Here is a 576,716-nt window from a genome sequence, read left to right as displayed (position 1 = left end):
CCTTACATTCATGATGGCATAGCTTGGGCCAGCACAAAAGTGTGTTCTTATATTAGCCTGCTAGTGTGCTTGGAGCACAGCTTGCAAGAAAACATGTTTGTATATTGGCATGCTGTCATACATCGGCAAAGGCAGTGCTTCCAAGCATATATTGGGCACTGACAGCAACAAAGTGTGTTTTAGAGTGGCAATGCCGTCATATATTGGGCACAGCAAGCAAAAGCATGGTGTTTACAGTGGCTATACTGGCATTCATTGAGCACAGCTATCATGAAAATGTGTTGCAAAATGCATTTATTTTAGTTGTTCATATTCCCCTACAGAATTGATTGTAAATGTCATGGCCTTATTAGTCAATTTGTTACTTTAAATGCTTGATGTCAAACAATTAGTTTAAAATAAAACAGTGGGCCTCATTACAAATCAGGCGGTTCGGAAATAATGGTGGCGGTAAACCCACTGCCACCGTTGTTTCCGGACCGCCTGATCCCGACTCCTGCAGGCGGGAGGTGATGTTCCCGCCAGGTCTGACCTGGCAGGTTTACCACCGCCCGCCTGCAGGCGGACGAGGAAACACCGGCAGCATTACGAGATGCTGCCGGTGTTTCCATGATCCCCATTGAGTCCCATAGGACTCAATGGGAATGGGGATTAACACCATTCCTCCTCCGTGATTCCCGGGAAACCGGGGTTGTAATGCCCCGGTAATTCCGGGAATCACGGAGGCGGAATGGTAATACGAGTCCGGCGGTAACCAGGCGGTTTAACCGCCTCGGTTACCGCCGGACTCGTAATGAGGCCCAGTGTCTCATGCCAAATTGTTGTAAAAACCTTACACACTTCCACTAGAAAAATCTACCATCTGCCCATGCATACTACGGATGGGGAGGAGTCTTGTTTTTAAAATCGAAATAAAAAACAAAAGAGGGGGGATATATATATATATATATATATATATATATATATATATATATATATATATATATATATATATATATATATATATATATATGTATATATCTGTATATATACATTACATGGCCACGGTAGTGGCCATGTAGTTATGGTTAAGTTTCTGTTTCCATAGGAAGAGCACGTTTTGGGCAGCTTATAACTTCGCCCCCTCTGGACGAATCCTCACCAAACTTTGCAAAAAAAAAGTTTATGGCCCACTCTGCATTTTTAGCAAAGTTTGGTGAGGATTCGTCCAGGGGGGGAAAAGTTATATGGGGGTCCCAAAATTTCAGTTTTTTCCCATAGACTGAATGGGAAATTTGTTTTGCTCGCGCCTACAGCCCAAACCGCTGGACGGATTTTCACCAAATTTGGACCAGGAGCAGCGGCTTGGTCCCGAAAGTGTGCTTTTGCAAATTTGGTGAAAATCCGTCCATTAGTTTTTTTTCTAAATGACCAAAAAGTAGGTAAAAAAAAATTAGTGATATCTGTGTTCGCTTCGCGGACACACTTCCCTGTTCGCTCCGCGGACAGGACGGTGATTGGGCAAGCAGCTTGCGTGATGTCCGCGGACATCTGACGTGCTCTCTCATTGGACTGCCGTGAAAGCGTGCAGTGCGTCTGGCTTCAGAGAGGCCCGCCATCTTTCTTTCCCGCATGAGAGGCTTTGTCAGGTCAGCAGGAGCGTGTCTGTCTCCTGTTCCTCCCACCCCCACTCATGCCCCGTGTGTCCTTTCTGTCCCCTCCACCCCCGCTCATGCCCCGTGTGTCCTTCCTGTCCCCCCCACCCCCGCTCATGCTCTGTGTCTCCCCTGTTCCTCCAGCCCCCCACTCACGCCATCGCACACAGTGGCTAGCGGAGGGCCGAGGAGCGGGATCTGCCGCACGAACTCATGTTCGTGTTTTTGTTTGTCTCCTGACATACAAACACCCCCACCCCCCGCTCATGCCCCGTGTGTCTCTCTCCCTTCCCCCCACCCCCGCTCATGCCCCTTGTGTCTCTCCCCTCCCCCCACCCCCCACTCATGCCCCGTGTGTCTCTCTCCCTCCCCCCACCCCCCGCTCATGCCCCGTCTGTCTCTCTCCCTCCCCCTACCCCCGCTCATGCCCCGTGTGTTTCTCTCCCTCCCCACCACCCCCCGCTCATGCCCCGTGTGTCTCTCTCCCTCCCCCCACCCCCCGCTCATGCCCTGTGTGTCTCTCTCCCTCCCCCCCACCCCCCGCTCATGCCCCGTGTGTCTCTCTCCCTCCCCACCACCCCCGCTCATGCCCCGTGTGTCTCTCTCCCTCCCCCCCACCCCCCGCTCATGCCCCGTGTGTCTCTCTAACTCCCACCCACCCCCCGCTCATGCCCCGTGTGTCTCGCTCCCTTGCTCCACCCCCCGCTCATGCCCCGTGTGTCTCTTCCCTCCCCCCACCCCATGATCATGCCCCATTTGTGATGTCATCTTTGATGTCGTGGGTGTTAGTCTTAGCAGTGCACGGTGGTGGCGCGAGTTATGGTTGCTTAGCTTACCATAACTGGCGAATTTCAAGGGTTTTTCGTTTTTACTTGGAACCATAACGTCCCTTTAACAAAGTTTTTTCACTGAATTTCATAGGTTTTTAGTAGCGCAACTTAACCATAATGTCCCTTTAACAACATTTTTTTACTGAATTTCATAGGTTTTTAGTAGTGCAATTTAACCATAACATCCCTTTAACAAAGTTTTTTTACTGAATATATATATATATATATTTTTTTTTTTTTATTGACAATCAGGACACAAACAGCCTTAGGAAAGTATCAAATGGAAAAAGGAGGTGTACGGAGGTTATGATGACCATGTCTTTCTCATAGCAGTGGCATGACAGAGAGGTGGGGCCACAGCTAGTCAGCAGGACAGTGATATGGCAGAGAGTTGGGGCAACAGCTTGGCGGCAGGGCAGTGGAATGGCGGGGGGGTGGGCGCATCAGCTAATCGGCCTGGACAGTTGCATGGCAGCGAGTGGGGCCAGCAGCTAATCAGCAGGATCTTGGCATGCAGGAGGGTTTGGGCAGAGGATAGTAGGCCAGTAAAGAGACTCCTTTGATTCTGGTAAAACGCACAACCCAACACGGCTATAACTAGGGACGTGTAGCCTGGGCCTGCTCTATTTTGCATTCATAGAGCAGCAGATTAAGCTTTATGAGAGGAGAATGAAGCGAGCTAGGGTTGGTATTTTTGTGCTGGTTGCACAGTGTGTGCCTCTGGTATGTACTTCCCCTGCGGGAGTTGGTGAACAGGTACATTGTGTTAAATTGGTGTTTTCTTTTTATGTAATAATATGCTGGCGCGGAACAGGAGATGCATTTGGGCCTAACAAGCAGTTAATTGAGTGGAAAAAGCTCTCCACTATGATTGCATTACACAGGGAGAATGGCAGGTGCGCTTGCCTTTTAACAAAGGTTAAGTGATATTAATTACATGGTATGGGCCACTCACTGCTTTATAGAGTTTTCTTAAATGGGAAAACCAGCAACTAAAAAAGAAAACACAAAAACTGACAGAAAAAAGTACCCTCTCTCTATTGAGCTATATCTTTTTTTTTTTTTAATAAACTGTGAATGCGTGGCAAGTCAAGCTTTCCAGCAGAGAAACTATTTTATTTCAAGACAGAATCATGAAACCGAGCCTTTGTAGCAAGCCACGTGTCCTCCTTCACAACATAAAACGTATGTTTTAAACACAATGAAACTGCCTTGGGCAGGGTGGTGAATCCCAGAGGGAACTATCCCTGTTTATGCAAAGGGCATTCACATAATGACCACTCGGCTAGGGGGGAGGGAGGGTGCATGGCGGGGGTGGAGGGGTGCTCAATAAAAACAAGCATTGTCAATGCCAAACGTTTGGGCTTTTGTCCAGACATAGGAAAGGCACTTGTCAGGCAGTGCTGTAGTGGGATTAACTGGCCATTGATGGTTACATGTGCAAAATGGTGCGAGTACCTGGGCATCTAATAGCATTGCATGGCAAATTCCTAATACTTATACACAAGCCAAAACTGTCGGATTTACCAATGCGTCTTTTTAACAGGCCTTCAATGAAGGACACGCAGAGTGCCTATAAATCGAGTGGCACATGACAAACCTGGTTTAGAAATGATTATTACACCAGTAGAGTGTTAACAGCTCCAATTAAGTCATTAACTCTCAGAAAAATGCTTTGAAAAAACTGGCAGTCACTTTGAGTGCTAACTTTGATGGTAAGGCTTGAGTAAAGTGAGCTCAAAGAATTCCCATGATGAGGTGTTTTTGGCGGGCAGGAACTACATGGGAATGGGCATATGGATACGTATGACCTTGGACAGTCAATAGGTGGGAAAATAACCTAACAACACCTTCAAGCTTTGTGTCCCTCCTCATATGCCATTTCTCCATATCTGCACTCTAATGCAATAGTTTCGGCATATAGGTGGCTTGCCACCTACTAGCCAAAACTAATAAAAGGGGCAGGGTGCTTCTTCCTTCTAATTTGAATAAATGTATATTGAATCCTTCGTGGTGAGGGAACACCTCTTGAGATTCTATCCACATACTTCAGGAGTTTTGGTTAAAAGTCCAAATAAAAGTGAGAACATTGCAATCTGCTCTTTTCTGGATGATACAAACTCAGTGGGATATTGCACCTGCTGCAGAGATTATCACAACATTGTGACCCAATTCTCACTCGTATTCTTGACAATTAAACACATGGTGTCTTCCTAATTTTATAAGATGGCATTGTTCTTTTTATTATTATGATTCTCATTAGATCTAGTAGAACTATACCATTAATTTGAAGTGCAGACAAGAGGTTGGAAGGTGATGTACACTGCTCATATCCATCAGAAAAGAGCATCAAGGAGGTGTTCTTTTCATTAACCTGTTGAAAAATGGTGGGGAGAACTTTAGTACCCTCTGTGCTCTAGCACCTTGAAGTGTCTCTTGTGCTGGATGGAATTACAAATAAAGATCTCAGACCAAGTAACCAGACAGACTCAAGGAATATGGCAAAGTACTACTTTATTCTCATTTAATAAAGCAGGGAGAACTGACAAGCATCGGACTGATGCATGCAAACTCACACACAGAGTAACTTGATTACATAGAGATCTTATACCCCAATATGCGTCATCTATGACATCATCCTACGTGGCAAATCATGAAACTTATTAAAGGAAGGGATTAGTTGGGGGAACATATCTACTTATAGAACATATACGAATGAACACATCGCTGGGTGCCCCTTATCTCTAAATCACACTTTGAACTACCTCTAAATACGTATATTACTGATTATAGCTGACAAAATAGCAGAGGCTTGGTCTACGCAACATTGTATTTTCGGTTGCCCTTTAGACACACTGATTGGTTGGCATTCTCTCACAGCCTTGGTCTTTCGTCTCTTTAGCAGTACGCATGTGAAACGTAACTGTTTTAGGTGCTATGGTTTTCATGATTGCTCTGCTCTCTCAGGTGTTCTTCATGAGAGATCAACAGTCCTATGTACAAAACCTCTTCCTGACAGTATTGAGACTTCTCTTTGTCTATCATGTATCCTTTCGCTGAGAGTATAGTCATGAGTTTAACTGAGACTTCTCTGGATTTCTTTTCTGTCTCACAGCACACCAAAATGTCATCCACATACTGGATTATTGCACTTTTGAGTTACACATTAACCAGGGCCATCAGGGTGACTCTGTTAAAGATTGAAGGGGACTCACACTACTCCTGTGGCAAATGAGTATGTTTGAGGCAGGTATTTCTATATGAAAAGGAAGTCAAATGTTTTGAGTCTTCATGAAGGGGAATCAAAAAGAATGCATTTTTTAAATCTATAACGGTGAAATATTTGGTCTTAGATGGGATGTTACACAGTATTGTCTCAGGATTTGGAACTAAAGGAAACTCAGCTTCAACTGTATTGTCTAGGGGCGAAAGTCCTGTATAAATCTTCACGACCCGCCTTTGATGTCTTTATGTGCTATACAGCCGTGTTACATGACAAATCTGATGGCACCAATATGCCTTGCTTCATTAAAGCAGAAATGGTCTCAAATATACCTCCACCCGCGTCTCTGGACAGGGTATATTGCTTTGCTCATGGCAAAGGTGCTCTTAGTTTAAGTTTGATTTTATGTGCTTCTATTCCTATTAATAGACCCACATCATATGGGCTCATGTTATATAAAATCTTTAAACATTTCTCTAAGTCTAACTGGAAGAATGAAAGATCTTCATTTTACCAACGCCATTCTCTGTAGTATTTCTATACTCTCTACTTTAATCCAATGAGTGAGACTTATAAAAAACACTAGTTCATCGTTTGAGTAGTCATCCCTAAACAATTCTTTGCCTGTCAAATCTGTCAACTTGTATCTTTAACTGGGGGTTATCACTGTTCTCCATCCGCTTCCTTCATCATCTTTCCCATGAATCATCTCCTTCTCTTCTCTGACCACTGCTGCTGCTAACTCTAAGGGGATAATCTGCTCTTCTTTATCATCCATGGGAATCTCTGGTCTAGACAACAATTCATCAGGTATTCTCAATATATTATATCTACCAATCTGGGTAACCATGATAATAAAACAGTCACTCTGTACAAAAATACCTCTGGATCTAAAGCAACTCCTTGTAATGCCTTGTGTCCTGTAAAGGCTGATATAAACTCTCCCACATTCATATAGTGTATCCCTGGAGTAGAACACACTATCCCTTCATCAGTAAAGGATATCATCAGTCTAAGCTTTGTCATCAAGTCATGTCTTAATATGTTAACTGGCATCTGCGTAGGATAAAGTAATGGCATTAACATATTGTGTTCTCCTATAGAGATTGGTAATTCATCTGTAAAAGGAACTAAACTCATCATCCCAGAGAATCCCTGAGCATTCATGGCAGAAAACCTCACATTGGGTATTTCCCCTCATGGCCACAGGAACGAGTGGCTCCAGTGTCTACAAGAAATGAAAATGGCTTGCCTCCTAGCGATACCCTGACCCTTGGTTCCTCTTGGGGGTTTGATGACACAGGTTGATAGTACTGAACACATCAGGTCGCTCTGTGGGCTGTCCTATTGGGGGCATAAATTCATCCCCGGTCCTGCAAAATAATTTCCTCCTATCACAGTCACACTACCATGTTCCTTTGCGGTAATATAGCCTGGTGTGTCTGCGCCTGCTAGGATTGTACCTGCTGTGTTGGCAAGGGTGCTTGCTGTGTTTGCCCTTGTGGCAATTGCATTTGTAATGATGCTTGCTGCATTTGTTGGTATTGCAGTGCACATGTCTGAGCCTGCATGTGATCTTGGGCATAATATTCCTGTGGTTTTGTATTGTATTGTGGAGCATAACCCATCCCCCTCTTGGAGCTTTCCAATTCTGTTGCATGCCTCCACTGCTTCTGCATGTTCTGGCTATGTGCCCTATTCTCCTGCAAGTCCAACATTGTTGTGGATGTCCACCATTAAATCCTTGTTTTCCCTGAGGGTTCTGAAATGCACATTGTCCTCCTCCTCTAGGCCCATTCCCTCTTCTTCTTGGCCATAAATTGTACCCACCCTGATCTATGGGGTATGCTACGTTGTTTTTCTGCGCTGGTTGCATTTCCTGTGTCACCACACTTGTCAATACTGCTCCCTCTATAGCGGGTTTAGATAACTTTTTCTGAAGTACCTTTGCCTCTTTCTGCTTTCTGCCCTCAGCTTTCTTTTTATTCTTCTCCTGTAACAATCGTCAGTGATGCATGATCATCAATTGTATTTCTAGCCATGGTTTTGCTTCCATTCCCACCTGTTTCTTTAATTGCAGCTCACAAATGTGCATGTGGTCGCTCAGTGTATGGTATCGTTTTTTTTCTTCAGGTTCCTCTAGCTCTGACCATTTTATCCCTTTTTCTACACTTTATTCTTTTGAAAATCTGCATGCTGTGCCCAGTCTCTTCAAACCCTCTCGTTCTCCTTCCTTTCTTCGTATGATGCCATTATAATCCAGCTCGCATGGCTGTTGTCCTTCTGCGTCATCAAGATCTAATCTGTTTAAAGACAGTGTTCTATATTCATCTGTTAGGACGTTATCTGACCTTCCTTCAGTTCCCTTTGACAGAGTTTCTTCTACAATCTCTTGGGTACTATACTCATTTTTATCCCTTATTTGCCTGTGTAAGTTCCCAAGTCATGCTCTATATCTTATGTATCCTGCTCATCAGCCCATCCTGATCTCAACATTTCTTGCAACTCCCTGTGGGGCCATTTTGATCCTCTCTCTTCCTCCAATCGTTCTTGCGCATCAATCGGCTCTATGCTCTTATGACATAGATAATCTTTCTTGTCATCTTGAAAAACCCTACCCCTACTCATTTCTTCTTCTCTTCGCCTCATCTCCCTCAATTCATCTTCCTTCTTTTCAACCTATGTACTTTCTTTCTTTGGGTTTCTATCTCTTCTCGTGTCTTCTCTTCTAATCTCTCCTTTTCTTTCCTTGCCTTGTATCTTCATTTTTATTCCCTTTGCGTACATTCTTTATCTGCCAATTCTCTGTATGTTCTTTCCTCTTCCTTCTCTTTCTTTTCCTGCTCCTCTCTTTCCTCTCATTTTCAAACCCCATCAATGCCCTTATCATATAGCTTAAACAATATCTGTCCTCCCATCCATTCATTCTGTGCTATTGTTATTCCATTAGCTTTGTCCTGTATTTCTTTCTGCTTCCTTGCTTCTTCCTCTATCTCCATCTGTCTGTCCCGTCTGTCCTTTCTCTCATCCCTGTGTTTGCTTTCATAGTGTGTTGCTAAATCTTTGCATTCTCTACTTTTGCCTCTTCCGCTTTATCCTTGCTGCTATAAGCGCAGGGCGCATATGTTGGATTTACCTACCTCACTACTGCTTTTAATTCCTTTAAAGGATACAATCCCTTCTCTTCTATGTCTATGCTCTTATCATAAGGAGGGGAAACGCAAGCCAAGGGCGTTTTCCCCTCTCCTTTTTGTTGATTGAGCATACAATCCCTCTCAGCTAGGTCTTCTTTCTCACTCTGGTACATCTTCCATAATTCTAAAATTAGCCTTTTCTGTAACTTGTTTCCTTTATATGTGGCTTGCAAATATTTTGTCTTATGCCGCAATAAGGTTTTTGACAGCGTACTGTCCTGAGGCAATGGCATGAGTGTCTTATTAGTCGTTCCTCGAACCCATTCTGAATTCTATTTCCTTATCTTCATTGTATATCTCGGCAATGCCTTGCATAGATGTAAAAGGGGAGTGTCTCTCATGATGATGAGTGAGGTTTGACTGTCAATACTTACCCGTCCTTTTAATAGATTCTTTATTTCATCAAATATACCACATTGATCAATTGGTGCAGGCACCATCAATAACTGTTTATAATTCCCCAAATATTTTAACTACTTACTTTAAACTCAGCTTGAGTCCCTCTGCATCGACACTCCCCCAACCAACCAGTTTGCCCTGGATCCACGGTGTGCCTGAGGAGACTGGGCAGGAATTCCATCAAAGGGCGACCTGCCAACCATATCTTATTGCACGTGACTCTCCATGCCGATCTCCACAGGAAGCTCTGCCGTCTTCTGGCTAATGGCGAGAGTAGCCAAGCGTCCAAGGGTCTGGATCTGGCCTATGTGAATTAGACCACAACCATCCACATTGCTACCAAAATGTGCTCTAGCACATTGAAGGGTCTTGTGTGCTAGATGGAATTACAAATAAAGATCTCAGACCAAACAACCGGACAGACTCAAGGAGTATGGAAAAGTAACGCAGGGAGAATGGCAGACATCGGACTGATTCATGCACACTCACACAGTAACTTGATTACATAGAGAACTTATACGCCAATATGCCTCATCTATAACATCATCCTACATAGCAAATCATACAACCTATCAAAGGAAGGGATTGGTTAGGGGAACATATCTACTTATAGAACATATAAGAATTAATACATCACTGGCTGCCCCTTATCTCTAGGACATGCTTTGAACTTCCTCCAAATACGTATAGTACTGATTATAGCGGACAAAATAGCAGCAGATTGGTCTATGCAACATTGTATATTAGGTTGCCCCTTAGACCAACTGATTGGTTGGCATTCTCCCCCAAACCTGGACTTTCGGCTCTTTCGCAGCAAAAGAAACAAAACCTAGGTGCTTTGAATTGCATCAAATTACTCCCTGTTCTCCCAATTAATACACCATCCCTCATCGGTCGGCCATAAGCCAAAAACCTCCATCTGTAGTTGACCCTGTAGCCTGCTGACTGTCCTTGAACATTTGAGGGAGTGTGAGCAAACCACTATCTTTGTCTGAGCCTCTAATGAATAGCCCTTGTCTTCGACTTCTGAGCCACTTGTGAAGAGACCACACATTTGTCAATTTCAGCCTCTTATTTACTGCTATTTGATTCAATTATGCAGGTTGGTGTCGCTACCTTTGGCATTTAGAGACTTACTCATTCTAGCTTGCATGGACTTCATTCACTTTTAATTGACCAATACTTTGGCTGTTGCAGATGTTTTCTCCTTCGTTAATCTAAGAGGAATGTTTTACATTCAGGGCTTATTCAAATAACTCCCCTTTTGACTTACAATTATTCCTTAAAATAGTTATCCTTGATCCTAGGCTAATCTCGACTCACTGGTTTGCACACAACCTGTATATCAAGCGTCTTCTGATTCTGTAGCTTCGGTCTGTCTCTGAGGTAGCTTGGTTGAATTCGACATGATCCAGCGTCCCTTTTCCTATCATGGCTGTCCTTGCCACATTATATATTCCTCTATAGCAAGATTCTATATATCTCATCTCTCTTGCATTACTGCATATTTACACTTATTAAACAGCAAGTTACTTCATTCTTCTCTATATACATGATTACTTTAGCTTTAGGTACATATTTCTCTTGGTGCTTCAGTTAAATTGTCACTCTTAAGTATTTTCATATTGTTTCTTTATAACCATATATTTTCTTTATAACATCACTCTGCCCTCGTCAGATTTCACTTAATGCTCCATGATGTCCATAGGTGCATGCTGACATGCTTCTATGCGGCATCCTTACACACTTTCAGTGTGAGGGCACATTCAATATGGTTGTCTGAGTGCATATTGTCTCTCATACTCTCAACAAGTTATGGGCATAACACATGGAGTCCCATATATAGCCCTTCTCCTGCTTTTCCAATATGATGATGGTGAGGGCGCGGGAGCGAGGGAAAATGCATCCACCTACTCCTCTAGACCTCAATTTTCTGTTGTTACTTATTGAAATGTTTATGCCTAATTATATATATCCTGATCTAATAACGTGGATGACTCGAATGACGGGTGGACAAAGGTTAATCTTAAATTGTCATCAAATGAATGTCTCCTGTTATCAATATTTGTGGAAAACATACTGAATCTCAGCTTAAAGCCAATTCACTATTTTTCTCCACCACCTCTCTGCCTTTTGTCTGATTTCACCCTGTAAAGCATCCATTTAACAGCAATCTATTGAAAACAGGATTTCTGTATTGGTCTCTAAACAATGTTTCCAAAGTATCATCATCATCAGCATCAAAATAAGTGAAAATTAATCAAACTGTACATCTACATAATCAGGGTAATGTAACACAGTAAAGGTTAAAAGTAAAAGAGAAAAATACACTTTATCATCAGGATCTAAATCTAAACACATCTAAAATGTGTTCAGACAAAACATTATCAGTGGTTCTGCAGTTTCCATAAAAACAATGTACACAGTTCTATAATCATGCACATTTAGATTTTTTAAAACTGGGTCTATACATCTTTACCTTCGCTCATGTATATAAAGTACAGGAAAATAGAATGTGAAGACTTATTTTCATTGTTACTCCATCAGGTTCACAGAAAGGATTATATTTATTCATGAGTTTAGCAGCATTGTTATGTAATGTGTGTAATCTCAGTCCTGTAATTTAGGTAGGATTCTTGGGCAGATTGAAATACCACATTTACATAGAAGAGTCTAAGTGTGCTTTTCTGTTGTATTGCTCCTGTTAGATATTCATCATATTTTATGAATACATGGTTATTAAGGACAATTCTATCTGATTTAGTGGCATCATGCTTATTCCAATAAAGCCTCTCTAAACCCAAGGATGTCAGGATTATCCTCACCTAATATAGCTTTTTTTCTTCTTTAATAAATAAGTTGAGTTAGTTTGGTCTGTGGGTTTCACCACACTGATGACCACAGAAAGCCTGATGCTGTCTCTAATATGGCCTTGAGTTGTTGAATTTGCAACTCTAAGTAAAGGAGTTTTTTATCAGTTATTTTGTCCACTCATACAATTGATTTCAGGAATTCATGTTCTGTTTTATCCACACAATCGTGTAATTTGATTGACCAAACACCAGCGCTGCAATGTGCTTGCCCACAGGAATTTGCATTATATACTGCAAGGGTCAGGAGTAAAGCATTACCTCCATAATTGGCCATGAAATGTTTGATTTCTGCCATAGACTGCCTCAGACAAGTTGACCGATTCTCAGCACATGTTGACCATGTTCATTTATTATTAAAACAAATAGCAACATATTCAAAAGTATTAAGTTCCTCCAGTGGGGTGTGTTGAATGTACAATGTTGGTGATGATTTACAATTCTTTTTCCCCATGATCATAATTTTAGATTTTGCTCTGCTTACATTCATTCTGTGGTCATCAATAAATCGAAAATACCAATTGAATAGAATCTGCAGAGCTTTTGGTGTTCTTCCTATTAAAACAAAATCGTCTGCGTAAACTAAGCTAGGAATCAAATGTCTCGACACATGTGGGACATCCGGTGTCAATGATGCTAAGAAATATGATAAGTTATTGAGCTATTAGTTAAATTATTACAGAGCCCAGCTGAACACCCGAGCGTTTACCAAACTATTCAGTTCTTGTCCCTGAGAAATTGAACAAAGGCAGTGGTGTTAGAGTACAGCTGTGCAATTAAACTCAACAGGTCCACAGTATCAAATGTTGTCTACCAGTCCATAAAAGCCAAATAAACAGTTGTTCCTTTGGCCTGCATGCATTTCCCAAGTATCATGAACAAATTCAAACATTGCTCACTAGTTCCCACTGTGGCTCAAAACCCCAATTGAGTGTCTGATAGTAAACCACTTTCATCCACCCATAAGCACTGTTTCTCCAGGACAAATTTCCCAAAATATCAAGAGAAATGTCGCTGAGGGAGATTGGCTTTCAGCACACAAAACCTGATTGATTACCCTTTCTAAAGGTTGCTACTACAGTGCTTAAAAGTCAAGTGTGCGGGAGTACACACAGCCTTAAAATTGATTTGAGGAGATCGGTTAAGATCTGGGCCCATGATGAAAAATTTCATTTGTATACAGCTCCAGCAACCCAATCCAGACCAGGACCTCTGTTCTAAGCAAGTTCATTAATACAACCTTATATTATAGTTGGATTTAGTCCACCAGTAAAGGATTGCACACAAGGTGCAAATACTATTTATTTATTTAATATATTTTACCTTGACTAACTGGTTAATGCTCAGATATTACAGTAGAAGCCTAATAAATGCTGCTATAATAGGCATACCAATTGAAGCCTGTGATATTAGATTCTAGCGGGTTATTGTTTGACCAATCTGAAATGCCCTTTGTTACCAGTTTCCAGAAGTTCCTCAAATCTTTATTCCACATGTTTCTTTTAATTCCTCCTAGGTCTTAAGTTGATATTTTCTATTTGCTTTTTCTAGATTTTGTCTGTATAGTCCCTGGGCATCTATTATGCCTCGATGGGTGGTAACAATGGATTTTAAAATCGATAGTTCTGTTTAGTGTCCCTACAACCTTATCAAACCAGTTAATTGTTTTTTGCAAATAGGTATTCAAACATTTGGCTGTCAAACAATTATTAATGACTGTGTTTAGGTTATCAAAGGGCTGTATCACTAATGCTGTCTGAGATGTGCCCATGTAGGCAAATCTCCGAGTACAAATATTCACTAGTTGTTAACTATGACAGAAGCTTGGCGGTGATATCTGAGGACGATTTTTGCTGCCTTCTGTTTTTGGTCGTATGAAAGTTATTTAAGTTATTTGTTCCAACAGTACGATTTTCTACATGCATAGAGAAACTACCCATGAGCGAGTAGTGATTACTTTGTGATCTAATAATTAATGTGAAATTCTTTATCTTACACCAGTCCAACATTCTAATTATAATGCAATTAATCAGTCCCAATGGAGTGTGTGCAAATGTACCTTTAGCTGGTCGATCCCCTACAAACCTACCATTCAATATTGCCGTGGTGTGTTTGTCACATAATTCAATCAGTTTTAAACCTTGCTTATTTACAAAGTTAGTCCGTGTGACCATTCTGGGAATTTCGTGTAATGACTACTCCATGTCTGTGTTGGCTAAAAGGTCCTGATTGCCTGTACTTGCGCTGAGGTCCCCCATCATTATGACAAAGGACCTACTAGGCAAGCTGTTACTGTTCAAATCGTAAAAATCTCTCCAGCATTAAATAAAGAGTCATCATTGGAGTTATGTTTAAATTGGATTGGGATTGAGTGTTATAACAGTTCATAAAGACATTTTAGATTTCTAACTTCATCCGATTGGATGTATTCTGGGTGAAACTAGTCATAAACTCTAGGTTCTGATAGTGAACAGAACGTGGCTTTCATTGAATGCCATGACCCATGTAAAGAGACATTTCATTGTTTTAATGTAAAAAATCTGTTTTTGTAAAGGGAAAATTCAGAAAAGTGTCAAATTAAATCAAATGCCTACAAATGAGATATGTATATTCTCCTGCATATACACTAGTGCAACTTTGTATATTTTTGTGTGGGCTGGTTAAGCTGGGTTTCATTTACACTGAAAGGAAAGGAATCATTTTAAACAAACCACACCCCGTTGTGCACTGCTACTACTATCCTTGTGTGTGCACAGGAAAATTGACCCATTTGGCGGTGTTGCCTGAAAGGGGGGATTCTCTGAGTCCCTAAATCAAACAAAACATTATATAATGCATTGTTGACAGCTGTCACCCACCCCGTCCTTCAAAAAACGGTCTGACCCTTCGTAAAGAGAAAATCCCACGTTTTTCTCTCTGAGGAGAAGAGAGAGAGAGCTGACAGGAGAAGCAGCCTGCCCCCTGTCAGAGCTTTACACAGGCCTTCCTTAGGCCATGGTCTAGATACCTGGGTCGGAGATAAGAAGAGAGAGTAAACTTTGTAGTCAATGGTTCACATTAGCAGTCAGGTCCCTGAGCTGTGCTCTCTCTTTGAGAGAGCGTCGTGATTACAGGGAATCTGCGTTCCTTACATGCAGCCCAAGGGACTGTCTGGGTCTGATCCTGAAGCAACAGATGAAGGAGCATGTGTCTCTTTCAGTTAAGTGCCATAGCACGTTTGAAGTAAGCAGGCATAAATAATCTTACAAAAGAGAAAAAAAAACAGTCATACTTTCACAGGGTAGCCTTTGTGGAGGTAACAAAGGGCATAGAGAATTCGATCTGTTCAATGAGTTGATGCCTTTCAATGACTTAGTAGATATCGTTTGTCACAGGCAATTTTAAATGAAGTAATGTATTATCCCAGGCCATGTCTTCATGTGTTCTGGTCGCACAGCGAGCTACATATAACTAAACTTTGCCTCAAGGATTTAGTTCTGATCACAGGCAGCCCAGCCTGGGGTGCTTATTTCAGTGGAAGGTGATCTGTGACCTTCCCATAGTAAAAGAGCAGGAAAGAAAAACAAAAGGAAAACTGTTATTCAGCCATCAAGTCTGAGAGAGATTAGTCAAATGCTGTGTGGAGAGCTGGCTGGGCAAGTGAAGGACAGAAAAAAATCAGCAGGGGAAATAGCCGCAACAGCCCAGACCGGGCCCCCTCATCCTTGTTTGAATACCACTTCCCTTCCGTCCTTGTCGGTCCACCCTATTGGTTCTGTCCTCCCCACCTGCCCCATTGCCCCTGCAATAATGTCAACAGGACTCGTATTGTGGGTGGAAAAGGCTGCAGCTGATTTATTAGGCAGGAGGTCACTTACAGGTGTTCCGTTTCGGCAGTACAGCATCAGGATTCTGACCTGCAGGGGAGTTGCTAGGTCTGGAAAAGGCCCGGGGCTAAGCTGCTGTCGGAACTGTTGGGACTGGGGGCTAGCTAGTCTTTTGGCTGTAGCTCCTGAGATTCTATCCGGGGCTACACCCAAAAGATCAGGGGCTATAGCCCCCTTGGCCCCCCCTAGCAACGCCCCTGCTGACCTGAGCTTTGTACTTTCCCCAGGTGGTCTCCTCCTGCGCCTAGCAGGTTGTTCACACTTCTTCCCATTTATACATTGCCCCGTTGCTTTGTCCCCTTTCTTGGTTCTTCCTTTCTCCTGCCTCCTGTCTACCAACCCCATTTCTCCATTGCATGGTGTCTTGCACCTCTTAGTCCTCTCCCGGGGCACCTTACCTCTTCCTCGTCAACCCTGGCGGCTGATATCACACACAATCCCTGCTCCCAGGTGCCTTGTTCCTTCCTCTTCTTCCCATTGGCCAGGGGATTCAACCTGTTATTCATTGCCCGATTATCTAGACCTCTTCCGCCCTTCCCCGTGCCCAGCTGACTAGCTATCCTACCCTGTGCCCATTCCCACTGAATTCTTGTCATCTTCCCCCAGTTGCTCCTGCCCTGGCATAACCCCTGTATCCTGCTTTTGCCCCTTGCCCCTTGTCGCTCCGCTGGTTGCTTGTAATCATCCCACTTGCTTGGTTCCCCTCCTCATGGTGTTGTCTTCGTCCCCCTCATTTTCCAAAAACGTTGCCCTCCTCTATGTTTTCCTTGTGTTCCTGGGTATCTGCACCTCTCCCCTGATCCTTGGGTTCTATGCTTTCCTCCCTCTTCCTGCCACCTCTCTATGTTTCCCCTGATCTCCTCCATCTCTTCCCCCTTCCTCATTTCTGTTTCCTTTGTTTCCAACCTCTATGTCCTCTACAACCCCCCCTCCAAGCTGTCATACCCTTTTGCAGTGCCTGTCGGACCCTGCCCAACAACATAGAGGTTGTAAACAAAGAAAATGGGAAAAGGGGGAAGAAAAGGGGGTACGAGGTGGGCCCTCTCCACTTGCCCTGTGGCGCATCAGAGGTTATGCCCCTGCCGCTGTCATATTTCAGTGACTGCACAGTCCCATTGGTTTCTGACAGCCCTTCCAGCCTGGGTGCACCATTTACCTCCAATGCGACAGATCCCTTGTAAATTAAAACAGTCAACTTAACAATGGTCATTCAAATCATTTTCTGGTGTAGGTAGGCGGGCATACAATAACCTCTGCTGTAGTGGTCCTGGCAAAGAGGGTGCCTCCCAAAGAGTTCTGCCTTCTTATAGCCCCTTTGTGGGGGAGCCTTACTTACTAAGCCTTTCCTGTCCTGTGCCCCAAGGGGTCCCTTCGCTCCTCCTCCTTCCTGCTGCCTGGTGCCCCTCAGTCTGCCTTTGCCTCCGTTAGCCTCTTCAGGGGGCTGGGATCCTGCTGGGACCGATGTCTCCACCGCTAAGACCTCCCCTTGCTCGGCACGTTCCCTGGCAGAATCATTCGCTTGGACATCCAGCTGACTTGTTATTGCAGTCCACCTTCCTGGGTTTTATTCACACTTGATACTACCACTCACCAGCTCTCTTACATCAGTATGGCCTCAACGCGCTTGTGGTGGGATCGCCATCAGGGGACCAAAGTCCAAGGTAAGGGAAGATTGTCCGAATTATTAGAATGGTTGTATGTGATATGACCGCTGGAAATAACATTGAGGCTGACACTAAACACCCTCCCCAACATATTTTAGGACTGGTGCAATTATATAAACAAACTCCAGTCCTAGAATATTAAGGAAATGTATTGGATAGTGCCTTTAAAAAAAATATATCAAATCACCCTCAATGTTATTTCCAGCAATTATATCACTGCATACCGATTATAATGCGTGTGTGCATTTGACCAAGATATGGAGTTGGGTGGGCAGGTCAAGCCCCAATAAGCGATCCGTGAAGGTCAGGCATGTGGATGTGTGCTGAGGTGGTCAGGAGAGTTAGCAAGTAAAAAAGACTCATTAGACAGACTTTATCGAAGGTGGTCGCAGCATTCTGATGGCAGAGGTATTGTGTTTTATGTTTTAAGTCTCATGTTTGAAACCAGTGTCCAGCTTGACCTGAATGTATGTCATTGTTCAACACTACATACAAATGCATGCAGTGACAGTTGTTCATAAGGTAAGCCACACATAGAGAAGTGCCACTTTGTTTGGACTGGTGTCCATATAGAGAAACAGTTTGCCCTTGAAGGTTTCGATGCAGTAAACAGTACAAATAAGAACACATCACACATAACTCTGGGAGGAGAGACATTAATGGAATAGGCAGACCTGGGGTTTCTCATTTAGGACGTTTGCTTTATATATACAGCTATATGAATTGCAATGCCACCCTGTGTGGTGCTATAAGGCCCTAGGAACCATGAACAGAAAGGTGGTCAAATCAGTACTATTTATTTGTCAGCACACATTCTGCTGCACAGTTAATGAAGATGACTCCACACATGTTATGTTAAAAAGGATATTTATACCACACACTATCACCATCTGAATGGTCTCCTAGCGCTCTGACAGATCTGGCAATCAAGAAGGTCAGGTGTGGGGTGGTATGGTAGCAGGACTGAGTGGGAAGAAAGTGCAAGAGAGCTGTGATGTGCTGTTGGCAGTATCAGTTTGGTTCATACTGTTCGCTGAGCATAGGTCTGAAATTCTGGTCGGTAGTTGTCATGTGCTCTTGTTTGGTTTGTTTTGCTGTTGTAGTGTAGTAAAGTGCATGTGGTTTGTTGTGCTGTAGAGGTATGATTGTATTTACTTTAGTGTTTGAGAGGTACAAGCAGAGGGATGAGTTTTTTATTGTGATTTGTTAGTGGTGATATTTTATCGTACCCCTCAGTTTTGGCCACCTGTGGCACATATCCCTGGCAGCACTGTGCATTGTGGTGTGCTAGGGGTCTTCCTCCAATTTTTAGGAAGTCTACCACCCAGATTACCCTGTTAATTCACAGCAGCATTACGAACACTGGAGCAACTTTATCCATGACTTTTAGGCACATCACTGCTGTCACATTATTTGGGGGCCGCATAGGGGTGTGTCATTGCTAGACTTGTGGGGCCTGTGACTGTGTTTCTTTACTCCCTCATTCTCTGTCTGTTTCTCAGATTTTCGTTGTTTATGTTATGTTGTGTGTTGTAGATTGCAGCTACCACTGTTGACAACAGTAATACAAAAGGCCTTACAGGAAGGGATTTTCAGAGCCTATGCAGTAAAGTCAAATGTATGGAAATTAAAAGTGCTGAGAAGGCATTTGATCAAAGTCTCAGAGTATGTATAAAACAAAGTGAGAGGGAAAACATGAAACAAACCCCTGGTGGCAGGGTGGACAAAATATTTGCATGATATGCTTGTATGCAAATCTTTGCACATATATTTATTGTTCGTATTCAACTGACATGGCAGTAATGAACTGATGCTATGTCATTAATGTGAATAATTGTGAGTCCTATTTATTACCCCCACTGTTTGGGGTGACTATTAAACATTAAGTAAACATGTTTTTATATTTATTCAATATTTAAGATAGAAATATATGTATTACCCTTTTTGGGTTTTTTACAAATCAATTGCTCATTTCACCATTATTTCTATCAATTGTGTGCTATTGCAATACTCTATCCATAAATAGGAAGATTGTAGGCAATTTATTTACAGGTGGGGATTCTTGCAGGCGGCCCCATTATTCACTCCGAGTGGATGCACTAGCTTCAGAACAAGTTGGCACCAGTGTTATTATTCTCCCCAGACAGCACATGATGCTCTGACAAGCGCTTGTGCGTGTAAAGGTGTGTGCCCATCTCCAGATCGCCTACAGGTTACTCTCTATCCATCATATCTTGGGGAGGTTGGTTTTTGAGACCTCCATAATGTACAACCAAGGGACTGAAACGCCTTACATGTAGATTCATCAGAAAGATTACATTTGGCATCCAGTTTGGTTGAAATTAAGAATAGTAAGCCACCTTGTACAGAGAGATGTGTTACTCTCTATGAAGATAGGGTCCAGAGCCCACTTTTTTTGTATGGCAATTATGTCATAGTGAAAAATAAAGTACACCAAATCTCGATTCTGCATTTTCCTTGCTATTCCTGCTATGTTCCATGTATTTATGTATGTATTTATTTATTTATTGGGTATTTATAATGCACAATGTTGTTTCACGGAGCCACAAGACAAAAGGGGTGGGGGGGGCGGGGATGAAGAATAACAAAAAACGGTTCTGATAGGCCTTTTGTAATTCAGATTGTGCAAGTGCAGTAACAAGAAGGGCATGGTCGTGGGGTGGGTGAGTGGGGAGTGCCGGTCAGAGCGGAATGCGTTAATGCTAAGATGAGAAGGGAAGAGTGGGGAGCATTCAAGTGCTGGGGGAGGAGGGGAGGGCCTCTAGGCTATGTTAGGGAGAACTCTCATAAATGGCTAATGTCTCTTACCTACTGAGTCCCTCAGCAGCTTTGCTGGGTTTCTAGGATTTATTTTTTTCACTTGTTAAGAGTGTGAGCCTTATATCCCACTCTTACATGTCTTTTGCTGTGTGTGTTTTACCTTTCTGTGTGATCTTGGGCTATGGAGCCTCACCTACTCCATAGAAATCATCTTTTTAACATGTGTTACACAGCGCCTTCAGTGCAGTGACACAGGGCTGTCTTTTAGACTTCCCACTGACTCCATTTTTCTGGGACTGACTACTGTCTCCCAGAAACATGTAAAGTTACCATTGACTTTATGTAGTCTCTTTAAACCACAGACACAGTACACCCCATCTTCCATGTATTGGAAATGGTTAATTCTTATCCCTTTTTGTCTGTGCCTCTTGGAGCACTGTTTTGCTCCCTTTCCATTAAGAATTTGCTGGTTGCAGTGGTAACTACCCTATTTTTTCTACCGCGGTTATCTTGTTTTAGGCTATTTTAGTAGACTCAAACTTCAACCGGCTTGACCATATGGATTTTAATATTGTTCTGGCTGGGTTTAGTCACCAATTCTTTTTGGAAAAGTCTTTCTCGTGTTCGTCTCTACGCCCCAAACCAGGTTTGGTTCCTTTGTTCACCGTCTTTTCGTGGGCTTCTGCACCAAAGCCCTCCTTTAGGCGCCTGAAAGTCTGCGTAGGCAGGATGTGAGGGAGGGGTCTTAGGACCCCTGCCATGGTTCTCTTGGTAACCCAAGTCGCACTCCTATATGATTGGCTAGGTGACTGTCCGACTGGGACAGCCACCCTGCTGTGTGATTGACAGCCAGGCTGTGTGAATGGGGGGAAACTGCATTAAAAGCAGGTCTCTGGGTCTAGAAGAGCAGAGTCGCCACTGGAATGAAAGAACTGACGGGGAGCTGATAGAAGAGGACCCCTACAACGACTGAACTCCCCGTTGAAGCCCTGCAGCAGGTCTGAATCTTCAAGACTCCAGCGACAGAGAGGATCTTCCAGGAATCTTCTTCCCTTGAGCTGGTGGGACCAACCAGTTCACCCAAACTCTGAGCCAGGACTCCCTCCTCTGGTCAAATTCGCTGTACATAGCTACAGTGGGATGGATAGCCAGGAAGGTCGGACCCTGCTTGGGTTTTAAGGAGCACACCTTTTATTTGTTGCTTTGCTCTGCTGCTGGTTTCTTCCCTGGGTGGTGCAGGACCCTCCAGTCTTCCTACTTCGTGTCAGTCCGACAGTCACTTCAGGAACCGTGAGCCTGCTGGAACTACCAGGAACGTCCGCCGCAGCTTCAGCTTCTTCTCCATTTAAGGTACTGTTCAGCCTCCGGTTGTCAGTTTCGTTCAGCCGCAGGGGAAAGTGTGTGAAACCTTTCTCCAATCCGAGGGCTTGTCCTTCTCTACTCTTTGAACTAACTTTTCTGCCGACCAACTTAGTCCTGAACTCTTGGCAAAGACTTAACCGCAAACTACCCTGAACCCTGTGATCTTGAGCAAAAGATTTTTGTCCTGTTGACTTTGGCCCTAAGTCTTTGTGATTTGATCCTATCACTGGAGTTCCTCTTTCTAGATTGCCCTGCTCACTTACCTGTTGGTACGGCTCCATTTCTGCCTAACTTTGTCTTTCCCTCCCTTATTAAATAACAGAGTGCCATTTTGCTCCCTCTTCATTTTGTGAACTTAACTTGTCTGTCAACTATTGGGAGTGGTGTGGTGTATTAAGGGTGTGATTTTTGAACTGCTTTACTTTAGTGAAATGTTATATAACTAAAAAGTAAATAAATGTATATTCTTTTACTTGTAAACCTTGAGTCAGTGTTTGCTTGAATCATAATAACTGCTGTCCTTTGTGTAACTATCTGATACTGCTCACTTGCTCTTGAAATAAGTCTGGCTGCTCAGCACTTGCTATCACTTTACTAGATACACACCTCGCTGCTACTGAGCCAGGTGTTGGCCTTATCATGTAATGTGCTGTTCTCAAGCTTGAGTTCACTTGCACGTGCTTTACAAGCATGGTGTTGGTAGTGAAGTGATTTTGGACTGTGAATGAGAAGCAGTTGTGAGAGATGAGTTAGAATCCCACCTGCTTTTTGAATTGGCTTTTGTCATAACTTTACATTGTGCATTTTGTCTGCCTATTGACAAGCAAAGTAATACAAAAACATAGGCACTATACAGTTGAAGCGTATGTGCACTTGGTACAGCAATTTGCCTTCTGGGTTGGTAGCTGGGGGGATATGCCCCGCTCTTGTGTTTTGGGTCACAGCAACTCCGCTTAGCGCTTATCACATTATGATGTGATTGTCTCTAACGCTAATATATTCTAAATAATAACAATCATGTAGAGCTGTGTTTATTGTGTATTTGTGCACCTCCACATCTCACCAGTTGCCACTTTTTTCACTACCTAATTGTCAACATTAGAGCTGGTCAATCTTTGGAACATAACAACATGGAAGTTCATTTTGGTGATTCTGTGATAAGCGACTACACAATAAGAGTTTATTATTTTTTTGTCACTGTCAAGCAGAATGTTCGGAAGTTCTTCCTGTTTCTTTGGTACCTTTTTGTGTGCTAATTCATTTAAAATGATGGGGAAAAGAAACATATTCTCTAAATGATTGCAAATAAATCTTCACTGTCTATGGCACCTATACAAAAGGCAAATTCAATAATTTTAAAGAATTTATTGTGTTTCAGTATAAAAATGTACACACAACATTAAGAAAAAACACTCAAAGTATTCGAAATATAATAGTTCCAAGTAATATCAAATGTACTTCATATCATATAAAATCTTACATGCAATCGTATAATCTCATATGTACCAGAAACATAAAATCATTAATTTTAGAATTCAAAACGTTGCTGAAAGACCGAAGTAAGGACAATCACCCAGATGCCAAAGCACAAATAGATGATTAGATTCCTGACAACCCTCACAATAACACAAACACGTCTACCACTATTGCCAATGACTGTGGGAAAGGGGGGGCAAGGGTAGCAACTGTAAACAATCCAGACTCACTTTACTTCCATTACAATCATCAGTTCCTCCTCTTGTGCACTCAAAGGGGATAGACCAGGATATTGTGCCATACAACAGTTCTCATGGCGATCTAATGAATCTTCCAGTGAGATAGGTGGTGCAAGACCATTGGAGTGTATCAGCTCACACGTGCGTGATTTCCTCAAGTAGGAGGCAAAGTCTTCACAGTACCCACCAAGGTGAATAATATGTCCCTTTCAGCTAGGACTCAAATCCAGAATCAGGTACATTGAGTGCCAATATAACAGGACAAGGTTGTCACAGGGTATTCTGAAGACTAGGTCATAATAGCTAACTGTGTTGTGCTCAAAAATAGACTTTCATTTCGTGACCTATTTGTGAATAATGTTGCAGTCAAAAGGGGGTTTTGAGGCTGCACACTATCTGATGCTGCAAAGTTTGAAGGTAGACAAAGATCACCACAATTTGTGGGGGACTGAATTGGTGAAAACATTCATTTGGAAACTAAGATAGATGGGATTCCTTTAAACCCACCTTGCATGAACTGTTGTCAATTGAAATTGGACATTATGTTACTTGAAACCATTGCTGGACAGTATTATGGATGAGCTGAGGGGGATACAAAATAGATTTACATCAGTAGTAACATTAATTGAAATCCGTATTCATTCGATCACAGCCAGCACTTACAAATGGTAATGCGTGTTGCAGAGCCATATTCCCTATTGAGGGGAAACAATTAAGTGCAATCACTAAAGTTTGATTGGTTATTTCTGCCTCTACCTCTATGTCTACTTTTATTGAAGGTTATAATCCAACTCCAGAGTCATTTCCTAATCCAGTTTCTACCAATTATACAAATATTGCTCAATCTTCAATATCATACCAACATCTGTTAATTGTAAAGCACTGAATAATGCTGGCAGTTCTTTTAAACAATTGGTTTTTAATGGTAAATTTTTCTTATTATGTTAATCTTGCTCAAATGTCTGTTACATTTTTTATATGTGAGACTCCGAGGACAGCCAAGAATTACTCATGCACGTCTTCGTATTAGTCTGTTAACAATTGAGTCTTTATGACTGGTGTATGATAATTGAATATGAAACTAAGAAAGAGCAACAAATAATTAATTATTAAATGCTGTCACTGAATTAGGCATGTGAAGGGCTGGAGATCGGTGAGTGGTGGAGATAGTGTTGATGCTACAAGACATCATGCACCTTCTGACTTTATTGTTCAATTGAGCTTAAATTGGCTAATTGGCACTTAGATGAGGGTTTACTTGGAAATGATTTCGGAACATCCCCCCTTTGGGATCTATTATTCAACTGAGACGTTATTGATCCTTTGCCAGAACTAAATCACATGTGACATCTAATGAGAACTCAAATGTTGAACAGCAGTCATATAACTAGGTCCACAAAACAAGCAGAACACAGTCTTCAGCTGATTCCGGCGCTACTTTTGAGTTAGATTTAATGTACGTGTAGAGGCAGCAAGGCATAGGTCTAAATCTCTCAGACTGCAGAGAGAGCAAAATTCATACTACTTCAAATTAGACCTTATTCTAGCCTGCGCTCAAAACAGGAATTACAAATTTTCAAAGTTTACTCGTTGTGTATGTCCGGATAGACACAAAGAACTCTTGAATACGACAACTGTTTTGATTTTCTTAGCCTTCCCGGCCTTGATTTATTATAAGTTGAAAGAAAGTCACTTCAATTTGAATTCAAAGGCTCATTCAAACTTGAGAAAAATAATATTAAAGTTACTGTTAACCAGCCTTGTCCCTTGTCCCGACACGTGTTTCCCCGCCTATTATATGGCGGTTCCTCAGGGGTTTTAATGGCTGAAGGTTCTCACTAAATCATATTCATTATTCTCATGCATAACGGTTGATAATTGGCCATTACAATCCTAATGGAGCAAAAAAGAAATGGAAAACAAATAAATAAGAGGCTGTCAATGTTTTCAAATATAGTCATGATGTAAACTTCACGGCTATTTTTTGAAATAATAAAACAAAACAATTGAGCGAAAAAAAGGAAAATGGACTTACATGTACAGTCTGTAAGTCAAAGTGTGATGCTTCTTAAATCTCATATTAGTTTCTAACACGGTGTCTACATAACCAAGTCTAAATTGTGTAGGTAAATAGAAACAGAGCGTTTTCAGAATCTCCATTTACGGAAGATTAATAGTTAGTTGTCGTGCTTATCCAAGTAACTGTTGAAAAAGAAAAAAAGATTTGATGCATCTTACCTATGTATTCTCCGAGCAAACTGTGGAGCGCGAACCACAGTTTGCTCGGCAATCGTACCGCTGGAGTTTACTCTGCACACACTGCAGGTTTTTGGGAATACATAGGTAAGATGCATCAAATCTTTTTTTCTTTTTCAACAGTTACTTGGATAAGCACGACAACTAACTATTAATCTTCCGTAAATGGAGATTCTGAAAACGCTCTGTTTCTATTTACCTACACAATTTAGACTTGGTTATGGAGACACCGTGTTAGAAACTAATATGAGATTTAAGAAGCATCACACTTTGACTTACAGACTGTACATGTAAGTCCATTTTCCTTTTTTTCGCTCAATTGTTTTGTTTTATTATTTCAAAAAATAGCCGTGAAGTTTACATCATGACTATATTTGAAAACATTGACAGCCTCTTATTTATTTGTTTTCCATTTCTTTTTTGCTCCATTAGGATTGTAATGGCCAATTATCAACCGTTATGCATGAGAATAATGAATATGATTTAGTGAGAACCTTCAGCCATTAAAACCCCTGAGGAACCGCCATATAATAGGCGGGGAAACACGTGTCGGGACAAGGGACAAGGCTGGTTAACAGTAACTTTAATATTATTTTTCTCAAGTTTGAATGAGCCTTTGAATTCAAATTGAAGTGACTTTCTTTCAACTTATAATAAATCAAGGCCGGGAAGGCTAAGAAAATCAAAACAGTTGTCGTATTCAAGAGTTCTTTGTGTCTATCCGGACATACACAACGAGTAAACTTTGAAAATTTGTAATTCCTGTTTTGAGCGCAGGCTAGAATAAGGTCTAATTTGAAGTAATATAACTAGGTCCCTCTGATAAATTTGATTGGGTGAAAATGAAATCTGCTTCCACTACTTGCAATTCAACTGCCACAACTTGACCAGTAGTCCTGCCTCTGCTGAGTTATATTGACCCAGACCTTAATCAAGTTAATGGTGAATCAAGAATTGAGAATAATTTCCTGTCTTGGAATATCATGGGATAAACCAAGAAGATAGTGGATCCTGAGTGGCAGGATTTAATTTCTCGGTTCAATTTTGTGTGTTTTCAGGAAAGATGGGATATACCTGATATCCACAAGTTGTTTGAGTTTTTGTGTCAGCAGAGAAGGGAAGTACAGGAAGTCCTAGTGGTGTCCTGAAGATTTGGTTGGCTCATGACGTTAACAGTTAATTTATTATAATGGATACAGGTAGCCCTGATTCACAACTGCTAAAATGGGTTCACAATTATGATGCACTATTTCATATAATTGTTAGGCAGAAACATATGCAGTACCCTTTGGGAACACCACACACAATTAAGACTACAAGTGACAGTACAAATCAGCCTGTACTACACAGTAAAGTGGTAGCGATAGATGAGCAACCAGACCTATCTCAAGAGTAAAGTGAGCAGTATCAGAAGTTACACAAAGGACAGCAATTTACTATGGTTCAAGCACACACTGACTCAAGGTTTCTGAGTAAAAGAATATACATTTATTTACACATCATTTATAAAACAATTCACTAAAGTAAAGCAGTATAAAAATCACACTCTTAATACACTCCACCACATCCAATAAATTCTGGACAAGTTAAGCTCAAAATGAAGTGAGAGCAAAATGGCACTCCAGCAATTTAAAGGGGAGAGAAAGATAAGGTTATTTACAATTAAGCAGCAGCAAAAAGTAAGTAAGATGGGCAATCTAGAAAAGGCAACTACGGTGAAGAAATCAAATCAAGGTGCCTGAGCCAAAGTCATTGGACCAGAGTCTTTACAGAAGATCACACAGTTCAGTAGTTTGCGGTTAGGTTTTTGCCAAGAGATCGAAACGAAGTTGGTCAGAAGAAAAGTTACATAAAAGAGTAGAGAAGGACAAGCCCTCAGATTAAGTGAAATATTTCAAACACTTTCACCGTGGTTGGACGGAACGAACAACCAGGTTAGCACAGTACCTTTAGAGCTGAAGAATGCTGTAGCTGAGGCAGACGTTCATGGCAGATCCTTCAGGCTCACGGTTCCTGAAGCGACTGTCGGACTGACAAGAAGGAGAAAGACTGGAGGGTCCTGCACTACTCAGGGAAGAAACCGACAGCAGAGCAAAGCGAGAAATAAAAGGTGCACTCCTTAAAACCCAAGCAGGGTCCGCTCCTCTTGGCTATCTGGTTCACTGTAGCTGTGCACAGCAAATTCGACCATAGGAGGGAGGCCTGGCTTGCAGTTTGGCAAACTGGTTGGTCCCACCAGCTCAAGGGGAGAAGATTCCTTGCAGATCTTCCCTGTCGTCGAAGTTGGAGATTCGGATCCTCAGTAGGGCTTCACTGGGAGGTTCAGTCATGGTAGAGGTCCTCTTCTTCCAGCTTCTCTTCGGTTCTCTCAATCCAGTGGCGACTCTGCCCTCCAAGTCCCAGGGAACTGCTTTTTATGCAGTGTTCCCCCATTCACACAGCCTGGCTGTCCATCACACAGCACGGTGGCTGTCCTGGTGGGACAGTCACCACAGCCAATCATACAGAGTGCGACATGGGTCTCCAAGGAGACCCTGAAACCCTGTGCAAGGAGTCTCAAACCCCTCCCTCACATCCTGTCCCCTCAGACATTCAAGCGCCTAAGGAGGGCATCTGTGCAGAAGCCCGCCAAAGGACGGTGAACAATGGAACCAAACCTGGTTTGGCGCGCAGAGTAAAACACGAGAAAGACCTTTACAAAAAGAAATAGCGAATAAACCCAGCCGGAACTGAAATAAAATAAAAGGGGTTCAGTGGGTTTAAAGTTCGAGGCTACTAACTTAGCCTATAATAATACCAGGGCTATTTTCATAGTCCGTGGTAGGGAGCAAATTATAGATACCACTGCCACCAGCCAAATCTTAACGAAAGGGGAATGAAATAATGTTCCATGAGAGACAGACAAAAAGGGATAACTATTAACCCTTTCCAGTACTCTATGGAAGATATTTTGTACTGGGTCTGTGATTTTTAAAAAGACTAATAAAGTCAATGGCAACTTTAGATTATTCTAGGAGATAGTAGTCAGTCCCAGAAAATGGAGTTCAGAGTGGGAAGTCTGAAAAAGACAACCTTGTATCACTGCACTAAAGATGCTGTGTTACAGACAGTAAAAAGATGATGCCTATGGAGTAGGTGAGGCTCCACAGTCCATGAACACATAAAAATGTATAACACATAGCCAAAAACACATGTAAGAGTGGGAAAAAAGGCTCACACTCTTACCAGATGAAAAAATAAATCCCAGAAATCCAGCAAAGCTCCTGAGGGACTCAGTAGGTAAGGAAAATTAGCCTTTCTGGAGAATTCTTCCTAACAATAATTAATAAATATTTAAGAACAACAGAGAAGGCAATTCATTTCTTCATGGAATTTTTGGCTATGATTGAGGAGATAAAGCTTAATTAAAGTTATATAATTGTCAGTTAGAGTTTATGATTATTTGTACAACACATTGGATTAAATCTGCAATGTTCCATTTGTGTACTGTGATCTAGTAGTTCCTTGTGCCAAATATATTGATCAACTAGTCCAGCCGGTTTTTGTTGAAGCTTTTAGGGCCTGTAAAGGATGCTTTCCCGTTGTCAGACCAGCAAAAATGACATATAGACTTACCAAATATGGATATATTTTGATTGATGCTGAAGGTTTTTCTTTATTAAGTCACTTTAAAATGGTTTTATGGCTGGAGAGTGACCATGACCCACTTAGTGCATCTCTATTATTATATCAAGATGAGATCCAATCCATCAAGAAAACGATCAATAATGCTTCATTGGTGAATAGCAAAAGAAACGTTTAATGGGCCAACACAGAGTTGCAAAATAAAATTCTTCTGCCATATAGTATAATTCTCCTCCTACTGGAGCAGCATCAAGGTAAGGAGGCAACTGTTTCTTCGAAAAAGAGATGGGGGTCTGTAACTTCTTTGCTTAACCCCTTTTTTACAAAAAGTTATAAAACCGAAAGTAAAGTAATTTCTTATTCTGGTATTTGGTTCTACTACGAATGTAGGTATTGTAAGTTTATAGTCCTAAGTATCTTAAAATCTGATAAAGGGAGTGATACGGCTAAGCTCTGAGGCTCAATGAAAGAGTATAAGTTGTTGGTTTTGAGGGAAAAAGGAGCAGGTAGAGAAATGATGGGATGCTTTAAAAACTATGAGTAATAGTAAAGATACACATTATTTTTGGAAAGAAAGGTCGACATGAGGCATTGTAAATTTGGATATTCGTATTACCTTTCCTGAGTGGCTCCCTGCTTCTGTCATTCCTACGGAGGTCTACTACTCCTTCGAATGCCTGGTCTGCAGGCTCTCTTTCTCTCCTGGCGTCTCTCTTACTGTGGCCGCCATTTACAGGACACCTGGCCAGGTCACTCTCTTCCTCTCTTAGTGGGCCGAACTCTCCTCTTCTCTGCTTGCCTCCACCTCTCATCTTCAACTCCTTGGAGTCCTTAACATCCATCTGGATGCTTCTAACCCCTCTGTGCAACTCCTTTGCAATCTTGGCAGCTCTCTCTCTCTTTCTATTTAACCCTCTGGCCCGACACACTCTGACAGGCACCCCTTGGATGTTGTCATCTCCACAGACATCTACCTTAATAACCCTCACACCACTCTTATCTCTTGGACTGACACTTTCTACCTTCCTCCCACCTGACACTCTCTGTCTCCCAGGTGAAGCTGACCCCAGCACTGCCATCCACCTTCTCGGTCATTCAGCCCATGAAGTGTGTGTCAGTGGGGGCTCTCGTTGCTACTTTCTCTTCTCCTCCTATGCCTGTGGCTGACTCACACTGTGACGCAGCCCTCTCTAACCTGCATCTCCCTAACTTAACACTCTTGATGTCCTTGCCTCTGAGGATCCGCTTGAATCCTACCTCCAAGTGCAACTCTGGCATGATTCTGACCTCACCAGCCTAAAATGGAAGTGTAGGTTGGCTGAGAGGAATTGGAGGACATCATGCTCATCCTCTGGCAAAATGGCCTGCTGCCTGATCCACGGGCAATACAAACTCTCTGTCATGCCCAAGAAGAGAGCTTACATCCAAGACTGCAGCCTCTAACAACACGGCCAAACTCTTAAAAATCTGTAAGCAGCTGACCAATACTTTTGCAGTCTCCACCTTTCATGTTCCCTCCCAGTCCCTCTACATGGCACTGGCTTCTCACTTCACTACTGAGACTCAGGACATCCTGTTCTCTCTCTCCCCATCCTCTCCATGAACCTCTCTTGGACCCTCTCCGGCCACCTCTCATCCTCATGATGTCCTTGCCTCTGAGGATCCGCTTGAATCCTACCTCCAAGTGCAACTCTGGCATGATTCTGACCTCACCAGGCTAAAATGCAAGTGTAGGTTGGCTGAGAGGAATTGGAGGACATCATGCTCATCCTCTGGCAAAATGGCCTGCTGCCTGATCCACGGGCAATACAAACTCTCTGTCATGCCCAAGAAGAGAGCTTACATCCAAGACTGCAGCCTCTAACAACACGGCCAAACTCTTAAAAATCTGTAAGCAGCTGACCAATACTTTTGCAGTCTCCACCTCTCATGTTCCCTCCCAGTCCCTCTGCATGGCACTGGCTTCTCACTTCACTACTGAGACTCAGGACATCCTGTTCTCTCTCTCCCCATCCTCTCCATGTACCTCTCTTGGACCCTCTCCGGCCACCTCTCATCCTCATTTCTCCACTTTCCCTGTGTTCACTTCTGACAATGTTTCTAGACAATGCTGATCTATGAAAGTGTCTTCCAAGCAGGTGCTCCCCTGCTCCTCCAAAATCATAAAGGACCACATTGAAACCCTTGAACCAGCCTTTCCAGATTTCTGCAATCACTCTTGTGCCACTGGAACTTCCCCTCCCCCTAAAGCACTCACTTGTGCACCCCCTCCTTAAATAGCCATCTTGCGATCCTTCCTCTCCAGTAAAGTACCACCCGATCTCAATCACTCCTTTCCTAGTAAAACTCCTTAGAAGGCTGGCCAATTCCCATCTTATTCTCAATACTGAATTTGTTGGTTGTCTCCATGATCATCAGTTTGGCTTCAGAGCAGCCAGAAGCACAGAAACTGCTCTCCTGAACACTGGTGAAGATCCCACCTCCAATCTCGACTCTAACCTTCCTTCTGTCCTCATCCTCCTTGATCTTTCTTCAATTGTCTCCGGGACAACCTGTGCATCACAGATCAGGCCCTAACCTTGTTAACCTCCTTCCTCATGGATCCACCCTCCCAGGTCCAAATTGGGTCCTTTCTCTCCACCACCTCTCTCTCCACATGTGGTGTTCCCCAGGTCTCTAACTTCTCACCCTGGCGTTTCAATGTTTACAATGCACCTCTGGCCCACCTCATCTCTACCTCTTTTCTAACTTTCATTGTCATGCAGATGGCACTCATTTCTCCTTCAAGTTCTCCTCAGCTTCCTATCTTCTCTCACTCATTCCTGACAAACTATCCGTGATTCAGGAATGGTGCGTCTCCAATGATCTCTGCCTTAATGCCACTAAGACTGAGATCCTTCTCCTTGGGACCGCTGCTCCTGCTTTCCCTCTTTCACTCTTGATGCCTTCCTTGGGCCATCTCCTTTCACCTTCTTGTGATGCAAAAAAACCTTCGTGTCATTTTCAACAACACTCTCTCCTTCTCTCCTCACATCACAGACCTGTATAAGAAGTCCCATTACCAGCTACACCTCCTCAGAGGTAAACTTCCTTTTCTCACTTCCCCCCAGAAGCTCACTGTCTCCAGAGCCCTGGTTCTTTCTAGGCTGCATTACTGCCACAGCCTCTTTCTAAATCTACCTGCCTCTACTCTTTGCCCTCTGCAACTAATCCAGAAAAGGACTGCAAGACTTGTCCCGGGCCTCAAGCCCAGGGTTCTTATCTCACCATCCCTGAAATCTCTCCACTGGCTTGTGGTGGCTGTAAGGATCAAGTTCCAGACCCTCTGCATTGCCCACAAGGCTTTCTGGGACCTGGGCCCACACTACATCCAACTCCCTATTCCTAAGCACGCTCCTTCTCGAGCCTTTCGCTCATCTACCTCCAATTCTCTGAGGGTCAGACGCTTCTCTAGGCAGAGAGTGGAGGCTAAATCTCTCTCCTCAGCTGGTGCCTTCCTTTGGAACAGCCTCCCCATATCTCTCAAACTTGAGCAGGACCACCTAAGGTTTTGAAATGAACTCAACACCTTCCTTTTGGCAACACAATCTATGTTTGTTTTATTTTTGTTTGCTATGCGTAGGAAAATCGTGTAAATCTTCCCATTCATATTCTGCACAACTTAATGTTACAAACCAAGTGGGTGGGCCAAGGTTTCTTATCATACAGCGTACACCTCTGTGGCGTCGGAACCAGTATTCTTTTGTACCACGCATGTTTGCTAAAAGATTTGTAATACTTAACTGTTAAACCTCATCTTTTTATTTCACTTTTTGTAATAATTACGTAGCTGACATATTTTAAAAATGGGTACCTGATTTTAATGTGTGTGCAACTCTGCAGAATAGAGTTGCTAGTTCACTTTCAAAGAGAAGGTGGAATATGTACTCCACATTTTGTCTGAATCTGGAGTACTCAGAATACATTCGTAAAGAGCGATATTCTGATGCTGTTATCTGTGGGAAAGAGTAGCGGACAGGGCCATGCTTCTATACTTTTTTCCCATATGCTGATTGGAGATCCTTTGGCTTGTCGCATTTGGTACATTTCAAATGCATCATTTATAGCGTCTTTAGAGTGTAAAGGATGACTTGTATAATGGTCTAAAATATTGGATTCTGTAGTAGAATTTAGAAGTTCAAATTGACCAGTTTCTGGTGACCCTTGAATTATTTCAGTGGTTTCTCTCAGGTTTTCTTCAATATTAATTTCTTTGTAGTATTCATTGTTGTTTTTTAGATATTGCAGGGCTTGTCTAACTTTAAGTAAATCCATGGGTTGTTGCCAAATGTTTTTGTCTATCTATTTTTTGTAGGTACGCCATTTACTAAAACAATTAAAGATTGATCTATTGGCCATTGCACTCCTAGAGTGTGTACATTTTCTGTGAAATCTAATGGTAAATAAACTACTTTGCCACAAATGCCTTTGACTAATTCAGAGGGAGGTAATTTTGCTGTTTTTGGTTGGAGGCATATTATTGCTTGAAATGGGTGCACTGTTTGAATTTTGATGCTCTCATATACATTTAGTTGTTGCAGGGTTTTGGTAGTGGGAATAATTGCAAGTTATTTGTGATAGCACATGAAGGCGTTTGGTTGTTGTCAAGTTTTGCAGTGCAATAATTGCAAAGTATTAAGGGGTGAGTAATGTCGTATTTGTTTTCTGCTATAAGGTAGAGAGCTAATTGGAACCATTTTGAATCTTCATTGTCTTCTATTTTGTATGTTATGTCTATAGTTTTTGTGGTACTTTTACAAGAAGTCCTGCGGCAACACACTTACACATAGTTTGGTAATTCAACGGATGTACTTTTAAACTTTCGTATTTCTTTTTTGTGTGTGTTTAATAGAAGGTTGCTATTTATGCAGTAGTTGCCAGTTTGTTGTACAACTATTTCATTTTGTAAGTGGCTTTCAATTCCAAAATATTTTCTCTGGATATGGTCTGTTTCTTCGAGTAGGTGTTTGGCTGTTCCATGTAGACGATTGTTACTTAAGTTGGCTAGTGCTAAAGCAGGACTTTTAGCATAGTAGAGTTTTTGGACTAGATTTCTTATAGTTGAATGATGTGTTGATATCATTTTGATATGATGGAAGGTGCTTTTGCAAATAGGTCCTGAAATACAGGCAATGAATGTCCTTGTAGTCCTGTGTATTTGCACACTGGACAGGCATCCATATTTTGTAGTAGTTTCATTTTGAATTTGTCTTTGCTCTTTACATACTGATTGAGGAACTGGTGTAAAGATTTGAATTTTTTTTTGCCAATGTTACACATTGATGTGCACAGCCATTTGTAGACTGGACATTTTGGTTGAGTAGAATGGGGAGGTGATTCTGAGTTTTCTGGGGATATTTTTATATTTTTGTGAGCAGAGTTTCTTGTTCCATAATGGTGTTATTACGTTTTTCATACCCTCGTCCACTGTTATGTATGGTGATTGGGTTTGTTTGCTTTTGTTTATATGCTTCTTGATTAAAATATGGTTCTGTGGTTGTGGTGTCACTCCATTCACCTCCACAGATGTTAAAGAAACTATTTTTGGTGACATTCCGTTTTTGGTAGTTTAATAGTTAGCTTTGTTAGTCGTTTCACCCTGTTTAAAACAAAAATAAATAACTTCCTTTTGAGAAGGATTGCACTGTCTATGAGAGCTTCTAGGATTAATTTTCTATGGTAGGTTTTAAGGGTTGTCCATGATTTGTCTCCTGTTTTTAAAAGGTTCTGAAGGACTCTGTGGCGGAACATTTTTTGTAAAACATTTTCTTTGGTACTTGCCACTTCATCAAGATTTATAGGTCCAGTGTTAGCAGTAGTGGTAGTTGAAGTCTTGTTAATCACTTTATATTTGGTTTTACATTTTGATAGAGGAGGGAAAGTTTCGGTAATGGAAGCTTGTTTTGTTTCGCTTAATGACTGTATTAGCTGTTTTGTTTGAACTTTTTGTGCAGAATCTGCTAGAGATGGAGGCTTATTTTGGACACTTATTTTGATTTGCTCTACTTCTGCGTTGCTTTCTATGGAGTTGCTTTTTGGTAGGCATTCTTTGGGGTCTGTTGGAGAAAAAAGAAAGTGTGGGTTGGGTGGCTGGTGTGCAGCGTATGCGTGCTTTGTGCATGAGGGTCTGCGTCTGATGGTAAGTATGATTTTGGAGGTGTGTAATTGTGCAATGGGCAGGTACATCAAGTTGTGAAGTCTATTCTTGTATGTGTGTGTTACTATACTGGGCTTCAGATGACAATATAAAGTATGTAGCTGGCAAGGGGAAGCATTAATACTACATCTAATGGTAAAGGGTTAATATATTTGTTTCTTCCACAACACTAAAATGCTAGTGTGTTTGAGTAACAGTTAGAACATTATGTTAGTTTTGTACTTTTTTGTATGGAAAGAGTAGATTTCTTCTAAGTCCTTGTTCGTACTTCAGACGCTGCTGCTTTTCAGGAGACTGGTGTACACTGAAAGTGTAAAAGAAAGAAGTTAGTGCATATGTGTGGTAATAGCACTTTTGTTAATGTAGACTTGTTTTGCACTTTTCTTTGCCTATGTGCATCCTGTATATTATATTTCGAATCTGTTAGTTGAATATGTTTTTCGAATGAGTATAATAGTAGACACACTTGTTTTTTTAATGTTATGTTAATGGATGTTAAGAGATAGAAGAAATAATCATATGCATTTTGTGCTATTTATACAGGGTAAATGGCAGAGATTGTACATACAAGCCTTCTATGTATGCCTTTGTGGAGGTGTGGGTAATAAAGAAGAATTTGATATAGAGGCAGTGGTGTTTTTTGATCTGGGAGATTTTCTAATGATATTGGGCCTCATTACGACTTTTGTGTAATGGGTTAACGGGCTCCGCCAATGGAGGCAGACCCGTTAAACCCATTACACAAAATTACGAGGTCCCCTCGCTGGACCATGGAAAGCACGCCTGGTAAAACCAGGCGTCGTTACAGGGTCCCGCGAGGGGACCAGGGAGCCAACAACGGGCCGGTCGTAATCGGCCCGTTGTTAGCTCCCTCTCCCATTCCCATTGAGCCCTATGGGGGCTCAGATGGGAATGGGGAAGGTCCGGGCCCGGGTTCCCAGAGAGAGGTATTACCGGGCCCTCCAAATTCGGAATGACCCGGTAATTCCTCATTCTGGGAACCCGGACCCGGTTTTGGTGGCAGCCATGCCGCCAATAGCGGCATGGCTACCGCCAAAGCCGTAATGAGGCCCATTGTCTGTGTGTGTGCTTGAATGAAGATGAATGTACTCATCTTGGCTGCGTGTCATTTTATAACACACTGGGGAGTCCTTTTCATAATTATACTGTTATTGGAAACCTGGAATGACCTACCTAAGAATATACGGAACACACAAACCACCTAGCATTCAGGAAACTCCTCAAATCATGGCTCTTCACAGTGTAACCACAACAGCGACGCACTAGAATGGCCACCCCATCGGCCACTCTCAAATGGACAAACATTGAACCCAAAGAACCGACCACTCGACAGACCATAAGATATCATGGGAAATAGCCACAAAGGAGGCCTCCAGAAACTGATCACATACTCAGAACCAGACGAAAGCCCTAAATGACTCACCCACTCCCCCCGGACGTACCATATCCAAACCGGCAGATGCATTTAGATAGAAAGTTTGAGAGGAGTCCGCCACACAAGCCCAGCACCAAGGAGGAGAATAGACACCCAATCCACATTAATCAATCCATCGGCATTAGAACACCTACAGAGCGGGCTAGAATAGAACGGCGAGGAACAATCATAACACTTACAAAGCACGTTAGAACATCACAGGGAGCGCCCCACACAAACCAAAACCCTGCCAGGCATAGCCTTTTGCCCACCCCGATGAAATTGGGAGGATTGGCGAGTGCCACACTCAGACAGATTTCTGAACTTATGTTAACCTTCATACAACCGACTAACAAAAACTCAGCATTTCTGCAGACTTATCTCACTCAAAATCTCACACAACCATCTCTCGCACAACAACCCGCACACACTTCACAACACTACAACAACACATGAGCAACACCAACAGCACACGAGGACTGACATCGATCCAATACTCACACCGAAGCTCAGCACCCGGTGTATACCGAGTTGAAGCTGCGAACAGAACACCACTCCTCTCACTATCCTACTCCCGCTTCACCTACTAACCCATCCCACCTTCTCATTTGCAGATCCGCCAGAGCGCCTGGGGACCAACTCCGTTGGTGATGGTGCACGGTACAAATACCTTTAACATTTAACATTTAACATTCATCACATGTTATAATATGAAACAATATTTTTATAGATAGGTGTGTGTGTAAACAAAAATTTGGAGAGCTGAAAGCTTTGCAAGTGACATTTCATCATAGCAGATTGGAGAAATGACAGTAAGTTCATTTTACAGTTTATACAGGGCCAGTGGCATTTACTTTGTTAATATTTTTATTTATTTTGTTTTACAATAAAGCGCTTACACAGCCCACGGGCATCAAGGCACTGATACAGGAATTGCTTGTTTTTTAGTTGCGTCATTATTTTGTCTTAGTTGCGTATTTATGATGTGTTTAAACACGCAGATGTTTCTAAGCGCGGACCCCGGGATCGAAATGGGTTGCTTCGTGTCGTCTTGCTTTCAAGGTGCGCACGTTTCCGCTGAGCTATGCTCCCGGGATTTATTGTATTTCTAGAAGAGGTGCACATGTACTGTGTAGAAAATATTCATACCTGTAGTCTGTGTTCTTGCATGTGGATGTGCTTGAATCTGAATGTGTAAATCTTTGGAAGTTTTATAGTACTTGCTGCTGTAGGTCCTTTGCAGTGACAACCAAATTGTACTGAGAGTGATCAATAGTACATCTAAAGTGCTGATCTGTGATGATAGAGTTAGATGTAGAGTTCTTGCATGTGATTGGGGGATGGTTGTGTGACTGCTTAACAGTAGCCAATGAGGAAATGGTGGTGAGATTGCAGTGGAAAGGGCAGAAGGGCTCCCCTCAGTGTTACTTTCGCACTCTGCAGGCAGCGCGGCTGTTCACAGACAGGACATGCTGCATCCGGGGTTTCCGAGCATGAAGTGGGAGTGTATTTTGAGGATTAGCCAATCAGGTGTTGAGGTTCTGCTTCATATTGAGAGAGGTTGTGTGTAGTGAAGATGGCAGAGGTACAGAAAGTCAGGGTGTTGGTGGTTGGAGAAATGTTTGTGAATGGTTTAGAGCAGTATGCAAAATCTAGGAATGTGGCTAACTATTTTGACACAAAAGGAGTGGATGTGGTGTGGAGCACTGTGCCTGATTTGAATTTGCAGGCAATTCTAGTAGTTTGTCAGGATATGGCTAGGTTTCATAGTCCACATGTAGTTGTCCTACACTGTGGTGCTGTGCATTTGGGCTATGTTAGTGGCCCTACTTTGTTGCAAGATCTGCAAAATTAGGTTCAGGCAATCATGAAAGTCTTTCCAAACCCCAAGGTTATTTTTTCTGGGTTGACACCTAGGGCAATATGGGACAATAGTTCTGCTTTTTATCCTCAGCAAAATGTTGCTAGGTGCTTAGTCAACAGAGGCATGTTTCGTTTTATGACTAGAACGGGCATGTTGTTTTACAACAATGACAACATTGAGTCTAGTAATGTTGATGACTTTAAGGAAGATGGCATTTCTTTATCTTTTACGGGAAATGTCATGCTGTTTTGGAACGTAAGGGTTGCTTTGGAGAAGCTAATGTGAAGATTTTTGGAAGAAAATAAGAACAAAAAACAAATAGAAAATAAAAGATGTTTCTGAATCATCTGCCAAAAAAAAACAAATAAAGGCTCTTTTCAGAGCCAACCTCAAAGGGGAAATGGGGCACACTATTTAAATTTTCATCCCTAACGCTCAAATGTTTCTATTTGTCTGCAGACAGCGCGGTTGTTCACGGGCAGCGCCTATTTCATATGGGGATTTTGGGTTTGCGAGGCATGCAAATGAGCCTGAGCAGAGGAGGGATTGGTCAATAAGGTTTACTGGGTGTGTTGTGTAAGGAGACCTTGAAGTTCTTTTTCCTGATAGAAGAGCAGATAGCTATGGCTGTGTGTTTCAGAAAGCAGATTGTTTACATTTTGGGAGATTCGTGGATAAATTGTTTGGAGGTGAATGCAGATCGATGTGGAGTGGCTGCACATCTTGCATTCTCTCATGTGGAAGTGCACTGGCCTGGAGTGTGTGGAATGAAGTAGGTGGATTTGGTACCTCTCTGTGCTTCTTTGGTGACACAGCGTCATCCAGACATTATTGTTATTCATTGTGGAGAGAACATGTGTCTGGAATCTCTTTGCAATTTGCAATGAAAGAAGGACTTGGGAAAGTCATGGACATGTATCCAAACGCCACAGTATTCTTTTCCTGTATTGCGCAGAGACAAATGTGACAAATGTGGCTGAGTTCTTTTCATTTGGTCCACAAATGGAGAAAGCAAGGCGCGATGTTAACAAGGCTGTTTGTGCCTTTTTGAGATGTTGGTATGTCCTCTTTTCAGAATGAAAACATTATGTTTTATAGCACACACATTTTTCGCAGAGATGGAGTACATTTTACTTATGCCGGCAATCAGTTTTTCTACAAAATATACAAAATTTATTGCGACCTTTTTTGGAATTAGAGCAATCCATTTTGCAATAGGTGTTGACCATTTGAAGTTTTCGAAACACAAAAAAACACCACAAAAAGGCTCTTTTCAGAGCCACCACTTCCTCCCAGAGAAAAGTGCAATGATTGTGACAGGGCAGCACTGCACAATTTTTAGATGTCTGTGCACTTCTAAGAAATGCACAGGGCCCTGCACTATTTATTTGTCACTTCTGTTTTTAAACTGTGAAAGGCAGCTCTGAAAAAAGCCTTTGTTTTTTGTTTGTTTTTGTTGTTTTATATTTTTTGGGGTTTTTTAAACATGACATACAAGGAAAGGAGTGGAAAGGAGGGTAAGGAAGGGACACAAACCACGGGGATAAGAAAGGGCAGGTAGAGAGAGGAAGATGGGCCTTATTCAGGTAGGTCGCAGACCTTCTGATGCTCCTTGATCGTAGTCTTGAAAGCAGTCCGAAGGTTCTCCCCCTGCAGAGTACTGCATAGCAGTACATGCACAATATTGTGACCCTCGAAAGGTAAGGGTCAACAGCATCATTTATGGCCTGTGAGGCAGCTGGAGGGATGCACTGTCCCACAGGAGTGTCTTTTGTGGTGACAAGAGTGGAAACGGAGGATGCTGCAGAGGAACTCAACTTAATACATTTATCGCAAGGTACAACCTTATGAATAGCCCCATCGTGGAATAACTTTAGGTGTCACTTCATTGATGTAGTACCAAAGCTATACAAACCAGCCTTGCCACGACTCAGCACCATATGGCACTGAGTGCAGATCACCTTGTTCTCTTGAGCTTTTGACTTTCCATCAACGGTGGTAGATAACTGCCACACCCAAGACTCATGATGAGTGTGGTAGTAGGGACTTCCACTACCTTATCCTCTTCATCCTCTTCATCTGTCTCCTCTGCATTGTCACGCCTGTTCCCCTCTGGAGGCCGTTGGGGATGTGGTGCTGGTGGAGGGGGTGGGGGTGCTGATGCTGAGGCAGTAGGAGCAGAAGCAATTTGGGATGCCATCTGGAAGGTCAATAACCAGGCACTCGGAACGAGGAACCAAGAACAGCAACCTGCACAATTGTCCTGTTGTAAATCTTGGAAATCCAAAAGCAGAATGAGGATCAGCTCTGGGGTGTGGCCTTTTATTGGGGTGCTGGAGTGCGCTTCCCGGACACCCGTGCCGTACCCGAACACTTTGAACACCAAGAACGAGCTCAAAAAGTTCCTAAAAGTATTTAGATCGGCAGGGACCTTGTCTGGGACATGTGCAATGGTGAACCTTTACTGTTAAATACCCTGGATTGCTCAAAAAGCAGTTTTTAAATGTTCAGGGGACCTGACAGTGTCCGCAAATAAGGACACACACTCAGCGTGGGTGCGGTCACATGATGACGTCGTGGACACGTTCGCAAATGGGACGGCTGTCTGTAGGACACCAAATGCACAGTGACAGTTATGCGCATGCGCGCGGGTGTTCTACGGACAGTGTTTGGGTCCCGAACTAATTAATAGTGCGACACGTGTGCAGCGGACAGTTGCGGAGAGGCGCAATGTTCGTAGGACAAAAGAGTGTGATGTGCATGTGCGTGGGTGTTCTACAAACAATGTTGAACTCCTCGAATAAAATAAATGTGTGTCAAAACTTTGCGGACAGGAGGACGGAATATGTGTTCTATGGATATATTCATTCTGATTGCGGTCATTACATTACATTAATGTGTGTTCTAAGGACATCTCCATTTTAATTGAGAACAGTACAAACAGGTATGTTGTCCTTTGGACACCCTCATTTGGGTTAATTGCGGACAAGCGGACATCTTGTGTTTTCTGAAAACATCGGCATTTCAATTACGAACATTATGAACAGGTATATTGTCTTTAGGACACCCCCATTTTGGTTAATTGCAGACAGACGGACATCTTGTGTGTTCTAAGGACACCTCCATTTTAATTACGGACAGTACAAACAGGCACTGTGTCCTTAGGACACAACCATGTTGGTTAATTGAGAACACTCTGGACAGCCGTGCTGTCTTCGGACACCCTGACTATCTTAAAAAAAAAATAAGACATAGGCATATCCTAAGAAGACAGTTTAAATGTTATTCTTGTTTAACAGTAGAAAAATTAGGAAAGAGAGGAGGAAGCAGAAACTGAAACAAATACAGGAGAATTAGGCATTTGACATGATGTATGAGGGGGGAGGAAGGGATGGAAGTTTCATCGTACCGTTTTTCTTGGTGCGGAGGGTTTGGGGATAGTTGGCTGGGATATGGTATTTAATGTTTTCTTTAATGTGGTCCACAATACACTCTTTTAGTTGATTTAAGTGTTTTAGTAATACATCCAATTTCAGTTCCATTCATTTGAGAGGATCTTCTATTATCTCTTTTGGTATATTAGTTTTATTGGTTGTCTGGGCTGTTAAAAAAGAATGTGATAAGTACATATAAAGTAATGGTTATTAATTGGCTTATATAGAGAAATGTTGTATCTACCGTTATTATCACTCTCCTCACTCATTTCATCTTGTGGGAAATTCTATTCCAGCCATTACAAAATTACGGGACATTTCTGTGTTTAAAAAAAGCAAATATTAGTTTTAGTGTACATAATACAAAAAATATATATGTGTATGAAATAAATGTAGTGTACTTACTATTTTTTATAAACTTTTGCTGTTACTGGTGTGTAAGTATGCTCTTGCTTTTGTGAGGCAATTCAGTTGGAGGCATATTTATTTTGTTTTGGTATATTCCATTATATCGGAAATGCGACTTCAGTGGATGATTGGTGTCTTACATATACAGTTTTCACTTCTTATTTATTATTATTAAATGTAATGTATTTATGTGGTTCTTTTTGCATATGTTTGTGTGTTTTTATTGTATGATACAATAATGGAAGATACCCTCTAAGTTTTTGGAAAGTGCTGATGGTGACCGCGTGCGCCTGTGTAAATGCGCACGGTCCGCGGACATCAAAATCACTAGCGGGACCGGGGGTTTAGTATTTTCTATGTTATATAAATGTAAGGTAAGGGAGTCTTAGTAAACATTTGTCACATTTCCATTATCTATATTTATGTTCTGTGAAAAAAACTTTGTTAAAGGGATGTTATGGTTAAATTGTGCTATTAAAAACCTATGAAATTCAGTGAAAAAACTTTGTTAAGGGGACTTTATGGTTGAGTGGTGCTACTAAAAACCTACGAAATTCAGTAAAAATAACTTTATTAAAGGGACGTTATGGTTCCACGTACAACAGAAAACCCCCTGAAATTCACCAGTTATTGTAAGCTAAGCAACCATAACTCGCGCCACCACCGTGCACTGCTAAGACTAACACCCAGGACATCAAAGATGACATCACAATTATGACATCACCTGAGTCGGCAATGCCCCCGCCGCGAGGTTTATATTGCTATTAGTAACCCGGTACGCATTATGTGCAGCGTTTCGGGACAGAAAAAAAAAAAACAACCAAGAAAATGGCCGCCGGGAAAGGGAAAACGGGAGGGGAAAACGGGAGTCTGTTTTCTCTTTCCATGGCGGCCTCGGGAGCGGACGCACTGGGAACACAAGTGTTCCAGCGCGTCCGTTCCTGAAAAAAAAAGAAGCAGACAGCAAGTGGGGTTGGGAGGGAGGGGAAGAAAAAAAAAACATACCTTCCTCCCTGCCAGGGAATGATGGAAGCCTCCAGCTGTGTGGAGGCGCGGAGTCTCCACACTGCTGGAGGCTGCCATCGTCCCCCACCAGGGACGCAGGAGCAAGAAGGTAAGTGGGGTGGGGTGGGGTAGGGAGGAGGGGGGAGGGAATGGGGAGAAAAAAAAGCTTACCCGAGTCCCCAGAGGGGGGCGGAGGCAGCCTCTTAGCCGTTGGGAGGCTCGGAGCGGGGATGGCCCCGCTTTGAGCCTCCTCATTGGCTGAGGGGCTGCCACGCCCCCCCCGCTGAGGACAAGGCAGCTGGAGTCCCGGCCGAGAATCGAAGGATTCTCGGCCGGGTAAGGACCCGGCGAGAGCCAATCGGAATGCGTGTTGCATTCTGCTTGACTCTCGCCGGGTGCTAATTTGTTTTGTATAATTTTATATACATTATATACTAGTGGGTTCCAGAATAAAGCCAGAGACCCAGTTGTCCAAAACGGAACTATTGTTTTCAATAAGTCTTGATTTTTGAGTACCTTGGTCAGGTCCTTGTGTTGAATTGTGGGGTGGGATTGTGGGGGTATTATATCGGTTTGTCATGTCTGACTAAACCACTAGCCAAAAATATAAGAAAATACTCTGCAATTCAGCCAAAGTGCTTTTTAATGTAATAAATGACCAAAAGTCCAAATTCAGACCCATTTGCCATTCAATGGTTTCATGAACGCTAAGGCAAGAATTAACAAAAGTGATGAGGTCTTCATTCTCTATTTTATTTCCTGCTTTATGCACCTCCTAAAGAGGCTTAAAAGAGAGTTGTTACAACAGATGATAATGTTCAGAAATAGCAAACTTTGCTTAATTTTATACAAAGCAAACCACGACACAATGCCTAATTCTGCCCTAATTGCCTCCACTAGGAAACCTCTGTGAAGACCCAATGCAAATTCAAATGTTACCTTCCTTCCAAGACTTTAAGCCAGGCCACTGGCTTCTTGTACATTTGAAAAAATTCCCCCAATAGACTTTTAATTAGCAGGAATTTTTTTAAGGCCTTTGTAGATATCTGGTTCTGCAAGGAGGAACCTCTACCAATGGGGCACAATAATGCCCTCAAATACACAAAAAGATCATCCCACTGTATACAAGTTTCATCCATAATCTATTTGGCGTTAGAGCTTTTCCTAAGCCTTCCACATACGAAACGTGGTGTCGTACTATAATGTATTTTAAGTTGATTATCCTCAGAGTAGCAGGCAAGGGATGTAGCAAGCATTGTAGGCCTATACAGGTATGATCAAGGATGACAATATCATTGTACACCAGCCAGTTAATAAGATGGCTATTTTTTCTTGGCGGATAACAATTGACAGATTTTAAAGTGTCGTTCAATAGGAGATGTTTAAATTAAAAAGCTGGGGCGCCAATAGGCACCTCTGTTTTGTGTATTTGTATTTGTATCTGTATTTGTATTTTGTATTTGTAATGTGCCGACAGCCCGCGGGCATCAGGGCGCAGAGAGACAAAGCCAAAAAGGAACAGGTAGATACTCAGAAGGAAGGTGGAAGACAGTTACATCGAGGAATTACTTGAACAAATGTTTCTTCAAGTTTTTCCTACATATTTTATGCTTGAGTTCTACTTGCATTGTCCTTGGGGTTGTTCCATTGCCGGGCTGCCTGGACCAGGAAAGATTTCCCAGCTCCCTGGGCTCGGATTGCTGATGGTACCAGTAACTTGCCTGATGCTTGGGATCTCAGGACCCTGTTGGGGATGTAGCGAATTAACTTGGATCTGAGGTACGATGGTGCTGCTCCGTAGAGACATCTATGCACCAGCGTCATAGATTTAAAGAGGATTCTCTCCTCGACCCTGAGCCAGTGAAGAGCTCTTCTGCTTTCCATGACATGGTCTAATCTGTTAATCCTTTATACGGCCCGGACCACATTATTTTCCATTATATGGCATTTCTTGATGCATTTTTTAGATGCACCCAGCAATAATGAGTTGCCATAATCAAGGCGCACCAGTATGATGGCCCTGGCTATCATGGCCAAAAATCGTTAGCTCCATTTTTTTGCTATTTAAGCACATCCAGTTTTCTTACATCCATTTATCGATCAGGTCATACAGAGTCGAGATCTTAATCTTGTCGGTTAGGTATTCACCCTCCAGTTCTAACACTAACTGTGTGTCATCAGCGTAATTGATAAAATAAACGCTGATGAATTCTAAAAGGACACACAGATATTTCATAAAGAGGTTGAACAGGAGGGGGGATATACTAGGTCTTTGAGGGACCCCTACACTAATGGGGTAGGAGTTGAGAACTTCTCTTCCCAGTGTACTCTGGCTACTCGATCTGTGAGGAACAATGCCAGCCAGGTCAGGGCCACTTTAGAGCATCCAGCTGTTTTCTCCAATACCTGTTGTAGTAATAGGTGATCCACAAGATCAAAAGCAGCACTTAGATCTAGAAGTATTAGTATCCCTGTCTTACACTTGTCCATCATAGAGAGCATTTGTGATTGCAGGTCTAGCATTGTGGTTTCCGTGCTGTGAGGAGCACGGATACCCGACTGATGCTCATGCAGGATGTTGTTGGCTTCAACGGTGTCCAGTCAATTTGTCGAAAAAAAACTGGTCGACTGCAATTTGGTCGACGCAATTTGGTCGAAAACCAAATGGTCGAATTTTTTTTTTATTTATATATTTATTTTTCGGGTTTTCGTTTAGTTAAAAAGGGGTTTTTAGAGAAAAAAAGGGGGTTGGGGGGGGACCCCCCCAAAAAAATAAAAAGGGGTTGGGGGGGGGACCCCCCCAAAAAAATAAAAAAAAGGGTTAAAATAAAAAAAATAAAAAATTTCGACCATTTGGTTTTCGACCAAATTGGTTCGACCATTTGTCTAGTCGACCAATTTTTTTCGACCAAATGTCTGGCAACCGGCTTCAACATGTGCCTGCTGTTGTTCTGTGGCAATTTTGTCCATAGTTTTCAGCACATATTGCCAGGGTCCTTAGGATCCAGCCCAGGTGTTTTTTAGCAGTGGTGTGATGGTCACCTTCTTTATGACTTGGGGAATCATGCCATCGTGGAAGGAGGCATTGATTATTTTAGGCAGCACTGGAGCAAACAATTTGACCAAACAATTCCTTATTTTCTAGAATTAATTTAGGAGGGATTTTTTTTTAAAACTTTTATTTTCGAGATTTTCATAACAACAAAAAACACAAGCACACCATCAGGGTGTGCTGACGTATCAGGGTAAAAACAAAGCGGAGGAAAAAGGAACAGGTTGAAGAAGGGGTGGAAAGGAAAGAAATAGAATAAGGTAAAAGGAAAACATAACATTTCCCACTCACGGGTTCGCCCTCAAAGCTGCCACTCCCCACCCGAATCCACAGCAACAAACAGCAGGATTTCCCTGATTGGTTGCCAAACAACATTAAGGCATAAATATGCAGTGTCTCTTGATCTCACAGTTCTCTTTCGAGTTCAGGAGCTCTCCGTATCAGAGGAAGCTGAACTATTTAACAGATATGTAATATACGGCCCCCAGATGTCGGGGGGACGAGCATGTAGTGGTAGAGTTCCTATAAATTCACCCTCTACGTCCTGACAATAGGTTATATCTTTCCTCCAATCCTCAACTTTGGGTAAAGGTCCACTGCTCCAGGCCATGGCTATACGCCTACGAGCCAGCACCAGGAGGAGAGCCGCCAATCTGCGGGATGTGGGGTGTAAGTATTTTGTGAGGCCGAGAAGGGCCGCCAACGGTAACGGAGCCACCTGTTCACCGATAATATCGGCGACGATCTGCAGAACCGAGCCCCAGAAACGCTGGATTCCGTGGCAGTCCCATGCCAAGTGGAGAAAGTCGGCGTGGGCCGCTGTGCATCATTCACATTGGGCTGATACCTCAGGGTGATGTCGGGTTTTCCTGGCAGGTGTGTAATACGTTTGATGCACATAGTTAAAGTGTATTAGTTTATATCGTGTGTTCACTGTGACTTTTTGTGTTTGATATAGAATGTAGGACCATTCCCCGGCATCTATCGACATCCGAAGGACAGATTCCCAACTCTGCTGAGTTCTGGGATTGGATGACCCGGTATCTGCCACTAGGGATTTGTATAGTGAGGAGACCAACCTCCCCTCTCCCTCCGCTTGGATGGTATTGTGCAGTAGATCCCATGTGGGGGGCTGTTCAGGAAAGGAGGGCAATATCTCTTGCAGAGTATAACGCAATCTGAAATAAAGGAAGATATCTAGGGAGGAGCTTCCACCCCTTTCTTTGGCCATTAGTGGCGTTAGGAAGGTGCCACCTGGGAAGACATCACCGAAGGAATGAATATTGAGCTTGCCAGCCCAAATTAGAAATACTTTTTCATTCGTGAGTGGAATGCCCGGAATGAACCTGACCGGTAGCAAGGGGGAATATCTCACGGTCACCCCATACTTAGGGGCTATCTTTTTCCAGATTGCGTACGTAGATAAGACCGTGTTTAGAATTTTATGCGGAACTGGAAGTTGGCTAATAATAATGGCACTAAGCAAGTCGGGAGAAGCCAAAGCACGTTCCACCTGCACATGTGGGCGCACGAAGTGAGACATGTACCAGTAGCTTAAAAACTGTGCCTGAGATGCCCAATAGTACTTCTCAATGTCTGGGAGTGCAAGGCCTCCCTTGGATGTTGGCTGTACTAGGGTGTTGTAAGCCACGCGCGCTGGCTTACCGGCCCATAACAGTTCCAGGACTGCGGACTTGACTTTCAGGAGGAAGGATTTAGGAAGGAGTAACAGGATATTGGTAAACAAATACAGAAGCTTGGGGAGGATTACCATCTTCGTGAGAGAGGCCCGACCCCACAGCGTTAGCTGGAGTGTTTTCCACCAGTGCACTCGTTCCTGAATAGAGCTGAGTGTGGGAACGTAATTGTCTTTGTATATCTCGTGGTGGTTACGCGACATATATATACCTAAGTAGTGTAACCTTGACCTTTCCCATTTAAAGCCGTAGTCATTGGCAAATTGCACCGTGTGAGTGGTCAGGGGGAATATCACAGATTTAGAGTGATTGATTTTTAATCCCGACATTTGCCCAAACCTCAATACCTCCCGCATTACCGGATTACGGTTATCCTGGGGATTGCCGACAAATAGTATGACATCGTCAGCATAGAGGGAGACAATCAATTTGTGTGGGCCTATTTTGAGGCCTCTGTGTATTTGGAATTCGCGTAGTCTGGAAACCAAGGGTTCCATAATAAGGGCAAAAATCAAAGCTGAAAGTGGGCATCCCTGTCTTGTTCCGCGTTCAAGTGAGATGCTCGTGGATCTAGTGTTCTCTAGTGTAATGTAGGATCGGGGGCTATTATATAATAATGACACTAATTTGATAAAGAAGTTGCCAAAACCCATTTTTCTAAGTGTTGCTATCATGAATGGCCATTCCACAGAGTCAAATGTCTTCTCGGCGTCCAGAAGCACAGCTATCGCCTGTTGCATTGGATCCAGGGCCTCCATGATGCCAAACAGATGTCTGATACCATAGGTGGTGCTTCGCCCTGGAATAAATCCGGCTTCATCACCAATCACCAGTGCTGGCATAAGAGGAAGGAGTCTGGATGCAAGAATTTTAGCTAGGATTTTATTGTCCAGGTTGATCAATGAAATTGGTCTGTAGGATGCACATTCATCAGCGGGTCTGCCGGCTTTGTGTAGTACAATTATATTGGCTTCTCGTAGTGTTTGGGGAAGGCATCCGCTTTTGATGGATTCTTCATATACGCGCAGTAAGAGAGGAGCAAGGGAGGGAGCATAGGCCTTGTAAAACTCTCCAGTAAGTCCATCTGGACCTGGTGCCTTGGACCTCAGGAGGGATTTTATAGCTTCCAGTATTTCTTCTGTCGTTATCGGGTTATTCAGTGGTTCTCGTAAGTCTGCTTCCACCCAGTACAGCTCAGTGTTGTCTAGGTATTCCTGCAGGGCTTCAGCGTCTGGATTGCCTCTAGAGCTGTACAGGTCCTGATAGAAATCACAGAATGCTTCAGCAATGTCCCCTTCCGAGTAGACACGCTGCCCACGTGTGTCTTTAACACATTCCACCCGGGACGGGGTTCTGTCCATTGAAAGTAGTCGGGCGAGTAGGGCCCCTGGCTTCTGCCCCTCTCTGTATTGTCGGATCTGGTGTTTCCGCCTGAGGAATTTTAGCTCTCTTTTGGCTATTTCCCTGAACTTCTGAATCTCTTTTTTCAGTTCTGCTTGGATTTGCGGGCCTGGAGTCGAGACAGTCCTCAGTTCCAGTGCCTTCAGACGGGTTTCGCTGTCGGAGAGTTCACTTCGGATCAACTTCAGTATGCCATTTTCCTTACCCAAACAGATTCCGCGCACAAAGCACTTTAGTGTTTCCCAGATGGTGCTGGCCGCTTTGACTGAGTCTTGATTTCTTTCAATGAAGGATGTCAGTTCCTCACGTAGTTCTTCTGCGAAAACAGCATCTGAAAGCGCGCCCTGCTTGAATCTCCAGTTTAATCTGGGGATTGTTGCGCCCACCATGGAGGCGTCGAGTGTGACCATTGAGTGGTCAGAGAGCATGCGTGGCAGGATTTGCTCACTCCCCAGGAGAAAGGACAATGGGTGGAGGCCATGATGTAATCTATCCTGGAGCTGGTGTTGTGAACAGGTGAGTAAGACATGAAGTCTTTTGCATCTCGATTGTGATGCGGCCATGTGTCGGATAGGTCAAACGCTTGACATATATCACGAACTTGATTACTAGCTTTGGACCGGTTCCCAGCAGTATTGTGGGATTTGTCCAGGGAAGGGTCCATTGGTGTGTTGAGGTCCGCCACCCATATGATTGTTTCTGCGTTGGTCCTCCCTAATTGGGACATCACCCAGTTAAAGTTGTCAGGTCCATCAGTGTTAGGAGCATAGGAACTCACAATCACCACTTCTTTTCCTGCAATTATTCCTCACACCAGCAGGGTCCTACCCTCAGTGTCCTTCAACGACTCAATGAGGCTGAAGTTTGTCCTTTTATCAATCAGAATGGCGACCCCTCTGGGATAGGCCGAATACGATGAGAAATAGCTATGACGTCCCCAGGACTTGGCCCATTGTGATTCTGAGGCCGGCAGAAGATGAGTTTCTTGGAGAATGGCGATGTGGACTTTATGTCTACGGAGGTATTGGAGGATTTTCCTGTTCTTTGCCCGCTGATTTCTGCCTCTGATGGTCCAAGTGGCTATTCTAAACGATGTGGCTGACATTCCGGAGGTCGGGTGGATTCCTGCCTATCAGGACGTGAAACTAATAAAGGTGCCCCAGAATGTTGGAATGGCGATGGGCCTGGCTTCCAGGGCAGCAAAGTTATGTATCATCATTGTTGTGGAATGAGAGCGGGGTAAGTAGAGCAGCCGCGACAGGCCTGAGTCCCTCCCTTGTGTGGCCAACCCCCAACTGGCCCATATTAAACCCCCCGAAGAGAACAGAGTTGCAAACATAGCTGCGCTGGGGGCGCTAGTAGCCTGCTAAGAGGGTACCGGGCTTCCCATAGCGACAGAATTTTGTTCCTGTGATGAACTTTAAAAGTGAAAAAAGGGAGGTGTGCTGATCGCATCCACTGAGTATTAGATGTGTAGATTACGGAGGTTCTCTTCTCGCTCGCTCTTCTCGACGGGGTCTTGGATTGTTCCCGCCAGGTCTGCAGCCCATCTGGTCCAGATAATCGCTGACTTCTTCGGGAGAATTGAAAAATTGGGCCTTCCCCTCATTCTGAATGCGCAATTTCGCCGGATATAGCATGGAGTAAAGGATCCGATTGTCTTGCAGGCGCCGCTTGACTGCTGTGAAGGATCTTCTCTGCGTTTGGACCGCCTGTGAGAAATCTGGGAACAGTTGAATAGAGTCGCCATCGTATTGGAGTTTCCCCATGTCCCTGGCTGCCCTAAGCATGGTGTCCCGATCTCTGTAATTTAATAGCCTTGCTATGATTGGTCGCGGGTTTGCGCCAGGCGCTGGTCTAGCGTTCGGGATCCTGTGCGCTCTTTCTACCACAAATAGCTGAGACAGTATTTCTCTTCCGAAGAGAGTTATGCAGACCTGTTCCACAAAGTCCTCCATTTTGCCTGGGATCTGTCGCTCCCTCACCCCTATGATCCTGATGTTGTTCCTGCGGGAGCGGCCCTCCAAACCCTCATTCTTGGCGCTTACTACTTTCATCTGGGTTTCAAGCGCAGAGACACGGGTTGTCAGTGCCGCTGAGCCGTCGTCCAGATCGGACACGCGTTGTTCAACATTGTCGAGTCTGTCGGCTTGTTTATCGAGCCTGTGCTGAAGTTGGTCCACTTTCGTCGATAGGGTGTCCAATTTACAACCCAGGCCGCTAATGCCAGCTTTCAGATCCATCAAAATCTCCCTTATGTCTAAATGAGGGGTCTGGTCCATAGTCGGCATCGCGTCAGGTGCAGGGGAGTTGGGTCTGCTGCTGGCCGCGGACTTGGCCTGAGAGTTTGCTTCGAAGTTCAGTTTCTTCTGGGTCTTGTCAACCTTCCCCATGATGGCTTGGGAGAAGTGGCCGTGGAACCCAGCTGAGTTAGGGCTATCTTGATTTATTGTAGCGCCTGGAGGACCCAGACGTCAGTCAGACAGTGCACTTTTGTGAGTAGTAGTACAATGTCTTCAGATATTGATGCAAAGAGTACTCAGCATGGGGGACGTGTTCTCAAGGTTCATGCAGCGAGCCTGGGGTGTGCCCAACGCGTTGATGCTTGCACACCAGTATTTCTATGGTTATGATTGCTTTAGAAGAACCTGTATGCCAGTACCTGCAACAGGTCTCATATTGGGTTGCTGCTCTCGCTGTGGATAGCCTGCGGTCAGGACGGCTGCTACCTTCTGTATCAGCAGCGCTGGTGGACGTCTGGGTGCGGTGCAGTCAGTGGGGGGACGTGTGCACCTGGGTTGGACGGTGTGTAGCAGAGCGCCAGGCCTCCAAGGCTAGGGCCCTACCACTCTGGGTCAGCTGTAGCTTCTTCAGTCCTGGATCAATGCCGCAGGAATTACCCGGATATTTGGATATCCTGTTGGCCGGGACAGGTCTCTTCGCGTCCGCAGCGGGACGGGTGGGTGCTGAGGGAGGCCTCCCCGGGTCGCGCGTTGAACATCAAGATTCCGTGAGGCGGCCTTGAGCGTGGATTGCTCCCCCGCGCAGCGCACCAGGCCTGTGCGACAGCACTATCAGCAGTCGGCGGGAGCTGCGCGGATTATGCTGTGTTCGGAGGGGCCCGGGACTCTACACCTCGGATGAGTCTCGTCTTTCCTTGTGCAGCGGAGGGGGCACCAGGCAGGGAGCGCCACCCCCACCAGGAGACCTCGCGGGGGACCACTCCCTCGCCCTGGCGTCTCTGTAATGGGGGGTGTCCCCGCTCCCTGACCGAGCACTCAGGAGTCCCGCTTGGGGCGGGCGGGACAGGACAGGCCCACCCCGCTTGTGCCGTAGCCCGCTCCTATCTGGGCCGCCTCGAGACTCTGGTGCCCCGGCTCACCGCTCCGCCTCTCTCGCATCGGGTTACTGCGGGGACGGAGACCACCCCGTCTCTTAAGTGCAAGGGCGCACACGTCCACCCGCCTTCCGGAGCAGTGCTGCTCTGGGTCCTGCCAGCGAGACTCCCGCCGAGCATCCACTTCTGCAGCTCCGCTCTCATACAGGGGCCTCCTCCACGTAGTCCGTCGGCCAGCAGGTCTCAGATCCGAGATCGATTATCTTGGGCTGTGATCAGGCGTCCAGGTCGAGATCGAGCTCAAAATGTTCAGCAAAGCTTCGTGGATGTACACAGCTGTAGGATGGGATGATATAACCCTCACAGGAGCATCGATGTAGCAGGATTCATTAGAGCCCCACGGAGCTCACATCTTGGATGGCTCTCTAGCATCCTCTTATTTGGGAGGGATTAGATTTTCTGCACAGGAGGATGGTTTCATCTTGGCTAACACCTTCACCAGCTCAGCTTCGGAGATGGGTTGGCAGTTAAAGTTGTCTGATTTATATGGCTGTAGTTTGGCTGTGTTTGGGGAGATAGGTCTCTTTAGTGGTTTCTCTAGCCTTGATGATGGCTTCTCTAGCTTTTTGTGTTTTGTCTGCAAAAGCCTTTTCACATTTTCACAGTCCTCCTCTGTGGGTGTGTGGGGGGGGGGTCAGGGATTTGGGTTTCTCGAGCAACTTGAGGATGTCGAAAGAGCTTGCTGGCTGAGTTTGGAGCAGCTTCGATCAGCATGTTGCAGTGTTCTGCTTTAGCCTTTCTAATGCCCTTTCTATATTTGGAGTTAGCCAGGATCCATTGTTCTTTATTCTCTGGTGAGGGGTCTTTTTGCCAGATTCGTCTTTTCTCAATCTTGAGATCACGAAGTGTGTTATTGAACCAGCTCTGATGGTTGTTGCTTTTTCTGACTGTTTTAGATTTAAGAGGGGCATACTGTTCCACCATCTCCGTAATGTGGTTCGAGTAGTGCCTCAGCAATTGTTCACAGGAGTCTCCTGTTTGGAAGCTCTCTAAAATTTGACAAAGGCAGGGTTCCAGGTGTTCTGGGCCTATGCCTTTGAAATTTCTACTCTGAGTCCTGATGTGGGGACTGTGTTTAGGTTTGGGTGCGTCTTGCAGACATATTTCAAACATAACTTTGAAGTGGTCAGACCAAATACAGGGTTGGGTTGAGTTACAACCCAGTCTCACTGGTTGCCTTTCATAGTAGTGGGTTCATTGTTCTGGATAGTGTAATCAATATTTTTAAACTCCTTTTCAAGGCTGATTGCTTCTTTATCCAGGGGGTTTCTACACCACCTGTTAAGGTCGCCCACCAGGATTGAGGAGGAATTAGTAGATTTCAATAAGTTCAGCTGCTGTGTGATCTCGCTGTTAATGTCTGAAACAAGGGATGGGGGCCTGTATATCACAATAAAATTGAAACATTCGGTAGGGGATGGGGAGTATTTGAGGTGGAGGGTTTCGCAGCCTGTGCAAGACAGTGGTGCTTGGAATAGGCGAAATGTCTCTCTTGCTATAATAGCTACCCCAACTCCCGCCCCTTTATCCCTATTCTGGTGGTAAATCGTATATCCGTCTGGGACCGCTTTGCTGCAGACAGGACCAACAGGTTCCTTGAGCCAGGTTTCTGTCAGAAAGAGCATATCCAGCTATTCCTCCCTAATGTAGTCATGAATGTTCTCAGTGTGTTTGCTGAGAGACTGTGCGTTTAGTAAACAGACTTTTAGGATCCTTGAGACCTGCTGTTGCTGCTTGGTCTTTTCTGTGGTACCATTCTTGCCCGGGGTACCCGGTGTGCATGGGACCGTAAAATCTGTACATGGCATGATGGGTGGCATGATGGGTGTTGCCAGCTGGGTCTCAGTCTATACCATTATGTCGAGTAAAGATGCTATGGCCGACTTTAGGCTTGTCTTACCTCAAGGGAGCCTAAGTCTAACCCCCTGAATGGCACTCATGCCTGTATGGGGCTAAACCAGTGCTGGGGTGCTTCCCGGGGTAGGGATCTTACCTGAGGATGGTCAGTGATTGAGGTTGTGTCTCGGGGTAAGGGCAAAGCGGCGCAGGAAGACCGAGCCAGACCCACGTTCAGCCGCGGACTGCCACAGACTGGCCCCAAATCGTCCGTGCCGGCGCGTTCATGCCAGGTTTCAAAAGAAAAAACCCTTCCGGACTACAATCCCCTTGGGAGTTGTAGTTCAGAGCGTGTGTGCAGACGTCCAGTCAAGGAGTCTGCTTCAAATCACACGGCTTCTGATCACCTTGCCAATGCCATACAGCACAGGGTTACCATGAGCCCTGTGCTTCCAATCAAGCTACAACACACCAAGGAACCTGAGCACAACTATGAGACAGGCAGGAGAGTGAGGTTTAAAACAGATATACACAGCCGTTTAAAAGCACAGCATGCAATATAAAATATAGCGTGTTTAGGTTGAGTGAAAATTAACTATACCCTTACAAGGTCTATCTCTATGTAATTGTATTCTAATGGACGTTTCACTGTATAATTGATAAATAAGATTCAGGAGTGGCATTGGCAGACTACATTTTATTAATTTCTTTCATTGCAATTGATAGTTCATACTGTCAAATGCAGCAGAGTAATAAATAAATGCCATATATAACTAAGAATCAGGTTTTATTGATGTACTTCTGAAGATTGAAGTATCCAAATATTATGCACAGTAATAAGATCTGGCCTCACACCAGTTTGATGTAGATGTAATAGTTTATTTTCCTCTGCACAGCCTCTTAATTCATGAAGCAAGACATTAAAAGAATATATTAGTTCATGCTTGGAACATAACAAGAAATGAGAATAAGTAACATCAGTGCATGTGGTTTTCTTATAAACCGGAATATGAAGTGATTTCCTCAAGGAATCCAGAATAATGTCATCACACACTATCTTTTTGAATAATCGAATAACCAAGGTGGACCAAAATGCAAGATTTGTCTTAATTACAATGTTAGCAAGCCCGACCGGACTAGGTGCTTTGGAAGGACTGAGTGCTACAATCATCCCACATACTTCCTGTTCTGTTAAAGAGCAATTGTAAACCACATATCAGGACTGAATTGGAAACCTTAGTATTAATGTTTCTAGAATGAGATCATTTATTGCAATAACTTTTTGACAGTCCAGAAGCCCCAATATTTGTAAAACCATCTGTTTTCCCACTCATTGTCTTATCTTCAATCCATCTCAAATATCCCAACAGAAAAATTTATTTTCAAGTCCTTAGTAGAATCGAGAGTGATAACAGTCCTTTCCTAGCTATGTAAAAGACTGGCAAATGATAGTCAAAAATCTATTTCAAGGTCAATTACTTCCCTTTAGAGCCCTTTGGGGGTCTCTAGTAATAGGCGAAACCTCAATTAGGAATTGAATATGTAAGCCACATATTAGCTGAGATCGTTTCAAAAGGATTCTAGACATCAAAACCATGTCCAATAATGATTCCTCCAGTAAGGATTTCATTGCTGTATATGAGGTGCTTACTCTAGAGAGGATCTATGTGATCACTACAACTCCAGAATTCAGACGGCCGAAAATGCAGACTTTTTTTTAAACTCCCTTTGCACCACATACATGTGCAGGGGGAGACCCCTGCAGCCCCCATACTAGTCCTATATACCCTACGCGCGTTCCCACATATATATGTGGTGTAAGAGGGGTAAAAAAAAAATCGGAATTCTGAGGGCGACATTTTGGGCCATTCCCCTCTAGAGATAGTGGTAAACTATTCAAAAGGGTTTAATAGCAGGAATGGTCTCCCCAGATCTAAAAAGAGTGGTTGGGTCGACTTTCATTGCAGGAACTCAAAGGCCAATGTATCAAATCATCGAGGAGTGTTGACATCTGGAAGACTCAAGAAGCATATAAGGAAGAAAAGAAAGTTCTCCACGAAACGAGTTTGGCAACGCTGTTAGATGCAGCACATGATGGAATCAATGAGTCTTTTTTCCTCTTAACGCTATACGTGCAACTGAGGTTCATCAATCTATCACAGTGATAAGTGTGTCAACATGACACAACTACTTTTCCCCTATGTATCATGATTTGGTTATGGAGCCGGTAGGTAACACAACTCAACCTCCACAGAACGACTTACTGAATAAGCTCTGCCCAAACATAGCAGCTGTTAAAGAAAACATAATGTGATCCCCCAAAATAAAGGCAGATCCCCCAGTCCCAATATCATTACCCAAGATGTATGCACAATTGAGGCAACTGTACAGTGACCAATGTTGGTGGTCATACGTAATTGCCTAGAAGAGGATTTGGTTGTTCACACCTTCTGCACAACATCTGTAATTGAATCATTAATTTGGAAAGGGTCCAAGAAAAAGCGAAAATGTTTTGTCGAACTTTGTTGCTGTATTCACATATCAATATGTTTGGTAGCATGATATTCTAGAGACTATGGCATTGAGGAGCAGATGGGGCACATACATCATCATGCCAGCTAAGCTTTCAGACAAACATCAGATCAGTTAAAGACCCTGCAACATTTGACAACAAAACGCTGATTGTTAAACAAAATAATAAGAAAAACGGTTTTCCTGGCCTTTATGAACCGAAAATCACATGCATTCAACATTATAAATATGAACATGTTCTGGAAGATACCAGACAATATGAGTGACGTGCATAGTTTCGTCTCATTTCACTGCATTGTGCATGTGTGCTTAGATGTGATAGGTCTTTGATACATTTAGCAAGGTGTCAGAGACGAAGTCAAGGATTGCACCGGAATGGTGTTTTTGTTATTTCCTATGTAAAGTTTCATGCAACCGCTCATAACACGTATTCACCATATGCATTCAGAACATGCATTGAAAAAGATATGGAAAGCACATTCCTGACTATGCTCGGAGAATAGGGATTCAGAATAGGCATTTTGAATACCGTTCCACTCTCCAGGTAAATAGCTTGAGTTTGGCACATTCGAATGCCAAGTGCGGTGTGCACCAGTTCCAGATAAGAGCTAGGAGTGGGCAAAAAACATCTAAAAAAATGAAGTGAAAAATGACGAGCCACGCTCTCTTAAGTGATGTTTTGAGGTTTATGGAAAGTTCAATATTAAAAGTGTCTATTTTTTTGACATGCCTTTCTAAGTGAAAATGTTCATGGAACTTCATGAAACCTGGCCGGTAGGTTGGGATGTGTTGTAACCTGAGCTAAGGGTTGATTTGCAGTGTGAGGGAATATGATCCTGTTTGAAAAACTTTTTTTCCAGAAAGTATTTGTAGCAAGAATGGTGTAGGCATTCCCAGCGTTTGAAGATTTTACTTTTTTGTTATTTCGGATAGTTCTCAGTAACCTTAAGGCTGGCTTTGGCAATTTTTGTGTATGTCACAATTTTACATGTTGTAAGATTTACTCTTTTTAAATAATATGTTTTCACTGATTTCCTCCATTTTGTTTGTGTGCTAGTGTGTCTTGACTGTTTAAGTGCATGTTATGCATATGTTGCATATTATTGTGCTTACGTGTGGATTGAGTATATTTTATGTGCCTACATCTACTCTGAGAGATACCTGCATGTGGGGAATCAGGGATGTGTGAGCATAGAGGCTGTCTATGGTTGTCTGAGATTGTGTATGTTTATGTTTGTACATGCATATCCATTCAGAGTGTATTGTTTGCCCACGTAGATGTTCAGAGCGTTTTTGGCCGTGCTTACTTATGCGCATATTGCATGTGTGTATTATGTATTATTTGTGTATAAGCAGATGCTGAGCATATTTTCTCATCAGTTATAATCGGTATGTTTTATCTATCTGTAGATCTGTGCGTAATCGGTGTGTATTATCTATTGTGAGGAACCTGAGGGCATCCCCACTTCTACTCCCCTTGGATCCTCTTCTCAGCTGGCCAGGGAAAGGCCATCGCTCTTGGATCCCAACCCTGGGGGTGGAGATGCGAGGGAGGATCACCTGGATGGAGGGACATTGGGAAGTGGGTAGAGGGTGTCTTTGGGTGAGACATGGTATTATTAGCAATAAACTCTACCCTCACCTTAACTTCATAGGTTATTGCCAGTCATTTCTTCTTACTTCCACTCATTTACACCACTCTATTACTGGGACATGGAAGAGGTGATAAGGAGTTGTACAAACCAGCATGCATTTTCACCACTCTGGTACTGAGACAAGGAAGAGACTTGAAGACTTTTATGAGGATAAGGCATGCCCAGAAAACAGAAGTAATTGTGGCAGACAACTGACATCAAGGACTTGCACCTGCAACCAGTTAACGGGTCACAGGTGCGTAAAAGGTTTGACCGCCAGTGAAGGAGGAGAAACTGGCCTGGAAGAGAGCAGGGAAGCAAGCCCGAGCAGGGAAGAAACCTGCCCTGGAAGGAGCTGCCGGGGAGGGTGCTGCATGGAGGACAGGACGCCAGCTGCTGCAAAGCAGAGACTGTGACGCAGTAGCCCGAGCGGCCCGTGAGACAGTCAAGACAACTACGGTCTGCTTTGTCTTGTGCCCACAGCTGGAGCAGAGGGGCATAGAAGACTCCCGAGTACTGCAGGCCACCGGTACGATCCACGAGTAAAGAGTGGAGCTACCAGCAATGCGCAGCAAGGTTTGAAGAGGGCAAGCTCCTGAGAAGTGTCAGCGGAGCCAAAGAACGCAGGAAGAAAGAAGAGGGAGGTTGCCCAGAGGAGTGGCTGAGTATCGGTGAGTGAAACCAAGGGAACACTCATGCCGTGGCAATCCGGGGGCAACTTGAGGGCATATAGTGCTGCCGAATTGACTAAAACATTTGACAATTGATGATGAACCCAAAGTGAAACGTTTTGTATGTCGAGCAAGCTGCAAATAATAATTAAATGAACTTGAATGTGAAGCAAGTATTATTGAATACCAAATTAAAGGAAAATTGTGATGAGCCTACACATGAAGTGAAACCAAGTTTGAAAAATGGGTAATTAACTTTTACGAAGTAAATGGTTTTGAACCACATGAAAAAACAAATGATGAACATTTAAAGACAAATGATGAATCTGTATGACTAAAGTGAAAGCAAGTGATGAGCACTTATGAATACTGCAAAAGCAAGGTGGTGGAAGAAAGTGAGCACCACAAAGTGAGTTGTGTTGAAGAACAGATTGTGGTGAAGCCATAAGACTGCCAAATTGAATGTAAACCAAAGCAGATGTGCTGTGAGATAGAAACCTGTGTTAGCAAGAACATCTAAAGAATGCTGGCAGCTTACAGAGTGTCAAGTGTTATCAGGTGTGTGACTTGTAATGGGTGGACCACGTGGTCTGACGAATGCACCTGGACTGAGGATACCCTGCTTGGAAGAAGCCATGGAAAGAAAGGTAAAGAATGTACACTTAGTAATAAGATTGCTGAAGTGAATGAGAAAGATAGCAATCGGTATGAACTATTGAAAAGCCTGAAGGATTATAAAGTTGACCTAGAACTGGGTTTTGAAAAGTAAGAGACTACAGGATCGGCGCTCTGAGTCCACGAACGTGGAGACTATAATTTTCAGTCCAGCTATCCTTTTTGGGCCATCCATCCAACAAGAAGTATTCTGCCCTTTTCATCACAATTTAAATCAAGGGCCACCTGTCCAACACGGAGGATCGCCCCTTTTATTTCTCTTCTCTTCATCACTCATATCAGTGCAACCAAGGATACACCAATGTTTTGATCCATCATGAAAATGTCTGCTAAAGTTAAAACACCAGAAACACATTGATGTACAGTATACACCTTCAATCCCTCCTGATGAGCCACTTCATGACAGTGGCGAAACACATGTTGGGGCATTGTGGAAAATCATTATTTTTTGAGGAATCAAAACCTATCCTGTTATTAGAAATTGAGGAAAACTATCCTTTGAGGAATTGATGAGAATCATCTTTTGAGGAATCGATGAAAACATCTTTTCTGTTGCGGAATTCTGATTATATTATAATTTCCCTTTTCTGTTTGAAATTGGTTCCATAGCGGGACCCCCTAACATTTACTTTTTCATTGAGTTTACAATAAACCAGCAAGTCACCAAACTATTGACCGAGTTGTTAGTCTATGAAATTTGCCAAACACCCAATAAGGAATTTCTAGCTGGTGCAGCAACCTTGCTCCACAACCGTTTAATTCACATTGATTATTGGGCAGACACAATACTTGGGGATGAATGTTTGCAACAGCGAAACCCAAACAAGAATTGATTCTTTCGCAATGGTTTACAATATGCCTGCATTTGTTTAACTACTAGACCAAAGATACTCTGGTTGGAAGAAGCCAAGGAAAGTAAAGATAAAGAATTTACACTTTGGAATAAGATTGCTGAAGTGAATGAGAAAGAAAGCAATCAGTATGAGCCATTGAAAAGCCTGAAGGATCATACAGTTGACCTGGAAATGGGTTTTGAAAACTAAGAGACTTCAACTCATTGTAAGTTTACAAGCTGGAAGAGCTAACGTCTTGGGGAAGGGAACCATGCAGCCTTTTTGGAACTGTGTTGTCTTCTCGGGGAAGGGAATCACAAGGCCTTTTGGAACTGTACTAATGCACGTACAACTAAAGCAAGTACACTTTTGGACACAGACAGACTTTTAAGTTGTACGTACCAACTCGGACTATCCTTAGTTTCTTTAGGTAGTGAAATCCCACCTTAGCATAGGGCAAGTTAGGCCTTACTCCATCTTGACATTTAAGTTAATACAAGTGTTTTATGTGGACATTGAATCTGTTGTCTGTGTCTTGCTTCATGATGCCTTCACACTATCTGTAGATCCGTCCGTCCATCAGTCCATCTTTCTAGTGGGGTGAGAAAGATGACACGGAATTGTGTGTTTTCACTGATTTTCATATGCTCAGAACAATTTGTTTACATTCCTGACCTACTGTGGAGGTGTCTGTTATCATAGAATTCGTTGACACTGTTGAGATGGATGATGGAATTGTGCACTTTTCCTCTGGCTTTCCTATCTTATTTCTTATTAGAATTGTATTTAAAGCTACTGCAAATAACCCAAATAATATCTCAAGACTGACTGTTCAACGTTTTTAAATTTCTGCAAAGTGCATACTTTCCAGGTAAACGACAGGTTGGTGCTGACTAGCTCTTAAATAAATGCTGCCATTTTTGGAGATATGCATCTCAAATTGTGGAGTTCATGACCAATGGAAAATAAAATGCAAATAAACACCCCTTTTGCAACACTTTTTCTGCATGAAAAAGATGTATGGAATTCTCCTCTTATTTGTCACGAGTGTTTAGATGTGGCCAGATCATTTGCATGAAGGCGATCCAAAGCTGCAGGAGAACAAGTGCTGTTATTGTCCTATGCAAACTGACATGCGACCTGAACTGTACTACAGCAATGGCAGAAGTATGAAATATAAATACTGCACATATATAGACCAATTTAGCTAACAAGCCACACCTGCTAGTGGGCCACAGGAGACATCAGTGGAAGTTCGCCCCCAATTCAGAGCCACATAACAATGCATTGTCGATATGCCTATTAGCAGAATGACATGCATTTTTGCTCCAGACAATTGCCTTTGTCTTGTAAGGCAGCACTCCTTTATGCATAGGTGTATGTAGCCGGTGGCACAGAGCGCTTGCTTTGACATCTGTGCAGAGCCTACTAATGCAGGTTCGAATCCTGGCAGGGCCAAACTCAGCCTTTCATCCTTCCAAGGTCGATAAATGAGCACCACACACAGTGGGTAATAATAAGCAGCGCTCAAATACCTGAGGGTTCGTATCACTATATAAATGCCAAATTATTATTATTATTATGAACCCAAGCCAGGTAGCTCAGAAGGATGCAGAAAACTACATATGCATGTTACCCTTATTAACCCTTGAATCATCAGCGTGGTACACTCTGACATCCTTGTGATTGGATCATTGGCATGGACGTCATTTCACCAAAATACCAGCGGTAGCGGAAGTGACTCAACACGACCCTTGACCTCTGATGACATCACAGGAAGTGACGTTATTTTACCCCACCCCAAAGTGATATCGCGGGAAGCGATGGAACACAACCTTTCATTCCTTGACAAAACAGGAAGTGGCATCATATAGCATTGTTCCTAAGTACACTATGAAAAATATGGTTACGATATCACTATAATGTGATATACATTTCATACAAGAATGGATCGCCATATGTATCGTTAAGATCAGTGTTTATAGGCTCATATTACCAAATTACTGTGAATGCAAGCAGACGCCCATGGCCAAATGATAATGATGTGTTATTATATAGCACTTACACTTAAGCACTTTATATAGAAAAACTATACATACAATATCACCCAACCTGTGTTGGTACTCATTTATCGACATCAGAAGGATGAAAGACTGAGTTGAGGTGTTTAATGCCAAAACCACTGGCTTTGCCTATGCTTATACAATTTGTCTTGAACAATTTACTTTCACTCGCAGCAGGCAGAGCAGATGATTTTGTCAACAGATCTATTTAAAAGACGAATAATACATTTGAAATGTAATCATAGCGTGGCATTATGCCTGCAGCAGAGTCTAGCATGTGCTGCACATTAGGAAAAAAGACCGTAAAGAGTATTTTCCCACAGGTTTTTCACTTCACTCATTTCAAAGTCAGCGTTCTAAATGAATAGCAGTAGATTGTAAATATGCAATTTAGGTTGGTTTCTTTATTAAGCGTGTATGTTCTTAGATTGCCTTGTTGAAGGTGTTTGAAAAATACATGTAAGCCATGGAGGCAGTGGTGTGAAACCTGAATGTGTGTTTAGCGAGGCCTAAAGAGGTCTCTGTCAGCAATAGGTGTTCTGCTGCAAAGAGATTTCTCAAGCGTCTTCAGCTAATCACCACAACGAGGAGTATGCAGTTTTTCGAGGAATCATGCCTTAACGTGCCCAATGAAAAAAAGCAATCTCATTAAACTTTGATGTTTATTCTGATTTTTGATGGTCCCAGAAAAAGGCATATGCGGAATGATTATGGGTTAGCGTGGGCGTTCCATGTTGGAATGTTGGGCAAAAGGGAGAGCGTGCAGGTTTATATATTACAGGGCCTGTGGTAGCGGCTCTATAGTTATGGTTAAGTTGTGCAAACCATAGGAAGAGCTCTTTTTGGGTGGTTATTACTTTGCCCCCTCTGGGCGAATCCTCACCATACTTGCTAAATAAGTATATGTCCCTCTTGGATTGGTTCTGCAAAGTTTCGTGAGATTGCGGGAAGGCAGGGCAAGGTCTGGGGAGAGCCCAAAATGTATGGATTTTCTCATAGACGCAACGGAAAAATAATTTTGCACACGCCTACAGCCCAAACCACTGGATGGATTTTCACCAGATTTGCAGCAGAAGTGGCGGCTTGGTCACAAAAGTGTGCTTTTATAGATTTGGTGTAAATCCATCCAATAGGTTTTTTGTACAATAGTCACAAAGTAGGCACAAAATATATTAGTGATATCTGGGTTTGGTCCACAGACCCACTTCCCTATTCTCTCTCTGAACAGGCCTCAGATTGGCCCAGGGGCTGTTGTGAGGTCTGCAGAGATCAGACGCGACCACTGATTGGATGGTGAAAAGCGTGAGGTATGTCATATTTTTGGAAACGCCTGCCATTTTGGATACGCGGACAGTAGAGCACAGTGGGAAAAAAGTCTGGAAACCACATTTTACTTTATTTGGGTGCCAAAGGAGGGCTTGAAAAGGGTGGTGGAGTGGAATAGAGATGATATGGGACTGTTTTTGTAGGTGAAAAAAGTAGCCGTGAGTGCCACCTGCTCCGCAGACACCACGGTATTCCACGGATTGCGCTGTGAATGGACAGGACAGCTTGGGAAACAAATTTGGGGATATTTTGCGGCTGAAAGAGGGCTTGGAAAGGGCAGGGGAGTGGAATAAAGATGATATGGAGCTGTTTTGTGTTTTTACAGTTGAAAAAAGGGTTTGCTGATGCTTCCAAGGGTTCCATGTAATAATGGCCCTGCAAAAATGGTGCCTGGCAAAAAAATTACCCGAAAATTGCCATTTTTTGAAGGGACATTATTACATTGAACATGCAGGGGACACCCCGCAACCCTCAAAGCCTTTTTTTCATGCAGAGCAGGGGACACCCCGCCAACCCCTGCTTCCCTTGACCCAATATATATGATCACTATATATGTCACCACAGCCATGTACCGGTGACATTATGTATGGCAGCCATAAATATGGTGAAAATATTACTTGATACCCTGCCAAGTCCCCTGTCAATTTTGATGTCTGCGGACATCACTTGAATTGGGAGGGGGTTCTGGGTGAGTTTTGTTATTTGAAGATATATTGTATGTACTTGTTATATGGTTTCATTATGTTGTGGTGGTTGTGGTCAGTGGCCAGAATCTTGGGGGCATGGCTGTAGGCACACAAATAGTTCATTACGGATGTTCTCTTGTGAAACATGATTACAGAGACTGCATGTATGTTTTCATGTGTATGAAATCTGAAAGATTTCTTTTATAGGTATGTTTTTGGTTCGAGTACTTGTAGTAAGTACATGAGAAATTATTGTGGATCTTCCTGTGTGTTTATGGTGAATTTTACCATTCCTATATAATAGTCCAAGGGCCTCATTACACGCTGTGCAGTAAAATACGCAAATTACCGGCATGGCGCCCTTAACGTGTCCGCCCTCGTAGGAGGGTGCTAATAGTGTACCATTATGAGTACGCGGACACGAGCTTTGCGCCATGCCGGTAATGCCCCTCCAGCCTTGCCGCTACTCTCCCCCAAAAGTCACTTACCGCCTTCCACAACAGTGCAGATAGCAACTCCGCCTTGACGCATCGTGCAAATAGCGGCCACCGCTAATAGCGGTGACCGTTAAATACCGGAACCGGAAATAGCATCATCGCACAGGAACGGGAAAGAGCACGGCGGCCATCTTTAAAAACACAATCCATTGCCATCCTCTACCCCCTGGACCTGTTTCTGTTACCTTGCTGCCTGAGATCAATTGCTACACTGTTACCATGCCCAAGGCACTAAAAAAAACCACAGACCGCCAGCGAAAGGAGAAGTTCTCCACTGAGGAGTTAGTGATGCTGACTCAGACCTTAGCGGACAATGCAGAAGTGGTCTTCGCAAATGACATGCGGCGGGAGACCCTCCTAAAGAAGAAAGCAATCTGGGCCGAAGTGGCAACAAAAGTGAGTGCTGTAGGCACCAGCACGCGCACTGTACGCGAGTGCAGAAAACGATGGGACGACCTGAGACTCCGGGTCAGGATGATGCTGGCCGAGAACCACAAGACTGCCACCGCTGGAGGATCAGGGTCACCGATCAAGTTGAAGGAGTGGGAGGAAACATGCGCAAACCTCATCGGGGTAGAATGTATTGAGGGAGTCGGGAGGATGGAGCACGGCGTGCCAGACACTTCTGATGGAGGTAAGTGCACTGATGCAAGCATGCAATGTGAATGTACAGGTCCCCATAAGTGGCAGCACTGGATCACTGCATGGATGGCCCGGCATCCACACATGCATCCCACCCTGCGCATGTCAGCGCCAGACCCCAACACACACACATGCATACATCAACAGAGCCAAGTGCCACACACACCACTGCATGGATGAGGCACTGAAATGACACCTCACCTGCTTCCTACACAATGAAGTTCAAACGGCCCCAAATGAATTCATGATGTAGCCTGCATTGAGTACATGCGACCATAATCAATGACATCCCCCTTCTTGTCCCCGACAGGGTCGCACACAGACAGCGAGGGAGCATCCCAGGCACCCCCTGTGCAAAAGAAGAAAAGGCCACAGCCCAGCGAGGACGCACCAACAACATCAAGGGGAAAAAGGCCAAGGCCCCTATTGCAGCGTCCAAAACAACTCCTGCGCGCCACTGCCAGCGTCTCTGGAGGTCCACTCCCCCCCCAAATCACTGCCACCGAGGGTCCACCCTCAGCTGCTGCCAGTTCGGCAGGGGAGGCAGCAGCCATTGCCCCATTGTCCGACGTGGATGAGCCCACAGATCTCGATCTGCCTATGCACACCCCAAGCCCTGCTGTAACCCCTGAGCAATCACCCCTACACACACCTGGCTCGCACGTCACTGTTGATGAGTCCATGGAGGCCTTCAGTAGCCCCCCAGAGGCGGCATCTGCACACCAGCCAGCATCAGGATGCGCAGCAGACACACCACCACAGGCCGCCACTGCACTTGACCTGGCCAGCGTCATCCAGCGCCAGCAGGCTCTCACAGACCTCGTAGGTCAACATGTGGAGGAGGTTGCCCGTCTCAGGGCTGACCTCGGGGAGACATCCAGGCACTCCAGGGAGGGAATGGAGTCGTGCACAGACAGGCTGTGTGGGGAGCTGATACACATCCGGGAGGTGCTAACACGCATCGCAGATGCAATGGAGCGCCAATTTCCACCAGGACAGTCTGCCACCTCTTCGACAACCAGTTCGCGGCAGACAAGCCCACTCAGACGCTCTTCACGCACCACCAGGCGCACCTCCAGCCAGCCCCCACATGCTGGCCCTGGCAATGAACAATAGGGCGTGAATGTCCATTGACCTCTGTGCATGCCTGGACACATACATTGTTGGAGACTCATGAGGGACAGTTGTGGGGGGTGGTGGGAAGGGTGTGATGGGACAGTTGTGGGGGTGGGGGGAAGGGTGTGATGGGACAGTTGTGGGGGGTGGCGGGAAGGGTGTGATGGGACAGTTGTGGGGGTGGGGGGAAGGGTGTGATGGAACAGTTGTGGGGGGTGGGGGGAAGGGTGTGATGGGACAGTTGTGGGGGTGGGGGGAAGGGTGGCGGGATGGTTGGGGACTTGCACATTTTTCTGTTTCTGTTCATTAATACACTGTTGTTTGAGCAAAACACAGGCCTTGACTCCTTCATTGTGTATGATCAATTTATTGACGCCAAGGTCCATCGTGAGCTAACAAACAGACACCAGTGCATCACCAGCCATATACAGGTGACAGTATGACTACATGTTACTCAGAATATTTGGTTGATCAAATGCTGTCTCACAGCACGTCCCTCCTGGCCATCCCCTCTTGCATGACCTGCATCCCCTTCACCTCCATCCTCATCCCCGTCATCATCCTCATCAGGTGCCTCCATTTCAACGTCAGAGGGCAGTGGCACATTCCGTCTCATACACATGTTGTGCAGTGTGACACATGCCGTGGTGATCTTTGCCACCTTCTCATGTCCATACAGGAGGGCGCCACCAGACCTGCTAATGCACCTAAACCGTGAAGTCCAAAAGTCTGCTCGATGACGAGGCGGGTACGGGTATGTGCACGATTGTATTCTTCTTCGTGCCTGTTCTGTGGGTTCCATACAGGTGTGAGGAGCCACCTCTTCAGGGGATAGCCGGCATCACCTACATGGGGGGAGGAATGGGTTCCTGTTACTTTTTGACACATGTGTGGCCTGTTCATGTCACATACTTTGGCCTATCATTGTGATTCATGTACACATTCAACTGCATCAATGAATATGGTCTGTGTGACTGCTTTGTGCAAAGGTAAGCACAAGCATGCAAGTAGACATGCCCCATTGATGCCTCCAACAGTGACTGCCATGTCCTGGGTGAGGCCAGGTCACTGGTGTCCCTGTGGGAAGGCACATTTGGTACCACACTGGTGATGTACTGTCCTTCTGACATTGCTGTTGCCATGCTGAGAGGTAACACTTCAGTGGTGCCATGGGTTTGTGGTGCATTGCCATAGCTAGGGGGTATCCCTTTGCATGCATCCAAGGGCACAATGCATTGTTGATGTTGTGCTGTAGGAATGCTGCATGACTATGTTGACGGCATGGATGACATTTGTGTATTTCGTGGCGTGGAGTGTCGTGCAATGTGGATGAGGATTGATGTTTGATGTCACTAGATTTGGATTGTCAGCTGTGTCGTGTGGCATATACTTGCATGTCCGTTCATCCCAAGTACGTTGCTGCCCTCACAGATGCCCATTAGCGTACATCTGTATGTGCATTTGGGCGACGGACTACAGGCTACACCCAGTTGGAGTATCTATCTACCCCCCCAATGCACACCCAGTTGGAGTATCTATCTACCCCCCCAATGCACACCCAGTTGGAGTATCTATCTACCCCCCCATGCACACCCAGTTGGAGTATCTATCTACCCCCCAATGCACACCCAGTTGGAGTATCTATCTACCCCCCCAATGCACACCCAGTTGGAGTATCTATCTACCCCCAATGCACACCCAGTTGGAGTATCTATCTACCCCCAATGCACACCCAGTGGAGTATCTATCTACCCCCCCAATGCACTCCCAGTTGGAGTATCTATCTATCCCCCCCAATCACACTGCCATGTGCTTGGCCTGGAACTCACCAAGTAGCCACGAACGTTGTCCCATTTGTCGCTCCATGTAGCGGGGGATAGTTGAGTTCCGCAGGACCATGGAATCATGGGTAGATCCTGGAAATCGGGCACAGCAATGTGTGATTATCTTGTTTGCGTCACATACCATTTGGACATTGATGGAGTGGAATTGCTTCCTGTTTCGGTAGACTACTTCATTGTGATGTGGGACGACCAATTCCACATGTGTACAGTCGATGGCCCCAATGCAACTTGGGATGCCTGCCAGTGAATAGAAGCCAACTTTGGTGTTTGCAATCTCCTGGGCAGTCCGTGGCATGGATATTTGTTCGGGTGCATGCTTCAGGAGGGCATCGAGTACCTGGTTCAGTATGCGTGAGAATACTGGTTGGGAGATGCCATGCATCTGCCCCATTGTATGCTGGTAGGTTCCTGTGGCCAGGAAGTGGAGCACTGTCACCACCTTGAGTAGAGGGGGGATGGCAGTTCGGATATCTATGAGGCTCACAATGTCGTTGTGTATCATGTCCACGATGCTGGTGATGGTGTCCCGGTCCAGACGGTACAGGGTGTGTATCTGCTCAGGTGTTAGGTTAAATGGACTGGCTCTGATCCGGGGAATTGATGGGTGCCTCTGTGGTATGATTAGGTGGCGTGGTGGTGCTTGCAGTGCCTGTCTGGCCCTCCTCCTCCTCCTGCCTCTCCTCTGTGCAGCCTGTTGTTGTAGCAGCAGTGCTGCAATCAGGTCCTCCAGTCCATGTAATGCTGCCAGTATTGGAACCATCTTGGTGTGGGAAGGGGTGTGGGAAGGGGTGTGGTGTGCTTCTTTTGAGCAGCCACAGTCTCCATTGCCTCCACCTGTGCTGATTTTGGCCACCTGTGGCAGGTGTTGACACTGCTTAGTTCTTTTAACGGGTGGTTTGCGATGGCGGTATTGCCGCCATGCCGGTAAGGGGTTTTGGGGTATTTACCATGGCGCTATTGCCGCGTGCACTTGCCTTGTGATGGTGTACCATTAGCGGCATGTCGTTATTTACGGGTTGGCGGGTCAGACCAGAGAGTTGTGTCTCTGTATCATTTTTTTATATGATATGATATGATATGGCATTTATAACGAGCCTATAAACACGTTTTTCAAGGCACTTTGCGAAGAAATAGTTGTCTTTCTGTCTTCTGATGTCTTCTGATGTATCTGCAGTTGTGTTTGCATTAGACAGTTTTGTGGTTGTATTGCTTGATGGAGTAACATTTTTATTTCTTTGGTGGTATTGTTGGGAGATCTCTTATAGGTTTAAAAGTTCAGCTTTCTGAGGTACAGGATACATATCTAGATTGAGGGTGTACAGTGCGTATAGCCTGTTGTATTCTAGGATGCAAGGAATGTCAGCGTTGACTTTGTTTGTATCAAAGTGGACTAGGAATAGACCTTTTGAATGTACGTAGAAGTGAAAGTGCTAGGTAACTCATAGCTTCTTTAAACACTGTGCTGCCAATGTCAATCGATGCGTGATCTTGGGTTAGACCTTGCGATTTGTAAAAAGGGTAAAAGGGCTGCCCTGTGCTAATTTAGCGTAAAACTCCCCAACCCCTTCAATTGGATGTTCTGTCCTTGGACAGCACGTGCCACATCCAGTACAGGAAGAGAGGTTAGCAGGAGTTTTGTTTGCAGGGTTTTGAGAACAGTGAAAATGGCTATGGCTATGTCTTTGATGAGGCAGAGTGTATGGATTTTGAGGGACTCTTGAATCCATTGGCTGAAGTTGTAAATTGAGCACTGTGGTTTGGGTGAAAATCTTGGATTCCATGAATTAGAAACATCATGGTATGGAGTGCAAGAGATGAAGTGGGTGGGCATTCTCCTGTTTTGTGAGAATATAGTTCACTTAAAACTTCTGGACATCATTGTTGTTCATTTCAGAGGGAACCGTTTGGGGTACGTTACGTGAATTGCTTTGCAGTTTGTAACGAAGGAGACATTTGGAAAGTTGATGCCAAAAGCAATGCACAGCGTAAATAAAGCTTTGTATAATTTTTTGCGAGATGTTGGCATGGCATCTTTTAATAATGAGAACATTAAATCTGATAATGTCAAAAAAAATTTGGAGAGTGCACCAGATTTTTCTGAAAAATGATAAAAATGCATTGAAGCAGTTTTTGTGAACATATAATAATTATCTTGTGTAGAATCGTTGTTAGTTTAGTATATAAAACAAAATAATCAAAAAAATATTTAAAAGTAAAAAAGACAAAACAAGAGGTTCTTTTAAGAACCACCATTTTTACATGAACAATTAAAATGATTTTCATACCCCCACCCCATGCCTGGAATTTTTTAGATGTCCGCAAACTACTGCGCTGTCTGCGGAATATGCAAACTGCAAAGGGGCCTTTGACTTTATTCTCACTTCTATTTTTTAACTGTGAACGGCGGCTCCTCAATGAACAGTTTTCTTATGTTTTTTTGGTTTTGTATTTTTTGTTGTTGCTTTTCTGAGTTTATTTTTCAGGAAAGGTAAGGTAAGGTAGGGGAGAGGTGGGAGGGAAAGCGCACCAACCACAGAGACAAAGGGACAAGTGGAAATCGGAAGATGTTGGGCGGGCCTTAATCAAGGTAGGTGGCAGTTTTTCTCGTGCTCCTTGACTCCAAAACTGCTCCCCCTATAGATCGGTGCTTAACAGTACTAACATAGGACTGTGATCCTCAAAAAGTAAGGGTCAACAGCATTTTGCATGGACTGTGAAGTCGCTGCTGGGATCCTCTGCCCTAAAGGAGCATCCTTTATGTTAATAGGAGCAGTTGAAGATGATGGAGTGGAGGATGTCAACCTACTCTTAAGTGAGAAAGGTATCACCTTCCACAGAGCATTTAGGTGGTTAGATTTGGTGTGGCACCTCATGGAATTTGTCCCATAGGAACCCAAGCCTGGTTTCCCGCAGCTGAGTACAACTTTGCACTCAGTGCATTTTGCCTTGCTTGCAAGAGCCTTCGGGACATTTCCAATGGTCGTAAAAAATTGCTACACCCAGGACTGATTCTGAGTACTGAAGATAGGGACTTCCTCCACCTCATCCTTTTCTTCCTCTTGATCCTCATCTTCTGTATCTCCTTGCCTGTTCCTCTGTCCAGGCCCTCCTGGTTGTTGAGTAGGTGGTGTGGTTGGGAAGCAGAGATGGCCATATCAGATGCCATTGCAGCAGGCTTTCAGAAATCTGTAGAACAGGTTGAAGATAGGGTCCCAAGAATGCCCCTCCACACCCCCATAAGCCTGACAGGCCGAAGAATCAAGAATGCTCAAAGTCACTAATTTTACAGATGATCCGCCAGTGCACCACTGCCTGACTCATATGCAGAGAGGTATCCCCTCAGACAGCCATTCCAACCATTCCCATTGCATATCCTCCCAGATACAGAGAACCAGATGGAGATCGTGGATCCCAATACTATAATGGACTGCATTGATTAAGTACCAAGACACCACTGGGCTTACATCATTAGTGACAACATGATGTAGTAGAGTTAGTCATGAAGAACACTTGCAGCCATGCACAGCTTATATGAACACACACTTGCATACACGAAGAACATGCTTGCACAGTTCTCTATATAGAGAATGGACACATTTACATATTATCAAAGCTTTTATTATTTCTCTCATTAGCTGAATGCAGTAAAACAGAAATGCAAGGCAAAAGGAGATCCTGAGCAAGCTTGCAGATGCTTATGGCAATTAACCCAATGGGACTACAGGAGTACATATGGAGCCTGGTAGGACCATATATGACTAAACTATAGGAAACATAGCACAGCACAAGCATGTAGAAAACATATTATAAGTCTAAAGGAAAATTACAGAATGCCTCAAGCCACAGGACACCAGACCAACCTCAGGTTGCACAAAGCACAGACCGAGCTCACAGCCAAGGTCACAGATAAACAGTCACATTCCAAGCTCCAGACGACAAACGGACCAGCTGTAGGAAAATGGAATAAATCCTCAGAAATGCAAATCGAAGAGCTCAATTTTGTGGTCCACAACCATGTGGTGCAGCCGAACTAGACAATGTGCAATCACCCATGGTAAGAAGGTGAGCCGTTCTCAGCAACCCAGATGAGAAGTGAAACAAGTGTTGCAATGTGGAAACGCACTCACAGGCAAAAGATGGTCTTCTACCAGATTCAATTCAGACACATAGTCCTTTCACATCACCTTTAAGAGGTGCACAGAGGGCTGAGAACTGAACTGGAGACCAGATCCAGCCAATCATGTGAAAGAAATACAGGGGTGGATGGCAAGGGGCAAAGGGCAATGGTAAGTCCACTACTATGGGACATTTCCTGGCCACGGTCTGTGAGGAGTCCAGCAGGCCAGAAGGGTGGCATGGTAGCATTGGGAGATGCAGCAGCAGAGCAGCGTCAGCAGATCACAGAGTGCAAGTATTGACCCAGCTATACAGCAATTATGGGAAGAGGGAAAGTAACAGTATTGTCTAGTATTGTCAAATTTAGTAGGGACAGGAGCAGAGTTAGATGTCATTTTTCTGTGGATAGGGCACATTCGATTTTGGGGTAAAAGGTTCTGGGGAACAACCTAGACTATTGACTCGAAGGACAATGATGACAGAAGTTATGTAAATATTGGATTTCCTGTGGTTTGGGCATCTTAGCACTGGTCATAGATGACGTATCCCCATAAGGTTTAGCAAAGGGATTGCGGAAGGTGATTTGTCTGTTTAAGTGTCATTGAGGCAGTTATCTATAAGGGCTGCTGTAGGTACAGATTGAAAACACAAGCAATATTCATATTCACTCCTAGGAGGCAGGAAGACATCTGTGGGTTCATGTTGGGGTTGTGTGTATTTTTGAGCAATGGGATTTTAGCATTGTGTGTGCTGTAAGTGATTTTTTTAGCACTACCTTGCTTAGTGAATTGGTGACGTCACCCTTAGGTTTGCCCATGGGACTTGGAGGGTAGAAGGTGGTGTGTAACTGGTGTTGAGAAACTTGAAATTGATAGACGGGGTTGTCCAGTTGTGGTGTACAGAGGCGCATGCACAAGATAGGTGGGTGTGCCTGAGTAGGCAGAGATTTGTGGAAGGGCGGTGCATGGAGCACGACTGACAGGTTTTTGTGGAGTCAGAGATGCTCGAAGAAAATGGAAAGAATTACCATTGCACTGTGTTTTCACCTAACGGCGGATTGTTGAAAACCTCAACTTGAGGTCAAGAAAGAATAAACTGAATGTATCATGGGGAGTGTGGGGGTGACACGCCCCTATGGCACCTAAATAAGACTCTTCCACCCTATAAGGACAATATTTGTAAATATAGCATGGAATGAACAAAGAGCACAGAGGATAATTTGACTAAACAATGGCCACTATACAGACGTTTCTCCAAGGATTGCAGGAATCACTACGGATACACTTGCAGGGCACTTTTAAGGGGAAGAAGTTAGCAAAGCGCATAGAAATATACGAGCTTTGGCTGATGTTTCTGGATGGCAAAGGGGTAGCAGTGAGGCATCAATGGATGCTGAACCAGCAGGAGGCATCCGGGTCAGAGCCCCTGTCCTTGTCTGCCCCACTCTTTCCTGCAAGCAAAAATTGAGGACACAGACAAGGAGCAGGGTATATACGCACTACGGGAGTTAAAAGCAGCCGAGGGGTATTCAAACCCAATATTTAAACCACCACCATATCCCAAGGAGGAGGGGCCAAAAGGTCTCAGACAGGTGGCCAGTAGGAAGAGCACATGTTTCCCTATCTGCCCTCACACCCAGAACTAGCGTTTGCATCCTTCGTTCAAGCATCATTCGGAAGAAAGCTCACCTGAGCAAATCTCGCTGCCGAGTTATTCCGCGCCGGCCTTCATCAACCTGCAAGAGAAAGGCAAGGCGTGTGTCTCTCATACTTACTCCACAGTGGTCCAGACAACATCCACTCTTTGCTCAGCATCCATCTGGCCGCTCAACATCCAGAACACCTCAGCGGCCTGCAAGAGAAGAATAAACAGGTTGACAAAGCAACAAAAGCCACATAGCGCTGCACTCGGTGCATTCACTCCATATCGAGCACCGCCCTACCAACCGGCTCGACGTCTTCATAATCCTTTCTGCACCTAAGAGAGAAGGAGGACATTAAAAAGGTCAATTACCTTTATGGACAGTAATTAAGAAAAATAGACTTACTTACCTTTTTGGGCCGCAACAGTGAAGAAACTTGGCAGTGAAGCGCCCCCATTCACGACACACCGCTGCACAGAATTGCAGGATGGAGAGCGCATCTTACCGAAATCCAAGGTGAGGAAAACTCTAAAGGGGTCGTCGGAGTTCACAAGGGAGGTGGGCCCAAAGAGATAGAGATTGTGGGCTAAACCATAACTCCTATATTCCAGACTAGATCCTCAGCAGAATGAGAACCCGGGGGAGGCGAGTCCAGGTTGGGAGGGGTTCAACCAAGTCGCAAGGTGTCCCTGTGGATACCAGGTGAGCGTTACAGAACGCAAAGCCTCACAACTATAATCCACCCGGGCGCCCAGCATGGAAACCTCAGAAACCGACCAGTTAGCTCAGATGCTGGGGCAGTTACGAGCTGAGGTACATTCAGCCAGACAGGAAACCAACGCTTTGCGGAGAGAACTAATAGAGGCCAAAGAACGTACAGATGACTTAAGTAGACAACTCCTTCAGTCACAGGCCGGACAAGCCCCATTGCCTGGGACCATCCCATCGATGCCAACCTCCTCAAGTAACCCCGTGCAGTTCACCCTTCCTGGAGCAATTCCTTTAGCTCCACCAGAGCGTTTCTCGGGGGACCCTAGGAAGTACGCAACCTTTATGAATCAGTGTCGCCTCCATTTTCTTTGCAGACCTGGGGCGTTCCCTAATGACCAGTCGCGAGTGGCCTTTGTGTTGTCTTATCTGAGTGGTAGCGCTGCAGATTGGTCCGTACCTTTTATTAGCTGGGATGACCCATTGCTATGCGATTTTGGGGCCTTTCAGCAGGAGTTGGAAAAGCTCTTTGCCCGTCCTTCTCATGGACAAGCTTTAGACAATGAACTCTTGTCCCTCCACTAAGGAAATCAAGACCTATTGACGTACATCGTGACCTTCAACAGGCTTGTGGTCGAAGCAGAGTGGCCGGAGGACAAAAGGACCACGTTATTCCAATGGGATTTAAGAGGGGAGCTAAAAGACGTACTTGCCCAAGTAGTAGATCCACCCAAGGACTGTGCTGAGTTTATTAACCTGGTGGTTCAACTCGACCATAGGTTACAACATCGAAGAATGGATAGAAGTAGACCAGATGCACGCCCCATGTTCGTGTGCTCCAAGGACCATGTTCAGCGAGGGTCAGGCAGTTCCGTGGAACCAATGCAACTAGGAGGGGTAAGACCCCCTTTAACCAAAGCAGAAAGGGACAAGAGGAGGGAACGGCAGTTATGCTTATACTGCGGAAATTTGGGTTAAGCCACCAAGATGGACCGTAGTAGCTATAGATAAGGAGAAATAAAGTGAGGAGTCGGAAAACTACCAAGCCCGGCAAGTGTAGGGGTCCATTTGTCGAGCGAAGAAACCCAACTACAGACCTCCCATTTTGCATTGCCTGTGATCCTAATCAACCACCAACAGCTGTCAAGGATGCATTCAGTGGATGCGTATATCGACAGCGGAGGGGAATTACATGGACCAGGATCTTGCAGCAAAGATGGGGCTACCTCTCTGCCTTAAGTCCACCACTGAGTCTGTAACCACCGTATACGGCACTGAAATTGCCCCTGGCCCTCTGTCTGAATGTACCACTGTTCTAACCCTCTTATGCCAGGACGGCCATCAGGAATCAATCGCTTTTGATCTTATCAAGGCACCTCAGTTTCGATTGATCCTTGGGATGCTGTGGCTGGTCGCACACAATCCACGAATTGACTGGCATACTCGAGAACTGTTTTTTTCCCAAGATTGTACACGCACTTGCTATTATAAGGGGAAGAAGACAACAAACACTGCTCGTCTGCTCAGGAAGGTGCGGCAAGTTCCTTTGGTGCGGTTGGTATCCTGCCAAGCCAATATCAGGACTTTCAAGTCGTATTTCAAAAGGACCAAGCTAATACCTTGCCACCCCAGAGACCCTACGATTGCCAGATCGACCTGGTACCTGGTGCACAAATCTCTTGTAGTCGAATCTACGCCCTTACCGAACCAGAGAACCAACATTTGAAGTCATACTTGGAACAGTATCTGGCCAATGGTTTCATCCGCCCCTCAAAGTCACCTGCAGCGTCTCCTTTATTCTTCGTGCAGAAGAAGGAAGGAGATTTGAGGACTTGCATCGACTATCGTGCGCTGTACCAAGTCACTGTTAAGAATCGTTACCCCTTGCCCCTGATCCCGGAATTGTTAGACCAAGTCAAAGATGCCTAAATGTACACAAAATTGGACCTTAGAAGGGCCTACCATCTTGTTTGTATTAAAAAGGGGGACAAATGGAAAACAGCGTTTCGTACCAAATACGGCTTATATGAATACCAGGTGATGCGTTTGGCCTTTGCAACGCCCCTGCCGCATTTCAGTATTTCATGAACAATGTCTTGGGAGAACTGATCGACATCTGTGCCCTAGTCTACATAGACGACATCCTAGTATATTCGGCCTCAAAACAGGATCATGTCAAGTGCCGTCGTTACCAAGCTTCGCCAACATCATCATTATGCCAAACTAAAATGCTCGTTTCACGTTACTGAGGTAGAGATCCTGGGGTTTATCCTCACTCCTAAGGGAATCCGAATGGATGTGCACAAGGTCGACGCCACTCTAAATTGGCCAGCCCCAAGTTCCTTCAAAGGGGTCCAGAGCATGTTGGGCTTTGCAAACGTTTACCGCCGAGTCACCCTGGGATTCTCTCAAATATTAATTACTTAGGAAGTGCAAAAAGACATTCCAGTGGACAGAGGAGGCTGAAAAGGCCTTTTGGGAACTCAAGGGGAGATTCACTTCTGCTCCAATCCTACGACACCCTCGCCCAGATCTTCCGTATGTGGTAGAAACAGATGCCTCCAGTATGGCTATGGGTGCTGTTCTATCACAAAGGGACCCGCACACTGGCCAGTTACATCCAGTAGCCTTCTGTTTGCGTAGAGTTCTCTTTGCCTGAGCTCAATTGTGCCATCACAGATAAGGAGCTTCTGGCTATGAAATCAGCAACATTATCTGCTAGGGGCCAGGCACACTATCACCGTGATAACCGACCATCGAAATCTGCAATACTTGAAGAGTGCGAAGGCTCAATCCTCCCGGCAACTACGCTTGGCCCTTTTTTTTGCAGAGTACAACTATGTAATCACGTTCCAACCAGGAGTCAAAAATGGCAAAGCTGATGCTCTCTCGCACATGGGTACAGATGAACTGGTGTACACAAACCCTGATCCAGTGGCCATCATCCCGAGCGACAAACTCCTAGGCATTACAACGGCCATGACTCAAGACGAATTGCTGCAGGTAATCCGACAGGTAATGACTCCTGAAATATTACAAGAGTGTTTTTTTGCGAGGAGAGCACTATACAATTAAGGACCAACTACCATACTACAGGAATTGTTTATTCTTGCCAAGAAAGAGCTTCAAGAACAGGTCATCTCGGTATATCATGACTCCCTCATGGAAGGCCACCCCGGAATTGCCAAGACTCTGGCCAAGGTGAAGCGGAGCTACTGGTGGCCAACGTGGTGCAAGGACGTCATTTAGTTCATCATCTCTTGTGGTATTTGTGCACAAAATAAGTCATCGAAACAGAGACCAGGTGGGCTCCTAAGACCATTGGACATTCCACCGGCTCCATGGCATACCTTATCACTCGACTTTATCACAACCTCCCCTCTTGTCAAGGATATAACACCATGCTAGTGGTCGTAGATCTGTTTTCTAAAATGGCCCACTTCTTGCTATTTAAAGGACTCCCAAATGCATCCAGCCTGGCTAAGACATTCCTAGAACACATTGTACGGCTCTATGGGTTCCCGTCAATGCTGATCTCAGATCAGTACCCAATTTGTGTCCAACTTCTGGAGGAAATGTTGTTCAATGGACCAAATCGACATTAGGCTATCCACTAGCCACCACCCCAAAACGGATGGCCAAACGGAAAGGACGAACCAGACGATCGAACAATACTTGCGCTGTAGGGTCCACCAAGTAGAAGGGAATTGGAAAGACCTGTTGTGAATCGCTGAGTATGCCTATAACAACTCTCTACACAGCAGCACGGGTCAGACTCCATTTTATATTGTGTATGGTAGACATCCACGCACGTCCAAACTGGACGTTCCTACGACTCTGGAAATGCCAGCCATGAAAACCCTTCACGCCACCATTTCTCAGGCCTTCACAAAAGCCATTGAGCACTTACGTCAAGGTAAGGTTCGCCAAAAAAAATACGCAGATCTGCATTGTGAAAAAGCCCCAAACTACCAAATAGGGGACAGAGTGTGGCTAGCATCCAAGCATGTAACTCTAAAAGGGACCCGGACATTCCGCTCACGATACCTAGGACCTTTTACCATAGAATCCATCATAAACCCGGCTGCAGTTAAACTGACTCTGCTGACCAACATGCATATCCACCCTGTGTTCCATGTGTCCCTCTTGAAACCAGTTCAGCCAGGTAACTACACCACCCGAACATGTAATCATCTATGGCGAGCTGGAATTTGAGGTCAAGGACATCTTAGACTCAAAGTACGTCAGAGCAAAACTGTACTACCTAATAGACTGGAAGGGATGTGGCTCACAGGATAGAACATGGGAGCCTAGCAATTATATCCATGCTCCACATTTAATATGACGTTTCCATCGTGAGTACCCCACCAAGCCAGGACCAGACAGAAGAACCACCTTGAGACGGGCCTTGGGGGGAGTGCTGTCATGGCCATAGACCCAGGCCTGGTACTCGGGGCATCTGGGCCGCATCACAGGTCCCTGCATGGCCTCTAAGGCCCAATCATGCCCCCCAAGACTCTCCTGGAGTCAGTCCTGGCACCTTTGGGGCAAGGCTCATAAGGCAGAAGAAGGAGCTGGAGCTCCCAATGGGAATATAACAACATGGCTGCCCCCACATGGTTCAGTTCAGAACTGAACCATGCGGTCTAGCATCCAGGGTGTGGTGAGGCGTGAAGGCACGTGGGATTCCTGGGGACTATTTAAGCCATGCCCAAGCTGCAGCACACGCTTTGCGTTGCTCTGCACTCGGAGTGTGACGTTCATCGCGATCTGTCCTCAGCCTTCCTGGCCTGCACCTGCAAGGAAGAGAAGAAGAACACCATTTTCCATCCTTACCTGCCTGTCAATCCAGCTCCTGTTATCCGCTCCAGTGTCACCTCGGAAGCTCGTCCACGTTTGAAAGCAGCAACCTGGAAGAGGAAAAAGAAAGACAATATTAGTAAGTGTTTGCATCCTTCATTCAAGCATCATTCGGAAGCACGCTTACCTGAGCGAATCTCGCTGCCTAGTTATTCCGCGCCAGCCTTCATCAACCTGCAAGAGAAAGGCAAGGCGGGTGGCTCTCATACTTACTTGACGGCGGTCCAGACAACATCCACTCTTCACTCAGCATCCATCCAGCCGCTCACCATTCAGAACACCTCGGCGGCCTGCAAGAGAAGAATAAACAGGTTGACAAAGCAACAAAAGCCACATAGCGCTGCACTCGGTGCATTCACTCTCCATATCGAGCACCGCCCTACCAACCGGCTCAACGTCTTCATCATCCTTTCTGCACCTAAGAGAGAAGGAGGGCATTAACGAGGGCAATTACCTTTACAGAGAGTAATTAAGAACAATAGACTCACTTACCTGAGAAACTGAGTCGCAGCAGGTCTGGACTCTCGGGCCGTGCCAGTGAAGCAACTTGGCAGTGAAGCGCCCCCATTCCCGATGTACCCAAGCACAGAATTGCAGGACGGAGAGCACATTTTACCGAAATCCAAGGTGAGGAAAACTCTAAAGGGGTCGTTGGAGTTCACAAGGGAGGTGGGCCCAAAGAGATAGAGATTGTGGGCTAAACCAGAACTCCTATATTCCAGACTAGATCCTCGGCAGAACGAGAACCCGGGGGAGGTGAGACCAGGTTGGGAGCGGTTCAACCAAGTGGAGAGGTGTCCCTGTGGATACCAGGTGAGCGTTACAGGTGGAATGGAAAAACACTGAAGGAGTCAAGAGCTCATCCTTTAATAATATTATATGCAACGAAGAGCTCGAAAACATGGTCTTCAGTCACATGATCAGATCAAAATAGACTTTGGGTCGAGCTACACCGAAAGCAGAAGATAGGACCATGCCACACTCCCTTTTATTCTCAGGCACAGTGAGCTTCTACAAGGCCAAGTTCAAAGCCTAATTCAATGACAGACCGCAGGAGTGATGAGAGATGTTGGGCTAATTGGGTGGGGAGGCATGATCAGGCTGACCCTCCTAGCACCTGGGGTCACCAGCTTGCGTGCTGCTAGCAAGTGCAATATTCCAGAAGGGTACAAGTGTGCAAACCAATTATAGAGGACCACGTATCAAAGAGCCCTATAGTTTGTGTAACCAATAGATCATCGTGTATTTTGTGATGATGAAGATGACTTGCACTAGAGGAGTGCTTAGTTGTCCACCTGATAGTAGAGACCCAATCACAACCCCCGTCAGTATGGAACGTATACCTAGATGTGCCCATTAAGCTATCACATCCCCAAGTAGGTTTTCTAAGTTTGCCACGTAGTATTACGTCAGTACTGACGACCTTTTAGTATAAAAATGTTGTTTTTTATGAAATGTATTGAGACAATACTGCCAGACGTCCTTGATGTCCGTTGAAACTCCCTGTTTTAGATAATTGCTAATAAAACAGTACTACGTTTTGCCAACTTCCTGAGTCATTTGATTATTCATGTACAAGTATGTTCTGCATCCCCATCCATCTCAAAGTATTGCTACCTCGTCTTAAAGGGCCCCAGGTCCCGGGGTTCAATTGGATGAAGCAGAAGGGACAATAGTGCCACTAGAGTTAGAGGCAGTATTTGTATGAAACGAGTGGATAGAGGTGCATGGAACAGATGACACAGGGTGACTATTCAGGGACAACAGATCAGACCATGAGATAGTGTTTGAAATGAGTGTCACGTATTGGATAAAGATACATTACAGAGAGGTAGCACAGAGAATGGAGATGGCACTGAAGGCACCACCGACCTTCTGCGAGGAATATCTGGCCAAGGTGCCCAGCATCTTATGAACCACTAGTCCCTATGATGTGGGGCTGGTGAAAGGGATGGGAAGAGTGAAGACAAAGTTGAAGCCATGAGCAATTTTACCCAGAGTCAAACAATACCCATTCTCAATGGAGGCAGACAAGGGCATTTATGAGGCTATTGCAGCATTAGTAAAGCAAGGCATCCTAGTGCAATCAGAATCACTATGGAACACCGCTGTGTACCCTGTTAAGGCAACAGAGGGGTCATGGCATTTTATATAGGACTTGTGCTCTTTTAATCATATTATAGAAACAGAATATTCTTTAGTTCCGAATCCAATGATCATTTTGTGCAGCATTCCAGCGGAAGCTGCCTGTTCCATGGTCATAGATTTGAAGAATGCTTTGTACTCTATACCACTACACCCAGACTCACAAGGCTTGACTTCCTTTCTGCATCGAAATGAAAATGGAAACATAGAAGAATTCCAAAAGCGTACTGTGAGTAACCATCCATATTCAATAGGGTCCTCCAAATGGACCTAGGCAACGTACAGGTGAAGCGCATGGTCATCCAGTACGTAGATGACATATTGATCTGTAGCACTTCTGAAGACCAGTGCAGAAATATCACAGTACATACGCTGACAGTGTTAGCTGAGAAAGGATACAAGGCGGACAAGGCCAAACTACTGACTGTCAGAAAGAAGTGCTATACATTGGACAGATGATCTCCCAAAATGGCCGACAGGTGTCGCCAGGGAGGGCGGAGGCAATACACAGGAGAGCAAAACCCACGACAGTAAGAGTGATGCAGCATTTCTTGGGGTTATGCAATTACTTCAGGGCATGGGTCTTTGACTACAGCACTTACACCAGGCTTCTAATGAGTGCACTGAAGGAAGCACAAAAAGGTGCCATGGTGAACTGAATAACCTCAGCCCTTTAAGATGAGTAGCAATTACCCTGGAGATGTATGGGGATGCAGAAGTTACTCAACCATCAATAATCAAAATGACTCAGTTAGTTGGTAAAAAGGATAACTGTTTTATTTTCAATTGTCTAAACCAGGGAGCACAACGAACATCAACAAATTTGTTCGATCCTATTACTCAAAGAGTTTCATAAAAAACTGAACTTATATATCAAATATTTGTCATCATTGACGTTGACCTATGTCACTACCAATGTCATCACCGTGGCAAACTACAAAAACCTAACAGCAACTGTGATAGGCATCTAAGTATATGATCTTTTATTTTTATTTTTTTATTTATTGAATAGTTTGAAACCAAACTTTTCACTCCTTTTATCATTTTGCTTCCATTTACCAACACATTGAATCTCACATTTAACAGTTAAGAATGTATCATACAATTCTTAATAGATTATCCATTCCGAGTGGCTTCAATTCACAGCCTTTTCTAAAGTTCTATGTTATTGAATGTAGTTATTGCTTCCCAAAATTGGATAATCGTGATGATAAGTTTCTTACATATTCCAGCTAATATTCAGGCCCATCGCTGGGCTGGTTCATAGCGGAACTATTTGGTACAGCCACATGTCTCTGAACAATTGTCTTTGGTTACTTAGTGCTGTACAAACCATAATGATATGGTATATGGTCTCTACTTATCCTTTGCCTTGACAAAATTGACAGAATGAGAGTTCTTCAGGTATTTGTTTTGTCATTGCTAATCGTTCTCTTGTTGGTAAGATATTCAAACGTAGTCTGAGAAATGGATCCCTAATCCTCCTATTTGGTCATTTTTGCAAGTAGTCTGATAGATTGTGGAGTGGTCTCACATTGATGTCATGTGTTAGAGACAGTTTGCATGTTAAGTTTAGGTTCATCGTTCTCATCCAGTTGTTTCTTTGTATCAATGATTTGGCTTTTTGGGGCCAATTTATCAGCATTTCAAGCTGGATTTCCTCACGCTCTAGGAGTTTGTTGCAAGCTTCTTTCCATAATTTTAGTACTGTTGCGTTCGTGGTAGGACGTTTTTCACGCAGGATATCAATTGGTGGTAACATGTCCATTAGTTGTGTCTTTCTGAATAGCATCAGAGTCTTCCAATTTTTTATGGCTCCCAGTGATTGTAGACCTAATTCATGCCATATACGTGGCGCTGGAAAGGTGGATGGAAGAGCTAGTATTTTCCTCCATATTATTCTTTCAAGCTAGAGCCACAGATCTTGTGGCACATTCAGCATAGTTTCTGCTCCGTATGTTAGAATGGCCATTATTTTCTGTGTGTAAAAAGCTATTACTGGTTGCAGAGAGTAAGCTCCATACTTGCTGTGTAGCATCTTTTTTCAATTTCCAACTGGTTTATCATGAGTCCTAGATATTTAATGGTAGTCACTGTTTTGAGTTTAAGCCTGTCGAGGAATAATGACACAGGTTTTTGTTTTCCTTTCTGTGTAAGCGTCATTACTTACGTTTTTTTAACATTTATTTTTAGATCATTTTCTCTAATGTATACCATTAGGTGATTTATGCTCCTTTGTAATCCTACTTTGACTTTATCAAAGCACACTATATCATCTGCATATTGTTTATTAAAATTTTTGTTTGATTCAATTTGGGAGGGTTTTCTAAAATGGTTGCTTGATGTTCTGGTAAATCCGAGATGTATAAACTGAGTAAGGTCGCAGCTAACGGACAACCTAGCTTCAAACCGTTCAATGTCAATATTGTGGAGGACAAATGACCACTTCTTGAGAGTCTCACTTTGATGGATGCATTAGTTTATAGTGCTGTTATTGGTTGTAGAATGTCATTCCGGCAGCCCTAGGCTCTAAGTTTTTCATAGAGCTTTCCTCTGTTTATTGCATCAAAAGCCAATTCCAAGTTGAAGCATACACCGATGGTCGATGTTTTCTCCTTGATGGCTTCCAATTTTAAGAGTTTTAGTATTATCAAGTTGATGCTTGTCTCAGCGTTTTTGAAAAATCCTGTCTGCCTATGATCTAATCTTCCCACCTTGTTTGTTAATTTGACCATTTTCAGTAGAACAAGTGAGGCAAAGACCTTGTTCATCGGGTCAAGCAACGCAATGGGCCGATATTTTATTGCCAGCTTTCTGTCTCAGTGCTTATAAATTGGAATTAGTACAGCTGTCTTCCCAGTTTGAGGGATTCTGTTATTTCTGTCAATTGATTTGAAAATTTCTTGGCAGATATCTGCCCAAATTTGCGGGTGTTGTTTGAGTTGGGCATCTGACCCAAAGACTTTCGGTGGATTGAATTTTTGGATCTGATCTAGTATCTCGGTGTACTCCCAATTTACATTCCATTTCTTTATGGCCTTGTGTTCTTTTTGCAGCCTTGTGTTTTTTTGTAAAGGATGGAAAAATGTATAATCCACATCTTTTCAGATACATTTAGATCATTGTCTTAGACTGATTGGGTTGTTGATTTAATAATGCCCATTGGTTCATGGGATTATGATTCCTTAGTGGTTTTAGCATATTTTCGGCGTCTTTTTGGGCAAAGATGAATTTCATACTTTTGATCCAGTTATAGTATTGTTGTTTCAATTTGTGTGCTGAATCAACTGCAGTTATGTCAGTTTTTTGTTTGATTTGACACAATTTCTTCTTTAGCTGTTTCTTCTTTGATGCTACAAGTGTATTATATGCATGGGTGTGCATTTGTTTTTTGTTCTGTTGGGTCCTGATTGGATATATAAAAGGTTTTAAGGTCTCCGTATAATCCAGTTTTTCACCTTGATGTCAAAGAGTGTGTTTAAACTTTCCCGATAGGGTAGGCAAATGTGTCTCTATAATTCTTGGACGGGTCATTCCACTATGAAGTTCCAGTTTTGGTATGTGGATTTTATATTTTACCTTCAATTTCTCTGCCCATTGAATTGATATTCTACTGTGGTCACTGTTTGCTGTTGGGATGTTTGTAAATTTCAGGGTATTCCTGACTATCCCGTCAGATGCGTAGATGTAGTCTAAAATTGCAGCCAACGCGTGACCTTTCCATGTATATTTAGGCTGTGAGTTCTCCATTGTATTCTCATTGATCAAAGATAATTGTCTTTTATTAATTTCCTTCCTCCAGAGTCAGGCTTTGGAAGTCTTTTCTTTTATCTCCAGGGACCTACCATTGGGGGCAAATAAATGGATGTTGAGATCTCCACAGACAATGATCTCTGATTTCGGATGTTTCAGCCGGATATCATCAATAGCCGTTAAGACAGTATCAATAAAGGTTGTGATGCATATGGTTATTGGATTCCAGTATATGTTGAGGATTCCTACAATTCTTTTTGCTGTTCTTGCTGTTCTTTCCTGAGTGATCTTGTGTATTGTATTGTATCATCCTCACCTGTATCCAAGCATTAGGAGTTGATGTGTTAAGTATTTCCATTGAGCCATTTTATTTGACTACGGTTATCAATCCTGCAGATCGACGGCCTTTGTTTTTTTTATTGCAGGATTGATACATACCTCATATCCTTCACAGATTGGAGGGGCCGTGAGCCACTTCTCTTGAAGGCAAATAATCTGATGGATCTGAATATTAATATGTTTATTTTGTAGCATATGGCTCAATCCCCTAGTATTCCAAGTAGAGAGTGAAAGTATCTTGTTTACATTCTTGTTTAATTGTTAATGAGTACTGTTTTGCATTCCTGTATGGGTGATTTCAAGGTAATCATACTGTTGTCTAATTGGATGGATTGAGAGGCTTGTTTCTTCATCTTCTCGTTGTGTTCTTCTTTCATTTATGTGTTCCATACTGTCCGTGGGAGTTTGCCTTCCTGCTTTTTTAGATCTTCGTTTGACATCTAAAGCCTAACTTCTGTATGGTTTGTGAGTTCATCATCACCCTTCCGTGTGCATTCTCAGTTGCAAGGTATATGTAGACTTGATAATTTTTTTCGTGGTCACCAAATTCCACCAATTTTATGTCTGTGGAAAGAATTGCTTTTAGTTGGGAGATGGCCTTCAAGAGTCTATTTGTTCTGTTTGGAATCAGTCCGTCAGTTTTCAGTGATATCCACTCTATTGATATCACTTTTTCTTGAGTACTTTTCTTGGATCCACGAAGGTTGGGCATGTGATTCGTGAGCATGAGGCATTGTTAGATGCGTTGCATGAGGGTTCATGCCTAGCAATTTTTCCCATTATTCTCGATTCATCGACAAGGGAATCGTCTGAAATGTTGCTATAGTTGTTGTCAGTAATGCGCATCTCTTTGTCTGAGATGGTTTCTCCTAATACAGACGGATTTAATGTGCCTTCGTTGACAGTTTCTTCATATTCATCCAAGATGATTAGGGATGATACTTCCTGAATACAAGCCTCGTGTTTTTTATTATTCACTGTCTCTATCTCTATGTGTGTAAACTGCACATCTTGGACCATCTCTTGCTGTCTGGGTGGTACTTCAGTCTCCTGTGGGTGTTGCAAGAATATAGACATCTCCATCATCCTATTGTGGTCTGCATGCTCTTCATCTGAATATGGTTTTATTTGTGATGGAGTGTTTATCTCTAGCTGTTTAGCTTGTTATTTTATTATTGATTGTTGTCACGACTCGCTCCCTTCGCTCCCGTTCCCACCACTTGGGGGCATGATTTGGGGTTTATTCCCTACTGGACTTTTCCTCCGAACCTTATGCTACAGTGCTGTGATGAATTGGGAGCGCTAAATCCCTATTTTCCAGGCTACTTCCCTTCCGGATCCATTCCAGGTTTTTGGCAGCCAGCATGCTTCTTTAACCAAATGACTATGCTTCCCAGAATGCCTGGCCCACTGCTTCACCTCCACCCTTGCAGGACAAGGTTGGGTGGAGGATAGGCAACACCTGTGGCTGCAGGTGCAGCAGTCAGCACACCTGAGGCGTGTGCTCGTTAAGCAGCTTTAAAAGCCTCAGTCTTACTTCAGTCCAGCGCTGGTCATCGTTTGCAGTGTTCCTGTTGTGACTAGTCCCTTGTTCCTTGTTCCTTGCCTTTGTACCTAGTTCCTAGTTCCTGTTTTCTTGTTCCTCCGCCCTGAATCTCGGATTCATGCGCTAATTGATTTCTGCTCCCTTGATTCCCTTTTTGTCTTCCTCTGTTTGCAGGCAGCATTTCTCAGTGCTTTCCCCTTTTAGATGCAGCCCAGTTTTTCTGTGTTCTATATTTCTTTGACTCTGTCCTTTGCTGCTGTAAACCCGTATGCCTTAGCCTTCCTCTTAGATTAGCTTCCTGTCTTTTCCTTGGAGGGGTAGAGAGAAGTTTGCATTGGTTATTTCGTTTCTCCCTGCTCCTGATCCTTACTTTCTATTGGGATCCATTCCATGTTTTCCATTGCACTTCTGCATTTATTTCCCATTTGATTATTAGGTGTGGTGTGCGGTTGTAGCTAGCTCCTGTGTGAATGCTTATGTTTTCCTCACTAATTTGTAATCACTATTCCAACTTAGGTATTTAGTTTTCCTCCCATTGCTGTTCTAGCCTTTCTGGGTCCCAGTTTCATCAACAGGATTCGTGGGCTAGCTGACATTCAAGAGGTTTATTTCGTCCTCGTGAGTACAGTTCTTTAGTTCCCTTATTTAATACCATCAAGAGTATTAGTTCACAGATCCTGTCATTGCTTGCCCTCCACGTGGGTTTAGCGCTGTCAGTACCTGTAACAGCAATTGGGGGTAAGGCGCTTGCCGACTTTCCTCGCGGTCAGGTGCTTACCCCACATCCCTTTTCATATATCGGTTTTGTTGTCACACTCTATTTGCACTCCTGGGTTTTAGCATACATGAGTCTTGGTTCCTGTGTGCACGTAGTTTAATTCAAGGCTATTCACTGTGTGATTTAGTGTACATTTCCCTTGCCATATTCGCTGCCTTTGTACTCGCCTGACTAATCCTGACAGAATGACCAGCCCAAAATTCCGATTGAATATGGCAAGTTTAAGAAAGAAAGGCAGCAAGGCTTCTAACAAGTTTGTACAGAAAGCTTCCCCTACATTTACCTGTGACAATCAAATCACTAGTCCTCCTTGTCACGAATGGGCATTTACGTGCAAAGTATTTTTCCCATAGGATGGCACATCCTACATTGCCTGATCCTAGTTCTATCTTTTGTTTTGATCCCGATTCTGTCAGCGCAAGCCTTAGCCGCAGAAAACAACACACTGTTAGACTTATTATACAAGAGTACCTCTGTTGTTGAACCCCTTGATTCCAGTTGTGCTTCACCTCAGATAGAACAGTTTCATGGTACAAACATAAAGAATGGAGGGGTTCCTTGCATAACTTCTGTTTTCTACCCTCAGTCTAAAGCATACTCCTTTGCACAGGTACATACTGTAGTCCCTAATGCCAAGAGGTCTAATGGCAATAGTTTGCTTAAGGGAAACACAGACCAAGTTGGTAAGAGAAACTATAAATCACAGAACCTGCAAGCAGTAGAGGACAATGTACAATCGGTGCACATCCAGATTGCTAGTGCAGGATCCAGCCCTGATGCCACTATGCCTCCCCCTGTGCCTACTGATAGTGATGTACAGTTAATGCAGGGCATGCTAAGAGCTAAGCTTGAGGAGTTAAGACAAGAATTTATTTCTTTACAAGAGGAGAATAAAACCTTGCACTCTTTACTGAATACACCTCAGACTTTATCTGTTGATGTTGAGGAAGTGAACACTGTTCAGCCCCTGAGTGCAGAGACTTTGGTAAACCATGATATTTGTCAATATGTTAGATCTATGGGGAGTGAAGGTCTTTCGTCTAGCACAGCGCTTAATCTGGGCACAGTTTCTAACAATTGTTCTGCTGTTTGTCAGGGATTGCAGTTAGCTGAAGATTTACAAGCCACTCCTTTACCTAAAATGTCCTGTGTAGCAGTTTGTCATAATTCTGAGCTAGCACACATACAAGCTTCTGATTTCCAAACACAATCCACAATGGTGGCATACACAGATTCAGTTACTACAGTAGGCTTAGGCCCTGCTCTTGATACAGCTGCTGAGACTGAAGTAGATGTTAAAGCTGATGTGGAAAACGATGTTACCTCTGGGTTCACTCTTCCTTCTGCCAATTCTGATCAATACGAACAGTCAGAGACAGTACAGATTTCATGTTCTGATGGACTCATTCCACAGTATACAGAACCAAAAAACCGGCAGGCGATTCCTGAACTGTTGATTGTTAATCTGCTTCTTTCAGAAGCTAAAACAGAGGAATGGACAATTGACGAAATCCTGATTAACAGAGACTTTACTATGATGATTCCACTGGTTGATTTTGACTTCTACAAAGAAAGAGACTCTGTGTCACCCACTAAAGAAAGGGACTGCAAGGGTACAGCTCAGTCTTTGGTTACTGGTGCCAAGGAGTCTACTGCCCTAAAGGTGCCCTCCATTCCTGAGCCACCAATGGGTCTGTCAACTTCTGAGACTTCTGTCTGTCCTCCTACAACCATTGACTCTTCTATGATCCAATCCACAGCCCTGCAGTCATCTTTGGCACACGTGTCTTCAACCAATGAACCGCTGCCATGTCTGCCATTTACTCAAGAGCCAGTCCCAAAGACCTGGACATGTTTGTATCCAGCAACCGAGATTGCTTCAGCTTACATGCCTTCAGCCTCAAGGTTTCCCCTGGCCTGCCTGTCTTCAGCTACAGTGACTCATCCTGCAGATCATCCTTCAGCTTTAGAGCCTCCGGTAGTCCATCAAAAGTGCATGTCTTCATTCCCGCAGTATACTGAGTATTTGCCTTCAGTTCATGAGACGCCTGTATCCTGCTTAGCCTCGCTGCCAATATCAGAGGTATACCTGTCTACACCATCAGATCCTGCTGTATTTTCTTCTGCTCCAGCGATTCCTCCTGAATCCCAACCATTTACTGTCGATGAACGTCTAGCTTGCCTTTCTTTTGCTTCAGGAGGAGCACCAGAATGCCTGCCTTTTCCACAAAACGATTCTCCCAACTGCTTCACTTTAGCATCAGAGCCTCCTAAAAATGCAGCATCAGAGTTTGAGACTTTTGCCAGCTCCCGCTTCAGAGTCATCAAGCTGGACCAAGTGGTGAGTCAGAACCACTCACCTGGGTGTGCACAGGGGGTGGTGCAGACCGGCGTATTACCTACAGGACTTGTGCAACAGAATTCTGCCAAGAAGCACCAGTTGGGTGCTAGTAGCCAAAGGAAGGGAATGACTGCTGCAGTTCAAAATGTGTCTGTTATTGCTCCTTCTGCGAGTGTGCCTGAAATACCAAGTACTGCGTCTATCACTCCTATCAGTATGCCAAACGTCCCTGCTGTTGTATCCCACGTGCAACAAGGTGGTTACACGACTGTCACCAGGAGTACCAACCTTGTACAACCCATTGGACTTTCAGGTCTCCAAGGCGTAGAACATGTGCAGTCAAACCTTAGTCACTTTCAACCACAAGCCTTTTCCCAGATGGATGACAGAAGAAAATCTGAACCTCTACCTCAGCCGCCACCTTCTCTAATGGCTGAACATAAACCTTTCCTGAAGCCAGCAATTTCCTCACCTCCCGCATGTCCATTCTCGGCAGAAAGGCTAACAGGGCTTCTACCATTGTCTAAGGCATGTTGCACCAACCTGCCTCCCTCCTCAAAGACTTATAAGGGTCCACTCCCAGTGACTGAGCTTCCTGGACCTTCCAACTCTGCTTCAGGTCCTGCAAGTCCTTCATGCCTTTCTTCGAACCATGAGTCTCTTCCTCACCAGAAGCCACCGTTTCCATCAGTACCACCTCCAAAGACAAAGCACTCCTATCATGGAAGTCCACCTGCCTTTGCCCACAGGCCACCATTTCCATCAGTGCCACCTCCAAAGAAAAAACACTCCCATCATGGAAAGAAGATGTCTCGTGCGGGTGGCGGGCACCCGAAGACGGCCGTAGGAGGGGGTATACTGTCACGACTCGCTCGTTTCGCTCCCGTTCCCACCACTTGGGGGCATGATTTGGGGTTTATTCCCTACTGGACTTTTCCTCCGAACCTTATGCTACAGTGCTTTGATTAATTGGGAGCGCTAAATCCCTATTTTCCAGGCTACTTCCCTTCCGGATCCATTCCAGGTTTTTGGCAGCCGGCATGCTTCTTTAACCAAATGACTATGCTTCCCAGAATGCCTGGCCCACTGCTTCACCTCCACCCTTGCAGGACAAGGTTGGGTGGAGGATAGGCAACACCTGTGGCTGCAGGTGCAGCAGTCAGCACACCTGAGGCGTGTGCTCGTTAAGCAGCTTTAAAAGCCTCAGTCTTACTTCAGTCCAGCGCTGGTCATCGTTTGCAGTGTTCCTGTTGTGACTAGTCCCTTGTTCCTTGTTCCTTGCCTTTGTACCTAGTTCCTAGTTCCTGTTTTCTTGTTCCTCCGCCCTGAATCTCGGATTCATGCGCTAATTGATTTCTGCTCCCTTGATTCCCTTTTTGTCTACCTCTGTTTGCAGGCAGCATTTCTCAGTGCTTTCCCCTTTTAGATGCAGCCCAGTTTTTCTGTGTTCTATATTTCTTTGACTCTGTCCTTTGCTGCTGTAAACCCGTATGCCTTAGCCTTCCTCTTAGATTAGCTTCCTGTCTTTTCCTTGGAGGGGTAGAGAGAAGTTTGCATTGGTTATTTCGTTTCTCCCTGCTCCTGATCCTTACTTTCTATTGGGATCCATTCCATGTTTTCCATTGCACTTCTGCATTTATTTCCCATTTGATTATTAGGTGTGGTGTGCGGTTGTAGCTAGCTCCTGTGTGAATGCTTATGTTTTCCTCACTAATTTGTAATCACTATTCCAACTTAGGTATTTAGTTTTCCTCCCATTGCTGTTCTAGCCTTTTTGGGTCCCAGTTTCATCAACAGGATTCGTGGGCTAGCTGACATTCAAGAGGTTTATCTCGTCCTCGTGAGTACAGTTCTTTAGTTCCCTTATTTAATACCATCAAGAGTGTTAGTTCACAGATCCTGTCATTGCTTGCCCTCCACGTGGGTTTAGCGCTGTCAGTACCTGTAACAGCAATTGGGGGTAAGGCGCTTGCCGACTTTCCTCGCGGTCAGGTGCTTACCCCACATCACTTTTCATATATCGGTTTTGTTGTCACACTCTATTTGCACTCCTGGGTTTTAGCATACATGAGTCTTGGTTCCTGTGTGCACGTAGTTTAATTCAAGGCTATTCACTGTGTGATTTAGTGTACATTTCCCTTGCCATATTCGCTGCCTTTGTACTCGCCTGACTAATCCTGACAATTGTGCTGTCACTCTGCTTTGTTGGTTTGTTTGTGTTGTCTCCGGTAACGTTAGATTTCTTAAAAACACTTGTGAGCTTCTTTGTGTGTTTTTATTTTTCTTTGTTTGTGACTGTAACTTATTTTGTTTCCCTTTTTTCTGCTGTGGTATAAATGTGGGATCGTTCGTTTGACATTTGAATATCGCGAAGCCTTGTTGCGGGTTTGCTCTCTCTCTGCATTCGAGCTGGATACTTGTGGACTTCCTTCTTTATTTATTTCATGAACATTTAGGTTTGGTTGTTGCTTTTGTACAGAAGTCTCAATTGACATCACTATTTTCTCTTTGTTAGTTTCTTTTAAGAGGCTCTGTGATGTTTCTGTTATCTCAGTTCTCACCATTGGTCCTGTGTTGCCACCTGGTTTCTGTGTTTTGGTTTCTTCAACTATTTTTTGTGGAATATTAGATCTGCCATCTTAATATCCGCATTTAATGTCCTTTTCTGTTGTTTATCTGCTAATATTTCCAACATAGTGCCCGTTATTTGGGCTTTTTCTGCTCTATCGTTATTGGCAATATCGAATAATCTCGACTTCCATTGGTGTGAAGTCTCTGCTTCACGTTCCAATCTTGCTTATATTTTGGTTATTAGTCCCTTCATTGAATTAAATTTCGTTTGAATCATCGCTAGAAGGGTCACTTGATCTTTTCTGCTATGGTTTCATAAAGTTTTAGGAAAGGTATTAGTGCATTGGTCGATGCTGTTGTCATAATATTTGGTAGTTCTAGCATAAGGTCCAATAACAAACTTTCCTCTCGTTTACTTCTCAGTTTTGCCATTGAAATAGATTGGCCCTCATTACGACCCTGGCGGAAAGTGACTGACCGGACCGCCACAGCGTAAATAGCGTTTCCGCCATTGCACGAAGGAGCAAAGTGCGGCCCATTCCGACCCATCGGGCACGAGCACCACGCCATGGCGGAAGTGCAAAGTCCGCGATGGCGGAAATGACCCCAAAACGGCCCACACCGCCGCCGTACGGCGCCCTAGGTGCAATACCGCCACCCATCTTAGCGGACACCGCAGTGAGCGCCAACCGGAAAGTACGGTGACCGTAAATATACGGAAACGGAAGTAAAAACATGGGCCCGGAACGGGAAACATCCCGCCGTACACCTATAAAACCACAAAATCCACACAACCACTAAAAACACTACCCTGAAACACACCCCAACCCGTCATCCACCCTAGCGAAACCAAGAAAAATGGGAAAAGTAGCGAAGAAAGCGTGCGACCGCAAGCGGCAGGTCCACTTCTCCCGTGAGGAACTCACCGTGCTAACAGAGACCCTCCAGGAGAATGCTGCCGTCGTCTTCTCCACGCAAATGACCAGGACGGCACTTGCGAACAACAAGGCCATATGGGCCCTGGTGGCACAGCGGGTAAGTGCGGTGGGGACCGCACCCCGCAACCCACAGCAATGCAGAAAGCGATGGGACGACCTGCGGATACGCGTCCGTAGCATACTTTCTGCCAACCGCAACATTGCCACAGCCACCGGGGGAGGTCCTGAATCACCCATCAAGTTGACCCCCTGGGAAGAAATCTGTGCCTCCACCATTGGAATGGAGAGCATAGAGGGAGTCGGAGGGATGGAGAAAGGAGTGCAGACATCCGAAGATTCAGGTAGGTGGGCCAAATAAAACAATGCTAAATCCACAATGTCCAATCATGTGAAGTACCATGTGTCCACATAGTGCAACAGAAACACATGTCCAGGAGAACGTCCACACACATCGGCCTGATAGCGCACTTTAAAACTCACAATAAATACATAAATAATTAAAAACCCCTAAAACACCCACTACACGTGCAGCAGGCACACCCTAACTGCAGGCTGCCAAACAACTGCACCCTCACTCCACACACAAATGAAAGCACCTCCAAGGCCCCGACCCAAATCACCCTCAGGTACCACCCCAATGCATGTGATACAATGCCATTCCAATTCCCACAGACCCATTAATAACCCTCGCCCTCCTTTACTCCACCACAGGATCCGATCCAAACGACGAGCATCAGGACACCCCTACCAGCACACCTGCAAAGAGGGCCAAGACCAACGGCCAAAGACCCTCCACCTCAGCTGCACGCATCAAGACACGGCAGCAGCACAAATCAGGTGGCAGCACAGAGGAGGGAACATCAACAGGCACCCCAGCAGCCAGCATGCCCACAACACCACCACCACAGGTCCCCCCAACGGATGCCACAGAAGGCACTGCCTCTGGTGGCAGCAGCACCATAGGTGACACCCCATTGATGGCAGCATGCTCCGACACAGAAGACGGGGATGTCAAAGTCAGATCCATCCATGACCTGTCCCAATCCCCCTGTCTGTCCCATCCCGTACAACATGAGGATACCACGCAGGGGCACCCACAAGACGACGACTGGCCATCCCCCACAAGCCCTGTGGCAAGGCAACATGAGGTCACCAGCCCCTCTGTGACACCCCCGCAAATGGCCATGGCCCAGCAGAGGCAACAGTCCCTCGACCAGTTAATCGTGCAACAGCAGCAACTGGCCACGCTCCTCAAGGACCATGCCGATGAATGTGGGGGCACAAAGGCAGACATAGAAACATCAACTGAGACACTTAGGGCAGAAATGGAGAGGAGTACAGAGACACTAAGGGCACAAATGGAGAGTAGCACCGAGAGCCTGAGAGTCCAAATGGAGAGTAGCACCGAGAGCCTGAGAGTCCAAATGGAGAGTAGCACCGAGAGCCTGAGAGTTCAAATGGAGAGAAGCACCGAGAGCCCGAGGGAGGAACTGCATGCGACGTCCAAAGACGTATATGCCGAACTTGCCGCAGTGCGCCGTGTGCTCACTGAGCTCTCACAAACCCTTAGGGACATGCATGGACGTGAGCAGGCAGAGACATCATCCGTTGCAAGTTCCGTCCAGGGCAGCCCCCAACGTAGATCTGGGAGGAACCTGCGCTCCACAGGCAGGGGTGCCCCTGATACCCGCAGAGGGGGCTTGCAATAGCGACTGCCCACTGACAATGAGCATCTTTGGACACTGGTGTTCGGGGGGGAGGTAGGAGGGTGGAGGGGGTGTTTTGGGCTCACTTGGGTGGCGGGTCGATAGGGTGTTCAACATGATATCACATATGCCATAAACAGTGCACGATCAACCAATGAGATGTGTGGACAATGATCTTTGTGTACTAGGCCATCATAGGCGTACAGTCCATATTGTGCATGTACCAGACACACACAGTGCCACGAGTACCGTGTCCATGTATCAGCCACCAGGCGTGAGTGCTAGAAGCATGCATCAATGAGATGCTGATGAATGTCACGGCCCTCCGGTGCCTCGCAGACTCCTTGAGGTGCTGCCACATCCCCACCCTCATCATGACCATCTTCAGGTGCTTGCAGTTCTGCGTCAGGGGGCATGGGCACATTTCTACGTACGCACATGTTGTGGAGCATGACACATGCCATGACCATCTTTGCAACCTTCTCATGGCAGTACAGGAGTGCCCCGCCAGACCTGCTGAGGCAGCGAAAACGAGTCTTCAGTAGGCCGAATGCCTGTTCAATGACTACACGGGTACGTGAGTGGGCATGGTTGTAGTCCTCCTCATGCTGGTCCCGTGGGTTCCGGACTGGTGTGAGGAGCCATCTCTTCAGTGGATATCCAGCATCACCTGTATGTGGACGATAAACGTATGATGTGGAATGCCATTGCTACGTACGCACACCCCCCCCCTTCCTGCCAGGTCATTGCCGAATCACATACCCCACATTATCATGCATGTAATGAGACTCACCGAGTAGCCAGGATCTGTTCCCTGCGTGTCGCTCCATGTAGCGTGGTATTGTAGAGTTCCTCAAGACCATAGAATCATGGGTTGATCCAGGGAATCGGGCACAACAATGTGTAATGATCCTGTTGGAGTCACACACCATTTGTACATTCAGGGAATGAAATTGTTTTCGGTTGCGGTACTGGGCCTCCATGGCATGTGGGACGACCAATTCCACATGGGTGCAGTCGATGGCACCAATGCAACCCGGTATGCCGGCAAGTGCATGGAATCCCACTTTTGTGTTGGTAATTTCCTGCTCCGAGCGTGGTAGAGAGATGTAGTCGTCTGCGTGCTGCAGGAGGGCATCGAGCACTTGCAATAGTGTCCGTGAGAACAGTGGCTGAGAAATGCCATGCAACTGTCCGACTGTGTGCTGGTAGGTGCCTGTGGCCAGGAAGTGTAGTACAGACACCACCTTCAGTAGGGGTGGGATGGCGGTTGGGCTATCTATCATGCTGACAAGGTCAGCCTGTGTCATGTCCACAATGGCGGTTATGGTGTCCCGGTCCAAACGGTAGAGGGTGTGGATCTGCTCATCAGTGAGGTTGAACGGATGTGCTCGGAGGCGTGGGATTGCGGGCTGCCTGCGTGGTGGTAGTGGCTGTGCTGGCGGCCCTTGCTGGCCCTGCCTTGGCCTCCTCCTCCTCCTGCGTCCCCTCCGTGCGGCCGGTTGTAGTTGGTGTTCGTCTTCTTCTTGGAGTTGGAGTACTTGCAGTGCTATCAGGTCCCCCAGGGCCAACATCGCGAGTCCTGCCGGTAGCATTTCGGAGTGGGTGTGGTTGTGGGAGGAGACTGGGTGTGCAATTTATGTGTTTTCAGGCTGTATGGCCTCCACCTGTGGTGATTCATTCCACCTGTGCAAACTGCTCTCCCCTTTGGCCGAGCACGTCCCGCACACAACGCTGCAATTCGAGTAATGGCATCTTGCTATAGCAATCATGTATTTGTACCCGATAGCCGTGTAACATTTGTTGATATGTACATTCGGCTATGGTCCCATTGTTTCACATACAATCTTTGCAGTCGCGAACAGACTTGTGAAGGGTCAGTGGAACGTAGTACTCGAGTAACGGTGGGCCCTCATGCATCACTGTACCGAGTTGCACCGACGGGCGGGGCGTCCCATTTGTGGGTGAAGGCAGTTGCCATTTTCACACACAGCCGCACTAGATGGATTAATTTGTGATTTCAAACGGCCACAGATGCCTTTTCGACGTGATGTTGCAAATGAGGAATTCGAAGGGCGGCGCTTTCGGTTTTCAGCTAGCGGCGAGGAGATGCCCACAGGTCTGACTGCAAATATAACGTTCTATTGTTCAATGTCCTTGAGACAGGGGCCATGGCGAGGATGCAATGATTGATATGAATAGTTTGGGATGCGCAATAGCGACGTGGGCGATGAGGCCGGACGTTCCCAAATACATGTTACTTCACAACACTGGAATTACGGGCTGGGGCACTGTGGATTTTGCAGGCTGCATAACGCACAGACTCGATGGATATTTCTAATGTTATGTGAGTACATATTCAGGCGTTTTTATATCGGGATGAGGGAATGATGAATGGATGCATGGGCAGATGATTTGATACAGAGTTTGCCATGTACAGGGCTTCTTGGAATCTATCCGCCTCCCCTGCGCTATGTGATGCAGGGCTGCCATAGTGGGACCATCGTCTATCTGGCCTTGTTGAGCCCTCCCTGTCTCGACGCGCCTTCAGACACTTGTGTCCATGCACGTTAACATTCCCATCTGATGGATTCTGTTTTGACAGACGCATGCACAGGTCCACTCGTTTGTGATGGTGTTTACACCTCGATATAGATGGTTATGAGTCGCAAGTGGTTTTGGGGTGGTGATGATCCTTTGGAGTGGGCTAGCATGCATATGGCTGTGGATTTAGTGTGATCATTGAAGTGAGTTGTTCGAATGTAGTTCTGATGGCCATTCTGTTCTTTTTCTTTTCTTTTGGTTGACAGGTATCTCCTCCCCTTTTGCCACTGCCATCTGTATGCCACTCCTGCAGATGGCTTTTACTCCCGACACCTGCTGCTTCGTGTTAATCAGTGGAGCAGCATTACGATCTTATGGGACGATCGCCAATGGGCCACATGCCCTTACGCAGTACTAGTGGCTCGGAGCAACATTTCGGCCTTTCAGCTGGACTAGTGCCTCCCCATTGGGACGGCCCTGCGGTTCTGTGCGCTTCCATGTTGCCTTTTCGTACGTGAATGTGGCTCTGTGTACCATGATGGAACAGGGCGTCACACAAGTAGTAGCTGGTCATTTGTTGCGGATGCAGCCCACAATGGTGAAATGTGTTTTGGAGTTCATGGCCTAATGGCTGTATGGGCTTGGTGATTTTGTTGTGCATTAAATTTCTATTCTGATATGGGCCGTGTAGCGTTCTTCTTTGCGAGTGATGTGGCATATTCCTATTTGGGGAGCGATGTATTGTGAGGAGACCTGCATTGGGTTCCAGCTTCGGAGTTTAGTTGCGTGGTACTGTGCTGGGCGCTTTTGCCTACGAAGCCCAGTGAGGTCAGGGATGGGGGCTGCCAATATGACTGTTTGAATGTTGTCATGCTCAGGGGCGGGGGATTGGGTTTTGTGTGACAGATGCCGGTCAGCCAGGTGGACTGGTGGAATGATGTGATTTTCGGAATATTGCTGGTCACAGGTGCCTGTGTTTGCGTGCGTTTCTTGGGGGGGGACTGTGGTCATGTCCATTGGAATGGCTTCTGTATTCGTGCCATCTGTGCCCTGCAGCTCCCATTGGCCCCTCTTGTGAATCTTTTGTTCGTTGGCATGCATGGGTGACTTGTACATTTCACTGGTTGCATTGTGACTTCATTGCACCTACGGGGAGTTGTACTTTGTGGGCAGGGAGCGGTGTACAGGCACTCAGTGGGGCCGTTTACGGTTGATTCGCGATGCCGTACTTCTCACCATGGCGGAATGGTACTTTCCGCCGTGCTTGATGGCGTTAGGTACATGTCCGCTAGGGTCGGAATTCGCGTACCCTTGCGCCATGGTGGTATTTACGGTTTGGCATGGCGCGCGCGCGCGTACTTGGTGCAGTTAGCGTTGGCGTTCACTACGGTGTCGCTAATGGCTTCGTACTTTGTGGTGACGGGTCATAGTCGCACCGAGCGCTATTCGATGGCGGTATTGCATTTCCGCCATCGTTTTTCGATTTCCGCCAGGGTCGTAATGAGGCCCATTGTCTTTTAGTTTCATTGTAATGCGACTGCCATTTTAGTTTTGCTTGTATTGTCTTGGTCTTCAGGGCTGTTGTTCTAATTCTGTTTTCAATATCAATTGAATCTGCTTGTGCATTGTCCTGCAGAGATATTGTCGCTGAGGTCACTTCCGTTGCTAGCTGTGTTTTTGTCTTCAATAGTTTTTAAGGTCTTTGATCAATTGCCTTGATTTCCTTTGCTGTGGGCCTTGCATCAATATCTTCAGGTTGTAATGCTTGATTAATAGTTCTGTCTAGGTATATTCATTCTCTTGTGGCATCCACTCCTTATTTGTATGTGGGGCAGGGGACAGGGGGGTCAGAGTCTCCTGTCGCTTGTAAATTGATTCTAGCGCCACATTGATCGGCGAGTTGGTCTCAGGTGACACTTGCCCACACGCGCTCATCTTGGTAGTTTAGTTCTGTTAGCTATGGTGTTCAGGTGCTGTAATATCCACTTGTATCAATGATGTTTGTGTATTCAACAATGTCCGAGTGGACCGGGATTGCAAGGCAAGTGCGGTTTTGCTCACTTGTCTTGTTGCTGGTCTCATCAGTTCTTGGATCAAATTGTCTGTCATATTATCAGTGATTTCTTCCTTTCGGCGGCCTCATAACTACCACCGTTGAGCTAGTTTCTTTAGTTTAAGTAGTGATCCTTTTATATTAATCTTAGATGACTCGCCTCCAATCAAGTGGAACTTCACACATGGATAATGTGCAAAGACGTCTGCAGTCCTGAACTCTCCCTCAAGGCTTTCAGTATCTTCATGAATTCCTCACCCCCACCAGGTGCTTACAATTCCTGGAAGATAGCAATGAGCAGGGGAGGCGGTCTCTGGTTGTAGCAGATTATGAGCCCTCCCCAGGGGGTCGTTCTAGTTCAAATTCACAATGCTTTGTCTTTCTTTATCCCCATTTGGAGGGATAGGAGCTTTCCTGTCGGGACCGCAATATACAGCTCGGTTCAAAGAGGCCCTTCGCAGTCACCTGCCGTATCGCGGTCTCTGTGTGTAATCAAAGCCAGTAATTAATTCTTGCTTGCATCGTTATTCTAAGGGGTAGTAAAAGCAGTAGTAGAGGAAATGGGGGAGGTTGCAGGCTTACCGTACTCTGTGCTATTTCTTTATTCCTTTGTTATTTGTCATCGATACGAGTCTTCAAATACGGTGAAACTCCTCGTCTCATCCCACCAAACACCAACAAACACTTTACGCTACACTTTTGCTTCGCTTTTGCGAAGGGCGGATGTTTTAAACAGCTGTCACAACAGGCACCGAAATCCTTAATGTGCAGTGTTCTGCAGAGTTCAGCCACAGTTCCAGCAAAGCAAAGTCAGTCTCTCCCAAACACTGAACACCAAAGAACACTTTCCGCTACACTTTCGCTTCGCTTTCACGGGACTCTGATATGATTGGTCATGCCACTGCTTGGGCCGTTTTAGTTGATGTGTGTGCATGACATGTGCATGGGCTTGTTGCTAAGGCATGCTCACATGTACATGGGCAATTGATGCATGTGTGTATGGAGGAGTATGCACCTGCACTGCTCATGGGTGCCTGCTGTCCCTCCATTGCCTGTGCCCCTATTGGTGCCTGGGGAGGCACAGTCGCCACCTCAGCTGCTGTGCCTTGGACCCCAACGTGGGCAGGGATGTGATCTCCACCAGGCAGGGCATTGTGGGTGGGACAGGTGCACAGGGCACCCTGATGGTACCTGGGCCGGAATACACCCTGGAGGATCTCTGGCACCCAGAGGAAAACAAGGAGGTGGTCACAGCAGGGAACCTCCCATGGAGTACAATACGTAACAGGCATGTGGCAAAGCCAAGACTCGCGGCGGTATAGCTCACTCCAATGATGTGCAGACTATGAGTAGCCTGCAGATCATCACGAATGACACCTGTCCACCTCATCAACCCGGCCAGCACGGCCAGCACATCATCCCAGATGTACACATCACATGTTAAGGGGTTGTCGGTCTGGGTGGACACACCAGCCAACAATGGGGGATGGTTCTGGGTGGAGGCATCCGGCAGGTGCATAATGCTGCATTCAATGGCCCAGCGACAGGAGTTTGTACATGTACCTCCACAGTGGCCTGCACAGCCTCATGCCCCTGGGGCAGGACTGTAGTATGCATGCCCACGTCAACACCCCACCTAACCCCATGGGCTGGGCTTTAACAGCCACCTCCTCCACTTCCCCCTCCATCAACCTGGATGCCTCTGCGGCATCCTCTGCATGGATGGCCCCTGTGTGGCATCACCTGGACCGACCACTGCTGAGGAGTCCACTCCCACCTTCACCTTCTTGGACTTTCCCCCAGCAGCCATGCCCGATGTCACTGGCGCTGCCACAGCCACATCGCTCCCCGAAGATGAGCTGTCATGGGTGCGTGGCTGTGGCCTGCGCCTCTGCCTGGTGGAGACATCCCTCCATCCCTGCTCCACAGCATTGCTTCTGCCCTCTTCATCAGATGCAACTGTGGAAAAGGAGACACAGAACAGCAACATCGGTGTATTGCACCAAATCCAGCGTAGCATCATCCACGTTCACAGGAATATGACTTGTCAAGGGAGCAACCATAAACCTTCACACCCACACACATGGGCAGGCAATCCACATCCATGCAGACATCTGAATGGTCATCACTCGACACGATCACATCATGTAGGTTTCCTTTTTTGTTTATTATTTTACCCAGACTTGGCAGATTTCCTTCCCAGTTTTTCATGTATATAGATAGTTAGGTGTAGGGTTTTTACTTCTTTTCTTTTTTTCCCCTGGACTGCTTTCACCTTCATTCCCTGTTTTAATAGTAAATATTTATATGCAATGCATATTTTATTTTGTTACATTCCACGCTTCATGCAGTGTATTTGTGTGTCTGATTTTAGCTTGCGGTGCCCTGGGTAGTGTCTGCCTTTTCTCTCTAATGTTGGTCCTCCACATTTCTCTCCATTCATATCTTGCCTCCTTGAATATGGCCACTCCTATGCCCACGCCTATTGGGCCGCTTGACGCATGGTGGGTGCACTACTTCACATCAATACACTTTCTGCTAATGCCTGCATGCATTAGTTGATTGTTTTTTATCCCCCAGACCTGAGACTCTTTCTCTCTTGTGTTTACCCCTGCAGTTGCTGGACCCCCGCACAGTCAGCGGCAACACCAATCCCGGTCCCAACCCTCCGGCTGCACTTCCTAGTAGTGCAAGCTTCCGAATACACCGGGACAGTAGCTCCACGGTTCTCCCCTGTCCCCTATGCATATACAGGGTGAGTGATCCGTGATCGGTTGACAGCAGTAATTTTAACTTTGATATTCCAATGAATGTACCCTATAGAGTACTGGTTACATCAACCATGTCCTTTTCTTCTCTGCCCCCTGTAGGGATATCTACCACACTACATTACTCCTGCCCTGAGGAAGGCCCTAACTACTGATGCCAGCTTTGGCACGCCGAAACGTGTTTTCCATGTGTTTTGTTCCCCTCCCACTTGGAAGTACTTCGGGAACAGTTTCTTGATCTCTACTACACGTTGGCAGTTAACCATATGGCAGATAACCATATTATTTAAAATTGTTTGTAAAATTTTGCCATTACCAGGATAATTTTTTATACACCCAGGTACTACCCAGTCCACAGGAATAATCTCCTTCCTGTTTGGACCGTTTTTCACCAATTGAGTTGTTGAAAAATATTCAATTTACTTCTTTAATGTATACACCGCTCTTGATGAACTTATGTATATATGATGAATGTTATGTTTTATGTTTCTTCTCTTCTTCTGATATTCCTTTTTAATTCATGTGAAAAGTAATCTGAACTACAAAAATTGTGTTTTATGTAATACATTTCTTGTGTGTACTCTTAGGATATCTTCTTGGTTTTTGTTCTCGTGACTTTCTTTGAAAGCACATACCTTATACTAACATGGAGACTCAACTTAAATAACTGACAGAAATTAGGACTGTCACCAGCGTGGGTACCTCTTTTGGTTCCTTGTTTCAAATGTGTTAATTGCCCCTTGCCCATGCACGCACATTGGGGCACACCTATTGTGTTTATACTTATGTGAATTTGTGTGTCAGCAACTTTGAAAGTTCACTTTTCAGGCAGTGCATCTCTCCATTGTAAATCATGTGTCTTGTGGCATACATGTGTGTTGTTGCTGTAATGGTTGCGGCTGGAAGGATGCACATGTGTCTGACATGTAGGGGTGGGTCCATCAGACAGCTGGGTCTGCACTGTATGTTTTCATTTGCTTTTAGCTGTGCAGCATTACTGTCTGTTTGCCATCAGTGTGGTTGGGGTGGAGGTAGGTGAAGTCACTGTGCAGGGGAGGTGTTCCATGGTACCATTAATGTCACGTTTGTCATTGCTGTGTTAATCCCATGTCATGCAGGCATGCCCACCAGCATGTGCAGTCACACACTGTCTTCTCTCATGAGTTGCTCCACCTCGGACACTGGAATGCAATAGTGAGCCATGTTTGCTCTTTCTGAGTGGCAGCACAATTATCCAGTCTCTGTGACTCATGCACTCTCTGACTGCCCTCCCATCACCCATGCATGGCCCTGTCACAATATCGTTCCCTGTGGGGTAATTTGACACCCATTCTACCCAGGTCACTGATGCTCAGGCAGTGACGCGCATGGCTGTTGTTTGTGTATATTTCATATGTATTAGTATATTTACTTATGTTGTGGGCACACATTCAGTTATGTTACGCTCACCTGGTCTCTGCAGAGGCATTGGGGCATGGTTGCAGCCCTCCCTGAACTTGAATCACCCCATTCAGGCCTCTTCCTCAGTAGAAAAGCTGTGAGCGGTGGCACATGGTGATACTGCTCCTCCGTGGAGATAAGACTGTGTGAGTGCACCAATCTGTTATTGTTGTACCTCTCGAATCCTTCACCCCAAAGTACGGTTTCTGTGAGCATACGCCGGCCAATAAAACTCACCTGTGAATTATTGAAGATAAGCTCTCCGTTCTGCTACTTCTGGCAGGGGCGCGTCAAATGGGATCTAGTTCCTTCACTAATCCCTGCTTCTCCTTATGCTTCTCCTTATGATTGATATGTATTTCTTGAGCTCTTGTGATACTGTTCGTTCTGTTTAATGTCTTTATATGTTGCTCCTATGTATGCCTGCAATAATGTATCTCTTCTCTTTTCTTCCCTTAGATGGAAACGCGGCCTCAGTGCATCTGTGAGACGTGAGACACAGCCGGATGGAAGATGGATGCTAACGCAATGTTCGACAGCAGGTAATTGTTGGTTTAAGGAAAGAGTGAAGTATGGTGAAGCGCAACCTTAAACTGACATTTTTTTCGATGTCTAACCTTGTCTTCTGTTTTTCCTTGCAGGCGGTGCTGTCGACGATGTAGCCTGTTATGCTGCAGTGCCAAGATGATGATTTCGGCATTCCGGAAAGTGTAAAGACGAGTACTTGGTTCGCCGAAGAGATGTACAGGTAGGAATAGCTTCCCCCATTTGGTAAGTATGCTGGCAGGAAGCATGATGTCCAGGAAGCAGGATCTTCAAAGGTAAATCTGATCTCAGGCAACGGTGAGCGTTACGCTGCTTACAATTGCAGAACAATGCAAAGCGTCTGTCTTGAGGATCGGGGCAACTTATATAGCTGCGATTGTGGTCGTGCCTATTAGGGCCGGTATACCAGCCTAACCCTGCCACTCCTAGAGAGTGAGCACGTGCAAAGGCAATCCATTAGCAGCCACACCCAAGAATACACTTGGGGCTGCTTAATGGATGGAATTTTCAAGGTTAATGTATCCTGCTTAATGGATAGAATGTTCAAGTTTAATACATCTGAAGTGCTATGTCCATAATAAAAGCTTTTTGGTGTTAAATGGATGGTCTTGTTTACTTTCACCCGGACAGTGTCCACCCAGGTCTCCTGTGCATGCAACCCCTGCATGCCTGTGCCCCTGACGGCATGACCATGACAAGTTAGTGTACTAAAATCCTACCAAGAGGTAGAAAACATAACCACAAATTATCCAAACAGCCAGGACATTTAAAAAAAACAATTTAATTGACACATACTATCCAAACAGAAGTACTGCTTTGGAAAACATGTGTCTGTATGAAATTGCCCAAAACTACACCTACAAAAACAATGTCACACCAAATGATACAACTGCCAAATATTCCGTCTCAACTAGTGAAGGAAGCCTAGTGAAACTCACGAAACCCAGTCTAATTAGATATCTAAAGTTATCATTTTAATCTCCACAACATAAAGAACTGTATTACATGGCCATACTCCAACTTATTAAACCTTGGAGAAAAGAGAAGAATTATTAGGTGACTATGACTCATTTGAAGCTGCATTAAAAACCTGATTCCATGAATCAGGCTCTAAGTGTGCAATGCTTTAAAATGTTGGCACCACAGGCATGCATCCCAACATCACTCATTCCAATCTGTAGGTGCTTATGAAGTCTTCAGTTTTTCTTTTGCATTCTGTGACCTCCGATTCCACTTCTCTGATTATAAAACTCAAGTCCCAGAAGGAAAAGAAAAAAACAGGACTGGATTTCAAGTTTCAAAACTGTGACATTTATATTAAATGAAACATAAAAAATGCTGTTTGTTTCAAAATGCTACTTTTTAAAGCATTTTCATAAAACCTAAAAAAAATCCATATGTGCATTTATAGCGGCACTATTTCAATTTTTCATAAAAGAAAGGAAAAGCTAATAGAATAGATTTGTAGACAATGTTTAAGTGGCAGTTAGTGTGTGGAAGTTTAATATGTTGGCAGTACATGCATAAAACCTAACATCACCCATTTCAATCTGTAGGTGCTTAACCATTCCTGATTTTTTCTCTACAATCTGGGACTTGTACTCCAGCTTTTATAATATGAAAAAGTGGAACTACAGATCCCAGAAAGCAAACAAAAAATCTAGGACTACATCAAAACCTACAGATTAGACTGCATCGTGTTGGCAAGTATGCATATACTCTTAACATATTAAACTTCCACAAACCAACTGCCATTTAAAAGTGTAATACAAATCTTTTCCATCAACTGTTCTTCTCTTCTACAAAGCGCACACACAGAGCTTCTATAAATGCACATAAGGATTTCTTAACTTTCATGGAAATGCTCCCAAAAACATTTTCTTTAAATGTACATCAATTTCATTAATAGTTTTTCCCCCAACAACTCCTCCTACCTTCAAAAATAACATCCTTGCTTAGAAAAAGTACTTCACCTTTACCACATGTCCCCTCTAACGTTCTATTGCAATTACAGGAAAGAAGAACATTGCCGAAGACAAAAACCAAAAAAGGGAATGTGGCTGAGTGTTTTGGTCAAACTCTGAGCTCACTGAAGAGACCGGAGTCTGTTGTTTCTGGCTGCTGACTGTTGGAGGCAGTGCCTTTCATAAACCCATTGATCGATGGTGTGTGGCTGAGTGTTTTGGTGTTCTGGTGCGAAAGGTGAGAAATGGCCACTCACTGACTAATGAGTTAATCGCCTGGGACCTGAGGAACCCTACTTCCTGCCATTGAATTACATCAAACCCCCCCAGTGAGTGCAGAGTGACCGGAGCCAGGAGTGTGGATTACGGAAATGGGCCACAACAGTTTCCACATCAACAGACTGTGCGCACTAATCAGAAAATCCAAGTAAGTCTGTGCATCTACACCATAGGACATAGGCTGCAGTCTGACCACTGGCCTAGCATAGACGGAGAGGGCAAATGGAAAATATCCATTTGCGACCAAAAAAACCTGGCCCCTATACTTTACTAACAACTACGGAGGCGGGTACACTGATAAAATTGGAATCATTGGAACCTGCCCTTCCCTCGAACCATTATCTCGGGGGATGCCCACAGTGGATAATGAGGTTGAATGACTTAAAGCCCTCCAAGGGCTGCACACAGGTCACTAAACAACTCCCCTCTTCAAATCAAATAACAAACCACTACCCACTACAATCCCCAGCTCTTAAAGAGGCAACGATCGACCTATGTGCAGATTTAATGGAGGACCAAATGGTTGCAGCACACTCTCTGGGCTCTAAACCTATTGAACTGATTGTAAAAGCTATGATCACCCCGGGGGGTGATTTTCTAATGGAAATGGCCTCTACTTCAAATATACCTGGTAAATAGGCCAGTGGTTTAAAGAGGGGAAGAAGCATGAGCTCTAGCCCTATTCCAGCAGTGCAGGAAGACAAAGCAAAGGGTAATGATCTTGTTTAGGGCATTGAAAATAGATAGTTCTCTATTGAGGGTGGCCTATGTTTTCCTAATGAAACTGCCCTGAAACACAATGGCTCGTTCTCTGACATATAGTTGTCCTGCCTCACTGTGGAATGCATTCAGGGGGATAACGGGGATGATCTAACCAGGTCCTCTTTCAGCTTGGATGCTGAAGCAAGGTCATCATCTGAAAACACGTTTTCGATTCTTAAAGCCCTGCTGACGGACCTGACCCGTACATATGAAGCTACGTCTGTGAAACTGGATGCAGTCTGCAATACATTTGACGAATCCCCTCAATGAACTCCTTAAAGCCTCATACCCAGTAACCAGGGGGGTGGCTTTGATTAGTAAGGAGGTGAGGGATATATGGGAGTTGTTCATTAAGACATCGGCAGGAGTGCAAACTGAAAGCAGGAACAGTGGAGAGGTGGAGGCAAACTCTGGTGCCATAGTCAGCAGTGCACTGACCCTGTAACATGGTACTCTATACTGAAAACAAGAGCCTCTAAGAAACCAGTTAGACAGGCTTTAATGTATTACCAGTTAACAGACAAAAAAAGGAAGACTACTAAGATAGTAAACTTGATGTGCAAGGAGCAATCGTACTCTGTTAAGGAGCACAAATGCTGCTTTTCTTGCATTTCATGTGTCACAAAAGAGGTGAGGACGGAAGTGGGGAAGCAATAACTTTCGCTGCACTCATCTGTGCTAGTAATGCTCCCATCTACAATCTGAAGGCTGCTACATCACTGTCTATCCCAGGTCACCAGAATGATTGCCTCAAATATCTCTTGGTACCTCCCATTCCCAAATGCCCCTGGTGAGCCACCTTCACTAATTGTGAAGCTCAGTTCCTCTCTCACTTCAATATATCTTTCATAACCTCTGTCAATTTCATTTTTCTGAGGCCACCCCTCTCTTGTCCAAATTTTAACTTGATTCAATACCAAATCCTCCTTATCCGCACTTAACCATTCACTCTTATCTATAGCATTACACTCAATTTCAGATATACCGAAGTCCTGCTCCTTGGTCATCTCAGCATCTTCATTACTTCCCACAGGCAACCTGGATAAACAATCTGCCACAACATTTTCTTTACCAGGTATGTAACATACTTTAAAATTATATCCCAACAATTCCACCATACACCTAGATATTCTTGGAGAGCCCTTGGCCCAGTCAACACTGCTCATTAACTGCACTAATGGCTTGTGGTCCATTCTTACTTGAAATGCCTGACCCATAAGAAAAACTTGAAATGTGATATGGCCCATGTCATTGCCAATGCCTCCCTCTCTATGACGGAGTAGTTTCTTTCCGCACATCTCAGTGGTCTTGAAGCTAAGGCTATTACATGTTCCCACTTTCCAGAATCATATTGAGCTAACGTGGCACCCAATCCTAAAATGCTGGCATCAACTGATAATGTGGTTTTCCTGCCTGAAATGAATCCTCCAAGAGATGGTGCTTGTGTAATTCCCTTCTTAATTGACATAAAGGTCTCTTGGCAATCTTCAGGCTGCTCATAACTCACACCCTTCTTAAGTAGATCTCTCAATGGAGATGATATTACCACAAACCCATTTACAAATGTATGATAATATTCTTCCAAACCCATGAATGAGCGCAATTGGTCTTTGTCTTTAGGCGGAGGGGCTTTACTGATACTCTCCATAAGCGATCTTTTGTGTGAAATGCCATCTTTGGAAATTCTGTGACCTAGATACTCCACTTCATTAACAGCTATTCTGCATTTACTTCTTTGAACTGTCAAACCTGCTTCCTTAAGCATGTTTAGCACAGTTCTCAATACTCTCTCATGCTCACACTCATCTTCCGCATACACCAATATATCATCCTGAAACACTGTTACTTTATTTAATCCCTTCAAAATTTCCTCCATAACTTTCTGGAATACAGATGCAGCCGATGCCAGGCCAAATGGCATCCGACGAAATTTGAATGTCCCTTCAGGAGTAATGAAAGCCGTGAGATGTTGAGATTGTTCGGATAGTGGAACCTGGTGGTACGCTGCTGACAGATCAATTACAGAAAACCTCTTGAGTTCACCTAAAGTGGCTAGGGTTTCAGCTATAATAGGTAGAGGATGACTCTCAACTAATATGTTCTGGTTCAGGCTCCTCAGGTCCACACATAGCCTTAATATTCCATTGCTTTTGGTGACTAGAACCACCGGTGATAACCATTCTGTAGCTGTCACAGGCTCAATCACTTCCTTGTTCATGAGGTCACTCAGCTATTCGTGTGGTTGTCCTCTCATTTTCAAAGGTACATGTCTCACTTTGTGAGCAATTGGCTGGGCACTTCCCTTGAGCTTGATGTGATGTTCAAAATGCTTAAGTTTGCCCAACTCTTCAGTGAACATTTCTGGGAATTCTCTGGACCATTTCTCCTCTTTTTCTGTGATGGTGACTGGTTCTAATGCACTCGCCTGAACTCTCACTCCTAATTTCCTCTGTTCCTCCCATCCAAGTAATGAGGCACCCCTTTTTGCCACTAATATGTCTGCAGAGCACTTCCTTTCTTTGTAAATCACTTGCACATGGAACTGTCCTAGAATGTCTATAGATGATTCGTCATAGCCACAGGGTTGAACATCTGTCGGCTTAAGTGAGTCCTGCTCTTTCCCTAGTACATTTTTCAGGGTTTCTCTCGATATGATGGTCCACGTCGAGCATGTATCAACTTTCGACATCATCTTGTATACTTCGATTTCAAATTCATCTACAGGTCCTTTCTGCTCACCCGAGATGGCTGAAATCTCGAAGACATGCCTCTGAGCCGTTTCTTGCGCAGCCATCATCTCTGGTACATTATATGTCAACTGGTTCATCTCTAGATTGCTTCCTCTCGGTTCTACAAGACTGATTGATGAATTCTTGCATGCATTGGCAAAATGTCCCTTGCCTTTACATCTGAAGCACTCAGCAAACCTGGCTAGGCAAGTGGGGTAATTCAGACTATGTTTGGGGCTGCCACATCTAGTACATTTTGAGTTCCATGCTTTCCTCCTGTTTGCACTGAAACTGGGTTTCCTCCTTTGACCTACTGCACAGACAGCATGAGGGGTCTGCTTATCGACCTTCAACTCCTTAATGTATTGAGTGGTCTGCTCTATGCTTCTTGGCAGTTCAACTGCATCTTCCAACTTAATGTCCTTGGCAAGCAGCTTTTCTCGAATTCTCATATTGTTTGTGCATCTCACTAGTTGGTCCCTTATCAATGAGTCAGTCAATGACTCGAAGTCACTTGTTCTTAATGAGGCAATGTAGGATTCAACAGATTCAGATGGTTCTTGTGTTACGTTTTTCTTCGGCTCAAAATGATCTTCCAATTGTTTTAGAGCTGTGGCATACTCATCCATATCTCCTGCTTCTGCTCCTTGGGTCCTAGATAATCCATCAACAAAGTTATGTAGCAGAAACGTTTTTTTTCTTGCTGAGCTGAACCTACCACTTCCCATGGCCGCAAGATAATTATCAAAAATATCCTTCCACCTATCTCACCCAATAGGCGGACGGCCAGGCTCAGCCAGAAAAGCTGTGGGTGGAGGTATTGTAGCTACCATGCTTAATAAAATGTGAAGTGTCAATACTGACTAATATCAGTGTAACTTCCTTCGACGCAGGATAGGGAGGTCGACACGTCCCACTGGGCTTGGCTGAAGTCCTTAGTAAAATCAATGGGGGGTTGCATCACTCGTAGCCAGGGTAACATGTCTGAACATTTAAGGCTGAGTTGGAACACCAGGGTGCACAAGCACTTGATCGAGGAGGTTGGTCTATTTAAATATATTGATGGGCTTAAAGTGTTGCTATGGATCAATGTTTATGTGCCACTCTATAACAGGGAAGTCAGGAACACACTGAAGGAAGTGCAATCGCTCTTCAGGGGCCTAACTCAGGGGAGTCCGGTGATATTAAGTGGGCACTTTAATGCCATGATCCCTCTGCTATTAGATCTGGGTCTTGAGGAGGGGGTCATGGGGTCATCACTGGCTGCCTGAGTAGTAATAGGCAAACAATAAAATGGGGGATGGACTGGACTTGCTTGGTTTCTGCCCATTGGTTCAGTACAATCAATAGGGTATATCCATCAAATGATCCACTGAATTTCACCAGAGTGGGCAAGGGAAATATCAGCATTCAGTGTTACATGCTAGTGGCCAACCTGCCAAATATCGTAGTGGACATGTGTGGCTACCAGTGCCCAGAGAGGGACCACTACCCTTTACTGGCCGATCTAAGGTTGGAGTCGACCTCCACTGAGGTTAAGTGCAGCAGGCCGATTGAATGTGGACTCAGGTTTAAGTTGCATCGGTGGAGCGACTCTAACCAGGATTGTGCAGTAAGGCCCACAAGTGCACTCCTGGATCCCTCATGTGTCGAGGTATTGGAACCTTTGGGGGGCTGACACCTGAGGGAGTACTGTGATGATTTGAGGCGAATATTTTGGAAATTCAAAACTGGGACATCATACCAGGTAAAGATGTTCAGAGGACAGCCTTGGGTGATAGGGTCCCGCTCCTCCACCATTATGACCATTTAATTAGAGATGTTAAGAGGAAATTGAGGGGTACCCTCAGTAAGATAGTAGCATCCAAGCAACTACCATTGGCACATGGGGTAAAAGTCAGATTGGCCAAGACAACATACCATAAATGGTTAAAAAAACATAAATACTTCACATAATGTTGGAGGTGGCAACAGTGGGTCCTAACTACTCAGAGGAATGACCATGTCACTTTCTGGAAAATTGTTAAGGGCAAGGAATATAGCACTAGAGACCTAAATGGTGTAACCGAAGCAGAGTAGGTCACTCATGTTGGGTTAACATTTGGAGGAGACCTGCAGAATAGCAGTATGGAGTTGCAATGGGGAATGAAATGGATGTATGATCGCTCCCAGGATGAGATTGAGCGTGTTATTAGAACTAGTAAGGTGCCCACGGCCCCTGGCCCAGATGGAATATGCAGCAATTTTATTAAGGCGGACACGCAGCATTTGACACCATTGATCACAGTAGGCTGTGGAGGAAGGGCATTTACAGAGTATCCCCTTTGGCTTTAATAAGATGCTGGTGTTCCTGTACTCTCAGACAAGGGTGAAGGTCAGAGTAGACCAACTAGGAGTGTGCACAACATGGATCCCAAAAAATAGGGGCTTGAAGCAGGGCTGTACGTTGGCAATCTGCTGACATGGGCAAAGCACTGGGCCAATCTTCCGCTATGCCACCGATACTAGGTATGATGCAACTCCATTGGCTAGGTTATGCAGATGACCTGGCATATTGGATTTAACACCAGGTGGCTTACAAAGCTCCCTGTGTGCCTTTAAGAGTTATGAGGATAAAAATGGCCTGATCATAAATATTTCCAAGACCAAGATCATGCACTTTACTCTGCAAAGAAAAAGACAGAAGCTCAGACCAACCTGGGAACTGGCGGGTGTAAAATTGGAAGTAATTAAATCCTATAATTATCTGGGCATTCAACTGGACTTGGGCCTGAATGGTATGGCACACATGGATTGTGTAACACTGAAGAGTAATGCCACCTTGGAAAGGATAAGGGCGTTCTCGTGCAAGGGGGTGGATACTTTGTGGGGTCTATGTTACACCTTTATCAAGCTAAGGTAGTTCCCATATGTCATATGGTATGGAATCTTGGGCACTTTTCAAAGCCATGGAGCTTGCATACCTTGAACATACAATGGTTAAGAGCCTCTTAAGATTATCTACTGTACTGTGTTTGGAATGATTATGTTGGAGTTTATTCTCTTGACTATTGACCTAAAAAAGGCTTGGTTTGTTTGTCATTATACTGGAAAGTGGTCAACACGCCAGCTAGCACGCTGTTGAGTTTAATACTTGAAGCATGCAACTTGTGTGCTAGGCATATGGCTGGCAGCATAATGGCAAGTTTATGTGAAGTGGGAAGGTTATAGCTGGGAAGAGCTCCAAGCGGCATCTTGGATGAACAATTGAGCCATTTTAAACTAGTGAAGAATACCATCATAACCAAATGGAGGGATGAGCAGCAGGTAAATATTGCCTTTAGCATTAGTGGCAGAGAATTTGTATATTACGTCCAAATAAGGCTTAATCCACCAACATATACATGCGATTTCCTGGGGAACTATTTAATTTGGGACTATGTAAAACTCAAATTCAATGTGGTCAGGACTGGAGAAATAGAGAGAGCTTGGTGTAAGATCCCTAGATCAGACCTGGAATGTCGGCTGTGTGGCAATGGCCTATTTGAATCTTATAAATACCTGTTGTGTGCCTGTGAAGTGCTGGAGTCCATGCAAGTGCAGACATGGAGAGCCATTGGATGGGGGTTGATACTGTCTGAGGGGGATCAGTGGGACCGCCATATGGCGGGTAATGATCATGTGTGTATTCAGTATTATTATGCCATTTCCGAGGAAAGTGGAAAATATTCTTGCAATTTTAACCTCACGATGTTGATGGGAGTTTTATTTGTAATACATTTTAAGGCATGATGTTTTAGGATGTGAATTGAGAAAAGAAACTGTAGCATAATAAAACGTAATTTGTAAATGAAAAAGGAATACCCTTCACATCCTACAAAGTAAGTGCATTAATGTACCATGTATATGTCTTTATTTACAAAAGCACAGTTCCTCTATATATTAACCCAGACTTGACCCAACATTTCTTTCACTCTAACTCATTATACTTAACCATTCTCACTCTTCCTATTCCCATCGAAACCCACTGTTGCAACACCCACTGTTTTCCTAAAAACAGCACAATTCCCCTACTGATTCAATCACACCACCACTCCCTTACTCACCAACCCAACACCATCACACATCTAAAGACTCCAACTCTTACAACCTTCCCAACTACACCTCATATTCCACCTCACAACCAAGTAGCACTGTATTAAGATCTCCAATCACACCCACACACCCATTCACAAAACATGTGAACCAGTGGACCCTTTAAGAGATGTGGTGCTCTATGGGATGGATGGGGATGCAGATTTGACTCTGACACCAATAATCAGAGTGACTCAGGAAGGTGGCAAATCTTTAGCTGTTTTATTAACAATTATCTAAAACAGGGAGTACAAAGGGCATCAACAGATGGTGCAAAAGCATTCTCAATGTTTCACATGAAAAAACGCATATTTATAACAATAATTCATCATACGTGACATCATACTATGTGGCAAAATAAGAAAATCTACTTGGGGTTGTGGTAGGCTTAAGGGGAACATCCAAGTAAACTTTCTATATAGGGACGGGTTGTGATTGGGTCTCTAAGGTCAGGTGGACAGCTCTGCCCACCCCTAATGCAAGTCATCTTCATTGTCATACAAATACACAATGTTTCATTGACTTTCAAACTATAGGTTTCTTTGCTAAGTGGACCTCTATAATTGGTTGGCATGCATGTACCCTTCTGGAATATTCCACTCGCTAGCAGCACGCAAGCTGGTAACCCAGGTGCTGGAGGGTTGGGCTTGACCATACCTCCCCACCCAATTAGCCCAACATCCATCATCACTCCTGCAGTCTGCCATTGAATTAGTCCTTTGAACTCGGCCTTGCAAGTATCACAGCATCTGAGAATAGAAAGGAGTTTGAGCATGGTCTTATCTTCTGGTCTCCGTGCAGCTCACCCAAAGTCTACTTTCAATTTGACCATGTGACAGGAGACATGTTATGAGCTCCTTCATTGCCTTTAATACTATTAAATGTATAAAACCTGGCACTTCTAGTGTTTTCCCATTACAACACAAAAGAAGCTCCTCTCACTTCTCACATTCATTGTTTCTTCTTGAATAGATGACCAGTTTCTTGGCTGCCCCAACTCTTGACACTGAGCCAGGCACGTTTCTCGAATCTTCCTTCACCGTTAGCTGTTTTATTCTACTGCGCCACACTTTCAGATCTTGTGTTCATGGGGTCCAGTTTTGCTAAAATGCATTGTGGAACATCCAGATTATATACACACTTAAACATATTGGTGGCACAGCCTGCAGTCTATTCACTTTGTATAGCCAACCTACATGATTACTTAATCTACTTGCATTTTAACATCTATACAATTATAAAAACAGATTACATTTTCTTCAGTGCTCTGTGCACGTGCAATCTTCATTTTGCTCATGAAATGTTGCTCAATTCTTTACTTCTCCATCAGATTCTATAGGGTCTATATATTCTTTTCATTGGCATCCCTTGTGGGTGCGTCATTTCTGCTTCATGTGTCTTCTCTTTCACTCATCTTCACACTTACTCCGGAATCTCCTTTAAAAGACTGTCATTTCTCCATGGGTACATATAGGGTTTTCTCAATGGATACCTGGTTTTGAGGACTCTTTGCGGTATAGGGACCATTATTGGCATTGTGCATGTCGCAATTTCTGGTTTCCAACATAAAGGCAAAATTGGGGAGGGACTTTCAGTAGAGGCACTTGGCTCCTCCTCTACACATGCATTTACATTGCACAGCTTTCAAACATAAACTTTCTCTTTTCCCAACAGCCACAACAAAATGTCTACTAAAAAGCAACTCTGTAGAAAAAAAAGGAAAAATAGAGACGATAAGAATAAAACCAAACCATATAGTCATCCAAGTCTTAAACAAATTATGGAAAACATTGAGCTAGTAACCTCCAAAAATGTGTGTTACAAAACATGTTCCACCGTAGGTCTTAACAATCTTATAAAAACAGCTGAAAAGTCACAATCTACCCTTAAAAACTACCGGAAGAGACTAATCCTCAAAGGTCTAATTGACAGTGCTTTTCTACTAAAGAGAAGATTTTTTATATTATTTTAAACAGAATAAAACCACTAACTAAATGAATCAATGCATGACAAAAAGTACTTCTAAACATGCACGTTGTCACTATAGAGACCCTTTAAAACTTCTGTGATGGTGAATGGATTCACACAAGCAGCACAGAACCATATTTCAATGAAGAAGCTTATAAACAAGAACAACAAAAACCAATAGCCATAGAAAATAATGGTCGAGGGTATGAAATGGTAGAAGACACCATTATGTCAAAAATAAATCTTATAGAAAAAATTTCCCCAAAAAACTTTCAACCAAATTCTCCTTTCACCCAAACAAACCATCCAGTGTACAAATGTACATGCAGATCAATGTGTAACATACACCAACAATCCTTTAAATATTTACAACAATTCCTCAATCACTATATGAAACTAAAGATAAAAGTAGAATGAAAACTTTACAAACCATGGACACCTGTCCAGTGCGCAGCCAGACTGGTCTGCCAGGGTATTCATTAGCTTGCATTTCTGGAACTGCTTGCAAAAGCACCTTCCACTGCATCAAAATGATAGCATCACACCATTCTGCTATACAGAATCCTGTGCATGGACTATACTATTGAAAAAGTCTGGCTCTAGAACAGCAACATTTAAATAACATTCTTCTACATAGAACATCCAAAGAACTGCTTTCTGAAATAGAACACATCCAAAGTAAATAGTTTGGAACTGAAGTTTACTTAGCAAATTCTGTAACTTCAGAAAACATTACTGAAAACCTCATAAAAACCAACGTCCTAACTAAGACATACAAAAAAGAAATAGCCACGTTTCAAAACACATCTGCTGAAATACCAGACCAAGTATGTGTCTGTTGTCACAGAAACTTTTTAAAAAGCAGCACAAAAATAGTTGTTATAGCCTACAAAAGCGAGGACAATGAGGAATCCCAAAGGTTCCAATTAGCTTTATATATAACAGCAGAAACTAAATACAAAATAACTGACCCCTCAATAGTTTGCACATACACAAAGCTTGACAACAACCAAATGCCATCATATGCTTTCACTAATAACTTAGAAATGTTTCCACTTCCAAAAGCTCTTCAACAACTTAACTTGTATGAGAGCATTATAATCCAAACAGTACACCCATTTCAAGCTATACTACGCCTTCAACCAAAATCAGCCAAATCACCTCCATCTGAGTTACTAAAGGTCATCCGTGGAAAAGTAGTATATTTTCAATTAGATCTTAAAGAAAATGTAGAAACTCTAGGAGTACAGCGACCAATGGATCAATCCTTGATTGTACTAGTTAATGGTGTACCAACAAAAGACAAAACAATTGGGCAACAACTTGTCGACTTAAAAAAAGTTAGACAAGCCCTACAATACTAAAAAGTTATAAACATAGTGGAAAACTTAAGGGAAACCAGCCAAATAATTCAAGACTCACCAGAAACTGTTCAATTTGCACGTGTAGATACTGTTACTACAGCCAACATTTTAGACCAGTAAACAATTCATCCACTACAAACCAAAGACCCCATTGATGCTGCATTACAAATATATCAAATGCATCAAGCCAAAGGCTCCCCAATGAGCATATGGGAAAAAGTGTAGAAGCACGTTCTTTTCCTCCACTCTTTCCTACAGGAAAGGCAGTAAGATATGATGAAAGATCCACACAAATTAGTGCATCACAATATCGCTCTTTAAGAATGTATTCTGAAGACCACAGATTCAGACTAAATGTCAAAATACATTTTCCACCTCCCTTTCGAAAGAGAACTAACAACTCAATGTTATGGAGTAGCACAGGCTCTGATCTTTTAAAAATGTCCACTACCCAACTACTTCAAAAAATAAGAGACAAAGATGATGTTTTGCAGTCAAGTATCACAAAACCCTTGGTAAACATGCGTGATACAAATTAATACTGGTTGCAATGTCAAACTGATGTACATTGTATGCTAAGGAGACTAGGCCCACAAACATGGTTTGCTACTTTAAGTTGTGCAGAGTATGCATGGAATGACCTGCACAACTTCTAACACACTGCAAACCAAAATAAAGATGGAATAGATATAAAAACACCAGGAGAACTCTGTTCTCTTGACCCTGCCAATGTATCAAGATACTTTCACCATTGCTTCATTACCATGCTGCACTTCATCTGTAATAAAACTACCCCTATGCTCAGAGAAGTACAACACTTTTTTGGGAGAAAATAATATCAATCTGGAGGAGCACCACCCATCCACTGGCTTTTGTGGATAAGACATGCTCCTAAATGTGGCCATGATAGTGACACTACTGTTTTACAGTTTATTGAAACATAGATTACCTGCAACATCCCTTCAGACCCCACAGATAGTGACCTACATACACAAATCTTATGCTTCAAAAACAACTGTGGCAAATACTGCCGACGTAGATATAAAAACAAGGCCAAATACTATACCAAATGTCACTTTTGCTGCCCTAGACCAGTTTGCACAAAAGGCCAAGTAAATAGCTTGATGTCTTCTGTTAGACTAAGTATTACAGGGAAAATCCCCTAAACACACATATAACATTAAAATGAACAAAGCATCCAAATACATCAAGGATTACAATGCAATAATTGCCCTCTCATGGAATGCAAACATAGCCATACAATAAGTTGCAGACAATTCTACTGCAGTTGCAAGATATGTCACAGCCTATCTCACCAAAGCTGAGAAAACAGAGCTAAAAAACCTATTTCATGACATATCATCTGACAAAACACTATCACAAAAATTGCACAGCTTTGGTATAAAAATGCTCTCCCATAGGGAATACAGTTCTACGAAGCTGCAGACTGTTTAACAGGTACATCCTTATATAGCAAATCTGACCACATTGTCTGGCTGAATTTTGGTCCAGCTTCATCCCAGAAAGAGTAGTCAAATCCTACCAAGAGATAGAATACATAGGCACAAATGATCCCAACAGCCAGGATATTTTAAAAATCAATGTAATTGACAAATACTACCCAAACAGAATTACTGCTTTGGAAAACATGTGTTTGTACGACATTGCCCAAAACTAGACCTGCAAAAACAATGTCACACCAAATGATACAACTGCCAAATATTCCGTCCCAACTAGTGAAGGAAGCTTAGTGAAACTCATGAAACCCAGTCTAATTAATCATATAAAGTTATCATTTAAATCGCCACAACATAGAGAACGGTATTATATGGCCATACTCCAACTTATTAAACCTCGGAGAAAAAAAGAAGAATTATTAGGAGATTATGACTCATTTGAAGCTGCATTCAAAGCAAATGAAAGCAGTATAACAAATGACAATTTCAAAAAATACAAAGAAAGGTTGGCCAATGAACATCAACAAGAGGAAGATGTTGAAGCCAAGAAACACTTGTAGAACCACTCATTCTAAATGAATCAGAAATAGCCTTGACAGAGGTAGAAAATACCATTTATAAATATAAACAATCTGTGGAAGACTTGTCAGTGCTGGAATCAAAGCTAAACTCACCATTTATCTAGAGGTTACTCATGAAATTGAACATGATTTTAAACATGAAACTAAAACCTGTAGCTGTACAAAGTATAAACCTCTACTCCTGTATGTAAGTGGTGAAGCTGTTTCTGATAAAGCATTCTTAATACAAATAATCAGCTAATGTCTACAAAACTTAACAAGCAACTACCCACAGGTTTAGCTGCCTACAACATAGGAGGTGTAACTTTACACCGGTGAGGGCTCCTCCCTGTAGATACCAAAACAAATTAGAATACTACAAATTACAAGCAGAAGCTGCTACTGAAGTACAGAGAATTCTGAAACAAATGAAAGTGCTCATGATAAATGAAGTAAGCATGGTTTCCAACTTCATGTTGGCTTTAACTCATCTCAAAATGCAATAACTCCTAAAAACCAACTACAGCAAACTGTTTGGAGGAAAACATGTTATTGTTTTCAGAGACCTCACACAGTTAACATCAGTAAAAGGTCAATATATTTTAAAACCATTAAGACACAAACAATGTCGCAATATGCTCTCCAGCATTGTAAATGTACATTTCTGGCAACATTTTCACAACACAGAACTGACTCAAACATGTGTCAGCCTGCAGACCTCGCCTATACTAACATTTTAAAAGCATTAGAACTAGTCTGCTCACTAAAGGTGCAAAATCCATCTTAAATAGTAGACTAATCCATGAGCGTTGTGGACACAACTCATCTGCTCCTGATGTCATGCAACAATTAACTCAAAAATGTCCTTAATGTCAACCCTTTCAAGCTATAGTTAATTCAATGAGACATTGTTGAAAAAGGAAATGCAACCAATACTGCATATCGGCTCCACAGACAAACTAGAAGTGCATGGCATGACACTTCCTGTGTGTCAACAAGCAACAACATTAAATAGCTTATTAAAATGTATCTCCAACACAGCTGGATTGGAGAAAATATTGACTTTGTTTCTAAACTGCAGAGTAATTCTAAAATGCAACCTTGACATAGAACAAGGTTTAGTCAATGGAACAATTGGTACAGTTGCTGGCTTCAACAACATACCCACATGACAACAACATTCAGTTTGTGAACATCCATTTCAACAAACTTGCAGAAGTTAAAACAATTGGCTGCACAATAACACGTTTTGTTCTTTTCAAAGACATGAATGTACACAGAGAAAAATGTTCTCTATCTCTTGCATAGGCTGTCACGATTAAAAAATCACCAGGTCTAATCTTAGATCTGGCATTGATTTACATTGGCAGCACAATCTTTAAAGAATGTATGAGTTATGTAGCACTTTTACATCTGCATACACTGAATGGACTATTCCTAATTAACTTTGATGCAAACAAAATCAACACTGACATTCCTTGCATTCTGGAATACAACAGGCTATGTGCACTATAACCCCCCCATCTAGATATGTACCCTGCAGCTCAAAAACAGAAACCTTTGAAAAGAGAACTAATACAAACACAGTCTATAACAGATCTCCCAACAATACCACTAAAGAAACAACAATAAACTCCTTCTGTCTCAAAAAATAAAACCAAAAACTGTCTAGTATTAAATCAACTGCACGTCCATCAGAAAACAAAGACACAATTGTCTCTTCTCCAGAAAAATGTGCAGGCCCATCAAACAATCCACAAACAGAACTCTCTGGTCCATTTAATTTCAGCAACACATGTGGAGTAAATGGTTATGCTAATGTAACAATCAATCTTCTTTTTCAATTGCCACCAATTGTTCACAACATTTACTTAAACGGCTCGGGTCGGTTGTGTTTGCAAATGCTCGTCCTTCAAAGAAATGCCACAAATAATCCTAACAACACTTACAGTGTCTTGTGTATAACGCAAGCATTGGATTACTATGCAGGAATGGTCAAATGTAGCATAAACACACAGAATGATCCACAAGAATTCCTAATGTACTTACTAAAAGTCCTGGAAATCAAAAACATCCCTATAAATACACGTGGAAACCTAGATGCACTCTCTGCAATCATCTTTCACAAGAGCACATCCCTAATGAACGATGTGTGAATGTATCCATAACAAATTCGGAATCCATTGCATTTCACCAACTTCTGCAGAATGCAAACATGGCATATTATGCCTTTTTGCAATTCAGAATATTGGTCCGCCATACAAATGAACTCACATGGCCAATATGTCATACTAACAATTCTAAGATACAATGCAGATGGCACCAAAAATAACTGTAAACTTACAGGCTTCACACATGGTCAAGTACCTCTTGGAAAGAAAACCTTCACAACAGTAGGCGCAATATACCACACCCGTTCAGGACACTGTACTGCACATGTAAAAAAAAAGGTGGTTAGTTTGAATGTAACAACCAGGGATGTCATTTAGGGCTCACCAAGAGTCACACCGCTGAGCCGTGAGGTCTCCCTTGCTACCCCTACCAAAAAAAAGAAAATAAATATTCTTTTTGTAATTGTTTTTTTTCTTTAAATGGGAGCTCCTGGTCTGTGGCCAGCACCATGTGGCTCTTTGTTTCTGGAGTGGCAGGCTTTCTTGTTCAGGCCTCTTAGAAAAAACAAGGGTTTCCACAAGTGTACCACTTTGAGCCATGACCCTAAATAAGAAAGAATAGGAATAACAAATAGTTTGTTTTTCTTGAATTCTATACTATAATTGCTAAACTCATTAAAGGTTTATATCAGGCACACTTCAGGGGGTGAGTCACTGATTTGTGTAGAAATGTTTGATCATAGCACATAACATAGCCTTTGATTATATTGTGCAACAATGAATGCTTTGTCTATCTTTCCTATCTCCATGGCATGTTGTTCAGGATGTTTGTTTGCATGTATGAGGTAACTAGCGCCCAGAGAATGGGATGCAATGTGAGGCCAACCTCTGAAGCCTGAAAAGTAGACCCACGCAGGCTTGACATGTGGCCACTTGATATGATATGGTATGATATGATGGGTTATTTATAACGCGCTTAATACCCAGAGGTTTCTAAGCGCGGACCCAGGAATCGAACCTGTGAGGCTCCGTATTGTCTTGCTTCCAAGGCGAGCATGTTGCCTACTGAGCTATCCGCCCGAGACAATGCAACAGAACTGCAGATGAACTGGCCTGCTGTTAAATCTGGTACCAGTTTAATGGTATCCACTACAGAGTGTATTTTGCTTTCTGACTTTGAGAACATTCAGACATGTAATTGCTCATTTTACTATAGCCAGTAAATTAACTATAGCCGCTAAGATAGCTCAGTGGGTTGATATCTTGTTGCAGTGATATGTTTGCGTGTGTGATCAGCAGGTTGCAGGTTCGAATCCTGCCATGGTCAACTCAGCCTTTCATCCTTCTGAGGTTGGTAAATAATTACCAACACAGGTTGGATGATATTGTATGTATGTTTGTTCTATATAAAGTGCGTAAGGGTACGTGATATATAATAACACATCATTATCATTTGGCTTTGGATGTCTGCTTGCATTCACAGTAATTTGGTGATATGGGCCTATACACACTGATATTAACAATACAAGTGGTGATCCATTCTTGTATGAAATGTATATCAAATTACAGTGATATCGTAACCATATTTTTTCGTAGTGTAGTTATGAACAATGCTGTGTGATGCCACATCCTGTTATGTCAAGGAGTGAAAAGTTGTGTTCCATCACTTCCTGTGATGTCACTTCAGGGTGGGGTCAAATTACATCACTTCCTGTGATATGATCAGAGGTCAAGGGTCATGTGATATCACATCCGCTACCCCTGGCCTTTTGATGAAATGACGTCCCTGGTAACAACACCTCTGTTATTCCAAAACATTGTTTACCAGCAGATCTAAAAAATGCCCACTTAATATTCCTTAATCACAAATGTAGTCAATAAACTGTACCACAATTAACAGTTATCAAACTACATCCAGAATACTACAATAGTACTTTTAAAAGTCAATGTAGTTAGAATAAGCTAACAGGCATCTAACTACTTTAAAAATACCTTCCATTGGAAAACACTTCAAATACGCCATCACAATTCTTATACGACAAAAGATCTTCTAAACTCTAATGTAGTTAGAATACGCCAACGGGTATCTAACTATTTTAAGAATTCCCTTAATGACAACATACGTCACACAAACATACTATCATACTTAAACTCACATAATTGTAATCAGGTTTTTAAAATCAATTTTGGATTTTTTCCCAATGACCCAATGATTATTTAATGTCAATACAACAGCAGAGTGTCATACACTAATGTTGTACCTAACATTGCACTTACAAGGTTCTGTTTATGAGGGTCTAAAAAAGTCAATGCATATGTAAAATTGTATACAATTAAAGCTTTAAAACAATCCTGTTTAACAAATTATACTTTTTCTTTTCAACAGAAAATGAGCCACAGATTCCACCTTCATAACGCAATGGAACTAAGTAACCACACCAAGTATAATCAAATACATAATCTATAAGCACTACCCTCAATTGTACTACAATAATAAGTGCCATATACAGTTCAATTATATCATTCCACTATTTTAAAAACACTTCATACTCCCACTACCGTAACTATAATTACTATACACATATTACTACTTCAGTGATTCTGGCCATACTCCTACTACATTACGTATAATTACTATACACATATTACTACTGTGGTGGCCTGGCCAGTGGTTAGTGGTCATGGCCAGTGCCCAGATTCTTGGGGGCATGGCCTCAAACACCACAATACAATTAACCATATAACAACGATTTACCATATACTGTCAACTAATAAAACTCACCCTGAACCCTGTGAAATCGAAATGATGTTGGCAGACACTGAAATTGACCACGGACTCAGCGGCATCTGCAAACCCTTCTTCCACGTACAGAAATAGCTACATATCATTGTTATTCCACTCCCTACTCTTAACAAACCCTCTTTCACCCACCAAATAACCAAGCTGTCCATTTACGGTGCTGTCCGCAATCTACAGTGGTGTTGGCGGCCCGCTAAAACACTTGCCTGACCTTTTTCCACCTACAAAAATAGCCTCATATCATGTTCTTTCTACTCCCCCACCCTTGCCAGCCCTTCTTTCCACCACCAAATAACCCAAATGTGCCTTCCAGACTTATTACCCACCGCAATGCCCACTGTGAGCCACGACTGTCAACGGATACAGCATTGTGGGTGTTTCAGAAAGTATGAAACACCTCACGCTTTTAACCATCCAATCAGCAGCCGCATCCGATGTCCACAGACTTCGCGCCCTTTCTGGACCAATCAGAGGCCTGTCCGCAGACCGAACAGGGAATTGTGTCCGAAGACCAAACCCAGATATCACTATTTTCTTTACCTAATTTTTGGCCATTTAAAAAAAAAATAAACTACTGGACGGATTTACACCAAATCTGCAAAAGCACTCTTTCGGGACCAAGCAGCCACTCCTGCCACAAATTTGATGATAATCTGTATAGCGATTTGGGCTTTAGGCTTCAGCAAATTATTTTTCCATTGCACACATTTTGGGACGCCCCCTACAACATTGCCCCCCCCCTCCCCCCCCAGACAAAACCTCACCAAACTTTGCAGAATCAATCTGACGGGGACATATACTTTTTATTACACGTTTTTGTGAGGATTCGTCCAGGGGGGTCGAAGTTATAAGCCGGCCAAAAGTGCTCTTCCTATGGGTGAGCAACTTAACCATAACTGCATGGCCACTACCGCAGGACCTGTAATATGTATATGAATATATTACACAGCCACAGTAGTGGCTGTGTAGTTATGGTTAAGTTTCTGTTTCCATAGGAAGAGCACTTTTTGGGCGGCCTATAACTTCGCTCCCCCTGGACGAATCCTCACCAAACTTTGCAAAAAAAGTATATGGCCTACTGAATTTTTTTGCAAGGTTTGGTGAGGGTTGGTCCGGGGGGGCAAAGTTAGAGGGGGTCCCAAAATGTCTTTTTTTCCCATAGATTTAATAGGGAAAAAAGTTTGCTCACGACTACAGTCTAAACCGCTGGACGGATTTTCACCAAATGTGCGGCAGGAGCAGCAGCTTGGTCCCGAAATCGTGCTTTTGTAAATTTGGTGAAAATCTATCCAGTAGTTTTTTTAAAAGTGACCAAAAACTAGGTAGAACAAAATTAGTGATATCTATGTTTGGTCCGCGGACACACTTCCCTGTTCGCTCCGCGGACAGTGTCCTGATTGGCCAATCAACTTACATCATGTCCGCGGACATGCATCGTGTTCGCTGATTGGATGGTGGAGAGCGTGGCGTGCGTCAGATTTTTGGAAACGCCTGCCATCTTGTATCGGACAGCGCAGTGACAAATGGTGGGGAAATACAATTTTGGCAAGTGTGTTGGTCTGTAAGACTGTTTGGGGATGTTGGGGGGGGTAAGAGATGGTTCAAATATTGTATCTATTTAGGTGGTAGGCACCGCTGTTGTGTTTGTTGTGTCCGCGGACAGTCAGGCTGTCCTTGATGTCCACAATCAACCCATATGGGGATGTCCAAAGGACACTACAACTGTCCGTACTGTTCGCAGGCAAGTTGAACTGTTCTAAGAATACACACGGTGTTCGGGATGTCTGCAATGAAACAAAAATGGGGGTGTCCTAAGGACAGTATACCTGTCCGTATTGTTCGCAGGCAAGTTGTAACTGTTCTAAGAACGCATGCGGTGTCCGGGATGTCTGCAAATAAATGAAAATGGATGTGTCCCGACGACACTATACCTGTCCGTATTGTTCGCAGGCAAGTAGAAACTGTTCTAAGAACACACGCGGTGTCCGGGACATCCGCAAATAAATGAAAATGGAGGTGTCGTGAGGACACTATATCTGTTCGTATTGTTCACAGGCAAGTCGAAACTGTTCTAAGAACACCCAAGGTGTCTGCGAGCATAAAAAATGCCATGAGGCCTAGATAAAAATAATTGATTTTATGGGTGTGATCATAGTTAAAAAATGTTTGATTCTATGGGTGTGATCTATGGGTGTGATATGCTGCGGTGGTTGCGGCCAGGATCTAGAGTCTTGAGTGCATGGGTGAAGGCTGTAGGCTATACACCAAGACTTTAGGCCCTGACCACAAGCACTGCAACAAATCACAGCCATAGATCACACCTATAGATTTGAATATCTATCACATGGTTGCAATTATACTTACTGTTTGATTTGTTGAGATTCAATATATTTTTTACATGAGTTTGGTACTTGGAAGAAATATTCTTTTTCAATTTCTGTGATAAAAGAAAAGAGCATGTTAGTGTATGTATTCTATAAAGACTTATTATATTGCATAATAGATATTTCAGCTTTTTTTACCCTCATATTTGGTTTACAAACCAGTGTACTGTGCATTTTGTTCAGTTTCTGTGTTTGTTTTTCAAATCATTGGGTCTGTGGGAAAAAAAAATCCTTGTCGGATTAAAAAAAAAACGTGTTTTGTTATGCTACAGTCTATTTGTTTGTTTCCTTTCAGTGTTCACTTGTTGTTTCTGGTTAATGTTCCATCTTTTGGATTGTTGCAGATTTCTGAAGCAGTTAGATACCTCTCGGCGTATTCTAACTGTCTATTTTTTGTTACAATTTAGTGGTATTCATTTATTTGTTTGGTTGTTATAGAATCTTGGAAGTTAGATACCTGTTGGCGTATTCTAACTGTTTATAGTTTTTTGTTTGAATTTTTGTTAATGTTGAAGTACAGATTAGTTATTAAATGTAGGTTTTAAGAAGATTAAATGAGCGTTTGTAAGATTTGCTGGTAATCTCTGCTTTAGAGTAATGTTACTATCATTACATTCGAACCATCCACATTTTTGTTGCAGATTTCTGAAGCAGTTAGATACCTGTTGGCGTATTCTAACTGGATATATATTTTTTTTTAATTTAGTGATATTCATTTATCTGTTTGGTTGTTATAGTATCTTGGGCCAGTTAGAGACCTGTTGGCGTATTCTTACTGTCTATTTTTTGTTACAATTGAGTGGTATTCATTTATTGGTTTGGTTGTTATAGGATCTTGGACAGTTAGATACCTGCTGGCGTATTCTAACTGTTTATGGTTTTTTATTTGAGTTTTTGTTAATGTTGAAGTACAGATTAGTTATAAAAATTTTGGTTTTAAGAAGATTAAATAAGCGTTTGTAAGATTTGCTGGTAATCTCTGCTTTACAGTAATGGTACTATCATTACATTTGAACCATCCACATTTCTTTTTAATATATGCAGTGAAGTGACCTGCATTCGTTGTGGCTCCTGCGTGGTAAATTATACCTATTGTTGTGAAGGTTTTCTTACCAAGTGATACTTGACCGTGTGTGAATCCAGTCAGCTTGCAGTTGTTTTTGGTACCATCTGCATTGTAACTTAGAAGCATTAATATTACGTATTTACTATGTGTTTGTATTAGTAAGGTGGAGCGATTATCTGAATTGCAGGTAGTACATAATCTGCCATGGTTTGCATGTTGTACAAGTTGCTGAAATGGAATGGATTCACAATTTGGTTTGGATACATACACAAAGCGCTTGTTAGGGATTTCTTCTTGTGTAACATTGTTGCAGAGAGTGCAGGTATGTTTCCACATGTATGAAATCCGCAAGATTTCATTTATAGGTATGTTTTTGTTTTCCAATACTTCTAGTAAGTACATTAGAAATTATTGTGGATCTTCTTGTGAGTTTATAGTGAATTTCACCATTCCAGCACAGTAGTCCAATTCTTGTCTTATTCCGTGAACACTATACGTGTTGTCAGGATTGTTTGTTGCGTTTCTATGAAGGACTAACATTTGTAAACACAATTGGTCTTTACTGTGTAAGTAAATATTGTCAACAATTGGTGGCGATTGAAATAGAATATTCATTGCTACATTTGCGTAACAACTTACACGAGTTACATTTGAAAATTTGAATGGACCAAATAGTGCTGTGTCCAAGTCATTTTTTCGGAGTGTGTGTTGCTTCTCTGAAGAAGTAGCTGAGTTACTTTGACTAATAGGTTCTTCTTTACTTATGGTAAATGATGAAGTATTAGCTTCTTTTACTCTCTTTGGAGGATTTGCAGTCAGATTCTGTTGCATGTCCGTTTGAATTAGTTTTCTTTTACAATGTTTTCCTTTTTGTGGAACAGGATATGCTTTTAGATGGGGATGTATAGTGTACGTAGTCTATTGTATTCTAGAATGCAAGGAATATCAGCGTTGACTTTACTTGCATCAAAGTTCATTAGAAATAGACCGTCAAGTGTACGTAAGCGAGATGGTGCTACATAGCTCATGCCTTCTTTAAAGACTGTGTTACCAATATCTATCAATGCTTTGTCTAGGGTAAGACCTTGGGATTTATGAATGGTGACTGCATATGCAAGAGTTAGAGAAAATTGTTCTCTGCGTACATACATGTCTTTGAAGAGAAGGAATCAAGCTGTTGAGTGCGCTATCCTTTTTACTTCTGAAAGTTTGTCGAAGAGAATATTGACAAACTGAATGTTGTTGTCGCGTGGGTATGTTTGCAGGCCAACAACTGTACCCAGTGCTCCATTAACTAGCCCTTGCTCCACGTCAAGGTTACGTTTAAGCATTACTCTACAGGATATTTTTAATATTTTCTCCAAGCCAGCCGTGTTTCTAAGGTATTTAGTCTTGTTGTGGCTTGGTGACATATTGGTAGTGTAATATCATGTATGTCCAGTTTGTCTGTGGAGCAAATTTCAATTATTAGTTGCATTTCTTTTTTTTAACATTGTTTCATTGCATTTGGAACAGCTTGAAAGAGTTGCCATTAAGGCCATACAATTGACATTTTTCTGAGCTAATTGTTCCATAACATCAGTAGCACATGAGTTATCGCCATAAAGTGCATGGATGTGCCGGGTTTTTAATATTGTTTGTGCTTCTTGAGATAGTACACCAACTCTAATACTTTTTAAAATGTTGGCGTAGGTGAGGTCTGCAGATTGGCGCATGTTTTCTGTTAATTCTTTGTATTGAAATGTTGCCAAAGGTTGACATTTCCTATGCTGCAAATAGTTTAACGGCAGAGTTTGTGTCCTAAGGTTTTAAAAATAGGTTCACCTTTCACTGGTGTCAATTGAAGAAGATCTCGGAAAACAATAATGTGTTTGCCCTTCAAAGAGTTCTTCGTAGTTTGTTTTAAGTACTTTTTGCAATCTGAGATGAATCAAAGCCAACTTTAGGTTGGAGACCATGCTCACTTCATCTATTAGTAGCATTTCCATTTGTTTCAAAACTCTGCGTAGTTCCATTGCAGATTCTGTAGAACGTTTGTAATAATCTAATTTGTTTTGGTGTTCGTCTGGAAGGAGTAGTAATCGGTGTAAAGTGACACTGCCTATGTTGTAGGGGCTAAACCTCTGGGGGCAGTTACAACAGCTGACAGTTTGTTGTTTGTCAATTGTTGAAGGAACTTGCTGATGATTTTGATTAAGAATGTTTTGCCTGAACCAGCTTTACCACTGACGTGTAGTAGTATAGGTTTGTAATTTTGGCAGGTACATTCTTTATTTTCATGTTGTATACCATGTGCAATTTCTTTTGTTACTTCTTTAAAAATGGTGCGCTGCTCTTTGTTTAGTTTTGATTGTAGTGCAGTTAAGTCTTCTGTATTCTTTTCATAGTGACACATGGGGCCTCATTACGACCCTGGCGGAAAGGGGTTTACGCCGGCGTAATGCATGGCGTACCTTTCCGCCCGACTACGAGTTCCCGTAGCGCCATGGTGATTTTTACGCCTGCTTTTTGCAAGCGGAAAAATCCATGGCGCTACGGGACTCGTTGTTAATTACGCCACCGTAATTTACGGTGGCGTAATTAACGCCTTCCCCACTCCCATTATACCCTATGGGGCAAAAATGGGAATGGGGAAGGGTAAATGGGGATTGGGGACTTACCGCCCCGCCAAGGTCGGAATGGGGCGGTAAGTCCGCCAACCCCCATGGCGGAGTTGGCAGCTTTGCACCATGGACCATGGTGCAATTTGCACCATGGTCCTCCGCCAGGGTCGTAATGGGGGCCATGGTGTTTTCTACTTCTGTCATAGCTATTTCTGCCTCATTTGCTATTAGTGGCTGTCCCAGTGGTTCTTGGATTCCTGTTACAGAAGGTTGACTACTGTCGGGAGTGTGCTTATCTAGTTGGGCCTGGAGTTCTTCTTCATGTTGCTGTTCATTTTGCAACATTGTTTTGTACTGCATAAAGTTCACATCTGTGATAGTGCTTTCATTTGCTTTGAAAGCGTCTTCATAGCAGTCATAGTTATCTAGTATCCCTTCTTCTTTTCTCCATGGTTTAAAACATTGTAGCAGGGACATGTAATATAGTTCTTTCTGTTGAGGAGTTTTTAATGACAATTTTATATGATTAATTAAGCTTTGTTTGGTAAATTTTACTAAGCGGCTTTCATAATCTGTCACTCTATATCTACCTTTGTTTTCATCGGGTTTTACATTATTTTTGTATGTGAAGTTTTGGGCTATGTGGTACATGTTTTCCAAATTGGTACTCCTGTTCGGGTAGTATGTGTCTAGTAAATTGTTTTTCAAAGTGACTTGGCTGTTGGGATCATTTTTGGCTATTGTTTCTATGTCATCACATGATTTGAGAACTCTTTTTCTAGATTTCGCAGGACCAAGACTTAGCCATACTATATTTTCAGATTTTCCATACAAAGCAGTACCAGTTAAATGATCTGCAGCTTCGTAGGCACCACATTCTCTATGAGAGAGCATTTTTATGCCTAAACTGTACAATTTCTGATATAGTATTTTGTCTGATGATAGTTCCTTCCAGAGGTCTTGAAGCTCTGTTTTTTCTGCTTTTGTTAGGTAGGCTGTAACATATTGTGCAACTGCAGTGGAATTGTCTGCAATGTACTGCACATCTATGTTTGCATTCCATAAGTGGGCAATGATTTCATTGTAATCATTGATATATTTTGATTCTTCTGTTCTTTTTATGTAATATGTGTTCTTAGGTGACTTACCTTTAACACTATGTCTAACTGAAGACATGAAATTGTTTACTTCACCTGTTTCTGTAACTGGTCTAGGGAAACCAAAGCGGCAGTTGGTGCATATTTCCCTTTCTTTTTGTAATTGCGACGACAATATTGGCCACATTGTGTCTTTGAAATTGTACAATTTGTGCATGAAGGTCACTATGTGTTGTTTGTGAAGGGATTTCACCAGTGACATATTTTTGGATGAACTGCAAAACAGTGGCATCACTGTCCTGACCAAATTTAGGAGCATCTTTAATCCATAAAAGCATGTGGATATGTGGTGCTCCTCTGGATTGGTATTCTTTTCTCCAAAAGAAGTGTTGCACTTCTATGAGTGGAAGAACAGTTTTATTACAAATAAAGTGTAGCATAGCAATGAAACGATGGTGGAAATATCTTGAAACATTAACAGGATCTACAGAGAAAAGTTCTTTAGGTGTTAGTATATCTATGTTTGTTTTGTTTTTGTTTGATATGCGTAGGAAATCATGTAAATCTTCCCATGCATATTCTGCACAACTTAATGTAACAAACCAAGTGGGTGGTCCAAAGTTTCTGATCATACAACGTACATCTCTGTGACGTCAGAACCAGTATTCTTTTGTACCACGCATGTTTGCAAACAGATTTGTAATACTTGATTGTAAAACCTCATCTTTCTCTTGCACTTTTTGTATTAATTGCGTAGCTGACATATTTTGAAAGTGGGTTCCCGATTTCAATATGTGTGCAACTCCGTAAAGTGTTGCTAGTTCACTTTCAAAGAGTAGCTGGTATATGTATTCCACATTTTGTCTAAATCTGGGATCTTCAGAATACATTCATAATGAGCAGTATTCTAATGCTGTTATCTGAGTGGGTCTATCATCGTATCTTCCACCTTTGCCAGTAGGAAATAGTAGAGGAAAAGCACGTGCTTCTATACTTTTTTCCCATATGCTCATTGGTGATCCTTTGGTTTGTCGCATTTGGTACGTTTCTAGTGCATCATCTATGCTGTCTTTAGAGTGCAATGGATGAATTGTATAATGGTCTAAAATATTGGATACTGCAGCTGGAACCAGAAGTTCAAATTGACCAGTTTCTGGTGACTCTTGAATTATTTCAGTTGTGCCCCTTAAGTTTTCTTCAATATTTATTTCTTTGTAGTACTCATTATTGTCTTTTAGATATTGCAAGGCTTTTCTAACTTTATGAAAGTCGACGAGTTGTTGCCAAATTGTTTTGTCTTTTGTTGGTACACCATTTACTAAGATAATTAAAGATTGTTCTATTGGACGTTGCACTCCTAGAGTGTGCACATTTTCTGTCAGATCTAATGGTAAATAAACTACTTTGCCATGTATGCCTTTCACCAATTCATAGGGAGGTAATTTTGCTGTTTTTGGTTGAAGGCGTATTATTGCTTGAAATGGGTGCACTGTTTGAATTATGATGCTCTCATTTAAATTGAGTTGTTGTAGGGGTTTTGGTAGTGGGAATAATTCCAAGTTATTTGTGATAGCGCATGAAGGAGTTTGGTTGTTGTCAAGTTTTGTAGTGCAGTAACTGCAAAGTATTAAGGGGTCAGTTATTTCGTATTTGTTTTCTGATATAAGGTAGAGAGCTAATTCGAACCATTTAGAATCTTCATAGTCCTCTATTCTGTATATTATGTCTATAGTTTTTGTGTTAGTTTTATAAAAAGTTCTGCAGCAACACACACACACATGGTTTGGTATTTCAGTGGATGTACTTTTAAATTTTAGTATTTTATTTTTGTATGTGTGTAGTAGAAGGTTGCCATGTGTACAATTGTTGCTGGTCTGCTGTAAAGGTATTGCATTTTGTAAGTGGCTATCACTTCCAAAATATTTGTTCTGGATATGGTCAATTTCTTCAAGTAGTTCTTTGGCTGTACCATATAGAATATTGTTATTTAAATGGGCTAGTGCTATAGCAGGACTTGTAGCATAGTACAGTTTATAGACTCGATTTCTTATAGTTGGATGATGTGTTGATATCATTTTGGCATGATGGAAGGTGCTTTTGCAAATAGGTCCTGAAATGCGGGCTAATGAATGTCCTTGTAGTCCAGTGTATTTACGCACTGGACAGGTATCCATATTTTGCAGCAGTTTCATTTTGATTTTGTCTTTGCCTTTCACATACTGATTGAGGAATTGGCGTAAAGATTTGAAAGATTTTTTGGGAATGTTACACATTGACGTGCATGGTCATTTGTATACTGGATTTTTTGGTCCAGTCGAATGGAGAGGTCATTCTGAGTTTTCTGGGGATATTTTTGTAAGCAGTATTTCTTGTTCCATTATGGTATTATTAAGTTTTTCATAACCTCGTTCACTGCTATGTATAGCAATTGTATTTGTTTGCTTTTGTTTTTATGCTTCTTCATTAAAATATGATTCTGTGTTTGTGGTGTGACTCCATTCACCTCCACAGATATTTAATAAGTTATTTTTGTTGATATTTCGTTTATTGAGAAGTCTTTTTTGTAATTTAGTAATTAGTTTTGTTAGTGGTTTCATTCTGTTGAACACTAAAATCAATACCTTTCTTTTGAGAAGGATTGCACTGTCTATCAAAGCTTCTCAAATTAATTTTCTACGGTAGGTTTTAAGGGTTATGTATGATTTTCTCCTGTTTTTATAACATTCTGAAGGACTCTGTGGCAGAACATTTTTGCTAAAATACTTTTTTTGGTATGCTTACTTGCCGTTATATCAAGATTTATAGGAGTAGTTTTAGCAGTAGTGGTAGCTGAATTCTTGATAATCGTTTTCTGTTTCGTTTTACATTTTGATGAGGAGGCCAAGTTTCTGTACTTGAACCATGTTTTGTTTTGCTAAATGACTGTATTAGCTGTTTTGTTTGAACTTTTTGTACAAATTCTGCTAGAGACGGATGCTTATTTTGGACACTTTTTTCATTTGCTCTACTTCTACATTGTTTTCTATGGACTTGCTTTTTGGTAGGCATTCTTTGGGGTCTGTTGAAAAAAAAAAGAAGGTATGGGTTGGGCTGTTCTGCGATGCATGTGTGCTGTGTGCATGAGTGTTTGAGTATGATGGTAGAGATGTATGTGATGGTGTGTGATTGTGCATTGGGCAGCTACAACTAGTTGGCAAGGCTATTCTTGTATTTGTGTGTTACTATACTAGGGTTCAGATGACAGTAGAAAGTAAGCTAGTGGTGAGGAGAAGCACACATACTAAATCTAATGGTATAGAATTAAAACAGTTCTTTTTTCTGCAATACTAACATTCTAGAGGCTGAGTTATGTAATTTGTGTGCCGAGAAACAGGGATTTGTGCGGAATTCTGCATGCAAATCCCTGTTTAACAAATGGGGATGTGTGAGCAGAATGGTGCACTAATCTTTTTTTTTGTGCACAAATACCATGAATCAACCACACAGTGTGTTTGAGTAATAGTAAGAATATTATGGTAGTATTGTACTTACTTTTTTGTGTGGAATGATTAGGTTTCTTCTGAGTTGTTGTTTGTACTTCGGATTCTCCTGTTTTTCAGGAGAGTGGTCTTCACTGTAATTGTAAAGGAAAGAAGTTAGTAATTTTGTGTGTATATAGCATGCAGTTTCCTTTGACTATGTGCAGTCTTTATATTTTATTTTAAATATGTTAGTTCAACATGATGTGCAAATGAGTAGAATAGGAAGTGTATGAAACTCGCTTGGTTTTTTAAGGCCGTGTTATTGAATGTTAGGAGACAGAAGAAATAATGATATACTTATTTTGAAATTTTTATAAGGTAAATGGCAGATACTGTATAGAAAAGCATGGAATGTATGCGTTTGTGAAGCTGTGGGTAATGAATCAGAAGGATGTGATTTACAGGCAGTGGTGTTATTGCAGTTGGGAGTTTTTCAATGATAGTGTCTATCTGTGTGTGTGTATGAAGGTGCATGACCTTATCCTGGCTGTGTGTAATTTTATAATACACTACTTAGTGTTTTTCTACAATTATACTGTTGTGTGTAAAACAAATGTTTAGATAGTAGATAGGTTTGGAAGTGACAGTTGATTATGGTAGATGGAAAAAATGACAATAAGTTCATTTTAAAGGCTATACAGGTTAAGTGGCAGTTACTCTGTTTATATTCTTTTACAAGAGTTGTACATGTACTGTGCAGAAAATATGCATACCTTTAGTTTGTATTCATGCATGTGGATGTGCATGCAGCTGCAAGTAGAAATCTTTGAGACTTGTACAGTAGTATTTGTAGTAGGTGCTTTCCAATGATATCAGACTTGTACTCAGAGTAATCTACAGTACATTTGAAGTGCTGAACTCTGATGATGCAGTTAGATGTAAACGTCTTGGATGTGATTGGTGGATGGTTGTGTGACTGTTTAGCTGTATCCAATGAGGGAATGGCACAGAGAGTGAAGTGGAAATGGTAGAAGGGCTGTCCAGGTTACGATATGTCAGCGGACATGGCGGTAGTCCACAGACACCGCGTATTACATACGGGGATTTTGGAGTGGAGAGGTATGCAAATGAGAATGAGCAGAGCAATTGATTGGTCAGTAAAGTTTGGTGGGTGTGTTGTGTAAAGAGAGAGTTTGTCAGAAGGTATTTTTCCTGAGAGAGGAACAGTTAGCTATGGCTGTGTGTTTCAGAAAACAGATTGTGTGGATTTTGGGAGACTCATGGATACATTGGTTGGAGGTGCATGCACAACGCTGTGGAGTAGCTGCAGATCTTGGATTCCCTCATGTGGAAGTGCACAGGCATGAAGTGTGTGGAATGAAGTGGCTAGACTTCGTACCTCTCTGTGCTAGTTTGGAGACAGAATTTCATGCAGACATAATTACAATTAATTGTGGAGGGAACAGTTTAGGACATGTGTCAGGAATTTCTTTGCAATTTGCGATGAAAGAAGGACTTGGGAAGGTCATGGAAATGTTTCCACATTCTCAAGTTTTACTTTCTCGTATTGCGCAGAGACAAATGTGGCTGCGTTCTTCTTCATTTGGTCCACAAATGGAGACAGCAGGGCGGAATGTTAATAAGGCTGTTTTGTGCCTTTCTAGGAGATTTTGGCATGTCCTCTTTTCACAATGAAAATATTATGTTTTGTAGCACAAACATTTTTCGCAGAGATGGAGTCCATCTTACTTATGCTGGTAATCAATTTTTTTTGAGAAATGTACAAAATGTATTGCGTCCTTTTGTGGAATTGCAGCTATCCATTTTTCAGTAGGTGTTCACTATTTCAAGTTTTTCTAATACAAAAAAACATCACCAAAAGGCTCTTTTCAGAGCCACCTTTTCCTCCCAGATAAAAGTACAATTATTTTAATAGGGCAGCACCCCAAAATTGTAGATGTTCACAAACTGTCCGCGGACTTCTAAAAAAAATTCACAGGGCCCTGCACCATTTATTTGTCACTTCTATTTTTAGACTGTGAAAGGCGGCTCTGAAAAGAGCCTTTTTTTGGGGGATGTTTATTGTTTTATATTTATTTTGGTTTATTACACATGACAAACTAGGAGAGGAGGGAAAAGTAGGGTAAGGGGGGACACCAACCTCGGGGATAAGAAAGGGCGGATGGAGAGAGGAAGATGTAGGGTGGGCCTTACTTAGGTAGTGGGCAGGTCTTCTCGTGCTCTGAGACCAGAGTCTCAAAAGCACTTCGAAGTCTCTCCCCCCTGCAGAGTACTGTGTCGCAGTACATACACAAAACTGTGACCCTCGAAAGGTAAGGGTCATCAGCATTGTGAATGGCCTGTGAGGCAGTTGGAGGGATGCGCTCTCCCACAGGAGTGTCTCTTGTGGTGAGAGGAGTGGAAACAGAGGATGAAGTAGAGGAACTCAACCTACTATGCTCCTTGCAAGGTACAACCTTGTGAACGGCCCCGCCGTGGAACAACCTTAGGTGTTGCTTCATAGTAGTCGTACCAAAGCTGTACGAACCAAGCTTCCCATGACTCAGCTCCATTTTGCTCTCGTTGTAGGTAACTTTGTTCGCAGGCGCCTTGCATACGTTACCATGAATGGTAAATATCCGCCACACCCAAGACTCACGGCGAGTGCTGGTAGTAGGGACTTCCACTACCTCATCCTCGTCATCCTCTTCATCCTCCTCTACATTCTCACACCTGTTCCCCTCTTCAGGCACTTGGAGAGGTGGTGGTCGTGGTGGAGGGGGTGGGGGTGGTTCTGAGGCAGATGTAGCACCAGGTGGAAGTAGAGGAGCCATGGATGCCATCAGGTTTCAGAAAAAAAACTGGAAAATTGGCAGCAAAATACACTGTGTTCTGTAAGGTAGCCAGAAACACAATGAGGATGAGCTCTGGGGTGTGGCCTTTTATAGGGGTGCTGGAGCGCGGTTCGCGAACACCCGCGCTGTCCACGGACAGAACGAACACCCCAAAAGGGCTCAAAAAGTTCTAAAAAATTTGTACAAAGTCAGGGTTATTGTCTAGGACATTTGCTATGGTGCATTTTTAGTATAAAATACTGTGGATTGACCGAAAAGCTACTTTTAAAATGTTCGGGACCCGGACAGTGTCCGCAATTCAGGACACACGCTCAGCGTGGGTGCGGTCACATGATGGCATCGCAAACATGTCCGCGAAGGGAACGGATGTCCGCAGGGCATCAAATGCACGGGAACGGTTGTGCGCATGCGCGCGGGTGTTCTACTGACAGTGTATGGGTCCTGAAATTTATTAAAAGTACGACACAAGTGACGCGAACAGTAACGGACAGACACAATGTTCGGAGAACTTACGGGTGTGGTGCGCATGTGCATAGATGTTCTTTAGGCACGATGGACAGGTATAGTGTCCCTAGAACACCTACATTTTGGTTAATTGGACATCCCAGACACCAAGTGTGTTCTTAGAACAGTTTCAACTTGCCTGCGAAAAATACAGACAGGTGTGGTGTCCTTAGGAGACATCCATTTTGGTTAATTGCGGAAATCCCGGACACCTCGTGTATTCTTAGAACAGTTTCAACTTGCCTGCAAACATTACGGACAGGTATAGTGTCCTTAGGACACCTCCATTTTGGTTAATTGCAGACATCCCGGACACTGAGTGTGTTCTTAGAACGGTTTCAACTTGCCTGTGAACAATATGTACAGGTATAGTGTCTTTAGGACACCTCCATTTTGGAAATATGCGGACATCCGGACACCAATTGTATTCTTAAAACAGTTTCAACTTGCCTGCGAACAATACGGACAGGTATAGTGTCCTTAGGACACCTCCATTTTGGTTAATTGCGGACATCCCGGACACCGAGTGTGTTCTTAGAACAGTTTCAACTTGCCTGCGAACAGTACGGACAGGTATAGTGTCCTTAGGACGGCCCCATTTTTGTTTCATTACGCACATCCCAGACACCCGTGCTGTCCGCGGACACCTCAACTGCTTTTTTTTTTTTTTAAACACAAAAACGAACTGAATTAGGACACATATAATATTTTTGCTTTATAATATATAGATGTAAAATTTAGGAAAGAGAAGGGGAAGTAGAAACTGAGACAAACATAGGAGAATTGGGGATTTCAAGAGGATTGATAGGAGGAGATGAAAGGATGGAACTCTCATCAAAACGTTTTTCTTCGTGGAGAGGGTTTGGGGATAATTGACTGGGATATGGAGAGGGGGACAGGTATATGTGGGACAATGGTATCTAATGTTTTCTTTTATGTGGTCCTCAACAAATGTTTTCAAATTGTTGAAATTTGCCATGAGCTTGTCCATTTTATCTTCCATGCACTGGAGAGTCTTATCCAATATATCTTTTGGTGTACTGTTTTCAATGTTTGTATGGTCGGTAAAAAAAATAGATAGATATGTTAAGTGTACATAAAGTAATGCTTATTAATTGGCTTATATAGAGAAGTGTCTACCATTAGGCTCACTATCTTCAGACATTTCCTCACATGGGAAATTCTCCTCAAGCCACTCCAAAGTACTGGACATTTCTGTGAGAAAAGAAAAATATATCACTTTTATGGTATCTAATACAGACATTTTAGAAATATATAATAAAAATGAAGTACACTTACTAGCTTCTAGTAAGTTGTGTTCTTACTGGTTTGTAGCTCTGCTGTTGCTCCTAGTTGTGCAGTTTCTGTGAGGTAATTATGTTGGAAGCCTATCTTTCTTATTTTGGTATATTCCATTTTAGTACATATGGTATTTAAATGGATGGTTGACGTGTTACATATAAAGGTTAGACTTCTTATTTATTACTACATGTAATGTGTTTGTGTACTGGTTTTTAAACTTCTGCAGTGTACATATGGTATGATATAACAATTTAAGATGCCCCCTGAGTTTTTGTGTAGTATTGCTGTTGTCCGCGACTGTCTGCGGACATAAGCAGAGTCCGCGGACATCAAAATCACTAGCTGGGGGTTCAGTCTGTTCGATGTTACATGTATATAAAGTCAGGGATATTATGGTTAAGTTGTGCTACTAAAAACCTATAAAATTCAGTAAAAAAACTTTGTTAATGGGACGTTATGGTTAAGTTGTGCTAATAAAAACCTATGAAATTCAGTTAAAAAACGTTTTTAAAGGGACGTTATGGTTCCAAGTAAAACCGAAAAACCCCTGAAATTCACCAGTTATGGTAAGCTAAGCAACCATAACTCACGCCACCACCGTGCACTGCTAAGACTAACACCCAGGACATCAAAGATGACATCACAAATGTCATTGATGACATCACATGTGCATTTACTTTTCATGAAAAGTCTGTACAAGGGATTCTTATTGCAATGTTGATAAAGTGTCAATGATCATTGGAATAAATATCATGAGTTAAGTAGTGCATTAAGCAATGCATTTATATAAATAGCATTCTATTATGAAGTTCTATTCAGTATACTAAGGTACTCATGCAGAAACATAGGCATTCTGTGCAGCATACATGATGAATGTGCAATATTCATAATCTTGACCTGTTGAATAGTGAAATCATAACTGTTTTCTTATTAGAGTTTTGTGAACTGTGAAACATGTAATAAGTAGTTAATAAATCCCACTTATTACATAATTGCATTATTACAGATAAAACACAAAGATAGAACAACACATACAAAATTGAGTATCTATATACGGAAAGTGAAGTAAGCAAAAAAGCAGAATTAGTAGGAGAAAGCGTTCATAACCTTGCTGATTATCTATATGCAGAGAAATGATTGCTCTGTTTCAAAGCTGCTACTTTCCCTATGTATGTGTATCACATGATGTGACTGGACCCTAAGGAAACTAGTATGAATACAATGTATACAAATATGACCATGTACAGGGAAAGTACAGTAATAAAAATAAATATCAGAAACTGCTGATAACCCTACTGATTATCTTCATGCACAGAAACCACTGCTGTCTTTCAAGCCTGCGTCTTCCCCTATATAAATGTTATATATGATGTGACTGGACCTTAAGGGAATTACTGTAAGAAAACACTTGAGGGATAAGTCTACAAATATAGTACCTTTTCAATTTTTATTTCCTGACTGTTACTGAAGAAAACCATGTGGCCTAGATATGTCAGTAAAGGAAAAAAAGGGGGAGCCAGACATATGATGTCATCAGTGATGTCATCAATGACATTTGTGATGTCATCTTTTATGTCCTGGGTGTTAGTCTTTGCAGTGCATGGTGGTGGCGCGAGTTATGGTTGATTAGCTTACCAAAACTGGCGAATTTCAGGGGTTTTCGGTTTTACTTGGAAACATAACGTCCCTTTAACAAAGTTTTTTCACTGAATTTCATAGGTTTTTTAGTAGCGCAACTTACCATAACGTCCCTTTAACAAAGTTTTTTCATATAAAAAATATATATATATATATATGTATATATATATATATATGAGAACAAACCAGTTAAGCTAAAAAATGGCACTCTCCCTCATAATGTGGCTGGTGCTGGAAAAACAAATTTAGCCAAATTCGTAAAACATGAAGAAAAACACAAACTCCTACGTAGTTGTAGCACTTCAAAAAACCACCCAGTGGGTATGTACAAGAGTACTCCAGCACACAAGACCTAGCTATTTTAAAATGTCATATTTATTATTGCATAATACAGCACATTAAAAAAACAGGGGTGAAGTCATTCATCCCTGTGATAGACGTAAGGTTGCACAAAGCACTCACCCCACGGGTGGAAGAAAGTCACGCGTTCCGCTCGAATGCTCAGGCTTCCTTAGACCTTTAAAATCCAAATGCGGCATTCACATCAAAGAGGTTAAAAAAGAAAAGCAATTACAGAGCGTCTATTAGTGTTAGAGTATTAGTGCTAGTATTCATTAGGGAGACACGGTGCAACAGTAATTGGAAATGCAACCAATATCCTTAGGATGACATACGCATTTGAAAATATCTGCAGCTTTGTATGATGATTATAAAGGGTCACTTATACATGGAGTGACACCAATATATTAAACCATGAGTGAGGCTTTTTTGGAATAGAATACACTGCAAACTGAATAGCATCTAGAGGCACCTAATTTTGACTGGTAAGGCATAGTAAGATAAAACTATTTGCCCAGGATCACACACTTTGTTTATGTGGTGAAGATGGAATATGAGACTAGTCAGAGATTTAGGTACTTGATCCAATATCTTCCCAGCTCACGTTTGTACAAATAGTGTTAATACAACTAAAATAATACTCCATTTTGGAGAGATGGCTTTAAAAGTGCACAAGTCACATGATAAAGCAACTTGACAGTGTATACATTATTGCAGAAACATGTTAATCAAAAAGTGCTTATGGGTAATATTACTTTGTATCCTAAATGGCATGGAGGGGACCACATCTGTTTACACTTTTTGGGCAAAAAGTCCCTAAATTGCAATTTTTATTGTTTTTACTGCGTGTCTTGAAAAGTGTACATGCCTCTCACAATTAACGATCAGGGGGGCCATCTACAATGGATTCCTTTGGAAAACCAGGTGTAGAAGTCAGCAGATTCCATATTAATATATTGCTTTTCTGCTAGCATAAAATACATGCTGATGGAAACTAAGCAGATTTGGCAGGGGACCCGGAAGATAGGCAAACGTGTTAAGTCGGTTCTGCTCTCCAACTTCACTTGGCAAATTGTACAAACTTCTGCCGGTGTAAAATGTGGCATTAAAAATGTTTACCACTAGTTTTTCCACTCTGAGTGACTTGGAAACTAGCACTCTATTATTGTAGCTCCCAAATCGTGAATGTAAACCTACAAGGTTCAGTGAAAATTAATAAGAATCTACAAAAAAAGTCCACAGACAAAAAATGTAATGTAAGCTTGCAGCCTGTTTCGAGCCTCCATCATTTGTAATTATTCAGCTACCACACTTAAATTGCTTTTTAACACTAGAGCTGGGCGAGCCCAGCTGACCATAAGACCCACCAGCTGCCCTCTCGCCACCTGGGGGATAACAAAATGTATGAAAAATAAAAATGTGCTCCAAACAGGAGCATGTCCACCTGACTTCTGGTCTGGCCACCTGCCTTCCTGTCCTGTCTCCAAAACTCTTTGGTTGGCTGAAAAAGGAAGGACAGCTGCACTTCTGGCTGGACGACAGCAGAGGCTGGCAAACCCACCAAATTTGAAGGTAAGTGAGCACAAAAGAGGTGGAAAGCTCTGCTTAGCACCTCTTTTGGGATCCCTTGCCATCCCCATAAAAAAAACAGGTGCTGTTTCCGAACCCCCTCTTGCCCAAACACCATAATCGTTTTTTCCCTCCCCTAGCCTCACCTCCTGCATGCCATCCCCAAAACCCCAGCATATTGCCTTCCCCACCTCCCCTACAAACTCACTGGTGATATCCTTATCCTTACACCCAGTGATGCAATCCCCTTTTGGCTAAGTCCTGTTTAGTTGCCCCTCACACATTTATCTTCTTTTTTAATCCACAGAGTCCTGTTTAGCCCATTTTCCGCCCAACACCTTGTTTGTGCCCTCCCTGTCTCACACGTGCAAGAAAATAAAACAGACACTCCCCGGACAGGGAATAAGGCAAAAGAGAGTGGGCTGCGAGAGGTCAAGGAAAAGTTTATCTGGATCTCTGAGAGCGCTCTGGCAAAATTAATGTTACAGTACATTTTATAGGTACAATGATACGTCTAACATATGATACTACATTGGACCCGGATTGGTCAGCCAGGGTGGTGCCTTAGGTGTGGGCATCATCTCGTTCTCGTGGTTGGTTGCTCGGTTGGCGGGAGGATGGACGTCAGACATCTGTGCTCCGGACGGGTGAAGGTCAGGTCACTGTGAAGCAGGGTGGCCACTATCTAAGCTAACATGATATATTCTCTATAATGCATGCACTATATAATAGTGATTCAAAGACTCTCAATAGTTTGTCATGTCTCTATAAAAGTCACACAGGTATGTATCTCATCTATAACCTTTGGATTATACAAGTCATAGGTTAGGCATCTTCATCACTATAATACAATGACCAGAGTGTAGGTTTATGCTTACAAGAATCTCAGGTATGTGGCGTTTGTTAGTACTGGGCACAATATACTACAGCAGGGGTCTAATGTTAGATGGGGGTCTGCAGGGTGGGCATCATGGCGTAGTCAGTGGTCTGGTACATGAAAGGAATACCTTGCAGGGACACAGGGTCAGAATGGCAGTAAGTTTCCACTGGCGAGGGTGTGGGGGCAATGACACATTTTGTGGAGATGAACGAGCTATGGGCTTAGTTCATGCCGGTTCACATGCAGGACAGTGATCTCAGAGGAAGAGTGATGTGTTACATTTATTAGTTGTTGCAAATACCTCCGGCTTCAGCGTGAGAATGGAGCCGCAGTGTTTTCCAGTCAGAGTGGGAGTGAGGTTGGGGGCCATGTGCCCTGCGCATGGGCGCTGTGAGGAAAGGGAGAGAAGCGTTTCGTACTATCGCAGTGAGGCCTGGTCACCAAGATGGAGTCGAAAGGGGGTACAAAAATGGATGCCCTGTGTCCTGCTCAGTGGTCCCATCTACGCGAATGTAACCCAAAGTTAACATTGCATAAGGGCAAGGGGCGAACCCACTACTGGAGGCACTTGGTCTGAGTCTTGTACTGAGAAGTGAAGGGCGAGAGGGGCCTGCTGGCCCCCCGCTCCCACACAACCTCTATAGCCTATTTGGTTTCCCCAAGTCCTTTTAGCCCTTTTTGTTTCCTCTCACTCCTATAGCCACTTTTGCTGTCCCCTCAACCCATTTAGTCCCTTTTCCTGCCCCAGTCTTGATCTTCTTTCTCACACTCTCCCCAACCTCACGTCTTGGTGTTGGGACTGGTCTGTTATTTCATCCTTATTGGGTTATTGCTCCCACTTTCTTCTACTCTCTTTTTTTCTTTTCATTTGATAACTGTGTTTTTTCTTTCTCACTCCCTCTTACTTGTTTGGCATTTATCATCCTCCAAGTCCTGTTGGGGATTTCTATGATGATTTGACCCCTTGCTATCTATAGTCTCTGCTATTGCTAAGCCATTCATTATCCCTGGTGACTTTAATTTTCATGTCCCCAAGTCTGATCTTACTCACGTCCTCTGATGATTACTTCTCTCTCGTACACTCTCAAATTGCTTTCTTCCTCTGCCACTCACATCAAAGGTGGGGTCTTAGATTTGATCTTTATTTCTGTTCATTGCTCTGTTAGTTATACGATTTATATTCATGAATCTCCTATTCCGTCCGTTTTCTGCACTCCTTATCCTTTATGTTTCCTTCTGCTTTTGCACCATCCACATCTATTTTTTTCCACCATTGTACTTGAAATCATGATCATTCTGCTCTTTTTGATTCTAGTTCTTCATATTCACCCAGCTTCTCTGATCATTTTCTTGTAGGCATTGCCTCTGCACTGAAAAAGTTTAATTCAGCTAGCTAGTTCCACCTCACTGGACAAGCTCTGTCCCTAGTCCTACCCTCTATCTTACACTGTTCCCCAGGGTTCTGTCTTATGTCCCCTTCTTATTTCTCTCTGTACATCACCTCTGTCTTCTCTGGTTCCTGAATTAGTTTTTTCCAGGTACAAGTATACGCCGATGATACTCAGATTTCTCTTTCTTTTCCTTCATTCAAAGCTTTATTCATCGACGTCTTTCTTCCTGCAATTCTGCCATTGAATTTTGGATGTCTTCTCGGTTCCTCTGTCTCAACACTAAAAAAATTGAAATATTGTTCTACCCAAAATTTTCCTCCATTCCTCACCTTCTGACTTATCCCTCCCTTGATCTTTCTGTTGGCCTTCAAGCTTGTAATCTTGTAATTCTTTTTGACTCTTTGTTTTTACAGCATCCTCAAATCGTTCTGTCGCACAATCGTGTCGTTTCATCTTTTTTACATCAAAAAGATCTGGCATCTATTACCTTTTGCCTACTAACATTCTCATCCAAACTATTGTCTTATCTCGCCTTAGATGCTGCTGTTATCTCTATGTTGGCCTTCCTAACTATGCAATTCCACCTTTGCATTAAATTCTATATTCTGCAGTTCGTATTTTGTTTGTTTTGGTCAGTTAGTATTTCTCCTTATTTGTCTCTCCTTCATTTGCTTCCAATTAAACACTGATTTGAGTTCTTTAAGAGCATTCAGACCCGGGCCCCTCCTTATTTATACTCCTTGATTTCTTTGTGCACACTAGAGAATTACGCTCTGCATCTCTGTGTCATCTTTCGGTCCTGCGTCTGCCGTCTGCTTCTTATCGGTGACACTTCTTTCAACTTCTTGCCCCTCTTCTTTTGAAGGCTCTCCCTCTACAGATGCGATCCTGTCCTACTCTTAAGTTGTTTTAAAAAAGTCCTAAACGTCATCTTCTAGAGTCTGTCTTCTCTTAATGACCCTTTTATTGTCCTATGGGATTGACATTTTTGACTCTTGCTTTTATCGCCACATTTATTGTACTGTTTCCTATTGTGCAGTGCTTTGGATAAAAGCTCTATATAAGATTTGTAAAATCAAGATAAATAAAATAAAAATATACTCTGCAAGCAGTATGTATAATACAACAGGTTCAGTATGGCTGAAACCGTATACATGGCAGTACAGTTTGTGTGGATAGTTGCCGTTACTTTGCCCCGTGTCCTACAGGTGATGTGGAGAAAAGAAATACGTGTGTTGGAGGATGCCCGCTGAGCCACAGGAACTCTAATCTCGGCAAAGTGTACCCCATATTGTCCGATATTAGAAATGTTGATGGCATGTGCAGAATCTCAATTGTGTCCAACCCTGGGGGTGAAATGCACTGTCTCCTGATGCTCCTGTGGGTGAAGAGCCATATCCCTACTCTGTGAAGATCAACTCTGTATTCCTGAGTCATCCTGTCTGAGGATGACATGCTTTGTATGCATGAGCCATCCATTTAAGGGGGTGGAAGGTTCTGGTTTCACGGAGTGATCCAGTCCCCTGTGTATGGGAGACTGTATCTCCGGGCCACCTGGTCCTGGGTGAGATTCTGCATCCCTAAACGATTACCCCGCCTCCCCACCAGGTCATTTTAACTGACTCTATCCCCATGCCAACCTCCTAAGGCAGGCAGTCCTACCGAGATCCGGTTCCGGAGGTGCTGATTGAATGAACGTGGTCTACGTGTCCTTTATATACTGACAGATGAATCATAACACAATGCCTTATCCATATTTTATGACACATATTTCACAGCATCTAGCACATTACACAACATTTAACAAGATGAATGAACTCTCAATTTAATAGACTTTGGAAGGTGCGGAAGCCAAATTCTCGTCCCCGGTCCTGGGGGCTTCGGAGTGAGATTGGAAACTGCATTTCGAGCCGGGGCTTGTCATCGGAAATGTTGCAGACCGATCATTTTAAATTTCCCTTATACTGGCTGGAAGGCGAAAGAGCTTTCTGCTGCCAATCAACATATTATTTCCTTCGAACAGGACATCATTATTCTGTTGCTGTTCATAGCAGCTTCCAAGTGGGCGGAAAGATTTTTAAGAGAACAACAGGGCCTGAGACAGACATAAGCATAGGCGCGTTTTATATTTTGCCCCAAGAAAGTGTAGCTTACTGTGAGCTTGAGGGCATAAGGCGTATAGAAAGATTTTCGGCACCCTATACAAAGTAATTGTATGAAAGTCTCCTGTGATGAATCAACTTCCACGGCACCAGTGGTCCAGGGATGCATATCGGTTTCTAAACCATCAATCAACCCCGCACCTCTAGTACACCAGAAGGGATCCGAACAGATTGGAATAGAAGTGAATTAAAGACCTCCTGGTCCTCTTTTGGTAACATGGACAGAACGGCAGGCTTATCTCTGCAAGGTTGTGGATCGTTGGTTAGTTGCAACAAGAAGAAAATACAATTATTACCCAATGATGAAAGGGACCGCCCAGAAAAGGTTGGATACAAATATTTACCTTATTGTTACTACAACAGACAGTTCTAGCACACTACAAATACGACACACCCTATAAAGGAACACACAGGACAGACAGTTTCATGAAGGAAAGGGATGCACTCTGCATACTGACAGGAGGGTAGTTGGTAAAGTAATTAGTCTTACTGTTCAAGTTTATTCGGTTCCAGCACCAAGGGGGCAAAAGGTTATAATTGTCTCTAGGGGCCTTCGGAGAAGGACCAGAGGGGCAGAACCACAATGTACCTGGTGCTGAAGAAGTTCTTGGTGCTCGACAGCATCGAGGCAGTTCAAGGGCTCCTCGCAGCTCTTGAGACTGAGTTAGTTGCAGGAGACAGCTGCGGGTGTCAGGTGGCAGGCAGTTCGGCAAGCGAGGCTGCACGGACGTCTGCAGGCTGGCCGTTGCAGCGGCTTGATGCCACGAATCATTGTAACTGTATTGGTTTGCGGATCTGGAATGCTGGTCGAGGCGTCTCAGATGGCTCTGGTGACTGCAGCGTGAAAACAGTCGCAGTGCAGACAGATGTGGTTCAAGGGTTCGACTCTCTTGAAAATGTCCTTAAAAATGGATGCTGATTGATACTAGTGCGGCACTCCTCCTAGCTTCTTTGCAGGGCTCGTGTCGTCCTTTCAAGGCGGGCGGCCTACAGCTCAGGAGCATGATTGCAGGCAACAGCCTTGTCCTTAGTCCAGAGACTATCCGGCACTTCCCACCTAGGAAGCTTGCAGGCAGAACCTAGCAGGTTACACTGTGTGCTGGCTGGGTACCGGTTCTGGAGCTGCTGTACAGGTGCTCTGAGTCCGGTATCTCCCTCTTTTCCCTGGGAGATGTTTAGGGAAGAGATCTTGCTTCCCACTTGGAACTCCTGGCCTTCCTTCACTGGCAGAAGATGTAAGGTAAACTGTACGTTCAACTCGGATCCAAATGAGTCCTTCTTCTTACTCCTTTCAAAGTCATCCAATGATCTCAAGTGAGGGGTTCAGCCCTCTCTTAAAGCCAAATGGGCCCCAGTGATTGGTGCATGCTAAAACCACATTAATGAACTAATCCTGGGTACCCACCAGGAATCTTCTGTTATGCATGGGATCAGGACCAGAGTGCTCTGCAACAGGACAGACACATGTGACAACACATACCTAAGTCCCACCCATCTTCTTGTCTGTTTTAGATCCAAGTGTCTCTCTGGTTAACTGAGCCCTCTGTGACTCTTGATTAAAGCCCAGTATCTCCCTCTTTTCCCTGGGAGATGTTTAGGGAAGAGATCTTGCTTCCCACTTGGAACTCCTGGCCTTCCTTCACTGGCAGAAGATGTAAGGTAAACTGTACCTTCAACTCGGATCCAAATGAGTCCTTCTTCTTACTCCTTTCAAAGTCATCCAATGATCTCAAGTGAGGGGTTCAGCCCTCTCTTAAAGCCAAATGGGCCCCAGTGATTAGTGCATGCTAAAACCACATTAATGAACCAATCCTGGGTACCCACCAGAAATCTTCTGTTATGCATGAGACCAGGACCAGAGTGCTCTGCAACAGGACAGACACATGTGACAACACATACCTAAGTCCCACCCATCTTCTTGTCTGTTTTAGATCCAAGTGTCTCTCTGGTTAACTGAGCCCTCTGTGACTCTTGATTAAAGCCTAGGTTTCCCTTGAAGTTTGTGATTGGAGCAGATTTCCTGTCTCACCAAATCACATCCTTTGTCCCTCTGAAAGAGGTCTGCTCGGCAGGCACACCTGCGGTAACTGCTGGACCTAGACAGGCCATTCGCTGCCTTTAATACATAGAGGTAGGAACTAGCTTCAAGCTGGCACATTGCATACCAAAGGGGTGTTAACCCTGCCTTCCTGTTGTCTCTTCCAACAATAAGCCCCTTCTCCAGGCTTGCCTTAATTATTCCTCATTAGTATGCACCTCTACCAGCTAGATTAGACAAAGGGAAAGTAGATCCATGGAGCCTTTGATATTTAAATTAGGCTGTACATGACTGGAGGAAGGTTTTTCTTCCCCCTTCTTGAGATGATTTGATGTACCCGTGGCTGTCACATTGCTGATGACTGTGACAGGGGAAGACGGCACCCATAGGCTGTGTCTTTCTGGAGTACACATGACTATGCGTTTCGTGCGGGAAGCAGATGAAATGGGTGCTGAATGGCCTCACACATTTCTCCGAGGTTGATCTCCCATCATTCATTTTCATTATTAAAAAATCAAAAAGCCCAGGCGAGCGCACTCCCCCCGTATACCATGGACTGCCACATACATCTCTTCTAGTAACTTTTGTGCGGAGGAGTAACTACCATTGAACTAATGGGGAAATGAGCAAGGCAGGATGTATGTAAGATTTACAATAGCATGGGGGAGAGACTTCTTTTGTGTCATTGCTGATTTGCACAACTACAAATTTGCCCATCAGAGGAGCAGCGGTCTGATACCCCAAAACATCTTATAGTATGATGTGAGTATATGTTTGCGTCAGGGATGATCAGGCTTTGAGGCCTTCTGCAACTCCTGGGTGTCCGTATGCATGTACATGTGTTGAAACATCGCACAGAAGAAACAAGAAAAAATACCCTGCGACTCAAGGCTGGAATGATGGGTAGAACAAAATCACTCTTAAAGGGTGTGGGCTTTGAACAGTGCCTCCTCTGATAGCAACCCCCGATCCTGGTTGTTTGGAAGTTCTTGAGGCTAGAAGCTTTAGGGGATCACTTTAGTTATCTGAGAGGCTGTATCCCTCTGAGGCAGAGGCTGGGATCTTCTGGGGGCTGATCTGCATAACTCATCCTTCTCCCCCTTCTCTAACTGGCCTGGAGGCACCTTGCCTTTTAAACGAGTACCAGGAGGAGCTTGGGTTCTCCCTGTGTGTAGAGACAACCTGTTGGTCTACATTTGCAGTTCTGCTTTGAGCATTAGGCTCTTTGTGATGGACCCAGGGTCACTTTACGCCTGTTATTTTACAGCTGCTTTAAAGTGCTTGTAGCTTTCCCGATGTCGTCATGCACAGCTCTCAACCTTTTGCATCTTCTTGGAAAATGTGAGCCAGGCCTGAACATCAGTAGCAACTTCACGTGTCCTTTGACTTAGCCATCCACGCATGGCATCACAGGGAGTCTGTGTGGAGTGCATTTCAAATGGGCGCCCATGCATAGTACGCCATTACCGACCCATGACCTTCCCTGAATCCCTTGAGTCTCCAGTCCACCATTCAAAGACAGCAGGCCCCGTGGCTCCCACCAAATAGTAACCTGTGCTGCACCCATTAATAGACAGTGGCTCCCTGTCCCACCCACATCCTCACATATGTCAATAAACGTTCTTGGAGGGCATGGAAGAGGGACAAAGAAACACTAGGAGCCACTAACCAATTATGTTTGATGGCGAAGATGACCAAATATGCGTTTATTTGTTATTATAGAGGGCAGAGTATTCATGCTGTGTTACCATGAGCAAGCTAATAGAAAACTTTGTGGCGAGCAATTTATAAATGGTCATCAATTGCATTACAGTATATGAAGCTTCACTAGATTACATCAACATATAAATGAGTCTTTAAAAAATAGTACACAGTGTTTTAATTGAATCCCTTCTAGGGGCAACCATTTTTTGCAGCTAAGGCACAGCGAGATTACATAATTTGGCCAGCATCCCACACTTTGATTAAGTAGTGAAGCCATGAATGGAGCCCACAGTAAAATTGAGCTAAGTTACCACAAACCTTCCAAGACCAAGTTGGCATAATTATTTAAGTCCTGGTTTTCAAGACCTACAACCATTACTTGCAAAGTGAACAAATCCCTCAATGAAGCAACCTGAAAATATACAGACCATTATAGAAACATGCTAAGCAAAAAGAGTATGATAACACGCTAATTTTCCACATCTGAATGGAAGCTTAGAATTACCACAATAATGTGAGCTTGAATAATATCCTCTTTGTTTTGCCACTGTACTGTCGGCCTTAAAGGCACACAGCAAAATAAACTTTGCCATCCCTGCCTCTGGTCACTGTTTAGCATAGACAGACCTGTGGCTTATTTTAAGCGTGATATTAAGAAAAGGCCTATTTTCACACACAGACTTTAATTGCACATCAAATTAACAGACAATATGGATTTTAACTAGACCATTTACAAATGAGTTTTAATTTCTGATTGCTTAATTGCATTGAAAGAAGGCAAGGCTGTATAGTGAGTTACTGGAGGTATGGACTTTCAAATGCAAATGTACCCCTGTGTTAAAATCACTTGAACATTCTCATACAACCAAATGCACTAAGGTAAGTGTTAAAAAAAAGGTTTGCCAGCCTGTTCTTAATATGCTGGGTGAAGCTGTGTCCTGCAGTCTTTTTTAGCATGGCATCTTTGTCACAGCTCTGGAGTTGGAAAGTGCCTAGAGTTCCATTACAGTATTGCAGCAAAGGGGAGAAACGTGGGAGAGAGCAGTGCAGCTACATTATCCAAGTGTTGCATGAATGATGCAGTCAGGGCGAGTGAAAGCTTGTAGCTGGTGGGCGGGCAGGAGAGGGTAGGATCATGACACCTGACAAATGCAGGTGAGCAGAGAGTTATGTGTCAAGGCGGAATGTTTGGGTCTAACCTTGAAAAATCACCCTCATTATATCAACTGATGACTACCAAGTGGGGCCCAGTCGCTCAGCCGAAGGGGTGATGTAGTGGTCCCTGCTCTTTGTAGTATTTCACTTGCACTTTATGCTCTCGCCATTACAGAAGCAAAATGATGAGTACCAGGATGCAAAGAAAAAATACATTCTCAGCTAGGTGGGTGCTCACGTGTAGCACTGGACAACTTGAGCTGTTCATTGAGCAAAGCACTAATCAATGATAGTGCGTGCAGAGAAATGTGACCTAGCAATGGCCCCTGTGAAGGACGAGTGGCTCATCCTGTTTTGTTTCTCCCGTTGCATTATATTTTTTGTAGATTGGCTTTTTCCATTATATATGTGAGTCTGCAAGTGGTAGACGGCAAAAAAGAAGGTTCTGCTGCTGTGCTAGTCACAAGAACAATGGGACAATTTGAAATGTCTGCAAACTCTTCCCAGGGTTCTATGAATGAGGGAACACTTATTCAAAACTGTGGGTTTTGTCAACTCATTGGGTTTACATGATGACATTGATTGAGGTGTAATTTAATTTGGGTTTCACATTTTTTTTATAATGAATCTTCTGTGAAAACATCAATATAACCTTTTTTAAGAACTCTCTTTTTGTATTGGGATTTTAATATGCATTATTTTATCCTTTGCACATGATTATTGTTTAGGTTAAACTTCTTTTTTAGCCAATAAACAATAATAATAATAATAGAAAAATGGGACAGTTTTAAATGTCTGTATACTCTCCCATGGGTTGTATTAATGAGGAAAAATCACTTGATTCTATAATTATTAAGAACGCCATGCAGCTTGTTGTTAGGTATTGTGTGTATAAATAATTCAGTGTTGCAAATACAATATTTGTTTTGCTCTTGATTCTCGGAAACAGAAAACATTGTTTAGTTTATCTTTTCATTGAAAAATTAACCAGTCAACTCCTGGCCTTGGTGGTTTTGAGTTTTCGAAGGTAGGTGGCTTGTCACTCAGTGGCGTAACTCAACATCCGGGGCCCTGCCTGCGAGCCATGCCGAGGGGGCCCCCCCAGTTTGGTAACAAATTATGGGTGGCGTTATACTCTGGGCCGGCCTAGATTATCACGCTTGCACAATACACACAAGCGTGCTGCTTCAAGGGTACGCTGCACACTGTACTAGGAGCTGCATATATATGTGTGTGTGTTTTAATGCATTCATTATACAGCACAGTTTCTGAGAAAAATTGGCTAAAAAGCCAGAGCGTTTGCAATTGTTTTGTAGGGTAACACCAGTCCAAAAATCCAATACATGCAAGTCAACAACAGTGCACATGAACATTAATGCTTTCATTAATTGAATGCTTTGCTTTTAAAAATGCCATGACACAATGAAAACATGTCCAACTGGCTGTACAAGGTAGACCAGTCTAGACACGTAATAACATATAACAGTAAAGTTTGCCTGGCCACATTTAGACATACCTAGACTGGTTGCACCAAAATGGCAGTCGAAGCAATAATACTTATCATAGTTGTTTTTAATCACAGATGCCCAGAAAAATGTGCAATGCCACAGTAAGAAACGGCTAGACGGGCAACAACCAAATGCCAGCCTAGCCAGGTAATTACACTTAGCAGAACTGCTTTATCAGAGATGCACAGTTAAAGTAAGTCAAGACAAACTAAGAAATAACTAGACTGGCTGCACAAAAATGCCTTTCTAGCCACTAATACAAGATATCATGCCTGCTTGGCCAGGAGACGGGTTGCCATTGCGATTTATCCCGCAACCCCTGCCCCCCACACATCTCCTCTCCCACCAACCCCCTGCTCCAACCCACAAAATCTGCACATCGATGAGAATCACCTCCAAGTCCCTCTTCCTTGTCCCAGTGCTGACATATGAGGCACCTTCCCTCATTGGAAAGTACAAGGACGAGGATGAGTGGGGCTAGAAGTAATGAAGAATACAGGTAACTACCTGGCAGGCATTACCTCCATGTCCTGCTACCTCATCCCAGTACGTGTGTATGAGGCAAAGTGCAAAGTGCCTCATACACAAGTAATGGGATGAGGAAGAATGGGGATACGAGTAATGACAATTACCAATAAGCAATCATGGCATTTATTACAAGCAGTGGCACAACACCATTGATCTGACTGGGCTTCAGCCCTCTCCCCCACTCCCCTGTAATATTGGGCTATGTTAATTCGACCTGGTTGACCTACAAAGCCGTTGCCAGACAAAACAGGACACAGATGTTAAACGCCACCTGTGTTTCGTCGTTAAGACCCAGCAAATACTAACGTAAAGAATTTCACTGTTTGTTTTTAGGCAGTTGAAATCGTGATGTGGGTTTCGTGCTTGCATGCATGTGGAGTGATTGGAAGGGTAGAGAGGGGACAGGAGACCCTTCATTCTCCTAGCAGTTTATAAGTGCCTGATTTCAGACTTAAAGGAGAGAGTTAACAGCGTGTAACATTGAAGCAGCACTAGAATGGCCTCATTAGAATGCGTAAAGAAGTTGGATGCCCCATGCAAATAAGTTTTCCCCTTCCCCACTGCTCGTGAAGTTAGCACCTCACCCAACATTTGAAGGGTTAGCGGTCTCCCGAAATGTAGGTTTTGTTGAGCCCCTGAACACAAGCACACACACCGTTCACCATACACATACACGCACACCCAGGCACCCATACATTTAAGTTTGTACCCTTTCACCATACAGACACACCCAGGCAGCCACCTGTACATTTAAGTGTGCACCCTTTCACCATACAGGCACACCCAAGCAGCCTCCCATACATTTGAGTGTGCACACTTTCACCATACACTCACACACGCATAGCCAGGCCACATCAGGCACTCACTCATTAATGCACATTACATTATATACATACATATACACACACTTACATGCATGCACACTCATTTAAAGAAAATACATTTTCTCATCTTTAATCAGTTGGTCCAGGGAACAATACCTTCAGCTTCCTGCAGGTGCCAGGAATGCTTGTTCCCATCATCTGCAGAATTTCAGGAGGCCCCCGTGTCATGCGGTGGAGGGGAGTCCAATTACTTAAAAAAAAATGTTTTCTTTTTTAAGTCAATGACTTCATAAAGAAATTATTTCTGTTAAAGAACCAAACAGGAAACGGAATGTTTTTTTTTATGAAGTCAGAGTGACTTCAAACAGAAACTATGGGCCTCATTATGAGTGTGGTGGTCCGGAAACAAGGGTGCCTGTAAATTACTGGCCCCCTTGTTTCCCGACCATCACACTCAGAGTCTGCCTGCTGGGGTAACTGCGCCCGATAGCTGCGCCCGATAGGTCTAACCCTGGCACTGTTAGTGACGGTGCTGGTGCTTCCATGAACCCATGGGGACTGACATTTTCCGGCACCCAGCTTCCTGGTCCACCGGGACTTGAAATGTTCCGGTAGCACCGGGAAGCTAGGTGTCAGAAATGGTGTTACGAGGTCGGCGGCAACCCGCCAGTCGCACCAGCGGGTTACCGACGACCTCGTAATGAGGCCCTATTTCTTTTTTAAGTCATAGGGCTCCCTGCCCCATGCCTTGGAGGCCACTAGCCTTTAGGCTTCCACGTCATAAAGGAATACAATATTTCTTTTAGTCACTTTGCCTTCATAAAGACATTATTTCTGTAAAAAAAATTCTTTATGAAGGCAGAGTGACTTAAAAAAGAAACTTGATTTTTTCTGTTTTAAAAATAAATGTAAAACAATATTTTTTTTAAGTCTGAGGGGTTTTACATTTATTTTTGTGTAGATGACTTTGCATTATGGCCCATTTATCATTAATACCCGGTGAGGGAGGGTAACAGCTTCCTGACCAATGAGGAGACTCAGAACAGGGGAATGATCACATAGTAATCCCACTGCTCCGAGCCTCTTCACGGCTGGAGGCCGCCATCTTCCCCCACTGGGGATTCAGGTAAGTGCTCCGCTCCATTTCCCTCTGCCACCGCCACACATTTCTCTTCCCTCTCCCCACCCTCCACTTACTTTCTTTTTTTCTCCTCTTCGGGAGTGGACGCGCTGGAAACACTTCTCTCTCCAACGCGTCCGCACCCGAACTGTGACAGGCCGCCATGGAAACGAGGAAGGGAAGTAGTCCCTTCCTCCTTTCCATGGTGGCCATTATTTCTGTTTACTTTTTTCCTATTTCTTTTTAATGACCGCCATGGAAAGGGAGAAGGGACTACATGTAACCCCTTCTCATTTTCCACAGTAGCCATTTTGTTTGTTTACTTTTTAAAATTGTTTTCAATGCTGCCATTGAAAGGGAAAACAGACTTTGCATTACCTTCCCTGGAGCACATTTTTTATCTTCTTCTTTCTTTCCGAAATGTCAGAGCTTTTCGCAAAGGAAGAAACAATCTATTAGTACCCCGGGCCAATGGCCAATGGCCGGGGTACTAATAGCAATAATCCCTGTGCTGGGAGGGCATTACCAAGTCAGGTAATGCACCAGGGGGTTCGTTAAGGCTCTAGCAATGCTCAGACCTGTGATGATGGGCCCCAGGGCATTAACTGACTAGACTCAGGGATTATTGCTTAAGTAATTGCTGCCTGCTCGGCAGCCCCTGACTACCACATGGCTATAGACTTCAGCACTGACAGAATGAAAGTAGGAGCAGCGCAGGAAGCTTGCTGGGACAGCAACAGTTATGCCTGCTCTGATCCTCAGACACACCTACGGCCCAACATGACTCTCTACAATGGAGCTCATTGGTGTGGGGGCAAGGAATATACTTGGAAATGAAGGAAGTTCAATATGAGCTCCATGTTATGGAATGTCAATAATAAAACCCTGGAACTGGCCATCAGGGGGCACACGGATGAGCTCTCTCTCCGTGTAAGCTCTGACGCCGAGGTCCGTGTAGTGGTCTTGAGCCCCCATTTCACGACCCCCCATGGCTGAAAAAAGAACATGAGCAGCGTGAAGGTGCCCCCCCCCCCAGCTAGAAAACATCCGGAGAGAATTGGACTCGTTTTTGTGAAGAAAACAGTGTGTGATCCCAGCTGCATCCAAAGCGTCGGAGTAACGAAAGTAAAACTGCCAGCTGAACACGGCCGAACTCAAAGAGTGCCGGTTTGACTCAGCAGCCTCCACGCAGAACGGTCCTGCATTGGCCGGAGACAACCGATTCTGCCCCCCGACCATCGCCAGCAGTGAGAAGTGTCCGGTGACCTTGGCCAACCTGACACCCCTGGCACCCACAGCCGTTATTCCCTGACACCAGTCAGTGGTCGCGGAGGACCGCATAATATTTTCCATCTTGGCGCCATCCCGCCCGCAATATGCAGATCACCCTGAGGTCCTTGTGGCTGTGGCAGCAGGGGGCTGAGGCGAGTCCAGGGCATGGAGACTGCCTACCATGGGACCGTGACCCACAAGAACCCTGGAGATCTTGGACGCTCATGCTAATACCCTGAGCGGTGCTGGTGGCCACAAACTGTTGGCCTTCCGTGGGAGTGGAGGTGCCCCCTGAAGTACACGACCCACAGGGGAGCTAGCGGAAATTCACCCAATTTCCCTCTGCACGACTGCCGCTGACACCTACCACCAGGCCCCTTAATCTCTCCAGTCATTGGCATCCATCTGGATTGGGAGATCCTGTATGGACCAGCATACCGCTTAGCACAGCAGAGGAGCACAAAGGTAAGGGGATATTGCGGAACAAAGCACGCGCCTCTGGGTATCCTGAATTTACCTAGCTGTGAATCATCCCCTATAGTACGAACTTAATGCAACACGTATACACGGGGGGCCGGAAAAATGGAATTGTTGGTGCGGGGTCCAGGCAGTTAGAACCAAAAGTGAACTACACACGGCTGGTAAATTGCCCGCCCTGTCTACCCAGCGCACGTGCGGACACCCACTTTCCCACACCGAAAGAGATAGAGACAGTGAGTAATAGTTACTACTAGAGTAACACACCTGCGGCTGCCCCTGCCTACGGGCTCACAGCGCCGCTCCGTTGCTCGCAATCCTACGCCGAGTGTAACATCACAATTGTGGCGCACCATAGAATTATCCTCTGTCCCTGTCAGAGGTAGGCGACATACCAAATCGGACGTGCACACGCACATGACCCTTGACAATCCTGGAATCAGCCAGAGGTCATCAGAACCATTAAACCAAAGTTGAGGAAGCGTACAGTGACAACACCACAAAGCATGAAGCACCGATACCCCCACTGAACGTGGTATCACAAGAACCAATAGGACCTAACTGGAGCATACAAGAGGCTTACGAATTAGCCCCACAACACCCCCACAACGCTGCACTTACCGCCCAGCTTTTTGCTGTGACACCAGGTGACACCATAAAAACTGGTAAAATGAAGTGGTACACCCCCCTTTTTTCCTGATTGAATCACAACCAAAGATCCCCCAGTCCGGCCAACCAGGAAGGACCGAACCACGGACCCGTTATAGAGCCCTTCCTACACGGAAACATTCAGGGCACGGTCCAGGAGTCCCATGGCACCCCACGACCCCTGATCCTGGTATTGAACCCTGCCTGTTCTCCCCAATAGGAGTTGCCCCCAGTGGCGCACTCAAAGCCCACCTGGAACCACCGCTTCCTGGAGAAGACTGCACTCCAGACCCACGACTGTGCTCCATCCGCCCTAAGCTGCTGAGGTGGCGGTGCGTGTGCCCCGAGGCCACCATGGACCCTCTACCCCAATGATAAGAATTACCCAAGCTCCACAATGGAACCGTATGTACCATGGGGTTGGGACCTCTCAGAAAACAGAGAGGCATGTGCCTCCCTTGGGCTAACATACCAACCAACTAAGAACATAATAAGAGAACCCCGAGGCATGAAAAGAGACTAATAGCGCACCAAAGACCAATCCGCACTGCTGGTGACCCGCCCAGGCAACCCTACACCAATGAAACCCGGTGAGAAGAACCATCTCAGCCTCATAGCTGTAGTGCACGGAGCACAAAGCGCATGGGCACACGACAGAAACTCTCTAAATACCAATACTCCCCACTTCATTCTGAAATGGATCCCAAATTGGCATCTAGCATGGCAACATCGGGTGCAAAAGCTGCTGCAACAAAGAGCGACGTAGCAGCCTTTCCCTCTGAAATGAAGAGCATGAGAGCAGACATCGGAGGCAAAATTGACAGGATCCCAAACAGGATAGACACGCTTGAAGAGAGGCTTGAGGGAGTGGAGACTAACCAAACCTCACTAGACACATTTGAATCTCAAATAGATCAGAAGATCATGGACATCGAGACAAGAGAAGAAGAATACTGTTTGAAAATCGATGATTTGGAAAATTGTGAAAGGCGTAACAATCTAAGTATCTTTGGAATACCAGCAAGAGAAGGGGAAACAGAGCAAGACTTGAAAAAATCCCTCCATGCGATCCTCAAAGTGTTATTTGAGGACGACACGGTAGATGAACCCAAAATAGACCGCATACACAGAGCCGGGGGATCTCCAAGTGGTCTGAAGACAGTACTCGTAAGATTCCACAATTACTCAGACAGAGCGAGAATACTAGATAAAGCCAAAAACACCACCCAAATACTTCATGACGCGGCCAATGTGATGATCTTTCAAGACCTGTCCTTGCTCACCCTAGCAATGTGAAGGAAATGCATACCCCTGACCAAATGGCTTAAAGAAAAAGGAATCCGATATCGGTGGGGATACCCCTTCTCCCTCACATTTGAACATGAAGGAAGTACCGTTAGACTGCAAACAGAAAAGGACATACAGAACTGCATAGCAGACCTAGTAGGCAACCTCCCTAATGATCAGAACCCGGATGAAAGACCCGTGATGACTGGCAATGGAAATTGCAGGGTCCCAGACATAGGAAAATCCTGGGATCAAGGAAATACAGGTGGATGAACGCCTCACCGGGAATGGAATAATAAGAGTGGTAACTGTCGAACAGAAGGGGTCTAGGGAAGTACTACCGCAGAGAATGTTGAAGTTCAGGCAAGGAAGAATTCCCGAAGACGCTTGGGGCCCGAATAGATCCCCAACTGCAGAACACCACAGATATATAATCTTGCAGATGCCAATATTGATTCTCAGATAATCATTGGGTTTAAGGATCGACATGGTGAGTTAAAACATTTGAACCTAGTCACTACACTAACAGTTGGGTGTTTGCCAGAAAGGTGGGCTCCACACGAATGAATAGCGGAATACAGAATGACTTCCGGAAGGGGGGGTGAAGGGGGCTCACAGTTATTAGCAATGCTTAAAATTTGGACCGTGGGTTGCACGATCCACACTGGTGGTCCGAGGCTGGCTGGGTAAGATGTTCCAGCTAGATCGGATGCCAAAGGGGAGGGAGGGAGGCAGGGTGGGGTGGAGGAAGCGACCAGAATCAGGCAGCTCCACAGACGGGAGCAATGGTACAGAGCAATTAAAGGTTAGTAGGTACATGAGATTTCCGCACAGCGGTAAAAACAAATGGGAGTACAAAGATGGCACCACCCCCAGTTAATGCACATGGGCTGCTCAGGATCGGAACACTGAACGTGAAGGGCTTGAACTCTCCAAACAAAAGATCCCTGGTGTGCAGGGAATTCAGGAGAGTGCGTTTAGATGTGCTCTTTTTACAAGAAACAAAATATAAGAAGGGAGAAGAGCGGAAGGTTTTACACACTAGAATGGGCCCTGAATACTTGAGCTCCGGCCCCTTGAGAAAGGCACGCGTAAGCATACTGGTCAGGAAAGGGCTAAACCTTGAGGTCTCCAAGATATGGACCGATCAGGAAGGGAGGGTCATTTTATTGGTGGCCAGAATTCACAATATTACTCTTACCTTAGCAACGCTATACTCTCCTAACTCGGGTCAGACCCGTTTTTTGACGTGCACTGTCCCGAAGATAATGCTAGTGGCAACTGGACATACTATTCTACGAGGCGACTTCAATCTATGGGCCGAGCCCACCATGGAAAGACAGGCAGGCAACCCAGATGCCGGCCCTCTATCAGACAGAGGCCGTGCAGAAGTGGTCGAGATGTTGCGAGTCTATGGTTTGCATGATACCTGACAGCTTTTACACCCTGATGAAAAAGGATTTACTTTCTATTCAGCCCCAAACCTAACATACACTAGGATAGATTACATATACTTAACGAAGGACATCTTCGATGACACCAACACGGCTGACATAATCCCAATCTCGTGGTCAGACCATGACTTGGTAATGGTCCGCATTAGTCTGGACACCCTACCATCCAAAAATCCGAAATGGCGATGTAATGAATCACTATGGAAAGACCCAATTTTCCATATTGAAATGACCCACGAAATTGAAGAATATTTTAAAATAAACGACACAGGCGATATCTCAAAAAGAATGGTATGGGAGGCGGGCAAGGCAACATGGAGGGGCATCTTAATTAGGAGGGGCGGTGAAAAAGAGGGAAAGGGCCCTAATAGAGAAAAAGTTGAGGAACTAAATCACACAGCTAGACACAACAGCGTGGAATAATGACACAGATAGGGCTGCAAGAGTCGTAGGGACAATGCAGAAAAGGGAAGAATTAAAATGCTTAGAGAAATGCCTTGTGGTCCGCAAACTCCAAATCCTCAAACAGAAACATTATGAAAAGGGAGACAAGGCCGACGCCCTATTGGCACCCAGACTACGGGGACAACGGATAGAAAGGTGGGTCAAGGCTCTTGAGGTAGAGGATGGAATAAAGATATCAGACCCAGGAGAGATATCGGAGGCATTTGTGAAATTCTATGAATGCCTCTATACATCAGAAATAGGACAAGTCCAGGAGGAGATTGACCAATACCTAGAGCGAATAGACATGCCCAGACTCCGCCAAGACACAGCAGAGGGAATAGACGCACCAATCACAGCCGAGGAAGTTGAAAGAGCAATTAAACGGCTCCCACTGGGGAAGGTACCTAGAAAAGATGGCTACACTGCAGGGTTTTTATAAAACCTTCATAACCCTCCTCCTTCCCTTCATGGCAGAGCAATTTAATGACATTTTACGAACAGGATTAGCTCCTGAATCCTTCTGCCAGGCCTTGATTTCTGTAATTCCAAAAGAAGGAAAGGACCCCAAGCATTGTGGCTCATATCGTCCTATCTCGCTTCTTAATATAGATGCGAAAATATACACTAGAGTCCTAGCAGCCAGGTTGGAAACAAATATGCCCTCCATAATCCACTCAGATGAAGTAGGATTCATACTGGGGCGACAGGGAGCCGACACAATGCAGAAAACAATACACCTCATTCATGAGTCACAGAAAATGGCGGACAGCCCGGTGCTCTTGTCCGTAGATGCTGAAAAAGCATTCGACAGAGTAGAGTGGAGCATTTTGAAAGCAGTCCTGACCAATATCGGAATAGGTTGCACCCTTCATAGAGGAATCAAGGCAGTAGACACATCCCCAAAGTCCTCGGTAATGGTAAATTCTGAATATTCAAGGTGGTTTGACTTAAGCAGAGGAACGAGGCAGGGCTGCCCACTATCTGCAATCCTGTTCGCCCTATCAGTAGAACCCCTTGCCCAAGTCCTCATGGTGGATCCCCAAGTTTAAGGCCTCTGGACAGCCGGAAGAGAATACAAAATAGCCCTCTACGCAGACAACATTCTACTCCACGTTCAAAATCCCCTTACGACCAAACCAAGGGCCATACTACTGATCGAGGAATATGGTGCCCTCTCGGGCTTCAAAATTAACAAGTCAAAATCAATAGTATTCCCACTGAAGGAACTCAACCCTGCAGACACATCCACTATCTCTGCACTCGGATTGGTAATGGAAAGTAACGTCCTCTGATACTTAAGTATAAACCTTACTCAAAAGTTAAAGCATTTATATGAGGCCAATTTTCCTCAACTCTTGACAGGCTTCCATAGCGACCGAGCTAAATGGCAAAAACTCACAATCTCCTGGATGGGGAGAATTAATGCGATTAAGATGGTCTGCCTTCCGAGGTTCTTATACCCATTCCAAATGCTCCCCATAAAATTCCCAGACACATTCTTCAAGGAGGTAAAAAGAGCTATCATTAAATTTCTGTGGCTAGGGAAAAAACCAAAGATATTTTATGACACCCTCACCCTGCCCAAAGAAAAAGGAGGCATAGTTCTCCCTGACCTGGGCTGTATTACAACGCAGTGTAACTGAGGATACTAATCCCCCACCTGAGAGAAAAGAAAGAACTACAATGGGTACACTTAGATAACCATAATTTGACCCCGGTGACACTGGCAGAATGGCTATGGGTTCCCAGACGCAAACTCACATGCAGACTATGGACCCACCCGATACTCGGCACAATATGGGACATTTGGAGAGAGGGTGCAGGCATGAAAGGAGTCACTACGTGGCCCTCCCTACTGAGTCACATTTGGTCACCGGGTATAAGGGAGGAAATCCACGATCATCCTAGATTCCAACCATGGTACGATGCGGGCTTCGAAAGGGTCAGGCAATTATGGAGAAACGGGGCATACATTACGATCTCTGAACTCGGGGAAGCACTGGGGATCCACCCTCCACCGGTCTTCCCCTTCCTACAACTAAAGGGAACCCTCATGAGGAAGAATGGGAAGAAAAGATCCAAAGAGAGCTTGCCCTCTTCGAGACACTTTTAGATACAATGTCTGAGACAAAGGGCATGATATCATGCATGTATAAAACACTATTGAGGTGGGCAGGGGCTCAATTTATAATCTCAAACACAAATGGGAAAGGTACCTGGGCATAGAACTAGACCGAAATGATTGGAACACCATCTGTAGAGGAGCGGCCCAGGTATCAATTGCAGTGCAATACAAACTGCACGCCATTAAGCTCCTCCATAGGTGGCAATACGACCCTCATAGATTATCAAAAATGTACCAGACAGGAATCCCACTCTGGCATATGTGGTGGGGGTGCCCCAGCGCCCAGACATACTGGAATGAGGTCCTTAGCTGGATCAAAAGGGTTGACGGGATCTCCAGAGAAACTACCCCACTCCTGGTCCTTTTCGGCCTAACGCAGTCTGAGGGGGAGATGAATAAACTAAGAGGCATAGCGGCCACAATCCTGCTACCCACAAGAGCATGTTTGGCCACCAAATGGAAAGCGGCCACACTCCCTAGCCTGAGAGAGTGGATTACAGTGACGACAAACATATACACAATGGAGCGAATTACTGCAGCTCTCCACAGAAAAGCATCCCAGAATGAAATGACATGGTGTAATTGTGTAAGGGAATATTTGACCGAACCCTCACCAGTGACTTATTCACAGGAACAATGGTAAACCCTTCAAAGCATGCTTCTAACTCTTTTTGATCGGAGATACGCCCCTGGGTGGCCCATGCCCCTGAAACTACTGTTGAGACTTATTGTTAATCAAACTGTGTGGACATTAATAGGTTGTATACGAATTGTTCGTTTTGCAACTGTTCGAATTACAATTGATCTTTTCACAATTGACCGAAATGTGAAGGTCAATTGTAACATATATGCGGGGCGAAACCTCCCACAACCCCACCACCCAACCCAAACCCACCCAACACCTATATATATATATGCGGTCAAATGTGAAAAGGTCAATTGTGACCCTTTACTTTTAAAATCGGTCAATTGTTCATTCGAACAATTGCAAACGAACAATTTGGTGTATACCCATTTATAAGAATGTGGATTCACTACTTTCATTAACACCCAAACGCACCTGTGTAATGCAAAATGTACAATTCCCTATTTAGAATCTGCTCTGGGAGAGGGTGGGGGGAGGGGGTGGGAAAGGGAAAAAATGAACCAGTTGGAGAGTTATGTTAAATGGTTGAAGGTTATTGTAGTAGGGAAACATGATAATACAATTTTGAATTGTAAACACGATTGCAAATGTCCTGTGTGTAAGTGCAATCCAACTACTCTGTTTTGTTGAAAACTTAAAATACTAAAAGCCTGGAAATCCCCCATTGGAGTTTGCATTGAAAACATTTCCATTATAATCTAGCACCACAAAGCTGCATCAGATGGTCTTTCCCATCTACTGAATTCAAGGGGGACCACAAAAATCATTTTGAAATGGGCTACCATGAGCCCAACGTATCTTGAGCCGACCCCGATGGTTCGGGTTGGGTGAGGGCGGTTTAAGGTGAAGCTACATTATAGGCAATAAAATACTTCTATCTTAGGTAGGAAGAACTCTGCCAGTCAGTGTTGGCTCCTTCTGCCTCATTCCCTAAACCTTCTATGTAGACAGAGGCTTCCTTGGTGACCAAACACGGTGACTTGGCTTTTCAACTTTTTCATTTGAAATGGGCCTCTAAACTGAGGGATGCCACTGAACAACTGCCCCCATGGTGACTGTCTTATCACAAAGCAAAAGTCTTCTTTAATACAGTTATATCTGTTCTTTTCAGCATGCACATTACAGGCTGCCTTTGCTGGCGCCCCCCGGTCGCCACCCCATTCAGACCTTTTGCAATTTGCAGCAGCATTAATATCACTTTTCAGTCTGGTTGTGAGTACTTTTTCATCTTGCAAACAAAGAGAGCTTAATAACTATCTAGTGGACATTTAGTGCTTCAGCTTCCCACTGGCTGCCTTTCTCATGACAACCTGCAGCTATTAATCCTCTTCCTGCATTCCTTTATCTGATCATTATAATTTCAGACTAGTTTTCACAGCTGTAGGAAAAGAGCCCCCCTAAATTAATTTTCAAATAGGCTCCCACGAGTACTGACACATCTTTTGCTGGCCATGTTGGGGACTTATGTGGTCTGGATATTTGGATTCATAGGGAAAATAACTGCATACAATCACATTCTCGATTCTTAATAGAGCTTTCGGTGTGCACGTTCCAAGCTCTCCTTCAACAAGTCTACAGCCTTTCCTGTCACGGCCGTCCCCACTCCAGCCTGAACCTCATTTGCCCAGTTCCCATTAGGCCTCTCCTTCTCAATGACTGGTTCTCAATAGGTTTAGCATTCTTTTAAGACCGTGTTTTCGCAGACACCCCCAACCCCGATGCTTTGCTGTCTCGCATAGTGCATGAGGTTTTCTGCAGCAATGCTTCTGGTGAAAAATACAAAAAGACATCATCACTATGAGCCAAGACACCGAACAACACAGGCATTAGCTCTGCATTTTCTGGAAAGATCCATGGGGTGCCCCGGGCTCAGAACCCCGAGAGCTGATTCAAAAGAAATTTCAAGGCGTTTCAGGCAATAACATCGTCCAGGGAGGTCAGTGGTTTACGAGTCACAGGTGCTCTCGTGCAATCTTCGGGCTCTCTTTTAATTTACGGTTTTCTATTTGCAGTTTTCACAGTCAAGGCTGCTTTTCTGGTTTCTGACTTCAGCAAGTTCCCCCTGAGGGTGTATCTCCAGAGAAGCTCGCTGAGTGTCAAAAAATAAAATCATTTGTTCACCTTTCTTTTCGCGGGCATCTCGCGTCAGAGAGGGAGCTTGGGGTTTAACTAAATGGAAGGAGGGGGTGAGGCAAGGCCTAACTATGGCCGGACCAGCTAGGGATCAGCCAGTGCTTTTAGTGGGCTAAGAAATGGAGGGGTGCTGGTGTGGGGGTGTGGCCTGAAAAGTGCACAAACTATAGTAAGGTACGCAAACAAACATATAAACAGTGCCGGTCTTAGTGGCAGCAGCGCCCTGGGCAGAAAAATAACAATTTGGCACCCCCCCACCTGACACGCCATGGTCAATTGGGGGGTGGGAGCGGATATTTCTCTTTGTGGTGGGAGAAATGTCATTTTTAAAATTAAATGCACTTGCGCAAGCGCATTTTATTTGAAAATGACACTTCAACAACGCCAGCTTGGGGTAGCCCATGAAAGGCTCCCTAAGCTGGCGCCATAGTGGGCTAATGGCGTCCTGGGGGACTATGACACCCCGCGCGGTCGCTCCAGCCTCCCTGCCCTAAGGCCGGCTCTGTATGTAAATGTATGTAAGCATTTATATTTTTGTATGCATACCTTACTATGGTGTGTGTACTTTTTTTTCTAGACATAGAAATCCATAACATATTATGTTTCCAAAAGATGGCTTGAAACGTAAACAATTCAAGCCATCTTTTATAAAGCTTTGAGGATGGACAAAACCCGAGGCATCTTTGTCCCTAGGCAAAGCTTTATAAAAGATGGGTGGAATTGTGTGGTTTTCAAGCCATCTTTTATAAACATAGAAATATATTACATATTTCTATGTTTATACAAGATGGCTTGAAAAGTACAAAAATCAAGTAATCCTTTATAAAGCTTTGCCAACGGACAAAGATGCCTCGGGCTCTGTGATCTGTGCTCTGGATAGCGTATTAGATCACTGAGCCAGAAACATATTTGACCCTCGGCAAACCCGGGGGCTCAGTGATCTAATCTGCAGATCAGATTGCAGAACCCCCAGGTTCGCCGAGGGTCAGTGACCTGGGCTGGGGGGCGGAGAACAAAGGGACCATAACTTCCTTTCATGACTATTCGCACGAGAGTCGTAAAAGGAATTTGCAGTGACTGACAGAAGTGCCAGCCAACCAGCCACAGAGTTGCTGAAGCTGCAACTTCTAGTTTCAGCAATACTGTAGCTGGCTGGCACTTCTGCCAGTCACAGCTTGCCTGACTTTAAAATGGCAGACGCATCTCCTGTTGCGGTTACGGCCGTGGTGGGATGATGTGTCCCGCCATGGCATGGGGGATGGGGGGCCCCATTAGGACCCCAGCTCAGCCCCACTTTTTGGAGACTGCCGGGCCTGGCCTCGGATGGGTCCGGCCCACTTAAAGCACTGGGCTCAGCCTAACCAAGTAGGGTCCAAACCTTGCTCTCAAGCTCCATTTAACCTGCTAACCTGCGTTCCCCATGTGGTCAAAGAAAATCTTGTCTTATTCTAAGAACACATCTCAGTAAACACCCCTTGGGCTCATGTTCTATGGGGGTGTAGCCCCAGATATTTTCCAGACCTGGCAACACCCCTGTGAGCCGGCATGGATTTTCATTCTGGCGCATATGCTGGGGATACCTTTGGGACCGCCTGCTTTGCATACATGTACATGCATGCAATGGCAGGCAACGTGTACTTAAACCCTGTCCAACATGCAATAGGAAACACTGCTTATCATGCTTCCCAATTGAAATTAAACCCTGACCGACATGTGAGCATGTCAGGCAGGGTTTAATTCTAATTGTGAGTGAGAGGCAGCGTTTACTCACGTATCACGGCAGAGTACAAAAGTGCAGACACATGCACGCCACCATTTGCCCTGCACTTTTGCACACCTCTGTGCAAATGATGAAAAGTTGGTGCTGGGTTGCCGTTTACTTTGCAGTGCAAACGTAATGGCACTCAGCTACACAGAGGCTCAGGTTGTACAAATATAATCTTTGGGTGTCATTTTGCACAGAGCGGAGTGCAACATGAAAGCATAAAAGCAAGACCTGTTGCTTTTAGTCTTGTATTTTGCACTCATTTTATTGTCGTTCTAAGGCACAGGAGGGGCACAAAGCAGACGAGCACCAGGTTTGACGCCTCCATGAGATATTCATGAAGGCGTAAAGCCGATGGATTCCTATGGAATCTGTTATGCATTTCCATTTGCTAATGAAAAGGCAGATTTCGTATGAATTCATGAATATATTCTGTCTGCAAAATGTTAATTGCAGGCAGCGCTTTTTTAAAAAAAACATGGTGCACAAGTCAATAATAAAGGTGGTATCGCCTCTTTTTACACTTCACAATTACACCCCACCTTTCACATGTAAAGGCTAATGTTGGCAATCCTCTGCACATAATTTACACTTTCTTTAAAATAACACCCTTTTTATCCCACCTACATACTGCAATTTGTAAGACAAGACCTCCAGACAACCAGACAAGAAAAAACACTCCTCTAGGGAAAAAGGCTTGGTACATCGCTTGGCAGGGAAAACAGGATTTATTTTGTATGCAAAAGGAAAAAGGTATCATAAGGCCCCGTAGAAACAATCTGACAAGGAGCTCTCTGTTAGTTCAAAGCAAGCAGGAGGTGTTTAAGGAAAGAAATCATCACTCATGACATGAACAATATACAGTGTTATCCCTTCACTCTCATTTGTTAGCGCCTGTATGCATACTACCAGTGCCCTATAGTCCCTTGACCGATTGGCCACATCCTAATCTACACCTACTCTCTAACATGTAGTCCCCCTATTCCGTCACTTTGGTTCCGCAGCCATGCCTACCCAGCTCTGGACTAGATTTTGTTGGGAAGCAAATTAACCTTTCCCACCCCCACTAGGCGCTTTAGAATGAGCCGAGTCCCATAGATAGATGTGCGATGTACCAGGGGGGAGAGGTCTGTGCTAAGAAACCCTGCACAAACACAATGTTGCATGAATTGCAGATGTATAAACTTAGTATGCGCATATAAAGAGATGCCAATTTGTAGTTATGGTAGATACATTCAATCCTGCATGGCTGCGCATTAAACATAGGCCTGATGGAGAAACCTGAACAGGCCCAAGCGCTGATGGTAGGAGGACCTGTGCTGCTAATTCCCTCTGTTCCTTAACTGTTGCAATTACTTGTTATCCCAAAAAGGAATGTGTCCTGCAAGGCCAGGAGACAGCACTAGGCTCCTCGTTGCACACATTAATCACAGCCAGGCCACCAGCAGACCTCCAACCCTCGCCCAGCCCACTAGGAGTAATGACATCCAAAATGGACTCAGTCCAAGACCCCTAAATTCAGTGATAATAGGAGACCTCAGACTACCAACCATAAAACCAGTGGTCATAAAAGATCTGAACAAACACAACCATTTCACTGTACCCCATAATGACACACTTTGTAATATGAAGTACATGGAGGAATACATTATAGGCCAAAGTGAGGGTGTGAGCCTTGGGTGCAGAAAGTGTGATATGAACTGAGCAACAAATGTGTGGGTCAGCATGATCATGATCCTCCCCCTGTGGCAGTCTCTGAGTTTCCCAGGTGCATGCCATAATGATAGAGTAGCATTATCTTGCAATGGTAACTCTGTAAAAGCAACTCACGAGGAGCATGACCTTCAGTCCTAGGAGAGATGAGCCCAGCTGACCCCACGTGATGGAAGATGGACAGACGAGGTTGGGACCAATCACAGCCATCCCCTATGGAGAAGGCCCATGTATAGGTTCTCACCAACCAGCCACGCAGGTTTTTACTCTAAAGTGAGGACGATGTGCTACCTTTTAAGCTTCTGCTTGTATTAATTTCAGGCCAAACGTTCTCGACCAGCAGAGTTATTTGCTTGCATCCTTATTTTTGTGCGATTAAAACGTGTTATCCTTGCAAGAATTCTCTTGACCTTTTGTCACTAGCGTTTTGTATTTGTTCTGGTATGAGCATACAGGGGCGTGCCTTCAATTTGTTGGCATCACCTCTTGCTCTTCGTATCACAAATCAAGGGATGTTCTGCCCCTCTCTCACCCTTTATCAGTTTCCCACCCGCTACACACCTCCTTGCTTTCTCAAGGACCAAATTAATTGGCCCAATTCTGATGGATTTATGTACTCTATTTTTCAGCCGTCTGGCAGTTCAAATAGGACGGCCATTGTCCCCGGAGGTGCTAGTGCCCTAAATCTAAACTGAGCATGTTGGCAGCTTGATACCTCTAACCTGGCACCCCATGGATTTGTCTTTCAGGGAAAGGAGCATTCATACCCTCGCTCTGCCGTTCACATTCTATTCTGGTTTCACGGGCCTACCGTTGGATACAATTAAACAATGCTACTATTCTCAGCATCACTACCGGGGCTTTGGAAAGGGAAAATCATTCAAACTCTTAATTATGCCATGCTGCTACACCTCCAACAGAGAATACAAAATGTTAGGCCTCGCTTTCAATATTGAGACACTTCAGTATTCCCACGGAATAGGACGAAATGTCCAAATAAAAATGACTGACCGCACCAAAAGACCTAAAACACATACCACTAAAAGTTTGAACTTTTTGTGGTGTATGTTTAGATGTTTTGGTGAGGTTGGTTAACGCATTTTTTTAAAAGGCTGCAGGGTTTCCCCCGCAACACCCCGCTCACTACACGGTACAGTATAGTGAGTAGGGGGTTGCGGGGGATACACCCGCAGCACACCCGACAGAAGGAAAAGAAAAACGGGGGCAGCAGGGGTGACCCCTGCAACACCTGCTCACTATACTACACAGTATTGTGAGCGGGGGTCGCAGGGGAAACCCCTGCAGCTGCCCAAAAAAAATACGAAAAAAAAGGAAAAGGACCCTGCAGTGCCGGTTCCTGATCACAGAAGTGATCAGGAACCAACCCAACAGGGACACAGCACGAAGGAAGGAAAGGTAAGTAGGGTGGTGGTGGTTATGTTGGGTGTGTGGGTGGGGGTGTGTTGTGGGTGTGTTGTGGGTGTGAGTGTGGATGGGGGTGTATGTATGTATGGTTTTGTACTGGATGTTTGCATGGGAAATGTACGAACATTTGTAGTGCGTACATTTCCCATGCAAACATTTCCGTTGCGGATGTTTCCGCCGTGTAAATTTCACGCAGATCCTTTCCCGCACCCTGGCCCTGTGTCGGCATCATCATCGTACACATTATATCTAGGGTTTCCTGTTTTCGGGGTTGATCTTTTTTTACCTCAGTGGTTGTTTTATTGGTGTTTTCAGAAAATGTCGGGGTCTGTGTTCATCAGTGTTTTCCTGTTTGACCCTTCAAAAAATAATAGATAACTGTTTTTTTTTCCACTGTAAACACTCCAATATTCATTTATTGTTTCATTATGTACCATTTGCTGAAAAAACTTTTCTGCATTGGCACTGGACAGGGTTTCGGCCCCCCTTACTATAGCTAGGAAAACCTACCTTCAATTTTAACAAAAAGGCATCGCTTTGGTGAAATTTAAGATGTTCAAATGCAAACAGCAGCAGACAAATATATTTTTTAGGGGATGGTCAGTTTCAGTTGGTGCAGTTTTCTATTCCCGGAGCACATGTCCTTGACCGAGAGTGGTGTTGACCCTAGTAGCTCATTTAGACATCAGCGGAACAAGGATATTGCGTGTCCACAGAGAGAGCTGCGGGCTAGAGAAGAGGTGGATATGGGAAAAGAGTCAGCACTACTCCTTTCGGTGGCCCTCGTCACTCTGCCTCACTTTCCAGAGTGGTAGCCATCAGCAACCGCAGCCCCCCGCCTTATCCAGACAGCACCCCTCTCTCCCCACTGAGGACTTATATGGGCAATGCTGCCATTTGCATGGTCTCCAGGTAGTCTAATGTCAGCAGTTATATTGGATTGTAAAAGGAGAGGCTAAACATGGAAGCATGATTACCCCGTTTACATGTAGCCATTTGGTAACCGTACAGTGATGGTGAATCCAAAATGGAGTTGCTGCATACATCACACTAGTAATTCTTCATTGGTAGTAGAATTAAGAGCGCTTAGTAGTGAAACGAAAAAGGTGTAGACAGTGGACAAAGTGGGGAATATGAACGGTAAAGACTAGAGGAAAATACAAAGAAATACAATGAGAAGACGCAGATAAGAAAAGAACAAGAGAACACGGGAGGGAGAGGGGAGGAGAAATTAAATCAATGAATGAAGGAGAACGACATGAGAAGAGCAGGAATGAGGTTGTAAGAAAAATAAGGCAGGAGCTGGTGAAAGCTCAGAAGGTTGAGTGTGTGCATACAAATCTGTGTGATCTGCAGGTTTCACCGTGGTCAAAACCGAACCAATATACGTTTCAGAAGTTAATGAAAGCTGGTGTATAGGCGCAGGGGACAATAAAGGCTCCCACTATGGTGACACCAAGATATACTAAAAAAATAAACACTTTAATAGTGTTTCAGCTGAGTGCAATAAGGAACAGAGAAACCAAAGAGCCAGCCCATTGGGGGAGAGAGTGTCCCAGCAGTATTGCAGAGCCCAGAGCCAAACAGCCGGCGTGGAGGGAACAAAACGTTATACGCAAGGTATTCTATACAGTTTGTGGATGACACCTTAAAAAACACATGTGTTTTAGGGGATCATTTTCAAATGTGTTGTAAACGGTGAACTATTTATGAGAAGCTGAGAATATGTGTGAACTGTCTCAGTGGATGGGCCCTTCTCCTTGGAATTATGGATTACGTTATGTGGCCATTACAGTTTAATGCTCGTGCAGTGAAGAGCGGGGCTGTGCTCACTAGGGTAATAGGAGCATTTCATTATTCATACGTTCAAGGCGTTACGGCGAGAATAAATCATCTGTAAACACAGGCTGATCAATAACTATGCAGCAGATATGCTGATGTCTCCCATGAGAAGGATCACACACAATAGAGGCAAAGTGACGACCCAGGGACAGTGTGAACGCCTTTCTATTCAGCTTGTCATGAGTTTAGGACAGTCCTAAGTGCAGCGTTTGGGATGAGCACAGGGCGGGGAAGGTGTGACTCAAGGGGCCTCATTACGCGGTAGGCGGTAGCCATGGCACTATTAGCGTCATGGCTACCCACTTATTGCATTCCGGGTCCGGGTTCCCGTAATAAGGATTTACCGGGTAATTCCAAACTTGGAGGACCCGGTAAGTCCCCATTCCGGGAACCATTCCCCATTCCCATTCGAGCCCACATAGGGCTCAATGGGAATGGGGATGGAGCTAATAATGGTACCACAATTTGCGGTACCGGTATTAGCACTGAAGTCCCTTAACGGGTCCCTTCCATAACGCCTGGTAAAACTAGGCGTTAAGGAAGGGACCCACTAAGGGACCTGGAATAAGGTGGTAAGGTGATTACCGGCAACAGTGCCCTTACCGGTGCCGGTAATCCCTTACCGCCTACCGCGTAATGAGGCCCAAGGGGTTTTTACTTGGACCTAAAACATAAGTTGACACAAAAGCACACAATAGTTTCCTCACTGCCCGTTCATTACATTTCATTTTCTTTTACATTTATATTTTTTAACTTGTGCGCATAAAAATACCCATTTGCAAGGTTTGGTGGACGTAGACGTGTTGTTGCCCTCTAGTGTTGCGGCACATGTCCCCACAGTCGAGTGCACCACTTCTCTTGTCTATCCTCCATACTTAGCTGCCTTTCACTAAGCGCTGCACACGCCGGCCCCAATAAACCATTACCCTTTAGTCTCCCGAAAGAGCAATGCACGCCTTCACAACAAAAGATGCTTTCATTTATATTCACATAAAAACGGCATTTAAGGCAGAGAAACGAAACATGCGGCCCGTTTCCTGTGGCTAGCTGGTGAAGTAATATTACATCGCCAAGAAGGAAGACAAGCAAACGGCAGGAAAGGCCGACCTTATGGCTTCAGTGAAGGTGTATTTATTTTTTTATTAGAGTGCTGCGTGTCCTTTTACCCACTTCAAAGCGCAAGGCTTTTAAAGTGATAGAAAATGCAATTGCCATATAAAATGCAATGACTACCAAACATCAAAGACATTATTTTCAAGTGTTTCCATTATCGAGTTTGGTATTCATAATTTATGATCTGTGGTGTCTAAACCACAGTGAAAAAAGCAGCCCCTGCCCTCTGCTCAGGGGCTCACAGTCTAAGATGAGGCGGTACAGTCTGCCCACCATATGTGTATCGCACGCAGACGGCAGACTGTGATGCGGGTCACTAATCGCAGGGTCCACGGTGAGGCAGTGCAGTCTCCCATTTACATTGTGGTGAGTCAGACAATCATCACCCGGAGCAGCTCTGCCTCAGAGAAGGTGGCATGACAGGAGCACTACAATAGGAACTAATGTCTTCACTGCTACTGCTAGCCATGTTGGGGCCCAGGATAACATTGTATCAAGCCAGTCATCTGCTTGCACTCCTGCTTCTGTCCTGTCTTCCATTTCTGTAGGGCCACTATTATATGGGACAATGACGAATTGTCTGCATCGTTTGGGGGGTTTACATGCAACATGACAACCATATTTTTAACAGACTCCCACTTTCATGGCCGTCACACAAGTAAAAGTAAATCAATTCATACAAAATATTCTGACAGTGCAGGGCCATCAGCCATAATGCTCACAGCTCCCTTTTGTTTAGAATTCAGATCCTGCTCTGAATCCTTCGCCAATTGGATCATTTCCCACCACACAATATGCAACCATTTGGCGTTCACTGCAGCTTGGATACCTAGCATCAAAAGGGATGTAAAGAACGTTTCTGTCTTTGTATAAAAGGCAATATTTGCCTGCCATTGCTTTCAAAAGTTTGGAATATTCTTCAGACATGTAATAAGATCGTTTCTGGTGCCTTCTTCTGAATGAGCGTTTCTTTTGCCTTACTTGCTGGGGTTGGGATGGCTCTGGTCTTTAATCTTTACTAGCTTTAGACTGAAAAAATCGAATACAACGTTTTGAAATACAATTGTTTCGAATCAAAAGGACTGAACAATCGAATGCACTTTTTGGGGGGGGGGTCCCCCCTGCAAACCCCTGTTTTATGGGCAAAAACCACAAACTTAACCTATACCAAGGCCAAAATACATTTAAAAAAAGGCATTTGATCATTTTTTTTGGTCCTTTGGTCCTTTTGAGTCGAATGTATTGTATTCAACCCTTTTGAATTCGACCCTTTGACTGGACACCATTTACTAGAGACAAGTGTGTATCAGGAACCACTAAGACAGCTGAATCCAGGGAAGTTCGTGAACAAGTGCCTCTCCATTATGGTGGGAGATGATATGATATGATATGGCATTAATAATGCGCCTATACACAAGTATGACAAGTTGCGGCGAGGCAAAGGAGGGGGAACAGAGGGAAGACATACAACGATCTTTCTAGGCCAGGTGTCATTCAGATTGTGCAAGTGCAAAGGAAGGGGGATAAAGGAAAAGTGTGGGGTAACGGGGTGGGAAAGTGCAGTACAATCAATAAACAAGATAATTAAAAGAATGGCCAGCAGGTGGCAAGTGCAGGGTGAGTGCAGACAAAGTTCTGGTGAGGGAATTCTGGGGATACAGACAACAGTCCCCAGGTGCAGGGGTTGCCAGGGAGGCAGTGCAGGTGTGCAGCTGCCAGAGTAACCAGTGCAGTCTCAGTATAAGCCAAGAATTCAGCAGGGGAGGGGGGAAGAGAAAGCAGAAGCAAAGAGGAGGGTGTTAAGGTGCTTACGGAACCGAAGGTGGTTCTCCTCAAGTTTCAGGGAGGCAGGGAGGCTGTTCCAGAGGGAGGCCCGAGCCGAAGAGAGAGATCTACCACCAACTTGTTACTTGGTGGTAGCGAAGAGCTCGAGAAGGAAGATATTTAGGAAGAGAGAGTTGAAGGTATTGAGGCCCCAGGCCCCAGAAGGCCTTGTGGACGATGCAGAGAGTTTTGAACCTAATCCGCGCATCCACTGGGAGCCAGTGCAGAGATTTCAGTCCTGGAGTGATACGATCCCAAGGCTTGAGGCCAAGGACAAGTCTTGCAGTCCTGATCTGCATAAGTTGCAGAAGCAGGCAGATTTAGAAAGAGGCTGTTGCAATAATCCAGCCTAGAGAGAACCAGAGCTCTGGAGACAGTGAGCTTCTGGGGAAAGGAGATAAAAGGAAGAATACCTCTGAGGAGGTGCAGCTGGTAGTGTGACTTCTTAGAGACATCAGAGATGTGGAGAGAGAAAGAGAGCGTGGAGTCGAAGATGATCCCCAGGTTTTTAGCCTTGCAGGTGGGAGCAGGAAGAGGGCCAAGAGAGGCCGGCCAGAGGTTTACAGGAAACGAGGGAGTGGGCATGCCGATGACGAGAATCTCAGTCTTACTGGCATTGAGGCAGAGGTCATTGGCAGCACACCACTTCTGGATAGCAGACAGACAGTCAGAGATGAGGGATGGAGAAGAGGTGGCCGAAGGAAGCCTGAAAATGAGCTGAGTGTCGTCCGCATAGCACTGGAAGTTGGGGCAGAGAGCAGCAATGTGGTGGGCAAGGAGTGCCAGGTATTGGTTGAACAGCCATGGAGAGAGGTTAGACCCCTGGGGGACACCACAGGTAGAGAACAAGATAGCAGAGAGGAAGGACCCAAGTTGGACCTGGGAGGGTCGGTCAGAGAGGAAGGAAGTCAGCCAAGCCAGGGCCTGACCGGTGATACCCAGGTTATCACGTAGACATTTTAGCAGGATGGAATGCTTGACAATGTCAAAGGCAGAAGAGAGTTCAAGCAAGATGAGGACACAGAGGTGTTGGAGTTGAGGTTGAGAGCAGGTCTTCACGGATGTTTAGGAGAGCAGTTTACGTGCTTCTGGCAGCTCTGAAGCCAGACTGATGGTCATGAAGACAACCAACAGATTTAGTGTGGAGATTAAGCTGGGACATGGCAAGTTTCTCCAGGAGCTTGCCCAGGAAGGGAGAGATGGAGATTGGGCGATAGTTAGCCGGGCAGGAGGGATCGGCAGAGGGTTTCTTAAGAAGAGGTTGCACAAGGGTGTGCTTCAGGGGGGATGGGAAGATGCATGTAGGCTTGCTGGCTGCAAACCCAGAATATGTCCATAACTGCAACTGTTCCTTTGCTAAAATAGGGGCTGAGTAACGTCTTCTTGAATTTGCTATTTGTTTCTAAAGGAACACGACCATTTCCTCAAAAGCAAAAAACATATTCCGCTACTGTGTGTTCTTTCACTAGAGTCCCTTTTGCTTCAAACCATGTTTGATTTGACACAAATGTACCCCATATGGCAACACAGATATTTTTCACATAGCATATTAATCCTTCATCGAACCCCACCAAACCCCCCGCAGCTTATTACTGCCGCTTCCCATTTGTTGGCAATGAATAGTAGTCCTTCCATCTTTAGGAATGGACGTGTCCTGCACTGTGAGTCCTTCTCTTCCTCCAGCATCTCTGTCCATCAGTACAACTTGCACTTTGCGCCCTTGGAACATGCTTCTTACCTGACACAGAGCCAAATGGACTAAACACTGGGCTAGCCGAGGTAGCATCTCTTGGGATATTAACAGCTTGGGCACTCCTGATGCATGAGCTGTAAGTGATTTCAATCTGGCACACACCCAAGTCTCGCCCAGCATGTAGTGCGCAAATGAAACCCTTATTTAATTGTATCTATAAATTCAATATTCTGAATGATATACCACTCATATCACACCCTTCTCCTGAGACCTCCCTGGGCCCCCCGGTCACACTGAACCAGGAATCAGGCTAGTTTGCAAACGTAAATATTTATTTAATTATTTAGAATTTAAATCACAATATATTTTAATAGGTAACAACAATCACCAATGGGGTGACAAAACACTGAATAATATCTTAAATGCACTAGAAATAAAGTAATGAGCACACAAACATATGCAGCAAGAAAAGGATACTTTGGATTGGTTTAGAACAGATAGCACTATGGTTAAGGGTTCCCCCTGCAACACCCCTCAACCCACCAATAGGCAATTTAAATAAATGTGAGGAGAGAGCAGGTACTCAGGAATAACACAGATCAAACAGAATATCACTCCCACCTTCCCCCTTTAAACACAAGAGAAAACGGAATTGACTTTTCGACTGTCAGAATGGCTTGGAAATTGGCTGAGCAAAAACACTAAATGTGGTAAAAAATACTTAATTTATTATACATTTCTATGGGAGCCGCTTTGAACAGATGCAAGCAAACACAAGCAATGATTTAATCAAAAGAAAAGATTTGAAATTTCAAAGTCAAAGTGGAAAATAATTTAGGATGTTAGGTACAAGTGGGAGTTGAAATTTCGCTTCTATCTTAAAAATTGAGGGAGTTATGGAGGTTTTAGTAAGAGGTGTTTTAAAAAATAAAGACACGAAATTTGGACAAGACTTCAGTTTAGAATCGGAAAATATGGCTTATGCTTTTACTCAAGGCTAGAGCGTTTGACTAGGCAACCAAGTCGGGACACAGTAAGTTCTGAGACTGATTCATGACTTCAGTAACAGATCCCCATCACTTTCCCGGCGGCACCAGTCCAAAGACTGAAAGTGGGACTTATGGATTTATACAATAAAGATGACTATGAAAATGGCATTTTAGCAACTAGACAGAAGAAAATAGCACTAAAGATTTTGACACTGTTACAGTTTATAAAAGTAGGGGTAGTTCAGAGATTAGAGTAGAACAACATAAGCAAGGTATACAATAGTTCTCTAGCGTCCTATAAATACTGAGAATCCACTGGGATTTAAGATTTTTAGACAGTCACGGTTATGGTCAATTAATTGGGTCTATCAAGGAAAGACAGCACATCAGGCGTGGGACTGGATCAGCTAGGCCGGTCACCAGATTTGCACAGGATCTGCCCTTCTTGTTTCTGGGTGTTTCAATCCGAGGGATAGCGAGTTCATCAGGCAAGCCTTATGGTAGCAAGCCGGATAGTTTCAGGATTCTAGTTCAGGATGCTTTCCCACACCACGGCACTCCACCGGGTTGTGAGAAAAAATTTGAGGATTGAGTCCTTGATGAAAATGGTTCATCTACTGCTTGGCAAGACTCTTGGCATCTGGATCTGGAAGGATGTTGAAGGCTGGATGTTGAATGCTGGAACAAAGTGCTTCGCTGGAATTAGGAAAGTGAGTCTGTGAGCGAGTCCCTATATGTTGTCAGCTGTCTCTATTTATCCTTTCAAATGACATCACAAAAATGGGTGTATGGGCCGGCTTAACTAAGCTTACCCCTGTGAACTGGGATTGGATCAGAACCTCATCTCCGCCTTGCATCTGAGTGATTGGATCAAGGACGGATGATGTCACACTTCTGGTTTGGCTTTTACAGTTCTTAGAAACCTCTCCTAGCCACTAGTATCAAAATTGAATGTTGTCCTAAATACCTATTTATAAATTGGTAACCACTACAAAAATCACACACAAGATTTCATATTTTAAGTAGTATCTGTTCATCAAAATCCCACAGCTGAGAGACCTTGTTTCACCTTTCTGCAGAATTTTGTCATTTTCGCCATGAATACATTTTCCAAACTGTCTGCAAATTTCCACAAATGTGTGTGTTTACCATAGTGATGTGTGTGTAAAGTTTCACAATTCTAGCATTGATACAGTTCACATAAAACCATATATATTGCCATTCCTGTCCAGAATATGTTAGACAGTTCCACCACCTCTTGAAATGTAAAGGCAACAATTGGACTAACAAATCTGTCCTTTTTATATTTTTCACCACTTTGGATAACAGTTTATGAGTCACTAAAAATTGTTCATTATTTATTCTTAGCAGCAAATGGTCCGCCCTTTTGTCTCTCCCTGGAGCTCAAGGAGCAGCCCTCTCCTTTAGGGAATTCCTTCAAGGAGCAGTTTATGACCCCTTCACACATCCGTTTCCTGGCCTGGGGATCTGCCATTGTTCATTCCCTGGCTGTAGACAAAAGTCTTGCCTAACCCACAATTATGATCTATCAGTGAGTTTCTGCTGAGAGGATTTCCCTCCCCTTGGGAGAACCCTGTTTTTCCACTCCTAGCAGGCCCAGCCAGGCTGATTTATTCTTAATTTCTTAAAATCCAGCAGAAACCAGACTAGTTGCATTAAATGACATGGATAAGTTACTTTCTCAGCTTTAAACCTGTGGGATCAAAAACAACTGAGATCTGTGTTCTTTTCAGCAACAAATCCTTTTATGTTTGCTAATCCGGCAGACTTTTAGTTTATATCACTTTGAAGTTTCATCAGGAGAGCCCATCTGACAGGGCTGTCATTCACAAGTAGCCCAGTGTGCTACACACAGATTTTGACAGGAGCTGTCATCCGCAGGCAATCTGTTTTTCTGTGAAAATGTTTTGCTTGTCACATTTTAGGACCTTGTACATTCACAATGCTTCATTAGATTAACTGAATTTTAGCGCCAAGCAAGATTTTGAATGTTGGGAAGTGTCGTGTACAGGCATTTTGGAGTTTTTAGCAACAAAGTAAATTTCATTTACAGGCAAATGTTGGAGTTTCACTTGCAAAGTGCTGCTTTTCCCTTTGCACTCTGTTTGCTTGTCACTGAGCCCACTGGCAAATTTTCTGCATTGTATGCTATGTTCCACCACACATGCACTATGGGTGGCAGGTTGTGCATCCATCTTTTTGTGTGTTGAAGAACGCGGTTCTGGAGGTTTTGGGTGCGCACAAGAGTTTTGCCACCATTGTTGTTGTTTCTTGCACCATAACTAGCAGAGTGATGCCGCATAGTATAGCAGAGTGTGCCAATACATCCCACAGAGGGATGAAGCAGCAAACATAACAATTCCCATTTGACCTGACCTTCCCCATTGAGCGCATGTGACTGTACCATAGATTATTGAATTCTGGATGGTTTATGTCAGCCACTGTATCAAACACCACCCCTTTGTATTGGTCATATTCCATCTCTTCTTCACCCCTTGCTTAATGTGTTGTTTGTTGAACCACATATTCTTTTCTATTATTGTAGTGCTTTTCATATGGACAATATTATTTTGAAAAATATCACTTTATGCACACCCTCTACACCCCCCTTTTATGTCACCATATAACCTGACCCAAAGAATATGCACAATACCCCACAACAAAACCTAAACATATGTACAATATGAACAATATTGCACAATGCTTGTGGTATGAAACCTGCAGGGGATGAGAAGAATGGGACAACCATGCAGTGATCACAGTATGATATGATATGATATGATATGATAGTTTATTTATATAGCGCCTATACACAATGTGTTTCAAAGCGCTTCAAGGCAAGGGAGGGAAAAAGGGAAAATACAATGACATGAACAGTAAGGATGTGAAATTAACTAACATACTCGGCATTTATATAGCGTCTATACACAATGTGTTTCAAAGCGCTTCAAGGCAAGGGAGGGAAAAAGGGAAAATACAATGACATGAACAGTAAGGATGTGAAATTAACTATCATACTCGGCATGATGACATTTCTGATAGTGCAAGAGCTAAGACATAGATAAGGAAGGGAGGGGGAGAGTGGGAAGGAAATGGAAAGAGACAGGCGACTACCGTACTAGGCCTGACGACATTTCTGGTAGAGCCGGAGAAAAACAAGAGGTGAGGGAGAGGGGTGCAGAAAGGCAGGGGAGGAACAAAACAAGCGGCTATCATACTAGGCCTGACGACATTTCAGATAGTTCTGGAGGTGGCTGGGGAGGAAAAAAACCATTAAGGGGAGGAGGGAGGAGACAGACGAGGTTGCTATCATACTAGGTCCAGGGACAATTCTGATAGATTAAGTGCATAGGAGAAAGTAAGGGGAGGAGATAGGAAAAGGGAGAAGGGAAAGGAGGAGAGACAGAGAGTTAGCAGTCAAAATCGTGGAGAAGATAGAGGGGAGAGTGAATACAATTGCAGAAGTCAGTAGTAACTCCTAATGTTACAAGCCAGGATACAAGATGAAGATGGTATTACCCACATTGGTAGTTTCTAATTGATTGAATGGTACAACTGGGCAAATTTGGCCAGTACCATTTGGTTGTTTGGAAACAACCAATTTGGGTAATCACTACCAAACATGGGGAGAAGGGTTTGCAGGGGTGTCCCCTGGTCCCTATCTTTGGTAGTGATTACCTTTGGGGATAGTGGGGGTGTCCCCCACTTCCAGAGGTCTGAAGGTGGGGAAAAAAAATAATAAAGAAAAGCGGACGCTGCAGCATCTGATCTGCCCGCGTAGGAGGGATGGATCTGCCGCTGCATGGCCAGATCATGCCTCAATGGCTAATATGTAAGTAGGTGGTGGGTGTTTTATTTTAAATTGGGGCAGTTTTGGCCACGGTAAAATTGGCTTTGCGGCTGAATTTACCACTGTCAATTCGGCCGCGTACAATTGTGCCACAGCCAAAAAGTATACGTTTTATTCTTCATGCTCTTACCATTAAAAGTAATGTGTTATACAATTGGGAGAGCACACTCCTGAAAGAAGAACACATTCTCTACTTAAAAATGCTTGTTTCTAAAACATCAATTGCTGGCAGTCGTACCTAAACATTTATATCATTATGCTGGATATTTCTGTGGATCTGAGAAAGGGGGCGCTGTATGAGGTGCCTTCCAGACATCAGAAAGGTGAACCCAATACTGCAACTCCTTTACGTTGACGGCAAATGGTGTTGCATACATGACAGCATAGGCCCTGTTAAATCTGGGTTGACTCCAATGCGGGATGACACTCCTGACATACAAGGTGTCTGCAGGCAGGAGCTGCAGGGCGGTAAGCTTACATTCTTGGGTGCTGTGCTATTCTCCAGCTCTTCTAATTTTGGTGCTATCTGTCGAGAGAGAACTTTTATGCATCCGGTTATTTGATACAAATACCCTGTCAACTCCTCCCAAAAAATACTTGCAGACCTCTGAACATCCATGCACTACGTGTAGGTGAATGTGGCATGTGTATTTTCCTCCCGTCACAATTTCGGGAAGCGAGAGGCGATGATCATTGCAGGGTTACATTCTGAAACTCAACAAAGCCAGGGGCAAACTGTGGACCCAATTCTTTTTAAGAGTCACACACAACTGAAACAATTTCCCCTTAAGAAGTGCATTAATCTGTTCAACAATCCCATTGGCTTGTGGATGTAAGATGAAGCACATTTTTGCTGAATGCTTAACAATGCAGCTATCTCCTTAAATAGCTTGTTGAAGAAGGGAGTCCATTATCAGTTTTAAGTACTTTGCATACTCGCCAGCGGGGGATCACTTCTCAAATTAGAAATGTTGCCACTGATTTAGTTTCTGGATGTGTACATGGCCCCGCCCCAACCCACCGGGAGAATGGGCACACAGTGACCATGAGGTCTGTAAGTGTTACATCTTTCCCCCATATCGGCAAAATCTATATGAGGCTCGCAAAACGGTCCACTAGGGTGGGGGTAATGTGCCACGCAGTGTCCTCAACATTTGCCCTGTGTTATACAACTGACATGCAGTACAATTAGCTACAAAACATTCAACAATTCCAGTAGCTTTTGGACAAACCAATCCTCCTGAATGTCTGCAGGAATATACGGTTTAGACATGTGCACTGGGTGATGCAGCTGCTCAAAAGCAACCATAACCAACTCTCAGGGAATCACTACTTTACCTGTGCTGGCCTGTCTCCAAATAAGATCAGTAGGTGATTGCATACATCCCCTTTTTTTGCCAAAACTCTTTCCCTTCCTGGGGGCCCGCCCCTCTAGTTCAGTAATTTGAGTGACTAGTACAGCAGTATATGGAACTTCTAATTGCACTTGCAAACTTGCTACTTCTGGATAGGCCGCAATGTCTGACACTGGGAGATACTCTGCTGCTTTGGTTGCCTGATCTGCCATCCCTTTACCTAGTGAAATTGGGTCTGTCTGGGTGGTGCACTTGACCACTGTGACAAGTGTGGGCCGTGAGAGGGAATCAATCAATCTGTCTAATAGTGTCCCATGTTGTACTGCGGACCTGTCATCCCTGTGAAACCGTCTCCTCTTTCATTCCTGAATGCACAGTGGTGGTGACATACACTGAATCGGAGTATATTGTCACTCTGCACCCTTGGCAGGCTTCCAGTGCTTCAATTAGGGCAATGAGCTCTGCTGCTTGGGCAGATCATGGGTGATCTTTTCTGAACCAATACTCATACCCTTGATCTAGTAGACAGTCCACGGCCAAGTGGGTTTTGCCCGTCTCCTCGTCTTTGGTCGCTGAACCATTCATGAAGAACACATCCCCCTCCTCAAGAGCACAGTCCCTCACCTTAGGTATGTCATCCTTTGGGCCCTCATAAGTAACACAGTCATGTACTTCATCTCCCTCCTTAATTGGTTCAGTGAGAAAAGAAGATGGATTGACAGTTCTGCACCTACCAATGTAAAGGAGGGGCGTGATGAAATCACTTCATATGCTGAAGCTCTTTGTCTAGTCAGTGTGGATATGTACCTCTCAAGATTTGCAAAAACTGTGTGTTCCACATATAAAGTTACTGAGCACCCATTTGTAATCGTGACAGACCTTTCAATGGGAAAAGCCTCCCGCATCAAAGCCTGCCCACATGGGAACTGACTTGCATCACTGAGTCCAACATTCCACTATAATAGGCCAAGGGCATGCGACCAATAGTTCTTTTCTGTGTCAACACTGCTGTAATTATCTGTCCATTTGAATGCGAAAACAAATAAAACTCCTGTGTGTAGTCAGGGCTTGATAAACCAGGGGCATTACTGTTAACATCTTTGAGCTCTTGGAAGCATGCAACCCTGTCTTCTGTCCATGTGACTAGGCTTTTTGTCTTTTGGGCCTCCTTTAGTCATTGTAATAATGGCCTTGTGTATGTGGTGTAGTCAAAGATTCATTCCCTGCAGTAATTGCTCAACCCTCGGAACTTCTGCATGTATTTAACTGTGACCGGCTTTGGAGTGCTGTGCACTGCAACTGTGTGCTCACGTTTGACTCTCTTACCGTCAATGGAAATACGTTGTCCTAAAAATAACACTTCCTGTTGACAGTATTACATTGTGGCCCTGTCCACCTTGTACCCTTTGTCTGCTAACAATTTCAAATGTGTGATGGAGTCCTTTCTGCACTGCTATTTGCTTGTACTGTATACCAACAAATAGTCAACATATTGGATTATGATGCTAAGCACGTTTATGTTCCCTATGTCAACATAGAGTACCCTTTTAAACATACTGGGTGGCTTCCAGTAACCCTGTGGGAGCTGAGCATGCCATAATCTCATCCCACGATAGCTAAACGCAGTGCAGTATTGGGAATCGGGTTTCAATGGGATGGAGACAAATGCATTCTTTCAGCCAATGACAGTGAATTGAGTCGCTGTGGTAGGTATGTTACAAAGGATAGTTGCTGGGTTTGGTACAATCAAGAATTCATCTTGAACCACACTATTCAAGGGGTGTAGGTCCCTGGAGAATCCTCCTCCAACTAGACTCCTTAGGACTTCTTAATAGGGTATATAGCCATGTTACAGGGGGACTCTGCAGGAACTATAATACCCTGGTGCGGTAGTGCTGTAATAGTGTCATATATTTCCTCATCTGCCTCCTTGGACAACGGGTACTGCTACACTCTGGGTAATATTGCTGATGGTTTTGAGGGTAATGTGCACTGCCACCACACTCTGTAACAGTCCTACATTATGCGGATTACTCGTGCCTAGACTGTCTGGTACTTAAGCTAAATTGTCCTGGTCAAATTATGGCATATTTTCATCTACCATGATGGGAAATGGGATATTTTGATATTGGATCATTATTTCACATGGGACACATATTTCCAATATTACTTCCCCATCATTGTCAATATCCTCAAAAAGTTGCCCTTCTTACTCCCCCTCAATGGTTGGGTCAATGCATAGGACCGTACGCCCCTCTCCTCCCGCTGCATCAGTCCCTATCAACACAATTCTGTCTTCTGTGACCACCACGCCTTCCATATCTAATGTATGGATCATCCCTGCTTCATGTTCATGGGGCATAGCTGGTTGAAATAAGAATTCAGATGGTACCCTCATTGGTCTACTGGTCCTACCTGGCACTGCATTAAGCAACACTGTAACCCCATATGTAAACACATCTGAGTGTACATGTACTTCTCGGGTGGCTCCCTCACTTCCCAATGCATGACCAATGACCATAGCCATCACACGACATATTCCTGGGGACAAACACATTACACCTTCCTCCATGAATGATATTGTCATGTTGAGTTTTCTTAATACATCCCTCCCTAACAAATTCACAGGGACACAGTTGAAAATAACAACAGGGCCCATACTTCTCTGTTACCTACCTTTATGCGTAATTAATCTCTGAATGGAACCAATTTTATTTCCTCAGAAAACCCTTCAATGTACATTACATCACCCAATAAGGGGAAATGCCCTTTCCTGATACATGACTAGGTTGCTCCGGTGTCTACCATAAAAACAAATAATTTGTTTCTATCTCCACGCCCACCAGTGGTTCATCTTCTGGGTTGGCAGTGATTGACAGGGCTGGGCATGCTAACGCTCTCTGTGGGTTTTTATAATCTGGGTAAGTATTTGTTCCTGAAAATGAAAACAGGTTCCCAGCCACCACGCTGGCCCCTTTGTAGGGAGTGCCTGTGCCATTGGGTACCACATTGTTATTTAGAACCTGAGGGACCTTCAGTGGTGGCTGATGTATGGCATAAACTGGCATGCTCTTGGGCGCTGGTATGGGCATCTGCGGATATTGGGGTGCATTAGGCGTGGGTGGTAGACCATATGGAACATTTGGGGGTGCCGTAGCATAATGCTGTGGATAAGGTGTTTGTGCATATTGGAGCATAGTTGAGTCATGTGCAGCTGCTTGTCTGCTCCTCCATGGGCCCATTTCTCCAAATCCTTTTCTGCCACCTCTGAATCCCAAAAAGAACACCCTTCCACTAGAGTAACCCCTTGGGGCCCTCCTTGTAATGGTCCCTGATACCCAAATTACAGTCATAACCTCCTCCATAAGTGGGGGCTGCTTGTACTTCTCCTGGTATCACCATCTGCTCTGGCTGCCCTCCTTGTGGCATGGTTACTACTGCTACCTCCACGTCAACTTCGCTAACTACATCTGTACATGTTTTACTTCTGCTTTCTGTGCCATCTCTGCTACTTCCTTTTACTTCTCACTCATCATTTTACAGTGGTGTACAATTATTGACTGTATCTCTGCCCACCCTTTTGCTTTAGTTCCTACCACCTTGTCTAAAGCTGTCTGTACCTCGATGGGAAGACTTTGCTTCACCATCTAGTAAAAGAATGCTATGGACCGGTCCCATGGCTCCCCCTTTCCTGCCCTTCACAACTCCTTTGTTTACAATATATACTGCACTGAGTCCTCATCGTCCTGCTTAGTTTGTGACATTTTGAATGGTGTCAGGGTACATGTACTAAAGCGCTGCCCACACATAGCCTTGTCATGACTGTCATCCCGTATCTGTACTACGGAATACCCAGCCTTGAAATAATGTCATCTGCCTGGTCTCTTAATACTGTGGCGAACACACTTTACATATCGGCCACAACTAGTGTAAGGCCAGCAGTGTGTTTTTCAAAGGCATATATCCATTTACTTGCACCTGCAGTGAGGGACAGTAACATCTTAATCAAATTATTCCTGTCTATGGGTGGTGAGGGTACATATTGTGCCCTATCAGGACTTTTGTGTAATAATGGGTACTGTGCCTCTATCAGCCTTCCCGTTGCCTTCTCCCCCCTCATTTCTCTTTTACTATTGCCATGTGCCCATGCCTCGATCTCAATTGAAGAAGAAGGCCCACTATCAGCTGCACCTCCTCAAAGGTATTCTCCCTTTCCTCACGTTCCCCCAGAAACACAATATCTCAGGTGCTCTGGTCCTCTGTAGGCTGGACTACTGCAGTAGCCTCTTCCTCAATCTTCCTTTATCCTCCCTTCGCCCCCTTCAACTAATCCAGAATAGGACTGCAAGACTTATCCTTGGCATCAAGCCCAGGGACCGCACCTGTCCAGCCCTACAAACTGTCCACTGGCTTGTAGTTGCTGCTAGGATCAATTTCAAGGCCCTTCGTATCATCCACAAGGCTTTCTGGGCCTTGAACCCCGCTGCATCCAACTTTCTCTCCCTAAATATCTCCCTGCTAGAGACATTCGGTCTTCTAGCTCCAACTCTCTGCAGATCAGACGCTTTACTAAGCAGAGAGGGGGGGGTAGATCTCGCTCCTCTGCAGGAGCCTCCCTCTGAAATGTTCTCCCTGCCCCTCTCAGGCTTGAACCAGATCTCCTTACATTCCAGAAGCTCCTCTAGACCCTCCCTTTCTCTTCTTCCTTCCCTCTCCCCCTCCATTGCTAACACCCCCATCTGCCACAGTGACTGTTTGCCTGTTTTCCTCTGAGTTCTACAGGGCACCAGCCCCCCCTTCCTGCCACCCCGTCCTCACACTTAGCATTTGGACCTTTACCACCTGCACTCCATGCAATTCCCTGGCACTTGCCCTCCTGGCCTCTCTTTAGCACTTGTCTAGCCCCTGTTGCCCTACCCCCCTCTCCTCTACCTTCACTTGCACTCTCTCTTCTTCACCCTGCACTTCCCTTCCCTCCCCAGCACTTCACATTCGTGCAGACTGGCCCTTAGTCCACCCCCCTCTCCCTCATACTTCTTGTTACTGGACTTGCACAATCCGAATGTCACAAGGCCTAGTAGGAACATTATTATCTTTCTCCCTTGTCCCTGCCCCCTTTTATTTTTCTTGTGGTGCCTTGAAACACCATTTTATGTACAAGCACCTTACAAATATCCAATAAATCAATAAATAGATAAAATCTGAACCCCACAAACTTTTTACCCACAGTGGTTGGGGCCTTGTCCTCCCCTGCGCCTCCTCCATGTCCCACACTTCCTGTTCCGTAACTGTTACAATATCTTCATCGGACCAAAATTATCTGTAATCCAGGCACCTAGCTCGTGGCCTTCCCCTATTCTGCCTTTCTGAATACTGTTTTAGCTTCTGTCTCCACAGGCACATCCATAAATGCAGTACTGTCAGTTCTAAACAGGATGTTTCCTGCTCACAATTCATGCGTCCAAACAGGGGCTCTCTGCCTGTTTCCTCTGTGCAACTTCAACCTCATGAACTCTTATTCTGTCTTCCTTAGAGAAGCAGCTACATTTCTCTGTGGCCTCTGCTCTGTTTCCCTGTGTGCTTAAGCTTCAGCAGCTGCAGATGCAATAGGGTTTGGGATATTCTCATACTGTGCGGTACAAAAGGAGGAGATGCAGTAGCAGGCTCTGGTATGTGGAAAGGATTTGTGAACCCTGCCCTTGTGCCCATGGTATAACACCCTAGTGGGGGAGGATGCACTGTGGGTACTGTGTAGAGGGCCGGGGCACCCCAGGATACTCGGGGCAATAGAAGTGGACGGAGACATCTCTACTTTCATGAGGAATGGGGGTGTATCCTCCAAATCTTCCACCATCCTCCACAGTTCTACAACCCCCTTCCTGTTCTTCAATTTCTTATCCTTATACTTGGCCACCACAAATGTGTACATGTGGCCACAAATGTCCCTATTATGTGTTCCTTGGTCTGGCCATGGCTTATACATTCCTTCTCTCATATTTTGCTCACAAAAAAAATTGTAAATTCTGCCTGGCATGCCAACACGCCACCGTGGGGACAACAGGGTAGGTCCAAGGACACTGCGGGAGGACAACTGCCTTCCCTAACCGTTAACAGAGAACAGTTTGTTATCACAAAAACAACGGCTCTTTAGAAGAAAATTTGTTATAGAGAACAGTGTACTTATCAATCATAGATGGACACACAGCACAAAGAGGAAGGGTATTGTGCTAGCCAACCCTAGGGAAGAACACCCTGTCCCTAACCGGGGTGCCTGGCCCTAGGTGGCTTGTGGTGCAACGCCTATCTAATAGGGTTAGACAAGAGATTATGTCCCTAATATTTTACATTTCGGGCATCCATATATATGGATTGATTATCATACACAGCGTACAAATCCAACCGTCTGTTGATGGACCGGCGGGACTGGTTGTTAGATTCTGCCGTAACAACTCAGGTTGATAATACAACAACCTGTCACCTGGAGGACTCTCTTAGATGTAGTTTTAATAAACCCTTAGGTGTTAGAGTCACCAGGCGCAGTAGGATTATACCACAAGTAAGACTGGTTAAAAGTAATGCTCATTAAGGCTGAGCATGTTAAAAAGCTCACTCTACGTGAGTATTAAGTATAAGTTGTTAATACTAGTATCTCTGTTTTACTGTGGGAGCCCTCATGCCCAAAAAGGTCGACTGGTTTCGATGGCAGGACAAAGTTGGGCCATCTTCTTCAGCACCTTACTTATGTTTGGAAATGGATCCAATATCCAGCGTACCTACACTGGAGGCGCCAAAGGCAAATGCATATGTCTCCTCCAGGGAGACAAAAAAAAGGGGGGGGGCCCAGGAAACAGCAGGGCATTAGTGGACCCATACCTGAAATTATCTAACAATGTCATAGCTAGTCAAGTTACATCTTTCCTCCAGATAAAAACAATGTGGCTCTACTATGTTAGACAAGGGGAAATGGGAGTGCGTGTCCACCTGAGTGGGTGGCTTAAGTTCTCCTTAGTTTCACCTGGTGCCAGAGGGGTGGAGGGTGAAGGACCATGCTGTCTTGATATGGGCAAAATCTTCCTCGGGGCCAGCCCTTTGAGAGCAAAAATACCCAATTCAGCCCAAAATACAGGTTCTATTGTGCTGAGCAGTGATCTCATGCTAGTGACAAATGACACCCTCAAAGTTTTAGCATATTTATTCTAAGCAGTGAATTTCATATACATTTGGGATTCAAGTTAAAGAATATTACAAAGCATAAACTTAGAACAATGCAAAATATAGTGAAACATGGAGCTTAGATAAACATAGAGAGACATAGAGAAATATAGAGAAACATAGAGAAACACAGTCTTACGTCCCTTTAATCAGCACTGGGAGACCTGGGCTTTTCATAGAAAAACAATGCTGGAGGACACCGTGAGAGCCAATTCCGGGCACTTGACTGTACACGAATCAAGTCCACAGGACGATCTCCCCCCGAGTCATGTGTGCATGGATATTTTATAATCTCTTGCTGTCAGTCACCATGACGCACAGTTCCAGAACTTTCCCTGTGCAACTGGCTCATGGAAAAAACCCAACTCTCTCTGAGAGGCACCCTGCTCGCTCCTACCCCTCCCTGGTTCCCATCTGCGCTGGCTGAGGAATGTCTTATCAGTACCTTCCCAGAGAAAAGGAAGATTAGCTTGGAGCCAGGGCTACCGTTAGTGAGGCTGAATATTCTAAGGGAAGCAGGGATGTATTAACCCCATCTGCAAGCTCTAAAAGGCATGCACTCATAGCTTAGTGTTTATAGCGCTTAAGACTGGCTATCTAAGCGCTATATAGGTGCCATGATGTTCCAAACACTCCAAAAATACCTATTAGCTACATAGCTAGGGGCCCTCTCCCTGCCTGTCTATCAACAATGCATAATGTGACCTATTTCATACTAGGCCTGCATATTCCTTGTAGCTCACTACTGCATAATGGAAGTGCTACAACAGACTACTGTCAGCATTTTTAGCACATACTTTGAATACACTATTGGCTTTCAGCGGCTAATGCTGTCATCTAAAGCCCTGATTGGCAAGGCTGCAATTTCGTGTATCACTACACATGCTGGTGTCAAAACCTCTGGAGTATTGGAGTCTGAGACGCAATAATCCAGCAAGACGGATATTGTGTGCTTATTATGGCATGCTCAGGACATGATGAGACAAATCCAAGGTGTGGGCTAAAAATGTATGCCTAGTAAGCATGTGGGTATCCATGAGGGGAGTAGCGTAGGCTATCTTTTCATGCTTCTGATAGGATAACAACACTAGTGATCTCACCTATTGAGGCGTATATGGAAGTGCAGTCAAGTAGGAAGGTCATGGCAAAACTTGCACATAGGTAAATATCACTCGCACTGTTGAAAAATCAAACAACGGGTCAGAGCGGCTAGAGCACACTCCTCAATAGACTAGGGACACATGAAGGCAAACCAAGGACTTAGCTTGATGGTGCAGTCACTGTGTGTGTCAGTGCAGGACATCAGGGCGTCTGGGAAAACAAGTCTGATAGTACTGTGAAAAAAATATATATATATACTACACATCCCAAGTGCCGCATGCGTCACGCAAAGCGTGTGTGTATGCTTGCTAATGCCGAACGGAGCGAAAATACAGCGGCCACGTTGGAAAGTGCTTGAACTCTCGGAATTGGTGGCAAATACATACTCCAGAGCAAAAGAGCACCCAGCTCCTATGCTAGGACAGTGATGCTACGAGCACTGCCTGATGTACTGATCAATATGGTCAATTTGGCAGGATAGTGCTTGGAAATACCAAGTATGTGTCTAAATCTGTCATGTTAATTCCGTGCACTGCTGTCTCTGAAATATGTGAAGAGATAAATACTCGCCACTTTGAAGTCTCCATACAGCATAGGTATGGATTTATAGTGGTCTCAACATGCACTGCCTATGACAGCGGGAAAATGGAGGAGGCCAACATAGGTTGCATCGGGCACTGGGAAGAATGGGAGAGGAAGAAGCGGCAACAGGTCCAAGAATGTGTTGTGGGGCATGGAAAGAGAACATAATAATATCCAGGTGATCTAAAAGGAGAGGGCTGATGTCAGTGCGCTGAGCGTGTCAAACCCAACGGTTGGTTGGATAGGACTAGCATGTCATTACAGCTAACTCCTGCTACTGAAAGGAGTTGTTCACTCCCTGTTGGCATGTGTTCAGTCTAAAGATCCACATTTGTTCCCGCTTAAACAGAATGTTGTGGAAGTTACTGCCTCTCCTTGGCGGAATGACCATCTCAATGATGGTCCATTTAAATTTGTCTGCAGTGTGGCCTTGGGCCACAAAGAATGGTACCAAGGGTGTAGCCAGTTTGCCTGTTCTTATGCATGATCTATGTTCAATCATGCGTTTGCAGACTTCTCTGACCGTCATTCCTATGGACCTGAGGTTGCATGGACAGTTGATCATGTATATGACACCTCTTGTGTTGCAATTGGTAAAGTTGTTTCAAATCCAAGGGGTGCACCATCCTATGTCTACTTGTGTGCAAGAAGTTTGCGTGCACATTGAGGAATTGCCACAAGATTAGTGCACTCTGGCCGGGGTCGTATTCCATAAGGTACACTGGTTTGGGTCACATGTTATTCTCATCTCTGGTACTGTCTTCAGCCTATCTCTGACATTTTGGCATCTTTTTAATGCAAACCGAGGGATGGGTATGGTGTTTCTGCCAGTATTGAAGATAGGCCACAACTTCTTAACCTTCCTTTTGATTTTGTTGAGGAGAGGAGAGTAGAGTAGCTAAAGACGGCAGCGAATCCTGCATTGTCTTCTGGTTTGCTGTGTTGTTGTAAAGTCACTGCTCTCAGGATGTTTTTCGCTCTTTTATATGTCTTGTTAATAATCCTAGTTGGGTGCCCTCGCTCGGCCTGTTGGTTCTTAAGCTGTTTAGCATGTGTGGTATAGGTGGCGGTCTCTGTATATAACCTTTGATACCGGAGGAATTGTCTGAACGGGAAGTTATCTTTCAGGGCTCTCGGATGATAACTAGAGCAGCACAAGAATGAATTCCTATCTGTGGTCTTTTTATAAACGCTCAATAAGAGTCCACCATCAGCAGCTGTAATATAGATGTCTAGGAAGTGAGTCTCTTTTTCATCCTTTTCGAATGTGAATTTAAGATGTGGGTTCAATTGGTTGAGCCACTGGTAAAAAGAGGCAAGTTCACCCTCAGAACCCTTAAAGATGACAAAAATGTCATCAATGTATTGTCGCCAAATCACCAAATGGGAGCTAAATGGGTTGTTGTCAGAGTGGTTGCATTCAAACTGCTCAACATACAAATTGGTCAGGCTGGGAGCAATAGTTGCCCCCATTGCTGTGCCTGAAATTTGTTGATAGAAGGCGTTCTCAAACAGGAAGTAGTTTCTAGTGAGGGCTTTCTCCGGCAGTTGCATAATGAAACTGGATGGTACCCCATATAGGTCGATGCCAAAGTCTAGCAACTGTCATAGCATGTCTAATGTTTCTCGTTGGGGGATCCTGGTATACAGTGACTCAATGTCAATCATCACCAGACATTCCTCATCAGAATTATATTCTAGAGAATTGAGTAAAACCAGCATGCTGGTAGAATCTTTGATGTAACTTCTCATTTTTGGAATCTGATCTTTAACAAAGAAATCAACGTATTGGGAGAGTGGGTCCAGAATTGAATTAATTCCTGAGACGATTGGATGCCCAGGAGGTGGAACAATGCCCTTATGGATTTTAGGTAAGGGGTACATAGCCGGTATTCAAGGATGTAGTGGTGTGAGGAAAGATTCTTCTCTGGTACTGATGTGACCTTCTGCCTCTGCTTCCTCAATGATAGATGCAATCAGACACTGTAGGCCTGGTATTGGATCTATGGGTAAGATCAGGTAGCTGGTCGCATCGGAGAGGAGGGTATTAACCATGATGGTGTAATTGGCTGTATCTAGTATGACAATGGCTCCACCCTTATCGGCTGGTTTGATGGTAATTGCTGTGTTGTTTGCTAGATCCGTGACCGCCAATAATTGGGGTTTGGTGCAATTGTTGTTGATGAAAGGAATGCTCTTTTCGAATACAGCAATCTTTTTTAACAGAGCCTGTTCGAATGTAATAGACTCAGGGGACTTATACCACTGTGGAGGAAAGAAGTGCGACAGGGGACATAAACCTGTGATATCTTGATCTTCATATGCTTTGTCAGAGAAGAATTGTTTGAGCCTAATTTTACGCATCAGTTGTGTTCATTCAACTCTAGTTTGAAAGGGGTCGTATAGGGCATTGGGGATGAAAGAAAAGCCCTTTTGAAAAATGTCCTGTTCAGCTAGCATCACAGTGTGCTGGGATTGGTTCACAATCAAGGTGGTAGGAAGGATGGAGTGACTCTTTGTCCTCTGCTTCGAGTTACCACTGATAGTTAGGGTTGGTTTCACCATCGAGATCTGTTGTGTCCTCTGCCACTTGGTCCTAAAAAAGGAACCACAGGAGTGTTACCTTGGTTTGATCCGCTGAACTGTACTCTTCTGTTTTGGAGTATACTGTTCCCTGAACTATTACTGGAATTGCTACTAGAGATTGTCCAAAATCTGTTGGGACCTCTTTGCATGTTCTGAAACCGTAGTTGAGCGGCATCTCGTCTGGCTTGCTTAGCCTCCTCAGTGAAGTACTCATCGGCCACATATGGATATACTTTCACATGCGTGAACACCGTTAGGTCTTTTTTGAGTTTCACAATCTTCCTATTCAGATTGGTGTCTTTGAATTCTTTCAAAGAAGCTTCTAGAATGCTAAATTTGCCCATGTTAATGTCAGCAGTGATTTTGGTCTTCAGTGCCTCACTTTTTCAGTGAGTTCTCGTAACAATTGCTCTGTAACTGATTTAGCGGTGTTGATAATGAGTACCAACCAGTCTCTAGTGCATTTATTTGCAATGAACGACCAGTCTTTCCTGAATTTTAAATTAGCCAAGAAGATGCAGGTTTCTATACGGATGATGAGCCCTTTGGGTGCTACATGCTCTCCCTTAGGTACTCTGTTATCAGGGCCCCATGCAAATCAGCACAAATGATTTTCTTCTTCAGGATCTCAATGGCATTCCATTCATCATTGTTAGAAAAGGAATTCTGTGTTAGGTCTAGACCTAGCAGTGATGGATTGGATAAAATACGATCAGCTAGCTCTTCAGCAAAAGCTAGGTAATGTCCTTCAGCCATTCTGAGATATAGCTAAGAGGGATCTTGCCGATGGAAATAGCCAAGGGGGCTGTAGGGCGGGAAGAGCCAGGGAAAAGGGGGTCAGGGGGCGAGAGGGAAAGAACCCTGGAGATGTCAGAGAACATGTGCGAACTGACTATTGATAAAACTGCCAGGAGGGAGGAGTGAACCTTCTTCCTTATAAGTAGAGTTAATCTAACCCAGCAACTTGAACAAGTAGCGCAAAGTAAATATGGGGACAACAGGGTAGGTCCAAGTACACTGCGGGAGGACAACTGCCTTCCCTAACCATTAACAGAGAACAGTTTGTTATCACAAAAACAACAGCTCTTTAGGAGAAAAATTCTTCTAGAGAACAGTGCACTTATCAATCATAGATGGACACACAGTACAAAGAGGAAGGATATTGTGCTAGCTAACCCTTGGGTAGAACAGCCTGTCCCTAACAGGGGTGCCTGGCCCTAGGTGGCGTGGGGTGCAACACCTATCTAATAGGGATAGACAAGAGATTCTGTCCCTAATATTTTACATTTCAGGCATCCATATATGTAGATTTATTATCATACACAATGTACAAATCCGACTGTCTGTTGATGGACCAGCAGGACTGGTTATTAGATTCTGCCGTAACAACTCAGGTTGATAATAAAACAACCTGCCACCTGGAGGACTCTCTTAATTGTAGTTTTAATAAACCCTTAGGTGTTAGAGTCACCAGGCGCAGTAGGATTATACCACAAGTAAGACTGGTTAAAAGTAATGCTCATTAATGCTGAGCATGTTAAAAAGCTCACTCTATTTTAGTATTAATTATAAGTTGTTAAGACTAGTATCTCTGTATTACTGTGAGAGATATCATCGAGATCAAGAGACCCCTCATGCCCAAAAACGTCCACCGGTTTCGATGGCAGGACAAAGTTGGGCCATCTTGTTCAGCAGCTTACTTATGTTTGGAAATTGATCCAATATCCAGCCTACCTACACTGGAGGTGCCAAAGGCAAATGCACATGTCTCCTGCAGGGAGACATAAAAAGGTGGGGGGAACAAGCCAGGAAACAGAGCATTAGTGGATCCGTACCTGAATATATCTTACAATGTCATAGCTAGTCAAGTTACATCTTTACTCCAGAAAAAAACGATTTGGCTCTACTATGTTAGACAAGGGGCTCTGGGAGTGCCTGTCCAACTGAGTGGGTGGTTTGTGTTCTTCTTAGTTTCACCGGGTGTCGGGAGGGTTGGAGGAGGAAGGGCCATGCTGGTGTCTAAACCTGCAGAGCATTGGAGTCTAAGATGCAATAATCCAGCAAGACGAATATTGTGCGCTTATTATGCCATGCTCAGAACATGATGATACAAATCCAAGGTGTGGGCTAAAAATGCATGCCTAGGAAGCATGCGGGTAACCATGAGGGGCGTAGCGTAGGCTATTTGTTTATGCATCTGATAGCATAACAACACACATTTTCTGACCTATTGAGGCGTATATGAAAGTGCAGTCAAGTAGGAAGGTCATGGCAACACTTGCACGTAGGTAAATATCACTCGCACTGTTGACAAATCAAACAACGGGTCAGACGTGGCTAGAGCGTGCTCCTCAATAGAAGGGGGCACATGAAATCAAACCAAGCGTTTACCTTGGTGGCACTGTCGCTGCGTGTGTCAGTGCAGGACATCGGGTCATCTGGGAAAACAAGCCTGATCGTCCTGCGAAAAAGTATATACTGTGCATTCCAAGTGCTGCATGCGTCACGCAAAGCGTGTGTATGCTTGCTAATGCCGAACGGAGTGAATATACAGCGCCCATGTTGGAAAGTGGTTGAACTCTCAGAATTGGTGGCAAATATATACTCCAGAGCAAGAGATCAACCGGCTCCTATGCTAGGACAGTGATGCTAATAGCCCTGCCTGATGTACTGATCAATGTGGTCAAACTGGCGGGATAGTGCTTGGAAATACCAAGTATTTGTCTGGTCTAAACCTGTCATGTTCATTTCGTGCTTTCTCTACAATATGTGAAGAGATAAATACCCGCCACTTTGAAGTCTCCATACAGCATAGGTGTACACTGAGACCCCCGACCGGCCCATAGAGTCAGAGTTTGCTCAGAAGCATTTTAAGACAAGATAGCAGCACTTGTGAGATGGATGGGGGTGTGGATTTATTACTCTCACACCAATCAATAAGGACGACTCAAACGGTTTGTCAAAGGGAGTCTGTTTAATGACAAGTACAAAAAGCAGGGAGTTATGGGTGTCAGCAGTGATGCGATCTTCCTTCTCGCTTCAACTCCAACAAACTTCATGCAAGTTGTAACATTTATACACAAAACTCATCATCATTGATGTGTAACACTCAAAAGTTGACATGCAACTCTATTGGTTAGGAAAATGTAACTTTACTATAGGTATTATATCTGTATATGGTAACGGAGTGAGGGGATTGGGTAAACGCTGTCAGGTGGGCATCTAAGCCAGTCCTTCAAAAATGACTACTGCAGATGTCACTAAAAGTATGACGTCCTATTGGTTCTACTAACTATAGGACCCTAGATTATTTGCTCCATTGTGATTGGGTTGGCACCAACCCCATGCATACTTTTTCTAATTTGCTTAGCAGCACGCAGAATGGTGGCCAGGTGCGCGGTGCCCCTTAGTTATCCGTCCTTCATCTAGTCCTTGTTACAATCAATCATAACTTTAGTAGCCATGTGTCAATTAATTCTCTGCGGTTGGCCTCGAAACTGCATTTTCTGTCTGGAAAATGTTCTGATATCTTCATCTGGCCTGGCACCATGCGTAGGTGTGGACCCTTGCTCTTTCTTGCTCAGCTGGTCATGTGATTCAGACACCGTGAATTTGCCTCTTTTCCATCAATTTGTGTATTTGATTATCGTTTCACCCGCCACCTGCCTTTCGCCTTTTCATCTCGAACTTTCAGAGGCTGGATATTCTGTTCTTAGTTTGAATTAGATGTAGCTACTGTTTGCTTCTTCTATTGGTATGACTGCGGCTCTCCTGGCACGAGATGCCTCTGCTGAGTTTCGTTTCAGTCGTCTCTTCTCGTTTTTGCTAAATGTGAAGCTTTCTCGTGTGGCCTTTAGTAACCTGGGTTGATTCTGCTTCTTGTGCAAAGGAGAAATATACTTATAATAAGGTGCTTCGTTTGAGGTAGGTTATGTATAGTGGCAATTGACGCACTATTCTTCTACTAGGAATAGCAAGCTGCACTGTTTTCTTAGCTTTCTTGCGGTTCCAAGCATATTTACAGGTGTAAACTGGTCGAATATCTTCATCTTGCATACAGCTTAAACATCTTGCATTTTGACATCTTCCTTTCACTTTAGGTTCACAATATCCTTATTCACGCCGTTTTGTCTCTGCATCATTATCTGGTTGTCATTTCTCTTATCTGTGAGTTAACCCTGGCCCTCGTGATGTCACCATTCGTCTTCTATTAAGGCCTTTTTGGTTTCATCAGGGACTGTACTTAGGCGATCTTCATTTCGTTTCATTAGTTGATAGGGTTTTCTTAATGGATACCTTACTGTCCATGGTTTTCTGGGTATTGGTACTTCAAAAGGTGCTGTTCTTCTAATAGGCACTGGGCAGAGTCCTACTGCTGCTCCTCTGGTTTATTTGCTTGTCATATGTCACATATCTTGGTGTGAACGTTCATGGTACTTCAAAATGGACGTTTGGAGTGCAGGTTTTATTTGGGGTACTCCTCTACACTCCCCCCTCTGGGCGATTCATCGACTACCTTCACTTCCGTCTTTGGATTAATTTTACTCTGTTCTGATTCATTTTACTCTGTTCTTCTGCATTCACCTTCACTTCATCGCCTGGGTTCTTTCCTTCTTCATCTTCTGTATTTATACATGATGGTCTGAAGAAGTGCTCTTTGGAGTCCATATTTTTTTGACTCTCTTCACGTTTCCTGCTGTCTTTACATGTTCATCTTTATTCCATGTCATCAGTTGACACAGTCTAGTTGGGCTGCAGTAAACCCATCTTCCCACATAGTTTCAATGTTTCCTGGGATAGAGAAACTTTGTTCCTTCTGGTGCATGAATGCTAGATTTCACAAAGTCTCTTATTTCTTCATCAGTCAGGTCTTTGGGCTTCCATCCTGGCTTGACATCAATCATGAGCTTCATCCCTATGGCTTTCTTTGCTGTTTTCTGACACTGGGATATTATTATCTTAATAACACAAAATCCTAGCAATATCATCACTAGCAGGGCTCCCAGGAACTTTAATGCATCTGCCATCCATTGTGGAACCCATGTGAATAGTGATCCAAACCAACTGTCATCATCAACTTCGTCAGTTTCATCAATCATCTGGTTCTGTAGTTTTGTCAGCATACCTATGGCTTCTGTTAGAGTTCCATTTTCCTCATCGTGAGAAGGTATAAATGTGCAACATGATTCTCTGATTTTTGCACAAACTCCTCCATCCATAGCTGTGATCATGTCAAGGACATATCTGTTCTGGAGAGTCATTAATCTAATTTTTCTTAACTCTTCCGTGATTGCATTGAATCCCTTTATGGTGGTGTTGATGGTCTGCAGTAACTCCCATCTGGTTATCTGTAACCATTTAGTATTTGCTCCAACTTGCAATCTTGGCATGAGGATTGTCACGAACACTGATGAGGTGAGGCTAAACAGTCTGTGTTCATATGGGATTGCATGAAAGGCTTCTTCTGATTTGGCAGAAAAGTAATTTTCCCTCTTCAGTCGGGTCATCAGTTCCACAGATCTCTTCTTCCTCAGGTGAGCATCTGCTTTCGGGAAACTGTCGATATTCAAGTCGCCTTTCGGGATCACCAAAGCTGGAACATGGACATTCACTATTGTGCATATACCTCCCCAGTTTCTCGGCAGTCTGACGTATGCTTTGGATCCATATGCCCAATAGCGATCCATAATTACTGCAGTTCCATGTTCCATGCATGGGGCATCAAAGATTTGTCCACAATTCTGATTCTCTCCCATCTTTCTTGTGCCATTGTTCCTGAAGGACAATTTTGAGCTTTCCAGTGGTACTACCTGCAAGGGTCCTCCTCTGTCTTCGACCCATGTCAGTTGTTTTGCAAGCTTTGGCCACAATGGTTGGCATATCCTTTGTGAATTTTCAATTGCTTCTTTGCAGGCCCCGTGGACCATCCATGCCCTGCAAATCACTACTCCTTTTTCCCATCCATCTGGTGAAAGCACTGTTCCCCAAATCTGCATTTGGCCTCTGTTCTTCCAAATTCAAGCCTCTTCTTGAATTTATCCTTGGACATTTAGCTTCTGATTTACTTCCCATCTAATTTCAGCTCCTTTTACTCCAGGTTTCTCGTACCTGATCACGGGATTTCTTGTTTGAGCTCTGTTTCTTGTCTTAATGTCTTGGAGATAATCATCTTCATCGGGATAGGACGCTTCAGTTGCCCATTTTAGTGAGAAATCACTGCCCATGAACTGGTCTCTGGTTTTACACATGGCTACGTGTGAAAGACAGGCTGTTGTCTGGACATCAATTTCTACAGCTAAGAAGATCTTGGACTTCCCCATGCTTTATGGTAGGAGTGCACAAACAAAGCATTCTCCCTCTGAACTTCGTCTTTCAACTTCCTTCATGTGCTGGCACCAAATGTTGTTTCCCAAGTGTGCTGTGCTGTCCAAGTAATTGTTTAATTCACTGTCATCTCCATGCATGCTTCTCTTGATTCTTAATGTTTTCCTGTAGTTTGCTATAACTACATCTCTGAATGGATCTGTATGGCTTTTTCTCACTGGAGGATTCTCAGGTATCCTGGTCCACGTTGCAGGCTTCCTCATCTGTGCCATTTGAGTACACAAAAGTCTGGCGGTTCTTTGCTTGTCCTCATGTATCTTTTTCTTTCTGGTTAGAAATGTCTGTATCCACTCTGGCATTTGTCCATTATATGGCTGTACTGTAGAACTTGTACTTGTCCCTTTCACTGGAACATATATGCTCGGCAAAGTTGTCTCTGTGGGTTTATTCTTTGACTCCTCTTGTCTTTTCCTGGCTCGGGCTATGAACGGCCATAGTGAATCTGCTATAAGTTTTGCTCGTGCAAGAATCTTCTCTCGGCTCGCCCTTAAAACTATAAGTGCTGTATCGGGAATGTCCATTACTGTTATTCCTACAGGCTTCTTTTCTACTTTCTTTTGTTTCTCCACTACTTCAGCTTTTCCCATGTGTCTCTTTGGTTCACTTGCAGTGGTACTTCTCATGATAGATAATATCTTAGATCGTGGGTTCGCAGTCATTGACACTAGGCCTGGCGTATGTGCGTTGAATGTTTCCATGCGTGTGGTCATCAGTAATCTTGTCACATTTGTTATTGTTATTGTTATCTTGAATTTATATAGCGCTTTATATATCATTGGTATGGTCTGAAGGCGGTGGTAGGTTGAACGCCCTTGGGAACCGAAGTTCAGATCAGTAGAGAGAGTAGAGAGAGTCAGAAAGGTGCGTGTGAGCACCGGGTATGTGTGCAGCTCGTGCAGTATCCGTGAAATAGCTGTTTTCTAGCGGTAGGTGTGATGGTTGAGAGATCAGGAGTATGTGTTCGTTCTGGCAGGATTTATCCAGACCGGAAGTGGCTGCATTAGGCCTGAGGAGAACGCCTTTCTGGGGTGTCTGTAACCAGCAGTGATTACTTAGAATGATGTGGAGTGAGCAGCGGATGTTGGTATGAGAACAGATATACTAAATGGTGTCATAGTATCTCTGTGTTCTAGTTGAGTGGTGATGTAAGGAGAGAGTAAGCGTGGTGGTGAGATATGATGTGCACCTGTCTGCCCCACGCATGCATTCCTGTCTGCCCCACGCATGCGCTCCTGTCTGCCCCACGCATGCGCTCCTGCCTGCTCCATGCTCTACGCTTTTGGTAGCTCTACGTATTCATCCATTCTACGCACTCATCAGTATTGGATGCAATCTGTGATTTTTTGTTCTACATACTCGTCCGCTCTACGCAACACGTTCGTTCACTCTGGGCACTCGTTCGCTCCAGGCACTCGTTCGCTCCGGCATTCATTTGCTTTATGCCCTCACATGTACAAAGCATTCACCTGTTTTACGCACTTATCCCCTCTATGCACTCACCCCCTCTAGGCACTCACCCCTTCTACGCACTCACCCCCTCTACGCACTCACCCCCTCTACGCAGTCACCCCCTCTACGCACTCATCCCCTCTACGCACTCATCCCCTCTATGAACTAATCTGCTCCCCACACTCATCTGCTCCCCGCACTCATCTGCTTTAAGCACTTGTGCTTTTCACGCATTCAGCAGCAATATCCAGTTCTATATATTCATCTCTACACTCATCTGTACTATTCCTTCATCCGTTCTATACACTCATTCTCTCTGCACACTTATCCACTCATCCGCTCTATCCACTCGTCCGCTCTATCCACTCGTCCGCTCTGTCCACTCTATCCACTCGTCCGCTCTATCCACTCATCCGCTCTATCCACTCGTCCGCTCTATCCACTCATCCGCTCTATCCACTCATCCGCTCTATCCACTCAACTGCTCTATCCACTCATCCGCTCTATCCACTTATCCGCTTCATCCACTCATCCGCTCCATCCACTCATCCGCTCTATCCAATCCACTCATCCGCTCTATCCACTCATCCTCTCTATCCACTCATCCGCTCTATCCACTCATCCGCTCTGTACATTCGCTAGGTATGTGCATTCATCTGCTTCGGCGATCTACACACTCTCCGTCCTTCCATATTCATCCGTTATCCATACTGATGTGCTCTACATACTCATCTGCTTCACATACTCATCTGTTCTACACAGTTATCTCATTTACGCTCATCGGTTCTGGACATTGATCTGTTTGCGCACTCCTGCATTTTACTCGCTTCTCTGTATTTACACACTCATCCGCGCTACACGCTTGTCCGTTCTCCACAGCCAGCCGCTCCACACACTCATCCACTCAACATGTTCATCCATTCCATATACTCATCCAATCTACATATTCATTCGATTTCCACATTTATTCGATCTATATAGTTATCTGTTCATCCATGCCATTCATTTCGTTCACTCCGCATGAATTCTGTCCATTTCAGGAGTTTAAATCTCTTTACTGTTTCTGTATGAATTACTCTTATTAACCAATTCACTGCTTTGCTCTACTTAATTCGTTTAATTCTGTTTGTCCTTCTAGTTTATATTAGGGGTTGTTAGCTGTCAGTTTCTCACATCAGGTGGTTTGATGGCTTGGTGTCATTGAGTTGCTGTTGGTCTGTTTGGGTTAGTTTGGTACGGGTTGGTTTTAGAGGAAGAGCCAGGTTTTCTGCAGTTTGCGGAAAGACATTAAATCCTCAGTTAGGCGGATGTGGGGTGGAAGTGAGTTCCATAGCGTGGGGGTCAAGGCTGAGAATGATGATCCGCCTAACCTGATTGACTTTGTCTTCAGTATGACTAGGAGGCCAGCTGAGCTTGATCTTAAGGTGCGTGGGGGGTGGTAGGGTTTTAGCTTGTCTTGAAGATATTGAGGTCCAGTTTTATGCAGTGCTCGATGGGAGATGCACAAGGTTTTGAAAGTCACCCTTCGGGCTACTGGAAGCCAGTGCAGCGTCTTAAGGGCTGGGGAGATGTGGTCTCTTGGGCCGAGCGCAAGAAGCAATTTGGCTGCCGTGTTTTGTGCCCTTTGGAGTTTATTCAGTTGGTACACGTGGACTCCGAGGTATAGGGGGTTTGCGTAGTCCAGTCTTGATATAACGATTGATAGGACCACGGAGAGTTTGTTGGGAAAGGAGAGATATGGAAAGATGCGCCTAAGGGTTTTAAGGTGGTAGTGGCGGGACTTTGAGACACTGTTGACTTGGCGCGAGAGTGTTAGGTCAGAGTCAAGGGTGCATCCAAGATTTTTCACTGAGTTGGAGGGGGTCGGTGAGTTGCCCATGGCGGATGTCCAGGGTAGTGGTTGTGGAAGAAGTTCCGGGTTGCCACATACCATGATTTCCATTTTGGAGGTGTTTAACAGGAGGTGGCTTTGGATCATCCAGAGTTCTATGTCAAGGAGGCAGGAGGCCAGGTCAGGTCGGCAGTTGGGTTTTGAGTTCAGGAGTTTTAGAATTAGTTGAGTGTCGTCGGCGTAGTTGTAGCACAAGATGTTGTGCAAATGAATTATTGGTGGGAAGATGATCAAGTAGAGATTGAACAGGAGGGCGGGTAGGCATGCTCCTTGTGGGACTCCCATGTCGACTGGTCGGGCTTGGGAGGTATAGGAGGAGAGTATCGTTATTTGGTACCACTCTTTGAGGAATGAAGCTATCCATTAAAGAGCGGTTCCACGAATTCCTAGGGAGTGGAGGTGGTCTAGGAGGATTGAGTGATTGATTGTGTCAAAGGCGGCTGATAGGTCAAGGAGGATTAGTGCCGCGCATCCCGCGGAGTCTGCCGTCATTTTAAGGTCATCCCAAATTGAGGTTAGGGTGGTTTCAGTTCCGTGATGGGCTCTGAAACCTGATTGGGCGGGGTCTAGGAGATTGTTGGCTTCGACAAAGGCATTTAGTTGGGAGTAGGCGTTCGGTCAATGAGTTTGGAAAGGAATCTGGTGTTTGAGATGGGGCGGTAGGTTTTGGGCTCAAGAGGGTCGAGCAAAGGTTTTTTAATTAGGGGTTTGACCGAGCGGAAGTGCCCGCCTGAAGTGCCTGCCTGTTACGCCTGGGAGACTCTCTCTGTTGTATATCGAGGACGTTGCTGATTTCGTTCACGGATTGTGATTGGCTGGCAAGAGAACCCGCCCCCTGTGCACACAGCCAACGCTTTAAAACATTTGGCGCACGCGCCCTAGCGCGCGCGCGAGCGGAAGTGCCCGCCTGAAGTACCTGCCTGTTACGCCTGGGAGGCTCTCTCTGTTGTATATTGAGGACGTTGCTGATTTCGTTCACGGATTGTGATTGGCCGGCAAGAGGTGGGCTGCTGGTACCAGTGGGATCTACACTGGCTGTGCATAGACTTTCATGGTCTTTCATGGACTTTCATGATATTTGGTACTGATTGTAGTGTCTTTTTTGTAGAACCCGCCCCCTGTGCACGCAGCCAACGCTTTAAAACATTTGGCGCACGCGCCCTAGCGCGCGCGCCCGAGCGGAAGTGCCCACCTGAAGTGCCTGCCTGTTACGCCTGTTGGGCTGACGGGCGGCGATAGGCAGCATTCTGCCTGTTCTTCACAAACGCGAAAAATAAGCTAAGTATATTGTTGGGGACGCCAGGGGGCCACAGCGGAAATACTTGTATGGGGAGCATAACTTTTGCAGGGAAAACTAAACTGGGGATTTGAATTGCCTGAAACTACTTGAGAGGTCGGAGACGGGAAGCCTTTCCTTTATGCTAATGTCGAGGAGACGTAACAGCTTTGAGTATGTGTATAATCGGCCCCCAGCCAATGGCCGGGAATTAAGAACAGCAAACGCATTAGGGGTAAGAATGTATGACGATATTTTATCGGCGCCGCTGGTCTTCACACCGGTAAGAAACACGCTGCGAATGGCAATGAACATGCCGTTGCCACCATCACCTCCAGAACCCAGTGATTCTATGTTAGTGGAGGGCGCGGCGATGGCTCATTCGTCCATGTTGTCAATGAGAGGAAAAGTGTCTAGCAAACAGGAGGTTGCATCGAGCTCCTCTTTATTTGATAATATTCCTGAGGAAAACATAAGTAATGCCCCAATATCCTCCTTTCTGGACACACCACTTGACTTCTTTTCAGTGGACAATGACCTGCAGAACTTGTCACAACCCATACACGAGATCTCCCACTCACATGCTTCAGTAAACATGGAATTAGAACGGGACCAGAACACAAGGATAGCTGACACTCTAATTCAAATTCTACAGGAACTAAAAATTCACTCGAGAGGCTTCACTGAGCTGAGGATACTAACTGAGCATCAAATAGTGCAAGCTAAATTAAGCTCAGAAACAATGGAATCCCTCCCTATAAAATTGACTACGCGCCTTCTTGCCTTGGGGGTGATAACGGCAAATCCCTTTGAAAATGCCCCAGAGACCAACATGGAGGAATTGAATGGTAGGGGGTTGACATCCTCTCCCCCGACAATAGTTCTGAATTCATCGGAGACTCCGTCCTTACAAAAACTGAATGGCAGAGGGGAGGGCATAAAGGGTAAAATAGAACATAAAAAGAAAAACACTATTAAATCTAAGAAAAATAACAAAAAAGGCTCTATCTCGTACGCTAACAGTCAAAATCAAAAATTTGCAAAACAGACACGGAGGAACTTCATTAGGAAGGAGGTGGCCCAAGTATTGATTGCAAATTTGGAAGGGAGCGACTCCCTTAGTACCCAGAGCAAAGAGTACTCTGCTCCCGCTAACTCTCTAACTGAAGAAATGTCTCACAAACGGAATATGATTAATAAGGCAGAGCCGCATATTGGTAAGATTCCTGATAGCCCCCTAGGGGAGGGGCTGGGGAAGGCCGGAGCAAGAGCACCTCAAATCATGCCCCAGAAGGAAATTTACGGTCTTTTCAACAAACACAAAGACATCCCAGAAATGTCTAACCCTACTGTGGGGGTGGATGATCAGGTAGCAATAGTAGGGAATATTATAGAGGGAGACCGAGCACTTAAGGATGGGGTTGATCCGAGGCTGAGGGATAAGCCGCTAGCACAAGAGGCAAATATGGCAGGTGGAGCGGGTGGGATAAAGGAAATGGAGACTATACCTAAATCATCCATTGGGGCCCTGCAAAAGCTGACAGGGGATAAAGAAGATACGACAACAGTGGATGCCCATTGGAAACCAGTATTAGAGATACCAAAGAACTGGTATGGGAATCATTCCCGCGACGCTGCAGGAGGATTTGGCGGTCATGATCAGCAGGGTGGTGGAAGGGGCGCTGATGACTAGATTCAACTCTGACTCGAACCCGGGCGAGGGGGGTTTAGCAGAGGATAGGCCTATGTTATACCCAAGACGGGAAAAAAAGAAGTTAGATCTGGAAATAGTGGAACCGTCAGCGGAGAAATATGCCAATACATCCCATCCAGATGGAAATAGGGGGGAGATGGTAGTGCCCCAGGATGTGCAAAATGCACCTCCCCCTCCAAGTCAAGTACAGACAGTCCATTGAGGGTACAGGCTGCAGGATATTCCCCGGATGCTCGGGAATCGGCAACAAACCCTTTCGTAGGGAGCGGAAGGGACAACTCTAGATCACCTAAACACTATCTGGAGACGGAACTGAGGGATGTAGTTTGGAGGAAACAATGCTATATGGATTTCCCAAGTGTACTTCTGTACCCTCTATTTGATTGTGGTAATCAACCTCCACTAAATAGGAACATAATTTTAACCCTCATTAACGATATTCCATCCTTGGCGGAATTGTCATGCTTGGATATTAAGAGAGTGGATTTTATCCACCCGTATTGTTATGATCATGTAAGGGTTGTGTTCCACTCTCAGTTGGTCTTTCATAAATGACTAGCTGAATTAGATCAATTTAACAAAAGGGGGTATGATGTTCTGATCTTCAGTGATGGACTGAAGGTTCCTCCTGATAGTGAAATAAAAGAGATGTCTAGACCTCTATATCCTGGTGGATCTTTTCAACAAAGGGGTCCAGAGAGCGTACCGGAACAGGAAACAAGTTGGAGATGGCTGGCACTGAGTCTACGAGACTCGATCTCCAAACTCCAACCACTCAAACAACACTATTAGGGACTGAAAACATCCTTTCACTGATTTGTTGGAACTCCCAAGGGCATTCCTATCTTTCTTCTTCCATCGAATTGGGCTGTAAACTAAAGTCTAAACACATAATATGCATCCAGGAGTCCTGGATGACGTCTATGGAACAATTTGATGGTTTTTAATGTGTACATCTTCTTGCCACAAAAGGCTTAGTGGGTCACCCCTCTGGTGGTATTATCACCGCAATCAAGCTCAATTGTGGGATGGTGGTAAAAGAACTGTATAGAGAGCCCCCTTTTGCTTTGGGTACTTTAATAGAAATCCAAAACAATCCATTGGTGCCATACATTTTAGTATGGAATGTCTACTGGACTCCTGGATTTGATTTGTATGCTCTGTTGTTGAAAATTGAGATAACTGTGGAGAATTGTGTGGTACGCTACCCAAGGGTCAAAATTATGTAAAAGGGTGACTTAAATACAAACATGAAATCCCTGATGTCTGACCCTAAGGGAACTCTCACGGTGCCCTCCAATGTCTCAATAGATCGCCAGATTAGAGGTGTGTCGAATTTTTGTGCATCAGACAAGAAATTTGATCATAAGCTGTGGAATTGGTTTTTTAAATCATGGAATCTGAGATCTGTGCATCAACAGCAAAGGTGTGATGCAGACTATATAACCTGGTTTGCGGGGAATAAGGTCTCAGCAATTGATTACATTTATATTTCGGAAGCGTTATTTAATTCAATAGTGCACTTTGAAATTTGCAGGACGGTAATGAGTGATCATGGTATGCTTGAGCTTGACTTGTATGTTGTGAGAGGAGTGGGAGATCAAGTCAGGATGCCTCATGATCTGGAGCCAAATTCTAGGGGGAAGAGAATTATTTGGCATGAGGGAAATGTTGAAGCACGTAATAGGCTGTTTAGAAATGTTTTTTCCAGGTCATCCTTTGAAGATAACTGTGAGAGCTTCTTGCATGTAAATGTAGGACAGCATCTAAAACATTTAATAGAGGAATCGGTGAAAAGACCTCGGAATACAAATGCAACCAAGTCACATGCTCATAAATATGACACAACAGTGAGGCAAGCGAGAATTATACTCCGTAGATTATTAAGGAAATTCAAACTTTTGCAAATCCCAGCCGCCTCCAAAGTAGAAGGGGGGAGATATTTGAAACAACAATATAAAAACTGGTTGCGGGGATATAAGTACAAATTATATCAGGCAGATAATGAAGAGATGCTGGGAGCTTTAACACACAATTCAGCACGCCAATTTTGGAGACTGATTAATAGATCGCTGTTACTGAACCAGGATTGTACTCTTAATCCTAAAAACGAACAGATCTGGGCAACCACATAACTAATCTGTATGCAAAAAGAGATCAGGGCACAGGTCTGGTAAAATCCTTAAATAGTCTCCAATGGAAATGTAGTTTCTCATATAGGGAAATAAGGAGGAGAATCACTTTATCTAGCCCTTCCAGGGCGGCGGGCCCAAATGGTATATCCAATCAATTGTTGAAAGGGGATCCGGACATGTGGGCCAAGGAATTGGAAATCTTGTTTAGGGATGTCGAACGATCTAAATCCATTCCCCAAACGTGGAACGTGTCTTTTATAGTGCCCATATACAAGAAGGGGGACAGATTGCTTCCATCGAATTACAGACCCATCGCACTTTTAGACGCAGATTTGAAAATCTTCGCTAGCCTTGTACTGCAGCAAATTGAAGCTTGGATCTCTGGAAACAACATTCTATGCTCGAACCAATTCGGCTTCAGGAAAAAGTGTGGTACAGTGGCTGGGGGCCTTCTTATAAATTTACTACAAGAGATGGGTTGGAAAAAGGCTTCCTTACCAGTTTACTTGGCCAGTATGGACCACTCATTAGCGTTTGATTGCGTGAATCATGGACATCTATGGACAAAACTCCAGAGCGTGGGTATGCCATTAGAGATTCTAGCAATCCTAATTCATCTCCATGAAGGATCCTGTGTCCGGATCAGACTAAATAATGATGGCCTCCTGTCTGCCCCAATAAAAACCTTTAACGGCTTAAGACAGGGATGCATTTTTGCTCCCACTCTATATAATTTGTACACCACAGATATAGGACCATGTTTGGAAAAGGCTGCATTAGTACAACCTGCAGTTGAAGGAAAAAAAATGAGTTGGTCCTCGTATGCGGACGATTATTTACTATTTGACAGGACCCAGGTGGGCTTACAACGTTTTGCTAGCTGCTTTTCTTACTTATATGACAGAAAATGGTCTAGTGGTGAATGCTTTGAAATCAAGCGTTGTATGCTTCACTCAACATAGAAAATATTGTAAAAAAAACCTGGTTTTTAGACAAACAGAAGCTGGAAATTAAACACAGTATAATTTATTTGGGCTTGTTCGTAAATGATGCACCTGAGAGAGCACTTACCTTTAATCATTATATGATGAAAGCTAAAGTCTGTTCCCTCCAAATGCGAATAGTAGATCAAAAGTTTGGGGCTTTTTCATCCTTACCGCTACTGAAATACTACAAACTTAAAACTATTCCGAAAATCACCTATGGCATTGAATTCTCTTTTATTCAGGGTAACATGAACTTAAATAAATTGGAGTCGTTTCTGCTACGGAAAATGGTATGGTGCATTCCTAATTGTGTGCCCCTACCAGCTATAAGATACGAATTTGGATTACAGTCTTTAAAAAGCATTATCGAATGGAAATGTTTGATGTTATTCCGAAATATCGTAAGCAACAATGGAGAAACCCTATATAATGCTATGTCCACTTTACTGATCAAAGGCATAACAAAATCTGTTTTCATGGAAAAACTGGTAGAAATATGTAAAAATCTACTGGAGAAAGTAGGGGCAACAGTGAGCTCTCTTCTCCTCAATCCAAAAAAAGTTAAATTACTGCTAAGAAATTGTGATTGGGGCACCACTGTGGAGAAACTTAGTCAGTATAAATTGTATGGTCATATGGTATCATTTTATAAGGGTGCGGGCGCTGCGGAACCATATCTCTACTCATTGCCTCAGAACGCATGGAGAAACTTCTTCATGAGATTCCGTTTTAATGTGCTTTCAACAGGAGAAATCATGCTAATTAGAACCAAGGGGGCGGAGTCGGTAGCGGCTTGCAGATTCTGCAGAATAGTTGATATTAATGAGTCACTAAGACATCTTTTAATTGATGGTCCCGCGTTGCTACAGGAAAGGCAACAATATTTTAATCGTTTTGTGTTTGACACCTCAAAAGTTGACCTCGAATTACTCTGGAAACGTATGCTGTTTGATAACAAAATTCCTCTGCAATTAGCGGTTGTTCGTTTCCTAAAGTTGGTATGTAATTTGGCATAAGGTTGAGTCAAATACAAAAGTGTTTTATAGCATAAGGAAACCTTTTCTCCATTATTTATGCATATGTGATGAAATGTTATGAGCTGTTATTTCGTTCAAATTTGGAATGTAAATGGGTATAAGATTGAACTAAATGCAGACCAGTTTTAAGCATTTGATAAATGCAATAGGGGATTATTCTGGTTAATTCTTTCCCTTTTTTTTTATCCTTCTTTTCTCTTTTTTTCTATCTTCCTGTTTGTGATTGTGAATGTGAATGTGAATGTAAATGTGACAATGTAATGAATTGCTATTTTGTGAAATGATTATTTTATTTGCCTGTGTATTGATTTGTAAAGGTTTCTCTGAAACCATACACAAATAAAATAAATAAATAAAATTAGGGGTTTGACATGAACCGTTCGGGAAAGATACCAGAGGAAAGGGAGGCATTTATGATGGATCTTGCGTGTTCACCTGCGCAGGTGGAAGCGAACATTTCTTTGAGTGTTGTGGCTGGGCAAGGGTCCAGCGGCGAGCCAGATGGTTTGCGCGCAGGTAGAAGTTTGAGAAATTTCTCTGGTGATATTGGACTAAAGGATTCAAACGTTGGTTGCGTAGTGGTCGCAGCTGATGAGGCACTCGGTATGTGGGGAGAATTGCTTGGAGGATGTAAGAGAGCTAGTTTGGTGGTTAGAGTATTTGTTCTTTCGAGAGCCGTGGTGAAAAAGTGGAGGGAGAGTGAGTCGCACAGTGATTGTGAGGGAGTCGGGATGGTCGTGTTGCAAGCCGGATTGGTGAATTCTGAGATGATTTTGTGGAGTTCTTTGCTTGGGTTTTTGCAGTTTAGGATTCCGGAGTTGTAGTGGGCTTTTTTTGCTTTCCGGATTCCGGCCTTGTATTGATAAAGGTGTCAGGCCAAGATGGCCCTATTCTTCTGGGTTTTGTCTTTCTGCCATTTGCGTTCTATGTTTTTATATAGTTGTTTAGTGATCTTCAACTCAGGAGTGAACCATCTGGGGAAGAGGACACGGCGGGTTGATGGTTTGCAAGGGGGTGTGAGCCGCATCAGAGATGCGTTGAGCCATGAGTCAAAGGCGTCAGGGGTTAGTTGTTTGTTGAGTTGGCAGGTAGGTGGTGGAGACTGGAGGAGTGCGTCGGCTAGGTCCGGGATGATTATTAGTTTTTTCCAGCATTTGCGTAGATTTGGAGGTTCAGATTCAAGTACAGAAGGGGGTCGGGTGAGTGAATGGTGAACGAGAAAATGAAGCGATCGGACCAGAGGATAGGGGTGGGGGGATTTAAATGAATCAGGGTGCTGGAGCTAAAGATGGCATCAAGAGTGTGTCCTTTATAGTGAGTTGGTCCGTTTATGTGGGATTGGAGGTAATTGTGTCCAAACCGTCGACCAGAGAGTGTGTCATAGGGTTGGTGGGGATGTCGAGCCATATGTTGAAGTCTCCAAGAAGGGTGAGGTTGGGATGGTTCAGTTGAAGGGTAGCAATAGAGTCGCAGAGGTTGTTTGCAAATTGTCTATCATAGCCAGGGGGCCTGTAGATTATTAGGAAGCTGTGTGAGAGCGACAGGGAGGGGGATAGTCTAACGAGGAGAGATTCGCAGGAAGGAATGGAAGGTTGGCAGTCGATTATTGAGGCGTAAAAGAGAGACTTGAAGACAAATGCTACTCCCCCTCCTCTGGAGGGACGGTTCAGTGGGATGAGGGAGTAGTCAGGGGGGAAGGCTTCATTAGCGATTGGGGCGAACTCGTCAGAGAACCAAGTTTCAGTGATAAAAGCCAGGTCTGGTTTGTCAGAGGCAAGGAGTTCAAAGATGCAGTGTCTGTTTTTTGCTACGGATCGGGCATTAAATATGATGCAGCTCACATCGGCAGGTGAGGTTGGTCTCGGAGCTGGAGCGGAAGAGGGTGGTGGTGGAGAGAGTGGAGACTGGGAAGGGAGAGGGGTAGGGGAGTTGATGCTCGATGGGAATAGTGGGTGAGCAGAAATATTGGCAGGCTTCGGGCGGGATTGGGTAGCTGCGTGTGTTAGGATGATCGGGTTTGGTTCGGGGGATTTGAAAGTGGGGTGTGGGCGGTTGGTGTGGGTGGTTAGGAGTTTCAGTTGCAGTTGATGAGACATCGAGGGAGAGGGGTTTTAGTAGGGGTGAAGCCACGGGGGAAGGAGGTGATTGCAGGGATGAGGTGGTGAGTCGAGACAGGGGAGGTGAGGAGTGCTGAGAGATTGAGGGGGGCCAGGTATGTTTCCTCTTTAGTTTCTTTGTAGCGATTGGAGTGTGAGAGAGGGTAGGGAGGTCAGAGGGAGAGAGGGATGCAGCTTCGGTTCTTGCTAAGGCGAGGCGTGCAGTTTTTAAGGAGGGGAAAGGGTGCGGTTGGGTGGAGAAGGTGGCAGGGGTTTGTGGGCAAGGCGTCGGGTTGATGAATGCAGGGCGGGGTGTGCCTGTTATGATAGTGAGAGGAGGGGGCATGGTTAACATTGGCTGGTCGGTGGTGAGGTTCGGGGGAGGAGTGGTTTTAGGGTGGTTGGCTCACCATCGTGCCCCTCTGGCTTGGTGTTTGGAGAGGGGTATGGTAGGGAATGCGAAGGGATGTTTTGGGCAGGGGGGGACGGTACGGGAAGGCAGGTCGGGAAGTGGGGGCGGTCCATAGTGGTCGTTTCTGACAAACTCTGGTGGAGTGGCTGTACTCATGCTTGGTACAAGCTTTTGGTGGATTTTAGGAAATTGTTGTTCTAATTTCACGCTTTTAGGCACACTTCTAAGTTCAACTTCTAATGCACTTCTAAGTTCAACTTTCACAGTGACTCTATTGGGCGCACTTTTATTCAACTTTCACAGAGAGGCTATTGGGCGCACTTCTAAATTCAACTTCTAAATGTACTTCAGAATTCAACCTTCACATAGAGTCAATTGAGCACACTTCTAAATTCAACTTTCACAGAGAGGTTATTGGGACGCTCTAGATTCAAATTTTCACAGGGATGCTATTGTGCACACTTCTAAATTCAACTTTTAAATGTACTTCTGAATTCATTCAACTTTCACATAGAGTCTTGTTGAGCACACTTCTAAATTCAACTTTCCACAGAGAGGCTATTTGTTCACACTTCTAGATTCAGCTTTGCATAGAGGTGTTATAGGGCACACTTCTAAAATCACAGAAAGGCTATTGGGCACAGTTCTGGATACAGCTTTCAGTGAGGGGGTATTGGGCACAATACTCAGTATTCACAGAGAGGCTATTGGGCACACTTCTAAATTCAGTATTCACAGAGAGGCTATTGGGCACAATTCTAGTTTCAACTTTCACAGAGAGGCTATTGGGCACACTTCTAGTTTTAACTTTCACAGAGAGGCTATTGGGCACAATTCTACTTTCAACTTTCATAGAGAGGCTATTGGGCACACTTCTAAATTCAGTATTCACAGAGAGGCTATTGGGCATACTTCTAAATTCAGTATTCACAGGGAGGCTATTGGGCACACCTCTAGATTCAGTATTCACAGGGAGGCTATTGGGCACACTTCTAGATTCAGCTTCTCAATGCATTTCTAAAATCAACTTTGAAATAGAGGCTATAGGGCACACTTCTAAAATCAACCTTTCACAGGGGGGCTATTGGGCACACTTTTAAATTCAGTATTCATAGGGAGGCTATTGGGTGCACTTCTAGATTCAACTTCTAAATGTACTACTGAATTCAACCTAGTTGGGATAGAGGCTATAGGGCACACTTCTAAAATCAACCTTTCACAGAGAGGCTATTGGGCACACGTTTAAATTCAGTATTCGCAGGGAGGCTATTAGGCACACTTCTAGATTCAGCTTCTCAATGCATTTCTAAATTGAGCATTCGCAGAGAGGCTATTGGGCACACTTCTAAATTCAGTATTCACAGAGAGGCTATTGGGCACACTTCTAGATTCAGCTTCTCAATGCATTTCTAAAATCAACTTTAAGATAGAGGCTATAGGGCACACTTCTAAAATCAACCTTTCACAGAGAGGCTATTGGGCACACGTCTAAATTCAGTATTCACAGAGAGGCTATTGGGCAAACTTCTAGTTTCAACTTTCACAGAGAGGCTATTGGGCACAATTCTAGTTTCAACTTTCACAGAGAGGCTATTGGGCACACTTCTAAATTCAGTATTCACAGAGAGGCTATTGGGCAAACTTCTAGTTTCAACTTTCACAGAGAGGCTATTGGGCACAATTCTAGTTTCAACTTTCACAGAGAGGCTATTGGGCACACTTCTAAATTCAGTATTTACAGAGAGGCTATTGGGCACACTTCTAAAATCAACCTTTCACAGAGAAGCTGTTGGGCACCCTTTTAAATTCAGTATTCACAGGGAGGCTATTGGGCACACTTCTAGATTCAGCTTCTCAATGCATTTCTAAAGTCAACTTTGAGATAGAGGCTATAGGGCACACTTCTAAAATCAACCTTTCACAGAGAGGCTATTGGGCACACGTCTAAATTCAGTATTCACAGAGAGGCTATTGGGCACACTTCTAGATTCAGCTTCTCAATGCATTTCTAAAATCAACTTTGAGATAGAGGCTATAGGGCACACTTCTAAAATCAACCTTACACAGAGAGGCTATTGGGCACACGTCTAAATTCAGTATTCACAGAGAGGCTATTGGGCAAACTTCTAGTTTCAACTTTCACAGAGAGGCTATTGGGAACAATTCTAGTTTCAACTTTCACAGAGAGGCTATTGGGCACACTTCTAAATTCAGTATTCACAGAGAGGCTATTGGGCAAACTTCTAGTTTCAACTTTCACAGAGAGGCTATTGGGCACAATTCTAGTTTCAACTTTCACAGAGAGGCTATTGGGCACACTTCTAAATTCAGTATTTACAGAGAGGCTATTGGGCACACTTCTAAAATCAACCTTTCACAGAGAGGCTGTTGGGCACCCTTTTAAATTCAGTATTCACAGGGAGGCTATTGGGCACACTTCTAGATTCAGCTTCTCAATGCATTTCTAAAGTCAACTTTGAGATAGAGGCTATAGGGCACACTTCTAAAATCAACCTTTCACAGAGAGGCTATTGGGCACACTTTTAAATTCAGTATTCACAGGGAGGCTATTGGGCGCACTTCTAGATTCAACTTCTAAATGTACTACTGAATTCAACCTAGTTGAGATACAGGCTATAGGGCACACTTCTAAAATCAACCTTTCACAGAAAGGCTATTGGGCACACTTCTAAATTCAGTATTCACAAGGAGGCTATTGGGTACACTTCTAGATTCAGCTTCTCAATGCATTTCTAAATTCAGTATTCACAGTGAGGCTATTGGGCACACTTCTAAATTCAGTATTCACAGAGAGGCTATTGGGCACACTTCTAGATTCAGCTTCTTAATGCATTTCTAAATTCAACTTTGAGATAGAGGCTATAGGGCACACTTCTAAAATCAACCTTTCACAGAGAGGCTATTGGGCACACTTCTAAATTCAGTATTCACTGAGAGGCTATTGGGCACACTTCTAAATTCAGTATTCACAGAGAGGCTATAGGGCAAAATTATAGTTTCAACTTTCACAGAGAGGCTATTGGGCACAATTCTAGTTTCAACTTTCACAGAGAGGCTATTGGGCACAATTCTAGTTTCAACTTCCACAGATAGGCTATTGGGCACACTTCTAAATTCAGTATTCACAGAGAGGCTAATGGGCACACTTCTAGTTTCAACTTTCACAGAGAGGCTATTGGGCACAATTCTACTTTCAACTTTCATAGAGAGGCTATTGGGCACACTTCTAAATTCAGTATTCACAGAGAGGCTATTGGGCACACTTCTAAAATCAACCTTTCACAGAGAGTCTGTTGGGCACACTTTTAAATTCAGTATTCACAGGAGGCTATTGGGCACACTTCTAGATTCAGCTTCTCAATGCATTTCTAAATTCAGTGGGGCGGGAGGGCAGGCTTACACGGGGAGATGCGGAAGAGGGAGCAGGGATAGAAAACAACGGCAGATGCCTTATTAAAAGGGCTTGGAGCCCGCTCTCAATATTCAATACAAGATTTGGGGTACAATTTGGGAGCAGCAGCTGGGGCACAAACAATCACCTCGCAAAGGATGGGAAAGCCTGAGTGCGGGTCGGTGTCGAGGACTAGGTCTGCAGAGTAGACACGGGCAGCCAATCAGGGGTGGGGAGGGCGGGCTAGGTGGCGGGAGGGTAGGCTTACACGGGGAGATGCGGAAGAGGGAGCACGGATAAAATACAACAGCGGATGCCTTATTCAAAGGGCCTGGAGCCCGCTCTCAATATTCAATACAAGATTTGGGCGCAATTTGGGAGCAGCAGCTGGGGCACAAACACTCACCTCGCACCGATGGGAAAGCCCGAGTGTGGGTTGGTGTCGAGAACTAGGTCTGCAGGGCAGACACAGGCAGCCAATCAGGGGTGGTGTGGGCGGACTAGGGTGCGGGAGGGCAGGCTTACACAGGGAGATGCGGAAGAGCGAGCAGGGATAGAAAACAAGGGTGGATGCCTTATTCAAAGGGCCTGGAGCCCGCTCTCAATATTCAATACAAGATTTGGGCACAATTTGGGAGCAGCAGCTGGGGCACAAACACTCACTTCGCACTGATGGGAAAAGCCTGAGTGCGGGTCGGTGTCAAGGACTAGGTCTGCACGGCAGACACGGGCAGCCAATCAGGCGTGGTGTGGGCGGCTAGAGGGCAGCAGGGCAGGCTTACACAGAGAGATGCGTAAGAGGGAGCAGGGATAGAAAACAATGGCGGATGCCTTATTCAAAGGGCCTGGAGCCCGCTCTCAATATTCAATACAAGATTTGGGCGCAATTTGGGAGCAGCAGCTGGGGCACAAACACTCACCTCGCACTGATGGGAAAAGCCAGAGTGTGGGTCGGTGTCAAGGACTAAGTCTGCAGGGCAGACACGGGCAGCCAATCAGGGGTGGTGTGGGCGGGTTACCGGGCGGGAGGGCAGGCTTACACGGGGATATGCGGAAGTGGGAGCAGGGATAGAAAACAACGGCGGATGCCTTATTCAAAGGGCCTGGAGCCCGCTCTCAATATTAAATACAAGATTTGGGTGCAATGTGGGAGCAGCAGCTGGGGCACAAACACTCACGTCGCACTGATGGGAAAAGCCTGAGTGCGGGTCGGTGTCAAGGACTAGGTCTGCAGGGCAGAGACGGGCAGCCAATCAGGTGTGGTGTGGGCGGCTAGAGGGCAGCAGGGCAGGCTTACACAGAGAGATGCGTAAGAGGGAGCAGGGATAGAAAACAACGGCGGATGCCTTATTCAAAGGGCCTGGAGCCCGCTCTCAATATTCAATACAAGATTTGGGCGCAATTTGGGAGCAGCAGCTGGGGCACAAACACTCACCTCGCACTGATGGGAAAAGCCAGAGTGTGGGTCGTTGTCAAGGACTAAGTCTGCAGGGCAGATACGGGAAGCCAATCAGGGGTGGTGGGGTCGGGCTAGAGGGTGGGAGGGCAGGCTTACACAGGGAGATGTGGAAGAGGGAGCAGGGATAGAAAACAACGGCGGATGCCTTATTCAAAGGGCCTGGAGCCCGCTCTCAATATTCAATACAAGATTTGGGCGCAATTTGGGAGCAGCAGCTGGGGCACAAAAACTCACCTTGCACGGATGGGAAAGCCCGAGTGCGGGTCGGCGTCGAGGACTAGGTCTGCAGGGCAGACCCGGGCAGCCAATCAGGGGTGGTGTGGATGGGTTACCGGGCGGGAGGGCAGGTTTACACAGGGATATGCGGAAGTGGGAGCAGGGATAGAAAACAACGGTGGATGCCTTATTCAAAGGGCCTGGAGCCCACTCTCAATATTCAATACAAGATTTGGGCGCAATTTGGGAGCAGCAGCTGGGGCACAAACACTCACCTCGCACGGATGAGAAAGCCAGAGTGCGAGTCGGTGTCAAGGACTAGGTCTGCAGGGCAGACACTCGCAGCCAATCAGGGGTGGTGTGGGCTTTCTAGGGGGCGGGAGGGCAGGCTTACACGGTGAGATGCGGAAGAGGGAGCAGGGATAGAAAACAACGGCGGATGCCTTATTCAAAAGGCCTGGAGCCCGCTCTCAATATTCAATACAAGATTTGGGAGCAATTTGGGAGCAGCAGCTGGGGCACAAACACTCACCTCGCAAAGATGGGAAAACCAGAGTGCGGGTCGGTGTCGAGGACTAGGTCTGCAGGGCAGACACAGTCAGCCAATCAGGGGTGGTGTGGGCGGACTAGGGGGAGGGAGGGCAGGCTTGCACAGGGAGATGCGGAAGAGGGAGCAGGGATAGAAAACAACGGCGGATGCCTTATTCCAAGGGCCTGGAGCCCGCTCTCAATATTCATACAAGATTTGGGCACAATTTGGGAGCAGCAGCTGGGGCACAAACACTCACGTCGCACTGATGGGAAAAGCCTGAGTGCGGGTCGGTGTCAAGGACTAGGTCTGCAGGGCAGACACGGGCAGCCAATCAGGGGTGGTGTGGGCGGGCTAGAGGGCGGCAGGGCAGGCTTACACAGAGAGATGCGGAAGAGGGAGCAGGGATAGAAAACAACAGCGGATGCCTTATTCAAAGGGCCTGGAGCCCGCTCTCAATATTCAATACAAGATTTGGGCACACTTTGGGAGCAGCAGCTGGGGCACAAACACTCACCTCGCACGGATGGGAAAGCCCGAGTGCGGGACGGTGTCGAGGACTAGGTCTGCAGGGCAGACACAGGCAGCCTATCAGGGGTGGTGTGGGCGGGCCAGGGGGCGGGAAGGCAGGCTTACACTGGGAGATGCGGAAGAGGGAGCAGGGATAGAAAACAACGGCGGATGCCTTATTCAGAGGGCCTGGAGCCCACTCTCAATATTCAATACAAGATTTGGGCGCAATTTGGGAACAGCAGCTGGGGCACAAACACTCACCTCGCACAGATGGGAAAGCCCGAGTGCGGGTCGGTGTCGAGGACTAGGTCTGCAGGGCAGACACGGGCAGCCAAACATGGGTGGTGTGGGCGGATTAGGGGGCAGGAGGGCAGACTTACACGGGGAGATGCGGAAGAGGGAGCAGGGATATAAAACAACGGCGGATGCCTTACTCAAAGGGCCTGGAGCCCGCTCTCAATAATCAATACAAGATTTGGGCACAATTTGGGAGCAGCAGCTGGGGCACAAACACTCACCTTGCACGGATGGGAAAGCCCGAGTGTGGGTCGGTGTCGAGGACTAGGTCTGCAGGGCAGACACAGGCAGCCAATCAGGGGTGGTGTGGCCTTTCTAGGGGGCGGGAGGGCAGGCTTACACGGGGAGATGCGGAAGAGGGAGCAGGGATAGAAAACAACGGCGGATGCCTTATTCAAAGGGCCTGTAGCCCGCTCTCAATATTCAATACAAGATTTGGGCGCAATGTGGGAGCAGCAGCTGGGGCACAAACACTCCCCTCGCACGGATGGGAAAACCAGAGTGTGGGTCGGTGTCGAGGACTAGGTCTGCAGGGCAGACACGGTCAGCCAATCAGGGGTGGTGTGGGCGGACTAGGGGGCGGGAGGGCAGGCTTACATAGGGAGATGCGGAAGAGGGAGCAGGGAATGAAAACACGGCGGATGCCTTATTCCAAGGGCCTGGAGCCCGCTCTCAATATTCATACAAGATTTGGGCACAATTTGGGAGCAGCATCTGGGGCACAAACACTCACCTCACACGGATGGGAAAGCCCGAGTGCGGGTCGGAGTCGAGGACTAGGTCTGCAGGGCAGACACGGGCAGCCAATTAGGGATGGTGTGGGCTTTCAAGGGGGTGGGAGGGCAGGCTTACACGGGTAGATGCGGAAGAGGGAGCAGGGAGAGAAAACAACGGCGGATGCCTTATTCAAAGGGCCTGTAGCCCGCTCTCAATATTCAATACAAGATTTGGGCGCAATGTGGGAGCAGCAGCTGGGGCACAAACACTCCCCTCGCACGGATGGGAAAACCAGAGTGAGGGTCGGTGTCGAGGACTAGGTCTGCAGGGCAGACACAGTCAGCCAATCAGGGGTGGTGTGGGCGGACTTGGGGGCGGGAGGGCAGGCTTACATAGGGAGATGCGGAAGAGGGAGCAGGGAATGAAAACAACGGCGGATGCCTTATTCCAAGGGCCTGGAGCCCGCTCTCAATATTCATACAAGATTTGGGCACAATTTGGGAGCAGCAGCTGGGGCACAAACACTCACCTCACACGGATGGGAAAGCCCGAGTGCGGGTCGGAGTCGAGGACTAGGTCTGCAGGGCAGACATGGGCAGCCAATCAGGGATGGTGTGGGCTTTCAAGGGGGTGGGAGGGCAGGCTTACACGGGGAGATGCGGAAGAGGGAGCAGGGAGAGAAAACAACGGTGGATGCCTTGTTCAAAGGGTCTGGAGCCCGCTCTCAATATTCAATACAAGATTTGGGTGCAATTTGGGAGCAGCAGCTGGGGCACAAACACTCACCTCGCACGGATGGGAAAGACCGAGTGCGGGACGGTGTTGAGGACTAGGTCTGCAGGGCAGACACAGGCAGCCTATCAGGGGTGGTGTGGGCGGGCCAGGGGGCGGGAGGGCAGGCTTACATAGGGAGATGCGGAAGAGGGAGCAGGGAATGAAAACAACGGCGGATGCCTTATTCCAAGGGCCTGGAGCCCGCTCTCAATATTCATACAAGATTTGGGCACAATTTGGGAGCAGCAGCTGGGGCACAAACACTCACCTCACACGGATGGGAAAGCCCGAGTGCGGGTCGGAGTCGAGGACTAGGTCTGCAGGGCAGACATGGGCAGCCAATCAGGGATGGTGTGGGCTTTCAAGGGGGTGGGAGGGCAGGCTTACACGGGGAGATGCGGAAGAGGGAGCAGGGAGAGAAAACAACGGTGGATGCCTTGTTCAAAGGGTCTGGAGCCCGCTCTCAATATTCAATACAAGATTTGGGTGCAATTTGGGAGCAGCAGCTGGGGCACAAACACTCACCTCGCACGGATGGGAAAGACCGAGTGCGGGACGGTGTTGAGGACTAGGTCTGCAGGGCAGACACAGGCAGCCTATCAGGGGTGGTGTGGGCGGGCCAGGGGGCGGGAGGGCAGGCTTACACTGGGAGATGCGGAAGAGGGAGCAGGGATAGAAAACAACGGTGGATGCCTTATTCAGAGGGCCTGGAGCCCACTCTCAATATTCAATACAAGATTTGGGCGCAATTTGGGAGCAGCAGCTGGGGCACAAACACTCACCTCGCACAGATGGGAAAGCCCGAGTGCGGGTCGGTGTCGAGGACTAGGTCTGCAGGGCAGACACGGGCAGCCAAACATGGGTGGTGTGGGCGGATTAGGGGGCAGGAGGGCAGGCTTACACGTGGAGATGCGGAAGAGGGAGCAGGGATATAAAACAACGGCGGATGCCTTATTCAAAGGGCCTGGAGCCCGCTCTCAATATTCAATACAAGATTTGGGCACAATTTGGGAGCAGCAGCTGGGGCACAAACACTCACCTTGCACGGATGGGAAAGCCCGAGTGTGGGTCGGTGTCGAGGACTAGGTCTGCAGGGCAGACACAGGCAGCCAATCAGGGGTGGTGTGGGCTTTCTAGGGGGCAGGAGGGCAGGCTTACACGGGGAGATGCGGAAGAGGGAGCAGGGATAGAAAACAACGGTGGATGCCTTATTCAAAGGGCCTGTAGCCCGCTCTCAATATTCAATACAAGATTTGGGCGCAATGTGGGAGCAGCAGCTGGGGCACAAACACTCACCTCGCACGGATGGGAAAACCAGAGTGCGGGTCGGTGTCGAGGACTAGGTCTGCAGGGCAGACACGGGCAGCCAAACATGGGTGGTGTGGGCGGATTAGGGGGCAGGAGGGCAGGCTTACACGTGGAGATGCGGAAGAGGGAGCAGGGATATAAAACAACGGCGGATGCCTTATTCAAAGGGCCTGGAGCCCGCTCTCAATATTCAATACAAGATTTGGGCACAATATGGGAGCAGCAGCTGGGGCACAAACACTCACCTTGCACGGATGGGAAAGCCCGAGTGTGGGTCGGTGTCGAGGACTAGGTCTGCAGGGCAGACACAGGCAGCCAATCAGGGGTGGTGTGGGCTTTCTAGGGGGCAGGAGGGCAGGCTTACACGGGGAGATGCGGAAGAGGGAGCAGGGATAGAAAACAACGGTGGATGCCTTATTCAAAGGGCCTGTAGCCCGCTCTCAATATTCAATACAAGATTTGGGTGCAATTTGGGAGCAGCAGCTGGGGCACAAACACTCACCTCGCACGGATGGGAAAGACCGAGTGCGGGACGGTGTTGAGGACTAGGTCTGCAGGGCAGACACAGGCAGCCTATCAGGGGTGGTGTGGGCGGGCCAGGGGGCGGGAGGGCAGGCTTACACTGGGAGATGCGGAAGAGGGAGCAGGGATAGAAAACAACGGTGGATGCCTTATTCAGAGGGCCTGGAGCCCACTCTCAATATTCAATACAAGATTTGGGCGCAATTTGGGAGCAGCAGCTGGGGCACAAACACTCACCTCGCACAGATGGGAAAGCCCGAGTGCGGGTCGGTGTCGAGGACTAGGTCTGCAGGGCAGACACGGGCAGCCAAACATGGGTGGTGTGGGCAGATTAGGGGGCAGGAGGGCAGGCTTACACGTGGAGATGCGGAAGAGGGAGCAGGGATATAAAACAACGGCGGATGCCTTATTCAAAGGGCCTGGAGCCCGCTCTCAATATTCAATACAAGATTTGGGCACAATTTGGGAGCAGCAGCTGGGGCACAAACACTCACCTTGCACGGATGGGAAAGCCCGAGTGTGGGTCGGTGTCGAGGACTAGGTCTGCAGGGCAGACACAGGCAGCCAATCAGGGGTGGTGTGGGCTTTCTAGGGGGCAGGAGGGCAGGCTTACACGGGGAGATGCGGAAGAGGGAGCAGGGATAGAAAACAACGGTGGATGCCTTATTCAAAGGGCCTGTAGCCCGCTCTCAATATTCAATACAAGATTTGGGCGCAATGTGGGAGCAGCAGCTGGGGCACAAACACTCACCTCGCACGGATGGGAAAACCAGAGTGCGGGTCGGTGTCGAGGACTAGGTCTGCAGGGCAGACACGGTCAGCCAATCAGGGGTGGTGTGGGCGGACTAGGGGGCGGGAGGGCAGGCTTACACGGGGAGATGCGGAAGAGGGAGCAGGGAGAGAAAACAACGGTGGATGCCTTGTTCAAAGGGTCTGGAGCCCGCTCTCAATATTCAATACAAGATTTGGGTGCAATTTGGGAACAGCAGCTGGGGCACAAACACTCTCTTCGCACGGATGGGAAAGCCCGAGTGCGGGTCGGTGTCGAGGACTAGGTCTGCAGGGCAGACACGGTCAGCCAATCAGGGGTGGTGTGGGCGGACTAGGGGGCGGGAGGGCAGGCTTACACAGGGAGATGCGGAAGAGCGAGCAGGGATAGAAAACAAGGGTGGATGCCTTATTCAAAGGGCCTGGAGCCCGCTCTCAATATTCAATACAAGATTTGGGCACAATTTGGGAGCAGCAGCTGGGGCACAAACACTCACCTCGCACTGATGGGAAAAGCCCGAATGCGGGTCAGTGTCAAGGACTAGGTCTGCAGGGCAGACACAGGCAGCCAATCAGGTGTGGTGTGGGCGGCTAGAGGGCAGCAGGGCAGGCTTACACAGGGAGATGCGTAAGAGGGAGCAGGGATAGAAAACAACGGCGGATGCCTTATTCAAAGGGCCTGGAGCCCGCTCTCAATATTCAATACAAGATTTGGGTGCAATTTGGGAGCAGCAGCTGAGGCACAAACACTCTCTTCGCACGGATGGGAAAGCCTGAGTGCGGGTCGGTGTTGAGGACTAGGTCTGCAGGGCAGACACAAGCATCAATCAGGGGTGGTGTGGGCAGGCTAGGGGGCGGGAGGGCAGGCTTATAAGGGGAGATGCGGAAGAGGGAGCAGCGATAAAAAACAACAGCGGATACCTTATTCAAAGGGCCTGGAGCCCGCTCTCAATATTCAATGCAAGATTTGGGCACAATTTGGGAGCAGCAGCTGGGGCACAAACACTCACCCCGCACTGATGGGTAAAACCCGAGTGTGGGTCGGTGTCAAGGACTAAGTCTGCAGGGCAGACACGGGCAGCCAATCAGGGGTGGTGTGGGCGGGGTAGAGGGTGGGAGGGCAGGCTTACACAGGGAGATGCGGAAGAGGGAGCAGGGATAGAAAACAACGGCGGATGCCTTATTCACAGGGCCTGGAGCCCGCTCTCAATATTCAATATAAGATTAAGGTGCAATTTGGGAGCAGCAGCTGGGGCACAAACACTCACCTCGTACGGATGGGAAAGCCAGAGTGTGAGTCGGTGTCGAGGACTAGGTCTGCAGGGCAGACACGGTCAGCCAATCAGGGGTGGTGTGGGCGGACTAGGGGGCGGGAGGGCAGTCTTACATAGGGAGATGCGGAAGAGGGAGCAGGGAATGAAAACAACGGCGGATGCCTTATTCTAAGGGCCTGGAGCCCGCTCTCAATATTCATACAAGATTTGGGCACAATTTGGGAGCAGCAGCTGGGGCACAAACACTCACCTCACACGGATGGGAAAGCCCGAGTGCGGGTCGGAGTCGAGGACTAGGTCTGCAGGGCAGACACGGGCAGCCAATCAGGGATGGTGTGGGCTTTCAAGGGGGTGGGAGGGCAGGCTTACACGGGGAGATGCGGAAGAGGGAGCAGGGAGAGAAAACAACGGTGGATGCCTTGTTCAAAGGGTCTGGAGCCCGCACTCAATATTCAATACAAGATTTGGGTGCAATTTGGGAGCAGCAGCTGGGGCACAAACACTCTCTTCGCACGGATGGGAAAGCCCGAGTGCGGGTCGGTGTCGAGGACTAGGTCTGCAGGGCAGACACGGTCAGCCAATCAGGGGTGGTGTGGGCGGACTAGGGGGCGGGAGGGCAGGCTTACACAGGGAGATGCGGAAGAGCGAGCAGGGATAGAAAACAAGGGTAGATGCCTTATTCAAAGGGCCTGGAGCCCGCTCTCAATATTCAATACAAGATTTGGGCACAATTTGGGAGCAGCAGCTGGGGCACAAACACTCACCTCGCACTGATGGGAAAAGCCCGAATGCGGGTCGGTGTCAAGGACTAGGTCTGCAGGGCAGACACGGGCAGCCAATCAGGGGTGGTGTGGGCGGGCTAGAGGGCGGCAGGGCAGGCTTACACAGAGAGATGCGGAAGAGGGAGCAGGGATAGAAAACAACAGCGGATGCCTTATTCAAAGGGCCTGGAGCCCGCTCTCAATATTCAATACAAGATTTGGGCACAATTTGGGAGCAGCAGCTGGGGCACAAACACTCACCTCGCACGGATGGGAAAGCCCGAGTGCGGGACGGTGTCGAGGACTAGGTCTGCAGGGCAGATACAGGCAGCCTATCAGGGGTGGTGTGGGCGGGCCAGGGGGCGGGAGGGCAGGCTTACACTGGGAGATGCGGAAGAGGGAGCAGGGATAGAAAACAACGGCGGATGCCTTATTCAGAGGGCCTGGAGCCCACTCTCAATATTCAATACAAGATTTGGGCGCAATTTGGGAACAGCAGCTGGGGCACAAACACTCACCTCGCACAGATGGGAAAGCCCGAGTGCGGGTCGGTGTCGAGGACTAGGTCTGCAGGGCAGACACGGGCAGCCAAACATGGGTGGTGTGGGCGGATTAGGGGGCAGGAGGGCAGGCTTACACGGGGAGATGCGGAAGAGGGAGCAGGGATATAAAACAACGGCGGATGCCTTACTCAAAGGGCCTGGAGCCCGCTCTCAATAATCAATACAAGATTTGGGCACAATTTGGGAGCAGCAGCTGGGGCACAAACACTCACCTTGCACGGATGGGAAAGCCCGAGTGTGGGTCGGTGTCGAGGACTAGGTCTGCAGGGCAGACACAGGCAGCCAATCAGGGGTGGTGTGGTCTTTCTAGGGGGCGGGAGGGCAGGCTTACAGGGGGAGATGCGGAAGAGGGAGCAGGGATAGAAAACAACGGCGGATGCCTTATTCAAAGGGCCTGTAGCCCGCTCTTAATATTCAATACAAGATTTGGGCGCAATGTGGGAGCAGCAGCTGGGGCACAAACACTCCCCTCGCACGGATGGGAAAACCAGAGTGCGGGTCGGTGTCGAGGACTAGGTCTGCAGGGCAGACACGGTCAGCCAATCAGGGGTGGTGTGGGCGGACTAGGGGGCAGGAGGGCAGGCTTACATAGGGAGATGCGGAAGAGGGAGCAGGGAATGAAAACAACGGCGGATGCCTTATTCCAAGGGCCTGGAGCCCGCTCTCAATATTCATACAAGATTTGGGCACAATTTGGGAGCAGCAGCTGGGGCACAAACACTCACCTCACACGGATGGGAAAGCCCGAGTGCGGGTCGGAGTCGAGGACTAGGTCTGCAGGGCAGACACGGGCAGCCAATCAGGGATGGTGTGGGCTTTCAAGGGGGTGGGAGGGCAGGCTTACACGGGGAGATGCGGAAGAGGGAGCAGGGAGAGAAAACAACGGTGGATGCCTTGTTCAAAGGGTCTGGAGCCCGCTCTCAATATTCAATACAAGATTTGGGTGCAATTTGGGAGCAGCAACTGGGGCACAAACACTCACCTCGCACGGATGGGAAAGACCGAGTGCGGGACGGTGTTGAGGACTAGGTCTGCAGGGCAGACACAGGCAGCCTATCAGGGGTGGTGTGGGCGGGCCAGGGGGCGGGAGGGCAGGCTTACACTGGGAGATGCGGAAGAGGGAGCAGGGATAGAAAACAACGGCGGATGCCTTATTCAGAGGGCCTGGAGCCCACTCTCAATATTCAATACAAGATTTGGGCGCAATTTGGGAGCAGCAGCTGGGGCACAAACACTCACCTCGCACAGATGGGAAAGCCTGAGTGCGGGTCGGTGTCGAGGACTAGGTCTGCAGGGCAGACACGGGCAGCCAAACATGGGTGGTGTGGGCGGATTAGGGGGCAGGAGGGCAGGCTTACACGTGGAGATGCGGAAGAGGGAGCAGGGATATAAAACAACGGCGGATGCCTTATTCAAAGGGCCTGGAGCCCGCTCTCAATATTCAATACAAGATTTGGGCACAATTTGGGAGCAGCAGCTGGGGCACAAACACTCACCTTGCACGGATGGGAAAGCCCGAGTGTGGGTCAGTGTCAAGGACTAGGTCTGCAGGGCAGACACAGGCAGCCAATCAGGGGTGGTGTGGGCTTTCTAGGGGGCGGGAGGGCAGGCTTACACGGGGAGATGCGGAAGAGGGAGCAGGGATAGAAAACAACGGTGGATGCCTTATTCAAAGGGCCTGTAGCCCGCTCTCAATATTCAATACAAGATTTGGGCGCAATGTGGGAGCAGCAGCTGGGGCACAAACACTCACCTCGCACGGATGGGAAAACCAGAGTGCGGGTCGGTGTCGAGGACTAGGTCTGCAGGGCAGACACGGTCAGCCAATCAGGGGTGGTGTGGGCGGACTAGGGGGCGGGAGGGCAGGCTTACATAGGGAGATGCGGAAGAGGGAGCAGGGAATGAAAACAACGGCGGATGCCTTATTCCAAGGGCCTGGAGCCCGCTCTCAATAGTCATACAAGATTTGGGCACAATTTGGGAGCAGCAGCTGGGGCACAAACACTCACCTCACACGGATGGGAAAGCCCGAGTGCGGGTCGGAGTCGAGGACTAGGTCTGCAGGGCAGACACGGTCAGCCAATCAGGGGTGGTGTGGGCGGACTAGGGGGCGGGAGGGCAGGCTTACACGGGGAGATGCGGAAGAGGGAGCAGGGAGAGAAAACAACGGTGGATGCCTTGTTCAAAGGGTCTGGAGCCCGCTCTCAATATTCAATACAAGATTTGGGTGCAATTTGGGAACAGCAGCTGGGGCACAAACACTCTCTTCGCACGGATGGGAAAGCCAGAGTGCGGGTCGGTGTCGAGGACTAGGTCTGCAGGGCAGACACGGTCAGCCAATCAGGGGTGGTGTGGGCGGACTAGGGGGCGGGAGGGCAGGCTTACACAGGGAGATGCGGAAGAGCGAGCAGGGATAGAAAACAAGGGTGGATGCCTTATTTAAAGGGCCTGGAGCCCGCTCTCAATATTCAATACAAGATTTGGGCACAATTTGGGAGCAGCAGCTGGGGCACAAACACTCACCTCGCACTGATGGGAAAAGCCCGAATGCGGGTCAGTGTCAAGGACTAGGTCTGCAGGGCAGACACAGGCAGCCAATCAGGTGTGGTGTGGGCGGCTAGAGGGCAGCAGGGCAGGCTTACACAGGGAGATGCGTAAGAGGAAGCAGGGATAGAAAACAACGGCGGATGCCTTATTCAAAGGGCCTGGAGCCCGCTCTCAATATTCAATACAAGATTTGGGTGCAATTTGGGAGCAGCAGCTGAGGCACAAACACTCTCTTCGCACGGATGGGAAAGCCTGAGTGTGGGTCGGTGTTGAGGACTAGGTCTGCAGGGCAGACACAAGCAGCCAATCAGGGGTGGTGTGGGCAGGCTAGGGGGCGGGAGGGCAGGCTTATATGGGGAGATGCGGAAGAGGGAGCAGAGATAGAAAACAACGGCGGATGCCTTATTCACAGGGCCTGGAGCCCGCTCTCAATATTCAATATAAGATTAAGGTGCAATTTGGGAGCAGCAGCTGGGGCACAAACACTCACCTCGTACGGATGGGAAAGCCAGAGTGCGAGTCGGTGTCGAGGACTAGATCTGCAGGGCAGACATGGGCAGCCAATCAGGGGTGTTGTGGGCGGACTAGGGCGAGGGAGGGCAGGCTTACACGGGGAGATGCGGAAGAGGGAGCAGGGATAAAAAACAACAGCGGATGCCTTATTCAAAGGGCCTGGAGCCCGCTCTCAATATTCAATGCAAGATTTGGGCGCAATTTGGGAGCAGCAGCTGGGGCACAAACACTCACCTCGCACTGATGGGTAAAGCCCGAGTGTGGGTCGGTGTCAAGGACTAAGTTTGCAGGGCAGACCCGGGCAGCCAATCAGGGGTGGTGTGGGTGGGTTACCAGGCGGGAGGGCAGGTTTACACAGGGATATGCGGAAGTGTGAGCAGGGATAGAAAACAACGGCGGATGCCTTATTCAAAGGGCCTGGAGCCCGCTCTCAATATTCAATACAAGATTTGGGTGCAATTTGGGAGCTGCAGCTGGGGCACAAACACTCACCTCGCACGGATGAGAAAGTCAGAGTGCGAGTCGGTGTCGAGGACTAGGTCTGCAGTGTAGACACTCGCAGCCAATCAGGGGTGGTGTGGGCTTTCTAGGGGGCGGGAGGGCAGGCTTACACGGCGAGATGCGGAAGAGGGAGCAGGGATAGAAAACAACGGCGGATGCCTTATTCAAATGGCCTGGAGCCCGCTCTCAATATTCAATACAAGATTTGGGAGAAATTTGGGAGCAGCAGCTGGGGCACAAACACTCACCTCGCACGGATGGGAAAACCAGAGTGCGGGTCGGTGTCGAGGACTAGGTCTGCAGGGCAGACACAGTCAGCCAATCAGGGGTGGTGTGGGCGGACTAGGGGGCGGGAGGGCAGTCTTACACAGGGAGATGCGGAAGAGGGAGCAGGGATAGAAAACAACGGCGGATGCCTTATTCCAAGGGCCTGGAGCCCGCTCTCAATATTCATACAAGATTTGGGCACAATTTGGGAGCAGCAGCTCGGGCACAAACACTCACGTCGCACTGATGGGAAAAGCCCGAGTGCGGGTCGGTGTCAAGGACTGGGTCTGCAGGGCAGACACGGGCAGCCAATCAGGGGTGGTGTGGGCGGGCTAGAGGGCGGCAGGACAGGCTTACACAGAGAGATGCGGAAGAGGGAGCAGGGATAGAAAACAACAGCGGATGCCTTATTCAAAGGGCCTGGAGCCCGCTCTCAATATTCATACAAGATTTGGGCACAATTTGGGAGCAGCAGCTGGGGCACAAACACTCACGTCGCACTGATGGGAAAAGCCCGAGTGCGGGTCGGTGTCAAGGACTGGGTCTGCAGGGCAGACACAGGCAGCCTATCAGGGGTGGTGTGGGCGGGCCAGGGGGCGGGAGGGCAGGCTTACACAGAGAGATGCGGAAGAGGGAGCAGGGATAGAAAACAACAGCGGATGCCTTATTCAAAGGGCCTGGAGCCCGCTCTCAATATTCATACAAGATTTGGGCACAATTTGGGAGCAGCAGCTGGGGCACAAACACTCACCTCGCACAAATGGGAAAGCCCGAGTGCGGGTCGGTGTCGAGGACTAGGTCTGCAGGGCAGACACGGGCAGCCAAACATGGGTGGTGTGGGCGGATTAGGGGGCAGGAGGGCAGGCTTACACGGGGAGATGCGGAAGAGGGAGCAGGGAGATAAAACAATGGCGGATGCCTTATTCAAAGGGCCTGGCGCCCGCTCTCAATATTCAATACAAGATTTGGGCACAATTTGGGAGCAGCAGCTGGGGCACAAACACACAACTCGCACTGATTGCAAAAGCCCGAATGCGGGTCAGTGTCAAGGACTAGGTCTGCAGGGCAGACACAGGCAGCCAATCAGGTGTGGTGTGGGCGGCTAGAGGGCAGCAGGGCAGGCTTACACAGGGAGATGCGTAAGAGGGAGCAGGGATAGAAAACAACGGCGGATGCCTTATTCAAAGGGCCTGGAGCCTGCTCTCAATATTCAATACAAGATTTGGGTGCAATTTGGGAGCAGCAGCTGGGGCACAAACACTCTCTTCGCACGGATGGGAAAGCCTGAGTGCGGGTCGGTGTTGAGGACTAGGTCTGCAGGGCAGACACAGGCAGCCAATCAGGGGTGGTGTGGGCGGGCTAGGGGGCGGGAGGGCAGGCTTACACGGGGAGATGCGGAAGAGGGAGCAGGGATAAAAAACAATGGGGGACACCTTATTCAAAGGGCCTGGAGCCCGCTCTCAATATTCAATACAAGATTTGGGCGCAATTTGGGAGCAGCAGCTGCGGCACAAACACTCACCTCGCACGGATGGGAAAGCCAGAGTGCGAGTCGGTGTCGAGGACTAGGTCTGCAGGGCAGACACGGGCAGCCAATCAGGGGTGTTGTGGGCGGACTAGGGGGCGGGAGGGCAGGCTTAAACGGGGAGATGCGGAAGAGGGAGCAGGGATAGAAAACAACGGCGGATGCCTTATTCAAAGGGCCTGGAGACCACTCTCAATATACAATACAAGATTTGGGTGCAATTTGGGAGCAGCAGCTGGGGCACAAACACTCTCCTCACACGGATGGGAAAGCCCAAGTACGGGTCGGCGTCGACGACTAGGTCTGCAGGGCAGACACGGGCAGCCAATCAGGGGTGGTTTGGGCGGGCTATTGGGCGGGAGGGCAGGCTTACACTGGGAGATGCGGAAGAGGGAGCAGGGATAGAAAACAACGGCGGATGCCTTATTCCAAGGGCCTGGAGCCCGCTCTCAATATTCATACAAGATTTGGGCACAATTTGGGAGCAGCAGCTGGGGCACAAACACTCACCTCGCACAGATGGGAAAGCCCGAGTGCGGGTCGGTGTCGAGGACTAGGTCTGCAGGGCAGACACGGGCAGCCAAACATGGGTGGTGTGGGTGGATTAGGGGGCAGGAGGGCAGGCTTACACGGGGAGATGCGGAAGAGGGAGCAGGGATATAAAACAATGGCGGATGCCTTATTCAAAGGGCCTGGCGCCCGCTCTCAATATTCAATACAAGATTTGGGCACAATTTGGGAGCAGCAGCTGGGGCACAAACACACACCTCGCACTGATTGGAAAAGCCCGAATGCGGGTCAGTGTCAAGGGCTAGGTCTGCAGGGCAGACACAGGCAGCCAATCAGGTGTGGTGTGGGCGGCTAGAGGGCAGAAGGGCAGGCTTACACAGGGAGATGCGTAAGAGGGAGCAGGGATAGAAAACAACGGCGGATGCCTTATTCAAAGGGCCTGGAGCCTGCTCTCAATATTCAATACAAGATTTGGGTGCAATTTGGGAGCAGCAGCTGGGGCACAAACACTCTCTTCGCACGGATGGGAAAGCCTGAGTGCGGGTCAGTGTTGAGGACTAGGTCTGCAGGGCAGACACAGGCAGCCTATCAGGGGTGGTGTGGGCGGGCCAGGGGGCGGGAGGGCAGGCTTACACTGGGAGATGCGGAAGAGGGAGCAGGGATAGAAAACAACGGTGGATGCCTTATTCCAAGGGCCTGGAGCCCGCTCTCAATATTCATACAAGATTTGGGCACAATTTGGGAGCAGCAGCTGGGGCACAAACACTCACCTCGCACAGATGGGAAAGCCCGAGTGCGGGTCGGTGTCGAGGACTAGGTCTGCAGGGCAGACACGGGCAGCCAAACATGGGTGGTGTGGGCGGATTAGGGGGCAGGAGGGCAGGCTTACATAGGGAGATGCGGAAGAGGGAGCAGGGAATTAAAACAACGGCGGATGCCTTATTCCAAGGGCCTGGAGCCCGCTCTCAATATTCATACAAGATTTGGGCACAATTTGGGAGCAGCAGCTGGGGCACAAACACTCACCTCACACGGATGGGAAAGCCCGAGTGCGGGTCGGAGTCGAGGACTAGGTCTGCAGGGCAGACACGGGCAGCCAATCAGGGATGGTGTGGGCTTTCAAGGGGGTGGGAGGGCAGGCTTACACGGGGAGATGCGGAAGAGGGAGCAGGGAGAGAAAACAACGGTGGATGCCTTGTTCAAAGGGTCTGGAGCCCGCTCTCAATATTCAATACAAGATTTGGGTGCAATTTGGGAGCAGCAGCTGGGGCACAAACACTCACCTCGCACGGATGGGAAAGACCGAGTGCGGGACGGTGTCGAGGACTAGGTCTGCAGGGCAGACACAGGCAGCCTATCAGGGGTGGTGTGGGCGGGCCAGGGGGCGGGAGGGCAGGCTTACACTGGGAGATGCGGAAGAGGGAGCAGGGATAGAAAACAACGGCGGATGCCTTATTCAGAGGGCCTGGAGCCCACTCTCAATATTCAATACAAGATTTGGGCGCAATTTGGGAGCAGCAGCTGGGGCACAAACACTCACCTCGCACAGATGGGAAAGCCCGAGTGCGGGTCGGTGTCGAGGACTAGGTCTGCAGGGCAGACACGGGCAGCCAAACATGGGTGGTGTGGGCGGATTAGGGGGCAGGAGGGCAGGCTTACACGTGGAGATGCGGAAGAGGGAGCAGGGATATAAAACAACGGCGGATGCCTTATTCAAAGGGCCTGGAGCCCGCTCTCAATATTCAATACAAGATTTGGGCACAATTTGGGAGCAGCAGCTGGGGCACAAACACTCACCTTGCACGGATGGGAAAGCCCGAGTGTGGGTCGGTGTCGAGGACTAGGTCTGCAGGGCAGACACAGGCAGCCAATCAGGGGTGGTGTGGGCTTTCTAGGGGGCGGGAGGGCAGGCTTACACGGTGAGATGCGGAAGAGGGAGCAGGGATAGAAAACAACGGTGGATGCCTTATTCAAAGGGCCTGTAGCCCGCTCTCAATATTCAATACAAGATTTGGGCGCAATGTGGGAGCAGCAGCTGGGGCACAAACACTCACCTCGCACGGATGGGAAAACCAGAGTGCGGGTCGGTGTCGAGGACTAGGTCTGCAGGGCAGACACGGTCAGCCAATCAGGGGTGGTGTGGGCGGACTAGGGGGCGGGAGGGCAGGCTTGAATAGGGAGATGCGGAAGAGGGAGCAGGGAATGAAAACAGCGGCGGATGCCTTATTCCAAGGGCCTGGAGCCCGCTCTCAATATTCATACAAGATTTGGGCACAATTTGGGAGCAGCAGCTGGGGCACAAACACTCACCTCACACGGATGGGAAAGCCCGAGTGCGGGTCGGAGTCGAGGACTAGGTCTGCAGGGCAGACACGGTCAGCCAATCAGGGGTGGTGTGGGCGGACTAGGGGGCGGGAGGGCAGGCTTACACGGGGAGATGCGGAAGAGGGAGCAGGGAGAGAAAACAACGGTGGATGCCTTGTTCAAAGGGTCTGGAGCCCGCTCTCAATATTCAATACAAGATTTGGGTGCAATTTGGGAACAGCAGCTGGGGCACAAACACTCTCTTCGCACGGATGGGAAAGCCCGAGTGCGGGTCGGTGTCGAGGACTAGGTCTGCAGGGCAGACACGGTCAGCCAATCAGGGGTGGTGTGGGCGGACTAGGGGGCGGGAGGGCAGGCTTACACAGGGAGATGCGGAAGAGCGAGCAGGGATAGAAAACAAGGGTGGATGCCTTATTCAAAGGGCCTGGAGCCCACTCTCAATATTCAATACAAGATTTGGGCACAATTTGGGAGCAGCAGCTGGGGCACAAACACTCACCTCGCACTGATGGTAAAAGCCCGAATGCGGGTCAGTGTCAAGGACTAGGTCTGCAGGGCAGACACAGGCAGCCAATCAGGTGTGGTGTGGGCGGCTAGAGGGCAGCAGGGCAGGCTTACACAGGGAGATGCGTAAGAGGGAGCAGGGATAGAAAACAACGGCGGATGCCTTATTCAAAGGGCCTGGAGCCCGCTCTCAATATTCAATACAAGATTTGGGTGCAATTTGGGAGCAGCAGCTGAGGCACAAACACTCTCTTCGCACGGATGGGAAAGCCTGAGTGCGGGTCGGTGTTGAGGACTAGGTCTGCAGGGCAGACACAAGCAGCCAATCAGGGGTGGTGTGGGCAGGCTAGGGGGCGGGAGGGCAGGCTTATAAGGGGAGATGCGGAAGAGGGAGCAGGGATAAAAAACAACAGCGGATACCTTATTCAAAGGGCCTGGAGCCCGCTCTCAATATTCAATGCAAGATTTGGGCGCAATTTGGGAGCAGCAGCTGGGGCACAAACACTCACCTCGCACTGATGGGTAAAGCCCGAGTGTGGGTCGGTGTCAAGGACTAAGTCTGCAGGACAGACACGGGCAGCCAATCAGGGGTGGTGTGGGCGGGGTAGAGGGTGGGAGGGCAGGCTTACACAGGGAGATGCGGAAGAGGGAGCAGGGATAGAAAACAACGGCGGATGCCTTATTCACAGGGCCTGGAGCCCGCTCTCAATATTCAATATAAGATTAAGGTGCAATTTGGAAGCAGCAGCTGGGGCACAAACACTCACCTCGTACGGATGGGAAAGCCAGAGTGCGAGTCGGTGTCGAGGACTAGATCTGCAGGGCAGACACGGGCAGCCAATCAGGGGTGTTGTGTGCGGACTAGGGGGAGGGAGGGCAGGCTTACACGGGGAGATGCGGAAGAGGGAGCAGGGATAAAAAACAACAGCGGATACCTTATTCAAAGGGCCTGGAGCCCGCTCTCAATATTCAATGCAAGATTTGGGCGCAATTTGGGAGCAGCAGCTGGGGCACAAACACTCACCTCGCACTGATGGGTAAAGCCCGAGTGTGGGTTGGTGTCAAGGACTAAGTTTGCAGGGCAGACCCGGGCAGCCAATCAGGGGTGGTGTGGGTGGGTTACCAGGCGGGAGGGCAGGTTTACACAGGGATATGCGGAAGTGGGAGCATGGATAGAAAACAACGGCGGATGCCTTATTCAAAGGGCCTGGAGCCCGCTCTCAATATTCAATACAAGATTTGGGTGCAATTTGGGAGCTGCAGCTGGGGCACAAACACTCACCTCGCACGGATGAGAAAGTCAGAGTGCGAGTCGGTGTCGAGGACTAGGTCTGCAGGGTAGACACTCGCAGCCAATCAGGGGTGGTGTGGGCTTTCTAGGGGGCGGGAGGGCAGGCTTACACGGCGAGATGCGGAAGAGGGAGCAGGGATAGAAAACAACGGCGGATGCCTTATTCAAATGGCCTGGAGCCCGCTCTCAATATTCAATACAAGATTTGGGAGAAATTTGGGAGCAGCAGCTGGGGCACAAACACTCACCTCGCACGGATGGGAAAACCAGAGTGCGGGTCGGTGTCGAGGACTAGGTCTGCAGGGCAGACACAGTCAGCCAATCAGGGGTGGTGTGGGCGGACTAGGGGGCGGGAGGGCAGTCTTACACAGGGAGATGCGGAAGAGGGAGCAGGGATAGAAAACAACGGCGGATGCCTTATTCCAAGGGCCTGGAGCCCGCTCTCAATATTCATACAAGATTTGGGCACAATTTGGGAGCAGCAGCTCGGGCACAAACACTCACGTCGCACTGATGGGAAAAGCCTGAGTGCGGGTCGGTGTCAAGGACTGGGTCTGCAGGGCAGACACGGGCAGCCAATCAGGGGTGGTGTGGGCGGGCTAGAGGGCGGCAGGACAGGCTTACACAGAGAGATGCGGAAGAGGGAGCAGGGATAGAAAACAACAGCGGATGCCTTATTCAAAGGGCCTGGAGCCCGCTCTCAATATTCAATACAAGATTTGGGCACAATTTGGGAGCAGCAGCTGGGGCACAAACACTCACCTCGCACGGATGGGAAAGCCCGAGTGCGGGTCGGTGTCGAGGACTAGGTCTGCAGGGCAGACACAGGCAGCATATCAGGGGTGGTGTGGGCGGGCCAAGGGGCGGGAGGGTAGGCTTACACTGGGAGATGCGGAAGAGGGAGCAGGGATAGAAACAACGGCGGATGCCTTATTCCAAGGGCCTGGAGCCCGCTCTCAATATTCAATACAAGATTTGGGCACAATTTGGGAGCAGCAGCTGGGGCACAAACACACACCTCACACTGATTGGAAAAGCCCGAATGCGGGTCAGTGTCAAGGACTAGGTCTGCAGGGCAGACACAGGGAGCCAAACATGGGTGGTGTGGGCGGATTAGGGGGCAGGAGGGCAGGCTTACACGGGGAGATGCGGAAGAGGGAGCAGGGATATAAAACAATGGCGGATGCCTTATTCAAAGGGCCTGGCGCCCGCTCTCAATATTCAATACAAGATTTGGGCACAATTTGGGAGCAGCAGCTGGGGCACAAACACACACCTCACACTGATTGGAAAAGCCCGAATGCGGGCCAGTGTCAAGGACTAGGTCTGCAGGGCAGACACAGGGAGCCAATCAGGTGTGGTGTGGGCGGCTAGAGGGCAGCAGGGCAGGCTTACACAGGGAGATGCGTAAGAGTGAGCAGGGATAGAAAACAACGGTGGATGCCTTATTCAAAGGGCCTGGAGCCTGCTCTCAATATTCAATACAAGATTTGGGTGAAATTTGGGAGCAGCAGCTGGGGCACAAACACTCTCTTCGCACGGATGGGAAAGCCTGAGTGCGGGTCGGTGTTGAGGACTAGGTCTGCAGGGCAGACACAGGCAGCCAATCAGGGGTGGTGTGGGCGGGCTAGGGGGCGGGAGGGCAGGCTTACACGGGGAGATGCGGAAGAGGGAGCAGGGATAAAAAACAAAGGCGGATGCCTTATTCAAAGGGCCTGGAGCTCGCTCTCAATATTCAATACAAGATTTGGGCACAATTTGGGAGCAGCAGCTGGGGCACAAACACTCACCTCGGACGGATGGGAAAGCCCGAGTGTGGGTCGGTGTCGAGGACTAGGTCTGCAGGGCAGACTCAGGCAGCAAATCAGGGGTGGTGTGGGCTTTCTAGGGGGCGGGAGGGCAGGCTTACACGGGGAGATGCGGAAGAGGGCGCAGGGATAGAAAACAATTCGGGATACCTTATTCAAAGGGCCTGGAGCCCGCTCTCAATATTCAATACAAGATTTGGGCGCAATTTGGGAGCAGCAGCTGGGGCACAAACACTCACCTCACATTGATGGGAAAAGCCCGAGTGCGGGTCGGTGTCAAGGACTAAGTCTGCAGGGCAGACACGGGCAGCCATTCAGGGGTGATGTGGGCGGGCTAGGGGGCGGGAGGGCAGGCTTACACGGGGAGATGCGGAAGAGGGAGCAGGGATAAAAAACAACAGCGGATGCCTTATTCAAAGGGCCTGGAGCCCGCTCTCAATATTCAATGCAAGATTTGGGCGCAATTTGGGAGCAGCAGCTGCGGCACAAACACTCACCTCGCACGGATGGGAAAGCCAGAGTGCGAGTCGGTGTCGAGGACTAGGTCTGCAGGGCAGACACGGGCAGCCAATCAGGGGTGCTGTGGGCGGACTAGGGGGCGGGAGGGCAGGCTTAAACGGGGAGATGCGGAAGAAGGAGCAGGGATAGAAAACAACGGCGGATGCCTTATTCAAAGGGCCTGGAGACCACTCTCAATATTCAATACAAGATTTGGGTGCAATTTGGGAGCAGCAGCTGGGGCACAAACACTCTCCTCACACGGATGGGAAAGCCCAAGTGCGGGTCGGCGTCGACGACTAGGTCTGCAGGGCAGACACGGGCAGCCAATCAGGGGTGGTTTGGGCGGGCTATTGGGCGGGAGGGCAGGCTTACACTGGGAGATGCGGAAGAGGGAGCAGGGATAGAAAACAACGGCAGATGCCTTATTCCAAGGGCCTGGAGCCCGCTCTCAATATTCATACAAGATTTGGGCACAATTTGGGAGCAGCAGCTGGGGCACAAACACTCACCTCGCACAGATGGGAAAGCCCGAGTGCAGGTCGGTGTCGAGGACTAGGTCTGCAGGGCAGACACGGGCAGCCAAACATGGGTGGTGTGGGCGGATTAGGGGGCAGGAGGGCAGGCTTACACGGGGAGATGCGGAAGAGGGAGCAGGGATATAAAACAATGGCGGATGCCTTATTCAAAGGGCCTGGAGCCCGCTCTCAATATTCAATACAAGATTTGGGCACAATTTGGGAGCAGCAGCTGGGGCACAAACACTCACCTCGCACTGATTGGAAAAGCCCGAATGCGGGTCAGTGTCAAGGACTAGGTCTGCAGGGCAGACACAGGCAGCCAATCAGGTGTGGTGTGGGCGGCTAGAGGGCAGCAGGGCAGGCTTACACAGGGAGATGCGTAAGAGGGAGCAGGGATAGAAAACAACGGCGGATGCCTTATTCAAAGGGCCTGGAGCCTGCTCTCAATATTCAATACAAGATTTGGGTGCAATTTGGGAGCAGCAGCTGGGGAACAAACACTCTCTTCGCACGGATGGGAAAGCCTGAGCGCGGGTCGGTGTTGAGGACTAGGTCTGCAGGGCAGACACAGGCAGCCTATCAGGGGTGGTGTGGGCGGGCCAGGGGGCGGGAGGGCAGGCTTACACGGGGAGATGCAGAAGAGGGAGCAGGGATAAAAAACAACAGCGGATGCCTTATTCCAAGGGCCTGGAGCCCGCTCTCAATATTCAATGCAAGATTTGGGCGCAATTTGGGAGCAGCAGCTTCGGCACAAACACTCACCTCGCACGGATGGGAAAGCCAGAGGGCGAGTCGGTGTCGAGGACTAGGTCTGCAGGGCAGACACGGGCAGCCAATCAGGGGTGTTGTGGGCGGACTAGGGGGCGGGAGGGCAGGCTTAAACGGGGAGATGCGGAAGAGGGAGCAGGGATAGAAAACAACGGCGGATGCCTTATTCAAAGGGCCTGGAGACCACTCTCAATATTCAATACAAGATTTGGGTGCAATTTGGGAGCAGCAGCTGGGGCACAAACACTCTCCTCACACGGATGGGAAAGCCCAAGTGCGGGTCGGCGTCGACGACTAGGTCTGCAGGGCAGACACGGGCAGCCAATCAGGGGTGGTTTGGGCGGGCTATTGGGCGGGAGGGCAGGCTTACACGGGGAGATGCGGAAGAGGGAGCAGGGATAAAAAACAAAGGCGGATGCCTTATTCAAAGGGCCTGGAGCTCGCTCTCAATATTCAATACAAGATTTGGGCACAATTTGGGAGCAGCAGCTGGGGCACAAACACTCACCTCGCACGGATGGGAAAGCCCGAGTGTGGGTCGGTGTCGAGGACTAGGTCTGCAGGGCAGACTCAGGCAGCAAATCAGGGGTGGTGTGGGCTTTCTAGGGGGCGGGAGGGCAGGCTTACACGGGGAGATGCGGAAGACGGAGCAGGGATAGAAAACAATGCGGGATACCTTATTCAAAGGGCCTGGAGCCCGCTCTCAATATTCAATACAAGATTTGGGTGCAATTTGGGAGCAGCAGCTGGGGCACAAACACTCACCTCACACTGATGGGAAAAGCCCGAGTGCGGGTCGGTGTCAAGGACTAGGTCTGCAGGGCAGACACGGGCAGCCATTCAGGGGTGGTGTGGGCGGGCTAGGGGGCGGGAGGGCAGGCTTACACGGGGAGATGCGGAAGAGGGAGCAGAGATAGAAAACAACGGCAGATGCCTAATTCAAAGGGCCTGGAGCCCGCTCTAAATATTCAATACAGGATTTGGGCGCAATTTGGGAGCAGCAGCTGGGGCACAAACATTCACCTCGCACTGATGGGTAAAGCCCGAGTGTGGGTCGGTGTCAAGGACTAAGTCTGCAGGGCAGACACGGGCAGCCAATCAGGGGTGGTGTGGGCGGGGTAGAGGGTGGGAGGGCAGGCTTACACAGGGAGATGCGGAAGAGGGAGCAGGGATAGAAAACAACGGCGGATACCTTATTCAAAGGGCCTGGAGCCCGCTCTCAATATTCAATATAAGATTAAGGTGCAATTTGGGAGCAGCAGCTGGGGCACAAACACTCACCTCGCACGGATGGGAAAGCCCGAGTGTGGGTCGGTGTCGAGGACTAGGTCTGCAGGGCAGACTCAGGCAGCAAATCAGGGGTGGTGTGGGCTTTCTAGGGGGCGGGAGGGCAGGCTTACACGGGGAGATGCGGAAGACAGAGCAGGGATAGAAAACAATGGGGGATACCTTATTCAAAGTGCCTGGAGCCCGCTCTCAATATTCAATACAAGATTTGGGCGCAATTTGGGAGCAGCAGCTGGGGCACAAACACTCACCTCACACTGATGGGAAAAGCCCGAGTGTGGGTCGGTGTCAAGGACTAGGTCTGCAGGGCAGACACGGGCAGCCATTCAGGGGTGGTGTGGGCGGGCTAGGGGGCGGGAGGGCAGGCTTACACTGGGAGATGCGGAAGAGGGAGCAGGGATAGAAAACAACGGCAGATGCCTAATTCAAAGGGCCTGGAGCCCGCTCTAAATATTCAATAAAGGATTTGGGCGCAATTTGGGAGCAGCAGCTGGGGCACAAACATTCACCTCGCACTGATGGGTAAAGCCCGAGTGTGGGTCGGTGTCAAGGACTAAGTCTGCAGGGCAGACACGGGCAGCCAATCAGGGGTGGTGTGGGCGGGGTAGAGGGTGGGAGGGCAGGCTTACACAGGGAGATGCGGAAGAGGGAGCAGAGATAGAAAACAACGGCGGATGCCTTATTCAAAGGGCCTGGAGCCCGCTCTCAATATTCAATATAAGATTAAGGTGCAATTTGGGAGCAGCAGCTGGGGCACAAACACTCACCTCGCACGGATGGGAAAGCCAGAGTGTGAGTCGGTGTCGAGGACTAGGTCTGCAGGGCAGACACGGGCAGCCAATCAGGGGTGTTGTGGGCAGACTAGGGGGCGGGAGGGCAGGCTTAAACGGGGAGATGCAGAAGAGGGAGCAGGGATAGAAAACAACAGCGGATGCCTTATTCAAATGGCCTGGAGCCCACTCATAATATTCAATACAAGATTTGGGTGCAATTTGGGAGCAGCAGCTGGGGCACAAACACTCACCTCACACGGATGGGAAAGCCCGAGTGCGGGTCGGTGTCGAGGACTAGGTCTGCAGGGCAGACACGGGCAGCCAATCAGGGGTGGTGTGGGCGGGCCAGGGGGCGGGAGGGCAGGCTTATACGGGGAAATGCTGAAGAGGGAGCAGGGATTAAAAACAACGGCGGATGCCTTATTCAAAGGGCCTGGAGCCTGCTCTCAATATTCAATACAAGATTTGGGTGCAATTTGGGAGCAGCAGCTGGGGCACAAACACTCACCTCGCACGGATGGGACAGCCCGAGTGTGGGTCGGTGTCGAGGACTAGGTCTGCAGGGCAGACACAGGCAGCCAATCAGGGGTGGTGTGGGCTTTCTAGGGGGCGGGAGGGCAGGCTTACACGGGGAGATGCGGAAGAGGGAGCAGGGATAGAAAACAACGGCGGATGCCTTATTCAAATGGCCTGGAGCCCGCTCTCAATATTCAATACAAGATTTGGGCGCAATTTGGGAGCAGCAGCTGGGGCACAAACACTCACCTCGCACGGATGGTAAAGCCCGAGTGTGGGTCGGTGTCGAGGACTAGGTCTGCAGGGCAGACACGGGCAGCCAATCAGGGGAGGTTTGGGCGGGCTGGGGGACGGGAGGGCAGGCTTACACGGGAAGATGCGGAAGAGGGAGCAGGGATAGAAAACAATGGGGGATACCTTATTCAAAGGGCCTGGAGCCCGCTCTCAATATTCAATACAAGATTTGGGCGCAATTTGGGAGCAGCAGCTGGGGCACAAACACTCACCTCGCACTGATGGGAAAAGCCCGAGTGCGATGATTGTCAAGGACTAGGTCTGCAGGGCAGACACAGGCAGTCAATCAGGGGTGGTGTGGGCAGGCTAGAGGCAGGAGGGCAGGCTTACACAGGGAGATGCGGAAGAGGGAGCAGGGATAGAAAACAACGGCGGATGCCTTATTCAAATGGGCTGGAGCCCGCTCTCAATATTCAATACAAGATTTGGGCGCAATTTGGGAGCAGCAGCTGGGGCACAAACACTCACCTTGCACGGATGGGAATGCCCGAGTGCGGGTCAGTGTCAAAGACTAGGTCTGCAGGGCAGACACGGGCAGCCATTCAGGGGTGGTGTGGGCGGGCTAGGGGGCGGGAGGGCAGGCTTACACGGGGAGATGCGGAAGAGGGAGCAGGGATAGAAAACAACGGCGGATGCCTTATTCAAAGGGCCTGGAGCCTGCTCTCAATATTCAATACAAGATTTGGGTGCAATTTGGGAGCAGCAGCTGGGGCACAAACACTCACCTCGCACGGATGGGAAAGCCCGAGTGTGGGTCGGTGTCGAGGACTAGGTCTGCAGGGCAGACACAGGCAGCCAATCAGGGGTGGTGTGGGCTTTCTAGGGGGCGGGAGGGCAGGCTTACACGGGGAGATGCGGAAGAGGGAGCAGGGATAGAAAACAACGGCGGATGCCTTATTCAAATGGCCTGGAGCCCGCTCTCAATATTCAATACAAGATTTGGGCGCAATTTGGGAGCAGCAGCTGGGGCACAAACACTCACCTCGCACGGATGGTAAAGCCCGAGTGTGGGTCGGTGTCGAGGACTAGGTCTGCAGGGCAGACACGGGCAGCCAATCAGGGGAGGTTTGGGCGGGCTGGGGGACGGGAGGGCAGGCTTACACGGGAAGATGCGGAAGAGGGAGCAGGGATAGAAAACAATGGGGGATACCTTATTCAAAGGGCCTGGAGCCCGCTCTCAATATTCAATACAAGATTTGGGCGCAATTTGGGAGCAGCAGCTGGGGCACAAACACTCACCTCGCACTGATGGGAAAAGCCCGAGTGCGATGATTGTCAAGGACTAGGTCTGCAGGGCAGACACGGGCAGTCAATCAGGGGTGGTGTGGGCAGGCTAGAGGCAGGAGGGCAGGCTTACACAGGGAGATGCGGAAGAGGGAGCAGGGATAGAAAACAACGGCGGATGCCTTATTCAAATGGGCTGGAGCCCGCTCTCAATATTCAATACAAGATTTGGGCGCAATTTGGGAGCAGCAGCTGGGGCACAAACACTCACCTTGCACGGATGGGAATGCCCGAGTGCGGGTCGGTGTCAAAGACTAGGTCTGCAGGGCAGACACGGGCAGCCAATCAGAGGTGGTGTGGGTGGGCTAGGGGGCGGGAGGGCAGGCTTACACGGGGAGATGTGGAAGAGGGAGCAGGGATAGAAAACAACGGTGGATGCCTTATTCGAAGAGGCCTGGAGCCCCCTCTCAATATTCAATACAAGATTTCGGCGCAATTTGGGAGCAGCAGCTGCGGCACAAACACTCACCTCGCACTGATGGGAAAGCCCGAGTGCGGGTCGGTGTCGAGAACTAGGTCTGCAGGGCAGACACAGGCAGCCAATCAGGGGTGATGTGGGCGGGCCAGGGGGCAGGAGGGCAGGCTTACACGGGGACATGCGGAAGAGGGAGCAGGGATAGATAACAACGGCGGATGCCTTATTAAGAGGGCCTGGAGCCCACTCTCAATATTCAATACAAGATTTGGGCGCAATTTGGGAGCAGCAGCTGGGGCACAAACACTCACCTCGCACGGATGGGAAAGCCAGAGTGCGGGTCGGTGTCGAGGACTAGGTCTGCAGGACAGACACGGGCAGCTAATCATGGGTGGTGTGGGCTTTCTAGGGGGCAGGAGGGCAGGCTTACACAGGGAGATGCGGAAGAGGGAGCAGGGATAGAAAACAACGGCGGATGCCTTATTCAAAGGGCCTGGAGCCCGCTCTCAATATTCAATACAAGATTTGGGCGCAATTTGGGAGCAGCAGCTGGGGCACAAACACTCACCTCGCACGGATGGGAAAACCAGAGTGCGGGTCGGAGTCGAGGACTACGTCTGCAGGGGAAACACGGTCAGCCAATCAGGGGTGGTGTGGGTGGACTAGGGGGCGGGAGGGCAGGCTTACACAGGGAGATGCGGAAGAGAGAGCAGGGATAGAAAACAAGGGTGGATGCCTTATTCAAAGGGCCTGGAGCCCGCTCTCAATATTCAATACAAGATTTGGGCACAATTTGGGAGTAGCAGCTGGGGCACAAACACTCACCTCGCACTGATGGGAAAAGCCCGAGTGCGGGTCGGTGTCAAGGACTAGGTCTGCAGGGCAGACACAGGCAGCCAATCAGGTGTGGTGTGGGCGGGCTATAGGGCAGCAGGGCAGGCTTACACAGGGAGATGCGTAAGAGGGAGCAGGGATAGAAAACAACGGCAGATGCCTTATTCAAAGGGCCTGGAGCCCGCTCTCAATATTCAATACAAGATTTGGGTGCAATTTGGGAGCAGCAGCTGGGGCACAAACACTCTCTTCGCACGGATGGGAAAGCCTGAGTGCGGGTCGGTGTCAAGGACTAAGTCTGCAGGGCAGACACGGGCAGCCAATCAGCGGTGGTGTGGGCGGGGTAGAGGGTGGGAGGGCAGGCTTACACAGGAGATGCGGAAGAGGGAGCAGGGATAGAAAACAACGGCGGATGGCTTATTCAAAGGGCCTGGAGCCCGCTCTCAATATTCAATATAAGATTAAGGTGGAATTTGGGAGCAGCAGCTGGGGCACAAACACTCACCTCGCACGGATGGGAAAGCCAGAGTGCGGGTCGGCGTCGAGGACTAGGTCTGCAGGGCAGACATGGGCAGCCAATCAGGGTTGGTGTGGGTGGGCTACGGGGCGGGAGGGCAGGCTTAAATGGGGAGATGCGGAAGAGGGAGCAGGGATAGAAAACAACGGCGGATGCCTTATTCAAAGGGCCTGGAGCCCACTCTCAATATTCAATACAAGATTTGGGTGCAATTTGGGAGCAGCAGCTGGGGCACAAACACTCACCTCACACGGATGGGAAAGCCTGAGTGCGGGTCGGTGTCGAGGACTAGGTCTGCAGGGCAGACACGGGCAGCCAATCAGAGGTGGTTTGGGCGGGCTAGGGGGCGGGAGGGCAGGCTTACACGGGGAGATGCGGAAGAGGGAGCATGGATAAAAAACTAAGGCGGATGCCTTATTCAAAGGGCCTGGAGCCCGCTCTCAATATTCAATACAAGATTTGGGCACAATTTGGGAGCTGCAGCTGGGGCACAAACACTCACCTTGCACGGATGGGAAAGCCCAAGTGTGGGTCGGTGTCGAGGACTAGGTCTGCAGGGCAGACACAGGCAGCCAATCAGGGGTGGTGTGGGCGGGCTAGGGGGTGGGAGGGCAGGCATACACAGGGAGATGTAGAAGAGGGAGCAGGGATAAAAAACAACAGCGGATGCCTTATTCAAAGGGCCTGGTGCCCGCTCTCAATTTTCAATTCAAGATTTGGGCGCAATTTGGAAGCAGCAGCTGGGGCACAAACACTCACCTCGCACGGATGGGAAAGCCAGAGTGCGGGTCGGCGTCGAGGACTAGGTCTGCAGGGCAGACACGGGCAGTCAATCAGGGGTGGTGTGGGCGGGCTACGGGGCGGGAGGGCAGGCTTACACGGGGATATGCGGAAGAGGGAGCAGGGATAGAAAACAATGGCGGATTCCTTATTGAAAGGGCCTGGATCCCGCTCTCAATATTCAATACAAGATTTGGGCGCAATTTGGGAGCAGCAGCTGGGGCACAAACACTCACCTCGCACGGATGGGAAAGCCAGAGTGCGAGTCGGTGTCGAGAACTAGGTCTGCAGGGCAGACACGGGCAGCCAATCAGGGGTGTTGTGGGCGGACTAGGGGGCAGGAGGGCAGGCTTAAACGGGGAGATGCGGAAGAGGGAGCAGGGATAGAAAACAACGGCGGTTGCCTTATTCAAAGGGCCTGGAGCCCACTCTCAATATTCAATACAAGATTTGGGTGCAATTTGGGAGTAGCAGCTGGGGCACAAACACTCACCTCACACGGATGGGAAAGCCGGAGTGCGGGTCGGTGTCGAGGACTAGGTCTGCAGAGCAGACACGGGCAGCCAATCAGGGGTGGTGTGGGCGGGCTAGGGGGCGGGAGGGCAGGCTTACACAGGGAGATGCGGAAGAGGGAGCAGGGATAAAAAACAAAGGCGGATGCCTTATTCAAAGGGCCTGGAGCCCGCTCTCAATATTCAATACAAGATTTGGGCACAATTTGGGAGTAGCAGCTGGGGCACAAAGACTCACCTCGCACGGATGGGAAAGACAGAGTGTAGGTCGGTGTCGAGGACTAGGTCTGCAGGGCAGACACAGGCAGCAAATCAGGGGTGGTGTGGGCTTTCTAGGGGGCAGGAGGGCAGGCTCACACGGGGAGATACGGAAGAGGGAGCAGGGATAGAAAACAACGGCGGAAGCCTTAGTCAAAGGGCCTGGAGCCCGCTCTCAATATTCAATACAAGATTTGGGCGCAATTTGGGAGCAGCAGCTGGGGCACAAACACTCACGTTGCACGGATGGGAAAGCCCGAGTGTGGGTCGGTGTCGAGGACCAGGTCTGCAGAGCAGACACGAGCAGCCAATCAGGGGCGGTGTGGGCGGGCTATGGGGCGGGAGGGCAGGCTTACACGGGGAGATGCGGAAGAGGGAGCAGGGATAGAAAACAATGGGGGATACCTTATACAAAGGACCTGGAGCCCGCTTTCAATATTCAATACAAGATTTGGGCGCAATTTGCGAGCAGCAGCTGGGGCACAAACACTCACCTCACACTGATGGGAAAAGCCTGAGTGTGGGTTGGTGTCAAGGACTAGGTCTGCAGGGCAGACACGGGCAGCCATTCAGGGGTGGTCTGGGCGGCCTAGGGGGCGGGAGGGCAGGCTTACACGGGGAGATGCGGAAGAGGGAGCAGGGATAGAAAACAACGGCAGATGCCTAATTCAAAGGGCCTGGAGCCCACTCTCAATATTCAATACAGGATTTGGGCGCATACAGGATTTGAGCAGCTGGGGCACAAACACGCACCTCGCACGGATGGGAAAGCCCGAGTGCGGGTCTGTGTTGAGGACTAGGTCTGCAGGGAGGACACGGGCAGCCAATCAGAGGTTGTGTGGGCGGGCTAGGGGGCGGGAGGGCAGGCTTACAAGGGGAGATGTGGAAGAGGGAGCAGGGATAGAAAACAACGGCGGATGCCTTATTCGAAGGGCCTGGAGCCCCCTCTCAATATTCAATACAAGATTTGGGCGCAATTTGGGAGCAGCAGCTGGGGCACAAACACTCACCTCGCACGGATGGGAAAGCCCGAGTGCAGGTCGGTGTCAAGGACTAGGTCTGCAGGGCAGACAAAGGCAGCCAATCAGGGGTGGTGTGGGCGGGCTAGGGGGCGGGAGGGCAGGCTTACACAGGGAGATGCGGAAGAAGGAGCAGGGATAAAAAACAACAGCGGATGCCTTATTCAAAGGGCCTGGAGTCCGCTCTCAATTTTCAATACAAGATTTGGGCGCAATTTGGGAGCAGCAGCTGGGGCACAAACACTCACCTCGCACTGATGGGAAAAGCCTGAGTGTGGGTCGGTGTCAAGGACTAAGTCTGCAGGGCAGACACGGGCAGACAATCAGGGGTGGTGTAGGCCGGGTAGAGGGCCGGAGGGCAGGCTTACACAGGGAGATGCAATATTGGGAGCAGGGATAGAAAACAACGGCGGATGCCTTATTCAAAGGGCCTGGAGCCCGCTCTCATTATTCAATATAAGATTAAGGTGCAATTTTGGAGCAGCAGCTGGGGCACAAACACTCACCTCGCACGGATGGGAAAGCCAGAGTGCGGGTCGGCGTCGAGGACTAGGTCTGCAGTTCAGACACGGGCAGCCAATCAGGGGTGGTGTGGGCGGGCTAGGGGGCGGGAGGGCAGGCTTACACGGGGAGATGCGGAAGAGGGAACAGGGATAGAAAACAACGGGGGATACCTTATTCAAAGGGCCTGGAGCCCACTCTCAATATTCAATACAAGATTTGGGCGCAATTTTGGAGCAGCAGCTGGGGCTCAAACACTCACCTCGCACGGATGGGAAAGCCTGAGTGCGGGTTGGTGTCGAGGACTAGGTCTGCAGGGCAGACACGGGCAGCCAATCAGTGGTGGTGTGGGCTTTCTAGGGGGCGGGAGGGCAGGCTTACACAGGGAGATGCGGAAGAGGGAGCAGGGATAGAAAACAACGACGGATTCCTTATTCCAAGGGCCTGGAGCCCGCTCTCAATATTCATACAAGATTTGGGCACAATTTGGGAGCAGCAGCTGGGGCACGAACACTCACCTCACACAGATGGGAAAGCCCGAGTGCGGGTCGGTGTCGAGGACTAGGTCTGCAGGGCAGACACGGGCAGCCAATCAGGGATGGTGTGGGCTTTCAAGGGGGTGGGAGGGCAGGCTTACACAGAGAGATGCGGAAGAGGGAGCAGGGATAGAAAACAACGGTGGATGCCTTGTTCAAAGGGTCTGGAGCCCGCTCTCAATATTCAATACAAGATTTGGGTGCAATTTGGGAGCAGCAGCTGGGGCACAAACACTCACCTAGCACCGATGGGAAAGCCCGAGTGCGGGTCGGTGTCGAGGACTAGGTCTGCAGGGCAGACACAGGCAGCCAATCAGGGGTGGTGTGGGCAGACTAGGGGGCGGGAGGGCAGGCTTACACGAGGAGATGCGGAAGAGGGAGCAGGGAAAGAAAACAACGGCAGATGCCTAATTCAAAGGGCCTGGAGCACGCTCTCAATATTCAATACAGGATTTGGGCGCAATTTGGGAGCAGCAGCTGGGGCACAAACACGCACCTCGCACGGATGGGAAAGCCCGAGTGCAGGTCGGTGTCAAGGACTAGGTCTGCAGGGCAGACACAGGCAGCCAATCAGGGGTGGTGTGGGCGGGTTTAGGGGGCGGGAGGGCAGGCTTACACAGGGAGATGTAGAAGAGGGAGCAGGGATAAAAAACAACAGCGGATGCCTTATTCAAAGGGCCTGGTGCCCGCTCTCAATTTTCAATACAAGATTTGGGCGCAATTTGGAAGCAGCAGCTGGGGCACAAACACTCACCTCGCACGGATGGGAAAGCCAGAGTGCGGGTCGGCGTCGAGGACTAGGTCTGCAGGGCAGACACGGGCAGCCAAACAGGGGTGGTGTGGGCGGGCTACGGGGCGGGAGGGCAGGCTTACACGGGGAGATGCGGAAGAGGGAGCAGGGATAGAAAACAATGGCGGATGCCTTATTGAAAGGGCCTGGATCCCACTCTCAATATTCAATACAAGATTTGGGCGCAATTTGGGAGCAGCAGCTGGGGCACAAACACTCACCTCGCACGGATGGGAAAGCCAGAGTGCGAGTCGGTGTCGAGAACTAGGTCTGCAGGGCAGACACGGGCAGCCAATCAGGGGTGTTGTGGGAGGACTAGGGGGCAGGAGGGCAGGCTTAAACGGGGAGATGCGGAAGAGGGAGCAGGGATAGAAAACAACGGCGGATGCCTTATTCAAAGGGCCTGGAGCCCACTCTCAATATTCAATACAAGATTTGGGTGCAATTTGGGAGTAGCAGCTGGGGCACAAACACTGACCTCACACCGATGGGAAAGCCCGAGTGTGGGTCGGTGTCGAGGACTAGGTCTGCAGAGCAGACACGGGCAGCCAATCAAGGGTGGTGTGGGCGGGCTAGGGGGCGAGAGGGCAGGCTTACACAGGGAGATTCCGAAGAGGGAGCAGGGATAAAAAACAAAGGCGGATGCCTTATTCAAAGGGCCTGGAGCCCGCTCTCAATATTCAATACAAGATTTGGGCGCAATTTGGGAGCAGCAGCTGGGGCACAAACACTCACCTCGCACGGATGGGAAAGCCCGAGTGCAAGTCGGTGTCAAGGACTAGGTCTGCAGGGCAGACAAAGGCAGCCAATCAGCGGTGGTGTGGGCGGGGTAGAGGGTGGGAGGGCAGGCTTACACAGGGAGATGCGGAAGAGGGAGCAGGGATAGAAAACAATGGTGGATGCCTTATTCAAAGGGCCTGGAGCCCGCTCTCAATATTCAATATAAGATTAAGGTGGAATTTGGGAGCAGCAGCTGGGGCACAAACACTCACCTCGCACGGATGGGAAAGCCAGAGTGCGGGTCGGCGTCGAGGACTAGGTCTGCAGGGCAGACATGGGCAGCCAATCAGGGTTGGTGCGGGCGGGCTACGGGGCGGGAGGGCAGGCTTAAATGGGGAGATGCGGAAGTGGGAGAGGGATAGAAAACAAGGGCGGATGCCTTATTTAAAGGGCCTGGAGCCCACTCTCAATATTCAATACAAGATTTGGGTGCAATTTGGGAGCAGCAGCTGGGGCACAAACACTCACCTCACACGGATGGGAAAGCCCGAGTGCGGGTCGGTGTCGAGGACTAGGTCTGCAGGGCAGACACTGGCGGCCAATCAGAGGTGGTGTGGGCGGGCTAGGGGGCGGGAGGGCAGGCTTACACGGGGAGATGCGGAAGAGGGAGCAGGGATAAAAAACAAAGGCGGATGCCTTATTCAAAGGGCCTGGAGCCCGCTCTCAATATTCAATACAAGATTTGGGCACAATTTGGGAGCTGCAGCTGGGGCACAAACACTCACCTTGCACGGATGGGAAAGCCCGAGTGTGGGTCGGTGTCGAGGACTAGGTCTGCAGGGCAGACACGAGCAGCCAATCAGGGTCGGTGTGGGGGGCTAGGGGGCGGGAGGGCAGGCTTACACGGGGAGATGCGGAAGAGGGAGCAGGGATAGAAAACAACGGCAGATGCCTAATTCAAAGGGCCTGGAGCACGCTCTCAATATTCAATACAGGATTTGGGCGCAATTTGGGAGGAGCAGCTGGGGCACAAACACGCACCTCGCACGGATGGGAAAGCCAGAGTGCAGGTCGGTGTCAAGGACTAGGTCTGCAGGGCAGACACAGGCAGCCAATCAGGGGTGGTGTGGGCGGGTTTAGGGGGCGGGAGGGCAGGCTTACACAGGGAGATGTAGAAGAGGGAGCAGGGATAAAAAACAACAGCGGATGCCTTATTCAAAGGGCCTGGTGCCCGCTCTCAATTTTCAATACAAGATTTGGGCGCAATTTGGAAGCAGCAGCTGGGGCACAAACACTCACCTCGCACGGATGGGAAAGCCAGAGTGCAGGTCGGCGTCGAGGACTAGGTCTGCAGGGCAGACACGGGCAGCCAAGCAGGGGTGGTGTGGGTGGGCTACGGGGCAGGAGGGCAGGCTTACACGGGGAGATGCGGAAGAGGGAGCAGGGATAGAAAACAATGGCGGATGCCTTATTGAAAGGGCCTGGATCCCGCTCTCAATATTCAATACAAGATTTGGGCGCAATTTGGGAGCAGCAGCTGGGGCACAAACACTCACCTCGCACGGATGGGAAAGCCAGAGTGCGAGTCGGTGTCGAGAACTAGGTCTGCAGGGCAGACACGGGCAGCCAATCAGGGGTGTTGTGGGCGGACTAGGGGGCAGGAGGGCAGGCTTAAACGGGGAGATGCGGAAGAGGGAGCAGGGATAGAAAACAACGCGGATGCCTTATTCAAAGGGCCTGGAGCCCACTCTCAATATTCAATACAAGATTTGGGTGCAATTTGGGAGTAGCAGCTGGGGCACAAACACTGACCTCACACGGATGGGAAAGCCCGAGTGTGGGTCGGTGTCGAGGACTAGGTCTGCAGAGCAGACACGGGCAGCCAATCAAGGGTGGTGTGGGCGGGCTAGGGGGCGGGAGGGCAGGCTTACACAGGGAGATGCCAAAGAGGGAGCAGGGATAAAAAACAAAGGCGGATGCCTTATTCAAAGGGCCTGGAGCCCGCTCTCAATATTCAATACAAGATTTGGGCACAATTTGGGAGCAGCAGCTGGGGCACAAACACTCACCTCGCACGGATGGGAAAGCCAGAGTGTAGGTCGGTGTCGAGGACTAGGTCTGCAGGGCAGACACAGGCAGCAAATCAGGGGTGGTGTGGGCTTTCTAGGGGGTGGGAGGGCAGGCTCACACGGGGAGATGCGGAAGAGGGAGCAGGGATAGAAAACAATGGGGGATGCCTCAGTCAAAGGGCCTGGAGCCCGCTCTCAATATTCAATACAATATTTGTGTTCGCAATTTGGAAGCAGCAGCTGGGGCACAAACACTCACCTCACACTGATGGGAAAAGCCTGTGTGTGGGTCGGTGTCAAGGACTAGGTCTGCAGGGCAGACACGGGCAGCCATTCAGGGGTGGTGTGGGCGGGCTAGGGGGCAGGAGGGCAGGCTTACACGGGGAGATGCGGAAGAGGGAGCAGGGATAGAAAACAACAGCAGATGCCTTATTCGAAGGGACTGGAGCCCCCTCTCAATATTCAATACAAGATTTGGGCGCAATTTGGGAGCAGCAGCTGGGGCACAAACACTCACCTCGCACGGATGGGAAAGCCCGAGTGCAAGTCGGTGTCAAGGACTAGGTCTGCAGGGCAGACAAAGGCAGCCAATCAGGGGTGGTGTGGGCGGGCTAGGGCGCGGGAGGGCAGGCTTACATAGGGAGATGCAGAATTGGGAGCAGGGATAGAAAACAACGGCGGATGCCTTATTCAAAGGGCCTGGAGCCCGCTCTCAATATTCAATATAAGATTAAGGTGCAATTTTGGAGCAGCAGCTGGGGCACAAACACTCACCTCGCACGGATGGGAAAGCCAGAGTGCGGGTCGGTGTCGAGGACTAGGTCTGAATTTCAGACACGGGCAGCGAATCAGGGGTGGTGTGGGCGGGCTAGGGGGCGGGAGGGCAGGCTTACACGGGCAGATGCGGAAGAGGGAACAGGGATAGAAAACAACGGGGTATACCTTATTCAAAGGGCCTGGAGCCCGCTCTCAATATTCAATACAAGATTTGGGCGCAATTTGGGAGCAGCAGCTGGGGCACAAACTCTCACCTCGCACGGATGGGAAAGCCTGAGTGTGGGTCTGTGCTGAGGTCTAGGTCTGCAGGGCAGACATGGGCAGCCAATCAGAGGTGGTGTGGGTGGGCTAGGGGGCAGGAGGGCAGGCTTACACGGGGAGATGCGGAAGAGGGAGCAGGGATAGAAAACAACGGCGGATGCCTTATTCGAAGGGCCTGGAGCCCCCTCTCAATATTCAATACAAGATTTCGGCGCAATTTGGGAGCAGCAGCTGGGGCACAAACACTCACCTCGCACTGATGGGAAAAGACTGAGTGTGGTTCGGTGTCAAGGACTAGGTCTGCAGGGCAGACACGGGCAGCCAATCAGGGTTGGTGTGGGCGGGCTAGAGGGCGGTTCAGCAGGCTTACACAGAGAGATGCAGAAGAGGGAGCAGGGATAGAAAACAACGGCGGATGCCTTATTCCAAGGGCCTGGGGCCTGCTCTCAATATTCATACAAGATTTGGGCACAAATTGGGAGCAGCAGCTGGGGCACAAACACTCACCTCGCACGGATGGGAAAGCCCGAGTGCGGATCGGTGTCGAGGACTAGGTCTGCAGGGCAGACACGGGTAGCCAATCAGGGGTGGTGTGGGCAGGCTAGGGGGCGGGAGGGCAGGCTTACACGGGGAGATGCGGAAGAGGGAGCAGGGATAGAAAACAACGACGGATGCCTTATTCAAAGGGTCTGGAGCCCACTCTCAATATTCAATACAAGATTTGGGCGCAATTTGGGAGCAGCAGCTGGGGCACAAACACTCACCTCGCACGGATGGGAAAGCCCGAGTGCGGGTTGGTGTCGAGGACTAGGTCTGCAGGGCAGACACGGGCAGCCAATCATGGGTGGTGTGGGCTTTCTAGGGGGCGGGAGGGCAGGCTTACATGGGGAGATGCGGAAGAGGGAGCAGGGATAGAAAACAATGGCGGATGCCTTATTCAAAGGGCCTGGAGCCCGCTCTCAATATTCAATACAAGATTTGGGCGCAATTTGGGAGCAGCAGCTGGGGCACAAACACTCACCTCGCACGGATGGGAAAACCAGAGTGTGGGTCGGTGTCGAGGACTAGGTCTGCAGGGGAAACACGGTCAGCCAATCAGGGGTGGTGTGGGCGGACTAGGGGGCGGGAGGGCAGGCTTACACAGGGAGATGCGGAAGAGGGAGCAGGGATAGAAAACAACGGCGGATTCCTTATTCCAAGGGCCTGGAGCCCGCTCTCAATATTCATACAAGATTTGGGCACAATTTGGGAGCAGCAGCTGGGGCACAAAGACTCACCTCACACAGATGGGAAAGCCTGAGTGCGGGTCGGTGTCGAGGACTAGGTCTGCAGGGCAGACACGGGCAGCCAATCAGGGATGGTGTGGGCTTTCAAGGGGGTGGGAGGGCAGGCTTACACGGGGAGATGCGGAAGAGGGAGCAGGGATAGAAAACAACGGTGGATGCCTTGTTCAAAGGGTCTGGAGCCCGCTCTCAATATTCAATACAAGAATTGGGTGCAATTTGGGAGCAGCAGCTGGGGCACAAACACTCACCTAGCACCGATGGGAAAGCCCGAGTGCGGGTCGGTGTCGAGGACTAAGTCTGCAGGGCAGACACAGGCAGCCAATCAGGGGTGGTGTGGGCAGACTAGGGGGCGGGAGGGCAGGCTTACAGAGGGAGATGCGGAAGAGCGAGCAGGGATAGAAAACAAGGGTGGATGCCTTATTCAAAGGGCCTGCAGCCCGCTCTCAATATTCAATGCAAGATTTGGGCACAATTTGGGAGCAGCAGCTGGGGCACAAACACTCACCTCGCACTGATGGGAAAAGCCCGAGTGCGGGTCGGTGTCAAGGACTAGGTCTGCAGGGCAGACACAGGCAGCCAATCAGGTGTGGTGTGGGTGGGCTAGAGGGCAGCAGGGCAGGCTTACACAGGGAGATGCGTAAGAGGGAGCAGGTATAGAAAACAACGGTGGATGCCTTATTCAAAGGGCCTGCAGCCCGCTCTCAATATTCAATACAAGATTTGGGTGCAATTTGGGAGCAGCATCTGGGGCACAAACAATCTCTTCGCACGGATGGGAAAGCCTGAGTGCGGGTCGGTGTTGAGGACTAGGTCTGCAGGGCAGACACAGGCAGCCAATCCGGGGTGGTGTTGGCGGGCTATGGGGCGGGAGGGCAGGCTTACACGGGGAGATGCGGAAGAGGGAGCAGGGATAAAAAACAACAGCAGATGCCTTATTCAAAGGGCCTGGAGCCCGCTCTCTATATTCAATACAAGATTTGGGCGCAATTTGGGAGCAGCAGCTGGGGCACAAACACTCACCTCGCACTGATGGGTAATGCCGGAGTGTGGGTCGGTGTCAAGGACTAAGTCTGCAGGGCAGACACGGGCAGCCAATCAGAGGTCGTGTGGGCGGGCTAGGGGGCAGGAGGGCAGGCTTACATGGGGAGATGGGGAAGAGGGAGCAGGGATAGAAAACAACGGCGGATGCCTTATTCAAAGGGCCTGGAGCCCGCTCTCAATATTCAATATAAGATTAAGGTGGAATTTGCGAGCAGCAGCTGGGGCACAAACACTCACCTCGCACGGATGGGAAAGCCAGAGTGCGGGTCGGCGTTGAGGACTAGGTCTGCAGGGCAGACACGGGCAGCCAATCAGGGGTGGTGTGGGCGGGCTACGGGGCGGGAGGGCAGGCTTAAACGGGGAGATGCGGAAGAGGGAGCAGGGATAGAAAACAACGGCGGATGCCTAATTCAAAGGGCCTGGAGCCCGCTCTCAATATTCAATACAGGATTTGGGCGCAATTTGGGAGCAGCAGCTGGGGCACAAACACGCACCTCGCACGGATGGGAAAGCCCGAGTGCGGGTCTGTGTTGAGGACTAGTTCTGCAGGGCAGACACGGGCAGCCAATCAGAGGTCGTGTGGGCGGGCTAGGGGGCAGGAGGGCAGGCTTACATGGGGAGATGCGGAAGAGGGAGCAGGGATAGAAAACAACGGCAGATGCCTTATTCGAAGGTCCTGGAGCCCCCTCTCAATATTCAATACAAGATTTGGGCGCAATTTGGGAGCAACAGCTGGGGCACAAACACTCACCTCGCACGGATGGGAAAGCCCGAGAGAAGGTCGGTGTCAAGGACTAGGTCTGCAGGGCAGACACAGGCAGCCAATCCGGGGTGGTGTTGGCGGGCTATGGGGCGGGAGGGCAGGCTTACACGGGGAGATGCGGAAGAGGGAGCAGGGATAAAAAACAACAGCAGATGCCTTATTCAAAGGGCCTGGAGCCCGCTCTCTATATTCAATACAAGATTTGGGCGCAATTTGGGAGCAGCAGCTGGGGCACAAACACTCACCTCGCACTGATGGGTAATGCCGGAGTGTGGGTCGGTGTCAAGGACTAAGTCTGCAGGGCAGACACGGGCAGCCAATCAGAGGTCGTGTGGGCGGGCTAGGGGGCAGGAGGGCAGGCTTACATGGGGAGATGGGGAAGAGGGAGCAGGGATAGAAAACAACGGCGGATGCCTTATTCAAAGGGCCTGGAGCCCGCTCTCAATATTCAATATAAGATTAAGGTGGAATTTGCGAGCAGCAGCTGGGGCACAAACACTCACCTCGCACGGATGGGAAAGCCAGAGTGTGGGTCGGTGTCGAGGACTAGGTCTGCAGGGGAAACACGGTCAGCCAATCAGGGGTGGTGTGGGCGGACTAGGGGGCGGGAGGGCAGGCTTACACAGGGAGATGCGGAAGAGGGAGCAGGGATAGAAAACAACGGCGGATTCCTTATTCCAAGGGCCTGGAGCCCGCTCTCAATATTCATACAAGATTTGGGCACAATTTGGGAGCAGCAGCTGGGGCACAAAGACTCACCTCACACAGATGGGAAAGCCTGAGTGCGGGTCGGTGTCGAGGACTAGGTCTGCAGGGCAGACACGGGCAGCCAATCAGGGATGGTGTGGGCTTTCAAGGGGGTGGGAGGGCAGGCTTACACGGGGAGATGCGGAAGAGGGAGCAGGGATAGAAAACAACGGTGGATGCCTTGTTCAAAGGGTCTGGAGCCCGCTCTCAATATTCAATACAAGAATTGGGTGCAATTTGGGAGCAGCAGCTGGGGCACAAACACTCACCTAGCACCGATGGGAAAGCCCGAGTGCGGGTCGGTGTCGAGGACTAAGTCTGCAGGGCAGACACAGGCAGCCAATCAGGGGTGGTGTGGGCAGACTAGGGGGCGGGAGGGCAGGCTTACAGAGGGAGATGCGGAAGAGCGAGCAGGGATAGAAAACAAGGGTGGATGCCTTATTCAAAGGGCCTGCAGCCCGCTCTCAATATTCAATGCAAGATTTGGGCACAATTTGGGAGCAGCAGCTGGGGCACAAACACTCACCTCGCACTGATGGGAAAAGCCCGAGTGCGGGTCGGTGTCAAGGACTAGGTCTGCAGGGCAGACACAGGCAGCCAATCAGGTGTGGTGTGGGTGGGCTAGAGGGCAGCAGGGCAGGCTTACACAGGGAGATGCGTAAGAGGGAGCAGGTATAGAAAACAACGGTGGATGCCTTATTCAAAGGGCCTGCAGCCCGCTCTCAATATTCAATACAAGATTTGGGTGCAATTTGGGAGCAGCATCTGGGGCACAAACAATCTCTTCGCACGGATGGGAAAGCCTGAGTGCGGGTCGGTGTTGAGGACTAGGTCTGCAGGGCAGACACAGGCAGCCAATCCGGGGTGGTGTTGGCGGGCTATGGGGCGGGAGGGCAGGCTTACACGGGGAGATGCGGAAGAGGGAGCAGGGATAAAAAACAACAGCAGATGCCTTATTCAAAGGGCCTGGAGCCCGCTCTCTATATTCAATACAAGATTTGGGCGCAATTTGGGAGCAGCAGCTGGGGCACAAACACTCACCTCGCACTGATGGGTAATGCCGGAGTGTGGGTCGGTGTCAAGGACTAAGTCTGCAGGGCAGACACGGGCAGCCAATCAGAGGTCGTGTGGGCGGGCTAGGGGGCAGGAGGGCAGGCTTACATGGGGAGATGGGGAAGAGGGAGCAGGGATAGAAAACAACGGCGGATGCCTTATTCAAAGGGCCTGGAGCCCGCTCTCAATATTCAATATAAGATTAAGGTGGAATTTGCGAGCAGCAGCTGGGGCACAAACACTCACCTCGCACGGATGGGAAAGCCAGAGTGCGGGTCGGCGTTGAGGACTAGGTCTGCAGGGCAGACACGGGCAGCCAATCAGGGGTGGTGTGGGCGGGCTACGGGGCGGGAGGGCAGGCTTAAACGGGGAGATGCGGAAGAGGGAGCAGGGATAGAAAACAACGGCGGATGCCTAATTCAAAGGGCCTGGAGCCCGCTCTCAATATTCAATACAGGATTTGGGCGCAATTTGGGAGCAGCAGCTGGGGCACAAACACGCACCTCGCACGGATGGGAAAGCCCGAGTGCGGGTCTGTGTTGAGGACTAGTTCTGCAGGGCAGACACGGGCAGCCAATCAGAGGTCGTGTGGGCGGGCTAGGGGGCAGGAGGGCAGGCTTACATGGGGAGATGCGGAAGAGGGAGCAGGGATAGAAAACAACGGCAGATGCCTTATTCGAAGGTCCTGGAGCCCCCTCTCAATATTCAATACAAGATTTGGGCGCAATTTGGGAGCAACAGCTGGGGCACAAACACTCACCTCGCACGGATGGGAAAGCCCGAGAGAAGGTCGGTGTCAAGGACTAGGTCTGCAGGGCAGACACAGGCAGCCAATCAGGGGTGGTGTGGGCGGGCTAGGGGGCGGGAGGGCAGGCTTACACAGGGAGATGCAGAAGAGGGAGCAGGGATAAAAAACAACAGCGGATGCCTTATTCAAAGGGCCTGGAGCCCGCTCTCAATTTTCAATACAAGATTTGGGCGCAATTTGGGAGCAGCAGCTGGGGCACAAACACTCACCTCGCACGGATGGGAAAGCCAGAGTGCGGGTCGGCGTCGAGGACTAGGTCTGCAGGGCAGACACGGGCAGCCAATCAGGGGTGGTGTGGGCGGGCTACGGGGCGGGAGGGCAGGCTTACACGGGGAGATGCGGAAGAGGGAGCAGGGATAGAAAACAATGGCAGATGCCTTATTCAAAGGGCCTGGAGCCCGCTCTCAATATTCAATACAGGATTTGGGCACAATTTGGGAGTGGCAGCTGGTGCACAAACACTCACCTCGCACGGATGGGAAAGCCTGAGTGCGGGTCTGTGTTGAGGACTAGGTCTGCAGGGAGGACACGGGCAGCCAATCAGAGGTCGTGTGGGCGGGCTAGGGGGCGGGAGGGCAGGCTTACACGGGGAGATGCGGAAGAGGGAGCAGGGATAGAAAACAACGGCAGATGCCTAATTCAAAGGGCCTGGAGCCCGCTCTCAATATTCAATACAGGATTTGGGCACAATTTGGGAGCAGCAGCTGGGGCACAAACACTCACCTCGCACGGATGGGAAAGCCCGAGTGCAGGTCGGTGTCAAGGACTAGGTCTGCAGGGCAGACACAGGCAGCCAATCAGGTGTGGTGTGGGTGGGCTAGGGGGCGGGAGGGCAGGCTTACACAGGGAGATGCGGAAGAGGGAGCAGGCATAAAAAACAACAGCAGATGCCTTATTCAAAGGGCCTGGAGCCCGCTCTCAATTTTCAATACAAGATTTGGGTGCAATTTGGGAGCAGCAGCTGGGGCACAAACACTCACCTCGCACTGATGCGAAAAGCCTGAGTGTGGGTCGGTGTCAAGGACCAGGTCTGCAGGGCAGACACGGGCAGCCAATCAGTGGTGGTGTAGGCCGGGTAGAGGGCCGGAGGGCAGGCTTACACAGGGAGATGCAGAATTGGGAGCAGGGATAGAAAACAACGGCGGATGCCTTATTCAAAGGGCCTGGAGCCCGCTCTCAATATTCAATATAAGATTAAGGTACAATTTTGGAGCAGCAGCTGGGGCACAAACACTCACCTCGCACGGATGGGAAAGCCAGAGTGTGGGTCGGCGTTGAGGACTAGGTCTGCAGAGCAGACACATGCAGCCAATCAGGGATGGTGTGGGCGGGCTAGGGGGCGGGAGGGCAGGCTTACACGGGGAGATGCGGAAGAGGGAACAGGGATAGAAAACAACGGGGGATACCTTTTTCAAAGGGCCTGGAGCCCGCTCTCAATATTCAATACAAGATTTGGGCGCAATTTGGGGGCAGCAGCTGGGGCACAAACACTCACCTCGCACCGATGGGAAAGCCCATGTGTGGGTCGGTGTCGAGGACTAGGTCTACAGGGCAGACACGGGCAGCCAATCAGGGGCGGTGTGGGAGAGCTAAGGGGCGGGAGGGCAGGCTTACACAGGGAGATGCGGAAGAGGGAGCAGGGATAGAAAACAATGGTGGATGCCTTATTCAAAGGGCCTGGAGTCCGCTCTCAATATTCAATACAAGATTTGGGCGCAATTTGGGAGCAGCAGCTGGGGCACAAACACTCACCTCGCACTGATCGGAAAAGCCTGAGTGTGGGTCGGTGTCAAGGACTAGGTCTGCAGGGCAGACATGGCCAGCCAATCAGGGGTGGTGTGGGCGGGCTAGAGGGCGGCAGGGCAGGCTTACACAGAGAGATGCGGAAGAGGGAGCAGGGATAGAAAACAACGGCGGATGCCTTATTCAAAGGGCCTGGAGCCCGCTCTCAATATTCAATACAAGATTTGGGCACAATTTGGGAGCAGCAGCTGGGGCACAAACACTCACCTCGCACGGATGGGAAAGCCCGAGTGCGAGTCGGTGTCGAGGACTAGGTCTGCAGGGCAGACACGGGCAGCCAATCAGGGGTGGGGTGGGCGGGCTAGGGGGTGGGAGGGCAGGCTTACACGGGAAGATGCGTAAGAGGGAGCAGGGATAAAAAACAAAGGCGAATGCCTTATTCAAAGGGCCTGGAGCCCGCTCTCAATATTCAATACAAGATTTGGGCGCAATTTGGGAGCAGCAACTGGGGCACAAATACTCAGCTCTCACTGATGGGAAAAGCCCGAGTGCGGGTCGTTGTCAAGGACTAGGTCTGCAGGGCAGACACGGGCAGCCAATCAGGGGTGGTGAGGGCGGGCTAGAGGGCGGGAGGGCAGGCTTACACAGGGAGATGCGGAAGAGGGAGCAGGGATAGAAAACAACGGTGGATGCCTTATTCAAAGGGCCTGGAGCCCGCTCTCAATATTCAATACAAGATTTGGGCGCAATTTGGGAGCAGCAGCTGGGGCACAAACACTCACCTTGCACGGATGGGAAAGCCCGAGTGCGGGTCGGTGTCGAGGACTAGGTCTGCAGGGCAGACACGGGGAGCCATTCAGGGGTGGTGTGGGCGGGCTAGGGGGCGGGAGGGCAGGCTTACACGGGGAGATGCGGAAGAGGGAGCAGGGATAGAAAACAACAGCAGATGCCTTATTCAAAGGGCCTGGAGCCCGCTCTCAATATTCAATACAAGATTTGGGCGCAATTTGGGAGCAGCAGCTGGGGCACAAACACTCACCTCGCATGGATGGGAAAGCCCGAGTACGAGTCTGTGCTGAAGTCTAGGTCTGCAGGGCAGACACGGGCAGCCAATCAGAGGTGGTGTGGGCGGGCTAGGGGGCGGGAGGGCAGGCTTACACGGGGATATGCGGAAGAGGGAGCAGGGATAGAAAACAACGGCGGATGCCTTATTCGAAGTGCCTGGAGCCCCCTCTCAATATTCAATACAAGATTTCGGCGCAATTTGGGAGCAGCAGCTGGGGCACAAACACTCACCTCGCACTGATGGGAAAAGACTGAGTGTGGGTAGGTGTCAAGGACTAGGTCTACAGGGCAGACATGGGCAGCCAATCAGGGTTGGTGTGGGCAGGCTAGGGGGCGGGAGGGCAGGCTTACACGGGGAGATGCGGAAGAGGGAGCAGGTATAGAAAACAACGGCAGATGCCTTATTCAAAGGGCCTGGAGCCCACTCTCAATATTCAATACAAGATTTGGGCGCAATTTGGGAGCAGCAGCTGGGGCACAAACACTCACCTCGCACGGATGGGAAAGCCCGAGTGCGGGTCTGTGCTGAGGTCTAGGTCTGCAGGGCAGACACGGGCAGCCAATCAGAGGTGGTGTGGGCGGGCTAGGGGCCGGGAGGGCAGGCTTACACGGGGAGATGCGGAAGAGGGAGCAGGGATAGAATACAACGGCGGATGCCTTATTCGAAGGGCCTGGAGCCCCCTCTCAATATTCAATACAAGATTTCGGCGCAATTTGGGAGCAGCAGCTGGGGCACAAACACTCACCTCGCACTGATGGGAAAAGACTGAGTGTGGGTCGGTGTCAAGGACTAGGTCTATAGGGCAGACACGGGCAGCCAATCAGGGTTGGTGTGGGCGGGCTAGAGGGCGGCACGGCAGGCTAACACAGAGAGATGTGGAAGAGGGAGCAAGGATAGAAAACAACGGCGGATGCCTTATTCCAAGGGCCTGGGGCCCGCTCTCAATATTCATACAAGATTTGGGCACAATTTGGGAGCAGCAGCTGGGGCACAAACACTCACCTCGCACGGATGGGAAAGCCCGAGTGCGGATCGGTGTCGAGGACTAGGTATGCAGTGCAGACACGGGCAGCCAATCAGGGGTGGTGTGGGCGGGCTAGGGGGCAGGAGGGCAGGCTTACACGGGGAGATGCGGAAGAGGGAGCAGGGATAAAAAACAAAGGCGGATGCCTTATTCAAAGGGCCTGGAGCCCGCTCTCAATATTCAATACAAGATTTGGGCGCAATTTGGGAGCAGCAACTGGGGCACAAACACTCACCTCGCACTGATGGGAAAAGCCCGAGTGCAGGTCGTTGTCAAGGACTAGGCCTGCAGGGCAGGCGCGGGCAGCCAATCAGGGGTGGTGTTGGCGGGCTAGAGGGCGGGAGGGCAGGCTTACACAGGGAGATGCGGAAGAGGGAGCAGGGATAGAAAACAAAGGCGGATGCCTTATTCAAAGGGCCTGGAGCCCGCTCTCAATATTCAATACAAGATTTGGGCGCAATTTGGGAGCAGCAGCTGGGGCACAAACACTCACCTTGCACGGATGGGAAAGCCCGAGTGCGGGTCGGTGTCGAGGACTAGGTCTGCAGGGCAGACACGGGCAGCCATTCAGGGGTGGTGTGGGCGGGCTAGGGGGCGGGAGGGCAGGCTTACACGGGGAGATGGGGAAGAGGGAGCAGGGATAGAAAACAACGGCAGATGCCTTATTCAAAGGGCCTGGAGCCCGCTCTCAATATTCAATACAAGATTTGGGCGCAATTTGGGAGCAGCAGCTGGGGCACAAACACTCACCTCGCACGGATGGGAAAGCCCGAGTGCGGGTCTATGCTGAGGTCTAGGTCTGCAGGGCAGACACGGGCAGCCAATCAGAGGTGGTGTGGGCGGGCTAGGGGGCGGGAGGGCAGGCTTACACGGGGAGATGCGGAAGAGGGAGCAGGGATAGAAAACAACGGCAGATGCCTTATTCGAAGGGCCTGGAGCCCCCTCTCAATATTCAATACAAGATTTGGGCGCAATTTGGGACCAGCAGCTGGGGCACAAACACTCACCTCGCACGGATGGGAAAGCCAGAGTGCGGGTCGGTGTCGAGGACTAGGTCTGCAGGGCAGACACGGGCAGCCAATCAGGGGTAGTGTGGGCAGGCTAGGGGGTGGGAGGGCAGGCTTACACAGGGAGATGCGGAAGAGGGAGCAGGGATAAAAAACAAAGGCGGATGCCTTATTCAAAGGGCCTGGAGCCCGCTCTCAATATTCAATACAAGATATGGACACAATTTGGGAGCAGCAGCTGGGGCACAAACACTCACCTCGCACGGATGGGAAAGCCCGAGTGTGGGTCGGTGTCGAGGGCTAGGTCTGCAGGGCAGACACAGGCAGCCAATCAGGGGTGGTGTGGGCTTTCTAGGGGGCAGGAGGGCAGGCTTACACGGGGAGATGCGGAAGAGGGAGCAGGGATAGAAAACAATGGCGGATGCCTTATTCAAAGGGCTCGGAGCCCGCTCTCAATATTCAATACAAGATTTGGGCGCAATTTGGGAGCAGCAGCTGGGGCACAAACACTCACCTCGCACGGATGGGAAAAACCGTGTGTGGGTTGGTGTCAAGGACTAGGTCTGCAGGGCAGACACGGGCAGCCAATCAGGGGGGTGTGGTCGGGCTAGGGGGCGGGAGGGCAGGCTTACACCGGGAGATGCGGAAGAGGGAGTAGGGATAGAAAACAATGGCGGATGCCTTATTCAAAGGGCCTGGAGCCCGCTCTCAATATTCAATACAAGATTTGGGCGCAATTTGGGAGCAGCAGCTGGGGCACAAACACTCACCTCACACTGATGGGAAAAGCATGAGTGCGGGTCGGTGTCAAGGACTAGGTCTGCAGGGCAGACACGGGCAGCCAATCAGGAGTCGTGTGGGCAGGCTAGAGGGTGGGAGGGCAGGTTTACACAGGGAGATGCGGAAGAGGGAGCAGGGATAGAAAACAACGGCGGATGCCTTATTCAAAGGGCCTGGAGTCTGCTCTCAATATACAATACAAGATTTGGGCGCAATTTGGGAGCAGCAGCTTGGGCACAAACACTCACCTCGCACTGATGGGAAAAGCCCGAGTGCTGGTCGGTGTCAAGGACTAGGTCTGCAGGGCAGACATGGGCAGCCAATCAGGGGTGGTGTGGGCGGCTAGGGGGCAGGAGGGCAGGCTTACACAGGGAGATGTAGAAGAGGGAGCAGGGATAGAAAACAACGGTGGATGCCTTATTCAAAGGGCCTGGAGCCCTCTCTCAATATTCAATACAAGATTTGGGCGCTATATGGGAGCAGCAGCTGGGGCACAAACACTCACCTCGCACGGATGGGAAAGCCCGAGTGCGAGTCGTTGTCGAGGACTAGGTCTGCAGGGCAGACACGGGCAGCCAATCAGGGGTGGTGTTCGCGGGCTAGGGGGCGGGAGGGCAGGCTTACAAGGGGACATGCGGAAGAGGGAGCAGGGATAAAAAACAACGGTGGATGCCTTATTCAAAAGGCCTGGAGCCTGCTCTCAATATTCAATACAAGATTTGGGCCAATTTGGGAGCAGCAGCTGGGGCACAAACACCAACCTCGCACGGATGGGAAAGCCCGAGTGTGGGTCGGTGTAGAGGACTAGGTCTGCAGGGCAGACACAGGCAGCCAATCAGGGGCAGTGTGGGCAGGCTAGGGGCCGGGAGGGCAGGATTACACGGGGAGTTGTGGAAGAGGGATCAGGGATAGAAAACAATGGCGGATGCCTTATTCAAAGGGCCTGGAGCCCGCTCTCAATATTCAATACAAGATTTGGGCACAATTTGGGAGCAGCAGCTGGGGCACAAACACTCACCTTGCACGGATGGGAAAGCCTGAGTGTGGGTCGGTGTCGAGGACTAGGTCTGCAGGGCAGACACAGGCAGCCAATCAGGGGTGGTGTGGGTTTTCTAGGGGGCGGGAGGGCAGGCTTACATGGGGAGATGCGGAAGAGGGAGCAGGGATAGAAAACAACGGCGGATGCCTTATTCAAAGGGCCTGGAGCCCGCTCTCAATATTCCATCCAAGATTTGGGCGCAATTTGGGAGCAGCAGCTAGGGCACAAACACGCACCTCGCACGGATGGAAAAGCCAGAGTGTGGGACGGTGTCGAGGACTAGGTCTGCAGGGCAGACACGGGCAGCCAATCAGGGGTGGTGTGGGCGTCCTAGGGGGTGGGAGGGCAGGCTTACACGGGGAGATGCAGAAGAGGGAGCAGGGATAGAAAACAATGGGGGATACCTTATTCAAAGGGCCTGGAGCCCTCTCTCAATATTCAATACAAGATTTGGGTGCAATTTGGGAGCAGCAGCTGGGGCACAAACACTCACCTCGCACTAATGGGAAAAGCCCGAGTGCGGGTCGATGTCAAGGACTAGGTCTGCAGGGCAGACACGGGCAGCCAATCAGGTGTGGTGTGGGCGGGCTGGAGGGCAGGAGGGCAGGCTTACACAGGGAGATGCGGAAGAGGGATCAGGGATAGAAAAAAACGGCGGATGCCTTATTCAAAGGGCCTGGTGCCCGCTCTCAATATTCAATACAAGATTTGGGCGCAATTTGGGAGCAGCAGCTGTGGCACAAACACTCACCTTGCACGGATGGGAAAGCCCGAGTGCTGGTCGGTGTCGAGGACTAGGTCTGCAGGGCAGACACGGGCCCCCATTCAGGGGTTGTGTGGGCGGGCTAGGGGGCGGGAAGGCAGGCTTACACGGGGAGATGCGGAAGAGGGAGCAGGGATAAAAAACAACAGCGGATGCATTATTCAAAGGGCCTGGAGCCCGCTCTCAATATTCAATACAAGATTTGGGCGCAATTTGGGAGCAGCAGCTGGGGCACAAACACTCACCTCGCACGGATGGGAAAGCCCGTGTGTGGGTCGGTGTCGAGGACTAGGTCTGCAGGGCATAAACGGGCAGCCAATCAGGGGGGTGTGGGCGGGCTAGGGGGCGGGAGGGCAGGCTTACACAGGGAGATGCAGAAGAGGGACCAGGGATAGAAAACAACAGCAGATGCCTTATTCAAAGGGCCTGGAGCCCGCTCTCAATATTCAATACAAGATTTGGGCGCAATTTGGGAGCAGCAGCTGGGGCACAAACACTCACCTCGCACTGATGGGAAAAGCCTGAGTGCGGGTCGGTGTCAAGGACTAAGTCTGCAGGGCAGACACGGGCAGCCAATCAGGAGTGGTGTGGGTGGGCTAGAGGGTGGGAGGGCAGGTTTACACAGGGAGATGCGGAAGAGGGAGCAGGGATAGAAAACAACGGCGGATGCCTTATTCAAAGGGCCTGGAGTCTGCTCTCAATATACAATACAAGATTTGGGCGCAATTTGGGAGCAGCAGCTGGGGCACAAACACTCACCTCGCAATGATGGGAAAAGCCCGAGTGCTGGTCGGTGTCAAGGACTAGGTCTGCAGGGCAGACAGGGGCAGCCAATCAGGGGTGGTGTGGGCGGCTAGGGGGCGGGAGGGCAGGCTTACACAGGGAGATGCAGAAGAGGGAGCAGGGATAGAAAACAACGGTGGATGCCTTATTCAAAGGGCCTGGAGCCCTCTCTCAATATTCAATACAAGATTTGGGCGCTATTTGGGAGCAGCAGCTGGGGCACAAACACTCACCTCGCACGGATGGGAAAGCCCGAGTGCGGGTCGGTGTTGAGGACTAGGTCTGCAGGGAAGACACGGGCAGCCAATCAGGGGTGGTGTGGGCGGGCTAGAGGGCAGGAGGGCAGGCTTACACAGGGAGATGCAGAAGAGGGAGCAGGGATAGAAAACAACGGCGGATGCCTTATTCAAAGGGCCTGGTGCCTGCTCTCAATATTCAATACAAGATTTGGGCGCAATTTGGGAGCAGCAGCTGGGGCACAAACACTCACCTTGCACCGATGGGAAAGCCCGAGTGCGGATCGGTGTCGAGGACTAGGTCTGCAGGGCAGACACGGGCACCCATTCAGGGGTGGTGTGGGTGGGCTAGGGGGCGGGTGGGCAGGCTTACACGGGGAGATGCGGAAGAGGGAGCAGGGATAAAAAACAACAGCGGATGCATTATTCAAAGGGCCTGGAGCCCGCTCTCAATATTCAATACAAGATTTGGTCGCAATTTGGGAGCAGCAGCTGGGGCACAAACGCTCACCTCGCACGGATGGGAAAGCCCGTGTGTGGGTCGGTGTCGAGGACTAGGTCTGCAGGGCAGACACGGGCAGCCAATCAAGGGGATGTGGGAGGGCTAGGGGGCGGGAGGGCAGGCTTACACGGGGAGATGCGGAAGAGGGAGCAGGGATAGAAAACAACAGCGGATGCCTTATTCAAAGGGCCTGGAGCCTGCTCTCAATAGTCAATACAAGATTTGGGCGCAATTTGGGAGCAGCAGCTGGGGCACAAACACTCACCTCACACTGATGGGAAAAGCCTGAGTGCGGGTCGGTGTCAAGGACTAAGTCTGCAGGGCAGACACGGGCAGCCAATCAGGAGTGGTGCGGGCGGGCTAGAGGGTGGGAGGGCAGGTTTACACAGGGAGATGCGGAAGAGGGAGCAGGGATAGAAAACAACGGCGGATGCCTTATTCAAAGGGCCTGGAGTCCGCTCTCAATATACAATACAAGATTTGGGCGCAATTTCGGAGCAGCAGCTGGGCCACAAACACTCACCTCGCACTGATGGGAAAAGCCCGAGTGCTGGTCGGTGTCAAGGACTACGTCTGCAGGGCAGACACGGGCAGCCAATCAGGGGTGGTGTGGGTGGCTAGGGGGCGGGAGGGCAGGCTTACACGGAGATGCAGAAGAGGGAGCAGGGATAGAAAACAACGGTGGATGCCTTATTCAAAGGGCCTGGAGCCCTCTCTCAATATTCAATACAAGATTTGGGCGCTATTTGGGAGCAGCAGCTGGGGCACAAACACTCACCTCGCATGGATGGGAAAGCCCGAGTACGGGTCGGTGTTGAGGACTAGGTCTGCAGGGAAGGCACGGGCAGCCAATCAGGGGTGGTGTGGGCGGGCTACGGGGCGGGAGGGCAGGCTTACACGGGGAGATGCGGAAGAGGGAGCAGGGATAGAAAACAAGGGCGGATGCCTTATTCAAAGGGCCTGGAGCCCGCTCTCAATATTCAATACAAGATTTGGGCGCAATTTGGGAGCAGCAGCTGGGGCACAAACACTCACCTCGCACTGATGGGAAAAGCCCGAGTGTGGGTCAGTGTCAAGGACTAGGTCTGCAGGGCAGACACGGGCAGCCAATAAGGGGTGGTGTGGGCGGGCTAGAGGGCGGCAGGGCAGGCTTACACGGGGAGATGCGGAAGAGGAAGCAGGGATAGAAAAAAAGAGCGGATGCCATATTCAAAGGGCCTGGATCCCACTCTCAATATTCAATTCAAGATTTGGGCGCAATTTGGGAGCAGCAGCTGGGGCACAACACTCGCCTCGCTCGGATGGGAAAGCCAGAGTGTGGGTCAATATCGAGGACTAGGTCTGCAGGGCAGACACAGGCAGTCAATCAGGGGTGGTGTTCGCGGGCTAGGGGGCAGGAGGGCAGGCTTACATGGGGAGATGCGGAAGAGGGAGCAGGGATAAAAAACAACAGCGGATGCCTTATTCAAAGGGCCTGAAGCCCTCTCTCAATATTCAATACAAGATTTGGGCACAATTTGGGAGCAGCAGCTGGGGCACAAACACTAACCTCGCACGGATGGGAAAGCCCGAGTGTGGGTCGGTGTAGAGGACTAGGTCTGCAGGGCAGACACGGGCAGCCAATCAGGGGCACTGTGGGCGGGCTAGGGGGCGGGAGGGCAGGATTACACGGGGAGATGCGGAAGAGGGATCAGGGATAGAAAACAATGGCGGATGCCTTATTCAAAGGGCCTGGAGCCCGCTCTCAATAGTCAATACAAGATTTGGGCGCAATTTGGGAGCAGCAGCTGGGGCACAAACACTCACCTCACACTGATGGGAAAAGCCTGAGTGCGGGTCGGTGTCAAGGACTAAGTCTGCAGGGCAGACACGGGCAGCCAATCAGGAGTGGTGCGGGCGGGCTAGAGGGTGGGAGGGCAGGTTTACACAGGGAGATGCGGAAGAGGGAGCAGGGATAGAAAACAACGGCGGATGCCTTATTCAAAGGGCCTGGAGTCCGCTCTCAATATACAATACAAGATTTGGGCGCAATTTCGGAGCAGCAGCTGGGCCACAAACACTCACCTCGCACTGATGGGAAAAGCCCGAGTGCTGGTCGGTGTCAAGGACTACGTCTGCAGGGCAGACACGGGCAGCCAATCAGGGGTGGTGTGGGTGGCTAGGGGGCGGGAGGGCAGGCTTACACGGAGATGCAGAAGAGGGAGCAGGGATAGAAAACAACGGTGGATGCCTTATTCAAAGGGCCTGGAGCCTTCTCTCAATATTCAATACAAGATTTGGGCGCTATTTGGGAGCAGCAGCTGGGGCACAAACACTCACCTCGCATGGATGGGAAAGCCCGAGTACGGGTCGGTGTTGAGGACTAGGTCTGCAGGGAAGGCACGGGCAGCCAATCAGGGGTGGTGTGGGCGGGCTACGGGGCGGGAGGAGAGGCTTACACGGGGAGATGCGGAAGAGGGAGCAGGGATAGAAAACAAGGGCGGATGCCTTATTCAAAGGGCCTGGAGCCCGCTCTCAATATTCAATACAAGATTTGGGCGCAATTTGGGAGCAGCAGCTGGGGCACAAACACTCACCTCGCACTGATGGGAAAAGCCCGAGTGTGGGTCAGTGTCAAGGGCTAGGTCTGCAGGGCAGACACGGGCAGCCAATCAGGGGTGGTGTGGGCGGGCTAGAGGGCGGCAGGGCAGGCTTACACGGGGAGATGCGGAAGAGGAAGCAGGGATAGAAAAAAAGAGCGGATGCCATATTCAAAGGGCTGGATCCCACTCTCAATATTCAATTCAAGATTTGGGCGCAATTTGGGAGCAGCAGCTGGGGCACAAACACTAACCTCGCACGGATGGGAAAGCCCGAGTGTGGGTCGGTGTAGAGGACTAGGTCTGCAGGGCAGACACGGGCAGCCAATCAGGGGCAGTGTGGGCGGGCTAGGGGGCGGGAGGGCAGGATTACACGGGGAGATGCGGAAGAGGGATCAGGGATAGAAAACAATGGCGGATGCCTTATTCAAAGGGCCCGGAGCCCGCTCTCAATATTCAATACAAGATTTTGGCACAATTTGGGAGCAGCAGCTGTGGCACAAACACTCACCTTGCACGGATGGGAAAGCCCGAGTGTGGGTCGGTGTCGAGGACTAGGTCTGCAGGGCAGACACAGGCAGCCAATCAGGGGTGGTGTGGTCTTTCTAGGGGGCGGGAGGGCAGGCTTACATGGGGAGATGCGGAAGAGGGAGCAGGGATAGAAAACAACGGCGGATGACTTATTCAAAGGGCCTGGAGCCCGCTCTCAATATTCAATACAAGATTTGGGCGCAATTTGGGAGCAGCAGCTGGGGCACAAACACTCACCTTGCACGGATGGGAAAGCCAGAGTGTGGGTCGGTGTCAAGGACTAGGTCTGCAGGGCAGACACCGGCAGCCAATCAGGGGCGGTGTTGGCGGGCTAGGGGGCGGGAGGGCAGGCTTACACAGGGAGATGCGGAAGAGGGAGCAGGGATAGAAAACAATGGGGGACACCTTATTCAAAGGGCCTGGAGCCCGCTCTCAATATTCAATACAAGATTTGGGAGCAATTTGGGAGCAGCAGCTGGGGCACAAACACTCACCTCGCACTGATGGGAAAAGCCCGAGTGCGGGTCGTTGTCAAGGACTAGGTCTGCAGGGCAGACACGGGCAGCCAATCAGGAGTGGTGTGGGCGGGCTAGAGGGCCGGAGGGCAGGCTTACACAGGGAGATGCGGAAGAGGGAGCAGGGATAGAAAACAACGGCGGATGCCTTATTCAAAGGGCCTGGTGCCCGCTCTCAATATTCAATACAAGATTTGGGCGCAATTTGGGAGCAGCAGCTGGGGCACAAACAGTCACCTTGCACGGATGGGAAAGCCCGAGTGCGGGTCGGTGTCGAGGACTTGGTCTGCAGGGCAGACACGGGCACCCATTCAGGTGTGGTGTGGGCGGGCTAGGGTGCAGGAGGGCAGGCTTACACGGAGAGATGCGGAAGAGGGAGCAGGGATAAAAAACAACAGCGGATGCCTTATTCAAAGGGCCTGGAGCCCGCTCTCAATATTCAATACAATATTTGGGCGCAATTTGGGAGCAGCAGGTGGGGCACAAACACTCACCTCACACGGATGGGAAAGCCAGAGTGCGGGTCAGCGTCGAGGACTTGGTCTGCAGGGCAGACACGGGCAGCCAATCAGGTGTGGTGTGGGCGTGCTACGGGGCGGGAGGGCAGTCTTACACGGGGAAATGTGCAAGAGGGAGCAGGGATAGAAAACAACGGTGGAGGCCTTATTGAAAGGGCCTGGAGCCCGCTCTCAATATTCAATACAAGATTTGGGCGCAATTTGGGAGCAGCAGGTGGGGCACAAACACTCACCTCACACGGATGGGAAAGCCAGAGTGCAGGTCGGTGTCGAGGACTAGGTCTGCAGGGCAGACACAGGCAGCCAATCAGGGGTGGTGGGGGCGGGCTAGGGGGTGGGCGGGCAGGCTTACACAGGGAGATGCGGAAGAGGGAGCAGGGATAAAAAACAACGGAGGATGCCTTATTCAAAGGGCCTGAAGCCCGCTCTCAATATTCAATACAAGATTTGGGCCAATTTGGGAGCAGCAGCTGGGGCACAAACACTCACCTCGCACGGATGGGAAAGCCCGAGTGTGGGTCGGTGTCGAGGACTAGGTCTGCAGGGCAGACATAGGCAGCAAATCAGGGGTGGTGTGGGCTTTCTAGGGGGCGGGAGGGTAGGCTTACACGGGGAGATGCGGAAGAGGGAGCAGGGATAGAAAACAACGGCGGATGCCTTATTCAAAGGGCCTGGAGCCCGCTCTCAATATTCAATACAAGATTTGGGGGCAATTTGGGAGCACCAGCTGGGGCACAAACACTCACCTCGCACTGATGGGAAAAGCCTGAGTGTGGGTCGGTGTCAAGGACTAAGTCTGCAGGGCAGACACGGGCAGCCAATCAAAGGTGGTGTGGGCGGGGTAGAGGGCCGGAGGGCAGGCTTACACAGGGAGATGCGGAAGAGGGAGCAGGGATAGAAAACAACGGCGGATGCTTTATTCAAAGGGCCTGGAGCCCGCTCTCAATATTCAATATAAGAGTAAGGTGCAATTTGGGAGCAGCAGCGGGGGCACAAACACTCACCTCGCATGGATGGGAAAGCCAGAGTGCGGGTCGGCGTCGAGGACTAGATCTGCAGGGCAGACATGGGCAGCCAATCAGGGGTGGTGTGGGCGTGCTACGGGGCGGGAGGGCAGGCTTACACGGGGAGATGCGGAAGAGGGAGCAGGGATAGAAAACAACGGTGGATGCCTTATTGAAAGGGCCTGGAGCCCGCTCTCAATATTCAATACAAGATTTGGGCGCAGTTTGGGAGCAGCAGGTGGGGCACAAACACTCACCTCGCACGGATGGGAAAGCCAGAGTGCAGGTCGGTGTCGAGAACTAGGTCTGCAGGGCAGACACGGGCAGCAAATCAGGGGTGGTGTGGGCTTTCTAGGGGGCGGGAGGGCAGGCTTACACGGGGAGATGCGGAAGAGGGAGCAGGGATAGAAAACAACGGCGGATACCTTATTCAAAGGGCCTGGAGCCCGCTCTCAATATTCAATACAAGATTTGGGCCAATTTGGGAGCAGCAGCTGGGGCACAAACACTCACCTCGCACGGATGGGAAAGCCTGAGTGTGGGTCGGTGTCGAGGACCAGGTCTGCAGAGCAGACACGGGCAGCCAATCAGGCTCGGTGTGGGCAGGCTAGGGGGCGGGAGGGCAGGCTTACACGGGGAGATGCGGAAGAGGGAGCAGGGATAGAAAACAATGGGGGATACCTTATTCAAAGGGCCTGGAGCCCGCTCTCAATATTCAATACAAGATTTGGGGGCAATTTGGGAGCACCAGCTGGGGCACAAACACTCACCTCGCACTGATGGGAAAAGCCTGAGTGTGGGTCGGTGTCAAGGACTAAGTCTGCAGGGCAGACACGGGCAGCCAATCAAAGGTGGTGTGGGCGGGGTAGAGGGCCGGAGGGCAGGCTTACACAGGGAGATGCGGAAGAGGGAGCAGGGATAGAAAACAACGGCGGATGCTTTATTCAAAGGGCCTGGAGCCCGCTCTCAATATTCAATATAAGAGTAAGGTGCAATTTGGGAGCAGCAGCGGGGGCACAAACACTCACCTCGCATGGATGGGAAAGCCAGAGTGCGGGTCGGCGTCGAGGACTAGATCTGCAGGGCAGACATGGGCAGCCAATCAGGGGTGGTGTGGGCGTGCTACGGGGCGGGAGGGCAGGCTTACACGGGGAGATGCGGAAGAGGGAGCAGGGATAGAAAACAACGGTGGATGCCTTATTGAAAGGGCCTGGAGCCCGCTCTCAATATTCAATACAAGATTTTGGCGCAGTTTGGGAGCAGCAGGTGGGGCACAAACACTCACCTCGCACGGATGGGAAAGCCAGAGTGCAGGTCGGTGTCGAGAACTAGGTCTGCAGGGCAGACACGGGCAGCAAATCAGGGGTGGTGTGGGCTTTCTAGGGGGCGGGAGGGCAGGCTTACACGGGGAGATGCGGAAGAGGGAGCAGGGATAGAAAACAACGGCGGATACCTTATTCAAAGGGCCTGGAGCCCGCTCTCAATATTCAATACAAGATTTGGGCCAATTTGGGAACAGCAGCTGGGGCACAAACACTCACCTCGCACGGATGGGAAAGCCCGAGTGTGGGTCGGTGTCGAGGACTAGGTCTGCAGGGCAGACATAGGCAGCAAATCAGGGGTGGTGTGGGCTTTCTAGGGGGCGGGAGGGTAGGCTTACACGGGGAGATGCGGAAGAGGGAGCAGGGATAGAAAACAACGGCGGATGCCTTATTCAAAGGGCCTGGAGCCCGCTCTCAATATTCAATACAAGATTTGGGAGCAATTTGGGAGCAGCAGCTGGGGCACAAACACTCACGTCGCACGGATGGGAAAGCCCGAGTGTGGGTCGGTGTCGAGGACCAGGTCTGCAGAGAAGACACGGGCAGCAAATCAGGGGTGGTGTGGGCTTTCTAGGGGGCGGGAGGGCAGGCTTACACGGGGAGATGCGGAAGAGGGAGCAGGGATAGAAAACAACGGCGGATACCTTATTCAAAGGGCCTGGAGCCCGCTCTCAATATTCAATACAAGATTTGGGAGCAATTTGGGAGCAGCAGCTGGGGCACAAACACTCACGTCGCACGGATGGGAAAGCCAGAGTGTGGGTCGGTGTCGAGGACCAGGTCTGCAGAGCAGACACGGGCAGCCAATCAGGGGCGGTGTGGGCGGGCTAGGGGCCGGGAGGGCAGGCTTACACGGGGAGATGCGGAAGAGGGAGCAGGGATAGAAAACAATGGAGGATACCTTATTCAAAGGGCCTGGAGCCCGCTCTCAATATTCAATACAAGATTTGGGCGCAATTTGGGAGCAGCAGCTGGGGCACAAACACTCACCTCGCACTGATGGGAAAAGCCCGAGTGCGGGTCGATGTCAAGGACTAAGTCTGCAGGGCAGACACAGGCAGCCATTCAGGGGTGGTGTGGGCGGGCTAGGGGGCGGGAGGGCAGGCTTACATGGGGAGATGAGGAAGAGGGAGCAGGGATAGAAAACAACAACAGATGCCTAATTCAAAGGGGCTGGAGCCCGCTCTCAATATTCAATACAAGATTTGGGCGCAATTTGGGAGAAGCAGCTGGGGCACAAACACTCACCTCGCACGGATGGGAAAGCCTGAGTGCGGGTCTGTGTTGAGGACTAGGTCTGCAGGGCAGACGCGGGCAGCCAATCAGAGGTGGTGTGGGCGGGCTAGGGGCGGGAGGGCAGGCTTACACGGGGAGATGCGGAAGAGGGAGCAGGGATAGAAAACAACGGCGGATGCCTTATTCAAAGGGCCTGGAGCCCGCTCTCAATATTCAATACAAGATTTGGGCGCAATTTGGGAGCAGCAGCTGGGGCACAAACACTCACCTTGCACTGATGGGAAAAGCCTAAGTGTGGGTCGGTGTCAAGGACTAGGTCTGCAGGGCAGACACGGGCAGCCAATCAGGGGTGGTGTGGGCGGGTTAGAGGGCGGCAGGGCAGGCTTACACAGAGAGATGCGGAAGAGGGAGCAGGGATAGAAAACAACAGCGGATGACTTATTCAAAGGGCCTGGAGCCCGCTCTCAATATTCAATACAAGATTTGGGCGCAATTTGGGAGCAGCAGCTGGGGCACAAACACTCACCTCGCACGGATGGGAAAGACCGAGTGCAGGTCGCTGTCGAGGACTAGGTCTGCAGGGCAGACACAGGCATCCAATCAGGGGTGGTGTGGGCGTTCTAGGTGGCGGGAGGGCAGGTTTACACAGGGAGATGCGGAAGAGGGAGCAGGGATAAAAAACAACAGCGGATACCTTATTCAAAGGGCCTGGAGCCCGCTCTCAATATTCAATACAAGATTTGGGCGCAATTTGGGAGCAGCAGCTGGGGCACAAACACTCACCTCGCACTGATGGGAAAAGCCTGAGTGTGGGTCGGTGTCAAGGACTAAGTCTGCAGGGCAGACACGGGCAGCCAATCAAAGGTGGTGTGGGCGTGGTAGAGGGCCGGAGGGCAGGCTTACACAGGGAGATGCGGAAGAGGGAGCAGGGATAGAAAACAACGGCGGATGCTTTATTCAAAGGGCCTGGAGCCCGCTCTCAATATTCAATATAAGATTAAGGTGCAATTTGGGAGCAGCAGCTGGGGCACAAACATTCACCTCGCACGGATGGGAAAGCCAGAGTGCGGGTCGGCGTCGAGGACTAGGTCTGCAGGGCAGACACGGGTAGCATATCAGGGATGGTGTGGGCGGGCTAGGGGGCGGGAGGGCAGGCTTACACGGGGAGATGCGGAAGAGGGAGCAGGGATAGAAAACAACGGCGGATACCTTATTCAAAGGGCCTGGAGCCCGCTCTCAATATTCAATACAAGATTTGGGAGCAATTTGGGAGCAGCAGCTGGGGCACAAACACTCACGTCGCACGGATGGGAAAGCCAGAGTGTGGGTCGGTGTCGAGGACCAGGTCTGCAGAGCAGACACGGGCAGCCAATCAGGGGCGGTGTGGGCGGGCTAGGGGCCGGGAGGGCAGGCTTACACGGGGAGATGCGGAAGAGGGAGCAGGGATAGAAAACAATGGAGGATACCTTATTCAAAGGGCCTGGAGCCCGCTCTCAATATTCAATACAAGATTTGGGCGCAATTTGGGAGCAGCAGCTGGGGCACAAACACTCACCTCGCACTGATGGGAAAAGCCCGAGTGCGGGTCGATGTCAAGGACTAAGTCTGCAGGGCAGACACAGGCAGCCATTCAGGGGTGGTGTGGGCGGGCTAGGGGGCGGGAGGGCAGGCTTACATGGGGAGATGAGGAAGAGGGAGCAGGGATAGAAAACAACAACAGATGCCTAATTCAAAGGGGCTGGAGCCCGCTCTCAATATTCAATACAAGATTTGGGCGCAATTTGGGAGAAGCAGCTGGGGCACAAACACTCACCTCGCACGGATGGGAAAGCCTGAGTGCGGGTCTGTGTTGAGGACTAGGTCTGCAGGGCAGACGCGGGCAGCCAATCAGAGGTGGTGTGGGCGGGCTAGGGGCGGGAGGGCAGGCTTACACGGGGAGATGCGGAAGAGGGAGCAGGGATAGAAAACAACGGCGGATGCCTTATTCAAAGGGCCTGGAGCCCGCTCTCAATATTCAATACAAGATTTGGGCGCAATTTGGGAGCAGCAGCTGGGGCACAAACACTCACCTTGCACTGATGGGAAAAGCCTAAGTGTGGGTCGGTGTCAAGGACTAGGTCTGCAGGGCAGACACGGGCAGCCAATCAGGGGTGGTGTGGGCGGGTTAGAGGGCGGCAGGGCAGGCTTACACAGAGAGATGCGGAAGAGGGAGCAGGGATAGAAAACAACAGCGGATGACTTATTCAAAGGGCCTGGAGCCCGCTCTCAATATTCAATACAAGATTTGGGCGCAATTTGGGAGCAGCAGCTGGGGCACAAACACTCACCTCGCACGGATGGGAAAGACCGAGTGCAGGTCGCTGTCGAGGACTAGGTCTGCAGGGCAGACACAGGCATCCAATCAGGGGTGGTGTGGGCGTTCTAGGTGGCGGGAGGGCAGGTTTACACAGGGAGATGCGGAAGAGGGAGCAGGGATAAAAAACAACAGCGGATACCTTATTCAAAGGGCCTGGAGCCCGCTCTCAATATTCAATACAAGATTTGGGCGCAATTTGGGAGCAGCAGCTGGGGCACAAACACTCACCTCGCACTGATGGGAAAAGCCTGAGTGTGGGTCGGTGTCAAGGACTAAGTCTGCAGGGCAGACACGGGCAGCCAATCAAAGGTGGTGTGGGCGTGGTAGAGGGCCGGAGGGCAGGCTTACACAGGGAGATGCGGAAGAGGGAGCAGGGATAGAAAACAACGGCGGATGCTTTATTCAAAGGGCCTGGAGCCCGCTCTCAATATTCAATATAAGATTAAGGTGCAATTTGGGAGCAGCAGCTGGGGCACAAACATTCACCTCGCACGGATGGGAAAGCCAGAGTGCGGGTCGGCGTCGAGGACTAGGTCTGCAGGGCAGACACGGGTAGCATATCAGGGATGGTGTGGGCGGGCTAGGGGGCGGGAGGGCAGGCTTACACGGGGAGATGCAGAAGAGGGAGCAGGGATAGAAAACAACGGGGGATACCTTATTCAAAGGGCCTGGAGCCCACTCTCAATATTCAATACAAGATTTGGGCACAATTTGGGAGCAGCAGCTGGGGCACAAGCACTCACCTCGCACGGATGGGAAAGCCTGTGAGTGGGTCGGTGTCGAGGACTAGGTCTGCAGGGCAGACACGGGCAGCCAATCAGGAGCGGTGTGGGCGGGTTAGGGGGCGGGAGGGCAGGCTTACACGGGGAGATGCGGAAGAGGGAGCAGGGATAGAAAACAACGGCGGATGCCTTATTCAAAGGGCCTGGAGCCCGCTCTCAATATTCAATACAAGATTTGGGCGCAATTTGGGAGCAGCAGCTGGGGCACAAACACTCACCTTGCACTGATGGGAAAAGCCTAAGTGTGGGTCGGTGTCAAGGACTAGGTCTGCAGGGCAGACACGGGCAGCCAATCAGGGGTGGTGTGGGCGGGTTAGAGGGCGGCAGGGCAGGCTTACACAGAGAGATGCGGAAGAGGGAGCAGGGATAGAAAACAACAGCGGATGACTTATTCAAAGGGCCTGGAGCCCGCTCTCAATATTCAATACAAGATTTGGGCGCAATTTGGGAGCAGCAGCTGGGGCACAAACACTCACCTCGCACGGATGGGAAAGACCGAGTGCAGGTCGCTGTCGAGGACTAGGTCTGCAGGGCAGACACAGGCATCCAATCAGGGGTGGTGTGGGCGTTCTAGGTGGCGGGAGGGCAGGTTTACACAGGGAGATGCGGAAGAGGGAGCAGGGATAAAAAACAACAGCGGATACCTTATTCAAAGGGCCTGGAGCCCGCTCTCAATATTCAATACAAGATTTGGGCGCAATTTGGGAGCAGCAGCTGGGGCACAAACACTCACCTCGCACTGATGGGAAAAGCCTGAGTGTGGGTCGGTGTCAAGGACTAAGTCTGCAGGGCAGACACGGGCAGCCAATCAAAGGTGGTGTGGGCGTGGTAGAGGGCCGGAGGGCAGGCTTACACAGGGAGATGCGGAAGAGGGAGCAGGGATAGAAAACAACGGCGGATGCTTTATTCAAAGGGCCTGGAGCCCGCTCTCAATATTCAATATAAGATTAAGGTGCAATTTGGGAGCAGCAGCTGGGGCACAAACACTCACCTCGCACGGATGGGAAAGCCAGAGTGCGGGTCGGCGTCGAGGACTAGGTCTGCAGGGCAGACACGGGTAGCATATCAGGGATGGTGTGGGCGGGCTAGGGGGCGGGAGGGCAGGCTTACACGGGGAGATGCAGAAGAGGGAGCAGGGATAGAAAACAACGGGGGATACCTTATTCAAAGGGCCTGGAGCCCACTCTCAATATTCAATACAAGATTTGGGCACAATTTGGGAGCAGCAGCTGGGGCACAAGCACTCACCTCGCACGGATGGGAAAGCCTGTGAGTGGGTCGGTGTCGAGGACTAGGTCTGCAGGGCAGACACGGGCAGCCAATCAGGAGCGGTGTGGGCGGGTTAGGGGGCGGGAGGACAGGCTTACATGGGGAGATGCGAAAGAGGGAGCAGGGATAGAAAACAATGGCGGATGCCTTATTCAAAGGGCCTGGAGTCCACTCTCAATATTCAATACAAGATTTGGGCGCAATTTGGGAGCAGCAGCTGGGGCACAAACACTCACCTCGCACTAATGGGAAAAGCCCGAGTGTTGGTCGGTGTCAAGGACTAGGTCTGCAGGGCAGACGTGGGCAGCCAATCAAGGGTAGTGTGGGCGGGCTAGAGGGCGGCAGGGCAGGCTTACACAGAGAGATGCGGAAGAGGGAGCAGGGATAGAAAACAACGGCGGATGTCTTATTCAAAGGGCCTGGAGCCCGCTTTCAATATTCAATACAAGATTTGGGCACAATTTGGGAGCAGCAGCTGGGGCACAAACACTCACCTCGCACGGATGGGAAAGCCCGAGTGCGAGTCGGTGTCGAGGACTAGGTCTGCAGGGCAGACACCGGCAGCCAATCAGGGTTGGTGTGGGCGGACTAGGGGGCGGGAGGGCAGGCTTAAACGGGGAGATGCGGAAGAGGGAGTAGGGATAGAAAACAACGGCGGATGCCTTATTCAAAGGGCTTGGAGCCCACTCTCAATATTCAATACAAGATTTGGGCGCAATTTGGGAGCAGCAGCAAGGGCACAAACACTCACCTCACATGGATGGGAATGCCCGAGTGCGGGTCGGTGTCGAGGACTAGGTCTGCAGAGCAGACACAGGCAGCCAATCAGGGGTGGTGTGGGCGGGCTAGGGGGCGGGAGGGCAGGCTTACACGGGGAAATGCTGAAGAGGGAGCAGGGATAAAAAAGAACGGCGGATGCCTTATTCAAAGGGCCTGGAGCCCGCTCTCAATATTCAATACAAGATTTGGGCACAATTTGGGAGCAGCAGCTGGGGCACAAACACTCACCTCACACGGATGGGAAAGCCCGAGTGTGGGTCAGTGTCGAGGACTAGGTCTGCAGGGCAGACACAGGCAGCCAATCAGGGGTGGTGTGGGCTTTCTAGGGGGCGGAAGGGCAGGCTTACACAGGGAGATGCGGAAGAGGGAGCAGGGATAGAAAACAACGGCAGATGCCTTATTCAAATGGCCTGGAGCCCGCTCTGAATACTCAATACAAGATTTGGGCGCAATTTGGGTGCAGCAGCTGGGGCACAAACACTCACCCCGCACGGATGGGAAAGCCCGAGTGTGGGTCGGTGTCGAGGACTAGGTCTGCAGGGCAGACACGGGCAGCCAATCAGGGGCGGTATGGGCGGGCTAGGGTCGGGAGGGCAGGCTTACATGGGGAGATGCAGAAGAGAGAGCAGGGATAGAAAACATTAGGGGATACCTTATTCAAAGGGCCTGGAGCCCGCTCTCAATATTCAATACAAGATTTGGGGGCAATTCGGGAGCAGCAGCTGGGGCACAAACATTCACCTCGCACTGATGGGAAAAGCCTGAGTGCGGGTCGTTGTCAAGGACTAGGTCTGCAGGGCAAACAGGGGCAGCCAATCAGGGGTGGTGTGGGCGGGCTAGAGGGCGGGAGGGCAGGCTTACACGGGGAGATGCGGAAGTGGGAGCAGGGATAGAAAACAACGGCGGATGCCTTATTCAAAGGGCATTGCGCCCGCTCTCAATATTCAATACAAGATTTGGGTGCAATTTGGGAGCAGCAGCTGTGGCACAAACACTCACCTCGCACTGATGAGAAAAGCCTGCGTGTTTTTCGTTGTCAAGGACCAGGTCTGCAGGGCAGACACGGGCAGCCAATCAGGGGTGGTGTGGGCGGGCTAGAGGGCGGGAGGGCAGGCTTACACAGGGAGATGCAGAAGAGGGAGCAGGGAGAAAGACAACGGCGGATGCCTTATTCAAAGGGCCTGGAGCTCGCTCTCAATATTCAATATAAGATTTAGGCGCAATTTGGGACCAGCAGCTGGGGCACAAACACTCACCTCGCACTGAAGGGAAAAGCCCGAGTGCGGATCGTTGTTATGGACTAGGTCTGCAGGGCAGACACGGGCAGCCAATCAGGGGTGGTGTGGGCGGGCTAGACGGCGGGAGGGCAGGCTTACACAGGGAGATGCAGAAGAGGGAGCAGGGATAGAAAACAACGGCGGATGCCTTATTCAAAGGGCCTGGAGCCCGCTCTCAATATTCAATACAAGATTTGGGCGCAATTTGGGAGCAGCAGCTGGGGCACAAACACTCACCTTGTACGGATGGGAAAGCCCGAGTGCGGGTCGATGTCGAGGACTAGGTCTGCAGGGTAGACACGGGCAGCCAATCAGGGGCGGTGTGGGTGGACTTGGGGGCAGGAGGGCAGGCTTAAACGGTGAGATACGGAAGAGGGAGCAGGGATAGAAAACAATGTCGGATGCCTTATTCAAAGGGCCTGGAGCCCACAATCAATATTCAATACAAGATTTGAGCGCAATTTGGGAGCAGCAGCTGGGGCACAAACACTCACCTCGCACGGATGGGAAAGCCCGAGTGCGTGTCGGTGTCGAGGACTAGGTCTGCAGGGCAGACACGGGCAGCCAATCAAGGGTGGTGTGGGCGGCTAGGGGGCGGGAGGGCAGGCTTACACAGGGAGATGCAGGAGAGGGAGCAGGGATAGAAAAGAACAGTGGATGCCTTATTCAAAGGGCCTGGAGCCCTCTCTCAATATTCAATACAAGAATTGGGCGCAATTTGGGAGCAGCAGCTGGGGCACAAACACTCACCTCGCACTGATGGGAAAAGCCAGAGTGTGGGTCGGTGTCAAGGACTAGGTCTGCAGGGCAGACATGGGCAGCAAATCAGGAGTGGTGTGGGCGGGCTAGAGGGCGGCAGGGCAGGCTTACACTGAGAGATGCGGAAGAGGGAGCAGGGATAGAAAACAACGACGGATGCCTTATTCAAAGGGCCTGGAGCCCGCTCTCAATATTCAATACAAGATTTGGGCACAATTTGGGAGCAGCAGCGGGGGCACAAACACTCACCTCGCACGGATGGGAAAGCCCAAGTGCGAGTCGGTGTCGAGGACTAGGTCTGCAGGGCAGACACGGGCAGCCAATCAGGGGTGGTGTGGGCGGGCTAGAGGGCAGGCTTACACGGGGAGATGCGGAAGAGGGAGCAGGGATAGAAAACAACGGCGGATGCCTTATTCAAAAGGCCTGGACCCCACTCTCAATATTCAATACAAGATTTGGGCGCCATTTGGGAGCAGCAGCTGGGGCACAAACACTCACCTCGCACGGATGGGAAAGCCCGAGTGCGGGTCGGTGTCGAGGACTAGGTCTGCAGGGCAGACACGGGCAGCCAATCAGGGGCGGTGTGGGCGGGCCAGGGGGCGGGAGGGCAGGCTTACACGGGGCGATGCGGAAGAGGGATCAGGGATAGAAAACAATGGCGGATGCCTTATTCAAAGGGCCTGGAGCCCGCTCTCAATATTCAATACAAGATTTGGGCACAATTTGGGAGCAGCAGCTGGGGCACAAACACTCACCTCGCACGGATGGGAAAGCCCGAGTGTGGGTCGGTGTCGAGGACGAGGTCTGCAGGGCAGACACAGGCAGCCAATCAGGGGTGGTGTGGGCTTTCTAGGGGGCGGGAGGGCAGACTTACATGGGGAGATGCGGAAGAGGGAGCAGGGATGGAAAACAACGGTGGATGCCTTATTCAAAGGGCCTGGAGCCCGCTCTCAATATTCAATACAAGATTTAGGCGCAATTTGGGAGCAGCAGCTGGGGCACAAACACTCACCTCGCACGTATGGGAAAGCCCGAGTGTGGGTCGGTGTCGAGGACTAGGTCTGCAGGGCAGACACGGGCAGCCAATCAGGGGCGGTGTGGGTGGGCTAGGGGGCGGGATGGCAGGCTTACACTGGGAGATGCGGAAGAGGGATCAGGGATAGAAAACAACGGCGGATGCCTTATTCAAAGGGCCTGGAGCCCGCTCTCAATATTCAATACAAGAATTGGGCCCAATTTGGGAGCAGCAGCTGGCGCACAAACACTCACCTTGCACGGAAGGGATAGCCCGAGTGCGGGTCGGTGTCGAGGACTAGGTCTGCAGGGCAGACACGGGCACCCATTCAGGGGTGGTGTGGGCGGGCTAGGGGGCGGTAAGTGAGGCTTACACGAGGAGATGCGGAAGAGGGAGCAGGGATAGAAAACAACGGCAGATGCCTTATTCAAAGGGCCTGGAGCCCACTCTCAATATTCAATACAAGATTTGGGCGCAATTTGGGAGCAGCAGCTGGGGCACAAACACTCACCTCGCACGAATGGGAAAGCCCGAGTGCGGGTATGTGCTGAGGACTAGGTCTGCAGGGCAGACACGGGCAGCCAATCAGAGGTGGTGTGGGCAGGCTAGGGGGCGGGAGGGCAGGCTTACACGGGGAGATGCGGAAGAGGGATCAGGGATAGAAAACAACGGCAGATGCCTTATTCGAAGGGCCTGGAGCCCCCTCTGAATATTCAATACAAGATTTGGGCGCAATTTGGGAGCAGCAGCTGGGGCACAAACACTCACCTCGCACTGATGGGAAAAGCCTTAGTTGGGTCGATGTCAAGGACTAGGTCTGCAGGGCAGACATGGGCAGCCAATCAGGGGTGGTGTGGGCGGGCTACAGGGTGGCAGGGCAGGCTTACACAGGGAGATGCGGAAGAGGGAGCAGGGATAGAAAACAACGGCGGATGCCTTATTCCAAGGGCCTGGAGCCCGCTCTCAATATTCATACAAGATTTGGGCACAATTTGGGAGCAGCAGCTAGGGCACAAACACTCACCTCACACGGATGGGAAAGCCCGAGTGCGGGTCGGTGTCGAGGACTAGGTCTGCAGGGCAGACACGGGAAGCCAATCAAAGGTGGTGTGGGCGGGGTAGAGGGCCGGAGGGCAGGCTTACACAGGGAGATGCGGAAGAGGGAGCAGGGATAGAAAACAACGGTGGATGCTTTATTCAAAGGGCCTGGAGCCCGCTCTCAATATTCAATATAAGATTAAGGTGCAATTTGGGAGCAGCAGCTGGGGCACAAACACTCACCTCGCACGGATGGGAAAGCCAGAGTGCGGGTCGGCGTCGAGGACTAGGTCTGCAGGGCAGACACGGGTAGCATATCAGGGATGGTGTGGGCGGGCTAGGGGGCGGGAGGGCAGGCTTACACGGGGAGATGCAGAAGAGGGAGCAGGGATAGAAAACAACGGGGGATACCTTATTCAAAGGGCCTGGAGCCCGCTCTCAATATTCAATACAAGATTTGGGCACAATTTGGGAGCAGCAGCTGGGGCACAAGCACTCACCTCGCACGGATGGGAAAGCCTGTATGTGGGTCGGTGTCGAGGACTAGGTCTGCAGGGCAGACACGGGCAGCCAATCAGGAGCGGTGTGGGCGGGTTAGGGGGCGGGAGGACAGGTTTACATGGGGAGATGCGAAAGAGGGAGCAGGGATAGAAAACAATGGCGGATGCCTTATTCGAAGGGCCTGGAGTCCACTCTCAATATTCAATACAAGATTTGGGCGCAATTTGGGAGCAGCAGCTGGGGCACAAACACTCACCTCGCACTAATGGGAAAAGCCCGAGTCTTGGTCGTTGTCAAGGACTAGGTCTGCAGAGCAGACATGGGCAGCCAATCAAGGGTAGTGTGGGCGGGCTAGAGGGCGGCAGGGCAGGCTTACACAGAGAGATGCGGAAGAGGGAGCAGGGATAGAAAACAACGGCGGATGTCTTATTCAAAGGGCCTGGAGCCCGCTTTCAATATTCAATACAAGATTTGGGCACAATTTGGGAGCAGCAGCTGGGGCACAAACACTCACCTCGTACGGATGGGAAAGCCCGAGTGTGGGTCGGTGTCGAGGACTAGGTCTGCAGAGCAGACACGGGCAGCCAATCAGGGGTGGTGTGGGCGGGCTAGGGGGCGGGAGGGCAGGCTTACACGGGGAAATGCTGAAGAGGGAGCAGGGATAAAAAAGAACCGCGGATGCCTTATTCAAAGGGCCTGGAGCCCGCTCTCAATATTCAATACAAGATTTGGGCACAATTTGGGAGCAGCAGCTGGGGCACAAACACTCACCTCACACGGATGGGAAAGCCCGAGTGTGGGTCAGTGTCGAGGACTAGGTCTGCAGGGCAGACACAGGCAGCCAATCAGGGGTGGTGTGGGCTTTCTAGGGGGCGGAACGGCAGGCTTACACAGGGAGATGCGGAAGAGGGAGCAGGGATAGAAAACAACGGCAGATGCCTTATTCAAAGGGCCTTGCGCCTGCTCTCAATATTAAATACAAGATTTGGGCGCAATTTGGGAGCAACAGCTGGGGCACAAACACTCACCTTGCACGGATGGGAAAGCCCGAGTGCGGGTCGGTGTCTAGGACTAGTTCTGCAGGGCAGACACGGGCAGCCATTCAGTGGTGGTGTGGGCAGGCTAGGGGGCGGGAGGGCAGGCTTACACGGGGAGATGCGGAAGAGGGAGCAGGGATAGAAAACAACGGCAGATGCCTTATTCAAAGGGCCTGGAGCCCGCTCTCAATATTCAATACAAGATTTGGGTACAATTTGGGAACAGCAGCTGTGGCACAAACACTCACCTCGCACTGATGAGAAAAGCCTGAGTGTTTTTCGTTGTCAAGGACTAGGTCTGCAGGGCAGACACGGGCAGCCAATCAGGGGTGGTGTGGGCGGGCTAGAGGGCGGGAGGGCAGGCTTACACAGGGAGATGCAGAAGAGGGAGCAGGGAGAAAGACAACGGCGGATGCCTTATTCAAAGGGCCTGGAGCTCGCTCTCAATATTCAATATAAGATTTGGGCGCAATTTGGGACCAGCAGCTGGGGCACAAACACTCACCTCGCACTGAAGGGAAAAGCCCGAGTGCGGATCGTTGTTATGGACTAGGTCTGCAGGGCAGACAGGGGCAGCCAATCAGGGGTGGTGTGGGCGGGCTAGACGGCGGGAGGGCAGGCTTACACAGGGAGATGCGGAAGAGGGAGCAGGGATAGAAAACAACGGCGGATGCCTTATTCAAAGGGCCTGGAGCCCGCTCTCAATATTCAATACAAGATTTGGGCGCAATTTGGGAGCAGCAGCTGGGGCACAAACACTCACCTTGTACGGATGGGAAAGCCCGAGTGCGGGTCGATGTCGAGGACAAGGTCTGCAGGACAGACACGGGCAGCCAATCAGGGGCGGTGTGGGTGGGCTTGGGGGCAGGAGGGCAGGCTTACACGGTGAGATACGGAAGAGGGAGCAGGGATAGAAAACAATGGCGGATGCCTTATTCAAAGGGCCTGGAGCCCGCAATCAATATTCAATACAAGATTTGAGCGCAATTTGGGAGAAGCAGCTGGGGCACAAACACTCACCTCGCACGGATGGGAAAGCCAGAGTGGGTGTCGGTGTCGAGGACTAGGTCTGCAGGGCAGACACGGGCAGCCAATCAAGGGTGGTGTGGGCGGCTAGGGGGTGGGAGGGCAGGCTTACACAGGGAGATGCAGGAGAGGGAGCAGGGATAGAAAACAACAGTGGATGCCTTATTCAAAGGGCCTGGAGCCCTCTCTCAATATTCAATACAAGATTTGGGCGCAATTTGGGAGCAGCAGCTGGGGCACAAACACTCACCTCGCACTGATGGGAAAAGCCAGAGTGTGGGTCGGTGTCAAGGACTAGGTCTGCAGGGCAGACATGGGCAGCCAATCAGGAGTGGTGTGGGCGGGCTAGAGGGCGGCAGGGCAGGCTTACACTGAGAGATGCGGAAGAGGGAGCAGGGATAGAAAACAACGACGGATGCCTTATTCAAAGGGCCTGGAGCCCGCTCTCAATATTCAATACAAGATTTGGGCACAATTTGGGAGCAGCAGCGGGGGCACAAACACTCACCTCGCACGGATGGGAAAGCCCAAGTGCGAGTCGGTGTCGAGGACTAGGTCTGCAGGGCAGACACGGGCAGCCAATCAGGGGTGGTGTGGGCGGGCTAGAGGGCGGGAGGGCAGGCTTACACGGGGAGATGCGGAAGAGGGAGCAGGGATAGAAAACAACGGCGGATGCCTTATTCAAAGGGCCTGGATCCCACTCTCAATATTCAATACAAGATTTGGGCGCCATTTGGGAGCAGCAGCTGGGGCACAAACACTCACCTCGCACGGATGGGAAAGCCCGAGTGTGGGTCGGTGTCGAGGACGAGGTCTGCAGGGCAGACACAGGCAGCCAATCAGGGGTGGTGTGGGATTTCTAGGGGGCGGGAGGGCAGACTTACATGGGGAGATGCGGAAGAGGGAGCAGGGATAGAAAACAATGGAGGATCGCTTATTCAAAGGGCCTGGAGCCCGCTCTCAATATACAATACAAGATTTAGGCGCAATTTGGGAGCAGCAGCTGGGGCACAAACACTCACCTCGCACGTATGGGAAAGCCCGAGTGTGGGTCGGTGTCGAGGACTAGGTCTGCAGGGCAGACACGGGCAGCCAATCAGGGGCGGTGTGGGTGGGCTAGGGGGCGGGAGGGCAGGCTTACACTGGGAGATGCGGAAGAGGGAGCAGGGATAGAAAACAACGGCGGATGCCTTATTCAAAGGGCCTGGAGCCCGCTCTCAATATTCAATACAAGAATTGGGCCCAATTTGGGAGCAGCAGCTGGCGCACAAACACTCACCTTGCACGGAATGGGAAAGCCCGAGTGCGGGTCGGTGTCGAGGACTAGGTCTGCAGGGCAGACACGGGCACGCATTCAGGGGTGGTGTGGGCGGGCTAGGGGGCGGTAAGTGAGGCTTACACGAGGAGATGCGGAAGAGGGAGCAGGGATAGAAAACAACGGCAGATGCCTTATTCAAAGGGCCTGGAGCCCACTCTCAATATTCAATACAAGATTTGGGCGCAATTTGGGAGCAGCAGCTGGGGCACAAACACTCACCTCGCACGAATGGGAAAGCCCGAGTGCGGGTATGTGCTGAGGACTAGGTCTGCAGGGCAGACACGGGCAGCCAATCAGAGGTGGTGTGGGCAGGCTAGGGGGCGGGAGGGCAGGCTTACACGGGGAGATGCGGAAGAGGGATCACGGATAGAAAACAACGGCAGATGCCTTATTCGAAGGGCCTGGAGCCCCCTCTGAATATTCAATACAAGATTTGGGCGCAATTTGGGAGCAGCAGCTGGGGCACAAACACTCACCTCGCACTGATGGGAAAAGCCTGAGTTGGGTCGATGTCAAGGACTAGGTCTGCAGGGCAGACATGGGCAGCCAATCAGGGGTGGTGTGGGCGGGCTAAAGGGTGGCAGGGCAGGCTTACACAGGGAGATGCGGAAGAGGGAGCAGGGATAGAAAACAACGGCGGATGCCTTATTCCAAGGGCCTGGAGCCCGCTCTCAATATTCATACAAGATTTGGGCACAATTTGGGAGCAGCAGCTAGGGCACAAACACTCACCTCACACGGATGGGAAAGCCCGAGTGCGGGTCGGTGTCGAGGACTAGGTCTGCAGGGCAGACACGGGCAGCCAATCAGTGGTGGTCTGGGCGGGCTAGGGGGAGGGAGGGAAGGCTTACACGGGGAGATGCGGAAGAGGAAGCAGGGATAGAAAACAACGGCGGATGCCTTATTCAAAGGGCCTGGAGCCCACTTTCAATATTCAATACAAGATTTGGGCGCAATTTGGGAGCAGCAGCTGGGGCACAAACACTCACCTCGCACGGATGGGAAAGCCAGAGTGCGGGTCGGTATCGAGAACTAGGTCTGCAGGGCAGACACGGGCAGCCAATTAGGGGTAGTGTGGGCAGGCTAGGGGGCGGGAAGGCAGGCTTACATGGGGAGATGCGGAAGAGGGAGCAGGGATAAAAAACAATGGCGGATGCCTTATTCAAAGGGCCTGGAGCCCGCTCTCATTATTCAATACAAGATTTGGGCACAATTTGGGAGCAGCAGCTGGGGCACAAACACTCACCTCGCACGGATGGGAAAGCCTGAGTGTGGGTCGGTGTCGAGGACTAGGTCTGCATGGCAGACACAGGCAGCCAATCAGGGGTGGTGTGGGCTTTCTAGGGGGCGGGAGGGCAGGCTTACACAGGGAGATGCGGAAGAGGGAGCAGGGATAGAAAACAACAGCGGGTGCCTTATTCAAAGGGCCTGGATCCCACTCTCAATATTCAATACAAGATTTGGGCGCAATTTGGGAGCAGCAGCTGGGGCACAAACACTCACCTCGCACGGATGGGAAAGCCCGAGTGCGGGTCGGTCTCGAGGACTAGTTCTGCAGGGCAGACACGGGCAGCCAATCAGGGGTGGTGTTCACAGGCTAGGGTTCGGGAGGGCAGGCTTACACGGGGAGATGCGGAAGAGGGATCAGGGATAGAAAACAACGGCAGATGCCTTATTCGAAGGGCCTGGAGCCCCCTCTGAATATTCAATACAAGATTTGGGCGCAATTTGGGAGCAGCAGCTGGGGCACAAACACACACCTCGCACTGATGGGATAAGCCTGAGTTGGGTCGATGTCAAGGACTAGGTCTGCAGGGCAGACATGGGCAGCCAATCAGGGGTGGTGTGGGCGGGCTACAGGGTGGCAGGGCAGGCTTACACAGGGAGATGCGGAAGAGGGAGCAGGGATAGAAAACAACGGCGGATGCCTTATTCCAAGGGCCTGGAGCCCGCTCTCAATATTCATACAAGATTTGGGCACAATTTGGGAGCAGCAGCTAGGGCACAAACACTCACCTCACACGGATGGGAAAGCCCGAGTGCGGGTCGGTGTCGAGGACTAGGTCTGCAGGGCAGACACGGGCAGCCAATCAGTGGTGGTCTGGGCGGGCTAGGGGGCGGGAGGGAAGGCTTACACGGGGAGATGCGGAAGAGGAAGCAGGGATGGAAAACAACGGCGGATGCCTTATTCAAAGGGCCTGGAGCCCACTTTCAATATTCAATACAAGATTTGGGCGCAATTTGGGAGCAGCAGCTGGGGCACAAACACTCACCTCGCACGGATGGGAAAGCCAGAGTGCGGGTCGGTATCGAGAACTAGGTCTGCAGGGCAGACACGGGCAGCCAATTAGGGGTAGTGTGGGCAGGCTAGGGGGCGGGAAGGCAGGCTTACATGGGGAGATGCGGAAGAGGGAGCAGGGATAAAAAACAATGGCGGATGCCTTATTCAAAGGGCCTGGAGCCCGCTCTCACTATTCAATACAAGATTTGGGCACAATTTGGGAGCAGCAGCTGGGGCACAAACACTCACCTCGCACGGATGGGAAAGCCTGAGTGTGGGTCGGTATCGAGGACTAGGTCTGCATGGCAGACACAGGCAGCCAATCAGGGGTGGTGTGGGCTTTCTAGGGGGCGGGAGGGCAGGCTTACACGGGGAGATGCGGAATAGGGAGCAGGGATAGAAAACAACGGCGGATGCCTTATTGAAAGGGCCTGGATCCCGCTCTCAATATTCAATACAAGATTTGGGCGCAATTTGGGAGCAGCAGCTGAGGCACAAACACTCACCTCGCACGGATGGGAAAGCCCGTGTGTGGGTCGGTGTCGAGGACTAACACGGGCAGCCAATCAGGGGCGGTGAGGGCGGGCTAGGGGGCGGGAGAGCAGGCTTACACAGGGAGATGTGGAAGAGGGAGCAGGGATAGAAAACAATGGTGGATGCCTTATTCAAAGGGTCTGGAGCCCGCTCTCAATATTCAATACAAGATTTGGGCGCAATTTGGGAGCAGCAGCTGGGGCACAAACACTCACCTCGCACTGATGGGAAAAGCCAGAGTGCGGGTCGGTGTCAAGGACTAGGTCTGCAGGGTAGACACGGGCAGCCAATCAGGGGTGGTGTGGGCGGGCTAGGGGGCGGGAGGGCAGGCTTACAAAGGGAGATGCAGAAGAGGGAGCAGGGATAGAAAACAACAGTGGATGCCTTATTCAAAGGGCCTGGAGCCCTCTCTCAATATTCAATACAAGATTTGGGCGCAATTTGGGAGCAGCAGCTGGGGCACAAACACTCACCTCGCACGGATGGGAAAGCCCGAGTGCGGGTCGGTGTCGAGGACAAGTCTGCAGGGCAGACACGGGCAGCCAATCAGGGGTGGTGTTCGCGGGCTAGGGGGCGGGAGGGCAGGCTTACACGGGGAGATGCGGAAAAGGGAGCAGGGATAAAAAACAACGGCGGATGCCTTATTCAAAGGGCCTGGAGCTGACTCTCAATATTCAATACAAGATTTGGGCACAATTTGGGAGCAGCAGCTGGGGCACAAACACTCACCTCGCATGGAACAGAAAGCCCGAGTGTGAGTCAGTGTCTAGGACTAGGTCTGCAGGGCAGACACAGGCAGCCAATCAGGGGTGGTGTGGGATTTGTAGGGGGCGGGAGGGCAGGCTTACACAGGGAGATGCGGAAGAGGGAGCAGGGATAGAAAACAACGGCGGATGCCTTATTCAAAGGGCCTGGATCCCACTCTCAATATTCAATACAAGATTTGGGCGCAATTTGGGAGCAGCAGCTGGGGCACAAACACTCACCTCGCACTGAAGGGAAAAGCCCGAGTGCGGATCGTTGTTATGGACTAGGTCTGCAGGGCAGACAGGGGCAGCCAATCAGGGGTGGTGTGGGCGGGCTAGACGGCGGGAGGGCAGGCTTAAACAGGGAGATGCGGAAGAGGGAGCAGGGATAGAAAACAACGGCGGATGCCTTATTCAAAGGGCCTGGAGCCCGCTCTCAATATTCAATACAAGATTTGGGCGCAATTTGGGAGCAGCAGCTGGGGCACAAACACTCACCTTGTACGGATGGGAAAGCCCGAGTGCGGGTCGATGTCGAGGACAAGGTCTGCAGGACAGACACGGGCAGCCAATCAGGGGCGGTGTGGGTGGGCTTGGGGGCAGGAGGGCAGGCTTACACGGTGAGATACGGAAGAGGGAGCAGGGATAGAAAACAATGGCGGATGCCTTATTCAAAGGGCCTGGAGCCCGCAATCAATATTCAATACAAGATTTGAGCGCAATTTGGGAGAAGCAGCTGGGGCACAAACACTCACCTCGCACGGATGGGAAAGCCAGAGTGGGTGTCGGTGTCGAGGACTAGGTCTGCAGGGCAGACACGGGCAGCCAATCAAGGGTGGTGTGGGCGGCTAGGGGGTGGGAGGGCAGGCTTACACAGGGAGATGCAGGAGAGGGAGCAGGGATAGAAAACAACAGTGGATGCCTTATTCAAAGGGCCTGGAGCCCTCTCTCAATATTCAATACAAGATTTGGGCGCAATTTGGGAGCAGCAGCTGGGGCACAAACACTCACCTCGCACTGATGGGAAAAGCCAGAGTGTGGGTCGGTGTCAAGGACTAGGTCTGCAGGGCAGACATGGGCAGCCAATCAGGAGTGGTGTGGGCGGGCTAGAGGGCGGCAGGGCAGGCTTACACTGAGAGATGCGGAAGAGGGAGCAGGGATAGAAAACAACGACGGATGCCTTATTCAAAGGGCCTGGAGCCCGCTCTCAATATTCAATACAAGATTTGGGCACAATTTGGGAGCAGCAGCGGGGGCACAAACACTCACCTCGCACGGATGGGAAAGCCCAAGTGCGAGTCGGTGTCGAGGACTAGGTCTGCAGGGCAGACACGGGCAGCCAATCAGGGGTGGTGTGGGCGGGCTAGAGGGCGGGAGGGCAGGCTTACACGGGGAGATGCGGAAGAGGGAGCAGGGATAGAAAACAACGGCGGATGCCTTATTCAAAGGGCCTGGATCCCACTCTCAATATTCAATACAAGATTTGGGCGCCATTTGGGAGCAGCAGCTGGGGCACAAACACTCACCTCGCACGGATGGGAAAGCCCGAGTGTGGGTCGGTGTCGAGGACGAGGTCTGCAGGGCAGACACAGGCAGCCAATCAGGGGTGGTGTGGGATTTCTAGGGGGCGGGAGGGCAGACTTACATGGGGAGATGCGGAAGAGGGAGCAGGGATAGAAAACAATGGAGGATCGCTTATTCAAAGGGCCTGGAGCCCGCTCTCAATATACAATACAAGATTTAGGCGCAATTTGGGAGCAGCAGCTGGGGCACAAACACTCACCTCGCACGTATGGGAAAGCCCGAGTGTGGGTCGGTGTCGAGGACTAGGTCTGCAGGGCAGACACGGGCAGCCAATCAGGGGCGGTGTGGGTGGGCTAGGGGGCGGGAGGGCAGGCTTACACTGGGAGATGCGGAAGAGGGAGCAGGGATAGAAAACAACGGCGGATGCCTTATTCAAAGGGCCTGGAGCCCGCTCTCAATATTCAATACAAGAATTGGGCCCAATTTGGGAGCAGCAGCTGGCGCACAAACACTCACCTTGCACGGAATGGGAAAGCCCGAGTGCGGGTCGGTGTCGAGGACTAGGTCTGCAGGGCAGACACGGGCACGCATTCAGGGGTGGTGTGGGCGGGCTAGGGGGCGGTAAGTGAGGCTTACACGAGGAGATGCGGAAGAGGGAGCAGGGATAGAAAACAACGGCAGATGCCTTATTCAAAGGGCCTGGAGCCCACTCTCAATATTCAATACAAGATTTGGGCGCAATTTGGGAGCAGCAGCTGGGGCACAAACACTCACCTCGCACGAATGGGAAAGCCCGAGTGCGGGTATGTGCTGAGGACTAGGTCTGCAGGGCAGACACGGGCAGCCAATCAGAGGTGGTGTGGGCAGGCTAGGGGGCGGGAGGGCAGGCTTACACGGGGAGATGCGGAAGAGGGATCAGGGATAGAAAACAACGGCAGATGCCTTATTCGAAGGGCCTGGAGCCCCCTCTGAATATTCAATACAAGATTTGGGCGCAATTTGGGAGCAGCAGCTGGGGCACAAACACTCACCTCGCACTGATGGGAAAAGCCTGAGTTGGGTCGATGTCAAGGACTAGGTCTGCAGGGCAGACATGGGCAGCCAATCAGGGGTGGTGTGGGCGGGCTAAAGGGTGGCAGGGCAGGCTTACACAGGGAGATGCGGAAGAGGGAGCAGGGATAGAAAACAACGGCGGATGCCTTATTCCAAGGGCCTGGAGCCCGCTCTCAATATTCATACAAGATTTGGGCACAATTTGGGAGCAGCAGCTAGGGCACAAACACTCACCTCACACGGATGGGAAAGCCCGAGTGCGGGTCGGTGTCGAGGACTAGGTCTGCAGGGCAGACACGGGCAGCCAATCAGTGGTGGTCTGGGCGGGCTAGGGGGAGGGAGGGAAGGCTTACACGGGGAGATGCGGAAGAGGAAGCAGGGATAGAAAACAACGGCGGATGCCTTATTCAAAGGGCCTGGAGCCCACTTTCAATATTCAATACAAGATTTGGGCCAATTTGGGAGCAGCAGCTGGGGCACAAACACTCACCTCGCACGGATGGGAAAGCCAGAGTGCGGGTCGGTATCGAGAACTAGGTCTGCAGGGCAGACACGGGCAGCCAATTAGGGGTAGTGTGGGCAGGCTAGGGGGCGGGAAGGCAGGCTTACATGGGGAGATGCGGAAGAGGGAGCAGGGATAAAAAACAATGGCGGATGCCTTATTCAAAGGGCCTGGAGCCCGCTCTCATTATTCAATACAAGATTTGGGCACAATTTGGGAGCAGCAGCTGGGGCACAAACACTCACCTCGCACGGATGGGAAAGCCTGAGTGTGGGTCGGTGTCGAGGACTAGGTCTGCATGGCAGACACAGGCAGCCAATCAGGGGTGGTGTGGGCTTTCTAGGGGGCGGGAGGGCAGGCTTACACAGGGAGATGCGGAAGAGGGAGCAGGGATAGAAAACAACAGCGGGTGCCTTATTCAAAGGGCCTGGATCCCACTCTCAATATTCAATACAAGATTTGGGCGCAATTTGGGAGCAGCAGCTGGGGCACAAACACTCACCTCGCACGGATGGGAAAGCCCGAGTGCGGGTCGGTCTCGAGGACTAGTTCTGCAGGGCAGACACGGGCAGCCAATCAGGGGTGGTGTTCACAGGCTAGGGTTCGGGAGGGCAGGCTTACACGGGGAGATGCGGAAGAGGGATCAGGGATAGAAAACAACGGCAGATGCCTTATTCGAAGGGCCTGGAGCCCCCTCTGAATATTCAATACAAGATTTGGGCGCAATTTGGGAGCAGCAGCTGGGGCACAAACACACACCTCGCACTGATGGGATAAGCCTGAGTTGGGTCGATGTCAAGGACTAGGTCTGCAGGGCAGACATGGGCAGCCAATCAGGGGTGGTGTGGGCGGGCTACAGGGTGGCAGGGCAGGCTTACACAGGGAGATGCGGAAGAGGGAGCAGGGATAGAAAACAACGGCGGATGCCTTATTCCAAGGGCCTGGAGCCCGCTCTCAATATTCATACAAGATTTGGGCACAATTTGGGAGCAGCAGCTAGGGCACAAACACTCACCTCACACGGATGGGAAAGCCCGAGTGCGGGTCGGTGTCGAGGACTAGGTCTGCAGGGCAGACACGGGCAGCCAATCAGTGGTGGTCTGGGCGGGCTAGGGGGCGGGAGGGAAGGCTTACACGGGGAGATGCGGAAGAGGAAGCAGGGATGGAAAACAACGGCGGATGCCTTATTCAAAGGGCCTGGAGCCCACTTTCAATATTCAATACAAGATTTGGGCGCAATTTGGGAGCAGCAGCTGGGGCACAAACACTCACCTCGCACGGATGGGAAAGCCAGAGTGCGGGTCGGTATCGAGAACTAGGTCTGCAGGGCAGACACGGGCAGCCAATTAGGGGTAGTGTGGGCAGGCTAGGGGGCGGGAAGGCAGGCTTACATGGGGAGATGCGGAAGAGGGAGCAGGGATAAAAAACAATGGCGGATGCCTTATTCAAAGGGCCTGGAGCCCGCTCTCACTATTCAATACAAGATTTGGGCACAATTTGGGAGCAGCAGCTGGGGCACAAACACTCACCTCGCACGGATGGGAAAGCCTGAGTGTGGGTCGGTATCGAGGACTAGGTCTGCATGGCAGACACAGGCAGCCAATCAGGGGTGGTGTGGGCTTTCTAGGGGGCGGGAGGGCAGGCTTACACGGGGAGATGCGGAATAGGGAGCAGGGATAGAAAACAACGGCGGATGCCTTATTGAAAGGGCCTGGATCCCGCTCTCAATATTCAATACAAGATTTGGGCGCAATTTGGGAGCAGCAGCTGAGGCACAAACACTCACCTCGCACGGATGGGAAAGCCCGTGTGTGGGTCGGTGTCGAGGACTAACACGGGCAGCCAATCAGGGGCGGTGAGGGCGGGCTAGGGGGCGGGAGAGCAGGCTTACACAGGGAGATGTGGAAGAGGGAGCAGGGATAGAAAACAATGGTGGATGCCTTATTCAAAGGGTCTGGAGCCCGCTCTCAATATTCAATACAAGATTTGGGCGCAATTTGGGAGCAGCAGCTGGGGCACAAACACTCACCTCGCACTGATGGGAAAAGCCAGAGTGCGGGTCGGTGTCAAGGACTAGGTCTGCAGGGTAGACACGGGCAGCCAATCAGGGGTGGTGTGGGCGGGCTAGGGGGCGGGAGGGCAGGCTTACAAAGGGAGATGCAGAAGAGGGAGCAGGGATAGAAAACAACAGTGGATGCCTTATTCAAAGGGCCTGGAGCCCTCTCTCAATATTCAATACAAGATTTGGGCGCAATTTGGGAGCAGCAGCTGGGGCACAAACACTCACCTCGCACGGATGGGAAAGCCCGAGTGCGGGTCGGTGTCGAGGACAAGTCTGCAGGGCAGACACGGGCAGCCAATCAGGGGTGGTGTTCGCGGGCTAGGGGGCGGGAGGGCAGGCTTACACGGGGAGATGCGGAAAAGGGAGCAGGGATAAAAAACAACGGCGGATGCCTTATTCAAAGGGCCTGGAGCTGACTCTCAATATTCAATACAAGATTTGGGCACAATTTGGGAGCAGCAGCTGGGGCACAAACACTCACCTCGCATGGAACAGAAAGCCCGAGTGTGAGTCAGTGTCTAGGACTAGGTCTGCAGGGCAGACACAGGCAGCCAATCAGGGGTGGTGTGGGATTTGTAGGGGGCGGGAGGGCAGGCTTACACAGGGAGATGCGGAAGAGGGAGCAGGGATAGAAAACAACGGCGGATGCCTTATTCAAAGGGCCTGGATCCCACTCTCAATATTCAATACAAGATTTGGGCGCAATTTGGGAGCAGCAGCTGGGGCACAAACACTCACCTCGCACAGATGGGAAAGCCCGAGTGTGGGTTGGTGTCGAGGACTAGGTCTGCAGGGCAGACATGGGCAGCCAATCAGGGGCGGTGTGGGCGGGCTAGGGGGCGGGAGGGCAGGCTTACACGGGGAGATGCGGAAGAGGGAGCAGGGATAGAAAACAATGGTGGATGCCTTATTCAAAGGGCCTGGAGCCCGCTCTCAATATTCAATACAAGATTTGGGCGCAATTTGGGAGCAGCAGCTGGGGCACAAACACTCACCTCGCAAGGATGGGAAAGCCCGAGTGTGGGTCGGTGTCGAGGACTAGGTCTGCAGGGCAGACACAGGCAGCCAATCAGGGGTGGTGTGGGCTTTCTAGGGGGCGGGAGGGCAGGCTTACACAGGGAGATGCGGAAGAGGGAGCAGGGATTGAAAACAACGGCGGATGCCTTATTCAAAGGGCCTGGAGCACGCTCTCAATATTCAATACAAGATTTGGGTGCAATTTGGGAGCAGCAGCTGGGGCACAAACACTCACCTCGCACGGATGGGAAAGCCCGAGTGTGGGTCGGTGTTGAGGACTAGGTCTGCAGGGCAGACACGGGCAGCCAATCAGGGGCGGTGTGGGCGGGCTAGAGGGCGGGAGGGCAGGCTTACACAGGGAGATGCGGAAGAGGGAGCAGGGATAGAAGACAACGGCGGATGCTTATTCAAAGGGCCTGGAGCTCACTCTCAATATTCAATATAAGATTTGGGCGCAATTTGGGGGCAGCATCTGGGGCACAAACACTCACCTCGCACGGATGGGAAAGCCCGAGTGTGGGTCGGTGTCGAGGACTAGGTCTGCAGGGCAGACACAGGCAGCCAATCAGGGGCGGTGTGGGCGGGCTAGGGGCGGGAGGGCAGGCTTACACGGGGAGATACGAAGAGGGACCAGGGATAGAAAACAATGGCGGATGCCTTATTCAAAGGGCCTGGAGCCCGCTCTCAATATTCAATACAAGATTTGGGCGCAATTTGGGAGCAGCAGCTGGGACACAAACACTCATCTCGCACGGATGGGAAAGCCTGAGTGCGTGTCGGTGTCGAGGACTAGGTCTGCAGGGCAGACACGGGCAGCCAATCAGGGGCGGTGTGGGCGGGCTAGGGGGCGGGAGGGCAGGCTTACACGGGGAGATGCGGAAGAGGGAGCAGGGATAGAAAACAATGGCGGATGCCTTATTCAAAGGGCCTGGAGCTCGCTCTCAATATTCAATACAAGATTTGGGCACAATTTGGGAGTAGCAGCTGGGGCACAAACACTCAACTTGCACAGATGGGAAAGCCTGAGTGGGGGCCGGTGTCGAGGACTAGGTCTGCAGGGCAGACACAGGCAGCCAATCAGGGGTGGTGTGGGCTTTCTAGGGGGCGGGAGGGCAGGTTTACACGGGGAGATGCGGAAGAGGGAGCAGGGATAGAAAACAACGGCGGATGCCTTATTCAAAGCGCCTGGAGCCCGCTCTCAATATTCAATACAAGATTTGGGCGCAATTTGGGAACAGCAGCTGGGGCACAAACACTCACCTCGCACTGATGGGAAAAGCCCGAGTGTTTGTCGTTGTCAAGGACTAGGTCTGCAGGGCAGACACGGGCAGCCAATCAGGGGTGGTGTGGGCGGGCTAGAGGGCGGGAGGGCAGGCTTACACAGGGAGATGCGGAAGAGGGAGCAGGGATAGAAGACAACGGCGGATGCCTTATTCAAAGGGCCTGGAGCTCGCTCTCAAATTCAATATAAGATTTGGGAGCAATTTGGGAGCAGCATCTGGGGCGCAAACACTCACCTCGCACGGATGGGTAAACCCGAGTGTGGGTCGGTGTCAAGGACTAGGTCTGCAGGGCAGACACAGGCAGCCAATCAGGGGCGGTGTGGGCGGGCTAGGGGGCGGGAGGGCAGGCTTACACGGGGAGATACGGAAGAGGGAGCATGGATAGAAAACAATGGCGGATGCCTTATTCAAAGGGCCTGGAGGCCGCTCTCAATATTCAATACAAGATTTGGGCGCAATTTGGGAGCAGCAGCTGGGACACAAACACTCACCTCGCACGGATGGGAAAGCCCGAGTGCGTGTCGGTGTCGAGGACTAGGTCTGCAGGGCATACACAGGCAGCCAATCAGGGGCGGTTTGGGCGGGCTAGGGGGCGGGAGGGCAGGCTTACACTGGGAGATGCGGAAGAGGGAGCAAGGATAGAAAACAACGGCGGATGCCTTATTCAAAGGGCCTGGAGCCCGCTCTCAATATTCAATACAAGAATTGGGCCCAATTTGGGAGCAGCAGCTGGGGCACAAACACTCACCTTGCACGGATGGGAAAGCCCGAGTGTGGGTCGGTGTCGAGGACTAGGTCTGCAGGGCATACACAGGCAGCCAATCAGGGGCGGTTTGGGCGGGCTAGGGGGCGGGAGGGCAGGCTTACACTGGGAGATGCGGAAGAGGGAGCAAGGATAGAAAACAACGGCGGATGCCTTATTCAAAGGGCCTGGAGCCCGCTCTCAATATTCAATACAAGATTTGGGCGCAATTTGGGAGCAGCAGCTGGGGCACAAACACTCACCTCGCACGAATGGGAAAGCCCGAGTGCGGGTATGTGCTGAGGACTAGGTCTGCAGGGCAGACACGGGCAGCCAATCAGAGGTGGTGTGGGCATGCTAGGGGGCGGGAGGGCAGGCTTACACGGGGAGATGCGGAAGAGGGATCAGGGATAGAAAACAATGGCGGATGCCTTATTCGAAGGGCCTGGAGCCCCCTCTGAATATTCAATACAAGATTTGGGCGCAATTTGGGAGCAGCAGCTGGGGCACAAACACTCACCTCGCACTGATGGGAAAAGCCTGAGTGTGGGTCGATGTCAAGGACTAGGTCTGCAGGGCAGACATGGGTAGTGAATCAGGGGCGGTGTGGGCGGGCTAGGGGGCGGGAGGGCAGGCTTACACGGGGAGATGCGAAAGAGGGAGCAGGGATAGAAAACAACGGCGGATGCCTTATTCCAAGGGCCTGGAGCCCGCTATCAATATTCATACAAGATTTGGGCACAATTTGGGAGCAGCAGCTAGGGCACAAACACTCACCTCACAAGGATGGGAAAGCCCGAGTGCGGGTCGGTGTCGAGGAGTAGGTCTGCAGGGCAGACACGGGCAGACAATCAGTGGTGGTCTGAGCGGGCTAGGGGGCGGGAGGGAAGGCTTACACGGGGAGATGCGGAAGAGGAAGCAGGGATAGAAAACAACAGCGGATGCCTTATTCAAAGGGCCTGGAGCCCACTTTCAATATTCAATACAAGATTTGGGCGCAATTTGGGAGCAGCAGCTGGGGCACAAACACTCACCTCGCACGGATGGGAAAGCCATAGTGCGGGTCGGTATCGAGAACTAGGTCTGCAGGGCAGACACGGGCAGCCAATTAGGGGTAGTGTGGGCAGGCTAGGGGGCGGGAAGGCAGGCTTACATGGGGAGATGCGGAAGAGGGAGCAGGGATAAAAAACAATGGCGGATGCCTTATTCAAAGGGCCTGGAGCCCGCTCTCACTATTCAATACAGGATTTGGGCACAATTTGGGAGCAGCAGCTGGGACACAAACACTCATCTCGCACGGATGGGAAAGCCCGAGTGCGTGTCGGTGTCGAGGACTAGGTCTGCAGGGCAGACACAGGCAGCCAATCAGGGGCGGTGTGGGCGGGCTAGGGGCGGGAGGGCAGGCTTACACGGGGAGATACGAAGAGGGACCAGGGATAGAAAACAATGGCGGATGCCTTATTCAAAGGGCCTGGAGCCCGCTCTCAATATTCAATACAAGATTTGGGCGCAATTTGGGAGCAGCAGCTGGGACACAAACACTCATCTCGCACGGATGGGAAAGCCCGAGTGCGTGTCGGTGTCGAGGACTAGGTCTGCAGGGCAGACACGGGCAGCCAATCAGGGGCGGTGTGGGCGGGCTAGGGGGCGGGAGGGCAGGCTTACACTGGGAGATGCGGAAGAGGGAGCAAGGATAGAAAACAACGGCGGATGCCTTATTCAAAGGGCCTGGAGCCCGCTCTCAATATTCAATACAAGATTTGGGCGCAATTTGGGAGCAGCAGCTGGGGCACAAACACTCACCTCGCACGAATGGGAAAGCCCGAGTGCGGGTATCTGCTGAGGACTAGGTCTGCAGGGCAGACACGGGCAGCCAATCAGAGGTGGTGTGGGCATGCTAGGGGGCGGGAGGGCAGGCTTACACGGGGAGATGCGGAAGAGGGATCAGGGATAGAAAACAATGGCGGATGCCTTATTCGAAGAGCCTGGAGCCCCCTCTGAATATTCAATACAAGATTTGGGCGCAATTTGGGAGCAGCAGCTGGGGCACAAACACTCACCTCGCACTGATGGGAAAAGCCTGAGTGTGGGTCGATGTCAAGGACTAGGTCTGCAGGGCAGACATGGGTAGTGAATCAGGGGCGGTGTGGGCGGGCTAGGGGGCGGGAGGGCAGGCTTACACGGGGAGATGCGAAAGAGGGAGCAGGGATAGAAAACAACGGCGGATGCCTTATTCCAAGGGCCTGGAGCCCGCTATCAATATTCATACAAGATTTGGGCACAATTTGGGAGCAGCAGCTAGGGCACAAACACTCACCTCACAAGGATGGGAAAGCCCGAGTGCGGGTCGGTGTCGAGGAGTAGGTCTGCAGGGCAGACACGGGCAGACAATCAGTGGTGGTCTGAGCGGGCTAGGGGGCGGGAGGGAAGGCTTACACGGGGAGATGCGGAAGAGGAAGCAGGGATAGAAAACAACAGCGGATGCCTTATTCAAAGGGCCTGGAGCCCACTTTCAATATTCAATACAAGATTTGGGCGCAATTTGGGAGCAGCAGCTGGGGCACAAACACTCACCTCGCACGGATGGGAAAGCCAGTGTGCGGGTCGGTATCGAGAACTAGGTCTGCAGGGCAGACACGGGCAGCCAATTAGGGGTAGTGTGGGCAGGCTAGGGGGCGGGAAGGCAGGCTTACATGGGGAGATGCGGAAGAGGGAGCAGGGATAAAAAACAATGGCGGATGCCTTATTCAAAGGGCCTGGAGCCCGCTCTCACTATTCAATACAGGATTTGGGCACAATTTGGGAGCAGCAGCTGGGACACAAACACTCATCTCGCACGGATGGGAAAGCCCGAGTGCGTGTCGGTGTCGAGGACTAGGTCTGCAGGGCAGACACAGGCAGCCAATCAGGGGCGGTGTGGGCGGGCTAGGGGCGGGAGGGCAGGCTTACACGGGGAGATACGAAGAGGGACCAGGGATAGAAAACAATGGCGGATGCCTTATTCAAAGGGCCTGGAGCCCGCTCTCAATATTCAATACAAGATTTGGGCGCAATTTGGGAGCAGCAGCTGGGACACAAACACTCATCTCGCACGGATGGGAAAGCCCGAGTGCGTGTCGGTGTCGAGGACTAGGTCTGCAGGGCAGACACGGGCAGCCAATCAGGGGCGGTGTGGGCGGGCTAGGGGGCGGGAGGGCAGGCTTACACGGGGAGATGCGGAAGAGGGAGCAGGGATAGAAAACAATGGCGGATGCCTTATTCAAAGGGCCTGGAGCTCGCTCTCAATATTCAATACAAGATTTGGGCACAATTTGGGAGTAGCAGCTGGGGCACAAACACTCAACTTGCACAGATGGGAAAGCCTGAGTGGGGGCCGGTGTCGAGGACTAGGTCTGCAGGGCAGACACAGGCAGCCAATCAGGGGTGGTGTGGGCTTTCTAGGGGGCGGGAGGGCAGGTTTACACGGGGAGATGCGGAAGAGGGAGCAGGGATAGAAAACAACGGCGGATGCCTTATTCAAAGGGCCTGGAGCCCGCTCTCAATATTCAATACAAGATTTGGGCGCAATTTGGGAGCAGCAGCTGGGGCACAAACACTCACCTCGCACTGATGGGAAAAGCCCGAGTGTTTGTCGTTGTCAAGGACTAGGTCTGCAGGGCAGACACGGGCAGCCAATCAGGGGTGGTGTGGGCGGGCTAGAGGGCGGGAGGGCAGGCTTACACAGGGAGATGCGGAAGAGGGAGCAGGGATAGAAGACAACGGCGGATGCCTTATTCAAAGGGCCTGGAGCTCGCTCTCAAATTCAATATAAGATTTGGGAGCAATTTGGGAGCAGCATCTGGGGCGCAAACACCCACCTCGCACGGATGGGTAAGCCCGAGTGTGGGTCGGTGTCAAGGACTAGGTCTGCAGGGCAGACACAGGCAGCCAATCAGGGGCGGTGTGGGCGGGCTAGGGGGCGGGAGGGCAGGCTTACACGGGGAGATACGGAAGAGGGAGCATGGATAGAAAACAATGGCGGATGCCTTATTCAAAGGGCCTGGAGGCCGCTCTCAATATTCAATACAAGATTTGGGCGCAATTTGGGAGCAGCAGCTGGGACACAAACACTCACCTCGCACGGATGGGAAAGCCCGAGTGCGTGTCGGTGTCGAGGACTAGGTCTGCAGGGCATACACAGGCAGCCAATCAGGGGCGGTTTGGGCGGGCTAGGGGGCGGGAGGGCAGGCTTACACTGGGAGATGCGGAAGAGGGAGCAAGGATAGAAAACAACGGCGGATGCCTTATTCAAAGGGCCTGGAGCCCGCTCTCAATATTCAATACAAGAATTGGGCCCAATTTGGGAGCAGCAGCTGGGGCACAAACACTCACCTTGCACGGATGGGAAAGCCCGAGTGTGGGTCGGTGTCGAGGACTAGGTCTGCAGGGCATACACAGGCAGCCAATCAGGGGCGGTTTGGGCGGGTTAGGGGGCGGGAGGGCAGGCTTACACTGGGAGATGCGGAAGAGGGAGCAAGGATAGAAAACAACGGCGGATGCCTTATTCAAAGGGCCTGGAGCCCGCTCTCAATATTCAATACAAGATTTGGGCGCAATTTGGGAGCAGCAGCTGGGGCAAAAACACTCACCTCGCACGAATGGGAAAGCCCGAGTGCGGGTATGTGCTGAGGACTAGGTCTGCAGGGCAGACACGGGCAGCCAATCAGAGGTGGTGTGGGCATGCTAGGGGGCGGGAGGGCAGGCTTACACGGGGAGATGCGGAAGAGGGATCAGGGATAGAAAACAATGGCGGATGCCTTATTCGAAGGGCCTGGAGCCCCCTCTGAATATTCAATACAAGATTTGGGCGCAATTTGGGAGCAGCAGCTGGGGCACAAACCCTCACCTCGCACTGATGGGAAAAGCCTGAGTGTGGGTCGATGTCAAGGACTAGGTCTGCAGGGCAGACATGGGTAGTGAATCAGGGGCGGTGTGGGCGGGCTAGGGGGCGGGAGGGCAGGCTTACATGGGGAGATGCGAAAGAGGGAGCAGGGATAGAAAACAACGGCGGATGCCTTATTCCAAGGGCCTAGAGCCCGCTATCAATATTCATACAAGATTTGGGCACAATTTGGGAGCAGCAGCTAGGGCACAAACACTCACCTCACAAGGATGGGAAAGCCCGAGTGCGGGTCGGTGTCGAGGAGTAGGTCTGCAGGGCAGACACAGGCAGACAATCAGTGGTGGTCTGAGCGGGCTAGGGGGCGGGAGGGAAGGCTTACACGGGGAGATGCGGAAGAGGAAGCAGGGATAGAAAACAACAGCGGATGCCTTATTCAAAGGGCCTGGAGCCCACTTTCAATATTCAATACAAGATTTGGGCGCAATTTGGGAGCAGCAGCTGGGGCACAAACACTCACCTCGCACGGATGGGAAAGCCAGAGTGCGGGTCGGTATCGAGAACTAGGTCTGCAGGGCAGACACGGGCAGCCAATTAGGGGTAGTGTGGGCAGGCTAGGGGGCGGGAAGGCAGGCTTACATGGGGAGATGCGGAAGAGGGAGCAGGGATAAAAAACAATGGCGGATGCCTTATTCAAAGGGCCTGGAGCCCGCTCTCACTATTCAATACAGGATTTGGGCACAATTTGGGAGCAGCAGCTGGGGCACAAACACTCACCTCGCACGGATGGGAAAGCCTGAGTGTGGGTCGGTGTCGAGGACTAGGTCTGCATGGTAGACACAGGCAGCCAATCAGGGGTGGTGTGGGCTTTCTAGGGGGCGGGAGGGCAGGCTTACACGGGGAGATGCGGAATAGGGAGCACGGACAGAAAACAACGGCGGATGCCTTATTGAAAGGGCCTGGATCCCGCTCTCAATATTCAATACAAGATTTGGGCGCAATTTGGGAGCAGCAGCTGGGGCACAAACACTCACCTCGCACGGATGGGAAAGCCCGTGTGTGGGTCGGTGTCGAGGACTAACACGGGCAGCCAATCACGGGCGGTGAGGGCGGGCTAGGGGGCGGGAGAGCAGGCTTACACGGGGAGATGCGGAAGAGGGAGCAGGGATAGAAAACAATGGTGGATGCCTTATTCAAAGGGTCTGGAGCCCGCTCTCAATATTCAATACAAGATTTGGGTGCAATTTGGGAGCAGCAGCTGGGGCACAAACACTCACCTCGCACTGATGGGAAAAGCCAGAGTGCGGGTCGGTGTCAAGGACTAGGTCTGCAGGGTAGACACGGGCAGCCAATCAGGGGTGGTGTGGGCGGGCTAGGGGGCGGAAGGGCAGGCTTACACAGGGAGATGCAGAAGAGGGAGCAGGGATAGAAAACAACAGTGGATGCCTTATTCAAAGGGCCTGGAGCCCTCTCTCAATATTCAATACAAGATTTGGGCGCAATTTGGGAGCAGCAGCTGGGGCACAAACACTCACCTCGCACGGATGGGAAAGCCCGAGTGCGGGTCGGTGTTGAGGACTAGGTCTGCAGGGAAGACACGGGCAGCCAATCAGGGGTGGTGTGGGCGGGCTAGGGGGCGGGAGGGCAGCCTTACACGGGGAGATGCGGAAGAGGGAGCAGGGATAGAAAACAACGGCGGATGCCTTATTCAAAGGGCCTGGAGCCCGCTCTCAATATTTAATACAAGATTTTGGCGCAATTTGGGAGCAGCAGCTGGGGCACAAACACTCACCTCGCACGGATGGGAAAGCCCGAATGCGGGTCGGTGTCGAGGACTAGTCTGCAGGTCAGACACGGGCAGCCAATCAGGGGTGGTGTTCGCGGGCTAGGGGGCGGGAGGGCAGGCTTACACGGGGAGATGCGGAAGAGGGAGCAGGGATAGAAAACAATGGCGGATGCCTTATTCAAAGGGCCTGGAGCCCGCTCTCAATATTCAATACAAGATTTGGGCGCAATTTGGGAGCAGCAGCTGGGGCACAAACACTCACCTCGCACGGATGGGAAAGCCCGAGTGTGGGTCGGTGTCGAGGACTAGGTCTGCAGGGTAGACACAGGCAGCCAATCAGGGGTGGTGTGGGCTTTTTAGGGGGCGGGAGGGCAGGCTTACACAGGGAGATGCGCAAGAGGGAGCAGGGATTGAAAACAACGGTGGATGCCTTATTCAAAGGGCCTGGAGCCCGCTCTCAATATTCAATACAAGATTTGGGTGCAATTTGGGAGCAGCAGCTGGGGCACAAACACTCACCTCGCACGGATGGGAAAGCCCGAGTGTGGGTCGGTGTCGAGGACTAGGTGTGCAGGGCAGACACGGGCAGCCAATCGGGGCGGTGTGGGCGGGCTAGGGGGCGGCAGGGCAGGCTTACACGGGGAGATGCGGACGAGGGAGCAGGGATAGAAAACAATGGGGGATACCTTATTCAAAGGGCCTGGAGCTCGCTCTCAATATTCAATATAAGATTTGGGCGCAATTTGGGAGCAGCATCTGGGGCGCAAACACTCACCTCGCACGGATGGGAAAGCCCGAGTGTGGGTCGGTGTCGAGGACTAGGTCTGCAGGGCAGACACAGGCAGCCAATCAGGGGTGGTGAGGTCTTTCTAGGGGGCGTGAGGGCAGGCTTACACGGGGAGATGCGGAAGAGCGAGCAGGTTTAGAAAACATCGGCGGATGCCTTATTCAAAGAGCCTGGAGCCCGCTCTCAATATTCAATACAAGAATTGGGCGCAATTTGGGAGCAGCAGCTGGGGCACAAACGCTCACCTCGCACGGATGGGAAAGCCCGAGTGTGGGTCGGTGTCGAAGACTAGGTCTGCAGGGCAGACACGGGCAGCCAATCAGGGGCGGTGTGGGCGGGCTAGGGGTCGGGAGGGCAGGCTTACACGGGGAGATGCGGAAGAGGGAGCAGGGATAGAAAACAATGGAGGATCGCTTATTCAAAGGGCCTGGAGCCCGCTCTCAATATTCAATACAAGATTTGGGCGCAATTTGGGAGCAGCAGCTGGGGCATAAACACTCACCTCGCACTGATGGGAAAAGCCCGAGTGCGGGTCGTTGTCAAGGACTAGGTCTGCAGGGCAGACACGGACAGCCAATAAGGGGTGGTGTGGGCGGGCTAGAGGGCGGGAGGGCAGTTTTACACAGGGAGATGCGGAAGAGGGAGCAGGGATAGAAAACAATGGCGGATGCCTTATTCAAAGGGCCTGGAGCCCGCTCTCAATATTCAATACAAGATTTGGGCGCGATTTGGGAGCAGCAGCTGGGGCACAAACACTCACCTCGCACTGATGGGAAAAGCCCGAGTGTTTGACGTTGTCAAGGACTAGGTCTGCAGGGCAGACACGGGCAGCCAATCAGGGGTGGTGTGGGCGGGCTAGAGGGCGGGAGGGCAGGCTTACACAGGGAGATGCAGAAGAGGGAGCAGGGATAGAAGACAACGGCGGATGCCTTATTCAAAGGGCCTGGAGCTCGCTCTCAATATTCAATATAAGATTTGGGCGCAATTTGGGAGCAGCATCTGGGGCGCAAACACTCACCTCGCACGGATGGGAAAGCCCGAGTGTGGGTCGGTGTCAAGGACTAGGGCTGCAGGGCAGACACAGGCTGCCAATCAGGGGCGGTGTGGGCGGGCTAGGGGGCGGGAGGGCAGGCTTACACGGGGAGATACGGAAGAGGGAGCAGGGATAGAAAACAATGGCGGATGCCTTATTCAAAGGGCCTGGAGCCCGCTCTCAATATTCAATACAAGATTTGGGCGCAATTTGGGAGCAGCAGCTGGGACACAAACACTCACCTCGCACGGATGGGAAAGCCCGAGTGCGTGTCGGTGTCGAGGACTAGGTCTGCAGGGCAGACACGGGCAGCCAATCAGGGGCGGTGTGGGCGGGTTAGGGGCGGGAGGGCAGGCTTACACGGGGAGATGCGGAAGAGGGAGCAGGGATAGAAAACAATGGCGGATGCCTTATTCAAAGGGCCTGGAGCCCGCTCTCAATATTGAATACAAGATTTGGGCACAATTTGGGAGTAGCAGCTGGGGCACAAACACTCAACTCGCACGGATGGGAAAGTCCGAGTGTGGGTCGGTGTCGAGAACTAGGTCTGCAGGGCAGACACAGGCAGCCAATCAGGGGTGGTGTGGTCTTTCTAGGGTGCGGGAGGGCAGGCTTACACGGGGAGATGCGGAAGAGGGAGCAGGTTTAGAAAACAACAGCGGATGCCTTATTCAAAGGGCCTGGAGCCCGCTCTCAATATTCAATACAGGATTTGGGTGCAATTTGGGAGCAGCAGCTGGGGCACAAACGCTCACCTCGCACGGATGGGAAAGCCTGAGTGTGGGTCGGTGTCGAAGACTAGGTCTGCAGGGCAGACACGGGCAGCCAATCAGGGGCGGTGTGGGCGGGCTAGAGGTCGGGAGGGCAGGCTTACACGGGGAGATGCGGAAGAGGGAGCAGGGATAGAAAACAATGGAGGATCGCTTATTCAAAGGGCCTGGAGCCCGCTCTCAATATTCAATACAAGATTTGGGCGCAATTTGGGAGCAGCAGCTGGGGCATAAACACTCACCTCGCACTGATGGGAAAAGCCCAAGTGCGGGTCGTTGTCAAGGACTAGGTCTGCAGGGCAGACACGGGCAGCCAATCAGGGGTGGTGTGGGCGGGCTAGAGGGCGGAAGGGCAGGTTTACACAGGGAGATGCGGAAGAGGGAGCAGGGATAGAAAACAATGGCGGATGCCTTATTCAAAGGGCCTGGAGCCCGCTCTCAATATTCAATACAAGATTTGGGCGCAATTTGGGAGCAGCAGCTGGGGCACAAACACTCACCTCGCACTGATGGGAAAAGCCTGAGTGTTTGACGTTGTCAAGGACTAGGTCTGCAGGGCAGAAACGGGCAGCCAATCAGGGGTGGTGTGGGCGGGCTAGAGGACGGGAGGGCAGGCTTACACAGGGAGATGCGGAAGAGAGAGCAGGGATAGAAGACAACGGCGGATGCCTTATTCAAAGGGCCTGGAGCTCGCTCTCAATATTCAATATAAGATTTGGGCGCAATTTGGGAGCAGCATCTGGGGCACAAACACTCACCTCGCACGGATGGGAAAGCCCGAGTGTGGGTCGGTGTCGAGGACTAGGTCTGCAGGGCAGACACGGGCAGCCAAACAAGGGTGGTGTTCGCGGGCTAGGGGGCGGGAGGGCAGGCTTACACGGGGAGATGCGGAAAAGGGAGCAGGGATAAAAAACAACGGCGGATGCCTTATTCAAAGGGCCTGGAGCTGACTCTCAATATTCAATACAAGATTTGGGCGCAATTTGGGAGCAGTAGCTGGGGCACAAACACTCACCTCGCACGGATGGGAAAGCCCGAGTGCGTGTCGGTGTCGAGGACTAGGTCTGCAGGGCAGACACGGGCAGCCAATCAGGGGCGGTGTGGGCGGGCTAGGGGGCGGGAGGGCAGGCTTACACAGGGAGATGCGGAAGAGGGAGCAGGGATAGAAAACAATGGCGGATGCCTTATTCAAAGGGCCTGGAGCCCGCTCTCAATATTCAATACAAGATTTGGGCACAATTTGGGAGTAGCAGCTGGGGCACAAACACTCACCTCGCACGGATGGGAAAGCCCGAGTGCGGTTCAGTGTCGAGGACTAGGTATGCAGGGCAGACACGGGCACCCATTCAGGGGTGGTGTGGGTGGGCTAGGGGGCGGGAGGGCAGGCTTACACGAGGAGATGCGGAAGAGGGAGCAGGGATAGAAAACAACGGCAGATGCCTTATTCAAAGGGCCTGGAGCCCCCTCTCAATATTCAATACAAGATTTGGGCGCAATTTGGGAGCAGCAGCTGGGGCACAAACACTCACCTCGCACGGATGGGAAAGCCCGAGTGCGGGTATGTGCTGAGGACTAGGTCTGCAGGGCAGACACGGGCAGCCAATCAGAGGTGGTGTGGGCGGGCTACAGGGCGGCAGGGCAGGCTTACACAGGGAGATGCAGGGAAACAATGGGGGATAGCTTATTCAAAGGGCCTGGAGCCCGCTCTCAATATTCATACAAGATTTGGGCACAATTTGGGAGCAGCAGCTGGGGCACAAACACTCACCTCACACGGATGGGAAAGCCCGAGTGCGGGTCGGTGTCGAGGACTAGGTCTGCAGGGCAGACACGGGCAGCCAATCAGTGGTGGTCTGGGCGGGCTAGGGGGCGGGAGGGAAGGCTTACACGGGGAGATGCGGAAGAGGGAGCAGGGATAGAAAACAACGGCGGATGCCTTATTCAAAGGGCCTGGAGCCCACTTTCAATATTCAATACAAGATTTGGGCGCAATTTGGGAGCAGCAGCTGGGGCACAAACACTCACCTCGCACGGATGGGAAAGCTAGAGTGCGGGTCGGTATCGAGAACTAGGTCTGCAGGGCAGACACAGGCAGCCAATTAGGGGTAGTGTGGGCAGGCTAGGGGGCGGGAAGGCAGGCTTACATGGGGAGATGCGGAAGAGGGAGCAGGGATAAAAAACAATGGCGGATGCCTTATTCAAAGGGCCTGGAGCCCGCTCTCACTATTCAATACAAGATTTGGGCACAATTTGGGAGCAGCAGCTGGGGCACAAACACTCACCTCGCACGGATGGGAAAGCCTGAGTGTGGGTCGGTGTCGAGGACTAGGTCTGCATGGCAGACACAGGCAGCCAATCAGGGGTGGTGTGGGCTTTCTAGGGGGCGGGAGGGCAGGCTTACACGGCGAGATGCGGAAGAGGGAGCAGGGATAGAAAACAACGGCGGATGCCTTATTGAAAGGGCCTGGAGCCCGCTCTCAATATTCAATACAAGATTTGGGCGCAATTTGGGATCAGTAGCTGGGGCACAAACACTCACCTCGCACGGATGGGAAAGCCCCTGTGTCGGTCGGTGTCCAGGACTAACACGGGCAGCCAATCAGGGGCGGTGAGGGCGGGCTAGGGGGTGGGAGAGCAGGCTTACACGGGGAGATGCGGAAGAGGGAGCAGGGATAGAAAACAATGGTGGATGCCTTATTCAAAGGGTCTGGAGCCGGCTCTCAATATTCAATACAAGATTTGGGCGCAATTTGGGAGCAGCAGCTGGGGCACAAACACTCACCTCGCACTGATGGGAAAAGCTAGAGTGCGGGTCAGTGTCAAGGACTAGGTCTGCAGGGCAGAAACGGGCAGCCAATCAGGGGTGGTGTGGGCTGGATATAGGGCGGGAGGGCAGGCTTACACAGGGAGATGCGGAAGAGGGAGCAGGGATCGAAAACAACGGGGGATGCCTTATTCAAAGGGCCTGGAGTCCGCTCTCAATATTCAATACAAGATTTTGGCGCAATTTGGGAGAGGCAGCTGGGGCACAAACACTAACCTCGCACTGATGGGAAAAGCCCGAGTGCTGGTCGTGTCAAGGACTAGGTCTGCAGGGCAGACACGGGCAGCCAATCAGGGGTGGTGTGGGCGGGCTAGGGGGCGGGAGGGCAGGCTTACACGGGGAGATGCGGAAGAGGGAGCAGGGATAGAAAACAATGGTGGATGCCTTATTCAAAGGGCCTGGAGCCCTCTCTCAATATTCAATACAAGATTTGGGCGCAATTTGGGAGCAGCAGCTGGGGCACAAACACTCACCTCGCTCGGATAGGAAAGCCCGAGTGCGGGTCGGTGTTGAGGACTAGGTCTGCAAGGAAGACACGGGCAGCCAATCAGGGGTGGTGTGGGCGGGCAAGGGGGCGGGAGGGCAGGCTTACACGGGGAGATGCGGAAGAGGGAGCAGGGATAGAAAACAATGGTGGATGCCTTATTCAAAGGGCCTGGAGCCCGCTCTCAATATTCAATACAAGATTTTGGCGCAATTTGGGAGCAGCAGCTGGGGCACAAACACTCACCTCGCACGGATGGGAAAGCCCGAGTGCGGGTCGGTGTCGAGGACTAGTCTGCAGGGCAGACACGGGCAGCCAATCAGGGGCGGTGTTCGCAGGCTAGATGGCGGGAGGGCAGGCTTACACAGGGAGATGCGGAAAAGGGAGCAGGGATAAAAAGCAACGGCGGATGCCTTATTCAAAGGGCCTGGAGCTGACTCTCAATATTCAATACAAGATTTGGGCGCAATTTGGGAGCAGCAGCTGGGGCACAAACACTCACCTCGCACGGATGGGAAAGCCCGTGTGTGGGTCGGTGTCGAGGACTAACACGGGCACCCAATCAGGGGCGGTGAGGGTGGGCTAGGGGGCGGGAGAGCAGGCTTACACGGGGAGATGCGGAAGAGGGAGCAGGGATAGAAAACAATGGTGGACGCCTTATTCAAAGGGTCTGGAGCCCGCTCTCAATATTCAATACAAGATTTGGGCGCAATTTGGGAGAGGCAGCTGGGGCACAAACACTAACCTCGCACTGATGGGAAAAGCCCGAGTGCTGGTCGTGTCAAGGACTAGGTCTGCAGGGCAGACACGGGCAGCCAATCAGGGGTGGTGTGGGCGGGCTAGGGGGCGGGAGGGCAGGCTTACACGGGGAGATGCGGAAGAGGGAGCAGGGATAGAAAACAATGGTGGACGCCTTATTCAAAGGGTCTGGAGCCCGCTCTCAATATTCAATACAAGATTTGGGCGCAATTTGGGAGCAGCAGCTGGGGCACAAACACTCACCTCGCTCGGATGGGAAAGCCCGAGTGCGGGTCGGTGTTGAGGACTAGGTCTGCAGGGAAGACACGGTCAGCCAATCAGGGGTGGTGTTCACAGGCTAGGGGGCGGGAGGGCAGGCTTACATGGGGAGATGCGGAAAAGGGAGCAGGGATAAAAAGCAACGGCGGATGCCTTATTCAAAGGGCCTGGAGCTGACTCTCAATATTCAATACAAGATTTGGGCACAATTTGGGAGCAGCAGCTGGGGCACAAACACTCACCTCGCATGGATGGGAAAGCCCGAGTGTGGGTCGGTGTCTAGGACTAGGTCTGCAGGGCAGACACAGGTAGCCAATCAGGGGTGGTGTGGGATTTCTAGGGAGCGCGAGGGCAGGCTTACACAGGGAGAGGCAGAAGAGGGAGCAGGGATAGAAAACAACGGCGGATGCCTTATTCAAAGGGCCTGGATTCCACTCTCAATATTCAATACAAGATTTGGGCGCAATTTGGGAGCAGCAGCTGGGGCACAAACACTCACCTCGCACGGATGGGAATGCCCGAGTGCGGGTCGGTCTCGAGGACTAGGTCTGCAGGGCAGGCATGGGCAGCCAATCAGGGGTTGTGTTCACAGGCTAGGGTTCGGGAGGGCAGGCTTACACGGGGAGATGCGGAAGAGGGAGCAGGGATAAAAAACAACGGCGGATGCCTTATTCAAAGGGCCTGGTGCCCGCTCTCAATATTCAATACAACATTTGGGCGCAATTTGGGAGCAGCAGCTGGGGCGCAAACACTCACCTCGCACGGATGGGAAAGCCAGAGTGTGGGTCGGTGTCGAGGACTAGGTCTGCAGGGCAGACACGGGCAGCCAATCAGGGGCGGTGTGGGCGGGCTAGGGGGCGGGAGGGCAGGCTTACACGGGGAGATGCAGAAGAGGGAGGAGGGATAGAAAACAATGGCGGATGCCTTATTCAAAGGGCCTGGAGCCCGCTCTCAATATTCAATACGAGATTTGGGCACAATTTGGGAGCAGCAGCTGGTGCACAAACACTCACCTCGCACGGATGGGAAAGACCGAGTGTGGGTCGGTGTCGAGGACTAGGTCTGCAGGGCAGACACAGGCAGCCAATCAGGGGTGGTGTGGGCTTTCTAGGGGGTGGGAGGGCAGGCTTACACGGGGAGATGCGGAAGAGGGAGCAGGGATAGAAAACAACGGCGGATGCCTTATTCAAAGGGCCTGGAGCCCGCTCTCAATATTCAATACAAGATTTCGGTGCAATTTGGGAGCAGCAGCTGGGGCACAAACACTCACCTCGCACGGATGGGAAAGCCCGAGTGTGGGTCGGTTTCGAGGACTAGGTCTGCAGGGCAGACAGGGGCAGCCAATCAGGGGCGGTGTGGGCGGGCTAGGGGGCGGGAGGGCAGGCTTACACGGGGAGATGCGGACGAGGGAGCAGGGATAGAAAACAATGGGGGATACCTTATTCAAAGGGCCTGGAGCTCGCTCTCAATATTCAATACAAGATTTGGGCGCAATTTGGGAGCAGCAGCTGGGGCACAAACACTCACCTCGCACTGATGGGAAAAGCCAGAGTGTTTGTCGGTGTCAAGGACTAGGTCTGCAGGGCAGACACGGGCAGCCAATCAGGAGTGGTGTGGGCGGGCTAGAGGGCGGGAGGGCAGGCTTACACAGGGAGATGCGGAAAAGGGAGCAGGGATAGAATACAACGGCGGATGCCTTATTCAAAGGGCCTGGAGCTCGCTCTCAATATTCAATATAAGATTTGGGCGCAATTTGGGAGCAGCATCTGGGGCACAAACACTCACCTTGCACGGATGGGAAAGCCTGAGTGTGGGTCGGTGTCGAGGACTAGGTCTGCAGGGCAGACATTGGCAGCCAAATCGTGGGCATTGTGGGCGGGCTAGGGGGCGGGAGGGCAGGCTTACACGGGGAGATACGGAAGAGGGAGCAGGGATAGAAAACAATGGCGGATGCCTTATTCAAAGGGCCTGGAGCCCGCTCTCAATATTCAATACAAGATTTGGGCGCAATTTGGGAGCAGCAGCTGGGGCACAAACACTCACCTCGCTCGGATGGGAAAGCCCGAGTGCGGGTCGGTGTTGAGGACTAGGTCTGCAGGGAAGACACGGGCAGCCAATCAGGGGTGGTGTGGGCGGGCAAGGGGGCGGGAGGGCAGGCTTACACGGGGAGATGCGGAAGAGGGAGCAGGGATAGAAAACAACGGCGGATGCCTTATTCAAAGGGCCTGGAGCCCGCTCTCAATATTCAATACAAGATTTTGGCGCAATTTGGGAGCAGCAGCTGGGGCACAAACACTCACCTCGCACGGATGGGAAAGCCCGAGTGCGGGTCGGTGTCGAGGACTAGTCTGCAGGGCAGACACGGGCAGCCAATCAGGGGTGGTGTTCGCAGGCTAGGGGGCGGGAGGACAGGCTTACACGGGGAGATGCGGAAAAGGGAGCAGGGATAAAAAGCAACGGCGGATGCCTTATTCAAAGGGCCTGGAGCTGACTCTCAATATTCAATACAAGATTTGGGCACAATTTGGGAGCAGCAGCTGGGGCACAAACACTCACCTCGCATGGATGGGAAAGCCCGAGTGAGGGTCGGTGTCTAGGACTAGGTCTGCAGGGCAGAAACAGGCAGCCAATCAGGGGTGGTGTGGGATTTCTAGGGGGCGGGAGGGCAGGCTTACACAGGGAGATGCGGAAGAGGGAGCAGGGATAGAAAACAACGGCGGGTGCCTTATTCAAAGGGCCTGGATCCCACTCTCAATATTCAATACAAGATTTGGGCGCAATTTGGGAGCAGCAGCTGGGGCACAAACACTCACCTCGCACGGATGGGAAAGCCCGAGTGCGGGTCGGTCTCGAGGACTAGTTCTGCAGGGCAGACACGGGCAGCCAATCAGGGGTGGTGTTCACAGGCTAGGGTTCGGGAGGGCAGGCTTACACGGGGAGATGCGGAAGAGGGAGCAGGGATAAAAAACAACGGCGGATGCCTTATTCAAAGGGCCTGGTGCCCGCTCTCAATATTCAATACAAGATTTGGGCGCAATTTGGGAGCAGCAGCTGGGGCACAAACACTCACCTCGCACGGATGGGAAAGCCCGAGTGTGGGTCGGTGTCGAGGACTAGGTCTGCAGGGCAGACACGGGCAGCCAATCAGGGGCGGTGTGGGCGGGCTAGGGGGCGGGAGGGCAGGCTTACACGGGGAGATGCGGAAGAGGGAGCAGGGATAGAAAACAATGGCGGATGCCTTATTGAAAGGGCCTGGAGCCCGCTCTCAATATTCAATACAAGATTTGGGCGCAATTTGGGATCAGTAGCTGGGGCACAAACACTCACCTCGCACGGATGGGAAAGCCCCTGTGTCGGTCGGTGTCCAGGACTAACACGGGCAGCCAATCAGGGGCGGTGAGGGCGGGCTAGGGGGTGGGAGAGCAGGCTTACACGGGGAGATGCGGAAGAGGGAGCAGGGATAGAAAACAATGGTGGATGCCTTATTCAAAGGGTCTGGAGCCGGCTCTCAATATTCAATACAAGATTTGGGCGCAATTTGGGAGCAGCAGCTGGGGCACAAACACTCACCTCGCACTGATGGGAAAAGCTAGAGTGCGGGTCAGTGTCAAGGACTAGGTCTGCAGGGCAGAAACGGGCAGCCAATCAGGGGTGGTGTGGGCTGGATATAGGGCGGGAGGGCAGGCTTACACAGGGAGATGCGGAAGAGGGAGCAGGGATCGAAAACAACGGGGGATGCCTTATTCAAAGGGCCTGGAGTCCGCTCTCAATATTCAATACAAGATTTTGGCGCAATTTGGGAGAGGCAGCTGGGGCACAAACACTAACCTCGCACTGATGGGAAAAGCCCGAGTGCTGGTCGTGTCAAGGACTAGGTCTGCAGGGCAGACACGGGCAGCCAATCAGGGGTGGTGTGGGCGGGCTAGGGGGCGGGAGGGCAGGCTTACACGGGGAGATGCGGAAGAGGGAGCAGGGATAGAAAACAATGGTGGATGCCTTATTCAAAGGGCCTGGAGCCCTCACTCAATATTCAATACAAGATTTGGGCGCAATTTGGGAGCAGCAGCTGGGGCACAAACACTCACCTCGCTCGGATAGGAAAGCCCGAGTGCGGGTCGGTGTTGAGGACTAGGTCTGCAAGGAAGACACGGGCAGCCAATCAGGGGTGGTGTGGGCGGGCAAGGGGGCGGGAGGGCAGGCTTACACGGGGAGATGCGGAAGAGGGAGCAGGGATAGAAAACAATGGTGGATGCCTTATTCAAAGGGCCTGGAGCCCGCTCTCAATATTCAATACAAGATTTTGGCGCAATTTGGGAGCAGCAGCTGGGGCACAAACACTCACCTCGCACGGATGGGAAAGCCCGAGTGCGGGTCGGTGTCGAGGACTAGTCTGCAGGGCAGACACGGGCAGCCAATCAGGGGCGGTGTTCGCAGGCTAGATGGCGGGAGGGCAGGCTTACACAGGGAGATGCGGAAAAGGGAGCAGGGATAAAAAGCAACGGCGGATGCCTTATTCAAAGGGCCTGGAGCTGACTCTCAATATTCAATACAAGATTTGGGCGCAATTTGGGAGCAGCAGCTGGGGCACAAACACTCACCTCGCACGGATGGGAAAGCCCGTGTGTGGGTCGGTGTCGAGGACTAACACGGGCAGCCAATCAGGGGCGGTGAGGGTGGGCTAGGGGGCGGGAGAGCAGGCTTACACGGGGAGATGCGGAAGAGGGAGCAGGGATAGAAAACAATGGTGGACGCCTTATTCAAAGGGTCTGGAGCCCGCTCTCAATATTCAATACAAGATTTGGGCGCAATTTGGGAGAGGCAGCTGGGGCACAAACACTAACCTCGCACTGATGGGAAAAGCCCGAGTGCTGGTCGTGTCAAGGACTAGGTCTGCAGGGCAGACACGGGCAGCCAATCAGGGGTGGTGTGGGCGGGCTAGGGGGCGGGAGGGCAGGCTTACACGGGGAGATGCGGAAGAGGGAGCAGGGATAGAAAACAATGGTGGACGCCTTATTCAAAGGGTCTGGAGCCCGCTCTCAATATTCAATACAAGATTTGGGCGCAATTTGGGAGCAGCAGCTGGGGCACAAACACTCACCTCGCTCGGATGGGAAAGCCCGAGTGCGGGTCGGTGTTGAGGACTAGGTCTGCAGGGAAGACACGGTCAGCCAATCAGGGGTGGTGTTCACAGGCTAGGGGGCGGGAGGGCAGGCTTACATGGGGAGATGCGGAAAAGGGAGCAGGGATAAAAAGCAACGGCGGATGCCTTATTCAAAGGGCCTGGAGCTGACTCTCAATATTCAATACAAGATTTGGGCACAATTTGGGAGCAGCAGCTGGGGCACAAACACTCACCTCGCATGGATGGGAAAGCCCGAGTGTGGGTCGGTGTCTAGGACTAGGTCTGCAGGGCAGACACAGGTAGCCAATCAGGGGTGGTGTGGGATTTCTAGGGAGCGCGAGGGCAGGCTTACACAGGGAGAGGCAGAAGAGGGAGCAGGGATAGAAAACAACGGCGGATGCCTTATTCAAAGGGCCTGGATTCCACTCTCAATATTCAATACAAGATTTGGGCGCAATTTGGGAGCAGCAGCTGGGGCACAAACACTCACCTCGCACGGATGGGAATGCCCGAGTGCGGGTCGGTCTCGAGGACTAGGTCTGCAGGGCAGGCATGGGCAGCCAATCAGGGGTTGTGTTCACAGGCTAGGGTTCGGGAGGGCAGGCTTACACGGGGAGATGCGGAAGAGGGAGCAGGGATAAAAAACAACGGCGGATGCCTTATTCAAAGGGCCTGGTGCCCGCTCTCAATATTCAATACAACATTTGGGCGCAATTTGGGAGCAGCAGCTGGGGCGCAAACACTCACCTCGCACGGATGGGAAAGCCAGAGTGTGGGTCGGTGTCGAGGACTAGGTCTGCAGGGCAGACACGGGCAGCCAATCAGGGGCGGTGTGGGCGGGCTAGGGGGCGGGAGGGCAGGCTTACACGGGGAGATGCAGAAGAGGGAGGAGGGATAGAAAACAATGGCGGATGCCTTATTCAAAGGGCCTGGAGCCCGCTCTCAATATTCAATACGAGATTTGGGCACAATTTGGGAGCAGCAGCTGGTGCACAAACACTCACCTCGCACGGATGGGAAAGACCGAGTGTGGGTCGGTGTCGAGGACTAGGTCTGCAGGGCAGACACAGGCAGCCAATCAGGGGTGGTGTGGGCTTTCTAGGGGGTGGGAGGGCAGGCTTACACGGGGAGATGCGGAAGAGGGAGCAGGGATAGAAAACAACGGCGGATGCCTTATTCAAAGGGCCTGGAGCCCGCTCTCAATATTCAATACAAGATTTCGGTGCAATTTGGGAGCAGCAGCTGGGGCACAAACACTCACCTCGCACGGATGGGAAAGCCCGAGTGTGGGTCGGTTTCGAGGACTAGGTCTGCAGGGCAGACAGGGGCAGCCAATCAGGGGCGGTGTGGGCGGGCTAGGGGGCGGGAGGGCAGGCTTACACGGGGAGATGCGGACGAGGGAGCAGGGATAGAAAACAATGGGGGATACCTTATTCAAAGGGCCTGGAGCTCGCTCTCAATATTCAATACAAGATTTGGGCGCAATTTGGGAGCAGCAGCTGGGGCACAAACACTCACCTCGCACTGATGGGAAAAGCCAGAGTGTTTGTCGGTGTCAAGGACTAGGTCTGCAGGGCAGACACGGGCAGCCAATCAGGAGTGGTGTGGGCGGGCTAGAGGGCGGGAGGGCAGGCTTACACGGGGAGATGCGGAAGAGGGAGCAGGGATAGAAAACAACGGCGGATGCCTTATTCAAAGGGCCTGGAGCCCGCTCTCAATATTCAATACAAGATTTTGGCGCAATTTGGGAGCAGCAGCTGGGGCACAAACACTCACCTCGCACGGATGGGAAAGCCCGAGTGCGGGTCGGTGTCGAGGACTAGTCTGCAGGGCAGACACGGGCAGCCAATCAGGGGTGGTGTTCGCAGGCTAGGGGGCGGGAGGACAGGCTTACACGGGGAGATGCGGAAAAGGGAGCAGGGATAAAAAGCAACGGCGGATGCCTTATTCAAAGGGCCTGGAGCTGACTCTCAATATTCAATACAAGATTTGGGCACAATTTGGGAGCAGCAGCTGGGGCACAAACACTCACCTCGCATGGATGGGAAAGCCCGAGTGAGGGTCGGTGTCTAGGACTAGGTCTGCAGGGCAGAAACAGGCAGCCAATCAGGGGTGGTGTGGGATTTCTAGGGGGCGGGAGGGCAGGCTTACACAGGGAGATGCGGAAGAGGGAGCAGGGATAGAAAACAACGGCGGGTGCCTTATTCAAAGGGCCTGGATCCCACTCTCAATATTCAATACAAGATTTGGGCGCAATTTGGGAGCAGCAGCTGGGGCACAAACACTCACCTCGCACGGATGGGAAAGCCCGAGTGCGGGTCGGTCTCGAGGACTAGTTCTGCAGGGCAGACACGGGCAGCCAATCAGGGGTGGTGTTCACAGGCTAGGGTTCGGGAGGGCAGGCTTACACGGGGAGATGCGGAAGAGGGAGCAGGGATAAAAAACAACGGCGGATGCCTTATTCAAAGGGCCTGGTGCCCGCTCTCAATATTCAATACAAGATTTGGGCGCAATTTGGGAGCAGCAGCTGGGGCACAAACACTCACCTCGCACGGATGGGAAAGCCCGAGTGTGGGTCGGTGTCGAGGACTAGGTCTGCAGGGCAGACACGGGCAGCCAATCAGGGGCGGTGTGGGCGGGCTAGGGGGCGGGAGGGCAGGCTTACACGGGGAGATGCGGAAGAGGGAGCAGGGATAGAAAACAATGGCGGATGCCTTATTCAAAGGGCCTGGAGCCCACTCTCAATATTGAATACAAGATTTGGGCGCAATTTGGGAGCAGCAGCTGGGGCACAAACACTCACCTCGCACGGATGGGAAAGCCCGAGTGCGGGTCGGTGTCGAGGACTAGGTCTGCAGGGCAGACACGGGCAGCCAATCAGGGGCGGTGTGGGCAGGCTAGGGGGCGGGAGGGCAGGCTTACACAGAGAGATGCGGAAGAAGGAGCAGGGATAGAAAACAATGGCGGATGCCTTATTCAAAGTTCCTGGAGCCCGCTCTCAATATTCAATACAAGATTTGGGCACAATTTTGGAGCAGCAGCTGGGGCACAAACACTCACCTCGCACGGATGGGAAAGCCCGAGTGTGGGTCGGTGTCGAGGACTAGGTCTGAAGGGCAGACACGGGCAGCCAATCAGGGGCAGTGTGGGCGGGCTAGAGGGCGGGAGGGCAGGCTTACACGGGGAGATGCGGACGAGGGAGCAGGGATAGAAAACAACGGCGGATGCCTTATTCAAAGGGCCTGGAGCTCGCTCTCAATATTCAATATAAGATTTGGGCGCTATTTGGGAGCAGCATCTGGGGCACAAACACTCACCTCGCACGGATGGGAAAGCCCGAGTGTGGGTCGGTGTCGAGGACTAGGTCTGCAGGGCAGACATTGGCAGCCAAATCATGGGCATTGTGGTCGGGGTAGGGGGCGGGAGGGCAGGCTTATACGGGGAGATACGGAAGAGGGAGCAGGGATAGAAAACAATGGCGGATGCCTTATTCAAAGGGCCTGGAGCCCGCTCTCAATATTCAATACAAGATTTGGGCGCAATTTGGGAGCAGCAGCTGGGACACAAACACTCAGCTCGCACGGATGGGAAAGCCCGAGTGCGTGTCGGTGTCGTGGACTAGGTCTGCAGGGCAGACACGGGCAGCCAATCAGGGGCGGTGTGGGCGGGCTAGGGGGCGAGAGGGCAGGCTTACACGGGGAGATGCGGAAGAGGGAGCAGGGATAGAAAACAATGGCGGATGCCTTATTCAAAGGGCCTGGAGCCCGCTCTCAATATTCAATACAAGATTTGGGCACAATTTGGGAGTAGCAGCTGGGGCACAAACACTCAACTCGCACGGATGGGAAAGCCTGAGTGTGGGTCGGTGTCGAGGACTAGGTCTGCAGGGCAGACACAGGCAGCCAATCAGGGGTGGTGTGGTCTTTCTAGGGGGCGTGAGGGCAGGCTTACACGGGGAGATGCGGAAGAGGGAGCAGGTTTAGAAAACAACGGGGAATGCCTTATTCAAAGGGCCTGGAGCCCGCTCTCAATATTCAATACAAGATTTGGGCGCAATTTGGGAGCAGCAGCTGGGGCACAAACACTCACCTCGCACAGATGGGAAAGCCCGAGTGTGGGTCGGTATCGAAGACTAGGTCTGCAGGGCAGACACGGGCAGCCAATCAGGGGCGGTGTGGGCGGGCTAGGGGTTGGGAGGGCAGGCTTACACAGGGAGATGCGGAAGAGGGAGCAGGGATAGAAAACAATGGAGGATAGCTTATTCAAAGGGCCTGGAGCCCGCTCTCAATATTCAATACAAGATTTGGGCGCAATTTGGGAGCAGCAGCTGGGGCATAAACACTCACCTCGCACTGATGGGAAAAGCCCGAGTGCGGGTCGTTGTCAAGGACTAGGTCTGCAGGGCAGACACGGGCAGCCAATCAGGGGTGGTGTGGGCGGGCTAGAGGGCGGGAGGGCAGGTTTACACAGGGAGATGCGGAAGAGGGAGCAGGGATAGAAGACAACGGCGGATGCCTTATTCAAAGGGCCTGGAGCTCGCTCTCAATATTCAATATAAGATTAGGGCGCAATTTGGGAGCAGCATCTGGGGCACAAACACTCAACTCGCACGGATGGGAAAGCCCGAGTGTGGGTCGGTGTCGAGGACTAGGTCTGCAGGGCAGACACGGGTAGCCAATCAGGGGCGGTGTGGGCGGGCTAGGGGGCGGGAGGGCAGGCTTACACGGGGAGATGCGGAAGAGGGAGCAGGGATAGAAAACAATGGCGGATGCCTTATTCAAAGGGCCTGGAGCCTGCTCTCAATATTCAATACAAGATTTGGGCACAATTTGGGAGTAGCAGCTGGGGCACAAACACTCACCTCGCACGGATGTGAAAGCCCGAGTGCGTGTCGGTGTCGAGGACTAGGTCTGCAGGGCAGACACGGGCAGCCAATCAGGGGTGGTGTGGTCTTTCTAGGGGGCGGGAGGGCAGGCTTACATGGGGAGATGCGGAAGAGGGAGCAGGTATAGAAAACAACGGCGGATGCCTTATTCAAAGGTCCTGGAGCCCGCTCTCAATATTCAATACAAGATTTGGGTGCAATTTGGGAGCAGCAGCTGGGGCACAAACACACAACTCGCACGGATGGGAAAGCCTGAGTGTGGGTCGGTGTCGAAGACTAGGTCTGCAGGGCAGACACGGGCAGCCAATCAGGGGCGGTGTGGGCGGGCTAGGGGTCGGGAGGGCAGGCTTACACGGGGAGATGCGGAAGAGGGAGCAGGGATAGAAAACAATGGGGGATAGCTTATTCAAAGGGCCTGGAGCCCGCTCTCAATATTCAATACAAGATTTGGGCGCAATTTGGGAGCAGCAGCTGGGGCACAAACACTCACCTCGCTCGGATGGGAAAGCCCGAGTGCGGGTCGGTGTTGAGGACTAGGTCTGCAGGGAAGACACGGTCAGCCAATCAGGGGTGGTGTTCACAGGCTAGGGGGCGGGAGGGCAGGCTTACATGGGGAGATGCGGAAAAGGGAGCAGGGATAAAAAGCAACGGCGGATGCCTTATTCAAAGGGCCTGGAGCTGACTCTCAATATTCAATACAAGATTTGGGCACAATTTGGGAGCAGCAGCTGGGGCACAAACACTCACCTCGCATGGATGGGAAAGCCCGAGTGTGGGTCGGTGTCTAGGACTAGGTCTGCAGGGCAGACACAGGCAGCCAATCAGGGGTGGTGTGGGATTTCTAGGGGGCGCGAGGGCAGGCTTACACAGGGAGAGGCAGAAGAGGGAGCAGGGATAGAAAACAACGGCGGATGCCTTATTCAAAGGGCCTGGATTCCACTCTCAATATTCAATACAAGATTTGGGCGCAATTTGGGAGCAGCAGCTGGGGCACAAACACTCACCTCGCACGGATGGGAATGCCCGAGTGCGGGTCGGTCTCGAGGACTAGGTCTGCAGGGCAGGCACGGGCAGCCAATCAGGGGTTGTGTTCACAGGCTAGGGTTCGGGAGGGCAGGCTTACACGGGGAGATGCGGAAGAGGGAGCAGGGATAAAAAACAACGGCGGATGCCTTATTCAAAGGGCCTGGTGCCCGCTCTCAATATTCAATACAACATTTGGGCGCAATTTGGGAGCAGCAGCTGGGGCGCAAACACTCACCTCGCACGGATGGGAAAGCCAGAGTGTGGGTCGGTGTCGAGGACTAGGTCTGCAGGGCAGACACGGGCAGCCAATCAGGGGTTGTGTTCACAGGCTAGGGTTCGGGAGGGCAGGCTTACACGGGGAGATGCAGAAGAGGGAGGAGGGATAGAAAACAATGGCGGATGCCTTATTCAAAGGGCCTGGAGCCCGCTCTCAATATTCAATATGAGATTTGGGCACAATTTGGGAGCAGCAGCTGGTGCACAAACACTCACCTCGCACGGATGGGAAAGACCGAGTGTGGGTCGGTGTCGAGGACTAGGTCTGCAGGGCAGACACAGGCAGCCAATCAGGGGTGGTGTGGGCTTTCTAGGGGGTGGGAGGGCAGGCTTACACAGGGAGATGCGGAAGAGGGAGCAGGGATAGAAAACAACGGCGGATGCCTTATTCAAAGGGCCTGGAGCCCGCTCTCAATATTCAATACAAGATTTCGGTGCAATTTGGGAGCAGCAGCTGGGGCACAAACACTCAACCCGCACGGATGGGAAAGCCCGAGTGTGGGTCGGTTTCGAGGACTAGGTCTGCAGGGCAGACACGGGCAGCCAATCAGGGGCGGTGTGGGCGGGCTAGGGGGCGGGAGGGCAGGCTTACACGGGGAGATGCGGACGAGGGAGCAGGGACAGAAAATAATGGGGGATACCTTATTCAAAGGGCCTGGAGCTCGCTCTCAATATTCAATACAAGATTTGGGCGCAATTTGGGAGCAGCAGCTGGGGCACAAACACTCACCTCGCACTGATGGGAAAAGCCCGAGTGTTTGTCGGTGGCAAGGACTAGGTCTGCAGGGCAGACACGGGCAGCCAATCAGGGGTGGTGTGGGCGGGCTAGAGGGCGGGAGGGCAGGCTTACACAGGGAGATGCGGAAAAGGGAGCAGGGATAGAATACAACGGCGGATGCCTTATTCAAAGGGCCTGGAGCTCGCTCTCAATATTCAATATAAGATTTGGGCGCAATTTGGGAGCAGCATCTGGGGCACAAACACTCACCTTGCACGGATGGGAAAGCCTGAGTGTGGGTTGGTGTCGAGGACTAGGTCTGCAGGGCAGACATTGGCAGCCAAATCGTGGGCATTGTGGGCGGGCTAGGGGGTGGGAGGGCAGGCTTACACGGGGAGATACGGAAGAGGGAGCAGGGATAGAAAACAATGGCGGATGCCTTATTCAAAGGGCCTGGAGCCCGCTCTCAATATTCAATACAAGATTTGGGCGCAATTTGGGAGCAGCAGATGGGGCACAAACACTCACCTCGCTCGGATGGGAAAGCCCGAGTGCGGGTCGGTGTTGAGGACTAGGTCTGCAGGGAAGACACGGGCAGCCAATCAGGGGTGGTGTGGGCGGGCAAGGGGGCGGGAGGGCAGGCTTACACGGGGAGATGCGGAAGAGGGAGCAGGGATAGAAAACAACGGCGGATGCCTTATTCAAAGGGCCTGGAGCCCGCTCTCAATATTCAATACAAGATTTTGGCGCAATTTGGGAGCAGCAGCTGGGGCACAAACACTCACCTCGCACGGATGGGAAAGCCCGAGTGCGGGTCGGTGTCGAGGACTAGTCTGCAGGGCAGACACGGGCAGCCAATCAGGGGTGGTGTTCGCAGGCTAGGGGGCGGGAGGACAGGCTTACACGGGGAGATGCGGAAAAGGGAGCAGGGATAAAAAGCAACGGCGGATGCCTTATTCAAAGGGCCTGGAGCTGACTCTCAATATTCAATACAAGATTTGGGCACAATTTGGGAGCAGCAGCTGGGGCACAAACACTCACCTCGCATGGATGGGAAAGCCCGAGTGTGGGTCGGTGTCTAGGACTAGGTCTGCAGGGCAGAAACAGGCAGCCAATCAGGGGTGGTGTGGGATTTCTAGGGGGCGGGAGGGCAGGCTTACACAGGGAGATGCGGAAGAGGGAGCAGGGATAGAAAACAACGGCGGGTGCCTTATTCAAAGGGCCTGGATCCCACTCTCAATATTCAATACAAGATTTGGGCGCAATTTGGGAGCAGCAGCTGGGGCACAAACACTCACCTCGCACGGATGGGAAAGCCCGAGTGCGGGTCGGTCTCGAGGACTAGTTCTGCAGGGCAGACACGGGCAGCCAATCAGGGGTGGTGTTCACAGGCTAGGGTTCGGGAGGGCAGGCTTACACGGGGAGATGCGGAAGAGGGAGCAGGGATAAAAAACAACGGCGGATGCCTTATTCAAAGGGCCTGGTGCCCGCTCTCAATATTCAATACAAGATTTGGGCGCAATTTGGGAGCAGCAGCTGGGGCACAAACACTCACCTCGCACGGATGGGAAAGCCCGAGTGTGGGTCGGTGTCGAGGACTAGGTCTGCAGGGCAGACACGGGCAGCCAATCAGGGGCGGTGTGGGCGGGCTAGGGGGCGGGAGGGCAGGCTTACACGGGGAGATGCGGAAGAGGGAGCAGGGATAGAAAACAATGGCGGATGCCTTATTCAAAGGGCCTGGAGCCCACTCTCAATATTGAATACAAGATTTGGGCGCAATTTGGGAGCAGCAGCTGGGGCACAAACACTCACCTCGCACGGATGGGAAAGCCCGAGTGCGGGTCGGTGTCGAGGACTAGGTCTGCAGGGCAGACACGGGCAGCCAATCAGGGGCGGTGTGGGCAGGCTAGGGGGCGGGAGGGCAGGCTTACACAGAGAGATGCGGAAGAAGGAGTAGGGATAGAAAACAATGGCGGATGCCTTATTCAACGTTCCTGGAGCCGCTCTCAATATTCAATACAAGATTTGGGCACAATTTTGGAGCAGCAGCTGGGGCACAAACACTCACCTCGCACGGATGGGAAAGCCCGAGTGTGGGTCGGTGTCGAGGACTAGGTGTGCAGGGCAGACACAGGCAGCCAATCAGGGGTGGTGTGGGCTTTCTAGGGGGCTGGAGGGCAGGCTTACACGGGGAGATGCGGAAGAGGGAGCAGGGAAAGAAAACAACGACGGATGCCTTATTCAAAGGGCCTGGAGCCCGCTCTCAATATTCAATACAAGATTTGGGTGCAATTTGGGAGCAGCAGCTGGGGCACAAACACTCACCTCGCACGGATGGGAAAGCCCGAGTGTGGGTCGGTGTCGAGGACTAGGTCTGAAGGGCAGACACGGGCAGCCAATCAGGGGCAGTGTGGGCGGGCTAGAGGGCGGGAGGGCAGGCTTACACGGGGAGATGCGGACGAGGGAGCAGGGATAGAAAACAACGGCGGATGCCTTATTCAAAGGGCCTGGAGCTCGCTCTCAATATTCAATATAAGATTTGGGCGCTATTTGGGAGCAGCATCTGGGGCACAAACACTCACCTCGCACGGATGGGAAAGCCCGAGTGTGGGTCGGTGTCGAGGACTAGGTCTGCAGGGCAGACATTGGCAGCCAAATCATGGGCATTGTGGTCGGGGTAGGGGGCGGGAGGGCAGGCTTATACGGGGAGATACGGAAGAGGGAGCAGGGATAGAAAACAATGGCGGATGCCTTATTCAAAGGGCCTGGAGCCCGCTCTCAATATTCAATACAAGATTTGGGCGCAATTTGGGAGCAGCAGCTGGGACACAAACACTCAGCTCGCACGGATGGGAAAGCCCGAGTGCGTGTCGGTGTCGTGGACTAGGTCTGCAGGGCAGACACGGGCAGCCAATCAGGGGCGGTGTGGGCGGAATAGGGGGCGAGAGGGCAGGCTTACACGGGGAGATGCGGAAGAGGGAGCAGGGATAGAAAACAATGGCGGATGCCTTATTCAAAGGGCCTGGAGCCCGCTCTCAATATTCAATACAAGATTTGGGCACAATTTGGGAGTAGCAGCTGGGGCACAAACACTCAACTCGCACGGATGGGAAAGCCTGAGTGTGGGTCGGTGTCGAGGACTAGGTCTGCAGGGCAGACACAGGCAGCCAATCAGGGGTGGTGTGGTCTTTCTAGGGGGCGTGAGGGCAGGCTTACACGGGGAGATGCGGAAGAGGGAGCAGGTTTAGAAAACAACGGGGAATGCCTTATTCAAAGGGCCTGGAGCCCGCTCTCAATATTCAATACAAGATTTGGGCGCAATTTGGGAGCAGCAGCTGGGGCACAAACACTCACCTCGCACGGATGGGAAAGCCCGAGTGTGGGTCGGTATCGAAGACTAGGTCTGCAGGGCAGACACGGGCAGCCAATCAGGGGCGGTGTGGGCGGGCTAGGGGTTGGGAGGGCAGGCTTACACAGGGAGATGCGGAAGAGGGAGCAGGGATAGAAAACAATGGAGGATAGCTTATTCAAAGGGCCTGGAGCCCGCTCTCAATATTCAATACAAGATTTGGGCGCAATTTGGGAGCAGCAGCTGGGGCATAAACACTCACCTCGCACTGATGGGAAAAGCCTGAGTGCGGGTCGTTGTCAAGGACTAGGTCTGCAGGGCAGACACGGGCAGCCAATCAGGGGTGGTGTGGGCGGGCTAGAGGGCGGGAGGGCAGGTTTACACAGGGAGATGCGGAAGAGGGAGCAGGGATAGAAGACAACGGCGGATGCCTTATTCAAAGGGCCTGGAGCTCGCTCTCAATATTCAATATAAGATTATGGCGCAATTTGGGAGCAGCATCTGGGGCACAAACACTCAACTCGCACGGATGGGAAAGCCCGAGTGTGGGTCGGTGTCGAGGACTAGGTCTGCAGGGCAGACACGGGTAGCCAATCAGGGGTGGTGTGGTCTTTCTAGGGGGCGGGAGGGCAGGCTTACATGGGGAGATGCGGAAGAGGGAGCAGGTTTAGAAAACAACGGCGGATGCCTTATTCAAAGGGCCTGGAGCCCGCTCTCAATATTCAATACAAGATTTGGGTGCAATTTGGGAGCAGCAGCTGGGGCACAAACACACAACTCGCACGGATGGGAAAGCCTGAGTGTGGGTCGGTGTCGAAGACTAGGTCTGCAGGGCAGACACGGGCAGCCAATCAGGGGCGGTGTGGGCGGGCTAGGGGTCGGGAGGGCAGGCTTACACGGGGAGATGCGGAAGAGGGAGCAGGGATAGAAAACAATGGGGGATAGCTTATTCAAAGGGCCTGGAGCCCGCTCTCAATATTCAATACAAGATTTGGGCGCAATTTGGGAGCAGCAGCTGGGGCATAAACACTCACCTCGCACTGATGGGAAAAGCCCGAGTGCGGGTCGTTGTCAAGGACTAGGTCTGCAGGGCAGACACGGGCAGCCAATCAGGGGTGGTGTGGGCGGGCTAGGGGGCGGGAAGGCATGCTTACACGGGGAGATGCGGAAGAGGGAGCAGGGATAGAAAACAACGGCGGATGCCTTATTCAAAGGGCCTGGAGCCCACTCTCAATATTCAATACGAGATTTGGGCGCAATTTGGGAGCAGCAGCTGGGGCACAAACACTCACCTCGCACGGATGGGAAAGCCAGAGTGCAGGTCGTTGTCGAGGACTAGGTCTGCAAGGCAGACACAGGCAGCCAATTAGGGGTAGTGTGGGCAGGCTAGTGGGTGGGAGGGCAGGCTTACACGGGGAGATGCGGAAGAGGGAGCAGGGATAAAAAACAACAGTGGATGCCTTATTAAAAGGGCCTGGAGCCCACTCTCAATATTCAATACAAGATTTGGGCGCAATTTGGGAGCAGCAGCTGGGGCACAAACACTCACCTCGCACGGATGGGAAAGCCAGAGTGCAGGTCGTTGTCGAGGACTAGGTCTGCAGGGCAGACACAGGCAGCCAATCAGGGGTAGTGTGGGCAGGCTAGTGGGTGGGAGGGCAGGCTTACACGGGGAGATGCGGAAGACGGAGCAGGGATAAAAAACAACAGCGGAGTCCTTATTAAAAGGGCCTGGAGCCCGCTTTCAATATTCAATAAAGGATTTGGGCACAATTTGGGAGCAGCAGCTGGGGCACAAACACTCACCTCGCACGGATTGGAAAGCCCGTGTGTGGGTCGGTGTCGAGGACTAGGTCTGCAGGGCAGACACGGGCAGCCAATCAGGGGCGGTGTGGGCGTGCTAGGGGGTGGGAGGGCAGGCTTACACGGGGAGATGCGGAAGAGGGAGCAGGGATAGAAAACAATGGCGGATGCCTTATTCAAAGGGCCTGGAGCCCGCTCCCAATATTCAATGCAAGATTTGGGCGCAATTTGGGAGCAGCAGCTGGGGCACAAACACTCACCTCGCACGGATGGGAAAGCCCGAGTGCGGGTCGGTGTTGAAGACTAGGTCTGCAGGGAAGACACGGGTAGCCAATCAGGGGTGGTGTGGGCGGGCTAGGGGGCCGGAGGACAGGCTTACACGGGGAGATGCGGAAGAGGGAGTAGGGATAGAAAACAACGACGGATGCCTTATTCAAAGGGCTTGGAGCCCGCTCTCAATATTCAATACAAGATTTGGGCGCAATTTGGGAGCAGCAACTGGGGCACAAACACTCACCTCGCACTGATGGGAAAAGCCTGAGTGTGGGTCGGTGTCAAGGACTAGGTCTGCAGGGCAGACATGGGCAGCCAATCAGAGGTGGTGTGGGCGGGCTAGAGGGCGGCAGGGCAGGCTTACACAGAGAGATGCGGAAGAGGGAGCAGGGATAGAAAACAACGGCGGATGCCTTATTCAAAGGGCCTGGAGCCCGCTCTCAATATTCAATACAAGATTTGGGCACAATTTGGGAGCAGCATCTGGGGCACAAACACTCACCTCGCACGGATGGGAAAGCCCGAGTGCGGGTCGGTGTCGAGGACTAGGTCTGCAGGGCAGACACGGGCAGCCAATCAGGGGCGGTGTGGGCAGGCTAGGGGGCGGGAGGGCAGGCTTACACAGAGAGATGCGGAAGAAGGAGTAGGGATAGAAAACAATGGCGGATGCCTTATTCAACGTTCCTGGAGCCGCTCTCAATATTCAATACAAGATTTGGGCACAATTTTGGAGCAGCAGCTGGGGCACAAACACTCACCTCGCACGGATGGGAAAGCCCGAGTGTGGGTCGGTGTCGAGGACTAGGTGTGCAGGGCAGACACAGGCAGCCAATCAGGGGTGGTGTGGGCTTTCTAGGGGGCGCGAGGGCAGGCTTACACGGGGAGATGCGGAAGAGGGAGCAGGGATAGAAAACAACGGCGGATGCCTTATTCAAAGGGCCTGGAGCCCGCTCTCAATATTCAATACAAGATTTGGGTGCAATTTGGGAGCAGCAGCTGGGGCACAAACACTCACCTCGCACGGATGGGAAAGCCCGAGTGTGGGTCGGTGTTGAGGACTAGGTCTGAAGGGCAGACACGGGCAGCCAATCAGGGGCAGTGTGGGCGGGCTAGAGGGCGGGAGGGCAGGCTTACACGGGGAGATGCGGACGAGGGAGCAGGGATAGAAAACAACGGCGGATGCCTTATTCAAAGGGCCTGGAGCTCGCTCTCAATATTCAATATAAGATTTGGGCGCTATTTGGGAGCAGCATCTGGGGCACAAACACTCACCTCGCACGGATGGGAAAGCCCGAGTGTGGGTCGGTGTCGAGGACTAGGTCTGCAGGGCAGACATTGGCAGCCAAATCATGGGCATTGTGGTCGGGGTAGGGGGCGGGAGGGCAGGCTTATACGGGGAGATACGGAAGAGGGAGCAGGGATAGAAAACAATGGCGGATGCCTTATTCAAAGGGCCTGGAGCCCGCTCTCAATATTCAATACAAGATTTGGGCGCAATTTGGGAGCAGCAGCTGGGACACAAACACTCAGCTCGCACGGATGGGAAAGCCCGAGTGCGTGTCGGTGTCGTGGACTAGGTCTGCAGGGCAGACACGGGCAGCCAATCAGGGGCGGTGTGGGCGGGATAGGGGGCGAGAGGGCAGGCTTACACGGGGAGATGCGGAAGAGGGAGCAGGGATAGAAAACAATGGCGGATGCCTTATTCAAAGGGCCTGGAGCCCGCTCTCAATATTCAATACAAGATTAGGGCACAATTTGGGAGTAGCAGCTGGGGCACAAACACTCAACTCGCACGGATGGGAAAGCCTGAGTGTGGGTCGGTGTCGAGGACTAGGTCTGCAGGGCAGACACAGGCAGCCAATCAGGGGTGGTGTGGTCTTTCTAGGGGGCGTGAGGGCAGGCTTACACGGGGAGATGCGGAAGAGGGAGCAGGTTTAGAAAACAACGGGGAATGCCTTATTCAAAGGGCCTGGAGCCCGCTCTCAATATTCAATACAAGATTTGGGCGCAATTTGGGAGCAGCAGCTGGGGCACAAACACTCACCTCGCACGGATGGGAAAGCCCGAGTGTGGGTCGGTATCGAAGACTAGGTCTGCAGGGCAGACACGGGCAGCCAATCAGGGGCGGTGTGGGCGGGCTAGGGGTTGGGAGGGCAGGCTTACACAGGGAGATGCGGAAGAGGGAGCAGGGATAGAAAACAATGGAGGATAGCTTATTCAAAGGGCCTGGAGCCCGCTCTCAATATTCAATACAAGATTTGGGCGCAATTTGGGAGCAGCAGCTGGGGCATAAACACTCACCTCGCACTGATGGGAAAAGCCTGAGTGCGGGTCGTTGTCAAGGACTAGGTCTGCAGGGCAGACACGGGCAGCCAATCAGGGGTGGTGTGGGCGGGCTAGAGGGCGGGAGGGCAGGTTTACACAGGGAGATGCGGAAGAGGGAGCAGGGATAGAAGACAACGGCGGATGCCTTATTCAAAGGGCCTGGAGCTCGCTCTCAATATTCAAAATAAGATTATGGCGCAATTTGGGAGCAGCATCTGGGGCACAAACACTCAACTCGCACGGATGGGAAAGCCCGAGTGTGGGTCGGTGTCGAGGACTAGGTCTGCAGGGCAGACACGGGTAGCCAATCAGGGGCGGTGTGGGCGGGCTAGGGGGCGGGAGGGCAGGCTTACACGGGGAGATGCGGAAGAGGGAGCAGGGATAGAAAACAATGGCGGATGCCTTATTCAAAGGGCCTGGAGCCTGCTCTCAATATTCAATACAAGATTTGGGCACAATTTGGGAGTAGCAGCTGGGGCACAAACACTCACCTCGCACGGATGTGAAAGCCCGAGTGCGTGTCGGTGTCGAGGACTAGGTCTGCAGGGCAGACACGGGCAGCCAATCAGGGGTGGTGTGGTCTTTCTAGGGGGCGGGAGGGCAGGCTTACATGGGGAGATGCGGAAGAGGGAGCAGGTTTAGAAAACAACGGCGGATGCCTTATTCAAAGGGCCTGGAGCCCGCTCTCAATATTCAATACAAGATTTGGGTGCAATTTGGGAGCAGCAGCTGGGGCACAAACACACAACTCGCACGGATGGGAAAGCCTGAGTGTGGGTCGGTGTCGAAGACTAGGTCTGCAGGGCAGACACGGGCAGCCAATCAGGGGCGGTGTGGGCGGGCTAGGGGTCGGGAGGGCAGGCTTACACGGGGAGATGCGGAAGAGGGAGCAGGGATAGAAAACAATGGGGGATAGCTTATTCAAAGGGCCTGGAGCCCGCTCTCAATATTCAATACAAGATTTGGGCGCAATTTGGGAGCAGCAGCTGGGGCATAAACACTCACCTCGCACTGATGGGAAAAGCCCGAGTGCGGGTCGTTGTCAAGGACTAGGTCTGCAGGGCAGACACGGGCAGCCAATCAGGGGTGGTGTGGGCGGGCTAGGGGGCGGGAAGGCATGCTTACACGGGGAGATGCGGAAGAGGGAGCAGGGATAGAAAACAACGGCGGATGCCTTATTCAAAGGGCCTGGAGCCCACTCTCAATATTCAATACAAGATTTGGGCGCAATTTGGGAGCAGCAGCTGGGGCACAAACACTCACCTCGCACGGATGGGAAAGCCAGAGTGCAGGTCGTTGTCGAGGACTAGGTCTGCAAGGCAGACACAGGCAGCCAATTAGGGGTAGTGTGGGCAGGCTAGTGGGTGGGAGGGCAGGCTTACACGGGGAGATGCGGAAGAGGGAGCAGGGATAAAAAACAACAGTGGATGCCTTATTAAAAGGGCCTGGAGCCCACTCTCAATATTCAATACAAGATTTGGGCGCAATTTGGGAGCAGCAGCTGGGGCACAAACACTCACCTCGCACGGATGGGAAAGCCAGAGTGCAGGTCGTTGTCGAGGACTAGGTCTGCAGGGCAGACACAGGCAGCCAATCAGGGGTAGTGTGGGCAGGCTAGTGGGTGGGAGGGCAGGCTTACACGGGGAGATGCGGAAGACGGAGCAGGGATAAAAAACAACAGCGGAGTCCTTATTAAAAGGGCCTGGAGCCCGCTTTCAATATTCAATAAAGGATTTGGGCACAATTTGGGAGCAGCAGCTGGGGCACAAACACTCACCTCGCACGGATTGGAAAGCCCGTGTGTGGGTCGGTGTCGAGGACTAGGTCTGCAGGGCAGACACGGGCAGCCAATCAGGGGCGGTGTGGGCGTGCTAGGGGGTGGGAGGGCAGGCTTACACGGGGAGATGCGGAAGAGGGAGCAGGGATAGAAAACAATGGCGGATGCCTTATTCAAAGGGCCTGGAGCCCGCTCCCAATATTCAATGCAAGATTTGGGCGCAATTTGGGAGCAGCAGCTGGGGCACAAACACTCACCTCGCACGGATGGGAAAGCCCGAGTGCGGGTCGGTGTTGAAGACTAGGTCTGCAGGGAAGACACGGGTAGCCAATCAGGGGTGGTGTGGGCGGGCTAGGGGGCCGGAGGACAGGCTTACACGGGGAGATGCGGAAGAGGGAGTAGGGATAGAAAACAACGACGGATGCCTTATTCAAAGGGCTTGGAGCCCGCTCTCAATATTCAATACAAGATTTGGGCGCAATTTGGGAGCAGCAACTGGGGCACAAACACTCACCTCGCACTGATGGGAAAAGCCTGAGTGTGGGTCGGTGTCAAGGACTAGGTCTGCAGGGCAGACATGGGCAGCCAATCAGAGGTGGTGTGGGCGGGCTAGAGGGCGGCAGGGCAGGCTTACACAGAGAGATGCGGAAGAGGGAGCAGGGATAGAAAACAACGGCGGATGCCTTATTCAAAGGGCCTGGAGCCCGCTCTCAATATTCAATACAAGATTTGGGCACAATTTGGGAGCAGCAGCTGGGGCACAAACACTCACCTCGCACGGATGGGAAAGCCCGAGTGCGAGTCGGTGTCGAGGACTAGGTCTGCAGGGCAGACACGGGCAGCCAATCAGGGGTGGTGTGGGCAGGCTAGGGGGCGGGAGGGCAGGCTTACACGGGGAGATGCGGAAGAGGGAGCAGGGATAGAAAACAATGGCGGATGCCTTATTCAAAGGGCCTGGAGCCCGCTCTCAATATTCAATACAAGATTTGGGCACAATTTGGGAGCAGCAGCTGGGGCACAAACACTCACCTCGCACGGATGGGAAAGCCCGAGTGTGGGTCGGTGTCTAGGTCTGCAGGGCAGACACAGGCAGCCAATCAGGGGTGGTGTGGGCTTTCTAGGGGGCGGGAGGGCAGGCTTTTACACGGGGAGATGCGGAAGAGGGAGCAGGGATAGAAAACAATGGCGGATGCCTTATTCAAAGGGCCTGGAGCCCGCTCTCAATATTCAAGACAAGATTTGGGCGCAATTTGGGAGCAGCAGCTGGGGCACAAACACTCAACTCGCACGGATGGGAAAGCCAGAGTGCAGGTCGTTATCGAGGACTAGGTCTGCAGGGCAGACACAGGCAGCCAATCAGGGGTAGTGTGGGCAGGCTAGTGGGTGGGAGGGCAGGCTTACACGGGGAGATGCGGAAGAGGGAGCAGGGATAAAAAACAACAGCGGATGCCTTAATAAAAGGGCCTGGAGCCCGCTTTCCATATTCAATAGAGGATTTGGGCACAATTTGGGAGCAGCAGCTGGGGCACAAACACTCACCTCACACGGATTGCAAAGCCCGTGTGTGGGTCGGTGTCGAGGACTAGGTCTGCAGGGCAGACACGGGCAGCCAATCAGGGGCGGTGTGGGCGTGCTAGGGGGTGGGAGGGCAGGCTTACACGGGGAGATGCGGAAGAGGGAGCAGGGATAGAAAACAATGGCGGATGCCTTATTCAAAGGGCCTGTAGCCCGCTCTCAATATTCAATACAATATTTGGGCGCAATTTGGGAGCAGCAGCTGGGGCACAAACACTCACCTCGCACGGATGGGAAAGCCCGAGTGCGGGTCGGTGTTGAAGACTAGGTCTGCAGGGAAGACACGGGTAGCCAATCAGAGGTGGTGTGGGCGGGCTAGGGGGCCGGAGGACAGGCTTACACGGGGAGATGCGGAAGAGGGAGCAGGGATAGAAAACAACGGCGGATGCCTTATTCAAAGGGCTTGGAGCCCGCTCTCAATATTCAATACAAGATTTGGGCGCAATTTGGGAGCAGCAACTGGGGCACAAACACTCACCTCGCACTGATGGGAAAAGCCTGAGTGTGGGTCGGTGTCAAGGACTAGGTCTGCAGGGCAGACATGGGCAGCCAATCAGGGGTGGTGTGGGCGGGCTAGAGGGCGGCAGGGCAGGCTTACACAGAGAGATGCGGAAGAGGGAGCAGGGATAGAAAACAACGGCGGATGCCTTATTCAAAGGGCCTGGAGCCCGCTCTCAATATTCAATACAAGATTTGGGCACAATCTGGGAGCAGCAGCTGGGGCACAAACACTCACCTCGCACGGATGGGAAAGCCCGAGTGCGAGTCGGTGTCGAGGACTAGGTCTGCAGGGCAGACACGGGCAGCCAATCAGGGGTGGTTTGGGCAGGCTAGGGGGCGGGAGGGCAGGCTTACACGGGGAGATGCGGAAGAGGGAGCAGGGATAGAAAACAAAGGCGGATGCCTTATTCAAAGGGCCTGGAGCCTGCTCTCAATATTCAATACAAGATTTGGGCGCAATTTGGGAGCAGCAGCTGGGGCACAAACACTCACCTCGCACGGATGGGAAAGCCCGAGTGCGGGTCGGTGTTGAAGACTAGGTCTGCAGGGAAGACACGGGTAGCCAATCAGGGGTGGTGTGGGCGGGCTAGGGGGCCGGAGGACAGGCTTACACGGGGAGATGCGGAAGAGGGAGCAGGGATAGAAAACAACGGCGGATGCCTTATTCAAAGGGCTTGGAGCCCGCTCTCAATATTCAATACAAGATTTGGGCGCAATTTGGGAGCAGCAACTGGGGCACAAACACTCACCTCGCACTGATGGGAAAAGCCTGAGTGTGGGTCGGTGTCAAGGACTAGGTCTGCAGGGCAGACATGGGCAGCCAATCAGAGGTGGTGTGGGCGGGCTAGAGGGCGGCAGGGCAGGCTTACACAGAGAGATGCGGAAGAGGGAGCAGGGATAGAAAACAACGGTGGATGCCTTATTCAAAGGGCCTGGAGCCCGCTCTCAATATTCAATACAAGATTTAGGCACAATTTGGGAGCAGCAGCTGGGGCACAAACACTCACCTCGCACGGATGGGAAAGCCCGAGTGCGAGTCGGTGTCGAGGACTAGGTCTGCAGGGCAGACACGGGTAGCCAATCAGGGGTGGTGTGGGCAGGCTAGGGGGCGGGAGGGCAGGCTTATACGGGGAGATGCGGAAGAGGGAGCAGGGATAGAAAACAAAGGCGGATGCCTTATTCAAAGGGCCTGGAGCCTGCTCTCAATATTCAATACAAGATTTGGGCGCAATTTGGGAGCAGCAGCTGGGGCACAAACACTCACCTCGCACGGATGGGAAAGCCCGAGTGTGGGTCGGTGTCGAGGACTAGGTCTGCAGGGCAGACACAGGCAGCCAATCAGGGGTGGTGTGGGCTTTCTATGGGGCGGGAGGGCAGGCTTTTACACGGGGAGATGCGGAAGAGGGAGCAGGGATAGAAAACAATGGCGGATGCCTTATTCAAAGGGCCTGGAGCCCGCTCTCAATATTCAATACAAGATTTGGGCGCAATTTGGGAGCAGCAGCTGGGGCACAAACACTCAACTCGCACGGATGGGAAAGCCAGAGTGCAGGTCGTTGTCGAGGACTAGGTCTGCAGGGCAGACACAGGCAGCCAATCAGGGGTAGTGTGGGCAGGCTAGTGGGTGGGAGGGCAGGCTTACACGGGGAGATGCGGAAGAGGGAGCAGGGATAAAAAACAACAGCGGATGCCTTATTAAAAGGGCCTGGAGCCCGCTTTCAATATTCAATAAAGGATTTGGGCACAATTTGGGAGCAGCAGCTGGGGCACAAACACTCACCTCGCACGGATTGGAAAGCCCAAGTGTGGGTCGGTGTCGAGGACTAGGTCTGCAGGGAAGACACGGGCAGCCAATCAGGGGCGGTGTGGGCGTGCTAGGGGGTGGGAGGGCAGGCTTGCACGGGGAGATGCGGAAGAGGGAGCAGGGATAGAAAACAATGGCGGATGCCTTATTCAAAGGGCCTGGAGCCCGCTCTCAATATTCAATACAATATTTGGGCGCAATTTGGGAGCAGCAGCTGGGGCACAAACACTCACCTCGCACGGATGGGAAAGCCCGAGTGCGGGTCGGTGTTGAAGACTAGGTCTGCAGGGAAGAAACGGGTAGCCAATCAGGGGTGGTGTGGGCGGGCTAGGGGGCCGGAGGACAGGCTTACACGGGGAGATGCGGAAGAGGGAGCAGGGATAGAAAACAATGGGGGATACCTTATTCAAAGGGCCTGGAGCTCGCTCTCAATATTCAATACAAGATTTGGGCGCAATTTGGGAGCAGCAGCTGGGGCACAAACACTCACCTCGCACTGATGGGAAAAGCCAGAGTGTTTGTCGGTGTCAAGGACTAGGTCTGCAGGGCAGACACAGGCAGCCAATCAGGGGTGGTGTGGGCGGGCTAGAGGGCGGGAGGGCAGGCTTACACAGGGAGATGCGGAAAAGGGAGCAGGGATAGAAGACAACGGCGGATGCCTTATTCAAAGGGCCTGGAGCTCGCTCTCAATATTCAATATAAGATTTGGGCGCAATTTGGGAGCAGCATCTGGGGCACAAACACTCACCTCGCACGGATGGGAAAGCCCGAGTGTGGGTCGGTGTCGAGGACTAGGTCTGCAGGGAAGAAACGGGCAGCCAAATCGTGGGCATTGTGGGCGGGGTAGGGGGCGGGAGGGCAGGCTTACACGGGGAGATACGGAAGAGGGAGCAGGGATAGAAAACAATGGCGGATGCCTTATTCAAAGGGCCTGGAGCCCGCTCTCAATATTCAATACAAGATTTAGGCGCAATTTGGGAGCAGCAGCTGGGACACAAACACTCAGCTCGCACGGATGGGAAAGCCCGAGTGCGTGTCGGTGTCGAGGACTAGGTCTGCAGGGCAGACACGGGCAGCCAATCAGGGGCGGTGTGGGCGTGCTAGGGGGTGGGAGGGCAGGCTTGCACGGGGAGATGCGGAAGAGGGAGCAGGGATAGAAAACAATGGCGGATGCCTTATTCAAAGGGCCTGGAGCCCGCTCTCAATATTCAATACAATATTTGGGCGCAATTTGGGAGCAGCAGCTGGGACACAAACACTCAGCTCGCACGGATGGGAAAGCCCGAGTGCGTGTCGGTGTCGAGGACTAGGTCTGCAGGGCAGACACGGGCAGCCAATCAGGGGCGGTGTGGGCGGGCTAGGGGGCGAGAGGGCAGGCTTACACGGGGAGATGCGGAAGAGGGAGCAGGGATAGAAAACAATGGCGGATGCCTTATTCAAAGGGCCTGGAGCCCGCTCTCAATATTCAATACAAGATTTGGGCACAATTTGGGAGTAGCAGCTGGGGCACAAACACTCAACTCGCACGGATGGGAAAGCCCGAGTGTGGGTCGGTGTCGAGGACTAGGTCTGCAGGGCAGACACAGGCAGCCAATCAGGGGTGGTGTGGTCTTTCTAGGGGGCGTGAGGGCAGGCTTACACGGGGAGATGCGGAAGAGGGAGCAGGTTTAGAAAACAACGGGGAATGCCTTATTCAAAGGGCCTGGAGCCCGCACTCAATATTCAATACAAGATTTGGGCGCAATTTGGGAGCAGCAGCTGGGGCACAAACACTCACCTCGCACGGATGGGAAAGCCCGAGTGTGGGTCGGTATCGAAGACTAGGTCTGCAGGGCAGACACGGGCAGCCAATCAGGGGCGGTGTGGGCGGGCTAGGGGTCGGGAGGGCAGGCTTACACAGGGAGATGCGAAAGAGGGAGCAGGGATAGAAAACAATGGAGGATAGCTTATTCAAAGGGCCTGGAGCCCGCTCTCAATATTCAATACAAGATTTGGGCGCAATTTGGGAGCAGCAGCTGGGGCATAAACACTCACCTCGCACTGATGGGAAAAGCCCGAGTGCGGGTCGTTGTCAAGGACTAGGTCTGCAGGGCAGACACGGGCAGCCAATCAGGGGTGGTGTGGGCGGGCTAGAGGGCGGGAGGGCAGGTTTACACAGGGAGATGCGGAAGAGGGAGCAGGGATAGAAGACAACGGCGGATGCCTTATTCAAAGGGCCTGGAGCTCGCTCTCAATATTCAATATAAGATTAGGGCGCAATTTGGGAGCAGCATCTGGGGCACAAACACTCACCTCGCACGGATGGGAAAGCCCGAGTGTGGGTCGGTGTCGAGGACTAGGTCTGCAGGGCAGACACGGGCAGCCAATCAGGGGCGGTGTGGGCGGGCTAGGGAGCGGGAGGGCAGGCTTACACGGGGAGATACGGAAGAGGGAGCAGGGACAGAAAACAATGGCGGATGCCTTATTCAAAGGGCCTGGAGCCCGCTCTCAATATTCAATACAAGATTTGGGCGCAATTTGGGAGCAGCAGCTGGGACACAAACACTCATCTCGCATGGATGGGAAAGCCCGAGTGCGTGTCGGTGTCGAGGACTAGGTCTGCCGGGCCGACACGGGCAGCCAATCAGGGGCGGTGTGGGCGGGCTAGGGGGCGGGAGGGCAGGCTTACACGGGGAGATGCGGAAGAGGGAGCAGGGATAGAAAACAATGGCGGATGCCTTATTCAAAGGGCCTGGAGCCTGCTCTCAATATTCAATACAAGATTTGGGCACAATTTGGGAGTAGCAGCTGGGGCACAAACACTCACCTCGCACGGATGTGAAAGCCAGAGTGCGTGTCGGTGTCGAGGACTAGGTCTGCAGGGCAGACACGGGCAGCCAATCAGGGGTGGTGTGGTCTTTCTAGGGGGCGGGAGGGCAGGCTTACATGGGGAGATGCGGAAGAGGGAGCAGGTTTAGAAAACAACGGCGGATGCCTTATTCAAAGGGCCTGGAGCCCGCTCTCAATATTCAATACAAGATTTGGGCGCAATTTGGGAGCAGCAGCTGGGGCACAAACACACAACTCGCACGGATGGGAAAGCCTGAGTGTGGGTCGGTGTCGAAGACTGGGTCTGCAGGGCAGACACGGGCAGCCAATCAGGGGCGGTGTGGGCGGGCTAGGGGTCGGGAGGGCAGGCTTACACGGGGAGATGCGGAAGAGGGAGCAGGGATAGAAAACAATGGGGGATAGCTTATTCAAAGGGCCTGGAGCCCGCTCTCAATATTCAATACAAGATTTGGGCGCAATTTGGGAGCAGCAGCTGGGGCATAAACACTCACCTCGCACTGATGGGAAAAGCCCGAGTGCGGGTCGTTGTCAAGGACTAGGTCTGCAGGGCAGACACGGGCAGCCAATCAGGGGTGGTGTGGGCGGGCTAGGGGGCGGGAAGGCATGCTTACACGGGGAGATGCGGAAGAGGGAGCAGGGATAGAAAACAACGGCGGATGCCTTATTCAAAGGGCCTGGAGCCCACTCTCAATATTCAATACAAGATTTGGGCGCAATTTGGGAGCAGCAGCTGGGGCACAAACACTCACCTCGCACGGATGGGAAAGCCAGAGTGCAGGTCGTTGTCGAGGACTAGGTCTGCAGGGCAGACACAGGCAGCCAATCAGGGGTAGTGTGGGCAGGCTAGTGGGTGGGAGGGCAGGCTTACACGGGGAGATGCGGAAGAGGGAGCAGGGATAAAAAACATCAGTGGATGCCTTATTAAAAGGGCCTGGAGCCCGCTTTCAATATTCAATAAAGGATTTGGGCACAATTTGGGAGCAGCAGCGGGGGCACAAACACTCACCTCGCACGGATTGGAAAGCCCGTGTGTGGGTCGGTGTCGAGGACTAGGTCTGCAGGGCAGACACGGGTAGCCAATCAGGGGCGGTGTGGGCGTGCTAGGGGGTGGGAGGGCAGGCTTACACGGGGAGATGCGGAAGAGGGAGCAGGGATAGAAAACAATGGCGGATGCCTTATTCAAAGGGCCTGGAGCCCGCTCTCAATATTCAATGCAAGATTTGGGCGCAATTTGGGAGCAGCAGCTGGGGCACAAACACTCACCTCGCACGGATTTGAAAGCCCGAGTGCGGGTCGGTGTTGAAGACTAGGTCTGCAGGGAAGACACGGGTAGCCAATCAGGGGTGGTGTGGGGGCGGGCTAGGGGGCCGGAGGACAGGCTTACACGGGGAGATGCGGAAGAGGGAGCAGGGATAGAAAACAACGGCGGATGCCTTATTCAAAGGGCTTGGAGCCCGCTCTCAATATTCAATACAAGATTTAGGCGCAATTTGGGAGCAGCAACTGGGGCACAAACACTCACCTCGCACTGATGGGAAAAGCCTGAGTGTGGGTCGGTGTCAAGGACTAGGTCTGCAGGGCAGACATGGGCAGCCAATCAGAGGTGGTGTGGGCGGGCTAGAGGGCGGCAGGGCAGGCTTACACAGAGAGATGCGGAAGAGGGAGCAGGGATAGAAAACAACGGCGGATGCCTTATTCAAAGGGCCTGGAGCCCGCTCTCAATATTCAATACAAGATTTGGGCACAATTTGGGAGCAGCAGCTGGGGCACAAACACTCACCTCGCACGGATGGGAAAGCCCGAGTGCGAGTCGGTGTCGAGGACTAGGTCTGCAGGGCAGACACGGGCAGCCAATCAGGGGTGGTGTGGGCAGGCTAGGGGGCGGGAGGGCAGGCTTACACGGGGAGATGCGGAAGAGGGAGCAGGGATAGAAAACAAAGGCGGATGCCTTATTCAAAGGGCCTGGAGCCTGCTCTCAATATTCAATACAAGATTTGGGCGCAATTTGGGAGCATCAGCTGGGCACAAACACTCACCTCGCACGGATGGGAAAGCCCGAGTGCGGGTCAGTGTCGAGGACTAGGTCTGCAGGGCAGACAGGGGCAGCCAATCAGGGGTGGTGTTCGGGGGCTAGGGGCGGGAGGGCAGGCTTACACAGAGAGATGCGGAAGAGGGACCAGGGATAGAAAACAACGGCGGATGCCTTATTCAAAGGGCCTGGAGCCCGCTCTCAATATTCAATACAAGATTTGGGCACAATTTGGGAGCAGCAGCTGGGGCACAAACACTCACCTCGCACGGATGGGAAAGCGCGAGTGGGAGTCGGTGTCGATAACTAGGTCTGCAGGGCAGACACAGGCAGCCAATCAGGGGTGGTGTGGGCAAGCTAGGGGGCGGGAGGGCAGGCTTACACGGGGAGATGCTGAAGAGGGAGCAGGGATAGAAAACAATGGTGGATGCCTTATTCAAAGGGCCTGGAGCCCGCTCTCAATATTCAATACAAGATTTGGGCACAATTTGGGAGCAGCAGCTGGGGCACAAACACTCACCTCGCACGGATGGGAAAGCCCGAGTGTGGGTCGGTGTCGAGGACTAGGTCTGCAGGGCAGACACAGGCAGCCAATCAGGGGTGGTGTGGGCTTTCTAGGGGGCGGGAGGGCAGGCTTTTACACGGGGAGATGCGGAAGAGGGAGCAGGGATAGAAAACAATGGCGGATGCCTTATTCAAAGGGCCTGGAGCCCGCTCTCAATATTCAATACAAGATTTGGGCACAATTTGGGAGCAGCAGCTGGGGCACAAACACTCAACTCGCACGGATGGGAAAGCCAGAGTGCAGGTCGTTGTCGAGGACTAGGTCTGCAGGGCAGACACAGGCAGCCAATCAGGGGTAGTGTGGGCAGGCTAGTGGGTGGGAGGGCAGGCTTACACGGGGAGATGCGGAAGAGGGAGCAGGGATAAAAAACAACAGCGGATGCCTTATTAAAAGGGCCTGGAGCCCGCTTTCAATATTCAATAGAGGATTTGGGCACAATTTGGGAGCAGCAGCTGGGGCACAAACACTCACCTCGCACGGATTGGAAAGCCCGTGTGTGGGTCGGTGTCGAGGACTAGGTCTGCAGGGCAGACACGGGCAGCCAATCAGGGGCGGTGTGGGCGTGCTAGGGGGTGGGAGGGCAGGCTTACACGGGGAGATGCGGACGAGGGAGCAGGGATAGAAAATAATGGCGGATGCCTTATTCAAAGGGCCTGGAGCCCGATCTCAATATTCAATACAATATTTGGGCGCAATTTGGGAGCAGCAGCTGGGGCACAAACACTCACCTCGCACGGATGGGAAAGCCCGAGTGCGGGTTGGTGTTGAAGACTAGGTCGGCAGGGAAGACACGGGTAGCCAATCAGGGGTGGTGTGGGCGGGCTAGGGGGCCGGAGGACAGGCTTACACGGGGAGATGCGGAAGAGGGAGCAGGGATAGAAAACAACGGCGGATGCCTTATTCAAAGGGCTTGGAGCCCGCTCTCAATATTCAATACAAGATTTGGGTGCAATTTGGGAGCAGCAACTGGGGCACAAACACTCACCTCACACTGATGGGAAAAGCCTGAGTGTGGGTCGGTGTCAAGGACTAGGTCTGCAGGGCAGACATGGGCAGCCAATCAGGGGTGGTGTGGGCGGGCTAGAGGGCGGCAGGGCAGGCTTACACAGAGAGATGCGGAAGAGGGAGCAAGGATAGAAAACAACGGCGGATGCCTTATTCAAAGGGCCTGGACCCCGCTCTCAATATTCAATACAAGATTTGGGCACAATCTGGGAGCAGCAGCTGGGGCACAAACACTCACCTCGCACGGATGGGAAAGCCCGAGTGCGTGTCGGTGTCGAGGACTAGGTCTGCAGGGCAGACACGGGCAGCCAATCAGGGGTGGTGTGGGCAGGCTAGGGGGCGGGAGGGCAGGCTTACACGGGGAGATGCGGAAGAGGGAGCAGGGATAGAAAACAAAGGCGGATGCCTTATTCAAAGGGCCTGGAGCCTGCTCTCAATATTCAATACAAGATTTGGGCGCAATTTGGGAGCAGCAGCTGGGGCACAAACACTCACCTCGCACGGATGGGAAAGCCCGAGTGCGGGTCGGTGTTGAAGACTAGGTCTGCAGGGAAGACACGGGTAGCCAATCAGGGGTGGTGTGGGCGGGCTAGGGGGCCGGAGGACAGGCTTACACGGGGAGATGCGGAAGAGGGAGCAGGGATAGAAAACAACGGCGGATGCCTTATTCAAAGGGCTTGGAGCCCGCTCTCAATATTCAATACAAGATTTGGGCGCAATTTGGGAGCAGCAACTGGGGCACAAACACTCACCTCGCACTGATGGGAAAAGCCTGAGTGTGGGTCGGTGTCAAGGACTAGGTCTGCAGGGCAGACATGGGCAGCCAATCAGAGGTGGTGTGGGCGGGCTAGAGGGCGGCAGGGCAGGCTTACACAGAGAGATGCGGAAGAGGGAGCAGGGATAGAAAACAACGGTGGATGCCTTATTCAAAGGGCCTGGAGCCCGCTCTCAATATTCAATACAAGATTTAGGCACAATTTGGGAGCAGCAGCTGGGGCACAAACACTCACCTCGCACGGATGGGAAAGCCCGAGTGCGAGTTGGTGTCGAGGACTAGGTCTGCAGGGCAGACACGGGCAGCCAATCAGGGGTGGTGTGGGCAGGCTAGGGAGCGGGAATGCAGGCTTACACGAGGAGATGCGGAAGAGGGAGCAGGGATAGAAAACAAAGGCGGATGCCTTATTCAAAGGGCCTGGAGCCTGCACTCAATATTCAATACAAGATTTGGGCGCAATTTGGGAGCATCAGCTGGGCACAAACACTCACCTCGCACGGATGGGAAAGCCCGAGTGCGGGTCAGTGTCGAGGACTAGGTCTGCAGGGCAGACAGGGACAGCCAATCAGGGGTGGTGTTCGGGGGCTAGGGGCGGGAGGGCAGGCTTACACAGAGAGATGCGGAAGAGGGAGCAGGGATAGAAAACAGCGGCGGATGCCTTATTCAAAGGGCCTGGAGCCCGCTCTCAATATTCAATACAAGATTTGGGCACAATTTGGGAGCAGCAGCTGGGGCACAAACACTCACCTCACACGGATGGGAAAGCCCGAGTGCGAGTCGGTGTCGATAACTAGGTCTGCAGGGCAGACACGGGCAGCCAAACAGGGGTGGTGTGGGCAGGCTAGGGGGCAGGAGGGCAGGCTTACACGGGGAGATGCGGAAGAGGGAGCAGGGATAGAAAACAATGGCGGATGCCTTATTCAATGGGCCTGGAGCCCGCTCTCAATATTCAATACAAGATTTGGTCACAATTTGGGAGCAGCAGCTGGGGCACAAACACTCACCTCGCACGGATGGGAAAGCCCGAGTGTGGGTCGGTGTCGAGGACTAGGTCTGCAGGGCAGACACAGGCAGCCAATCAGGGGTGGTGTGGGCTTTCTAGGGGGCGGGAGGGCAGGCTTTTACACGGGGAGATGCGGAAGAGGGAGCAGGGATAGAAAACAATGGCGGATGCCTTATTCAAAGGGCCTGGAGCCCGCTCTCAATATTCAATACAAGATTTGGGCGCAATTTGGGAGCAGCAGCTGGGGAACAAACACTCAACTCGCACGGATGGGAAAGCCAGAGTGCAGGTCCTTGTCGAGGACTAGGTCTGCAGGGCAGACACAGGCAGCCAATCAGGGGTAGTGTGGGCAGGCTAGTGGGTGGGAGGGCAGGCTTACACGGGGAGATGCGGAAGAGGGAGCAGGGATAAAAAACAACAGCGGATGCCTTATTAAAAGGGCCTGGAGCCCGCTTTCAATATTCAATAAAGGATTTGGGCACAATTTGGGAGCAGCAGCTGGGGCACAAACACTCACCTCGCACGGATTGGAAAGCCAGTGTGTGGGTCGGTGTCGAGGACTAGGTCTGCAGGGAAGACACGGGCAGCCAATCAGGGGCGGTGTGGGCGTGCTAGGGGGTGGGAGGGCAGGCTTACACGGGGAGATGCGGAAGAGGGAGCAGGGATAGAAAACAATGGCGGATGCCTTATTCAAAGGGCCTGGAGCCCGCTCTCAATATTCAATACAATATTTGGGCGCAATTTGGGAGCAGCAACTGGGGCACAAACACTCACCTCGCACTGATGGGAAAAGCCTGAGTGTGGGTCGGTGTCAAGGACTAGGTCTGCAGGGCAGACATGGGCAGCCAATCAGGGGTGGTGTGGGCGGGCTAGAGGGCGGCAGGGCAGGCTTACACAGAGAGATGCGGAAGAGGGAGCAGGGATAGAAAACAATGGCGGATGCCTTATTCAAAGGGCCTGGAGCCCGCTCTCAATATTCAATACAAGATTTGGGCACAATTTGGGAGCAGCAGCTGGGGCACAAACACTGACCTCGCACGGATGGGAAAGCCCGAGTGCGAGTCGGTGTTGAGGACTAGGTCTGCAGGGCAGACACGGGCACCCAATCAGGGGTGGTGTGGGCAGGCTAGGGGGCGGGAGGGCAGGCTTACACGGGGAGATGCGGAAGAGGGAGCAGGGATAGAAAACAAAGGCGGATGCCTTATTCAAAGGGCCTGGAGCCTGCTCTCAATATTCAATACAAGATTTGGGCGCAATTTGGGAGCATCAGCTGGGCACAAACACTCACCTCGCACGGATGGGAAAGCCCGAGTGCGGGTCAGTGTCGAGGACTAGGTCTGCAGGGCAGTCACGGACAGCCAATCAGGGGTGGTGTTCGGGGGCTAGGGGCGGGAGGGCAGGCTTACACAGAGAGATGCGGAAGAGGGAGCAGGGATAGAAAACAACGGCGGATGCCTTATTCAAAGGGCCTGGAGCCCGCTCTCAATATTCAATACAAGATATGGGCACAATTTGGGAGCAGCAGCTGGGGCACAAACACTCACCTCGCACGGATGGGAAACCCCAGTGCGAGTCGGTGTTGATAACTAGGTCTGCAGGGCAGACACGGGCAGCCAATCAGGGGTGGTGTGGGCAGGCTAGGGGGCGGGAGGGCAGGCTTACACGGGGAGATGCGGAAGAGGGAGCAGGGATAGAAAACAAAGGCGGATGCCTTATTCAAAGGGCCTGGAGCCTGCTCTCAATATTCAATACAAGATTTGGGCGCAATTTGGGAGCATCAGCTGGGCACAAACACTCACCTCGCACGGATGGGAAAGCCCGAGTGCGGGTCAGTGTCGAGGACTAGGTCTGCAGGGCAGACAGGGACAGCCAATTAGTGGTGGTGTTCGGGGGCTAGGGGCGGGAGGGCAGGCTTACACAGAGAGATGCGGAAGAGGGAGCAGGGATAGAAAACAACGGCGGATGCCTTATTCAAAGGGCCTGGAGCCCGCTCTCAATATTCAATACAAGATTTGGGCACAATTTGGGAGCAGCAGCTGGGGCACAAACACTCACCTCGCACGGATGGGAAAGCCCGAGTGCGAGTCGGTGTCGATAACTAGGTCTGCAGGGCAGACACGGGCAGCCAATCAGGGGTGGTGTGGGCAGGCTAGGGGGCGGGAGGGCAGGCTTACACGGGGAGATGCGGAAGAGGGAGCAGGGATAGAAAACAATTGCGGATGCCTTATTCAAAGGGCCTGGAGCCTGCTCTCAATATTCAATACAAGATTTGGGCACAATTTGGGAGCAGCAGCTGGGGCACAAACACTCACCTCGCACGGATGGGAAAGCCCGAGTGTGGGTCGGTGTCGAGGACTAGGTCTGCAGGGCAGACACAGGCAGCCAATCAGGGGTGGTGTGGGCTTTCTAGGGGGCGGGAGGGCAGGCTTTTACACGGGGAGATGCGGAAGAGGGAGCAGGGATAGAAAACAATGGCGGATGCCTTATTCAAAGGGCCTGGAGCCCGCTCTCAATATTCAATACAAGATTTGGGCGCAATTTGGGAGCAGAAGCTGGGGCACAAACACTCACCTCGCACTGATGGGAAAAGCCTGAGTGTGGGTCGGTGTCAAGGACTAGGTCTGCAGGGCAGACATGGGCAGCCAATCAGGGGTGGTGTGGGCGGGCTAGAGGGCGGCAGGGCAGGCTTACACAGAGAGATGCGGAAGAGGGAGCAGGGATAGAAAACAACGGCGGATGCCTTATTCAAAGGGCCTGGAGCCCGCTCTCAATATTCAATACAAGATTTGGGCACAATTTGGGAGCAGCAGCTGGGGCACAAACACTCACCTCGCACGGATGGGAAAGCCCGAGTGCGAGTCGGTGTTGAGGACTAGGTCTGCAGGGCAGACACGGGCACCCAATCAGGGGTGGTGTGGGCAGGCTAGGGGGCGGGAGGGCAGGCTTACACGGGGAGATGCGGAAGAGGGAGCAGGGATAGAAAACAAAGGCGGATGCCTTATTCAAAGGGCCTGGAGCCTGCTCTCAATATTCAATACAAGATTTGGGCGCAATTTGGGAGCATCAGCTGGGCACAAACACTCACCTCGCACGGATGGGAAAGCCCGAGTGCGGGTCAGTGTCGAGGACTAGGTCTGCAGGGCAGACACGGGCAGCCAATCAGGGGTGGTGTTCGGGGGCTAGGGGCGGGAGGGCAGGCTTACACAGAGAGATGCGGAAGAGGGAGCAGGGATAGAAAACAACGGCGGATGCCTTATTCAAAGGGCCTGGAGCCCGCTCTCAATATTCAATACAAGATTTGGGCACAATTTGGGAGCAGCAGCTGGGGCACAAACACTCACCTCGCACGGATGGGAAAGCCCGAGTGCGAGTCGGTGTCGATAACTAGGTCTGCAGGGCAGACACGGGCAGCCAATCAGGGGTGGTGTGGGCAGGCTAGGGGGCGGGAGGGCAGGCTTACACGGGGAGATGCGGAAGAGGTGGCAGGGATAGAAAACAATGGCGGATGCCTTATTCAAAGGGCCTGGAGCCCGCTCTCAATATTCAATACAAAATTTGGGCGCAATTTGGGAGCAGCAGCTGGGGCACAAACAGTCACCTTGCACGGATGGGAAAGCCCGAGTGTGGGTCAGTGTCGAGGACTAGGTCTGCAGGTCAGACACGGGCAGTCAATCAGGGGTGGTGTGGGCGGGCTAGGGGGCGGGATGGCAGGCTTACACGGGGAGATGCGGAAGAGGAACCAGGGATAGAAAACAACGGCGGATGACTTATTCAAAGGGCCTGGAACCCGCTCTCAATATTCAATACAAGATTTAGGTGCAATTTGGGAGCAGCAGGTGGGGCACAAACACTCACCTCGCACTGATGGGAAAAGGCCGAGTGTGGGTCGGTGTCAAAGACTAGGTCTGCAGGGCAGACACGGGCAGTCAATCAGGGGTGGTGTGGGCGGGCTACGGGGCGGGAGGGCAGGCTTACACAGGGAGATGTGGAAGAAGGAGCAGGGATAGAAAACAACGGCGGATGCCTTATTCAGAGGGCCTGGAACCCGCTCTCAATATTCAATACAAGATTTGGGTGCAATTTGGGAGCAGCAGCTGGGGCACAAACACTCACCTCGCACTGATGGGAAAAGGCCGAGTGCGGGTCGGTGTCAAGGACTAGCTCTGCAGGGCAGACACGGGCAGCCAATCAGGGGTGGTGTGTGCGGGTTTTAGGGGGCGGGAGGGCAGGCTTACACAGGGAGATGCGTAAGAGGGAGCAGAGTTAGAAAACAACGGTGGATGCCTTATTCAAAGGGCCTGGAGCGCGCTCTCAATATTCAATACAAGATTTGGGCGCAAATTGGGAGCAGCAGCTGGGGCACAAACACTCACCTCGCACGGATGGGAATTTGTACTTTGCCGACCCTGTCTCTGGCTTTTTTCGATTCATCTGTTACCACAAGTGTGTGTGTGTCATTGCTAATCACATTCATCTCAAGTTCATTCATTCCTCCATCAGATCTTCTAGGGACTGAAATGACTATGTAAGGTCTGGGTACTTTCATATGTTTCATGCTCACATCATTAGGTGGGTGCACTGGAATAGGAACGCTTTGCGCACCAATAAAACATGCAGTTCTGATCATTAATGACAGTAAAACAATGACGAATATAATACACAAATACATTATGCCCCTGTAGGTCAGGCGGCAGCATTTACTTCCAGAGAAATGTGGACGTCTTTCCTCCTGCGGGAGGTCAAGGTTGCTGCTCTGGATCCCCATCTCGAACATTCACCAAAATGTTAACTTTTACTATGCTCCTTTAAACAATATTGTCTTTCGGATTCTTTGTTTTGAGTTTTAGGTGTTACATAAGTGTTCCCCCTCTTGTGAGTAATGAATTGTCTATTATTTCGGATGCAGTTCTTTTACTCGGCTATGGGAAGTGTCAATATCAAGCAATAATTCAGTAAGTCTTTTGTTACTGTGCATGTTCAAAGTATGTCAGCTCCGAGTCTATGCCCCTTATCTGCTTCAGTCCCGAAGACATATTGTCCTTGTCAATAGGAAATAAGAAAGGAAATCTCTTGCAATGCTCTCTCTATCTGTCCCTTGGTGGAAAGTTTAAAATCTTCTCAAATAGTTCTGCTGATGGTTGGAGAGTTCCACTTGCATCACTATTCCATGCAAGAGCATGCCCTCTGTGTATCATTAGCTGGATCTCTGATGAGGTAGAGGAAGTCAACATCTACAGGTCTCCCCACTAGCTCTGGAAAATCAGTAATTAAATGAAAGAAAATGTTGCTGGCAAATCTACTGTCTTCTGGTGACAGGGACATTTGTCCTGTCTTGCTGAGGTTTCAAACTATTTGCTTGTCTGCTTAGACATTCTGTATTTGCTGGATCTCAAAGAAACATGAGTACGTCTGTTGTTCTTCCGATAAGATTTGGACAGTCTTCGATTATGCGAAAGAACAGTGAATTGACAAGCTCATTTACTTCTTTCTTTGCTCGGAACATTTGGCTTTTCTGGAAGTAGGAGGAATTGCTCAGTGATCACAGTAAGCAGCCTCCTAATGATCTTTTCGTTTTCAGGATCTTAAAGAAAGTCTTAAAGAAAGTCAGAGTCTCCTCACCAGTGATGGGTACGATCTTAGCACTAGATTGCAGTATGTTACCACGTCTTGGGTGATGCTGCTACTGCAGAATACCATAGGTAGTTCCGAACAAAGTCTCTGTGTGGAAGGAATCGGGGCACTGTATTTTCTTCCAATTTATATGTCCTCGATCAAAATCTGGCATGTTATTTTCTCGTCACAGTTTTAGTGTGCCTGAATACACAGTTCAAAGTCAACAGACTATGTTGTGGTTTATACATGCAATTGTCTTCTTCACCCTGTAACTAGGATGCACAGAGTGTCCAGGTTATCTATCCTTATCCGTTTTTTTGCTCACAGGAATGTCCAAAGTGGAACCACAACTATCTCACAAAACTTCCTTTGTCTTTACTTTTTTGTTGCTCATGCATCCTTTTTCCTTGTCATGGATCTCGTTTGCATGTGCTGTGGTTCTTCCCCTTCACTCGTAGTCTCCTCGTGCTGGGGCGCAGGCAAGGGGCCTTCTCCGATGTAGGGTTTGATATTGCCCAGAAAAATCCAAGCTCTTCTGCCTTGTAGTTTTACTGCAGAAGGAGTACAGTCTTTCACCGTAAAGGGACCGTTAAATCTTGGCTCGTCCCACCTTTTCGTCATATGGTTCTTTACCAGGACGGTATCTCCAGGGAAAACGGATGGTACACAAAGTCCTTGAGCTGTGCCTTTAGTAGTATCTCCTTCTGTGTTCTGTGCTGCCCTGCACACTTTTCGTCGTCGCCGCAGATGGTCTGAAATTACAGTAAGGCAAGATGTCATACAATTCCGGTAATTTTGCATTTCAGACCCTAAAATTTCTCCTGTTGACTGGGTGTCACATCTAGCTCTGTCTCGGTGTGTCAGGGGAGTGTGCATTCTTCTTCATGTGGCTATTTAATGCAGCGTAAAATGATGGTCGGAACCGGGTTGATTCCTGAGTGCATACAGTGCCAAAGGAAGACAGTGCAACCATCCCTTTTTTAGAGTAAGCTTCACCTTGGCTATCCTTTCCTTTAATAAGCCATTGAGCTTTTCACAAAATCCCATGACCTTCCGGATGATACGCAAATGAGAACCTGTGCTTTATACCAAGCTAATCGGTTCGAAAATCTCATTTACAAAGTGAACCCCATTATCTGATCTCATGACTTCAATTACCCCCCACCTGGGAAATACTTCTCTCACTAAAAATTTGGCTGCACAGGTAGAGTCTGGGTGTGTGCATGGACCTGCTTCTAGCCATCTAGAGAATGGACACACCACAACAATTAGGTATCTGTACCCGTTACATACTTGAATCATGTCGACATAGTTGACATGCAAGTGCTGAAAAGGCCCATTTGGCCTTGGGATGACTCCTCTCATTACTTTTAATGTGTGCCCAGCTGTGAATTGTTGGCAGATTATACAGTTCACTAAAAAAATGCAATGTGCTCGGTTACATTCGGTATGAACCAGTCTTCTGCGAGCGTTGCCGCTAGATTCTCTTTTGTCATGTGTGCTGGGGAGTGTAACTGTTCCAGCGTTTGGTTTCCGTGTCTGCTGTTTGAATTCCGTGTGAGATAAAATCTGTCCCTTTCGTGTGGGCGGCACGTTTCACGACCGCTATGCCCACTGGGAGCTGTAGTGCCTTGATCAGCCTGTCCAATAAGGCTGTGTGCTGTACTGGTGTGCCATCTGCTCGGAGGTAGCCCCTCCTCTTCCAGCGTGCTAAGCCTGCATGCACTGTGAATGTCACATAGACGAGTCACTGTACACCGTTACTTCCTGGTCTGCATGATTCTCAATGGCGAGTATCAATGCCAATAATTCTGCAGCCTGTGCTGAAAACTGAGATGGTATTCGTGCACTAAGGAGTACTCGAAATTCTCCTGTGGTGTGTTTCATTACAGCAACGCCTGTATATCTTTGCCCATCGTTTTGATCAATTCTCGAAGAACTGTCAATAAAGACACTTTCTCCTTCTGCCAAAGCATTTTCTTTTACTCTGGGTATTTTGTCATAGAATTCTTCATAGTTCACACAGTCATGTATTGGCTCTCCTTCAGTGACTGTCTCTGCTATGAACATATCTGGGTTCACTATTTTGCATCAGACTATCTTAATTGAAGGGTTCGATATGATCACTTCATAAGCAGAAGCTCTCTGAGATGTCAGTGTGCCCTTAGGCTTCTCTGGGATAGCAAATAGTGAGTGATCGACATACAACATCATTGAGCATCCCATTACAACGGTTATAGCCTTCTCAATGGCGAACGCTGCGGCAGCTAGACTTTGTTCACAAGGGAAATGGCCTTTTATCACAGGGTCCAAAATTTGCGCTATAATATGTCAGGGGCTTGTACCTCAATGTGGATCTCTGAGTGAGCACTGCCGTCATAACGCTGCCATTTGTGTGTGAAAACAGGTAAAATTCCTCTGCATACTTGGGAATCCCTAAAACTGGTACTGTGCAAATTGGTCTTTTGAGTTCAGCAAATCCTTCTCCATGTTCTTAGACCATTCAATCTTTTCTTTCATCACCTGGGCCTTCTTTAAGGCCTGAAGCAAAGGCTTGGTGTAAGTGCTGTAGTCGAAGATCCATGCCCTGACATAGTTGCACAGGCATAAGAAATTCTGCATCTGTTTTATCGTGTGTGGCTTAGCCGTGTTCAGTATGGCTTCAGCTCTTTCTGGCGTAACTCTCTTCCCCTCATGCAAGATCAGTTGGCCTATGTACAGCACTTCTTGTTGACAATATTGTAACTTCTCTTTGTAAACTTTATGTCCTTTCTCAGCCAATATAGTCAAAAACTGCATAGAATCGTGTCTACACTGCTAATGCAATATTGCTCATGTCCATCTGCAGGACTCTGTTAAAAATAGAAGGAGACTCACAGTACAACTGGGGTAGCCCTTGTGCTTTTCAGACGCATCTGCCTGAACATAACAGACGTCAAATCTTGTGAGTCACGGTGCAACAGGATTGAGAAAAATGCGTTTTTTAATTTCAATCACCGTGAAATATTTTGCCTCAACATGTATATTACATAGGATTGTTGCCGGGTTTGGGACTAAAGGGAACACAGCCTCAACAATATCATTTATCGGCCTCAGATCTTGAACTAGCCTCCAAGACCCCCCCTTTACTTTTTTTCACAGGGTAAACTGACGTATTGCATGACGACTCTGACATCACTAATATGCCCTTCTGACGTCACTAATATGCCCTGTTCCATCATAGCCAAAATTGTCTTAAAACTTCCTTCATCTGCCTCCCTGGACATGGGGTATTGTCGTGCTTTTGGAAGAATTGCTTTTGGCTTCAGTTTAATCTTCACTTCTCCGACTCCTTTCAATAAGCCTACGTCATAGGGGCCTGTAGTCCATATTGAGACAGGCACTTGGGCCATGTCGTCATAAAAATATTCAGGATGGCTTTGTGCCAACATCATTCTCTGGGGCACTTCTCTTTTGATCATTCTCACCCTAAAGGTGAGAGTCACCTCCACTATGGTCTCTCCCATATCTGCTTGCTTTTCAAACAGATTGTCATCAGTGACATCAGTCAATCGGTATCCTTCTTCAATGGCGATTACTGCGCACCATTGCCGGCCTTCATCGTCATACCCATCAATCAAAGCCACTTTCCCTCATATTGCAGCTGTGTGTATCATCAGAGGAAATACTTGTCCCTTTTCCTCGTGCATCGGTATTCTTGGTCTGAATAGAAATTCATCTGGGGTCCTAATGATTTTGTCTGCAAGGCCTGGAAGCCCTGCCATTAGCACACGTATTCCATATGCGAATATTTTGGGCTCTAATTGTACAGCCATCATAGCTGTGTGTCCTGCATATGCTTTAATCATTTTGCATATGTTTGAATAGTGCATTCCTGGAGTTGAACATATTATGCCCTCATCCGTGTATGAGATTGTCATATTTAACTTCGCCATTAAATCTCGACCTAAGATGTTTACTGAGGTTTGTCCTGAATTTAATAGAAGCACATTCATTTTACATTCTCCTATAGAGACTGGAAGCACATTTGCAAAGGGAACACGACTTGTAGCTCCTGTGAAACTCTGACTATTTATGGCTTAGCTGGACAAGGAAAACTTGCCTTCACGTATCCACGAACGTGTTGCACCCGTGTCAACTAAGAAGGAATATTCTTTATCCTGTATAACGACATCCACCCTAGGTTCCCGGTGAGAGTCTGGTGTCACTGATAGGATAGAATACATCAGGGTTCCCAGTGAGCTGTCCTAGTCCATATACAATTTTGTCCCACCTTGTGCTGATGGATTTCCCCCGTTCCTAATGTTGCTTCCCATTCCGAGGCTCACGGCTTGCCCTGTGCTCATCGTTTGTGACAATTGCAACGGTGACTGTTGGGACTGTCCTTGTGGAAAACTCACTACATTTTGGGGTTGTGGGTTTTGCTGTGCCCCTGGCATTTGCTGTTGCACCATGCGATTCTGTGCAACACCCTGCTGAAAAAATGCTGGTGGATTCACCATGCCTGCTCCTGTTCCTTGACCGGTTTGCACCATGCCTTGATTTCTTCATGTGCGCGCTAAATGCCCTGTCATCCCACACAACCAACATACTGGCGGTGGTCTGATCATTCGCCCGTTTGACATATCTTGATTGCCATTTTGCATATTTTGAAAACCTCTTTGATTATTCTGGAAACCTCCTTGATTACCCTGCCATCCTTTCCCCCTAAATCCTCTTCCCCTGGGGTAAAACCCTTTATTGCCCTGATTATTCTGTTCTGGATTATTGACCTGCTGCATGCTCGATTCAGCTGTGTTAATTATCATGGCTCCCCATATTTTGACAATTTCTTCTGCACTAGTTTTGCCCCTTCACCCTTTCGTGCAGCTTCCTTTTTGCGATTCTTTTCTTGCAGTAGCCTGCAATAGTGTGCGATGGTCAGCTGCATTTCTGACCATGGTTTAGCCTTGATTCCTACCAATTCTTTGAGCTGTTTCTGTACCGGCTCTGGCAGCCCATGGCACAATATATGGTAGAACACAGGTATATATTTCCCCCAAGATTCATGAGTCTCCAGTACCCACTCGTCTTGAAAATTCTGTATGTAAATTAACAGATCCTCCGACTCATTTTTCGTGTCATTATAGCTCCCATATCAGAAGTGTCTGGGTATAGCACTCATAGAGCTTTCCAAACTGCGACTCTGCAATTGTTAAATGGAGCCCCGTCATGCGCGGTATTAATTGTGGTCACACCAGGGTAACCTGCCCGTGTCCACACATCGTCTGCTCTCTCACCAAGTATGGTGATTAGGATACCCTTAATATCCCCTCTAGCTAACGTGTTCCCACCTGTCATTTTTTCTAACTCGTGTACCCTTTTTCCGGCTCCTGATGTCAACATTGGAAGCTTGTTTTTCAAATGTTCTCGATCCATGTGTGGCCATGGAATATATTGTGGTCTTGCTCCCCCTTTTTCGAGTAATGGAAATTGGGGTGCAAGCCCTATCTCTCTTCTCTCATTATTCTCCTGTATATTGCAGGGGTAATATTTCTGCATTGCCGCCTGCCTGGCAATGTCCTAAGCCTGCTCACATAGGGCGGTGGAGACACCCCCCTCTGACCGTGAGATACTTCTTCATGTCGGTCTGACTGTGTGGCTAACTCTTATGCCCTTAGTGCAGCCTCACTGGAGTATGACCATATTATCCCTTTTCCCCTTGGGAATCGTCTTGTGCCCCTTCTCTCTTCCTCCTTTTCCTTGCGTTCATCCCTTTCTGTGTGGGACCTTGTCTGCCCCCAACTCGTGCAACTTCTTGCGTCTTCTTTGTTCCTACTTATTTCTAATCTATCCAGGGATAGTTCTCTATTCCCACTACTTTGGGAGACATCCTCAGTGTGGTAAAGCTGAGTGCTCTCTAGGCACTCGTCTTCCCTTCCCATTGGGGTATTTGTTCTAACCCCATTTCGTCATATATTCTATCGATTATTTCTCCGATGCTTCCGGTGTCAAAGTCATCTTCAATATTCGTCCTAGACGTTCCTGGTACTGAATCGTACTCAGGAAAGAATTCTTCAATGTCCTCCCAATCCACTACTGGTTTAGGTTTCTTAATCTCTCTCTCCATATATTCAAGATCTCGTGCTCTCTGTCTTCGCTTACGTTCAACATCGTCATCGAATTCTCAGTGCTTCCCCGTCTCTTCTCAGACCCTATCTTCTTCCTTTTTATTTTCGTTTCAAGGTTCATCTGCCCTTTGGATTTCTTCATCCCTTCGTCTCTTTATTCTTTTCTGTTGGATCCTCTGCTCTTCCTCTTACGCTGCTCTTGTCTGTCTTGATCATTGGCTGCTCTCTGTTTGCGATCGAGCTGTCTTTCTTGCTCTTCACATTATAACTATTCTCATTGTTGCCTATCTTTTCCCCTTATTCTTCCGTCTCTCAATTCTTACTCTTGCTCCTTTCTCTGTACGTTGTCTAGCCTCTCCTTTTGTTTCACGTCATCAATGTCTTTGCCATCGAGTTTCAATAAAATCTGCACTCCTATCCATTCGTTCTTTGCGAATGCTATCTCATCAATTCTATCTTCGCTTCCTTTCCATCTTTTACCTTCTCTCTCCTCATCGAGAGATGCACTTGTCTGTGTCTGGTCCCTTCTCTCATCATCGCGTCTCTCCTTGTCCCATGGGACTGTGGAGGTGATATCCTTATCTTTATCCTTAACCTGATTTTCGTCACTACTTTGAGTAGGTGGCTCATACGCTGGGTTGCTATACCCTGAGGCTGCTTTAAGTTCTCTCAGTGGGTATAACCCCTCGTCCTTATTGTTTTAATTTCCATTTCAGACTGGGCGGGTGGCATGGTAGGCGTCTCACCCCCCTCTGTGTATACATTAAGTATCCAATCTATTGGCGGCTCCTCTTCCTTTCCCTGTTCATACCTTTTCCAAAGCTCTAGAACAGCTAGGCGTTTGTCTAACTTTTTTGCCCGTGTGTGTGGCATGCAAGTATGTCGTCATATGTTGCAAAACAGCTTTAGATAAGGACTCATCCTGTGGCCATGGCATAAACATTTTGTGGGCGGTTCCTTTAACCCACTCTGGCCTGTATTTTTTCAGCTTAGGTGCATGTTTCGGCAACTGTTTGCACAGGTGTGCTAGTGGAGTTATGTCCTCCATGTTGAAATCTGTTCCCTTTCCTTTTATATAACCTTTTATCAAAGCTTCAAGTGATTTAAACAATTTCAACAATATGAGCAAGCACCAATCACTGCAAGCTCCAATCCAAATTTTTTCACAACATTTTATGTCTTCTCTTTTACTCAAAAAGCATTAGGTTGCCTTCTACAATCTTCCAAATATCCAATCGCACAGTTTTTATGCTAGCTCATTGAAGGAAAATTCCTAAGACATCACAACAATCAGCACATAAGACAGACATTAACAGACTAGACAAACTCCAGCTGGTCACAAGTATCTCTGCCTTTAAAATTACCCTGACATGGAATTTAAACGTATTACTTTCACGGCGCCTTTAATCGCTGTGGTAGTCTATTTGTTCCCCTTTATGTGGGACTCTGGATACACGTTTCTTCTAGCCGCTATGTTAAGCGTAGGAATAAGGCAAATCTTCCCTCTTCTCGGGTGTCCTCCCCGGTAACCTCTCTCTTCGGTATCTTCCCCTTATCCACTTAATTATTCTTGAGTCATTATTCCCTTCCCCATATATATATATATACATTAATTACCTTTTCCCTTTACTTGTTCTAAAGAATGCACTTTTGCCAAAACACTTTGTCTTTTTCACTCACCGTTCGCATGTTTCATCTCTGGACCCTCGGGATCACCGCCTTCGTCACCACCTTCTTTGGATTTTCTCCCACTCAGCTGCCTGTAAGAGTGGAAAGGGGTTACGTGGGAAAATACAGGTCCCTTCAGACCTTGTTCTGCAGATTTTATTCTTTTACACTACCACTGTCTACGGGGAGCTTCACAGTCTACTCAGCCGAATGGGAAAGGATTTAAAATATTGCAGAGGACCTAGAGTTACTTTATGTCGACGGGTGTATTATTCTAATCAATAATCAATAACCATCAATCTCTGCTATCAAGTGTACTCTGAGACCCCCGACCGGCCCATAGAGTCGGAGTTTGCTCAGAAGCACTTTAAGACAAGATAGCAGCACCCGTGAGATCGATGGGGGTGCAGATTTATTGCTTTAATGCCAATCAATAAGGACAACTCAAGCAGTTTGGCAAATGGAGTCCATTTAATGACAAGTACAAAAAACGGGGAGTTATGGATGTCAGCAGTGATGCGGTCTTCCTTCTCGCTTCAACTCCAACAAACTTCATGCAAAATTCATCATCATTGACGTGTAACACTCAAACGTTGACATTTAATTCTATTGGTTAGGAAAAGGTAACTTTACTGTAGGTACTATATCTGTATATGGTAATGGAGTGAGGGGATTGGGTAAACACTGTCAGGTGGGCAGCTAAGCCTCTCTTTCAAAAATGACTACTGCAGACGTCACTAAAAGTACAACGTCCTATTGGTTTTACTAACTATAGGACCCTAGATTATTTGGTCCATTGTGATTGGGTTGGCACCAACCCCATGCATACTTTTTCTAATTTGCTTAGCAGCACGCAGAATGGTGGCCATATGCGAGGTGCCCCTTAGTTACCAGGCCTTCATCTAGTCCTTGTTCCAATAAATCATAACTTTAGTAGCAATGTGTCAATTAGTTCTCTGCGGTTGGCCTCGAAACTGCATCTTCTGTCTGGAAAAAAGTTCTAATATCTTTATCTAGCCTGGCGCCATGCATAGGTGTGGACCCTCGCTCTTTCTTGCTCGGCTGGTCACGTGATTCAGACACCGTACATTTGCCTCTGTTCCATCAATTTGTGTATTTGATTTTCGTTCACCCACCACCTGCCTTTCGCCTTCTTATCTCGACCTTTCAGAGGCAGGATATTCTGTTCTTAGTTTCAATTAGATGTAGCTACTGTTCGCTTTTTCTATTGGTATGACCTTGGCTCTCCTGGCACGAGGTGCCTCTGCTGAGTTTTGTTTCAGCCGTATCTTCTCGTTTTTGCTAAATGCGAAGCTTTCACGTGTAGCCTTTAGTAACCTGGGTTGATTCTGTTTCTTGTGCAAAGTAGAAATATACTTATAATAAGGTGCTTCGTTTGAGGTAGGTTATGTATACTGGCGCTTTACTGCACTATTCTTCTACTAAGCATAACAAGCCACACTGTTTTCTTAGCTTTCTGGCGGTTCCACGCATATTTACAGGTGTAAACTAGTCGAATATCTTCATCTTGCATACAGCTTAAATGTCTTGCATTTTGACATCGTCCTTTCACTTTAGGTTCACGATATCCTTATTCATGGCGTTTCGTCTCTTTGATTAATTCTCTGGTAGTCATGTCTCCTATATGTGAGTCAATGTGGGCCCTCGTGACATCACCATTCATCTTCTATTAAGGCCTTTTTGGTTTCTTCAGGGGCTGTACTTAGGCGATCTTCATTTTGTTCCATTAGTTGATAGGGTTTTCTTAATGGATACCCTACTGTCCATGGTTTTCTGGGTATGGGTACTTCAATAGGTGCTGTTCTACTAATAGGCATTGGGCAGAGTCCTATTGCGGATCTCTGCTGGTTTATTTGCTTGTCATAAGTCACATATCTCGGTGTGAACATTCCTGCTACTACAAAATGGACGTTTGGAGTGCAGGTTTTATTTGGGACCTCCTCTACATAGGTTTGGACTTGTAGTGGTCTCAACATGCACTGCCTATGACAGAGAGAAAATGGAGGAGGCCCACATAGGTTGCATCGGGCACTGGGAAGAATGGGAGAGGAAGAAGCTGCAAGAGGTCCAAGAATGTGTATGTGGGGCATGGAAAGAGAACATACATATATCCAGGTGATGGAAAAGGAGAGGGCTGATGTCAGTGTGCTGAGCGTACACTGAGAGTTTCAAACCCAACGGTTGGTTGGTTGGTTGGATATGACTAGCATGTCATTACAGCTAGCTCCTGCCACTGAATGGACTCGTTCAGTCCCTGTTGCCATGTGTTCAGTCTAAAGATCCACATTTGCTCCCGCTTAAAGAGAATGTTGTGGAAGTTACTGCCTCTCCTTGGTGGAATGACATTCTTAATGATGGTGCATTTAAATTGGTCTGCAGTGTGGCCTTTGGCCACAAAGTGCGGTGGTACCAAGGGTTCCGCCAGTTTGCCCGTTCTTATGCATGATCTATGCCCGATCATGCGTTTGCGGACTTCTCTGACCGTCATCCCTATGTACCTGAGGTTGTATTGGACATGTGATCATGTATATAACACCTCTTGTGTTGCAATTGGTAAAGTTGTTTTGAATCCAGGGGGTGCGACATAGTATGTCTACTTGTGTGGTGCGAGAAGTTTACACGCACATTGAGCAATTGCCAGAAGGTGAGGGCCTTCTGGCTGGGGTGGTATTCTATAAGGATGCTGGTTTGGGTCACATATTATTCTCGTGTGGTACTGTCTTCATCAGCTTATCTCTGACATTTTGGCATCTTTTTAATGCAAACCTAGGGATGGGTATGGTGTTTCTGCCAATATTCAAGATAGGCCATAACTTCCTAACCTCCCTTTTGATTTTGTTGAGGAGAGGAGAGTAGCTAAAGACGGAGGTGAATCCGCCAGTGTCTTCTGGTTTGCTGTGTTGTAAAGTCACTGCTCTCGGGATGTTTTTCACTCTTTTATATGTCTGATTAATAATCCTAGTTGGGTACCCCCTCTTGGCTAGTTGGTTCTTAATCTGTTTAGCATGTGTGGTATAAGTGGCGGTCTCTGTACATAACCTTCGATACCGGAGGAATTGTCCGAACGGGAGGTTATCTTTCAGGGCTCTCGGATGATAACTAGAGTAGCAGAAGAGTGAATTCCTATCTGTGCACTTTTTATAAACACTCGATAAAAGTCCACCATCAGCAGCTGTAATATAGAGGTCTAGGAAGTGAGTCTCTTTTTTGTCCTTTTCGAATGTGAATTTAAGATGTGGGTTCAATTGGTTGAGCCACTGATAAAAAGAGGCAAGTTCACCCTCAGAACCCTTAAAGATGACAAAAATGTCATCACTGTATCATCGCCAAATCACCAAATTGGAGCTAAATGGGTTGTTGTCAGAATAAATGTAGTTGCATTCAAACTGCTCAACGTACAAATTGGCCAGGCTGGGAGCAAAAGTTGCCCCAATTGCTGTGCCTAAAATTTGTTGATAGAAGCTGTTCTCAAACGGGAAGTAGTTTCTAGTGAGGGCTATCTCCGCCAGTTGCATGATGAAACTGGATGGTACCCCATGTAGGTCAATGCCAGAGTCTAGCAACCGTCATAGCATGTCTAATGTTTCTCGTTGGGGGACCCTGGTATACAGTGACTCGATGTCAACCGTCACCAGCCATTCCTCATCAGTATTATATTCTATAGAATTGAGTAAAACCAGCATGCGGGTAGAGTCTTTGATGCAACTTCTCATTTTTGGAATTTGATCTTTAACAAAGAAATCAACGTATTGGGAGAGTGGTTCCAGAATTGAATTAATTCTGGAGACGATTGGACGCCCAGGAGGTAGAACAATGCCCTTATGGATTTTAGGTAAGGCGTACATAGCCGGTAGTCGAGGATGTAGTGGTGCGAGGAAAGATGCTTCTCTAGAACTGATGTGACCTTCTGCCTCTGCTTCCTCAATGATAGGTGCAATCAGAGACTGTAGGCCCTGTGTTGGAACTATGGGTAAGATCCGGTAGCTGGTTTCATCGGAGAGGTGGGCATTAACCATGATGGTGAAATTGGCTGTATCTACTATGACAATGGCTCCTCCCTTGTCAGCTGGGTTGATGGTAATTGCTGTGTTGTTTGCTAGATCCGTGAGAGCCAATAATTGGGGTTTGGTGCAATTATTTTTGATGAAAGGAATGCTCTTTTCAAATCCAGCAATCTTTTTTAACAGAGCCTGTTCGAATGTAATAGACACAGCAGAGTTGAAACACTGCGGAGGAAAGAAGTGCGACAGGGGACGTAAACCAGTGATATCTCAATCTTCATATGCTTTGTCAGGATTATATTCTATAGAATTGAGTAAAACCAGCATGCGGGTAGAGTCTTTGATGCAACTTCTCATTTTTGGAATTTGATCTTTAACAAAGAAATCAACGTATTGGGAGAGTGGTTGCAGAATTGAATTAATTCTGGAGACGATTGGACGCCCAGGAGGTAGAACAATGCCCTAATGGATTTTAGGTTAGGCGTACATAGCCGGTAGTCGAGGATGTAGTGGTGCGAGGAAAGATGCTTCTCTAGAACTGATGTGACCTTCTGCCTCTGCTTCCTCAATGATAGGTGCAATCAGAGACTGTAGGCCCTGTGTTGGAACTATGGGTAAGATCCGGTAGCTGGTTGCATCAGAGAGGTGGGTATTAACCATGATGGTGTAATTGGCTCTATCTACTATGACAATGGCACCTCCCTTGTCAACTGGTTTGATGGTAATTGCTGTGTTGTTTGCTAGATCCGTGAGAGCCAATAATTGGGGTTTGGTGCAATTGTTTTTGATGAAAGGAATGCTCTTTTCAAATCCAGCAATCTTTTTTAACAGAGCCTGTTCAAATGTAATAGACACAGCAGAGTTGAAACACTGCGGAGGAAAGAAGTGCAACAGAGGACGTAAACCAGTGATATCTCAATCTTCATATGCTTTGTCAGAAAAGAATTGTTTGAGCCTAATTTTACGCATCAGTTGTGTACATTCAACTCTAGTTTGAAAGGGGTCATATCGTGCCGTGGGGATGAAAGAAAGGCCCTTTTGTAACATTTCCTGTTCAGCTAGCATCACAGTTTGCTGGTATTGGTTCACAATCAAGGAAGTAGGAGGGATGGAATGACTCCTTGTCCTCTGCTTCAAGTTACCACTGATAGTTGGGGTTGGTTTTGACATTGAGATCTGTTGTGTCCTCTGCTGCGTGGTCATTAAAAAAAGGGAGGTTCCGGTGGTCAGTTATTATGGTGATTTTGTGTCTGGCGCTCAAGAGGTAGTGCCACCATGCCTTAAAGGCTGACTTAATGGCCAGGAGTTCTTTGTCTGTGATAGCGTAATTGAGTTCAGGGGGTGTGAATTTATGCGACCAGAAGGCAACAGGGTGTAACTGGTTCGTTTCGGGGTCCTTTTGTGAGAGGACGGCTCCCATAGCCATGCTTGAGGCATCCGTTTCCACCAGGTATGGGAGATCAGGGCGAGGGTGGCGTAAGATTGGGACAGATGTGAATCTTGCTTTGAGTTCCTGGAAAGCTTTCTCAGCTTCTGTTGTCCACTGGAACTTTTCGTTGCTTTACCTTAGCAATGACGTGATGGGATGCACGATTTGCGAAAATCCTGGGATGAACCGGCAGTAGAAGTTTGCAAAACCCAGCATACTTTGAACCCCCTTGAATGAATTTGAGGATGGCCAGTTCAGGATAGCATCTACCTTGTGTACATCCATTCGAATTCCATTCGAGCTGAGAATGAAGCCCAGGAATTCCACCTCGGAGACGTGGAATGAGCACTTTCGAGCTTGGTGTAGAGCTGGTGTTGACAGAGTTTTTCCAATACGGATCAGACGTGTTTAACGTGGTCCTGCTTTGATGCGGAATATATTAGAATATCGTAGATGTACACTAGAGCACAGACATCAATCAATTCCCGTAGGACATCGTTCATGAAGTATTGAAATGCTGCAGGTGCGTTGCAAAGGCCAAAGGGCATTACTTGATATTCGTACAAGCTGTATTTGGTGCGAAAAGCAGTTTTCCATTCGGCCCCCTGTTTTACGTGAACACGGTGATATGCCCCCTCAGGTCTAGTTTTGTGTAGATTTGGGCATCTTTGACTTGATAAGCAATTCAGGGATCAGTGGCAGGTGGTAGCGGTTTTTTACGGTAATCTGGTTCAGTGCGCGATAGTCGATGCACGTTCTCAAGTCCCCCTCCTTTTTTGGTACGAAGAATAGAGGACTGGCTGCTGGAGACTTTGAGGGACGGATGAACCCGTTGACCAGGTATTGGTCAAGATAGGTCTTCAGGTGCTGGTTTTCTGGTTCCGTGAGTGCGTACATTTGCCCACAAGGGATTTGTGCACCGGGTATCAGGTCGATTTGACAATCGTATGGTCTATGCGGTGGCAGGGTATTAGCCCGTTCTTTCTGAAAGACATCTTGAAAGTCCTGGTATTCACTTGGTAGGGTGCCGATTGCCACAGTCTGGTGTCTAATGGTTGTTTCTTTTGCCGATAATATGTGTGGGCGCAAGTCTCGGGAAAGGCCAATTCTTTTGCTCGCCAATCGATTCGAGGATTGTGAGCTACCAACCATGGCATTCCCAAAATCAACCGGAACTGTGGTGCCTTAATGAGGTCGAAAATGATAGATTCTTGGTGTCCATCCTGGCACAGAAAGGTTAAAGCTGCAGTGCATTGGGATACTGGACCAGAAGCAATTTCCGTGCCGTCGACAGTGGTAACAGTGTCGGTGGTTGATTTAGGGCGTAACGGAAGCCACATCTTTGCCGCAAGATCCTGGTCGATGTAATTCCCAACGGCTCCACTGTCAATGTACGCTCTTACTGCGTGCATCCGAGATGGTTGTTGGTGATTGATCAAGACCACAGTGCAAAATGGAGGTCTGTAGTTCACTTTCTTCACTCGACAAGTGGAACCATACACTTGCCGACGGGCTGGGGAGTTTTCCGATTCCTTGATGGTATCTTCCTTGTCCGTGGCCCCTACCGTCCTCCTCGGTGGTTTCACAGGGCACACTTTAAGGAAATTACCTGACCTTCCACAGTACAGACATAACTGCTGCTGTCTCCTTTTATCCCTTTCCGCTTTAGTCAAGGGGGATCTAACCCCCCGATTTGCATTGGTTCTCCTGAACCTTCCGTTGTGCAGGCAATATTGTCCTTTGAACGCACATACATAGGGTGAGGGTCTGGTCTGGTTCGATCTGCTCTTCGGTCCTGCAACCTATGATCCCGTTGAACAACAAGGTCAATGAATTCTGAGCAGTCTGAACATCCTTGAGCTTCCCCCGCAACCCTTGATGAAATAACGTGGGTCTGTATGTTAATAGGTCTTGATTCCCTTGGAGTAGGGACAGAAGTTCGTTATCTAATGCCTGCCCATGAGTATGACGGGCAAACAGCTTTTCCATCTCCTGCTGAAAGCCCCTGATGTCATGCAGCAAAGGATCATCTTGGGCCACAAAGGGTACAGACCAGTCCGCAGCGCTACCTCTCAGGTAAGATAGCACAAAAGCGACCCGTGATTGGTCATTCGGAAATGCCCCTGGTCTACAAAGGAAGTGCAGGCGGCACAGGTTCATGAACGTTGCAAACCTCTTGGGATCCCCCGCAAATCGTTTGGGTGGGGCCAAGGGAACTGCCCCAGGAAGGGTTATCTGAAGGGGATTGGCTGATGGTGCTGGCATCGAGGGCACCCTTCCCGGCAATGGTGCATGCCCTGCTTGTGACTGGAGAAGTTGCCGGCTTAAATCATCAGTGCGTTCTTTGGCTACTATCAGCTCTCTCCTCAGAGTGTTGGTCTCCTGCCTGGCAGCATGTACTTCGGAATGTAGCTGCCCCAACATGTGGGCTAACTGGTCGGTTTCTGACATTTCCATGACGCCCAGGTGGATTTTGATGTGAGGCGTTGTGTTCTGTAACGCTCACCTGGGATCCACGGGGACGTCACTCAGCCTGTTCTGACCTCTTACGACCTCAAACCCTTCCCTGGAGTCTACTCGACTGGAGACTGGGCCTTGTTTTCTTGGAAAAATTGCTCTCCCTCCTGCTTTCAGCGCAGGGGCGCGTTGATTGATGCGGGCTCACAGCTGCCTAGTTACTTCACTGGCAAGAGTCCGACAGGTAAGAATAATGAGTCTTCTGAACAGTTCTCTAACTTCGTTCCTTTGCTTCCTTAGATGATGACCGGCGTCCGTGGATGGCGGCGTGCAGCTGAAATGAGTAGCACTGATGGTGAGTGAGAGCACGATGCGCCCCTTTCATATTTGTATTGAACTGAGTTCTTTTTCTGTGTCTTTTAGGTGCCGCGAAGTTGCCAGCGTGGATGCCAGTTTTGAAGAAGAAATGTGGTGAGTAAGCACGGTATGCAGCACCTCTAGATGTTTCCACGCTAACCTGGAGTGTCTTTTCCCTCCTGCAGATGGATGAGAAGTTCCAGAGACAGAGTTCCCCCTGAGCGGCTGGGATTCAGGTAAGCGTTTGAAGCTTGTACAGTCTTAAAAAATAAGCGAAAATTTGCTGAATGCTTACTTATGCCTTTTTTCTGTTCTTTTCCCTTTTCCTTAGGAAGCGGTGTGCCGGGATGAGAATGACACCGCCGAAGATGCACGCAGAACAGAAGGCGCGATGAATGATGGGCAGAAGTGCCGCAATGTAAGGCTGTCCCTAACGGTGTTCTTGTTCTTGCAGGAGCTGAGCGCAGAAGAAAGATGCAGGCCTACTGGAGAACGATCCAAACACGGTGAGTGTCACGCTGCAGGTGCAGAAAACACAAAGCATGTTTCTCAGCCTGGGCGTGGCTTAAATAGTCTCTGGGTATCCCAGGTATCTCTGGGCTGAACCACACCCAAATAACTAGACTGCACATGCAGTTCTGGGAACCGAAATATGTGGGGGCATCCATCTTGTCCTCATCAATGCACTACAAGTCCAATCTCCAATGTTATCCTATGGGAGTGAGTGAGTCTGGTGCCACAAGCGCCAGGTCTGACTACAAGTGGGTCTGTGGGTCTTTGGAGGGATGGAGAGTCCCTGGAGGGCCATGTAGGTGATCGTGGCCTGGCTCCAGCCTCACATCTTGGAGGGCTGGGGACATGAGGGGCAGGAATCATGACACATCTGGCCGGTTGTATGCTGGGCCCCCGCCATTCTCCCCCAGACATATATTTACCCCACATTTGCTAAAACACTGCCTCCCTATCTTGCGCTCTATATAGCAGCCTCTCATACATGGCCATTTGCCCTAAATATGACTCCCATGTCTTCAGTAGGGGTATCTTTACAGTGCCCGCAATCACAATATCCCATGTTTGGTTACCATTGAGGCAGAATTGAGCCAATGCACCACCTGATTTGCAAGGCTGCTCACCTTGGACACATCATGCAGTATGCAAAGTTCAGGGTTAGTGCCAACCCCTTTCCCAAAGTTGTTTGTAGCGGACCCTGTACAGCCGTCCAGTAGGCCTGTAATTTTGTGCAACCCCACAGTATGTGCAGAAGATCAATCTCTTTCACATTACACCTCCAGCATACAGCTTGCTGTTTGATAACCACAGTGTACATCTACTTGGGAGTCCAGTACCACCCTTTTTAAAATGCATCAACTTGAGTCTTAGGTCCAAGCTCCCTTTGGCCAAGTTCTCCAAGATACTATCCAGTGATTCCTCCCCTGGTTGTGTGTGGAGGATCTTCTGCTACCTCCCCTCTATGCCCTCCCTCGCACACTTCTCTTACATAAAATATCTCAATGTAGCGTAGAGTGTCCCTATTTGTGCTTTCTCCCATTTCCAATTCCATATGACCTTTTCTACTCGGCACATGAAGGTGATCATTCTGCACTCTAGTGACACAATGCAACAGCTGCATATGCCTCCACCCCTCAGAGGGGCCTAATTTGTATCTGGTTTCTAGTGCCTGATAAGTGTGCGGCTCTCGCCCATCTGATATATCTTTCATTTGGTGTATCATCTTGGCTTCCCAATATGCCAACTTCACACACCTCCTTCCTATTTGTATGACTTTCCAGATTGGGGCTTCCCTATGCCAGTAGTCGTCAACCATAACTAATGCGTGAACTCTCTCCCACGCTTTCAAAGTAGCTTTCAGGATCAGGTGCTTTGTATTCCCAACATTGTCACTATAAATCACTGCCACAGGTTTCTCATGTCCCATACTCTGCTCCAGCCTCACCCATTCTGGCTCACTCCCTTTATCCCCAAGAATGCCGGCACTTGAGATATCTGTTGTGCCAGGAATTATAGCTCCATATTTGTTAAGTTGAGACCCCTGATAGTGGCATATAATTTCTTGGTTTCAAACTCCCCCACACAAAATCTTTTATTCCTCGCAAAATCGTTCTCATCAGGGAAGGTGGGACTTGTAGAGGTAGCACATTGAACACATAATTTAGTTGTGCTATGACCATCATTTTAACTACCTGCACCCTTCCCCAAATAGACAAGTTCAGCGATGCCCATCTGGCCACATACAGGCAGATTGCACTCCACACTTTCTCTCTGTTGTCCTTGACCATATCTACCAAACCCCTATTTAAATGTTTACCTAAGTATTTCATGCCTTTGTCCACCCACCTTAACTTCTGCCCAGCAACATCCTGTGTGGATGTGTTTGCGTTCAACAGCAACACTTTGCACTTATCTCAATTGATCTTGTACCTGAGAAAGTGGAGAAAGCCTATGCGACTCCCACTAGCGCTGTATCTTGGGTTAGCTAATGTTAGCATTATATCATCTGCATATAGCAGGACCTTCACTTCATCAAGTTCAATTGCTAGCGTGAACAGCAACGGGGACAGAGGGCATCCTTGCCTTGTTCCTCTTGTAATCGGAAAGTACTCTGAAATGTGCCCTCTCTCATTCACTCTTGCCGTCGGATGAGAGCACAACAATTTGACTTTTAGTATTTAATCTTTTCCCAGGCCAAATCTCTCCAATGTTCGAAATAAGGATCCCCACTCAACCCTGTCAAGCGTTTTCTATGCATCTAGAGATAGGTCTACTCCTGGGTCTCCCTCTCCTGCCAAATTGAATGTATTAAGAGTTTCATATTATCCCTGGCAATACGGCCAGGCTTGTACCCCACCTGCATTTTGTGCATCAATTTCGCAATCACCTTCCGTAACCTTGTAGCTAACACTTTTGCCAGGATCTTAATATCTGCATTAATTAGGGAGATTGGTCAGTAGCTTCCACAATTTGTGAGGTCCCGTCCCAGTTTAGGGAGGACAGTGATTAATGCTCTATTGAAATCCAGGCCTAGCGATCCTTCCTTTTTGTCTTCATTATAGAGCCGTGTCAGCATGTCTGCAATCTTATCAAGCCCCACCTTTTTGGCGCTCATCTCTCTTATGGCCTCCTTCCCTTCCCCTACTGAGAACGGGCTCCTCAACATATTTTTGTCCTCACTCCCCAATGTAGGAAGGGGTATGGCATTCATAAAGCTATCCTCCATCTTCTGGTCCGGGGGTGCCTCCGCCGTATCCAAGCACTCATAGAATTAGCGAAAAGGCGCTGCTTATTACTATCATGTCTATACTATGTCCCTCATCTCTGAATCCCTGATAAGGGGTTTTGCAATTTGTTTCTCCCTGTGTCTCAATTGTGCTGCTAGTAGCTGCTGTAAGGATATATTGCATTACACATACAAATAATAACACATGTGTATAGATAGCAGTGTTTCCAAGGGAAGCAACAAAATGGATGTAAATGCTGATGGCAGTGTTTTAAAAGCACTCCATTGTGAAAGGTGTGCAGATGATAGTTTTTCAATAGCAGCCAGTAAAATGAGGTGCTCGTTTTAAAAGCACTCAGCAAAATGTGTTCAGTGATAAACCGGTAAAATGAGTGCTCATTTTAAGAAACACACAAAAAAGTGTGCAGTCATTTCAAAATGCAAATGGGTGCAAGTGGGGACAATGTGGGGATATAAATCAGCAGGCTAATGGGATTGGCTTGAAGGTAGAGAAGAGATGGAAAATTACATGATGCAGGTAAAATGCCACATTAGGTTTTACATTAAAAAAAACAGAATGCAGAAAAAGACAGAGGTTCAATGTGCATGTACACAAATTAGGTGTATTTCTATCTGGAAGTACTGCATTGGGAAATAACATATATAACAGACTAACTCTCCTGTTAACAAAAAGCCCAGTAATTAATTCATTATCCCAGCTAACATTGTAATGCAGTTCGGTAAACACAGATGGAAATTCATACTGTTTGGTGCTTTTCCATGGAGAAGGAAATATGCGCAGTAAAAAAAGTGAATGAGCTGTATTATTGTGCAGTCTGAAAACTTTCATTGTTCTCGCAGGAAATTAATAGTCACATGAAGGCTCTTGTAATGAGATTGGTAGAAGCTTAGGAGGTGTCAGAAGAAAGGTGAGGTTGCTCTTGATTGACAAGGGGTTAGAACATAGGGAACTGAGCTGAGAGGCGTGGATTCATTCTGGGATTCTGCTTCATGCCTGTGTCACGGTTCGGTGCTGGGCTCCTGAGCTGCAATCTGATGACAGCGCTGGGGGAGGTGGTGCAGATAGCCGCGACAGAAAGAGATTAACCAGGCAAAGCGCAGGAATGCCGCAAATCATTGTAAGTTAGGTCCTAATTGTGGGAAACGTGGAATGAGTGACATTTATTAGCAGGCAGCATAGGGATCTATGTTTAAAACAAAATGTCATATTTTTGCTTCTTTCTTTCTGTGCATGTTTAAAGAGAACTGCATACCACGTTAACAAATGTGTTCCATATTTTGCCATGTGTTTGTATCTTATCTCTTAGAGGGTTGAGGCTGTGCCCGCTGTTGGTAAGAACCATGACTGTGATATCATGAAATGTAACATTTTGTTTCTAATTATATAGTTCAAAGAAAATAATAACAATAATTATAATAGCAGAAATGGGGCTGGTGCTGTTTTTTTCTTGCTTCAATCCATGCATATGATGATCACTATTTCAGGGGGAAAAGGAGTCTAGAGGGCTCTGGTGTTCACACCACAGTGGTAAAAAAAATTACCGCTGGAGGTAAAATCTGAGAAAAGTGGATATTTTTCTAGGTAGGATAGAAGAGTTGTGTGTGTGTGAATGTGCTTCACCTTGCATGCAAAAAGGGGAAGCATTGTCCTTTATGGGACTTAGGTCTTTGGTGGAAATAAACCACTGACATGAGCTATGTGCAAAAAGTGACATTATTTATGGTATTACTGGGTTCCCTGACTACTGTCAACCTAAAGTGCGTCATAATTATAAAGAGGGAAGGTTTGTCTTATCATAGGGCAGCATTATAGAAGGTATGCTCAACACTATACCATACAAATAAGCTACCACTTAAAACTACTGCCAAAGTTCGCTAACACTAAAGTACCACCAACATAAGATAATACTGAACTACTACCAGACTAGGGTAATACCATATTACCACCAAGATGAGGTAAGGCCAAAATAACATGTTACTAAAATACCGCCAAAAGTAGGAATTTGCTTCACAGACAAAACCTCTTACACTGCACTATCTTCTTCCTATGCTCATAGTGGGTAGCCTTTAGCCGAAGCAAAGAATATTCAGCGTTTTTTGTGAAAAGCGCATTTAATTAATATTTTGCCTTCCTAACCACTATCAGATTTGTCACGTTACGATTCCTCTCATGCAGACGCGTTACCCGGGCTACCTCCTTCTCAATATTATCTTGTCTCTCTCTGTCCTCCTTCCTCCTCGCACTTTTTTGTATCAGTACCCCGCTAATGTATACTTTCCCAGATGCCCACAAACTGCTCATCTTGTTCATCGAACGTTCATTCATACAAAAGTATTTCTCTATCACCCCTTAAGGGCTTGCTTATCTAGCAGATGTTTAATAATGCTAATGTTCATCATCCATCTCCTTAAACATGGCTTCTTCAAGGCCATATTCAAGACCATCAACACCGCCTCATGGTTTAAAACCGCCCCGTTATAATTTCACATTCCAGTACACTAGGTAGCATTCGAGTGGTTAGCAGAAAGTAGTCAATTGCCAACCTTGTGCCGTGTACACATGATGTAAAAGTGAACCCCCTGCCTAATGGATTTAGCAACCTCCAATGATCACACAGGCTGTAGACCAACATTAGCTGCTTTAGTGTGTCCCTGTCCTTCCTATTTCCATCATTTGACCTATCAGATTTGTCTACACATGGGTGTATTGGCAGGTTTCAATCCCCCTATTGGTTTATGATCACGTCCTGTTACTTCTAGTCACTTAGGTAGGTCTGCAAGAACAGTTTGTTACTCCCTGTGGGCATGTAGATTGGGCCAATAATCACCCAAGTTCTACCCATGTGAACGTTTATCACCACATATGGCCCCACAATATATGTCCACACTGAGACAAGCAAGAGTGCTATTTATGAGAATCGCTACCCCACATCTCTTCCATTTCTCTGACTACTGTGGTATATCTTGCCCACTCTGTCCCTGCTCAGTTTATTCACTTCAAGTTTTTTTGAAGTGCATTTCCTGTATACGTTTAATGTACGCTTTCTTAGTGGCCAAATAAGGCAGTACTTTTTTCCTCTTGATGTAGTGCTCCAGACCAATGACATTTAACGATAACACCCTCAGATCATTACTCATCTATATCTCGATGTACTATTTTTTTAGTGGGGTCTTCCCATATGATCCTGTATTTCCCTCATATCTCCTGCAAAATCAGGTGAAATATAAACCCTGTACCCCTGCCACATGACTGGAGATTTATTTTTGCTTGCTGTCTGATAATATCTGGTGCACATGCAGGTAGTTCAGGAAGTAAGATATCAATGGCCTTGGCATGCATTAATTTCTCCGACTGCATCTGTGCACTGCACCCTCTGTATTTTGAGTGCTCTGCCAAAATACAGTTGCACGGCTGTCGGTATCGCATTCTTCAAGAGGGTCACTGGGTCCGCTTCTTCTGTTGCTTCCGGGAAATCAAAGAACTGGAGATTGCAGCGCCGGCTGCTAGATTGTAGCACGTTATGAGCTGTGCACAGTTTGCCGACTTCCGGTTGCAGGGTAAAGTCCTTGTTTGCCACTTCCTCTACTTTCCGCACTCTCTCCTCCACCTCTGCAATCCTTTCGGTGAACTTGTTAATTTCTGCTTTGACACTTAAGAATACTACATGCGTGTCCATCACCCTCGCATCCATGTCTGTTACCACATCACTAGGTTTAGAATACTGTTGAGCAGTAGATCCATCTTTAAGACCTCTTTGGCAAGCCCACTTTCTACTGATGCCTTGTTCGCCATCTTGTCATGCACTTTATCTGCCAGCCATTCCTGGTACCTTTTTCCTCTCCTGCTCTGTATGCGGCACCTGTCTCTCTGAAACCTCCTCTCCCCTGCTTGCTTGTCCCAGTGCGGGAGTAGTTTGCTATGCCTGCCGACCCAGGTACAGCTTCACTGGCATGTTTCTCCTTTCATTCCTTCCCTGAGGTTCTCACAAGTAGCACCCTTCCTCTCTTGCACACTTTCAATGATTTCAAAGCTCTTCCGCCAACCTGTTTATGCACTCATGCCCATATCTAGCTTAAAAGGCTGCTCTCCATTGTTTCAGTATAAAGCATCCATTCCGCTCGGTGGGCACCATCAGCCGTGGTAGCTCGCCTTCGCTTACTCCCGCAGCCACTTTCCCCATCATTCTCCAGCTCCATTCTGCTGCCCCTGCCACCCTCTTCAGGTCTCCAGCACACTCAGTCAGTATGTCCTGGAAGCTCTGCGGCCTCGCCAATGCCTCCAGCACTCTGTCTCCCCTCTCCTCACAACACGCCGGTAAGTGCCTCAGGTCAGCCCACCACCATTTCTGTGCTGGCTGCTCCATTGATGACTCCCTCCTCAATTCAGGAATCTCTGCTCACTGGCAGCACTTCTCTTCACACATATACGTTACTGAGCTATTTCACTGCCATTCTCTTCCTTTTTTTGCTGGGGAAAAATCCTTCATCAGTTCATATACTGGAAACAACTGGATGGGGAAAAAGAAAGTCGGGGATAAGCAGCCATTTTCATGGGCAGTTGGTGAAGCCTCATCATAGTACTTGTTACGTAGGTCTCCCTAAGGTAGTCCCTGCTCTTCCTCATCTCAGTATTTATTACGTTTTCAGACCTACAGAAACACATGGAAGAATGGGATATGGAGTTGGGTTTTATGGGATGTGCAATGGAATATGGAAACATTACCCCTTATTTACACAAATGAACAAAGGGAGTTTTAAAGGGCATCTAAATGTGTACATTTAAGATGCACACATTCAGGGTCCTTTGTGTATTTGGGTGCACCTGTTTTGGTACATGATGAGATGCACCAGCGCAATTGATCAATTGAGAATCTGGCCCAATGTGTGAACTACAGTGAATGCAGAAACCTTTAAAGGATTCATTGATCAGAACAGAATGTACTTGCGAAAAACATCCAGGCAGCAGGCATAGACCCTCAGCAGTGCACCATAATATATCCTGACATGTTTTGTTAAAAATGGGCACCAACTTATTTTTAATCAGGCAGCTATGCCGGGCCCCTGTAAAGACTGGAGGGGGGGATCTGCACCCCTGCTCTCTATAATGCAGAGTCGAAGCACAGAGCACCCCAGCCAAGGTTCTCTATAGGGTAACTATGGATGAGCAATCAAGGCTTAAGGTCTCAGGAGGTGATGCGGGCTGGTTCTTAAGTACAATGTAGTCCCCCAGAAGCCACAAAGGAATGTCCACACTCTATTTTAGTGAAAACACAGTCTTTACATAAATAAGGTTCACGTTATATACACAATCACAATAATACACTTTGTACTCTGGCAATATGATAATGGCAAATATATACAGGTCTACGTGGCACAACCATTAACTATCAATTCCTTTCAAATGTGTCCACGGCTAACAGCCCCAAATAGCATAAGAATCAGATTATACGATGAATCAACAATAGACCACAGAAAGAATGCAAGTTAAATGAAGCAATGGCAGAACAGTCTATCCCACTACCATGAGACAGTTCTGTGCGAGTATCCCCCCACCTGGGCAACCTGCAAATAAAGCATATTGACAAGCCCAGTCCAATTATGCTTACTATATTCTCGGCTCCTTCTAAAAGGTTCCACGACCCCAAAGTACCTGGTTTCGTAGAGTTCTTCGGGGAGTCATCAACAGGCCCTTCTTGAGTGCACTCCGTTTAAGGCAGGAGCCATGGGTCATCGAAAGTCAGTGAAGAAAAAGGTGAACACTGTTGTTGCGGCAGTAGCTTTGGTTCTTGCAGTGCTCATTGACGATCAGTCGGAAACGTCCTGCAAGCTGAGGCGTGCGTTGCACCTCGACGATGAGCATGCGTTGCTGCAGAAAAGTAATGAAGAACTTTGGCACAGCAAAGCATCGGTTCGTTGCCGTCTCTGTGGTCTTCAAGTGGTGGGAAAACCACCGGCGGATTCTCCTCAGTCATTGGTGGCCTTGACTTTCTCTGGCAGGATGAAAGCAGTCGACGGTGATGAGCAAGGGAGCCCTTGCATCAAATGTCTTAGGCAAAGGAGCACTGCGGCTCCGGTCGGCGACGGCGGTCGTCGACGGTGATAGACTTCAATGTCCGGACGCTTCGCTTTGTGATTCCGCTGGCAGTCCCTTTTCTCCGGTCGGCAGACTTTCGAGGGTCTGACATCCAGGGAGTTTTGGCAAAGATCACCTTGTGCATGATGGTCCCTCATAGCTCGGGAAGAGGTCTCCTAGTTAGGTCCTCTCTTGGATCAGTTCCTTGACAGTCACGCAGCTTTCAGATAAGTGAAAGACAGCAGTAACAATTCTTCTTCTTCCAGTGGGCTTCAAGGTTAAGCATCAACTATCAACTTCAGCTTCTGAATGATTTCCATCAGTGAGAGACCCCCAGATATACTGTTGATCTCCCAATCACTCTGCTGGGTCACACTCAGGCAACCAATCATTCAGAAGGGCATTCAGGCAGTTAGTAAGCCAATCAGGCTCACAGTGTATCCAGGCCATTTTTCTCCATCCAGACACTCACAACACGGAAAGTGGATTTGGACAAGCACTCTGCCATTCAGCACTCCACAAAGCATTCATCCGAGTTTCGGGCAGGGCTGTCTCAGTCATTTTGTCACACACCAGATACTAGACACCCATAACATGAAATGAGTATTCGTCACAGACACCAGTCACCAAGGTCCCAACCCATGGGCGTACACACAGCATACAGTCAATGGGAAGGCTCCAGCCGGTCTGGCCTGGACTTCCCCACAACACCATATAAGGAACTTCCACCCAAAAGCCAGTCGGGGGGAAGGGACAGAGTCAGGGCTTCCCGGGACTTCGGGAATACAAGGTAACAGGCAATAGAAAGCAATAGGCCAAAGAGGCCATCTTGTTTTCTATCAGAAATCACTGATTTCAATGGCAAGTCCTGGGTATTCCAAAATGGAGGATACTCAGAGCACCTGTCAACTTCAGCATGGAGCTGCCCCCATCCCATACCCTGGTCTGTGGCTCACACACAGGTGCCCAAAAACATACACTAGGAGTAAAGGGTCGTTCTCCCACTCATGGGTGCCATAAGGGAAACCCAAGGGTCTGTTCACCAAACCAAAAAGAGGAATGCCGCATCACCAGGAGTCCCGCATGAACTCCTGCATGGAATACAAGACAGAACATACATGATAAAGTAATAAAGGTCAAGGATACTGGGGCCCTGTCCCTCCAATGCATTTCCAGCATCACAGCCCCACCCCAAGGTGAGGCCCGGGACAAGAGCACTTTTGCCATCCTATAAAGATGTACTTGATAGTGCCACCCCTTCTGTGGGCCTACTGATAAAGGATTATTAAGGACATATACCTAATTGCATTGGGGCTTTTGATATCATTTCTGGGTTTTTCTTTTAATGCACTGAACTGGCCTGGAATCTAACATCTCCAGACAACCTTCACCAAATCAGCTATGCCCACAGTTCTCTACTTGGGAATTCTTTCCAGATAATTAGGCCCTATTTAGGCAAAGTTTAATTAAAGGCTTTCTCTGGAAAGTGACTAGTGACAGACCCTAGTGAGTCCTCCCATCATGTCATAGTATTATCGAACTTCAACTATAATCCATTTGGGCAGGGTTCCCCCATCTGCTGACTTTTCAGAATCCCAACGCTCTCTCTCTACTTTCTGTGGATCTGAACTTATAAAGATTCTACATTTTACCACACAGTCTCATTTCACATAATAATGTCTAATTGGTTAAATCATACAATTGGTTCTCTTAAGAAGTTCACACTCCCAGAAAAAAACAACCCCTATTCGATAGGCCCACCCACTTATTTGACATGGAGTGTTTCTGTAAAATTCTGGACTCAAATCCATATCTCTGATAAACTTTGATAGGATCATATCCCATTATTGCTGTATGGACTTTCTGAATTCCCAACCAAACCCGGATGCTGTCATATGCAACATGTCCATGTATCTTGAAAGTTGTCAACATTGTTAAAATTATGGAATTTGTTAATTATTGATATTAAAATGGCATGTTCAGCCTCATTTCATGGGCCTGCTCTCCCAAGTGCAGAACTGAGTTCACATTTGCAAAATACCAAGTTGTAACAAAGACATATACATAAAAGTGTTTTAAATTATAATGCAGATGCAAAGTAACATGGTTTGGTTTCTTGTTCAATTTGCATATGGTGATTTCATTTCAGTTTAATTATTAACTTGAAGATGGTTGTTTTCCAAACCATCCATTAACTGGCAGATGTTATTTAATGCGGAACTATAGTCAGAGGTCAAAATATAAGGAGAACCTCCTTCTTCGAAATTCTGTTTTGAGCAAATCAGACTCCCTCATGAACTGAAAGGGGGACCACAAATAGATCTTTCTGAGAATATATTCCATGTATTTGTTTGGTAGTTTTCTTAAGATGTCTGTGTGGGTGCAACCCAGATATCACATGCCCTGATCTGCCAGGTAGCTGACTCGTGACTTCCAAAGCCGGCAGCCTACCAAGCTTTTAAAACATGTATTCAGATAATAGATCTGCATTCCTTTGATTCTTAAAGGTACAATAGGTAAAATTTACTTGAGATACATTTGCAACTGGAAACATTTTTCTCCCACTACCAACTGTAATGTGAGCCTATTTGACACACAATGATTTACTGCAATCACAATAATCTCTGCTAATTTATGGAATTTCAATAGCGCCACTGTTTAACTTCATTATTTATAAACAAGTTCTAAGCGAGGGCATTTACATTGGGAAATGCCAATGCAGTTGGTAAACGTGTTACTGTTAAGGAAAGCAGCATCAATCCAAGTTAAGCATTGGTTTTCACACGTTCGGAATGAGTTGTACATTACAGAAGTGAAAACAATTTAAATATAAAATGTATTTAAACCTATACGAGCAGAGTTAAACCTCTGATGGGAAAAAGAAAACTTTTCCTCATTGCCGTGCTCCGGGCAGTGCTATTAAAGGCACCCACCCATTTTACAATAGAAATTTACAATCCAAGGACACCGTGTTTAGTTTGTTAAAATGGCGTTCCATCTTCATACAATTCACCTTTACCGTTACTGTGATGTGCAGTGTGACTTCCTGGGAAATTGTCTCGTCTCTCTCATTACTGGTTGCTGAAAGGCTTGTGCTCTGTTTGAATTAGAAGCTCTGCATACTGCCCGGAAATGGTTTTCTCGACACAGTCATGGCAGGATTGACACATCATAGAGCATGGCCCATCGTGAAGGAAATCATAACCACATCGGAAACATGTCTTCTCGACAAGTTTAAAATGCTTTCTGCATTAGTCCCTTGTCACACTGAAGGGAACGGTGGGGTGTCACTTTTTCCATAGCATTATCCTGCATGTCAATCACCATGGGTGTTCTGGCCATGTCCAGCATCTCGTCCAGAGTATGATGATTTTGAAGCAGTTACATGCGGAGTGTAGCAGGTGTGCATCCATAGAAGTAAGAAGGTTTGATATGTGCTGCTTATTTACAAAGAGTAGGGTCTACTTTTGGATGTGTCTCCCCCATAACATTTTTTGCCTCCCATACTTTCATCCATCATATAATGCCATCAATCTTTTTCTCTTGTTTTGTTATTTTTACTTCCAAATTGTCAAATAATTTGGATATTGTCAGTATAGCCGTGTTCATTGCTTTCAAAGTAATATCTAGTAGAGCATCCCTCGTTTTGATAACATCACGAGGCTTAGATGTTATGGAAGAACTACAGGGTGCAATGGTCTTCCGTGGTGTGGGTCGCGCAAAGGATCTAGATCCTTCTATCGCGCCATCAACTGAGTGATCAAATAAGCTTGTCGATTGGTAGAGGCTTATTTCAGCCTCTGCCATCTGCGACTCATTTGATAATGTAATTTCTGCTGGCTTCTTTTCAGTTTCTAATATACCTACAGGCGGTATTTGAGTTTTGTCTAATGTTTTCTCCTCGTTATCATGCTTTGGTATATTTTCATTTACATTTTCCAGCCCTCCCGTGGATCCCTTCAAATAAGATGGATCTGCTGGTGTTTCAGGCAGCTTGATGACATCACCTTGCGAACCTAAGTTCACTATAGTCGACTCATCCGGCACATATATAATTTCAGTCATGATTTGCGTGTCAGATATAGTGAGCTTAGATGATGGAGCTGAATCGCTACCATCTCACAATTCAGAAAACGTTTCATTATTGTAATTGGGGCTGTTTGAACACATAGCTTGGGTACGTAATGTGCACAACTCACGGATATCACCAAAAGCCAGTCTCTTGTCCGGTACCATAATCGGTCACCTGCTGATTTTTCTCTTAACAGCAATCGTGGTGGAAGGCTTTACAGGCAAGGGTTGTAGCATAAGCGATGCACGTGTGATCATCACGCTCTGCGGCATTCCTGTTTTCAGCGTGTAGGTTTTGCTTTTTCCTGTCATCTCAATACTTCAGTAAAAAAAAAGTAGCAAGGTTAAGTATTCCTATGTTTTTTGGAAACACTCAAAAGTAAATGTGGCCGAAAAAGCACACAAGTTGCGTTATACTTCGCTGCACGCTGATCAGCTGATCAGCTTAACAGCGTAACAGCGACTTGAGAAGCGACTTGTTGAAAGCGTGCGCTTGGTCTTTCTGAAGGATCTTTGGACAAAAGGGGCGTGGCCTCACCTAAAGTAATAAAAACAGAATGTTTTTACCCTTTACAATTGTTCAAAAGTAGTCTATATTATATTACTGGGCATCAAGTTCTTTGTTTGTGAGGATCATACCAATATTGTCCTTGTTGAAAAGAGTCCAATGTTCCACAGTAATTCGTATAGCCTCTCTCCAGCGTAACAGCAACTTGAGAAGCGACTTGCTGAAAGCGCGCGCGCAAAAGCACAACCTTGGTCTTTTTGAAGGACCTTGGGACAAAAGGGATGTGCTCTCACCAATGTTGTCCTTGTTGAAAAAAGTCCAATGTTCCACAGTAATTCGTATAGCCTCTCTCCATAGTAACAGCGACTTGAGAAGCGGCTTGCTGATAGCGCTGCTTATAGATAGACCATGTTCTTACCGGGAGCAAAATAGTCTTTGAGGATCATCTTCAAACTTTTAAGCATGGCAAAGGTTTCCTAGGGCAGTTCATATATGAAATCATATATGATATAAGCATCAAGAAATAAAGTGAAATCCTGCATTCAACACATCCATCTGGGGCATACATAATGCAGAGCGCCCCGTAGAGGCATCCTAGAGAAGGGGGAGCCATCCTTCTGAGCTCTGGGATGGTGGTCAAGCCAGAGGGAAACATGCCCTTTCAGACATCTTGAACTGTAGAGTGTTGTGTTATGGCATACAACATGGAAAATAGAGTGACTGTGGGCACGCAGCGGAAGACTGGAGGGTTAAGGGAAATGTGATCCCCGCAATGAACGTCTCAGCAAGCGTGCTAGAGGGTATGGTGGACATACATGGACACACTGAGCAGTGATGTGCAGAGTTCGGGTGGAGGTGTGTCACCACATAACATGAGGCAGGCACTGCTGCACTGTCACTCTTGCTCCCCCATAGGGGCAATGGAGGATCGGGAGCCAGAGCTTCAGCAGGACAAGTTGGTCCACTGGCAGTAGAGCTGGGGGCATTACAAGGGAATACATTAGTAGAAGTGGAGGCAGCAGCGAGTTGCTGCAATCTGCAGATGTAAGCAGTAATGCTGGAGAATGGGCAGAATAGCAGCAGCTGGCGTCAGATATGGGTAAGGACTGACCTGTTTGTCACAATGTCCTATCCTATGAACCACACTGAATAAACACACAGAGGCTCAGGCTGTGCACGTTCGTTCACTTTTTATTTTCCCACCTCGTTCTGCCTTCCTTTACTTCCTGGTCCTCATCTTCAGTTACCCATCCTCGGAAATCTCCCACATAATGAGGAGGGCCATTTCTGGATTTGTCAAATATAATGGTTGACAATACTGCTTTTGACCAACAGATGTCACTATCACCCATGTTTATAATCATACTTCAGGGAAGTCTTGTCATTACAATGATGTGCTACAATTAATGCATACGACTCATGCATTGGGGCGTGCATTGTCCTATTTTGATTTGACTTGTTCTGTTATATTATAATATTTTATTACATTTTTGACTGTTGATTAATTATATTTTGTTTAACACACCTGTTGAAATCGAATTTATTCTTTTTCATGTCAGATATGAAAACTTAAATGCATCATTTAGGTCACTCTTTTAGTTACAAAAAAACACTTTTTATATTGTTTCCAAGGCTCCTGGCAACTCTTCGGGAACTCCAGTCATGTCTTAGACCCGGCCATCATATTTTGCTTCATGACTCTTTAGGGCTGCTATTGAATTCTGGTAGTTCAGGGGCCAGAGGTGATGAATGGGGAATGGGTGCCATTCAGAGGAAGCACTTGCTAACCTCTACGAGGATGCTTGAAATTCCCATAGACTGTTTCACAATGCCTGCAAATTAATCACTCTGACTAATTGTCTATACAAATAGAATGGAAATATGTCGTGTCTTCCTAAAAGTCATCTCTTCCTATTTCTCAGTGTCTGAATGTATTTTTCAGTTTCAAGGAGAGAGCCTCTTTTTAACTTTTATTTATCGCACACTTCGGTTCAACTCTCTGCCCTCTCTTTTATCATTTCCCCTCTGGTTGAAAAACAGGAAGAGAATAAATTTCGATCCTCGGAATAAAAAGCCTGGAGTCTAGATTGTGCAGGCAGTGTCTGATTGTATAGGGGTGCACTCGTGCCCATGTCTTCATGAAACACACATTGTATTAATCAAAAGCTACTACATCAATTTGGAGGTAAACCTGCTGCATTTTATTACAGAAAAACTCTAACAGATCCTGACAGGGTCCCCACGTATCTATTATTATTATTATTATTATTATTATTATTATCATTATTATTATTATTATTATTATTATTTTTATTGAGTGCAGACCTAGCTTCGAAAAGCAAAGGAGCGCTTTACAGAGGTCTTCAACAATACAGATACATAAAGGATAACTTTACAGAGGTATACAACCGTAGATATGCATAACCGGGCGCTTTTCAGAGGTAACGACAGAACAGATATACAGTGGGGGGTACCATACAGAGGGGCACAGCTGTACCTGGTGGAGGGGATGAAAGGGGTGGGCGGTGTCTAGCGAGTAAGGTGGCACAAGAGGCGACGTGATGGCCTAGGTGTTCAGGAGGAGAGACTCCTTGAAGAGGTGGTCCTGAGTTATTTTCTGAATTTTAGGATCATGGGGGCGAGTCAGATGCTGACGGGGAGGAGGTTCCATAGCCTTGGGCATAGGCAGAGAAGGCTTGTTTTCTGGCTACTGGTGGTATGCTATCCACCGGCGATGCTGAGTTTCTCTGCAAGGTAGTTAGGTGACTTGAGGGTGACTTACTTATAGATGATGCAGCAAGACTTGAAGGTGATTTGTGCACTCAGCGGGAGCCAGTGAAGGTTGATGAGGACCTGTGTGATGTGGTTGTATCTGTGTAGACCCTTGATGAGGCATGCAGCAATGTGTGTGACACTTCTCAGGGGCACAAGAGAGGATGACGGGAGGCCTTTGAGGTGTACATTGCACCATCCATGTGGGATAGGACTAGTGCTTGATGAGTGGATCTAGGGAAGCTGTCCCGAGGGAGGAAGGGGTTAACTTTCCACAGGAGTGAGAGCTGATACCAAGCTGTCTGAGTTTTTTTTAGCTATGTGTTTCTTGAAGGAGAGGTGTTTGTCGATGTGGAACCCAAGGGACTTGGCACAGGAGGTGGACTTGGCACAGGAGGTGAGCTCGGGTGTGAAGCCCTCAGAGTTCATGGTTGATAGCCAGGTCTGTATGTAGGAATTCAGTCTTGTAGGGTTTGAGCTTCAAGTATGCACTGACATCCAAGACTGGATCAGCGAGAGGCAGGTTTTCAGCCTATGGATGCCCTTGTTGGAGTCAATCTTGAGGTGTAGCTGTGTGTCATTGGAGTATTGGTGGATGTGGATATTGTGCACGGCTCAGAGGGCTCCCAGCAGCTCCATGTTAAGATTGAAGAATACTGGGGAGAGGATGGAACTCTCTGTGTAGCATTGCAATCTAGTGGAGTCCATCTGGAAAAACTGCTAGCAGTTGGCAAGGTAGGACTTGAAACAGCATAGGGCAAGGTTGCTGATCCCCATGCGCTGATGTAGGGTGTCCCTAAGTGCCTGGTGGTCTACTGTGCAGTCGAAAGTGACAGAGGGGTCAAGTAGAACCAGGAGGCAGGGGTGTCCATCAACAAGGATGTTGAGGGCATCGTCGACAACCTCTATGGTTGCGGTCTCCAAGCTTGTGATGCTGGAAATGCATTGGAGGGGCCTCCGTGTCCTTGTCCTGTACTCCCTTATCATGTGTGTTCTGTGTTGTTTTCTGCACAGGAGTCCATGTGGGACTCCTGGCAGTGCAGGACTTCCTCTTTTTGGTTGTGGTCAACAGAGACCCTTGGGATACCCTTATGGCACCCATGGGTAGGGGTACACTGTGTAGCCCAGTGTACGCTTTTGGACACCTTTGTGTGGCCCACAGAGCAGGGTATGGGCTTATGGCAGCTCCATGCTCAATTTGACAGGTGCTCCTAGTATCCTCCATTTTGGGATACCCAGGCCCTGCCATAGGAATCAGTGGATTCCTGATAGGTGACAAGATGGCCCCTGTGGTCTCTGGGTTTCTATAACCTGTTACCCTGTTTTCCCAAAGTCCTGGGAAGCCCTGACTCTGTCCCTTCCCCTGCTGGCTGTTGGGTGGACGAGCCATGTATGGTATTCTGGGGAAGTCCAAGCCAGACTGGCTGGACCCTTCCCAGTGACTGTATGTTGTGGGTACACCCTTGGGGTGGGACTTGGGTGAATGGAGTGTGTGACCAATATGCTTTCATGTTATGGGTGTCTGGTATCTGTGTGTGTGACACAAAGAATGAGGCAGCTCTGTCTGAAACTGACATGAATGCAGTGTGGTGTGCTGAAAGGCTGGGTGCTTGCCCCAATCCACATTCCTTGTTATGGGTGTCTGGATGGAAGAAAATGGCCTGAATGCACAGTGAACCTGATTGGCTGCCTGCATGAATGCCCTTCTGAATGATTGGCTGTCTGAGCTTGACTCAGCAGTGTGAATGCGAGTCAGAACTGTGGACCTCTCACTTAGCAGAATTGTTCAGAAGCTGAAGTTGAAACTTGAAGCTGCTTATCCATGAAGCCCAGCTGGAAGAAGAAGAATTGCTGCTGCTTTCCTTCGACCCAATCTAAAAGCTGTTGAGTATGTCGAGGACTGATCCAAGAGAGGACCAGCTTAGGAGACCTCTCCCCGAGCTATGAGGAATTATCGTGCAGAAAGCTGATCTTCGCCGAGGCACCCTGGAAGCCAGTCCCAAAAGGCTGTCAACCGGAGATGGGGTCTGCCAAGGAATCTCGAAGTGAAGCACCCGGACATCAAGGCAGTTGAAGTTCATTGCCGTCAACCAGGGTTCGGAGAATTGCCGTAACTGCTGGGAGCCAGTCGAGTCATGTTGCCCAGAAGCGGGGACAGTGTGATGCTGTGCTGCCCGATGACTGGAACCGTGCCGCTCCACCTTTGCCTAAGACATCAAAGGACTCCCTTGCCATCACTGTCGACTACTTTGCCTGCCGGAGAAAGTCGAGGTCGTTGACAAACTGCGGAGAATCCACCGGTGGGTTTCCCGCCACCCGAAGTCCACAAAGGCGCTGACAGAGATCTGAAAGCCAGTCGTGGTTGAGACCTGATCGTCGATGCCAACGCGGACACCCGATGCCCTCTGCTGGGCAAACATTCTTCATCGCGTCATCTTTGCAGCATCAAACTCTTTTCATCGAGGACTCTCGACAACAGTGTTCACATTCTTTGAGGACTATCGACAACTTTGGCTCCTGCTTTAAAGGGAGTTAATCCATCAACGAACCATCAAAGAAACTCTGCTAACCTCAGGCACATTGGGGTAGTAGAACATTTTAGCAGGAAACACTACAATTTTGAACATATATGGACTGGGCTCGTTGATACACTTTATTTATAGGTTGCACAGGTGGGGGGATCCTCACACAGAACTGTGACCTAGTAGCTAAAGTACTATTCTGCCATTGTTTAACCTAACTTGTCTTCCTTCCTATGTCTGATGTTGATTAACATTACGTTTTGATTTGTATGCCATTGGAACTGTCAGCGGTCGGTGCATTTTAAAGGAGTCTAGAGTGAAGACATTGTACATATTTACCATAGTAGAATTGCCAAAGCACAAATTGTCTTATTAAGTGTGTATATATATTGAACCTTAATTATATAAAGAACTGTGTTATCACATAACATAGTGTGTGGACGTTACTTTGTGGGGGGCTTGGGGACTACACTGTACTTAAGAACCAGCCTGCATCACCACCTGAGAGTTTAGGACTTGATTACTCATCCATTCTACCATATAGAGAATCTTGGCTGGGGTTCTCTGTGCTTATACTCTGACATATAGAGGGCAGGAGTACATAAACCCCCATTCAGTCTTTACAGTGATGCAACTGGGTAGGTTTAGAGGAGATTGTTGGTGTTGATGTGTTTCTGCAGTTGTATGGCTACCACTTTCTAAATGATCTTACCTAGGAAGGCAAGATGGGTGACAGGGCGATAGTTACCTAAGTTGTCGGAATCCAGGGAGGATTTCTTTAGAAGGGGAGGATTGTCCTGTTTTTAGGGTCAATGGGAAGGTTCCTTGAGTTAGGGAGCTGTTAATGATCTCCAGGAAGGGAAGGAGAGTTGCTGTACAAAGGGTCTTGAGGATGGATGATGGGAGGATGTCGTCTATACACTATTTGGCTTTTAGGGTGGCCAGGGTTTCTATCAGGTCCTCTTTAGAGAGTGTGTAGAATGTCGTCCAGGGTGCAGGGATTTCACGGGGGCGTGAGGTGGGTCTGTGGATGGAGAGCTGGTGTCTATGTGCTGGCGAATCTTGCTGATTTTGTCAGTGAAGAAGGTGTTGATAGCAGTGGATTTTTTTTTCGATGGAGTGTGGTAAGGCAGGGTCGGGTAGCGGGTTGACACAGTCTGTGACTGCTTTGAAGAGGGCTTTGCTTTTGTTGTCAACTTCTGCTATGGTATTCTGAGGAAATATACCAAAATGTCACCTCCAGAATTCCGACTGCTGGAAATTCAGACTTGTTTTTTTTGCCCTCCTTACACCATATATATATATATATATATATATATATATATATATATATATATATATATATATATATATATATATATATATATATATATATATATATATATATATATATATAAAAATGTGGTGTAAATGGGTTGACAAAAAAGAGTCAGCATTTTCGGCTGTCTGACTTCTGGGGGTTGCAGTAATCTGATATATCTGTATTCTGATAGTTGGAGGCTTTGGCTGTGTTGATAAGTTGTCAGCAGGTTTTTTGGAGTTCCTTGAGGAGCACTAGGCCAGATGCAGTTCTGGAGCACTGCCAGGTTTTCTGTTCTTTCCTGATGCAAATTTTGCTGAGGCTGAGTTCTTGGCGTGTACCAGTGTGCTGACGGTTTTGGTTTTCAGGTGCATTGTTTCAGAGGCATGTGTCAGTCGATGGAGGCTGAGAGGGTGGCGTGCTTCCAGTAAAGAGTCACAGTTCAATTGGGGGTGTTAGGTCCATCTAAGGTGAAGGTTTTCAAGGTCTTCCCTGAGGACTTCCACTGGGAAGTTCTGAAGGACCTGTAGGAAATGAAGGTTCGTCTGATGGATTTCTGCTGGGAGTGCTTGACTGGGGTGGTGTGCAGGATGTTGAAAGGCACAAGTAAGTGGTCAGATCAGTCCAAAGGAAGAGGAGAGCTGTAATGGAGGCAAGCAGTGCAGTGATGATTAGGTTGAGGATGCTACCTGTCTCTCTCGCATGTTGGGATTTGCATGTGCTTTGTGAGACTGAGAGTGTCAAGAAGGCTGAGGAGAGATTCCTTCATCGGTTTGGGGGCCTTGTTGAGTGGGAGGTTGAAGTTGCCTGAGAATATGTTGTTTGTGTGCATAACAGACATTGTGGTGATTAGGTCGGTTAAATCTCTGATGAAGGCAGTGTTGGGTTTGGGTGGTCTGTAGATGAGATGGAAGCTGACTATGTCCATCGGGGAGAGCAGGAAGTCGCACCAGAAGACTTTGAAGGAGCCAATGTTGTCGATGTCAAGTTTGGTGCAGGTACCCAAAATCTTGTGGATGACTGCAAGGCCTCTGACTGTGTCATGTCAGGGCTGGAGCAGGTGTGGGGGTAAATGCACTCATGGTGTGCACTGGGGGTGGAAAAGAAGCCAGAAAGCACTGGGGGTGGAAAAGGAGCCAGAAAGCACTCCACCTGGCCAGGTATTCCAGACGTGTTCTCCACCCCTTCTGCAGGACCGTGGCCGAGGGATGGAGAACAGCCCGGAAACTACGCTTCCCAGCAGGCCGTCTTCCAACTGGGCCTGCGAGAGGGAAGATCGCCACGCCCCTGGCTGTGCCCGCACGAACGTGCATGCGCGAGCCGCACCCGTGGGACGCTGCTCGCAATCCTGACCGGTGAACTGGAAGGACGTGTTCAGAGGAGCTCCGGTGGCAAGCTTACGCAGGGCGTTTCTGCCCACCGCCTCAAGTCCCCAGGCCCCGCGTACAAACTGAGATAAGTGCATTACTTACCTGGCGCTGGCAGCCTGTAGCACCCGAGGGGCCACGTAATAGGAGCAGCTCCTCTTCCGGCCAGCCCGTACTTAGCAGGAAGCGCAAAATAGAAGGGGACGCTAGATGTCATAACATCATTAACCCTGAATGAGACTCGAACTAACAATGACCGCATGTGTTTGAGTGGTTAGACTTGTAGTCACTTGAATCCAGAGCGGCTATTCCGCCGCACGGAATAATCTTACTAAGAAACAAAGCCCAGAACTCAGTCGCGCACACATTCCGCACCTGTATTGACTCGATTCTTGCTTATTGCAGAGACAGGAGAAAACTGGTGAAGTTCATGGCCAACCAACACGAAAAGGCCAGAAAAGCCATAGGACTCAGGCAAACCGAAGCTAAGTGCACTTTCAGGTTATTTCTGGGGGAATTGCAATTGTTGCTGCATGAATGTAAGGCAGTGTTGAAACCCTGCATGCAGTAATGCGGGGGCGAGTATAAGTCGTACATGAGTTAATGTATGAACTACTGCAGGTATATACATGTGATATGTGTTTTCAGGGAAGTCAGAGTATGTCCTGGTGAGTGCTCCAGCACAAAGGCCCAGGGTGAAAACAGACACACAGTAGAAGAGTGAATGGAGAGTGCAAGAGTGAAAGGGCAGAGTATTCCTGGAACTGGAGCCGAGGAGCATGTGACCCTGCTATTCCCCCTTCCCATCCACAACTTCCACCTATCCCTCTTACCGGTGTTCCTAACTTCCCGTACCTATCCATCCAACAGACCCTAACCCTCTTTCCCGAAGGGTCAAGGTGGCCTGCGTTGTCAATTTCTAGGTGCTAAGACCTAACAGGGAGGGAGGTGTTTTTGCTGCGTGTGTGCTGCCTCTGCACCAAGAAGAAGCAAGCTCTGACAGACTGTCTTGTTTGAACAGTCTCTTTGTTGGATGATGTAGCCATCGGATACAAGGACATCTAGGATGTGGGTGGAGGTGGTTGTCAGCCAGGTCTCGGTGATGAAGATGGTATCAAGGTCATATGTAGTGATGAGATTGGCAATGTCTGCTGCATGGGTGATAGCTGAGCGGATGTTGGTGATCATCACCTTCCATTTTGTGGAAGGTGAGGGGGTGTTGATGGGCTTGGGGCTGATGTGGGTGATGTTGCTGCATTGCGGAGCCCATGCCTTAGAGGAGGGGCGATGATGTTGATGTTGGTGTTGCCTGTTGATGGTGGGGATGGCTTGTGGGGACGGAGGGAGAAAACACATTTCGGTGCGTGCTTACCTGATGTCGGAACAGGGATTCGGGCCCCAGGTCCTCCCGGTCCAAAAAGGTGCAAACAGGAATTGCCCTTTTCTGTGTCTGCCCTTCACTTTGGACGCCCAGGCGGGAGACACACTTGATCTAATAGTAAAGAGCAGAAAGGAAGAGGCAGGGCTAAGATGGTGGGTGGGGCTTAGGCCACGTGACGTAGATCCACTTGTACCTGCTCACCAACTACTACTCAACCATAATCAGCTACCATGACCTTGACCCCAGTAGCCATGCAGCCTGGGCCGCTTCCGGTTTGGCCTACTAGCTGTCTGAGCCGTCTTAGGGTTAATTGCAGAATCCAATGTCCAGCCGGAGCGTCCAACGACCAAGCCTGGTCTACATCTCCACAGAATGGGCAACCCAAGGGGCCACCCCCACTGTCCACACTTGCTTGTCCTATTTACATGAGCGGACCCCTCAAAACCACAACCTGGGTAGCAAAATCATAGTACATCTTAGCTCTGCTTTTTGTTCATGATCCGAAAATGTTCATAATCCATTTTGTAGGTCCCTATCAACAGCATAAACAAAATGCAATAGTAAAACAAACACACTGTATAATTACACACTCTTATCTTCATAACACAATGGTAAATGATTGATGAGGGGGGATAGCTCAGGGGCAATATGTTTGTCTTGGAAGCAAGACAACGCAGCAAAATGCAGGTTCAACTCCTGATCCCGCTCTTAGAAACCAATCTCTGGTATTAAGCATGTTATAAAAGAGCATTTATAATTATAATACCCAGTTCATAGCTAACAATAAACACTGGCAGCATAACCGGTTGGGAGGGGGAGGCTAACTTCTTCTGAGGCGGGGGCGGCAGCAGAAACGAGGATGAAGGTGGAGCTCTCTACCCTTATATATCCCATGGCCCCACCGGATGCAGATAAGGCAGATCCTCACCTTCCACCACCGCGCCCCTCCCAATTTTCTCCCTAGAAGCTACCGTCCCTAATGGCACCGCTCTGGTAGGGCCATGGAGGCACCTCCATAGGGGTGCACTTGTGTATATGTGCCTGTGTCTTCATAGAACACACATTGGATTATACAAAATACACTACATCAAGTTTGGAGCTAAACCGGCCATATTTTATTACAGAAAAATTCCCACTGATCCTGATGGGGACCCCACATGTTCAACCATAATCAGTTACCATGACCTTGGCCCTAGCAGCACTGCCGACCCGTCAGCATTAATAAGCCAGGGTTATTTGCAGAATCCAATGACCAGACAGACAGTCCAATGCCCATCTGGGCTACATCTCCACCCATTGGGCAACCTGAGTACCCCCACCATCCATGCTAACTTAGCCTATTGGGCACGAGTGGACCCTTCACCCACAACCCGGATAACAAAATCATAGTTCATCTTAGTTCAACCTTTTGGTCATGGTTGGAACATTTTCATAATCCATTGTGTAGGTCCCCATCAACAGCACCACAGGCCTGATTGGCCTACTTTCTGACAACCCTCCCCCCACTGCTAGGGTCCAGACACCTGTCAATACTGACTTCTCATGCTACCCCAAATCATTGTGGGGCAGCTCCTTCCCAAGATCGCACACTTAACATGGGATGAACGCTTGGCCGCCTGGATGGCCTACCAATGCCACCTTGGTATTTCTGCCACTTACTAGCAGGTGCCGCAACCTACTGAAATGCCGATTAATGGCATTGGGCTCCAACTATACAAGAAGCCCTTTTCCTAGAAAATGTCAGCTTACCTCTGTAATGTAGAATGCAGCAGCGGTCAAATTCCACTGCATACTTTCAGCCAACATCTTTTTACATTATTAAGCTCCATTTCAATAGTCCAGATCATGGATGATCCTACTAAGCTGTCATGGGCGGCTCTTCTGGACTATGTTGATACACTCTGCCCCGATAATGCACTTCATGGCACAAAACAAACCGGCAAATTACCAACTAAAACCCACTAAACCCAAGAAGAAAAAATCAACCCCATACTTGAAAGGTGACAGGAAACCCCATTTGCAGCCAGTTATTACCATGATACCTCTGTGTGGTGGATACACCACTACTTCAGCTCAATGAGACTGAGAGATGGTGGCCTATATATGTGGTATTTTTTGCCTTGAACCTCTAGGATTAGTGTATAATTCCCCCACACTGGGTGGGATGCGTGAGGATTCCACTCCACTGCGGACACTGATGAACAATGGCCATGAGGGGATTTTGCACTTTCTGTACTGCACCATTATTTCACAAGGTATGCAAATCTCGAGAATGATTTCTCCATTATTGCCATCTTCGAAGAGGTCTTTGTTGGACAATTCTATTAGGGGCACATTAGAGGCGATTTATAACACAGTGCAACATTGGCACCCGTGGGGGTCAGTACCCAGCACTACAATCTGTTTTGCAGATACCACTAGGCCTTTCAGATCTAAAGTTAGGATTGTGTGTGCAACCAACTCGGGGAGCACTACAGGCCGAAAAATGAAGTCAGTGGGTGCCCTCCACTTTGTTCTGGTAATTTGTGGGGCCACTTGTGTGAGCACCCTGATACCATAAACAAACATGCCAGGATTGTCAGGGATACCCCTCACTGCCACTTCACTTGCCACAGCATGTATTACCAGCGTTGCTTGTAGGTAGCACATGCCAGGCGTGGCGCAGACAATCCCTCTGTTTGTGAACGAGATTGTCTTGTTCAATTTGTTAAACTGGATCCTACCAAGCGAGTTGACAGGGGAACTCTCTGAATAGAGCAGAGGAGCTCATACAACCTTCCCTCCCACCTTGACATCTAGATCTTTTGTGTAAGGAACCGTTAACAGAGCCCAAGAGAATCCCTGTGTGTCGAGAATCTTTCCTGATAACGGGAAGTTTCCTTCACTAATACATGACTTCTCCACTCCTGAGTTCACTATGAAGATGAATTGTTTATTCCCTTTCTCTGCCCCACCAGCAGCTCCTCTTCTGGATGTAAGGTTATTGACAGGACACACAAGCACTCTCTGTGGGCTGTCCTAGTCGGGGTACGTGTTGGTCCAAGGGAATGAGAAAGGATTTGCCCCTACCACGGTAGCTCCCTGATATGAGGCCGCTGCTCCATTGGGTGCAGTCATGAAAGGGTATCTGCTCTCGGCAGGCTGCAGGTTAGGGCGGGGTGTGTTATTGCATTGCTTGTTGTTGGTGCAATGGGTGGTAAGGGCTGGGGACTTGAGGAGTTAACTGTGTGTAGGCCTGCTGAATTGCATATGGTATTGATGTCATTCCCCAAGCGGGCCCATGGGGGCTACCTAGGTGGGGGTACTCATACTGTTGTTGATTGTAGTTATAATTCCCTCCCTGCCGGCTGTGACATTCTTGTAAAAAGTGCCCCTACCTCCCACACGTCCAACATTGTCCAGGCCCTCCACCCCTTGGTCCTGGACCTCCAAATCCTTCTCTTCTATGCCCTCAGAATCCACCTTGTCCTTGTTGCAACCTTCCTTGCCACTGGGGTCCTGAGAAGTTCTGATGTCCTCCCCATTGTCATTGCCCGTCGTCACCCAAAACCGATGCCATCCTCGCCTGGGTCGCAATGTAGGCGCACCCCTACTCTCCCATCTGCTCTGGGTCAGCCCTGTCGATACTGATGCCACTTTCACAAGTTTATTTTGAACTAGTTTGGCTTCCTCTTCCTGCCACCTTTGAACAATTTCTTTGTCCCACTGTTTGTTCCTTCTACAATGGTGCACTATGATGCTTTGAATCTTAGGCCGCCCCTTCGCTTCCACCCCGGCTATCCTATCAAGCACTTTCTGCACTTCCTTGGGTAACCCTCTTTTTACAATGAAATAAAATAGGGACATTGATTGATCCCAAGCACTGTCCGTTTCTGCTCTCCACATCTGTTGCAATTTAAGAATGTATTGTGCAGCATCATCCTCCTCTCCCATTGTGCATTGCATTATGGACTGTAAATATGGGCTGTCTGGGAACGTGCATCACAGCGCATCCCATACACGTGCTCTGATCTTTTTAAATGACGCGCCATCATGGGCATCATTGCTTAGCATTACGCCCTTGTAGCTAGCTTTAATCCACACCGTTTCTGCTTGATCTCCCACTGTGGCTACCAACAAATTCTTAATGCTCCCTATTGCTAAGGTACCCCGGCTGTGTTTTTTTCAAATGCATAAATACATTTCCCCACCCCCGCTGTCAGCGGTGGGAGCACCTTAAGGAGGTTATTCATGTTCATTTGTGGCCAGGGACGCAGTGTGGTCATCTTGTGCCCTTGCGTATTAGGCACATTTGCAGTTTCGCCTTTCACTTCCTGCCATGAATTGCACTTCCCTTTTTCCATGCCAGTGCTATCCTACCAAACCTTTCCCCTTAATCTTCCATCCCATTGGCTCTCTAACCTTTGCATAGTCAGGGGCGCTTGGCTAAACCCCTCCCTCTGCATCTTCTACTGTGCCATCAAAGTCACTCCAATATTCCTCGTCCCCTCTCCGGGACCCCGCATTCCCATGTCCCAAGCTGTATGTTTCTCTGTCCAGCTCTAGGTGGATGGTTCTTATGGGTACACTGTCTAATCTGAACAGGAAGTCACCTGACTTCCATTCATCCCTGGGCAGCTGCGGGGGCGCTCCTGCATTCGACATTGGACCCTCTGCCACCCTAGTCGCCTCACATAATCTTGCCAGATCGGTGCGTGTTGAGGCTAATGCTACCTCTAGATCTCTTTCTCTCACCTCAGTGTGGGTGGGTACCTCTGGGGGTGAAACACACAATGGGGTGGGGCTGTACATGGTGTGCCCACCATAGTGCCTGCTGATACATATGTCGGGTTGGTGTACCCTTTTGTTGGACGTGATGCTAGCGGGTATAGTCCCTTTTTCATCTCCCCTTTTTTTCCATTTCTCTCTGTACTCGTCTTTTTGTCACTGTCAGATGTCGCTCCTCCCCAGTTGGGACTTCTGTTTCTTCAAACATTCTCCAGAGAGCCAACATTTCCCTTCTATTCGGCAATGGTCTCCCTTTATACTTTGCGGTTAAGTAAGTGGACATATGGTCCATAGCACATCTGACTAAAGACCCATGTTCGGTCCAGGAGTGGGGCATTCCCTCCCCTTTAGTCTCAGTCACCCTTTGGATGTGATACTTTTACATTTTCTCTCAGCATAGGGGCAAGGCTGTACATATATGCTCTAGGGGTGCTTCCGTCCCAATGGCTGTGCCCGTAGATTGTCTTGTGTCGGCGCTATGCTTGTACTGCTGTGCCACAGTTAAGACAGAAATGCATCCAGTATCGATTAAAACATATACATCTTAATCGTGTCTCTAGTACAAGTCAATATTGTCAATAATTTCACAGAAAAATACATCAATTCACTTTTCCCCCTCCCCTATTCCCCACTAGAGCATTCATTCACTCCCTACATGCTCCCCTGATGTGCTCACACGCGTCACACAAGCCCCTCCTAGTCCTCCTCCATACACATTAAAACACACCAACAAAATAAACTAAAATAACAAGCTAAAATAACAACCAGTACTCTTTCCAAACTCTCTAATTATACAGAGCTCCAAAATTTCTCCTTGTATTTATCTCCCACACTGTTCGAGCCAGTGCAAATGGTGCAAACACCCCCCTTTTTCCTCAATATCCTTAATAAAGTCAATAAAAAATGGGCATAAAAAATTACCACAATCTACAAACACAAATGAGCTCCCTCTCCAATCACTGCCTGTTCATCCTTTCCACAATGCTCTATATCCCAAACCCTACTTTGTTATCCCTTTTCAGGCTATACTCACATGTTCACGTTCTTCCGAAAGCCTACATTTGCAGGGGATCCACAACAGGTCTGTGCATTTCCTTAGGGCCGTACCCTGCTTCAACGAGCAGGTGGGAATTCTGCAAAGACGGCATCCACAAGCACAACTCAACATATGCGTTTTGGGACTGGTCGCCATAGGTGGGTGCGACCCTTCCGGAGAGTGCACTGGATAGCTCTGCAAGTACGTGGATGATGGAATCACATTGGGGCCACCAAATGAAGGCAAGTCCCTTTCACACACACTCCAGAATAAAGACAACCCTCTAGGAAAAGAGGCCAGGAGATAGTGTTGCAAGAGTGATAAAGGTTTAATTGTACAGAATACAAATAACAGCAAAGGACTCTGCTTCTGGGGAGCGCTCTGGTTATTCTAAAGCAAAGCAGAAGCTTATAAGGCCATGTGTTGTCATCATATACAGTAAAAACTGATACTACTGATTAGTTATGCGATATAGATGATCCTGCTAAATAGGGGATGCCAGGCTACAATTGGTTAGTTCTGTTGCCTTCGATCAGGATCCACGTGGGTCCGCTCGATTCATCTCAGTCTTGGGTGAAGGTCAGATTCCTCATACAATACATTGTTTCATCTACACTAACATGCTAAGATCCCTATTCCATCACTGTGGCATGCACCTGGATGGCACGGAAAATGGTGCCCGGGATGGGAGGATAAAATACAGTTACGCTGACCCACACATTCAGGGCTTCATTGATACCTCAGTTCCCGCAATCAAGGTCTCCACTCGAGGTTTTGATCTTTAATGTATCCCTCCCTGTAGCTCGTGCTACAAACTATGTGCTTTAAGTTCAAAGACATATAATCGCACATGCTCAGATCTTTTATGGACACTTGATTTGTGTTGGGACAGGGGGAGGTTGCTTGCTTTCCAGGGAATGCAAAGGTGTGGGGGTCGCAATTGTAGTGTGGGGCTGGCTCTGGACTGGCTGGGTGGGGGTAAGAGGTCTATTTGCAGTTTATTGGAGATAGATAGGTGCCTGGTGTTGTCTCATGCTATTGCAGGCAAATTCCTCTGAACAATACTAAATATTTGCAACAGTGGAGTGACAAGGGAAAGTGAAGTTCTGTGAGAACAGGCTGCACGGATCCTTTCGGCCTTAATAAGTGGGGGCCTAGTGAAGTGGGTTCGCAGAGATTGGTGGGTGCAGTGCAATCATGCACGCCTGTGCTTTTTGGGCCTAATGCAAAACGGAGTCTCGTTCTATGTGCTTTCTAGTGTCACACATCTACTGTTGACCTACATTGCTTCTACATCGTGTTCAACAGTGCGGTTTTCTCCCCCCTTATATTCTACATCGCTTCACATGGAGTTTGCCTCACCTGAAAGCCCCATGGGGAGGTGCGATATACTCATTTGCATCCCAACAAATAAACTAAAAGCACCAAGGGTAAATTGACCAAACTATGGCCACCATGCGGAAGCTTCTCAAAGGATATTCAGCAATCACTACTGACACACTTACAGGGTACCTATAAGGGGACAAAGCTAGCAAGCCGCATGGCAATATTCGAGTTGTGGAGGATGTTTCAGGAGGGCGAGGGGGACGCAGCAATGCATCAGTGGATGCTGGCTGCCCCAGCAGGAGGCACAGGGGCCCACGCTGCGACCCTCTGCTCCCCCAACCTCTCCTGCAATTGGGGTCCTGTGGGGGAGGGGGCAGGCACGGTTTGTGTGACATTGAATTCACCATGACACCAAACATAGACACCACTTCTAGGAGACTGAGCTTTGTGGATGACTTATGTAGTAAAATTAGCTCTGATTAAGACAGCAAAGGAAGGGATAGTGGGGAAGAGGGAACTGGGCAACTCAAGCCTCAGTCCACGGGGAAAAGTTTGGACAAAGGTGTGAGGGACAAGGACGACTGAACACCACAGTCGGTGGACGAGCTATGCAACATTGATGACCTAGTCCCATACATTGGGAGACTAATGGATCTCCCAGGATGAATGAAGGGGGAGACAGCTATCGTTTGTTCCAACACTAGGATCACAGGGGAGTTAGACAGGGATGTGTGATTGACTAGAGGAGCACCAGTAGATGCATAAAAAGACATTAGGGATGCCGACAGGCAGATTAGACTGACTAGAAGAGCGAATGGAGAGGTAGGATTTACACAGCTGCCCCTTCTGGTAAAGGAAGCAGGGCAACCTCAACATATTTCATGGAAACACATCGACAAGGAAAACGTGCAGTGTGGGCTACCTTTGTTTACCATTGCGAGGAAGTAGATATACAAAATGGAAAGAATTACAGCAGGACAGAGATTAGCAGTAGTGGACGTTAAGGGACTACTGCTGATGACGTATGGAAAAGGGCAGGGTTTCCAGGAGTGACCATCCAGGACACAGCACACGTATGGCAATCTCTAAGGACCCAATACCCAGACACATCAGACATTAGTGCAATTGTGGCCCAAAAGATGGGGGAAGACAAAGATCCCTTACACTATATTCAGGCGATTCAAGAACTTTGACACCTTTAAACGTGAGGACCCTGGGACAAAACAGTAGCTTTATGTTACCACCTATTATGCCAGGGGCTGCCAGAGCCATTTCAGAAGCCCGAGAAATGAGTTGGCATGGAGGCAAAACCTTGGCCTGAAATACAGCTCACGATAGTACATCATTGTAGGCTATTACAAGAGAAAATAAGGAAGACGACTGAGGAAAGGAAGCAAGAGGAAGTGAAGCTAGTGCAAAAGAAATTATCCAAGTATGCCTTAGAAGAGGCAGTGCTGACAAGCGTAGGAGCACAGGAGACAACACAGCAACAGCATGCACTGCTGCCTGCGGGGTAGGATTCATGGGGCAGGAAATCGTGAAGCATGGGTTTCGAGGAAGAGGAGGGCCATCGAGAGGACGTGGGTATGGGCCACAGATACATCACAGGAGAGTTTTGAGGATATGGGATATGAGCAACAGGTGCAGCGGGGCCCATGGGATCATGCTGTGGTTTTTCAAGGGCAAATGAGAGAGACACCACAGTGCTGGTTGTGCGGGCAAATAGGGCACATTTTGAGAGTGTGTCAAAGCAGGGGGTGCAACAGAATAGGGGAGCACAGTACCAGCCAGCATATCAAGCGGAACAGGATGGGTATTACACACAGGACCAAGCACAGCAACAGCAAGGACTGATGCCGAGTGCAGACCCGTAGACACACCAGCCCATGACACAGATACCACAGATGCAAGCACCCATACCACAGTATTTGCAATCACCCCAGACTTGAGGTAACAAACAGTAGGTACCACAGATACAGAACAGCATACCACCAAACGACGGGACAGTTGCACACAGAGACTCTATAGCAATGACCCCCATTAGGAGCTTGGGTGGGGTCACCATGGTGGGGGACAAACCATTTTCTGGTAATGGGATGCCCTTATACCTGCAACAGGACAGCCCACAGTGTGGGAGTTGGAGATAATTACAGAATGTCGGTATACAGAAAAGCATGCAGCAATGAAGATAGGCACTGCAGTACTAATGGATCATTACTGAGCATGTGGGTCCAAGGCATATGAGAAGCTGCCACCCAACTGGGGAGGACTTTGTTAGCTGGTAATGCCATCACTGGTAGTGCCCCAGAAAGTTATAAAGCTTGATGACTTCCCAAAGATGGACACTAACACGCGAACGAAAAGGTCAGTGGGAGTGAGTGAAGTGAACAGAGGCAACTATTTCTCATCAGAAACATCCCTAGACGATGTGCCACATGAACATAGGTTATTCAGCAGGACGGAAATGTTCTTCGCATCAGTGGTTCCAGCAATCCAGACATGTACAAATGCAAAATGGCTGCAGATTTTCTGGTTGGACTTGATGCTGATGTTAAACTCTACAGTGAATGGATTCAATGCAATAAAGAAAGAGCTCTGAGCAGTAAGGTTGATGGTGCTCCCGAATAGATATGTTCTGGACCTTCTGACAGCAATGGAAAGAGGAGTTTGCACAGAAATCCGGAGTTCCTGTTGAATGTTTGTACCTGCCAATGACGGAGAGAATGGCACACTGACTGAAGCAGTAATAGAATTGTCCACGATGCATGCCAAAATGGAGGAACAAGCCAACGGGACTGGAAAAGACCTATGCAGGACAGAGTATCTCTGGTCATGGATGCCTTCATGACTGACAGATAGACTGAAATGATTATTAGGGGCACTAATATTGGTACTAGTGGGAGTATGTGTGATAAAGATCTGCATCACTCAATGTCACAAAACGAATGAGAAATGGATAGGGATGAAGGTGATGATGGACATGAATTTAGGAAGTGAAAAGGACAAGATAGTGGAAGAAAGAGACAAGCTGAGAGCTAGACTAAGGGAATGTCTACTAGTCCCACATGAGACACTGAAGTTAGACAATCCATACAACAACACAAATTATGGAGGAAGGTGGGTGTGGTTCAACCCAGAATGAGAGTGCAAGTACATGACCTGGAATTGTGACCGTCATGGAAACTACTATGGACACCTCAGAGTACTGATTAAAATATGGCTACCAAGGATAAAGGTAGTATCATATTGTGAAGTGGTCGACAGGTCGACCAGAGGGGGGGCTGATGAGAGGGTCCCAGGAATGCCCCTTCTCACCCCCATGAACATGACAGGACAGAGAACCAGGAACGCTCACAGTCACCCATCATATTTCAGACGAAAGCCAAGTGCACCACTGGCTGACTTGTACACAGAAAGGTACCCCCTCAGCCAGCCATTCAGACCTAAAGTGCATATCGTTACAGGTATAGGACACACAACGGAAATTGTGGATGGGAATACCCTAATGGACAGTCTCGATTAAGCACCAAGAAGCCACAATGCTGACATCATTAGTGACACCACGACATAACAGCGTTAGTCATGAAGAACTCTCACGGTCCTGCACCGCATTACATGAACACACATTTGCATACATGAAGAGCATGCTTAGACAGTTCTATAGCTAAAGGATGGAGATAAATACATATCATCAAAGCTTTATTATTTTTCCCATTAGCTGAATGCAGTAACACAGAAACACAAGGCAACAAGAGATCCAGAGTATGCTTGCAGATGCTTGTGGCGAATATCCCTATGGAACTACAGGAGTACATATGGAGCATGGTAGGACATTGTGTGAATAATTTATAGGTTACTTAGCATAACACAAACATGTAGAAATCCTATTATAAGTCTAAGGAAAATTACAGAAGGCTTCAAGCCACAGAACACGAGACAAGAGGAGCTGATTCAGGCTTCATGGAGTTCAAAGCAGGCTCACAGCCAATGCCAGAGATACACAGTCACATTCCAAACTCTAGACGCCAAAGGGGCCAGCTGCAGAAAAATTGAATAAATCCACATAACTGCAGGCCCAAGAGCTCATTTTGGGATCTACAAGCATGGGTTGCAGCCGAACCAGACAATGTGCATTCACCCATGGTGCAAAAGGGGAGCCAGTCCCAGGAACCAGACAAGGAGTGAAACAAGTGTTTCAATGTGGATACACACTCTCATAGGCAAAGATGGTACACTATAAGTCACAATACAGACACATAATCATTTCATATGACCTTAAAGAGGTGCTCCAGAACTGAGAACCAAATCGAGCCCCAGGCCTGGTGAAATCAGCTCTAGCCAATCATGACATAGAAAATCAGTGGCTGATGGCAAGGGGCAAGAATCAATTTAAGCTCACTACTCTGCAACAATGCAATAGATAGTCTCTTGGGAACGGGGCAGGTCAGCCACCTGACATGCAAAGACAAGGAGAATAACCTCTATAGGGTAATTCTATAAGGGATACCACTCTCAGCACCCAATCCGCACCGGGGATAGGTTTTTGGGGAAGGGCCCAGGCGCAAAGTCATGACAAAACTAGGGAGCACGCATTATAATGTTGAGATGTACTGGAGACTATTGTCTTGTATGATCCCTGTTGGTTTTTGCAATAAACCGCAGCACTAACTTGCTGTTGGCTGAGTCCTCTGTTTATTCTGGGAAGTGTGTTGGGCCCTTGGGAGTCAGAAAGACCCCCAGACTACCTCTGGTATACCAGGGAACTATCCCAACAAACCCTATTCGCCCAAGCATGTTTCCTGCCCGCGCTACAATTTGTTTGTTGCGGCCGGCAGGTCCTTTGTTGCTAGCTTGCAGTCAGGTATTCCCAGGCGGTTGCCCAAAATTGCCAAATAAACGGCTAAGAAGTTTTTATTGTGCATGCATTTGCAATGACTGTAAAACCGCTTTTGTTTTTCTTTTGCAGCAAGAAACATACTTTAAATAAATAGCCTGGCAGTGTTAGATGAAAAAAGCTTACTCCATATCTTAAAATGCGCAGTTACTTGCATGTTTTACTAAACCTGCAACATATTGCTCAGTCCCCACTAAACAGTCGTTTCATTATCTCACTACATTTCTACGGTAACGAATAACTGAATGTGGCAACTTATTCACACCTGGAACAATCCCATTTTTAAAAAGTCTGCCCAGCCTTTTAAAATTTGGCGACATGCAACGTCCTTGCAAAGTTTGGAAGCAATGCTGCAATTCAAATTATTACTAATTATCTGCTCTTCCCGTTGAGAGAGCAGCCATGACTGCCGGATCACAGTTCAGGACGACACGCTACAAAACTGTATACAGGAGGCCTTGTGCAACAAACTAACCGAACGAGGAAAAAACCATTCTGTGCTCACTAGCGCCCCAGACCACATACATTAAGTACTTTTCAAGGGGTAATATTTAACATTAGATGTTGAATAAAAATGACATGCGGAATGGGGAGCCGAGCACGAGATGCTAAATATAATAGCTGCACATCTGCTCACTGAACCACTGCAAGGATTCTCAGAGAACACCTCACAAATTACCAATTTCAGGTCCCCGCTGATCACAAAGAAATATGGGGACCGTGGTCAAATCATCAATTCGCACTTTGGATATTTGCCTAAGACCGCAAATGAATGCACAAAGCATAGCACCGACTGATGGTCCTCAACTCAGGGATCGCAATCGGCAGAACCTGGCATCCAAGAGTGTCTCCCATACACTCACTAACCCAACTCAAAGCTGCTTAACTTCTGAGATCGGGAGCCTTCAGCAACACAGGAACCATCTACAAATCTCTCCATGGCCTCTTGCAGCTGGGGATTGTGACCCTGTGCACAGGCCGAAATTCCACTGATGGTCCCTAACCTAAGGGACTGTCGAAAATACCATCACTGCACACCCTGATCAGAGACATGGGCATGAACTTATAGCTAAACTCAGGGACTGTCAGAAATTAAATAGCTGCATGCTGTGAAGCATTGATCAGAAACCACACACTGGTAACGCAGGCAAGAAATTGTAGCAACCCCTAACAGGGCAAACGCTCTGAGGGTTGTGAGCTCTCTCCCACCTATGCCCACAAACACTTACTTCAATCTGCACTGTCAGAGGCAGTGAAATATGCCCCGAACGAAAACAATGCACCCCTCGGCACACTGGCTGATGACATAGGACCTGGGCTGGAGATGACAACGCAAGCTAATTTCTTCTGAGGCACGGGCAGCGGTGGCAAAGAGGATGAAGATGGAGCTCAGAACCCTTATATATACACCGGCCCCACCGTATGCAGGTAAGGCAGACCCTCACCTTCCACTGCAGCACCACCCCCCATTGCCCTCCCCCGGAAGCCACTGAACCAGTGACAACAAAGGCCCCCACCATGTCCCACAAGGAAGCCCCTAATCGTGCCACTCTTGTGGGGCCATGGCAGTGCCTCCATGTGCTGTTTTTTTTATCTTCAGCTTATGTCGGCCCTCTGTCGTTACAGAGGGCCTTTTCTGTTCTTGCTGGTGCACGTTGCACTAAAGCAACAGCACTTTCTTGAAATTTCAAAATAATACTTTTAGTATTTTTTAGTAGACCTCAAGCATCTTTTGGCCCCATCTTGGGGGTTCTTTCCATTTTTTTGGTTCAGTTCATGTGTTTGGCTGCTCGTCCCCGAATCGTTAAAACCACAAGACAAGGATCTGGTCCAGGCCCGATTCCAACAGTGGGTTCAGGGGAGGGGCAGGCCCTCACAAGGCTAACCCTGGACCCCCCCTAGAAAGGAGTCCATGTCAGTCTTGTTATACACCACTGGGACCTCAGTGAATGGAGGCGTGGGGGGGACGGATTTCACTTTAAATGTGCTGCAACAACCTTAGAGACATCATTCTGAGAGGCACAACTGCAGGAGGCCTAGCCAGGATTTGTGTGCTTGCCCTAGACAATGATTTATGCCCCACAGACATGAAAGCACAAATGACCAGGAAGATAGAAGGCCATTCCCACCTCTATGTGAAGTGAGGTAGCACACTTATTCAAACAGGCTGCCCACAATTTTGGTTTCTGTAATTTAAACTATGCTTCTTGTTTGTGGGAATATAGCAGCTTTTCATATCATGCTTAATTACATGGTTAACTATATCAACCAATAAATGACAGGTAACATTGCTTGAACACAGATTTTTGCAGAAGATGCATGAACTGTCTGGAGGCCCTTACAAGTTACATTCGAAGTATATATTTTGCTGCATTAACTACTTAATTATCAGTGAAAAGATAAGGTTAGTAGGAACAAAAAGGTAATTCTGGAGGGGATACTGTAGTAAAATCAATAAGTTATAGTTGCAAGACTTTGAATTAAATATTACCACTACTGTTGCTCTGTGCAACATTGCATTCCATAAATATGTAGTATGTGCATTACAGAATGGGATAAGCTATTAGTAAATGACTCTTGGTTCTGCCACCAAAAGATGCAGTTCAATCTCAATTGCTAGGCCATTTTCCCTCTGAAATGGAACACAAGCAACCACATGCATTTTTAGGCTTTGTGGTTTAGCAGTTTAGGAAGGGCTTCTCACAGTAATGACAGGGCCAAGGCTGATTTGCAAATAATGGTATGGAAGGCTGGCCAGAGCAAAGCTGGTGTTTATAATTGATTCAGAGGCTTTTGACTATAAGGTTGTGGGATGTTTTTACCCATGCATCCAAGCCCTACCTCAAAAACTGTGCAGTACTGGCATTGAAAACATCATGACGGCCAGAGCTTCCCAGAAAATGCCCAGGGAAGTGCATGAAGAATAGGCTGCCACCCATTTTGCCTAAAACCACCATTGGACTACCCACACAGTAGTCCGAAACCATTGGGAATGGCAATGCTGACTGCCAAAAGCAACCTAGAATTGTGGGGAATTCATTTTCTTAAATCCCAAAAAGGGGTGCAGTACCAGTACTCACCACTATCAGAAAGCCGGCGTTTTAAAACCACCAGATTTTGTTTAAAACTGAATAAATGAACCCAAGGCAAGCCAAAGAAAGACTTACTGAGAGGTGGATACAATCTAAAGTTATATTCTGAAGTGACTTGAAGGTTTATAACAAGACTGGCTGAGCTGTGGATTTCAGCAGTTTAAGTAAATTTGGACTGAAAGACGCTAAAAACCTAAATGTTTAAAAGAAATGAGTGACCTACTTTTGAGTGTCACATAGGTTGCTATTGTTTAAATGTCATAGTCTTAAACTTAGAATCAGCATCCTAGCTGCATATGTAAAAAATTGTCTTGACTTAAACTGGGGAACAAAAGTGACATTAGCTGGGGCCTGGCTTAAGGAACTGAATTCTGCCCACCAGCTACCCCAAACAGGAGTTGAGACTTGCACAACAGCTGTGTTCCCAGGCCTATCTGCCTTTTGCTGCTCCCACCAAAAGGGATATGACACTTCTCTGATTGAATTACCTGGGCTCTGCAGGAAATTGAACAAAGCCCTGTCCTGACTCAGGCAAATGTTTTATTATGGGGGCCATAAATGGCTTCCTCTTGAACAATGGGCCTTCCAGGGCCCAGGCGATGGTTTATTGCAGGGGTAATAAAAATGGCTTCCTCTTGGCAGAAACTGGGAGGGGGAGAAACTGGAGACAGAGGCTGAGCTTGAAGAAAGTGGAAAGACTGGTTTCTGTACCATGTGACCTGAAAAGACACACCCCTGTAGCCAGAATATGGTTTAAGAAAAAGATGAATAACTCATAGTACGGACTTGTCATAATTATTTAAATGATACCAGAATTCTTGTGATTTTTCTGCCCACATTTTAAGAGGTTTTTAGAACCGGTGGCATGATTTGGGGGCAAGCTAGCAGTTAAGAGGGTATTACTTAAAATGTATGCATGTTAAAAATCTGACACTTCATCAAGTAATGTCCATACTCCTTGCGCACATGTGTGTACATTTGGGGTAATGTCTGATATTACGAAATCAGTTAAAAAGTGCAAATGTTGCCATTTCAGAATGCAAGCTCCCAGGAAGAGCAGATTTGGACAGGGTATACCTCCTGTGATATGTGATGGGTGCATGTAATTTTAAACAAATGTGTACCTGTGCAAATATGTCTTTTGGGTCAAAATATAGATTGTGTGTAACTTGACAGGGGTGGGTTCTCTGTACCATAAACAGACCTCATCATGATGACACTTCATTTCATTCCCCCAATCAAGGGGAAGAGGATGAAGTGGCCAATGACAAGTGGAGAGGGGTAGAGCCTAGTGATGCTGCACACACACCCATTTTCAAAACACATAAAAGCAGACAGTCAGGACAGATAGGGACTTTCAATTCCATTTGCTGCAACGCGCTCTGCCGGACCATACCACATCCAGAGATCCAGACTTCAAATCCATCAATCTCCAGAATCCAGAGAGAGAGCAGAGCTGACCCAGACCACTGTTAACAGAGCCAGAGAGCTGACCCAGATCACTGTGAAGTGCAGAGACCAGACCAGAGTCCAGTCTAAAACCTGACCAGATCCGTGGCGAGGCCCATTTATTTCAAAAATATATTGTGAGTACCTAGCAGACTGTGCAGAACCAATCTCTTAGTTAAAATAATATAATTCAATCTATTTTAATCTAACCAGAACTGCCTCCTAACTGTCACCTGTCATTTTCTAGTTGCTAGCTGTCACTTGTCTTTTTGAACTTTAACATTTCAAATCTGAAAAACAACCTTTACCATATCGCTCATATCTCCGTGACCGTTTGTCTTAGAGACTTGCAGTAACTTTCCTCTGAAAGCTGGGAATCGTGGCTTTTTTTACGAACCTGGAACCGCATTCCTACCCCCGATACTTTTGCCGCAATCGCGAAAAACGCACTCGCGAATTTGCCGCGATTTGCAAATTTCTCAACGTGTGAAAACAGCAGTTTTCTTGCTTTCAGTTGCCAAAAATTCGTTTAACCTGCTAGTTACTCCTAGATCCTTGCTAAAGTGAGCCTGGACTAATATTAACTTGGTACCACTCACCCTGAACCTCTAGAGGAAATTAAAAGCATTTTAGCATATTTTTCACTTCATTGCCCGCACATATAAAAGCATTTTGGGCCTGTGTTGTAAACTTCTGTAGTCTAAGCTGCTGGGGTGAACTGAATTATATTTGATTGCATTTCTGAGAACTGTGTGCTTTCCTTCCATTTCCTTGCATTGCATAAAGGGGGGAGGGGATTGCCAGAGAAAAGTGATTACATTGTTTTGTTGAACGCATATTGAGTATTTTCTGTACTGCATTTTCATTCCACCTTGCATCCATTAGAAACCATAAAGTATTGTTGCTATCTTAAGACAAAAATTACAATTGAATAGGTACAAAGAAGAGTACTCTAATGAAAACACACTGTTTCACCCCTTATTACCCTCTGCATTAAAGGAGAAAAAGAAAGAAACTCACTTTTTTTGTTGTTTGGAGAAAATAATAGTTTGTTTATCTATGCAGTTGTAAAAATCAACATAGAGTGAACAGTTCTCCAAACAACATAACATCACACGGTTTAATGAAACCAACCGTACAGGCTTATAGGATATATTTACAAACACATGGGGTCACATAGTTTGACACAACAGTCGTGTAAGTAATACAAACTCAATCAAAATACATAGTTTGTTATGGTGATTCATATACTTCAGTATAAAACAACACAATTAGACAAAGTAAGCAACAACAGACAAAAAAAGGGGTTTGTGAATTGACAATTGGTAGTGGACAGTGACAATGCACTGTTGTTCGGGGTGCGTCTACACCAAGGTGTTTCGGCCGTTTAGGTGGACCAATTATGTCCCAACATATGTACGGCCTTCATCAGGACGAAGTGCTGCACGGGGTGGAATAGGTGCTGTGGATAATTATTTCCACTGGCACGAATTTCTAATATTACGCCAGGCGTGGGAAGGATCTTAGTGTAATCCTCACTTGTGAGGATCTTGGAGTGGGATGGACTCTGATTTAAATATGCGGTCCTCACGCGGGAACCTTTGTGCATGAATCACAAATAGCGGGCCAGTGGAGAGCGCTGTAGGGATGTGCTGACTCACTCCGGGGCTCGAGAGTCGGAAATAATTATCCACAGCACCTATTCCACCCCGTGCAGCACTTCGTCCTGATGAAGGCCGTACATATGTTGGGACATAATTGGTCAATTCACAAACCCCTTTTTTTGTCTGTTGTTGCTTACTTTGTCTAATTGTGTTGTTTTATACTGAAGTATATGAATCACCATAACAAACTATGTATTTTGATTGAGTTTGTATTACTTACACGACTGTTGTGTCAAACTATGTGACCCCATGTGTTTGTAAATATATCCTATAAGCCTGTACGGTTGGTTTCATTAAACCGTGTGATGTTATGTTGTTTGGAGAACTGTTCACTCTATGTTGATTTTTACAACTGCATAGATAAACAAACTATTATTTTCTCCAAACAACAAAAAAAGTGAGTTTCTTTCTTTTTCTCCTTTAATGCAGAGGGTAATAAGGGGTGAAACAGTGTGTTTTCATTAGAGTACTCTTCTTTGTACCTATTCAATTGTAATTTTTGTCTTAAAGTAACCCTCCTGGGTAGAATAGGTCCATAACCAGGAGCCCATTTTTTGAATCTTGTTGCTATCTTATCCATCCTATAACCACTCATCATTGATTATAAAGAAGTGTGCTAGTGCCAGACTATCCATTATTGATTACTGCTCAGATTCAGTGTGATATTCAATTATTAAATGATTATAAAGTGTGATATATATATCTATTGTTTAAATTATCAAATAAACCTTTTAACTTGCAAAACAGAACTACTTCTTGGCTCAGTGGGGTCAGGGGGATTCCAAGGGAGGGGTGTTATATAGGGGTAGTCATCCAGAACGCATGAACTGGACATAAAGATATATCAATAAGGGTTTTCATTCAGTATTCTAGACTAGGCGTTGACTTAGCTGTAGTGTTGAATTGAATCCTCTTACAAATTGGGGGCTCGTGCCGGACGTTTGGATTAGATTTATCACTTGTGCAGAGTAATACAGCGTGCCAGCTGACCAGATACACATATCCGGTTGGATCACACGCTGTGTTACTCTGTAAAGCACTCCTCAAAGGAACGCTCTAAGGAAAAGGTCTGTTTTGCAAAAAAATAAAATACAAACTTCTGTAAGTCAGGACAGAGACCAATCTCTAGAATGACGACCTTAGTAGACATGAAAATAGCCAGAGAGCACTTCTTACATAAGTTATTTGTGAGAGGTGAGTGGACTCACCAGGACCGCATGGTCTGGTTGCAGGCCATCACGCAACAGGTCACTGAAACAGGGTCAGATGTATGGGGAGATCAGGGTCCCCTACATGTGGCCCTGAGTGAACTATACATGGCTCCTAAAGCTAAGGATGAACAAGACAAGATGGTTAGGATAGCGGCATACCTGTACCTATATATGGGAGACATGCAGGATAAATGTACTGAAAGCCAAGATCTGGCGAATAAGCGACAGATGGCGTTAGAGAAGGTCCAATCTGACCTGGTCTCTTCTGAGCAGAGGCTGCAGGGGAGCAAGGAGTCAGAAAATGATAGTAGGCAGTATATCATTAAAATAAAAGAGGACATGGATATACTGCAACAGGAAAAGACAGACCAGGATACCAGAATTCTGGCTTTGCAGAAGGAACGCCAAGACAGTTTGGACTCCCTACTGCAGAGCCAGAAAAAGCTGGAGCAACAGATCAATTTCAACAGGGCATGCACAGAGCAGGTAGCCACCCTGCAAATCCAACTAGACAGAGAGAAAGAGGAGAGCAATAAACTGATCCGGAAAGACCTGGATACCCAGGCAGAGTTTGATCAGGAGCGCCAGAAAGCTGGTGCCTTCCAAAGGCAAAGGGACGACCTGGCGTCACAAATTCAAGCTCTTGGTCAGGAAAGGGACACCTTAGGCCAGGAAGTCTGCCACTAAAGGAGAAAAATGGAAGAAAATCACCTGGCCCACCAGGGACTGGGTGACCTCCAAAAAGAACACCAGGACTTGCTAGAGCACACCAGGAGGGTGGAGGATGCTCTGGCAAGACAGGAGCAGGCCAATAGGGACACAGCTCAGGAGGTAACCCTCCTGCAGCAAAGACTGGCCCAGTGCTCCAGGACCAATCAGGAAACGCAGAGAGAGAATGAGGCTCTCTGCCAGCACAATGATAGACTCCAACAACAGGTAGCGATGCAGGAGAGACTGATAGAGTCTAGTAAGGCCTTAACTGAGGAACTGAAGGCGCAGGCTCTTGCATTGCAACAGGGAGCAGGGGCAGATAGAGATGAGGTTCGCTGGGAAAGAGAAACTCCTGAGCATAACCCCAGGAGCCCTAGTACCAGAGGCCTTTATTTCTCTCAGTCCCTGGACTCTGCCACCCCCATGTCCCCTGGCGCACATGAGCACAGGGCCACAGGGATGGCAGATTACTATCCAGCCAGAAGCATAGGGCTCATAGGCCAGTACCACCCAGGAATGGAGGGGCGGGCATCTGGGTATGGGCACCCAAGCACAGTGCAATTTGATGGGGAACCCCATTAAGGGCATACTGAAAACCTCTGCACAGTTAGGTCAGTGGGGGGGATACCCATCAAATCCTGGCAGCAAGGAGGGATCTGAAGACTCCTCTGAGCGGTACAGGACACAGGAGACCAGGTCCCCACATTCTGCCAGCCATTCCCAGGCTCGCAGAATCCGGGAAAACCTGGAAGAACAGACGGGAACTTCTGGGAGCAGTGCCTCTGAGTCAGAAGATGAATGGTCCAGGGTTACCCGGACCAAAAGGGCCAATAAGACAAAAAGGGCCTTGCTTAAGGACCCCTTAAAGCAGATTAAGGCAATCAGGAGCGTCATCACGCCTTATCATAAGAACGCCAAGTACTCTGTTTGGGAACACTTGGAACTCTATGAGCAAATGATGGAGACTTTTCATTTGAAGGACAGCCAAAGCTGTATCCAATATGTAAAGTGGACATTCTCCCCAGAGTACTCCAGTTTCTTTGCAGGGCTGGAGGACCAAAATCATTCCAGGTGGTCCACCTATAGGGCGGCCATATTAAAACATTTTTCTGTTCACAGAAATCCCCAAGAGGCTCGCAAGGCAGCCTACAATTTACAATGTGGGGAGGATCAGGCCCCACAAGAATTTGTGCAGGAGTTAAAGCGTGCTTTTGCACAGACCACAAGAAGGGTGCGCACGGATAGCAGAGAATTTATTAATACGTTTTTCCATGCCTTGCCCAAATACATAATGACCCAGCTCGTGAGGGATTTTCACAAGAAAAGATCTTTAGACTGGGTCATTGAACAGGCGACCCGGATCTACGAAGTGCAGAAGCCAATAGAAAATAAAAATAATGCGCCCAAAAACCCCAAAGCCAACAACACCCCTGCTGCTGCCAAGGTGGCAGAGGTAAAGGTCACCCCTGTTTTAGATTTGGAGATGGGGGGGCCTAAAAACCTACCTGCACCTAATAATGCTAGGCCCAGAAGGTCCTCGGGCCAGTCACAGACAGGGAGCCAGGGAGGCAGCCCCACAAATGGGGTCCCTCGCTCTCCTGATTATGTAAGCCCCCGTTACAAGGGAAACAGACCCATCCTGGGTTATGTGTGGACTCCTCCAGCCCAAGGGGGGGGATCCAGCCAAGCACCTAACCCAGGGAACTTCCCTCCTAACTTCCCACTGGATGGCAGAAATTCTCCAAACCCTGGGCAGAACTTCTTCCCCAGGTATCCACCCAACTTCCAGCCCCAAAATCCTCCACCCTTCTTTCCCCAATTCCCTGAGCCGAGACAACCGAATCTGGGAGAGGGGAGGCCAAGGGTGGAGGGGTATCAAAATCTTCCCAACCAGGGGTACTACCAAAGAAGGGATAGCTACCCTTCCCGGGATCAGCCCAGGGGAGAAAACAGGGCCCCGTATCAGCCTGAGCGGGTTTCCCAGTTAGAGCGCCAGGTTCAAAACATGGGACGGGATCTGGGTCACATACTGAGGGCTCAGCAGAACCCTCAGATCGGCATGCCGGCGCAGAACGCACCCAACTCTGGACCTGGTGCTCCAGAACAATGACGGGGGCAGCACCCCGATAACTCACCGGTTCCCAGGGAGGAGGCACAAGGGGAAGGGGGGTGTAAAGCCTTGGAGGAAGCTTCCTTCCTCACTTGTAAACAGCCCCTGGAAACCCAGGAACCAGAAACAAAATCTCTTGCCCCTGAAAGTCTGCCTCCTAAGGAACAGAGGGGGGGTAGGAGAAACAAAAGACCCAAACAGACACAGTTTGAGGAGGAGGCACAGATCTTCCAATTTGAGGGAGAGGGATCCTCAGAGGATTCTAGGAAAAGGATGTTCTCCTTCAGAGAGGGGGGAACTCCTCCCAAAGAAAAATGGGTCCCTAGGGATGCAAATCCAGACTGGGGAGATGTGGAGACTGAGCTACTGCCAACCACCATCACATCCTAGAACCAACAGCAAGAAAATCCCCTGGTTCAAACCCATCCTGGTGACTGCCTCCAAAAAGGGGGGGGGCGGCCCGGAACCGGAGCCAGGGGAACCCACAATGGCTCTGATCTCCAGTTGCCAACTTTTTCTTTCAGATTCCCAAGGCTCTCCACAGAATTCTGCCCAAATATCTTCGCTAGCGATGTCCAAAACCAGAAAGTTAGCCCACCAGTTGTCCAAAATGTGCATTATCTGTGCCCCCTTGAGGAGAAGGAGGGAAGATACTATGCCCCGGTACAAGTACAGGGACAGGGTACAATTTTGGCACTGGTGGACACGGGATCTCAAGCTACCCTTCTGTCCAGAAGGGCCTTTGATGAACTGAATGCAGGAAGGGGAGGGAATTTCCAAATTCCTCTCACCTCACTTCCTGGACAACTCCAGAACTTTGACGGGAAGGAAATTCCCGTCGAGGGGACAGCAGATTTGGACATTAAGATCGGGCGACACAAGTTGAAACACCCGGTCATAGTTGTGACTCCAGAGGGCACCCCTTGTTTACTAGGGAATGACCTCCTGAGGAGGTTGTCACCCTTAATAGATTGCGTAAACACGGTCCTCTGGACCCAGACTAGCCGACCAATAAAATTAAAACAGAGTGTCAACCATGTTAGTTTAAACGGCACCTGCCACATGTTGAACAAAAATCTGACCAAGTAGAATTTCACTTCCAGAATAGCCAAATTCCAGACTTGACAGTAATAGCAGTAAGACAACTCAAAAGAAGCCTCTCACAAGCGCCTTGCCTAGCTTACCCTGTCAGAAACAAGGAGTTCTTCCTGGAGACGGGGTTCTCTAATACGTGCTTGACGGCGGTATTATACCAAAAGCATGACAAGGTCAATAAAGTAATCTCCTATGCGAGCAAAACTTTATCCTCTGTGGAGGAAAAATTCAACGATTGTGAGAAGGCACTCCTGGCGACGGTGTGGGCATTGAAGAATTACCGCCCGTTTATCCATGGGGAACACATCATAGTGGATACTCCACACCAGCCTCTGCAATATCTCCAAAGTGACAGAATCCGGGCCGGAAATGTGAGTAATTCCCGAATTACTTCCTGGATTCTGTCAATGCAAGGCTTTCCTGTGGCGGTCAGATATGGCCAAAACAAGAAGAGTCCCCTCGCGCAAGGTCTGGCTGACTTGCATGATTGTGCCAGAGAAAACTGTCTCGAGGACGAAAGTCTAAAAATCAAGGACAACACGGAGGCATACCTTAATCCCCCACACAAAGTCTTTGAAGAGGACAAGTGTGAGGGAATGCCCACTGTCTATGTGGATGGATGCTCTTATCATTTTGAAAACGACGGGGAGAAAGAACTGGTGGCCGGCGTAGGGAATGAGTCCCCAGAATCCTCCCCTGGATACAAAATTGGTCCCCGAAGTAGTCAGGTGGCAGAATTGATGGCTGTGCATCAGGCCATCCTCACTGCTGTCCAGCATCAACTCCACGAACTGGTCATAATCACAGATTCGGATTATGTACGGAACGGGTTCATGGAGCACCTGGTTAATTGGAAAACCAGAGGCATGTTATGTGCTAACAACAAACCCTTGAAACATGGGAAGTTGATCGAAAACATTGATGATCTGGTCACCTCGAATGAGATGACCATCTATTGGAAAAAGATCAAGGGTCATTCCAAAGTAGAGGGACCAGACAAAACTGGAAATGACTTAGCTGATCAGCTGGCCAAAACCGGGGCCATCCAAGGGGATCTAATTGAGATTGAGTCCCTGTTGGGGGAGATCCAGGTCACTGCTATCACTAGGTCCCAGACAAATGCTCACAACGACCTTTCAATTGCACAATGGAGTAAGGAGACCCCTGATGCTGATTTGATTACCGCTCAGAAGGGGGATCCAATTATTGGTAAGTTTTACCAACACCTTGAGGACCCTGAGAACTTTCCCCTGACGGATACCGATTATATTGGGAAAGAGGACCTAAGAGTGTTGATGAAATATCCAAAGATGTTCCGAATCCAAGACGGTTTGCTGGTAAGGAAATCCAAAGCTGGCCACAATCAGTGGGTGGTTCCTACCTCATTCCGAAGCCTGATGTTAAGTCACGCCCATGATGCGGCCACCGCCGGTCATAAGGGGTTTCACACAACACTGGAAATCTTAAGAGAGGTTGCATACTGGCCACACATGGGGCAGGACCTCGACCAATACTTGAAGGGGTGTCTTGTGTGTGCACAATTTCAGCCATCATCCCTCACGCACCGCGCGCCTCTCCAAAAGAGGGGGATGACCCTGCCATGGTCAGATTTGCAAATCGACTTTGTAGGCCCTGTGATTCGCTCGTCTAGAGGAAACAAGTACATGTTGACCGTTACATGCTTGTTTACCAAGTGGGTGGAATGTCTCCCAGCCCCAAATTACAAGGCAGAAACCGCAGCTGCCTTGATGATTAACCACATCTTTTCCCGTTTTGGTCTACCTCAAAGGATTGAGTCAGACAGGGGTAGCCACTTCACCAGTGAAGTAATGACAAAGATGTGGGAGATACTGGGGGTCAAAAGGAAGTGACATATTGCTTACAGGCCAGCTTCTTCTGGGGCAGTAGAGAGCTATAACCGAACCATTGTGAGCATATTAAAGAAGTTTGTGGCAGATTCTGGGCCAAGTTGGGATATCCGATTACCTCTGGTCCTAATGGCCATCAGATCTACCCCTTCATCTGCAACCAAAATGTCACCATTTGAGTTGATGACTGGACGCAAGATGGTGCTTCCTCAGCATTTGCTCTACAGGACCCAAGAGCAGACACTGATAAATGCCTCCACAACTCCTGAGTATGTGGAGAATTTAAGGAAACACCTTCAACATGCTTTTGCTTATGCTCAGCGGAATCTAGAAAGATAAGCTGATAGCATGAAGACCCACTACGACCTGAAGACTTCCAGGAAGGAATATCAGGTGGGGGACCGGGTCTATCTATACAATTTCCAAAGGAACCAGGCCAAACAGCGAAAATCTTTGCCTACATGGAAGGGACCCTTTGAGATTATAGACAAAATCTCCTCTGTGGCCTACAAGATCCGCATCCCCAAAGGCGGTTTGGCAGAGGGGGAAGACAAGTGGGTCCACATTAACCAGTTGAAGTGTTGCCATCCCAGGCACATTCTGCAACAACTGGAGGAATTCTCTGGAATCCTAGAGGGTACTGTCTCAGATTAATTCAGTTCTAACTTAAAAGATCCTACATATCGCCTATCAAATTCTGAGTTTCTCAATGTGGGTGTTTTCGTTTTTGAATGCAAAAAGAAATGTGCATGTTCATATGTTTTGACTAAAAATTCATATGCTACCCCACTATATCAATGGTGGGGGAAAAATGTCTATGAATAGGTATTGCCGCTCTTCCTTTGTCGTCCTAGGAGAAAGAAAATCTGGAGACGGGCCAAGGAGGACGATACGGAGACCGGGAGCAGAGACGCAAGGGGCCCGGTGTACCGCCCAATATTCCCATCAGGACCGGCGAGGAGAACCGATCGATCAGTACCGGATGGAGGAAAAGATGCGGAACTGTGCCATCTATTGGAAGAAGATGAGGAAACATCCCAGGTCTTGCGAGTTCCATCATTGAAACAGAATGGCCATCGCAAGAGGGGGGCTTGTGGGATGTTTTTACCCATGCATCCAAGCCCTACCTCAAAAACTGTGCAGTACTGGCATTGAAAACATCATGACGGCCAGAGCTTCCCAGAAAATGCCCAGGGAAGTGCATGAAGAATAGGCTGCCACCCATTTTGCCGATGTTATGGGCACAGAAGGGCACTGCCTAAAACCACCATTGGACTACCCACACAGTAGTCTGAAACCATTGGGAATGGCAATGGTGACTGCCAAAAGCAACCTAGAATTGTGGGGAATTAATTTTCTTAAATCCCAAAAAGGGGTGCAGTACCAGTACTCACCACTATCAGAAAGCCGGCGTTTTAAAACCACCAGATTTTGTTTAAAACTGAATAAATGAACCTAAGGCAAGCCAAAGAAAGACTTACTGAGAGGTGGATACAATCTAAAGTTATATTCTGAAGTGACTTGAAGGTTTATAACAAGACTGGCTGAGCTGTGGATTTCAGCAGTTTAAGTAAATTTGGGCTGAAAGACACTAAAAACCTAAATGTTTAAAATAAATGAGTGACCTACTTTTGAGTGTCACATAGGTTGCAATTGTTTAAATGTCATAGTCTTAAACTTAGAATCAGCATCCTAGCTGCATATGTAAAAAATTGTCTTAACTTAAACTGGGGAACAAAAGTGACATTAGCTGGGGCCTGGTTTAAGGAACTGAATTCTGCCCACCAGCTACCCCCGACAGGAGTTGAGACTTGCACAACAGCTGTGTTCCCAGGCCTATCTGCCTTTTGCTGCTCCCACCAAAAGGGATATGACACTTCTCTGATTGAATTACCTGGGCTCTGCAGGAAATTGAACAAAGCCCTGTCCTGACTCAGGCAAATGTTTTATTATGGGGGCCATAAATGGCTTCCTCTTGAACAATGGGCCTTCCAGGGCCCAGGCAGATGGTTTATTGCAGGGGTAATAAAAATGGCTTCCTCTTGGCAGAAACTGGGAGGGGGAGAAACTGGAGACAGAGGCTGAGCTTGAAGAAAGTGGAAAGACTGGTTTCTGTACCATGTGACCTGAAAAGACACACCCCTGTAGCCAGAATATGGTTTTAGAAAAAGATGAATAACTCATAGTACGGACTTGTCATAATTATTTAAATGATACCAGAATTCTTGTGATTTTTCTGCCCACATTTTAAGAGGTTTTTAAGCTCGCAGTTAAGAGGGTATTACTTAAAATGTATGCATGTTAAAAATCTGACACTTCATCAAGTAATGTCCATACTCCTTGCGCACATGTGTGTAAATTTGGGGTAATGTCCGATATTACGAAATCAGTTAAAAAGTGCAAATGTTGCCATTTCTGAATGCAAGCTCCCAGGAAGAGCAGATTTGGACAGGGTATACCTCCTGTGATATGTGATGGGTGCATGTAATTCTAAACAAATGTGTACCTCTGCAAATATGTCTTTTGGGTCAAAATATAGATTGTGTGTAACTTGACAGGGATGGGTTCTCTGTACCATAAACAGACCTCATCATGATGACACTTCATTTCATTCCCCCAATCAAGGGGAAGAGGATGAAGTGGCCAATGACAAGTGGAGACGGGTAGAGCCTAGTGATGCTGCACACACACCCATTTTCAAAACACATAAAAGCAGACAGTCAGGACAGATAGGGACTTTCAATTCCATTTGCTGCAACGCGCTCTGCCGGACCATACCACATCCAGAGATCCAGACTTCAAATCCATCAATCTCCAGAATCCAGAGAGAGAGCAGAGCTGACCCAGACCACTGTTAGCAGAGCCAGAGAGCTGACCCAGATCACTGTGAAGTGCAGAGACCAGACCAGAGTCCAGTCTAAAACCTGACCAGATCCGTGGCGAGGCCCATTTATTTCAAAAATATATTGTGAGTACCTAGCAGACTGTGCAGAACCAATCTCTTAGTTAAAATAATATAATTCAATCTATTTTAATCTAACCAGAACTGCCTCCTAACTGTCACCTGTCATTTTCTAGTTGCTAGCTGTCACTTGTCTTTTTGAACTTTAACATTTCAAATCTGAAAAACGACCTTTACCATATCGCTCATATCTCCGTGACCTGCAGTAACTTTCCTCTGAAAGCTGGGAATCGTGGCTTTTCTACGAACCTAGAACCGCATTCCTACCCCCGATACTTTTGCCGCAATCGCGAAAAACGCACTCGCGAATTTGCCGCGATTTGCAAATTTCTCAACGTGTGAAAACAGCAGTTTTCTTGCTTTCAGTTGCCAAAAATTCGTTTAACCTGCTAGTTACTCCTAGATCCTTGCTAAAGTGAGCCTGGACTAATATTAACTTGGTACCACTCACCCTGAACCTCTAGAGGGAATTAAAAGCATTTTAGCATATTTTTCACTTCATTGCCCGCACATATAAAAGCAGTTTGGGCCTGTGTTGTAAACTTCTGTAGTCTAAGCTGCTGGGGTGAACTGAATTACATTTGATTGCATTTCTGAGAACTGTGTGCTTTCCTTCCATTTCCTTGCATTGCATAAAGGGGGGAGGGGATTGCCAGAGAAAAGTGATTACATTGTTTTGTTGAACGCATATTGAGTATTTTCTGTACTGCATTTTCATTCCACCTTGCATCCATTTGAAACCATAAAGTATTGTTGCTATCTTATCCATCCTATAACCACTCATCATTGATTATAAAGAAGTGTGCTAGTGCCACACTATCCATTATTGATTACTGCTCAGATTCAGTGTGATATTCAATTATTAAATTATTAAAAAGTGTGATATATATATATCTATTGTTTAAATTATCAAATAAACCTTTTAACTTGCAAAACAGAACTACTTCTTGGCTCAGTGGGGTCAGGGGGATTCCAAGGGAGGGGTGTTATATAGGGGTAGTCATCCAGAACGCATGAACTGGACATAAAGATATATCAATAAGGGTTTTCATTCAGTATTCTAGACTAGGCGTTGACTTAGCTGTAGTGTTGAATTGAATCCTCTTACAAGGTACAGCCAGAACTCATGCAGTGGGACACAGATAGGATGGAGATAAAATGTAAAGAGAAACACACATCCTATGGGTGTGTTCGGTCATTAAACAACCCAATGACTAGTCATGACTATGTTAATGCCTATGGCATTACCATTAACTGCCTACCCCTCGCCATCAAAATGTTATCTTTCTGGAACTCTTTGAGCAAGTTCTATCACAAAGTAACACAAAGTGTGTTGCTGTATAGGGCTTGCCAGTGTTATATCAAAGCATTCTTTTGAGTGTTTAATTTCTTAATTGCCTCTGTAAATGAACTCCTGGTGTACTAAAAATCTCAGCCAGTTGATTTTATAAGCAATATCTTTGTCAGTGCCTCATTTCCTTGCACTGAAGTCCTGTCTTGAACAAGCAATCACAATGTCAACAGTTTTGGCTTCTGCATAGGTATTAGACGGACATTTGCCAGGCAATGCCATCATATGCTCACACTATTTTCCAGCTCTTCCCATTTTATGGCCAGGTGGTACCTGGCAAATGCCCATCCATGCTTAATCAAAAGCCCAAGCTGTTGGCTTTGCCAAAGCATGTTCAGGTGAACTTGTATATGCCCAGAAGTGGGTATCTGCTTTATACGCCTAGGGAATCAAGCTGCATCTCATTGAGTTGGTCCAACAAGGCCCTACCTGAAAATGATAAGGCTAGGATGACATGTATGGACCAGTTTTAGATCTTCACATCCATACTTATCAGTGGGGCTCTGACATAAATAGAATGTATCTTTGTCTGTATGGAAGCCTAGTCCATTCAGCCAGAACGTTTCTTGATTCTATTATTCAAGTACTGACTTGATAACCTCATACTGTTTGAGTAACTTAACAGAGTTTGCATGCAAACGGAATACATCATGGGCCCGATTCATAGAAAAGTGCATATTGATCCTGCAAAGCCCCCATTCCGAAAACGACATTGCGTGTCCCAACATGCAAGGATTTCTATGCTCGCTACGTGTACTTATGGAATTTAGACCGCAATGGAACCCTCTGTGCAAGATGCGGCCCGAAAGCCCACAAAACGCCCCCACGCAAAGCACATACAGCCACATATACCCACCTTTGCGCGCTCCCCAGCAACCAAGCCAGCACCCCGGCGACATAGCATAGGTTCCCTCAGAAATGTTACCAGCACCCTGACAACATGCATATCATTTTCTGTAACTCGGGTCATTCTCTGGTCATTCTGCGTGCAAACCCCTGTAAACCGCGGCTGCACCCAGCTACTCTGCATATGCGCACCCCTAACTGCAAACGGCAACCCAACTGTTTATAGGCACCCCACCCGATTGGGCCTTACCTTTGCACAGTGATTCTTATGTGATTGGGGCCTTGCGCATGCCTTCATATGGCGGTGTGAACAGGAGCTTTGCGTGCTGATTTGATGTTGCGCTGTCAGATACATGAATGCGCTTGGTTTTGCGCAATGCTGGGACATGCGATTTCTTTGCACAGCACGTCCCTAGACACACCCAGTTATTCCTCATTCTTCCTCATTCTGCTTGGAGATGTGGCAATATGCATGTTCCACCCACTATTTTAAACGCTGCGCAGACCCGACCAAAACTCTGGGTGTAGTCTCACACAAGGCGATCAGATGCCCACACAGTTGTTCCAGACCTGCCCGAAGGCCCGGGAAAGTCCGTAAAAGTGATGCAATGTCGGTTCCATGAATCGACTGAGGTTGTTTGCAGAATGGCCCACAAAGTCACTATTAACCCTGCAAAGAATTTCATGAATCGGGCCCCATGTGAATTGTGGATTTTGTTTGGAAAACATGATCTATGATATAAATCCTGGGTGCTAGGGGCTTAGGCAGTGCCGGAAATTAAACATGAACAACCGCAAAATATCATGAGAAGAGAATGCTTTCTATAATGTCGCAGTCAAAGTATAAAAGGTGTATATCTTTTAAAACTAAAAAACAATATTTAAATATTTCCTAAAGAGTGTAATCTGAGGTGGATTTAATATTTGGACAAGGCAAACACCCATGTCCCTCTGCTCTATCTCTCTCTCTCTCCTCCAATACAAATAGCCAGACCCTTCAGTGAGGTCTTATATTTTAAATGTGTCTCAGACGCAGATTATTTACAACAGGAATTGATTAGATTGTCTAACAGCAAAATGTTCTGGTTATATAGAGCCCTTCTCCTGGCTAAAAAGCAAATTTTAAAATTTTGCAAAAGTGTTGCTTCTCCGAATACTGAGGATTGGTTGCAAGGTTTGTGCTTGCTATCCAGGAGAGAGAGGGTGTCCTTTAAAGCAAAGGAGCAACTTGATGAATATGAGAGGATTTGGGGAGCATTTAATGATCTCTATGCTTAGTTATCTACTGTAGTCTAAGAGAAGTTTAACAATAATCATTATTATTTTTATTTATTTATTTTTTGTTTTTATTTATTTATTTATTATTATTATTTTTCTTCTTCTTTTCTTCTTTTCTCTCTCATTTTAATTTCAATTCTTGATTGTTCTTTATGGATAAAATTAATATGATGTAATCGCATAAATATTCTTTGAACCTTGTGTTATTGTATTACATTTTGTTGTCAATGTGCAATATTAAATGTATAAATCATTTTTTTTAAAAAAAAGAGAAACGGTAACAGGCAGTTACCATTGCTGTGGTACTTTTTTCCTAAATTCATACAGGGTTTTAAAAATCTATTTGTGTGATTGTTGGGTGATTAGAAATTAAGGGTATACAGAACACGTTGTGTGAACAATGACCTTGCCATGTATTTCATTTCACTTTGTGTCTGTATGAGAATTTTTGTAAATTCTCATTCATTTCTATGCTGGAGCTTGTAGGCTTCCATTCAGGATGGGGCATAAAAAGCTACAATCATAGGGGGTTATGAGATGTGGAAGAAATGGCATTAAATGCATTTATCACTACTTTTTATGAGCTGCAGGATTTTGTATGATTTGGCAGGAGAAGTTGGAGAGCAGATCAGACTGAACAAAGTCCCTCTGACCAATCTGATTGGTTTTCCACTAGCACACATTACGTTGGCGGGAAACCAATGAATTCCTATGGGATCCACCTGGCATTTACACCTGATAAAAGTGAGAAGATTCCAAAGGAATCCATTGTGGATGGCTCTCACAATCATTAATTGTGCAAGTGATTTACACTTTTCCAGACACATAGAGGAAAAGAGAAGAGCAAAGGTGATTTTTTCGCTTGTGTTTTTCTCTTTACTTTTCCAGTACTTGGTGGAAATAATTCAAATTAATGAAAAGTGCAAACAGGAGTGGTCCCCCAATACAATTTAGGATTCAAAACAAAAGTGCCACCCTTACTCTTTTCGTCAACATGTTTCTACAATGATGAATACATTTTCAGGTTGGTTTTATCATGTGACTTGTGCATTTTTAAAGAAATCTGTATAAAATTGAGTTATTTTAGGTATTCAAAACCAAACTTCAACACATATTTGTACTCACTTGAGCCCGGAAAATGCCTGGTCATGTATCTAAATTTCAGGGTAGGCTCAAATTCTCGCTTTGCCACATAACCAAAGTATGTGGTCATGGTCAAATCAGTTAATTTCACTATGTCGTAACTGCTAAAAAATTAGGTGCCCATAGAAGTGATTCAGTGTGCATTATAAGCTATTCCAAAAAGCCTCACTCATGGTTTGACAGATGGGCAGCACAGGCATTAGGACTCGCCAAGAACACACACACACACACACACACACACACGCACGCACGCACGCACGTACGCACACACGCACACACGCACACACACACACACACACACATATACACACGCACACACACACACGCACATCTTTTATTGACAATATCTGGACACATTTATTGTTAATGTTAATGGATCATGTACTGCGCACTGTTTCCACTTGCATGGTCTCTTTGCGCTGTGGGATATCTACAATTGAAGGAGGGTTGTGGGGGTTGTTAGTGAGATTGAGAGGGAGAAGACCAAGAGAGCTTTGATGTGCTGTTGGCTGCTTCAGCTCGGAGAAACCAGTCTCTGATCATTGGTGCTTTTTCAGTTGGTAACCGTTATGTGATGTTGAGGTATGATTGTGCATGGTTTTTTTCATGCTTGGTGTTGTAAAGGGTGTGGTTGTGTTTAGTTCAGAGTTTGACTGTGAGTATGCAGAATGGTGAGTTTTTACTACGGTTATTTAGTAGTAAACCCATTTCCTACTCCCAACAATCCACCTAGGTGCGACACATTTTCTACCCTCAACAAACCATTGAACAAAATTGTGTCATTCAATAGAAAATCAAAGTAAACACATCACAAAAAGAGTGATCATGGACACTTCCATATTATAACCAGTATGTAACCAGTATGTACCAGACAATGAGGTATAGGAGCATTGCAGGGGAGCAAGGCACTCTCCTCCCTGTCACATCTCAACTTGAGCGATACCAGGCTGCCAGAAATCTCTCAATTAACACTGCCTGCCTCCTGATGCAGCTATTCCAGCCCTAGCACTCTCTCCTTCTTGCTAGCACTCCCTCACACCCTCACCTCAATTACAATGTGCTGCAAAAATGCAACCAAATATAGAACTGTGTCTTTAAAAAGTAATTTTGTAAGAATAGAAATCTCCTATTCCTGCCTTCAGTATTTTGGAAGGGGGGTCTATCTTTCACAACAAAATTGAGGGACCACAAACACCTCCTCTGGGGCCTGCTGGGAGTAGCTACAGAGTTCAAGAAGGAACTGAGATGGTACTGAGACTGGGGATCTCACTGCTCAGCTGTCTCAGAGGAGAAGGGAGGTATCACCCTAGGATATCTCCAGCCATGACAGGAAAGGCATGCTGCGGTCTGGTGGGAGTAGATGTAAATGGGAATGGTGGTTAGGGGAGCTGAAGGAAGGTCACTGGGGAGTTAAAGTTGAAGGAGGAATGCATATAATAGAATGGGGAGAGCAGGTGGGAAGGGGATATATGTAGATTGATGTTGCAACACTATTTTGCTTGCTTCTCTTTTGCTCTGTACTGTTTTTCTTATAGAGGGGTGAAAATGTATTTTTCCAGATTTATGAATACTTTTTTGCTGGATCACGGATCTAGGAAATCTGGCTCAACCCCGGCACTTTTTTTCTTAGGGTATACCTAGATCCACACCAGTGGAATGAGGGCCCGCTGATCATGAACATGGCCCACGCAGATGAAAATTCCTGGAGTCTGATCTGCTCGCATCGGGATGAAGACAAAAGGCCCTTTATGCAATGCAAAAGCTGTGCGGGTAGTGCCTCAGAGGTCGTGCAGCTGTACTGGGATGACTTTGCATATGTAACATGCCACAAGCGCTTGGAGCTACATCCTCAGATATTGGAGTTGGTAAAAACGACAGAGAGTGGAGTGAAAATCTGAAACTAGCATTGAATTTGACCACTGACAGCCTCTGAATTTCAGAAAATTGGAGAGGCAAACATGCTTTCCATAAGGGAGTCTAAACTAGGCAAGGGAAGTTTCGGGAGGTAGGTGTAACCCCTGTTTCCAGCCAAGGGTATGGGTAAGTACCCAGCTAGATAATTCCCCATGGGAACCTACCATACACACCGCCCGGCCAGCTGAATAGGAAGGGCATGGCAAAATAAAACTGATGTTAACCAGAGATGAGCTATGTCCAGAGTATTTACCTTACCTCTTCTTACCCATTCATGAGACACAGACACTAAGGTGGACTTGGGATCACAATGAAAACCTGGTTCCCCCATACCTGGAAGGGCCCTACTGCAATATCTGCCACTCCCACTGTAAGGTCTTATCTTCAGGGAGCGTCTCATGCCCTCGGGGGCTACCCACTATCACTACCATGACCCTGTGGCACAACCTGTGCTCTTCAGCAGCCACCTTGCCCTGGGGATGGGGGCAGTCTGATGTAGTACTAGATACCTTATCAAGACTATGGGCCTCATTACAACCATGGAGGAAGCCATGCCGCTATTTGCGGCATGGCTACCCCCATACCGGGTACCCGGCCCGGGTTCCCTGAATGGGGAAATACCAGGCAATGGTGACCTTGGGGGCCCGGTATTTCCCTATTGAGGGAACCCAGACCCGGTACATCCCCATTCCCATTTGAGCCCCCATAGGGCTCAATGGGAATGGGGAGGATGCAAACAATGGGCCTGTTAATGACGGGCCCGTTGTTTGTATGCTGGTCTGCTCGCAGGACCCGCTAAGGACACCTCGTAGTGAGGCAGTAAGGGGTTAACGGGGCCGGCAGCTCTACCGGCCCTATTAACCCCCTACCGCCTAACATGTAATGAGGCCCTAGATCATAGTGGTGGAGCAGTAATGGGGATATGTATAAAGCCCGGGACTATTAAGAGAAAATACATAAACTTAGATTAAAAGACCAGGAGCTACAAGATTGTGAACGGGCTAACCCGGCTGCTGATAGATCCAATTGACTCTGCATTAAGGTGGAATAATGAATGCACCTTCGTTACTGGACCGGCAAACTCAGAGTCTGTGGGATGGCAGTCACCCCGCAGACTTTCATGGAAGCACCGGCACTGTTGTTAACAGTGCTTGTGCGCCCTTTATCCCCATGGAGTCCTATGGGACTCAAATGGGAATGGGGATTAACTATTTTCTGGTGCCTGACTTCCAGATCGTAGTCCCCTGGTGTTTCCGGCAAGCCAGGCGCCGGAAAATATTGCAAGTACAGTGACAACCTGCCGGCAGTACCCTAAACAGAGTAATGTTCGCATGGGAACTGCATGAGAAACGCTTGTGATCAGATGTGAGTATAATAATATGAGGAATCCGGGACATTAACATTAGAGCAATGATAGAGAGGTCCTCGTTGTGAATTGGATTGACTGGTTGCATGAAGTAGCTGCACAATGCTGAATAATGAACGCTTAGACAAATAGCGCCTAATTGGTAGTGTGCCGGTATGGTAACAACGGTGCCAGTATGCCTACCGCACCAATGTTACTGGACCGGCAAACTCTGAGTCTGCGGGACGGCAGTCACCCGCAGACTTTCATGGAAGCACTGGCACCGTTGTTAACGGTGCCGGTGTGTCCGTCATCCCCATTCCCATTGAGTCCTATAGGACTCAATGGGAATGGGGATTAACGATTTTCCGGTGCCTGACTTCCAGATCATAAACCCCTGGTGTTTCCGGCAAGCCAGGTACCGGGAAATATTGCAAGTCCGGCAGCAACCCGCCGGTAGCACCGGCTGGGTTACCGCTGGATTTGTAATGAGGCCCATAGTTCCAGTGTGATCTTGGTATAAATGCATCAGGCAAAGATGGCCGTCGTGGTCCAGGGTTGACTGCTTTGGTTTCCTGGGGCCATAGCTATGGAAACAGTGGAGAAAAACAAAAGCGGATGCGGGACACCAGACTGGTTTGCTGTTTGGATGCCTCACAGTTCGTTGCTAAATTACAAGAAACATCATTGAAAACGCAGTGAGGATATTGTAGATTGGGAAAGGAAATATTAGAATGGGGTGAGCGCGGGTAACATTTGCCGATCGCGCATAACACTCGGTAACCTAATGGAATGCTGCAGTACTGTGAACTGCAATCAGAACGAACACGCTGAATGAGCCCATGTGTCAAGTCGGTTATGTCAAGTAGAAAGAATAAAACCATTGCCAACTATGCATTAGGCATGGATACTAGTTAATTTAATCAGTTTGTATCTTTAGCTTTCTATTTTATTATTTATCAATTTATTTAGACACTGGAAAAGGAAGAAATGCCTGGGACACTTGGAGGTTAGTGGTATACAGTTAAACATTTGTGTTCATTTTATCACTTACCATTCGTGAGAATAAGTATTGATTTATGAATGTGAAACATTTTCTTTTCCATAGAATACAAATGAACATGAGCAGATATTAGGAAACCACTTCAAAGTAGCCTGTGAAGAAGGATAATGTAGATACCCGAAAAGCGTCCGCAAAAACACCTAAACATGTGAATACCTTTATTTTTGTTGTGAACCAAATTTCTATGTGGGTGATGAGATATGTATATATAGAAAGAAGTGTCAGTTGATGTGATTAGAAAACAGTAAACCTTGCGGCTCAAGTCTTGAACTGGGCTGGGTATTTTGGTTAAAGGCAGATTTTTAATTGAAAGCTGAAATTTAAAAAGTACATGTACATATGATTTGTGGAAATATTAAAAATGTATATGCTTTGAAAAGAGAAATTGTTTTGTCTTTGATGTAATATGCATTTTTGTTCTGTTGAGTTTTATGCGTGTTTTAAAGGGGATCACCCCGCGTGGAGTGTACTAGGATTATCTCTTGACAACAACGGATTACATGGCTTGCGGTAGCAGCCATGTAGTTATGGTTAAGGTGCTAAACCCATAGGAAGAGCACTTTTTGGGTGGCTTATAACTTTGCTACCCGTGGATGAATCCTCACCAAACTTTGCAAAAAAAGTATATGGCCCACTCTGAATTTCTATGCAAAGTTTAGTGAGGTTTGGTCAAGGGTGAGCAAAATTATAGTGGTGGTCCCAAAATTTCTTATTTTCCCATAGACATAATGGCATGCTTTTGTTAATTTGGTGTATATCCGTCGAGTAGTTTTTTTTAAACAACCAAAACGTAAGGCAATAAAATTAGTGATATCTATGTCTGCTCCGTGGACTCACTTCCCTGTTCGGTCTGTGGACTGGCCTCTGATTGGCTGTTCTGTCTGTGGACTGGCCTCTTATTTGCCAGAAAATTAGCAGACTTTTGCGTGGTCCATGGACATCGGGACGCGCTTACTGATTGGCTGGTGGGAAAACGTGAAATGTGTCGGTTTTCCTGAAAAGCCCGCCATCTTGGATTTGCAGACTTTTTTGGGATCCTTGGACAGCGCAGCAAATTGTTATTAAAAAAGCAGCTTTTCACTTGTCAAATGCAACAAACAATCTCTGGGGATGTGGGGGATGAGGATTGGATAGGATATGGCCATAAAAAGCCAAAAAATTGGTTGTTTCACCCCCTGAAAGCCCGCAAACACTCTAGATGTCCTGGGGCAGTGCTGTGGTGTTCCCGGACACTTCAGATGTCCTAGGACATCTGTTAGGATATCTGTACCTATTTCTGCATTACACGGTTGGATAAAAGCAGTTTTTGAATGGCTTGTAACTTTTGCCCCACTCAATGAAACTGCATGTAATTTTTATTCTAGAAATAATCCTGAAAGAAGTTTTGTGGGATTTTGTCAAGAGGGGGCAAAATTAGAGGGGGGGGTCGCAAAATACTGTAAAGGCCTATAAATGTGGTTGTAACGCTCACCTGATTCCCGCAGAGGCGCCGGTCTTGACTGGGTGAATGCCGTATCTTCAAAGGTGATGTGTAACACACGGTTGGCTCTTTGGGCTGGGCCTCTGTGCACTGTATGTCTGACTCGAAGAGTAAGATGTCTGCAGATAGAAAATATGGGATTAATGAACTGGGGTTATTGGGTGCCTCTCTCCTCTTCCCTTTCTCTTCTCCTGTAGAACCCCAAAGGTTAACGCCCTCACCTTAGGTAAGTGAACGCCGAGCTCTCCATCTGCCTTGGGGCAGGGTGCCGTAACCAGTTTCTTCACTGGATAAGGGTGCAGGCCTCTTGACCTCAGAGGACTGCTGTCCGTCGTTAACTGCACGAACGGTAAGTTCTGGGCACTTCAAATGTCTTAAAAGTCTTTTGTAATGATATCTCTTGTTTTGCAGGATTCCGGCGATGGCGGATGGCGGGCTGATGAGAGTTGAGGATCGAACCCGCGTGAGGAATAGAAGCGCCTGGAAGCACGTAAGTAAGCGCTTGTAGCCTGCTTCACGATGCGCACTAACTGTCCCTTTTATCTTGAAGGTACAAGTTCGGAGCTTTAGAGAAGCTGAAGGGTGCTGGCATACCCACTGGATTCGGCGTGGGAAGGAGTAATGGCACGTGAGTAATAAAGTTGCCCAATGTCTTTAAACGCACCTTCTTTTGTCTTTCAGATGCGGGATGCAGCGCCGAAGGCCTCCGGAGCGTGCAAAGAGCTGGTAAGCTTTTGTCTTTCAGATGCCGGAATGCAGTGCGAAGACCTCGGGAGCATGCGAAGAGTAGGTAAGCCTTTGTCTTTCAGATGCAGCGCGGAATGCGAGGCGTAGGTGACAGCCGATGGACCAGGTAAGAGATGCGCTGCCACTGAAGACCGTAGTGCTAACCTGTTCTTTCTTTGTCTTTACAGGTGCTGCTGAAGACTGGATTCCAGGATGGTAAGCCTTTGTTCCCTTAGGCCCAGGATCAGAAGCAGAAGACACGATGAGCGTTCTGCTGCAGAGAATGCAGAATAACGCAAAGCAAGATTCATCCATCGGGTGTGGTTTAAATAGCCTCCTGTAGTGCTTAGATGTCTCCGTCCACAGCCACGCCTAGGTAAGAAAAGAGTTCCTGCTTTCCAGAAGAGTTCTAGTGTTCTGAACCTAGGGAGTGGCTCCTGCCCCACCCAACAGGAAAAGTAGTCCCAAACAGAAGAGGATCAGGGGTTCAACTGGCAGGTAAGTAAGCAGCATGGTCTGCTGCAGGTAAGTCCACCCAAGCATTATGAGCCCGGCGCTTCCAGCGCTGGGACTGGGCATCTTTATGAGCCTGGTGCCACTGGCGCCAGGACAGGGTCCAAAAGGTCCCAATTGGGACTGGCTGGCACTCGGAACCGGGGTTATGGGTCTGCTTCCAAAGGAGTCGGGCAAGTCCTGATCTTTTGGAAGCAGAGATCATGACAGTGGTGTCATTTGACAAATCTGCACAACATTTGGCAAAACGATTTTGGATCTAGATATAAATGGTTTTCTAAAATTTGGTCGGATTTTCTCAAGAGAGGGCGAAATTAGAGGGGGGTCTCAACATTTTTAGATGGCTTATAACTTTGTTGCTATTTGACGAATGTGGACAAAAGTTTTGAGAAAGATTATAGACCCAACCTTCAATGTTTGTGTAAAGACTGATTAGATTTTGTCAAGTGAGGGCTAAGTTATATGACTATTGTATGTACATACATTTTGACACTTTAAAAAAATAAAACATGGGCGGATTTCGAGCAAACTCGTGAGGAGCATTGGCAAGGACATCAAAGCATGGTTTTGCAAATGTGCCTGTGTTTTATTTTTTGACAAGCGTAATACTGTCGGTACAAAAAATAGTCATATACCTTTGGTGACTGAGGTATAGCTTGTGGCCGTGGGCAGTAGCCAGATTGTCTTGGTCATGGCATGAGGTCATGATGCGGACAATCTGGCTACTGGCCATTGCCGCTAGGGATGGAAAATGGTGTTAAAGTGGCTTTGTCTACCTGGGACCGGCTATGCGGTAAAGTTATTCGAAGGTAGGATAGGTTTGAAAGGGAAAAAAAGTGCTTGTGGTAATATGTTTATAGGGTTTTGCAGGCTGCCAGCGCAAGGGAAGAGGGTCTGTGTACGGAGCCCTGCCTTCTCTTTCCATGTTGTTTGTCTTGGAAAAGGAATTTCCTTCCTACAGTGGGACGCTGCATGTGTCCCACTGTAGGAAGAATAATCCTTCCTTCTTACAGCGGGATGTCGCAGGCGTCTCGCTATAGGAAGACAAATATTTGTTTTAGCACCCTGGGTTCCCGCTTTGGGAACCAGGGATGCTAATGGCCTTTATCCGTAATTTCAGGGGCTGCAATGGACGATAACGGTCATAGCCCTCCTTATTTATTTATTTATTTATTTATTTGTTTGTTTGTTTGTTTGTTTGTTTGTTTGTTTGTTTGTTTATTTATAGTGCACCAATGCCCGGAGACATCAGGCTGTCTGGTTACAGTATTTGCTGAGGAAGATGAGGTGGAGGAAGACAGCTTACTACTTGCTGATAAAGGAATAAACTTTCTGAGAGCATTGCAGTCATTGGATTTGGTGTTGCGGCGCATGGAGGTGATCCCGTAGGAGTACTGTCCAGGTAGTCTGTGACTGAATGGCACTCAGTGCATTTCACTTTGGTAGCTTTAGCCTTTGGTACACTCCCAACAGTAGTAAAGAACTGGCACACCCATGATTCGATCTTGGTGCTAAAAGTAGGCATTTCCTCTACCTCATCTTCTTGGTCCTCTTCATTGTCTTTGAAAGTACTGCACTTTTTTTGTTGTGAAGGTCCTCCAGCTGTTGGTGGTGGTGGCTCTTGGGGAGGACGGATAGCAATAATTGATGCCATTTTTAAGATAAAGAGCAGTTTTCATAAATTCTTCCAAGTATGTACTGTGTACTAGATTGGTAATGGATAATGAGTACGAAAAGGTGTAGGAGGTGTGCAAGGGAAAGTTTGAAGTTGAAAGTTCCTAGATCAGTAGAAAATGCAGTACCAAACTGTCTGCGAATCACGGATCTTATCGTGAAGTGCGGACGAAAAATTCTCGGACATGTCATCATGCCGCGTGCCAGCATATGGTCATGTGGTACTGTCCGGAAGGTCTGCAATGAAGTCAGATGTTCGTAGACATCTACGGATGCAAAACTAGTTGAAATAGTTGCAAAAAGTGTATAGAAGTGTTCAAAATGATTCTTGAAGGTGGGAAATGGCAGAGTTTTAAGGTGACACTTTGTAAATTTGACACACATATTGTTATATTTGGTAAGTATGATATTAGTAAGCTGTAGGAAAATAGCATGCAGTGGTAAAAACCCATGCAATTCACTGAAAAAACCTTGTTAAAGGGACGTTATGGCTAAGTTGGACTAATAAAAACCTATGAAATTCAATGAAAAAAGTTTATTAAAGGGACGTTATGGTTAAGTTGCACTAATAAAAACCTATGAAATTCACTGAAAAAACTTTGTTAAAGGGACGTTATGGTTAACTAGCACTAATAAAAACCTATAAAATGCAGTAAAAATAAAATGTTGCTAAAAGGACGTTATGTTACTAGTGAAATTTAAAAACCCCTGAAATTTGCCAGTTATGGTAAGCTAAGCAACCATAACTCGCACCACCACCCTGCACTGCTAAGACTAACACTAAGGATATCAAAGATGACATCACAAATATCATTGATGACATCACTGATGACATCACATGTGCATTTACTTTTCATAAAAGGGGTTGTGAATGTAATTTGGGCAAAAAAGTATCATTGATTATCGGGAGATGTGTAATAAACTGCATACTTCATTACACAATGTAGTGTTCTAAAGAACATTCCATTGCAGTGTTCATTCTAGTACAGGAACCTACTCATACAGAAATGAAGGTATTGGCTGCAGCATACACCACAGAGCTGCTATATTTGTAATTTTCCAAAGATATATAACAAAACGGTGAATGCTTCTGTATCAGACTTTTCTGTACTGTGAAACATGTACTGAGTAGCTAATAATGCATCACACACTACATATTTGTACTAATACACACAAAACATAAATAGACTACAATGCATACAATTATGGGGCTTATATATGGAGAGTAAAGTAAACAGACAAGAGGCAGTATCATTAGCAACTGTGTATAATCTACATGATTGTATTCACACACAAAATGATTGCTCTGTTTCAGGCCTGATTCTTCCCCTCTATATATACATCATAAAATGCGATTAAATTCTAAGAAAAGTAGTGTAAGAACATGTGAGAATAGCAATATCTATAAATGTAATACCTTTTGAATGTTAAGTTTCTGACTGTCAGTAAATAAAACCACCTGGCCTAGATATGGCAGTGAACAAAAAAGAAGGGGCTAGACATGTGATGCCATCAGTGATGTCATCAATGATATTTGTGATGTCCTGGGTGTTAGTCTTAGCAGTGCACGGTGATGGCGAGCAGAACTCATGATCGCACTGGCACCATTATTAACGGTGCTGGTGCAACCATGCTCCCGACCCCAATTCTACCCTATGGGGCAGAATGGGGATCGGGCGGCCGGCCATAGCGGCACCCGCAAATGGGCAATTACCGGCCATTCATCACGTAATGGGCCGGTAATGACCCATTTGTGGGTGCAGGGGCCGGTAGTGAGTTTGGCGATGGCGTGCCCTTAATAAGGGCACGGCTACCACCAAACTCGTAATGAGGCCCACTGTTGGTGACGTGGCATCTAATGGGCTTTTTTCATGTCTTACCCTACAAATCCGATTGTAAACTGTGTGGATTTTTACCTCATTTATCACAAACACTGTTCTGTAAAATGTACCATTTTAACCCATAATTTAAACAATGTTTGGTGGTGGAGAATCCTCCGAACCTCTTTGCTTTGCACTAACTCTTTACGGTTAGTTGCTCCTGCTCATTCAGCCAGGGGCAGAACAAACCCCTTCCCTCTGTGGGCTCCCCTTACAGTGGGCCCTACTACATTATCTCCAGGTCCCACTTGTTACAGAATCCCGCCTGTGGCTTTGCCTGCGCTGCATGAACATTAAGCCCGAAGCAGACAGAGAGAGCTTCCTTGTTCCTGAAACCATGCACGGTTCAGCAAGAGTGCCTCCATCACACCACCAAGGAGTATTTAAGTATGCAGGAGTTGCAGGAGCGCCACCTAGGCACATTTAGGACTGCTGTTCGTCAGCCTGCACCCCCAATGGGCAGCATGTAAACATATCACAATTTTGCATATATGTAGTGCCCAGCTACAGAGCTTCTGTTTTGGTTATATTCAAATTATTTTTCGTGTTTTAAGACTTACACATATTTGGGTCAATTTGGGTCAATTTGGGGGAATTATCCAGGTGCCAGTGTTACAATTTTCTGCCTTGAGATTTCTCCAAATAAAATAAACGATCTGTGTTTGCTTTCCAGTATCTCTGTCTTTTGTATGGCTACATCAAAGCATTTTTAGAAAATAAGATATCCTACAGCTGTTTTAACTGTCATCTAATTCAATGACATAATTGTATTAAGCAACATAGTTTATTGCAAAGGAAGCCACCAGCAGTGAGTGCTGTTGTACTTCAGAGAAATGTGTTTTATTTTATTTTGGCCAAGGGGTGTCACTGTGTTCCTTTGTAAATATATGATGTGTCTTTTTAATTTTTCACTAAAAGATAATTCGATATTTTTTATGAGGTAATATTACCATTTTGCACTTTAAAGCCGCCTGCTGATAGCAGAAATGTCCCGACTTTTATAGAGAATTGTGACTTTCAGTGCTCTCAAGGACAAAGCAGGAATTTACTTACGAACATATGCTTCCTGCAAGATGTTTTTGGTTGTTGTGATGATATTACACTGAAACATAATATAGATACTGTTTGAATTAAAATTGATTTGGGCTTGTTTTATCAAATGTTATAAAAGTGATTTTAACTTTTTAGGAAATGTTTTAGGAAAAAATGCAAATGCTTTTAAAAGTTACACAAATTGCTAAATGTAATAAATACATTTTAGAATTTTTGAAAAAGCTGCAATTGGTAGGTAAAAGCTATGCACACTTTTAAAATACTTTTTTTTACAATTCACCCAGTTGTAATGTAATACATTATTTATAAGAGATTGCATTTCGCTATATGTAGCGCCAACCTTTCTAGGAAGCAACAGTGATCCTTAGTGACCCCTATTTATTCCCTGAAGAAAAGGGTATGCGTTCGTTTCTGAACTGCAGGAGCATTGGAGCAGTTCTGATTGCTACCAGGGTGGTGTTACAGTAGGCTGGGGGTTAGCAAGAGAAGGCCTGATTCCTGGTTTTCTCTTCCCACCAGAGCATGCATGCTTTGTGGCTAGGAAGGCTGGCGTTTTGCCAGTAGTTACCTTACATGTAATGCAGGGAGTTTTTAATGGAGGCCTGGACAGGATGGGCATCCAGTTTGGTTCTATTAAGATAGGAGACATTTGGTCAAATTTCGAAGTATCCATTATTAGGCGGCTGGCAGTATGCTAAACGGCCCTAACGAGAGCAAGGTGGTTGTCTGATTTGCAGTCATGAGGGGATCCCTTCCATCAAGGTATGAGATTACCAGGGCCTGCAGGGTGGTTCTGGAATCCTCAGTTAGGAGGACAGTTTTATCTTCTGGTGGAGTACTATTTGATGGCAGGCAGTTTGGTCTTTTTTGGTGATATGGCCCAGGAAGAGAGATTGCTGTTAATAATGAACCGAACTCATTTGGTACATGGTGCCAACTTCGGACTTCAGTGTGAATCTGCTTAAGGAGAATGACATTCAGCCACCTAAGGATGGTCTAGTTGGACAAATTCTGTTTGGGTGGATCGAGTTTCAGTGTTTGTCATTCAAGCTTGAATTGAGGCAATGCATTTCCATTTTCTGAGGCAAGAAATGTGTTAAATAAAAATCACGTTGAAGTATAACTGAGTATAGTCAGTGCATTGGTGAAGTTAGATGTTAGGGTCATTAGGACGCAACATTTCCAAATAGTTTGTGAAGATTGCTGCAGGGAGTAATGACCCCCATGGGACTTTGGAGGTGACCGGGTGATGGACAGACCTGAAGGCACCTCTCTTGGGTCAGATTACAGAAATTGTGCATGGGTGCAAGTGCAATTATGCAGAATAATAGCATTTGGGCAAAGTTTGCTCTAGTTCAAAAAATGTATACTTTCAATGCATTTTGGCACTGGGGCAACATTTTCTCAAGTGATAATACTCACCCGTAGTAGCAGTAGGGCAAAGTTGATAGAGGAGAATCTCACAGACAGAACACACTTCTCCATTTGATTCTACGCATATAGTTGCAGTTTGGTGCAATAGAAAAAAAACGTTTTTCTATTGCACCAATGTTAGATTTAAATAGTACCCTATACTTGAACTGTAGACATGAAACCTTGTGTTCAACTCATATGAAAAGATCTTTGTAATGCCTTCAGTCAATCCAATCATTTGAGTAAACAACAGGCTTCTTTGTTCGTTCTTCAAATAGGCTGGCCATCTGACGAATTTTATTAACTAACAAGATGTCAAGATGTGACATTCAAAGTAAATTTTAGTCTTTTGAAATCCTGTGCCTAAACACAGCGCCTAATGAAATGTATTTAGTCCATATTCTCATCTCTTCTTATCTCTTCAAAGGACTGTACATTTTGTTTATCTGGAATTTATCCCATGTATTCATAAGAACATTCTTGAAATTAGCTAACAATTAAGGGTGCATCTCATTAACTTAGAGGTCTATCCAAATGGTCCTTTGTTTTGTTAACTTTAATCTATGTTCATTATAATAGACAAACAAATCTATCCATTCCGAATAGCCAAGTTAATCCATTAACTCTATTAGCTCCTCCACCTCCAACTCCCTCAGGGTCAGTCGCTTCTCCAAGAAATGAGTTAAGGGTAGATCTGTTTCTTCGGTTGGAGCCTCCCTCTGGAACAGCCTCCCTGCCTCTCTGAAATTTTAGGAGAACCATCTTCGTTTCCGGAAGCACCTCAAGACCTTCCTCTTTGCTTCTGCCTTCGGTCATCCTCTCCATTGCCGAACTCTGTCTGCTTCAGCAATGGGTACCTGGCTACCCTCTGATTTCGGGCCCAGTTCCCTGTCCACCCAGCCGCATATCTGCACTGCCTCCTGGCAACCCTTTCACCTGGGTCTCTATCTGCAACCCTACAATCCCTTTGCTGCACTTTCTGATACCCGTTGTATGCGACTTATTCTTGCAATTGCCAGCTGCTAGCGGCACTAACTGTTGATTTGATCTTGTGTTCAGCACTTTACACTCCTCCTCTGCCCTTTGCACTTTCCCCCTTCCCTGCAATTGCACATTCTCAATGTCACTGGGCCTAGTAAGATCGTTGTTTTTGACTCCCCTAGTACCTCTCCCTTGCCTCATCGCGCCCAGAAACACCTGTGTATGGGCATGATATAAATAAAATATCATATCATATCATTAGTGCACTTAAACGTTCCCTTATTTGATCATCAATGCAGGGCGAAAACAGAAGAAAGGTGTTTGTAGTGAAATTTCGCTGGAGAGATAACCAGCATTGCCAAAGCCATACTAGAAAACCATAGATTTCTTACACATTTAGCCAGTAATGTGGTCCCTATTTTAAAATATTGCATACACAAATCCTTGTATACTAAAGATATTCTCCTACATGCATTTATAAAAGTATCACTGTTATTTTTTAAATGTATATATTCTTGAAAGAATAAAAAAGGCTTCAATTGCTGTTGGAACACTAAACACAGTGTTTACTTTGGAATATTTCAGGCACACTGGGCCTTTTCACCTTTTTAGACAGTTGCATATTTTAGAGAGCATGATGCGTTTCTTGATGAAATGCAGTGCTGCACTGCCCTTCAGCACGTTCCTTGTTTGTAGATCACAGTAATGCACATTGTTTCAGTGGTGTAGCAGGGGCACTGTATTTTTATCAATGCAGAGAGTTCCATTTTGAATTGTAGCCTTCAGAAGTTCACGTTGCCAAATTTAAAGTTGGTTAAACCCCAATCCCTGAGCCAGTTCAAAGGATGTTCCTAATGTGCTTGAAACGCTATGCCATGTGTAGGGTGTTGTCTTTCAGAGGAGCAAGTAACTATCTACATCCCATAGGGGCATCCTTTTCGTGGTCACTGGTGAGAAACAGCATGACGAAAGACCCAAAGCATTATTTCTGCACCTTCTAAATGTAAATGATGCAATCCCAATTCCTCTTAATTTTTCCCAACATTTACGATGTTACACAGTAGGATTTCGGACAATGCTGTGATGTGAGGACGATCGTTTAATGAAATAAATTGTTCCCTTTACTTTTTGTGAAGCTCCCAGACCAGAACAATATATTACATGCTAAACATTTTCATCCATCCTTAGAGGGTTACTGTACAGTCATTTGCTACAGCTACATGTTAAACTAATTGTTTTTCTGGACAGTGAAGTATTGAATCTTCTGAGCAAAAACAATGTCAAATATTTAGATAATTAGCTGTAAAATGGACATAAATACATTTCAAAGAGAATTTCCCTCAAGGCATAGCCCACTGCTTGCTGAATTTTAATCACAGTTAAGGAAACCAATGTATACTAACTTGCAAAACAAAACTTCCCATTTAAAACTTAGCAGTACAAGTAATTTTCCATAACTTTAGTGAGAAGTGGAGGGGTATTAAAAGGGTGGGAACTAAAGAAAAACATCTTCTACGTTTTAATATAAGTCAGCCATTGTTTCCTTACTTTTTTGGCACACTGATAACTGTTCCTGAACGCCAGGCGAGGAGCACTTGATTTTGTCCTCCTCCTGAGAGAGGTTTCAAACCTTGGTCCTGCTCGGAATGCTCTATCACATACATCTGAGCTGTCTTGCAGATGCAGGCTTGTTAGTGTTTATTTCAGTAGCTTGCTTGAAGCATAAAGCCCATTCCCGAGCTGTTACACAGTCCTGCTCCTGGAGTGATAAGCATTTGTCCTCTGCATTTGAGCATGATTAACATGAATTTGCTGCAGGCACAGCTGTGTATTTAGGAAATGGGAGGGTTGTGAAAGCACGGCCACAAACGCTCACGCCAGAAAAAACGGCAACCCAGTAGGGAAAATGGCCAATAGATTCTTGCAAGGATAGCAAGTTTTAATCATACCAATAACAGGTAGGCCAGCAAAGAACTCTACTGCTCAAGAATGTTTTGCCAAAAATGGTACAAGCAGAATGTTATAAGAAAAAAACATTGTCATCAATGACGCACACATATACAGTAAAAACCTGCAAGGCTGGTTGACCCTATATATGGGTGTCCTGCTCCATAGGGGATACCAGGCTGCTATTGGTCCCACCCTTCTCCGTCTTCCATCACGTGGGATCTGCTGGGCTCATCATCTCCAGAGAACCAAGGTCAAGTTTGCAATTAGTTACTATGTGATACAATGCTACTCTATCATTATGACATGCACCTCGAAGGCTCGGGACTGGCACAGGGAGATTCTTCAATCATTCACTATTGCAATATCCGCACCCAAGGCTTACACTCTTGTTTTGGTCTATAATGTATTCCACCCTATACCTCGCATTACAATGTTTGTCATGAAATACTGTGGACTGGTTATATTTTTGTAGATCTTTTATGGGCAACAGGTTTATGGTTGGTGGTCTGGGGTCACCTACTATCATGGAATTCAGGGGTCTTAGACTGGGACAGTTGTGGGTGTTGTAACTCATGGTTGTTTGGTTGAGTGCAGGGGGGCATGCTTTGGCCTGGCTGTGATAAACGTGCACTGTGAGGCGCCCAATACTGTCTTGTGGCCTAGCAGGGCACATTTCTTCTTGCGATAACACGCATTGGCAACAGTTATGGAACAAAGGAACATTTCTATGGGAGTTAGCGGCATGAATCTCTCTCTCATCAGTGCTTGAGCCTATTCAGGTTTCTTTGTTGGGTCTGTGTTTACCGCAGAGCCACGCATTGCCGAATGTTGTCTACCATAGCTACAAAAATGGTGCCTACTTATATGTGCATAATAAGTGTAAGCATGTACATTTGTACATTTTGCATAATATTGTGTTCATGCAGGGGCTCGTAGCACCCCCCCCCCCCTGGAACATTGCAAGTGAAGTTATGGGATTTGCCTTACTCTAAAGTGCCTGGGGGTGGGAGAGGTTAATTTCCTTCCCAACATTCCTCCCTTTTGTTACTTCTACAGTAACACATTTCTCGGCATACTTACATTCATTTTCTCCTCTCACTGCAGCCTCATACGGTGGAGTTCCTTTTCTTGGCATCCAAGCTCTACGTACTGATCGCAGACTTTACCCTGCGCATATTCATTGGGTGTGCATATCATATAAATACATCCTCCATCTCCTGCTACATGTACCCAAACTTAATTATAATTTTCAGGGTCAGGGAGTGGGACAATGATGGTGTGGTATATGCTCTCTACTTCATCTCCATAGTAAATAGGGAGAATTTAGGGCATTGCATGGTCAGTTTGTATTTCAATTTCTTTTGTATTGTGAGGTACTTTTGAAACACCTATTGATTCCATCATCATTGCGCTATCTGACACTGCTTTGGCACAACATCAGAGTCCCATTTGGCACATGCAGAAGATGACCAGGATGAACACGGTAATGGTTACCAGCACCTTGACAATGGCTCCTAACGAGGATGGGGCCCAGTCGAAGGCCAGGTCAAACCAGTCCCCCTCTTATATTCCTCCTTCTTTTTTTCATGCAAACTCCTAGTCCATGTACTGCTGTGAAGATATGGGCTAGTGAACCATTCTCTGTGTCTTCTGGGGGCACCAATGGGCAGCAAGAATCATCCCTGATTTAGCAGTAAACACCTCCTTCCATCTCTGTCAGAATGTCGAGCACATAGTGGTTCTGCACCGTCATCAGTCATAGTGCTCTCTGCTCGACCTTTATGATGTTGAATCCATGTTAAGTGTAACTCACCGGCTGGAAATGTTCCCAGTGCACAATTTGCAACCACTTGGCATTGGTTGCTGCTTGTACATCAGGTAGCAGAAGTGATGCGAAGAACGTCTGAACTGAACTGAAAAGACTGTATTCATCTAAGATCTCGGCGAGCAATGCAGATGAGTCTTTGCATAAGTAGTAGGATCTCTTTCTTCTTTTCAGTTTTTCGTATTGCCCCCTTCTGGGTAGGATGCAGAATTCAGGTGATGGTAGTGGATTTTGTTCTTTGAATGTTGGAGGAACTGTTGGGGTGGCATCTGGGATTGGCCCCCCTTTCAGGTGTTCTTTTGGGACAACTAAGTGCAACGTGGCCAGCAAACAATAGCCCCTCTGTGATTGTGGGAGGTGCAAGTACGCTTGTTAGTCACAGACCCAGTACTAATTCATCACTGCTGCCATGGCCCTTTACAAGTCTGGAATCAACAATGTTCTGTTACATCGTTCTTTGGAGCCGATAGCGACAATTCCTTCACTGTGGGAACATAGTTTGTGACTCTTCTCTCGGAGCACATTCACTGTCTTTTCCATTGCCTCAATCCATCTCAATGTTGTAATGTGTTCTGTACATATTTGTGCACTGGTTATTTCCACTAAAGCCACTACTTCTTCCTCCTACCCCAGAAGGCCTTCTGCCAGGCAGCTGTGCGATGTTTCTTGCCGTTTGTTGCTTATATACTTGAGGCCGTCAGTTACTAAGTATGGCTGTTGTAGGCAGTTGAGGTTTCTTAGGTTGTTGTTTTATTGTAGGGGGTCTGGATCCACAAGCTCTAATTCCATTCTGTGTGCCTGGAAGGTGCCTTTTATTATGAATAGTGCAAAAGGAATCAGGCATTGTGCCTCTACAATTTGAAACTCCTGTGGTACCATCCCTTTGGGTGACCCTGATGCATGCAGTATTAATGAGCATTCATAGCAGTTGACATTGCTTGTTTGTATTCCTACCTCACTCATGTCAGTATACCAACTGTTGGAGTGCTCAGGATGTCCAATATCTTCAATAGCATCTAGGCCTAGACCGTGGTAAGCATCATATTTGGGTCTATGCGCTTGTCTTTTCATTCTATCATGCCGTGATATATATCTCTTCATTGGTGTAATACTGCTAACATTGCTACAGGTATTTGTGTTACAAGAAATGTTTCTAAAAATGTTAGGAAATACGTTTTCTAACAATTTGCTCATGCTTCCACTCATCCAACCAGGTATTTATGCTTGTGTGATGACACTGTTATTGCTCATTTGGAAAATATTATACATATGTACAGTGGCGTTACTGGTTCTGTTTAGTATTACACTTTCCTTTATGTACCCCTCTCTTTTAGATGGCTTGCCCAGATAAAAGATGTACCCCAATACATTCCTAACATAAACATCAATATAGTCAACAGGAGGGATCTGTGTGATTCGGCCATGGCAGAATTGTTCACGGCGGAATGTACCGTAGTCAATTTCGCTGCTGAACCAATTTTGCCTCAGCCAAACCCTTCAAATCCATGGCCCCCACCCCAAAAACATCCCCCCACTTATCTTTTGCATGTCTGCTTCCTTCTCCTGACCCTGGAGACTACGGGTTGGACATGGTGCCGCAGGGTCCCCCTTTCTCTTTTTTTCTCCCCCACCTCCAATCCTCAGGAAGTGGGGGACACCCCCGCAGCTCCTCAAGGCCATCAACACCGAACATGCAGAGCGGGGGAAACGTCCTCAACCTGCGCTCTCCATGTTCGTTATTGATTACCGAATTTGATTGGATCAAATCGATCAAATGGTACTGGCCAAATTCGGCCAGATGTACCATTCAATCAATTAAATGTGATCAAATTGGGTAATACCAACAGGAGAGCACTAAAGTGTAGGCCACAGGTGTAGGACTATAACCAGCTTGACAAAAGCAGCGGTCGGAGAGAGAGAGAGAGAGAGAGAGAGAGAGAGAACTTTCTTTTTATGAAGTGCTTATGCTTTTAGCAGCAATGCATGTAGTCATGTTATTACTTTTGATGTAGTTGTTAAGAGGTATATTGATAGTTTCTTTAGGGTACTTGTGGGGTAATTGTGGCTGCCCTATGAACATGAGAGGTGAATCCATTACCGAAGCCCCTTAACGTTTACTGCAAGAGAGGTGGAAGACACCACTTCATAGGGGCCATGGAATCTGGGTTTGTTCCCCTTATGCACAAGGTTTTTGGCATATATTAGTTCTCCTGGCAGCAGCGGTTGGGTGTGTGGTGTCTGTGGCCAGCTGCTCTGCAGTGCTCTGAGTATTTTCTATGCGAGGCGGTGCAATCTGTCGGGAGATATACGTAATCGCAAGTGTTAGGATTGTTAAGTAATCTTTGAATTCATCACCCAGAACCACTGCAGCCCTGTGGGCATCTGATGCCCTCCTTACTGGGGAGATGGGTGTATGCATGCACATGCCAGTTCTATCTCGTCGAATGAGAGGTGATGGTCTTTACTTGGTTGAGTGTATAAACTGTACAGATCCGCCAGATGCAAGTAATGCACCCAGTTCTTCTTTAAAGTGGTGCAAAGCTTGGAGAGTTTGCTTTTAAGGAGGCTGTTGATTTTCTCAACACCGCTGTTTGCTTGAGTTGGTAACTTGAGCACATCCAGTGTTTAATGCCAAGTAATGCTGTGATCTCTTTGAAGAGTTCATTGAAGAAGTGGGTGCTGTTGTCGGATTTCAGTACATCGGACACGCCCCCATCGAGGGAAAACCTTGCACGCTAAAACTTTGGCAGTGCATTTGGCATTTGCATGTGCACAATGTCCAAATTCAACCCATCATGAAAAAGTGCATACTACAACTATTAAATAGTTGTAAATACCATTACATATTCCTCCCATGTCTGCATAGTCTTTGTATAGAACAGCCAATGGGGTGAGGTAGGGTTCCTCATATTGTCCGGAGCGTCATGCCAGTGCTGAAAGTTTGGCAGGTGGTGCAGTGTATGATCATGTTTGAGAGATGCTCTTGAAGGTTGGGCATAAAGCAATCCTCCTGTATATCTGCTGCAATGTGGTGTTTTGAGCTATGGTACTGGTGGTGCAGCTGGTTGAATGCTATTGCCAAGAGCACAAAAGACATAACTGCTTTGCCTGTTCATTCGTGTCTCCATAGTAATTCTGTAGGGGACTGTTCACACCCTCTCCTTGACCATAATTATTTTTCTTTGTTTGATGTTTTGCTCTGTAGCTAGATGAGTTGTGTAATGGGCACTGGTGTGTATGGTGTGTTTTGTTGATCCTGTGATGGTGTAGTTATGCCGTACTCTGAAATCACTGGGACAGGCAAATAGGGCGCCATTTTGGCTGCAGCATCTACCATGGTGTTCCCTAATGATATTTCATCAATATTTCCAGGGTGGGGAGTGGTGCACTTAATGACCGCTACCACAGAGGGTTGTGACAGTGTGGAAATCATAGTATCTAGTAGTGGAGCATGTTGTACTGGGGTATCGTCTTCTCCATGGAACCCTCTCCTTTTCCAACACGACAACACATCATGCACTGTTGTAATGACGTATGCTGAGTATGAATAAATGGTCACGTGGCATCCTTGTGATGCTTTTAGTGCCTCAATGAGCACCAAAAGCTCCACCGCTTGTGCGGAATAGTGCAGAGGTGATCTCTTCATCACAAATGTCTCATATTCTCCTCCCTCAAGGTGCACAACAGCCATGCCCTTATGTCTCTGTCCTGTGTCCCGGTCAATTGTCGCTGAACTATCAAAAAATAGTATTTCCCCTTCTGGTAATGTGCTGTCTTTTGCTTTGGAGGTGTCATCCTCCTCCCCTTCATATGTGTGTCAGTCGTGTTGTTGCAAGTCATCATCTGTACATACTTCTGTTAGGAACATGGATGGATTTCCTGTTTTGTATCACATGACATGATCTTTCTAAGATGGAAAATACTGAATGCTCCATGTACAATGTTACTGAGCATCCCATCAGAATTGTGGAGCTTTCTTCATTGGCTAAGGCAGCTTGTTCACATGTGAATTGCCCTTGAATAACTGAGTCAAGCGTTGCACTGTGGTAGGCCAATGGCTTGTGGCCCATCAAACTATTCTGGGTCAGTAATGCTGTAATAAGTGTGCAGTTTCAATACGAAAATATATAGAATTCTTATGTGTAATCTGGAGTGGTGAGAACTGGGGCAATGGAAATCACATCTTTGAAATTATTGAAATGTTGTACCATGTCTGTTGTCCATTCTAGTTTGTGGTTTCCTTTCTGTGCGTCCTTGAGACCCTGTAGATGTGGCCTTGTGTATGCTGCATAGTCTAGGAGTCATGCTCTGCTGTAGTTACACAACCAATGGAATTTTTGCATGTCTTTTACTGTAACAGGTTTGGGTGTGGCGCGCACGGATGCGGCTCTGTCTGGTATTATTCTCTTGCCATTTGCTGATATCAACTAGCCCAAGTAAAGTACGTCCAGTTGGCCATATTGGAGTTTGGCCTTGCCAACCTTGTACCTCTTAGGGGCCAAGTGTTGTAGGAGAGTAATGGAGTCTCTATGACAGTCTGCCTCACTGCCACTGCAAATGAGCCAGTCATCCATATATTGGATGACCGTGCTGGCCACTTGGATGTTACCAAGGTCTGTATGTAGAATTCTGATGAAGATACTTGGGCTTTAGCAGTACCCTTGGGGCAATCAAGTGTTTCTTTAGCGCTTTCCCGTCATGTGTAAAGGCAGTGAGGTTCAGTGAGTTAAGGTGCTAGGATATTGAAAATAGGCATTGTTTAAATAAACCACTGTGAAGTGGGTCACTTCTTTTGGGATACTACATAAAATGTTGGCACGGTTCGGAACTAAAGGAAATTCTTCATTTAAAGGGCGTAGATTTTGGATCATTCTCCAATTGCCTCCATGGCCTTTTTGACAGGGTAGATTGCAGTAATGCATGTTGAGGTGAACAGTACTAGTATCCCTTGGTCAAGCAGAGCCTGTATTGTGTCTTTTATTGCCTCTTCTGCCTCCCTTGATAATGGGTACTGTTTTACTCGCGCTAACACTGCTCAAATATTTAGTGTAATTTGTACTGGAGTCACTTTCTTTAGGAGCCCTGCATCATGTGGGTTGGTTGTCCACAGCTGTGCTGGCACATACTCCAAGTCATCTTCAATGAAGGGGGGTGGTGCAACAAAAGTCATTAGGAGGCACTGCACCCTCCTGTACTGTACCATAATGTCACAAGGTATACATATCTATAATATGATTTCTCTGTCATTGTCTTCGAAAAGTTCTGCATCTGTTATTTCTTTGAGGGGTACGGTGGGATTGATGCATAATATAGCACAACACAGGCACCCTTGCCTGTCTGTTCCGAGGACAACTACTCTCTTTGCAGATACCACCAACCCTTGTAAGTCTAGGGACAAAATTGTACCTGCTAGCAATTCTGGGGACACCACAGGACCGAAAATGAAATTGGTTGGAATTCTCCAACAGGCGTTTGGCAATTTGTGGCACTGCTTCTACAAGTGGTGTTATGCCATAGATGAACATGTCTGGGTTGACGGGAATGCCTCACACTACTACCTAACATGCAATGACATGCATTATGACCATTGCTCTCATTACACACATCCCTGGTGTTGCACAGACAATGCCGTGATCAGTAAATTAGATTTTTATGTTTCATTTGCTAAGTAGATCCCTGCCGAGCAAGTTGACAGGAGAAGTCTCAGAATACAGAAGGGGAGTGTGCACCACCTTCCCCCTACTTTTACATTCAAATGTTTATTATATGGAACCGTAGAAATAGCCCAAGAGAATTCCTGTATGTCGAGAGTTTTGGCAGATATTGGGAAGTACCCTTCAATGATACATGATTTCTCAGCGCCTGAATCAGCCATAAACATTTATTGCTTGTTTCCTATCTCTGCCTCAACAAAGGGTTCCTCTTCCTCTTCTGGGTTGAGTGTCATTGACAGGACCTCCCTGTGGTCTGTCCTAATCAGGGTATGTATTAGTCCCTGGATATGAGAAGGGGTTTCCACCCACCACTGTTGTGCCTTGGAACAGGGTGATTGTACCAATGGGCGCTCCGCTAAAGGGGTTCATGTTTCCTGCCTACTGGAAGTTGTGAGGCATATAGTGTTGCAGTGTTTGCTGCTGTTGCTGCTGTGGGGGAGGGCCTGGTATTTGCAGGGGAAACTGCGTGTATTTCGTAGGGTATGGAGGATATCCTGGGAGTCTGCCCTTGATACCTACCTACCTATACCGCATTGCCTGTCTACTTCTACACCCTCTTGAAGAATTTCCCCATTTTCCAGAGTTCCAACATTGTGATGGGCCCATTTCTCCACCTCTGGGCTCCATTCCTCCAAATGTTCCTCCAACCCCCCCCCCCCCCTTGACCCTCAGAACCTACCTCTTCCTTGCTGTTGTCCTCCTTGCAACTATGGGCTGGGGTGCTGTGCCTTCCCACCCCATTGTCCTTGTCTTCCGTCAGACCACACTGCAGCTATTCTGGTATTCACAAAACTGTGGGTGTACCCCATTACTTCTGTCTGTGCTGGTGTCTTTACTGACACCTCCACAGCGACATTAGCTAATTTATTTTGTACTATTTTTGCTTCCTTTGCTTATTGCCTCTGAGTCGTTTCCTTGTCACGCTCCTTTATTTGTCTGCAATGGTGTACTATTATGCTTTGTATTTTCGGCCACCCCTTTGCCTAGTGCTTTCTGGAGGGGACACATATGGGGGGGCGGGGCTGTTGCTGCGGTGGACACATAGGTTGAGTTGGTATATCGTACCGTGGAGTGGGATGCCATTTATTTCCCTTCATGCTCTGTCACTGCCCCGCCCTCTCTTCCTGGCCAATCACCCTTGGTACCATCCTGTCCGTTCTCTTCCTTACACTCTTCAGTGTTCCTTGAACAACTTCCAGAGGTCTAATATTTCATTTTGTCTTTGCAATTGTTTTCCCTTATATTTGGCTGTTAGGAATATGGACATATGTTCTAGCATACCTTTGTTGTGGGAACCCTGCTCTGACCACGAGGGGGCATCCCCCTCCTCTTGTTTCTGTCACCCATTGCTTATGGTACTTCTCAATACAGTGATAGGGCTGTATACATATACTCTATTTGGGTTTCTCCTCCCATTGTGGTGGTGGTCATACTCTTATTGTCCTTATGCTTATGCTGATGCGCTGCACACAATGTTATAGTTTGTCAAAAAAACATGATACATTTTCTCCCCTCTCTCCTGTCAAAGAAATTCAAATAGTGTCCTCCCCCTCCCCCTTCTTTCTGTCCACACTGTTGCTCACTCTCTCCACAACTGAAATATACCACAAATCAAACAATGCCCCTCCTGGACCTCCCCCCTACAGAATAAAAACACAAATAAAACAAACTAAAAAAAACAAGCTAAAACAGAAACAACTAATATTCCTGAGCCCTCTAATTATGTGTTGCTCCTATATATTTCCCTTTCCTCCATTTTACAGTATGAGTGGTGCCTCTTTCTCCCCTCACTTGGGGACGCTCTCTACCATTCCATTTTCCTTACCTTGATATTCTCCAAAAAAATGAATAATACCAAAAAACAAAACAATCCACATGCATGCCACAACTACAATTTCAATATCCACATATTCACACTATTCACACTCTCCCATACATCTATCCCCTACTTGTAATCCCTTGCAAGGCTATACTCACGTGCACGTGTTCAGACAAACTTCTCTGTCATAGGGTTCCAACAACACCAGCCTGCACTTCTCCTCAGAGCCAAACCCTGTTTCAAAGAGCAGACAGAAATTCTTCAAAGACGGTACTGGGAAGTATGTTTTTTTGGAGCTGGTCGCTGTAGGTGGGCACGGCCCCTTCAGAGAGGCTGTCTGAACACCTCCACAGGTATGGAGGATGCTGGGATCACGTCAAATTAGCTAATTTATTTTGTACTATTTTTGCTTCCTTTGCTTATTGCCTCTGAGTCGTTTCCTTGTCACGCTCCTTTATTTGTCTGCAATGGTGTACTATTATGCTTTGTATTTTCGGCCACCCCTTTGCCTAGTGCTTTCTGTACCTCTGTGGGCAGTTCCCGTTTAATGACAAAATAGAAAAAGGGTATTGACTGATCCCATACATTACCCGTTTATGCTCTCCCCACCTCCTGAACCTTGAGAATAAATTGGGCGGTGTCTTTGTTATCGCCCATAGTTCATTGCATTATGGAATGCAAGTCGGGTGTTTCAGCAAATGCTCACCACAATGCATCCCATATTTTTGCTTAAATCTTATTAAAGGATGCTGTATCATGTGTGTCTTTTCCCAAAGTTACCCCCGGCTACTCTGCTTTTAGCCACACATCGGCAGCCTTATCTCAAATCATAGATATCAGTAGGCTTTTGATGTTGCCTACTTTCTAGGGGCAATCCTGCTGTCTGTTTTTCAACTACATAGATCCACTTCCCTGTGCCTGCCGTAAGGCATGGGGGCCCTTTTACGAGAATATTTGTGTCGATCTGTGCCCATGGCACATAATGAGGTCTGCCAGTCCCCTTAAGTATGAGAGGCATCTGCAGTCGTCCTTTGCTCCCCTCACTCTTTTTCCCACTTCTCCTTTTCCTTGCTACTACTATCCGGCTGAACCTACTCCTTAATCTTCCATCCCATAACATTTCGGGAGTTTGTTCGAGTGCCTGTTCTGCATCCTCATCTTCGTCATCCTCAAACTCATAGAATGTACTCCACCCGTCAGCATTGTCATATCGAAGGCTGCCCGCCCGTCACTTCCCTCTCCCTCTCTTTCCACATGTATGTTTTTTATTGATGTATTATCTATCCTGAAAAGGAAAGCTTCTACCTTCCATCTGTCTGGTACCTGTTCTTCCTGTTTGTCTGTCTTCACTTTGTTTTTTACTGTTAGCAGTCTGTTCAAATCTGCTCTTGCTGAGGCCAGTGCCACCTCTAAATTTCTCTTATTGATGTTGGCATGTCCTGGGGCATGGGGGGGGCGGGGCTGTTGCTGCGGTGGACACATAGGTTGAGTTGGTATATCGTACCGTGGAGTGGGATGCCATTTATTTCCCTTCATGCTCTGTCACTGCCCCGCCCTCTCTTCCTGGCCAATCACCCTTGGTACCATCCTGTCCGTTCTCTTCCTTACACTCTTCAGTGTTCCTTGAACAACTTCCAGAGGTCTAATATTTCATTTTGTCTTTGCAATTGTTTTCCCTTATATTTGGCTGTTAGGAATATGGACATATGTTCTAGCATACCTTTGTTGTGGGAACCCTGCTCTGACCACGAGGGGGCATCCCCCTCCTCTTGTTTCTGTCACCCATTGCTTATGGTACTTCTCAATACAGTGATAGGGCTGTATACATATACTCTATTTGGGTTTCTCCTCCCATTGTGGTGGTGGTCATACTCTTATTGTCCTTATGCTTATGCTGATGCGCTGCACACAATGTTATAGTTTGTCAAAAAAACATGATACATTTTCTCCCCTCTCTCCTGTCAAAGAAATTCAAATAGTGTCCTCCCCCTCCCCCTTCTTTCTGTCCACACTGTTGCTCACTCTCTCCACAACTGAAATATACCACAAATCAAACAATGCCCCTCCTGGACCTCCCCCCTACAGAATAAAAACACAAATAAAACAAACTAAAAAAAACAAGCTAAAACAGAAACAACTAATATTCCTGAGCCCTCTAATTATGTGTTGCTCCTATATATTTCCCTTTCCTCCATTTTACAGTATGAGTGGTGCCTCTTTCTCCCCTCACTTGGGGACGCTCTCTACCATTCCATTTTCCTTACCTTGATATTCTCCAAAAAAATGAATAATACCAAAAAACAAAACAATCCACATGCATGCCACAACTACAATTTCAATATCCACATATTCACACTATTCACACTCTCCCATACATCTATCCCCTACTTGTAATCCCTTGCAAGGCTATACTCACGTGCACGTGTTCAGACAAACTTCTCTGTCATAGGGTTCCAACAACACCAGCCTGCACTTCTCCTCAGAGCCAAACCCTGTTTCAAAGAGCAGACAGAAATTCTTCAAAGACGGTACTGGGAAGTATGTTTTTTTGGAGCTGGTCGCTGTAGGTGGGCAGGGCCCCTTCAGAGAGGCTGTCTGAACACCTCCACAGGTATGGAGGATGCTGGGATCACGTCAGGGTCACCAAATGAAGGCACTCCCACAAACGGTCATGCAAGAAAAAATACAACCCGCTAGAAAGTCCAAGAGATTCTTGCAACAAAAACAAGTTTTAATCACACCAAAAACAAGTATGCTATCAAAGAGCTCTACTGCTCAAGAAAGTTCTGCCGTAAAATGGTACAAGCAGAATGTGATAAGAAAAAACATTGCAATTAATGATGCACACATATACAGTAAAAACCTGCGTGACTGGTGAGACCCTATCCATGGGTGGCTTGCTCCATAGGGAATACCATGCTGCCATTGGTTCCAGCCCTGTCTGTCCGTCTTCCATCACATGGGGTCTGCTGGACTCATCAACTCCAGGGAACCAAGGTCGAGTTTGCAATCAGTTACTATCAGTGGTTGAAGTGTACAAAAAGAAGTAGTGGAGCTATGTTCCCTGCCAGTCTGCCCCACTCTCCACAAACCCCATCCCTGCGCCCCTTCACACACACAGTTCAAACCCCCAAACAAACACACCTATTATTTAAGAGAATGTTCAGTGCAGTGCAAGCTTCAACTTCTTCCTACACTTTTATTTTAAAGCTAAACCATTCCGGAACGGTTTCTTTTTAAAATATAAGTAAAGGAACAGTGAAACTGAAAAATAAAAAGTATAGGAGCACCGCTCCCGACCGCTCCCGCCCACTTCGACCTCTGGTTACTATGTGAGACAATACAACTCTGTCAATATGGCATGCACCTGGGAGGCGTAGGGACTGGCCCCACAGGGGGAGGCTTAAGATTAAGGTGACCCACACATTTGTCACTCATTCCATATCACAATATGCACACCCAAGACTTCCACCCTCGTTTTGGCCTACAATTTATTCGACCCTGTACCTTGCATTACAAAGTTTGTCATTATGAAAATACGGTGGACTGGTCGTATTCTTTTCGATCTTTTATGGGCAGCAGGTTTATGGTTGGTGGTCTGGGGCCACCTACTATAATGGAATTCATGGGTCTAAAACTAGGACAGTTGTGGGTGTTATGGTTGGTTGGGTGGGTGTAGGGGGCCTGCTTTGGCCTGGCTGTGATAAACCCGCACTGTGAGGTGCCCGATCTGTCTCCTGGCCTTGCAGGGGAGATTGCTTCTTGAGATACCACGCATTAGCAACAGTTATGGAACAAAGGAAAGTTTCTATGGGAGCTAGAGACGTGGATCTCTACGTCATCAGCACTTGGGTCTTTTCAGGTTTCTTTGTTGGGTCTGTGTTTACCGCACATCCATGCAGGTCCGAATGTTCCTACCATAGCTACAAAAATGGTGCCTACGTATGTATGCTCAATAAGTGTAAGCATCTACATTTCGCATAATATTGTGTCCGTGCAGGGTCTCGTAGCATGCTCCCCCACCCCTCCCATAACTTCATCGCAAGTGTAGTTATGGGATTCACCTATTTTAAAGCCCCTAGAGAGGTGGGAGAGGTTAATTTCCTTCCCAACTTTTGGACGGGTAGCTTTAGTCTTTGGCATGTTCCTTTAGAGGTGTGAATGGTGGGTGAAAAGAAATGGTAGAATGTATGAAGTTGATTTCTGTGGGGGCAATGTCTTGAAACACTTGTGTATAGACGCGTTATAAATGCCATATGATATCATATGAAAGCAATAGAAGTCATTTAAGATGTCTGGTCTTTCACTGTCTTTCTTTCAGTCTTGGTAGTGCAGTAGTAAAAAGTAATGTGGAGTGGATGAAAGGCAGGATCTAAGAATGGGGTCTGCATTGCTATGCAGGGTTCAGGGAGAATGCTGTTGGGTATGGGATTGCTGGAGAGCGGGAGCACGGAGGCCGGGTGGTCAGGATGTTAACTTCACTACTTTTCTTGTACCGACTTAAGTTAGATTTCTGTGGGACCTCAATGACTATGCACATTTGTATGACCACCTGCGGCATTCCTAAATCAAAAACATCATTTTGCAAAGCCAGTCGCTTTGGCGTTTACTGTTGTCCATTGCAGTTTTCATTTACAGGCACCAGGTATAAAAAGGGAGACTGGTCAGGGATGATAAGGAAGCTGTGAGAAGGAATGCTGGTGAGGGAGAGTATGTGAACAGAGAGTGACAGAGATCGTGAAGGGGCCAGCAAAGGAGGATGCCAGTGTGCTACAGTGCAAGCAGGAGTGAGCAAGATGATATCTGAGTGAGATGGGTGAAACCAATCGTGTTTGAAATGGATAGAGAGAGTGCTAGAGAGAAAGGATGAGAGAAAAAAGTAAGGGGTGTGCGTGAAAGAAAGAGAAAATGAGGGGTAGAAAAGGGCACAGGCATAGAGGGGCAAAGAACGAGAAATAAATGAATATAGAAGCGAGGGAGAGAGGGAGCATGCAAGAAGAGAGTGAGTGAGGGCTTTATGAGCGACTGAGGGTGCACAGGAACTCAGTATATGTCAGGCCTCCATTTTGCAACACATGTTCAGGCTGGATGTGTCCAAAGACAGAACACGGTTTCAATAGTAAATACCAGCATTTCACTAAAATACATTTGTTTTATGCTGTCATGTTGGCTCTTCACGCCTAAAACGAACACGTATAAAAATATAAAATGTTTAACTGGACCAAAAATAGAACATATTCCAAATGCTTTTGTGATAGCAGAGGGGATTGAATTATAGTTCGGTCATTAACCCACTGCGAAACCCAAATTGGCTGCAATAACAAGACACTAGCACCCCGGCAGTCACCTATAGCTGGCTACAATAATGAAAAAGTTACTGAACTGATATGGGAACTTGATGATGAGCAGCCATCAATGTGCCACCAGATATCCATCGCATAGCATGACGCAGTGTAGTCATTTTGCTACTTTGATAATGGGAACTGCACCCCTACGTCAACTCGTAGAAGACGTAAAAGATCTTAACCATTAAAAAACTATGTTAAATAGACTCAGAGTAAAGCGATGGAGGTCAAGTAATGCAAGATTCCATTGGCTCATGTTGGAACTGATCCATTTCATACAATTGCAGTTATGTCAAAAACTACACCCGTCAGAGGGAGAAGGTTGGAGAGCGTGAGCGAATTAAGATCAGATGGTTCGCCACCCCCCCTTAACGAATTGGCTGCCTCACACTGAGGGTCTGATCAGTATGATACGTGTTCCCAAGCTATAAACCAATAAGAATGAAGGGAAAGATAGCCTATGAAACTGTTCTTACATTGCATATGGTACAAGAAAGGTTGCTTTTCGGTGATGAGGTATGACATTAAAGAACACCAACATTACCACATTGCAGCGTTGGTCGCTAAACATGACATCTTTGCTGATAACCACTTATGTTAATAGGCTACTTTCTATACCTTTTTCTACTCTTCCCCCCAGTAGGGTTGCACATTGAGCTGAGAGCAAGGCCCCCAAATGCTGGCTCGCAAGGAGTATATGAAACAATGGGCAGTCAACCAAGGTTAGATCTACTGATTTAGCAATTGCTCATATTGCATCTGAGTCACTTAATTGACAGTTTGTTCCCACTTGACTGACTGCTGTCCTGTAACTGGTGACTTGCCAACTGAGAAATGTTGTCATGGTGTGGCTGCAATGGTATCATAGAATATTGCTTGGCTAGCAAAAATCTAAAAGACCTAGGCCCTCATTACAACCCTGGCGTTAAGGTGTTAACGGCGCCGTAAAAGGCTGCGGCGCCGTTAAACCCTTAACGTCAGATTCCCACTTTAACGCCTGCTTTTTGCAGGCGTTAAAGTCCAAGGCGCTAAGCGACCTTGGTGCTAATTACGGCACCGTAATTTACGGTGCCGTAATTAGCGCCTTCCCCATCCCCATTGAGCCTTATGGGGCAAAAATGGGAATGGGGAAGGGGCAATGGTGAATGGGGATTTACCGCCCCGCCAACCTTGGAATGGGGCGGTAAATCCGCCATCCACCATGGCGGAATCCGGCATGGACCATGGTCCTAATAGCACCATGGTCCTACGCCAGGGTTGTAATGAGGCCCCTAGCATGGATTCGTTTTCTTAGAAAGTGTGCTGTAGTCCGTTTCCAAGAAACCTGGGCATGTAAAGCAATTACCTTGGAGGGGTATATTACTTTTGATATCCTGACTGCTCAATTTGCAGGAAATAGAGTTCGTCCAAGATGGGGCTTTAGTGAAAATTAAGTTGAATACACATATTGTAAAATTGGAAAGCGATGGCCTGTGAAACAACACACCCCAAAGGTGAATCCTTTCGCACCTGGTTCAATCAAGAACTCAACAAACAAACCATCAGAAAACTAATAAAAACACTTGCCAAAAATCCTGCAGCGCATTTGGTCAAGCACTGCTCAATGAACTCGGTGCAACATGCAGATGATCACTAAAAAAGTGCCAAGGACAACTAATACAAAACCCCATAGCCAGGGCCAACAATGAAAACAGTGTCCTCTTCAAAGCCATCAAGCACTGCATCAAGCCTCTGCCTGAGCCACCTGCACCATCGGAAATTCCACAGCCTTCAGCTCTTTCTTCATCATCAACATTAGCATGAAACTCCAACACATAGACACCAACAGTACAACTGACAACTGGACGCACATACCATCTCACAAAATCACAACTACATGGACAACTTTCAAGACACTTACTATGGTAGACCTCACTGCCACCGTAGCATCCCTCAAGGCAGCATTGTACATGGGAGACATCCTCCCTAACTCTGTACTCAAAAGCCTTCCGACTGAAGCAATCCTCCCTTAGTTGACAATCAGTTCTGTAACTCAATGCACCTTCCCCTTGGCCCTCAAGACTGGACAAATCCTCCCATTTGTAAAGAAACAAACGCTGGAACCTGAAACCACAGCAACTAGCGCCCCATCACCCACTCCCCTTTCATGGTAAGATCCTTGAGAAAGCAGAAGCCACAAAACCCCTCCAACACATTGAAGCAAACAACCTCCTTTAGTCCTACCAATCTGGTTTCAGACCCAGATGCAGCACAGAAACGGCTACCATCAAGGTTATCGACAATGCCCTTAAAGTCTTTGATGATGACTATCCTTGCCTCTTGGTTCTTCTTAATCTCTCAGCAGCATTCAACATAGTAGACTACCAGACACTCACCGACAATCTACATTGCTGCATCGGTAAAAGTGACACTGTCCCCAGTTGGTTCAAATACTACCTTGCTAATTGTCACCAGTTTGTACAAATGGTTTCCTACTGATCACCAACTGTACCCATCATCTGTGGAGTGTCGCAATGATCCATCCTCTCACCTGTGATCTTGAATATTTACATGGTACCACATGCAGCCCTCCTGGCTCAACATAACATCCATATCCAAAAACATGCAGATGAGACACAGCTCTAACTCAAGATTTGCTTCATTGAAGACATCCAAAGGTTCAAGGCCTACCTCACATTGATCCAGTAATAGATGTCCAGTGCTTACCTAAAGTTCAATCCCTCCAAGACTGAATCACTACTGCTGAACAACAACACCGGACACCCTGCCATCCTCGAGGGCTTCACACCCCAGCTGGCCACCTATGCCGAGTCTCATGAGTTTGACATCGACAAACATCGACAAACACTTTTCCTGCAAACAAGGCATAGCATGGAAGATACAAACGGATTGGTACCTATTTTCTCTCCACTGGAAAATCGGTCTTTTGAGCCCTGAAAACATCTTCAGATCTGCTGTATAAACATTGGTCCACTCCCACCTGGATGGTGGCGATGCACTTTTGGAAAACCATCCAGCGACTATCCTCGAACCCCTGAGATGTGGCCTGCATGCTGCAGCATAACTCATTAAGCAAATCTACACATTTGCCCTCATCACCCTGACCATCATCGAACTGCACTTCAACTTCAAATCCTGCTACAAGGTTGTCACCCGAAGTCCCCAAGCTTCCTCACTCTGAAACCCATCATTCTTGAAGGCCTTCAATCCATCAGAAGTAAGAACATGTGCAAACTTGAATGCCAATGTACAAAGAAAGAATGAGAAGATAAGCCTTCTCTGATCATGCCCCAAGTCTTTGGAACCTCCTTCCCGCCAACACCAGACTCACTCGCTCGCTTCTACAGTTCAGGAAGGAGCTCAAGACCTTCCTCTTCAAGGAATGGCTCCTCCCTAACACGCAGGACCACAGACCCACCACTCCTACCATATCTGAGACTAGGTGATCTGCTCTCCTCTGTTTCCTCCCCTGGTTGCTTGTAAATCCCTTTCTGCCAACTTGCCCACCCTCCCGTCCACTGTTGTTAGCTCCTCGCTACTTTGTTTCTCTGCTTCCCTCACTGTGTTCTTCCCCCTAGGATTTTAAAACACTCTGTTGCTTCCTGAATCTATGTCTGTGCTCAATAAAAACAATAATAATAATAATAATAATAATAATAATAATAATAATAATAATAATAATAATAATAATAATTGATTTACAATGCTTAGTCTACTATTATCTGTAGGTAGTAACTTGAAATTGTTTCATTACATGGCCACAGTGGTGGCCATGTAGTTATGGTTAAGTTGCTGTTTCCATAGGAAGAGCACTTTTTGGGCGGCTTATAACTTCGCTCTCCCTGGACAAATCCTCACCAAACTTTGCAAAAAAAGTATTTGGGAATCCTCACCAAACGTTTTTGCAAAGTTTGGTGAGGATTCGTCCAGGGGGACAAAGTTACATGGGGGGTCCCAAAACCTTTTTTTCTCCCATAGACTGAATGGGAACATTTTTTTGCTTGCGTCTACAGCCCAAACCGCTGGACGGATTTTCACCAAATTTGGACCAGGAGCAGCGGCTTGATCCCGAAAGCGTGCTTTTGCAAATTTGGTGAAAATCCGTCCAGTAGTTTTTTTTTAAAATGACCAAAAAGTAGGTAAAAAAAATTAGTGATATCTGTGTTCGGTCCGCGGACACACTTCACTGTTCGCTCCGCGGACAGTGTCCTGATTGGCCAATCGGCTTGTGTGATGTTCGCGGACATGCAACGTGTTCGCTGATTGGACGGCGTGGAGCGTGAAGCGCGTCAGATTTTCGGTAGCGCCTGCCATCTTGGATTCGCGGTCGTCCGCGGACAGTGCAGTGAAACTTTGTTCAAAATTTGTATTTAGTAGAGTGTGTTGGTGTGTAGGAGTGTTTAGGGAGGGTGGGAGTGTATGAGATAGGATGAAAGCTGTGTTTTTTATGTGTTAGACATTCTTTTTGTGTTCAATTTGTCTGCGGACATCACAGGTGTTCTGAAATGTTCTAAATAAACTGAGTGGGGGGTGTTCTGAGGACTCAATATGTGTCCGTTTTGTTCGCAAGCAAACTGAAACTGTTCTAAGAACACTCTCAGTGTCCTGAAATGTTCGCAAATAAAGAAAATGGGGGTGTCCTGAGGACGCTGTCCGTATTGTTCTTTGTCAAGTTGAATATGTTCTAAGAACACTCGCGGTGTCCTGAATTATTCGCAAATACACAAAATGGGGGTGTTCTGAAGACGTTTCTAAGAACACTCCCGGTGTCCTGGAATGTTCGTAGGGGGTGTCCTGAAGGCGTAGTCCGTATTGTTCGTTGGCAAGTTGAATGTGTTCTAAGAACACTCGCAGTGTCCTGAAATGTTCGGAAATAAACAAAATGGGGGTGTCCTGAGGACGCTGTCCGTATTGTTCTCTGTCAAGTTGAATGTGTTCTTAGAACACTCATGGTGTCCTGAAATGTTCGCAAATAAACGAAATGGGGGTGTTCTGAGGACACTGTCCGTATTGTTCGTTGTCAAGTTGAATGTGTTCTAAGAACACTCGCGGTGTCCTGAAATGTTCGCAAATAAACAAGATGTTGGTGTTCTGACGACGCTTCTAAGAACACTCGCGGTGTCCGGGGAATGTTCGTAAGGGGCGTCCTGAGGACACTGTCCGTATTGTTCTCTGTCAAGTTGATTGTGTTCTAAGAACACTCGCGGTGTCCTGAAATGTTCCCAAATAAACAAAATGCGAGTGTTCTGAAGACGTTTCTAAGAACACTCCCGGTGTCCTGGAATGTTCGTAGGGGGTGTCCTGAAGGCATAGTCCATATTGTTCGCTGGCAAGTTGAATGTGTTCTAAGAACACTTGCAGTGTCCTGAAATGTTCAAAAATAAACAAAATGGGGGTGTCCTGAGGACGCTGTCCGTATTGTTCTCTGTCAAGTTGAATGTGTTCTTAGAACACTCATGGTGTCCTGAAATGTTCGCAAATAAACGAAATGGGGTTGTTCTGAGGACACTGTCCCTATTGTTCTTTGTCAAGTTCAATGTGTTCTAAGAACACTCGAGGTGTCCTGAAATGTTCGCAAATAAACAAGATGGTGGTGTTCTGAAGACGCTTCTAAGAACACTCGCGGTGTCCGGGGAATGTTCGTAAGGGGTGTCCTGAGGACACTGTCCGTATTGTTCTCTGTCAAGTTGATTGTGTTCTAAGAACACTCGCGGTGTCCTGAAATGTTCCCAAATAAACAAAATGCGAGTGTTCTGAAGACGTTTCTAAAAACACTCCCGGTATCCCGGAATGTTCGTAGGGGGTGTCCTGAAGGCGTAGTCCATATTGTTCGCTGGCAAGTTGAATGTGTTCTAAGAACACTCGCAGTGTCCTGAAATGTTCGCAAATAAACAAAATGGGGGTGTCCTGAGGACGCTGTCCGTATTGTTCTCTGTCAAGTTGAATGTGTTCTTAGAACACTTGCGGTGTCCAGAAATGTTCGCAAATAAACAAAATGGGGGTGTTCTGAAGACGTTTCTAAGAACACTCGCGGTGTCCTGGAATGTTCATAGGGGGTGTCATGTCGGCGTAGTCCGTATTGTTCGCTGGCAAGTTGAATGTGTTCTAAGAACACTTGCAGTGTCCTGAAATGTTCGCAAATAAACAAAATGGGGGTGTCCTGAGGACGCTGTCCGTATTGTTCGTTGTCAAGTTGAAAGGGTTGTAAGAACTATTGCGATGTTCTGAAATGTTCGTAGGGGTGTCCTGAAAACGCTGTCCGTATTGTTCGCTGGCAAGTTGAAAGTGTTCTAAGAACACTCATAATGTCCGTGGACATTAAAAGTTTCCATAGACCATAGTTGAAATGTTTGACTCTATGGATGTGATGTGGCCATGCACCAAAGACTCTATGCCCTGGCAACAACCACCGCAGCATATCGCATTCATATTTGCTTATAACTTTGGGTGAAAAACATATGTATAAGGAACAAAGGTATTAGATACTATGGATGTGATATGCTGCTATGGTTCTCCTTATTATTGTATACTTACTGTTTGGTCTAGTAACGGGAGTCAATGTTTTTCTTGTTCATTTCTGTGATAAAAGAAAATTGCATGTTAGTATTAGTATTTTGTAATGACTTATTACATTGTATAATCAATATACTTTTTTTTTTTTGGACCCTCATATTTAGTAGATTACAAATCAGAGTACTGTGCAATTTGCTCAGTTTCTGTATTTGTTGCTAAAATCATTGGGTCTGTGGGAGGAAAAAAAAATCCATGTTGGATTAAAAAAAAAACTTTTTCTGTTATGCTACAGTTTATTTGTTTGTTTGTTTTCTGTGTTCACTTGTTGTTTCTGGCTAATGCTTTATACTTTGGCTTGTTGTATTTTTTTGGAGCAGTAACATATTATTTATTTGTTTTGATATTATAAAATTTTGGAGCAGTTAGATACCAATTGGCATATTCTAACTGTCTATTTTTTTTATATATTTTAGTCGTATTGATTTATCTATTTGGATATTGTTAAATTTTGGGACAGGTAGATACCAATTGGCGTATTCTAACTGTGTATTTTTTGGTCTAATTTAGTGGTATTCATTTATCTGATTAGTTGTTGTAGAATCTTTGAGCAGTTAGATAGCCTTTGGAGTATTCTAACAGTTTATATTGTTTTAACACAAATTTACTTAGGGTTTAAATACAGTTTAATTATCAAATTTTGGTTTTAAGAACATCAAATAAGCGTTTGTAAGATGTCCTGGTAATCTCTGCTTTAGAGTATTGGTACTATCATTACATTCACACCATCCACATTTCTTTTTTATATATGCAGTGTAGTGCCCTGAATTGGTTGTGGCTCCTGCGTGGTAGATTACACCTATTGTTGTGAAGGTTTTCTTACCAAGTGATATTTGATCATGTGTGAATCCAGTCAGCTTGCAGTTGTTTTTGGTACCATCTGCATTGTAACGTAGAAGCATTAGTATTATGTATTTACTATGTGTTTGTATTACTAACGTGGAGCGATTATCTGAATTGCAGGTAGAGCATAATCTACCCTGGTTTGCATTTTGTACAAGTCGCTGAAATGGAATGGATTCACAATTTGGTATTGATATATATATGAAGTGTTCATTGGGGATTTCTTCTTTTGTCAGATTGTTGCAGAGAGTGCATGTATGTTTCCACATGTATGAAATCTGAAAGATTTCATTTATAGGTATGTTTTTGTTTTCCAGTACTTGTAGTAAGTACATTAGAAATTCTTGTGGATCTTCCTGTGAATTTATAGTGAATTTCACCATTCCAGCACAGTAGTCCAATTATTGTCTTATTCCAAAAACACTATACGTGTTGTCAGGATTGTTTGCTGCATTTCTGTGAAGTACTAACATTTGCAAACACAATGGGTCTGTACTGTGTAAGTAAATGTTGTCAACAATTGGTGGTAATTAAAATAGAATATTTATTGCTACATTTGCGTAGCAACTTACACCAACTATATTTGAGAATTTAAATGGTCCAGGTAGTTCTGTATCTAACTGCTTTTTTTGGAGTTTGTCTTCCTTCTTTAAAGAAGTACTTGGTTTACTTTCCCTAATTGATTCTTTTTTGCTTGTGGTACTTGATGAAGTATTAGTTTCTTTTACTCTCTTTGGAGGATTTGCAGTGACATCCTGGTGCATTTCTGTTTGATTTATTTTTCTTTTATAACGTTTTACTTTTTGTGGAACAGAATATGTGTTTAGGTGGGGGGTGTATAGTGAGCGAAGTCTATTGTATTCTAAAATGCAAGGAATATCAGCGTTTATTTTACTTGCATCAAAGTTGATTAGAAATAGACCGTCAAGTGTACGTAAGCGTGATAGTGCTACATAGCTCATGCCTTCTTTAAAGACTGTGTTACCAATATCTATTATTGGTTTGTCTAGGGTAAGACCTTGTGATTTATGAATCGTGACTGCGTATGCAAGAGTTAGAGAAAATTGTTCTCTGCATAGATACATATATTTGAAGAGAAGCAATGTAGCTGTTGAGCGTCCTATCCTTTTTACTTCTGAAAGTTTGTCAAAGAGTATATTGACAAACTGAATTTTGTTGTCGCGTGGGTATGTTTGAAAGCCAACTACTGTACCCAGTGCTCCATTAACTAGTCCTTGGTCCACGTCAAGGTTACGTTTAAGCATTACTCTGCAATTTAAGGATAATTTTAATATCTTTTCTAAGCCTGCTGTGTTTGAGATTGATTTTTCTAAACTATTTAGTCTTGTTGTGGCTTGGTCAAACATGGGTAGTGTCATACCATGTACATCCAGTTTGTCTGTGGCACTAATTTCCATGATTGGTTGCATTTCTTTACTTAGCATGATTTCATTGAATTTGAAACAGCTTGCAAGAGTTGGCATTAAGGCCATACAATTGACATTTTTGTGGGCTAATTGTTCGATAACATCTGTAGCACATGCAGTATCGCCATAAAGTGCATTAATGTGCCGGGTTTTCAATATTGCTTCTGCTTCTTTAGAAAGTATACCAACTCTGATACTTTTTAAAATGTTGGCATAAGTGAGATCTGCAGATTGCCGCATGTTTTCTGTTAATTCTCTGTATTGGAAATGTTGCCAAAGGTTGACATTTCCAATGCTGCCAACAGTTTTACGTCAGAGTTTGTGTCCTAATGTTTTAAAAATAGGCTCACCTTTTACTGGTGTTAATTGAAGCAGATCTCCAAAAACAATAATGTGTTTTCCTGCAAAGAGCTCTTCATGGTCTGTTTTGAGTACTTCTTGTAATCTGAGGTGAATCAAAGCTAACATCAGGTTGGAGACCATGCTCACTTCAACTATTAGTAGCATTTTCATTTCTTTCAATACTCTGCATAATTCCATTGCAGCTTCTGCAGAAAGTTTGTAATAGTCTAATTTGTTCTGGTGTTCTACTGGTAATAGTAGTAATTGGTGTGATGTAACACCACCTATGTTGTAGGCAGCTAAACCTGTGGGGGCAGTGACAACAGCTGACAGTTTGTTGTTTGTCAATTGTTGAAGGAAATTACTAATGATTTTGTTTAAGACTGTTTTGCCAGAACCAGCTTCACCACTGACGTACAGTAGTATAGGTTTATAATTATGGCAGGAGCATTCTTTATTTTCATGTTTTACACCATGTGCAATTTGTTTTTTTACTTCTTGAAAAATGCTACTTTGCTCATTGTTTAGTTTTGATTGTAGTATAGTTAAGTCTTCCTTATCTTCATACTGACACATGGTGTATCTACTTCTATCATAGCTAATTCTGCTTCATTTATTATTAGTGGTTCTCCCAGTGGTTCTTGGCTTCCTGATACAGAAGGTTGACTACTGTCAGGAGTGTCCTTATCTAGTTGGGCTTGGAGTTCTTCTTCGTGTTGCTGTTCATTGTGCAACATTTTTTTGTACTGTGTAAAGTTTACATCAGTTATAGTGCTTTCATTTGCTTTGAAAGCATCCTCATATGAGTCATAGTTATCTAGTAATTGTTCTTCTTTTCTCCATGGTTTGAAGAGTTGTGGCAGGGACATGTAATATACTTCTTTATGTTGAGGAGTCTTTAATGACAATTTGATATGATTAATTAAATTTGGTTTAGTGAGTTTAACTAAGCTGCCTTCACAGTCTGTCACTCTATATTTACATTTTTTTTTCATCAGGTTTCATATTATTTTTGTATGTGTAGTTTTGGGCTATGTGGTATAGACACATGTTTTCCAAAGTATTACTTCTGTTTGGGTAGTATGTGTCTAATAAATTGTTTTTTAAAATGTCTTGGCTGTTGGGATCATGTTTGGCTATTGTTTCTATATCTTCATATGATTTTAGAACTCTTTTTCTAGATTTAGTTGGACCAAGACTTAGCCACACTATATTTTCAGATGTACAATACAATGCAGTACCAGTTAAACGATCAGCTGCTTCATATGATCCACATTCTCTATGGGTGAGTATTTTTATGCCCAAGCTGTATAATTTCTGAGATACTGTTTTATCTGATGACAGGTCATTCCAGAGGTCTTGGAGCTCTGTCTTTTCTGCTTTAGGTAAGTATGCTGTGACATATCTTACAACTGCAGTAGAATTGTCTGCAATGTACTGCACATCTATGTTTGCATTCCATAAGTGGGCAATGATTGCATTACAATCATTGATATATTTTTCTTCTTCGTCTCTTTTTATGTAATATGTATTTTTAGGTGACTTACCTTTAACACTATGTCTAACTGAAGACATGAGGTTGTTCACTTGACCTGTATTTGTAACTGGTCTAGGGAAACCAAATCGACATTTGGTGTAGTATTTCCCTTTGTTTTTGTATTTGCGACGACAATATTTTCCACATTTGTGTCTTTGAAATTGTAAAATTTGTGCATGAAGATCACCATTTGTGGCTTCTGTTGGAATTTCACAAGTGACATTTTTTTCAATAAACTGTAAAACAGTGGCATCAGTGTCTTGACCAAATTTAGGAGCATCTTTAATCCATAAAAGCATGTGGATATGTGGTGCTCCTCTGGCTTGGTATTCTTTTATCCAAAAGAAGTGTTGCACTTCTCCAAGGGGAGGAACAGTTTTATTACAAATAAAATGTAGCATAGCAATGAAGCGATGGTGAAAATATCTTGAAACATTAACAGGATCCAAAGAACAAAGTTCTCCAGGTGTTAGTATATCTATGTTTGTTTTGTTTTTATTTGATATGTGTAGGAAATCATGTAAATCTTCCCATGCATATTCTGCACAACTTAATGTAACAAACCAAGTGGGTGGGCCAAGGTTTCTGATCATACAATGTACATCTCCATGACGTCGAAACCAGTATTCTTTAGTACCACGCATATTTGCTAATAGATTTGTAATATTTGATTGTAAAACCTCATCTTTTTGTTGCACTTTTTCTAATAATTGTGTAGCTGTAATATTTTGAAAGTGTGATCCTGATTTTACTATGTGTGCAACTCCGTAACATAAAGTTGCTAGTTCACTTTCAAAGAGTAGGCGGAATATGTATTACACATTTTGTCTAAATCTGGGATCTTCAGAATACATCCGTAATGAGCGGTATTCTGAAGCTGATATTTGAATAGGTCTCTCATCATACCTTCCTTCTTTGCCAGTAGGAAAGAGTAGAGGAAAAGCACGTGCTTCTATACTTTTTTTCCCATATGCTGATTGGCGATCCTTTTGTTTGACGCATTTGGTAAGTTTCCAGTACATCTTCTACAGTGTCATTACAGTGCAAAGGATGAATTGTATAATGGTCTAAAGTATTTGATATTGTAGCAGAATCTAGTAGCTCAAATTGATCAGCTTCTTGTGTTTCTTGAATTATTTCAGTTGTATCTTTCAAGTTTTCTTCAATATTAATTTCTTTGTAATATTTATTATTCTCTTTAAGATATTGGAAGGCTTGTCTAACTCTATATAAATCTACCAGCTGTTGCCAAATTTTATTGTCTTTTGTAGGTACTCCATTTACTAAGATAATTAAAGATTGCTGCATTGGACGTTGCACTCCTAGAGTATGCACATTTTCTTTCAGATCTAATGGTAAATAAACTACTTTTCCACGAATGCCTTTTACCAATTCAGAGGGAGGTAATTTAGCTGTTTTTGGTTGAAGGCGTATTATTGCTTGAAATGGGTGTACTGTTTGAATTATGATGCTCTCATATAAATTAAGTTGTTGTAGGGGTTTTGGTACTGGGTATAATTCCAAATTATTTGTGATAGCATATGAAGGAGTTTGGTTGTTGTCAAGTTTTGTAGTGCAGTAACTGCAAAGTATTAAGTGCTCAGTTATTTCGTATTTGTTTTCTGCTACAAGGAAGAGAGCTAATTCAAACAATTTAGAATCTTCATTGTCTTCTATTTTGTATCATAGGTCTACAGTTTTTGTGTTACTTTTATAAAAAGTTATACAGCAACATACACATACATGGTTTGGTACTTCAGCTGATGTACTTTTAAATGTTAGTATTTCTTTTTTGTATGTGTTTAGCAAAAGGTTGCCATATGTAGAATTGTTGCTTAATTGGTTTAAAGCTATTTCATTCTGTAAATGGCTTTCACTTCCAAAATATTTTTTCTGGATATAGTGCATTTCTTTCAGTAGGTCTTTTGCTGTATCATGTAGAAGGATGTTATTTAACTTTGCTAGTGCTAAAGCAGGATTTTTAGCATAGTACAGTTTTTAGACTAGATTTCTTATAGTTGAATGATGTGTTGATATCCTTTTGATATCCTGGAAAGTGGTTTTACAAGTAGGTCTTGTAATGCAGGCCAATGAATGTCCTTGTAGTCCTGTGTACTTGCGCAATGGACAGGTATCCATTTTTTGCAGTAATTTAATTTTGATTTTGTCTTTGCTTTTTACATATTTATTGAGGAATTGGCGTAAAGGTTTGAAACATTGTTTGGGAATGTTACACATTGACGTGCATGGCCATTTGTACAATAGACGTTCTGATTCAGTTGAATGGAGGGGTAATTCTAAGTTTTCAGGGCATATTTTTGTAAGGAGTACTTCTTGTTCCATTATGGTATTATTCACTTTTTCATAACCTCGACCACTGCTATGTATGGCAATTGTATTTGTTTGCTTTTGTTTGTACGCTTCTTCATTAAAATATGGTTCTGTGCTCGTAGTGTGATTCCATTCACCTGCGCAGATACTTAAGAAGTTCTTTCTGTTGACATTTTGCTTATTGAGAAGTCTTTTTTGTAATTTAGTTATTAGTTTTGTTAGTGGTTTCATTTTGTTTAACAGTAAAATAAATAACTTTCTTTTCAGAAGAATTGCACTGTCCATCAACGCTTCTAAGATTAATTACCTACGATAGGTTTTAAGCATTGAACCTGATTTCTCTCCTGTTTTTATAAGATTTTGAAGGACTTTGTGACGGTACATTTTGGCTAAAATACTTTTCTTGGTATGCTTACTTTGCACTATATTAAAATTTGAAGAAGTAGTTTTATCTGTAGTGATAGCTGATTTTCTGTTAATTGTTTTTTGGTTTGTTTTACATTTTGATAGAAGAGGCAAAGTTTCTGTACTTGAAACTTCTTGTGTTTCACTAAATGACTGTATTAGCTGTTTTGTTTCAACTTGCTTTACACATTCTGCTAGAGATGGATGCTTATGTTGGACACTTTTATTTTCATTTGCTCTACTTTTGCGTTGCTTTCTATGGACTTGACTTTTGGTAGGCATTCTTTAGGGTCTGTTGAAAAAAATAAAGAAGATATGGGTTGGGGTGTTTTGGAATGTATGTGTGCTGTGTGCATGAGTGTTTGAGTAAGATGATTAAGATGTATGTAATGGTGTGTGATTGTGCATTGGGAACTACAACTAGTAGGGATAGGTATTCTTGAATTTATGTGTTACTAAACTGGGGTTCAGATGACAAAAAAAGTAAGCTAGTGGTGTGGTAAAGTACAAATAGTAAATCTAATGTATACAATTAAAACAGTTGTTTGTTCTATAATATGAAAATTGTAGCGGTTCAGTTGGGTAATTTGTGTGTCCAAAAATAGGAATTTGTGGGCTATTCTGGCTGTAAATCGCTGTTTAAGACATGGAGATTTTTGGACAAAATGGTACACAATCTCTATTTTTAGGCACCAAAATAGCTTGTATTAACGTTATAGTATGTTTGATTAATAATACAAATATTATGGTGATATTCTACTTACTTTTTTTCTTAAATTAACAGGTAACTTCTTAGTTCTTCTTTGTTCTTCGAATTCGGCTGCTTCTTTTCAGGAGACTGGTCTTCACTGCAATTGTAAAAGCTTCAAATTAGTAACTTTGTTTGTATATAGCGCTGTTTTTAATTTAGATATTGATTTTTTTAATTGAAATCCTCAGTGCCTTCTTTAAAACCATTAAACTAATTTATTTACATAAGATACATTGCATCAGTTCAGTACATATGATATGTTCTTAATGAACAAATTGTATTGAATGACTAACTGTAGCAAAAAAAATATCTTTACTATGTCTTGTGAAATTTATAATATACCAGTGAATACCACTATTTCTGTAAGTAAGCTGTTCTAGGTAATAGCGCCTCAATGTCATGTCTAAATTAAAGTAATTAAGTAAATAAATAAATAAAAACAAAAAAATATGAAATTGTATAAGTATTTTTTAAAGATTTAAACATAGATTGTGCTTGCATGCAATTTTGTTTGAATATATGTAGTCTATATATTTCATTTAAAAAATGTTAGTTTAACATGATTTGAGTGTGTGTGTATAAAGAAAGCAAATAGTATAAAGGTTTATAAGTGATAGTTGATTTTAGGAAATTGAAAAAAATACAGTAAATTCATTTTACAGATTACACAAGCTAAAAGTCTGTTTGAAAATGTGTTCATCTACTGTACAGAAAATATGCATACCTGAAGTTTGTGTTCATGCATATGGATATGCATGGAGCTGCAAGTAGAACTCTTGGAGACTTGTACAGTATTTCTGGTAGATGGTGCTTGCCAATGATATGACACTTGTACTCAGAGAGATTCACAGTACATTTGCAGTGCTGATCTATGATGATGCAGTTAGATCTAGAGGTCTTGAATGTGATTGTTGCATGGTCATGTGATTTTTTAGCTACATACAATGAGGGAATGGCAGAGAGAGTGAAGTGGAAATGGTAGAAGAGCTGTTCATGTTACGATATGTCCGCGGACATGGCGGTAGTTCGCGGACATCGGGAGTTACATCCGGGGATTTTTGGGTTCAGAAGTCATGCAAAGGAGAATAAGCACTGAAAGGGATTGGTCAGGAAAGTTTAGTGGGTGTGTTGTGCCAGGAGAGAGTTTCTCAGATACTCTTTTTGCTGAGAGAACAAAAGATAGCTATGGCTGTGTGTTTCAGAAAACAGATTGTTTGGATTTTCGGAGATTCGTGGATACATCGGTTGAAGGTGCATGCAGAAAGCTGTGGAGTAGCTGTAGATCTTGTATTCCCACATGTGGAAGTACACTGGCATGGAGTACGTCGAATGAAGTGGTTGGACCTGCTACCTCTCTGTGCTACTTTGGAGACAGAGCAACATCCAGACATAATTGTAATTCATTGTGGAGGGAACAGTTTAGGACATGTGACTGGATTTATTTTGCAATTTGCTATGAAAGAAGGACTTGGGAAGGTTATGGACATGTTTCCTAATTCTCAAGTGATATTTTCACGGATTGCGCAGAGACAAATGTGGCTTCGTTCTTCTTCGTTTGGTCCACAAATGGAAGAAGCAAGGCGCAATGTTAATAAGGCTGTTTGTGCCTTTCTAAGAGATTTTGGCATGTCCTCTTTTCACAATGAAAATATTATGTTTCGTAGTACATATATTTTTCGCAGAGATGGAGTCCATCTTACTTATGCTGGCAATCGGATTTTTCTGAGAAATGTACAAAATGCATTGCAACCTTTTTTGGAATTACAACAACCATTTTGAAGTAGGTGTTAAGCATTTATAATTTTTGACTTACAAACACCACCCAAAGGCTCTTTTCAGAACCACCTCTTCTTCCCAGAGAAAATTGCAATGTTTGTGATGGGGTAGCAACCCAATTTTTTAAATGTTTGCGAACTGTCCGTGGACTTCTAAAAAATACAAAGGGCCCTGCTTCATTTATTTTCACTTCTATTTTTTAAATGTGAAAGGCAGCTCTGAAAAGAGCCTTATTTTTTTTTTGATTTTTGATATTTTGTATTTTTTTGGGTTTTTTATACACGACACACTAGGAGAGGAGGGGAAAGGAAGGTAAAGGGGGGACACCAACCACAGGGATAAGAAAGGGCGAGCTGAGAGAGGAAGATGTAGAGTGGGTTTTATTTGGGTAGTGAGCAGATCTTCTCCTGCTCTGAGACGATAGTCTCAAAAGCACTACGTAGTCGCTCCCCCCCTGCAGAGTACTGTGTCACAGTACATACATACAACTGTGACCCTCGAAAGGTAAGGGTCATCAGCATTCTGTATGGCCTGTGAGGCAGCTTGAGGAAGACGCTGTCCCACAGAGGTGGTCCTTGTGGTGACAGGATCAGAAACAGAGGATGAAGTAGAGGAAATCAACCTGCTACGTTCTTCGCAAGGTACAACCCTGCGAATAGCCCCAGAGTGAAATGACCTCAGGTGTCGCTTCATAGTAGTGGTCCCAAAGCTGTACTTACCGTGCTTCCCGCAACTGAGTATCATTTGCACTCATTGCAGGTAACACGGTTCGCACGAGCCTTAGGAACATCACCATGAATGGTAAATAACCAGCACACCCAAGACTCACGCCTAGTGCGGGTAGTAGGGTTTTCCTCTACCTCATTCTCATCATCCTCTTCTTCCTCCTCCACATCCTCACTCCTGTTCCCCTCTTCAGGCCCTTGGGGAGGTGGTGGTGGTGGAGGGGGTGGGGCTGGTGCTAAAGCAGGTGCAGCACCAGGTGGCAGTTCTGCAGCCAGGGATGCCATCTCGATGGTGTAATCAGCAAGTTGCTGGAAAAATAGCTGTGCTCTGAAGAATAGCCAGAAACACAATTAGAATAAGCTCTAGGGCGTGGTCTTTTGTAGGGGTGCTTGTGCACGGTTTGCGGACATGCGCGCTGTCCGCGGACAGATCGAACACAAAAAAAGTTTGAAAAGTTTCGAAAGGTATGTAGAAACTCAGGATTACTATGTGGGACTTGTGCCATGGTGAGATTTTATTGAAAAATATTATGGACTAATTGAAAATGTACTTTTAATTTGTTCGGGGACCTGAACAGTGTCCGCATTCAGAACACGCGATCAGCGTGGGCGCGGTCATATGATCTATTCGCAAACAAGTCCGCGAAGGAAGCGCATGTCCGCAGGACACCAAATGCACGGAGATTGGGTAGCGCATGCGCGTTGATGTTCTACGGACACTGTTCAGGTCCTGAACTAATTAAAATTGCGTCACACGTGAAACAAACATTTCAGGACACTGCGTGTGTTCTTAGAACAGTTTAAATTTGCTTGCAAACAGTAAGGACAGATATAGTGTTCTTCAGGACACGTTCAATTTCGTTTATGTATGAACATTTCAGGACACCAATTGTGTTCTTAGAACATTTTCAACTTGCTAGCGAACAGTACGGAGAGGTATAGTGTTCTTTAGGACACTTTAATTATTTTTTTTTACGAACATTTCAGGACACTGCGTGTGTTCTTAGAATAGTTTCATCTTGCTAGCGAACAGTACGAACAGGTATAGTGTTCTTCAGGACACCTCCATTTTCGTTTATTTACGAACATTTCAGAACACCTGCACTGTCCGCGGACACCTACATTGGTTTTTTTTAAAATAACAAAACTATTTACAACACAATATAAAAATTAAACCATTTTTTCTTCTATACTGTGAAAAGTGTTATTTATAACAGGTTTTTCTGAAGTATTTTCTATTTTGGTATGCTATGTACAAAAACAAAATATATATGTTAAATGTATACAAAATAATAATAATTAAATGGTTTATATTATAAAGTGTTTACCATTAGTTTCACTATCTTGTGGCATTTCTTCATGTGGGAAATGTTCCTCTAGCCATTCCAGAGTACTAGACATTTCTGTGAGAGAAAAAAAGAAGATAATATTTTTTTTTAATCTAATACAGAAAGTTTATAAATATATGAATAAAATTAAGTACACTTACTATTTCAGGTAAGATGTGTCCTATGTACTCAGTGGGTCTGCTCTTGTATCAGTTCTGTTGTGTTTGTGAGGTAATTATGTTGGAAGCCAATTTTTTTTCTTGTGGTATATTCCATTTTAGAACATAGTGCATTTAAATGAATGGTTAGTGTGTTGTATATATGGGTTACATTTCTTATGTATTAGTACATATAATGTGTTTGTGTGCTTTTTTTTGAATTTGTTAAATGTTCCTATGTTATGATATAACAATCAAACATACCCCACCAGAGTTTTTTAGGTAGTGGTACTGTTCTTCGAACATGTCCGCGAACATTAAATGAGTTCGCGGACATCAAGCACAGTAGAAGAGATTCAGTCAGTTCCATATGATATGTATATAAAGTGAAAGTCATTATTGTTAAGTTGCACTACTAAAAACCTACGAAATTCAATGAAAAAACTTTGTTAAAGGGACGTTATGGTTAAGTTGCGCTACTAAAAACCTATGAAATTCAGTGAAAAAACGTTGTTAAAGGGACGTTATGGTTAAGTGGCGCTACTAAAAACCTATGAAATTCAGTGAAGAAACTTTGTTAAAGGGACGTTATGGTTCCAAGTAAAACCGAAAAACCCTTGAAATTCGCCAGTTATGATAAGCTAAGCAACCATAACTCGCGCCACCACCGTGCACTGCTAAGACTAACACCCAGGATACTTTTTAATGCAATAGTCAAATTAGGCAAAGTCCTACATTCGTGGAATACTGCAGAAATCATCCGAATTTATAAAAAGGGAGGGAGAGTTAATCCCAACAATGTTCACCCTATCTCATTTTTAGATATCGATAGGGAGATAGATGGGAAAGTACTTTTAAATAGGTTAGATGGGTGGATAAAACAAACTAACACCATAAGTCATCTACAGGCAAGTGTTACTACCAAAGGCATCAGCACAGTTGATCACGTTTCCGTGCTTACTCTATCAATGTAAATATATATTACATTCACGAGTGGAAACATTTAAATGCTGTTTATTGATCTCAAGTCAGCATTTGACAGTACATCAAGTCAATATTTATTATAACAGCTCCGACTGAGGTGCCGGAACAGGTGTGAATGTACGAAACCCTTTTTTGGGTGAAAAAGGTGTTAGACAAGGGTCCTTTTTTGCACCAATCCTGTTTAACATATTCTTTGGTGGTTATGGTGTCTTGACATCACATACGCCAATGGTCTGATGAAGTTCAAGGAGCAATTTGCTAAATATCTTACCCAAAATAGTCAGACAACCAACTGAAATAAAACAAAGCATATGTGGTGTAGGAAAAATGTTTGACCCTTTACCCAACTGCCTTTATAAGTTGAAGAAACCTGTACTGAGGAAATGTTATTCTTTGATTATTTAGGTATCAGGCTAAGCTGGAGTGGCAAGTAGGTAAACCAAATTGACAAAGCCAACTTGATACTGGGGAAAAAGAGTAATAAGAGCTAAGATTTTGATAAATCCTTTGAAAAAAAACATCTTTGCCTCAGCACTGAAAGTTTACAGAGCACAGTCTGTCGCCCCGGCAGAATTGGGTGTCCATTATACAGTTTCTAAATTGGGCACTAACAAAAATATATTCCTTAAAATGTTGCTTTTTCTTCCATTACACACACTGAATGTCTTATTGAATTTGTACATAGGTTTCACTTCGATTGAAGTTATTATTGCTCTGAAGCCGTCACCTTTTTGGGTATGCTTCTGGTCATGCAACAGTTTTATTAAATATAGAGAAGCTCTCATGAATCCTCTGTGCTGCCATGGTTCAGTTACATTAGTGGGACTTGGAAGATATTAAATCTTGAACATTTGTGGCTAAATCCAACTAGTGTAAATAACCATGGATGCAACAGAGGAGTGGTTTTTAAATAAAATGATTACTAATTGCCTGGAACATTTTACAGGATAGTCTTACTTATAAAGAAAATCTGAATTATTTGACTTACATCACCAGGCCTTGTATAAGATTTTTATATCTTATAATGACGTTAGGCATTTTAACACTTGTCTTGATTCAAGCACATTGGGACGAAGCCACTTCTGATAATTGTCACTTTTGTGGAAATACCTTTGAAACATTGCAGCACTTTCTTTTTATTTTTCCTGCTTACAAATATGTATGCTGTAGGAATTTGAAGACATCTTTGAATAATCATGGATCATGGACTTTGCGAATGGCGGATGCACTGTGTAAAAGATAAATAGATTTGGTTTTGCTTGGTCTAGGAGAAATAGCATTAAAATCATTTTGTGAATTATGGTTTTAAAGGAACTTGTTTTTATATGTGGTATAAACTAAGCATTTTATGTTGATTTTTGAAATTATAATTATGTATTTAGTTTACATATCTCTTTATATATTTAATGCTTAGGTATGTTTTATTTTTTAACTAAGCTGATGCAATTTATCAATGTTAGTTTGCCCTCTGCTGTCCAAATAGCAAAGTGCACCTCTGTGTGCCCTTCCACTTCAGCAGCAGCATTCATTTTAAGAAACAAATTGAGCATAGTTCTACGCCGTCACCTTCACATTCCACTACCGCAAACATCCGGAATAATTTCAAGTTACTCCTTTCCACCCCCACTTTTCTTCACACAGGGAACAGAAGTTCCAGTGTCAATGAACAGTCTATTACCGGCTCAACGCGTCACGAATGCCTCCTCATGAGAAGAAACTGAAAGTAGGTGCTGTAATTATTCTAGTACGCAATCCTATGTCATCACAGTGACTTGACAATTATGCTTCTACAAAGACACATCAAAGAGCGAGTGTAATTGATGGATTAAACTTCGATACGGTTCTTGTATCGAGCATACCTCTCATTCCATCTGATAGTTTCCTATATGTTTAGCCTTTTCAATAACCATTAATAAGTTACAGGGACCTACACCCCCTTCCTGTTAGCGATCAGTGGCAATTCCGATATTTAAGAATGGGGGACAGAAGTGACCATATGAATTACCAACCAATATTGACCTTTAAGATATGCTAGAATAGCGTATGCTATGCCGGGAACCGCTAACATTCTATATTATGTTATTATATACAATACCACTTTGTGCACTATCAGATGTGTAGGAGAGGACAGATTACTAAGCGTGACATCATTTTGCGTGTGTGTATATACTTTTATGTATTTATTTACACGTTACTTTTATGGTTCGCTGAGCAAAAATAAAGTATGTTGACTTGATTTGACATTCCTCCTTCTGGTGCAGTCCTCCCCTTCCTGCCAAGCACACATGCACTCACACACACACACATTCACACCACGCACAGCATTCACACATTAAACTCACACAAAAACGTGTTTTTTCTTTTTGGTTTTAGTGTTTTTAGCGCATATATTGGAGCTAGCACAACCTATGTGGGAAGGCATTTCAGACGAAAGACAGAAGCATGGGTGTTCAGCAGCAGGATATCTAGTTGACCTGCTGTTTTTATTTTTAAAGTTAACTTTATATACTTTTTTTTTTATTCCCACTGTCCCTCTGGTCCAGACTCTGATCCATGTGTGGGGTGAAAATGCAAAAATAATAAAGCAAATGAACTTCTGAGCACTCGTGTGTCCACACGAGGGAAGCCTTTGTGGGGCCCCGTTGTCACCAGTAACCCCCTCTGCAGCAATAGCATCTTGCTCGGTCAGTGCCGGAGTATCTATTAGGCCAAGTAGGCACCGGCCTATGGACCCACTCCTTTTACGGCCCCGCAACAATGGATCAAAATATAGCAGTGCAGAAAATTGAAAACCAGTTTCCCACCACAAAAGGTAGGCTGTCCCCTTAACTCGTAGACACCCAGGGAATAAGTAGTAGTGACACTGGGTTGGTGTCAAACGAGACAAATCTAAACAAGTAAGACATTTATTTCCTGAAACAAGGCAATCAATGCTAATGAATAATCAAAAATGAGTGAAGCTCAGTGGAGACGGCACGGTTGTTCCCAACACAAACATCAATACATAGAAATCCACAAAGTGAATAGTAAACACAAACCAACTGTGTCATACATAATGCATTGGCTTCAAAAAGTGCATACTGCTCAATTTAATTTCCACGTGAGGTCACATTTTCATCATGGGTAAATAGTGCATAATAATCTCAGCAATTGTTGTCGAAAGAAATGCTGCCTCGCTGTGAAGCGCTATACTTCTTAAACCATCTTTCATCAATAGGTCAACTAAAAATGAAAATGGGTCAAGATTACAGTCTATTTGTATTTGGAATAAAACAGTTGTCTCGTTTGTGCTATTCCACTGAGCATCATGTTTCCAGTTACACCTGTTTCCCAGAACCGCAATGCCCCCCTTCTGTACTCTGCGGTGATGTCACTTCATGTAATGTTGCGTCCTTGGTCAAAGATGGCACCTTAAGGCTCACATTCAACCCCTGGAAAACCTAAACGTTGGCCTTGCAGCCTTTACTAATCAAACAGTGCTGGGCAAATGCGTCCTTGTGGATATGAATTTGATAGATACATATAAAAGGTTGATGTCTACAACTCTTCTGGATAGGCCCTGGAAGACGGAGGCTCGTGGGGTGAGCCAGGGGAGAGTGGTGCTTCTGAGCTATGGAAGAAGAAGATCAGTTGGTGCAATAAGTTCCTGGTAAACAATATATAAAAAATAATGAAAAGAATTGAAACCTTTTATATCCAGCGGTTGCCTTTCACTAACTGTTCCTTAATCTAGGGCTCCACATGTGCACCCTCTGCAGAGGCGTATACACTGAAGTCTCGTGACATCTCCCCTGCGCTGCTGATTATGCGTTTTTTTTTAATAAAGCAGGAAGTGAACCTACAGTGCAATGAGACAATCTCATCCAAAGAGCCTCTCTCTACCACCTCCGATGCCTCCTGCTCCTCTTGCTGTGCGTGGTGGCAGAACGGAAGCGCGCCCACCACAGTGGATCTGTTTTATCTCCTGTGTCTAATGTTTGCAGCCTGGATGGCGCAGAATTCTCTGCTTCATGAAAACATAAAATACAAAGGCATGCAGTAACCCTTTTATGCCATGAAAGAAAGTTAGGTCCTCAGTCCTCTCTCGCTCCATGCCTATCAGCAATTCGTTCTCATCTCCCGGCTCTTACTGTGAAGCTCAGATGAGGCTATGCTTCTGACTGCGGTTTCTATTCTCCCATCTCCAATGGAAAATAGTTACCAACTAGGGCCAGGGATCTGCCTCAGTGAACATGGCCCGGTGGTGGTGCCACTTCAAATACTCTGTGGTATGAATCCTCTTTCCCCAAAGCACGGAAAAGGGTGCTTTTTTTTTAAAGTGTAAACACAGAGGTCTGCCTCCTTGAAAACCTAACAAAAGGATTGCTTTTTTGCAAGTTGGCACACAAAAGGTCTTTGAAGTACATGATGGTAACAGCCATAGTTGGGCTTCACAGGCTACAGGTAATTCCCCAAGTCTGTTTATTTTGTGTCCTATGTTTTGTTACTTGGCTGGGGCAGACACATGCGAATTGGAGAGTGCTCATGATCCCTTTCCCTGACAAGTCACAGCTCACTGTCAGGCAAATACTTTGAAAGAAACAAATAGGTAACAGCCCCATCCCGCACTGCATATTATTATAAAACAATGGCTTAGAGATGACATGAAAAATGCATGCCTAATTATTGGCAACATTTTGTTAAACATATAAACATCCAAGCTCCAATTCATGCCTATCCCTTTGGAGTGAATGGTGTGTAGCTGATATTTTGCACTGCTCACCAAAGAAACTCATTCTCTGTATTCTCGACAGTAAATGCCTGCATTACATAATCCTGAAGGCGTGTAATGGATGCACACTTGCACATTTTATTCAGAAGATGCGTGTGCGAAACAATTATGTGATGTGAAGACAAGTAGGGCAACACACAGAGATGTCTAGTTGTCTTTTGCAGGTTAGAAATTGTCAAGCATTAGGGTATTGTAATTGTTTATGGACTCCTTGATTTCGGGAATAAGGGGTGTGTCAAATGCATGTTGAAAACAAAGAAAGGGGTGTTTTATAAACATGGCGATGAACATGGGTACAACTTTAAACTAACAGTGCCACCACCGAGGAATTTCTTCAACCACCACCTGCTCTTTCCAGCATTGTGCACAGCACCTGTAGACCTTTTTTCGCATGACTGCTGCCATGTAGCTGCCCGTTTACCTCTTCTTACATTCTGTCCGGAGCATGTTAGTAACAAGCTTTGAAAAAGCTACCAGGTGTATTTTACTGTGCTCCCACACACTCAGAGATACAAGTAGGCGGAAAAAGGAGGCGGGATTAGGCAGATAAAAGAGACTAGTGTTTTGGCGGGCGAAAGGAATTGGCACTGCAAAACATGTTAGACGGGTGAGGCTTACAAACAAATGAGTGGGCAGTGTATAGAAAAGGAGCACCACAGTCCTGCGGGGAGAGAGGACCCAGATGTATCTGGACGTATGCTGAGCACTCTGCAGTGTCCTCGGCTCCCGCAGAGCAAAACCCTGGAGTGTCTTATTCGTAGAATGCTGGTGACTGCAGGTGTAGTAAGGGCTCTGTAGAGCACTGTGGAGCTGAGCTGGGTGGTGCAGCGGGAGATCAGTGGATCCCTGGCGTTTGCTACAGCTGCAGCCATAACCTTGTAGTGCACTGTGGACCTCCCATAAAGAACAACAGTGGCACAGGAGCAGCGCACATCAAAGCATTCAGTGGGAGTGAGGAGCAGACATGGAGATGGACAAGAAGCCTGAAGTTAACTACCAATCAAATGCAAAGAGTGCGCTTTCTCAAGGACATTTCAAAAATGCATGATGGCACTAGCAGGTCTTGCGCCACAGGCTTGCCAGCTCTGCAGGTCCACTCCCTACTCGGGATTGCAGCTGGGAGCTTAAGGGGGCCGTCCGTCGGCAGAGAACAAAGATATTGTCCAAGTACATGGTCCTCTTTGAGGCAAACAGTTGCATAGTGAACAGGAGGAGTTTTTTTTTTTGCTGTTCTGGCCCAAGTCATTGCATTGTCCTGCTTGCCTGATGTCTGTAACTATGTCCCTCACTACCTCATGATATTCACAAGCTGGGCTATAACTTAAATGCAGTCCCACAGCCCAAGTCTAAATGGGACCCTGTAAGTCCAACATGTGTGCAAACTACAATCCCGAGTCAGCAAACAGGAATTCGACTTGGGCTCCTGCCCAGCTCGTGATGTCCACACTAGATTGCACAGACCATTAATGGAAGTTGCATAGCTAACACATCCCTACCAGTCAATCAATCCATGTCTCTGAGCACATATCTCTATGGGTTCTGCCCGTGCCATGTAAACCTCCAGAGGCTCAATACTGATCTAACTGGCATTGACCTTCTCTTGGCCATGAATGGCTAAGGACTTCTAAGTACTTGTTTGGTGAGCCACACCGCTTAACACAGGGACTGTCATCTTGTACCCTCCTGCTAGATCCAGGTTTGCAATCACTCTCCCCACCATGACCATTTGATGTGCACATCTGTCCCCTGTCCATCATACTACACTCTCTCCCAGGACTGGGTTCAGTCAGACCAACTCGACAACCCTCAAGTACATTATTGCTAGCCCTTATGTTCTTCTGTATGGATTATACGTCTCTGCGTATCAGCGTCTATGTATAGAACCCAAACAAAAATAAACTCACCCTCCTTTTCTCCCCGAGGTAAACAACATATACCCCTTCGGACTGGTGAACCAGTTTCTCAGTGGTTCCTGAAGATCACTGGTGAATTCATCATGCAGTGACTTTTTCCATTACTGTCCTGTCTGTATAATATTGTTAGCTGTACATCCATGGCAGCTGTCTCTTTGCAGGCCAGAGTTCTACGCCATGACAAGGTAGTAAAGGTTATATTTATTAAGCTGTCAAATGTCACATTTTTTTATTACTGTGAATGCAGAGACATCCTAGGAAATAATTGAGGGAACTTGCAGATCATTGGCTGAAATGCAAGCACGTAGTAACATATTCAGCATGTCACCCTCTCATAGACACTACTGCACCATACTAGCGGCTCTTCACGTGCAACAACTCCAACAGAACCCTCACAATCATATCCCTGATACTTTTTTTTTATGTCATAGTCAAAACATTTCGACTTTTCATAATACAAAATATATTTTACAATCACTTAAAAAACTTAAATTCATTGACTTATTAAAACTATTAAAACAACAGTAGATCTGATGTTTTCAGAATTCTTAGAATTTAATTAGTAAGAACAGTTTTATGTTCAGCAATTAGTCTTTCCCAAATCTCGTTTGTGTACATCCCCTCTTCTCTATGCATAAATCGTTTCAGGAACATAGTTCTTAGGTCTTGGGTTCCCGGACATTCTATCATGATATGTTTAAATATGTTTTAGAGTCTGCAATATGGGCATTTGGCAGTAGACACATGAGATGATGCATGAGGTCTTTTGATTGTGAAACAGTTTTACTTCACCAGTCGGTAAAAGATTAAGGCGAGATTTTTCTAAGGTATTTAGCAAGAAAACCTCTTGGTTTGTCTACCTCAGATAGTGGTCTGGCCACTTTCGAGTTCTGGGCCCAGTTAATGGTATTTATGCAGTCATGCTTTTGTAAAGCAAGTTTTAGTTTTCAGAGGATGGTTCAATAGCTAATTCTCACTCAGTACATTCACAATGTATCATCATTTCACAGGCATCACAGTTAAGCTTGATTAGAAAATTGTTTGGACTGGTGTTAAATATTACATTTCCCAGCATAGATCCCGGCCGAGAGTGCCGTAAACGTCTAAATAGTGACAGGACCTGCCTGTCCACCTGCATTTGCATTGAGAGGAGACCTAACTCATATCTCAAGCAATGTATTGGAAGACTCATTGGGAGGCCAAGTACCCTTTTCCATATTCGGCCCTGCAGCCATGCCCAATTAAAATTCCTACTCATTGGATGTATTTCAACACCATAAAGTAGAGAGGAAATCACTTCTGATTCATAAAATCTTATTAAGGGGAATAATGAGAACTGGCCGGAGTACAGGCATTTTTTTATATGACAAATTGGTCCGCTTTGATGTCTAGTGCAAGTTCCACTGCAGCTAATGTTGGGAATGCCCGCAGTTTAACGCACAGATATGTTATATCGGTGACGATTGGGATTGTTTCTTTGTTCAGTGTCCACCTACATTTTGGCGATTGCTTGTAGGGTCTTTTGAATTTAATTATATATGATTTTGCAGGATTCATGAATAGGCCATTAAGGATTGCATATTTCTCTAATGCATTCGGCATCCTTTGGAGACCAACTGGCGCATAATCTAAAATAAAGATGCTGTCTGCATATGCCATCCAATTTAGTTTTTTGTTTCCTTCCCCCTGGGGTATTTAGGGCAGATGTGCCAAACGCTTCTCCATATTATATTAAGTCGTACTTGTAACTTGGAGTTGTTATGTAGCGATATTATAATTGCTAATAGTGGCATGGGTATACCCCAAAATATAAGTTTACCCCATAGGCGTTCTCTATTTATGGTATCGAACGCCCTGCGAGAGGTCAACTCAAGCTCCATATAAGATAGGTCCCCCCCTTTTCCCATGATCTTTCGCATACTATGCTCATTAACAGGCCATTCACTGAAGTGGATATCCCTTTTTGGAATCCTAGTTGATGGTTTGACAGGATTCCATTGCTTTCTGCCCACATGCCTGATGCTCAAAAGAACTGACTAGACAAATAGCCTCTACCTAGGAATGCTGGAAAGACTTACCATAGAAACTCCAAAGGGTGCAAAATACAGCAGCCAGGATCCTACTAAGACTAAACAGAAGAGACCACATTACTCCAGCACTGAAAAGCCTATACTGGCTACCAGTAAAAAAGCGCAATAAATTCAAAGCACTCTGCATCATCCACAAGGCCTTTCACAGACAAGGAGGTGAATTTCTCCAAGACAAGATTAGCTGGTATTGCCCAAGGAGCTGAATTTCTCCAAGACAAGACTAACTGGTATTGCCCAGGAAGGGAGCTAAGATCCAGCAAAGACCTACAAATAGAGGCAAAACATTGGGAAAAAAGGAAATTCGGCAGGACAGCATTCTCAGGTCTGATTGCTAACATCTGGAACACCTTGCCCAAAGAAATTAGAACCACAGAAGACAACATCACCTTCAGGAAACTGCTCAAAACCTGGCTATTCAGCAGATAATGACAACCTTGAAGTGACACCAGCAACAACAACACCACAGCCAAACTACTAGAAAGGAGACAAGATGGGTCAAAGAACCTGAACCAAGAACCAGATCAGATACCATCAAGCGGGAACCAAAGAGCCACGCCAGAGCCTTCAACAAAAAGACCGACTTACTAACCCACTTTCCCCTTCCTGCTCCCCTAGCATAACAGACGCCACTACACTAGACCTAGGATTAGCCACACTACACATAAACAAACCAAGAATCAATACTAAATTCACACCCAGCATCTCTAGAACCATCCACTACACAACTACAATACCGGATTATCTTACAGTTACGGCCACCCGTGACTCTGGATCCCTTATGGACACTATCTAACCAGTGTACACTACCAAACCCACCATAACCCTACATAAAACTCTAACACAAACACAAAATACTACCCTAGGCACTTAATCTTACCCATATGGTTAAAATGCAGAAGGCCTCTTGCACAAACTCGGTCAAGCAAAACAACACACACAGATAACAGTTCCTCTGGGTTCCGAACCTATCCCCTAACCTACCGACTAACCTCCCCACCCACCTCTCTTGCAGAGCCATGCGAGCACCTGGGGACTGCCCCAGGATGGTAACGGTGCGCAGTATATATCAATATAACATAACATAACAAGTGCTGCACCTTTCATTTGGACAGTTTTATGGGCCCAAGTAGGCACTGATAAAATAGTTGCAGCAGGAGTTGAAGGAAAACTTGCAACCTTGCAATACATTGTTGCCGCCAGGGCTGTCATGATGGCAGGACGAGAAAGACAAACAGCATGTCTCCCAGGCATTGCTGTAGGGAGGGCCCATTAATAAGAGTCTAGCCTCATCACGAGTTTGGCGGTAAGCCTTAAATGTGGTGGTAACGCTATTACCGCTGCATTTAAGGGTCTGCCAAATCACAGGCTTGGCGGATTTAACCCCAGCTCTGAGCTGGGGGCAAATCCGCTGTGATTTTGCTGATTTTCGGTGCTATGATGCCGGACATTCCTCATTGGGCCCAGTGGGGAATGGGAAATTCCCGAATGGGCCCAATGGGGAATGGGGACTTACCGTTCTGTCAAACCCGTGATCCGGCGCTAATATCGCTGGGGGGGTTTGGCAGTAGGGCTAATAGCCCCAGCGGTAATACCGCTGGGATTACCTCCCAACTCGTGATGAGGCCCTTAGTCAACACATTTCTGTTATCAGAAAGATATTAGGGAAATGGGGCATTTGCATCTGAAAGGCACTCATCAAAGTGAGTCAAGTAAAACTTCTACTTAAATCTTAGTGATTATTCCTGATGGCTGTGATAAAACTGAGATTTTTCAGACGTTCAACAATTTGCATTCTGGTGTTTGTTGTCTTCTGTTCAAAGTGTGGAAAATAAAACTGTAATCAAATTTGTTTTGCGTAATATAAGGATTCATATATTGTCTGAATGCCGTTTTGCACACTTTGCAAGCAACCTCTAAAACACAGTAGTTGTGCAATTCTTGAAAACCAAAAATTAAAGATTTGTACCATCTGAACTTCAGAAGGTATGTGGTAAAGGACCTGTATTTTAGAGTGGACTCAAATCCCATCTTTATTGCATATTGGATCACTGGCAAATTAGTTAACTTCACTGGGCGGCTTTTTGAATAAAGTGGTCATTGCATGCAGGGAACCACCAATGCTCTGCATGCAATTTTCAACTTCTGTAAAGTAGAATAGAAAAGTGAAGTGTAATATTAGGTGCACATGCATTACACCTCACGTTTGCACTCCATTTTTAAAAAGAGTAAATGCCACCTGGAAATTTAACAGATGCTACAGCAGGTGCTCTTAAGGAATCCATTGGTTTTAAGCCAGCACGAACATCTCGGGCTGGTGTAGAAAAGAGTAGTTTTACAGGAGGCAAGTGGGGGAGGAAACATACTTCCCCTCCTACTGCACCGGCAAAATGCTACAAAGATGTCCCTGGTTAGTAAGGTGAGGCATAACAGCCTTACACCTTGGTTTTCCGCCTCACCTTACAACTTCAGGACAGCAAAAATGAAACCACCATGTCTTATCTGTAAACAATGGGAGTCCCTAGAAGTGAACACGTTTGAGTTATTCTGCAAAGCCTCTTACAATGGGTCAGGTGTAATGTTTTTAGGAATATAATGGTGCTCTCATCCTCCTCTGCTAGTGGTCTAACATGCTGTCACCTAGAATTGGGTTATTGAAACATAGACCCTACCACAATTACATGTCACTTGATTTAACAGGAGGCTACATACACTCACTCGCCAGCTTTTTAGCTCACCAGAGATTCAAGTATAACAGAGAGACTGTAGGAGAACCAACATTCAATTCCTCCCCTGCTGCCGCCAGTCACTTAGAGGAGGTTGGGCTGGGCTAAGCGTGGTCATTAGGTTATGCTATTGGGTTTTGAATTGCGCACAACCTGTGCCCTTTAATGGACTTTTGGCACTTAAATGTCTGAAATAGCAAGATCTGGGGAATGGGAAACACTTAGAAGTAGAAGGAGCAGGGAACGGTTTATTTGTTGCAATGTTGGTGTGTGCAGATTTGAAACATTAGGGCTGTATGTGGTGTGTGTATATTGTCAGGAGCAGCCGTTAATGTATGCCACAGGTTATGTAACTTTTTTTGTAGTTGTCTTTGGTGCCCGGCAGAGAGGTGTTCAAGAAGAACGTGGAGAGTGTTTCTGGTGTTTCTTTGGTGGGTTAGTGTGTTGGTTATGGACATTTAGTGCATTTTTTTTGGGGTGATGTACATTCCATTGTGTTAATCTGTGTTGTTTCGGGGATTTGAGTCGTGTGTTGAGATGTGTTGTCGTTTAGGCAGACAGAATGATTGGCTACTGTGCCGTACTTTGCTAAGCAGACAACCCAATAACAAATCTGTAAAATAATTTTGACTTCGGAACACAAAAGGAGGTTGCTTGTATTCGCTTAAATCCATGCAAATCAGTTATTCTTCAGTTTTTTGCTTTTTTTTATTAAGCTACATTACACAATGTTACATTAAATCGTTCCATTTGAGTTTATGCTATCCCGTGACACAAATCCACAACATGCTATTTGTAAACAATTGCTTGAACACCCCTCCCCCCCTACCCTCCACTGACAACTACAAGAAAAATCACAGTAGCACCATTCAAACTCATTTGGGATTATGGTACAATGTGCCGGACATGCACCATGAATTAGCAATTGGACGTTTTAAGGAATACCGTGATTTGTTCTCTTCTTAAAGGAGACCTTTAGGGCAAGTCCGAGAAGCAGTGGCAAGGCAAGAGGGAAATGTTTCTTGCACATGTCCTGGTATGCCCGTACCACCTGCTTTGCCCATGACTTGCTTTGACGTTGTAGTTTACAACTGCATGCAGGAAGGTCCCAAGCGTTTTTGCACACTAAAATGCACGAAACCCACGCATGTTCAGTGTAGCTTTGTGACATGCCCCTTGCCTTCACCAATCTCTGGGCCCTTTACTGTCATTGGGGCTGAATCCTAGATGTGAGCAGTGATTGGTGCCAGCACGTTGATATGTGAGTGCTAAATTTCCAAATTTCCAAATCTCTAAATTTAGTTGAAATGCCCAATAGCATATGAACCCCAAAGCCTACGAGGACATGAAGTAGATGCTGTTATTTTTTAGACCACCCTCCCTCCGCAGGTCGCATGTCACAGCCCCCATAGCCTGTATTACTGGTTTGGACTGACAGGTGCCTCTACTAGAAGGAACAAAGACACTGGCTCTCCACATTGAAAATGTACATTTAAAAAAGAGGGGCAAAACATTGTTGCTTGCTTGCAAGCAGTGATTGCAAAGTGTGTGTGAGTGTGTGCACAAGAGAGTATGAATGTGTGTGTGTATGTTTGCACATGTGTGTTGAGTGGTCGGTGCTCTGGCACCATGCATGGGAAGGCCCACACCTTGAATAATATTCATTTTGGTGTATTCGTGTATGTTCTAGCCACAACCATTAAAGGGTTTTACAGTGGAAATACTTGACTATAGTTTGGCACATGAAGCATGAAGAAGTGTTTTTACATGGCAGTGCTGGCATGTACAGTAGACACAAGCATCATGAACATATACTGGCATATACTGCCGACTGATCAGCATCATCAAAATATTAAAATGTCAATGCTGGTTTATATTTGGTCACGAGCAGCATCTGGAAGTGTTTCACAACTCAATGACAACTATGACTCAGCTAAGAATAATAATGTTGGCAAACATCAACGACATAGGCACAAAAACTACTTCCATCACAGGGGCAATCCTGGCACATATTCAGGACACAGGCATTATGAACTGCTATGCTATGCTCCCGTATACTGTATGCTCAGAACTGATTGTATGGCTTTTTACCGAATTTGTATGAAAATGTTACTGTAAAATGCACAATTAGTACACATATTAAAAAAAAAAGAATCTTGGGTGAAGAGCCGGCACCCCGCTCCCACTGATATATGTTTAGGCTCCTTCACTACTCTTGGTCGCTCACACACATTCAGGGAAAATATTCACAGCCCTCCAACAAAAAGATCTACAACTGCCGCTGATCTAGTATCATTTATAATTGTGGTGCTGGTGAGGAACTTAACCATCCGCAAGATGGGTGTGCTTTCACCTGGGCTTTTTAGACATTTTAAATGAAATTGAATGATGGTAGATCAACCTCTGTAAAATGTGTGGGGCTAATCCACACACATGTTCCTATGTTCACCCCACAAAATACGTATAGACCTGTGTACTCTGGGTGGAAACAGCTTACAGGTGCAGTCCCCCCCTGTGATATTTAATTGGAATCTGACAGGTGGAGTACATTATACATCTCCCGAAGGCAGAGGGCCAAACCTTCCTCCTGCCATGGCCAGCCTAATTAACTAACAAAGGCGCCATGGTCCACCATGTCCTTTTGTTGAGCCATGTAGCTGTTGGCAGCAGTCACATACTATAATTCACATGGGGCCTGGCTGCAGAGGCTAACCAAGGAGACAGGAAACCCCAACAGCCTTTTATATGCACTGATTCAACCTGATGCCAGCCTCTGCCCTCAGTATCAATTGACAGTGAAATGCCATGTCTGGGACTGCGTGTTTACAGTGTTTACAGTAGTCATCCCTGCAGAAAGATCCCATTCAGACAGTACAAGTATGTGGTTTGACAAGTCAGAAAGTCTTGTCTCTCCACAGCTTGAAGGGTGATCTACTGCTTTAATCACAGACTGCTCCATTAACCAGAGGGACCCTTGGATCCACAACAGACAGGAAGATTGGTGGGACTTAATATTACATGTTTTCACCCTTTTACCTTTTCCGTTACAAAGCACTCTGGTCATGACCTCACACGTATGGGCGATTGTTGGTGGGGACCCTTTATTGGTTCATTAAGACAGGCTTAGCCTACACCAATCCCTGTGGTCCACTTGGCTTTAAAAGAGGGCTGAGCTGACAGGGGTTAAGAATACACATTTCCTTTTACAATTGCACCAAATACAAATCTATTGAGTTTCTCACACTCTGTAGTCATTTTCTAGTAGCCCAACGTGTTGGCCTCTTCATTTATACTACTAACACATCCCACAGCAATGCAGGCCTATATGTGGGACCAATGAGTTATGCTTGTAGTTCCCTGGTGGAACTATTTGATGTGCTGCTCTGTCTCACAATGTTGAACACAATGCTGGTCACAAACGATTCACAAGCATTGTAACTTAGGTATTGGTGGGAGGGGTGGGAACGTACAGGTGCCAGCAATCCTATCGGTGGAATAATGCTGACATGAAGTGTAGCCATCCCAGAAATGTCATGAATGCTTCATACTCATTCATGTAATAGCTTACCTCTCGTGATTCTAAGATACACGCCTCCATGAAGTGGTAGAAGTGCACCAAAACAAGTAGTGGAACTGTGACTTTGCCAGGGGATGGAGCATGCAGGAGGGCGCAAGTTGCAACACATGTTTTACAGGGTTGTGCATGACCCGGTTTGACAGCCAAGTTGGGGGAAAAGACAAAATGAGGTACTCTGTATTATTTGTCATGAATTTCTCTATGTTAGTAAGTCAGTTGGAACATTTATATATTGCCTTTTTGAAATCAGTTACTTCTACTCGCTGATCTTGACTCTGCTGGAACCAATACTTAACACCTACATGAACAGCAGCTGCTTCAACAGAAACCTGCCACTAGAAATATATGCTAGCATGAATAGAATTTGGTAATGTATTACAAAGCTTGGATACCAAGACTGAAAGTCTTTTATCTCCTCTGTTGTGACAGAGTCCTAGGGATGAATAGTGTGTTGTCCTGAATTATTCCCGCAGGAGTGTGTTGCAGTAGTACAAGCGTCTAGTCACTAAGTCACCTACTATCAATGCACACTTGCCCAGTAGCATGAAGGGGCACATTCCATGTAGCCACCTGATGTTAAAATAAAATCCCATGGAAATGGCCTGAACCTTTTATCAATGGTATCTTTTAAGCATTTAATCTGAGACAACAACTTGGTAAGTTTTCAAAAAATCAGAGGGAGATGGTGTGTCAGGAGAAATAACTTCGTATTGTTAGCAGGACCTCCTCCATCTTCTGATAGATAAAATGAAACCAGATAGAATCCATCCAGGCAGAGATTCCATGCAGGCTCTGTGAAATTGCAGTGAAACTGATTATAGTTTGGCTTTAACTGCCACTGGGTGGTAAAAGTAGGAGGTATGCTTTAACTTTAAAAGAACTGTTCCAGAATGGTGAAAGTAGTTGGAAAAAGTAGTGGAAATGTTAACAGTAAAGAATAGAAGTAGTGGTACTCTGATTCCTATAGCACGCGCACACTTTGACCTCTGCCTGCAAGCCAAAACGAAAAACTGTGCTGCTAACCCTACGGTCTAGGGACTGTCTATGGACTGAAAGTAGCATTGACTCTTGAACTAACAGTCACTATGAGAGCCACATGTTCTATCTATGTAGTTATTTATCACATGCTTGATCACATTGAACACATTCGCAACTGTCTGTAACCAAGAGGGGCCTGGCATGCAGTACTGAGATAAGTGTTTGGTGGAGCCGTAAAACTATAAAATTACGTCATGTCATAAGGTCAGCTTCTTCCAGTCTTGTCTTTTTAAGTAAACATTTCCTCGGCTTCTCGGACATACAGTTTTGATATTCCTATTATGACTGTGGGACTTAAGTCCCCCCCCCATACAAAGCGCTTAGGGTTAAATATAGCAAGAGCTGGTTGAAGGTGGCCTTCATAAGATGTGGTAAATTGATGATTGTAGTAGCCTGACATTTGAGGGACTTAGCCCCAGTACCTCTTGACTTGCTAGACAACTTCTGCTGAATCTTTGACATTCGAGAGAGCGAGAAACCGTAAGTGTAGAGAACATTCAATAAACACACACAGGCTGCATGCCACTACAAAATGTCTATTACATGGAACACACACACACGCACAGACTGTCAGGAATGACCATCTGGAAAAGTTAAAAAGCCCTGGCTTTTTTTATTTGAATTAATACATAAAATGATTGAGAATTTCTTCCCCACAGGGGTAATCTGCTAACCAGATCCATCATTGTCGCAACTCCATGCAAAAGCATAGTGTACTTGTGCCCTGCTGCACCAGTAGCCTGATTGACAACAACCACTCTTCTTGTGGTGCACAGCAGGTTTCAATGTCACAAGATGCCCACTCGATCAACACAGCAACATCAAACTCACGGCAGCACAGGTTTGATATTTAAGATATGACCCTGTACCCAAACTACATGATCATGACAACCCCATGCTGGGGCAGGGTAATCGCTAATAATCGATAATAATAAGCTGTACCTGAGTTTAGGCATAGTGCAAGGCGCTACTTATGATCACGACTGCCACATCCCTATTGATTTTGCACATGTGTCAGCTCCTGTGAGTCAGCTCTGCTGTGGAAGGGAATGTTTATTAGGCTCAGACAGGCTGATGCCTCCACATGGCAGGAGAGAAACCCTATGAACCCAGCCTCTTTTTGGTTCTCTTTGTGAGTAACCCTCTCCCGCACAGACAGCCATATAGCAGGAAGCAAGAAGCTCCACATATCAAAAGAGAACACCTATTCAGGAGGAGGAGCCTAACACCATGGTGATGCATGTCTAAAGGTCTTTGATGTAAGTTACAGGGAAGGGGGTAGGAGTAGGATAGACAGGCAGACTCTGGATACTGGAGGAAGCCTCCCATCATCTTGTTTCTCGCTGTCTCTCTTTTCATTTCCTGTCTTCTTCATTTGTTCTGAAGTGCTTTGGGTATGACATCAGCAGGCCAAAGACCACTCCTGGAGAATGGATTGGTCCTTTTAAGCAGCTTAGCTGTAGAACAATCACCTGAGGACTTGTGCCTTCAAATGATGGGTTCTCACCCCTTCAACAGAATTCCCTCAGGTCTTTGAGGATTCATTAAGGATGAAGAGACATTCAAGATTCTAAACTGGACATTGCACTGTCCAAAGCCCTCTGGCCAGAGGTGAAGAAGGAGCCGTCCAAGACAGAAGGAAGATCTGTCCCCTAACAACTCCCAGGGAACATTGGGAGTGACCAGTGCTGTGGACCAGGACCATCCAATCTGCAAGAAGAGCACGCCCTGAACTGGAGTATCCTGTCATCAAGTCCTTTGCGAATGCCTCACAGCAACCTGAGGGCCACACCAGCCGATGCACCCTGTTGTTGTGCACCAAACCGGTCAGTCTATGTTCTCTGCATCTTGAAGAATAGGGAAGGCGCTGGTGCTGGTGTCTGTGTTCCTCCAACCAGCTAGTCTATTGTACTGCATCTAAACCACTGCATTGTGTTCTAGCAGAACATGTCACCTGCTAGGAACAAAGCATCTGCTCAATGCCATAACCCGAACCGGATCACTCTCCAACTAATCGCTGGTCACAACAACACCGTGGCCCATCTAACCCGAGAATCGCTGCCTCATTCGATGCACCATCAATCACCACTTCAACGACCGCTGCCGCTGACTTGAACAGCTGGAGCATCACTCGCAGACTACTCCCATTGGCTAAAGCCAGACTCACCCTGGCCAACTGTGAAGTGCTCTTGGGACCGCCTCGACATGCATCACTTGATTCATTGACATTCAACTACACAGAGCACTGGCATTCAACTCTATTTGATGTCTGCTTGCTGCCAGGCCCTGCACTATCCTATGTTCCAGACTGAGCCTGATCATCTCGCATCAATGTTCGAACCCGGGTCTGATGTGTCAGCCCACAAAGAACTAAATCAAGGTACTGTGACACTGAACTGTCCCCATGGTCCACTTTGGTCCAAGAGACTGGTTAGGTTATGATCCCTCCTGCTTTCAACCCAATATCCTTTTGGTTTGATGTTACTATTGAAATTCATAAATAGGTAGTACAACTGAAAAATAATAATAAGAAATAGCTTAAAGCACACAGATTCGTAATGTTACACAGAGATTCGGAAAACATGCGACAACGTTTATTAAGTAAGGATACTTGTGTGTTTTGGTAATTGATTAAAAAGTCTGGTATACAGGAAAAAACCGATTTGTGAGGCAGTTTGTGTGGAGCACATTCCTAAATTATATGTGAAGCTACTGGAAGCGGAACTGTTCAGTGTGAAGGTTGATCGTATTAAATAGAGTTTGGAATTCACAGTGGAAGATATTATTACAATTATTAGAAATGGTCAACCCTCCAGGGCCAGATGGTTTGGCCAATGCAACTTTTAAATCGTGTCCAGTTCTGTCGGCCAATATTGCCTGTTTCATTTCAGAATATTATTTACGAACAACATGTCTTGAGGTCATGGAAATGTGCCATTATTAAATCAGCTTTCTAAAAGGGAGAGAAGTCGAACATTTGTAATTATCTACTGATCTCCCTCCTGGATGCTGATAGTAAAATCTCTTCCCGCAACCCACACCCTGACCTCCCTCCCTAGGCCCCCGCCCGCTGCATCTGCTACAGTCAAACATCTGGGTTGCACGATGGACACTGATGTGACTCTATCACACCACATTAACACTGTGACAAAATCATGCTACCTATACTTCTACATACTCAGGCGCATTTCCCTAGCTCTCCTACCCCCACAGCTTGACATGTCCATTGCCCTCTCCCGACTAGACTACAACAAATCTCTTGATCTGGGTGCCCCTGCCTACCAACTCAGGAAGCTCAAAGAGTCCACAACTCTACAGCTAGGCTCCTCCTCACCCTCAATGCCAGAGAGCACATCAGCCCCACCCTTCATATCCTCCAATGGCTCTCAGTTTGGCAATGGGTTGCTTTCAAAGCCATGTGCATCATTCACCAATGCCTACACAAGACAGGCCCAAAATACCTTCAACATAATCTCACCCACTATCACCCCATTAGAAACCTGCACTCAGGCACTGCTCTGCTACTGGTGATTCCCTCTTTGAAATCAACCAGAATTGGAGGAATCACTTTCTCCGTCCAAGCCCCCTTTATCTGTAATTCAATGCTGCTCAGCATCCGATGCATAGAGGACCACTTGACCTTCTGGAGGGCCCTGAAGACTTGGCTATTCCCCCCGGCCCCCTTACTAATCCTGTCCTTCCCTGTGAGCCTGCTTTTGAGCCCAGGATGACCACGGCAGGAGTGAGTGTACCCATACAATCACCAAAGGACAGTATGAATTTTGCCAAAAATGACCCGACTAAGCATACCCAGTAGAAAACAGGAGAGAACCCATGCTGCAGCTTCAAAACCAAGAATCCATGAATAGTAGACAGGTATGTATCACACCCCAATACTTATGCAAGATAGCCAAAGCAAGGCTAGCCAATGTATTGCACTTAGATGAATTCTTAGGGTAGCCAAGGTATTGCATTAGATGAATTTTTGAGGGTAGTCAATCTATTGGAACCAGATTAACTAACCAGATTAAACTTTGAGGGAAGCTAATGTACTGAATTTAGTTTAATTTTAGAGCGTCCTATGGATTGCACTTAGATGAATTATGAGGGAAAACAACGTATCACATCTAGTTGAATTTTGAGGGTAAACACTATATTGCTCATAGATGGCTTTTTGAGGGTAAGCAATGTATTTGATTTTAGATTACATGTTGAAGATACCCAATGTATCAATGTTAGACAAATTCTTGAGGTTAGCCAACGTCCAGGCAGATTTCAGAGTGCATCACGATATTAAATCTAGGTGAATTGTAGACTGCAAACCACTATATCATACTAGGTGCATTTCTATAGTGTGAGGGGCCAGTAATGCGAGACAGACAACTGCTCATGGTTTTCTTAAGATTTGACATTTTATTAATGAAAATGTTTGTAAATAAATCTTTGCTCGTCCTACTCTATCAGGGAATTCCCTACCTGGTGTAAAGACTAAGGGAATAACTCCTAAAATAAACAAAAAATAAAACATTTAAAGGTAATCATAAACAACATAAAAGAACAAAGAATAATTAAACAGTATTTTGGATGATGTTCACCTGTCTTGGGTACATCCCTTCCCCAGGGTTTTTCAAAGTCAACTTCCCAATGTTTAAAGAAATAAAAAAGAAGAAAAGTATTAAATCAGTTCTTGTAAATTCTAAATCAAAACAAGAGTTCATCAAACAAAAATCCACAAGTGAAAATTCTTCAGCTTTCAGTTGAAAAGACCCCCTTCCAATTCCAGCCAAGAAAATAGCACCCATTGTAATACAGGATATATTCTTTCCAAATTTGTTTGCCCAGTTCAAAGAATTGGTTAACAACTTCTTCTTCTACAACTTTACAATTAGTTAAGACCGCTGTTGTACAGTTGGTATAATTGTCAGGATGCTTCTCTTTGGGTTGCTGCTTTCCTCTTGACAACCACTCTTCTACTATAGTTACCATGGAAATGGTCTCCTTTGTTCCACAGAATACCACTTCTTCAACCAACTTCAATGTAACATCCAAGGACAGTTTTTAAAACCACCACAGTTCAGGATCTTCTGCTTCAACGTTTACTTCCAAATTATTAGGCATATATAGACAAAAGACAAGCCACTTTGACCTCTACAGGTAGGTAAAGGCACTCTTCTTTCCTATACTCCAAGAAAAGGGCAGCCTTTTTGCCTATCCATCTGCCTCACTGCCACAAGTATAGTCTACCTCTGCCCCAAGACTGACTTTCTCTTCACTTCAGCTGTCATGAGCAATGCAGATTATTTTCTTACTCCTATTTACAAGCACCCAGCTCCCTTCCCCAGCTTTGTTCATACCTTCTTGGTTTGAGTATTTACCCAGAAGGTGTATTGCCACTCTTCCAGCTTCAGGTAACGATACCACAATTGTATCAGTGGATGCTGGACCTTTCACAACCTCACAGCTCAGGTGGATAGATATAAATACGACTTGCTTCACTATGGAAAGAGTTTGCCTCTTAGTTTAGGTAATGCTTGTTCTCCTTGACAGTACAACGACTTCTGGAAATAAAGAATAGATGTTCTAACTAATATAAGGTTCAGTCTTCAAAAGGAAACCATATGTAAGTACATGCAACCAGTCTTTAAGACAGATCTTTAAACTTAATGGGTTGCATGTGATTCTATTTCCATATAATCTCACAGAGATGATTTCAAACTCCTTTCGGAAACACAATTGGCCACACGCGACTTTCCTTTGATGCTGCATTCACTTGTAAAACTTGTGAAGGTCAATGTTAGTTTTTCAGAATTGTCTTGTCAGGCGTTCCCTTCTTAATTGGGTACACGCAACCTTTCCGACTACAGTAAATTGTACAACAATGGAGATAATGTTCCTTTCTTCACACTACGGCTCTCATTGTTAGTGTGCTTGTTACATTTCCATTGCTAAAAAGAATTTTCACAATGACAAGCAGTTTATACTCACTTTTAAACTTACGTGAGCTACTTCAGAGCCGGTAACAGTTACTGACAAGGTCTGTAGAGTGAACCTGAATGCCGAGCTTCACTCACCGGCTTCAGGAACACTGCAGTTGCGGGCTGCTTCACGTTCCCGACTTTTTCAACTTCTACTACTGCTTTGGGCACACTTGGGACCCACGCCCTTTGGCAGCACGGGTGTCTCCCTTCTGACCATGCCAATTGAGAGTCTCCTTCACTGCTCAGTTCCTTGGCTTGCCATCTGCTGTGGGCCTTGGACTTCTGCAAGGGTGCAGCTGTGCAATCACAACCACTCTGCGCACATGGGGAAAACTCCACGCTCAGCACGTCTTCCTCTGGTGATAATCCTGGCCTGGGCTAATCATTTTAGGGTTGCAATTGTCATGAGTGTTTCTTCACCACTAGTCAGCCTCCGGAACAATTTATCTTTTGTTTACAAGATGAGATTCCCCAAAAATCATTTCAGAAGACCCTGTCATTTATTGGCTCATATTCTATTAATATGTGTTCATGGGTCTGCACTATATTCAGCTTGTTACATATTAAGCAGTTACCTGGTTCCTTTAACACCACAACTACATCCACTTCTTGACCCGCTGGATTTCTCCTGTTAGCAATACATTTATCCTCAATTTGAAAAATTGTTCCCTCCATTATGGATTGGGAATTTTCTTCAGATAAATAGGCATATGACCTAGGGGTAAGATTTTTATATAATTTATAAGTGCTAACCTTGTCCACCATTGTACACCAATCCATTCTCTCAACTATTTCTTAACCAGCAGCGGATTCACTATTAATAGGTCACTGCTCACATTACAAATATCATCAGCAGCTTTAACAAAGTTGACCATCTGAGCGGAACTTGGCCCTCTCAATGCTACATTCAAGTCATTGTATAGACTATCCTGCAAAGCAGTTAACATTAACACAATGCAGATTTTGCAAACACAGAGCACTCTCAGAACTTCCACATTAAATCTGCTATTTCCACGTTCCTGTGTCCCTTCTGTGATCACACTTCCTCATGAAATGCCAGCCTCATGCTCTTCTAATACTGCTACTGCTGCCAGCCTTCCAACTTCTGCACCAGCTCCTTCCTTTTCTCCTCTCCTGCGGCAGCCTTTTATGCCTCACAGATTTGGCAATTAGCTTCAGGTGTGAGCCACTAGTTTAAATTGCCTGTCCCTTGCAAATGCTGTTAGGCCCATTTGCCTGACTACTACATCTACATGCTTCTTCAGCCCTCATCTCAGTCCATATAGGATTCTTGGACATGTAGTTTACTTCATCAAAGTTAGGTTTTCTACTTCTTCAGTTTGGCAAAAAGCCATCAAAAGGGCAGGCTTACGGGGAAAGTTAAAAAGGGGTACATCCAAGTCTTTCTGATCTGTTTCCACCGCATGTGATCCTCCCACAGTAGACCACCACCAGTGTCGGGATCAGAAAGTGTCTGCATTTCCTTGGCCACATGAGGAGGGTCCCAGACCAGGTTTCTGGAGAGAATCCCATCAGATTCTTTTTTTTTTTTTTTTTGTTATTATTTGTTATAGTTGAAATTAATCAACCTTTCAAATATACATAATCCAAATGTATTTAGAAAAAAGACAATAAAACCAATAAATAAAACACAACCGACAAACATATCATAATTACATTACACAAGAAAATTTTTTTAAAAAAAAGAAAGAAAATAATTTGGAAATACATTTCATTATTATTTGATAAATTCATGACTTATTATTTCACTAACTTATACTGACTCAAAAGTCATTATCGGTTCCAACTTTAAACTCAAAAGAAAATTAACAGTTGCAATTTGTAATGGCTGATATCCCGAGCCCAAAACAAGAAACCATGACAACTCTTGTGTAGCAAGTTGGAGGTAGTTGCAATGTCGCGCAAAATAAATTTCGCGCAGGGGACGCAGAACTGTGCATTCTGTGATAAGATGCCTCATGGTTTCGGGAGTGTTGTAAGTTGTGCAAAAACGACAAAAATTTCCAACTCCCTGCAGTTGATTCCTTTTATAGAGTAGTTCTCTGGTGCCCCATAAATTGAAACGTAATTTTAGAATATGATGACGGTAATTCGGAGAAGGGCAACGTACTAAATATGAAGGCCGGGTTCGCATTTTCTTATGCGGAAATCTATTAGCGTCAGCATCGTGATACATAAGACAACTCTGTCGAGTTGTAATCCAGTCTATGGCATAAATTTTGCTTTTGGCTGTGTCTGGATTGCAAATTAATAGCTCAATGGATACTTCGGCTTTGATTAGTACCACATAGACAGACATTAGCCATGTGTTAACAAACTCGTGATTTGTTGAAAACATATAAGATGATAAATATTGCAGCAAAATTCGTGATGTGGTTGACATAATGCATTTTCTAAAAAAGGCACATTTGTGCCAATTCAGGATAGCATGTAATGAAATCAGGCCAAGCTCATATCTCAGCCAACTCACCGGGATACAGTTAGGCAGATGCAAAATGTGACGCCAATAACGTGCTTCCCATTTGGCCAAATGCTTGGGTGAAATTTCTTGAAAGGTTTCCAAGCCATACAGTAGGGCCGGGACTATTTTTGCAGTCCAGAACTGCCATGCAGGAAGGACTGAAAATTTGCCAAATTTGTGCATTAAAATAGTTGCCTGAGATATGAAGCCAGTTAGCCTGCATGCCAAACGTGCCAGATGACTTGCGGGAGATTGTACATTCTCAAATACAATTCCCAAATAAGTATATGAGGGCACTCTGCTAATCCGAACTTGGTTCATGTGCCAAATATAAGAAGAGAAACAACGCCTTTTTGGACAAACAGCCACAATTTGAGTTTTTGTAAAATTGACTTTGAGTTCATTATGCACAGTATAAGAGTAAAATGTATCCAAAAGTCGTTGGAGCCCTACTTGAGTCTTTGAAACCAAAACCAAATCATCAGCGTAGAGGAGGGACTGAATTGTGTAACCATTCAATTTCGGTGAATCTGAAATGGTTTTCACTAAATCAAATCTTAAATCTTGAATGAAATAATTAAAGATGGCAGATGCCAATAAACAACCTTGCTTTAAACCTCGTGATGTAGGAATTTTTCCAGATAACATACCGTCTAAGGTTAGACGAACTGTAATTGAAGTATTGTAATGGAACTGATGTATGATGTCTAACAATGTCTCGGGACACTGATCTCTGTGCAATTTGGCCAACAGAAGCACCCGACTAACTGAATCGAAAGCTGAATTGAGATCAATAAAAGCAAAATAAACGGTTTGCTTTTGGTGAATGCAATGTAATTTGATGGCATTGAGAGTAAATAAGTTTATGGATGTGCCCATGCCCGCTACGAATCCCGTTTGATTTGGATCACGCAGCTGAGCACGGCAAGTCCACGCATTGAATTCAGCCAAAACAATCTTTGCGAATACCTTCCCCGGAGCATCAAGAAGAGCGATCGGCCGATAATTGGCCGGGATGGTACGGTCGCCCTTCTTGAAAATGGGGATGATGATCGAGGTCTTCCAAGAAGCAGGGATTTTGCGGATGGCCAGAACTTTATTAAAAATTAGAAACAAAATACGAGCCCATTCATGTGGAGAAGACTTAAACATATAATTAGACAACCCATCTGGTCCTTGGGCTTTCGATGAACTGATTTGTTTGAGGGAAGCTAGAATCAAATCTTCTGACAAACAAAGTTGCCAGGGTGATCGGGAAGCTGATGTATAAAGCAATTTGTCATAGATCGGATCAGCATATAATGTCGAGAAGTGTGAGATCCATTCTTTTTCGGTGACGCCGTTGATCTGAGCGTCACCCTGTAAGTTGATTTTGGCATTATTCAGCATTTGCCACATCTGTGCCGCATTTTTATTCCTCACTGCACCGAGCCAAGAGACACTGTCATGGTGAAACTGTAAGGATTTCCTCTGTTTGAGCCAGTTTTTATAGCGGCATTTGGCAGTCTTTAATAGCTGATAACAAAATGGACCATGTTGAGCAATAATCTGTTTCTTAATGTTCCTATATTCAGCTTTTAATTTCTTGATTACAGGATCAAAAGTATGTGAATGATAAATGCGATTATGGCGTAAGATCGTGATGTTTTGTCTGTGGGGCTTTAACAGATCATTATAAGATACCCCGTTGGTATGCCAATCATTTGCTTCTAGAGTGAACATGAATTAATGTAATTTCCGCGAGGTCTATCTGAGACGATTTCGTGCCGTGTTAATAGATGCTACGTCACGATGGACCTGGCGATGGGATTCATGTTCAAATATCCATGCAAATTTCACAATTAAAAGACAATGATCACTATTAGGATGTGGACAAATGGTGAGCTCTAGCGCTCTTTGAAACAGAAAAGAGTTTGTGTATATATAATCTAGAGTGCTCGTGGTTGAACCTCGATGCCAGGTGTAGTGAGATTGAGTGTCACCCTTTATGGAGCCATTTAATCTATGTAGGTTCCTTTCAGTCATCAGAGTTGTCCATTTTAAGGCCACTGAAGAAGGTGTTAGTAAATCTCGACAATCCAAGTTAAGGTCCCCCGCAACAATAATGTGGGATACAGATTTCCTAGTTAATATAAGGTTAAGCATTTTATTCATACCTTCAAAAAAAACCTCATCATCCATCATGTACGGATTGCGATAAACATTTATGAGTGCTAATTCTTGAGAATGATCCCAGATGAGGACCAACTGAATCTGGACATCAACTGAGGCCCACGGGGCAATGCAAAAACCACTGGCATGATGTACCCCTACTAATAAGCCTGATGAAGGACGGCCTTTGCTAGACTTGGCAGGAAGAAGGGAAATTTCATAGCCATCCCAAACAGGACAGGAGGTTAGCCAGGTTTCTTGTAAGGCAATTAGATGATATTTGACGGGAAATTGTGCAAAAGTGGAAGGTAAGTGAGAGTGTCCTCTTGTGTTCCAACTCAGAAAATAAGCGACCTCTGTCACTTCTGACGTTGATGGTTACAGGTGGGAAATATCATCGTTCTGTACATTACCCGAAGGACGTTGAGCGCCACTGTATATATTGGGTTTATGCCTAAGCTGTTGAATTGGCAAGCGCTCCTTAGCTGGATCTTCTGCAAGGAGAAAACCCATACTGAATAATGACATTTTACATTGCCAGATGGCATCATGAACTAGAGCAGATGGTATCCACAGCCTCACAATTGAATTTGTTAAGTCAGAAACAAATTCAATTTGGTCAATATCATGTGATGCCACCTTTTTCAAATCCTCAATATCTCTAAAAATGTTGAGAACGCTATTGCGATTTAAATCATAGCTGGGAAAATTTCCCTCTCTACATTTGAGAATGAGTGTGAAAAAGGAAGCACGCCGTGGATGTAAATGACGTGATATTATCTGACTCGAATTTTTCTCTGGAGCCCACTGTAAGTGGGGCATATCAGGATGATTAGACTCATGATTTCCATGAACACATACACTGGTTGGGTGTTGACTTATAGAAGGCTGCAATGGATGTTGAGTTTCAGCAGCTGCTGTCGATGACCTCAAAGCATTTTGTGCTTGAGCTAAACTATTGGCCAGATAGGCATCTATTTGTTGTTTGAGAGTGTGCAACTGTAAAGAAGGAACCAGATCAACTGGGGGAACTGGCATTTTGGCTTTCTTTTGGTGGCCGAAATCAGTAATATTAGAGTCCATGTTCATCAGCGGCCCATTAGTAGTAGAGGAGCTTAAGGAATCTCTATGAAGAGGTATGATGGTCTGACTTGGCTCTCTTGTGTTTGGGACACCTTTGGGCACAAAAAGTCTATGATGTGCTTCATTTTGTGCTTTTAATGTCACCAGTTGTCTGTCAGCCTCTATATTCCGGTCTATGGCAGATATTAATTGGGACAAAGGAGATAGAATATCTTTTGTCGCAATTAAAGACGGCTGTTTAGAATGTTCCGTGGAGGTCAACAAATGTTCTTCTGACAGCATGGCCAGCATTGGAAGTGATGGCTTGAGGATCTTGTTTGCTGTAAACGGTATCTCCGTCTGTTGGTGTGTCATCGGCCTACTCTGTCCAAAGTTCAAAGGGTACTCCTGAGCAGCCTTCTTCGATGGTTGAAAGTCTAAGGGGGCACTCCCTGAGGCCGGCACGTTTGTAAAGGTGAAAGGCAAAACGTGGGGTTGCTCACTCTGTTGGAGTTTCATTGACCAGCTCTCGCCATCTCTCCCCGGAACTGGTGCGTTCTTAGTGGTGTGTGTCAAGACATGGGGAGGCCCTGGGGGTACAATTTCCCTTTCTTGGTGCGCTGTCGACTTACCCAGTGCTTTAAAAAAGGAATTCAATGTTTTTTTGGTTTGTTTCAGACCAACCATGTTTTTGGTCTTTTTTAGTGCCAAGGGTTTTTTTGGCATGACCTTTGGGTTCCGAACGTTCAAAGCGTCCAGATGACTGCGGCCCAGACCATTTTTTCTAATATCAGATCTTGTCAGAGCTGGACTGGGTATTTTGTTATCTGATGGAATCTGGTTTTGTGTCTGTGCAGAACATTTTTGAGGTGCTGATGTTATGTCATAAGAAGCCTCACCAGGGCAAATGATACCAGGAATCAAAGGAAGGGCACAAAATCCAGCAATGGGTGCATTAGCAGTATGGACAGATTTGGCTGCTGGTGATAAAGATGTTATTAGATCCTCGCGTTGGTGCGCGGGATCTGTCATACTTTGCTTACTTGGCGAGGTGATGTTTTTGGCAGCAACAGAGACATAATGAACCGACAACCATCTCATTAAATCGTCAAACTGTTTAGATTGATGAGAGACCTTTGTGTCTAGAGATTCAAATAATTTACACAAGCTCATGAGGGTGGTATTGATAGCAGACATAGCTGGTTGTGTCATAACCATATCATGTAATCGTGTATCTGTCGATACTTCTTTAAAAGCTCTTGGGGTCGGTAAAACAAAAGAAGGTAACAAAGATTGAGGGGAATGGGAACGAAACCGATCATTTTTAAGAGACATGGTTCCTAATGGATTAGCAGGTGGATAGATCGACATGCTCCCATCCATGATAGACTCATTTTGTGTTGATTCCGTCAATGGATTGGAGTGATCTTGTAGTAAGGGTGGAAAGGGAATTGGTGAAATGCCAATATGGGATGAGGAAAGGCGTGAAACATTTCGCGTCGAGGCCAACATGGTAATATCTGATAGTGGACAAGGATTATTAGTTACACTAGGAGTTTTAAAATGGCTTGGAAGTTCCGTGTGTTGCCTCTGTGATCCAATACCAGAGGTTCTCAAGTTCGATGTTGACATGGCAGAAATCGAAACTATAGGGTCATGCACATCGTGTTCAAATGAGAAAATAGGCTTGACTTGAAATAATTTCCCCGAATCAATGGCGGAGTGTGCCGAGTAAAAAGGTTGAGGTCCAGGATCTGTTTCCACGACCATACAGGAAGTAGAGCAGGTTTTAGATAAGAATTGCGGACCAGGATCTGTTTCCACGACCATACAGGAAGTAGAGCAGGTTTTAGGTAGAAGATAAATATCGGTACTGTGAGGGGGCATATTTGTTGTAAGGCGGTAGGACATTTTTTTTTTTTTTTTTTTTTTTTTTCTTTTCTCTTTTTTTCCCCTCTTAACCACTCCGCGCTCTGCGTAATATAGTAATGATAGTCAGGTAACCCACCTCTTCTTGTTTAACCTGGGAGAAGGAGAATCTACCGTGGTGGGCCCCCACAGGGAAAAGGATTCCGCCCCGCCGCTCCGCGCACCGCGAACAGCAAACAGCACTCGCTGTACTCGACGTATGCGCGGCGCTTGTGCGCGGAAGGCGTGGTAGTTATGGATGGTGGGAAGGGCGGAGTTAGTGAGGGGCGGTCTCACAGACAGGAAAGGACCTTTAAAAGTAAAACAAACAAAGAACACAATAAACACTTGCGACCAACGTTGTAATCAAGAAAAGGGAGGGAACATAGTTTATGACGTGTCACAATAGGACCACCCTTTTTCCCTTTGAAACACTGGGAGGCTCCTAAGAGTGTGCACGAGTCAATAGAACCACCCTTTTCCCCTTTGGGACACAGGCAGCTCCTGGGAGTGGACACACAAGCACTGCCCCTCCCCTGGATACGTATAGTGAGCCCCCAAGAACAGAGTCACCTTGGTCAGGCACACTAGGTGCAACTGTAAAAGACGTCCTCCAGGCAGAAAAAAGTTCCGCGTTCACTGCAGCGCAGACGAGCGCAGGCAATCCACACGCAGTCTCCCTCCGACAGCGCAGGCGATCCAAGCGAAGTCTTCCTCCAGCAAACAGCACTCGCTGTACTCGACGTGTGCGCGGCGCTTGTGCGCGGAAGGCGTGGTAGTTATGGATGGTGGGAAGGGCGGAGTTAGTGAGGGGCGGTCTCACAGACAGGAAAGGACCTTGGTCAGGCACACTAGGTGCAACTGTAAAAGACGTCCTCCAGGCAGAAAAAAGTTCTGCGTTCACTGCAGCGCAGACGAGCGCAGGCAATCCACACGCAGTCTCCCTCCGACAGCGCAGGCGATCCAAGCGAAGTCTTCCTCCAGCAAACAGCACTCGCTGTACTCGACGTGTGCGCCATCAGATTCTTCACAATAGTGAATGAGTAGAATTTAGCCATGCCTTGATTTCAGCCCTTCTAAATTCCACTGCCTGTATGCAACCAAGAATCCAGCCAGGACATGCCAGTTCATATCAAACTCCATGCTTATAGAAACTAGCCAACGTCTCTGCCATCCACCGCCCACATTTACTACCATGCACTATTCTACGACATATTGTGGGACAACCTATATCAGAATGGTTGTCCTGGGAAACCTACTGAACACCCTAGTGGCCTTGCACATGAACACCAGGGTGAAGGTACGGTTAGACCAGAAGGATAATTATTCCCGTTGGATGAGGACATATCGCGGTCTCCATCAAGGATGTGTCCTGGCACTGTTTATATTTAAATCTTACATTAATGATATAAGTAGGTAATTAAATTCAGCAAATGCTTGTCCTCATCAGTTGGGTGCTCTACAGTTACAATATGTGGCATAGGCGGACGATCTGGTGTTGCGTGATCAAACCCCTATTGGGTTGCAAAGGTCCTTGAATGTCTTGGACAAATATTTATCAGAGCTAGATTTTAAATCAATCTTATCTTTTATTGTGAATCTGGTTGATACCAGTAAACCTTACCCAACAGTTAAAATCATCAAATAAAAAAAAAGAAACATTTCCACTTAATATTACTAAACCTCAATAAATACATATAGATAACACAAAATTCACGTAGACCATCTAAGATCTAAAATGTTATTCTTAAAATGTTTAAATTCTCTTAAACATGTGTCAACTCATTCTTCTCCACCTTATCATAGCACAACTTTTTGCATACTTAGAGCCACTTCAACACTTTTACATTTCATTGCGGTTATGCAATACTGCCCCCTGTAAGAATACGCACCGAGGACGTTTATCTAATGAAGTTCCGGCTACATAAGCATGTCAATTAGTAAAATCGATTACACATTTGTGATAATCCTGGCCTGGGATAATCATTTTAGGGTTGCAATTGTCATGAGTGTTTCCCCACCACTAGCAGCCTCTGGAACAATTTATCTTGATGAGATTCCCCAAAAATAATTTCAGAAGACCCTGTCAATGTGCATTTATTGGCTCATATTCTATCAATATGTGTTCATGGGTCTGCACTATATTCAGCTTGTTACATATTAAGCAGTTACCCAGTTCCTTTAACACCACAACTTCATCCACTTCTTGGACCCGCTGGATTTCTCCTGTTAGCAATACATTTATCCTCAATTTGAAAAATTGCTCCCTCCATTATGGATTGGGAATTTTCGTCAGATAAATAGGCATATGGCCTAGGGGTAAGATATTTATATAATTTACATGTGCTAACCTTGTCCACCGTTGTACACCAATCCATTCTCTCAACTTTTTCTTAACCAGCAGTGGATTCACTATTAATAGGTCACCGCTCACATTACAAATATCATCAGCATCTTTAACAAAGTTGACCATCTGAGCGGAACTTGGCCCTCTCAATGCTACATTCAAGTCATTGTATAGACTATCCTGCAAAGCAGTTAACATTAATCTATAGAAACATCATATTTTCAATTTCATGGTGTATATCAATGAAATCAGTGCCAATTCCAAACACAGTGCAGCAACAGGTACACAGTTTGGTAAGTTTAAGGGCTTCTTCCAAATAATCGCCAGTTTCATAAAAAAGATGATATTTCCGTTCCATACATTATAGTGGGTACCACCTTCAAGCTATAAAAGTTTAACATTGGAACTAGAGAGAATCTACAAAACCTATCTTTATCATCTGAATTGCCATTTGTTTTGCTTTCAGTTCCAGTCGGCCCCATACACTACCCCTATTGTGTGGCGCATGTAAAACAAAGCCCAAATAAATGAGACTAGAATTGGCACAACAGGTTCTTTACGCAATGACCATCTGAATCCAAGAGGCTTCCTACCATTCCTACCAAACATTAATACATTTGTTTTAGTACAATTCATTTCTTATTCATTTAGTGAGGCATACTTTTCTATTGCACTGACCAGTGTCTGCAAACCAATCTGCAATTTATCCAATAGGATTAAGTCATCTGTATATGTTAGTCATTATATCTGTGTTTTCTCTACCTTGGCAGAGTAAAGATCACTGTACTCAGGCAATCGCCCAAATCAGTTAGGTGCAGATTCAACAGGCATGGGTCCAGTACACAGACCTGTCTCACTCCTCCCCAAGTGGAGAATTCTTTAGATAAAGACCCCTGCCTGTTAAATCTGACCTACAAAACAGTCCCCTAATGCAAGTGGATAAAGATGGCGAGTAAAGATTCTGGGCTACCCCAAGTGTGTAGTTTTGCCCAGGAACGTGCATGGTTCACTGTATCAAATGCCATGGAAAAATCAATCACCATGACAAAGCGCTGCCATGCTGAGTCCACACATGCAAATTCTTGGATGGTGTAAGCTACGAAACCATTCAGGGTCGTCGACATACCCTTTCTAAAACCGGTTTGCTAATTCGTAAGACAACTGGCTTCTACAGCCCCAGCTTCTAGATTTTGAAGCAGCAAACTTGCAAAGATTTGACTGTTAGAATCCAACAATGATATGGGTCGGTAATTACTCGGGCCGTCCAAGTCACCTTTCTTAAAAACAGGCACAATCACAGATTGATTTCACAAGCTGGGCGTCTGCTTATTAAGACTGATGACAATAGCAAAAACAAGACCACTGCCCATAAACCTGGATTGGCCTTTAAGATGACATTTGATAACCCATTGGAAATCTGCCGCTCTCAAATTAGAAGCCTTTCTAATTAAACCTTCAATCTTCTCAACCCCGATTTTCAGGGCCCAATGGCTATTTATAGCTGGAACCTGGACTGCTACCAAAGGACACCTAAAATTGTATCAGAATGATTTCCCCATATGTCTTCTGAGATCTGATTATCTTGTTTACAATATTGCGGGCAAACCACACCAGAAGTTACATGAGCCCTTACCAATGACCATACGTAACATTCTTTAACCTTCTAAATGGGACCAGTAGTAGCGATGGTCACCGATTCCCTACTCCCATAATATCATCTTACATGTCGTATTTCTTTTTGTAAGGTCTTCTTCCTTTCCTGCACCACTTAGTCGAACTGGTGGCTAGATACCCTGTTTTTCCTAAGTCCCAAATTATCTACTGCACCAAATCTATGCAACAGACTGTCAAAAGAAACCACCTTCATAATTTAAATCTTTTCAGATAATGAAGTGGAACCTATCATATTCTCAAAATATTCTTGATGCTTATACCCTCTAAAAGGCCTCCTCCCCAATCTGTTAACTCCATTAGATAAAACCAGACTTAAAAACTCACTCTGAACTTCAGATTGACTTCTAAAATCCAATTTTTAATGGATTATAATCACTTAATAGATTGTTGAAGGGAATCAATGCCCACCCATCGAGTATGCCCAGCTGCGCCATGGCTCAATGCTTTGCCAGCGTGCCGGGCCCCTCTCCGCCCTGGGGAGCCGTTCCTCGAGAACGGCTGGGCTTCCCTCAGCTCCCGCTGCTCCCACGCGGGGGCTTCCCTGCTGACCGGGGTGTGCCTGCTCCAACGCCCGGCCCGCTGGCTGGTCAGGGTGGAGGAGTGCGCCCCCACCCGGCGTGGCGGCTAGGGGCCGGCTCGGTGAGGAGAGGACAGGGGACCACTTGGGGCGGGCGTCTCTCTCTCCGGTTGGGGGGGATGTCCCCCGGCAGGTTAAACCAATCGCGCCGGGCGTCCCCATCCGTCTGCTGGGTCGTGGACCCCCCTCCGGCGGAAGGGACTCTCGCTCCCCGGGCTGTGGGTCATGCGCGTCTGGGACATCAGGCAAACAAACTTTCAGAGAACATAATATAGTCAATGCATGATTAAGTGATAGTATTCTTCTATGTGTCTGTCGAGAGAATATCCCCCTTGACATGTCCATTGATGATTGAAAGACTTCACTTATCAAAGAAGGCAACCTACTGTTTTCCCTCCACCAGTCCCTGTGTTTTATATTTGCCCTGCCCCTCAGCCTCCAAACATAATGCATTCAGGTCACTACCCATCACGATGTGGATGCCAGTTGGTCAAACAAAAAGCTTTACAAATGTAAGTTGAACACATATGGGGTTACTAGAGGTATTAACCAGCAACACTGGTGCTTCCTTTAACACATTTTTCAATCTCACTATACAGGCCAATATAGCATATACCTCATTTCAGATAACCTTCACTTCAACAAGGATTGAATTCTTTATCACTATGATCAGGCCCCCTGATGGTCTACCTCCCTGCACCATTTTTGCCAATTTCTGATTAATTGTATATCCATCCAAGCTAACCTCTTTAATTAGCCAAACTTCTTGAAGTAATATTACTTCAACTGCAGCCAAGAAATTAATCTTAGTCCGGCTCCTAAAACAACTTTGCCAATCCCTCCCCTGCTAGAGCCACACACTCCTTTCACTCATTGGAATAAATCCCCCGCTAATGTCAAGGGAGGCCAATACCACAAATCCCCTGATACTTTTACCATCGACTGGACATTCCCCCTTTGTTCTAATGGAGAATTCCAATCCTTCGCCACCTTATGAATCACCCTTTATGGACGCATCTGTCCATGTTGATATTCCCTTCCCCATATGAATGAGTCCTTTTCACACCCCAGATGCTTGCAACATTCCAAGGGATGTAGATCATAACCAAGATGGTGTATGGAATCTACTTCCGCCATTACCAATGTAACTACTAGCATAGATTTCAGGAATAATTGGACAGCACCAGTCCATCTGCTATTCGGGAAGAATATTCTTGATATTAAGCGTAGTTGCGGTTTTTCATGTAATAACCTCAGTACATCATTACGATTTAATGGCACTTCTTCAGGGATAGCAAATAGCTGCTCCAAGACTAAACCTTTTCTCTCATCCTTAACAACCAATGCAGCCATGTTTCCTTTGATAGTTTGTATGTTGGCTTTGGACCCCCTCAATAGTGTGAAAATGTTTCTTATGCGGCAACTGACCTTTAGACCCCCCATCACTAAGCTCGGATAGGACTTTCCCATCAGACCATATTGACACACAGCTTTGAATTCGAGACCACATTACCTTCGATGTAACGCCACCATCGTATACCAACCGGGAGTGAAATTTACCAGGTTGAGGGAAATGGTGGTCCCTATCTTCAACACTCAGAACATGTGGTCCACTAGGCGCCCTATCTAATCTTGTTGACACTGGCCCACCCTGAGTCTGCATCCCCAGTTCACTCTGATTATGTTTTAGAGCCTTGAGGGCAATGCTGTTACCTGCGGGTCCCCTCCTGGATCTCATCCATTTGGACACCCATATCCACACCCTTTTGCTTCAGAGTCACCGTCTCCATTAGATCTCTCACCCTGTCACAAAACCTGGAGATCTTCACAGCCTCAATATTATTCCCCCCAATTCTGTGAAAAAGGCTTAGCCCACTGGGATTGATTTTCTGTATGTATTCCACTTATCGTGTGCATATTTTCAAGGACCGAATTGACCACACGTAATTGGGATGGTGAATCCATCAGCTTGCCCATATCAATTTCCTTCAATAGAGCATTCGGGCATTACTAGCTCTACCCCTCCATCCCCGTAGCACCCTTACGCGTAGAGAGCATGGATGATGTACAATTGCAATTCCTAAGGTATTTTCTAGAACCCAATTTTCCTACTTCTTCATTTTTTTCTCAATAGGGAGTTTTTTCTCACCCCCTCCTCTTACTTGTTTTTGCGTGTTGAAAGAGTAGGAGGGACCTTCTACAATAGCCCTCTCCCTACCTTTAGCAGTAGGAAGCTACTCTCCACTGTGTCAATAGCTATGTCTGGGCTCTGTGGAGCCTCCCTCAACTGCTGGGTAGGCTCCACAAAAACCTCATTCAATCGGTCTTGTTGTTTCACCTGATATTTACAGTAACCCTTAACCTCCTCTAATCCCAACTTCAATTCACTTATCTGTAAAATGTGTGCTGCCAACTCCACTTTTATATTTTCATGCAAGGAAGTGAAGGAACTGAGGAGCATATTTAAGGCTGAGATCTCCAGAGTGGTTAATCTCACCTGTTGTCAAGTTCCCTCAGTGTGTAATGTAAACATTGAGGGGTATGGTGCAAACCATGAGTGCGGCGTGCCTCCTTCCTCCACCCCACTGACTATTATACTAGTTTCATGCTGAGAGAGGAAAGTTAGTCCATGTCACCCTCTAGGGGGGCATCCATATCCACCTGCTCTGTCTCCTCAGGGGGAATTATTCCCTGACCTTTGTGAGTGGCCAACAGATTCAGTGCAATTAGACTTTGATAATTGACAAAGTTACTGTCCCAAACCATCAGTGTTCTCCTACCCACCACCGGTATGATACCCGAACTTGTTCCTGGCATGGGTCGTTTTCCTCAGCCACTAATAAAGAAATCCTCCATCTTTTTTGGCTTTGCTGTAGCTTTCTCAATGTCAAGTGTAGATGCTAACTATGGCAATTTCCTCTTTCACAAGACTTTACTCAGGAGAGGATTAAACACATAAATCTCCTGATTTAGGTGTCCTACTGCACACTGCACAGATCAGACGGTAGACTTGACACCTCCCCTACATCACAAATTGGTCATATAAACCACAAGATACTGATCCCAGGCCAATTATTACAATCGGCTCAATCGGCACCATCGCCCCCGTTCTTCTGTAGCACACAGTGGATTGAGTTTGCTTTCTGGCTGAAGGCCTCCGTGGCCTCCAGCTCTAAGTTACTTGTAGGCCTACAAAGCCCATTTGCTCCATCAGATGGAAGCTGGATGGAGTTATATAGAGCCATTTCCACACTGGGCAACGTAGTCAGCTTGGGCATGTTTCCAAACACTGTATGCAAGTATATTCGGTCTGCGGTTGGAGACTTAGGGGAACTTTTTGGAGCTGTAGTTGGTAAAGAAGGCAAAGCCACATTGGCAAAACTCCCCTTAGTAAATGGGACCACAGCAACCATTCCTGCATTAAGCTCTTTGCCCCAAGTTTTTATAGTCAGATGTGCGTTGTCCAAATTTACCTCCACATCTTGGGACTGGAGAGCAGGCATTTTGCTCCTGAGTCCAAATCTGAAGGGGCCGGCCTGTATGGTTCACATAGATTCTGGCAGGGCATACCTGACTTCAGAGTACATGCCATGATAAAACTTCCTGTAACCAGAAGTGGAGGGGTGATAACAGTACCATATGTGGCAAAAACCATCCTTATCTCGACTCCTCGGAGCCACTGGAAAACCGAAACACTAGCCGCACTCCCACTTCCATTCAGCTTGAGAGCAAGGGTTTTTGAAAAGAATTCTCCTCCTCCAGTAGCGATGAATACTGAAACAGACTGCACAACTCCAGTGATACCGAAACACTTTCTGCACTCCCACTACTGATTTAAAATCAATGTGTCCAAACCAAATATTTTAATTATGAAATCAAGGAAACGGTCTAGTAAAAAAATACATTCTTTAGTAGTTTTGTCAACAAATAATTAGAAGAAAAGATCACAATAACCAATATTGCTTGAAGTAAGGCTGTAGCTGGTATCTAGAGGGTCAAAGAATTGAGTCTGTGGAGCGATTTAAATACCTCGGTATAGCATTTTCTGCTAAGATTATTAATAAGTTAACTCATAAACAACTACAGTCTGTGATAAAAGCTTTTGCAGCCCAAATGCATATGATGGATATGCGGTCTGGGCGTTTCTCTATTGGTCCATTATTGAGAATGTACAGGTTGAAAGAATTACCAAGGATAACTTATGGTGCGGAAATCCTCTCCTGAGGAGAAGAGTAGGATAAACTAGAGGCCTTAATGTGGCATAGATCTTTGGCTTATGAGTGGAATCAGGCAAGAATTAGATCTGATATCTATATGAGCCCCGACTGACTGGAAAAGGTTGCAGGTCTATAGTAAGGTAATTTCCCTTCCGTCACATAGCCTGTTCCGGGATCTGAATCAACAAATGCTAAATAATGTGTGCCCGGAGTTGAATCAGCGGGTGATGGCTTGTGAAAATAAATTTTTGCAGGTGGAGTCCAAGGTTGAGGACTTGATCAATAATCCTATTAAATAAAAAAAGAAAATCAGTGAACATGATTGGATTGCAAACAGGTAAGGAATTATAAATTACTGCTTGTTTTATCATTCCCGGTTGGAAGTGAAAGCGTTTAATGAGGCATCTTACTACTTTGTTCGACAACCGTCGCAAAATTGTAAAGATGATTTTATGCGACTAAACTTTAATTTGTTTTAAACAAATGAAGTTTTAGGGGCTATAAGACCCCAAAGGTATAAAGAGTGTGTCACCTCTCCAAAGCGGACATAGAGACTCATAATCATTTATTGATTAAGTGTTAAATGTCAACTCAGCAGGAATTCTGATTGAGGACATTTATTCATCAGGAATCTAGTTTACAGTCGGATCAGTTCTAGAACAGAATCCTTAGGGCACAGCAGGCATTGTTATCAATTGCAATTCTAACGTTTTTAAAAACAATTGTTGATATTACATTTTAATAGCATGAGTAAGTACGGAATGTACTTGTCAGAACAAATTTTGGGACATTGAGCTGTTTTAGTGGATAGTAAGTTGGGAGTGTGGAAAGATGTATGGAATTTGGGTATACTAATTTGCTGTGTTTTAGGATTATATGTGTGTATAGTCATGTGTATTTTTATATAAAGTATTTATATTAATTTGTAATTGTGAAAGGTTTAAGTGTAAACCAAAGCATACTAAAATATATATACATATATATATATATATATTACATGGCCTGCGGTAGCGGCCATGTAGTTATGGTTAAGTTGCTGAACACTAGGAAGAGCACTTTTTGGGTGGCTTATAACTTTGCTCTCCGTGGAAAAATCCTCACCAAACTTTGCAAAAAAAGTATATGGCCCACTCTGAAAGTTTGGTGAGGTTTGGTCAAGGGGGGGGGGCAAAGTTATAGGGGTGTCCCAAAATTTCTTTTTTCCCATAGAAATAATGGGAAAAAAATTCTGTCGCGCCTACAACCCAAACCACTGGACGGATTTTCACCAAATTTGCGTCAGGAGCTTGGTCCTGAAAGCGTGCTTTTGTTAATTTGGTGTAAATATGCCCAGTAGTTATATTGAATGACCATAACGTAAGGCAAAAAAATGAGTGATATCTATGTGCGCTCCGCAGACACACTTCCTTGTTCGCTCCGTGGACAGGACACCGATTGGCCAATTAGCTTGCGTCATGTCCACAGACTCTCAACCTATTCTCTGATTGGTTGGAGTGAAGCATGAGGTGCGTCACATTTTCTTGTTGTGCCTGCCATCTTGGATTTGTGGACAGCGGCCGCGTACACTGCAGTAAAAACATTGTCACTTGTCAAACTTATCAAATAATCTCTGGGAAGGTGAGGGGTGATGAGGATGGGATGGGATATGGCTGCAAGAGGCAAAAGAATGGGCAGTTTTTCCCGCAAAAGTCCGCAAACAGGTCTGATGTTCGCAAGCAGTCCTGTGTAGTTCGCGGACACCTCTGCATTACAGGGTTGATGAAAAGCAGTTCTTGGATGGCTTATAACTTTGGTGCCACTTAATTAAACTGCATGGAACATTTCTTTTGTAGTTTTTGGATGATATTCGTGATGTCATCTTTGATATCCTGGGTGTTAGTCTTAGCAGTGCATGGTGATGGTGCGAGTTATGGTTGCTTAGCTGACCAAAACTGGCAAATGTCAGGAGTTTTTCACTTTTACTTGTAACCATAACGTCCTTTTAACAATTTGTTTTTTACTGAATTTCATAGGTTTTTATTAGTGCAACTTAACCATAGTGTCCCATTAACAAAGTTGTTTCATTGAATGTATATAGTGGCTGTGTAGTTATGGTTAAGTTGCTAATCCCATAGGAAGAGCACTTTTTGGGCGGCTTGTAACTTCGCTCCCCCTGGACAAATCCTCACCAAACTTTGCAAAAGAAGTATACGGCCCACCCTGAATTTTTGGCTAAGTTTGGTGAGGTTTGGTCCGGGGGGGCAAAGTTATAGGGGGGTCCCAAAATTTCTTTTTTTACCATAGACATAATGGGAAAAAAACTTTGCTCACGCCTACAGCCCAAACAGCTGGACGAATGTTCACCAAATTTGAGGCAGGAGCGGCGGCTTGGTCCCGAAAGCATGCCTTTGTTAATTTGGTGTAAATCCGTCCAGTAGTTTTTTTTTTAAATGACCAAAACGTAAAGCAAAAAAGTTAGTGATATCTATGTCCGCTCCGGACAGGACACCGATTGGCTAATTGACTTGCGTCATTTCCGCGGACACCCAACGCTGATTGGTTTGCGTGAAGGGTGAGGTGCGTCAGATTTTTGGAAACGCCCGCCCTCTTTGATTCGCGGACATTGGCCGGTGTCAGCTGACATCGCGGTAAAAACATACACAACATTCCACATCTCAAATTTATCAAATAATCTCTGGGGAGGTGAGGGGTGATGAGGCTGGGATGGGATATGGCTGCAAGAAGCCAAAAAACAGGTGTTTTTTTGCCATGAAAGTCCGCGAACAGTTCGGATGTTCGGGAACAGTCCTGTGATAGTTCGCAGACACCTCTGCATTACTGGTTTGGTGAAAAGCAGTTCTTGGATGGCTTATAACGTAGGCACCACTTAATGGAATTGCAATACATGTATATTTCTGACCTGATTCTGAGTATGCAAGGTGTGGTGGGATTCTGTCATGAGGAGGCAAAATTAGAGGGCGGTCCCAAAATAATGTAAAGGCTTATAAATGAGGTGCCATTTGATGAATCTTCAATTAATTTGAGAAACCGATAATACATTTAGACATGAATGTTTTTGCGAAGTTTGGTGGGATTTTGTGAAGAGGGAGCAAAATTAGAGGGGCGGGTCCCAAAATAATGTAATGGCTTATAAATGCGGTGCCATCTGATGAATCAACACTTCGTTTGGCAAACTGATAATAGATCTAGATATACATCTGACTGGACAGGATTGGACGTATCTAGACAGGATTATGAATGTTAGCATGTGCCACTCTCAGACATAACTCCTAACTTTGGACTGCGCCAAATCTAGACAGGATTGTGAATTTTAGCATGTGCCACACTCAGACATTGTTCCTAACTTTGGCCTGCCCCATATCTAGACAGGATTGTGAATGTTAACATATACCACACTTAGAATTGAGAACACAAGTCTGCACCGTATGTAGATGGGATTGTGAATGTTAGCATGTGCCACACCTAGACGGAATTATAAAGATTGCCAAGCACTACACTTAAAGGGAATTGAGAATGTTGGCATGTCCCGCACTTGGATAGAATTATGAACATTTGCCTGTGCTGCACTTGGATAGAATTATGAACATTGGCCTGTGCTGTATCTGGATGGTATTGTGAGGGTTGGTGAGTGCCACACTCAGACTGAATTGTGTAGGGCAGCAGGTGCTACACTTAGATAGAACTGTGAATGCTTGCATGTTAAATGTCACATAACCCTCTAACCAATAAACTCTAACTCTCTGCATACTTAAAAAACTCACACAACCATCTCTCGCACAACCAGCTGCACGCACTTCACCACACTGCAACAACACATGAGCCGGACCAACAGCATACGCGGAATGACACCGATCCAATACTCGCACCAAAGCTCAGCACCCATGTCTACCGAGTTGAAGCTGCAAACAGTACACCACTCCTCTCACTATCCTACGGCCTCTTCACCTTACTAACCCATCCCACCTTCTCATTTACAGATCCTCCAGAGCGCCTCGGGACCAATTCTGTTGGTGACGGTGCGCTATATAAGTACCGTAAACGTAACATAACATAACATACATGTTTTTGCAAAGTTTGGTGGGATTCTGTCAAAAGGTAGGAAAATTAGAGGGGTGGTCCCAAAATATTGTAAAGGCTTATAAATGTGGTGCCATTTGACAAATCTACACAAAGGTTTGCAAAAAGATTATAGATCTAGATATAGATGTTTTCGTAAAGTCTGAATGGATTTTTTAGAGTGGGGGCTAGGTTATATGACGATTGTATGTGCATACATTTGACACTTTTGAAAAAATAAAACATGGGTGGATTTCCAGCAAACTTGCGTAAGGAGCATTGGCAAGGACCTACAAGCATGGTTTTGCAAATGTGCCAGTGTTTTATTATTTGACAATTGTCATAATGTAGCTACAAAAAATAGTGGTATACCTTTAGTGACTGAGGGGTAGCCTGTGGCCATGGGCAGTGGCCAGATTGTCTGGGTCATGGAATAAGGTCATGATCCGGACAATCTGGCTACTGGCCATGACCACAAGGGACAAAACATAGGATTAAAGTGGCCATGTCCACCTGGGACTGGCTTTGCGGTAAAGTTATTCGAAATTAGGATAGATCTGAAAGGGAAGAAAAATATGCTTGTGGTAATGTGGTCATAGGGTTCTCTTTTTGCCTTCTGCAGGCTGCCATGGAAAGCGAAGAATGGCCCTGTATGGAACCCTCGCGTTCCCTTTCTATGGTGGCCATCTTGGGAAAGGATTTTCTTTCCTATACCGGGACGCCGTAGGCGTCCCGGTGTAGGGAGAACAATCCTCTTTTTTAGCACCCTGGGTTCCCGCATTTGGGTACCTAGGGTGCTAATGGCCTTGATCCCTCATTTCAGGGGCTGCAATGGTGGATAATTGTCCAGAGACCTTGTTATCCAGCCTTGCTTTGGTTGGGCTGATAACTTGGGCTGCTGGGCCAGTATCCACCGTTCCAGTCCCTGGAACGGAGGATGAACGCCACAATATTCCCATTAGCATAACACAAAATGAGTCTATGTACTTTACTGAGAAATATAAAGTAGATGGAGTCTATACATGTTTTTTTTAGTTCTATTTTTTAACTGTGAAAGGTGGTTCCTAAAGGAATATGTCTTTTGTTGTTTTTGGGTGTATTTTTTTTGGCAGGATAGCTGAGAACAAAAGGTGGGGAGGGAAATGAGGGAAGAGGAACCAAGCACAAATATGGAGGGGCAGGTGGACAGGGGAAAATGTTGTGCGTGTGTTATGTCTAAGGTAGGGGGCAGTGTTTCTCATGCTCCTTGATTACAGAAGTGGTGGTGTCTCTTGGGGAGGAGGGATGACATTAGCTGATTCTATTTTAAGATAAATAGCAGTTTTGCTAAAAGTATGTACTGTGTACTAGATTGTTAATGGATGAGTAGGAATAGGTGTTGGAGCTGTGCAAGGGAAATTTTCAAGTTGAAAGTTCCTAGTTCAGTAGAAAATGCAGTTCCGAACTGTCCGCGAAGCACAGATCTTATTGTGAAGTTGGTATGGGTTCTCGGATACGTCATCATGCCGCGCGCCAGCAAATGGTCATGTGGCACTCTCCGGAAGGTCTGCAATGAAGTCAGATGTTCGTAGACATTATGGTTAAGTTGCACTAATAAAAACCTATGAAATTCAAAGCAAAAACTTTGTTAAAGGGACTTTATAGTTAAGTTGCGCTACTAAAAACCGATGAAATTCAGTGAAAAATCTTTGTGAAAGGGACATTATGGTTAAGTTGGACTCATAAAAACCTATGAAATTCAATGAAAAAACTTTGTTAAGGGGACGTTATGGTTAAGTTGCACTAATAAAAACCTATGAAATTCAGTGAAAAAACCTTGTTAATGGGACGTTATGGTTCCAAGTAAAACCGAAAAACCCCTGAATTTCACCAGTTATGGTAAGCTAAGCAACCATAACTTCAAAGATGACATCACAAATGTAATTGATGACATCACTGATGACATCACATGTCTGGCTCGCTCTTTTCTCCTTTACTGATATATCTAGGCCAGTAACAGTCAGGAACAAAAAAATCACTATACTATAGTACAAAGTACTATATTTGTAGACTTATACTTCAAATATGTTCTTGCAGTAATTCACTTAGGGTCCACTCAAAGCATTTGAAACATATACAAAGGGGAAAACACAGACTTGGAAGACAGCAATGTTTTCTATGTATGAAGATGATTAGTAAGGTTATCAACACTGCCTTATAGTTCTGTTGTTTTTTTATTACTGTACTTTCCCTGGATATGCTCATATTTGTACACATTGCACTTACACTACTTTCCTCAGGGTCTAGTCACAATATGTGATAGTTATACATAGGGGAGTAGTAGCTTTGAAGCAGAGCAATCCTTTCTGTGCATGAAGATAATCAGTTAGGTTATGAAGATTGTCGGGTAATACTGCTGTTTTTTTGTTGACTTCACTTTCCCTGTATATGCTCTATTTGTATGTGTTGTTGTCTGTTTGTGTTGTGTGTGCAGTAATGCAATAATGTAGTAAGTGGGTTTGATTAGGTACTAATTAAATGTTTCACAGTATGCAAGACTCTAATAAGAAAGCATTTATAATTTTAGTATTTAACATGGCAAGGTTATTAATATTGTATCTCCATCATGTCTGCTGCACACTATGCCTATGTTACTACATGTGTACCTTAGTATATTGGAAAAGAACTTCATAATACAATGCTATTTGGATTAATGCATTACTTAATGCACTACATACCTCATGATATTTATTCCATTGATCCTTGACACTTTTTTATTAACATTACAATAAGAATCCCTTGTACAGACTTTTCATGAAAGGTAAATGCACATGTGATGTCATCAGTGATGTCATCAATGACATTTGTGATGACATCTTTGTATTCCTGGATGTTAGTCTAAGCAGTGCACTGTGGTGGTGCGAGTTATGGTTGCTTAGCTTACGATAACTGGCAAATTTCTGAGGTTTTTCAGTTTTACTTGCAACCATAACTCCCTTTAAAAACGTTTTTTCAGTGGATTTGATAGTTTTTTAGTAGTGCAACTAAACCATAACGTCCCTTTAACAAAGTTTTTTCAGTGATATATATATATATATATATATATATATATATATATATATATATATATAATATTCAGTAAAAAAACATTTGTTTGAAGGGACGTTATGGTTAAATTGCACAACTAAAAACCTATGAAATTCAGAGAAATAAACTTTGTTAAATGGACGTTATGGTTCCAAGTAAAACCGAAAACCCCCTGAAATTCGCCAGTTATGGTAAGCTAAGCAACCATAATTTGCGCCACCACCATGCACTGCTAAGACTAACACCCAGGACATCAAAGATGACATCACAAATGTTATTGATGACATCACTGATGACATCACGTGTGTATTTACTTTTCATGAAAAATCTGTGCAAGGGATTCTTATTGTAATATTGATTTAAAAAAGTGTCAAGGATCATTGGAATACATATCATGAGGTACGTAGTGCCTTAAGCAATGCAGTAGTACAAATAGCATTCTATTATGAAGTTCTTTCCAGTACACAAAGCTTCTCATGTAGAAACATAGGCATTATGTGGAGCATACATGATGGAGGTGCAATATTAATAATCTTGCCATGTTGAAAAGTAAAATGATAAATGCTTTCTTATTAGAGTTTTGCCTACTGTGAAACATTTAATAAGTAGCTAATAAAACCCAGTTGCTACATAATTGCATTATTGCAAACAAAACAGAAACAGACAACAACACATAGAAATATGAGCATATACAGGGAAAATGAACTAAACAAAAAAAGAGCAGTATTACCAGACAATCTTCACAATCTAACTGATTATCTTCATGCACAGAAATGATTGCTCTGCTTCAAAGCTACTACGTTCCTATGTACAAGTATCACATAAAGTAACTGGACCCTAAGAAAAGTAGTGTGAATACAATGTATACAAATATGAGCACATGCAAGGAAAGTACAGTAATAAAAAAACAGCAACACTATAATAAAAAAGTGTTGATAACCTTACTGATCATCTTCATACATACAAAGCATTGCTGTCTTCCAAGTCTGTGTTTCTCCTATGTATGTGTTTCATATGCTGTGAGTAACCCCAAGTGAATAACTGTAAGAACACATTTGAAGTATAAGTCTACAAATATAGTTATTTTTGAATTTTTTGTTCCTGGCTGTTACTGGTCTAGATATGTCAGTAAAAGAAAAAAGAGGGAGCCAGACATGTGATGCATCAGTGATGTCATCAATGACATTTGTGATGTCATCTTTGATCACCTGAGTGTTAGTCTCAGCAGTGCAAGGTGGTGGCACGAGTTATGGTTGCTTAGCTTACCGTAACTGGCAAATTTCAGGGGTTTTTCAGTTTTACTTGGAACAGTAACATCCCTTTAACACAGATTTTTTCACTGAATTTCATAGGTTTTTAGTAGCGCAACTTAACCATAACGTCCCTTTAGCAACGTTTTTTTTCTGAATTGCATAGGTTTACAGTAGCGCAACTTAACCCTAACGTCCCTTTAACAACGTTTTTTTTCTGAATTTCATAGGTTTTTAGTAGCGCAACTTAACCATAACGTCCCTTTAACAACGTTTTTTTACTGAATTTCATAGGTTTTTAGTAGCACAACTTAACCATAACGTTCCTGTAACAAAGTTTTTTCACTGAATATAGATATATAGATAATGTAAATTTGATAAATGTTTACTAGGATGCCTTTAGTTTATATACATATAACATACTGAACTCCCTACCTGCGCTAGTGGGTCTGATATCCGCAGACCATGCTCCTGTTTGCGGACGGACTCGAACAACATCAACACTATCCAAAAACTCAGGGGGTATCTTACATCGTTATATCATCCAAAAAACACTAAACATGTTCAAAAAGCAGCACATAAATATGCTTCCAACAGAATTACCTCACAGAAACTGCACAGCAAAAATCAACAGGACACCTATGCTGCAGTAACAGCAAAACTTAGCAGGAAACTAGTGAGTACACTAAATTTATTGTATATATTCATAAACTTTCTGTATTAGGTACACTAAAACTAATATTATTTGTTTACACAAAAATGTCCTGTACTTTAGAATGGCTGGAAGAAAATGTTCCTCGGGATGAAATGAGTGAAGACAGTGATACTAATGGTAGACACTACAATTCTCCATATAAGCCAATTATTAGCCATTACTTTATGTGTACTTAACAAATTCTTTTTTTTAACAGACCGTACAGACATTAAAAATAATATACCAAGAGAGACTTTAGAAAATCCTCTGCAGCGAATGGAGTTAAAAATGGATCTGTTAATGAAAAATTGAATTATTTTAAAAAACTTTGTGGAGGACCATATAAAAGAAAACATTAAATATCACTGTCCCACATGTACCTTTTCCCCCTCTCCATGTCCCACCCAAATATCCCCAAAACCTCCCCAGCAAGAAAATTGTTATGATGAGACATCAATCCCTTCCTCCCCTACCATTGATCATGTCTGAACCCCGAATTTCCCAGTTTTGTTTCAGTTTGTGGTTCCCTCTCTCTTTCATAATTTGTATACTTTTATACAATAATAAAATATTAAGTGTGTTGTTAGTATATTCCTGTGTCTTATTATTGTTTTAAAAGGCATTTAGGGTGTCCGCGGAAAGCGTGGCTGTCCGGGATGTCCTCAATTAACCAAAATGGGGGTGTCCTAAGGACATTATAACTGTTCGTATTGTTGGCAATCAAAATGGAGGTGTCCTTAGGACACACACAATGTCTGCCTGTCCGCAATTAACCAAAATGATGGTGTCAAAAGGACAGTATACCTGTTTTCAATATCCTCAATCAAGATGGGAATGTCCTTAGGTGTCTGCCTGTCCGCACTTAACCAAAATGGGGGTGTCCTAAGGACACTATTCGTGCTTGAATTGCCATAGTCAAAATGGGGGTATCCGCAGAACACTAAAGACGTCTGCATGTTCGTAGCTATACAAAATAAAGTGTCCTAAGAACATTCCCCCTGTTCGCATTGTCCGTAACAAGAATTAATATGTCCGTAGAACACGTAGGCCATCCGCCTGTCCGCAAAGTTGTGACGCATCTTTATTTTGTTCGAGGACCTGAATACTGTCCGTAGAACACCCGTGTGCATGCGTAGCACACCCTTGCCCCTACAAAAATCATGCCTGTCCGCAACTGACCCCGGCACGCTTGTCACACTTTTAATTAGTTCGGGGACTGGAACACTATTCATAGAACACCCGCACAAATGTGTAGACCTGACCCTGCTCATTTGGTGTCCTACGGACAGCCGTCCCATTCGCCAACGTGTCTTCGACGTTATCATGTGACTGCACCCACCCTAAGCGTAACAAACACTGTCTGTGCCCCCAGACACCTAAAAAGTGTTTTTTTCAGCAATCCAAGATATTTTCCTGGGAAAGTTCACCCTTGCACATGTCCCACACTATGTCCCTGGCGATCTGCATACTTTTTGGAATTTTTTTAGACCTTTCTTGGTGTTCAAAATGTTCGAGGACAGCACGGGTATCCGCGAAGCATGCCCCAGCACCCCTATAAAAGGCCACACCCAAGAGCTGCTCCTTATTCTGTTTTTGGGCTTCTAGGACAGGGACTGCTCCTTGTTGCATTGGATTGGTCTTTCTCTTTGAAACAGCTGTCCTAATGGCATCCATGGCTGCTGCTGGTGCTACTGCTGTCTCAGCAGCACCCCCAGCCCCTCCACCACCAACACCTCCCCGAAGGCCTGCAGAGGATAACAGGTGTCAGGATACAGAGGAGAGTGATGAAGAGGATGAAGAGGATGAGGTAGTGGAAGTCCCTACTACTAGTTCTCACCATGAATCTTGGGTATGGAGGTTATTTACCACTGTTGATGGAGTACCAAAAGCACATGCACACAAGGTGACCTGCAATCAGTGCAAGATGGTGCTGAGTCATGGGAAACCAGGTTTGTACAGCTATGGTACTACCTCAATGAAGCGACACCTAAAATCGTTCCACGGTGGGGCTATTCGTAAGGTTGTACCTTGCGATAAACGTAGTAGGTTGAGTTCCACTGCAGCATCCTCCATTTCCCCTCCTGCCACCACAAGAGACACTTCTGTGCGGCAGCGCATCCCTCCAGCTGCCTCGCAGGCCATACATGATGATGTTGATCCTTACCTTTCGAGGGTCACAGTAATGTACATGTACTGCGATGCAGTACTCTGCAGGGGGGAGAACCTTCGAAGTGCTTTCGAGACTGTGGTCAAGGAGCATGAGAAGAACTCTACCTACCTGAATAAGGCCCACCCTACATCTTCCTCTCTCCACCTGCCCTTTTTTATCCCCGTGGTTGGTGTCCCTTCCTTACCCTCCTTTCCCTTCTTTCCCTTGTGTGTCGTGTTTACAAAACCAAAATAAAATAAAATAACAAAAACCAAAACAAAAAAGGCTATTTTCAGAGCCGCCTTTCACAGTTTAAAAAGAGAAGTGTTAATGAAATGTGCAAGGCCCTGTGCATTTTTACAAGTCCGTGGACTGTCCGCAGACCTCTAAAATCTTTGCAGTGCTGCCCTGTCACGACCATTGCACTTTTCTCTGGGAGGAAGTGGTGGCTCTGAAAATAGCCTTTTTGTGGTGTTTTTTTGTGTTTCGAAAACTTTAAATGGTCACACCTACTGCAAAATGGATTGCTGTACTTCCAAAAAAAGGTTTGCATTTTGTATATTTCGCAGAAAAATATGATTGTCGGCATAAGTAAAATGTACGCCATCTCTGCGAAACATGTGTGTACTACTGAACATAATATTTTCATTATGAAAAGAGGACATACCAAAATCTTTCAAAAAAGGCAAAGGCAGCTTTTTTAACATTGCAATTTTAACATTGCGCCTTGCTTTCTCCATTTGTGGACCAAATGAAGAAGGATGCAGCCACATTGGTCTGTGCGCAATATGGGAACAATTTACTTTAAAGTTTGGATACATGTCCATGACTTTCCCAATTCCTTCTTTCATTGCAAATTGCAAAGAGATTCCAGAAACATTTCCTAAACTGTTCCCTCCACAATTAATAATAATAATATCTGGATGACAGTGTGTCACCAAAGTAGCACAAAGAGGTGTCAAATCCAGCCACTTCATTCCACACACTCCATGCCAGTGCATTTCCACATGAGGGAATCCAAGATGTACAGCCACTCCACAGTGATCTGCATGCACGTCCAACCAATTTATCCACAAATCTACCAAAATCCAATCTGCTTTCTGAAACACACAGCCATAGCTATCTTCTCTCCTCTCAGGAAAAAGACTTTCTGACAAACTCTCTGCTCACACATCACAGCCAGTAAACCATATTGACCAATCCCTTGCTGTGCTATGTCTCATTTTCATCCCCCTCAACCTCAAAAATCCTGTATGTAATACGCGCTGTCCGCAGACAACCACGGTGTCTGTGGACAAATCGAAAAATCCGAGCAGGAGGAATTGAAATTTAAATAGTGTGCCCCATTACCCCTTGAGGTTGGCTCTGAAAAGAGCCATTTTTTGTATTTTTTTGCAGATGCTTCACTTCAGAAACACCTTTTATTTTGTATTTCTTGTGTTTTTCTTTTCTTATTGTCCTGCAAAAATCTTCACATTAGCTTCTCCAAAGCAACCCTTATGTTCCAAAACAGCATGGCATTTCCCACAAAAGATAAAGACATGCCATCCTCTTTAAAGTAATCAACATTATCAGAGTCAATGTTGTCAATGTTGCAAAAGAACATGTCAGCTCTAAGCATAAAAGCAAATATGCCTCGGTTGATTAAACACCTAGCAATATTTTGCTGAGGACAAAAAAACAGAACTGTTGTCCCATATTGACCTAGGTACCAAACCAGAATAAATTACCTTGGCATTTGGAAGTTGTTTCATAACTGCCAGAACCAAGTTTTCTAGATCTTTTAACAAAATAGGGGCACTGACATAACCCAAATGCAAAGCACCACAGTGCAGAACAACCACATGTGGACTATTAACCCTAGCCATATACTGGCAAACTTCTACCATTACTTGCAAATTGAAACCAGACACAGTGCTCCACACCACCTCCACTCCTTTTACATCACATTTCTTTCCCACATTCCTACATTTTGGATACGGCTCCAAACCACCATCACCCTGACTTTCTCCAACTCTGCCATCTTCGCCACACACAGCCTCTCTCAATACGAAGCAGAACCTCAACACCTGATTGGCTAATCCTCAAAATACACTCCCATGTCATGCACAGAAGCCCCGGATGTGCCATGTCCTGTCTGTAAACAGTCGCGCAATCTGGGGAGCGCGGAAGTAACACTGGGGTAGCCCTTCTACCCTTTCCACTTCACTCTCTGCACCAATCCCTCATTAGCTACTGTTAAACAATCACACAACCAACCACCAATCACATGCAAGACCTCTACATCTAACTCCATCATCACAATTCAGCACTTTAGATGTATTGTTGATCACTCTGAGTACAATTGCACTGTGACTTCAAAGCACCTACATCAACTACTAGTAAACTTTGACCTGGGAGGGACATTTCCTCGGGAGACAACATTTGTGTCATAAGAACGCGTTGTGGAAAGATGTATTTTCAGTGGGAGAACGTGAAAAATAACAATATTTTTCACTGAGAAATGGGGAGTCTCCCACCGAAATCGGGAGGATTGACATGTATTGTGCATGTACATCTCTTGTATAAATGCATATAAACAAAGTAACTGCCACTTACTCTGTGTAACCTGTAAAACAAGCTTACTGTAATTTCTCCCATCTGCTATGATCAAGTGTCACTTGCAAAGTTCTCTGCTCTTCAAATTTTTATTTACCCATATTATTAACTGCAATCTGCAAACTGTTAGTTTCTTTATTCATTCTATCATTTCTGTAACCACTGCCACATATTTAACCACATTTCAACCATGATAGCATTGAATGCATTATAGTGCATAAGATGTACATACAATGGGCCTCATTATGAGGTTGTAGGTAGCCATGGCGCTACTAGCGCCATGGCTGCCTCCAAACTCGTTCCGACTCCGCCCTGGTGAATGGAGCAATTACCGGTCCATTCCAAGGTTGGCGGGACTGGTAATTCCCCATTCACTAGGGCCATTCCCCATTCCCATTTGAGCCCCCATAGGGCTCAATGGGAATGTGGAAGGCACTAATAACGGTACCACAAATTGCGGTACCGTTATTAGCTCTAGAGTCCCTTTGCGGGTCCCGTCCTTAATGCCTGAAAAAACCAGGCGTTAAGGAAGGACCCGCAAAGGGAACTCGTAGTAGGGCGGTAAGGGATTACTGGCACCGGTGCCCTTACCAGTGTCGGTAATCCCTTACCGCCCACCTCGTAATGAGGCCCAATGTCCTTTCTGTACATTCTGAATATTTCACATACATTCTATCATTTCAACTTCCTTTACAAATGACTATATTAGTAATCAGGCACAACACACACAGCTATCTAACATAGTGCCATTTCATGTTAAAAGATGGGAGAAATGACAGTATAATTATGGAAAAAGGCTTTCTAGTGTGTTATAAAATTACACACAGCCAGGATGAGTACATGCATCTTTATTTATGCACACAGATAGCCAATATCATTTGAAAATCTCCCGCTGAAAAACCACCACTGCCTCTACAACTGTTCTTCCAATCTAGACAGGTCTCTCATTCCAGCTGGTTGCCCATTCCATGCTAGATTTCACAACAGCGTTCAACTATGTACAGGTGCAGTCATATCTATCACATCATCTACAACTATGTACAGTGTTGTAAAGCAAGACAGACAACACCACCCCCTTCCCTTCCGTCTGCAACACAAGCACCATGTCCTTCCTTGCAACCCTCACTTTATTTCAGACTCTCCCATCTCCAAGCACCACAGAATCACCCAGTACTTTAGTAATCACCTACTGAGTAATAAGCTGCTGACCCCATGAAATCCTTCTGATTTATTTCCCACACCTTCCCAAATACATACACTTCATACTTTTCCATACTGTTCCTGCCATTTACCCTGTAAAAATAGCAAACAAAGCATATGATTGTTTCTTCTATCTCCTAACATCAAATAACAGCACCTTACGAAGCCAAGTGTGCTCTGTGCGCTTACTATTGTACTCATTTCTAAAGCACATTTAACTAACAGATTGTAAATAAAAAAATACAGAATTCACATGGGCAAAGAAAAGTGCATGTACATGCTATGCACAGTTATCAGAAAGCACTACTACTGCAAAAACAAAGAACAGCATCTGAAGTACGAACTAGAACTCAGAAGAAACTTACTCATTCCATCCAAAAAAGTAAGTGCTTCCCCTAACTAATCCACACATCATCTCACTATCCTATAAACACTATTAGTACCCGGAGAGAGTCAAGCAGAATGCAATACGCATTCTGATTGGCTCTCACCGGGTCGTTACCAGGGCGCGAATCCTTCGATTCTCGGCCGGAATTCCAGCTGCCTTGTCCTCGGTGGGGGGCATGGTAGCCCCTCAGGCAATGAGAAGGCTCAAAGTGGGCCCATCCCCGCTCTGAGCCTCCCCACGGCTGAGAGGCTGCCTTTTCCCTTTTCTCCCTCCTCCCTCCTCCCTGCCCTCCCCACCCCACTAACCTTCTTGCTCGTTTGTCCCCGGTGGGGGATGATGGCAGCCTCAAGCCATGTGGAGACTCGGAGCAGGGCCATCCCCGCTCCGCGCCTCCACACGGCTGGAGGCTTCCATCGTCCCCCATTGGGGACGCAGGTACGTTTTTCTTTTTTTTAACTTTTTTTCTTCCCCTCCTGCCCCCCTTAAGCCCACTTACCTTCTGCTCCTTTTTTTTGGGAGCTGACAGGCTGGGAACACTTCTGTTCCCAGCATGTCCGGTCCCAATGGCCGCCATGGAAAGGGAAAACGGCCTCAGTTTTCCCTTTCCCGGAGACAATTTTTTTGGTTGTTTCTTTTTTTTTCTGTCCCGAAACGCTACAGCATTTTAGGACAGAAAAACTGCTTTTAGTGCCCCGGTCACGTAGATATTGCGGGCCTGGGTACTAATAGCAATAAGCCCCTCGCAGCGAGGGCATTACCGACTCAGGTAATGCCCCGGGGGGCGCTTAATTACACTACTACCAATCAGTACTCACATTTTTTAAAACATATCCGCTAAGCAGCCCACATACCACAATCAAAACGTTTGGTAGCATTGTAGAGTTATGCTGCGGCCATGCACCCGAGACTCTAGGCCCTGGCCACAACCACTGCAGCATAACACACGCATAGAAACAAACACCTACCAAACGACCACAACCCAAAAACATAATACATCCACCTCAAAACTGTGCACTTCAATTAACATTCTAATAAATAATTATAACCAACGTACAAACTCTTCAATACCTGCCCTCTTCACCCAATGCTCTTCTAATGACCCAAAACCAACATCATACTAAACTAAAATAGCCAGTGTCTAGTATGTCCGCGGACAACTGCAGCGACAGCTGACACCGCAAACACATCACAGCCTTCTCCCACCTAAACAAATACAGCATTTGACCCATCTCTTACTCCTCCACCCTCTCCAAGCACTCAAACACACCAACACACTCCCCAAAATTGGATTTTTGCTCACTTCCTGTGCATGTCTGCACATCCAATATGGTGGGCGCTTCGAAACAGTTGACGCACCTCACGCCTCATCCCAGCCAATCAGAGAACATAGATCCGCGGACATAGATACCACTAATTTTTTTAGACCTACTTTTTGCTCGTTTTTAAAAAAAAATACTGGGCGGATTTTCACAGAATTTACAAAACTACACTTTTGGGACCAAGCCACCACTCCTGCCACAAATGTGGTGAACATCCGTCCATCGGTTTGGGCTGTAGGTGCGACAGAAATGTTTTCTCCATTCAGTCTATGGGAAAAAAATAAATGTTGGGACCCCCCCTATAACTTTGCTCCACCTGGATCAAACCTCACCAAACTTTCAGAGTGGGCCATAGACTTTTTTCACAAAGTTTTGTGAGGATTTGTCCAGGGGCAACGAGTTATAAGCCACCCAAAAAGTGCTCTTCCTATGAGATTACCAACTTTACCATAACCTCATGGCCGCTACCGCAGGCCATGTAATATATATATATATATATATATATATATATATATATATATATATATATATATATATATATATATATCCTTTTTATGGTTATACCTTACCTACCACCCCTGGAACCTGGAACTACACTCGGAGTGCTACTTTCTCCAGTCTGTTGCATCTCTTCTGATCTTTCCTTTGGGGTGGGTTTTTGTACAGTAATCTCTTTTCTTTCTACGGTCAGTTGGTGTGTTTTATTAAAATGTTTATATTTGTATAAAACCTTGATTGTACATTCTGTTTATTTTAGACTGTTATACTGTGTTGTTTGGGTCAATTTTGGTCCACTTTCACACCCCTTGTAATACTAAAGCTTTCCCTTGGCCCGCATTACCAAAAAAGATGAAGGAGGTATAGCTCTTGACTGTCAATGGGCCTCATTACGACCCTGGCGCTAATGGGTTAACGGCGCCGTAAAAGGCTGCGGCGCCGTTGACCCATTAGTGCCTTACTACGAGGTCCCTTCGCGGGACCCGACCTGAACAGCTGGTCTAGACCAGCCATTAAAGTAGGGACCCGCAAAGGGACCTTGGTGCTAAGTACGGTACCGCAATTTGCGGTACCGTACTTAGCACCTTCCCCAGTCCCATTGAGCCCTATGGGGCAAAAATGCGAATGAGGAAGGGCCAATGATCAATGGGGAATTACCGCCCCGCCAACCTTGGAATGGGGTGGTAATTCCCCATTGAACATTGACGGACTCGTTACGATACCGACACCAACCATGGTGCTAATAGCGCCATGGATTAGCGCCAGTATCGTATTAAGGGCCAATGTTTTTCCTTTATGATTGCATTGGGTTTTGGTTTCTAGAAGTGTGAGGGCCGAATGGGCCTTTTTACCCCTACTGACCCTTGTACTCCTGTAAGGCAGAATCCAGTTCATCACACAGACACACACACACACAAACACAAGCATATTTCCCCATTGTTTTTTATTCACTTGTGCTCATAGTCCTTCACATTGTCTTCATTATTTCTCTGCAACACTGGCAGTCCCCCATAATCCGACTCCAAAGGCATTCCGCTTAGCTCACAGGTACTGTGGAGAGACAGTGTTAGGGCCAGAGTGCATAACACTAAGAAGTCTTTCCTCTCATCTGAGGGACAGTCATGCAAAGGACCCCCACTCCACTTGCAGTTCAAGCCTGGAGTAGAGGAAGCCCTATGCTCTTAGTCTCAGCTAAGATCGCTCCTCCCTTTGACCCTTTGACCCTTCCCCCTTCTCCAAATGCCTCTCTCTTTCCAGCAACCTCTTTTAATCTGTATGGTAGTTTATTAGTGCAAGATATTGTGTGTGTGAGCAAGGTTGGAATAAGAATACGACACATAATACTTGGTAGCAAAGAAATAGTGGTCTACAACCCCTAAAAAAGTGGCAGACATTTATAGACCACAACTAAGACTTTTATGATGATGTGAACTAAATCACCTCCAAGGACTTCCATTTTTTAAAGGTAAGGTATAGTGATATTACATAATTTCACGATAAGACTCAATGGGCAAGTGTTGAAGTTGGAATTCGATCAATTTTGGCATTTGAAAATACAAACTACAAATGTTTGTGGATATGTGGGTTTTAAAAGCCTAAAGGAATGCTCGCTTTTTTTTACAGAAACCATGATAAAACAACCTGACTATATATATCGTGACTAGCCTTCAAGTACCATAATGCAAAGTGATATGAGACTATAACAACTGGGATTTTACAACTGTACTGCAATAAACTGAAAATGTTACCTGCATATGGTCATTATTTGATTCAGGCATGCAAATAAAGAGGGGTGGTTGAATCCTACCCCTGGTCACCCTCCCATAAAACATATGGCCTGGAAGAAGAACCGAAGATACCATGATCGCCCATACCATTTCTGACCGATTCCTAATGCTCCTATGATAGACAAGTATGACGAAAGGTACCCACTCAGCCAAACCTATAGCCCAGGAGCAGTGCAAATACTACCCAGAGTGAACAAGGAGCCTCAGGATGCAACCAAGGAGACCTCAGTTGACTTTGGGAACCCTTTATTATTTTGTCATTAGCTTAACTGCAGCAACGCAGAAACCGCAAGAAGCAAGAGATGCAGAGCAAGCTTGCAGATGCCTACATGCAAATAAGCTATGGAACTGCAGGACACCTATGGGACCTGATAGAACCAATGTATTACTAAAGTATGGAGAACTATAGAATAACACAAACATGTAGAAGCCATGCCATGCCTTCGGAAAATTGCTGTAGGCCACAAACGTCTCAGTAACAGCTGAGCTGAGATGAATTTAGACTGAACAGAAGAGCAACCATGAGTGACAAGGCTGGCTGCCAAAGCCACCAAGATACAAGTGACACTCCATCCCCTAAACGGCAGTAAATCCACCTGCAATAAACACAAATAAATACACATAAATCAGAGTAATTCAGAGTTCCAGAAGCCCAAAACACAGTCCCGGAACACATGGCTCGGCAGCTTGGATGATGAATTGAAGCCAGCGCTGGGAAAGAGAAACGATCTCACGCCGCCAGACAGAAGCTTGCAACAAAGTCGTTACAGCAAGAGGCAAGATTTCCACGGTGTGAATGGGCACTTGCATAGACTTTGGTGCCACACACATGTTACAATGCATACACATAGTTGTTCTTATTACCTTGAAGGGATACACCTCGAGCTGAGAATCATTTTGGATCCCAGGTCTGGGGATGTCAGCTCTAGACAATCAGAGTTCAGGACATTAGGGGTCGGTAGCAATGGGCAAGAATCAATGATCGGACCCTCATACTGAAACATTGTTTAGTAACAGCAATATTAGGATGCGCCAGGCTTGACACCGGACATGGGAGAGCCAGTGAACTAACACGTATAGGGTCCACTATAGGTGGACTACCACTCAACACCCAATCCCGAATGGTGATAGGTTTTCTGAGGAGGGGCCCAGGTTGTGATGGTCTCATGATGCAATATTCCATCAAAACTGGCCAGCAAGCCAGAGCTCACTGAAATGTTTCAGGATTCCTGCCTATCCTTGTACTAATCCCTGTTGGTTTTGACTGTAATAAACCACAGTTTGAACTTGCTGTCTGGCTGGGTCTACGTTCCTTTTGGGCGAAGGCATTGGGCCTTAACTGAGTTTGCAAACTCCTATTAGCCCTCAAACCTACCTGGTAGTTCATCCCCTACACAGCTGTAAGAAATTAAGAGAACAGTGAACATGTGTGACAAATCTTGATGATAGTCGATTCCTTTATGTGTACCTCATGCAAACAGTCCATGAAGACCCAGAATCTTGCACATATTGCAAATAAAATATAAACATGTGAAACTGCTGCGTATCGTCAGACTATACTAAATGGCGTAAGGTATTCTAACTGAAACATTTCTCTATAGTCCCACAATTTGTTCTTTCACGACGTTCACACATTTGGATCTGCACCACTGATTTTCCTGTTGCAGAAACATGATTACAAAAACCTGGTACTAATCTGACGAACCAGCAAAAAAAAATATGTCATGTCAAGATGAGAGTGTTGACTACATAAGACCATCCCTTGCATCCCAGATGTTCCCACCAATGATCTGTCAGTTTCACAACACCCTCATGAATGAATGCAATGGACAAAGTCCAAAGCAGGCCCATATAACAGCAGCAAAAAAAACACCCAGTTGGGTTATCACACTACAGGGGCCCAATACATGAACGGCCAGCTAAAGCTTCTATATAAGCCCCTCACAGTTCCCCCATGCATCACATTTCCCCTCTCCTGTCCTTCAGAGAAGATATATCGAAAATATACTGCCTTTCTGAGGGACAAACCAATCTTACATTTTGGGGTTATACTTGTTCCTGTACTTTCTAATGGGGGCTTATCACGGTTCTGTCTGGCATGGGGCATACCATACATTCATACACATGAAGTTCTGTAATATGGAAATAGCACAACTTGTGATTTTGTACTCTTATTTTTTTACAATTCTAGGTCACCCCACCTCTGCAGAGAAGGTGTCCTTAGAAGCCATGGCCATAAAGTGTAAACGTTTTTACACAGAGCATCATGGGCCATAGAAGAGAAAGCAAGCTCCAGAGATATAAGAAGGGCATAAATCCCAAGCATTGTCTGCCTTTGTCTGCTTCTTTAAAGGGCAGCCTGCTTTTAACGCCCTCTAATGAAGCAATAACTAATGTTATGTTGCCAATGAGATTTGACGCAGCGAGGGACTGCAGGGGGATTGATCGGCGTGCCGACGTCGGTCCGGAGATAAGTGGCTCCTCCATTTCAGCTGGACACGGCTCCTCTGTTTTTCTTAGCAGCTCGTGTTGGAGACTAAAACACATCTGCCATAAAAGAGAAAGAAAAGAGAGAAAAAGAAACAATTTATCATGGGCGATGAGAATGGCGCGCCTGCAGACATAATAGTTTTTCTGCATGAAATCAATAGCTGACAACACTCCAGAAGGCCAGAGGCAGTTGTTTAAATTGGGGGAAACCGAGTCACTGGCTGCCAGTGCCTAGTTCTTAAATCAGGTCGTTTTTAGGTTCGGGTAGAGAGAGCTTTAACTCTCTGCAAGAACTCTTGCGGCAGTATTTAGACGGGCCTTGGTGTCAATCGGCTCTTCTGTGATGCTTAAAATGTTCAGCTTTGTGAAAACTCTCTTATAGTGTGTTAGACATTGGGCCTCATTAGGAACCAGGCGGTAAGGGGTTTACGGCGGCGTAAACAGCGCCGACCCTTACCGCCTGATTCCGAGGTCCCTTAGCGCCATGGAGGATTTAACACCTGCTTTTAGCAGGTGTTAAAATCCATGGCGCTAAGGGACCTTGGGCCTCATTACGACCCAGGCGGTAAGTTACCGCCTGGGTCGTACCTTTACCACCATGGCGTAAACTACGTTTATGCCATGGTGGTTGGCGGACTTACCGCCCCATTCCGAGGTTGGCGGGGCGGTAAGTCCCCAATCCCCATTTACCCTTCCCCATTCCCATTTTTGCCCCATAGGGCATAATGGGAGTGGGGAAGGCGTTAATTACGCCACCGTAAATTACGGTGGCGTAATTAACAACAAGGTCCCTTAGCGCCATGGATTTTAACACCTGCTAAAAGCAGGTGTTAAATCCTCCATGGCGCTAAGGGACCTCGGAATCAGGTGGTAAGGGTCGGCGCTGTTTACGCCGCCGTAAACCCCTTACCGCCTGGGTCCTAATGAGGCCCCTTGTTGTTAATTACGCCACCGTAATTTACGGTGGCGTAATTAACGCCTTCCCCACTCCCATTATGCCCTATGGGGCAAAAATGGGAATGGGGAAGGGTAAATGGGTTAATGGGGACTTACCGCCCCGCCAACCTCGGAATGGGGTGGTAAATCCGCCAACCACCATGGCGTAAACGTAGTTTACGCCATGGTGGTAAAGGTAGGACCCAGGCGGTAACTTACCGCCTGGGTCGTAATGAGGCCCATTGTGTTTAAGTTAGTGCAAACTTGTACATTAGGGAAACCGTTGTTGAATGCTGAGTGTAAGAGCTTCGTTTGTTTCAATGTTGCTTGATGTACATGCACTTCGTTTTTTCTGCGTGTCTGCTGAATTGCGGTGTAGTTAAGGCATGCTATAATAAGGCTCCCAATCCACAAGAGTCAGCTGGTTTCTGATGCAGAGAGGGCCTGGCGTTGGATCATTTCATCATAAATAAAGCAGTGTTTTCTCCAGAACCATACGGGGGTGTAAGGCGTAGCGCACAATGTTATTGCTACTCGTGTGTGCTAGCTTGGCAATAATGTTGGAGTGTCACTTGTATCTTGGTGGCCTTGCGCAGTTTTCTTGTGTGTGGCATCCTTAAGACGCAACAGGCAATGCAATGAAATACTATAACCACTTGTTATTCTGTCAAATTAGCCCTTTATTATCCTCAAATACTTGAGCCAACATTGCTCCTGCCAATAGTAAAGGGAAAATTGATCATTGCAATAAGGAATCCTTGATGCCACACAGAAAGTCCTTCAGGGGCTACTAGTGGTCCTCAATGCTCCATCTAGAGTGGCCACATATACCCCAGATATGATCACATCTCTCATGTGGACACAGTATGCACCGGAGTGAAACTCAAGACACTACTACCAGCTCACAAAGCACTACATGGTCCAGCCACTGACTACCTCAGGAACAAATGAATAATGCTTGCCATCTGGTTTCTGGATGGTACAGTCACTCTCTGGTTGTGTAGTAGGTCCCATTCTCAGAACCACAACCAATTTTCCACATCTGTATATTAGTGGTATTTAATGCTCTCTTGCTTCTAAGGAAATACTGCAATTCCATGTCCTCTTATATTTAGAAAACATGGACGGGGTAGGAGGAGCACTTGCCATCACCACAGAGATAATTGGACAGACCCATAACATGGTGAAGGTTCACCAAAAAAGTGAATTTGACCAGTTTTGGGGCACAGCTTGCTTTTCATCAAATTTAAAAATATACGTAATTTCACCCAACCCAAAAAAATGGTAGAACACATTCTAGTTGAATTATTAACTGACAAAGGCAAGTTGACTCAACCCACCATCCCATATTTCTCTCTTAAATAACATTTTGTCCCATGAGTTTGCTCCACAACAGTTGTCTCTGCCTCGATGTGATGCCATTCTATGGGCAAGAATGGTGGTATCCTATGAAGTTTGAGTGGACATGATATCTCTAGGTGGTTCTTTACTCTGGGAAAGGTCATATTGTCCTATAAGTGTGGGATGGAGTGTTATGTCCTCTTGGAAGTGATTCATCCTCCTCTGTGAGCCAAGGTATGATGTTGCTGTTGTGAGCGGTGGTGTCCCCAGGGAAATGTTTTATTCTCCTCTTTGGGAAAATGTATAACATTGCAGGTATTGGTTGGAGTGGCTTTCTCCTCTACAGATGAGGGCTGTGGTAGTGGTTGTTGTAGCCTCCTTTCGGAGATAATGCATAGACTTTCAAACGGATTTTGACCTTGGTCCGTGAGCTAAATTATAGCGGGTACTATAGCAGCTGATTGCTTTGGTAAGACTTTTGTATTTTGATAATCATGCATCTGCCAAAAGAGGACAAGGGATGAGACTTACAACACCGTTTGACATCAAGGGTGGCACAAGGCGGCTACCTTCTTTTTTCATTGTACATCAATGGCTTGATAGGCATTATTACAGGGCTAGATACAGATGCACCGAGTATGGGAGAATATAGGATAGGAGCCCTCCTGTTTGCTGACAATCCAATTCTGATCTCAAAAACGTCAAAGGGACTGCACACGCTAATTACAACTTTCTCTAATGCTGCTAAGGATAGAGGCTTGAAATTGAATATCAACCAAGTTGGGGACACTGTAAGTCAAAAGAACTAGAAGTCAAAGAAAACAATCTTAAATAGGCTTTGGCGTTTTCGTTTTCCTTCAATAACAACAAAGATGGAACTGGGGACCTTGGTTATTAATTGCATTACTTAATTTAAACTCCTTGTTTATAGTACCACAATCTAGAGTAACGAGAATCTCTCCCCATATCACACAATCCTGAAGGATTTTTTGGAAACCTCTAGTGCAACAAGATTTGCTGTGGGTAAGGTACACAAAAATGAAGTTAACCACAATTCAACTCCTGGAATTGCTTGCTGTTATGGCTTACATAACAAGAGCAGGGCAAAAGAGACCTTTAAGGGATGAGCATGCCACAAGCCTCGGAACAACAAGGTGTGGGTGCTCTTATTGTAAGTGGCTATCTAGCGATCAAAGGTACCCCAGGTTTAGAAAATGACCTTGATTTGTTAGAGGTTAACCAAATAAATCTACTTCAGAGAATCAGACTCGGAATATTGCCTCTTCAAGTCTATATTTCACATTGGGCTACATGACATTCTTCGAAATGCCACTTGTGCACAGAGGGAGACGAGACTGAGCACCATTTTATGTTATTCTGTCCTTTATACAGAACGGCAAGAGCAAGATGGCTGAAACCAATTTTCCACATAAATGGAATAAGGTTGGTTAAAAATGCAGTATTGTTATGTAATGTGTCAGAAATATATCTTTAACTAAAAGGATTCACTTCTTATCTAGTGACAGATTGGAGAAAAAGATTCTTAACGGCAAATACATTTTTATATGTTTCAATGTACATGCCCTTCACAAGTGTACTTCACACTTTTTTTTTTAATTCTAGGGAATGTATGAATATTATCGACAATTCATATTTTAAGGTTTGACTTCTCAATTGTGGTATTGATGGCCATCTTTTATTATATTGCATCATTTAATCTCATATTAGAATCAAGAGTGTTATGTCTTAAGTATAAATTGTGATTAATTCTAATTTTGTTATGCATGGTTTAAGGCAATACTGAATAAACTCTATTATCATAGTATTAACTGGGTCAAACCAGGCAAAGGAAATAAAACAGTGTGAGTAACCAAAGAAATCTGTTGCAGGGTTTGCTTCATGTTTAGCATTTTGCATTTAATACTGAGCCCCGTATCGCTACCCGTTAAAGGATGTATTAGTGTTCTTTTTAAGAGATTTGATATAGGATATGTCTTGTTTTGCACTACGCACTTTACTTAAAACGTTTATATAGCGAATTAATAAGTTAGTAATGAGACTTGACGAAAGGCTTGTCTCTTACTAGTGCTTCGTAGTTTATACTGAGATGTTTACTGTGTACTGTAATTTTTCTTTTTAGATGTGTTATGTTCTGTGGGGCTGATTCATGCAGAAATCACGCAAGGGCCGTGCGCTGAGAAGGACACTGCGCGAGCCTGCTTGTAGAAAGAAAAATGCATGCAATGCGTTTTCATGTAATCGTATTCGCAAGTCATGGCTGGAACGCCCCTGACATGCCCACATGAAAAGCAGTAAACTGCCAGATCAGCTTCCTTTGCGTGCTCCACCGGGGGCGGGTACATGCTCCCTTCCAACATTGCATGGGGCCCCCTGTAATTCACTCGGGGCGCCTGTGTGTGTCCCCTTAACTGTATCCAGCACTCCGACAACATGCATATGGAAATTTGTAACTCAGCAATAACTCGGCAAATGTTCATGCAAACCCACGTAAAACCCTGAGTACACGCACCCCGAAATCCGACATGCAATCCCACCTGTGCGCTGAGAATCCTACATGCAAGTGTACTTACGCCAGCCTTGGGTGGCAGATCCTATGAAGGACTTGCGTGGGCATTTCCCAGCCGAGACATTGCACGATCGATTCCATGAATACATCTCTTGCCATGCAATAGTGGCCGTGCAAGGGACTGCCTGCAGGCCGTCCCTCGGAATGCCCACTTCTTCGCAGGTTTGTTGCCATTTCTGGTGTTGTGCCCCCTTCCCAGCCCTCTCTGCAGTCTCTGCAGGCCGCGCCCACTCACTGCTCGGAGACTCGCACAAGGCCCTAGGTGGCTCGAACAGGTGTGGCAGGCCAGCGTGAAGTCCACGCAAGCCCAGGGAAAGTGCTGCACATTAGATACTATGAATCGACAGAGTTGCACGTCGTGCAGATTGGGCACAGTTTGGTCGCAAGGAGCCTATTTTCTGCCCAATTAATTCCATGAATCAGGGCCTGTGTCATCGAAGAGTTGTTTTAATGTAAATTCATTATGCATTGGATACATTAATGTGCCATGGCTGTAATGGAAAATACTGAATAAAGCATAAGATTATGTATCATCTTGCTGGTGTGAGCGGTTGTGTTCCCAGGAACATTGTTTTGTTCTCCTTTTTGAGATGATTTATATCACTGCAGGTGTGAGCTGGAGTGGGTGTCTACTCTATGAATGTCACATTGCCCTACATATGAGGGCTGGAGTGGTTGCTACTGTGGGGAGATGTTGTTGCCTATGTTCTGAGCTAATGTATCCTCTTGTATGTGTGAGGTGAAGTGGTTATATCCTCTGGTAAAAAGTGGTAACATGCTGCTGATGAAAACTGTAGTGTTCATTGGAGCAGGGATACTATCCTGCTACATTCGAGATGATGATGTGTGGTAACCCCTAACCTTGTCATAATTCCCTTACGGTTAGATTATATGGATTGCCTTCTGACCTTTAACAGGTAGGGGCAAAGCCAACAGTTTTGGCTTTAGCGGGCATGGGAAAGTCATTTGACACATGCTGCCACAAATGCATTACATATACACAAGATGGCAACAGCTGAAAAATGGTGTGAGCACCTGGGCATATGATGGAAGTGCCTAACACATACCTATGTCATGCCTATATACAAGGCACAACCATTTGCTTTGCCAGTGCTTGTTTTAACATGACTTCAGTCAAAGTAACAGACGTGAGGACACACTTATTGCTCATAAATAGAGAGTCTGAAGATTCACTTAATTGCAACAGTTCTATTACACTTAGAGGCCATTTACAGAGGCAATTGAGCCATTGCCTCTCAGAATACCGCTTAGAATAACACTGACAGGCCAAATACAGTACAACATTTAATGTTACTGGACGATAGAGCTAGGTTATAGAAATGCCCTGGGTAAGTGTTTTGGGCAGGGATGGGCAGGTAGTGGGTGCAAGTTGGCACAATGATTAGCATGGTCGTGAGTTGTCAATGGGTGGGTAAATAAGCAGTCAACACCCACAGGCTGGGTAAATAAGCAGTCAACACCCAAAACACGTGTGTGCTTGCTGAATGTTCACACTGTGCCATTGTAAGCTAACTTTAAAATAACATTCTTATTTGTTTGAATACCATCTTTGTTGTGCTGAACCTTGTGTCTCGCTGCATGTGAGTGGCTGGATACTCACTTTAGAAGCAGCATTTAGGTTTATGTTTTCCAATCTTAGACTCTTTGTGCTGGTCTGGGAACTATATCCCCCAGCAGCCATAGCTCTTGACAAATTAGGTTAGCAGGCCCAGTCTTCATCGGTCATCGCCATGCTCGGCGTCCGGCTCCCAGGCCCTTTGGTAAGGGCTGCAGTTGCCTGTCTATACAAAACCCTACCACAGCCCCCTTCCCCCACCCTGCTTTGATTCACTTTCAGCATTACACAATACCTAGTCTCACTCATAGCTTGGGTTTTGGGATAGTTTTCTGGAGCAGCTCAATCTGTGGAAGGAGCTTCAACGTGACCCTCATTGTGAAATACATACATGCAAGATTGGATAATGTCCCCTTGCTCACCTCTGCTTCCCCTTCCCCTTGTTGGGGAGAATTCTCATAAATGTGCTACTTGCCTTCACCTTAGAGACCCCCACCAACGTTGCTGAATTTTGAGGACTTGATTTTTTACTTGGAAAGGTTGTCAGCCTTTTTTTCCCACTCTTGAATGTATTTTGATGTGTGTTTTACACTTGTGTTCTTTAATTATGGAGTTTTAGATAACTCCACAGGCATCATCTTTTCATGTGTGTGTTACACAGCACCCTCAGTGCAGTGACACATGGATGTCTTTTAGACTTCCCAAAGTTTTAAATACCTTCTCTGGGATCAACTACTGTTTTCCAAAGAATGTAAAGTGAAATTGACTTTACTAGTCTTTCAAAATTCCTAGACCCAGCACACACCATTTTACAATGGAGTGCTGAGGGGTTACATAGTATTCCCTGTGTCTAAACACTCATGTAGCAGTCAAATTCTACCCTTTCCTATTGAAAAGGCTGGTGGCAGTGGTTTTACAACAAATTACCATGATTTTTCCCAACCGTGAACACCGGTAGCTAAAAATCACGGGAGCCATGTTTTTCAAGATGCCGCCTTAAGCCCCTTTGTTTAAACGGGTCCCGGTCTTCTTTTTTCTCAATTTCTCTAGTGTTTGTCTCTGCGCTCCAAACCAGGTTTGGTCCCTTTGTTTGCGTGCCTTTGGCGGGCTTCAGGGATAAAGTCCGCACTTACCGTCTGAGTGTTTGGGGTGGGCAGGAAGTGAGGGAGGTGTCCGAAACTCCCTGTGCTTAGTCTCCTAGGAGACCCAAATGAACTCTTGCGTGATTGGCTGGCTGACTGTCCGGCAAGGACAGCCACCCTGCTGGGTGAGTGAAAGCTAGGCTGGAATGAAAGGGAGAGAACTGTTTAAAAGGCGAGTCTCGTGGACTGGATAGCAGAGTCGACCACTGGAACGAAAAACCAAAGATGAGCTGGAAGAGGGCGGCTGCTGCAACTCCTGGATCGTTGGTTTGCCCGGTCGACCTGCTGCAGGCCCGAATTGCCAAATACCATTCTTCGACAGAGTAGTTCCTTCAAGGACGGCTTCTTGGTGGTGGGACCAATCAACTAATAAGACACCTGTATACCATTCCCAAGGCTGGTTAGGATTAACCAGGGAGAGGGACTCTAGTTTGTGTTCTTGCATCTACAGCTACTGGAACTGTAGCAGCTCAATTTTGTTTGCTTTCTTCAACGATCCCGTGCAGTGCAGGAGTCCCCCAATGTCCTCCCTCTTGTCCCCACGACTGAGGTTCAGGAACAGCGAGATCTGCAGGAACTGCCAGGAACCACGACTTGAGCAGCATTTGCTTCTTCATACAAAGGTACTGTGCAACCTGATTGAGAGAACGCCACTCTCGCAGTGAAAGTTTGTGAAACTTTCCCAACTCGCAGGCCTAATCAGCTTGTGACCCCACAAATTATTCTTTTTCACCTAAACTACTTCTGAGAACATTTGTAAAGACTTTACCGTTTGATACCAAAACTGCTCTTTCCAATCCAGAACACTGGCCCATGGTCTGGCCCATTGACTTGAATTGATTGAACTCTTCTGGTGAACTGAAACTATTTGCACTGCCTAGAAAGTATATGTAATCTATTCTACTTACTTTTGTCCTTTTTTCTCACTGCTAAGTAACTGAACTGCCTTTTGGCTCCTATTTCAGGGGAGCTCAAACTGTTTCAAAAGCTTATATTTTTGTATTGTAGTGTATTGATATATAATATTAAGTTGCCTCCTTCTAGTGAAAGGTTTTCTAAATGATTGTGTAATAAATTACTTGAGTATAAGTGTCTACTTGAACCACTGTAATTTAAAGTCCTCTGTGTAACTACTTGTACTGCTCACATTCACTCTCGAGATAAGCATGGCTGTTCAGCTCGCTACCAACTAACTGTGTGGTACAGACCTATACCAAAGGTTGGTCTTGCTTACATCTGTAGTCCTAAATGTGTGTGGTGGTCCCAGAGGGTACTGCATGCAATTCTGCCTAACACCCCTGGACCAAAATCTGTGTAGCTTGTGCAAAACAACCCCAGCACGGTTCTGACACACTCCTCCAGCACGAGCCAAATGGGTACAACCCAAACAGGTATAAAGAATAAAACCACCCTGTCACCCGGAGGTTCATAAAAAATTAAGATTGAGTCTCCTAAACACAAGCCAGTAAATAAATATACACATGACATCCACAGTCTTATCCTGGATAGAGACCTCAACATCATGTGTCTCACGTAAACTTGGATCTTAGATTGGATCCTAGGCAATAGGGAACATTGGCAAGGGAGCGGGGGTGGCATTCATCTTTAAGACCCAGTTCAACTTCTTCCAGTCCCCATGCTCATGTCAGGGATGCGAAATTTTGCACATTAAAATAATGCACACCAATCAGAATTTCGTCAATTTTCATCCTGATATACAGACCTCCATCAGTGATGGCAGGATTCAACGAAGAAAGAGTTAGCTTACTGAGTGGTCTTAGCGGACCCAATCGATCCACTCTTTTCCTGGGTGACCTGAATTGATTGATGGAGAGGTAACCCCACGGACAAGAAAGCCCTAGACCTAGAGAGGTCTCTTAATAACATTAATTTCACCGTCCGCAACAACAAACCTACCTCGGCCAAAAATAACATACTCGACTGGGTGGTGTCCCAAAATGTGGATACCGTCATCGACAACACAGTGCCCTGTTCCTGGTCCGAACAACCCCAAAAAAGTACCAAGTAGGAACTACAATAAGATCCTTCCTGCTGATATTAGCGCTAGTACACACCGTCTTATGGCCCAAACTTCAGATAATGACTTGTGTGACTCATAAGTGTCCGCTTTTTCATCCACCTTTCAGAAGTTGGTTGATTGATTGGCTCCTATTCATTCCAAATTGGTCAGAAAGAACCCAGACCACCAGAAATGGTTTATACCATCCTTTAAAATCCTTAAGAAGAACAAAAGGAGGACATAGGATATCCGGCTAAAATCTGCCTCGGTAGAAGATAAAAACAACTGGAAGGCGGCAGAAAGACTTCACAAACTAAACATCCTATACACCAAGAAAGACTTCTATCACAATCAAATAAATAGTGCACAAAACTCCACAAGTAAACTCTTTGAAATCCTTGGATCCCTCGAGAAGCCAAAGGTTCTGGCCATCACCGTCCAGTCCACGGCAACCGACTGTGCAGAAATGCAAGACGCGCTTGAAGCTAAAATTCTCAAAGCCTAAGAGAAAATCAACAAGGCACTTTTCCATTCGGACCCAGCGGCGGGTCTCCAAACAAACCATATTGAGCTGCCAAAACAGGAGAGATTTTCATTTATCCGAGTTACCAACTCAGATTTGAGAGTTTTGTTGACCATAATGGCACCCATCTCATGCGCCGAAAACATCCTTCCCCCCAGGATCATATTGGATTGCCAAGAACTGTTTGTTCCGTTCTTTAGGCGCATGGTCAATGCCTCTTTTAGAGACTGCTACATCCCTGAAGCTTTTAAAATCGTGATGGTCTCCCCATTATTAAAAATATCTGGTCGACATAACCTCAGACCAATCACAAACTGCCACTTTTTGTTGAAAATCCTTGATAAGGATGCTACAGTCCAAAGCTTCGTGGAGGATAAAAACATTCTGCACAAACAACACTCAGGCTTCAGGCAAGCCCATAGCACAGAAACAACACTTATCGACCAGTAGACCCATATGTTGATGATAATGGATGAAGAAAAAGCTGGTGTGCTGATGTTGCTTGACCTGTCTGCTGCTTTTGATTTGCTGGACCATGAACCGATATTTCTAGCTCTCGAATTGGAACGAAACTGCTCAAAGGGGGCAGTTGATTGGATTCACTCCTTCCTTGCCAAACGAATGTCCAAAATATTTTGGTGAGATGCTTTCTCATCTCCAGCTCCCATTAGTTGTGAAGTACCACAGGGTACCGGTTTTTCACCTGTGCTCTTTAATCTATACCTCTGACCCCTCTGTGCCCTGTTGGTGAGCTCCAGCACGGTCTTACTAACTATGTTGATAACACTTAGCTAGTCCTAGAGCTGAGTGGCAACTACTCTAAGGACTGCAATACAATCTCAGGCATTTACGACATCATCGAGGCATGGATGACTATGAACTGGATGTGCCTAAACAGCAGTAAAACCAAACTCCTTAGTTTCAGCACCTGGCAGGCTCGTGCTAAACTGAGTGCAGTTTTCACCACCTTTAATATCAAGAACAATGCCAACCCGGTCCTAGGCAAAGTAAAAACTTTAGGTATTACTTTGGAATCCTCAATGAGTGCATATCATCAAATAAACAAACATTGTCAGTATCATCTATGCCTGCTCAGACACATCAGGTCTTTGATCAATGAAGAGAATTGCGCCACTATTGCCTGTGCCATTATACTTTCAAGGCTGGACTACGGCAATGCGCTTCTAATAGGGGCAAACAGCACTTGTCTGACAAAATTTCAGACAATCCAGAACAGCTTTGTGCACATTATTAAAAACATACTGAGAGGAGAACATATCTCGGCCAGTAGAAGGGATCTACACTGGCTGATGGTGAAAGACTGGATTGCTTTCAAATCTAGCACACTAGCAAACTGTTGTCTCTTTGGTACAGCTCCTCTCTAGCTGAAAACACTAATCTTTCCATATGTGCTTAGCAGATCCCTGCGTACAGGAAAGCAGGGCCAGATCAACAGCATAACCCACACACGGTCCAATGGACTGGGTAGATCCTTCCCTGTTAGAGTGGCCAAAATCTAGAACAAACTCCCAACTTCTCTAAGACTGGAAATAAATAACTTTACGTCACGCCATGTGATGGCCATGGAAAAGACTTCCGCCTTGGCCCACGGCTCCTACACAAAATATTTGGACATTTGGTTGCCACTGCACGACTATACAGTGGACAGAGAGCAAATGTACTTTAAGCCGAGACTTTTGCACAGCATTTCTGTTATCTAAATACACAAGCTGAACTGAGAAAGGTGCGATCCAGGACACTTATTCGTTGACATTGACTACACCGTATCCATTGTTGGGATGTTGGGGGCGAGATATTATTTGGTATGTTTGCACTTATTGAAAATCAAAATAAAGTTGTTAACAAAAAAAACTGCTCTCTTTAAGTAATCACTAGGATAGACGGTTGATTCTTCCTCTTTCTGGGTGCCCTGTGCCACTTTTTTTTCATCTATTGTCTCCTCCATGTTGGCGCCCTGATGCCGACAGGCTTTGGTGCCTTATAAAACTCATAGCCAAAACTAAAACGTGGGGCATATAGTGAAGAGGACACCAAGATGTCTCATGCATGTGCAGTTAAGGGACAGTTTACACGTTTTGTGTGACATGGACATTACAACTGGACAGCATTCTAGAGCTTCTCGTAACTGTGCAGTTGGCCCACTACAATTCTCCCTCTAGTGTTGGTAATTTGCAAATGCTCCTAAAAAAATACAAGAGCCTACTTGTGCAAACCAGTTCTAAAAATGTTGGGAAGGTTTTGGATTTTGGAGCCCCTGCAAGAGAATACTTAGGTGTAGTGCTAGAGAGGCTTAATGAAACTGTATGTAGCCTATGGCCCAATTAGGGCCTGGCTAGAAGGGGTCATAGATTGTCCTCTAAAGGAAAAGAATAAATAAAAGATACAGACACCAGTGTGTGGTAATATCTTATTTAGTGTTTGTGGTTTACTGTGTAAACCTACCTGTTTTTTATTGTGGACTAAACCATTTAGCCACACCATGGGGCTGCATGGAATGTTGACAAAGAAAATAAAAAGAACAATAGAAAGGTCTCCCCTTGAGTGAATCATGCAGGCAAGACAATTGGGATTAACGATTTTATCTTGGCTTTCAGAGAGAGAAAAGGAGCAGGAGACTGAATATTGAGCCCCCTGTGTGGACATGGCCTATAGCGCACCCCTCAGAGCCAAAATAACTTTACACGCTGGGTCCCGTATGCCAGGACCGATTCGGGCCGCCCCAGTCCCAGGTTGTGCAGTCCCAGAATGAGAAAACAATGGGCCGCATGGATGGGGTGGGCAGAAAGAATATCTGGGACAACCAGCTGCTAATCTTGAGAGCAGGGTGGCCCTGGAACAGGTGGAACAGCCTCAACACTTGTCAGACCACGTGAGGCCAGACAGGATAGGCCCTGAAGAACAGCACCCATGGGCTGCATATGCAAGGAGCAGCCTGGGGGAATGCAGGAGCGTTGCTTGGAAATTCGCCTTGTTGAGTGTGAATCGGGCGGGGCTGTTAATGAAAACTGTGAAGTGCCAGGTCGTAAGGTTGTTGCGGCCTGGTAAGCTCAGGCTCGAGTCTTGTGTCTATGCCAGATCATGGAGAAGAATGGGTGTGCCTGCCTCCCAGAACCGCAAACCAGCGGAAGATGGAGGGGGCTGATCCCAAACTCTGAACATTCCGAAAGGGGAGTTTTTATGAGGTGCTGGGAGCATCAGTGAAGGCACTGTCACCAAGGCAACAGGACGTCACCAGAGTAGGTAACAGGCACTGGCAGACACAGCAGTGAATGCAGCACACCGCAGGGCGCAGGGCCACCACAGGCTCACAGAAGTCCTCCTTGACATGGCTTTGAGTCTGATGGCCCGCCAGGGCACGTGGTCACCACAAATTGTACAAAGATTTTTCATTGCATTTCATAGGTTTTTATTAGTGCAACTTAACCATAACTTCCCTTTAACGACGTTTTTTCATTCAATATATATATATATATATATATATGTATATATATATATATATATATACATATATATATTCAGTGAAAAAGCCATGGCCAAGAGAGAGTTAAGGTGATCAGATTTAACAAAACCCCTGAAATTCAGCACTCGCATTTCAAGCAAAGACACCAAACTTTGCGTAGTGTTTGACCACAATGAATGAAGAATATTAAATAGACTACTTTGAACGGTGGGGCAGAAGGAAGCTTTCTGCTTGCATATCTTCATACTCCTCCAACTCATGCAAAAGTCTTGTTCAAAGAGGCAAAGTCACATTTTAGGCACACTGAAGCAATGATACTCTGGCATAGTGTCGAACGAACAGGAGAAGACTGCGAACTCCATCAAGAAGCTCTGGGTCAGTCGGAATGCTCTGTGCTGCTCGACTTGTTTGTGGATCATATCAACCGCTCCTGCCAACTTTTGAAGTGGGAGCTGGGTTATTAATTTAAAAGGTCCCACCTGCTCTTCACCGTTTAATGATCGGCAGGAGCATTAAGTACCATAACTGTCAGCCGTTCATTTACTGCTTAATGAAATACCACTCTGGCAATGGCCGCTGTTCGATTTTTTTAGTTCAACCCTCTGCTTTTGTGGGAGGGAGTGGGATGAGGCAGAAGATCTGAGCGAGTGGTGCAGTCAGGCGTGCGGCAGACAGGCAAAAGCATCTGTCTCCATGTGGTGAAAAGAGAAGTGGGCGTGGCTGCGTCAAAGGCACGACATAAAAACGACATTCGTAAGTACCTCCTTGCCCTTCAGACAAAGCTTGGCGAGTTTGTAGGAGCTGTCGCTGACGTTTGCTCAAAGCCGGAGCAATTTCTGGGGTGAAACACTAGAACGAGCACTCCCACCGCCACATCATAAACCCCACGCTGAACCAACGACCCAACACTAGAACATCATTGCAATTATATGAAAAGCTAGTTTAATAAACTTATAATTAAAGAGCTTAAACTAATATGAAGATATAGCAAAGAAGGCAACAGCCTTGTAAAACTGCCATCATTCATATTAGAAGAGCGCTCTCATCCCTTGGGTGTGGGAACTTTGTACATTCTCAGAAACTTAAACATAAATATGACCTCATGAATACGATCACTTTCCAAACAAAGCACATTCACCTAGAGTTTGCTGCCTCAAAAACTTATATTACTGCTGCGTGATCTATTTTCACCAACTGTTTCATCTCAACTGAAAGATTTTTAGCCATTAAAGATGATAAATCTATATTTTTAAATATGTTGAAACTCCTCTAAACAATCACCAGCTGCAACTGGAAATGTAACCAAGATCCTCAGGGTGACCCAGACGTTTGGAAACAATTGTTTCTTGGTATGGTGAATAAATTGAAACAATAATACCTTTTCCCTATCCACAAGCCATAATATTTGTCTTGCTCAATGCCACAATATAGGGCCGGATTGATAGAATTATTTGCGCGCTGAATAATGGCTTTGCACACTAAAAAGTGCGATTCGTGGAACCGACTTTGCGTGCCTTTCCGTGGCTTTGTGCAGGCCCATCACCTCTCTGCATGAAGTTGAGGGCAGTGTTTGAGACTCCACAGAAACAGTATGACAGGCCTAAGCAAGAAAATATATAAGGGGTGGAAAATGCATATACCCCACTTCTAATGCAGAATGAGGAATAACGTGGGTGGGTTGAGGAACGGGCCACGCAGAGAAAAGACATGCCAATTCAAGCGGAAACACAACCACATTTATGGAATTCACTGCACAACGTCACTTCAGGAAAAGTCATGCGCAGATCTCATGATCTCACCGCCACATGATAGTACACGCAAAGTACAATGTGCGCACAATGTGGAAAGGAAACAACACATATAAAGCACGCAATGCACATCATTCCAACATTGGTCAGCCACAACGAATGCATGAATAGTGGGTACCATCGTAGTTGGGCACAGTAGCAGGAGGAGGCTTTAGAGACCCTGGATTTTTGAAACGCGCACCACGCTGTTTGGGATGCCAGACGACTAGGCGCAAGCAAGGTACCGGTTCCCACCCCTTATCATACTAGAATCAGACAGGGAGTGGGAAGATGACCATGCATCTCACAACAGCTGCCCCTATGCCCTCACCCCCCTGGAAAAGTTGCTGACAGCACTCCATTTCATAGTCACAGGCTCCTTTCAGTGCACCACAGCTATTGTGGGTGGCATATCTAAAGCCATACAATCCTGCTGTCTCCACCAGATGTTGGCCTGCATAACATCACGTGCAAGTGTATGTAGGAACCTACATATGCCACGCACAGTGCAGGAAAGGCAGAGAGTGTGCCAGAAGTTCTATGCGGTAGCACACTTCCCACGTGTACTACACCCACCACGATTGATGGAGCACATTTACCAGAACCGGAAGCATTGGCATTCCATCAATGTGCAGGGCATCTGTGATGCAAAAGGAGTCATCATGCAAGTAAATGCCAATTTTCCCGGCAGCACACATGACAGTTTCATCTACCGCCAGTCTCCACCATCTGGGCCCTGGCATTGGGAAAGTTTGGAAACACTAGGCTCCTAGGTGAGTATCAACTGTCACTCATGTGACACAGTGAACAAATGACCATGACAATAAATCCCAATAACAACCATCAACACATTTGAAAGGGAGAGTGCTTACTCGCTATCAAGATTCCTGTTCATGTCATTCAGGTATTTGGCAACACCAGCTGAGGTAGAAACAATGCAGCACATGTAGCCACTAGGGCCATAGTGGAGTGCACATTCAGGGTGCTTAAGTCACGTTTCTGCTCCCTTGACTACTCTGGTAGGGTAATGCTATATGCCCCACCATTAGTATAAAAATCATCCTGGCAGCATGTGTCCTGAAAAATGTTGCCATATGGCCTGGCATGCCATTCGACATGCAGGTGGGTCATCTTCCTTAGCCACAGGCACCACCTTGCCCTTGGTCGTGCAAAGGGCACAGGGAGAGGCTGCATGCAATCAGCTCATTGAAACAAACTTCTCATTTAAATCATTCCCTGTGGACCGCAATCAGTGAAGCCACATCCCTGGTGCAAATCAATGATGACTTGGGGCCAACCCTACATGTCCATAACAAAACCCTGCGATTGTGTGTCTGGGAGAGGCAAACTGTGTGTGGCCATATCCATATAAAACAAACTCTAAGCAATACTGACCATGTTGCACAACCCAAAGTGTAAACAATAGTGACCATGTTGCACACACCAAAGCACACAACACAAACAATGAAATCCACAACAACAGTCACATGGCCACCACTAACAATAGTGCATGCAGACCCACAAAAACACACAGGAGAACACAAGTATGAAGGCACAGCACAAAATGTAATCTACAAAAACACTTGTGTGGACCACCCTATGGATGACTCAGAACAGTATACATTTTGAGTGGCCACTCCATTCTCTCACAACAATAATGCCCACAATTCCCATCTACATCAAAATAGTCATACAGAATGCAAAAATGACTGGTTCACTACAAGAAAGATGCACATCTCATCTCACACCTTACCCCTTTTGAGCCTACTGCAGGTACTGCCTGGAATGAATTCCTCGTCCCCTTGTTAGGCGCACAAACCCGCCTACCCTGCTGACATGTCACGTTCAGGCATCCAACAGCATCCTTCTCCACAATACCACAATACATTTACCCATGCAGAATACTTCAGTACACACAAACACCACAAGGTCAGAGCAGGTAACACATCGTTGCACCCAACTACACTGCAACATGTGCCCCGCTGAGTTCCATGTAACAAATGCAATCAAGAAATCAACAGCCACATCACCATGTGTCCCTGCACCCAGGCAGCCAGACACCCCCACGTCCCAAGGCCAATGTAAGTACAAAACCATACACAATGACACCTCCCCAACCAACAACACATACACTGCCTGCCCACTTGAGTGCTATGCAGAGATGGACCAGGTACGACTTACCTCTTGTTCTGGTGAGGGGACGTTGTGAACACGCTGACCTGGCGGGAGTCAGAATGGCAGTGAGAGGACTCCCGAATACTGATTGCTGATAGGTTGGAAACCAGGATCCCCTTGGAAGCACTGCCAATGCCACAATATGACATCCCCTCATTAATGTGGCATCAGGACAGTGCAGGAAACACTGGCAGGGGAGCCAATGATGAAAACTGCAAGACGACAGAATGTAAACATCTCATCAATTGCAGTGAAGACAGGATTCGGCAGAAGGAAACTGGTCAAAGAGGCAGTGGCCATACAGGAAGGCAGGGCACAGAGGCAACTGGCATAAAAGAGGCATGCAGACAAGAGAAAAGAATGAAAAAAACCGAGGTCAAGGAGACTGACACACACAAGGGAGCAGGGAACAGGCAAGAGGAAGGGAAGGCAAAGCTCAAAGGGACTGGATTGAATGGGGACCAATATGCCAGGAACTGAAGGGAGCATTGAGATGCACAGAGCAGCTCTACACAGGCAGCAAAATATCTGCTGTCGTGCCATGTATGGTACGTGTCCCCATGGTAAACAACACCAGGCCAATGGTGTGTGCCTGGTGTCTGTGGTGAACCTGGTGTCCTGGTATCAGAAACACTTGTGTATGGGCATGTTACAAATAAAATATCATTCATTCATCCCCCAAATGGGCTGCAATTCTGTGCTCTGTGGGGATTTTTCTCGAGACAGCACCCCCTGAAGAGATACAAGTACCATGAGTGGACTGCCAGCATGGATACTCATGCCATGAAAAGCTGAGTGAACGGGATGGCGTGCAGCAGGCAACACACACTATTAGTGAGGTGAGAGGGGCAGGAGATACATCATTTAACAAGATTCCTGTGCATTCTGAACCAATAACAATACTTCCCTAGCCTAAACCTGCAGAAACATACATGCAATCCATAGTAGCCCACATTCATTTACATGCATAAGCTTCAAACCAACAACCCCACACCTATGCCAATGGGAACTAATAGATGTAAAGTGATTTAAATATATGTATTTACATGTCATTTTTCTATGCAACAGTTCTCTGATTCTAGCAATTCTTGGTGCTATTGGGGGAAGTAAAGCTCTATATATCATTGGCAAATGTAACTTTATGTCCAATATGTTAATGTTTTAATGGCTAAGGAAGTCTTCATATATGAACAGATACGCAGCAGAAGTGAAATTAGAAGGTCTATTGTTATTCAGACGTAAATATGAATTACATTTTTGTGGACAAGCTGCGTGTGCTTGTGTAATATTTTGGTGACCTCCCCTAAATAACGCTTGGGAGCCGCCTTTAGTTCATTTATCTATCTAATTTGAGCTTTGATCAAGTTGCCTATTTATTGTCCTGAATTGTTAGGTGGGACTGTATACCAGTGGGTATTAAAGCAGGGTTGCCTGTTTAAGGAAAACACCAGATATCAACAAAATATATATTACAAAGTATGCCCTACCCTATCAGGATGTTCAGGGATTTGAAAAGGCCCATGTTTTAAGTTTAAGGGGCAAAGGTGCCTTGTCGTACATGTCCTAGTTAACAGAACAGTGTGACTATTGGCGTGCAGCTATGGTAGGCACAGTATCAAATCTGAAATGTCTTTACAAGAATATCTGGGAATAAATTGTGAATGGTCAATCCCTATAGTACGGAACAATTGTACATTTGTAGCAAATTTACCATCATAAAATAAGGGAAGTTGGGCAATTATTGGATACCAGGTGCCAAAGAACAAAAGGGACATGGATTAGGCCCACAAAGGCAGAGGATTCCACAGGAGGATATCCCCAAAGAGATAGTTTTCACATGATAAAGGTCTCCTGTGTGGTGATTTTATCTTGATTTGTTCTATCCACATGGTGATGTTTTTTCTAAGGATGTATATGGAGTCATAATGAGTTTGCCGGTATCAGTAGTATTACCGCCCAATTGGCAAACATTACTGCCATTACCGGCAGCTGGTCCGGTGGAATGTCCACCATATTTTGATTGCTGGTAACACTGGGAATGCCGGTGAAGGTAATACTGACTGTTTATTGCCAGTGTGGTAATGTGCCTGTAATGTGATAAATAGAATTACCAGCATGTTATTACCGCACCAGCAAACTCATAATGACCTAATTTAAAGAACTACATTTTTCACTCCAGCATCTTTGTTTGAGCCAAAAGAGAATGTTAAATGTGCAAGATAATTCTCCCATCCTCATAGAAAGACTCAATGAATGCTAAAGATAGATTACTTGTTGTGTACTCTTACTATTGTAACTGGAATCACAGTTAATTTGCTAAGCGGCTGCTACATAGATCTGTCTTTAACCTGCATTTCACTGGTTTCAATTCCTGTAGGGTTGCCCACTGCCATCCTATCAACCAATAACACGATTCCTGTTGAGTTGGCTAATGTGGAAGCTGGTTGCAATTTACTTTAGGTCTGGGGACCAGCATGAGCCACAGAGTGTCCTTGAACAGCAGTCATTATTGTTGCAGTGATGCCAGGTCTCCAGACATACTATAGAAGGTGGTGCGGATTAAACAGCAATTACTTGGCAAGTACTTGAAGGCCCATTAGGGTGTGCGACAATGAAGTAAGCCACCATCTGAGGTGCAAGTCCGACTAGTTACATGCTCGCTTTAAACCATGAAGGTGAGTTTAGCTGCCTGAGAACAGAAACACCAGTCACGAGAATACTGAGTACACAGTTTTGAAAAGGATGTTTTTTATGTCACATGTGTGGGCTGAGCAGTATTATATCAAGTTCGAAATGGCTTTGTAAAGCCATGCCCCCAGTATGTACGGTTAGAACGTCCTTTGTTAATGTAACCAACTCAATTTGGCTGATGTTCGTTGTGTAAAATTGTATAAATCCCAGAGGATTCTGAGCTTGAGTCCAAACTTTTTGGCACAGGGATACTATGCAAGTTTTCTCACCCATTTCTGCACAGCTGTATGAAAATAAACATTGGGGGTCATTATGAGTTGGGTGGTAAGGGATACCGGGCACCAGTAAGGAGACCGGTGCTGGTAATCCCTTACCGCCCAATTCCGAGGTCCCTTAGGGGGAACCGTAAAGGACGTGTGGTCTGACCACACGTCCTTTACGGGTCCCGCTAAGGGACCAGGGTGCTAATTACTAATAGCAGGCCCATAATTACTGCCTTCCCCATTCCCATTGAGCCCTATGGTGGCTCAAATAGGAATGGGGAATGGATGGTTGAATGGGGACTTACCAGGTCCTTCAGGGTCAGAATGACCCAGTAAATCCCATCTAACCAGACCGGACCCGGTATTGGAGGAAGCCATGTCACTAATAGCGCCATGGCTGCCTCCAATCTCGGAATGAGGCCCATTGTCTCTGTCTCCCCATTGGGTTATTGGGAAAGTTCTGCACATTTCTACGTTTGGTGCTGTCCCGCATTGGATTTTCCATGCCCATGTGAGATGGTAGTTTGGGTAGTGGTCCACTTCATTTCAAACCCCCATGAACAGACAATGATAGGTAAGAGGCATCATTTATTTTGTATTTCTATTTCTTTGAAGAACAAAGATGTCAATTTCAATTAGAAATGACTTACAGCAACATATTTACAGATGGTGGAGGCATGACCACGAAGGTTGCCTGTACAATGGCACAAAGATGAGAACAAGTAGTGATCCAGTTTATGATGGTGCAAACATGTTGGACATATACCAGGCACAAAACAAACTGACTACTTACAAAGGTAACATTAATCTAAAGGAGAACGTGTATCAAACTAAAAGGAATATTATATACATATACAACATTAAAATATTAAGCGAAATTGGAGGCTCTGTGGGGTCAGATTAGGGAATGGGGAGCAGACAGGAGGAGCTTGCTCATTAGCAAAATAAGTGAAGACTAAGTTGAGCATTGAAGAGATTCAGAGTTGGGCTGGCCTTTCTTGTTATGGGCAATGGGTTTCAGTGGAGCAGAGTGAGCATGGAGAAAGAGCGGAAGCGATTGGAGACATATAGATCTTATGGAATGCTGAAGTTTAGTGCATTGGAGTGTTGGAGGGAATCAGACAGATACTGAAGACCAAGACCATTGATAGCTGTGTACACTAGAGAAAGGAAGCTGAAAAGAGAGTGTTTGTGCATCATCTTGTCAGTATATACAAGTGGGGGAGGATCGGGATATGTTGTAGAGAGTGCATGTTGTTTAATTGAAACCTTTAAACTGTTTTTGGAGGAGAGCTGTCATGAAGGTTGGTATTTGCCCTTGAACTGCGTGAACGCCATGATTATTTAATTATAATGCACTGCAGGTAGACACGTTATAGGAAATAGATTGCTGAAGGTGAAAGTTACCACAATAACAAGGGGACGATAATAATTAAACATCAAAATAATAATGGTGGAAAGTGTAAAACACAATACAGTGGATCAGAGAATAACAGAGGGGATATAACATCAGGTAATTGCGCAGGGGAAGCCAGTGAAGCCAGCAGTGAACAGACACCAACAAACTGTAAGTGTGGCATTGGTGGGGTGTAGAGCAATTACTCTACTCCAGAAAGCCCCCGCCACTCTACCTTACCTTTCCTTAAAGTAACTACCATAGACTATCACCATGTACACCTAGACAGATTTGACCACCAAGCTAAATCCATTCAAGGCTGGACTGTAAATGTTTTCCTGCATAACATACTAACATACTTACCAACGTTAACTTGTACCACTCCCAGAGACAATGATGAAGATTAGCCAGTCTCACACTAAGACAGGTGTAACAATGTTACCAAGAGCCACACTTATATGGAATCATGAATGACAGTATATCCCTCACTTAGATAGACTTGTGAATGATATCATGTCCCGCACTTAGATGGAATTGCGAATGGTAGCATGTGCCACACTTAGATAGAATTGTAAATGATAGCACATACCGCATCTAGACAGAATTATGAGTGGTAGCATATAGCTCACTTAGTTGGAATTTTAAATGATAGCATGTGCCACACTTAGATGCAATTGTGAAAATAGCATATACCACACTTAGATAAACTTGTGAATGATATCATGCCCCACTCTTAGATGGAATTGTGAATGGTAGCATGTGTCACACTTACATGGAATTGTGAATGATAGCATGTACCTTACCCAGACAGAACTATGATTGGCAGCATATCCCTCACTTAGTTGGTACTGTAAATGACAGATAAAACTGAAACTGCGAACGATAGCATGTGCTACACTTGGATGGAATTGTGAATGATAGCTGTTAAGATGGATTTCTGAACTCTGACCTGGAGGGGCAGAGGTTCAGAAGGCCAGCCTAGTTTCTTGGAACAGGGTAACCTCTGGACAAGCCGAACCAATCAGGGTAGTGATGGCGGCGGTCAAGACTAAGTCTCAAGAGGGGTGAGGGTGACAGAAAGACCTCAATGAACACACAAAGCATGGACACTTACAAATTACTCCAGACAGGTGTTATATTAAAAATATAGACACATTTATTACAAGGCCTTTGTAACATCGACCATAGCAAAGAATCACAATAATACTAAAGTAAACCAACACATCACAATCAATACAATATATATACAAGACCGCGGGGTCTAAGGAGTTAGGAGCACGTAATATGTAGACCACCTAGATGGGGAGGAAAACAGGCAGTGGAAGTAATCATTAGACACAGTTCGACATCTGCAATACACCTAACTAGGAGGAAGTCTGAGCCCTACGAAGAGAGGAGCCTTATGCTCAAAAGTACCTACACGTGCTGGTGCCAATGGACAAAAGAGGGCCTCTTCGAGGATATCAGGCAGTTCAGGAAGGTGAATGAAGCGATGCAGAACAAGTCCCCACTCCTCAAGCAAGGCCTCCACTTGTGGGCAGAGGCAGGGTGAGAGTGCGGGATAGAGTCTCTATTTCGTAACAGCGGTAGAAAAGAAACAGGCTCCTGTGTGAGAGGCCACCGGTTGGGGTATGGACTACTCACTGGTCCCCAACGCAGGCAGACCCGAACTTCTCCAGTTCAGTTCACGTTGCTGGCAGGTTCAGCTGCGATGATCAGGACGTCTCGACACGTGTAGATTCTGCGTAGCAGGATGCAGGGTCGAGGGTGTCCCAAATGCAGCGGACGTGCACAGGTTATTAACACAGCAAGGCAACACGGCAACCGCATTTACTCTGGTCAGGGCATACTCGTATCACTTCAGACCTGCGAATGCCAAGTGTTTGAATTCGGTGTGAGGGTGCCGTGGACGCAGAGCAAGCAGTAGACCAAGTTTCGAGGGCTTCCCCGAAACAGCAGCGGTGACAGAGCAAAGCGTCCTGCGTAAGCTGGTCAGCCCACTGGTTGACCCAGGGACACTTACGAAGAGGCTTACTTGACGGGTTTGATGAAGGTGCCGGGAATAGTTGATCCCACTATTCCAATGGGTCGAAGCACCTTCGCAGACCTTCTAAGACGATCAGATGCAGAGGGGTCTCGCAGGACGACAGCAGTTCAGGGTGCCAAACCTTCAGCGGGTCACAAGCAGTTCCTCGACTCAGCTTCTTGTTGCAGGATACTTGGCTCCTTATCCCTTGTTCGGTGTGAACTCAGGAGATCGACCTGGTAGTGGTGTTTCCAGCCTCCTCTTATCCAAAGTTCCCCTTGCGCCAAAACAGAGAGGGCCCAATGGGAGATCTGCTCACAAACACTCACACCATACATGGACCTATCACGGGCCACGGTGGCCCCAGGCATTCAGAACACTATAGACTCTCTGGCAGCCAGGATGTGTATTGGGAACAGACATCCCAGCCCACATCCTGGATGCACACACAAGTCATGCAGAAGCCCGCAAAAGCGTTGTGTTGCGCGGGAAAGTGCATGACCAAATAAGGACTGCCCCGGGTCGGCTCGACCTGGGGGAAGGTGAAGGGGCAAGACGGTCAGCGGACAGGACAAAGAACCTTGTGGCATGGCCATTTTGGAGCCAGGCCACTCATTTGTGCCAAACGCAGTAAACGCAGATAACATGGTCAAAAAGGGTTCAAAACACAAGAGAAACGATAGCTTCCACCAGTCCCCTCCGTGAAACACTTGCATAGTTCATAATAAGTCCAGCGAGAGTTTCTAGGGCCTTTGGAATGACTTGAGACCCAAGAGCGCAGTAATGTAAGTTACTGTGCACTCTTGTTTCATGTTGCACAAAAGCTGCAACATGAGGAAAGGACTAAGGGAAACAAAGTCTCCCAATACTGACTGTCTTAAGGGCATGTCAGTTTCCCCATAAGAATTGAGCGAAAGCCCAGAGGAGTGCGGCGGAAGGCTGCGCTTCTCTGTCAAAATCTAGATCAGGGTGTAAAACAACAGCAAAACGTTTGGGGGTTGCCACATGGAGGGAAAATTACATACAATTATGAAATATTTCCTAACAATAGCATATCCCACACTTAGATAGAATTGTGAATGATAGCATGTGCCACACCTGAAAGGAATTGTGAATGGTAGCATGAACCACACTTAGATGAAATTGCAAATGATAGCATGTGCCTCATCTATTTAGAATTATGATTGGTAGAATGATAGCATGTGCCACACGTAGATGGAATTGAGAATGGTAGCATGTGCCACACTTAGATGAAATTGCAAAGGATAGCATGTGCCTCATCTAGATAGAATTATGAGTGGTAACATTATCCCACAATTAGTTGGAATTAGTTGGAATTGTAAATGATAGCATGTGCCACTCTTAGATGGGATTGTTAATGATAGCAGTGTGCCTCATCTAGATAGAATGTGATTGTAGCATATCCCTCACTTAGTTGGAATTGTGAATGATATCATGCTTGACTGGGTGTCCTCTCACAATTGCTCGATCCTGGTCTCAGATGTTGCCTCCATCCCCTGGTCTGATCACCACTGTATTAAATTTAGCATCATAACCCCCAAGGGGGATCCAAAAGGAACTACTCCTCTACCTGCCGCTCTCTCGAGAAGTTCCCGTAAACTCACCAAAGAGAACATTATGCCCCTTCTCGCATTACCACCCCTCCTGCCACCTTTCTCCAATGACCCTGAACTCCTTGCCTCAGCCTTCAATGAGACATCACCCAAGCTGTTGATAAAGTCGGCCCTCTCACCTTAAAAAAAAAAACAAAAAAAACTAACATGCCAATGCTTGGTTCACCCAAGAACTAATGGAATTCCGTGCCAAAAAGAGGGCAGCACTTGCCACATGGAAAAATACCCTACAGAAGCCTCCAAAGCAGCCTTCAAAATCATCTCCAGCAATTACAAAACCTCTGTCACACAGGCCAAGGCGGCATCTTTTAACACCAGAATTGCTAACGCAAAATCAGTGACGAGAGAAATCTTCTCCATTTTTAGGGAGCTTGAGTCTCCTGATCCCCCCCACCTACCATACTAAAAGACACAGCATGGTGCAAGATTCAAACAGCCCTCCTGGACAAACTTGAAACATTGAATACTAAAATCCTAATCCACCAAAAAGCACTCTCTGACCTACTCCCCAAACCTCGCGACTCAGCACCTCCGACTATCCCAGAGAACCCCACTCCAGTGTTTAACTTCAGGGATATGACTGAATCTGAGGTCTGTGCTCTCCTCAATTCCATCAAAGCCTCCAACTGTAAAGGTGACGCCTGTCCTGCTCAGGTCATCAAAGACTGCGCATCTGCCCTCACCCCAGTCATTACCGCCTTTATCAACTCTTCCTTCCAAATAGGCGGTGTCCCTACGACACTCAAAGAAGCATGGGTCCGCCCGCTCCTGAAAAAAAATCTCTTGACCCACTTGTCCCTGGGAACTATAGGCCCATTACCACTGTGCCATTCCTACAAAAAATTCTGGACAAAGCAGCCTATCTGCAAGTCCAAGAATTCAACGAGAACAACCACCTCCTCGGTCTACGCCAATCAGGCTTTCGACCGAGGCATGGCACGAAAACAGCCTTGCTTGTTTTAAAAAATCAAATGGAAAATCTCAGAGACGTCGGCAAACCCTCACTCCTTCTCCTATTGGACCTCTCTGCTGCCTTTGATCTGGGTGATCATCAGACTTTATGTCACCACCTCTCCACCGCAGCCAATTTCTCTCCGAGTGCCTGTACCTGGATAACCTCCTTTCTACAGGACAGAGTCATGAAGGTCTTCCCTGAATCTTCCTGTGCCAACCTGAGTCTCATCAAATGCGGTGTACCGCAGGGATCTTGTATTGCCCCCACACTTTACAACCTCTTCACAAGGCCACTTTTCAAAATTCTGGACACCCTAGGGATTTCATACACCAACTACACGGATGATACACAGGTATTAATCCCCCTCTCAGGTGACACCCTCAATGCCATATACTCTACTATCCAATCCTGGATGGCAGAGAAGTGGCTCTGTCTAAATAGAGAGAAGACAGAACTTTTATTAATCGGATCTTCAGGTACCCTAGGAAAACTGGGCAAGCAATACTCCTCCTTTACAATCAACAACATTCCTATTGCAGTCTCCAAAGTCATCAAGACTCTGGGTGTGTACATTGACCCTGACCCAACCATGAACAGGCAGGTCAATGCTGTCACCTCTGCATCAGTTTACCACTCCAAACTGCTTACCGCAGCTAGCCCCTTCCTCTCCCAAGAAAACTGTCTCACTATTGCCAGGGCGATTATTGGCTCCTGGATCGATTACTGCAATGCACTCTTTGTAGGGACCTCTCGCAAAAACCTGGCCAAACTCCAAATAGCTCATGACAACGCCTTGAGAGCAGCCACGGGCACTTCCAGACACAACCACATTTTGGATATCCGGAGGAAGGCTCACTGGCTCCCCGTCAAGGAAAGGATTGCGTTCAAAACACTGGCATTGACGCACAAATTCCTCCATGGGCTGGCACCATCCTACCTAGCCCACAGAATTATCCCCCACACCACTTACAGACCATCAAGAATGGCCTACGCCAACAGAATAAAGGCGCCCAGCACACAAAAAGTGTGCGCTGGTGGCTCAAGCTTCCCTAACATGGCTACCACCCACTGGAATGCTCTCCCTCCAGAACTGCATCAGATTGATTCCCATGCAGCCTTCAGGAAAGCCATAAAGACTAGGCTCTTTGTCTAACAGATCTGCCTGTCCAAGCCATACGTGGATACCATCACTGTATGCCTCCTTGTAATGCTCAATGTAACTGTTCACTATGGCCCTCATTCCGAGTTTGGAGGTAACCACGCCGCTATTTGCGTCATGGCTGCCTCCGAACTCGTCCAAACTCCGGCCTGGTGAATGGAGTAATTACTGGTCCATTCCGAGGTCGGAGGGACTGGTAATTCCCCATTCACCAGGGCCATTCCCCATTCCCATTTGAGCCCCCATAGGGCTCAATGGGAAGGGGGAAGGTGGCAATAACGGTAGCGTAAATTACGGTACCGTTATTGACCCCGGAGTCCCTTTGCGGGTCCCGTCCTTAACGCCTGCTAAAAGCAGGCGTTAAGGAAAGACCCGCAAAGGGAACTCATAGTAGGGCGGTAATGGTTTAATGGCACCGGTCTCGTTACCGGTGACCGTTGACCCTTACCGCCCTACTCGGAATGAGGCCCTATGTATTTTATCATTCTGCACTAAGTATTTTTGTTGGGCTGCATTACTGTAACCCTGAATCATGCCTTCATACATGTCCTTCACACGCCTCAATGCCTGAGGGCTGCAGTGCGCTTTATAAATATAAATAAATAAAATAAATGTCCCACAAATGGTAGTATGTGCCACACTTAGATGGAATGGTGAATAATGGCATGTGCCTCATCTAGATAAAATTATGAGTGGTAGCATTATCCCACAATTAGTTGGAATTGTAAATGATAGCATATGCAATTCATCTAGATAGAATTGTGATTGTAGCATATCCCTCAATTAGTTGGAATTGTGAATGATAGCATATCCCACACTTAGATAGACTCGTGAATGATATCATGTCTCACACTTATTGTTCAACCTAGAAATTGTGCCTAATGTACACCCCCTGTCCAGCTCTCGTGCTTGATCGCAGGTGCTTTACTGATAACCACCATATCACACTACTATGCTTACTCTCCCTTATACACCATCATTCAACTAGAACACAGCTGTACTATGACACATTTGGTCTAGCTGTTCTCACAATGACATGACCCCACAAACTCCACATCATCCTAATAAAACACAGCTAGCGGAGCACTTTACGGCTAGCTCAAGCGTCTCCTCAGGCCTAACACAGCCAGAACTCAGTCTGGGTGTCCACCCTCCAGACTAAACACATCCAACTGATTTCCTCAGCACCACACCTACCGCTAAGAAGCAGCTATCATGCAACAACCACACCAGCTGCACACATATCCGGTGCACCCATCCACCATACCACACTCTCTCTCTACTGACTGAACTGCGGTTCCCAAGGGTGTTCAACCTACCAGCGCTTTGAGATCATACCAATGATACATAAGGCACTATATAAAGGCCAAATAACATAACATAACATAACTTAGGGAGCAGCCAAAGAAGAAAAGGTGCATAGGACGGGAGTCAAAAACAACTCCATAAGTGGAAAAAAAGATATACTTTAGTTTTAAGGCAGAGAGAGAAAAAACTCAAGTCTGTAAGCAAATGGCACGCCGAAAAGAACAATATATAATAAAATTTAACAAAATGTGAAAAAAAACAATCACAGAGATGTAAACTCCCAACAGAGGCATGGCAGCATATTAAATGTACGTACGTTACTAGCCAGAAGCCTGTAGGTACCTAACAAAATAAAACATACTGATGAAAGGGGATAGACCTCGAAAGATTCCTGCAGGCAGAGCATTCGACTTAATGACCATTTTTCACTTAAGAGGCATTCCAAAAGTTATGGGTTCATCAACCAATCCAGCAGACTTCGAGGTCTTCTTAAAATGATTTGCAAAGAGTTAAGTATATTGAAGACTTAAGGGCCTCATTACACGGTAGGCGGTAGGGGTTTACCGGTACTGGTAAGGGCACTGGTACCGGTAAACCCCTACCGCCTTACTACGAGTTCCCTTTGCGGGACCCGACTTTAACGGCTGGTTTTACCAGCCGTTAAAGTAGGGTGCCGCAAAGGGACCTCGGAGCTAATTACGGTACCGCAATTTGCGGTACCGTAATTAGCACCTTCCCCATTCCCATTATGCCCTAATAGCACCATGGTTACCGCCTACCGTGTAACAACGCCCTTAGAAACGAAGAAGAAACAAACCTGAAACGATGTCATAAACTAGAAAATTGCCAAGATCAGAAAGGAAAATCTGAAGGCCAAAGATATAACTCATCTGCCCAATCGCTAAATTATGCCAGTCACTTACAGAAATAAAAATATGGGAAGAAACAGATGAGGTGGGAACAGAGGACATTATTGAGACAAGGTAATACATCTCACAGGACAAGCACACACAGCACTGCTAGTGGGTGCATTGCAAAAGCAATCCCTGAAAGCTCCTTCCAAAAATGTGGTGAGTGCTTAGTCCATTTCCCAATATCTAGTCAGACAGGCATAAAACACATTCACTATAATCCTGTACCATACCTGCACCGGTGCGATGTATAGTGCTGAGAGTGCAGACCTTACCATGAGTGGGTTAGGACATAACTGGTTGCCTGGTAATGGTATATGTCCTGTATACTCCAGGGAATTGAAGAATTTGTTGAAAGTGTTTCCAAATATCAGCAAAATGTAGTGAGGAGTTATGATCGATCATTCAGCGGTATAATGGGCTAAGCCAACCCAGTGCAACACTGAGTACTCCCCCAGCTGCAGCAAGCTATAGCTGTCAACAGGAAACATAGTTTATCCTAGGCAGTTTCCACTACCCCAGTGCACATGTCCAATGGACCATGCAAGGCCTAGGGCATTTGATTCTTAACTGGCCTAACTTGGCCCATTGAGGCTACAGAATGGAGTGCTGCAGGCTTCAAGGTGCCTAAGGTCGATTCAGAGACCCTAAAGAAGCATTAAGGTAGCATTCCAGTTCCACCATGCATGGCCTTGGGAACTAGGAAGCACTATCTGCTTCCCGGTTCCTGTTGTGTGGGTGGCAGCGAGAGGGCCATCGTGGCAGGCTGAGTATGTATCATACTGCAGGTAAAAAAAGAATGCATGTATGCATCTATGTATATAGGCATGCATATATCTATCTAAGTGGTATGAGTATGAATCTGCATGTGTGAGCGTGAGAATGGGAGAGTGTATGTTGTTTGGGTGCACATCTGAATGAGAGATTGCATTTTGTTCGGGTGAGTGTGTGAATGAGAGAGTGTAAGAATGCTCTGTGGGTGCACAGCTGTATATGTGACAAATCAACTTCCGGGGCACCAGTGGTCCAGGGATGAATATCGGTTTCTAAACTATCAATCAGCCCCAAACCTCTAGTATACCAGAAGGGATCCGAACAGATTGGAACACAAGTCAATTATAAACCTCCTTGTCCAATGTTGGTAACATGGACGGAACTGCAGGATTATCTCTGCAAGGTCGTGGATCGTTGGTTAGTTGCAACTACGTGAACAAACAATTATTACTCAATGACAAAAGGCACTGTCCAGTCAAGGTTGTATAAAAATATCAACTTTATTATCACTACAACAAACAGTTCTAGCACACTACAAAATACAACCCACCATGTATAGGAATACAGAGGACAGAGAGCTTCACAAAGGAAAGGGATGCACTCTATATACTGAAGGAGGGTAGTTGGTAAAGTAATCAGTCTTATTGTTCAAGGTTATTTGGTTTTAGCACCAAGAGACAAAGGGTCGTAACTGTCTCTAGGGGCCTTCAGAGAAGGACCAAAGGCAGCAGATCCACAATGTACCTGGTGCTTAAGAAGTTCTTGATGCTCGATAGCATTGAGCCAGTTCCAAAGGAACTTGGCAGCTCCTAAAACACAGTTCAAGATGGGAGACAGCTGCAGGTATTAGGTAGCAGGCAGTTTGGCGAGCCAGGCTAGACGGATGGCTGCAGGCTGGCCTACACAGTGGCTCGGGGTCAAGATACAATGTCGCTGAGCTGGTTGGCTGATCTGGAATGCTAGTTGAGGCATCTCGGATGGATCTGGAGACTGCAGCGTGACAACAGTAAGAGGTGCAGCCGGTTGCGGTTTGAGGACTCGACTGTCTAACAAATGTACTTAAAAGATTGATGCTGGTTGATGCCTGTGTGACACTCATCCTAGCTTCTTCACAGGGCTTGTGGTGACCTTTCAAGGCAGATGGCCCCAAGTTTAGGAGAGTGTTTGTAGGCAGCGGCCTTGTGCTTAGTTAAGATACTCTCTGGCACTTCCCACCTAGGAAGCTTACAGGCAGAACCTAGCAGGGCACGCAGTGTGCTGGCTGGGTACCATTTCTGGAGCTGCTGCATGGGTGTGCTGAGTCCGGTATCTCCCTCTGTTCCTTGGGAGATGTTTAGGGGAGGGATTTTGCTTCTCTCCTGGAACTCTTGGTCTTCCTTCACTGGCGGAAGATAAGGTAGACTGTACCTTCAGTCTGAGTCCAAATTAGTCCTTCTTCTTACTCCTTTTGAAGTCGTTGGATGATCTGCTATGTGAGGGGTTCAGCCCTCTTTTAAAGCCAAATGGGACCCAGCTAAGCCTACCTTAATGAACCAATTGTGGGTCCCCACCCAGAATCTTCTATTATGTGTGAGGTCAGAACCACCATGCTCTGCAACAGCAAACGTTTGGGGTGACAACATATACCGAAGTCCCACCCATCTTCCTGTCCCGTTGTTGCTCAAAGTGTCTCTCTGGTTAACTGAGCCCTCTGTAACTCTTTATTAAAGCACAGGTTTCCCTTGAAGTATGTGGTGAGAGTAGACTTCTTGTCTCCCCCAAATCACATACTTCTCACCTCTGAAAGGGGTCAGCTTTGCAAGGGTTTGCCTATGTTAAATATGCATGCATTTCACTGTCATTCATACAGAGGGGTGGGAACTAGCTTCAAGTTCACATATTGCATACCAAATGGTTGTTACCCACCCTTTCCTGTTGTCTGTTCTGTCAACCAAGCCTCTACTCCAGGTTTGCCTTAATTATTTCTCATTATTATGCACTGCCACCAACTGGATTAGACAAATGGAAAGCAGATCCATGGAGCCTCTGATATTCCAATTAGGCTGCCCATGGCTGGAGGAAGGTATGCCTTCACCCTTCTTGAGATGCTTTGATATACCTGTGGCTGTCACATTCCAGCTGGGCATGACAGGGGTGGACAGCACCTGTAGGCTGTGTCCTCCTGGAGTACATGTGACTATGAGTTTTATTCAGCGAACAGATGAAATGTGTGTGGTATGGCCTCACACATTTCCTGAGTTTGATCTCCCATCATTGATTTTCATTATAAAAAAGAAAATCCCAGGTGACCCCACACTCCCCAGGGGGTGGTTGAATTCCTCACATGCCCCCCAGCCTCAACATGTGAACCACCATCCTACGGAGGGTCTGCTTTGTGATCAAGGCGAAAGTACCGGCTGATGCCATCTGCATTTCCATGCTGGGAGTCTAGCTTGTGCTGGATGTCCATATCTAATCCCTGTAGGGATATGGCCCAACACAAAAGCTTACAGTTCTCCCCTTGCATGGCCATTAACCATTGCAGAGGCCTGTGGTCCATCTGGATGGTAAAGTGAGTCCCAAAGATATAGGGCTTCAGCTTCTTTGCTGCCCACATGACTGAAAATATCTCTTTTTCTATGAAAGTGCAGTTCCTTTCCTTTTTTGTCAACCACCTGATAATGTAGGCAACAGGTTGCGTTACCCCTTCAGAGTTCAGCTGCGCTACCACTGATCATATCCCAAAATCACAGGCGTCTGTCTGGATAATGAATTCCCAACCATAGTCTGGCACTTTCAGAACTGGGGCCCTGGACTATCCATCCTTTAAATCCTGAAAGGATTTTTGACAGGCGGGGGTCCAGTTTACCTTCTTTGGAATCTTTCTGGATGTTACATTATTCAGGGGCATGGCAATGGTCCCATACCCTCTGATGAAAACTGGTAGTACCCACAGAGACGTAGAAAGGCTCTCATATGTGTCTGTGTGGTGGGGATGTCCCAATCCTTCACAGCCTGTACCTTTTCTTTGAGAGGTTTCTTATCTGAACTGACCAGGTGACCTAGGTAAGTCACGGTGCCCTGCGCTATCTGGAATTTCATGGCCTTGATAGTCAGGCCTGCATTCTGCAGTGCCTGAAGCACTTGTTTCAGGTGGGTTACACGATCCTCTCAGGTGTGGCTGAACACAGTGTTTAGCTTTGTGTGGTACCTTTCGATAACTACTAAGGTTTGGTAAGTCTTGAATAATCACATTCAAAATGTTCTTAAGTTTAACTGAATACTTTTTTGAAATTGTAAAATTGTCTTTTTCATGCTTGTTGCATTGTCAGACATACAGCTGTTGCCCCACACATTTTTCTCCACAATGTTTGGCTTTAGCTATCTTGTATTCGTTTCATACAATTAGCTATTCATCTCTAATAGTTAGTCATACACTTTTTTTCCTTTGTGGTCATATAGTTGTTGTACTTTGTATTGGTTTCATTCAATAATACTGTTCATTTGCTATTGCTATTCATCTCTCAACACGTGTTTCCCCATAGTAATTCCCATGGTTCATCAGGGGAGGTGCTAGCATATAAATGGTAGACATCAGCAAGCAAAATAGAGGGACAGGAAAAAGAAAGAGGGAAACAAAAGAGAAAATAAATGTTTTTTTTAGTACTCAATTAATACTCAACTTGATTATTCAAATTTACTCAGCCTGGGTACTTATTTTCTTTTGTGATCCTAAAGAGACCTCATGTATTTCCTTACAATTAAATTGTTCCTTCTGTATTCTGTAACCTATAGAAGTGAAATGTGATTTGTGTAAGTAATTTCATATATAAGGTGACTGTTACATTCCTTTTCTAATGGTACAATGCCAGTAGGTTACAGGTGCTCTTGGATCTGGACTAAGGGGTGAATTATGGCTATATTCTGTTTGTTACTGCAGCTAATTCCTTAGTTTACCATACAAACAGTGCCGAGTGGCAAAGTTGTTAAATATACTCTAGATTTAAAAACTAAGCATTGAAACAGTTATAAGGTCTATTATTTTCTGCATTGGTAAAACTATTTATTACCTTATCCTATTGTGGAAGAAGAAAGATCTGATTGTCTTTCTTGCACAGCGCACAATCCGCGTTGTGTGTTACATGTCATTTTGCTTCCGGATTTGTACTGCAGTGCAATGACGTCATCACGCACGATGTCGTGATTACGTCATTGGGTTGCGAAAACGTGAAGCAGCCATTTTGAATGTTGTGATTTCGTACGGATTTGTAAACAATATGAATTTGGCATGATTCTGTACGCTATTCACTTTTCTACTTATAATATTTGCATTAAGAGTATTTATTGAACTTGAGGCGACCATGTTTACTTCCAATTTGTTACATTTGTGATGGCTATATGTGTTCTGAGAATCAAGAGAATAGTACATTCAGAAAAACACATTTGTCTCTTTTCTCAACCCTTCAAACTTCTCAATTCAGAAAAAAACATTAGTGCATCAGCACACAAAGTAAATGAATACATGGTAAATTCTCTTAAATATTCCACAGTAGCTTTGAAATTAAAGTTTCTATATGAACAGCACCAATTTAACAAGCAACAATAGCATGCTAAATGCTCCATTTCTATTAGTTTGTGTTTAGGTCTGCACTATATATTAAAGCCAATAACTCATCTCATTTTCAGTGTTCAGGCCTAAGTGGCAGGTAAAGTAGAAAATTAGGGCACCTGCCGGAGTCCTGATTTACCGAGGTGGGTACATGTATACATATGAAAAATAATCAGGATGGAAGATCCTACAAGCAATTGTGTAGTTCTGAATATTTGAATTTATTTCAAAACAACACAGAACATTTATAGTGATTCAAAAATTACTTTACTGTACTTTTGATAAGCACGAAAGTTAAAGACAACGGACAAGAGTGATTGTATTTCATGGTAACACAGGTAAGTGTCAAACTCAGTGATATTGAAGTAAAAACTTCACATAGGGGCACATTCACAAATGAGGTAGGAAGGACCTACAGTTGGAAGAGGGTGCACCTGGGATGGAAAGTGGTCCCAGGCGTGGTTCACACAAGGTGTACACAACAGTTTTTACAAAACATACACGAGAGGGGGATGGTTGTGTCACGGGGGATCGACACGGGTGTGTTTCGGCCAAATCGAGCCTGTCTGTGTGTTGGCCTTCATCAGGATGGACACCAGTTGCGGTGTAGTCCATGGTATCTGTGGGTTAGAGAATGCTGTAAGGATCTTGGAAGGTAGTTGACTAATTCAAGAGAATACTTAATAATGGCTGAGTGGTGCCGTGATGATACATCACGTGGTGTATCAGTGTACAGCTTACCTGCTGCTGCAATAGCAGTGGGACGCTGTAGACAATCCTCAAAAGGTTGCTGGATTGTGGATGCGTAATGCACTAGGAGCCAGCCGTGGTTTCCTGAAGGCCAGAGTCTCTCAGGGTGCCACCAGGCGGACAGGGCCAGAGTGGGTCCCAAATTTGAGAGAAAACAAGGATGGACCCTGAAGTGT

This window comes from Ambystoma mexicanum, chromosome 11, assembly GCF_040938575.1.
Source record: "Ambystoma mexicanum isolate Mex_15411 chromosome 11, UKY_AmexF1_1, whole genome shotgun sequence".
NCBI lineage: Eukaryota > Metazoa > Chordata > Amphibia > Caudata > Ambystomatidae > Ambystoma > Ambystoma mexicanum.
Note: the sequence above shows the minus strand (reverse complement) of the source record.